This window comes from Narcine bancroftii, chromosome 5, assembly GCF_036971445.1.
Source record: "Narcine bancroftii isolate sNarBan1 chromosome 5, sNarBan1.hap1, whole genome shotgun sequence".
Classification (NCBI taxonomy): domain Eukaryota; kingdom Metazoa; phylum Chordata; class Chondrichthyes; order Torpediniformes; family Narcinidae; genus Narcine; species Narcine bancroftii.
This window is the reverse complement of record NC_091473.1, coordinates 8,265,439-8,755,031: the sequence shown is the minus strand read 5'-3', so window position 1 is coordinate 8,755,031 and position 489,593 is coordinate 8,265,439. Positions and strand designations below refer to the sequence as shown.

The following is a 489,593-nucleotide window of genomic DNA, read 5'->3' as shown; positions in this document are numbered from 1 at the left end:
GGATTCCCCTCCAGCGCTCGCTCAGCCTCTGCAGCCACACAGATTCTTGTTTGATCCATCGGCAACTTGACCTCTGGATCCAAATCTCTGGCATGATCAGGAAGCCTTCAGTGCCCGAGACCATTCAGGAGCTCTTCTTGCCCTCGAATCCCTGGTTCCCAAGAGCCGGTCTCCAGCAACCCACAGCCCATGTGGGTCCCCCGACCACAGGTTGCCTGCAGCCTGTGCGGGTCTCTCAGCCAATGAGCCCCTCGCTGGTTCACTGTCGGGTTGACTCCTCTGCTTCTCCTTCTCAACGGGGGGTGTTCTCCCAGTTTCTGGTGCCCTGCATCGGCCCCCTGGAGTCTGCAAACCCTTGTGACTGTTGTTGAGCACAGGCAGCATCATCTTGAGTACAGAAGCCTGGTGGCAGGATTTTAGTTTAAATCGCTGTCATCTCCTCGAATAGGACATCAAGCACCTGTACTGAGCCGCCAGCTTTGTGACTGTATGGTTGAACCCTTTGGAGCAGCACAATTCAGTGCATGCAGCGACAGCAGCTCCGGCAACACCACCATTTATTTCTCTGTTAAAGTTTCACGTTGATGATTTTCCATCAAACATCCCGGTGTCGACGTTTTTCATCACATCCCAGAGACGTACCAAAGGACTTCACAGCCAAAGCATTAAATCTGAAGTATGGACATCCTTGTACTACAGGGAAATTAACTAACCAATATGCACACAGCAAACATCCACAAACAACAGTCTGTCCTGACGAAGGGCCGTGCCTCGAACCGCCAATCATTCTTTCTTTTCCCCCAGTGTTGTTTGACTCATTGAGAGAGCCTGCAAGGATAAGTCTGATGTATTATAATTGAGTGTGAATTTGCCTTTTCATTTTGTGCCTGAGGTTGGTAATGAAACAAGAATTAAGGCTCAAGTTCAAAATAAGGCACTGGTATCCCACTCTTATGCTCAACACTCGGTAATTAATTTAGACACAGCATGGTAAGAAGCCCTTTCGGCCGATAAGCCCATGCTGCCAAATTCACACCCGATTGACCTACAACTGCTGGTACGTTTGGAACGGTGGGAGCCCCCCGGGAGAAAACCCATGCGGATACGGGAAGAACGTGCAAACTCCTTATAGACAGCATGGGATTCGAACCCAAGCCCTGCAACAGCTTTGCGCTAAACATGCTGCCCAATATTGCCTTATGCCATCTCTTGCTACAGGAATGGTCCAATGGAACTAGAGAAACAATGAATCCCTATCTAGTTACTACAGCCTGCACCTTTAATATAGGCCTTAACATTTGGTACTTTGAGCTATTTTTGTTGAGCTAATTTTCTGGTAATATTTTAGGTCATTTTATAATTGTTCAGGTTTTTGATTGCTTAATAATGTCATGTCCATGTGCTATTATAATGAGGTCCTGCCATCTCCTATTTTGTCGATATGTACTGTCAAATTATCTCTAATCCTCACTACAGGTCAGAAATATTTTAAAGTTACAGTTTCCCGAATTGAAGAGGCTTCTTTACTGTGCCTCAGTGTCTCATTACCCTTCCTCCGTGCTATATTGACCTATGGTATTACAGTTGTATGTGTACAAGAATGGTCATCTGAGAGAAGGAAAGGCGAGAGGGGTAGTGGGGGTAATGCAATATTATCCGACACCAGCACTCATGTTTATGCAATTAGCTATTTTTTAAAAGTTTAAATTTAAATTTAGACACAGCACAGTAGCAGGTCATTTCAGCCCACGAGCCTGTGCCACCTAATTTACACCCCATTGACCTACACCCCTCTGATCTAAACCACCCCGGTACATTTTGAATGGTGGGAGGAAACTGGAGTTCCCTGGGGAAAACCCATGCAGACACAGGGAGAAGGTACAAACTCCTTGCAGAGAGCGCAGGTTTCGAACCCTGGTCCTGATTGCTGCCGCGGTAAAGGCGTTGCACTAGCTGCCACGCCAAACCGTGCTGCCCCGTACACCCATATATAACTCTGTTACTTATAGTGGCTGCAAACTCCAAGCTAACTGTCAGGCCTGTTGATTCTTCAGTGAGAGATCATTTAGACTTACTGATGTCCCTTTTCCACCAAAATAACAACACACAGGAAAATCCCTCTTCAACTTAATCCTTAATGTTGCACTTTAAATCTGCCTGCCTTTGCTTTCCCTTTCTCTGCCCCCACTCACGCCAGTTGTCACGTATAACATCTCTATCTATTGGTGCTATAACTGTTGCCATACTGAGGTAATGACAAACTCCTCCCCCTTCTTTAGGCTATTTATCCTGTCCCACGGCTTTTCACGAGTACCAGGCAGCTGTCTCCACGAGTGAGCAATATCAGCAACTTAAAACATACAATGTATACCCAATGTAAACTGAGGTTCCTTGCTGTGGGTTTGTTTTCTTAGCGGATGTAGTCTATAAAACTAGAATAGGGGGTTGTAAAGAGATACCCCTATAAATTGATCACACTGGGATTTGAATTTTTGTGGATGTGGCACTGGAACCCTTTGTCTCTGAGAAATAATTTGGAATAGTCACACCAATGACAGCACTTTCTCCAGAATGGAAGTTGCTCGTTGGAGATGATGTGGGAATCTGCACACTTGAAAAAACTGTGAGTATAACAGGGTCAGGATGTGTTTAAAAAGTCTCATGCAACTGGTTGGTTGTCTCTGTGGTGGCCTTTTTTATTCCTGTCAGACAAGCTTCTGACTTTCAACAGGTAAGACTTAGAGTGCATTGCTTTGCACTCACATCAACCCCGCTTTTCTCTTGTCAGTCACCATCGACAGCTGAGAGGTGAAGCAAGCGACCTTGTCTTCACTCTGTGACTGACTGCGCAAGGTTAAGGTGAACTCTGGGTGACTCCCAGTCCAGATGCCAATCTATATGTGCTTGTTCCAAACCTTGCTAACATAGTTCTACCTTTAATAAAGAGTACTAAACCTTTCTTACCCTGTTACCCTCTATTTTTCTTTCATCCATGTGTCTGTCTAAGAGACTCTTAAATGCCCCCAATGTTTCAGCCTCCACCACCATTCCCAGCAGGGCATTCCAGGCACCCACAACTCTCTGTATAAAAAAAAACACCCCTGATGTCTCCCTTTTACTTTGTATGCATGTCCTCTGGTGTTTGCTGATCCTGCCCTGGGAAACAGGTGCTGGCTGTCCAACCTATCTATGCCTCTCATAATCTTGTAGACCTCTATCAAGTCTCCTCTCATTCTTTTCTGCTCCAAAGAGGAAAGTCCCAGCTCTGCAAACCTTGCCTCTTAAGACTTGTTTCCCAATCCAGGCAAAATCCTGGTAAATCTCCTCTAAACCCTCTCCACAGCTTCCACATCCTATAATGAGGTGACCAGAACTGAACACAATAAGTGTGGTCTCACCAGAGATTTGTAGAGTTGTAACATGACCTCTCCATTCCTGAACTCAATCCCCTATTAATGAATTCCACCATCCCATAGGCCTTCTTAATTATCTTATCAACCTGTGTGGCGACCTTGAGGAATGTATGGATTTGAATCCCCACGGTCCCTCTGTTCATCCACACTCTTAAAGTAACCAACCATTAACCCTGAACTCAGCCTTCTGGTTTGTCCTTCCAAAATACATCACCTCACATTTATCCAGATTGAAGTCCATCTACTACTTTTCTGCCCAACTCTACATCCTGTCTGTATCCTCTTGAAACCTTTGACAACCTTCAGCTTCATCCACAACTCCCCCAACCTTTGTGTCATCTGCAAACTTACAGACCCATCCTTCCACCTCTTCATCCAGGTCATTCATAAACATCACAAAGAGCAGGGGTCCCAGAGCAGGGGTCCCAGAACAGATCCCTGTGGCACTCTACTGTCCTTCCACTACTACTCTCTGCTCTCTTTCTACAAGCCAATATTTTATCCACACAGTCAAGGTCCAACTGATCCTAAAACTCATGACTTTCTTGATGAGTCTCTTGTGGGGGACCTTGTCAAATGCCTTACTAAATTCCATGCTGACCACATCTACTGCAGTCGTTATATGTTATCAGTAGTTCTACTGATTACTTTCAGGAGACGCATGAGAGACTGGAATCTGGAGCAAAAATAAAGAATCTATTGAGTAACTCAGGGAGTTGAGCAGTATCTGTGGGAGACAAAAGCCAGTCAAGATTTTGGGTCAGAAGACTGAGTGTGCAGATGAAAGATGGCCAGTAAATCAGGATGGGAGGGACACAACAGGGGAAGTAAGAGTTTATGAGGGGTGAAGGATGATCGAGTGTCTAAAATTAATTTGCACAAGCTCAAGAGAGAGGTAGAAATCTCTTATTTTTCACTTCTCTTCCTCTCCCTCAAACCATCTCATTCCTACCTTCATTCCAATGTTAAGAAATTGCACTACTTCCCACATCCTGATGAACTCCACCCAATGACTCTACACGATGGCTGGGTAGAGGTGGTTGAAGCCATCATTATGGAGGGATATCTCCAGCACACTCCAAACATGGTAGATGCCTCTTCTATATTGGCCAAAATTGAGATATTCAAAACCCACCCTGAGGAAATGGGACACATCAATGACATGTTTAATTGACACTTTCTTATATGATGAAGTGGCCAATTTAAAATTGATTGTGTGTGTGTGTGTGTGTGTGTGTGTGTGTGTGTGTGTGTGTGTGTGTGTGTGTGTGTGTGTGTGTGTGTGTGTGTGTGTGTGTGTGTGTGTGTGTGTGTGTGTGTGTTTACAGGGGGCTGCGAAATAAGCTCCTAGCTCCACAACTTAAAATAGATGTCCTTTTCCAGCACACCTTGACCAGGTGGAACTCCAGTGCTCCCCATTGGGCTCTTCAACAACCCTGTTGCTCTGAGACTCTCTCTTTCCCCTACTGCCTTCCCCCAGTCCCAAAAGGTTGTTTTCCTCCATCACAACAGCTAACACACACACACATCTCAGTGGCACTGGACTTAGTGTCACCCATGCTGTACTTCCCAAACTATACGCTCCCACCCACCCCCACCCACCCCCACCCACAGAGCACATTGGAGCCTACTCCATCATTCTGCTGATTGGAGTTCTCTTCCAGCTTCAGCTCAAGGTGAATTTGGGCAGAAAATAGGATAAACACCGAAGATGAAGACCTGCTGTATGAGCATGACCTCGCCGGTCCAGCCTTGCTGGGGTCTTTGGCTACGTACTCCCTGGACCCTCCCTCTAAATATACAAATTTTTTTCAAAAGGTTTTCTTGTTAAAAAATCAGGATTATGATAGACAACTTCAAGCTGAACACAAAGCTCATTTCAGATTTGCTGTATCACGTAGGAAGTTGGAGAAACATTAAATTAACTTTTATTGAATTTAGCATGTTTAATAATGCTGGCACATTGCATTCGTTCAACTGACCTGAAAATGTTTTCCCGCTAGTTTTAGTTTGTACTCAGCATCTGATGCCTCTTGTGTGTCAGTGTTTAACAATAGTTGGCCGGCTCTGATGGATTTCAGTTGGTGTGATACCACTTTTCCATGGTCACAATGCGCTGGTGAAACCTTTCACCATGGTCGACACTGATTGCACCAGGATCAGCAGGGAAGAAGTCCGAGTGAGAATGCAGACCATGAATTTTCGATGACGTGCTGCATGTCATGATTGAAGGAAATCACGAATAAGACAGGAGATAACAAAATTAGGTTATATCTAAAAAGCGGTACATGATAGGAAAAATTTAAGATGGTTTTCATGATCAGCCGCCCACATTCCATGAAATGCACCCAAAAGTGTTCCGGAAGCTAAATCTTTGCTGTCCAGTGATATTAAGATTTAAGACATACAACTCATCACTTCCATGTCTTTTCCTTATGGTTGCAGTTCAGAAATAAGTTGAATATTGGGCATTCTCAGCAGCTTAAAGTGCTTGTTAAAAGTTAATACAGGGCTTGGAGATATTCAGAATGATAGCATGGTGCAATCAAGCATTATTAATTCTCTGACCATGGATTATCATGACTTGAAACCTGTGTTACTGTCCAGCTGATGCCCTCTCTGGATGCTCAGTACGTGAGAGGACAGCTTGCTGCCTTCTTTCTGTGAAGCCTCCATCCACATATAATGGTGAAGCCATTAAAAGGAAAGAAGAGTGGCAGTGCGAGCTGTGTCCTTATCGCTCGTTGATCTGAAAATATTCAGGCAGAGCATAACACCAGGAAAGTGGATACCTTGTGAATCCATCTCTGGCCTCCATTCTGTTTCTATCTTTGTCATGGAGCTAACTGGTGCAGACTGAAGAATCAATCACTTGATACCAGATCTAACACATCTTCTCTGAGGGATCTGATTGAGCAACACAATTGGTGCAGTGACCTGGAGCTCGGCAGGAGTGTCCATTCAGAGTGAACAAAGAGGACCCTGATACGTGGTGAAGGTGTATCACTGTGTTCCATCCTTCTAAACAGTGCCGTTTCAGTTTCCCTCAACTGTGATAGGGCCGTCTGCAGCTCAGCTCAGACCATCCAAATCATACAAATCAAGGGACAACAACTCCTGCAGTTACATCAGCAACTCATGCAGGTGGACTGGAGTTTTCAAGAACTCATCCATAGACAGTGCAAAGGGTCTCAGCGACCTGCGTCGATGAGTGTATGCAAATACCAGGTGTTCCCCAAGAAGCCCTGGATGAATCAGAGAATCCACAGCCTGCTGAAAGCGAGGACAAGGGTGTTTAAGGCCAGGGATTGGGATCTTTATAAAGTCCAGGTACAATCTGCGGGAGGCCATCTCCAAAGAAAAGTGACAATTCCGGAGGAAGCTAGAGACAGAGACAGATACATGACAGCTATGGCAGGGAGTGCAGGGCATTACAGGCTAACAAAGCGAAGGTGAACACAATAGATGGCTGCAATGCTTCACTACCGGATGAACTGAACACCTTCTTTGAGAAGAACCAAACAGTGCCTACTAGAATCCCTGTGATATCTGTCTCTGAGGGTGACGTCAGTGCATCATTCAAGAGGGTGAATCCTCGCAAGGTGTCAAGCCCTGACCATGTAACTGGCAGAATACTGAAAATCTGAGCCAACCGACTAACTGGAGTATTCATGGACATCTTCAACTTCTCATTGTGGTGTTACGAGCCCAGAGGACCACAAAATCCAGCAGCAATAGAAATTCATCAAGTCAATGGTTATTTAAACAAAAGTTGCTTTTAATTTTCTTTTAACGTAAAAAAACAGGATCAAACTTTAACTTATTACTATTAACTTAACAACAGACATTACAGACTTCACTCCATCAAGGACAGTTACATAAGGCAGTGTCTTAAAAAAGCAGCCTCTATCCTCAAATACCCCCACCACCCAGGTCACTCTGCTACAATCAGGGAAAAGGTACAGGAGCCTGAAGCCGAGCACTCAGCAGCACAAGGATAGGTTCTTCCCCACTGCTATCAGATTCCTGAATGATCAATGAACCAAAGACACTGCCTTACTTTTCATGCACTGTTATTTTTATTATTTATAGTAAGATGGTTATAATATGAATGCTTGCACTGTAATAATGCCACAAAACATCAAATTTCCATTCTGGCATTGTTCATGATATAAATCCTGATTCTGATTCTGATACATAAAAAAAGCTGTCTTTGTATTCTCCTTGTTTAATGTCTCTTGAAATGTTTTCAAAATAAAGAGGGATTCCAACTTTGCTGGAGGCAAGCCACAAGTAGAAGGGAAGTTAAAAGATCTCTCCAAAGATGAAAGAGAGGCAAAGGTAAGAGAGAGGTGGGCGGAGGGAGGGAGGCAGGGAAGAGAGAGAGGCGGAGGTGAGGGAAAGAGGTGGGGGAGGCAGAGAGGGAGGAGAGAGAGGCATGGGAGGGAAAGAGAGACGGAGAGGGAGGGGAAGGAGGGAGGCGGGGAGGTAGGCAGGGGAAGGGAGAGAGGTGGGGGAGAGAGAGAGAGGCAGGGAGGGAGAGAGGTAGGGAGGGAGAGTGGTAGGGAGGGAGGTATGTGGGGAGAGAGAGGGGGAAGGGAGGGAGGTGGGGAGGAGAGAGAGGTGGGAGAGTGTGAGAGAGGCAGGAGGAGGGAGAGAGATAGGCATGGAGCAAGGTGGAGGGAGGCAGGGGGCAGAGGGAGAGAGAGGGAGGAGAGGCAGGGGAGAGAGGAAGAGAGGTTGGGAGAGAGGAAGAGGCAGGGAGAGAGGGAGAGAGGCAGGGGAGAGAGGTGGGGAGAGAGGCAGGAATTTTAATAATTAAGAAACATTTGGACAGGTACATGGATGGGAGGGATATAGAGAGCTATGGATTGGGTGCAGGTCAATGGGACGAAAATGGCACGGACTAGAAGGGCCTGTTTCTGCGCTGTTATTTTCTCTGATAAAATTGCTCTATTTACCTACTTCTTCCAATCTCTGAAGATCTTTAAAATATTCCTCCCTCCTCGTTGTGATCATCAACCCTTAAGCCTTTTCCTGTGCCTCGCTGTTAATTTTTTTGACAACACCCCGCTACCTGCCTGAAGGTGATTCGCTATGTTTATGGTGCTATAGTAAGGTAAATTATGCTTATTGTTTCTGCTTTGTTGGTGTTTAGTTTGCCCTGTTTCTGTTTTGTGTTGCTGGTTGATTCTCCCACCATTTCTACTGATAATATTTCCATCTAAAAAATACGACACTATTTTATCTTTTCCCTTCTACTGCAATGAAAAGGTTCATTGGAATGCAGGGAGATCGCTGAGGACTTGCTACTTGGCACACTGACTTTTAATAGCCCAGCAAACCTCCCAGTTCAGGAGTAATGAAGAAGGGTATTAAATACCCTTGAGATCCACATCCTTTACCACTAGACTGACCCATTCAAGGCATTGTGCTATCATTGGTGATGAAACTCAATATGGCACTGTGCTCTGATTGCTCTCATATTAGCCAATAGCCGTGCACCCTTGCCATGAGGCAAGCCTCTTTGAAGTGCCCAGCAATAATCTTCCACTTGAGACGTGGAAGAGTAATGCCATAGAATTAATTCTGCTGCAACACTTCGACCCATTGGAACGGAATCCCAGAGATAAAAAGGGTAAATATTAGAATAACTTGGACCCAAATTAAAATGGTGTTTGTCTCTTTCTGTGAAATTAACCCAATGTTAAATTGAAACCTTATTTCTGGGCTTCTTTCTTTCCCAGAATCAAATAGCCAGTAATTTCCACCAGATGGCAATCTCTGCTGCAGGCCATCAGAATGTTTTTTGAGATTTCAATAGAAAATTGAACCAGAGCGCATTCCCCTAATCGAAGGGCTTGAGGTCGTTTTAATGTTTTCAGCTATTTACATTCAAGTGACAACGCAAAAAGATTAAGAGCTGAAATACCAAAACATATCCGCGGTTTGGCTAAAATCCTTGTTGAGCAATGGACTCAGAACTCGCTCATGATTATCTTTTTATATTTTGTGTGATATTCATTGAGATTGTACTTCAAAGAGCCCGGCTTAATTCATTTGCAAGAATTGAGGCTGCGCTTTCAAAGATTCCTTTAAAAGCTCTGCCATCACTTGAGAAAGGAAGGTTGCCATGGAGACTGGGGCTGATTTCTTTTCCAGTCGCCAAGATAAAAAATTGTTTCTGTAGCAACAAATTGCTCATGGGAAAGAATACTAATGGCACACTGATGAATGATAAAACGCTCGGCTGTGACAGCAGAGGGATGTTACAAAATTCAATATATGTTAAGTGTTTTTTAACTTTATTTTGATTTTGTTTCCCAACTTTCTCAATTTTCTCTTGTGCGTTCTGTTGCTGTTCCTGGAAAATAATTCCCTCAGCCCCAGCCACTGGAAGAAGAGGCGGCCAGGCATCATCTCTATTCACACAGCATCCGGGGGACTTTGTGCCTTGCATCATCCTTCAGGAAGGACAAGGGTTGGCATCACGAGAACACCCTGCCTTCTGCAGGGCAAATAAATTCCGTTCCAAGTTACCTGCTAGAAAAAGTGGGAGAGGGGGTGGGGAAGCAGACATGACAAAGCACAGCTTATCTTTAGAAAGGGGAAAGGTGAACTACGTTCAGTCAATTCCCATAATCCAACAGGATTGGGATCTGCAGGCGCAGGTTTTCCAGACTATTGGATAATATTTTCCTTATTACCTAACACTTGTAATTCACTTTTTCTTTTCAGTGGTGACACAGACTTATAAGAAATTTTCCAGTGAATAGTTAGGTTCACAAGAATGGGACAAGATGAACTGGGGTCACAGTGAGTCTGAGGGGGAGTTCAGCGAGTGGGAAGGGAGCCCAGGACTGAGGCAGAAGTGAGCATGGGCACTGGGAACACAGCAAATGAATCTCTGGACTGAGTCAGTAGAGAGCACAGGAACTGTGACCTCTGAATCAGACGTACACCCCCCACAAGGAATGGAAAAGGAGCTCCAGAACAATTAAACAATGGGACAAGGTGGTCAGATTCAATTTGGTTAAATCCAATAGGGAAGAATTTGTTTACATGTTTACAAAATGAGTTACTTTGAGGAACTGTTTGATAAAGTGATTCTGGGTGGGGGAGGGACTGGTGCAAGCTTAGTGCAGGAGCTGAGGCCGGTGAACTGGAAATGATGTCCTCCAGACAGGGGAATTAAATGACTGAGGATATTTTATTATCTGGTGGCTAATCATCTCAAATGCTTTACCCTGATGGGGTGGGTGTAATGTTCCAGCTCACAACCAGCTTCCTGTGCTTTAGGAGCATGGATGATAGGCATTCATCTCTTTCAGCGGCCCACAAATTGCATAGAAGGCCCCCCAGACTGGAGAGTAGAATGCTCTCCTGATCATAATTAACCTTTCACAGACAGTACAAAGAAAGGAAAAATCACACACACACAAATGAGTGATTTTCAGTGTACTTTCTATGAACTATCATTATTGTTTGGCAGTTTGGTGAATTAAGCATCCATGTTAAAAATGTTAAATTGTAGCCAATCCTGTGGACTACACACAATACAAGACTTTACTCTCACAAATATGGTATTACATAGAAATGGCCCATCATCCCAAAATGACTGTGCTGAGTATGGGGCCAAATAAACAAAATCTCTTCTGCCTACACATGTTATGTGTTCCCTCCATCCCCTACACGTGATGCATGTCCCTCCATCCCCTACACATGTTACATGTCCCTCCATCCCCTACACGTAATGCATGTCCCTCCATCCCCTGCACATTCTGAAGCCTGTGAAACGCTGCCATCATATCTCCTTCCATCACTACCCCGGATGCCTGTTCCCAGCCAATCTATGTTTTAAAAACTTGCACTACACATCGCCCTTAAACTTTCCTGCTCACATTCTGACACAATTTTAATATATTCTGGTTTATATATTAGTTTATATATTCTGGTTATTTACCTACCACTATGTTTAAATTCAGAGACAAAGGACTATGGTTTTTGTCTTGCAGCATCCCATTGTCTGGAATTCTGCATATTCTGCACTGACCACATCCGCTGAATCCTGAACGAATCACCGTGCAGGCTGCATTTCCCCTCGTGTGATCGTTGAAGCGTGGTCCTGCGTGATCCCATCACAACAGAACAAGGGAGCCCTGACAAAGTACGCATCAGTACAACCCTCAGCATGTTGAGGCAGCTTGCTGAAGAGGGGGAGGACCCAACGGAATATTGCAGTGGTGAGTCTCTCTCACACCTCATCGATTTCCAGGTTTCACACTGAGGTAATGACCACTCCCCCCACCCCCAACAAAACACCCCACTTCGTGGGAGGGTTTCACTTTGGAATCAATGGTCTGTTGACTGTGAACCTAACAGGGTTGACAATTGGCATCACATGATATTTCTCTTTCCCAAGGAAGGGGGAAAACTGCTTCCCATTCTGGCATTTGAACGTCATAAACTGGGAACAGGAGACATTAAATGGAAGATGGTGGAAATCTGAAATAAAAGCATGACATGCTGAAAAGACTCACAGCTAACACATGGTCTTGGACCTAAAATGTTCATCGTTCTTCTCTTTCCATGGAGACTGCCTTCTCTGCCGAGCATTTCCAATATTTACCTTTTTTTTATTTCGGACAACTTAATATCCTTATGAACTTTGTAAAAATATAAGCAATAAAGCAAGTATAGGTCATGTGACCTCCCCCCCCACCCCCCAACCTTGCAATAATATTCAATGCCTCAGCTGGTCATGAACCTCAAGACCATTCTCTTTCCTGATTGCTGACTCTCTACTTTCTTTGCCATCCAAAAAGCTACTCATCTCTGCACCCACAGACCTCTGATGTAGAGTTCCAGTGGTGTACAGATTTCCAATGTGTGGTCAGAGAACATGCATGACATCACATACAACCTTGAGATTCCTTTTTTGGGTGGGCGGTGCAAAATTACCACCAATTGCTAATCCATAAAATAAACTGTACACAGCGTAAACATGTTAACAGATAATGAATGTAAACAAACTTACTGTGCAATACTGGGAGAGCAAAGAAAATCAATAACGTGCACAAGTAAGAGTCCTTCAATGAGTGTGTTGTTGAGGAATCTGATGGTGGAGGGGTAGCAGCTGTTACTGAACCTGGTGGGGTGAGTCTTGTGGCACCCAGACGTCTTTCCTGATGGCCGCAGTGAAAACAGAGTGCGTGCTGGGTGGTTATGGATCTTTGATGATTGTTGCTGCCTTCCGACGCCAGCGTTCCCTGTAGATGTTCTCAATAGTGGGGAGGGTTTTGCCTGTAATATCCTGGGCTATGTCCACTACCTTTTGGAGGGCTTTATGCTCAGGGGTATTGGTGTCCCCATACCAGGCCATGATGCAACCGGTCAGCACACTTTCCTCCACACCTCTGTAGAAATTTGCCAGGGTTTCTGTCATACCAAACCTCCGCAAACTCCTGAGGAACTAAAGGCGCTGATGTGCTTTCTTCACAATTCACGATGCTATTGATGTGTTGGGTCCAGATCCTCCAAGATAGTGACTCCCAAGAACCTAAATGTCCTCACCCTCTCCACCTCTGATCCCCCAATGATCACTGGATTGTAAACCTCTTGCTTTCCTTTCCTGAAGTCAACAATCAGCTCCTTAGTTTTGGTGACATTGACTGCAAGGTTGTTGTTGGTGCACCATTCAGCCAGATTTTCAATCTCCATCCTATTTGCTAACTCATCCCCTTCCTTTATACAACCCACTATTGTGGTATCGTCGGCAAATTTGTAGATGGTGATATTGTCGTACCAAGCCACACAGTCATTGGTGTAAAGTAAATAGAGCACGTTCAATTTCTGTGGAAAGAAATGACTCCTCACCCAGTTTGAAATGGCCTGCCCATTGTCCTCATTTTCCAGCTCTCCCCGTTCTCCAGCTAGTGCAAACAACCCCTTGACAATGGCTCTGTCAACCTTTTTCAGAATTCTGTACATCTCAGTGGTATTATCTCTCATTCTTCCAATCTCCAGATCTTACTTTTTCAAGGAGAACCCCCTCACCCCAAGGGTTACTCTAGTGAATGTATGCTGAACCATCTTCAAGGCAAGAAGAAACTTTCTTCAGTATAAAGACCAAGAATGCACCGTCTACAAATGAGGGTTCACCAGAACCCTGCACAAAATCAACAACCCATCCATACTTCTGTACTCCAATCCCCCTGCAATGGAAGCCCACTACCATTTGCCTTCATAATCACTAGTTGCTTCTGCATGTAAATTTTCTCTAGCTCATGAATCAGCACACAAATGTCACTACATGTATTGGGAAAGGTCATGGCTGTCACATGACGGCACTTCTCTCTACCTAGTCGGAGGAGACACCAGCTGCCAATCAAGCTCCTGTTCCACCCCCAACTATCACCACACACCTTCCTGTTGGCCCTTGTTAATTACCTGCCCTACACCCTCCAGCCTGCCTGTACTTGACCTCAATAGGGGTTGGGAGCACTGATCAGACTAGCACAGAACCGTGTTTGCCCAGAGCCAAGGGATAGCAGGACACGAATTTACTTTTCCCTTGATTGTATGCATGTGTGTATCTTTTTCCCCATGCCTGTTTATTAGCTGTGTGCGTGTGTTTCATGGCCACTATTATTTATTCCCATGCTATCAAATTCTTATTGCCAACCAAGTGCAGCTCCCACACTAAATAATAAACTGTACACATTTGTTCACTGTTTTTCCGCTATTCCCACAGTTGTTGTATATACTCTGTGTGTGTGTGTGTGTGTGTGTGTGTGTGTGCTGTGTATAGCCTCATTTTCCAATGGCTTTGCCACTAGCAAATAAAACTTTTTGCTATCAAAACGTGTCCAGATCCTTGCCTTTGAGACCTACCAAACCTGTTTCCTCACTCACAATGCTACATTAATGCTGATTTACATTCATGCTTAATTTCCATGGGAGTCTTGCCTGTTAGGTGCCAACTACTAATTCATTTAGCACTTTCAACTGCTTAGCCTTTTAGTTGTGCTTTATTATATGGGACTTAGTGAAATGAAATGGATGGTCTTATCTCCATCTGAAGCTTCTAAAGGATCATCAAGTCTGTCTCTCCCTTTCCCCACTCAGAAGAACAGGTCTCCTGCATGGCCTTGGTGCACAATCAATTGCACGAAGTCTGTAGTAATCAGAACTGGAGGCTTTTATGATGGACAACATCCCTTGTGTTGCTGGCTCACACTGACCCGGACCTGGAAGGCTTGTGTCATGACAACCTTTATGAGGTAGAAAGAGGAGGGGTCATGAGCCAGCCAGCGACAGCAAGGTCAGCCAGGAAAGGTTACATATAACAAATATGTACAATAGTGGTTTCACCACAAGCCTCAGCTGAGGTGAGGAGAATTCTATCCAGGGTGAACCCACACAAGGCGGTGGGACCAGACAACGTAACTGGTCGAGTACTGAATGACTGTGCAGACCAAATGATAGTGGTCCTTACGGAGATCTTCAACACTACATTGCAGCAGTCCATCATCACATGGGATTCAAGACAGCCACCATCATCCCGGTTCCCAAGAGGCAACAATAACAGGCCTCAGTGACTTTCCCCCCTGTGGCACTGACCTCCTCCATCATGAAATGCTTCGAGTGTCTAATGATGGAATACATCAAAACACACCTGCTGGAGATGCTGGATCCATTTCAATTCACCTATAGAAGAAACTATTCCACAGACGATGCTATACTCCGTCCTGGCCCACATGGAGGACAACACCTTATAAGCCAGCCTGCTGTCCATTGACTTCAGCTCGGTGTTTAATACAGTCATTTTCCAGAGGCTGGTGGAGAATCTATCCTCGCTGGGACTCAACACCCCTCTCTGTAACTGGATTCTGGACTTCCTAATGGAGAGATCGCAGTCCCAAACATTGAGCACCATCACGCTGAGCACTGGCACGCCTCAGAGCTGTGTGTTCAGACCCACGACTGCATCGCCGGATCCAGGAGGCTCATCAAGTTTGCAGATACATGACAGTCATTGGCCTCATCGGCTAACAATGATGAGTCGCAATGAACTGGCACGAAATAACATCCTGGGTCTCTACGTGGATGATTGTGAACTTCAGGAGGGCCAGGGATGACCATCCTCCACTAAATAGCTCGGTAGAGGAGAGAACCAAGTTCTTTGAGTTCACTTAAGAAGTGACCTCTCGTGGACACACAACATTTCCTCACTTGTCAGGAAGGCACAACAACAACTGCACTTCCTTAGAAGGCTGAGGCGGGCAAGGCAACTGACCACCATTCTGTCAACTTTCGACAGGAGAGAGCGTCATGGCCAGCTGCATCACTGTGCAGTACAGTTGCTGTGGAGCATTGGTTCGGAGGTCAATACACAGGACCATAGTGGCAGCAGAGAGGATCACCGGATTACTTAAGGTGGGATGAGGGTGGAAAGAAAAAGTTTGAAAAACACTGTTTTAATCATCCCTCATTGCTATGTGCATGGTTTCATAACTCCAAAGGAAATGGGCCAACGACAATTTTTCTCGAGCAAAATATTTCCGTCACAATTGGGTCTAGAGCAGTGGTTCTCAACTTTCCTGTTCCACTCACATCCCACCTTAAGCAATCCCTTACTAATCACAGAGCACCGATGGCATAGGGATTACTTAAAGTGGAAAGAAAAAGGTTGAGAACCACTGCAGAGGTACAAATAAATACACATCATGCATTCAAACCTGCAATGCATTTCCAGCATTTTCTGTTTTATTCATTCCATTATCTACTGTATGCAAGTTCAATTATTATCTTTTAACCTAGTCGATATTTTTATAGTTTTATGTTCCAAGTCTAATGCCCAGCAACAAATTCAGTCTCATTGCAGATGCAAAATATCATCTGGCAAGATTTGTTCAGAAGCATGCAGAGTGACGACACCATTCAATTCAGCCTCTTATTATATTAATTTGTTGAATGTTGATATTTGATTGAAGGTTCATTGCTACAGGATTCCTACAGGATACATGGAGAACATTCACTTAGTGACAGCTTAATATCTCAAATCAGTGAATAATGAGTTTGCCACAGACCCCTGTGCTGATGTGCATATCCCATCATGGACACAACATTAAATAGAGAAAGCATTTGTTTAGAAAGTGTTGTTGGTGTTTGGGCACTTGCATCCCACACTTGTATTCATTGTAGGGATTTTTTTTTTGCTATAGTTCTACTTTGAATATGAATAAGATAAAACTATTCTGAAGCACGAGTCCATGGATTTATGTTCGTCCATTTGAGGGAAGAGACTGTTTTAATGTTGTTCCTTGATAAAAGCTGATTTAAATCTGAAGAATGGCAAATTTGTCTTTGCAGGAGGTTACCATCCAGTGAAATTGGGGGACATTTTTAATGGAAGATACCAAGTATTGAGAAAGTTGGGGTGGGGCTTTTACGCAACAGTGTGGCTTTGTTGGGATCTGCTGTAAGTAACTGATCTTGTTATCGTGTATCACTGCACTTCAGATTCTTTACCCAAATTAGAAAACTAAAGCCCCTTTTACACTTGTATCCCACTACATTGGCTGTTCAGTGTCCCAGGATAGGTATGGGGGTTTGGCTTTTCACACTTGACCACTCATAACTGGGACACTGAACGCTTTCACACTTGCAAGGAGTTAGGACTGTCTTACCTTCTACTGGTGATGTCATGACGCATCAAGTGATGGTGACCTGCCCTAAATCCTGATCAATGTATTATGATCTTATATTTGAAGAAAATGAATCATGCCTAATTATAACATAATTAAGCTTTATTACAGCCCAGTATGAGCCCTTCAGCCCCTGTTGTTGTTGTGCCGACCTATATAAACCTTTATAAGGGACAATGGGAAAGCAGACAATTTTTAAACAGGGTGGGAAAATTGGTAGTGCTATAGCACTCAATTTATACAGAATGGGAAAGTTGGTAGCTTTTTCCCCATGGTCTTTATAAATAAGATGACGCTGGCGTTGAGCTGATTTTGCTTTCACACTTGACCCTTTAAAGGCCAATTGACTGTTAATTCCTGGGATCACTTGCAAGTGTGAAAGGGGCTGCAGATAAAGGCCCATGGTTAAGGCCCATGGTACAAGACACCATAAAGTTAAAAATAATTGAAAGTAGTAATAAAATAATAATCTTAAAATGGGTGATGCAGATTTGGGCTTCGACTGAGGGGTAGATCTTGGCAATGTGTAATTATGTGGCTGGTTCACATGGGCATGACAAACTACTGTGGATTCCTTGAGTAATGAACTGATGTTCCAACAGATTTGTTTGAGCTGGATAGTTTCAATATCTTGAGTGTTGATGCAGAATCACTCAGAGGTGCACCACCCACCCCAGATAACCCAGCCTCTGGCTAGCTCTGGCATTTCATTACTTCATCCTATTGATTTCTTGATCATTGGGAACAGAAAGAAAGAGAGAGGGAGAGAGAGAGAGAGAGAGAGAGAGAGAGAGAGAGAGAGAGAGAGAGAGAGAGAGAGCTGCTAAAATACTCTGGCTCCACAAACAGGTGAAAATCTGGAGATCCCACAGGGAATCACGACTCACAGCAACACAGCCAAACCTTCCCACGCAGCACAAGTCAGGAGTGTGATGGAATACTCTCCACCAGCCCAAATGAATACGCAGTCCTAACAATCTTCATAAATCTTAACACTATTCAGATTAAAGAAGCCCTCTGGATTGGCATTCCGTCCACCACCGTGCGCACCACGAGTTCACAATGGCTCCAATGTGTATTATCGGCTGCAGTTACTTGTTTGTGCTACTCTGACAAAACTCATAACCTTTACTTCGGAAAAGGGCAAAGGCCAGCAGGTGCAAGGGAACATGGACGCCCTGAGACTCTCTGCCAAGTCACACACTGAACTGATAATCTATTCCATGCCTTTTTTTCCTTGCCGTATTTAAATCCCAGAATTCTCCACAGAACAGCACCATGAGAGAACCTTCATTGAAAGGTGGCCATCATCTCAGTTAGATAAGGCCAAGAATTGATGGAGGGTACCTGCCTCCTGTTAATAAATACATTGCAAGGTTTGGTTTTCTCTTGTGGGAACCTGACATTAATGCAGCATGAATGCTGTTTATCAGCCCAAGCCCAGATATTGTTCAGGTTTAGCTGCCTACAGAGAGGTCTTTGTCATTGCCTAAACTTTTAACAAATACTTTTGGGCATTTTGCACTTGCATTAAAAATGCATGATGAACGTAAATTGTTGTATGTTTGCCTTAAACAGAAAGAATAAATCTGTGGCAGTGAAGGTGGTGAAGAGTGGAAGGGGGTTTACAGAGGCTGCCCAGGATGAGATCAGGCTTCTCAGATGTGTGAGTAACCTCCTACAGATGGGCTAAAACACACACACACACACACACACACACACACACACACACACACACACACACACACACACACACAAACAAACTCAAATCCAGCTTCAAAGGCTTAAGCAACAAGTCGGTTGCTATGCTACTGGAGTGGTATCTTTCAGAGTTGGCATTAAACAGAAGCACTGACTTCTATTTGAAGAAATGCAGGGAAATCCCATCTGGTACCCTGCAGTCTAACAGATTGTCTCTTTGCAACGTGTAGGATATTACAATGGAGATATTATCCCCCTATTTCTTACATTAATTGGAATATATTTAATTGAGTGCACATGATTTTAAGATGTATTGAAAGATGCTATATAAAGACAATGCCTACCACTTTTTAATTCTATGCCTGATAAACAAATGTCGCTTGCTGAATATCCCAAACAAATCGGTGTGCTCTAAGCTCGTGTAGTGGAGAGGGTGCCAATGGAGAACACAGTCTAACCAATAGGGAATTGGAGTTTGCTTGGAAGCCCAGGAGGAATTTTGGTTTCAAAAAATAAACTGTATTCATAATAAATTATTTACAAAAGAGAAAACCATCTAAATTCTTAGTGTCCTATCTATGCATTTCCATCAATGTACATTGGAGAAATGCTCCAGCTCTTCCCAATCCCACATCAATAACTACTAACACTTCTCTGGCCCATGGTTCTCGGCATCTTTGAACTGTTGGTTAGACCACTCAATATTTGGTAACGTGGATAGAAAGTCCACACAACACCTCGATTTGTACCCTGATGCTGAATCTGGGGTCTGACTGTCCCCATGGTGCCTTTCATATTTAATCATCCTATTACTGGATGCTCCTGGCCCAGGCTTTAGTACCATTTGAAAATAGCATCTAGTAGGCTCTGGGACACCAGCTTTCTACTTCCCAATTTTCTGTCAAGAAGTAGGCAGATGGTGGGTGAAAGTCACATCTTTACTGCTGAGGTCCATGCTTGGCAAAATGCTGGAGAACCAATCGCTCCTCACCCATCCACCAACTTCACCAAAAAGAAGCCAGAGAGAAGAGATTGATTTGAAAGTTCCCGTAAACATGGTAACATCTTGCTAAATAGGAATGGGAGCTTTTTTTTGTTGTCTGAGGAAGACAAATCCCAACTACCTGCTCTGTTGTTCACAGGGCATTGCTGCAGCTAAAATAATCAACCCAGCAAAGCTGTCAAAACGTTTCAGGCAGCCTGGACGACCTGTAAACCCATTCCTTTTCCTGTTGCAATTCCAGAAACAAATACCTTGTGCAACACTTCACCAAAGTCCACTCCTTGTTTCAGTGCGCAAATCCTTCGAACTGCACGTGTGAAAAGCCTTCTCCGAAGCTAACAAGAGATCCTTTCCCAGGAAATTGTGACCCAGCAGTGTCTCTGCATGACTTGAGGGACTTTTCAGTCTTTTGGAGAGTTTTGGTTCTGCACTGGAGTAGACACTCACTTCACAAGAGAAACAACAGAAATGGACACACTTCCATTTGTGGGCTCACCCTCCTGTAGATTACATTATTTTTATTCTGCATTTCATACAGGGACTGCCGGAACTCTCTGAAAATGTGTCAGAAAATGCGTTACCTGTTAACCCTTAGAATTTTGAGGAGCCAAGAGACTCCCTGAAATCAAATCCACTTCTTCCCCTCAACAAGCTCCTCTCCAGCTGTCTTGATATTTGAGCTAGCAAGGATTAAAATACTAAGAGCATAAGCATCCCAATCAGCTCAACTATTTGTTGCTGTGCTCTGCACTTCATTCAGCTCTTCCCATTCCATCGGCTGGGTTCAAATGCATCAATTGCATTGGGATGTCCAGCTAATAACTGAAGGCCATTTCATGTCAGGCCTCTGCCTGGAGGCTGGCTACAAGCACGGAGTGAAAACTTAAGACTTACCTTTCAGACAGCAGCCCTAAAAGGCTGTTCCAGTGTCCCATTCATATATAGCGGAGCCTCGTAGAGCCCTCCGGATCCAATGGAGGCGAGGTGACTGGTGTCGTAGCGATACCCGTCATATATATGTGTAAGAGTAATGGCCGTCTTCCCTACCCATAATCCCCCATGCAGCTGGAACCGCTCTGTGTTTCCCAGAACAGTTCTAGCTGCATGGGGGATTATGGGTAGGGAAGATGGCCATTGCTCTGCTGTGTTTTGAGCTGCAGAGAGTGGCCCTGAAGGCCGAAGTGGCCCGGTGAGGCTGTCACAGCCTGTACCAGATTCCCCCTGATGGCTCCCACTGCCCCAATAGCTCCTGCTGCCCCAACAGCTCCTGCTGGCCCACCACTGCCCCGACGGCACCTGCTGACCCCCCCCCCCCCCCCACTGCTCCAGCCAGCCCCTGCTACCCTGACAGCTCCCGCCAGCTCCCACTGCCTTGAGGGGGTCACAGAGGGAGAGGGGTGAGTAGGGTGATGGGTCGCAAGCTGACGGCATCATCAGCCCACCCCTAAACAGATGCTTGCAGCAGCTATACATTCTGGTCAGGTGGCGGAGCACAGCACTCGCCAGTTATCCTTCCCCGAGAAGGGTTGGAATTGGTGCCTCGGAGCCGGCCAAGAAGCATTCAGAAAGGTGCATCTCAAGACGCAAGGGTGAAGAACGTCCGCCTTTACAGACAGATGTTTTCCCTGCTTGAAAGTGCCCTGTAACACTCCTGCATAAACACGTATCAATCTCAGTCAACCAGGAACGGAAGATCCTCACTGGTCAGTCTGGGGGTGTATCAATTTTGTGGATGCAAATTTATTTTTTTAGCTCAATCAGACAAGAAGGTGGTTCCAAATAGCAAGTTGGTTTCTAATTATGTCCCGTTTTATGATACTAGACCGTCCCTACGGTACCTTTCATCAGCCAAAATGATGTAAAACGAAGAAGCGATTGCCATTGATTGCTATGGAATTTTTTTTTGAACATTCCCGGACCCAACCAATTCTTCAGAATCATACCAAATAACACATAAAGCCTAAAATCACACTAACATTTATTAAAAGCAAGAATGATCTGATAAATATACAGCCTAGAAAGTAGAAATGAGGTAGGTATGGTATAGTTTGGCCGAGTCTTCGGAGGTTGGGGAGGTGTGAGGTACAGGAGACTGGGATGTCAGAGAGAGAGGAAGAGCTGTTCAGTTATGTGTGGACCCTCTATAATGGGCTCACTGTTTTCATCAAAGCCAATACAGGTATCTTGGTAAAAGTGAATTTGCGTAAAGCAAGTATTCGCAAAGTGGGGTATACCCATGTGAGAAATGTGGGGAGAGACAATGGTTTGGGGAAGATGCTGGAACAAGGGGAAATTACCATGGGTTTTGGAAATTGACAGTACAAGTAGATAACACTGGAAGATGGGATGGAAGGAGAGGATTTAACAAAGAAGGTCGGGGGTAAAACACAGGATCATATTGACACTGTGGTTGTGAAAAAACACACACAAATGCTGGGGAAACTCAGCAGGTCAAACAGTGCCTTTATGTAGCAAAGGTGAAGATACATCACCAACATCTCGGGCTTGAGCCCTTCATCAAGATGTTTTTCACTTAACCAGTGTCAACAGAATCCTGTGTTTTACCTCTGATTACAACAGAACTCTGTGAAAGTTCTCCAAGGGATGCCCATCCTGAAGAAGTTTGCCTTTGCTCTCCTCAGGGAGTTCTGTGGGATTCTGTCTCACTGCTCCCCACCTGTCACCCCTGCTGCTCTCAAGCTCTACAACCATGTGCTCACCCAGACTCGATTCCACAGCCACGTTGCCTTACTCTCTACTTGTTCCCCCTCAACTTGATGAAGGGCTCAAGCCCGAAACGTTGGTGATGCATCTTCACCTTTGCTACATAAAGGCACAGTTTGATCTGTTGAGTTTCTCCAGCATTTAACAAAGAAGGTCTGTGATCTGGCAGCCGACAGGAGAGGTTGCAGGACACAAAGCAAGATTGGACCATATTCGGAGAGCGGCATGAAGTTCTGGTTGCCTGGCTATAGAGTGACTGAGCAGAAAAGACTCACAAGGATGTAACTGGGTCTGGAGGGCTTCAGCTAAAAGGAGAGGCTGGACAGACTTGGATTTTTCCCCCCTGTAGCATAGGATTCAAAGGGGGCACCTTGAAAAAGTTTACAGAATTATGAATTATGAATTAAGATGAATGGGCACAATTTGTTTCCCCCCAAGGTAGGGAAGTCTAAGACTCGAGGGCATTGGAAGGGAATGTTTTAAAGGGAACCAGAGATTGTGTGGAAATGGAGCGGGTTTCCAGTGGAAGTGCTGGAGGCCCGTGACTGGGTGGGTCCCCTCCAGGTGCTCCAGTTTCCTCCAACATCCCATGGACATGTGGGATTGGGTCTTTAATTGGTGACTATAATTCCCCTGGAATAAAATGGAGTTCGTTTGGGGTTGGTGCAGAGGGGCGGTTGATGTCCACAGACTCTGGGGGCTGAAAGGCTTGCCTCCATGCCATAAAATTCCATGAGTTGCTTTTTCTTTTTTAAAAAAATACTTATTTTCTCAGGTGAGATGGAAAAGCTCAAAGGATCCAGCTAAGGAGCGGATTGTCCAACTACTGGATGATTTTATATTAGTCGGTCTGAATGGTGTTCGTATCCTTTGATTCTATATTGATAGATTATAGCTGAGCCTGCTTGAATTTGCTTTATTTGTTTATTTCCTTTTGATGCACAATCAATTGCACAAAGGCTGAGGTTATGGGAACTGAAGGCTTTTATTACCAAGAGATGGACAGCATCCCTTGTGTGGCTTGCTCACGCTGACCTTTGCTTGAACTGGGGGCAGGGTTGTGGCATGAGAGCCTTTATGGGGGAGAAAGGGGAGGAGTCACGAGCTGGCCAGAGAGAGCAGGGTCAACCAGGAAGAGTCATGTCATTTACATACAATAGTGTTTCACCAGACCTTTCTATAAACTTGCGCAGAAAGAAAAGGCTAAATAAGAATATTTTTATGGGAAAAGTATTAAAGAAATTGTTTTCTTTTAGTTGTGCTGTTCTTGAAACTTGTGCTAGCCCAGTGGTTCCCAACCTTTTTCTTTCCACTCACATCCCACTTTAAGAAATCCCTAAGCCATCAGTGCTCTGTGATTAGTAAGGGATTGCTTAAGGTGGGATGTGAGTGGAAAGGGAAGGTTGAGAATCACAGCTCTAGACCTAACTATTAGTGAAATATTTTGCTTGAGAACAATGGTCATTGGCCCATTTCCTTTGGAGTTCTGAAACCATGCACATAACGAGTCAATGAGGGACGATTAAAACAGTGTTTTTCAAACTCTTTCTTTCCACCCACATCCCACCTTAAGCAATCCCTTACTAATCACAGAGCACCGATGGCATAGGGATTACTTAAAGTGGTATCTGAATGGAAAGAAAATGGTTGAGAACCACCGTATCTAGATGTTTTGCTGAAGTCTGCAGGTTGCAGGTCATGTAAACAGTGATGAAGAGGCTGTAGAATGGGAACCAAAGCCATATAAAGAGGCTTGTGCCCATCTGCATAGGGACTTTCTTGTAGAAAGACTCTGTTGTAGGATACAACAGGTCTTCCTGTGAAACATGGCACCCGCTTTGCCAAGCCTGTAAAACACTGTTGTACTCACACTACTTGTCATACACATCTTTACATTTGATTTAAGTTAACGCAGGGGTGCACCACTCTAGCACCTTAGGGGGCAGCTCCAGCATCTCCTTTTCGCTGTCGAGGCTAGGACCCCAGAGACTCCATACTCCTCACTTGAATGGCCCTCACCGTCCTGGGTTACTCTGCATGGGTAAGATGGCATCGATCTCATGGTGTGGCAAGATGGCCACCCTCCTTCCTCCTCTGATGATAATGGTGCTGAGTTTGAATTTGGGTCATGGCAAGATGGCTGCCAAGCCTTTTTGCGTCATTTCCTCACAGCCACCCTCCATTGGCGTGTAGCGCAGCAAGTGTGTTCAGATGAATTCGGGGCAGATGGCTTGGGGCTGGAATCTGATCCAGTGCCCCTCTACACTAACTGTGGCTCCCTCTACACAAATTGTGGCCCCCTCTGCACTAACCACTTGCCACGCGCAGCAAACCCTTGCCCATTGCCTTTCTTTCCACAGCTGAAACACACTGAATCTTCAGCCAGGCAATGACATTGGGGACGTTGGCTCTTGCTGCACAAAAAGCACAGGAGTGCTCCCTTGCATGGGAAGTGACAGTGGTTAGGGATGGGGTAGTGGGAGCTGCCGGTCCTTGGAAAGGGTCACCTGGGTGAGTGAGCTCACTGGCTTTGAGGTTGTCATTCTATAGCTTGGTTTGTTCCAATAATTTGGCCTGTTCAATGTGGCTAGCCAAGTTCTTCTTACCTGACTCGAGCAGTCGCTGCCTCGTGTACCTTGAGCAGACCCCCGCAACTAGAGTGTCCCGGATCTGTTCTTCCTCACTAACGTGGCCCGTAGCTGCTTCATACCTGCACTTCTTGGCAAGCGTCCACAGATCCATCAGGTCATCATCGATGGTCTCTCCTGGTCATTGGCGATGTAGAGCAAGTTGGTGCCTTGCTAGAACCTTGTTTTTCGACTTCAGGTCTCTAACCTGCCTCGATGGCAGCATCATATGTAGTGCAGTCCCTGATGATTGCATACCTTTTCGTTCCTACCCTCGAAATGAGAGTGGACCTCCTGACTTCATCGGCGGGGAAGACATCCCTGGTCACGTTCAGGTAGGCCTGGAAGCAGTCTAGCCAGTACATGAACTCCTCAGCCACATCGGGGACAGAGGGTCTACCAGCAGCATATCAGGCTTGAGTAGCACTTCCATCATTTAGGGAATAAGCTAATAAAGCTGTAGTGTGAATAAAAGCTCTCACAACTGGAGGGAGAACAAACGCTTTTATTAGCTTATAACTGAGGGTTGGGTCTTACAGTAGTCTTCAGAAGGGTTCTGAGTTTAGGCGGGAAACCAGGGTTATATGTGAGAAGATGAGGCGGAGCCAGCCATCAGTACCACACCCGACCAGTGAATCCCAGTTCACTTCACTCTGGCACCCAAAAGATTAACACCACACCCCTGAGTTAACATATCAACACTGACTAGTTTGCAAAAAATGCTAGACTGCAAGATGACTTTAATTTGGATATTTGATGGTGACAGCAAAATATTTTCAACCTGGTTAAGGAGGAAACAATTTGTCCATGCAGGGACTTCTTGGCCTCTGTTATGACACAGTCCAGATTTGTTTCTACAGAGAGAGAAATATAAAATAATCCAGGCAACCCTGATGACCTTCTCTGCAAACCCTCATTAAATGGCAGAATCTGGAAACAGGCACCTGCTTATCTCTGGTTGTACTGGATACACGGTTAGTGTAGGGGGGGTCACGGTTAGTGTAGGGGTGGCATGGTTGGTGTAGAGGGGGTCACGGTTATTGTAGAGGGGGCGCAATTAGTGTAGAGGGGGTCACGGTTTGTGTAGAGGGGCACGGTTAGCATAGCGTTTGGCACAACACTGTTACAGCACCAGTGACCCAGGTTCGAATCCCGTGCTATCTGTGCAAAGTTTGTACGTTATCCCTTTGTCTGCATGGATTTTTCCCAGAGGCTCTGGTTTCCTTCCACCATTTGAAATGTATTGGGGATTGTAGGTTCATTGGGAGTATTCAGAAGGCGTGTGCTCGTGGACCGGAAGGGCCTGTTACCATGCTGTATATCCAATTTTTAAAAAAAATCTTATGATTCTACAGTTCTCGTGAAGGCTTGATGGAGTGTTGATAATGCTCTGTTCTGTAATGTCCTATGGAAGATTGGTGAAACTGTCTATTCTGACAATGGTGAATGTAATTCAAAGAGGAGTATCAATCTGTGTGTATCTCAAAATTGCTAGCAAACTTTGATTAATTTATTCTTCACCTCATTGGGGTTTATAGAATTTCACAAAAGATCTACTGTGTGTGACATAGTGGTTATCCCTGCAATTCACATTGCATCCAAAGAAATCTGGGATGTTTCAGAAAGATGTGTTAAAACTCAGTAAGAATGGAAGCATTTTAAATGTTCATAACCACTCATAATTGATCAGACCTTGACTCTTTGTAATAACCCTTAACTCCCTTGCCAGATGTGTGCTTGGTTATTGAACTGCTTGGTAACCATCTTCAGCACTGGATTATGAAATCCAATTGGCAGGGTCTACCAATGCCTTGCGTCAAAAAGATAATTCAACAGGTGAGACTAAAGACTGGTCCACAGGAACAACAATACACTTTGAGCCTGTTCTCAGGCTCCACTTATTGTTCACTGGTCCAAAAGATTGAACTATGCTTGAAAATTTTGTCCTAATCCCTGATCATTTGAGCGGTCCCTCAGCAAGTGGCATTCAGAGTTCTGTGTCGGGGGAGGTGGTGAAATTCAATGTAATCGAGGCATTTGGACAGGAATAGGTAAGGGGTAAAGAGATACAGACCTAAAGTATGTGATGGGCCAAAGGGCCTGTTCCTGTGCTTGACAACACTCTGACTCAATGACTCTAAATACTGGATGAGCTTCAAAGCAACTGATACCTCAGGGCTTTTGAGGCCCTTAGGATATGAATAATGACATGTTTATTGCTCCTCCCCAGCTGCCTTTGATTGCCCTGAGAGGGGCAGTCGCTTACAACAACATCATTACCTTGTGTAACAAGTGGTCATCATTGGACAGACTTTGCAGTCAGCAATGAACATGATTTTTTTTTTATATTTTATTTTTGATTTTTTTCAAAAAAATATACATAGCAACATTTTAAATATACAATACATTAAACTTTTTCTCACAAACACAACAAATAAAAACAAAACAGGCCCTGCCTCCCTCCTTGTAAAGGTTAAAACCTTGTGTTTTTGATTCGTAGTTAATTTTGTGTCTATCCCTTTGAGAAAAAGTATTGTTTGTAGTGTTACCATAATGACTATGACATCATATGTCATAATATCCAAGCAGACCAAGAGTTTGTATCTCATTCTTTGAAGAATTAAGCTCAAGATACTTTTCTTTGAATTCATCTTAATTTGTCTTATTCTGTCTATTTCTTCTTATATCAGTTTAAAAATTTCAATGCAAAGTTATGCAAAATGTTTAGCTGTTTTATCAGCCAATTAAAGCTACTTAAAGCTGCATCTACAAAGTTTGGTTTATTGGATTAATAAGATAGTAATTCTGAATATTGTCACCACATTTCCTCGAAGATGACATGTTTTGAAATTGGGAAATACTAGAACTCCTCCCCCTCCTCCCCCCCCCCCTTCCATACATACAGATCCATTCACCGTCAGAGCATACGTATATTTTAAGTGTATACAGTTGGGGAAACTACATTTTTGTATATATAATAGTTACTTTTGTATCCTTTTTTGTTCCTTTTTATGACTGTATCTGGGCCCCTATGTGGAGCAATGAGCACTTTTGATCTTGCTGGTGACGTGTCCAATGTCCTCACACCCCTTAGTGGCACGTGGCCCACACGGGGAGATAGATTCAAAGTAAGTATCCTGTGGTTCTGCTTGTTGAGAGGTACTCGCATGTCAGAATCAGAATCAGGATTTATTGTCACGAACAAGTCATGAAATTCGGTGCTTTGCGACAGCGTCACAGGGCAGACATTCATATTATGACCATCTTATGACAAAACTATCAATAAAAAGGTAAAAACAATAGTGCACAAAAAGTAAGTCGACCTTTATTCCAGGGTCGCAAGGGGAGGAGTTATCAGGGAGCGAGTCACCAGAGGGGGGATGGGCCGGGTATCCATTGGCAGCCGCATCTACACACATTTGTATCACCACAATATCACAAAGGTTGCCTGCCATTTCAAGTCAAGGAGCAATATATCCTCTGCACCTCGTCAGACCTGGGGTTGAGCTCTCTGATAGCTTAAGGGTCAGCTATTAAGCCCGTTTCTGCACCCATTCTGAATTCACTGTGGCTCGAGGTTGGAGCACAGTCTTTGCATCAGCCTGGCCAACAAGTCAGTCTATTTCCAAAGCAGCAGGACGGGAAGTGCTGACAACTTCCCAAGCATCATGATGCAAAATCCAGAGTGATCTTCCATTTGTTCTGCCACATTATTAGATTTATTGAATTCAATTTAATTTATCATGGTTTATCCCCTAAACTGATGTCTGATGGTAATGCTTTACATCCATTTGAAGCAAGCCATTGGATTTTCCCAGTATTTATGACAACTTTTCTCCCCATAGGCAAATACAGCTTGTGGCATCCTGCAGTGTCCATGTTATTCTGCTGCATTTCCCATTAAAATAACAGCGTTAACACTTCAAAGCTTGTTCCTTGATGGTTGGGAGCTTTCGGGGACAGTGAGTCTTTGCCAGACAGGAACTTCCTTTTTACTTAACAGAGTTCTGATTGTCTGCCCCCTTCTCTTGGCAAGAATATATAGAAACAGGAGTAGGCCCCTTGGCACTCAAAATTCCTCCACCATTCCAAAAGATGATGGCCAACTCAATATCTCAAGTCCTGTCTGATTTCCGTATCTCTTGAATTCTTTCATGGCCAAAATCTGTGGATGACCAAGCACTAGCAGTCCTAAATTCTAAAGGTGCACAAATCTCGATAAAAAATATTTTCCTGAAATGGGTTCAGAACACACTGGGGGTTTGTAGGTTAATTGGGTGGTACGGGCTCATTGGCCGAAATGGCCTGTTACTGTGCTGCATGTCTACATTTAAAATGGTTCAAAATGTCTGATCCTTTATTCCAACGCCATTGCCGCTCATGGTCTCGATGTGACCAAATCCCTTTCAGAAAACTGTACTCTGATTCAGTGAATCACATCTGATGTTTCCTAAACTTCAAAGAATCCAGTCCAACCTCACTCCAGAGTCTAAGGGAATTGAATATCAGCAGAAAGGTGTAAATCAGTGTTGTTGAATTTTTTGACTCTGCTCCTTGGAAAGAGTGCCTCACATCTGATAATGGTTTGTCTGATCCTTAAGTTTTAACTTATGAAGCTGTTTAAATACTCTGACTGCTTTCTCTCCTCAAATGGTAGGTTCTTCAAGGGCTGAACTATCTGCATACCAAGTGCAAGATTCTGCACACAGATATCAAACCAGATAATATTCTTCTATGTGTCAACCAGCAGTATCTCAACCGATTAGCTACTTGTATGCAGCATGCAGTGGGAGAAGGAGCACCAGGTCGAGCAGGTAGTGAAACACGTGGAAGTTTACAATAGTCTGAGATTCCAAATATACTCCTAAGCCATAGATCCCAAAAGTACTGTGGTGGTACAGCCACTACACTGGCCGTACTCCTACTGGCCTACTTCAGGGGGCAGCCACTGTACCTGCAGATAGGCAACCTGGGAGGTTGACCCCACCTGCCCACTGCAATCACCACCCCCACCACCCCCCCACCCCCGCCATTGGGAGTCATTTGGGCATGTAGAGCCAGCAAGGTACAGAGAACGTGTGTGTGTGTGTGTGTGTGTGTGTGTGTGTGTGTGTGTGTGTGTGTGTGTGTGTGTGTGTGTGTGTGTGTGTGTGTGGAGGTTTAAGCTGTACAGTCTACGAACTTTGTGTCTGAATTCTTCGCACAGCAGTGCTCACAAGTACAAAGTGCTTCCTCCTCATTACTTATGCAGGAACATCATCCCTCCCTTGACTAAGATGACCTAAAGATTGGTCACTATCACATTGTTGTTGCAGGAACTTGCAGCCTACAATTCCCTGCTTCACTTCCTGCATGACAATAAGTACACCAGTGTATTTCAGTTGTGGTAAAATGTTTTGGGATATCCTGGGATCATCCGAGAGGTTGCAAAATACAGGTCAGTCTGTCTTCACCCCTCCTCCTCCCCCACACTCTTTTCCGTCCTTCCTTCCATTGACAGCACAGATTCAGGCATTCCACAAATCAGGCATTTCTCGCTTTCTTCCTGCAATTGTTTATTTAATACCAGTGCCATGGTCAAAATTAAATCATTCAAACACCACTGTTGTTGAAACTCTTATTCCGACTTCCTTCCCGGAGCTCAGAGACATCATTCCACTGGTAATAACTCTGCCTAATATGAAGAGTTATTTTTTTGTTGTTGTTTATCTCTTCTGTTATTTGCAGAGGAAACCAACACAGAACAATCACTCCCAAATCCTTTGGATCCGACACATGCTGAAGACATGAGCATAAAAATTGTAGACCTTGGAAGCGGCTGCTGGACAGTAAGTTCTACTCGGTCATGGAAGGAAGGGATGTATCGTTGCTGAGATGGTTTTCAGATGAAATTGGGTTTTACTGCCAAGGTGAAAATCTCAGCAAACTCCTTTCTGGGTCTACACCAGTGGCTCTCAACCTTTTTCTTTCCACTCACATTCTACCTTAAGTCATCCCTATGCCATCGGTGCTCTGTGATTAGTAAGGGATTGCTTAAGGTGGGAATGAAAAAAATTTGAAAACCACTGTTTTAATTGTCCCTAATTGACTCATTATGTGCACGGTTTCATAACTCCAAAGGAAATGGGCCAATGACAATTTTTTTCTCAAGCAAAATATTTCAGTAACATTTGGGTCTGGAGCAGTGATTCTCAACCTTCCCTTCCCACTCACATCCCATCTTAAGCAATCCCTTACTGACCACAGAGCACCGATGGCATAGGGATTACTTAAAGTGGGATGTGAGTAAAAAGAAAAAGGTTGAGAACCACTGGATTTGAGTCTAAAATCTCCCCTATACCCCTAACATCCCCGCACCCTGAGGCCAACCCTCATTTGTCCAGTAACTCATCCCTGGTTGGTGGAGTGAAGTTGTGCACTTTTTCCATGTGGTTGAAAATCACTCAGTGATTTGGAGCCTCTCATTTGCCATCATTGGGCATCAATGTGAAACTATTTTGGAGCCATTTCCTTTCCTTGTGGCTTCATATCAAATATCCATGCAATGTCTTTCAATTTGACTAACCTAGATGTGATAATAAAGTATTTTTTTTTAATGATACATGGTACAAAGCTCTTCTGGCCCATGAAACCTGAGCCCCCTAATTACACCCAATTAATCTACCAACCTGTACATTTTAGAGGGAGAATTAGATTATCTGTTATATTGTACCTACTGTGAACTATTTACATGATGGTAGAATCGTGGCACTTAACATTTTGCAATGAATATCAGCAATCATTTAGATCTTTATAGAAAACCTCATTTAAATCTGGTCAAATCTTCTATGAATGAACACTTAGAGTATTGCATTCAATTCTGGTCACCTCATTACAGGAAGGATGTGGAAGCTATGGAGAGGGTGCAGAGGAGATTTACCAGGGTGTTGCCTCATTTGGAACACAAATCTGATGAGGCAAGATTAACAGGGCGTAGAAGGATGAGAGGAGACTTGATAGAGCCCTACTAGATTATGAGAGGCATCGATAGGGTGGACAGCCAGCACGTGTTTCCCAGGGCAGGATCTGCAAACACCAGAGGACATCTGTACAAAGTGAAGGGAGGGAAGTTTAGGGGAGACATCAGGAGTAAGTTTTTTTATACAGAGAGTTGTGAGTGCCTGGAATGCCTTGCAGGGGATGGTGGTGGAGGCTGAAACATTGGGGGCTTTTAAGAGACTCTTAGACAGGCACATGGTTGCAAGAAAAATAAAGGATTATGTGTATGAAGTAGGGAAGATTTAGATTGTTGAATAAGGTTATGTAGGTGGGCACAACATTGTGGGCCAAAGGGCCTGTACTGTTCTAACATCTTTCCTTTCTTACTCTGGTTCCAGTTCAAACACGTAACAGAAAAGATCCAGACAAGACCATACCGTGCACTGGAGATCATCCTCGGAGCTGACTATGGGCCTCCTGCTGATATTTGGAGCACAGCCTGTTTGGTAACAGAGACTAGAATGCTTCCATTTTTACATTGCTCTGCCATTACTCTGCTGCTCCCCACCGCTTCACAATATAAGTGAGGTTATTGCGTATAAATCATATCAGATTGGTAATCAAGTGGCCATGCATGTGTTCAGTGAGCAGAAAGCAGCGGACAGTAGAGTAATAATGTGCACAATGTTCATTAAAGCCTCATCATTTATTTAAGTCATGATCTTCCCCACAGCCACTGTTCTACCAAATGCAATAGCCCATTTGGAATGTGTACAGCATGTTTTCACACCAATCTAAATATGAAATGTTTGTGGATTCAGATGTGGTCTGAAAGGTCACAAGATAAAGGAACAGAAGCAGGCCATTCGGCCCATCGAGTCTACTCCGCAAAGACTAATTAGATAGCTATCAATCTCCTCCTTAAAATTCACCAATGATCCTGCCTGCACAGCTGGATGTGGCAATTAATTCTACAAATCCATGACCCTCTGTCTAAAGAAATTTCTCCTCATCTCTGTTTTAAATGAGTATCTTCTATTTCTAAGTCTGTGCCCACTTGTCCTGGATTCACCCACCAAGGAACACATCTTATTTGCATCTACTCTGTCCCACCCTTTCAGCATTGGGAAATGTTTCTATGTGATCTCCTCTCATTCTTCTATACTCCAATGAATACAATCCAAGAGCCATTAAACGTTCCTCATATGTTAGCCTCTGCATTCCATCCTGGTAAATCTTCTCTGTGCTCTCTCATCTATTGGATCACATAAGCAGCAGACATATTAGGAAGCATCTTTATCTCCGTTTGTAGTTCAATAGATAATCAATAACCAACAAGTCATTCTTTCCATCCACATGGAATAGATCAGTCCCAGCTTTCTGCCATGGTTCTGCCTGCTTTGTGTAATGTTTCAAATAGGTCTCACAGCTGGAAACCATCCTGTCAAAATGTTAGCATTTATCCCTGGTCAATAAACAGCAATTCTGGTCATCCTCTTGCATTTTTCCATTCCAAGGTGCCCCTCATGCACCCTTTCAGCCCTCTTTGCACCCATCTTAGAACCAATCCTACCCTGACCCACCCTATTATCCCTGTTCCCATCAGCTCCTCCAGATTCAACCATATCTAGAGGGAATTTTCAGTGGCCAATTAACCTAGCAACCTGCAGACCATCACAAGGAAAATGTGCTGACTCCACATCGACAGCTCTAGATTGTGCAGATGTGAGGCCACATCTCCACTAGCTGCGCCTTTATACTGCCAACTTTTGATCTTTATGTGATTACATTAATTTCTGTGAATGAAGAATGTCGATACAGCACCACCAACCCAGGTTCATATCTGGCGCTGTGTGAAAGGAGTTTGTACATTCTCCATGTGTCTGTATGGTTTTCCACCAGGTGCTCTGGTTTCCTCCCAACCTTCAAAACATACGGGGGTTGAGAATGAAATGGTGTAGTTGCGTGTCAAGAGCTTGTGGGTTGGAAAGACTCGTGACCGTACTCTAAGCCCAAATTTAAATTTTAAATTAAATGCTGTGCTTTTGTGATAAATGGAACCCTGTCAAGTGAGCTCAGTTCCAGCACTTTGCAAAGTGCTGTTACATTCACTGGGATTACCTGAGGTGAGGAAGAGGCAACTGCAAGGGACACGCATAGCTTTCCACATCTGGCCCCCCTCTTTGAAATCTCTTTGACAAGTCCAGTTTGAGTAAAGAAACATGAAGCAACAAACATGGAATGGATTTCTGAAGCACAATCTTCTGAAATTTGGGAACAAATGGAGAATTCACTCGCTTTGATCTTGAGAGCCCTTCTGACAATATTTGTATTCAGAATTTTGTTACCCTCAGTGTTTTACTGAATGTAAATACTTTATGTTTTTCACGATCGATACGTCAAAAAGGAAATATGTCTGCCTCTTGTTATATCCACAGGCATTCGAGCTGGCAACAGGCGAATATCTGTTTGACCCTCGACCTGGAAAGACCTTTTCCGAAGATGAGGGTAAGGAAGCATCTTTAATCAAGAGTCTTTTTCAAACTGCCGTGTAAAATCAGGTTAACTGAGCAGATTGCCCAGTCAGTGCCCCAGTTACGCGGAAGTTAGAAAATGTCTAACCCGGTCAACCCCATTGGAATCCAATTGGGTCCCTGGCCTACCTCAGAGGTAGTCAGGGAACCCAGTTAAACTTACCTAGGTCATGTCCATGGATGATTTGAAAACTAAAATGGCCAACCGGCTTATTCCAGTGACATCAGCGCTTGCGTGCATGCATCACCGGGCAGCTAGCATCCAAACATCCGGCGGTATTTCCGGTGAGTACATGGCATGTCATTGCGGGGACAGGATCCCCCTTAATTCAACAAGTTGGCAATTTAATGGGTTGATCCCCCTGCAATTTAAAAGGTGCTTCCAGCCCCTTTGCCCCAGTAATCGCACCCGGGTGCCAGGGGGGCTACCCAGGTGCTGCAATTTGAAAGGAGCTAAGATTAGATGGGAACATTGACTCAGTTAAGTATACTCTTCAATATACTCCCATCTCTAGTCCAGTCAGTCTACCTAATCTAAGAACCACAAAGTCAAAAGACCATGCGTAGAACCAAGAGCTATAAGGAACAACATTGGACCCTGTCCACCCTGGTTTGTCATTCCTTGTCCAAATCTCACATCATTCTTTGGTGTTTCAATTAAGGTCTTGAACATGTTCTGTTTTTAAGTAACTATGTTCCACTGAGGTCAAGAATTCAAAACATTTGCAATTGTCCAAGTAAGGAATGTTGCTTTAATTTTGGTTCAAAAGGCTGACTCCTTTTCCCCAGATGAACTGAATTGTTTATTTTTATGTTTGCTAAGATACAGTGAAAAAAATTTTCAGGTCTAATATCCTTTGCCAGAGGCAGGTAGGAGCAGCGTCAGTGGGCATTCGCAGCCATCGCCCCCCCCCCCCCCATCAAGGTCTTGTGCCCCAACCTTGCATGGTGATGCCCCCACCCACAGGCCAAGCCTTTAGTACAAAGCACACAAAACTTATTTCATTAAAATATATTTTTAATATTAAAACTTAACTGTTCTCTAAATGAATTTAAATGCAATACAAACAGAAGTAGGGAGGGAAAAATACTTACACTATTGTGACGTCAGAAAGGAAGTTGCGTTGAAATGCAAGCAATGTGCATGGGCACATGACGTCATACCTGTGGTGTTACCACTATGTGTATAGATGTATGTACTGTGTGGGCTGGCCCTCCCCCTGAACATGAGTCTCCTTCCTCCCAGATATCCCTATAAAGGCTGTTATGCCCAAACCCCTCCCTCAGTACCTGCCTTGGAACTGGGCTAGCAACATGCCAGCTGTGCTGACATTTTAAGGTGATTAAAGCCTCTCTGCCTGACTGTGGTTGATTGGTAGTACAATACCATGATGCCACATTTAACAGGGGGCAGAGGGACTGTGACCCCGGCAGCACATGGAGGCAGGCAGGCACCTCCAACACCACCCCCCCCCCCCCCCACACTGCAGAGCATGCTTTAGAGCAGAAGTGTGTGCCTCCACATGGTTACCCAATGCCCACATGCTAATACTCACTCTGGCACAGAGCATGGGTAGGAGAGAAGATTGCAGGGAGAGTGAGGAGGGGTGTAACAGTATTGCCTGCTACAGTATTTAAGCAAGTGAACCTTCACAACAGGTAATGCACAAATAAAAGCAAAAGTGCAGGGCATAGAGTTTCAACAGAACCAACCTGCAGGAAATGGTATCGTGCAGATCAAAGGTGTAGGGTACTGTGTTTAAAATACAGATAAACATTGCAAGGTATCATCGTTTACCAATGAGAGATTCATGCTAAGACAGTGTGTGAGCGCTGCTGCATGAATAATTCTGATGCAATGTACAACAGGCTTTAATTAGCTTTAACTTGTAGACACCAGTCTCAATATACTGCTGGCTCCATGTGTCTGACTGTCCCCAAAGGGGCCGGCTTGAGTCCTTATACGGGTTGGTGATTGACAGCAGGCAGGTGGGGCCAGACTCCCAGGTTGCCTACCTGCAGGTACGGTGCTTGCCCCCAGCAGTCGGCCGGTAGGAGTGCGGCCAGTGAAGTGGCTGGAGAGGCAGTGTGATTATGCCTCACTCCCTACTTCTGAGTTTCTCCAGCGGAAGGAATCAGGCTCCCTGCATCTATCAGATCTAGTCTCTCTCACAATCTTCACTTGGGCAATCCATTCAGAACTGACAGTCTTTCCTGAGGATTCTGTGTGGAGCCACGGCACAGGTTAGCGGTTAGTACCACACTATTACATCGCCAGCGACTCTGGCTCATATCCAGCGCTGTCTGTTTGTACGTTCTCCCTATGTCTGAATGGGTTTCCTCCAGGTGCTCCAGTCTCCTCTCTCCATTATAGGTGCAGCACGAATAACAGCTCTCATGACTGGAGGGAGAACAAACACTTTTATTAGCTTTTAACTAAGTGTAGAGTTCAAACAATATTTTTCGGAAGGGTTCTGGGTTTAGGTGGGAAACCAGGGTTATATGTGGGCAGATGGGGGTGGAGCCAGCCATCAGCATCACACACTACCAGTGAATCCCTGTTCACTGCAATAGGTTAATTAATTGGCACGGGCTCATGGGCCGGAAGGGCCTGTTAACGTACGGTGTGTCTAAAAATAAAAGTTAAACTATATTGGAGCTGATTGATCCTGATGACAAGTGTATTCTGCCATTGGATTTCCAGGGGAAGGGGAGGGGTGGGAGGGGGGTGCTGTGTAATTCACAAATGTCCACAGATTTCCCATTTTAGTAGTATCCTTATGAAGCCTGCACCAGATTAACCAGTCAACTGACAGAAGAAAACAATAGGTTGTAGTGCAGAGTGAAGTGTAAGCTCGAGCTGATTTTTAGTTCATTGGATTGATTTTAATTGCTTTATGTGGTTTTAGATTTTTATTGAATGTTTCACAAATTTTGAAGCCTTTTAATATTTTTACAGACCACATTGCACATATTATTGAGCTGCTTGGGAGAATCCCATTGAAGTGTGCACTCTCTGGAAAGTATTCCAAAGATTTGTTCAACCAGAAAGGTAAAGTAACAATTCATGTGAATCCTAGACTCTATCAGTTCTATATTTGCAAAGCCTGCATTGCAAGCCAGCAAAAATATCATTTAAAGCTTGATTGATCCCATGCACTGTTTGATTGAACTATACCTTCCATTTAATTTATTTTCCAGGGTCTGAGCATTGCTGACAAACCCAGCAGCTATTGTCTGTCCACGAATGCTCTGGAGCAGCTGTTGGTGAGCTGCCTTCTTGACCTGCTGCAGTCCTCAGCCATATACTTTCTTGACCCAGATCATTCTCACACACACACACACTTTTAGCAAATGCTATTTCAACTTAATAGCTGAAATCCTGGCGGTTTCCCCCATGCCCCCACCCCCCCCCAACATTGGAATGTCAGTGAATTGATTCTAAACACTTCAATGCCTCATCAAGAATGACGGGGCTACTCACCACAGACCCCTTCCGATTAAGGGTTAAATAAGAAGTTTGCAGATGCTGGACTCCAGGGACAATAAACCAAAAAAAAAACTGTTGGAATTAAAACAAGAAAATCTGTAGATACTGTGGTTGAAGTAAAAACACAAAGCTGGAGAAACTCAGCAAATCAAACAAAGGTAAAAATACAGAACCGACATTTCGGGCTTGAGCCCTTTAACAAGGTATGGAAAAATGTCGGCATAAAGTGGGGGGGGGGTGGTGGTCCCAAAGGCAGAAAGTGATAGGTGGAGAAGGGAGGGAATGGACAGCAGTGATCAAGAGGAGGAAGGATGTCTGGGTGAAGGGAGAGGGGGCAGGAGAACTGGAGAGGGGAGAGGAAGGGGAGAGGGAGAAATGCCATCTGGCTGGAGAGTGCCCAGGATGTTAATGCTATCAGGTCGGAGAGTGCTGGATTTACTGAGGGAGGGCTCAGGCCTGAAACACCTGCTACTTTCCATAGATGCTGAATGATCTGCTGAGTTCCTCTGCAACATATCGAAGGAGGCCATTTGGTTCATCAAGTCCAGGCTAGCCAAAGTAGGATTATGTTGACTCATCCTACTTCCTACCCTGTGGTATCTTTCCACTTGTCACTTGCAATTGCAGGTATATTTACCCTTATTTTCATGGTTAATAACTTTTTTTCTCCAGTCCTTGGCCTGGGACACAAGATGCTGAGATTCATGAAACACATTGAGATTAATGAAAGTTACCACCTGATTTTGTGTGACAATATTTTGAGCAGTCATTTTAGTTTTGTGCAGGCTCCCAGAACTATCTGCCTCATGAAAGGATTCCATTCTGCCCTCTCCAGTTCCTCCTTCTCTCTCTTATTGTTCCACATAAATGCCCTCTGAAATGGCTTCCTCTCCACCATATTCGAAGGAATCCTTGACCATAGCTTACCTATTCCCCAGAACTCCGCTCTCATCTGCATCTGGGCAGAGCAAGGAGAGAGTTCCATCACACCTCCCCTTCCACCCCACCAGCTTCCATGGGTATCTGATCATCTTTTGCAATTCCCATCAACTTCAACAATGTTTACATTTATTTGTCACAAAAAATAACTTGTACAGTGAGAGGGTTCCTCTGCGAACAGGCCCACAGGTTATCCCTAACTCTACAGTGGTGTCAAGAACCCATGTACTGAATATGGGATCACACTGAAAAGAAAGATCAGTTTAGCATCAAGCACTGTTACAGGGTCCATTCAGGAGCCTGACAGCTGCGGGGTCCATTCAGGAGCCTGACAGTTGCAGGGTCCTGCTCCATGCACATCTTTCCCTCCCATTTCCTTTCAGTTTTTGAAGGGGCCGTTTCTTTGTGACTCCATCACTACCAATCACTCTCCAATTTATGGTCCTTTTGCATTCCCACCATCCAGGGACCCAAATAGTCCTTCCACATGAATCATCGATTCAATTCACTTTTGCACATGTACTGGACTGAATTTGGTGTTTATGATGTGGTCTAGTCAAGCCAAGGCACCTTTATTTATCGTTCATGCCATGCTCGCATGGTAAAGACCAGATAGCATTTCTTCAGGACCACAGAGCGTATTTACATTTACATTCAGTTAGAATAGAAGTTAAACACATTAAAATATTAAGACATTTACAGAAACAGTCCACAAATGTTCTAGGAAGTCAGGAGTCTGATGGCTTGGGGGGAAAAAGCTGTTGCTCAATCTGGATGTAAGGGCTATGGTACCTCCTACCCGATGGCAGAAGGGAGAACAGTTTACGTGAGGGGTGCGTGGAGTCCTTCACAATGTTTATTGCCTTTCGTCTGCATCGAGTGTTGTAGATGTCCATGATGGTAGGAAGAGGACCTCCCCACCACAATGATCTTTTTCGCTGACTTCAGTATCCTCTGCAGGATCTTGTGGTCCAAGGTGGTACAGTTTCCAAACCAGGCGGTGATGCAGTTGTACAGGATGATCTCGATGCATCCTCTGTAGAATGTAGAGAGGATGGAGGGTGGGAGATGGACTTTCCTCAGCCTTCGCAGGAAGTAGAGGTGCTGCTGGGCTTTCTTGGCTATGGAGCTGGTGTTAAGGGACCAGGTGAGATTCTCCACCAAATTCACTCCAAGGAACTTGATACTCTTGATAACCTCAATGATGGAGCTGTCAATGGAATGGTCAGTGGAACATGGATTCCACCCACCCCCCAGGCCCTCAACTCTATATGAGAGAAGACAAATAGAGATCAGGTCACCCTGCGTTCAGTTCAGAGGAATGCCCAAGAGCATCCTTTCCCTCCTACTTTAATTCTCCTATTCTGATTATCTGCTACTTGTCTCCCTCATTGTTATAAGAAGACAATCAGCTTAAGAATCTGCAACACATCTTCCATGTGGGAGCTTTCGAACTCAACACTGAATTCTTCAATATTGAGTAACTTGCTTTTTTTGTCTAAATTAGAACTGGCAATGTCAATCATCTATGATGGAGGCCATTTCTCTCTCTCTCTCTCTCTCTCTCTCTCTCTCTCTCTCTCTCTCTCTCTCTCAGCACACTGACCTGCTAGCCATTTCCCTGCAAACCTGCATTTTGCAGCATTTAAATTCCTGCATCTATGTTCTTACTCTAATTTACCTCATTTCAAAATCTTAATGAACAATGGACTATGATCTCCATTCCAAATACAGTAAAATGTCTAGTATCTGGAATTCAAGCAACCGGCAGCCTCAAGCAACTTGCCTGCAAAGAAACATCTGATGAGCAGAAATCAGTGGATAAGTTTTAGTTTTGGCATTGTGAGAGGCTCAAGCAACTGAAAAATATGCTTATCCGGAATCTATCAATCCCTAGAGGTGCTGGATACCAGGATTTTTGCTGTATTTCCCATTATCCCATTTACGGGTTCTGCTCAGGGCAACTTTAGTCTTACCCTATCAGAGATATTCTGTTTGTCCTATCCACCCCTCCCCACTCTCCCTGCAACTTATCTTCTCTCCTACCTGCTTTGGCAAAGGGTATTTGACCTGAAACATTATCTCTGTCTCTCTTTCCACAGGCCCTGCACTTTGGGAAGAAAATAAAGCAGTGAATCTTCATTCTGTACAAAATTTATTGAGCTTCTTTCCCTTTTTTATCTTCAGGTGAGCTACGTCATATCAAGACACTAAGACCCTGGGGACTGTATGACGTTCTCATTGAGAAATATGACTTCCCATTGGATGAAGCAGCCATGTTTTCAGACTTCATTCAGCAAATGCTGAACTTTATACCAGAGAAACGAGCAACTGCAGGACACTGCCTCCAACACCCTTGGTTGAACAATGAGGTCTCAAACATCCATTTCAGTTAGGGTTCTGATATCCGTTACAATGGGGATATAGCATCCAAGTGGATGACGGTGATAGCTAGATAATCAGGAGCCCCTTGGCTTGATATGTCCTATACAGATGTATTTATGGTAATGAAATATAGTCAAATACTGGAAATGCAACTTCAAAATCAAACATAAGTGAGAATGTTCAGCATGTCTCATTCAAGGTATAGAACTGTGAACAATCTGCAAAATGATTACATTGTAGCTAACTGCTTGCTGTTCCGCTAAGCAGCAATACGGGTTCGCCCTTTAATAAGATCTTTGAATACAATAGCACTTTCCTGCCCTCACCTTCCCTTAAAATCCGCAAGTCCAACTCAATCATTGAGCCTTCTTGGCCTGGGAATTGTTAACATTTATGATAATATTGAATGAATTTCTTTTCCACTTGGTCTTGAATACATGGCAGTTGGGGAATCTAAGGTATGGCACAGGCCTTGGGCGCCACTTGAAGGGGGAAACCACTGAGCTGTTTCTCTTAAAATCACCAAGCCATCCTCTGAGGAGCAGAATTTTTGGGCATTTGCACCTGTGCATCTACGTCGCTGCTGCTAACGGTTCAAACTCTGGAGCAGTGGCACATTGGTTCCCATGGGAATGGGAGTGAATGCCACGATCGCCATGGAGATGGTCCTCTGGGCACGCGCGCAGGGCTGAGACTGTGAGCTCAGCCTGTTAGAGTGGCGGTGAGGCCCAGCCAATTCGGCCATATCGATCAATGGATCACAGGGGCAAGGCCAACTCTCTGATCTTGCTCAGATGAGTGTAGAAAAAGAAACTGAAGAAAATGAACTTTGATCACATCATAGACCAATTTGCATCAGTGAAAGCATGGAGGGTGCAGTTATAATTTTCACGAGGTGCCATCATTTGCTAATTAAAAGATTAACAAGCTTGAATTGTATTTTTGGGTTGATATTATGGTAAAGTTGTCTAAAAGATGGGTGTCAGATGTTTGGACAGGGGCGCAATTTCAGTGCTTGCCATTGGCGCTATGTTCCGTAGATAAGCCCAAGCTTTGCTTGGTCCCTTCTTTTGAGACTTCGACCCCTGGCTTTCGATGGCTGAGTCATCATTGCTGTGTCTGCAGTATTAAGCCCTTAAGAAGTTCTGCTAAGCGTTAAGTCTTTAAATCTGCTTTATCTCTCATCACAGAACCTTGTCGCAAGCCAGTAATTAGTGCAGTGGGGGATTATAGAAATGCTTTGATTTCTCTCATATTCTGAGGGATCGACGATAGAGGGCAGGAAAAATGCGTTAAGGAAGAAGTTCGACGGAATAGTGGGACATGGTCAAAGAGCTAAGTGGCCAACTTCTAATTCTACTTCTTACTTTCTTTAACTATGACATTTTTCCTGTATTTTCTTAAAACACAGGAGGCCATGTCCCCCTTTGATATTTTGCTGGCACTCAGAGCATTCCCATCAAGCAATTCCGCCACCGCCCCCCCCCCCCCCACCTTTACCTGTAATCTATTCTCTCACATGCCCATTAACACATGTCAGTTCTCCTTTCCACCCCCTATTATAGACAGCTTAGAGTGGCCAATTAACCTTTCCATGATCAAAACATGGAGATGTGGGAGGATTTCAGGGCATTTCTGTTCATTTCATGGCTTCTCACATGAAGATAATGCCCAGGGCTGTACAAGTAGAAAACAACTTGGGACATCCAGTTGCCACTAAATGAACACATTAGCAATCTGTTTGCAAGGTCATGAAGTCTCTGTTGGATACTGTGTTGACAAGTTGACCAGGAAGAATAATTTCTATAATATTTATTTTAACTGCATATGAGTCTTGGCAACACTTCAGATTACCCATGATGCCCATTATCAATCAACATTAATCAGCATAGAGGAAGCCAATGCTACGTGCAGCATAGTTGGCGTAGCGGTTAGCGCAACACTATTACAGCAGCAGCGATTGGGACCAGGGTTCGAACCCCGCGCTGTCTGTAAGGAGTTTGTACGATCTCCCCGTGCCTGCATAGGTTTTCCCAGGGGTTCCGGTTTCTTCCCACCCCGTTCGAAATGTACCAAGGGTGTAAGTTAATGGGGTGTAAATTGGGTGGCACGGACACATGGACATACAGCACAGTAACAGGCTATTTCGGCCCAAGTTTAAGTTTAAATGTGAATAATTTATGTAACACCAAATATAACGCATTTGGGGGAAAAGAAGAGATAGAGAAGACTCTGCTGAGAGAAAGTGGCTGATGGTGTTATATGTGATGCAGGGTTACACTTTGAAGAATAGGGTATGAAAAGCATCTTCCCCTGTACTTCCAAGACAAGGAATGTATACAGAAATTTCCTGCTGAACATTGTCCTTGTGAGTTTTTAACTTGGAATTACCAGCTAAGTGTGAGAATTGTGCAGGATGAGATAACATAGAAATCTCGTCCAAATGGTTGGGAGTTTCAAAAACATGCTATCAGAGAAAATGCTTGGGATACAAGTACTTCCCTTTCCCCTTTTGGTGTGGGCTATGAAAGGCAGCTCTATGTATTTCTATGCAATCGTAACCCTTAGTCCAATAAACACAGCTCCAATCAACTCACCAGGATTGTACTCTTTCACTTAAACACAGGTTTATTCTTTTCGGTAGAATTTCGAATACAGCTTCATTCATGCCGATTTGTTTTCATTCCCTTTTAGACAATACTCTATTCACTCCATTGGATTTGTCCATCTGCCTGATTAATCTGTGCATAAAATAATCACCATTGGTCTGATCTTGGTTTGATCGACCTCTTGGCATGTTCTCAGCTCCACAGTGTTGGTCCATTCAAAGATCTTCGACAATGGATTGCAGCTGAGTAAATGAACAATCAGAGAAGAACGAAGCTCCGTCTACTTCAGAGAAAGGAATGACCACAGGAAAAAAAGCAAATTAGGCTGTGCAGAATGGAAAAAGGTGAATGTTTTGTGTGAGGTGCCCCTTTGTAAGTTATTGTGAGGGTCGGAAAGCAACAACTTTTTCTTAAAATTCATTCCCAGATTGCAGGCATCGTTGCCAAGGGAAACTTTTATTGCCCATCTTTGATTGCCTTTGAATTGAGTGATCATTTCAGAGTCAATGATATTTCCACGGGTCTGTACTCGTCTATTGGCCAGAGTGAATAAGGATGTCAGGCTTCCTTCTCGAGCTGCTAGTCTCATACCTGTAGTTCGAGGTTATTTCAATGATGCAAGAGGCTTGGGCAGATTCGTGACTTTAACCTCCACCTGGGCAGCTGAGATTTAAATGTTTGGTTAATTAAATAAAAAAGCATCTGGAATGAAAGTATCAGGCTGTAGGGCAGACATGTAGCAAGTAGTCAAAGGTTTTATTAATCAGAAGACCCAGACATACCTCTACATGCTGTTGGCTCACGTCCAAGGCATGTATGAGGGAGGAGTTTTTATTAGGGGATCTTGTGGGGAGGGGCTACAGGTACAGGTTACAGCCTGCTCAGCCTAGCGAGGACATGGCCGCAGTACCATGTCCTACCACATAGGCCATGGTAAAAAAAACTTCCCCGTTCACTCAAGGCCTTTGATGAAGGAAACCTGCGAACTTTACCCGTTTTGCCATACTTATGATTCCAGACCTTGCAGTGGATTCTTCACATCCTCCATTCAATGTATATTGGCATTGTCCATGGTGTCATATCCTGTGAATACAGAAATAAAAGGCTTTTCATATGATTTAACCTGGCAGGAATGTGATTTACGTTGACGAACTTCACCCCCGACTGTAAATCCATTGCCACCAAAAGTAGGCGGTACAGTGCCGGGGACAGGGCCTTTATCAGATCAGAGGTGCGGCAGCTTCTGAATGAGGGGATCATTGAAGCCAGCACCAGCCCCTAAAGAGCCCAAGTAGCAGTAGTAAAGAATGGGGATAAACACCGAATGGTAATTGACTACAGCCAGACCATTAACAGATACACACAGCAGGATGCGTACCCTCTCCCCGCAGATCCAACATGGTAACAAATCACTCAATATCAGGTATTCTCCTCCATTAGCATATCACCAGCTCCCTACCTGCCCGGAGGACTGCCAATACACTGCCTTTGAGGCAGATGACTGCCTCTACTATTTCCTCAGGGTCCCCTTTGGAGTCACCAGCAGGAGATGGACCCCATGGTAAACCAGTACGAGCTGAAAGCCACATACCCATATCTGGACATCATCACCATTTGTGGCCATGACATACAGGATCATGAAACCAACCTCCAAAAATTCCTCCAGGCTGCCAAACTTCTTAACCTTATATACAATAAGGATAAGTGTGTGTTTCACACAACTCACCTTGCCTTCCTTGGCTGTGTCGTAGAGAACGAAGTCATTGGCCCCGATCCTGACCGCATGTGTCCACTGTTGGAACTCCCCATTCCCCACATCATCAAGGCTCTGAAAAGGTGCCTGTGTTTTTTGTCTTTCGATGCTCAGTGGGCCCCCAATTATGCAGACAAGGCCCACCCCCTCATCAAATCCACCTCTTTCCCCCTGACATCAGAGGCCTGTGCAGCCTTCAGCCTTATCAAGGCAAACATTGCCAGGGCCGCAATGCATGCAGTGGACAAATCCACCCGGTTCCAGTTGGAAAGCAATACTTCTGACTCCGCCCTGGCCACTACCCTTAACCAGGTGGTCAGACCTGTAACCTTTTCCTCCCGCACCCTCCAGGGCCCCGCAATCTGATACTCCTCTGTCAAGAAGATGGACCCAGACATTGTCAAGGCGATATGGCACTGGAGACACTATTTTGCCAGCAAATGATTTACCTTGCTGATTGACCAACGTACAATTGCTTTCATGTTCATCAACCAGCAGTGAGGTAAAATCAAAAATAACAAGATATTGAGGGGAGAATCGAACTTTCCACTGACAATTATGATACCTTGGACTGACCCGGGAAACTCAATGAAGCTCCAGATGCCCTATTCCACAGAATATGTGCCAGTGCACAAATAGATCAGCTAAGGCCTTCCACAATGACCTCTCCCACCCCAGGGTCACCAGGTTCTTCTACTTTGTCAAAGCTCACAATCTGCCTTACTCCATGGAGGAGATCAGGACCATGACCAAAAATTGCCAGGTCTGTGTGGACCACAATCTGCACTTCTATCAACCAGACGGAGCACACCTGAAAAAGGCCACACACCCCTTTGAATGTCTGATCATCAATCTCAAGGGGCCCCTCCCCTCCTCCGACTGCAATGTGTACCTCCTTAACATCATTGACGAGTATTCACGTTTCCTATTTGCCATCCCCTGCCTGGACATGACCACTGCCGCAATTATCAAGGCCCTGTGCAATCTCTTCACCATGTTCGGGTACCCTTGTTATATTTATAGCGACCAGGGAACCTCTTTTATGAGTGAAGAGCTATGTCAGTACCTGCTGGCCAGAGGCATCACCACGAGTAGGACCACCAGTTAAAACCTCTGAGGGAAAGCGAAAATGCTACGGCCTGAAAGGCCATCCTCCTTGCCCTGAGGTTGAGAGGCCTTCCAGTCTCCCTTTGGCAAGATGTCCTCCCCGAGGCGCTCCACTCAATCAGATCGCTCCTATGCACTGCCACTAATGCCACTCCACATGAAAGAATGTTTTCCTTGCCCAGGAAGTCAAGGACCACACTGATGGCTGATGTCCCCAGGGCCAGTCCTACTCTGGAAGCACACGAGGAGCCACAAGTCTGACCCACTGGTCGAAAGGGTCCATCTCCTCCATGACAATGCCAAATATGCCTATATAGCATATCCTGATGGGTATGTGGACACGGTCTCTGTTTGGGATCTGACACCCTCAGTAGTCCCCGAGGCCATTACTGACCATCCTGGACCCCCTTCATCTCCCACTATCCACGATGCACCAATGTCATGGCATGTTACCCCTGCCTCAGCAGAGGACGTGTCAGATCCGGCGCCATGCATACCCCAAGTCAATGTCAACGGCAACATACAGGTCAATACCTCCACCACAGCTTGCACCATGATGGTTACAACGGCAGACCAGACCACCCAAAAGACTTAACCTGGAAGAACTTTTAAATCACTTTACCCCACCAGACTCTTTCTAAAAGGGATGAACTGGTAAACCACTGGATATATGTTTGGATTTACTAAGACACGCCCCTTGCTGAGTGTGCCTGAGGCCTGACCCTGAAATAAAGGTGACTGTGGCACAGGCCCCTCCTCAGTCCAGGTCAGTTGACCAGCATGGAAGGACATCCAATCTGTAGTGAATAAAAGCCTGTCCGTTTCTCTACAACTTTGTCTTTGAAGTCACTGATGGAGCCTCAAGGATTTCGATTGTCTCTGCTTGAAGTATCTAAGATATAAACATAACTGATCATAATTTATCCAGAAACAATCTACAGAAAAAGTTCAACCAATGAGATCAACCATATTCCTTCCAAAAAAAAATGATGATGAGGCATTTCAGGTCAGGGAAGACAACTTCAAATCTGGAAATTCCCCAAAAATTACAAGTTACTCATTAAAATGACACAATTTAAAAAAAAACATAAAAGTCAAAAAGTAGAAAAAAATGAGTCACAATGAAAACAAAATAACAAACCCCAAAACAGTCAGTGGGAAACTTGATTTTGTTTGTGGTTTGAAAGCATTTCGATATGGGGTGACATAGTTGTTGATGCCCATAGCAAGACCTCATCTCAAGGAGTTGTGCAATCAATCTGGCCACCAGTAGAATGAACTACTTAGCAGGAGTGATAAAATCATCCCTTGCTGGATGATTTGTGTTTGGAGGCTGCAAACTGTCATTTAAACTTGATTGCTTTTAAATAATTCTTCAAATAGTTCAGGAGTTTTAAAAATAACCAGTAACAATTATTTTTGTTGCAAAACTGCAGACATACTGTAAATAAATTTGTCCAATATAGAATCTTGAATCTTTCTCAGCAGAAGCTATTGTGTATTCCTCTCAACTTCAGTGTTTGATCCAGATCTCCCTCTTTTACTTCATTTCTCTGCACCCTGAGGTGTGTTTTGAACTAGGAGTCTATGAGAGAAATGCCATTTCCGAAATTTGCTTTGTTCCAAATTTCTGGCAACCAGAGTCGGATGAAGGAACATCACAGCGTCCCATGCATGGACATCTGGCTATGCGCCTTTTTGAGCGGCTCAGGGGAGTAGGAAGAGGGGGGAGCAGGGCGCTCAGAGCGAGAGAGAAAGAGAGATAGAGAGCAGCTCAGGGGAGCAGGGAGACGAGAGTGGGTGGTGGCGGCGACTCAGGGGAGGGGAGGTGGCGGCGACTCAGGGGAGGGGAGGTGGCGCTTCAGGGTCACTGAAAATTTCGCCCCTGTTGATCACCCAGCTCCACATTCACAGGTGGGTGAGTGGCCTGGGACCCAGCACGGGGCAGCTAGACACTGATTCACAGTTTGTCACAGGACAATCTCGAGGCTGAAAGATATTCCCGGGAGCGCCAGGGCCAGTTATTTTTTTCCAGTGGCAGAAAGCGATGCGGTTGATGATTGCAGATGTGGAGAGACTTCATTGAGCATTCCGTGTGAACGCAGTCATTTCACTGCCCATTTCATGTCCCCAAAGGGAATGGGCATCATTTATATAGACACAAAGTATTTCCTTTGCTGAAGGATTTTTAATCCATGTGCACAGTACCCGGGGCCACCGAGGACAAAGGCTGGCCATTTAGTGCGGTGAACTGTGTCTGTTGGAGAGGGTGAACACATTGGGTTGCGGGACAGATACATTTGGATAGCAGGCCACAGGTTGCCCATGCCTGGTTTATACTTTCGATTTTTTTTCTCTTCCACCACTCTGTTTTAAGCATTCATCCATTATTTGTAATGTACCGGTTCTTGTTCTCATGCTACCATCACCTGCTCGTGTTCCGAACTAGCGCAGCATCAGAATCATCCGTTCAACCCACAGTGTCTGCACAGAACATGGTGCCTGATTGAACAAAATCTCCTCTGCCTGCACATGCACCATATCCTTCTGTTCCCCCCTGATGTGTCTATCTGGGAACCTCTTACATTCTACTGCCATGTCTGATTCCACAACTAGCCTGAGCAGCCGAGTAAAAAAGTGCAATTGACTTTTAAAAAATTGAAATATAATACAATACAAACTTATAGATTTGAACATTTATTACAAAGACCTAGGCAGAAATATTATGAATTAAGAGAAAGGACACATAAAGTCTTAGTCTGAACAAACATCTAGACTATAAATGCTATTAGAAAAAAATTTGAAAAATTCATATAAACCTCAAGACATTAATGAGGAGTTTACAGAATTTTATAAGAAATTGTAGACTTCAGGAGTTGAGCAGGGCCAAGATAAAATTGATAGATTTTTAGGTAAACTGTGGCTACCCATTTTAAATTATTTTTTTGAGAGAGGAATTGGAAAAACCAATAGATATTAAGGAAGAGGATGGGTTTTCTATTGAATTTTATAAAAAGTTTCAGAAGTTATTATTGCCATTGTTTAGTGAAGTTTTAGAACAAGCTAGAGAGACACAATCTTTACCAGATTCTTTCTCACAAGCTATTATTACAGTTATACTTAACAAACACAGAGACCCTTTGAATACAGGGTCCTATAGACCAATTTCATTGTTGAATGTTGATTATAAACTTGTGACTAAGGTTCTAGCCAATAGATTAGCTCAATTTTTACCAATGCTGATTCATATTGACCAACCAGGATTTATTAAAATTCGTTACTCTGTGGACAATATGATTAAGTTAATTAGTTTAATTAATGTTTCATAGGAGAAATCCAACTTGCTAATGTCTTATCATTAGATACTGAAAAAGCATTTGATAGAGATGAATGGTGTTTTTTAATTTAAGGTATTGGAAAAGTTTCGATTTGGACCAATATTTATAAATTGGATTAAGCCAATATATAAACAGCGTTGTGACAAATGGACTTTTATCTGAATCTTTTAGGTTAGAGAGGTTGTCCTTTGTCATCTGCATTATTTGCATTGGTGATAGAACCTTTAGCACAGTTAATAAGGCAAAATAGTGAGATAAAAGGTATTACAACGGGTCTGGATGAATTTAAGTTAATTTATTTACTGACGATGTGTTGATTTATTTAACATAACCAAGAAAGTCATTGAAGGTTTTATAGGATAGAGCAAGGAAATGTGGGGAATTATCTAGATACAAAATTAGTTGGGAGAAAAGTGAAGTTATTCCATTGTCTGATGCAGATTTTTCTTCTTGTAAAGATGTTGCACAATTTAAATGGACTGATCAAATTGAAAAATTAGAGATCAAAATAGATATGCATTAAATTATTTACTGTTATTTTCTAAAATTAAAAATGATTTACTTAGATGGAAAGATTTACTGATAACCTTAACAGAAAGAGTGAATTGTATTAAAATGAATATATTCTCAAGACTTCAATATATTTTTCAATCTATCCCATGTAAAGAATCTAAGAATTTTTTTAAAGATTTGAACATAATAGTGATAACATTTTTATGGAAAGATAAAATGGTAAGAGTAGCTACTCAGAAACTAATGTGGAAATATGAATTAGGAGGTTTACAACTTCCAAATTTTCAAAATTATTATAAGGCTGCTCAATTAAAATTTATTAATGGAATATTTGACTGATAATTTGTTGACATGGGCAGATATAGAGTTAAAATGAATTAATGAAAATAGAAAGGATCAATTTTGACAATAAATGGAATGAAAAGTTGTTATATTCATATGTCACAAATATTGTTTCATTTGACAAGAATATGGGAGAAAATAAATAAGGAAATTGGTACTCAAGGTAAAATATTCAGATATACTCTTGTATCAGAATAAGCTTGTTCGCTTTACAATTAATAATCAACTTCTTAAGATTTGGGATCAGAAAGGTATTAAGACAGTGAATAATTGTTACGAATTAAGTTGATATCTTTTGTTTGAGAGAAAGATATCAAATACCAACTCATACACTTTTTTGTTATTATCAAATTAAATCATTGCTACATGATTTTTATGGGAGAAATTTGGAGCTTGAAATCAAAATTAGAAATGATAATTTGGGAAGGTGGAAAGAAAGGATTTATATCTGAAACCTATAAATTACTGCAACAAAAAATGTTTAAGATAGATTTACATAAGTCAAGATTAAAATAGGAAAAGGATTTAGGGGTGGAATTTAGTGTAGATCAATGGCAAACTATTTATCAAATTTGTATGATAAAAAGATGATTGATATTAGATATAGACTTGTTCATTATAATTTTGTACATAAATTATATTTAACTCTGGAACGATTAAAAAGATATAATCCTATCTTCTGATTTATGTTTTCGATGTCAGAAAGAGAAGGGGACTTTTTTGCATTTGTCAAGTGAAAAAGTTAAACTTTTTTGGTCTATGGATAGAAATTTTCTACAAAATGATTTTAAAACAAAATTTTCTTTGGACCCATTAATTTTTTAAATTAGTGATATAAGTACAGTTTGTTTGAAATTAGGTTTGGATAAATTTCAAGTGGCTTTTTTTAGATTAGCGTTAGCAGTAGTGAGGAAGTGTATTGCAATTACGTGGAAAGGTCAAATAGAACTTAAATTACAAAGATGGCATTCAGAATTGAAATCTTGTATTCCTTTGGAGAAAATAACATACAATTTGAGAGATAAATATTTTGTTTTTAGGAAGGTTTGGAGCCCTTATTTGGATTATATGGATTTTAAAACTTTGACCTGGATGTGGAAGGATATCCCCAACAGATAATGATTAGTTATTGTGTTATTTCTGGTTCCTTCTCCTCAACTTTTTTTCTTATTTTTATTTTAGAGGTTAGTAGGGTTATTAGAGGTTTAAAGGTTGAGATGTTGAAAGAGGGGGAATGATTAGTATAAGGGGTTACGGAGGTGTAGAGGGGAGATTTTTTTGTTTTTATATATAAACCATGTTTGTTTTAATGATATATTTTGTCTTAATTACTCTGTATGATCATGGTTGTTAAATTTTAAATAAAATATTCAAAAAAAACCTGAGCAGCCTACCCTTCTCACTGTAAATCTCCCCCTCACCTTAAGAGCATGTCCACATTGTTGATTTTTTAAATTTGATTTTTCCTTACCTCAATTCCCCTTATCCCATTAACCTTGAAAGGATATGCATCTGTAATGCAGCAATGTTTTTACACAGAGGACGCCATTCAGCCCATCAAATTCCTGCTAGTGTTCAGTGCTGTACCCCAATCAGCCTTGGCCTACTGCCACTTACCTGGAGCCCTGCCAATTATTTTCCTTTTTTTTGTAATTCTTTATTTATCGCACTGTGAACCATATCAACCAATATATTTACAGATGCATCTCTTAAAATATTCACAGTGATATTTTCTCTTTTTTCTCTATCCCTCCCTTCCCCCTTCCCACCCCCTCCAAAACAGTAAATATTGAACATATAAAATACAATAAACAATATCTTTATACAAAAGGAATACAAACAAAAAAGATTTATCATTTTCTTATACACATTAAATCTGTTCGTGTTTATCTTCTTATCATTTTAGGTGGTGGTGGTCCAAGGCCTGCTCTTTCTATTATGTTCTATATATGGTTCCCATGTTTTTTCAAACATTGGAACTTTGTCTTTTAAATTATATGTGATTTATTTTTCCAATGGGATACACTTAAACTTGTTAATATATTCCATTAATGTTTATAGTCATATAGTCCAAAGTGGCCATCTTATATCTTTATTTTCACTTCTTTTCCACCTCTTGACCACCTCCATCCCCTTTTTTTCCATTACTGTTTTTTAAGTTTTCCTTTTTAATTTCAATACATGACAACACACTTAAGACATGAAATACCCCAACAATCCCCTCAAGCAATAACCCTTTAACCCCAAATGAACCTCCCCTCCTTGGATTGCCCCTTGTCCCTTGACGGCAACCACAACTCCCCTTTCCATTCGGTTTGCGAACTTACTCACAAGTGTCAACCGATTTCGCAGTGACCATTATTCTCCCACCCCCAGCCCCCCCAGAGAACACTATTTTCCTAGACATATAACAAAGCTCTCTTTCTTTTTCCCCCCCTTCTTCCCCTTCTCTTATCCATCTTTAAATCCTTATATATACATTATCTTTACTTTATATTTTTACATATTTTTGTATATTTTCTTGCCGGTCTTTCTTCTTGTCACTCCTCCTCCTCTCTTCTCCTGTCCTGCAAATGTTCAGCAAATTCTTGGGCTTTCTTTGGGTCCGAAAACAGTCTATTCCATTCCCCAGGAATAAATACTTTGAGTACTGTTGGATGTCTTAATATAAAGTTATAACCTTTCCATAAGATTGTTTTTGCCGTGTTGGATTCCTTCCTCTTATTTAAAAGTTTGAAGCTTATGTCCGGGTAAAAAAATATTTTTTGTCCCTTATATTCCAATGGCTTATTGTCTTCTCTAACCTTCTTTCTTGCCTGCTCCAGTATGTTCTCTATCTTAGAATTTTTACCAATATGGATCTCTGTTCTTGATGTGGTGGCGGTTTCGGTACTAGTGCTCTATGTGCCCTTTCAATTTCTATTTCTTCATGTGAATCTGTCATTCCCAACACCTTCGGGATCCATCCTTTTATAAATTGCTTCATATCTGACCCTTCTTTGTCTTCTTTCAGGCCCACTATTTTTATGTTGTTTCGCCTACTGTAGTTTTCCAATACGTCAATTTTTTTTGTGACAATAAATCTTGTGTCTCTTTAATTTTTTTTCAATCTCTTCCAACTTCCATCTTAAATTATTTATCTCCATTTCCACAGCAGCTTCTCATTCCTCCAAATTTTCTACTCTTTTCCCTATTTTAGTCATAACTCTAAGCTTTGCATTCTGTCTTCAGCTCTTTTCATTTTTCTCTTGATTGAACTAAATTCTAATGATAGCCATTCTTTTAATGACCTTATATGTTCTTCAAAAAAGTCTTTATCTAAACTTTGTCCTTCTATTTTACCTTCTTCATACCTTTGAAATTCTTGGTCTTCTTCCTCCTCTTCTTCTGTGTCTGTATCTATGTCTGTGTCATCTTCTTCTCTTCTCTGTATCTGTGTATCTTCATCCTTCTCTGGTGAGCTGCTTCTGTATCCTTGCTGGGCCTTCAGCTGCTGTGTCTCCTGCTGTTGGGGCTCCTACTGCAGGTTGACCTGTTGTTGGGTCACCCACTGAAGGTCGACCCGCTGTTGGGCCCCCTGCTGCAGGCCAACCCACTGCTGGGCCTCCTACAGCAGGTCGTCCCCCTGCCAGTCGCCCCATTGCCGCTCATCCTCTTCCCGCCGTTCATTCTCTTTCTCACCACTCTTCTTTTTTTCTTTCTTGTTTGCTTCCCCCAGCCGAACCCACCGATACTGGGCGTCTCTCAGCTGGCCGCTCCTCAGATGAGTTCCCCTCCCGCCAGCATTAACCTTTTCTTTTACTTGCGCACCTCTTCTTGAATCTGAGAGCCATTTTTGAAGTCCGCTGGTTGGGAGGACACGGTTCCTCTGGGGACTCACCAACATCGGAGATCGGCCGCTCCTCTCCATGGTGGCTCCCTGCTCCGACGTGCAGGTAAGGCCTTATGTATCTGTATTCCCAGATCCCACTTTCTACCGCACTCTTCATTGCCCTACCATTTACTGTGTATGTTCTTTCTTGCTTTGTCCTTCCTAATGCAACACCTCACACTTGACTGCATTAAATTCCATCTGCCATTTTCTAGCTCATTTTTCTAGTTGGTCCAGATTTCTCTGAAAGCTTTGAAAACCTTCTTCGCTGTCCACAACACCTCCAATCTTAGTGTCATCTGCAAACTTGCTAATCCAATTGACCACATTATCATCTAGATAATTGATATAGATGACAAATATCAATGGCCCCACCACCGATCCCTGAGGAACACCACTAGTCACAGGCCTCCAGTCTGAGCAGCAATCGTCCACCACTACTTTCTAGCTTCTCCTGTCTAGCCATTGTTGAATCAAGTTCACTACTTCACCATGAATACCTAACGTCTGAACCTTCCTGACTTACCTCCCATGTGGCACCTTGACCATATAGACAACATCCACAGCCTTCCTTTCATCCCCTTTCCTGGTAACCTCCTCGAAAAACTCTATAAGATTAGTTAAACATGACCTACCATGCACATAGCCATTTTGACTATCCTTAATCAGTCACTGTCTATACAAATGATTGTATATCCGATCTCTCACTAAACCTTCCAATAATTCCCCTACTAATGACATCAGGCTCACTGGCCTATAATTTCCAGGGTTACCTTTGGAGCCTTTTTTAAACAACAGAACAACGTGAGCTAACCTCCAATCTTCCAGTACCACACCCATGGCTAAGGACATTTCTGCCAGAGCCCCTACAATTTCTACACTAGCCTCCCACAAGGTTTGAGGGAATATCTTGTCAGGCTCTGGGATTTATCCACCCTTATTTGATTTAAGACAGCAAGCACTTCTTCCTCTATAATATGTACAGGTTCCATGACCTCACTGTTTGTTTTCCTTACTTCCCACAACTCTGTGCTTCTTTCCTGAGTTAATACTGATGGAAAAAAAAAACCCTTTAAGATCTCCCCCATCTCTTTTGGCTCAATACAAAGCCAACCACTCTGATCTTCAAGGGGACAAATTTTATCCCAAACTATCCTTTTGCTCTTAATATACCTGTAGAAACTTTTGGACTTTCTTTCATATTGTCTGCCAAAGCAACCTTTTGCCTTGTGGATTTCTTTCTTGAGGTTTTTCTTACTTTTTTAATACTCCCCAAGTACCTCATTTGCTCCATATTGCCTTATACCTACTATATACCTCTCTCTTCTTCCAAACTAGATCCCCAATATCCCTCAAAAACCAGGGTTCCCTGTGTCTGCTAACCTTGCCTTTAATCCTGATAGGAACACACAAACTCTGTCCTCTCAAAATTTCACCTTTGAAGGTCCTCAACTTACCTCACACATCCTTGCATTAAAACAACTTATCCCCATCCACACATTCTAGATCCTTTCTCATTTCCTCAATTTGGCCTTTTTCCAATTTTGAATCTTAACCCAAGTCCCAGACCTCTCCTTCTCCATAATTAACTTGAAACTAATGGCATTATGAACATTGGACCCAAAATATTCTGCACATACTTCTGTCTTTCTGTCCTGACTCGTTCCCTAAAAAGAGATCCAGTTGGTACCGCTATATATTGATTTAGAAAACTTCCCCTTAACTCATTTGAGAAACTCCAAGCATTTACCCCCCCCACCACTACTTTTACAGTATGGGAGTCCCAGTCAACAACATCTCCTACCATCACAACCTTATGTTTCCCGCAGCTGGCTGCTATCTCCTTATGATTTGCTCCTTCACTTCTCGTTGACTATTGGGTAGTCTATAATACAACCCCATGAGGGAAGTCATACCTTTCGGTTCCTCAGCTCCACCCATATAGCCTCAGTAGACGAGCCCTCTGGTCCATCCTGCCTGAGGAGAGCTATGATATTTTCCCTGATGAGAATTGGCACTCCTCCTTCTCCACTCCCCCCCCCCTTCATTCTATCACATCTGAAGCCACAGAAGCCCGGAACATTGAGCTCCCAGTCCTGCCCTCCTGCAACCAATGGCCACAAAATCATAATTCCACGTGGCAATCCACGATCTAAGTTCATATGTCTTTTCTGCAATACTCCTTCCATTGAAATAGATGCACCTGAGAATATCTGCACTACGTACAACCCTCTGACTTCTAACGGTGCATGCAATTTTCACATAATCTTTTTCCCACCTCTGCTCCACTATCTGCTTTAGCACTCTGGTTCCCATCCCCCTGCAAATCTAGTTTAAATCCACCAGAGCAGCACTAACAAACCTTCCTGCAAGGATATTACACCCCCTCCAGTTCAGATGTAACACTACCCTTTGGAACAGGTCCCAACTTCCCTGGAGGGGAAACCAGAAACCTGAAGCCCTCCCTCCTGCACCATGTCTTTAGCCACATGTTCAACTGCATGATCTTCCTATTTCTAACCTCACTAGCACATGGGATGGGTAGCAATCCTGAGATCACAACCCTGCAGGTCCTGTCCTTGAACCTAGCACCTAACTCCATGAACTCTCCTTGCAGGACCTCCTCACCCTTCCTCCCCATGTCATTGGTCCTTACATGGATCACGACATCTGGCTGCTCACCCTCCCTCCCGAAAATGCCGTGACCTCGATCTGAGATAACTCAGACCCTGGCATCAAGGAGGCAACATACCATGTGGGATACTTGATCTCTTCTACAGAACCTCTTATCTGTCCCCCTAACTATGGAATCACTTATCACTCAGGTCACCTCTTCTCCTCCCTTAGCCACAGGACCAGAGACCTGACCATGTGGCTTGTCCCTGGTAGGTCATGCCTCTAACAGTATCCAAAGTGGTATGCTTGTTATTGAGGGGAACAGCCACAGGAGTGCCTTTCACTGCCTGCCTGTTCCCTTTTGCTATCCTGACTGTCACTCTTCTACTCTCCTCCTGACCCTTATGTGTGATAGAGTCCCTGTAATTCCTGTCTCTCACCCCCTTTGCCTCCCGAATAATCCTGAGTTGATCCAACTCCAGCTCCAATTCCTTAACTTGCTTGACAGGAGCTGAAGCTAGATGCACGTCTCACAGATGAAGTCGTCAGGGATCCTGCTGGCTTCCCTGATGATCCACATTCTGCAAGAGGAGCCTTCCCCTACTTCGGCTGCCTTTCCTATTGTTTCTGACTAGAGGAAGAAAATAACTGATATCTAAAACCTGCCCTTACCTGTGGCTACCTGCTGAATCCTTTTTGTTCCTTGAATTGGGTGGCCCTTTCTTACTTCAACTCCTGTTATCCCTCGCCTCTTAATGTTCCTGCTGAAGCCTGTTGAGCCAAAGCCTTACCGCTCTGACCCAGCCCACTCCGACGATGACCGCTCCTTTGAGTTTTGCTGTACGAAACTGATCAGCGACCTCTATTTTAACCTTGAAGAAGGGCTCAGGCCCGTAATGTCGGTAATATTATCTTTACTTCCTACAGACGCTGCGAGACCGGCTGAGTTCCTCTGGCTTTTCTGTGTTTTGACTACAACTACAGTGTCTGTAGACTTCCGTGTTTGACTATATTTTAACTGCTACAGATCTGCACTTAATTACCAAGGATCTAGCAACTCTCATTATAATGGAACCAAACAATATTTAAAAAATAAAACACCACTTTGACTCTTTAGCACTTCTGCAATAGGGCACTAATTTGATGGTATACATTTTTTTTTGGTGAGACCATATATGTTGATCATACAGATTTCTTTCCCACTCTGGTCCCTCTTCCAACCCCCCCCACGCATCCCCTACTTTGATATAAAGGCAGTCCCTAGGTTACGAACGAGATCCGTTCCTAAGTTGAATTTGTATTTAAGTACATAGGTACATATGGTTCTTATTTAGTTGCAATTAGTCAAATTTCTTGAAGTAGACATCAAGGGAGGTTTGTTCAGAGCTTTTCTTGCATTGGATTTATGCTTTGGATGCATGGTTGCAAGGGTAAATAAAATGGCAGGTGCGTTCTCCTTCCTTGAGCTGACAAACCCGCGCATAGTCCGTTCATAAGTACAAGTTGTCCGTAAGTCGGAAGTTCATAACCTGGGGCTGCCAACCCTCTCGTTAACTCTGATTTCCTCTCCCAACTCTGATATGCCTGCTCCCAAGCTGCAGGGAAGGAAGAAATTCTGCTTCATGCTGCAGGTTGCTCATTTGAGCTGCATCTTTGAGTGCACATGTGGGACTCGAGTGGAGGCGGATGGATCAGCAAGTTCCTTAACTACATGTCATGCACTGAAGAGTTTATACTTTAACACTCTCAGCTCACCAGCTGGTCAGCTCAACCAGGGATATTTCATGAATTGGACTGTTTCCCAGGGACATTGTTTACCCTGGGACTGTGTCCAGAATATGTAGGGGCATACTGTAAGGTAAAACATCATGAGATGGGAATGTGTAGGGAGTTACCCTGTACAGGGCAGTAACAAGAAGGGGAGGTGTCCTTGTACTCCTGTTAGGTAAAACATCATGAGATGGGAATGTACAGGGCTGTAACAAGATGTAAATGCATCCTTGTACTTACAAGATAAGAGAGACATTGATGGATTGAGAGGCAGGAAGCTAGCAGGGAAAGGATAGCAACAGTTTTAGTCATTGGACAAGTAATGATATGATGATGTTCTAAGCATGTATCCAAGGGTATAAAAAATCACCATTTTGCTGATAACGGCAGAATGCATTCTCCGACTAACATGTTTAGTCGCAAGTGTTACAATCCGGTAATAAAGAACAAAGAACCCTGATTTCGACTCAGCCTGGTGTTTGTCTCACTCATTCATGAACAAAGCAGACCTAACAATACTCTTTGCCTTCCTTTGGTTAACCAATCCTCAATCCATGCCTATTTATTGATCTCAACTTTTTGCATCCTTATCATTTGCAAAAATCTTTTAGACATCATCATCACAGTGAACATCTTTTGGAAATTAAGCTGCAAAACATCTGCCTGCCTCCCTCTATCCACTCAGGTCATTATGCTATTATGGGTTATATTATATTTTATATATATATATGTTTTTAAAAGAGATAGATGGTGGGGGGGTTAGTGTGTAGGTCACCACAAACAGAGTAACACCACATCTCATTTAAAATGCAAGAGCTTTACTGAAGCCAGACATGCAGGAACGCTGTGGTGACCTGCAGAAGAAGAGATTATCATTTGGAAAACCCATGATGGGGCAAGTTTCTTCAGCAAGACACTGAAGTGACTAATTGGAGAAAATCAATTTGTGTGTCCACAGGCAACAAATCTCTCTCTGAAACCAACAAGAGCCTTCCTGAGCGGTAACCATTTACCTTTAAGCCCAGAGCTTGGTGAAAATACATAATGTTAAATTCTGTGCACAGTATGAGAATTGCCTGATTCCGGATAACTTGGAGGAGTGAAAAAGTAAATGATTGAACTGTGAAACAAAGAACTTTCCTGAACATATACACATTACATACACGTGTGCTTCGCATTAGAAGGGGGTTAAGTTAATAGTAATATCAAAGTTTGATCTTGTTTTTATGTTTAAAGAAAATTAAAAATTACTTTTGTTTAAGTAACCATTGTCTTGGTGAATTTCTATTGCTGCTGGGTTTTGGGGTCCTCTGGGCTGGTAACAGTACCCTCAAACGAACTGCAGTAAGTTTGTTAAACATGAGCCTCCCTTCCCGAATCCACGCTGTGTCTGTCTGATGGAATAATTTCTATCCAGATGTCTCACTGTTTCTTCCTTACGATAGCTTCAAGCATGGAAACTGGGTCCTGAGAGGAAACAGTACTAACTGCTGCTTTATCTGGAGAAACACAAGAACTACACATGCTGGGATCTTGAACAAACAAAGGAAAGCTGGAAGGGATCAGCTAGCCAGGCAGCATTCACGGAGCGAAATGGACAGTCAATGTTTCGGGATGGGATTCTTTTTTATCCGTCACTTCACAAATTATAACTAAGCTTTCCCCAGGCCAAAACATTGAAATATTTCAAATTAATATTGACTGATACTTAATTAATTATCTTGAAAATTTAACATTCAATTTATTTTCTTGGATAGATTTTCCCAATATTTTACGCTTCCAAGGTATTCTATTTGATGTAACAGCTTTCATTTCTGACCTAGGTGGATAAAATTTGGCTCTGTTCTTTCAAAATAGATTATGATATCAACTTATTAATTGTTTTAAATGTTAAAATTAAATTAGAAAATAATATTCTTGACAATTTCAGTTTTCATTTTAGTCAAAATTATCATTAAATATTTTTTATTCCATTTTCACAAAATAATTAAAAGTCAAAACATTTATTAATGAGAATTTGTACCAAGAACTACAGAACATTACAGCACAGAAACAGGTCCTTTGGCCCTTCCAGTCTGTGCAAACTATTATCCTGCCTAGTCCCCCTGACCTGCACTCAGTCCATATCCCTCCATATCTGTCCTTGTACCTGCTTAAATTTTGTCTTAAATGTTAAAATTGAGCTCACATTCACCATTTCAGCTGGCAGCTCAATTTATACTCCCACCCCTCTCTGTGTGAAGAAGTTCCCCCTAAACTTTTCCCCTTTCATTCGTAACCCATGTCCTCTGGTTTGTATCACACCTACCCTCAGTGGAAAAAATGCCTATCTACATTTACTCTGTCTATCCCCTCATAATTTTAAATATCAAATCTCCCCTCATTCTTCTATGCTCCAGAGAGTAAAATCCTAACCTGTTTAACCTTTTCCTGAAACTCAGTTCCTCAAATCCTGGCAACCTCCTAGTAAATCTTATCTGCACTCCTTCTATCCTATTCAGCCATTTTAAACCTTTTTCTTTCATCTATGAGACCTTTAGGTCTCTGCTCAACATTCATGGGCTCCCTTCCCTATGAAGCTGTCAAGTTCAGTTGGTTTCTTCCATACTTCTCTCCTACGAACTACATAAAAATATTTTAAAAAATTTGTGATGTGAAGTGATATGAAAACAAGGCTTTTACTCTGAGAGTAAACAACTGTCACTATGTGATTTCAGAGCAGACAAATCATACTTAGTGAATATGTAGGAAAGAAGAAAACATGAATAAACATATTACAAAATGTTTCATAAAGTTTCTTAGAGTGTGAAGGTTTGTATATAATGAGACATTAAGGAACCTTTATGCGAAAACATAAAGAGAGGAACTTTAAAAAATAATTCTTATTAAATGAAACATTTTACTGAGATCCTTGAGCTTGATCTTCCTGTGCAAGTTCTTTGATGTCTGGGTCATGATTGTGGTAATCCACTGTTCTGTATAATTGTCTGGTTGGGCACACCCATTGGCTGGTTGTACCTGTGGCCCCTCCCCACAGACTCCTGTATAAAGATGACTGTTCCACAGCCCCCTGCTGAGCAGTCTGGATGTGCCTTGGTTCTTAAGTGAACAAAAGCCTCCTGATTTCTCTACAAAAGTCTTTTGAGTAATTGATGGTGCATCAATTTTATTCACAAGATTTTTATGATGGACAGATCCTGAGGCAGGAAAAGCTGGAGATCAATCGCCTGAGGCATCTACCAACTTTGAGCTCTGGCTGTGTTGTTTTGAAGCTTTTCTGCAGGCCTACTCTACTATTGTGCGATCAGAGACCAACAAACTGCAAGTGCCACTCCCTGGTCGGAACCCTAGTCTACTTCATGATTAGGGATGCTATAATGTACCATGAAGCCATAGACGTACTCAAAGGACAGTATTTGCATAAGATCAATGTTGTCTATGCCAGGCATCTCCTAATTGAATCCAGTGAATCTAACGCCGAATATCTTCGGGCCCTGTGAGCACTTGGCAGGGCCTGTGAATACAAAGCCGTATTCGCCGCAGAGTACAGAGAGGACCTAATCCAGGATGCCTACATCGCAGGGATCAGGTTGAACTTGATCCGACAGAGACTCTTGGAGCAAGGGCAGCTCAGTCTGCGGAGAGCAGATGAACTGGCAGGTACGCTGGAGGTGGGTCTCCAGAACATGGAGGCCTACTCATCTGACAATGCCTCTTGGTTACCCCAGCAGCACTACCTTGGGACATGCTGCCACCCCCTCACTCCAGTAGCAACAACCATAGCAGCAGTGCCCCACATCAACTTCCTGCTGCATTCGTCCAGCTCCGGTGAGGATCTGACCATAGCTGCGGTGCTATAGGAGCACCTGAAGTCTGGGAAAGAATCAGAGAAAACGCTGCCTAGTGAAAGATTCAACTTGCTCCAGCTGCGGGAAGAAGGGCCATTACGCCAAAGTGTGTAAGACAAAACCTCTTCCTAGCAATGCTGTGTGTGGATTATGGGGACTACCATCCCAGACACTCAGATCTAGCAGCGCCATGTGCGATTCGTGAGGGCCACCATCTTCAGGACCCAGCCACGCTGCATGCGGACCATGGAGGCTGCCATCTTATGCGCTAACTTCGGGACCCAGCAGTGCAATGTGCGGGCCCCTGGGCTGCCATTTTAGACACCACCACCGCCCACAACAGCGATGAGCAGGACAACCAAACAGTATGAATCTGCTTGTGTTCGTAAGTGAATAAAAGCCTATTGATTTCTCTACGATAGTCTTTCAAGTAATTGATGGTGCATCAGGGATAGTTGAAGGACACCCCTTGTTGTGATTACGAGTCCATTTGGATTTTGTCAAGGAAACTACTTTGCTGAATCCACATTTATCTGAATATTCTGAGGGAAAGGCAACAAATAAATACTTTGGCCTTTTACCATAGTTTTGGACCAAAAATCTTTTAAAAAATTGATTGAACATATGATGTGCAATTGTACCTTTCGGAAGATCAATCATCCTTTCGCGATTTTCTGCGTCAACATCGGTGAGTTGTTCCTCAAGGATCTCATATCCAATGTGGGATACCGAGATTTAACAAGTCATTAAATCTTTCCTGCAGATCTGTGGGTATTTGCTTTTGGTGTTTCACGTAAGCAATAATGTCATCGTCCTTCAGTGCCTCTGTGTTCGTGTTCAGATTTTGAAATTGTAAAAAAAGCTCAGATGAATGGCGCAATGAGTGGTAAAGACTGAAGGTAGAACATTTTTCAGGCATGTGATGAACCCTCTGCATCGTCCATTCATTGAGACGGCACCATCGGTTGCACAGGTTTGTCCTTGAATGGAGCACGATCATGTACTTCTTAAGTCTTTTGAAAATGGTGAGTACCTCAGCATCGGTTTGACTCCTTATGGCAAACAACATCTCTTCCATCAGCTCATTTCCATTCCAGAGTATGGCATAAGTCATTAGAAGAGTGGTGGTTTCCAGTCGATCAATGGGATTATATTTTTTGACTAGTAAATACTTCTTCAATTTGTGCCTGTCATTACTTGATTCAGTTCAGGGTGATACATCAGGGACATATGTCTAAACCAGTGGTTCTCAACCTTTATCTTTCCACTCACAGCCCACCTTAAGTAATCCCTATGCCATCGGTGCTCTGTGATTAGTAAGGGATTGCTTAAGGTGGGCGTGAGTGGGAAGGGAAGGTTGAGAATCACTGCTCTAGACCCAATTGTTACTGAAATATTTGGCTTGAGAAAAATTGTCATTGGTCCATTTCCTTTGGAGTTATGAAGCTGTGCACTTAACGAGTCAACGAGGGACGATTAAAACAGTGGTTTTCAACCTTTATCTTCCAACTCACATCCCTTACTAATCGCAGAGCACTGATGGCATGGGGATTACTTAAAGTGGTATGTGAGTGGGAAGAAAAAGGTTGAGAACCACTGGTCTGAAGATGAGTTGGCCTGTATTTTTCCCCAATGTAAACCCTACAAGCGATGGGTGCAAAATTGAAGTAGCCAATTTAACTCGTAAGTTCTGGTCATGTTTGAAGCTGGATAATTTCTGGAAAGGTGTATTTGAAACCCTCACAAAAATTCTAGGATTAGAATGATAACCAAATCTATTAACAGCTATTTTTGGAATCATACCAGCGGAGACTGGGCCTGTCTCCACACGGACAGTAATTGCCTTTTCAACATTATTAGCCAGAAAAGTCACATTACTTAAGTGGAAGGATCTGATCCCACCAACTCAACTTCAATGGCTCTCTGGTCATGTCATGTTCACGTTTGGAGAAAATTAGGAGTCGGACATTTGATCCATCTTTTAAATTCAATATTTCCATCTAGTTTAAGATTATAATTTCATACTGAGTTCTCTCCCAGTTCCTTATGGTAAATTTTGTTTTAGGAAACCCTTTGTTTTCCTACTTTACTCCCAGAATGGACGGCCCAGTCCCTCTATCTTTTAGATTAGTTAGAGGGGATCTTGCAAAAAAAATACATTTTTCTCTGTCTCTTTTCTTTTGGTTTTACAAGTGGAGAAGAAATTTATGGTGAATATATATTTGTTAAATACTAATATGTTCTTTATCTTACACACTTGTAAATGTACGAATGTAATGTAACTCTCTTCTTGTAGATATGTCCTATATAACTCAATACACAGATTGGAAAAGAAAGAAAGGTGTTGGCCTCTTGAAGAGTAGATTCATTTAATTATAGAGAATTGTAATTAAATGACTCATTGCTTTTCGATGATCCGTGCCATCTCATCAATTCTTCTGGAAACAGGAGAAAGGGCAGCACGGTTAGCGTAGTGGTATAACAGTGCCAGTGACCCGAGATTGAATCCTATGCTGTCTGTATTGAGTTTGTACGTTCTCCCTGTGAACTTGTGTGGGTTTCCACCCACCCTTCCAAAATGTGCGGTGGGGTGGGGGGTGGTGTCGCAGGTTACTTGAGATATTTTGGTGGCACGGACTTGTGGGCTGGAAGGGCCTGTTACCATGCTGTATGTCTAATTTTGTCATTTTTGTTCATAATTTTTGGCATTTAAGTTCATAATGTCAGATATTATTATTACTCAACTTATGAAGGCCAATGTGCCAAGAGTTCTTTCTGATGCCACTTTCAGAAAATTAGGTATCTGTATTCTTAAATCCCTCTCTTCTACCTTTCCCATGAGTCACCACATCCAACATATCATTGTCCACCATTTCTGCCACCTACTACATGATCCAAACACAACACATCTTTCCCTCTTCTCGTCCCGCTCCCTCCATGACCACCTTGACCACTCCTCCCTTCCCACCAGTCAGCCACTTCGCACCTATCCCTGTGGCCACAGAAGGTGTTCCACTTTCAACCACACCTCCTCCCTCACCATTATTTGGGGCCTCAAACAGTCTTTTGAAGTGAAGAAACTGCATCCGGTGCTCCTGTTGTGGTTTCCTCTACATCGAAGAAACTGGACGCAGACTGAGAGGTCGCTTTGTTGAGCACCTCAGCTCTAGCCTCCGCAATACTGTTGATCTTCCAGTGGCTACTCATTTCAATTCCCTTGCTGACACGTGTGTCCGTGGTCGCATGCACTGCCAGACTGAGACCACCTGCAAATTAGAGGAACAACACCTCATCTTCCATCTGGGCACCCTCCAACCAGATGGCAAAAACACCGACCTCCCCCACCCCCATCTTTCCTTATGTCTCCTTTCCCCAGCTTGCTCTCCTTTTCCCTTTATCTCATTTCAGAGCAAAAAAAATCACTCCTCCAATCAATTCTCACCCTTCCTTTCTCCTGTTCTCTTATTATAGTCAGTGAATACCTTTTGTCTGTTGGTCTGTCTTCCTCTCTCTGCCCCTCCTTTTAATTCAGACACCTGCCTGCCTTTTAAACATACTTTGAGGAAGGGCTCAGGTCCGAAACATCAATAATGTAGGTTTACCTCGTATGGACGCTGCGAGAACTTCTGAGCTCCCCCAGCTTTTCTGTGTGTTCTTACTACAATCACACCGTCTGGTGACCTTTGTGTTTCGCTCCCCTCTCTTCTACTGCCCTACCATTTACTGTACATGTCCTACTTGGGGTTGTCTTTCCAAAATGCAACACTTCACACCCGTTCAATAATTACTTTGCAAAGCCTCAATATTTGACACTTGTTTGAGACATGGCAACCAGTAAATGCATTTGTGAGAGGACTGTGGGGAACGAGCCAGCGCCGGAACCAAGAGACAGGGTGGAGCTGTCCCCGCCGGAACCAAGAGACAGGGTGGAGCTGTCCCCGCCGGAACCAAGAGACAGGGTGGAGCTGTCCCCGCCGGAACCAAGAGACAGGGTGGAGCTGTCCCCGCCGGAAGATTGAAGGGTCGGACAGGAAGTGCACGCTTTCGTGGCTGGGTGGTGAGCTATGGCCAACGCGTGTCAACACTGGCTGTGGTGAGGGTGGGGTGGGGTGGGGGAAACACAGAGCTGGCCCAGGGTGGGTGGGGGAATGGAGCGGCCATCAGAAGAGACATGATGGCAGGTGGGAAAAATGGGTGGGGGGGGGGGGGAGGGGGTTCTGCCCGACCTTACGTACGGCCTGTGGAACCACAACTAATGGAATCCGGCGGCTCGACCCTCGCCTGTAGTTGGGGTGGGGTTCCAGACGCTTCACCAAGGCTGGCAGCCTGGCTGTCTCCCCTCTACACTGGCAGTCTTTCTTGATGAAGGGGCTCGATCCCATGTCAACAGTACCCCCCCCCCACCCCCCCACCCCGCTCTCCAAATGCTGTTTTGGATTTTCAATGTCTTCAATCTGTCTTGTCATAGCCTGCTGTGAGGGGAGTTTTTGAGTAGAAGGTTGTAATTCTTGATATTTCTAAAAGTGTAATAACTTAAATCTGTTACCTGTGTATCACAACAGGACTGCCCAATGTTCTACATCTCTCTCTACTTTCACACCATTTTAGAGGTTACTTTTGAATCATTTTAACTTGGGTTACCTGTTATACACCACCATTTACACTGTCACGAAGAGTGAGTCTAAGGCTAAGGAAGTCCTAAATAGACAGAGAACTTTGTGGGACAATAAACTCATCATCATTACTTCTGGTCAAAGCATAAGCATGTACACAAAATGATGGCTATGTCACACACAGCTTGAACCTCCACAGACACAGCATTGTTACAATACAAAGCGAAGCCTTCGACATCACCCTTTGTTGTTTGATATCCAATGAAGTATTGTTTATGCTGTCACATGGAAAATACAATGGCCAATCTGCACACATCTACATCTCAACAACAGCAGCATGACAAGTAGATAAAGCTATTCTGTTGCTGATTATGGAAAAGGACCAGCCAGATGCTGGATGTAACTACCCTATTGTTGAGTGCAATGGGATCTTTTGTTTCCACCTAAACATTAATACAGCTCCCCAGTATCAGAATCTAAAAATTGCAACATTGTTAGATTTCCTGACACTTCCTACTCTTCTACTCCTACTTGGTCTGTGATTGAACATTGCCAGAATATTGCTGATTTTAATGATCAAATACATTCACTTTGAAACCATACACAAAGGAGGCAGGAAGCAGAGTAGCAACTTGTAATCAGAACAGGGCTTACAGTTTATTTTATGTGGTCTCTTCTTCTTCTTCTGAAGTTTCATGATTGGAGATGGCAGAGACAGAAGTCAATTCAGTGTTTCTGCAGCAATTGATGGAGTTGGGTATCTCTGAAGAAAAAGCCAAGGAGGTTGGTGAAATATTCATTGATTTTGCAGGAGAGGAAATGATCCTTTACCAATTTTTGTCTATGTGGTTGCAACCTCAGATTTGGCTGCTCTAATTCTCTGAAAATTCTTTTAATGTCTTCCTTTTCCACCGCTGTAGTCTCCTGCCCTGTAAGATATTCTCCCAAGCTTTTCCTCCTTGGCAGGGTGGTGTTCTCCTGCTCTGGTGCCCTGCACACCCAGAGTCCGCAACATTTATGGTCTGGGCTTCCAGCATGGGTGCGACCATCTTGGGCGCTCACTCACCTCTGTGCGTTCTTCAATTTTTTTTAAAAAAACATTGCTGACTCTTTAACTCCATTCTAATGACATCCCTTTCATTCTGGTGAACCTTGTTTCTTTTTCTACTCTAAAGTTCTAATGGCCGAGAATTCACATGATATTCTCGTGATCATGACCAATGTTTAGTATGGATTCATTATTACTTGTCCATTGATTTTCAAATCATCAATTTTTTTTATGTGTTCCTTTTGGGGTGATCTTATTTTCATTTGGCACTTATAACAATAGAGGTATTATTCCCTAAACATGGCTCTTTACTAATTATCCATTCCTATATAATATTTAATATCGTATTTTGAAATTTGTCTTTGGTGTTCTACGTATGAGCATTTCCACTTATTCTTGCCTAACTTTTAATTTAAATGAAGGAAATGTTATACTCTTGGATGAGTATAATTGCTCAGACAGTATTTATCTTTTGTTATAGCCAGCTAGTCAGATTATTTCTGACAAATTGTCTGAATACTTTTCATTCGGAAAGTAGTAGCTATTTGTAGTAAAGAAGTAGGCCATACCTGCCAAAAATGAATTAAGCCCCGTTTCCAATTCTTAGTCTTCAGCTTGAAAGTTTTAGCTATTCCAATGCTTATTCTTTCATTATTTTAATGTTTTGTTGGCAAAGTTAGAGCATGAAAATTTTTCCTGATCATTTCAACATTTCTTTCTGATGTCCTTCCTGACTGAAGCATTATCTGGATTAATGTTCTTGTGAAGGACTATGGAAAATTTTCCACTTTGGAAGTGTTATTTTACACAAGAAAGCATTAAATTGAGGCACATGGTATTTGAAAAGGTGGGTATAAAATATCGAATGACCTCCACCAGGATCTGCGCCATAGGGTTCACCAGTTAATAGTTTGAACAACATTTGCTTTTTGTGAAATGTATAGTACAATTAGGTTATCGTTGATGTAGTTTAAAGAAATTCCTTGGTTGTGAAGTACCTTGATTTGCTTTGAGGATGTAATGTGCTACACAATTAATGGTTTCTTTCAATAAATTGATCTCCCTCCTGCCCTGCCTTCCTGGTCAGGGGCCTTGTTCCTTTGTTTGGTCCCTCATCAGATTGTCAAATGAATGCATGTTTTTTTAAAATGAGAACTTCCTGAAAAAGAGTCTTTTGCATTTCATCATTGTTTTAGTTTGTGTTAATGATAAAAGTGATTTTGATCTTATTCTACTGACTATCAATTTGGGTATTTGCTGAATCTGTGGTGCTGAGTCGTCAATGAACTAATCAACATCTTCTATCTGGTCACAGGCCTTGATTAAAACAGGAAATCAATCCAGCGATTCTGCAGCTCTGTTTTACTTCAGTGAACTTGAAGTAAGTGTTTTATCTATGGTTTGTCACAAAAAGTAGTAAAGATGTGGCTGACTTTTAATAACATATTCCCATATGTTTAACATTTTTCTGATCTAACTGAGGCACTGCTTGATATTTTTTAGCTTAATTTATTAACTGAAGTCATTTTTAACTTTGGCCATTTTTAGCAAGAGAGGGTTAATATTGCAGTTAGCTTTTTTTTAACCTTGTTAAATTTAAGAATGGAATTTCAGAGTAGCATTAACTTAGAAATAATATAATAAAAGGGCCTTTTTTGTAAATTGCACACTTCTGTTTCAATAAATTACACTGGGCACTTTCAGCTATGATTTCCATGAGTAATGACATCATCAATATTTCAGATTTGCAAGCAGAAACTGCATCAAAAGGTTGCGACCTATGTCCGCTGTTGGCCACTTGTTAATTAAACATGGAGCAAATTGTACAGCATAAGAAAGTAAAGAAAAAACGAATTGAGCCCCGTTTCCAATTCTTAGTCTTCAGCCTTGAAGGTTATAGCTGTTCAAGTGCTTATTCTTTCATTATTTTAATGTTTTGTTGGCAAAGTTAAGGCATGAACATTTTTCCTGATTATTTCAAAGTTTCTTCCTGTCTCTACACGAGAATATCAGGTTTTTATTAAAATCTTCAGAGTCTCCCGTTTTGATTTTTATATTCTGCCCTTTTGTACACAGCCAGTATTGAGAAACTGCTGTTAAAAATGCAGTTCCTGTTCTGGTACTTATCAAAATGGGGGGGACTGATTTCTTCGAGCAAAATAGTGCCATTTAGACTTTTTAAAGATTATTTTGATGACTTACAATTTGGGCTTTGCACAAAACATAGCCTGCATTTATTGCATCAGAAATCAGTAAAGCTAATTGCAGTGTTCTGCTGTTTCAACTTTGAGAATTGTTTGTGGAAATGAAGCAAAGAAGAAGCTATTGCATGGGATTTCAGGCTGTGGGAAATACTGCAGCAATGAGGAAACAGAAACAGACAAGTATGTGCAATATATAACACTCCCGAAAGTGAGGTTTAAATTAGAGACCCAATCTGGACAGGACAGAAAACTATGGGGACAATGACCCCAATTAAAAGCTCTGTATGTAATAGTTATATTTAAACAAGAATATGGTATTGAAAATCCAAGAAGCCTTTTGCTCTTTAGCCAGGGCTTCATTAGATATGATTCTACTTGGTACTATCATACTGTTGCATAATGTACATAATTTTTGTGCTATTTTGAATTGTTAATGTCATCATGCCATAGCAAAATATTAACTTGTGGTTTTTCCGTTGGCATAAGTATTCTTAACAGTGGAGGATGTACGGCAATTGCTTTCACAAAGAGACATTTTGATTTTTACAGCAATTTGGATTTTGTTTCCTTGGTGTCATAGCTTACGAGCAAACAGTATGATTTTTTTTCCCCCAGCACTTAATCTCAAAATTCGTCAAGGTATTTTCTTTTTAAGTGTAGAACCTGTCTTTTTATTTGGTCTTTTATTTTTGACTCAATTTCATTCTTGCTTCCCATCCAACAATTGCAAAAAGCAATGCAGGGTATTCTAAAGCAGGGATGTCTTTTGACAATGTTTGAAATCTGTGTCTAAGCTTTAGATATTCCAAAAGATTCAGCAGCTTTGGTCTCAGCCTTAAGTAAATTCCAACTTTTGAAACCCTCACACAGGATCATTATTATTCAGGGTTTGCTAAAAAGAGTACCTTCCTAGTCTTAATCTTTCACTTAAGTAAGATGAGACCAAGTGTGAATCATTTATTTGGTTTGCCTTGCAAGTGAATGCTCTTGCCTTTCTTTACTAGCGTAAATTGCTCCCAACATTTAGTAAGTCGCACAACATTTATAGAGAGAAAACAGTTAATGTTTCAAGACAGCAATCTTTCTGCTTTTCGTAAATTTGTCTTTCCTGATTTAATTTAAAAAAAGACATAGTCATTAATGGGAAGTGGTTCCTCGCCTATTGATCACTTTGACCAGTTTGCTGTTGGCTCTTATACGTGCTTGACTTTCTCTATAATCTTAAGAGGTAAGTCATGGAAATTTGTAGACACTGTGGTTGAAGTTAAAGCAGAAAATGCTGGAGAAGCTCAGCAGGTCCAACAGTGTTCTTTATAGAGCAAAGGTAAAAATACAGAACTGACAATTCAGGCATGAAAGAATGCCGGCAGGCATCCAAACAAAAAGGTGGGGAGGGAACAGCAGCAATGAGGGGGAGGAGGGATGACTGGATGAGGGGAAGGGAGGGGAGAACTTGAAAGTCGGAGGGGAAAGAAAAGATGAGCAAGTTTAGCAGAAAGCAGAGAAGTCAAGGCCATCTGGCTAGAGCGTGCCCAGGTGGAAAATAAGCTGGTGATCCTCCAATTTGCGGTTGGTCAGGGTGGGGTAGTACATAAGGCCATAACAGACGTGAGCTTGGGAGTGTGACTCGGAATTGAAATGGTTGGCTACTGGGAAATCGCTGTTGTGGTTGGAGAGGAGGTGCTCAGCAAAGCAATCTCCCAATCCGCGACCAGTCTCTCCATTGCAGAGAAGGCCACAAAGGGAGCACTGGATGCAGTAAATAAGTCCTGTGGATGTACAAATTGCTTCACTTAAAAGTCCAGTTTGGGGCCCCAGACTGTGGTCAGGGAGGAGGTATGGGTGCAAGTGTTGCACCTCCTGCGGCCACGGGAAGATGCTGGGGGAGGGGGTGATAAATTTTATGAGTTCATTGGAACATGTTTTTCTTTTGCTTCCTGGATAAATATTCAGGGCCGGATTAACGTAGCAACAGAAGTAGCATATGCTACAGGCCCTGGATTTTGAAGGGCCCCAGTTTATGTACTATGAATTATGAAAAACATTTTTGTTTTCATCTTTGAACAGTGGCTGTGAGATACCACAATGATAGTCTGTGTTAATAACCCCGATTAAAGGTGATAATTGGCTAAAATCACTAACCTTAAAGGAGGGCGCCACTGTCCTCACCTCGCCCAACTACTTCGCTCATAGCCCCACCTGGTTTCCCCCCTCCCCCCACATCGACTACTGTCCACCTCCCCATCTAACGCCCGACGTAGCTGCAGGGGTACAGTGCTGCTCAGACATCTGATTGGGCTGCTTCGGGCCACCCTGGCAGCTCGCAGCAACGGCTCAATGTGGGATCAATGGCCATCTTCATTACCCATGTAGCCAGAACCGCTCTGCCAGCACTAGGGAACCTTGGAGCGGTTCCAGCTGCATGGGGGATTATGGGTAAAGAAGATGGCTATTGATCCCACATTGAGCCAGCTGCCATAAGCAACCTTTGTTTTAACAAAATGTGTAAGTAAGTTTCAACAGGTGGGGGGGGTGGGGCGTGCAATTTCAGAGCTTTCCACAGGCACTGTGTTCCCTGGATACACCACTGGTAATCACTGAATATATAGTGATCTGAGAAAACTAGCATAATTTTATTAAGAATAATTAAGACTATTTCAAATTTACCAAAAGGGATATGCAGGGTCAGCTCAGAAACTGTCAGAGGGGGTCACCGAAGTCACACTTACCCCTCATTGTGCACTCACCAGCCGGCACTTTGTGCACTACTGTCAAACTTCACCCTCACCGCGCATGTGGTGCTATTTTGGACCATGCATGCACCAGCCAGCATAATTTAGGGCCCCTTAAAATAAATGCTGTAGGCCCCCCGCTCTGTCTTAATCCAGCACAAATCTCTTGAGGTCAGGATTGGATGACCAGCTGTGAGTCATCTGTCTGCTGGGTTCCTGGTTAATCTTGCTAGACCACCATGCTGTGAATCCTTTTCAACATCTGATGTGCAAATACCTACCAGAAATGTGATAATGATACAACATTTGTATTTCAGCACTAAGGGTAATAGCCTCAATAACTACTTCATTTTATTTGTGACAGCTGATCCCCTGCTCAAATAGATCCAGTCTCTTGCTGTACCTTTCCTGGTTTGTTGCTAAAACCCTACATTTTGTTTGTTTATACAGAAATTGAAAACAAATATTCTTTTAAATTCATTGTCAAAATCTTTGATTGTAATCATATTTACTTGTGAAAAATTAATTGCCAGAGCTACCAAATGGTATTCATCCATTGTTTATACACGTTTTTTTAGATGCTTCCTGGGTTTGAAGTTAATGAGACGTTCAACAATGAATACAAGATGGTGCTTGTTGTGAACATGGAATTGACCATGGGAATTGGAAAGGTATTGTGTCACAAAGGAAAGACTTAACTAAAATAAACTCACAATTAACTACATTTATAATTGAAATTCTTAATGTTGTATGGAGCAAACAATTCTTTTAGTGTATCTTTAAATTGTCACTGTACTGAGAAAAGAGTTTGGGGAATCAATAGTGGATTTGTCTACTAAAAGTCGGTGAAATACAAATGATGACGTGCCTTTCACATGTTGCCTTGAGAACAGGTGTCTCAGTGCAGAAGGAATGGAACTCTGTATTCATCTCCTGCAGCTGCAGACAAAATAGCAGGTATTGTTCTTGGGGAGAATTATATTCTGGTTGAAAAAAAACAAACCATTTTACTGTGTTGTAGCAACTGTGAATCAGAATTTCTGAACCTGAATATGAATGTAGTTTTTCCCATTAAATATAAAATTTTTAGTAGAAAGAAGATTGCTAATTTTTCTTTTAATTTATTGTATCTCTTCACCGCCATAGTTTACCAAAAAATAAGGAAACATGCAAAGACAGATGATATGTAAATGGCTGTGAAATGTTTAATTTTAACTTCTCAGCAAAAGAATAGCCCATGCCTGTTTGTTGCGAGATCTGGATGAGACTTGGGAATGGGTTGCTAAGTGATGGGCAATATTTGTGCCAATACAGTCCGAGGCTGTAAAGTCCAATAATATAAAGTCTAACTCCATAGGATTCAATGGCGTCACTATTAGCGAGTCCTTTCCAACAATATTCAAGGGTGTCACACTGAAGAGTAACTCATTGTGACCAGTCACTCTGATAGTATGGCTATATCAGCAGGTCAGAGGCTAGGTCTGTTGTGATAATTGCCTACCTTCTGATACCCAAACCATTTCCACTATCAACAAGGCAAAAGTCCAGTATAATGCAAAATGTTCCACTTGCTGGATGAATGCAGCCCCGGTAATACAAGAAACTTAACACCATTAAGGACAAAGTCGCTTGCTTAATTGTCAACCCAACCACATCAGAGAGATTCATTCTCTCCTTTAGCTGGTGTCCCCAGCCTCAATGTATAGCATTTACAAAATATGCTGCAAGCTTGGTGTGAGGAGGAAGAAGAAGTGCACCAGGCATGTGAAAACACCATCTGACGTTTCCCCTTTCAGTAGTGTACAGTCCTGATTTGTAAATATATTGAACAATACATATATGGAAACTGGAATTGAAATGACATGAAACATGAGCTGAAAATTCCCTTGTAGGATCTAAGCTTACTTCCTTTGCATCTCAAAGAAAATGTATGGGAAGTACTGTACAGTATTGTGGCAATTTCCACTGCTCTTATCCTACCCCATACATAACAACACCCATTGGAAGATGGCTGAATTTCTACAGATGGAGTGATGCTGCTGGGCTGGTTGATTGGAATTTATAGAAATACATCAACCGAACTGCCTCTTGCTGCTACCGTGCTGAAATTAAGAAGTTAACTTTTTAAGAAACACTGCTCAACGTGCTCTGTACTGCTGGTCATTCTGTGATCATTTAAACTTTCATTCTGTTATGGATGAACAGAGGTCAAGTAATTTCCATTCTGGGTTTAGCTTGCATTTTGGATTTATTTATTGTAGTGTTACAGTGGGATAGGTGGTGATCTCTTTCAATATATTGACACTGAATTGCAAAATCCTTAAGGTAAAAGTATTCCCACAATTAGCACGGCAGCCTTAAAAAGAAGAAATGCTATCTAAGAACAGTGCCTTCGTTGTGACCAGACTAATATTCAGGAACTCCTTAATTAACACAGTCATTGGAATGCTCATAGGAATTGTGGTGCCAAACAAATTACCACCACTCTAGAGCTAGGCAGTAATCTTGGGACTTGTGCAATGCACATATCCTCCAGAATAAGTTGAAGAGGTAACTACTGAAGGACAGGAGGACTCTGAAATGATTGCCCATTAAAAGTCAGGATTCTGAGGAAATTGAGAAGGGGCGAGTTTGAAGCTCAACCTTTCTTGGGTGATTTATGTGGAACAATACTTACCCTGTGGCCTTTTTAAAAAAAATGTTTTATTGTAGTGTTGGATGTTTAAAGATTAGCTGCTCTTTAAAGCTGTTTACAATTTTTCAGATTGCAGCCCAGGTGGCTCATGCTGCTTTGGGCTTGTACCAGATGATGACAGAGGAGTCTGACAACTGGCAGCAGATATTGAGAGTGTGGGATGATAATGGGTGAGCATTGCTTGTAGCTTCTGTATCACAGGAGTATTTTATCAATAGGTGCTCCCCTACTTAACGATGGTTCGACTTTTGAAGTGACGATGGTTTGAGTCAGTACTTTCAATTTTGAATTCCGATCTATTCCCATGCTTGTGATATGTGGTATGCAACTCTCTTGTGATGCTGGGCGAAGGCAGTATCGCATGTGAGTATCGTATGGTACACATTCTCGTGATACTGACTCAACCATGCTCCCAGTCTCAATCCTTCAAAAATTCTTCATTCCCAGTGTGCTTTCACCTATGTAAGTTGATGGTTTTTGGATTGTGGAATAAAGGTTTTCAAAATTTAATTATAAAAAATGGTAGGTGTGGTATTTTTCTTCAACTCGATTTTTGTTTTTTACTTACGATGGGTTTGCCAGAACGTAACCACGTCGTAGGTTGAGGAGCACCTGTACATTTGTGGAGAAATTATTCTGCATTTATACTGGGGCGGGACGAATTGCAACATATAAATATTCAATTAGAAAGGTACTATCAAGATTTGAATTATAATGCAACATTCTGTCTGTAAATATATGCTGAGAGTTTGGGATGCACAAAATATTATTTAAATTCTATTGCCCTGTTCACAATAGATCCAAACTGAGCACTATCCCATTAATAATGCAGACTTCTCGGACTGTCACGAGAGGGTTCTTTGAAATAATTGAAACCGATAAAAGGCAAAGCAAATGGCAGGCATTAGTCTCATGTTGATGGGAACCTGACTAAACTTGTCGGATTACACACAAATTAGATTTGGTACCATAATTCTGTTTTAGGTGGTGTTGCAGGTTATTGACTGAACACTGCACTTTTTAAATAATTGATTCCATAACACCACACCTACTCTGTTGTATGCAAGTCTGGACAGAGTTGTAATTTTGCCCTTCCCGATGTTCATTTGGTATGATGTCATTTTTATTTTAGTGCAATTAATAATGCATACCATTTTCTATAGTTAATGATTATCATAAAATTCCATTCCTTGAAATTGTATACACATCTTCATATTCCGCAAATTTTGTTTGAAATGGCCATTTATGAAAATTGACAGATAAAACTTCTTTAAGTTCAGGAGGAATTTTATCCCTACTGTTATTCTTGGATCATTCGGGTAGTGAAGTAAATGGTGCTTATTTGTTGACAAATAAGACTCCCATTTTAAGAAATATCCTGGACCAAATAAAGTAAGAACAAGGTTCTATATACCTGCCGTTCATATCCTAATTGCTCAATATGAGGTTAATATTACACAAAGCACATTATGGAATTTTGTGGTTTTAAATAAAATAGAACTTGTGTCATGCTCATAAATGTCATTTAGTCATTCTACATTTATTTTGTGGCAGTAAATTAATTCATAAAGTGAACAAAGTAGTGGGAGATGAGAAGAAGCAACACGCTTTCCCTCATTGTAAAGCCAAAGGTGCATCCAAATAATATATTTGTCTTCTCCTACAGACTTCCCATTTGGCTCCTAAATAAGTTTGCTGAATATCTTTTTTAGAGGCAAGAAGATTGTATTGAAAGGAATGAGCACTGGGCACCTCCTGGAGTTACAAGAACAGGCTTGTCAACAAAAGCTGCCAAATTATTTAGTGCAGGATGCAGGAAGGACCCAGGTAATTGTTAGCTCCCTTTTGAGTATGAAATTAACTGTTTTAGCTACAAATATTAAAATTGGGTTTGAACATGAGCTATTTATGGTTTATATCTACATGCTAATTTAAGTTGTGGAATAGTTCTGTGAGTGCTCCTCTAGATGTTTGAGTTTCAACGGTGAATAATGTTTTAAGTGTTATGGGGAAAAGGCAAGTAGGTGGAGCTGAGTCCAGGGCAAGATCAGCCAGAATCTTGTTAAATGACAGAGCAGGGTGCTCCTATTTCTTGTGTTCATAACTAAAGGATCCCTCACAAATCAGCCTCTGCCTACATGGGGATATCCACCAGATATCACTGACAATTGCTGAGGTGCGACTGGCTCTTTATATCCTTTTTTTTAAAAAAAAAGCCCTGGAAGAGAAGTAGGGTGCAGTCTCAGATGAAGACAACTACTTCATTATAAAGCAGGGATTGAAATGTTATACTTGTTTTGAAGCAAAATGGGCCTCCTTTTCTCTGCTAGACAGAAATGACTACCAATTTTGACTACCTAAACTTACTTTCCCAATGATGGTCATTCCAGTGAGATTAGAAGGACTTAGATCACACATGTCAAACTCTGGCCCGCGGGACAAATTTGGCCCGCGATATAATTATATTTGGCCCGCAAGATCATATCAAAAATGTATTAGAGGTGGCCTGCTGGCCGCCGCGCCAGTATAGCGCATGCACAGTAACCGCTGTGTCCCAGGGTGAGAGAGAGAGAGAAAAATCCTGGTCCTTGAAAAGTAGTGGTGGGTGGTTTTATAAACACGCTGTCGTGTCCCCCCGCCCACCCCCCCACCGCAGCGCGGCCTGCCCGGTGTCAGGGGAAGCCAAGGCCGCTTCCCAGCGCCCGGAGCCCCAGTGGCACAGCGTTTCTTGGAGCTGCAGATGGAGTTGGGACGCCGGAGGGAAGATTGGGGCTCCCCGCCGGGCGTTGGGTGCGCCGGCCGCCGGCCGCCCTGCGCCTTCCCACCGGACCAGCGGCAGGTGCCCGGAGTACACGTGGAGAGCGAGGCTGGTCGGGCAGGTAGGGTGGAATCCCCCAGCCAATCTCGGGAGTGGCGTGGGCTGGATCGGGATTAGCCGTTCTCACCTGCCTCTCCACCGCTGACCGGGATCCCAGCGCAGTCCTGAGCGCGGAGACTGCCCTGGAAAGGTCCTGGGACACCGGCACGGAAAGAAAAGGGGGTCTGGGAGAAACTCAGCAGGTCAAGGGGGGTCCGGGAGAAACTCAGCAGGTCAAAGGAGGTCCGGGAGAAACTCAGCAGGTCAAGGGGGAGGGGTCCGGGAGAAACTCAGAAGGTCAAGGGAAGGGGGTCCGGGAGAAACTCAGCAGGTCATGGGGGGTCTGGGAGAAATTCATCAGGTCAAGGGAGGTCTGGGAGAAACTCAGCAAGTCAAGGGGGGTCCGGGAGAAACTCAGCAGGTCAAAGGGGGATCCGGGAGAAACTCAGCAGGCCAAGGGAGGTCCAGGAGAAACTCAGCAGGTCAAGGGGGGTCCGGCAGAAACTCAGGGGGGCCTCACCTCGCCAGGACCGTTGCCCACTCCCCCTCCCTGCCGCAGGCCAACCCGTGACTCACGGTGACGGGGCCGCTGATCCGCCGAGATGCCGCCCTGCAGCGAGAGCCGATGTCCCCGCACTGTCGTCCAACCTGATCACCCGCAAACCCCGCCCTCCTGCACACAGGCCTGAGTAAGTATTATGAACTTTAATCTCAGGATAAAACGATCTTCCAATAGTTTCATGTCAGTGATAAATATATTCCTGGTTAAAAATGGTCCTGCACCTGGATACAAGCTCATTAGGCATAAAACTTGAAAAGTGTGTAAATCAAAGGATATCTGTACCAATGGAAAAAGGGCATGGCAAATAACCCTGCTAGAGTTCATGCCCACAATCAGTCACCCATTTGATTGTTTCAGGAATCATGTTATTCTCCCACATTCTCAATAGCCCTCAGATTTTACTATTTGACAGCACACTAGCAACATTTGACAAATCCTCTATAGAGAAATATTATTTATTGAATATTTTATTTCTCATTTGTTAATGCTTCTGGAAAGAGTTTATCCAAAACTATTATTAAACATTTATTTTAATAAGAAAAAGTTGAACATTACATATGTTGAAAGAAGAGAAAACATGCAGATGTTGTTGAAAATTTTCAATAAATATTTAGTTCGGCCCTCGACTTAGTCCAAGTTTTTAATTTTGGCCCTCCGTGAATTTGAGTTTGACACCCCTGACTTAGACCATTAATGTGGATGGAAAGGTAGTGGAGATATCAAATATAATTTCCTCTTTATGATCCAGGTAAGGAATTCAAGATCCAATAAGTCATACCAATGCACAAATATGAGTTAGGCCCCAGCAAGGTAGTGCATGCAGTTCTGTTCCCTGACAGGAAGAATGTAACAGCAGCACCAGGAAAGTTTTAGAGAAATGATATGATAATGTTTGCAGGGATTTAGAAATTTAGTCATGTGTCATGTGTGGTAGGGGTTGTTCTCTAGACAATGGAGGGAGTTTTTATTTGGGTATATAAAGTTATAAGCGCAAGATCGAATGAATGACCTGACTAGCAATTATAAAACATTTACTTAAGTTAAAAGAAGAAACTGGTGGAAATTTCCTTCACCCGTGGATTTGTGGGAATGTGAAATACACGTGCTAAGGTGTAGAAATCTTCATCGTATTTAAAATGTGCCATGAAGCACTTGAATTGCTCTATATGAAAATAGAAAGCTGTAAAGTAGGACTATTTTACTGAATAGCATAGATTTGACAAGCCAGTGAACTTTTGTGATGAAGATAATGATGAAGAAATGAAATTTTAGTCCTAATATTGCAATTGAGAAAGAAAAAAGATCGTTAAAAGGAAAATTATTTTAATTCCAAATGGGTATGTCCATTTTCATAATGAATAATCTTTTATTTTACCCAAGATTGCAGCTGGATCCCACACAGTCCTGGCAATCATGGGGGAGGAGACGTTGGTTGATCGGGTCACAGGGAGTCTTCCACTATTGTGACATTAACAACTAATATGGTCTTCTGCAGAGGTGGAGTGGAGGATTAATGGAAAAAGACCATGATTATGCATAATTTCTTGCTGCTGTAAAATTTGGATTTTGATTTTATTAAGTATTCTTATTGCTGTTGTGCTTTGCTTGTAAGTATGAAAGATTTATCTTTCCAACAAAATGCCAACTTTTGGTACAATGTTAATTTCTTACTGTTTGGGTATACTGTAAATGTTCAAAGCCATTTAAACTTAATGCTAGATGAGACAAAGAACATTTGCGAAAGAAAATATACTGACATTTGGCAAGCAGCTGGAGTAGTCTTTCATTGATGCAGTCAAGAATAGCAGATAAATGGATAGGTTTCTGGATAGATGGTCCTGATCTTTTCATGCTGAGTCAGGATGTTTAAAGCTAATGGTCAAAGATGTGTGAAATTAAGTGTGGTAAACCACTATTATACTGTGAATAGCCACTGCCGGCTCTACACACCTCCTGAGACTGATCCTACCCATGATCCCTTTGAATGCTCCCCATTCACCCTGACGTGATCAGTCGATGAGGTTGGTCAACGCTACAGTCAATAAGAGCCTAGCAGTTTCACAACCTCAGTCTTCTGTGGTAATTGATGGTGTGTCATTAAGAATAGCATAAAACAACTCGAGTGGATGTGAGAATGAACCTTAATGTCCCCTGCAAAATATGGGCCCTGAACAAGGTTTATTGAATGGCTCTGCTCTCTGATCTAGTACTTGTGCCATTTTGATCAAGTGCATTTTACAGATTGCTCTCATACTGCTATGAGGTCTCTAGATTTCTAGCTGCAAATAACACTGGTCAATCTCAATGGTTCAGGAACTGATTTGTAAAAAGAAAATGTAAACATACAGCACAGTAACAGACCATGAGTTTATGCCCCCTCCCCCAAACCTTGACCTGCAACCTCCATGTTTTTGAAGGGTGGGAGGAAACTGGAGTACCTGGGGAAAACTCATGCAGTCATAGGGAGAACTTATAAACTCCTTACAGACATTACAACATTTGAATATGTGTCGATGGTATGTACAACGAAACCCCAATCTGGGATTCAAACAACCAGCAAAAATAAAAAGGAAAATAAATAGATGGATAAGAATAATAGGTGAAAATACGCAAGTTTAAAATTGTAAATGTTCTCTGATATAATCGATAAACCTTTGGTGAAGATGGCAGCTGTTTGAATAAGTTGTGTGAAACAGCAATGGTGTTCCCCAGGATAAAGAACTGGTTGATGCCACTCACCATTGGGGTGACACTTGAAGTATCTCCTTTTCCCTGCTTAGTAAGAGTCACCAAGGTCAGAAGCTTTATCTGTAAACTTGGGGTGGGGGGGGCGTGTTAATTACCTACAATGTTATTGTCTGCCTTTTGGGCAGCTCCGTAGAGAGGAAGGAACCTGCGGATGCAGCGATGGTGAAATATTTTCAAAGAATGTGACTGAAAATAAAATAAAATGATTTAATGTTTATACATTCATGCAAGTGAAGTATAGTATAATATTTTTGTCTTTTAAATAGTTTATTCTTAATGCAGGTTCATTAGGCATTGTAAGAAAAAAATGTGAAGCGTCCGAAAAATACACTTGTCCGGCATTTACCAATCCCCATAGATGCTGGTACCAGGGGTATTCTGTAATACAAAAAGTATAATTAATTCTGAGAATACAGTATTCAGAATTTCAACAACCAGTCATTTTGAACCATTGATCAAATCACCTTGTGTGGTCAAGTAGAGGCCAGTGCATTTAAAAATGACTGAATTAAAAATCTGTCGTGTAAGTGCATTCCTGTATGGTTTCCTGTATGATCCTTCTTGAAACATTTTCCAGAGGCCTACTTTGTTTTTACACAGTGTATTTTTTTGATGTGAAAATGAATTAAACCTCCACTTGTGCTTTTTACCACCTCCAAATCATAATGTAACAATGAATTTGAAAGTTCTCGAAGGTTGATAATTTTTTTTTTGAAATTTAATAGATTGTGAGCTATGCAAAGGCTTATGCCAATCAAGAAGGGACAAATATCCTTATAAACTCCTTTAAGTACTCTACTGACCAGTTCATCCTGACAAAGTAGTGTCTAAGAGGCTTGAGCAAACAACCTTCTGATGCAGGTGAGAGTCTGATGCAGTGAACCATTAATTCCAGTTAGAACAATTTTTGCCATTTCCTGTCCATTATTGGTGAAATTAATTGTCTTGGTTAACATACTCCACATAATTACCAGTACTCGCTTTAAAGTAGTATACATTGCTTAATTAAGAATAAACAGAACACAGTATCATAGTGAGCCTTCTGCACTTTGCTGCAGAATACTACCTCATAGTCATGTAGCGGCCAGATAAAGACTACATATGCACCAGAAGCTCCTAACCCCATTCTGATTGAGTGACTCTTTGTGCTGGCCCACTCTTCCACTTTCCATTTACATCCCCTGGGATATAAAAAAAACCCTGCCACATTCTCAGCAAAGAATTGGCAATATTATCACAATAGTATTTCAAATCACACCAGGCTTTCTGGGTGGGGTGGGGAGAGAGGAGCCATCATCTATGCTGTGGACATTAATCCATTATCTAATTGGAAGAACTGGGGTGCTTATCACTGACTATGTCTGTAACTTACCTCAGTGACAATGGACACATCTCTACAGATCGAGGACCTTGACTGTTTTAATCTGCTCACGAATGGAAAATGTCAGGTAATCCTCCTGCCGCCGAAGATAATGAGTCTTCTGGCTTCCTTTCCCACTTGGCATTTCAAGATTTATTGACACTGAACAACCAAGTGTGAGGTTTCTGATGTCATATGAAAAATCGAAAACTTAAAGTTGGTATTTTAGAGTTAGTTGTACTGCACGGAAACATGCCCTTCAGGCCAACTCTGTGGCAACCAAAATGACTATTGAGCTAGTCCCATTTGTCTATGTTTGGCCCATATCCCACTAAATATTTCCTATCCATGTACCTATCTAAATATTTTTTCAACATTGCCTCTACCACTTCCTCTGCAGCTTGTTCCACATACCCATCACTCTTAGTGAAAAAGCTGCCCCTAAGTTCCCTTTAAATCATTCACCTCATCTTAAATCTAGGCCTTTTAGTTTTTAATCTTCCTCACCCTGAGAAAAAGCCTGTGACTATTCACCTTATTGATTATATACCTGCAATAAGATCCTTCAGTCTCTAACACAAGGGGGAAAAGGACCAGCCAATCTAGTCTCAACTCAAGTTCTCCATTCCTTCCAATGTACTTGTGATTCCTTTCTGCACTGTTTCCAGTCTAATGATGCCCTTCCTATAGGTAGGCAACCACAACTGCACACAATATTCCAAGTATGGTCTCATCAACATCTTGCAGTGCAGTGGTAACATAACATCCTCTTGTACACCTGACCGATAAGACAAGTGTGTCAAAAGCCTTCATCAACCTATCTTCCAATGTCACCTTCAGGCAACAATGTACTTGTCCCCAATAATACAATTCTCTCTGGCATTCACTGTTTAAGTCCTGCATTGGTTAAACTTCCTAAAATGCATCACCTTGTGTGTCCAATTTAAATTTCATCAGTCACTTTCCATATTGATCTTGGATTAGTTTCTTTAGCATGTCACCAGTTTTGGTGTTGTCCCCAAATTTACAATGGCCAGATAACATTCTTGTGAGCTGAGGATCCATTGCATGAATTCTCAGTCAGTTTTACTATGCAAATTGCCAAACATGTCTCTGCCAAAGATAGTTAAGCCTACTTAAAGTGATAAATTGTTTTATCTCTGGGAAATTAATCAATCCACATAATAATGCTGGTACTGCGATAGGGGCAGTAACATTGGCAAATGTCACAATCAGAATCAGAATTTACTGCATGAACGAGTCATGAAATTCAGTGTTTTGTGGCAGTATCGTAGTGCAAACATTCATATTGTAACCATTTTACTATAAATAATAAAAATAATAGTGCACGAAATGTAAGGCCGTGTCTTTGGTTCATTCAGGAATCTGATGGCAGCGGGGAAGAAGCTGTCCTTGTGCCACTGAGTGCTCGTCTTTAGGCTCCTGTACCTTTTCCCCCGATGGTGGCAGAGTGAAGAGGGCGTGGCCTGGGTGGTGTTGGGGGTTCTTTGAAGATAGAGCCTGCTTTTTTTAAGACACTGTCTCATGTAGATGTCCTTGATGGAGTGAAGTCTGGTACCTATGATGCTGCAGGCCATTAACAGCCCTCTGGAGTTTATTCTTGTCCTGAGAGTTGGCACCTCCATACCAGGCAGTGATGCAACCAGCCAGAATGCTCTCCACATTATACCTGTAGAAGTTTACAAGTCTTCGGTGACATACTGAAGCTACTCAGACACCTCGCAAAGTATAGCTGCTGGTGATCTGCCTTTGCGATTGCCTCAGTGTGGAGGCCGATTGTCAGAGATGTCGACACCCATGAATTTGAAGTTCTTGTCCCTCTCCACTACTGGACCCTCAAATAAGGACTTGGTAGTGTTCCCCTGACTTCCTCCTGAAGTCTACAATCATCTTGGGCTTACTGATGTTGAGCACAAGGTTGTTACACATTCAACAATCTGATTATCCATATTATTAGAAGAATGTATGCAGCATTATATTGTATAGTTAGGGGAGACCATTAACAAAATGGGACAAATTAAAGTATGTGGTAAAACATATCTATTATGTTTGCAAGTAAGTTGTTGATCAGAAAAGTACATCACAAAGCAATGAAAGGAATTCTCCATTTACACAATGGCTTATGGAGTCAAACAGGATAGGATGCTACGATTGTAGTGCTTGAAAAAAAATGTTTGAGAAAGTCAGCAGGTCATGGAGCATCTTTAGGAAACCAAGGATACACTTCAATGAAGGATTCAAGCCTGAAACACTGGTTACCCTTTCCTTCCTACAGTTGCTATGTGATCTGCTGAGTTTCTCCAGCACCTTTGTGTTTTGCACACCTGTTTATGATTTTGTTTTAAATTCTTGCCAGTGCTGTCCCTGAACAAGGACAGGCTGGTGTAAACTGGTATGAATCTAGAAGTCCCAATGTTTACGTCAATGAGCGTAGTGGTTAGCGCAATGCTGTGACAGTGCCGGTGACTGGGAAATAAAATCGGTGCTGTAAGGAGTTTGTAGGTCCTCTCCTGTCTGTGTGGGTTTCCTCCTGCCATTCAAAACGTACCTGGGGTGTAGGTCAATGGGGCGTGGACTTGTGGGCTGAAAGGGTGTGTCATTGTGCTCTATTTCTAAATTAAAAATTCAATAGCTGAACACAGTATATTTCACTTCTCCTGATGTTGTTATAAACTGAAATCATTTTACAAGTAACATTTATGGAAAGAACATTACTGGAAGGATCTGCTTGCAATATCTGTTCTTGTTCAGGTGGCCCTTTGTGACTTGCCATCAATAGAGAAGCCTTGTTGCCAAGATAATATTGTGTTCAATTGATCAGCTATGCAAGGTAAAGCTAGTAGAACTTGTTTGGATACATCTGCAGTTGTCATAAAATGCACCGCTGTATCTTTTGAATTGCAATCAAACATGAAGAGGCTGAACAGGAAACCATTTTGTGTTCCATAGATGAGACTAGTGGTGAAGTGAAATGCAAGCAACTATGTGCATTTCCAGAATCCTGAGAGTAGATTATCAAAGTATTTATAAGGGAAACAGCATTTACATCAAGTTATTCATTTTAGAAACTGTAATTTACTATAGTTTCCCAAATGGAAAACAATTGTATTCCAATTGTACCTTCCAGCTTTTAATGATCAAAAACAATTTCAAGAAGAAAAGTGATGCCTGGCAAATAGTATTTCCAAAAACTATACCCATCCTCAAAAATAAGAGTAAAATTACTTCTATATTCAGCTTTTCATCCTTTGATTTATATCCAAAACAGTAAAATTACTTAACAGTTCCATTAAAAAATTGCCCAGTAAATTGCAAAATACATTGCATCATCAGGGAGTGCCAAATTTTCCATTCTTTATCTTACAAAGGAAGTCAGTAAGCAACCAAGATTTGAACCTTCCAAAAAGCAAACCATTTGAGTTTCAAAGGGCCTTATCAGATAGCTATGGTACTAAATAGGTGCACACAAAATGGATTGCTATAATAACTAATGGATTGGGTGGATAATCCCATCATTTAATATAATTGACATTTTAAAAGGTCTCAATGTACCAAAAAAATTGACCTCGTGTTTGATTTGATCTGCTCATATTCATGTTCATCTGTGACTACCATAAGACCAACTCCTTTGTTGTAGCTAAGTTATATTTTGACAAGAAAGTTAAAATGTCTGTGGTTTTAGGTATAAATTTGCTGAGACACAAAAACTTAACTCCGTGAGACTATTGTACAGTGCATTTCTCCTGCACCCTCTGATTTTAATTATTGGAAATTTAACTAACCACTGATCAGTTTGCAGGGGACAGCAGTTATTTTCCATCTCTTGTTTCAAAAATACAAGTGGAGATACTATGCCATTCTGATGATGGGCAAATAACTTTTTTAAACAGTTCTTGTAAACATGATATAGTTTGGCACTGCATTTTCAGGTGGAGTTGAGGAAACTAGTTCACAGGCCTGCAGTTTTGTTGGTTTAAATGTTATCGTATACTGCAGGCCTGTTTGAGCACATTCAGAATAGAGGGAGGGGGGGGGGGGGAATATGGGGAAAATACACAGTCATTTGCAAAACATAGATTAAAGATAAAGGTTTGATTATTGTCACATTCTACATTTAGAATGTTTAACTTTCTCTATCATAAGGCAGAGTGTTACCACTTTGTCCAGTACCACTTTGTCCAGCACCCCTTGCAGAAACCTACAGCACCTGGTGTTCCTCAGCAGTCTACCCTCCAATTAACTGACCAGACCTGAGCCTGAGTCTTATCTCAGAAGCTAATCTCAGGTGTATTCAGGCTATTAGGTATGGTAGGGTTAGTGACCTCAATCCTTTTGTTCACAGTGAAGTCAGCCTAAAATTGGTTATTGACGGCCTGGTAATCATCATTGATCCAGGCCAGGGGTATCCAAAGTGGACCATATAGATGCTTGAGGGTTGTTTGAACTTTCTGGATCGAAAGCAGGGGTGTATCTGGAAAATCGTGCCGATGGTAGCAGGGATGGCCAACCCCTCACAGGAGCTGGCCACCATATTGTAATCAGCTTCGGCCATCTAATAAGTTGAGAGTGAAGGGTAGGACAAGGAATGGCGATCAGCACTGTCAAACCCCTCCCCCAACAAAGAACACTTAGATGCCTGAGGAGGTCAATGAGGGATCGAGGACTCCACCAAGTGGTCTAAAAGGTTTGGGGGCTCCTAATCTAGGCCATGACAAAGATGCACCAAAAAGAAGCAGTCAAAACTAATCATTACAAAGTCAATATCTCAAGATAGTCGGAGACCAGTGATGTTCCAATTGTATAGTTGACATGCCTACTTTATGCAATCACTGCATCACGGGCATGGGGTGGGGGGGGGGGGAAGGAAAGAAAGAGGGGTGGGGGAAGGAAAGAAAGGGGGGGGAAGGAAAGAAAGGGGGGGGAAGGAAAGAAAGGGGGGGGGAAGAGGGACAAAAATATCTCAAGTTAGTCGGAAACCAGTGATGTTCCAATGTTCACATGCCTACTATGCAATCAGTGCGTCACGGGCATGGGGGGGGGGTGGATGGGTGGGGGGTGGGGGTGGATGGGTGAGGGGGGGGTGGATGGGTGAGGGGGGGGTGGATGGGTGAGGGGGGGGTGGATGGGTGAGGGGGGGGTGGATGGGTGAGGGGGGGGTGGATGGGTGAGGGGGGGGTGGATGGGTGAGGGGGGGGTGGATGGGTGAGGGGGGGTGGATGGGTGAGGGGGGGTGGATGGGTGAGGGGGGTGGATGGGTGAGGGGGGGTGGATGGGTGAGGGGGGGTGGATGGGTGAGGGGGGGTGGATGGGTGAGGGGGGGTGGATGGGTGAGGGGGGGTGGATGGGTGAGGGGGGGTGGATGGGTGAGGGGGGGTGGATGGGTGAGGGGGGGTGGATGGGTGAGGGGGGGTGGATGGGTGAGGGGGGGTGGATGGGTGAGGGGGGGTGGATGGGTGAGGGGGGGTGGATGGGTGAGGGGGGGTGGATGGGTGAGGGGGGGTGGATGGGTGAGGGGGGGTGGATGGGTGAGGGGGGGTGGATGGGTGAGGGGGGGAAAGAAAGAAGGGTGGGGGAAGAGGGACAGGAAGGAGAGAAAGGAGGGGTGGGAAAGAGAAAGGGGAGAGGAAAGAAGGGAGAAGAGAAAGGGGGGGGCGGGAAAGGGGTGAGGAGAAAGGGAGGGAGAGAAAGGAGGGTCGGGAAGGGGGATGGGAGGGAGAAAGGGGGGACGGGAAGGGAGAATGGTGGTGGGGGGGGATAGGAGGCCGTGCCTGTGGGCGTTGGTCGCCCGGTCACGGCGCTCGCCTGCAATGAAGGGCGGACACGGCGACTCCCAACAACCAAAAAAAACCCTGTTGTCCTCCGAAGCAAAAAAAAGTCGGGTGTTCGACCAAGAGAGCGAAAAGAGAACGTACATACCGGATAAAAGCGGGCCGGGTCGGGCCTCCACCCAAGGTGGGGCGGGCTCCCGCCGGCGCCATCTTGTCCCCACAAGATCGCTCGGCCAACTTTTAACTTTTTATTTATCGACGCCAATCCGACATTTTTTTTATCTAAGTACACATCAACCCTACATTTTCTCCTAAGAGTATGTGCACATCAATCCAACCAGCGCCTCGCTATCTGCGCTCCGTGCTACCAAACCGTTTCAGGCTTTTATTTTATTTTTCATGGATTAATGTTTTGATTTTATAATCCACACGTAAAAATACGGACGGTAAGCAACAAGAGCTGAGGAGATTTTGATCTCGGTGTGATTTTGGGTAGTGACCATCCACTGGACGTGTCTTTAACCATGTCCTTCCCGCGCACCGCCTTTCTGCCGTCTCCCTCCCGCTCGCTCGGCCGCCGCACCGTCCCCCAAATCCCGCCCCCCAACTTGATGGACAGGCCACCGGCCTTGATTGGCGTCGCCCTTCGGCCAATGGAAACCAGCATCGGCGACCGGGTGCCTCCTTTCGGATCATCCCATTGGCGGGCGGGGGTTGTACCTCGGTTGACCTGCAGGGGCCGGGAGGCGACGCAATCCCAGTCGGCCCCTGCTCGTCGGCCGGTGGAACCCCGTGTCACCTTTTTTTTGGGGCGGCCCGCCATTTCCGAGCGAGGAGGAGGGGAAGATGGAGGGAGGAGGGGCTGCGGAGGTAGCCGCGGCCGCAGCTGCAAAGCCTCTCAGACTGAGGCCGGTTTTGGCGAGTGGGGGTTGGATTCAGCTGCAAACAGAGTGATAACGAATGGTTACCTGAGGGAGGCGGGGGGGTGGGGGTGGGAGGGAGATAGGCCCAAACATAACAACAAGCCTGGCTTCCCTTGTTTTTTTTTCTCGCGTTTAAAAATCCTCTTTGGTCAATCAACAGCAAAAAAATTCCGCCCCCGCCTCTCTCAGCAAACCTCCACCCCCCGGACACGTCAGAGTGAAGTGCTAACGGCTCGGTCGGCGTCCCCAGGAAAGGCCGAGGCTCCGCATGAGGCCTAGTTGGATGAGCCTTTCACAGTAGCACACACACAAAAAAAAACTATACACACAAGGGAAGAGAGAGTGAGAGTGGAGAAAAAAAGAGAACGTTATAAGAGGGGAGAAGGCAGTCCCATTCAGAAACGATTATTGAGAGAAATCGGTGAGTTTTCCTGTTTATAATTAGGTTGCCAAGGAATTTGATGGTTTTTATTGGTGTGGGTGTTGGTGTTTGCATAATGAACACTACGCACTTTTAAAAATGAATTCTTAAACAGATGATCATTCATCCTTTTTCATTGCAGTCTTCAAAACTTTAATGTGGAAGGTCTAAGTTGGGGAATATGTATTTTGGTGGTAGATTTATTCCATCTCTTGCAACTTCATCTCTGGCATTTTCTTCATGAGTAATGCAACTTAAAAGAGAGAGGAAGGGCCCCAGGGAAACATTCAGACAGGAGCCATTAACCGATCCTGGGGTCTGCTCAGGTATTTCTTTCAAACGTCATCTCCATTCAGGCAGCTCAGCTCTCATAATGCTTAATTATCATCACTCTTAATTCCGTGTTATCTAAATTATGCAGACATTAGTGGAATTGGCGTTTTGAAACATTTTGTTTAACTCACGAAACGTATTTTCAAGTTGCATTGATCAGAAAATCTTAGATTTTGGTTTATTTTTGTGTGAAATTCGATTCTGGCATTGTTTTCCGTCACAGTAAGATAAAATTAGAATGGCAGATAGGATTTCTGTTGCTATTTTTAGTTGGACAATTATGAATAAATAGTTGGATTATTATTTGCAGTGAAGGACCTTTATTTTGTATTCTTGTAATGGAGCATGGCCTCTTCGAACCACATGGTCTAGAAAGGTGTTCGAGATTATGATGACACATGTTTGTTTTAGTTGTGCCTGCCTTAGATGGATTTTGATTGCAGTATTTCCAATAAATTACCAAGTTAGTTTTCACCAGTTACGTTGGAATGAAATGCGAAATTCAAGTTAGAAGCTTTTTAGCCATCTGGGTGAAAAAATGGTAGTTGTTTCATAAATCAACTCCTAATGAAAGGTGTTAATACTCGCCGTCAGTACATTTTATCTTTGTCAGTACTGTTTCTGAGACGCTTGATGTTAATTTCTCATTTGAACCCTGTACATATTTTATGTGGATCATTTAAAACTAGGTGGAGGAGGGAAAGAGGGAACTTCTGTTGGAAGTCGAACTCTGCAGTTTATTACAAAGCGGAGTAGGGTGGTGGTGTTTCTTTCGATGTTCCTCTGAGGCCTTGCAATAAATTGCAGTAAATTTAACATCTGCGTCACTAGGAAGCCAAATCTTGTCTTATAAAACATCTTCAGCCTAAGAATGCTAATTACTAATATTGTGTTTAACGTTGATCCTGTTTTCGATAGTAAGAAACATACCAGGTTAATTTTCTTGGTCTGTAAAGGAATCGTGGTTATCCATAACCTAAACTCTGACCTAGTTATTTATCCTTAAATCTTCAGAGGTAACTTGTGCCGTGTGTGAGTGAGAGAGAGAGAGAGAGCGAGAGGGAGCGAGAGAGAGAGAGCGAGGGAGGGAGAAGGGGGGGGGGGGGGGTGGTTGAATGGTGTTGGGGGAAGGGTTGGTAGTCTGCTCTTACTGTGTGTTGGTTTTGTCTGAAGGTTTTTTTAAGGTTGGTCTTCGAGTGGTTATTTTAAAGTTATTTGGTTTTCATATCGAATTTCTTGGAAATTGCTTTAGTGATAAAAGGTAAGACTAAACATTAAACGAAGAGGTTAAACGTAGAAGAACCCAGCTTCTTATTTTACTGAAATTATATAGATCTGCAAAATATTGATTAATTGCATATGATTTTTTTTCTGTGTTAACTTCGAAAGCTAGATCTGATTTGCTGCTTTATTTAAAGTAATTTAATCCATATTAGTGGCTGAGAAAGCATAAAATCGATTATTAGGACCCCGCGTTGTAATTGCAGAATTCAAAAAGAGAGAAAACAGGTTGGCATTGTGTTCGTTTTAGTAGAACGGTTTATTGTGTGGACAGAAAATTGTACTTTATGCTGGATGATGCTTGGTGTATTCGGTGTAAGCGGAAATTGAGTCTGAGGCTTTGAAGTTAGGGTAAGGCCCGATCTGTCTGGGAAGCTGGTTTGCTCTTCAGTGGCCTGACACAAATGTTTAGCGCTAAACAGTCGATACAACACCTGTACAGGTCTTCTACTTCCTTGGATACGGATGGCGAAAGTGGATGTGTTACGTTTATTTTGTTGTAAGAGGTCAGTGATGAATTCTCCCATATTGTATTTTTAATAAAAATGGGGGAGGGGTAGAGCAACCACGTACTGGATACTGAACTAGAAATATATATATTAAAATCAAATACTGCCTGTACTTCAGTTTTAACTATCTTGTGAATAAGTTTTGAGATTGTTAATTTAAAAACAATGATTGATTTTCTTATGGACGTTTGGGAAAATTCCTGTACAAGAACCATAGTGGGGGGAGGGGACTGATTTTAAATCTAGCTCCATCAGTCCTAAGCACTTCGACAGATGAAAGGCTCAAAAAATTATATTATTTAAAAAAACCCATTAAATTTGCTGGTGAGAGTTTGTGTGAGGGGAAAGTTAAAGCACATTATTCATATTTTGGGGCGTTAAAGAATCTGTAGTTTGCATACTTGCAGGTTTTCAAATCTGTAAAGAAGCCTGATATCAAGAAGACTCCTGTTTGATACTACCAAAAGTACAATATTGTTCGGGAGTCCATGTTTTTGTTACGTTCGACACTAGTTTTTGATCCCGGCATTCGTTTTGTTTTTTTAGCGAATACTATCTTACTAGCATGTTTTGCGTAGCTGGAGGATTTTGGGGTGTTATGACTCTGTCCCAAGAAGGAAAAATTAAGTTCGAAATCAAAATGGTCTGAATGATTCGTACATTCCATAGTGTACGTGTTCCAAGCAATCGATTACGAACAAATGCGCGTTCGTTTATTATCTAATACTTTTATAGGTGATCAGTCAATACAAGAGGGACTAAAGTTGGTGCCATTTGTAGCTACGGGGCAATCCTAACAGTTACTTTAAAGATTCTGTTGCAGTTGAGGTTATGGGGGAGGGGCGGGGGCTTTATGCAGAATGCCGCTTCATTGATGCACTGTAGTGAACGTTGTAATGCATTCTTCAAGTCACGAACTCAAATTGCTCCCGAAACTAACCTATATTTGTGTTATTTGCTGAGTTTGTGCATTATTTTATGTTAGAAATTCAATTTTAATATGCATTTTAAAATTCTCACTGCTTCTGTTGACGTTTCTTTTGTGATTTAACGGTTATCTCAAACGCGTGCCCTATAAATAAAAGTACACCAAATATTTTTTATTGAAAAGTTGCAAAAATATATGGCATTGTGAAATTCGATCTTGCGTGAAGTTCCATCGTGCATTAATGATGATTGAGGCGCGTTGTCCGAGTGAAGACTGAATTTTGGTCACGCTAATAAATAAATAGTCCATCTCTCTAACATTAAACTTTCAAAGATAAAACCGTTCTTCAGATTTTGTTTTATCCCCGTATCAGTATGGCACGACAAAATATTTAAAGCAACTTAGCCTTTTTTGCTTTGGCAAGGAAACTGATGAGTTGGATGTTAGGATATGGTTTCATCCATTGCAGAGGATGTGAGGGCAAATCATGTTATTCAGATTGCAACGAATATAGAATTTCATCACAAAGAACGTGGAAGATTATAATCGATTATCTTTTTTTAAAAAGAATATAGCATTTGTTAGATAATAAGTACTCATTGCTGTCGGCCCACATCAAGCCTGGAGCTGGAGTGATTACTCCGTTTAGAGTACGCCGATCTAGGCTTTCGGGCTTTCTACAATTTACGCGAATGTTTATATTATACTTACTTTATGTAACTCTAATTAGCCTGAGAGTATTGTCATGAAAAATCCGTGAAAGGCGATGGTTTTAGTTGAGTAGGCCTTTTATGGAAATAGCTGCATTTGGCTGCGATCAGGCTGCTTCGGTGGTTTTACTGCGTTGTAGCCTTCATTTGCATGCGTGGATTCCTGCGAAAAATCTTTTGAGTGTTCTAAATAAAATTATATTGACCTATTTTTGAAAGCAATAGGTAGCCAGCTCCGAAAACTCGAGATTACAAAATTTCTTTTATATTACTCCAGTATCCTTGCTCCATTCCATAATAATATTTGAATTGAAATTGATTTGGAGTTAAGTTGCAGCTGCAAATTCTTTAATGTAAGTGAGTGGGATAATTATGTGCAAATCTAAATTGTAGTTGCTTAGCGATTGCCATTGATAAACCTTTTGCATCTACAGCTTGCATTCGCTGTGTCTGTGGAAAAAAAAGTAGGAAAATGGTGACGTTAAATCGTATTGCATTGTCCTCATTAACCATCTCCTAATTACTGTTACATAAAATGGTCATTGGAATTACAGCCATAGGATCATCACCACTGTGGACTTTTTCCTGTGTGTAGTAGTTCCGATTGAGTGCTAATTTGATATATAACGTCTGGGAAAAGAGACATGGCCGCAGTTCCAAAGCACTTGTTTTCAAAGAGGCATGACCCGCGGCTCCACTAAAGGAAGCTAAATTTAAGTCGCAATTTTCCTAATTTCGATTCCCCCAAATCTGATTTGTTTGCCAAATTCTATGCATAAAGTTATAATTCAAATTATAAAGTTAAATTTAAATGCAAGTAAAATAACTCCATCCTGTCCGATGATATCATAGCCATGGTGATTGATCAAGGAAACTAATGAGAAAATATTTGTCGCTCTATGCGCAACACCTTTAGAAATTAGTTGGCTATGGTTTGTTTGCTATGAGTTTTGGATCTTGGCGTGTTGACAGACCACATTTGATCTAACGTTAGGCAATTGGTTCAAGTTACGTTTCCCTTATCCTGTATAAGGATTTAGGATGAGATATGCAAATTAGCTACTTTGGTCACATTTTCTTCAGGCGTTTGGAATGATTCCAAGACGAATTTCCACCTCATCTTGTGATTGGTTATTTGGTTTTTGATTGGCTGATTATAGTTATAAGAATTGTAGAAAAGAAAAAAAAGCTTTGCTTGTTTGTGACTAAGAAATTCTTCGGATTAATATTCAAAGATCGCGTTTATTAAACATGGTTTGGACTTCTCCTCAACCGGAAATTATTGTCGAAATACTGCGAGACTTACTCCACGTATTCAAATAAGATCAGCAAACTTTTCCTTTTTTGGAGAACGCTACAGCCTAACGTCCGTTGGTGTTTGTTTAATGCCTTAAGACGAGGATTTTAAAAATCACTGCCAGGGTTACATTCTAACATTTCTGGTCAGTCAGAGATGTTTCCAGTGGCGAACTGCCCACCTCCCATCTCTGACCATTGATTGGTACGTGTGGCTCTTTGGTTTTCTAGTGGTTGAAAAAATGTCCTTACCTGAGACATTTAGATATTAAGTCTATTGACGGGGAGAGGAGGGGCGAAACACCGGCACCATTTTAAGGACAATTAATTAGTGGCGATTTCTTGAAAATCAAATGCACCGGTAACACTCTACCATCTTAACGGGACTGTGGGAAAAAAAAAACGAAGGCTATCTGGGCAGCCATGAATTAGGACCGCCATTTTTAACAGGGCAATGAGCACGTACACAATCTTTAAACTTTTTGTCGAGATTGATTTGCGTTTTTCATTAGACGAGACACTGCTCTCTCTCTCACTTTGGATTTTCCGGTGTAATGTCACAATGTAACAGGAATGCAGAACGTGCGATTGCAGAAACAGCCGGTGCCTGGAGGTGTATTAATATTCTCAGGGATTGCATCATCTTCGCTCCCACTGGGCCCCTACAAACCTTTCCAGCTGTAAAGTAGCCAAAAATAAACCAATTATGAAAGAGCACAAACATAGGCGGCGGTTTTTTTCCAGCATATGTAAAAATAAGATGAACTGTAATGCCATTGTACCTCAATTTAAAGCCTATGACAGCAAACAGATTAATTTTATACAATTTAAAATTCTAAAATGTTACTATTCTTCACATGTAAGTAATCTACGAAAGCACCCTAGCATTTGTATTCCGCCACCCCCCTCCCCATTGTGCAATTAGACTGGCGATAGATTCATATGCTTTCCTTCGAAGATGAAGGGTATCGTTCCAGTTTGCTTTGGACATATTGCGCTTACATTTCCTAAATAAGGTCGGTTGGTAGGAAGAAAACGATTTGTTAATTTTGTGCCAGAGAAGCATGACGTAGTGACGTTTTTGGCGCCTGCGCACGAATCGAATATTGCAGCCATTCTTGAGTCCTTCCTGTGAGGGGCCATCCCAGACGTATAAATCATTTGTTATCTACGTTTCCCGTCGGAAACCACCAAATTCCATCGTCAATTGTGGAAATTCAGTCAACCACGAATCCTGTTTACGATTCTCTTTAGCACAATAAAATCGAATGCAAGACGTGCAACAAGCCACCCATCAAATGTAGGAAAAATAGAAAAGCGGTTTTAAAAAAGCGGGTGTAATGGGAATTGGCAGAGGTCGAGTATGAAAGTGCAAGAAATCCACAACAGTATCATAGAAAGTGACGTTCTAAAAAAGTTTCATCTCCAGTCTCTGCTGTTGGAGCAGACTTAAAGGATATAAAAAGGAATAAGCCATTAAGCCAATTCTTGAGATCATAGCAGACCCGACCATTTTCCTTCTCTCAACTTCCAGTCCAGACATAACAGGTGATCTTTGACCAAACATATTCATGTTTGTGCAAGAGTAGTCAACGTTAACTCATACTGTACTTAAAAACGCTCTCATCGAAAGGTTTTCTCTTTTGATAAATTGAAATTTCAGTAATTACTGTACTTCTAGATTGAAACAAGATGCATAATTTTTACAATGGGGGGGGGGGGGAAAGCACCAAGTTGGGAGAGGAAAAAGCAAAAAAAAAAGTTTTGCAGCATTCAACTTGGGTTTTAAGTGCCTGCAGGACAATTGAGGCAAGGCAAAAGGCTTTGGATTATTTTAAGAAAGAAATTTAATTCTAATATGTTGGTATGGATCTTGGTTGTAATGTTTGATGCAGGGAAAATAAAGGAGCATAAAAGTATATTTGAAACTGATCCTTGAAAGGTCAAAACATCAAAGGAGATTTTTAAAAATGGGTTTTCACAGGAGAAAGAACTTGGTGGCTGAAAGTGCAGAACTGTTTCTGCTGGTCGTCTTTTTTCTTAATTTCCTTTTTATACATATACTAAGTGGATGTTGACACAGCTTATCCCAGAATTGGGTGCACACATTTTCTTCAGTCCCAGGTTAATCTGATTAATTTATTAAAGGTGGATATTCGGAAAAGATTAAATCGTATTCTTAAGGACTTGCTTTATAAAAGTCCACATATTACAACTGGCTGTAGAAGACAAATTTTTCAACAGTAGTGATTGTCTCACTACATTCAAAGCAAATTCAAATTTTAAGCTGTAGTATTAATGAAAATATTTGTCCTTTATAAGAATATTTCCTTCTTGCAAAATTTTAATGAATCAGTGGTTGTTGCAGTATGTTTGAGGTCAGCTCATCAGGTACAAGTTGTACAAATTCCTTTTGATAGATGGAGTAAAGTGATTGCAGATTTTGCTGACTATTATCACTAGACTTCACTCATCGCTAATATCACTAGAGGTCGATTTTAAGTTTAGTTGGGACCACTCAGCTCCAGATGTGATCACAACCTTGGCCCAAATATAGCTGATTTTGAGAGGTGAGATGAGTGGTAAAGTTGAAGTCAATAACTCCATTGATTGGTGCCATATCTGTCAGAATGGTTGATCTTTATGGTTGTTGAAGGTCAGCTATCCCTGCTGCAGGAGTTACCATTGAGAGTTCCTTGCAGCACAGTTGGTATAGCGGTTAACACAATGCCAGCAATTGTGACCAGGGTTTGAATCCCATGCTGTCTGTAAGGAGTTTGTACGCTCTCCGTGTCTGCGTGGGTTTTCCCCAGGGACTTCGGTTTTCTCCCGCCATTCAAAATGTACAGGGGGGGAGGGGTGTAGGATAATTAAGTGTAAATTGGGCATCATGGAACTGTGGGCTGAAATGCCCTGTTACCATGCTGTATTCTAAAAATAAAATTTTGAAAAATTAAAAATAATTGATGTAATTTAATTGTTTTTCTGGTTGATCTTCCTTCAAATGCTGCTTCAAATACTTTATTTTCACCAGATGAGAAGTTCATTTTGTTATCAGTGCAAAATTGCTTTCTTTTCTGCTTCCATCAAAACCTAGACAACATTCCTGGATGGGCTAAAAAATGACAAGTAATATTCACAGCTCAGAAGTGCCAGACAATATCTCCACCAAGCGAGAACCTATTCACTTGTGGTATTGAATGGCAGTATTGTCATTGAATGTGCCACCATTAACACCATGACATGAAGCTCAACTAGAAGAGCCGTATACATACTCTGGCAATGAGTAATGGTTCCCATGCCCTGTATCCAATGAATGAGTCATCTGACAGCCAAAACATTTCCACCATCGACAAAGCACAATTCAGGAATGTGATGGAATATTTTTTGCTTGCCTCGACAAGTGCATCTCCAACAAATACATAAACATGAAAGCAACTTGATTGCCACCTTCTCAATACCAGTAATGTGTGGCTGCAGCATCTGACATGCTGAAAATGCATTGCAGTTACTTACCTGACCTACTGTAACAGTCGCACCTAAAACTTATCTCTACCATCATAAATAACCAGACACCTGGAAACATTATCATCTAAAGGATCCTCTTCTGTCCATCCCCATACTGGCTAGGAAATACATTTCCACTCCTTTGTTGCTGATGGAGTCAAATTCTAGAATTCCATACTTATCAACACTAGTGTACTAATACCAGTCAGAAGGTACCACGTAGTTTATCACTGCTTTTCAGTAACAATAAATATTGGGCTTGCCTGTTTTCTCCAGTTCCTATTAATGAATTAACAAAATATTATGGCAGATTTTGTATCATAGGTCTAGTTCTTAGAGCTAGAGATGACTGTGGTTCTGTGAATTTGATTGTACTGTAATAATTTTTCACAACAGGAAAACTGGAGAAATTGTAAAGTGTTGTAAATTGAGTCTAAACTACAGTTTGCCTTCATGACATTCATATCTGCTAATACCCTACCTGCTTCTAGATCTGTAAAATGGTTCTTGAGGGCTGCTCTCATTTATGCTGGTACTATCTTTCTTGGCCGTTATTGTATATGCTTCTTCCACCTTCTCTGGCACCATGTTCCATGCACCTACTACCTGTGTGTGTATATATATAAAAAAAAATTAGCTTCATAAATCTCCTTTAAACTTTTCTCCACTCACCTTAAACATTGATCTTTTAGAATTTGACATTTCCATCCTTGGCAAAAAAACCTCTGACCAGCTATCCTATCAGTGCCCCTCATAAATTTTATATAATTCTCCTACACTCCAGAAAAACAAATCTAACCAATGCAGTCTCTCTTTATAGCCTTAATGTAACATCCTGTTGAATCTCATCTACATGCTTTCCGGCGCAATCGCATCCTTCCTATACTGTGGCAATTAACTGCATACAGTACTCCACATGTGCCTATCCAATGTTTTGTGAAGTTGTAACATTCCAGATCTTTTTGATTACAGGATATTCAATTTGCTGACAGGTAATATTGTATTTGGTTTGAATTGTCTGCCATTATTTGTCTATTGTTAACCAAGCCAAAGAGTTGCAGTTACCAGATGTAACTTGGTGCTGATTGCAAAATTCAAGAAGTAAATAATTGAAAACTGGTAAAGCAAACTGAAGGTTGACAGTAATATGAATATTCTAATTTAAGCACTTTAAAACTTTTTCAACACATAATTTTTGCTGTCAGGTCCAGTTCAGTAGTTCTTGACTTCGGTCCATGGGGTTCTTATAGATGGTTTATGGTAAAGGCAAATACATGTATACTGACAATTGTAAATCGAGGCTGGAAATATAACAAGAAGAAAAATTAAAACATTTTTCCCACCAAAAAAAAACATAGCTTATCAAGGAAGGGGCTCGAGCTCACTAGCCCACCTCTTCCACTACCTCCCCACCCCAAGGATGGTTTGTGTTAAGTAAATTAATACTTGTAGTGTTCTCTTTGTAAACTACACATGTAGTTAATTTAAAATAAAATTGATCTTGTTAATATTGATTTAGTTTTATTCAAAGGTAACAATTTGTTAAGAATACAGGAAAAAAAATGAGTACAATATAAATTTTACTTAGAGTTTGGATTAGAATTGTGTTGATGATGGGTAATGGACAGCTCAATCTTGCCGAGTTGATAACTTTTTGAAATGAGAAAAATTTATGGTCTTTGGGTCAGTGAAGTGTCTTCCTTGTCTCAGAAAATGTCAAACTTTCGATGAATGGTAAATGTGAAAGGGCTTATGCCCAAATCAAAATATTAGATAAAGCATCTGGTAACACATCAAGTTAATTGGTTGAATGTTTAATTCTTTCATGTGTCCCATTTTCTTGAATAATACATTACAGTGTACACATAAAAAATCACAGGAAACTATCTGGTGGACCTATAAAGCTTGTCAGTGTTTCAAATGTTAGTATCAATTTTGGAGACCTATCTCAGCAGTATATATGCTACTCCCTTGTAAGGAATTTGAGCATTTACCAGAGCACTTATTTAAATATCACCAGGATTTATTTTGCCAATCTCGTCAGCTGTTGAATTGCTAGTGCAATCATAAATTCTTTTTTTTAAAAAAAAAGTGTGTAAGCAATTGAGCATTTTTGGATTTCATTTTTATTTTGTTGTTAAATAGAAGCATTATTTGTGGAACTAAACTCCCCAGAGTAAGATATGAACAGATTGTGCACTATATGTGTACATAGCGCACACAGAATGAAGTAGAGTCTTATACTTCTATAAATTGTTAAATCATTTCATACTCTTTGTCTTAAAATAATCAAGTAGAAGGTCTATAGGGGATTAAGATTGAAAAGATGGCAAATGCTACTACTTGATTATCAGGCTTAAATGTTCTTCAAGGTGTAAATTGGGGAAAAAAATACCTTTTCTTTCTTTCTATCCTCTCTCAGTATGATATTCTTCAGAACCAGTCCTGTCTGCAACTAAACTTTTGGTCTTGGAAGATGTACATTCTTTGGTTCTTGCTTTACCAAATGTGATTTTGCATTTTGTCACTCGACACTGCTCCACCTTCTCACATAAATAATCTCATGCACTATTTTAATGATCAGTATATAATCATTAAGCATAATGTGTGACAAGATGCCCTGTTGTTGAGTATACAAAACATCAAGCAGAAATGTCTGATTTTTATAATAGAGTCCATGCTGTTCTGGTAGGATCCACACCATAGGTTTTATCTGCAATACTGCTGGCCTTATATTCTTAGTTTAGTGGAATGTTTGCCTCCAAATAAAATGTATTATTCTAATTACACTACAAGGAATGTGTAGCAAGCACGATGAAGTGTGCTTTCTGCCAAGAAACTATTAAAAACAGGAGTGTTTTTGGTTTTAAATGGCGAATAGGTTTAAGCATTGGCCTGGCATTTTGTTTTGTGGAACGTTAATTAATCTCCATTTAATCTTGGAATTGGAATTTACCAAGCAACAATATTAACTATAATCATTAATTTCCAATACTTAATGTTGCTTTAAACATGAAATACATTCCTAGTGATCTCTTGTTACCAGGGGCTTGGGTGGAATCTGCAATTGATATCAATGAGCTTCTTGTCATCGAGCATCTCACACTTCCAGTTCGATTTGAATATTGAAATAAAATAATGTACAATATAAATAAAATAATGTTGTCTATGAGTTGTACTTTATTCAATAAACAAAGTTTCCAAATTGCACACAGAATTTTGTGAAACTTGCACTTGGTCATAATTGAAACTATTTCTGTATTAACACAGATTTTTATTTGTCTTGTTATAAAGCCTATAATTTGGTTTCCTCTTAAATGTACACCAAACTGAGCATTTTCAGCAATTTTACATTGAAGAAGATATGATGTAGTAGTAGAGCAATATTTAACTGGTTTGAAAATGATGTTCAAAATAACAACTATAGTAGAAAGGTGATTTATCAAAGCAAAGGAGTTCTAGTTCCAAATGGTCACCTTCAGATGCTTATATTTCATAAACATTGGACGTACCACATTTAATGTCAAGCTGAAAATCCTAAATGTCTGCTTAAGAATGTTGTTGAAGGTAGAGAAATTGAATTTCAATGCTGTCGGTAATGATTGAAAACAAATAGAAATAGTTTACAGATGGTACATATCTTGAGGTGGGGAGAGAAGAGTTTTTAGCTGACCATGATTCTCACACACTGAGAAGGCTTTGTTTTACAATGCATTTAAAAAAAAGTTCATTCAAGATGGAAGAACCTCCTCTACCCTAGCCATAACTACTCCAGGATCACTAAAAAATCTGTCTGCATTACTTAAACATCACCTTTTCTTGTACTAATTGCAACTGTGAATACTTATTTCTCTATCCTTTGATATTTATTATTTTTTTAATCTTGTATAACTGTGGCTACAGCAAGTAAGAATTTGGAGCATCTGTACATTGAACTTGTGTACAATGATTTCACTAGAGAGAATATAGAGGAAAATCATTAGGCTATTGCTTGAGATAGAATATTTCAGTTATGAGGAAATACTAGATAGGGTGAAGCAGAGGATGGGCCTGATTAATGAATAAAAAAATGGTGAGAGGCATGGATACGATGGGTAGTAAGAATTTTTTTTCCCCCATGGCAGAAGTGTCTAAAACCAAAGGATATTGGTTTAAGGAGAGAAATAAGATTTAGAGGGAATCTGAAGAAGAATTTCTTGAACCATAGCACCTGAGAATGTACTGAAGGAAGGTACAGCCTTTAAAACGAATCAGGACAACTCTTGAATTGCCTCAACATAATCGACCATGGACTAGCAACAGAATTAGTACGGATAGGCACTCGATGGTCAGTGTCGATGAGGTGGGCCAAATGTCCTGTTTCCAGAGCCTCTGACTAATTTCACCAAATGCACCTGGGGAATACTGCATGCTATCTCAGATTTGCTCATGGCACACTAATTAGTTGAATGGCATTGCACTCTGCTGTACATCTTGTATTAAAAATGCCACTTATTTCTCCATTCCCATGGTTACCAACTCACCACAATACAATGTTGTTAAATGCAGTGCAACATTTCAGTGGCAGAACAGACATAGTGATTGAAATCACATCCTCAATAACAATAAACTTGTATTGAAGATGAACAACAGTGATCTTTGAAGTTATTATTATTATTACATAATGTTACGGGCTCAACAAGGAATTGCAATCATGCTGGGGTATAGGAATCAGTAGGACGCAAAGCACCAATACCATTGGATGGTTTAGTTTGTGAGAATGATTCAGATTTGTCCTTCAGACCATTTTCACAAAAGGAGAAGATTTGAGATAACTTACTCAGTTTAAAATGCTCAACTACAATGTGACCCACTGAATCTTGACGCAGACATGACATATCCCTCAGATTCCATACACCAACGGATCTGCTGCCATTTCTCACTCCAGTAAGTTTGTAAGTAAAATATTGAAGGAGATAGGACAAGATGACAGACTGGATGTCTCAGACAAAATGACCTACCATTACTAAATGGATCATATCAGTTTTAACTGAGGATGTGATTTCAATCACTATGTCTGTTCTGCCACTGAAATGTTGCACTGCATTTAACAACATTGTATTGTGGTGAGTTGGTAACCATGGGAATGGAGAAATAAGTGGCATTTTTAATACAAGATGTACAGCAGAGTGCAATGCCATTCAACTAATTAGTGTGCCATGAGCAAATCTGAGATAGCATGCAGTATTCCCCAGGTGCATTTGGTGAAATTAGTCAGAGGCTCTGGAAACAGGACATTTGGCCCACCTCATCGACACTGACCATCGAGTGCCTATCCGTACTAATTCTGTTGCTAGTCCATGGTCTATTATGTTGAGGCAATTCAAGAGTTGTCCAGATTCGTTTTAAAGGCTGTACCTTCCTTCAGAACATTCTTAGGTACTATGGTTCAAGAAATTCTTCTTCAGATTCCCTCTAAATTTTATTTCTCTCCTTAAACCAATATCCTTTGGTTTTAGACACTTCTGCCATGGGGGAAAAAAATTCTTACTACCCATCGTATCCATGCCTCTCACCATTTTTTTATTCATTAATCAAGCCCATCCTCTGCTTCACCCAATCTAGTATTTCCTCATAACTGAAATATTCTATCTCAAGCAATAGCCTAATGATTTTCCTCTATATTCTCTCCAGTGAAATCATCCCCTTTCAATGATATGGCAACTTAATGATTTATACAGTTTACTGAGACCTCCCTATGCTTATTTTTTATGCCCAGGTAATGAAGGTTAGATAGACATACATGACTTCGCCACCTGCTTCCATCTTGAGAGATCTTTGGACTTGTACAAAGAGAGCTTGGTGTATCTTAATAGCCATTCATGACATATTTTCTGCCATTATTTGATGAAGCAGTCCAGAATCCATCATCTCACACTTAAAGGTTTAAATTCCATCAGCCAGCATGCTGCACAATTCACCGTCTGATCAGTATCTGCTGCCTAAGACCGCCGTTCTCACTATCAACAGTACCCCAACTTTCATATCATCTATTGATCATATCGATTACTTTCTCATTTAAGACATGGATCGGTTCCAATTGGCCAACTGCAGCAACAGGTCTAAGATCCAGTGATCATTGAGTGGGTGGGGGCGGTCAGATGGAGAGGTTGAGCAACTTTAAATTCTTGGGAGTCACTATTTCGGAGTCTTTCCTGGACCCAACACACTAATGTGAAGGAAGTATGTCAGTGTCTCTACATCCTCAGGAATTTGGGAAGGTTTCGTTTGACATTGCACAAACTTGTATAGATGTGTAGTGGAAGTTGTGCTGACTTCATCACGGCCAAGTATGGGGCGCCATACCTCTGAATGGAAAGCCCTGCAAAAGGTAATTGACACATACATTACAAGCAAAACTCTCCCCACCATAAAGAAAATGTACATCGAATACTGCTCTCAGAGAGCAGCAGAAATCATCAAGGATCCACACCACCCAGAACATGTTCTGTTCTTGCTGCTGCCATCAGGAAAGAGGTAGAAGTGCCACAAGACTTGTACTGGGTCCAGGAGCTACCGCTCCACCATCAGACTCCTAAATAACAAATTCAATAAGAGATTTAAACATTTAAGGTCACTTACTTTGCACAATATATAGTACAAATTTTTTTTTTCTCTGTTTTGCAGTCAGTTTGTTTGCAATGCCCATTTTTGTATATGTCATGTTTTGCGATCTTGCTTGGATCCCATGGATCAAACCTTTTAGACAATCTTGCACGGTGGCACATCAAAAGCCTTACTAAACTCCATGTAAACCGCACCATTCGTACTGTTTGGCTGTGATGATCTTCAGAGACTGGCTTCAGAGAGGCTCTACCCACTAGGAAACTGTCCATATTGTTCATACTGTTCATTGCAGGTGGCGCTTGTGACAGCCTCCATAAATGATGTGGTTATTGGAAGCTGTCGACTCACTCAAGTTGTGCTTCAGCCAGGCCTGCATCAATCTTGGCTTAATAGCTTCTCAAAGGTCTTAGTTGAATTAGTCTGATAGGATCTCCCACCAACAAGTTAATGCAGACTATCCTTGATTAATCCTCGCCTTTCCAAGTGTAGATTCATCCTGTCTCTCAAGTTTCCACCCTCCCCCCCCCCCCCCCCCCGCCCCCAAATTCTTAACTCCTTACCTGAAACTAACTACCTTATGTTGAAGTTATGCAATACAATTGCTGCCATCCAGTCATTTGGCACCTCACCTGTGTCAATGAAGAATAATCTCCATCAAGACCTAAGCATTTGTCTCGCTTGACAGCTTGGGATACATTTTGTAGTGCACAATGTTGGCTTTCATTTTGTAAATGAATTGATTCATGAAAATATTGAATAAATTCCAGGATACGGGAAACTTGTTTATCAGTTGAGAATTTTGGAATGTTAAATTCTGAAAGTGATTTTAGCTCTGAGAGATTGCCTGGATATCAAATTAACAGAAATCTTTTTCGGATGTATGGGGAAAAAAAAGGAAAAAATGTTGTTTCCTTGGACTGTATAGAAATGGGAGACGCATTCTGTGAAATTATGTGAAGAGGCTGCCCTATTTTAAATTCATCCTTTGCATTGTTTATAGTTAATGAACTGTTGGTTAACTCTGTGCATACTTCTGTATTTGAGCTATCCATCTCCCTGGGAAGCAGTTGAACTGGCCTTTCTGTCAATTCTGAGGTGGTTCACTGAGGGTTTGTGCTGTGATGCCTCACAAGTTACCTAGGTAGATCTAGTTAAATATTTCTGAAATCGGTACCAAAGCTTAGTACATGCTGCTCCTAAAATAATAGATTTTATAATCCAAGTTAATATTGGTTACATTTTACTTACGATTGAAGTGAAGGTAATGGGCTATTCATCGTTGATATGACTGGAGATACCAGACATAAGATTTTCTGTACACTGGTAGCTCGCTTGGTGGAGAAGTACTTCAAGGAATGAGTGCTAATGGATACACCATTAAAAGGTGTCATTGTAGGTACATGCATGGAGAAAGCCACAATAGACAGTGCTGCTGTGGTTGGTGGCTTTTGAACTTGTTCCATGAAAGAATCTTGGCTGAGAGAGTAATGCAGCAAGCATAGAAAAGACAGACAGCAGCTTCCATATTTAACAGGAGGTAAGAAAAGAGATTTTAAGATCCAGACAAGCACTACACAGGGCTGCCGCTGCCTGCCCCCTTATAACAGCAGAACTCTGTGCCTGGTGATTATTTAGTTGATCAATTTTGCGTTGTTAATTGAGGAAAGAATATCAGCCATTAAAGGGAAACTTCACATTTGAGCAATTTCAGTTAAACTTTAATATCCACCCAGGCTGTCACATGGTCCCTCTTGTACCTGGAAGCTGAGGCCCCAAAATCATGATTCGGTATATAAAAAAAATATTTAATAATAGGCTTGAATTCAGCGAGGGAGAGGAAGAATACAGCACCCAAGCTGGTAGCTGTGAGGTAAGCAAACCAACCACAATGTAACCACAGGAACTTGAAGAAAGTGACACAGATTAAAAATGAACTATGATCTTACTGAACAGCAGAAGAGCCATGATAACGTTTCCTTTTTTTTGTTTAGATGATCAAATGTGCAATCTCTTTTGTATGTTTCATGGAGTTGTATTTTTTTGAACTAGTAAATTAATGGTCAGCCATTGTTGAATTTAATATTTGTTAAAATTGTTGAAGATTGAAGCAAGCTGGCAGGGAGATGAATGAAGAAATATACTGGAAAATTCCACCCTTGGAAGTTTGATTTTCTGGGAACTATTGGGTATTTCTTCTGTTACACTTTTAATTTACCTTTGTAAGATGTTACGCAGTTGTATTAATCATATACCAGTGAACTGATGATTTTAAAGGGGGCAAAGGAGAAGAGGGCCCCAGTGAATTTAAAAGGGCCATGGGAATGGGCCTCTGAGTTTAGGAGTGTGGGGACAGGGCTCCAGTGAGTTTAAAGGAGCTGTGAGAATCAGAACACTTCAGGATATTTAAAGGGATCTCAGATGAACCAATTGCTAAATCATTGATATTTATCCACAAAGGATAGTGGAACAATATATGCAATTATGGAATAATTCAGAATGATTTGACATTAGCAGTGAATGTCTGAAATAATCTAATGGGTATGTTTGGTCTGAAGTATTGTCGCATTATAACATTTTAGGAATTTTTCACTTTCGAAATATACTTAATCACATTTAACATTTTCAATTGTTGAAAGGCTTGGTCAGAGTAGATGATGGCAATATTGATTCCCATAGTAGGAGAGTCAAGGACGAGAGGGCACAACTTCAGGATTGAATTTAAAATACTTTAAATTTCTTTAGCCAGAGAGTGGTGAACCTCTGGAATTTCCTAACATGGGTGGCTATGAAGGCCAAGTCATTGGGTTTGATTAAGGCAGAGATTGATAGGTATCTGAATAGTCAGGGTATCAAAGGTTAAGGAAAGAAGTCAGGAGAGTGGGGCTGAGTGGGAGAATGGATCAGCTCATGTTAGAATGGGAGAGCAGGCTTGACAGACCAAACGTCCTACTTCTGCCCCTATAACCTTATTTATGGTCTTTAAATTGCAGCCACATAATTTCAATATTCAGCAGATGATGTCAGACATAATTTGTGGCAAAATAAATGGAGTTAACAGAAAATTTTGGGAACTTTCTCAGAACCTATCTATCAGACTTTTAAAATATAAAAAAAAATTCTCTGTTTCAAGATAATTTTTATCTTTGTTGCTTGTTGACGTTAGCTTTATCCTGGTTCCTTGATGATGTGTGCTCAAATGATACATTGATGTCAAGAGCAGTCATTTTAATCTTTTTGGAATTCAGTTATTTGCTCCATGTTTAAATCAAGGCAGTGTGGGGTCTGGAGCTAAGTAATCCTGGCAAATCCTAAACTGGATAATGGTGAACCTTCCATCATTTTGCTGATAATAGTAGACTAATTGAGTGATAAATTGGTGGATTGGATTTGTCCTGCATTTTACAAAACACGTTATTTCTATCATTTGTCAACATTGCTGGATAAATGATCAGTAATGTATCTTCACTGAACTAGCTTGGTTAGAGGAACAGCTAGCTTGCCTTCAATTGTTCAATCATATTGCATTTCTTGTATCCCATACTTTCAACATTTTCTTAATATCTTGTAGAGTAAATCACGTTTAAAACAGAAAATGTTGGAAAATCTCACCTGGTTGGGCAGCACCTATGGAAAGAGAAATGGAGTTTACATTTCAGTCAAAGACCCATTGTTAGAACTGGTAAGAAAGAGAAATGTTCATTTTATGTGGTAAAAGAAATGGCTAGGACAAATGGAATATCCATGATAGGATGAGGCCAAAGGTGCCATAAGAATAGTTTGTAGAGGTAAAGGTTCCATTATTGTCTCAGAACACTACATTTAGAATGTAACATACATTAAAGTTTTGACTTTTGTCTACTGTAAGGCAGACAGAGTGGCCAGTTTGTATAGCGCCCATTACAGAAACCTACAGCACCTGGGGCTTCTAGGCTGTCTCCCCTCCAGGTCTGAGGCTGCTTAGCTTCCGTGATCAGGCAATCTTGGACATATTCAGGATATCTACTTGATGATGTGCCTTTGGAAAGAAACTGAGAAAAAACTGTTGAATGAGTAGCTTAGAGATCGAGAATACTCTTCTATTTTTATTTCAGATTTTCAGTATGTTTGATTATTTTTTCATTTTTATTCAAAAATGAATTGAGTTGACTGAAGATTAATTTCTGAAGCTATGAAGAAGGGTCCTCTGTACATAGGAAAATTAGCCAGTCAGTGCAGAATAAGAGCTCAAGTAGTGCTGAGTGTGAAATTCATTATAATTTGATGGCTTTGGTGACAACACTGTTTGAGAGTAAGAGAATAATAGATAGGGGCTTGTAGTGAAACCACGGTGGAAGATGAAGAGAGTAAGGTTTATAAAGTGAAAGGTGCACGTATCAGTAGGATAAAGCAGACAATAAATTGTTTAGCAGGTCAGACAGGATCCATGGGCAGAAATAGCCAATGTTCTGTGTTGGAATTATTTGTCTGCTGAAGATTGCAGATCTGCAGCTTTTGTGTTTCAGTATCAGGATTGGTATTCAAGTTATCAAAGCATTAATTTCCTAGCTGAAAACAGAAAATGTTGGGGAAAAACTCGACAGATCAGGCAACATTTGCAGAAAGAGATTCTGATTATTTTTAATACCTGAACATGTTTTGACCATCTGACACTACAACAAAGGATGATGTAGAATGGAACATCAGGATAGCCTCGAGATTGTGAATGGAAAAACAAGTAATGTGGTTCAAGTAATATCATAGAAGGGTTTTAAAAATGATATCATTTAACTTCATTTTGCATTTGCTAATAGATTGCAAATATAGCACCTTTCCATGACTGATTCATTAGCTCAGGTTACAAAACTTCAAGATAATTGTGCCTCTGTTTCTGGACACTGCTGTAGAACATACGAGTAGAATATATGCAATCAATTGAGGGATACTAATTAATATGACTAGGTATTAAAAGTCCACGGTAGAAAGTTGAATACTAAAAGTCTAGGCTGATGCTGTCTGTAATGCATTATTGAGGAAGTTAACCTCCTTGCTGAACTGGTTTAAAAAAATATCCTGTAAAGTTTGTCATCACATTGCTGTTTGTGGGTGCTTGTGTGGATATCAAGTTGGTTATTTTCTGTTATAATGTTGGGACTAAGAATCTGTAATGTGTGGAACAAGCACTTGCAAATCCAAGTCATCAGCAAGGCATTGTACTTGGTTCTGGTACTGGGTTCCATGGTACCCAGGGGTTCTGCAGAGAAATGGGTAATAATAAGTCAAACTTGTAATAACTGTTTTTATTTATGTAATTTAAGTTTAAACTTAAATTACTTTTCACCTGTGTTTCTAAACAGTTGCCTCAACGCAAACAAATCAAAATGGTGACTTGAGGCCTGAAGTTAGTAGTGCAGATGCCATTTTCAACCAATGAGACTCTGATTTCTTTTGGCGTGAGGCCAGCCACATTAAAAAAAATTAAACTGCCTCCCTCCCCCACTCTCGCTCATTTGCTTCCCTCCCCCTTCCTCTTGCTGAGGTTGGTGTGGGAACTAGTGATGGAGTTGGCATGGGGGCCTGAATGGTGTTGGTCGGGACTGTGACCTACCTGTATGTTTGCAGTCTGCTTCACCAGCAGAAGTGATGGTGGCTCCAGCACCTGGTCGGCAGGGACGGGGGTTAGTGATGGAGGTTTTGGACACTTGGGCCTGTTGGCAGCAGTGGTTGGGATGCAAACCCACATTGGAGGCATCAGGAGTTCCACTTGCTGGCAGCCGGGCCTGAAGTGGATACCCGCATCAGAGGCATCGGGAGCTCCGTCCTGTGGGCGGCTGGGGATGGGTTGGAAACCTGCTTCCGGCAGGTCAGTGATGGTGGGCATTTGGGAGGTCGTTGATATTTTGTTAATATTCAGATGAAGCAAAATAATTCAATTCTGAAGAAATGGGGTTTTGCAAGCACAGTCTCAGATTGATAACTGTTTAAGAAAAATAATGTAAATTAGACTCAACCACACTTGAACTGGAAGTTGACGGCATTCTACTTCTGGTTGACTTCCGGTTCGTAACTACAGGGTTAAGTGATTTCCAAGAACTTCCCAAAAGGGTTCTGTGAGCTAAAAAGTTTGGGAAGCCCTGTCTTGGTGTATAGTGAAAAATATGGAAGAGTGGTGGTTGACAGAAAATTTTTAGTTTCTACTGCTGAAGATTGCTGAAGAATATTATTGCATAGATAAGCCCCCACATTCAGATGAACTCAAGAGCATTCCAAAGAAATGAACATCTTTATAATTCGACTTGGATGAACAGATGCTGCACAAATCTGCTTCCTTTCTCCAGTGCTTTTGTGTATTGCATCTTAGCATTGGGATTGTTTTATGACTGATTTAGGTTTTTGTCTCTTTTTCTGAAAGGACAGGTAAATCAAGCTTTTATCCTTCAGGAGTAGAAACACTGACATTTAGTAAAGGATTTAACAATTTGACCTCTTCATTTTAGCTCTGCAGAAATTATTTCCTTAAATTGCAAATTTTCATTATTCTTTAAGTAGAATCTGTAATTAAAAATAGTCAATTTTTTTTGTAGAGTTTGGTAAACATTTCAGCTTTTTCAGTGGAAATTGCTGGACTGTACCCTACTGTATTTTGTGGATAATTTATCAATAAATTCCATTCTCGGATTTGAACTTTGTTCTGATCGAGCTAATGTTTAAATGATTTGACCATGTATTTTCTTACACTTAAACAATTACTCTGTTAACACTCATTTGCACAAATAAAATTAGTGAACTCTATGGCTACCTTATTTATTAGGCTAGTCTGTTGGAAACATAGAACACCACAGCACGGTACAGGCCCTTCAACCACTGATGTTGTGCCAACCAATATATTCCTTTAAAAAAAGAACTAAACCCACCCTATCCTGTAACCGTCTGTTTTTCTTTCTTCCATGTGCCTGTCTAAGAGTCTCTTAAATGCCCCTAATGTTTCAGCCTTCACCACCATCTATGGCAAGGCATTCCAGGCACTCACAACTCCTCATTTTCAAAAAAAAACTTACCCCTGATGACTTCCCTCCCTTCACTTTGTACAGATGCCCTCTGTTTGCTATTCCTGCCCTGGGAAACAGGTGCTGGCTCTTCACCCTATCTATGCCTCTCATAGTCTAGTAGACCTCTATCAAGTTTCTTCTCATCCTTCTATGCTCCAAAGAGAAATGTCCCAGTTTTACTAACCTTGCCTCATAAGATTTGTTTTCTAATCCAGGCAACATCCTGGTAAGTCTTCTCTCCATAGCTTCCACATGCTTCCTGTAATGAGGTGACCAGAAATGAACAAAAGTGTGATCTTTCAAGAGATTTGTAGAGTTGCAACATGACCTCTCTACTGAACTCATTCCTCTTATTAATGAAGCCCAGCATCCCATTGGTCTTCTTAACTATCCTATCAATCTGTGTGTCAACCTTGAGGGATGTATGGATTTGAACCCCAAGATCCCTCTGTTCATCCACTCTCTTAACTAACTGACCATTAGCCCTGTACTCAGCCTTCTGGTTTGTCCTTCCAAAATGCATCACCTCACACTTATCTGGATTGAACTCTATCTGCCATTTTTCTGCCCAACTCTGCAACCTGTCTAAATCTTTTTGTAACCTTTGACAACCTTCAGCTCCATCCAAAATTCCATCATCCACCTCTTCATTCCAAGTCATTTATAAAGATCACAAAGAGCAGGGGTCCCAGAACAGATCCTTGCAGCACTCCACTAGTTACCAACCTCCAGGCTGTTTTGGAAATAGTCAGGATTAATTTATCCCAATAATTTGTGATAGTTTGTTCATGAGAAATCATGTTTCACAAATTTTCAGATATGATCCCTCATGTTTTGTGAGGAGGAAACCAAGAAGATCAATGAGACAGAATTGTGAATATTCTCTTTGTGAACTTTAGCAAGGCCTTTGACTAGGCCCCACGTGGTTTGTTAGTTAGAAGGTTAGAATACCTGGGATCCATGATGAATTAGCAATTTGGATACAAAATTAGCTTGGTGATGGGATGCAGAGTGAGGTAACAGGGTTGTTTTTAAGTTGGAGATCTGTATCCAGTCATACACAGCATAGATTGGATCTGGGTCCTTGATTGTCATTCATATATAATGTTTTGGAAGAGAAGGCAAGTGGCTTGATTAATAAGTTTATAGATAACACTAAAACTAGTGGTAAATTGGACAGTGAAGAAGGTTATTTAAGGTTCTAATGGAATCTGGATCAACTCAGACAAGTGTGAATGATAGTAAAGTGACTGGTATTATAGAGAGTGAGTATGACTGCCAGAAATTGCAGCAGAATCTGATTGGTTGGTGGAATTTAATACAGAGAAATGAGAAGTGTTGCATTTTGCGAAGACTAACATGAGAAGGGCTTATACAATAAATGGTAGGGATCTGGGGTGTGGTGTAGAGCAGAAAGATCTAGTACCGGTTCCATAGTACTTCAAAGTGGAGCACAGGTAGATGGCATGGTCAATGAAGCTTTCTGTGCATTGGTTTTCATCATTCAGAGTACTGAGTATGGAAGTTGGGAGGTCATGTTGTAGTTGTATAAACCATCGGTGAGCCCAATTTGTGTTCGGCTTGGTCAAGCGGGAGTATGTACAGAGAAGATTTATGAGGATGTTGCCGGGATTAGGAGCTTGATCTGTAGGGAGAAGTTGAGCAGGCCAATGCTTTATTCCTTGGAGCGCAGGAGAATGAGGGGTGATCTCATTGAGGTATACAAAATCAGAAGAGGAAGAGAGTCAGGGAATCTAACCAGAGGACAGGGGTTGAAGGTGAGGGGGAGAGATTTGATAGGAATCTGAGGGAAAACTTTTTTACAATGGACAGTGGGTGTTTGGAATGGACTGCTGGAGGAGTTGGTTGAGGAAGGCACTATTGCAGCGTGGATAGGAACATTTCGGTGATACAGGGCAAATGCAGTCAAATAGTTTAGCAGAGATCTACATCTTGGTTATTATGGACTCATTAGACTGAAGGGCCTATTTATATTCAGTATAACTATGAATAAGTGACATTAATACATTTTAAGACAATACATGTTTACTAGTCTAGAGTTGCAAGTAGAGATTTAGCTTTATTCTCAGTATAAGTTAAGTGATGGTGTGTAGCGGCAGCTACACTGCTACTGAAAGAACACACAACAAGACGGGTTGAGCTCAGTGAGCAGAAAACTGGTTTATTGCTGGCTGCCAGGCTGGACTTGTACTCCCAGCCCTGGCTGAGAACCATGCTGGGGGGTGCTGACGTCATTCGGGCGTCATGTGGTCCCCCAGCGCAGCTTCTGAGCCCGGTGCTGAGAAGAAGGGGGAAACCAACCCCCCCCGATGGTGCCATTTTGGCCAGCTGCCCCGCCGCGTGGATTACAAGCGGGGCCGGTTCGCCTGCCTCGTGGCGTGCCGCCACAAGTGTTTAATATATTCAAACATGAACCAGAGTACTTTCCTGTACCAGGTAGTTTTGTTTGGTTCACTACTGAGATTTTGACCAGGCAGTTCAAATGAGCTGCATTGTGATGGAAGAAAGACCCGGTAAATGTGAGAACTATGTTGCCTTGTTACTGAGGACACTTCACAGTGAGCATGTACCTTTGCCACAGCATCAACCAATTGGTGAGGAATAAATTTGTCATGTACCACTGACGTGTCATATACATTATGTTGGTTGGGATATCAAAAACTGATTTCTGCAAATCCTGGCATGCTGGGGATAGATGCCTGTCTTAAAATTTGATTATGAAACTCTTGAATCATCAGACTGCTAGAAACCATGTTAAGGACAAGACCACAAAACCTATACAATCTGACATGCTTTGGTTAAAGAGATATTTGATATTGTAATTCATTGACTATTGCAGTAATACCTTAAATTATAGTTAACATGCTGCTTACAAGGTGAATCTGGTATTGGTGCTATGCCATACAAGGACTTGAATGCTCACATTTGTCTAATGTCTGATTCGTAAACATTAGCAAATTTTGAGTGACCCACAGTCTGAAAGTAAAATCCTCTTCCTTGATAATCTTCCCATTGACATTCAGCAAGTTCTGGCACCTTGTTAGCTTGATATAGATCAGGACTGAAGTACAACTTCAGGGAAACCCCAGGCCCACCTGTTCTAAAATGGGATCATTTCAGAATAGGTGGGTCGGGGTTTTTGTCAGACTAGCATGAGTTAATTTCTAAGCATCTTTTTCCACAGGAGAATATTAATACAGCTAATCCTGAGCAAGACTAGCACCTCTAGGTTCTAGAACAGTTTCTTTCCAATAGCTTTCCCTGAATAGTGTCTTGTTACACTAATAGACTACTCCAATGCCACAAAAGATATGTTTGCACTTTTGCAAAGTCACCTTTTGCACTAGGATAATGTTTGCATTTATTGTCTTTTTTTGATTCAATTAAGTATGCTTTCGTAGTTTTTTTTTTAAAAAAAAGTACCTGTGCGGCAAATGTATATAGCAATGCGCATTATTCATGCTCTTTCCTGTTGATTATGAAGTGATCTAATCTGATATTATTGGGACTTATTGTAGAAAGTGGAGATTGTTTCCAACTGCTTAACCAATAGGTTTGATAAACCTGCTTTAGATAAGAAAAGGGAGATTACTTTTGCATGTGTAAGATCAATAGCTATTTTTGACAGAGCATATCTACAAATCTCTTGGACAGGGATGTTGCCAGCCTGTGAATTTTGGTGCACTAGGTGCCCAATGATAAAGAATATGCCAGAACTCTGTGTCAGGTAAACAGAAATTGTACTTGTGGAGATTTTTATTTAACTGGTTTGAAAATTAAAGATGATATCTGACTATCTGTTGATACAGATCTAATACAGAAGATACTAGAACTGCATGCAGCAAATCCATTTTAGTTGCTTCCTTGTCGAAGCAAGCGAATTGATGTTATGTCATAATTTAGTTGATTTAGTCAACTGTAAAGATTATGTACACAGCGCTGTTTCCATAAGTTTCTGTTAAAACATGAATTTTATTGCAGCATTATTGTTGCGTTGCATAGCTGGGTGCACAGAGGCGATCTTTAACTGCTGTTCCTCGTGTAAGAACTTTTATCTGGCAGTGTCTATTAATTATCTATTGAATTTAACTCTAATTTGCTGTGTAGAGACTACTGAGTAATAATAAAGAATTTACCATTCTGTCTGACATAACTTTATTCAAGCTAAGTTCATTTATCATCCAGTCCAACCCAGTGAAATAGCATTCTTCTGTCCTCAATGCAAAATTATGCAAACACGCATACAGATGTGGCTCACATAGTGTTGCATTTGTCTGTGCATCTGCACACCTTGGAGGGAATGAATACTGTTGCTTTAGGTGGATGCAAATTTAGATGAATCAAGAGTACAAATGAATCTGAAGATTAGTATTTTGAATTTACTATGCTCAAGGATGAGGAAGCATGCACGATGAGTACTTATTTGGATTGCAGTCGATCAAGGCTCAAAAAATTGAATAGGTAGTAGGGAAAACAATTTGCATTGTCTTGGGGAAAATGTGGAAGACTATGGATTCCTCCAGGAAAGTGGACAGAAATTTGATAGGCTGAGTGGTGTCTTACTATACTGCAAAGATTCTGTTTTCATTGAGTTAAATGTAAATTTCACATAATTCCAGTTATTAGAATAAATGCAACAGTCTACGCTGTTGTCATATTCAAATAGTATCAAATGTATGTGACTTTTTCCTGTAGGTCAGGGAAGATTATTAATGTTAAAGTCAGATTTGGTTATCTGCTATGTCCCCAGTTCTTTTCTGTGCTGCAGTGAAGAAATTGGGAACCAAATAGGGAAAATAAGGAGCATTGCCACAAGTTGGTGTTTGTATACAGCTCTTGGTTTTGAAAATGTATTTATTATTTTGAAGATGTTCCTTCATCAATTCTACTTCATTTTGTGGACAGAGTACTGCTTATTCTTTGGTCAAACCTTTGATTCATCATTTAATATTTTACTCCAACCACTTTATTTCCTTCAGGGAAGAAATCGTACAAACAGCTATTTTTGTAGTGCTAGAGTAGCCTATGATTAGGGTAGTAAGGGAATGTTGAAGGATGTGATAGCTGTTGGATAAAGCCTGTTCTTGAACCTAAAGGTGCTGGAGGTAGCAGCAAGAAGAGGTTGTGACCAGGGTGTTAGGTGTCCTCTCTGCCTTTTACAGGCATGGGAGGTAAGAACTTGTAATGGACTTGGTGGCGTTTCCTACTTTTTCTTTCTTGCCACCTGTGATCCTGGGCACTTGGATGACACAATCAGTCGGTATGCTTTCCACAGTACCCTTGTAGAAGTTCGATAGAGTCCAGTATTTGACGACATGCCAAATCACCTCGGATTTCTTAAGAAAATAGAGGTGTTGCCTCAATGTGCTGGCTCCACTAGAGGTCCTCTGACATATGGACTCTGAGGAACTTGAAGGTACATTCAATTCTGTCTCCACAAAAAGGTCTATCTTTTACTATGGTAATTGATTTATTATCTCTTTTAATGTATTTTTTTGTGAAGTATCTGCAAAAAGTAAGAATTTCTATGTATATGTACATTGTAAATTTATATGACAATAAACTTATCATATTTTATCCTGTACTATATCTGTCAGACAGAGGATCAAGAGTAGACAATGCAGTCCTCAAGTCTAGGCAGAGAATGAACAGGATAATGGTTAATCTAAACTTCTCCTCAGATCCTGCCTGTTTACTTAACCTCATATTCTCTTATAATCCACGAGTCTCCTCACTTTAGCATTGAATATATTCAATTACTTAATTTCCATAGCTTGCAAAGACTCAATATTCTCAGTTTTCAATGCTGACCCTTTTTTCAAATTCTAGTTCTATTTTCTAGTTTTGAAACAGCTTCTCAGTATTCACCTTGTCAAATCACTTTTTACCTCTTCTAAATTCAAATTTGTATAGACAATATACTTGATTTTTTTTTGGTAAAATAATGTTATGGGCCCAAAGGACCCCAAAGTTCTTTAATTCACAGTCCAATCTCACCTCACTTCTTCAGACAATTCTTATACTGTGAAAGGTAAATGGTTACCACTCAGGAAGGTTCCTGTCGGTTTTCAGAGAGAGATTTATTGCTCATCGGACACCCACAACTGATTCATTCTGATCAGCCACTTCAATGTCTTGCCGAAAAAACTTGCCCCATCAGGGTTTTCCAGATGATAATCTCTTTCTTTCAGGTCACCACAGAGTTCCTTTTTGTTTCCCTTATTTCAAGTGAAACATTATACAGCCAGCCATCTCTTCTTGCATGGAACACAAGGGCTTTGAACAGGTTGAACTAAAACTGACAACCCAGCTTCAAAATGGGGGTTTTCCACAAGTTTGCCAGCTTGTCATGTTCCAGTCCCAGTTGCTTCTGCTGAACTGTAGAACTGAATTCTCCCTGTCCCTCTCCCCCTCTCTCAGAAAACCACATGACCCTCTTAGAACAGCAAACTACATTCAGACTGCGGCACTGGACCTAATCATCTGAGTTCGTTCATCTGTTGCTTTCCAAAATAATAATCCATTACTCCACAGCATGTCCATTTAACACCTAATTGTGAAGTCATAGGCATTCTTCAAAGTTTTTGCAAAGTCGCTCGGAGCCTGGATTTTCTGGCTTGAGCCAAGCTCTTGCATTTTAAAAGAGATCTGTTTTGAAGTGTTTGTATGTGACCTACACTAAAAAAAACCCCACAATTTATCTCCTTTAAAACATTCTATATATAAATATAAAATATAACATAATCATCACAAAAAGAAATCCCAGGAATCATGTTTCTTCCCTTGTGTTGCACCAACAATCTGCACAGTTGTAGCAAGACTTCTCTACTTTTATATTTCATCCTTTGAACAAGTCAAAGATTTAATTTGTCCCTTTAGTCAATTGAATCATGTTGCACATTTAAGTCATGTTCGCTCATGGATGTCTGATTTCAAAATAATTAAATTCAAATTTCTCATAATGTTTAGATTTATTTATGGTTATTTCCAATCCATTCTTCTATCCTACTACAGCAACAACATTCTTGCCATTCAGCACTCTTCTGACTTTTGAGCATTTAAACATCCAATCTTCATTTCTTTACATATCAAATTAAAGCTCTGGCCTTGACTCTGGGGAAACCTACTTTATAGATCTCTCTGCCATATCACTGCACTTCCCATTCCAAACCCATTTCATAAGGACTTGACATCCACAGCTCAATGTACCCTGCCTTAATTTCATAACATGCTTAGAATGTTGTTTGTGGTAATTTGCATATGTTAGTGAACCTTATACATTCCCAAATATTACAAAATCATGAAATTGTACAAGTAGATATTTAAAAAAAAAATACTAGAATATCTGCAGTTGATACATTCTTAAGTTTGAACTTGGAATTAAAACCTTTTTCCTTTTCGAATTTTCTTTCCTGTTCTAAACCTGAGCATTTCTGAGCGATCCTTTTTCTAATAGGATGCATGGTGATCTTTGTAACCTCATTTGATTAAAAAAATTGCATTAATAGCTTCTATTAGTATTGTCCAATTAAATATGTTTAAATGTTTGGCCGTGAACAGATGTGTATACATTATGGTACTGTTTTCCGCAAATTAATTACCGAGGCTCTCCAGGTTATAAAAAAACTGACTTTAAGCTAACTCTCCCATACATTTTTGAAACATTTTTAAAACTAGTATTAACAATAAAATATTTTATGATATTATACTGGCCTATATGACGGCACTACCTTACGCAAGTGACAATAAGTGACACTGGAGACAGTATAGTCAGGAATCAGTGCCTTTATTGTGCTTAACCACAGCTTTTATAGTTCCCTCTGTGCGTTTCACGCTGAGCCTTCTGGGATGCGGTAGTGACGCCACTTTCCAGCCTCAGGTGCCATAAAAAACACGGGCTCTTATTCGCGCGCTTTTCCTAATTGCTGGTGCCTGGCATCGTTGGAGGCTATGCGCTCTGGCAATGTGCTTGCTAAACTGCTATGGCTGTGCACGATTCTATTGTTCGCGTGGGGCTCCCGCTACACCACCATCCCAGAATCGTGGCAGCCAGATGCAGGTTCCTGTTGGTAGTTCAGCCTGGGGCGTCCTCTGGGATGTTTCAGTGGTGATGAGATCGGTCTTGAAAGGTCAGTGTGTGCTGGTTTCAGTCGTTCAATTGTGAAAATACACTCTTGGCCCCCTACATCCAATGTAAATTCTACACCTTCTTGCTTGATTACCCTAAAGGGCCCCTCATATGGGCATTGAAATGCTGAGCCTTTCTGACCTTTCCTAACCATCACAAATTCCGCAGTCAGTAGGTCATGTGGCACCTGATGTTTGAAGCTCCCCTGAAAAATCGTGGGATAGGGTTGTTTTGCCCTATTGATTATCTCTCACAAGGCGTAAAATATTCAAGTCAGCTGTCTGATTTATGTCACTGCTGAATTGTATGTCCATGGAATGGATAGTGGAGTTCTATAGATCATCTCAGCAGTCGAAACTTGCAATCCTTCCTTGTGGTGCTGTACGTATTCCCAATAGCACCCACGGTAATTCGTCCATCCAGTTCGGCCCCTGCAGTCTTGCCTTAAGTGCCGACTTTAAATGCCTATGGAACCGTTCCACAAGTCCATTTGACGGAGGATGATAGCCGGTTGTGTGGTGTAATTTACTTCCACAGAAGTTTGAAATCTGTGTCCACAGGTGGGAAGTAAAGTGTGTACCTCTATTTGAAGTCATGTGACTAGGTACACCATATTGTGCAACCCAATTTAAAAATAAAGGTCCACGCACACATTTCCCTATCTGCTGCCTGCATAGGGATTGCTTCTAGCCAACGACTAAAACTGTCAACAACAGTAAATAAATATCTTATCCCCTGACAGACCAGCAAAGGTCTGAAATTTGGCATCCACCCGAGGAGAATCTTTCAGGTGGTACACGCATGTGTCTGTGAATTTTAGCCTTTTGGCACTGAAGGCAAGTGACATCTCTCTTTAGACCGTGCCACACATAACGATTTGACACTAGTTTAATGGAAGATCTAATGGAAGGATGCAAAAGATTATGTATCTCATCGAAGATCTTCCTGCGCCAGCTAACCGGTAGAATGGGTCTAGGGTGTTCTGTGGAAATGTCACAAAGGAGCGTGGGACCACTTGCCTCAGTAGTGATTTCCTCAACCTGGAGACTTGTATTGGCGGTTTTGTAGGCTTGTACCTCCTTATCCCGCTGCTGGTCTTCCGCCAACTGTGCCGTGTCGATTCCACCTTGGACTGCAGTGACAGTTGGTCTCGATAGGGCATCTGCCACCGGATTGGAAAAACCGGCAACATACCAAATGTTGGTAGTGAACTCAGAGATGAATGACAATTGGTGTTGCTACCTCGCAGACCACAGGTCATATTCATGGTCTGCATGAGAGGTTTATGATTAGTAAAGGCTGTAAACATTCGACCCTCCAGCATGTATCTGAAATGGCACACCGCCAAATACAACGACAGTAATTCTCGGTCGAATGTGCTATATCTCATCTCTGTAGGTCGAAGATGTCTGCTATAAAATGCAAATGGCACATTGTCCTTTTGCGTGTTGTTGCAACGCTGCACCAATTTCATGGTCGGATGGAATCTGCTCGTATCCATTTACTAAATCTACTTTGGAAAATATAGTAGCGTTAGCCAACTGTGCTGAGAACTCCTGAATATGAGCGATTGGATAGCAGTCGGGGATGGCTATATCGTTCAACCGCCTGTAGTCCCCACATGGCTGCCAACCACTGCGGCTTTTAGGCACCATGTGAAGAGGTGAAGCCCATGGACCTTTGGACCTGCATACCACCACTAATTCCTCCATTACTGCTAATTCTGCTCTTTCAATTGTAAGCTTGTCTTTTGGAAGCCTATGAGCTCTAGTATAAGCAGGTGGACCAGTTATATCAATATAATGATATACACCACGCCGCGGCTTATTATCCTGAAAATTAGTCGTCAACAGTCCTGGGAACTCTAAGTATCGAGACGTATGAACTGTTACCAGTTGGAAAGAATTATGCATTCTTTTAAGGGGCAAACTTTGGAAGTTAGCCGTGTTTATCAGATGGCATTTATGTATATCAACCAGGAGACCATGCTCTCTCAAAAAATCTGCGCCTAACAGGGGAAAACCTACTGAGGTCACCATGCATTTCCAGCGGAATACCGCTGAACTCAATGTATCGTGACCTTACTCTTTCCAAAAGTAGGAATCGTGGTACCATTAACTGCTGAAAGCGGTGGAGTACATGCTCCTTGTGCCAACTCAAACTGTGTCGTGGGAACAATACTGAACTCAGCCCTGGTGCCTATCAAGTGATCCACCCCCGAAATCACGTCATGTAAATAAAGTAGACCTTGTTCTGTGCCAACCGTCGAGGCCACTAACAGCGGTTGGCAGGTCCGTTTCCCTGATGTGATGGTGGACCTGGGTAAGTGCAAGGACTCTTACATCTATAGGCAGAGTCACCCCATCGGCGATGATAAAAACAGTATCCGGAACTTTTGTTTCCTTGATCAGGACGTGGTCGCTGTAATGTCGCACATGCCGGTGGTCTTGGCATTTCGGGGGGCTCGGACAACTCAGCCGCACAGATGGGCTGCATCTGCATTCTGTTAGCCTATGGAAGGCCTTAAAGTCGGTCGGCCTCTCTTGCTACCAAATGCGGCTCTGCAAAACTCATGTGCACCATTCCTGCTGCCACATGCACTGGTAATTTTGATAAAACAGTGCCTCAAAAAGAAAGCAATCCATATGGCCTGTGGCTAATAATACCAGCTTTTGCATTAACTTGGATGGACTACGGTCCCCCAGTTCTTGCTAATTCAAAATCCTTAAAGCCTGTTCATGACGAGAAAGCTCAAATGTCTCTAGCAAAGAATTCCGGAATTTGCTCTTCTTCTGGTCCACCAGAATTGCACTCTGCCCAACTGCAGCCAGCTACGAGGCTGATCCAACTAGAATGGAGGCAGGCAAACAGCTACAGCATTAATCACCACTGGTGCCGCAGCAAGCGAGGCCGTGTTGACCTCTACCTTCGAAGACGTCGGTTGCTCGTCCATGTCAGACATGTGGGACTGAGGTCCGTAGCTGAGTGTAGTTGAGGCCCTTCGGGGTCACCAAATTATGTAGTGGCCTATCTGACGGCACTACCTTACGCAAGTGACAATAAATGACACTGGAGACAGATTAGTCAGGAATCAGTGCCTTTATTGTGTTCAACCACAGCTTTTATAGTTCCCTCTACGATTTTCACACTGAGCCTTCTGGGATGCGACAGTGACGTCACTTTCCAGCCTCGGGCGTCGGGTGCCATAAAAAGCATCGGCTCTTATTCGCGTGCTTTTCCTAATTGCTTGTGCCTGGCGCATGTAGCTGGAGGACAGGGACATTGTTGGAGGCTTTGCACTCTGGTAATGTGCTTGCTAAACTGCTGTGGCTACGTATGATTCTGTTGTTCACATGGGGCTCCCGCTACAATATTTATTAATTATATGGTTAATTATAGGTCGTGTCAGGGTGATTATACAATGAAATAAAAAAAAATTATAACAAGTGTATGTAGTGATATGATATGGGTAGCAAGAGCAACAGACTTTTCTATCACACAAAAATGGGCTTATGGACAGTTCGTAGGAACGGAACTCTTGTATAACCCAAGGAATGCATGCACTTCAATTTATTATTATCCTGCATCAGACTATTTACATCTTGGCATCCTTTATAATTCTGAGCTGAATTCTGTATTCATAGCAAAACGATCTTCCTTGGAACTCCTGGATCAACTCATCTGCTGTTGATTTGTATCCATTCCTTTGTTGCATGCAGATTCAAATGATCCACCCTTGCACACTTTACAAATTTGAGTTGATCTCTAACTATTGTTTCTAGCCTACCATCCTTGATACCTGTGTTAATTGGCCAAATTGCATCTTGGCATTGTAATGCCTTGATTTTAAAAGTCAAATTTTCAAATAGTTCATAATCTCAGTCTCTAAATTTCTGCAATCTCCTTCAATCTTGCGATCAACTGTGCTCTGAAGTCAATCATACCCTTAATTTCTGGAATTTCCTCCCAAAACGTCTTCCTTTTTCATCTCTTTGTCTCAAGACACACGTGTATGTTTTCAGTGTTTTGAAATTATTTGAAAATGAAACAGGGTCTTTGACCTAAAATGTTCACTGTTTCTCTACAAAGGTGCTGCCTGGGCTACTGCATGTATCCAGCATTTCCTGTTTTTCAGATTTCCAGTATCCGCAGCTTTTTGAGTGTCAATTATGGATGATTCAACATTCATGTTTATTGACTATATTTCAGATTTTTAATGAGGTGTAACAATGCCTCCAATTCATCTTTCTTTTACTGTTGAGGAAAACCTGCATGGATTCCTTTATTTGCACATACCTCTTTAGGTTAATCACCACCATACTTGAAGTCATGGTAGCTTGAACTTGAAATCTGCTCCTTTTGTGAAATTTCTGACAGTTTGTTGATAATGCTCCACCTGGCAATATTTCCTGTAATGACAATCTTCCTGTCTCATATTTTGTCATTTGATTCTCAATATTTTACTTTTAAAGTCAGACTTCTTTTATATTGGTTCCTTTTTTTGTTTTGTGTACTTTAATTCACTGATTAAATAAAATGTAGACATTTTTAGGAATTAAACAAAAGGAAAAACCTAATAATTAAAATTGATGCATATAAAATATTTTGTACATGTTCTTCGGCAAAAGAAGTTCAGACTCCCTTAGATTCTTTATCATTTCCCTTCTATGAGAATGCACTTTGACGACTGTGTTTCCCCTTGAAGGAAATTCTTTCCAATGGTTATTGAAGGATTTTCCCCCCATAAATTCATGTCTATCCTAAGCAGCTCATTCTGGAAATTATTGAGCAACTTTTGAACGACTTTTTTTTCCCATTATAGTATTCTCAGGAGAAAGTTTTTCCCCCCCCCACCCCATTTGGTTATCTGCTCTATAACTGAAAGCTGTGGATAAAAAGAAAGCATTTAGGACATGTTAAACATTGTGTTATAGAAGATGAGTTGCCATTTTTTTTCCACAGTAAATTCTCACAAATAAGATGGGATATTTTAGTAAATGCTGATTGAAAGATAATTGACAACACTGAGGTTAACTCCTTAATCAAAGAGGATGTGGGATCTTGAACTAAGACAGCATCTGTGCCAGTGCACCACTTCTTCACCACTCCAGTGAAGTGTTGGTATATACTAGGGAAGGCCAAACCGTGGCTTGCGAGCCACATGCAGCTCTTTGATATATGTGCGTTCATGGAAATATGTTGGCTGAGACAGGAATTGTCTCACAATGTTAGTATTAGGGACATGCTGTTCAATTGAAAATATTTGTCCTGTATATACATGTGTAATAGTTGATACTGTGTAAAAGTTGACTCCCCCACCCCCCGCCAACCTTTTTTTGGCCCCGACCATTGTCTCTCACCCAGGCCATGGCCACTTGCCATCTGGAGCTCCCAAAGCCTTAACTGTGGGATCTCACCCAGGCCAGCTGCCCAGCTGAGCACCCAATGCCTTCACTGCAGATTCTCACCCAGGCCCAGACCAACTGCCTACTGGAGCACCCGATGCCCTGACTGCAGACTCTTGCCTCGACCTAGGCCAACTGCCTACCAGAGCACCTAATGCCCCAACTGTGGACTCTCATCCAGGTCCTGGCTACCTGCTCTCCAGAGCTCCTTGTGGCCTGACCACGGACTCTTGCCTTGGCCCCAGCTGACTGCCCATCCATGTGCCCAACACCCCAAATGCAATGCAGTATGTGTACTTTTTAATAATTGAAACTAATACAAATTAACAGTTTTTAAAACTACATGCATGTAAAATATTATTACGAATGCTACGAGCCCAAAGGACCCTAAAACCCGGCAGCAATAGATATTCACCAAGGCAAATGGTTACTTAAACAAAAGTTACTTTTAATTATCTTTAAGCATGAAAACTTATTACTATTAACTTAACTAACCAAACTTAACCCCCTTCTATTTCTAAGCGCACGTGTATGTAATGTGTATGCAAGTTTAGAAAAGTTCTTTGATTCACAGTCCAATCTCACTTCTCATTCCTCTAGGTTCACTGGTTGCAGGCAATTCTTAGACTGTGCACAGAATTTAACATTTATGAAGTTCACCAGGCTTTGGTGCTAGAAAGGTAAATGGTTACTGCTCAGGAAGGTTCTTGTCGGTTTTCAGAGGGAGATTTGTTGTTCGCTTGACACCCACAACTGATTCCTTGTAACCAGCCACTTCGGTGTCTTGCTGAAGAAACTTGCCCCATCAGAGTTTTCCAGATGATAACCTCTTTCTTTCCGGTCACCACAGAGTTCCTTTTTGTTTTCCTTATTTCAGGTGAAACATTAGGCAGCCAGTCCTCTCCTCTTGACCAGGCTGAACTAAGCGCTCACAACCCATCTTCCAAATGGGGTTTTTCCACAAGCTTTCCAGATTGTCCTTTTCTAGTCCCAGCTGCTGCTGCTGACTGTAGCACTACAGAACTGAATTCATTCTCTCTCCCTCTGTGAGAAAAAAAGCCTGTTTTTCTCTCTTTGCTTGCAGAACTACATGACCCTCTTAGAACAGCAAGTTCCATTCCAGACAGCCTGCGGCTCTGACGAGTTCTTTGATCTGTTGCCTTTTTGTAAACCGCAATCCATTAGTGAAGTCTCTCGAAAGCTTTTGCAATTGCCCTTTGAGCTGGACTGTCTAGCATGAGCAGAGCTCCAGTATTTTAAATAAGATCTGTTTTAAAGTGTTTGTATGTGACCTGCACTAAAAAATCTGCCTAAATTTATCTCCCAAAAGCATATCTATAATCTGACACATGTACATGTATTTCTTAATATTTATATAAAATTTTTGTAACAAGATATACATATAATATTTTTCCTTGTCTTGTGGCTCTCAAATATCTGAAGTTTATTGTATGTGACTTACGTTAAGCAAGTTTGGCCACCCTGGTCTAAATTTTTGAAAGGGGGATTGACCTCACAATCAAGAATCGACTGATGTATTTCATACTCAGGTGCAAACTCTCTGGGAGGAGAAAGGTAGCACATCAAAGCTGGGAAAGTAAGAAGTTAGTTTAATTTGCAGGAAAGGTGGGAGAAGGCTGGAATTAGAGGGCAGAGGGGACGTGTTTAATCAGATGTGGACAGGGAATCCTGATATCTGGTTAAAAGATTTAAGAGCACAGTTAGAATGGAAAAGAGCCAAAGGGATATATATAAAGGGATATATAACTACTGTTAAAGGTGGGTCAGAGCTGTTTGAAATGTGAAACCCCAAAGGAAAACACTGGAAATGCTCATCTGCTTCGGCAGTGTTTTTGGAGCAAGAAATTAGTCATTATTTCAGATGGCTAACCTTACAGCAGAATTATCCAGTTCTTAAACGGAAAAAGTATATTACTCAAAATTATTCAATTTAGTATAGATGATACAATGCAATGTGCTCAGATGGAAAATGGCTGTTTATTCCTTGAACTAGGTCTCACTGGATCAGGGCAGAACATCACAGACACATAAGGCAACGTGGAGGTGGAATGGGAAATTAAGGTGAATGGAACTGGATGATTAGGGTCATCCCCAGAGACTTAATCCATTCACCTAATCTCCATTTGTTTCTTCAATGTAAAGTAGTTCTATAAAGCACTGTAGGTATTACACTAGAATGGAAGATATACAAGCAAACCACTGCTTCACTTATGATTGCAGTGAGAAGGGGAGTGGCTGGTGTTGATGGAAGAGGATCCAGAGAATTGAGGAGGTTATGGTCCTTTTGAATAGCTAAAAGAGAAGAGGAGTGGGCAATGTGCCTGGGGTGGTGCAATCTCATTGAATGTGGCTGAACTTCTGATGGATGATTGGTTGACTGTGAAGGATGGTGGAGTGAATGGACATGCTCATTCCTGATCTGGCAGTGATGGAGTGAGTGAGTGCAGATCTGCAGCAATTAAAATAAGATCAAGGGCGTGGCAAGATGGCGTAGAGTCGAGACGTGCAATCTCGACCTCTCTGGCCAGACTTTTAAATACCCGTTTTTTAACCCTTTGTTTTCAAGTTTAAACTTTTAAAATTTTAAAGTATTAAGGGATTATTATGGCCACTCATGGTAAAAAGACTAAACCTCAAGTTCAAAAGAAGATACATTTTCGAAGTGCTGAAGATCTGGGGCCTAGACGACTTGAAACAGCCCCAGGCTCAATTTCTTCATTGCCTAAATCCCAAAGATCGCCTGTGGGGGCTGAAAAAAAAACCTATTACTCACCAAATGAAGGATGGTGCTGGAATTACCCGTACTCCGGAAGAAAGTGCATGTTGCCAAGAAATGGACCCTGATTTGGAAAGCCTTTCGATTTCAATGGAGGGAGCACGCAGGAAGATGACTCCATTGTTGGAAATGCATCAGGTAGCATTTCAATCTGAAGAAATCGTTTTTCTTCGCGAATTGATGAGAAAACAACAAGATGCGGGGCGAGATCAGCGGCGACCCCTGAGGAAGTTGGGGTGCCGTCGCTGGGAGTCCAGACCTGCAGTAAAACTTTTAAAATGACTTCTGTTGAACTGCAGCAGGAGCTGCAGTTACCTTGTTCTGCCACCATGTCAGAGAGAGCAGAGCTGAGATTTACTGATTCACAGTGTATGCAATTGAATGCAGTTATTCAAGCTGTTATAAAACCTGGAATGGATTTGATGACATCTCAAATGAATGAAATGGTTCAAATGAATGCTGGTATAAGTTCAGAATTAATATGGTTAAGACACGTGTGGATGCATCTTATGAAGAATTTTTAAAAATTCAGACTGCTTTTTTGGACTGTAAATAACAAGTGGCTTCTAACACAGAAAAAGTGTTGGAGGTGGAAAAATCAGTCACAGAATTAGGAGAACGTGAGAAGGAGCTGGAAAGAAAAATAGATTATTTGGAAAATCAAAGCAGAAGGAATAATGTGAAAATTGTTGGTATGCCAGAAGGAATAGAAGGACAAGATCCTCTTTGTTTTTTTAAAGACTGGATTCCGCAAATATTAGGGCAAGAATTTTTCTCTGGGGGATTGGCATTGGAAAGAGCCCATAGAGCTTTAAGAAGAATACCCTCAGCTGGTGTAATAATTCGATGTCTGAGTTATTTGGATAGAGAAGCAATACTTGCAGTACAAAATGCAAGACAACAACAAACCCCATTATTGATTCAGAATAGCAGAGTCTTTTTTTAATCCTGATCTGAGTCAAGATGTCATTCAACGTCGACGTCGATTCAATCCAGTTAAAGAAGTTTTGTGGCATAAAGGTTATAAGTCTACTTTTCGTTACCCTGCAGTGTTGAAGGTGTTTTACGGAGACTATCAATTTCAGTTTTTTGAAACTGATTGTGAAGCAATGATTTTTGCTGATTCATTGCCAGATATAAGAGGACAAAGACGTAGTCCACCATTATCTCCTAAAGAAAAATTTGGTAGCTCTGGAAACAGAAGAAATGGCAGAAATGGGAAAAACGGGAATGGAAAGAGTCTACCTCCTTCTGAAATGGGATCTTCGAGATTGGAGTCTTTTGGATGAAAAGAAGAATTTTCTTATTATTTTTTCTTTTGTTATTATGAGATTTTGATGTTACTGACTGTTTGGCTGGGGAGGAAGAGATCTGCACTGTTCTTTACTAGTCATCAGCCACTGGTGGGTGATCCACACCCAATTTTTGTTTAGGGGATTACTACGTTTTGGTAGTTTTTTTGGGGGGGGGGGGATTTTTTCCTTTTTTTTAAACTTTTTTCTTAGTTTTTAATTTGTGATTCTTTTTATTGGAGGGCCGATATATGTTGATTTGAGTTTTTATATAAAGATATTATTGGTATTTAGTAATAATAGTAGATATTGAGGTTTGCTACTTTTAATGTTCGAGGATTAAATAGTCTGATTAAACATAAGCGAGTCTTGGCGTATATTAAGAAAATGAAAATTGATATTGCCTTTTTACAAGAAAAACATTTGAATGTGAAGGAAAGCGTGAAATTAAAAAGGGATTGAGTTGGGCATGTATATTCCTCTTCATTTAATTCTAGAGCTGAAGGTGTAGCAATTTTGATACATAAAAATTTATCTTTTGAATTTAAATCAATGGAGGAAAAGGCAGGATGTATTCTTAAATTGAATTGTAAGATTTTTAGTGAATTTTGAACAATATTTATGCTCCAAATGCAGATGATGAAGTATTTATTTCAGATGCATTCTTATGTTTGGGTCAAGCTAATGATAATATTTTGGTTGGTGGTGATTTTAATTGTGTTTTGGAACCTTTATTAGATAAATCTCCGAAGAAAGTTAAAAAATCCAAGATGGCAATCCAGGTCCAAGCGTTGATGAAAGATCTTAATTTAGTAGATATTTGGAGACGTCTTAATTTGACAGAGAAAGAGTTTTCCTTTTATTCATCTCGACATAAATCGTTTTCAAGGATTGACTTCTTTTTAGTATCAGCACATTTACAAGGGAAAATACAACGTGGAATATAAAAGTAGGGTGATTTCAGATCATTCTCTGTTATATTTTACATATGAAACTTCTGAAAGAATTCAAATAGCTTATCATTGGAGATTTAATACAATGTTAAAAAATATAGAATTTATTGATTTTTTGAAAAAACATTTTTTTGAAAGAAAATTCTGATTCTGTTCAAAGTAAGTTTGTATTATGGGATGCTATGAAAGCCTATTTGAGAGGACAAATAATTAGTTATACTAAAACAAAAAAAAATCGATTAAATCAGAGTCTTGAATTAGAGAAACAGATTGATGAATTTGAAAAGGAATTTCAGAAAGACGCTACAGAAGATCAGAAAATAAAATTATCTAGGCTGAAATTGAAATATAATACTTTGCAATCTTATCAATTTGAATATGTGATTAATAGGACTAAACAACGGTATTACAAATGGGGAGAGAAAGCACATAAGGTATTGGTGTGGCAATTAAAGAAAGAACAGATATCGAGGACTATTAATGCTGTTAGACGGAATTCTCTTATTACTTATAAATCTCGTGAGATTAATGATGAATTTTATTCATTTTATAAAAAGTTATATACATCTGAAGGAAAACAGGAAACTGGATCGATTGATTTTTTTCAAATGATTTTTTTTACAACAATATAATGTGCCTATACTAAAACATTTAATAAATCACAGTTGAATTTACCGATATTGGAGGATGGAGATATATAGGAGTTAGAAGAACCATTTACTGATTCGGAAATTAAAATGGCTATGCTGGAAATGCTGAATGGTAAATCGCCTGGTGATGATGGATTTTTTGGTTGAATTTTATAAAATTTTTTATGATGATTTCTCTACAGTGTTTGGGGATGTATTAGTTCAAGTTGGAGAACATTATGATTTACCTGAGTCTTGTTCTAGTGCTTTAATTACAGTAATTCCTAAAAAAGATAGAGATCCTTTGAAGATATCTTCATATAGACCAATTTCGTTGTTAAATGTAGATTATAAAATAATAGCTAAAATATTAGCAAATAATACCAAAGTTGATTCATATTGATCAAACAGGTTTTATAAAGAATAGATATGCTTCAGATAATATTTTGCGAGTGATTAGTTTGATTAATAGATTTCGACAATTTTTAGATCATCCAATGGTGATATCCTTAGATGCAGAAAAAGCATTTGATAGAGTTGAATGGAATTTTTTGTTTAAAGTTTTGGAGAAATTTAAGTTTGGTCCTTTTATTGGTTGGATTAGGGCTCTATATAGTAAACCGGTAGCTAGAGTATTGATGAATGGTTTGATTTTGGAATCTTTTAAGTTAACTCGATCAACTCGTCAAGGTTGTCCTTTATCACCAGCTTTGTTTGCGTTAGTGATTGAACCTTTAGCACAGTTGATAAGACAAAATACACAGATACAAGGTATGAAAGTTTTAGATGAGGAGTATAAAATTAATTTATTTGCTGATGATGTATTTAATAAACCCAGCTCAGTCACTTTTGCATTTGAAGGAATATTTAATACAATATGGATGTCTTTCTGGATATAAAGTTAATTGGGGAAAAAAGTGAAATATTACTGGTAAGTGAAGGAGATTATTCAGTTTATAAGAATATTATTAATTTGAAGTGGACTGATCGAATTAAATATCTGGGTATAATTTTGAATGTTAATTATCAATCTTTATATAAATTAAATTATGCTCTGTTAATGAAAAAAATTAAAACTGATTTGATCAAATGGAAAGATTTACCTATTAATTTAATGGGAAGGATAAATACAATTAAGATTAATATCGTTCCGCTTATACAATATTTGTTTCAATCTATTCCATATTTACGTGATAAAATTTTTTTTTGAGATTTAAATAGAATGGTTAGGGAGTTTTTATGGAGGGGTAAATTTTCGAGATTAGCTTTGAATAAATTAACTTGGAAATATGAGTTAGGGGAATTATGTTTACCACATTTTCAAAATTATTATGAGGCAGCCCAACTTGAATTTATTAGTTCATTGATGGATTTGGTACGGCCTCCTAGTTGGGCTAAAATTGAGGTGGCAAGTATTTCTGAATTTGAAATACATCAATTTTTGTTTAGGTGGAATATGAATTTGTTACAACAATATAATGTGCCTATACTAAAATATTTAATGAAGTTACGGATAAAGAAAAATAAAATGATAGGTTCTAGGGGTAAATTATTGGCTTTGACTCCGTTGTGTAATAATCAACTTATTTCTTTTTCAACACATAATCAAAGTTTATTGCATTGGAGATTTAAAGGAGTGAAAAATTTGTGAGATTGTTTTAAAGAGGGTAAGTTTTTATCTTTTAATCAGATGAGGGAAGATTTTGGTATTGATAAGAATTCTTTATTTCTTTATTATCAAATTCGATCTTTGGTAAAATGTATGTTTGGTAGAGAGATGATTTTACCTAAAATGACTAAATTTGAGACTTTTCTTATGAAGGTACCAAAGAAGGGTTATATTTCATTTATGTATCAAATATTACAGGATGGTATGGATAAAAAAGGTTGGGATAGATCTAAAATTAAATGGGAAGCGGATATTGGTTTTATTTTTTCTGAAGAGGTTTGGTTAGATATCTGTTATGATAGTGTAACTAGCTCAGAATATTTCTATTTCAATTTATATTGACTAGATTTTAATATGTATATTTAACTTTTTCTTTAATATTCTTTCTTTTTTTAATGGCTGAAGGGGGGTTCTTTTTTTCATGTTTTTTTTCTATATATAAAAAATGTTCATGTTTAATTGCTGCATATGTCATTATTTGTTTTTTCAACGAATAAATAAAGTTAAAAAAAGATAGTGTAACTAGATTGATAAATGCACGTTATGTAATGATTAATTACAATTTTTTACATTAATTATATTTGACACCTGAAAAATTTAAAAAAATATGGTTTTAATGAATCAGATTTGTGTTTTAGATGTGGTGATATGGTTGGAAGTTTTTTTTCATGCTGTTTGGTCATGTATACATATACAATCTTTTTGGAAGAAAATTCAACCGTTTTTAGAATATCTGTATAAGATTAAAATAGTTTTCGATCCAACAGTATTTTTGTTGGGTAGTTTGCAACCTCTGAAAGGCTTGGGATTAAATAAGTTTCAACTTGCTTTTGTATATTTAGCTTTATCTATAGCGAAATAATATATTGCTAGTATGTGGAAAGATACAAATATGATTGATATTAATAGATGGCATGATGAGATCAAATATTGTTTAATAATTGAAAAAATTATGTATGTTTCTCATAATTATAATTTTTTTATTAATAAGTAGCTGTTATATTCGGAATATTTACATTTCAATTTATATTGATTAGATTTTAATATGTATATTTAACTTTTTTAAAAATATCCTTTTTTTCTTATGGCTCTCCTTAGGAGAGTTGGCTGAAGGTGGGGGGGGTTCTTTTTTTTATATATAAAAAAATGTTCATGTTTAATTGCTGTCTATGTCATATTATTTGTTTTTTGAACGAATAAATAAAGTTTAAATAAAAGCAATTAAAATAAGATTCAGTCAAAGACTCAGTCAAGGAGGGTAGACAGATAGCCACAGTTAATGATAAAGGAAGACATATCAGATCGATCTTTGTGGAAATTCACATAAATCAGAGTAGATGTGGTGGACGTGAAGGAACTAGAAGGAATGGAATCTTCTTAATATTTTTAAGTTTTAGCAATCAATGATACATAACTATTAATAATAGTAAATATCCAACAAAGTAACTATATTGGTACATATAACTATGAATACCCTATGATACATAACCAAAAGGCAGAAAAAAAATTATACTAATAATCTCTCCCCACCCATATGACGTTGTTGGTTGAAAATACATATTCCACAACTGTTTTAAAAAAAAAAGGAAACCTCCAAATCACTGAACAGGGTCTAAGTAGCCTTATAAATTATAAAAAAAATACTTTATTTTAGCTTGTGAAAAGGACCCCATAAACTTACAAAGTGAAAATTCATTTCAGAAGTAGAACATTTTTTTTCCCAAAGTCAGCCATACCATCACATCAGACAGCCTCTGGGTATGCCTTGGAGGGACAGCATCTTTCCATATATATATATATATTAATGATCTGGGTGATAAATTAATAAGTATGCAGATAATACTAAGATTGGTGGTGTTGTGGACCACGAGGAAAGTTTTAAAAGCTTGCAGTGGGATATAGGCCATTTAGAAGAGTGGGCTGAAAGATGGCAGATGGAGTTTAATACTGAGAACTATGAGGTGCTACATTTTGGTGGGAATAATCAGCAAAGGTCACACATGTTAAAGGTCACACACGTTAAATGGTGGACAATTGAGGAGTGCAGTAGAACCAAGGGATTTAGGAATTCTGGTACATAATTCCCTGAAAGTGGAGTCACATGTAGATAGGGTGGTGAAGAAAGCTTTTGGTAAATCAGAGTATTGAGTACAGGAGTTGAAATGTCATATTGAAATTGTATAAGGCATTGGTAAGTCCAAATTTGGAATATTGTATGGCATTTTGGTCGCCGAATTATAGGAAGGACATCAACAAAATAGAGAGAGTGCAGATAAGATTTACAAGAATGTTGCCTGGGTTTCAGGGGAAGGTTAAACAGGCTAGGACTTTATTCCCTGGAGCATAGAAGATTGAGGGGTGATTTGGTAGAGGTACTTAAAATTATGAGGGGGACAGAGAGAGCTAATGTGGATAGGCTTTTTCCATTGAGAGTAGGGGAGATTCAAACAAAAGGACATGGATTGAGATTGAGGGGGGGAAGTATAGGGGAAACATGAGGGGGAATTTCTTCACTCAAGGGTGGTGGGAATGTGAAATGAGCTCTGGCCAAAGTGGTAGATGTGGGCTCGAATTTAATATTTAAGGAAAAGTTGGATAGGTATTTGGACGAGAGAGGTAATGGAAGGTTATGGGCTACATGTGGGTCAATGAGACTAGGTGGAAGGGTGTTCAGCATGGACAAGAAGGGCCAAACTGGCCTGTTTCTGTGCTGTAATTGTTATATGGTTTTAGCTCATTAATATAGCTTTTCTAGCAATAAGAGAAACAAAAACAACTACATGGGATTGTGACCCAGACAACTTCAAGTCAGTCATCTTACTTTTTCCAAAGAGGGGAAAAAAAGGATTAGGAGTCAAATTAATATTAAAAACTAAAGAGATATGAAAAATACTTTCCCAATAATTGGATAAAGAAGGTCCTGACCAAAACGTATGAAACAATGTACCTTCTTCACTCTTGTATCTATTATTTTGCACCGTGCATCTTGGCGCCTCACAGTTTGGCGGGCAGCAACCTCCTTTGAAGAAGACCGCAGAGCCCACCTCACTGACAAAAGGCAAAGGAGGAAAAACCCAACACCCAACCCCAACCAACCAATTTTCCCTTGCAACCGCTGCAATTGTGTCTGCCTGTCCCGCATCGGACTTGTCAGCCACAAACGAGCCTGCAGCTGACGTGGACTTTTTACCCCCTCCATAAATCTTCGTCCGCGAAGCCAAGCCAAAGAATCTATTATTTTAAAGAAACATTAGAATAGAATTTAGCCAATTGAACTTTGGAGAAGTAAGCTCAATGTACTACTTTAAATTGTAATAATGAGTGTCGGGCACATAGAGAAGATGAAGTTACCAATTTCAAAATAGAGTCCTATGTAGCATCTGAAAATAATTGTTGAAAATCTTGGTCCCATAATTTATTAGTCTTTTCCAAGAAATTACCTCTAGACAACAATAATAAATTGTAAAGAACTAATTATTTATCTTTCCTATCATATTTGATTTTAAATCTTGAGGGAGTTTCAGAAATGGAATCTTTCGCAGGGCAAGGTGGGAGGAAGTATTATCAAGATAGCTGTCAGAGTCTGAGGGCTTGTAACTGATAATTGACATTAACATCCCTGAGATGGAAGTTGAGAAATCCAGAGGGAGAATGAAAGAGTCACATAGACTAAAAGTTGTTGCAGGATGTAGCAAATGCTCAAATTCCCTATGAGTGTGGTAGCAACATCGATAGATATTTGTTAATGTGCCAGAAAAAAAGTAAAGTAGACCTCAGAGGGACACAAGAACCAGTCCACATATCCCATGAAGAGTTAGTCTATGTGGTATGTAAGTGGAAATAAAAAGTTTGAAAACCTCTGTTTTAATCGTACCTAATTGACTCATTGTATGCACGGTTTCATAACTCCAAAGGAAATGGGCCAATGACAAATTTTCTCAAGCAAAATATTTCAGTAATAATTGGGTCTAGAGCAGTGATTCTCAACCTTCCCTTCCCATTCTCATCCCACCTTAAACAATCCCTTACTAATCACAGAGCACCTATGGCATAGGGATTACTTAACGAGGAATGTGGGTGGAAATAAAAAGTTTGAAAACCACTGGTCTAATACCTGTTGGAATTATACATAGATTTTGTAGAAATTGTTCAATATGAGATTGAGTTTAGTCAAACGACGAACTGTTGGACCTCTATTCAAGCAAGAAGTGAAAGGGCATCAGAGCATTCTCGTGTGTGTGATAGATGGATGTTGAACAGTGTAGCACAGGAGTAGGCCCTCAGTGTCTACACCAATAAACAGTCCAAATTAAACTAAATCTCTTCTGCCTTATGTGATCCATATTGCTTCATTCCTTTCATACTCACGTGTGTGTATCTACAGAAGCCTTTTAAACTACCGTTGTGCATGCATTCACCATGACCCCTGGCTGCTCATTCTAGGCATCTGCTATTCACTTTGTGAGGGGGGGTGGAGGGAAAAAGCTTGGCCCACACATCTCCTTTAAACTTGCCCCAACTCACCTTAATGTTTGATATTTTTAACTCAGTAAAAAATACTATCAACAGTATTTCTATTTCTGCCTTTCATAATTTTATAATATTTGGCCAGATCTCCCCTCAGCTTCTGACACTCCAGAGAAAACAAGCCAAACTCCTTTTTGATCATATCCTCTAATCCAGGCAGCGATTCTGGTAAATATTTTCTGTACCCTTGCCAAAGTCTCCACATCCATTCTGTAGTGAGATGGCCAGAATTTCAGGCAGAATTCAAGAGTGACCTAATTATATATAGCTGCAACATGACTTCCTTGTTCTTGTATTCATTCCCTTGCACAAGACAATAGCTTAAGATTTTTCAGAAATTTCTGTTGCCGTTAATAAGAATGCCTAATGCCACCATGACAATAATTGTTTCACTGAGGTGAGATTGTAAATTATATGTATATGATTCTGCATCTTCTGGATCTATATGTTTGAATGTTTTGATGTGCTTTTTTTTGTTTTTGACTGAAATGCCATTGTACGTCTCTTATAAGATACCCTGCAGCATGCAGGAATAAATTCACTTTGAATCATTTGGATAATTTTCCTGACATCAAGAAATCAGTACAAATCATTTGATTTCACTGTTGGTATATTCCAGGATGAGGCCGAATAGTCAAAATTGAGCAAAATAAGAGAATAATTGATATAATTTCATTTTTTGAAATCTGTGTATATCTGATAACTAGGTACATAAAATATGGGCAAGATAATATGAGGAATTAAGTTCCAGACAACCATATTCTTAGCGGCTTGCAGAGTTAAATGGAGGATTCATTTTCCAACATTCTTGACTGATGCGGAAAACTCTTAGATAAGATGAAAATGTTTGCAAGGCAATGCTTTTCTCTATTTCCTTGGGATTTGGTGCATATTGTGGCTCCCCTCATCCCTTCTTTCTGCTGGTTGTCTTTGATTATAGATTGATGATATATCCAGCAAGTTGTTTTAATCCCAATAGCAACACAGACTAATTTTTCTTCAATTATTTGAAGAAGAAAAATTGTGAATAATTAAATTTTCTGGGTAATTGAACCCAAGTTGCAGAATGAATGTATCTGTGCATCCACATGGGTGGGAACCTGATCAGTCTGTCCTAATTGAGAGCAAGAAGAGAAATAAAAGCTCCTCCAGATTTGATGGGAATGATGGCTAGTTTTGTGAAATAAATTAAGCAGCTGCTGCTTTAGTTTTTCTGCTAGTAGCAGTCTATTGATTTATAAACTGCCTTTATTTATGAAACACAGACTTTTCATGTGAAATGTTTTTGATTAAATTTTTTCATTAATTAAATAAAACTGTTTATAAAAGCATACGATTCAGGTGCATTGCCATTTTGCATTACAGAAATTGAGGAAAAAAACTATTATTTTGATTGAATTGTTCCCAAATCCTTCTGAAGAGGATAAACTTGTTTATTTTGCTGTTTATAAGTGATTAGGCTCATGTCCTTTTTCAATTAGGCTGGTTTCGCTGGTCTCCATCTTCCCCCAGGACAGATACAGTGACAGATGAGCTGGTGAGTTGATTGTGTTGGTTCCTAACTGTGTCACTAAAGAGATGAGATACATGAGCAGAGTCTGTAGACTTGTTACTGCATTAAACTAAGGCAAAATGGTGAATTTGGATAAGATCCAGAATTAACACCAACAATTAGTTGTAAACATTTTGCAAATCTATTCCTTGCATTTTGTCTCCATGTATGTTCTAAAAAATAATTTCATAGCCTGCAGATGTAATGTTTAACAGAATTTTTAAACATGGTAATGTTTTGATTAGACTAAATAAATGCTTTAAGTACTTGGTTTATTTGTGAACTAAACTTTGCTGCTGGGATATTGGATGGACTTATTTTCATCTTATTTAAACCATGATGCTCCAACTATACCTACCCACTATCTCACCCACCCAACACAAACATATTCTGCCACATTTGCAGGGACTTCCAATCTATTTCTTCATTCCCCACCTGAGAGGATTTACTGGAAACTATCTGTACAACATTATAAGATGATTTTATCAGATATTTTAATGTAGGTTTCTTTCTCTATCTGATCATACTCTGTACTTTTTCGATTCTTATTTTCTGACTCCAAGATTGGAGATGTGGGATACCCAAGGTCATAACGGCAAATCAAAATTTTTGGTGCAAATAGGCCCAGGATTTATTTCACCATAAAGCATTTCATAAATTGGTATTCAAGACATTTTTAGCTGTCAATATTTAATACTATAGCCTCCTCTTGTGGCAAAAATATGTAAAATCTTTTACTTCAATTTACTGTTTCCATTGTTACTTGTGTTGTTTAAGAACCTTGTCTTATGAATCTGGGATGATGACATTTCAAAATAAAATTTTCACAGGTCTGTATTAATGTGCTTAATAAACTTTGCTTCACTTTTGCGTAGTCTTTCTCTACATAAAATAAATGGCTGATTGTAAAGTTCTTTGGAATGTGGAAGGACGTGAGGGGCATTATGTAAATACAAACTCTTTGCGTAGGTATTAAGAGTGCAACACCTTTCATTCCCAATACTTGGGCTGAAACTATTCATAGAATCATCCTCAGTCCTCTCCTGCATTTCAGTAACCTCAAGGCAAACTTTATCAGATACAGTGTATCCAAATATGCATTGATTGCCAACCTCATTACCATCTATTTTGATCCCAGCGGTGCCACTGCTCTTTATTTGAACCTTATACTGGAAGAGAAAAAAATTCTTCCAGTTAAATTTTAGCACAGTTCTCCCACTTCCATTCTTTCCTTGCCCACTTTCTGAAGGGTTGTCTATTATTCTCATAGTCCTATTTGTCACAGAGCCAAGCTTCTTGAGTCATTTTAATTACTGAGACTACTTCATCCTCCTGTCTCAACCTATATGCATTTTGAAACTTGCAGCGATGCATTTGCCAGTTGACCATTCCAATGTTCTGGGAGGCCCACCTTCTTCCCTTCTTCCATCCACCATACGTGATTAAAGCCTCTGCTGTCTTTAGCATAATTTGAATCAAATCATATTCATTTATCTCCCATTCCCCCCCCCCCCCCCCCCACTGGTTCCATGTTTATCAAGATCTAGTTGAAATCTCTTAAGTCAGTAATCTGTCCATGTTCATTTCTTTGCTATCTCGAAACTGTTCCATCCGTAGAGCTTTGTAAGTGCTTCACTCACTGCTCCTCCACTTCCGGCCCATTGCTTTTGGTCCTCAGGTCTTCATCTGACTGAGGCATAATTATGCTTATAATTTTGATCCAACTTGTGTGACGAAATCCTAATATCTTTGTCCTTTCTACGCCTTTGGTGGTTACAGTTTTAAAGGTTTTGTGTTGTTGATTTGGTCTGCCTTGTGATGTGAATAAAGTCATCTGATCTGCCCTGGTTGATTTTTCTAATATACATTAGTAACTGATTTTGGAACTATGCAAGTCATTTGGAAAGAGATGTATAATCCATGAAGATTGTCAAAATACTCTTTGATAATGATTTTTTTGACAAGGAATCCTAACTCCCCTACCAATGATCCTTCCACCCATCTCCATCACTCCTCCTTCTCTTGAACATCACCCCTCCAGCAAGTTTCCTGCCCTGTAGGGCATTAACCATTTGGACTTCTCGATCCCACTTTTACCTTGTTTTACACCACAATGTTTATTCTAACCTCAACCTGCTAATGACGCAATTCTCATCAATCTTTGACCAAAGAAACCAGATAGGTAGATTTAAGATGTTTTACAATAATATTCCGTGAAGATTTTTTATCCATTCTTGCATTAGATTCTCCTTTGTTGAAAGGAGGAATGCATATCTGAATTATGAATTTCATACTTGTGTGTGAGATTGTATTATCAACTTTTGAATTAAAAACATAATTTCTGGTCTCGCAGTGTGCATAAGGGAGGCAAAGGTACATTACTGTGTACCTTGAAAAAGGGCTCATGCCCAAAACATAAGTAATATATCTATACTGGCCTACTGAGTTCCACCAGCATTTCTGTGTTTTCAATGCAATTACAGTGACTGTAGACTTTTCGTGCTTCTCTCTAAACTTTTGAATTGCCTCTTGCATCCTTTACAGTATTACTTATTGCTCGGGATCTCCTAACCATATTTACGGCACGGAAACAGGCTATGTCGGCCTTTCGAGAAATGTGAAAAGAAAATGTGTAAAACACATCATAACCTACTCTACAGGATGCAATAGTTAGATATGTGCTGTTACGGATTCACCTTTTTGAATGGACAAGCTATAATTTATTGTTACTCCCTTCGTTTCTCGTGCTTTGACTGTGTGAGTTAGAGTAGAACGTGCGTTTTCTATGTTATCGACCTGTTTATGATTCCTTATCAGGAGTGATGATTTTCAAGACGGACTTCTATTATTTGGTTTCAAGATTCGCAGTAGCATCTTAAAAAAATCAATTTTTAAAATTACATTAACTTTTAGAGAACATAAGAAACAAATTGCATGTGGAGCAGGAGGCAAAGGAAGGGTTAAGGTTTTGCTTCTGAACCCTGCAACTGGGTCATCCATAGATGCTGCTTGACCAACCGAGTTCCTCTAACAGTTTATTTTTTGCTTCAGATTCCAGTATCTGAAGTCTCTCACATCTGTTAGTTATGACATTAAAGTATATGGTGCTAAAATGTCAGTAATTTTATCTTGTTTTGCACCACATTACTTATTCTAACCTCACTGTACAATGCCAGAATAAGAGGAATGCAAATTTGATCTGTAAAATACTCAATGAATTGATCTTTATTTTTCTTTTTTTTATCTTTTGCAGTTTCCCTCATGTCCATGATCTGCACACGACACTGCGGCTGTTCGGCCTCGGTGTGGTCAGGCATTTTGCTTCGGACCCCGTGATAAACACAACTTGGTGTTGGACGTCATGAGCATAGTAATTCCACTTGGAGTTACTACACCAGATACTTCATACTCTGATATGGCTGCTGGATCAGAGTGAGTACAGTGTAGAAATTAGAAGAAGTGGATGGGTAGCAGGCAGGGAAAAATAATGTTTATTGAGGGTCTGAGGTTTTGGCTGAATATTTTATTTTTGTGATTACTGATGCTGTTTGAAGTAATGATTTGTAATAACCTATGTTGTGAATATTTAAAAAGATGCTTGTTGTGGGGACCAAAGACGTACTTGCTTGCTCCTCATCGATAATGCTGCTGTTACAAATGATAAATTATTTGTTCATTTATTATCAAACATCCTTCACTTCCCCAAATCAACTATTTAATTTCTTTGTCCCAGTACCAAGTTTTTTTTTCTCTGATGCTAAAGTGTTAGTTTAAATTTATCTGAATACATTTTTATGTACCTTGGGGCAGCAAGGTTAACATCGCAGTTACAGCACCAGCTATCGGGACCGGGATTCGAATCCTGTGCTGTCTGTAAGGAGTTCTCCCCTTGTCTATGTGAGTTTCCTCTGTGTTCTTCAGGTTCCACCTACCCTTCAAAATGTACGGGACTGATGGTCAATTGGGTGGCATGGGCTTGTGGGCTAAAATGACCTGTTCTTGCGCTGAAATCATCGGATTATCTAGTTGCAAAACATACTTCTTGGGCCAAATTTCTTGTTAACCAATACAGCTGATGAGCTGGTAATAGTGCAAACCTGCAAGTGTTGTTCTGCGTTTTGCTCATTGTCGCACACCCAGGAGTTATTCAGCCTGATTCAGAAGCTGGACTGCTCCCCAGTAACGGTAGGCTGAACTGTTTCACTCTTGGCCGTTTAATCTCCCATGTCATCCAAGTAATTCCTTGACTATATTCCCTCCTCAATTCCTCACTCAAGAAATTTGTGTATCTTTGACATCTCTTGATTATCAACAGCTAAGATCTATTAATATATACAGTACAATTCCGATTATCCAAAATGGAATTCTCCAAATTTCTCAGTTATTAGAAAGTTTTTAAAAATTTCGTATAAATGAGGATATCCGAAACAAATCAGATATCCTCATATATCTGAAATTTTTTTTGGAGCTGAACTGACCGGGGACGCCAGGCTCCTGGCAGCGGCGGCAGTGGACCTCAGGCTCTTGGCATGAACAGTGTCTCGCTGGGGAAGTGTTAGTGATCGGGGGCGACCAGCATTTATTTTGGTGAGAATGAAACATTTTAATGCTTAAAAATCTTTACCTTGTTTGTTGTTGTTTAAACACTGTTACAAATGCAGCTTTTTTAAAAAAGAAAAACGACCGGTTCTCCAAAAAAATGGTCCCAACCATTTCGGATAATCAAAGTTGTACTGTATTTCTTCAAAGCCAAATTAAGAGTTGCTCTCTACTTACTTTGTGATATTTTCCCCCAGAGCTTGTAGGATGCATAGAGAATCAGCATGCTACCCTCTTACAAATGCAGCTTTGTTCCAAACAGCAGAAATTAAATGAATGGTCATTTCCTTATCTTAAGAGAGCTGAAATCAAATTTATAATTCCTCATTAGACAATCATTATCAACCTTTTCTAGGTAAAAAGATTCATCACACCCTGTATTTAAACAATTCATTCTGCTGCTTGAGATGGAAGAAGCCACATTTGTAACATAGGTGAAGTCTGAATTTCTTCTTGAAGTTTAATATGATTAAATAATATAAAAGGTTTATCTGTGTAAAGTGATCTCCATAACGTTTGCGATAAAGATACTTCTGCAGCGGCAGCCGAGGGGCAGGACTTCATCCTCGAATCGCCCCCGTGATTGTGGCCGACCACGTGTTCCAAGTGTCCGTGTTAAGATGGCACTGGACCCCCTTCGTCTTGGGGATGGAGTCAGCAGACTGGGGAATGCGTCGGGAGCTTCGTGATATTGCTTCCAGTTTCGGGATGGATGAACCAGAAGTGACATAAAAGTTGCCTGTAAAACTGATAAATGCAGTTTTTTTGTTGACCACAACTTGAGTCAGATGTTTTGGTTGTAGCTCTGCCCTTAAGGCGCCACATTGGAGACCCTACACAATGACATTTCTGAACCCTATACAATGGCAGATGAACTAGCTGAGTGCCGTTGCCGTCAAGCTGCCACCATTCTGGCCACATAGACCACGTGTTTGGTTTATCCAGGTGGGGACACAATTCCACCTCCGGAATGTTACCAGCAAAGCTACAAGTTTTTGGTACGTCGTCGCAACGCGAGACGAGGAGTTGGCCACTAAAGTTGAACTGTTCCTGAGCGACCCTCCAGCTGAAGGTCAGTACGAGGCATTCAAGACCCATTTCCTATGAACTTTCTCCATGACCAAACTGGAAAGAGGGATGTGCCTTCTCAACCTAGTTGAACTTGGGGACAGGTCTCCTTCCAAGCTAATGATTGAAATGCTAGTGCTAGCTGACGGACACTCCAAGTGCCTGATGTTCAAAGCCCCCTTTTTTAGCGCCTCCTCGCAATATCGCCATGTTCGGATTTTCCTGACCCTCAAACAGTAGCAGCTGAGGCAGACAGACCTCGGGTTCCCAAGACCTCTGTCCTGACAGTCCAACAGGAAGCCACAACCAACAGAGCGACTACCTCGTCCACTTTGGAAACCACCCACAACCCAGACAGGTGGGGGACGCATAGGCCTGCAATGAGACGGGTGGTGTTTCTATCACAGAAGGTGGGGCTGGAACGCCTGCCATTGCATCCTACCACGTACCTACTCGGCTGACAACCAGTAACGGCTGCAGTGGTTGGCGAACCCACAGGCCTCTTCTGTGCTGTCGACCGGATCTCTGAATGAAGATTTTTGGTCGACATGGGAGCCAAAGGTAGCATCTTACCACTGAACGCCTTTGAACTGGAAACATGGGCCACAACAACCTACGCACAGCAAATGGAATGTCTATACCCAACTATGGCATCAGGTCAGTCCATTTGTTACCGGGAGACTCAGCTTATTGGTGGGATTTAACTATCACATCTGTACACCAACTGATCCTAGGGCCAGATTTCCTGAGGGCCAATTACCTACTGGTTGATGTGCGTGGCCGCCAGTTAGTCCATGCCCCCATTTTTCAGACTTGCCCACTCTCGCCTAGTACGCGGCCATCCCTGCACCTACAAACCTTAGCTACAGACAAATTTTCTAAAGCCCTAACTGAATTTCCAGAAATCCTCACACCGGATTTTCATTTGAATACCCCGCCACAGAACGTCCAACATTATGTGACGACTGAGGGACCGCCCATCCACACCAAGGCGAGGAGATTTCCCCCCCTACCGTCTACATCAGGCTAAAGACGAATTTAAAACCATGGAGGAACTGAGCATTGTCAGACATGGTCGTCTCCCCTACATATGGTCCCTAAAGCAAGCAGGCGTCGGCGTTCATGTGGCAACTACCAGAAGTTGAACAGTGCGACGGTACCAGATAACTACCTGATACCGCACTTTCAGGATTTCGCCGCAAACCTGCACAGGAAACTGCTCTTTTCCAAAGTAGACCTCATGAAAGGCTACCACCAAATCCTCATTCACCCAGATGATGTGCCAAAAATGGCCATTGTAACCCCATTCGGACTTTTTGAATTCCTGAGGATACCATTTGGTTTGAAAAACGCGGCACAAACTTTCCAACGCCTAATGGACGCAGTAGATAGCCTAGTTGCCAGCACTACGGAGGAAGTGCACAGCCAGACCTCAGACTCTTATTCAGGAAGCTCTGGAATTTCGGTCTTACTGTTAACTCGCCTTTTTCAGCTGCCATCTACAGCCCCAGAAAATACAGTGCCTTCGATTAGGAACTGTTGGCACTTTTTGGCTGTGAAACACTTCTGCCATTTCCTAGAGAGACAGCAGTTCATTGCATTTACTAAGTACAAAACCCTCACTTTTGCCCCATCAAAAATCTCGGACCCATGGACAGCGAGACAACAGCGACATCTGTCTTACCTTTTAGAATTCACCTCCGACATTCGACATGTGTCGGTGAAAGTTAATGTCGTTGCAGACACCCTCTCCAGACCTGAGATCAGATCCATCACTGGGAGCCTGGGCTCTAAAGCATTGGCCATGGCCCAGCAGGAGGATGTGGAAGTGCAAGCTTCCGGACCACAATAACAGGACTCCAACTGCAAGAAATCGAAATGGGCCCAGAGAGAACCACGCTGCTCTGCTATGTTTCCACAGGTCATGCCTGGCCCGTAGTACCAACAGTGTGGTGCAAAAGACTTTTTGACCAGGCACACGGGCTGTTGCACCCGTCAATATGGATGACAGGTAAACCCTGGCCTGTAGTACCAACAGCGTGGCAAAAGACCTTTTGACCAGGTACATGGGGTGTCGCTCCCCCCCATTGATAAGGATGACAATCAAACTTATGGAATCAAAGTTTGTCTGGTATTGATTAAAAAACACAAGTCTCCCAGAGGGCAAAGACCTCCCGGTCTTGTCAAATGGCCAAGGTCCACAAACACACCAAGAGCCCGGTGCAGGACTTTCCCCTGACCACCCAGAGGTTCCAACACATATACCTTGATATCGTTGGACCTCTGCCCATATCACACGGTCACAGATATATTCTCACCATGGTCGATCGATTCACCTGCTGGCTGGAAGCTACACCCATGGTTGATAATAACAACTGAAACTTGCACCAGTACTTTCCTATCTACCTGAATGGCACGTTTTGGGGTATCAGTGCATATTTACCTCCGACAGGGGTGCACATTTACTTTGGCACTGTGGGCCGCCTCTGTAGCACCCAACTCCATTTCACCATAGCCTACCACCCGCACACCAGCGGACTAATGGAGTGTTTTCACAGACACCTGAAACAGTCCCTGTGTGCACGACTCATTAGACCACAGTGGCTGGACGCGCTACCCTGGGTGATGCTGAGGTTACAGACTGCTCCAAAAGAGGACTTGCAAGCTTTGCCAGCTGAGCTGGTTTACGGCATGCCCCTATTGGTACCAGCCGACATTTTCACCATCGCCTGCCATGGCATTGGACGAGCTTCAGTGCTTGCGCCAATGACTAGAGGTGTTAGCCCCAATTCCAGCCACAAGACACAGCTCAGCACCACATATGTACCGGTGGACCTCGATTCAGTGGACTTTGTGTTTGTCTGCTGCCCGACACAGGGAACACAGCTGCAGCATCCCTGTATCGGTCTGTACAAAGTACTGAAAAATAACGGATCCACCTGTTCTGGAACATTGGGGGAAAACATGAACTTTATACCAGGGACTGACTCAAAACTGCCCATGTGGACACAGCTGAGCCAGTGCCATTTCCACCTCCACATCACCGTGGTCACCCTCTCCAAACAACCCAAGACTCAGACTATTGTACTGGATGACGATTCTGTAGCGGCAGCCGAGGGGCAGGACTTCATGCTCGAATCGCCCCTGTGATTCTGGCCAACCTTGGGTTCAGGGGGTCCATGCTAAGATGGCGCTGGACCCCCTTCGTTTTGGGGATGAAATCAGCAGACTGTGGAATGCATCAGGAGCGTCGTGATGTCACGTCCGGTTTCGGGACGGCCAGACCAGAAGTGACATAAAAGTTGTCTGTAAAACTGATGAAAGCAGTTCTTTTTGCTGACCACATCTTGAATCAAATGTTTTGCTTGTAGCTCTGCCCTTAAGGCACTATACTTTTTTCTTTATTTACCATTGTGCTCCACAGTTTTAAATTTGTACTCAAACAATTCGCATGTAACTAAAGTGCATAATCCAGATTTTATTCAGGGTTATTTGTATACATTTTGATTTGACTATATAGAAATTATAGCAGTCTTTATACATAGTTCCCCCACTTAAGGGCACCATAATATTTGGGACATTTATAGAGAGAAGCAGACAGCTACAGGAAACAAAAGGTTGTGATAGTAGGGGATTATAAGTTTCAACATATTGACTGGGACTCCCAAACTGTAAAAGGGCTGGATGTCTTGGAATTTGTCAAATGTGTTCAGCAAAGTTTTCTAAAGTCAATACATAGAGGTACCAACAAGAGAGAGAAGTACTGAATCTCCCTTTTAGGGAACAAGACAGGACAGGTGACAAAAGTATGTGGAGAGGGACATTTTGGGTCCAGTGATTATAAAGCCATTAGTTTCAAGTTAATGATGGAGAAGGATCGGTCTGGGCCTCAGGTTGAGATTCTAAGTTGGAGAAAGGCCAATTTTTGAGGAAATGAGAAAGGATCTAGAATGCATGGGATTGGGAGTTCTTTTCAAGCAAGGTAAGTGGAGGGCCATCAAAGCTGAGATTTTGTGAGTACAGAGATTGTATGTTCCTGTCAGGATTAAAGGCAAGGTTAGCAGGCATTGGGAACCTTGGCTTTTGAGGGATATTGGGGATGTGGTTTAGAAGAGAGAGAGAGAGTGGTGTTATAGATGGTATAGGCAACATGGAGCACATGAGGTACCTGAGGAGTATTTAAAAAAAATACAAGAAAAACTTCAAGAAAGAAATCAGGAAGGCAAAAAAAGACACGAGGTTGCTTTGGCAGACAAGTGAAAGAAAAGGCAAGTTTCTACAAATGCGTGGTGGAAAGTGTGCTGGATGAGTTGCATCACGGTCTGGTATGGGGACACCAATACTCCTGAGCATAAATCCCTCTAAAAGGTAGTGGACACAGCCCAGGACATCACAGACAAAACCCTTCCCACCATCAAGAATATCTACAGGGAACGCTGCTGTTGGAGAGCAGCAATCTTCAAGGATCCACACTACCTAGCACATGCTCCGTTCTCACTGTTGCCATCAGGAAAGGTGTACAGGTGCCACAAGACTCACACCACCAGGTTCAGGAACAGCTGCTACCCCTCCACCATCAGACTCCTCAATATGAAACTCAATCAGGGATTCATTTAAGGGCTCATGCATTTCATTGATTTAAAAAAAAATTCTCTCTGTATTACAGTTTGTTTACATTCATTGTCTGTTTACAATTTTTTATTTGTTTTCATGTTTATGCTGTGTACAGATTTTTTGCACTACCAGTTAGTGTAATTCTGCTGCGCTTGCAGGATAAAGAATCTAGGATGGTATGTGAAGTCATGTATGTACTGACAATAAATCTGAAAGTCATGTTTTTTGAAGGAGGAGGACATCTTGGATGATTTCACATGGAATACCTTGTCCTGAGAGTTTATTACTTTATCACCATTCAAAATATACTGTTTTTCTATTCTTGTCAGCAAAGTGAATAATGTTTTACCCATGCAGTATCATTCATTCACCCATTCTTCAATTTTGGATTCCTGGCTATGGTGGAAAACATTGATCATGCATACTTGGGCAAAGACTGGGGAATTACTTGTGGACTCTTTAATGCAATTAGGCAATTCTGAGATATATTGGTGATCCGTGTTTTCTGATAATTCTGGCATTGAACATGTGCTCTATATTCTGTTAGTCAGATTACAGTGATTACAGAACAGAAGTTTAGCTTTGTATTTATACATCATATAAGTCGCCTTCCATTTGATTTCTTAACTTTTTATTCCTTTCTCTTATGCATTTTGTTGGCATACTTTAAATGCATCCTGGCTTTTAATGTTTATAAGTTTCCCATTCTGATCAATCTTTGGATCGTGAGATTGTCCTGGGTTTCTTGAATGTATTATTGACCATCCTAGATATGTAAGACCTAGTTTTGTTTCTCTTATCAAGTAAAAATACATCAGTACAGTACTATAAAATTCCATCTGCATTTTAAAGGAGAATTCAAATGTTTGGATTGGGTTTTAAAAAAAGAAACATTTATCAGAAACTAAGAAATTACCCCAAGATTGTGGTCCTCCACATTTGCAGTGTCTGACAGCGCAGCAGTATTTACCTGAAATATTATCTGTATCACCTTCTGACTCCACGGTAACTGAAGTGAAACATGAAAGTCTGCAGACGCTGTAATTGTAGTAAAAACGTATGAAAATGCTAGAGGAACTCAGCCAGTCTTTTCAGAGTATTGGTTTTCTCCCTTTTTTCTTGTGGAGCCCGTATAGGAAATATATGGTTTTAATTTGTAGTTTTTTTCTCTCTTGCTGTTGGGGTTTCACCAATCGTGGTGAGATTGGATGATTGTTATGTGAGTTGATCTCTTTTTTTCACTTTGGGATAGTTTAGTGGGAGGTGGGGGGGGTTCATAGGGGAGAAAATATTATGTATATTTGTACTTTGCTTTTCATTGTATGCTCTATTTGAGAAATAAAATACACAAAAAAAAGATATTGCTTTTCTGCTTCTTCCTTGGAGAAGGACTCAGGCCCAAAACGTGAGCAATATATCCTATGAACGGTGAAAAGACCAGCTGAGTTTCTCCAGCATTTCGGTGTGTTTTATCCCAGAGAGAAACTTAGAATTATTTTAATGGAACATAGTTTGGAATAAATTCATTTCACTATGTCTCTCATTCCTGATTTATTAACTATTTTTCACCCTTCAAGCTCTCCTGCCTTGATATGGTGTACCAGCTGCCATCTACTGGTGGTTTATAAAGAATCATGCATTTACATGATCTATACTATTCTTGTTAACTAATCATTTTTATCTGGTGTTTCTGCCCAGTATTCCTTGACATAAATGAACTGGTTTGTAGTAGTCATCTTGATTGGAAACTGCACTATATGTGACCTACATCTGACCAGACATCATGAACAGGCAAAAAAAAATAACTGTCTGGTAGAAGTTTCAAATGGCATCACTCAGAAAGTGTAATTCCTAAATGATCTTAATTTATATGTGCGTATTGTTAAATATGTTATATTATAATCTATATATATATATATATATTGTTTTATATATATATATCTATATTGTTTTATATATATATATATAGTTATTGTTTTATATATATATATAGTTATTTTTATTTATAAAAAAAAATATATATATATATATATATCTATCTATCTATCTATCTATGTCATCGTGTAATATGGCGAGTTCTCCACTGGCCACCGAGACAGTATATATATATATTGTTATATAACAATATATATATTGTCATTTAACAATATATATTGTTTTATATATATATGTCATCGTGTTATATGGCGAGCTCTCCACTGGCCACCGAGACAAAGGTGCACCAAAGAAGAGGTACAAGGACTGCCTAAAGAAAGCTCTTGGTGCCTGCCACATTGACCATCGCCAGTGGGCTGATATCGCCTCAAACCGTGCATCTTGGCGTTGGCGGGCAGCAACCTCCTTTGAAGAAGACCACAGAGCCACCTCACTGTCAAAAGACAAAGGAGGAAAAACAAACACCCAACCCCAACCAACCAATTTTCCCTTGCAACCACTGCAACCGTGTCTCCCTGTCCCGCATCGGACTTGTCAGCCACAAACGAGCCTGCAGCTGACGTGGACGTTACCCCTCCATAAATCTTCGCCCGCGAAAGCCAAGCCAAAGAAGAAGATTGTTAAATAGATATTCCTGATAGTGTTTTGCTAGCTTTGAATTTTTTATATAACTACTGCATCCATTTTATTTGCTTTTCCTAAATTGCTGATCCTACATGGAAATGGAGAAAATGAAAGAAGGAGCAGGTCATTGGGCCCTTCGTGCAATTAAGGCGAATCATATTTCAATATTGTTCTCCCACTACCTCGCTCTATTCCACTTGATCAATTTCATCGAAAAAATTCTCTGTCATTAAAAATATTGCTTGAAATGCATGCCCATTGTTCGAGAAAATTCTACAGGTGCACCCGCCTTCTGGCTGATGAAGAAAGTTGTAAATCTTTTTCCATGACACTTTGACCCCTCATTCTGATTACCCGTGCCAGGGGAAGCATTCAGAGTGTACAGCTCTGCAGAAATTGTCATTCTATATTTCAGTGAATGCACACTCAATCAACTTCATTTGTCTTCATATGTCAGTCCTGCTAACCCAGGAATTAGTCTAGTGATCTTTCCGTTTTTGGGAATTATATCTAGCATAAAGAGATCAAAATGCCATACAATACTACTAATAAACACACGACAGCCATTACACAGGAATTTAATGTTGAATAACTATTTTGTGTCACTAGTAAAAGGTTTGGAATTGGTAGTTAGCACTTGTGTTTGTAGTGCAAATTGGCTAAATCACCTCTCCGATTCAATGACTATCAACACTGGGGAACCTCAAGGTGTGCTGCTCTATTTGCTCAACATTCGCAATTGTGTTGCCAGGTTCCGCTCCAATGCTACCTATAACTTTGCGATCACCACTGTTGTTAACTGTATATGTGTTAAAGATGGCGAACAACAATTTTCCTCTCAACATCCGCAAGATCAAAGAGCTCATTGTGGACTTTGGTTAGGGGAGGCCAAGGTACCAAGCACCTGTCTTCATTGTTGGATGGCCATGGAGAAGATTAGTACCTTCAAGTTCATAGAAGTTCACATATCGGAAGACCTTTCCTGGAGTCAGTACATCGAGACGACCACAAAGAAGGTGCAGAAGTGGATTTACTTTCTAAAAAACTGAGTGGATTTGGCATGTCGTTGAATACGCTATCGAAATTTTATAAGTGATTTGTTGAAAGGACACTGGTTCTATCACGGCCTGATTTTGAAACTTGAGTGCCCAGGAATGGAGAAGGCTATTGAAAGTGCCAAACTTAGCCAAGCCCACCATGAGAATCAACCTCTCACCCACTGAAGACATCCATGTGAGACATTGCCTCAAGAAGGCAGCTAACATCATAAATAAACGCCATTACTCAAGTTACAATCTCTTTTCACTGCTCCTTGCGGGGGGGGGGGGGGGAAATGGTACAAAAATCTTGTCCAGCCCCTCTAGGTTCAAAAACAGTTTATTTTCAACAGCCATGACTCTTAAACCTCACTGTACTACTCTAACCTTAGCCATAAACTACTCAAAGACCATCAGAGGAACTTGCTGCACTATTGAAACATCACTTTTTTCTTGCACTAACTGCTGTTGTGGATATTTGTTTATCTATTCTTTGATATCTATTTTTCTATCTTGCAGTTGTGGTAATGTATACTATTGTACCTTGTGTGTGGCTGCAGGAAATAAGAATTTTGGTGAATCTGTACATTATACTTATGTACATGACTAAACACATCTCAGTAATGCATCTTTACATTTTACTTGTTAATATGACATTAAACTCATCTTATTTTAATTGGAAATTTCTTGCTATTCCAAAGCAAATATTGGGTATAGATGTGATTTTAAATGTAGGCTTCATTGAAGATCTAGTCTCCAAATGGTGTTTCACAATTTTCGACAAAGACCAATGAGCTAAGATGCCAGATTTTTTTAAAATGCTGATGCTTGAGTGATAAATATTGGCCTGAACGGAGGAAAACCAATTTTCATTAGTTTGAGTGGTTCCAAGGCCCTTTCTCACCTTGCTGAAACTGACTAACTCTTTGTGTTTTAGTTCAACGATAACAGTTCTTACTGCATAGTGTTCACTCAGCACTGCTTGATGCTACGCTCTAATACAATTTGATGTGATGCTAGAGTGCATATTTGTCCGATATTTTAACTTGAAAGCAAGGGTACTATTCTGGAGCCAAGACTTTTTTTAAAAAGTTGTATATTTTACAGGTATTAAGTGAAACTAAGTGAAGAGCAGAACATTTTATTTGATTTGTAAAATACCCGCTAATTAGAAAACAAATGAAACTTAAAAACTGCTTCAATAAAAGAGAGAACTAATTATTTTTAATTTTATTTTTGGCTTCATTGTTTTAGCCCAGAGTCAGTGGAAGCTAGCCCTGCAATTGCTGAGAAGAGCAGCTACACAAATCACAACTATGGAAGTGCACAACATCATGGCTACAGAGGTCTGCCGTATGCAGTAAGTATACAAGCTCCTTTCACCAGGAACTATTGCTACGTGCATATTCTTCTGGTTGATTTAAAACAAAATGTACATGGAATAATATCTTCCGCCAAACATCCAAATTGTGCTCCTGAAATACAACTGTTACGTAGTTACTTATGAACTTTTATTGAAAAGATTTAGGGGTATGAATTGGCATTGTTGTAAATGAGATTTAAAATTGCAAAATGAGGAGGAATTAAGGACAGCATTTTAATGAATGCTCATGGGTAAAAACATTTGTTATGGTTCTGTTTTAGTTTGGGATTAGATTTGTTTGCTATGTAATTAATGATTGGGTAGAAAATGGTGCTTAACTTTGCAGACTTAGCTAAAATAGGAAATAGAAAAAAATTCATTATGCCATCAAATGTATGAAAATATGGCAAAAGCAGTGTGATGTCAGTTAATACTAGGAGGAATAAAGCTAGCTAAATTATGTGGGAATGTATAAGATTGTGGGAATACACAAGCATTATACAATTTCTGATAAAAGTAATACTGTAAAAGGCTGAAGGAGTACTTTGATTCATGGTAAAAGAATATAAAAGCTGTAATTAACTCTGAGTTTTGCACTACAAGAATGATGGAGTGGCTCAAAACAGATGGATCTTGTCTGTGAAAGTGTGAAGACAGTGTAATTAACAGGTATTAAAACATAAAATGCTGAGATATTCAGCAGGTCAGGTCGTATCTGTGGAAGGCCAAAGAGAGTAAACAGTTCAAGTTGAAGACACTTTGGCGTCGGGGATGAAAAAATACTCATTTGTTAGGTTTTCAATCTTAAAACATTAACTTTCTCTTTCCACAGATGTCACCCAATATGCAGTTTTCTGAATTAATTTCATATTCCCAGCATTTTCAGTCTTTCAATTTTCATTTATTGATAAACCATTAATATAATAGAAATTGAGGTGATTTGAAAGAAATGTTTAAAACAAAGGAACATGAGAATTGGTGGTTCCAACATTTGAGAAATTTAGAATGAAGAGATGGATATTAAATGTGAACAGGGAACTGGGAAACAAAAAAAAATTGTTAAACACAAGGTTTGTAGCACAGAAATTAAAACTACTGACCATGTGAAAGATAGCACCAAGACAGATTGGATGGGTAGATGTTACAAGTTCTTTTGTGTTCAGTGTGATTTGCTACATACTTTCTAATCAAAAAATTCAAAAGCTCAACAAATTCTGTCATATAGGTTCATCCGTATTCTGCAAAATTTTGAGCTGTATCTAATTAGAACTTTTCAATGTTATTAAAACTATATTGAGGAATTGCATTTACATTTCTCATTACTAGATATGCAAATCTTTTAGAATTAAAATGAAAAAAATGTTCTATTTATACTGTAAATATATTGTAATTATTGACTTTCTATTTATCCTTGAAGAGACTTGAGATAATCAATGAAAGCCTCTCTGTTGCTTGAGCGAGTAGTTGAATCATTTATATGTCTAGATTGAGGTTAGGCCAGTAACATGTTGGTAATGTTGCCCATCCACACAGTATAATGTGAGTTTGCAATTTGAAAGCTGAATTCAAATGTTAAATAAATCTATAACTCAAAAGCAGAGTTTCTGCTTCTGCTTGTTATTTGTGGTTATTGTTTCCTAATAGAATTTAGGACAAATTAGACTCTTAAATTTCACAATTCATACTCCTTAATAAATGCAATTTAGTTGTTATAAAACCACTTCAGCAGCAGAAGGCAGTTTGCCATAAGCAAATTTTTGAAGTAAAGCATCCATTCACCTTGGCAATTCAAAGAATTGTGAGCTAAAATATTGAATCTTAAATTAGACCCATTTCATTTTCAAACTGCTGTTTTTTTAAAAAAAATAATGCAGATGCTGAAATCCTGAAATAAAACATGATATACTGGAAATACCAAGCAAGTGGACAACATCTGTGGAAAGAAGGCAGCAGTTAACATTTTAGGTCAATGACTATAATTCTCTCCCTTGGTTTTGTTTGATCAGCTGAATATTTCTAGCACTTTCTACTACGTTACTATTTTGAGGTCAGAAAACTTGAACAAACATTAAAAGAGGTGCTGAGAAATGTACAAGCTGCAGCTGCTGGAATCTTGAGCAAACAAAGAATTGCTGGAGGAACCCAGCAAATCGAGCAGCATCTATTGGTAGAAATGTAAATCGATTGGCCAGCATGGATATAATGGGCCTAGTGGCTTCCTTCCTGTGCAGCAATTGTGTGTTTTTTCTACAGTATGTTGTCTCTTGCATAGACAGTCTACTGTCTATTTAGGAAAAGCCACTATTGTAATACCAGAATCACTTATGACAACATTTTATATCTGTACCCTGTACTGATTTTTAAAAATTCTTTATAGTGGAGTGAAATCCTCAACCTGACATGCTTACAAGTTTTATTCCAAGGTTTTAATATAACGTAATACAGCATGGAGGGAAGTTATTCAGCCGTTTGTGTTGATGCCAGCTCTTAGGAAGAACTAAACAAATAATCCTACACCCTACACTTTAGCATTATTCAGCAAAGTGAGCAATTTACTTTGATTGAAACTGAAAACTACTTACTGAGTCGGGCTGACAGTTACTGAAGAATGATCACATTGTTCTTTTTGTCATTAATTTAGATTTAATGAGTAGTTTCAAGAATCTATGATAGCTAAGGTGGTTAGAAATAGAAACAGAAGGCAATTGACCTTTGAGACTATCCTACCATTCAGTAAAATCATGGTATCATAGACTTATGGGTCAATAAAGAGCTGTATCTTGTCCATTTTCTCACCATCTAATTCTGGCAGAGGTCGACAGCATCGAGTCCACGCTGCTGAAGATTCAGCTGCGCTGGATGGGTCACGTCTCCAGAATGGAGGACCATCGCCTTCCCAAGATCGTATTATATGGCGAGCTCTCCACTGGCCACCGTGACAGAGGTGCACCAAAGAAAAGGTACAAGGACTGCCTAAAGAAATCTCTTGGTGCCTGCCACATTGACCACCGCCAGTGGGCTGATAACGCCTCAAACCGTGCATCTTGGCGCCTCACAGTTTGGCGGGCAGCAGCCTCCTTTGAAGAAGACCGCAGAGCCCACCTCACTGACAAAAGGCAAAGGAGGAAAAACCCAACACCCAACCCCAACCAACCAATTTTCCCTTGCAACCGCTGCAATCGTGTCTGCCTGTCCCGCATCGGACTGGTCAGCCACAAACGAGCCTGCAGCTGACGTGGACTTTTTACCCCCTCCATAAATCTTCGTCCGCGAAGCCAAGCCAAAGAGAATTCTGTGAGAATAACCGTGAATATATTTAGCATGTTTGCACCTTTCAGTTTAGCCCTCTGATGAAATTGTATCATGCTGAAGTATGTAAAGTTATAGTGAATAAGATTTTTGGATATATAAACTACACTTCTCCCTGCCTTTTTTCTAGCATTACAGCTGATAATAAAAATATTGAAAAACGACATTGTGTAGCGATGTATTCTATACTGAGCTACTATAGATGTCGGTGGATATGCTGTGGAATCGCTGTATATGTTGATGCATACGCTGGGAAGTCGATGTACATGCCTCGACCTTTGCCGATAGCAGCTTTGCTCTGTGTTTGTTGATTCTATGGCCCAGAAAAAGTTGATGTTCGCAAACCTGAATTGACACTTGGCCAGGTTGATGGTCAGTCAAAATTAATTCAAACTAGTGAAAAGCTTACACAGGTGGGACAGATGTTCCTGACGGCTTCAGCTAGCGATAAGTATGTTGCCTAGGTATATGAAGGTAAAGTTGAGATTGTGTCTCACTCTTAAATTTTGAAAATTCTGCGTAGTGTTCTTAAGCCCAAAAGGCATCCTTCTGATTTCAAAAAGGCCAAAGGTTGTAATATTAGCTGTTTTTGGAATGTTATCCGGGTGGTCCAAAATCTGATGATACCCCTGGACCAGGTCCACCTTGAAAAAGATGTGGGCTCCCTGCAGGTTAGACACAAGACCCTGTAGGTGTGGTATTGGGTAGCGATCTGGTGTGGTGACCTCGTTCAACCTGCTGTAATCATCTGCCTGCAGCTTTGGGTACCACGTGGAGTGGGGAGGCCCAGGAGCTATTGAACTGTTGTATAATACCAATGTCCTCCATCCTTTCAAACTCCTCTTTGGCCAGATAAGGTTCATCTGGAGGGAGACTGCGAGCTCGGGCATGCAGTGGTGGCCCTTCGGTTGGTAGGTGGTGCTGCATCCCATGTTTTGGTATCGCTGAGGTGATTTGCAGCGTAATTATTACAGGGACTTCCACCAACAACGAATTCATTCTCTGAAAGAGTAGCTGGAGTCTAAATGCGGGGCTGGAAGCTCGGCCTCACTTAGAGCATGCTTTCATCCCTTTAGATCAATCAACAGGCTGTGTGCTCTGAGAAAATCAGCTCCCAGTAGCGGTTGTGTGACCATGGCCAATATGAACATCCGTGTGAACTTGGTATCACTGAACTGAAGCGGGATCCTACACGTGCCAAATGTCTGGGTAGTACTGCAGTTTGCAGCTTTCAATGATGACCCAGGTTTTCTGTTACATGTCTCATGCCCTGAAGGGTGAAGGACGCTGATCTCAACCCCTTTCTCTATCAAAAAAACGACAGGTGGAATGTCATCCAGACATGTAAAAGGCTGTCTTGATGACCAGCCTCCATAGCCATTAATGACGGCTGGCCCCGGTGTTTCCCTGAAATGAACAGGGAGGTCAGCAGCAGCGATCTTCTGCACCCCATCGTTGATGGTAGAAACAACAATGGGTGCTATCTTTGTCCCATTTGTCTCCTGGCTGACTGGCAGTCTGACAACTGATTTGATCGACCCGCTGCCAGTCTAATGTTGGAGTTGCATGGTCCTGCTGCTGTTCTACGGTTGTCACGCTTTCTTGCTTAGCCCGCCATAGAATGTCAGCTTGGACTGCTACTTTCCGTGGGTCATTGAAATCCTCATTGGCCAGCAGCGTGTGGATATCTTCTGGCAACTGCTCTGAGAAAGCCTGCTTGAACATGAGGCAGAGCCTATACCCTTCCGCTAATGCCAACATTTCATTCATGATCGCTGAAGGGGTCCTCTCTCCCAAGCCACCTAAGTGAAGTAAACGGGCCGTTTGCTCACATTGTGAGAGGCCAAAGGTATGGATGAGCAGACCCTTGAGCGCCATATCCTTGCCCTCCTCTGGAGGCTGCTCCAGAAATTCGGAAACTCGGCATGGTGTCTCTTGATCCAGGGCCCTTACTATATAGTAATACCATGTGGAATCAGATGTTATCTGTCTCAGCTGGAATTTGGCTTCTGCTTGATCAAACCATACATGTGGTTGTGAAGTCCAAAACATTGGTAGTTTCAGAGCCATGGCATGCATTGAAGAAAAAATGTCCTCGTTGGGGTCCAAATATCGTTTAGACGTCGGGATCACCAATGTAGCAAAATATTCTATACTGAGATACTATAGATAGACATGTTGGTATACACGTTGTGGAATCACTGTACACGTTGTCGAATTGATGTATATGCTGGGAAGTCAGTGTGTGGAGTCTATTGCAAGACTGATACCTCCAGGCTAGCATGCTGGGCAGAAAGTGATGTCATCAGCCCAGATAAAAATCTGTGGATGCAGGTTAATTTCCCGTGATTCCCACAGCACGTCCGCCATTTTGGGAGCTGGTTCACTGGCTGCTAAGTGGGTTTCCACAATTGTTTAAAATCAGCAAACGAAATAATCAGCTGTGTGAATCTACCCAAGACATGCTGAATTGTTATGGTAAATACAACCATGATCTTTAAATTATGGTAGACATAAGCTACCTCTACTACAAGGGAAAATGTTCTTTTTCAAAATGTTGTCCCTGCTTTTGATCACTTGGAATAAAATTCTTTGTTTTGAGTTCGTTTTTTATTCCATACTTCAATCATCAAGTGTTGCTGCTGAGCAATGTAGCTTTATTTAAACTTTTCTCTGTTTAAGTTTGCATTCTGGTTTATTTTGTATATGGGATGATGGAATTTAAAATACAGAAAGTTTGTCATGCTTTCTGTGATGCTGGGATTTTACCTGAAATTACTTGTCTGAGCAACACATCTGCTTTTCTTTTATTTTATAATTAAGAGTGTTTCCTTTCTCCTCTGTTTCTATTTGTTTGGCTTTTTCAGGTCTTCATGGCAAAGTATAAAATTAAGAGAATTCTTCATTGGTGAAAAGGTGGCAATTTAAATAGTTGATTTTCTCAAAAATATTTGTCTTGTTTGCAATTTAAAATTGCAGTCAGGTCTCAAGATTCCAAATTTGTTCTCTCACTGCGCTTGAAGTGTGGGCGATATTAGCGGTCCTCAATTCTCATCAATATGAAGAAATAACTTGGTCGAAATGATATTGTATCTTTCTGAGAGAAAAATATCTTCTTGGTGTATCATTTTAATGCTGTTTCCCAGGCACTTTTATAAGAAAAATAACCCATTATTTGTCAGCTTTTGTAAGCAGTGAGCTTTAATTTTAGTTTACAAGTAGATTTAAAACTATTTCACACGTATTTGTGCTTCAAATAAGGAAGTGAGTTTATATCCTGGTTCCAATTTCCTCATGTTTCTTAGTGACCTTTTACAAACAGTCTATGCCCTTGTAATACCCATGTACTTTAAGGAAATTACAAACGGTTATGGACAGTAACTAACAAAACCCTTTCAAATTTGGGGGAAGCAGAACTTCTGAAGAAATTGTATCAAACAAGTTTGCTGTTTTAAAATGAGATCTGAAGAAAGATCTTGATAATGAAGAATATTTAAATCTTCCAAGTCTTTTGAGACCTTAATTTGCCATAACTTAGAGCATGCTCCAGAAAGTATAGATATTAAACCCAAGCCAAAATTGTATTTTACATGTCTCCCCCGTGAACTATTAACAGCAAGAGAGCCATGTATTTTGGAAATCTTAATTCAGTTGATTGAATGGAGGGGAGGTGTTGAAGTAGGTTTTTTTTAAGATTCTACTCCTTTGGATGGAATTGCCTTTGTGGACCTCACTATATGGTTTATTATTGTACTCTTAATGAGATGACTGACTTTAGGAATTATTCAGATGGGGACATCATGCATGATGTTTAATTCTGAAATGAGGAAATGCCAACCCTTTTTCCAGTCATAATAAATGTTCATTACCTTTTGAAAAGAAATGTATTGACTGTTATCTGAGTACAGGGAGTTGGTTGATATTATTGGAATTGGAATGTTTGATCACTGAATTGAAAAACTAACCATATGTAATGGGTTAGTTCATTGGTTCTTTTCCTTCTGTATCACTTATTTCACATTGTTTTGTTTAAAGGACCATAACTATGGTGCCCCACCACCTCCAACACCCCCAGCTTCACCACCTGCACAGACTATAATTGCCCGAGTAGAATTGAATAGATTACGTTGCCAACGATATGATGATAATTCTGAGGATAGCGACAGTTCATCTGAGGACGAGAACATTCCATGGTGTCATTGTAGCTTAACTCAAGATGGTTTTATTATCACATGTGAGAACTGCAGGTATGAAGAAAATTAAAATGAATTTTGCTTTTGCTTGATTGTTGCTTTGACATGAAGAGCATCATGTTTGGTCAGAGAACTCTGCTCACAGCCTAATTTAGAACACTCAATTCAGCCACTATTCCTCATTTGAAATGATTGCAATTTAGCATCTTGTGTTTGGAAATTATATGCAGCGTGATCCATGCTAGTTGTTCAACTTTATTTGGATTAAAAACTGCTTTGAAATAATTCCTTTAATTAGATTTCTCACAGCATAAAGCAATACCATTTGGCCCAGAGAATCTTTGCTAACTCACATGGAACAATAATCTTAGCTCACTGATTTTCCCTGTAACTTTGCCCCATATTCCCATGAACTCGTGTCTCCCACCCTCCCCTTCAATGCCATCTACAGTGGCCAATTAATCTTCCAGCCCACATGAATCCAGGAGGTGGAAGGAAACTGAGGCACCAAGTGGAAATTCGCATGCAATTCAGAAGAGAATCCAGTCACTGAAGCTGTGAGGCAGCAAGTCTTCTACCAGCAACACTGTGACACCCTAAGTTCCTCAGTGAAAACCAAAGCAAACATTTAGCAATTCCATTTTATGTTTTTTAACTTATATTTTTAGGATAATGTAGTCATAGAAATATTCACATTGTTTTCTTGATCTTTTAGAAAACACTATATTAAAATACTTGGTCACAATTTTGGTCCTCAGTTACTCATTGTGTTGCTGTCTGCATTGACACTCATAGGGGCCTAGACCGACGGAAGGTCATCAGACTCCAGCGCAGGAAGCAGGAGAATGTGTCTGGTAAGAAGAAAATAAGTTGATTTAGAAATTTCCTATGGTGTAGGTGTTTTGTTATTTTGATACTAGCATAAAGACAATTATTATTTGAAATAATTGGTTTTTCTGCTTCATTTGAATGTTGAATTTTAAATAACTATTAGTGATTTCACTGACTTATTTGGAGCTGTCCCTGTGTATCATTGTGAAAGTTGTGAGTTACAGCTAAAGAAAATTTAAAATGGTTTAAACTTTGTTTACATTATAATATGTGAATTCCTTATAATTTAAAAAAAAAAGAAATTTTACCTAATTTTGTTTCATTGACGTAATGCTGAATTCTATAAATCATTTAAAAGTTTGCTAAGCTGTCAAGGTCATTGTGATTGTTTGAATGTTCCCAAATATGAGCTATTAAAAATATTGCACCTTCCCACCAAAAAATCCATTGCTTTATTCACAGGTCAGAAATCTTGGCAAGCCTAGTGATTAAAGATTTGCTTACTTTTGTGTCATGCGTGTCACCTGGTTATCCTGAGTTTTAAAGAGCTAAGCACATTAGTCAGTGATGTAATGAAGTACAAGATGGATATTTTAAGATGGAAGGTGGCACAGTTAGCTCAACACTGTTACAGCGCTAGCAACTGGAGTTTGAATCTATTGCTGTCTGTAAGGAGTTTGTTCTCCCAGTGTCTGCGAGGATCTCCTCCGGGTTCTTTGGTTTCCTCCCACCATTCTAGGTCACTTGGGTGTAATTGAGCACCTCAGGCTCCTGGGCCGAAAGAGCCAGTTACAATGCTGTATGTTGAAAAAGTACAGAACTTAAGGAAATATTAAAATGAAGAGCATCTCACTTGCCCGGTGAACTTTCATATTGAGAACACTCTGTACATACAGCACCAAAATATTAAACTCTTGTAATTTTTTTAAATTTAGAGATTCAGTCCAGTAACAGGCCCTCCCGGCCCATGAGCCCACAACTGCCAAATACACCCATGTGACCTATTAACTTTCTAGCCCCGTAAGTCTTTGGAATGTGGGAGGAAGTTAGAACATCTAGAGAAAAGCCACGCAGAAATGGAGAGAACATACAAACCCCTTTATAGACAGTGCTGGATTAGAACGTGGGTTGCTGGCACTTTAATGGTGTTGCACTAACTCTGCTGCCTTCCACTTGTACATTTTTGAACCTTTAAATAGATTCCAAAGAATCTAAGTTAAAATGAATATAATTTTATTGTAAAACATTCAACATAGAATAAAAAGCAGTCTTGATGTATTTGTTGGTTCATTTAAAAAATGGTGATTAAAATCGTGCTGGGAGAAAACTTGCTTTAGTCCTTGTTCACGAGGGAATGGAAACTTGGAAAAAGGAAAATGTTCACTTAAATAGGAACAGTGAAGAAATATAATTAGTTATTAACTTGAGTCAGATGGTGTAATTTGGTTTGTCTGATGTCTTGGACATGCGAGCAATTTATTTCCTTGCCTTCAGTTATTTTAGATTATATAACCATAAACTACATTGCATGTCCTATTTTGGGAAAAAGTAATCTCCATTAGTACAAATGGTGTTAAAATCTGAATGGTAGGAACTTTTGCAATTAGATGATGCCACTTAATGGATGTAACTATGGCTCTATTGAATTAGTGAGTAGGTAAATTTTCTTGACCTTCCCTCTCTGGCACAGTAATAAACCAAAATTAAGATAATTCTGCAGGTCAATCTAAGGAAATTAACTACATTTTTGATCACATGATTACCTTTTCATCATAGTTGGCGATAGCAGTGCAACTGAGAGTGGGGATGAGGAAGTTTCACCATCAACTGTATCATACACTGCAACACAACACACACCGACTAGCATCACACTTACAGTCAACCGTGTGAAGAGAACCAAGGCAAAGAAGAGAAAGAGAAGTACAGAAAAAGCAAAAAATGCCCCCAAAGCCAAAAAGATAAAGGTGGGTGTTGCAAAAGGAACTTCTCCATTTCAAGTCCAAATGTAAAATTTTAGCTGATTTTTCTTAAAATTGCGAAATGTTTTAGGTTCCACCTGACAACTTGATGTAGAAATTAAACCAAGATATAATTTTAGTCCTTATTTACACTTTGTTTTCACGTGGAGGCAGTGGTCCCCAGAGGGTTTGCAAGCAATTTATGGGGTGGGGAGATCTGCGAAGTAATCAGAGGATAGGTCTGTAGATTACATCTTAAAAAATTTATTGTTATTTTAGTGTTACATAGCTAGCAGTGTTTTTTTTTGAGAGTGGAAATAAGATTCAAGGGTGTATGTGAACCTTTGCAGAGATTGTCCCAGAACATGTAAAAAGAAAATTTCATAGGTCATGGAAACGAACAGTACAGTACAGGCTTTTTGGCCCATGATGTTGTATCGACCTACTCTTAACAAACTGCCTGAAATTTCCCTACTGCATAACCCTTTTTCTGTTCCATGTACCTGTCTAATGGTATTTTAAAAGATCCTGTTGGACCTATCTCCATCGCCATGCATCCATCACTCTGTGGCGAAAAAAAAGTACCTCTGCATGCCCCCTGTACTTACTCCAAAGCACCTTAAAACAATACCGCTAGGTGTTAACCATTTCAGCCCTGGGTAAAAGCCTCTGGTCATCTACACACCCCTCATCCTCTGTTGCTCCAAGAGGAAAAGATCACTCAACTTATCCTCATAAGGCATGCTATTCCAGTCCAGGTAGCATCCTTGTGTGCACCCTCTATAATCAACCACATCCTGTCTGTAGTGAGATGACCAGAAGGGAACACAATATTCCAAGTGGGGTCTAATTAAGGTCTTATATAGTTGCAACATTATCTCTCGGCTCTTGAACTCAATCCCATGGTCAATTAAGGCCATCTGCTTTTTTATCAAGAATGTTAGCCTTTGCAACAGCTAACTTTAATGGACTGGGACTCCAAGATCTTTCTGTTCATCAATACTGCTGAGTCCTCCCATTAGCATCGTAAGTCCTCCCATTACAATGAACAATATTACCTCACCAATTCCTGTGGCTCCAGTCACAAATTCTTTCCTTTGTCCATACCCTCTTATCTTTAATGTACAGTAAAATCCCTGATATATGGCACTTACAGGAACTGCGGATGATGGATATGCAAATTTTTTGGTTGCCTGAGACTCAGTGCTTAACTAATACATCTGCATTAAGAATAAACAGTTTAAAAGACAAATGACAGTGAAAAATGTAAAGTAATTTGAAAAAAAAATTCTGTATGTAGTCCTTAATTATGTAAAGTTCAGTTTAATCAGGTAATTCCCGTAACTTACAAAATTTAAATTTGAACCCTGGTCACAGGCGCTGTTACATTATTGTGCTAACCGTGACGCCGTCATAATGAACCCCCTCCCCAAGTTTACAGATAAAGCCTTACTAATATACTTAATAATAAACTAATAGAGATAAAGACTTACTTGGCAGGGATAGGGAGACACTTTGGGAAAGTTGCCCCAGCTGTATCGGCTGGCTCTTAATCCCGGGTGATAACATTTTATTTGAATGTAACTTTATTGAAACTTTATTCAAACAGCTGCTGTAGGCAGTACATGACCAGGGCACTCTGGCTGAATGTTTGCTCCCATCTTCAACAAGGGATTGTGTGTTGCTTTGGAGAACCTTTACTTTTACAATTTTAAACTTTAAAAAAAAAATTTTAATTTTAAAAAATTATTTTGTTTTGCTGGTTGCTTGAATTCCAGGTAACGGGGATTTTACTATATGTAGAAAATGAATTAGGATTCGCTTTAATTCTTCTCAAGAGGAAATTGATTATCCCCTTTTAACTCCTGCTTTTTTTAAAGTCCTTGTCTGATTTAAGCTTTTCTGATTGTCCAACATTCACAAACCTTGCCATCCATTTTTTCTTCTTCACTGTAGCATGTTGGCCTTGAGTTCTGACCAGCTAGCCTTTAAATTACTTTCACAATACAGATGTGGGTTTCCACAATAATATCTACTACCAATTTACTATCCTTGGCACCTGCATAATGTTATTGTAATTAACCTTCACTCATTTTAGCACTCCTCTACCCCACAATCTATCCAAGGTCCATTCTGCCCCATAATGCTTTGCAAACTTAAGGTTATGATCATTGTTCCCAAAGCATTCCCAAGATCAGATTAGCTAGCCAGACTCAAATTCCTAATACATCTAGCATTGATCTCTTTACATATTGTGTCGAGTAACCGTCCTGTATAAATTCTGCTCCATATTAGCCTCTGGTGCTCTTTAATATTAGAGAAACTAAAATCACCCACAATAGCCCTGTTCGATTAATTTCCATAATCTGCCAACATGTATGTTCCTCTGTTGCCTATTGGGAATGTACATTTTAACAGTAATCTCAATCCACTGTATGAACCTCATGCCTTTGCAGTTTGCAAGTCTAAGATTTAAGACCCCAGATTAGGATTGAGCAAAACCTATTTCAACTATTAAATAGGATGTGTACTGCCTATTTATTATTAGCATGCAGTCAGGAGAAATACCAATGCAGCTCTTGTCATTATGAGTTCATTTACATATACATTTACTAAAAAAAAATACATTTACTAGAGAGCAGATAGTGTTTAGAGCAGATTTGCTCTGCAGCATACAGTTATTGAAGTAACTATTGGCTGATTGAGGAATTTAGACATATGTACTACAGTACAGTAGCAGGCCATTTTGACCCATGAGTCCGTGCTGCCCAATTTACACCCTATTAACCTATACCCCCACCCCCTCAGTACATTTTCAACAGTGGGAGGAAACCGGAGCCCCTGGGGAAAACCCATGCAGAAGCAGGAAGAATTGAAGTGGATAAAATTTACAAATTGCTTAAGCACACCAGATATATAATTATGGCATATATTTAATTAAATTCCTCCAGGAGGGTTTGATCAGTGCTATCTATGGCTGCCAACATATAATGGTTTGGTGAAAATTATTTAAAACTTTTCCAGCTCTGATGAAGAATCCTTGACCTGAGGCATTACTCTGTTTCTGTTTCCACAGATACTGCCTGATCTGCATGATGTTTTTTCAGATTTAATTTAATTTTGTGTTTTTATTTTAAAGGAAAGTGATTGGAAATTCATTCTGAACAATCGTACTGTACATGAGAAACATATTTAGTTGAGACAGGAATTGAGGCCTATTGTGGAAAGGTTCATTTAAGCTATGTTCTTGGGTGGATGCCCTCGTTTTATAGTGTTAAATGTTTGCAAGCAATTTATAAAAATTTCTTTGTGTGAGGGATAATTAATGGATGTGGTGAAGGATGATTAATTCATTTTGTAATTCCATGATGTTCTTCTTCATAGGCCTTTCGAGAAGGGTCCAGAAGATCTATGAGGATGAAGGTATGGATTAAGAGAGATGGACAGTAAAACCCCTGGTTTCCAGCACGTATGGGAATTGTTAGATGCTGGATAACTGAATCTGCCAATTGCTTGGGATTCTGTGTTGAGTGGATTGGTGAACTGACCACTGGGTGGGGGTGTCAATTTTAAACTTTTGTATATTTTTACCTATTTATTTTTTGCAATTTTTTTGCCAGTTGCTTGGATCCGAATAATAAATATTTTTACTGTTTAATGTTATAAATTGCTGTTGGTTCATCTTTAAAATTACAGATTTTTACAGAGTGATTACCAGATTTAATTCTCATTTCAACAGTAGTGCTGGTCTACTTCCCGTTCATACATGTAACGTGCCTTGTACGTTTCCTGCTTAATTTTTTCTGTTTTGGAGGGCTTTTTGTTCACATGTTTAGAATATAAAGTTATTTAACTACTAATAACTGCCACATCCATTTCTCAGTGGCAATCCTTTCAACAAAATTTATCCTATTATCTTGGATGCAATGGGAATTTATGCACTTCATCACAGCATTGTTAATGAGAAGAAAGTCTCAGAAAAATCATATGAACTTTTGAAGAATAGAAAGTATAATCGAAGAGAATAATTGAAGCCCAGAATTTTACATTTTATTTTAATGAATAAATATTTCAAACAGAAAGATGTAGGTCTATGGAGAGGGATTAAGTTAGTTAATTTAGTTAAGGATTATCTGGCAAAGACAGAACAGCCAAATGGTCTTTCCAATGCTTTAAACTTTAGTATTATCCTACTCCTTCAACGAACAGATTGAAGCTGTAAAGTATGGCAATAATGGACTAGTCTTTCTGCAAGAAATGTTTTGTGTTGCGCGATATAGTGAGGTGACTTTAGGAGAGAGAAATTTAAAGTATAACCTCAGTCAGAAATTCGCACTTCTGCTTGCGTTTTAAAAAGAGATTATTCCAAAAACAAATGTTTTTAAAAAAATTATTAGAGTTCTAATAGGTTATTTTTCAGTTGAAGCTTGAGTTTAATTTGATAATTTTTCTGAATCTTTTTAAATTAGAATTCATTGTCAGAAGCTCATGCATTGGATGAAAATACTGCAGAAGGTTGGGAGAATCGGATTCGACTCTGGACAGATCAATATGAGGAATCTTTTGCAAATCAGTACAGTGCAGATGTACAAAACCTTCTGGAACTACATCGGTTAACAATGAAAGATTCTGTGGGTAAAAATGTTGTGTTGGACACCATTAATAAAACTGAATTAGCCTGTAACAACACAGTACTCGGCTCTCAGATGCAGGTAAGAAGAGACATCTGACAAAGTACTAGAATTGTTAGTCAAGGGTATAAGTAGCTGTAATTGTGATGTACATTCCATTCAAATACAGGTATGCGCCGCTTAACATCCACAATACATTTTGTGAAATTGGGCATTATGTGATATAGATGTTGTACGACATCATATTATATACTTAGCAAAGCTATATGGGATACTGTAGCATGCCTGTAAACTTTTTATTTATAAGTCGGGATGTGGGGACTGACATGGGGATATGAGGAGAGAGCGGGGCAATGGGATCAATTTGGGGACTGATACAGGCCTGTGGGCAGAGAGCGGGGCAGTGGGATCAGTGTGGGGACCAACATGGCTGTGTGGAGAGAGTTGGGCAGTGGGATTAGTTGGGACTGACAATGGGCTGTGGGGAGAGAGCGGGGCAGTGGGATCAGTGTGGGGACTGACACATGGCTGTGGGGAAAGAGCAGGGCAGTGGGATCAGTGTGGGGACTGACACATGGCTGTGGGGAGAGAGCGGGGCAGTAGGATCAGTTGGGACTGACACATGGCTGTGGGGAGAGAGCGGGGCAGTGGGATCAGTGTGAGGACCAACACGGCTGTGTGGAGAGAGTTGGGCAGTCGGATTAGTTGGGACCGATGTAGGGCTGTGGGAAGAGAATGGTGCAGTCAGATTGGTGTGGGTATACAGTGTACAATTACCTATAGCTAGTGATCACTTTTACTAAATTGCTGCAGACTTACTTGCGGTAACTGAATAATTATTCAGTAATAGGACCATAGGTGTATTTGGGTTTGGGCATTGCCTGAATGAACGTTAAACGCTGCATACCTAGAGTTGTATTGCATTTGTGTACTTTTTCTGCTTAATTTGAGTTTCTCCATCAGACCTCTCAATGTTAACACAAAAATAGTAATCTTGTTGATTGAATGCTATTTTCCATCTGTTGACAGTTGCAGCTTGGTAAAGTCACAAGAGTTCAGCGGCACCGCAAAATTTTGAGAGCAGCCCGAGACCTAACACCAGATATACTTATTATTGAATACCGTGGGAAGGTGATGTTGCGGCAGCAGTTTGAAGTTAATGGCCACTTCTTTAAAAGGTAGATAATATCAGGTTTGAATAACATGCTGCAAACTGTTGTTTTGACCTTTCTGACTTCATTGGTTTGGAGGAAGGCTAAATATGAAATTCATTTCAAAGATCTAGTTAAAAATGTCTCCTCGATTCACTAATTTCCCTTATTGCAATATGTTGATTTGACGGATTGATGATAAAGTTTATGTTAAGCTAGTTTTTCAGTTTGAAATTTCAATACAGGTGCACAATCCTTTATCTGGAACAGTGTGTTCCGAATTTTGGATTTTTCCGGATTTTGGAAAGCCCACCTGAATTGTGCTGCTGTATCCACCCCCACCCCCTTCCAGTTGCCCGGCCGCCTCCCCCAACTGCCGGTCCCTCAGCCAACCGTCAGTCTCCCCCAACCGCGGTCCCTCGGCCGCCCGGCAGTCTCCCCAAGCAGCCAATCCCTCGGCTGCCTCCCCCAACAGCTGGTCCCCACTTGCCAGATTTTGGAGCTTTCCGGATTTTAGATCTCCAGATAAAGGATTGTGTAATGCAAAGAATAAAGTTGATTCTATACTTCCTGATGGATAGTTAGACCATGTATAATGGCACTGAATCAGATTTGGCTGCTTTTCTTTTCCTCCTCTTCCCCCCCCCCCCCCCACCCTCCTCCCCCACAGTTGAATATATTATCAGTATTCATTCTGTATTTTCACCTGTTGTCTCTTGGACAAATGGAGCTTCAATTCAAAGAATTAAGAAAATTTCATTTATCACCTTGGATTTCCAGACCCTATCCATTTGTGCTCTTCTACTCAAAATTCAATGAGGTGGAAATGTGTGTTGATGCCCGAACTTTTGGGAATGATGCTCGGTTCATCAGAAGGTCCTGTGCCCCCAATGCAGAGGTCAGTGTTTTTCTAATTATCAGTACATTCATTTAATTTTATACTTGTAGGATGATCATTGTTTAAAGTTATTAGGGAGAAATAATTAAAATCTACAGATCGTGGTTAAAGCCATTTCATTTCGCATTTTGTGGAATTTGTCCCCAACTAGGTTTATATACTTCTGTTGGTCTAGTCCAGAATGGTTGTTGGAAAAAACAAGTTTCTCAGTAACTGATGATTAAATGTTGCATTTTATAGTGCTTGTATGTTTATAACATAAATTATAGAATGTAATACTATGAACAGACAATTCAGAAATTTACGTAAAATTGATGAACTTAAATATAATATTTTTCTGTCCCTTGGAATGGATTTCCAGAGGACCAGTTGAGTTAAGTACAATAAAATCCCCATTATCCAGCACCTACGAGGATCGTAACTGCCGGAGATGTGAATTTTCCAGTTGAGTGAGATACACAACTCTTACAATGCCTAAAAGACCTACGTTAAGAATACACCATTTAAAAGGCAAAAGAGTGCAAAATGTAAAATAATTTGAAAAAAAAAACCCAAAATTGTCTTTAATTATGTAAAGTTTACTGTAATGTAGAATGTTTAAATTTGAACCACAGCTGCTGGCTCTGTAATATCGTTGTGCTAGCTATTATACTAAAAGTGCCACTGTCATAATTAACCCCTTCCCCCAAGTTTACAGATAAAGCGTTACTAACATTGTATACCTAATACTAATAAAGATGAGGCATGGATAGGGAGACACTTTGGGAGTGTCGCCCCAGCAGTGAGCGGCATCATCTGGGTCTTCAACCTGGTGTCCTGGTCAGAAACTTGGCGCAACCCGACTCACCTCCACACAAGTGTCCCGATCAGGCCCTCGACACTCCTTCCTTTCAATTTGAACCTCGGTCGTGGCGCTGTAACAGTTTGCGCTAACTGCTACACTAACCGTGCTGCCTTCATAATTAAACCCATCCCCCAAGTTTCCAGATAAAGCTTTAATAATACACCAATAAAGATAAAGACTTACTAGACAGAGATAGGGAGACACTTTGGGAGAGTCACCCTAGCGGCAAGTGGCATCAGCCATCTCTTCATCCTGGATGCCGTCATTTTATTCAAACACAACTTTATTAAAAATGCATTCAAACAAGTGCTGTGGGCAGGGCACGAATGTTTGCTTCAGGGGTTTTATGTTGCTTCACACAACGTTACTTTTACAATTTAGTTTTTATTTCTTTTATTTAAAACTTTATTTTTATTTTTAAAAATATCTATTTCCTTGATTTTTTTTGCCGGTTGTTTGAGTTTCCAAACTTTACTATCAGGAGAGGTATAAAGATGTGAATACATTTTCTCTTGATTTAACTTTTCCTGAATGCTATTTTGGCAGCACAGCAAGTTCTGCTTTCCAACTATGGTCTCAGAAAAGAATTTCTCTGATGGGCTGGCTCGGCAGTTGACTGACTGAATGCTGCTCCTTTCTTATAGTGTTCAAAGGAAGTGAAATAGCAGTAGCAGTGATTGTTTCTCATCATGAGGGAGGTCAATTACCCAAGTGCTGATGTTTTCTGGAGCCCCTCTACAAACGATCATATGTGAAACATTCTCATTTAATTTCCTCATTTAGAGACCTGGATGTATATAGGTATATGGGTAAGAAGATGGCACATCGAATATAATGGAAGAAAATGTGAAGTTTTTCAGTTTACATGGGCAAATAGGAAAGGAATATATATTTTAGCCAGTGGGTAACAAATTGCATGAGTAGAATAAATTTGCTCTGCTGATTCATGAAATACAAGCAAACATGCAGTTAAACCAAGAAATTAGGAAGTTAGCAGTCAAAAACCAACTGCTGGAGGAACTCAGCAGGTAAAGCATTGGTGCTGCTTCCTGCACCTGTGAGGAACTCATCAATTTTATCCTTCATTACTAACTTCCACCCTGCTTTCAAATTCCCTTGGACCATCTCTGACACTTCTCTCCCTTGGATCACTCCATCTCAGGAATAGGCTAATCACTGATGCAAGCAACAAAAACTGGTGTCCCTGGTTTTATTGTTTTGCAACATGTTAAACAAAATGGAGTGGATAAACTGAATGGAAGTGTGAAGGCAGCAAGAGAATTAAAATGGGCCAAATCTGTTTAAGAATCTGAAAATTGTAAAAAAAAAGTTACAACTTGCATTCTATGACCACCCCCCCCCCCACACCCCGTCTTCCCCAGGTGCGGCACATGATTGCTGATGGAATGATCCACCTCTGTATATATGCCATCACAAACATCCCAAAGGACAATGAGGTGACAATTGGCTTTGACTATGAATACAGCAGCTGGTAAGTGTGATCAGGAATATAGATTTATCAAAATATGTTTATCCTGCTAGAAGAACTATTGTGGAAAAAAATTTCTACCCATTGGACTAGGCGCTTCAGTGAAACAACTTAATTCTGTTATCACCTCTCACTCATGAGAGGTGCACAGATGGAGTTAACTGCATCATTCAAATCAAATGGGGTTTGTGTACTGAAGAGATACTGAGTGGGTGTAGGATTGAATTACATGGTAAGAGGCATAAAGGAAAGGAGCATGTCTTCATGTGCCAGGATGAGTTAGTGAAGAATGAAGGTTATAAGAAGTACTTGCATGCAGGTTATCTCACAAGAGATCAAGTTTGCAAAATGGGTATTGGAAGAGTTGCTTTTGCATGCTTTGAAGCTGTAAGTCTAATAATCTGGTATCCACTTGTATGGAATCCCGATGTTTCAGGATCAGGCTCATTTATTGATCCAGAACGAGTCAGAAGTTCACGGAGCAAGATGTATATGCAGCTAGGTCTGATGTCCACATTGTGGGCCAGGTGTGTGGCTGAGATATGTGTCCAGAACAGTTTGGAGCGCTCCAAGCCTTTCTGTGGCTGTGAATTCTTTATCTGTTTTTGTGCGCCTTTGCTTAATATCTCTGATTAATGGAGGGTAACCTGTGCATATTCGTGGAAGGAAAGTTGGTAGAATGTATTTGATAGTCAGTGATTTGAAGCTAAAGATATTTATTTAATAACTTATTTATTGTTCACTTCACAATAGTAAATATAAGGTTGACTGTGCCTGCCACAAAGGGAACCAAAATTGTCCTGTACAGAAACATAACCAGGGATCGATGGAGCCCCCAGTAGGTGCAGAGACACGGCGGAGAAAATCCAGGCGGAAAGAATGGGAGATGGAGTCGGAGCTCAATCAGGCGTCTGATGAAAATAGCAATCAGCAGCAGGAAGAAGCAGCTGAATCGAAAGACCAACAAGAGTTACCTGCACAAAACCCAGCAAGTGACAGTGAGGTATAGATGCTCACATGCCATGGATTGTAATTGATACAGTGCAGTTTGTTGAAATTATGTGAAGTACATTTGAAAATTTATATCCATCTGTATCTAAAATGGTGATAGACTGCTTTTCTTTGCTTTTTATTGAAATAATTGAAAATACACCAACAAAATCTTCGAGTAAAAGAGGGGATGTTTGTATTAAAGCAAAACATTTTAAAATATATTAGTGCAAAAATAATCTATGTTTTTTAAAAAAAAGCATACGCCCATTACTTGAATTGCTGAACATAAAGTTTGGCTGAGTTAATTTTTGCAACATAGTTTGATTGTTGAGCCATTTTTATTTCTGTTTACTCAGTGCAAGGACATAGCAAGGCCAGCATTTATTGTTCTTCCTTAATTGCCCCTTAACTGAGGAAACAGTCAAGAGAGAGCCAGAATGAAACAAACTATTTCTCTCCTTTTTATATGATCATGCAGACGTACAGATTTTGTCAGTATGATTTACTTAAGTTATGAGTTCAGAGTTCATGAACATAATTGAGCTATTACATGGTTACCAGTCACTGAATACTCGTGTGTATTGTTGTTATAGTGTTAAACAGGTAGTAGCCAATTTGCTCAGTGTGAACTCCCTCGTGACCAAATAATCAGTATTAGCGGTGTTTATTGAGGGATACAGATACTGCCATCCTCTCTCTGCACTGGGCTGTGGAATTGTTTTAGAATAGCAATACCAGAGACATGTAGTCAGACGATTTCTCCTTATTTTGGTGTTGAGCTTTGGTTCGTTGCATATTGAGTCAGAAGTTTCCAGAGACTTGAGCACAAAAATCTAGACAGGCACTCAGGAAGTATTGCATTGTCAGTAGTTCTATCTTTCAGTTGATGTTATTCCAAGTCCCTTTTTGTGTGTTCAGAGTAAAATGACCCGTGAAAGAGTATAGAGGAGTAAAACTATTGGACTTGACCAAATGTCTGGGTCAATATCTATTTCTCCGTAAGTTTTGAAATAAATTCTTTGTTAGTAGCTTGATCTATTAAGCAGAGATGATAAGAAAACAACCATTCTTTATCCCTCATTTCTCTTTTATTAAGGTTAGCGAGTAGGTTATATTTTTCCAATTGCTCTGATTTTTTTTATTTAAACCTATTTGCAATTGTCTGATTACATTTACAGAAGAATTATTGATTGCACTGCTATGATAATGACTTTTTTTTGGAATTGTATTCAAAACCCTTACTAATTAACTTTTTGAGTACGTTTATAATAACAGTGGATGCAATTATACTACTTGTTAACAGTATTATGGATTCATGAGTTCAATATCTACACATTGAGTATAATAAAATCATTGTGATCTCATTTATTATATCAATGTCATCAATAACGAATAATTTCAGATTCCACATGTATACTGTGAGGGGTGGGGGGGAACAGCAATAGTTTGGTTCTAGTGACATACAACTGTGCAAAAATTCACACCACCAAGCTATTTGAACCAATTTTGTTCTGGACATTGTGAAAGATGATCTTGTCAGGTAACAGTGAATAAATTTCTGCTTACTTGTCGAAAAATGTAAGAATGCTAGGAATATTAGATATGGTAGGAACATGTAAAAAATGCAAGTAAAAGTGAACAACCTGGTGGATAATTTCTTTTATGATGTCACAAGGAAGGGCTGTGACATAAGTAATACAGTATCTTTATGGGTAGTAAAATTAATTTTTCGAGATGCTTTTGAGAAACATCACATTAATGTTGCAACAGTGCAGTTTTTATGTTTTTATTTCAGCATAACTCATTTTGTACTTAAATCTATAAACAGGAAGGGCCTGGAGAAGGAGATCGAATAAAAGTTGAAGAAGAAAACGAAGAGTCAGAAATGGATGAACAACTCCGTGCCTTAGCGCAAAATAAACTGGTAAGGGGCATTCAGTAAAAAAAAAAGAGAATTTCTCAGCAACAGGAAAACATGCAAACTTCGCATGCAGCATAATAGTCCATGATGCGGTCTCAAAAAATGGGTGCAAGGAAAGTAATTTCTTTATTTTCAATATGTTTGTGACTAAAGGTTGGAAGGAATCATTTTCTTTTTAAACTCCATTTCCATTTGTTACGAAGAAAGAAAGATAACTTGTGAAGGTAACTGTATTTGGGAAAGACAGAAGTGTAAAGATGAAAAGCTTTTGCATCGGAGAGAACTATATATGAAAATAACAGTTTGTAGAATCATATGTAATGATTCCTAACATTACTGAAAGACTGAAGGATTGCACAAGAATAGAATCACTGGTAGGAGTGTTTTCTGTGACAAAGTGTACTTGAATAATTTTCCACAAATGGAGTGCTTGTGCATTTGAACTACCAAATGCTGACTAACTTGGCAATTTTTTCCTGTTTATTTGCTAACCTAACATAACCAATCTGTCTTGTGTAAATTAAGTTTCTATGACAGAAAGGGGCAGTACAGTCCTTGTTATCCCCTGATTTGCTGTTCAGAGATCTCTCTGCACACTTACCAATTTGGCTGCAAACCTTGACTCAAATTCTTTTGATTGAGAATATCTTTATATAAGTACAATTTGGAGAACCTATTATTGTGTGTGTTTAAAAAAAATATGATGGTTAGTTTCTAGACCTTTTTTATCACCCAGCTGCTGTGTGTAGCTTTTGGAGAGAGCAGATTCAGATCTCTTTGCTGGTTATAAATTTAAGTGGAAGTGGTTTGAGATAATATTTTCCTTGAGATAGTTAAATCTTTTAATGTTTATGTGTGCAGTTGTTTTCTAGATCTATTTGTTTCTTTTTGGGGTTGAAGAGAGGGTCATCTCTGCCTTGATTGCAATCCACAGGGAAGCCTGTGCCCTGTCTTTTGTGAATAATAAGGATTTGCTGTATACAGTTTATAATTTCTCAAATTAATGCTGATAATGTAATAATGGTTCTCAATCTTTTTTGGTCTAAGGCCCACCTAGCTTCCGGCCTAACATGCCCACTGGTGGCAATGACTGAAGAATATTTTCAAGTCAAAGCTCTGAAAGAAAAAGATCTTTATCTAATTTAAAGTATTTTATTTAACATTTTTAAAGATCCACAAGGAAACATGCTGTGACCCACTAATGATTAGCTAGATTGTTTATCATTAAGAATGATATAGCTTCAGAATAGATTTTGCGGTTGGTTACTTATTGATCTCAGATGAACAAACAGTGAGAAGCTGGAGGGACTCAGCAGGTTGGACCACATCCATGGAGAGAAATGGCCAGTGAAAGTTCCAGGTGTTATCCTCAATACCACTACTCAGTCAATAGTGCCATATCTTTTCTTGTTTGTTGACTTCATTTGAAAACAATAGTGTGTTTATGATACAGATTGGGCACCCCAAAATTCATCTTTTATTTTTTTCTCGGTATGTGGACCACAGCACAAAGCCTGCAGTAAGTTGCCATATCTGAAAAGATGGTAGATGTTTAACAGCCAATTTTTTAGGATGTCATCAATCAATCATGTTGAAATTAGCTTTCTGTTCTTGAAGGATTATGTTAAGGATGTTAGGAACAATTTATGAGCTTTTGTTTCCTTCTGGTGTTATTTAATTTATTTTCACAATTTACCACAGTGGGATGTGAAAGGGCTGGATAGAATGGATATGGAGATGCTTCCTCTGGTTGAGTCGAGGACCAGAGGGCAGAGCCTCTGAATAAATAATTGTTTCTTTGGAACAGAAATGAGGAGAAATTCCTTCAGCTGCAGGGTGGTGAATCTGGATTTTATTGCCACAACTGGTTGTGGAGCCCAAGTAATTGGCTATATTCTTGATTAGTAAGCGTGTTAAAGATTTCAAATGAAGGTAGGAGAATGGGGTTGAGAGGAGAAATATGTCAGCAACGATTCAAATGGTGGAGCAGACTGAATGGAATAATTCTGCTCCTTCGTTGAGCTCTCAAACTCTAGTCTGCCAGTTGAGGACCTGACAGTGTTTAGCATGCTGTGTCTCCTTTAGGCCTGCATTTTACTTTTTGCTGAATAAAAGCAGCTTCTGATATGGTCACAATCCATCAGTTGTATGTGATGTTATCAAGCCATTTATGTTGGGGTCACTCTGTCTCAAATAATAATTGTCCATCCAGACCTTGCCAGCAGAACCTCACATATGTTTGTCTTCATGCAATGGTATTTCTTTCTGCTGATTAATAATTAATAAAAAAATCCTGCTGAAGAAGTTTCAGATTTAAGTAAATCCTCACCTTGTTTGGCATACTATTTTATTGCATTGTTCCGGGTTGTTATTAAAGTTCTAAAGAATTCATTCCAAATTAGATATAGCTGAATTAAACTGCTTTGTTGAAAGATATTAAAAAAAATCATTGTAGACCGTGATGATACTTTTTTGAGCGGAACAGGTATTAAAGATAATTGTCTACTTTTTGAGGTGTAAGATTCCAAAATTATTTTCCATTCGTTGTGCATTTACTTATCCCAAGAAAGAAGAGGTGGCTAAGTTGGCTCGTCTAAATTCTCAACTGATTAGATGTTCTACAGATGCTCTGGGGAAAAACAATTCTTTTGATAGTCTGGATAAGATGTCCTGACCCATGGAGAATTACTTTCTATGACTGATATGCTGAAAGGCTCAGAGACCACTGGCGGGTGAGGTGCAGATCATTAAATAATAATTCTTTCTTTGGCTTGGCTTCGCGGACGAAGATTTATGGAGGGGGTAAAAAGTCCACGTCAGCTGCAGGCTCGTTTGTGGCTGACAAGTCCGATGCGGGACAGGCAGACACGGTTGCAGCGGAAAATTGGTTGGTTGGGGTTGGGTGTTGGGTTTTTCCTCCTTTGCCTTTTGTCAGTGAGGTGGGCTCTGCGGTCTTCTTCAAAGGAGGTTGCTGCCCGCCAAACTGTGAGGCGCCAAGATGCACGGTTTGAGGCGTTATCAGCCCACTGGCGGTCTTTGGAAATACACGGACTACATTTGAAACTGAAGCTGAGAAAACCTTTTCTCTTTTAGTGGGCCCACGGGTGATTTCTTCCAACAAGATGCATTTGATGTCGTGAATATTTAGTTGTTTTACATCCTCACAGGACTGTTTTTGAATAAATTGTGTTGGACAACATATTACTAAGATTAAATATTACCTAGTACAGGTACAGAATCTTTTATCCAAACTCCTTGGGACCAGATATTTTTTCGATAATAGAATAATAGTAAAGATGGTACGTTAAGTAATTACGCACAAGACCAAGACACTCCAACTAGAAGGATCTCTCGAGGGAGTGGGGGGGTGGTGTTTGCAGCAGCGCTGGATGGGGGTGTTGTGGCAGCACTGGATGGGGAACTGAGGTGGTAAATGAAGAGAGACAAAGATAGTCCATAAAACTACTAGCGTACTTTTTATTTTAAGTGAAACTTCAAACATAAACTGGCTCAATCTAAGCTAAACACCTGAAAATATTCTATACATGCATTAAAAGCACATTACAACAATGTTGTCATAGTTGTTCGGGTTACCCTCGTCTTAAAGTTGGAGTCTTTTTAAAGATTTCTTCCAGTGTCATCTGTCCAGGCGTCAGGCCGTCTACGACGAATCAAGTGTCTGTATATGGTGAATTGGAGGTACTAGACTCTGCTTTTTCCACTGGAATGTATAAAATTAGGGTTCCACTAATTAATGATGTGGACTGACATGGGATATTCAAGCATGGATCACATTTGGGGCCAAACGCAAGCTTTGGTGTGCAGACTACATCCAAGGAAAAAAAATGTTCAGTTTTTAGAATTTCGGATAAAAGAATACGTACTTGTAGTATGGTAAATGTTTAAAATAAACAATAGTTCTGTGAAGCTCTAATCATTTTCTCATAGAATATTGTGATTTTTTTTTAGGCCATGAAAGCTCAGATGTAAAATCCTCCTTCAGTAAAATCTGTGGTGTTTATAATGTGTCATGTAATACTCCCTGTAGAATAAACTCCAATTTAAATGTAACTTGGAAGTGTGCTGAAGAATAAGTTCCAGTTTATGGTTTATTTGAAACCTATGTGCATTGCTGTGATGTAATGTTGTCCCAGGAATTACTTTTATAAATGCAGGTCTTTAGGTCTTCCTCAACCTACTGCCACCCCCTCCATTTTCATTAAAATGGATAGACTATTAGTATATCTTATTTCACTTATCGAATGGGATTTTTTTAATGCCAATATAGAACATGAGAATTCATCAAGATCTCAAAAGATTGCCAGATTGAAAAATCCAAGGGAGAGCCCTTGAGTGTCTAAAAGCCAGTCTCCAGTACATTCTTGAGGGATCTAATGTCTCTTAAATCTCAAGCTGTTAATGTTTGGTCTAAATGGATCAACTTGTCAACTGCAAACACCAATGTGGATGAACACAGCATCCTTTCAGCCAGAAAGCGCTGGAGTAGAAAGACCACAGTGTGCTTGGCTCTTGGGACAACCAGCATGAGCAGATGTTGCCTGCGTGGACGGAAGCTGGAATTTTCACTCTTTAAAGAGCTTGTGCATCAACATTAGCACAACTCTAATTGTTAAGCTCTGAAGTATAGTTAAAGTAAGTCAGAATGACTATTGGATGGGCATGTTGTTTCAGGTTGTATCAAGGAATGCAATGATTTTATCAGTCATTTTGGTTTTGGTCACAGCCATGATAAGATGGTATTGATTTTGTGATCTGTAGAGGCATAGTGATGGAGATTAATGACAAAATGGAAATAGAAAGAGCACAAAGAATTATAGCATTAATCCAATGTGCTCACAATAGTTCTATCTCGTGATCCAGAAAAGCCACTTGGCCTTTAGGAAGTGAGCAGAATAGTTTCACATGACCAATCATGAAAGAAAGTCAGTTGTTGGTGCTAAGATTTTGATACTGTAAGTGGTTTGTTTATGTTTTTGTTTTCTTTGACGCTCATTGTTCACAGTCACGGGAGCAGCGGAAGATGGAAGCCATCATGCAGGTTTTTGAAAACTTAGAGAAGAGAAAGAAAAGGCGTGAACAGGTTGAGCGCAGTACTAGTCACCCTAGCATCGATGCCAATCTGGAGCCTCCAACCACAGATGTGGAGGAGGTGAAACTGGAACCTGCAGCAGAAGAACCACTGCCCAGTGAGGCGAGAACACCACAGCCTGTGCTTGCAGGGGTAAGCACACGGCGAACTTCACAGCTAGGGGTAAGCAGAGCATTTAATTGGCAAATGGGCCAATGCAGCATGAGAAAAAGATTGGTGTCGGTGGTGTAATTTCAGCAAAGAAGGTTTAGATGTTCTTGGTGCTAATTGTCTCATAGGCTTCTGTGCTTCATTGGGCTTGGTTTTCTTGGATACTTGCAATTATAGAGGTGAGCAATTTTGTTCCACATTGTGTTGTTTTGGATGTCGTTGGTTAAAAATGATGGTATGTGATATGCTGAGAGCCCCTTGACTTTCATTTCTTGAGTAAATTGACAGTAGTTCCATCAATTTCCCAACACTGAGAGGGAATGAAACTCACTGACAAGCTCTTGCAATTTGACACATTTCTGGCTACACTGATTCTTCGACAACCATAAAGCTTGTAATATTTTTAGAAAAAGATTAAACCTGTGATGTTATTAAGCCCCAGTGTCTTATAAATGTATGTATTGAGTAGTTGAGAAGTATATTCCCAAAGGAGAAATATATTTTATCTCATAGACTGGATTGAATAAATTGTTGGTTAAAAGGTTACCCAGTTTCAATTCATTACACCCTGTGATGAATGGATGTTTGAAGGATGATGGTGAATATAGAAGGCTTGGTTATCTTTAAAAAAGATGCACAAAATTAGTGTAGAAGGACAATACAAAAACAGGCAATTTATTTTGCTTCATATAGTGCCCTCCATAATGTTTGGCAACAAAAACTGTCTTTCCTTTATTTGCCCCTGTGATCCAGTTTTAAATTTGTAATCAAACAATGTAACTGAACATTTAGATTTTATTCTAGGGTATTAGTATACATTTTGGTTTGACCATGTAGAAATTACAGCACTTTTTGTATATAGTCCTCTCAATTAAGGGGAACCATAATACTTGGGGCATTTGACTTCACAGGTGTTTGTGAGTACTCGGGGATGTTTAATTGCTTCATTGGTGCAGGTGTAAGAGAGCTAGGTTTGCTCCTAAGCGTTTGATCACCTTTGGAGTCTGTCGTTGCCATTTTTCAACATGAGGACCAGAGTTGTGCCAATGTAAGTCAAAGAAGCCATTACGAGGCTAAAAAACAAGAATAAAACCGTAAGAGGCATTGGCCAGACCTTAGGATGACCAAAATCAACAGTTTGGAACATCTTTAAGAAGAAAGAGCATGCTGGTGAGCTCAATAATCAGAAAGTTCTAAGGAAGACATCCTTAGAATGCTCATCATAATGATGAAAAATTCTCAAACTTGTCATAACAGATCAGAAACATTCTTCGGGAGATGGGTGAGGATATGTCAGTGATTATTGTCTGAAGAAGATTTTATGAAAATAAAGCAAGAAATGAAGGCTACACTGCATGATGCAGACCATGCAAAGGTGGTATGGTTTGGATCTTGGGCAGTTCCTCTATGCCTTCACACTTTGCATCACTCTAATACAGGTTAATCTTGGTCGCAGCCATACACAAGACTTTTTTTCAGAATTCTCCAGGCTCTTTCAAATACTCCTTGGCAAACTGAAATCTGGCCATCCTTTCTGTGGCTAACTAGTGGTTTGCATCTTGCAGCATAGCCTCTGTATTTCTTTTCATGAAGTCTTCTGTGGACAGTAGTCATTGACACATCCATACCTGTGTCCTGAAAAGTGTTTCTGATCTATTGGACAAACGTTTGAGGATTTTTCTTCATTGTGATGAGAATTCTGCCATTGGAATACTAGTTCCTTTGCAATTACTGAGCTCACCAGTATATTCTTTCTTCTTAATGATATTCCAACTTTGGGCAATGACTATTACTGTTTTATTCTTTTTTTCCCAGCCTTGTTTAAAAAAGGTAATAGGGAATGATAGACCAGTGATTCTAACGTCAGCGGTGTGCAAACTGATGGAGAGGATTCTTAAGGACAGGATCTTTGAGTATTTGGAGAAGTCCAGTCTACTCAAGAATAGTCAGCATAGCTTTGTGAAGGGAAGGCCATGTCTCATGAGTCTAATTGAGTTTTTTGAAGAGGTAACAAAAGGAATTGATGAGGGTAGGGCAGTCGATGTGGTCTCCATGGATTTTAGAAAGGCATTTGGCAAGGACCCCACGAGAAACTCATCCAGAAAGTCACAGGATCAGTGGATCCTTGGTTGTGTGGATAAAAAAAAATTGGCTTTTAGGAAGAGAGCAGAGAGTAGTCGTGGACAGAAATTATTCTTCCTGGAGGTTTGTTGCTAGTGAAGTGCCTCAGGGATCTGTTCTGGGATCCCTGCTCTTTGTGATTTTTATAAATGATTTGGAAAAAGGGACAGAAGGATGGGTCAGTAAGTTTGCAGATGATATGAAGGTTGGAGGAGTTGTAGATGGAGTGAAGGTTGTTGAAGGCTACAAGAGGATAGAGACAGGATGTAGAGTTGGGCAGAAAAGTGGCAGATGGAGTTCAATCCGGGTAAGTGTGAGGTGTTTCATTTTAGAAGGACAAACCAGAAGGCTGAATACAGGGTTAATGGTTGGTTACTTAAGAGTGTGGATGAACAGAGGGACCTTGGGTGCAAACCCATACATCCCTCAAGGTTGTCGCATAGGTTCATAGGATAGTTAAGAAGGCCTATGGGATGCTGGGATTCATTAATAGGAGGATTGAGTTCAAGAGTCGAGAGGTCATGTTGCAACTCTCCAAATCTCTGGTGAGACCACACAGAGTATTGTGTTCAGTTCTGGTCACCTCATTATAGGAAGGATGTGGAAGCTATGGAGAGGGTGCATAAGAGATTTATCAGGATGTTGCCTGGATTGGGAAACAAGTTTTATGAGACAAGGTTAGCAGAGCTGGGACTTTTCTATCAGGAGCATAGAAGGATGAGATTATGAGAGGCATAGATGTGGTGGACAGCCAGCACCTGTTTCCCAGGGCAGGAATAGCAAACTCCAGAGTACATATGTACAAAGTTAAGAGAGGGAATGCCTCATTTTGAACAGTGGTGAAGCATTGGGAGCATTTAAGAGACTAAGACAGATGAAAGAAAAATAGATGATTATGAGGTAGGGAGGGTTTTGTACTTTTTTTTAAAGGAAGGAATATATGGGTTGGCACAACACTGAAGGCCCACGGTACTGTACTGTGCTTTATTGTTCTATGTTCTTTAATTGCTTCTTTGACTTTAATTGGCCCAACTCTTGTTGAAAAGTCGCAACTACAGACTCAGCTGGCAGCTCATTCCACACTTCCACCACTCTCTCTGTGAAGAAGTTCCACCTTACGTTCCCCAAAACCTTTCTCCTTTCACTCTTAACCCACGTCCTCTAGTTTGTATCTCACCTACCCGCAATGGGAAAAGCCTATCTACATTTACTCTTTCTATTCCCCTCACAATTTTAAATACCTCTATCAAATCACCCTCATTCTTTACAGCTTTACCATAATATCCCAGCTTCTATACTCTGATTTATGAAGGGGAGTATGCCAAAAACTGTATGTCATCTGTGCCGTCGAGTTACAAATGAAGTGTATCTATCGAATATGTCACTTTTTTCTAAATTGTATTAAATGTGTATACTACAAATACTGGTAATTTTCAAATTATTAAAAACCTAGTGCACTGCCTAAACCAGTGTCACAGGTTGTACCTCTCTTTTCTGGCACTCTGTGGTCCGGTAGCTCCCATGTCCGGCAGTTTTGAATCTGTTGCCATTAGTACAAACTCCTTACATTCAGCGTGAGACTTGAACCCTGTCCTGATCGTTGGCGATTAAAAGCATTGTGCTAACTGCCCCACAGCATTATGTCTAAGCAGTGATGTGTTTACGTAGGCAGTTCCCTTAGGGGTCAATTTCTGTTTTCCAGCATTTTTGAGGTCCAGCAATGGCCAGGTCCCATCATTGCTGGATTAAAGAGGTACAACCTGTATTTTTTGTTGATCATATTTGAGATGATCTACTTCAAGTTTGGCATCACTCAATTTTCCACCAGTTTCAAGTTTTGTAAACTACCATACAGTGTCTAATTGTATAACAGGTGCCATTTCAAAATTCTATCAAACAAAAAGTCTTGTAGAAACTGACTGTTGAATCATTTACAAAAAATAAATGTTGACTTTTGACAATCATTACATCACTATTAGAGGTTAATCTAGTACTGTGATAATATGATATTTGAATGGTAATTCATTTCATACAAGACACAGCAAATCCTGGAATATGGAGCAAAAAACAAACTGCTGGAGGAACTGAGCAGGTTGAGCATCATCTGTGAGGTGGGAAAAAAATGATCCTGGTCTGAAATATTGACAATTCCTTTCTCTCCCAGATGTTGCTTGATCCATTGAGTTCTCCTCATTGTTTTTAATTATTTTTGAATTTATCTCACCCACTCATTTCCTGTCAAATTCCTTAATTCATGCATAATTCTTTGTAGAATTACTGTGATTTTTTAAATTAAATATCAGCAAGCCAAACGAGTCAGGAAGCAGTTATCATTTGATGGACATAAGATTTGAGAATTGCAGTAAGATGAAAGCAATTAGGAATTCACCACCAAAATTCCAAGGAGAAATTACTTTTGTACAAAGGAATCATCCAGGCCTTGAAAGAGACATAAATTTGAAGTGAATGCAGCTTAAACTTGGATGTGTTAAACCGTATCTTGCCGCCTTGCAACATGTGGAAAATAATTATTTATAGTGAACATCAGAAGCATACTTCATGTTTTTTCTGTGGAAAGAAGGTAAATATGCTGAATGCTGCCAAAGAATAGTGCCATTTATCTCTTTATAGATGGTTGCAGAGTTGTATGCCTGAATATGCTTGTACTTGTGTGAGAAGAGGGTGGACTGGAAGAGGCAGAAAGCTGAGCTAAATATGCCTAAAATTCTCCATAAGGACTTTCTGGAACATCGACAATAAATTTTGAATTTGGTGGCTCGATATTGTATGAGGAGAAAAAATAATGCAAAATGACTTTCTTAATGAAGCAGTTCCTTTGAAGTTGAATCAAGCATTAGGAGTCATCTGAATTTGATTTTTTTCCTTGCTTCACTCTGTAAAAACGGGTCTCCATTGGACTGTTGTTGGTAACAATTTTGACAAATTATTTCTCAGAACTTAATCTTTCCTCATGAATTATATATAGATCTTTAAAGAGAAAAGAATCAGTATAAAAGAAAGGCTTGTGTAGTATTGATTAACAAGCATTGGGTGTTTCTGCTTCATGTTCCTTAAGGTATTAGAACTCTAGTAGTCGAAATGGACCCCATAACTTCAATGAAATAGTCTTTAATTTCCAACACTGGCATGACTAGCAAGAGTGTGGGGCATGGATCATCTCAATTGTACCATATGAAAATAAACTACAATGAGATTTCCCTGAGGATGTTCTGATCTAAATTTTATATACATGTATATAATGCCAACTGGTGCAGTATAACATTTTGAGATTATGGAGCCACAAGAGTTATAGGAATTGACTGTTCTTAAACTACCTGTGCAACTACCAGTGAATTTTAGGAAGGTTATATGTTTGGCATTTTCTGTTTCCAGTTCATTCTAAATGAGTTGGGGAAAAAATATGTGTACTTTGAGAATCACAAAGTAAGTATAAATGGGCGGAGTGACAAAATTTCTGTGTAACTTTTGTTTTTATCTAAAACACGTGTCAGGATTTTTTTTTTTGGCTAACCGGTGAATTGAGCCTTTGTCATAATCGTTCCACAGCAGAATCAATATCACTGGCTCTCCACTCAGCTCCAGAACACCTCAAAAACAGCAACTCATACATATGGCTGCTCTTCATTGACTACAGCTCAGCTTTCAATACCATAATTCCCTTAGTGCTGGTTAAGAAGCTACAAACTCTTGGCCTCTGAACCCCATCTGCAACTGATCCTTGACTTTCTCATCGGTAGACCACAGTCAGTACAAATTGGAAACAACGTCTCTTCATCAATGATTATCAGCACAGGCGCACCCCAAGGGTGCGTGCTCAGCCCACTGCTCTACTTATACATCCATGACTATGGCCAGCCACAATTCCAATGCTATCTACAAGTTTGCCAATGGCACCATATCGACAGAATCACAAACTGCAATGAAGGTACAGGAGCGAGATAGAGCAGCTCTTTGAGTGGTCTCACAACAACAACTTGCGTTCAACGTTAGCAAAATCAAAGAGTTCATTATGGACTTTAGGGGGACACGGCCCAGTCCTTATCAATGGCTCAGTAGTGGGGGCGAGGGGGGAGGTCGAGGACTTCAAATTTCTGGGTGTCAACATTTCTAGGGATCTGTCCTGGAGCCTCCGTGTCAATAGCCGCCAGCGAATATACTTTGTGAGGTGCTTGAGGAGATTTGGTAGGTCACCAAAGACTTGAAAACTTCTACAGGTGCACTGTGGAGAGCATATAGTCTGGTTGCATCTCTGTCTGGTATGGAGATGCCAAATCTCAGGACAAGAATAAACTCCAGAGGGTTGTTAACTTGGCCTGCGACATCATAGGCACCAGACCTCACTCCATCGAGGACATCCACATTAGGTGGTGACTTAAAAAAAAAAGCAGCCTCTATCCTCAAAGACCCCCACCACCAAGCCATGCCATCTTCACTCGCTACCATGAGGAAAAAGGTACAGGAGCCTAAAGACAAGCACTCAACGGCACAAGGACAGCTTCTTCCCCGCTGCCATCAGATTCCTGAATAATCAATGAACCAAATACACTCCACTATGATGTTGCCACAAAATACCAAATTTTGTGACTGGTTCATGTCGATAAATTCTGATTTAAGTCTCTTTTAGATTTGAAGGCGTTATCTTTACTCACTGCTACAGTAATAGTCACTGCAAGGGATCTCAACATTCACCTTATCAAGAGAAAACAAACTTTAGCAGCTTGCGGTTATGAGAAAAGAAAATTTGTATAGAAAATACAAGGGGTGGGGGTGGCGTGGCAAGATGGCGTAGAGTCTAGATGTGCTATTTCGACCTCTCTGGCCAGACTTTTAAATACCTATTTTTTAATCCTTCGTTTCCAAGTTTAAATTTTTTTAATTTTAGTTTAAAGTATTAAGGAATTATTATGGCCACTAATGGTAAAAAGACTAAATCTCAAGTTCAAAAGAAAATACATTTTTGAAGTGTTGAAGACTTGAAGCAGCCCCAGGCTCAACTTCTTCATTGCCTAAATCCCAAGGATCGCCTGTGGAGGCTGGAAAGGAAATGCATCAGGCAGCATTACAATCTGAAGAAGTTGTTTTTCTTCGCGAATGGATGAGAAGACAACAAGATGCGGGGGGGAGGGGGGGAGACCAGGGCGACTCCCTGAAGAAGTCGGGATGCCGTCGCTGGGAGTCCAGACCTGCAGTAAATTTTTTTAAATGCCTTTTGTTGAATTGCAGCAGGAGCTGCAGTTACCTTGTTCTGCCACCATGTCAGAGAGAGCAGAGCTGAGCTTTATGGAATCACAATTGAAAGCAGCTATTCAAGCTGTTATAAAACCTGAAATGGATTTGTTGACATCTCAAATGAATGAAATGGTTCAAATGAATGCTGGTATGAAGGCACATGTGTGGATGCATCTTATGAAGAATTTTAAAAAATTCAGACTACTTTTTTGGACTGTAAACAACAAGTGACTTCTAACACAGAAAAAGTATTGAAGGTGGAAAAATCAGTCATAGAATTAGGAGAACGTGAGAAGGAGCTAGAAAGAAAAATAGATTATTTGGAAAATCAAAGCAGAAGGAATAATGTGAAAATTGTTGGTTTGCCAGAAGGTATAGAAGGACAAGATCCTCTTTGTTTTTTTAAAGACTGGATTCCGCAAATATTAGGGCAAGAATTTTTCTCTGGGGGATTGGCACTGGAAAGAGCCCGTAGAGCTTTAAGAAGAACACCCTCAGCTGGTCAACCCCCGAGACTGGTAAAAATTCGATGTTTGAGTTATTTGAATAGAGATGCAATACTTCAACGCAGTACAAAATGTGAGATAAAGACAAACCCCATTATTGATTCAGAATAGCAAGAGTCTTTTTTTTATCCTGATCTGAGTCAAGAGGTCATTCAATGTCGACGTCGATTCAATCCAGTTAAAGAAGTTTTGTGGCGTAAAGGTTATAAGTCTACTTTTCGTTAGCCTTCAGTGTTGAAGGTGTTTTGTGGAGACTAAAATTTTGGTTTTTTGAAATTGATCGTGAAGCAATGATTTTTGCTGATTAATTGCCAGATATAAGAGGACAAAGACGTAGTCCACCATTATCTCCTAAAGAAAAATCTGGTTGCTCTGGAAACGGAAGAAATGGGAAAAACGGGAATGGAAAGATTCTACCTCCTTCTGAAATGGGATCTTCGAGATTGGAATCTTCTGGATGAAAAGAATTTTTTTAATTCCATTTTTTCTTGTGTTATGAGATTTTGATGTTACTGACTGTTTGGCTGGGGAGGGAGAGATGTGCACTAAGTTCTTTACTAGTCATCAGCCACTGGTGGGTGATCCACACCCAATTTTTGTTTAGGGGATTACAACCTTTTGGTAGTTATTTGGGGGGGGGGGGGGGGGTTTTCTTTTTTATCTTTATTATTTATATATATATATATATTTAAAAAAATGTTCATGTTTAATTACTGTATATGTCATATATTTGTTTTTTGAACGAATAAATAAAGTTTAAAAAAAATACAAGAAGCAAATGAAATTTTTTTTTTAAAAGCATTCATATTTTCTGTACAGATGCTTTGTATTTTGAACTGTCACCAGATCAGCATTGATCTGGAACATCTAGAGTCCCAATCCTACTGATTTAGCATTGAAAGAGGTTCAGAAGAAATCATCATTGAAGATTGTAGTTAAGCAAGAAAGTGCAAATGCTGGGGTCGAGTGCAATACACAAATATGTATACACCTGATAAGCCCAGGGCTGAAATATTGGATTTGTAGTGGCCCACACTTCGGGCCGTCACAGGAAATGGCCATCAAACGTGGCAACCATCAAAACATCATGCGGCCTGAAACACTCGTTTCCATAGGCCGCCAGCAGAGTCGTGAAACTGGCCAATCACTGCCGATAACCAATCAGCAGCCGGCCCACTCAAGCCACGCCCCGGTGGCAGTGTGGTTGAGCTGACTATAAAAGGCAGAGCTGCCACTGAATAAACTCGGTGTTGAATGCACTTGACTGGTGTGTGTGTCTTTCTCTTCCTGTGGATTTGAGCTACAGCCTTAGAGCTATAACCTCACTGTAGCCGTAGCAACCTTGTTATAGTGGTGACGCTGACTGGTCCAAATGGCATTTTGGACACAAAGATGGAAGAGCAACCTGCGATCAATGCCGTAGTGTTGAAGCTGCCCAACTTCTGGATGTCACAACCATGGGTGTGGTTCCAGCAAGCCAAGGCGCAGTTCACTATTTGATGGATCTCTGCTACTACCACATGGTCAGTGCCCTTGATCAGGACACTGCATCATCAACTTCCTACAGCAGCCCCCGGAACAAGGAAAGTATGTGGCCATCAAAGAGCTGTAAACCTGCACTTTCGGGCTCTCAAAGTGCGAGTGCGCTGTCTGACTGTTGCATTTCTACATTTTGGGGGACGAGGCCCCTTCTGTCCTCATGAGCGACATGCTGGCTCTTAATGATGGCCACACCTCCTGCCTGCTGTTCCAGCAGATCTTCCTGGAGAGGCTGCCTGAGGACATCCAGCTGCTCATCATGGAGGAAGACGGATGACTCCAGGAAGGTGGCTGTCTGAGCAGATCTGCTATGGGCGGCAGAGGGGGAGTCCTGCGCTTCACTCAAGCAGGTGACAGCGCCGCATCAACAGCGCCCGGCCAAGAAGACTGACCACCCGGACGCCACGCCCCACCGGTGAGCAGTACTGTTTCTATTACCAACGGAGGGGTCCTGAGGCCCGTCAATGCCGCTCTCCCTGCGCATTCCAGCAAAACAGCCAGGCCGGCTGTCATTAATGGCTGCGACAATCAGTCAACTGCATAGCCTGCAACACATTCAAGAGTCCCTGTCGGGCCGACATTTCTTGGTAGACACTGGGGCACAATACAGCGTCATTCCCCCGACCAGCCTGGAAGCCTGCTACGGAAAAGTGGGCCAGAAGCTCAGAGCAACAAACGGCTCCAAGATCCAAACATTCGGCACCTGCACCATTCCCCTATGCTTCAGGGACAGACAATTCACTTGGAAGTTTATGGTGGCAGCCGTGCAACAGCTATTACTGGCTGGAGATTTTCAACAGGCTAACTCACTCCTGGTGGAAATCCAGGGTCGCCAGCTGGTGCATGCTCAGTCATTTCAGTCACTCTCTCAGGGGAACTGAACTCACCAGCTCCCATCTGCACTCAGTGAGTACTGCTGACAACTAATTCATTTGGGTCCTAGCAGAATTCCCCTTCATCACCACACCTCTCTTCCATTCAGCAGACCCCAATAATGGCGTGAAGCACCAAATCGATACAGAAGGCCCTCTCCACTACGCCAGGGTGTGGCAACTCCCCCTCCTACCCTGTGCACCCCCCCCCCACCCGAGAAACTCAATCGAGCTCAGGACATTCAAAAAGATGGAAGAACTCAGCATTGAGCAGCGCTCTGATAGTCCTTGGGCCTCCCCTCTCCACATGGTCTCCAAGGCAGCGCGTGGTTGGAAGCTGTGTGGAGACCACTGCCGCCTCAACGAGGCCACCATTACCTGACAGATATCCCATGCCCCATATTCAAGACTTCACCACTAACCTGCAAGGGGCCTGGATATTCTCAAAGGTGGTCCTCATCAGGGGCTATCACCAGATCCAGATACACCCCAAAGGCATCCTTAAAACCTACATCATAACTCCCTTTGGATTGTTTGACATTTCTCCGCATGTTCTACGGGTTAAAAAAAAATACGGCTCAGACTTTCCAGAGGCTGATGGATGCAGTGGGCCAGGTTCTACATTTTGCCTTTGTCTACCTCAACAATATTTTAATCGGCAGCCACACCCACACCAAGCACACTGCCAACTTGAAACAATTTTTCTCCAGGCCTAACGATCAACCCAGTTTGGCTGAGAGACAATTGACTTCCTGGGCCATCATGTCGACCCACATGGAGCCAGACTGTTACCCACTAAGGTGGATGCTATTCGCTCTTTCCCAATGCCAAGGGTTTGCAGGTTTGGTCAACTTTTATCACCACTTCATACCTGGAGCAGCCCACATCATGAGCCCACTCTTTCCCCTCATGGCAGGACCCAGTAAAAATATACAATGGACCCAGTAGGCGACTGAGGCCTTCCAGGCCACCAAAAATGCCCTAGCCAGTGCCACCCTTTTTGTGCACCCGCAGACAGATGCTCCGACCACCCTCAAAACAGCAGTCGGGGGTGTACTTGAGCAACTGGTGAATGGACAATTGCAGCCACTGGCCTTTTTCAGTAAACACCTCAGGCCACCAGAGCTCAAGAACAGGACCTTTGATAGAGAACTGTTAGCTTTGTACCTTGCAATTTGGCATTTCATTACTTTCTGAAGGGCAGGAAGTTCAAAATTTACACGGACCACAAACCCCTTACCTTTGCCTTCAGTAAGGTGTCAGTTCTGTGGTCAGCCAGGCAACAGCGGCATTTGTCCTACATTTCTGAATTTACAACAGATATTGAACACATAGCTGGCAAATCTATCGTGGGGCTGACGCCCTATCCCGTCCAGCTGTCTTGGAAGTGCATGACCCTACCCCTGCCATTGACTACACGGCCCTGGCTGATATGCAAGCAGACCCTGGTATTCCAGCGGTCCAGACAGCACTCATCAGCTTACAACTGGAGGACATCAGATCACCCTCTGCTCTGCCACACCTCGACAGGTAAACCTCGGCATCTCATTCCAGCTGCATGGAAGAGGTGGGTTTTTGACAGTCCACAACTTGGCTCACCCCGCCATTAGGACTTCAGTCAAAATAGTGACGAATAGCTATGTCTGGCATGCCTCTGCAAAGAGGTCGCCCTGTGGGCCAAGACTTGTACTCAGTGCCAGTCATCCAAAATCCAGACTTGTATCTAAGCTCCACCACAGGCTTCAGCCACATGCACATTGACATTGTGGGGCCCCTACCCTTATCCAGAAGCCATGTTACCTTCTCACGATGATTGACCAGATAGCCAGAGGCGGTGCCATTATCAGAGGTTTACACAGAAGCATGCACTTTACTCAGCACTTTGGTACGCAATTTGGGCTCCCTGAACATCTTACATCGGACAGGGGAGCCCAATTCACTTCCAGTCTGTGGACCGCCTTAGCCCACACCCTGGGAACCCAACTTCACCACACCACGGCGTATCACCCACAAGCCAATGAGTTGGTGGAGAGGTTCCACAGACATCTTAAAGTAGACTTAATGGCACAGCTTACCAGACTTAACTGGGCCGACGAACTCCCTTGGGTCCTGTTAGGCATCTGAACCGCACCCAAGGAAGACCTCGAGGCATCCTCTGCTGAGTTAGTCTAAGGCGCACCCCTAGTTATGCCGGTCAAATTCTTGATGACCCCTAAGGACTTAGGGGAGTCCCCGCGACCACATTGTTCTGACTATGCAAGCGCCTAGGCATGCTGGCCCCTGCTAAACCTAGACCCCACGGCCAACCCTGCACTTGCGTCCCAAAGTACATTACTGACTGTAAATATGTGTTCGGCGCGGGGCTCACAGCCACCTCTACAGCGGCCTTACGAGGCACCATACTGTGTCCTCAGACATAACTGCTCCACCTCTGTTTTGGACATTGACAGCAGGGAAGAGACCTAAGCTCTCGACTGGTTGAAACCAGCCTAATTGAAATTTGACTAGCCCATCATTCACCCGACTCTACGGTGCTGGTTCTGGGTTGGGGGGGGGGGGGGGGGGGAGGTGTCATGTAGTGGCTACGCCTCAGGCTGACATAGGAAATGGCTGTCGAATGCGGCGACTGGCAAAACATCGTGCGGGCTGAAACACCCATTTTCATAGGCTGCCGGCAGAGCGGTGAAACTGGCCAATCACCACCAGTGGATGCCCAGCCATCCGAGGTAACCAATTGGTAGCCGGCCCGTTCAAGCCACGCCCCGGTGGTGGTGCGGCCAAGCTGGCTATAAGAGCTGCCGCTGAAAAAACTCAGTGTTGAATACACTCTACTGGTGTGTGTGTCTTTCTTCTGCACATTCGAGCTACAGCCTTAGAGCTACAACTGAGAGCTATAACCTCACTGTGGAGACCTCGCTACATTTTACTGTTTACTTCATATGGATGTTGCATGACCTGCTGAGTTTCTCCAGCACATTTGTGTATTGCAGTGAAGGTTGTGTCATTGAGGGATATATGTTTAGAAGAAGTAACCAATGTGCCCATCTTTATTTCCTAATCAGATACAATTCTCTTTCTGTTATGCATCTTTGTTGTTTGAACAGGATTGTACAATAAAATAATGGGATTGGTGCTCAGCAGATGATCTTAATATGTGCATATATTTCTAATCAAATTACTCTACTGTGTGGAAATGTGGATTCCAGATGTTTCTATTTTTTAGTGGTTACACATGACCCTGCTTGGTCAACACGTGAACTTCAACAAGATAGCTGAAGCATTTAAAAATTCTGGGACAAAAGGTTAATTTCTCCAATTTTTTTTGTGCTTCTTGATTTATTGCTATGCTAAAGAAAGAAATCAAATAATTTGACATTAAAGAAGATGTGCAACATAAGGAGAAACTATTAAAGGGAATAAAAGTCCTTTGAAGTATTAGTGGCCAACTGTGATTTCTTGGCTTAATTTTGGTTTGATTATATCTGGCTACATTTTCCTGTTTTTTTCCAAAATGTCTGTCTATTACTGGTATAGATTTGAACTTTTGTATGTCATTTATTTGAAGATTAGTTTTTATTTCAATTAATTATCCTGCATTTTTAAAATAGGAGCAAGTTCCAGATAAGCCTGCTAAGCCTCCTGTATCAAAACCAACCAAGCCCCGACCCAAAAATCGTTTCTCACGTTATCGCTCTAGTTCAGCACAACGGCTTCGAAGGCAGCGACAAGCCAGCAGTCAGTCAGAACCAGTACCAGTGATAACAGTTGAAGAGGGAGCAACGGGTGCCATAGTGACAGAGTCCACTTCTACGGAAGGTGTTCCAAGTTTGGCAGCCCCAGTGGAGGCCCCATCAGGAAGTACAGTCGTCTCCCAACCAAACCGAACCAATGTCAAGTATCCTAAAACCAAAAGAGTAAGTGTATGTGCAAATGTTCTCTGGCTCAAAATGTATAAATGTTCATTCATTTAAGGCGAAAAGAAGAATTTTTTTTCTCTCACTGGGTTGTAGATGTTTGGGATTCTCTATCCCAGAGTGCCATGGAGGCAAAGTCACTGCAAGTTTTCAGTCGAAAAAACTACAAGGCTCAAAGGGTAGGGGGAGAGAAGATGAAATTGGGGTTGAGGCCAAGATTTGATCATCCACAATCTTAATGAATGGTGGAGCAGGCACAGGAGCTGATTTGCATTGTTTATTTTGAGGAACTTCTCGATCATCATGTCATGAGTTTTGCAACTCTTGGAAAGCTTCTTAGCTGATGAATTGAGCAATTTGGACAAATATTAAATACATTTATTAAAGGTCATGAAATTAACCTACATAAATAATATTATGGTTGATTAGGCTGGCATCAAATCCTCCTCTGTGCCATAGCTCTGTACCCCTCTATTCGTCTTTTTTCAAATATTCACCTCAATTTTAAATCGAGTGATCCAGCCTCCATCACCTACTAAGGCGGAGAAGTTCAGAGAGTCACCACCCTCTATGAGAAGAGATTTCATTGTACATATAAATTGAGATTTATTGTCAGAGTACATACATGACATCACATACAACCATTAGATTTTTTTTCTGCATGCCGGGCAGAATTTCTACTTATCAGGTGGAAAAAAACTGTACTGGAGAAAAAATGTGTATACAAATGAGAGAAATGTAAACAGTACAGAAAAAAAGTTAAATATTCACTAATAAATAATGTATGATGTAAGAGTCATTAAATGAATGTGATTGAGTTTAATACTTCAGTGTTAAATAACTCGTCCCTTATCTTGAAGTTATGTCTCCTTGTTCAAGACTCTTCTATGTGTGAAAACATCTCAACTTGTATGCTGTCGAGCACCCTTAGAATGTTTTATGTTTGAGTAAGGTTATGCCTCATTATTCTAAACTTAAAATATAAACAAAGCCAAATTTGCTGCCAATACAAAATGTATAAATGTTCATTCATTTAAGGCGAAAAGAAGAATTTTTTTTTCTCAGATGTTTGGGATTCTCTATCCCAGAGTGCCATGGAGGCAAAGTCACTGCAAGTTTTCAGTCGAGAAAACTACAAGGCTCAAAGGGTAGGGGGAGAGAATATGAAATTGGGGTTGAGGCCAAGATTTGATCATCCACAATCTTAATGAATGGTGGAGCAGGCACAGGAGCTGATTTGCATTGTTTATTTTGAAAGTCTTTTAGTTAATTATTTTGTCACAATTCAGTGCATGTGATTTAATGAACCAACATAAATATATTTGGAACAGGGCTTTTTGATTTGCATTGAATCACTCATCTTTTCTTTCAGTATTTGGTTACAGAATGGTTGAATGACAAAGTAGAGCGACCGGAATGTCCATATGACCGCCCATTACGCATCACAACAGATCCTACTGTATTGGCAACAACACTGAACATGCTACCAGGTCTGAGCCATAGCCCTCATATTTGCACAACCCCAAAACACTACATTCGCTTTGGCTCTCCCTTCACTCCTGAAAGAAGGAGACAGAGAATTGTGTGTGATGGCAGTTATGGATCTTGCAAAAAGGTAAGCATCTCTCCAGCAATTTGTTGGTGCCTCATGTAGCTTTGTTGATTTCAAATTACAGGAATAGATCATAGATTGTTTAATGAGATTATTTACAATGAGCATTTCCAACATTATTCACTCAATTCAATTATCCTAATGGAAATCCTTGGCTAGAGAATGCTGGATATAATTATGATATCAAATTTGTGTTTGAATCACTTCTCCAATATTCAAGTTTCCTTTTTGCTTTGTCTGGTTAATTTGCCATATTATATAGAAGTCACTATAATCACAGCCCCCATTCTCATAATTTTGTCCTGAATTTTTCGGTATACCTGGAAAGGATTGGGGGTGGGTAGGTGGGGTGGGTGGTTGAAAATAAACAATCACCAAATCCAATAATCAAATTAGACAAAACATTTCATTCTTTGTTATATATTTGAATCTAGTTTAGGATTTAAATGAGAAAATGTCCAATTTGAGTAGTACAAATTAGATCCAAATTTATGACCTAAGGCTCAAAAAGGCTGTGGAGTTCATGCACTTCTGATTCATAGTTGACTCATTGCTGGTACATCTTTAGCCTAAAATTGTCTCTTTAATGAGACCATAAAGAGTTGCCTTCACTGAATTCTACAAAGTGATTTGGGTACATTAGATTTTTGACAGTCATTGCCATGTTCTTTTAAGTTCTGTGCACTGCATATTCCTCAATGATGCCACTTTCACACAGATGGTAGACTGGTAGAAGTCTGCAGAATTGTGCTTAAACCATTTTGGATAATTAACCTGGTACTTTTCAGCGATGGATGAAGCAGGCAATGGATGAGGCCATGGTACAGCTTCCCCTAGCACCAGATATTGGACAAGAAACTCCACCTATATCTCACAACAATGACTGCAGCAATATGCCTGATGTACTGAATGAAACAAATACCTCAATAGGTAGGTTGAAAAAGTATCTTTCTCCTTATTATACACAGCAAAGCAAGTTAGCTGAAAATCATCTACTATTTTCTCTGAAGGCTTAGCTGCTTGGAGCTGTGAGGCAATATAAAAACCTAAGGAAGATTATTGGGGTGTTCCCTCAGGAAATAGTTGAGATTAAGAACTGAATAGAGGAGGAAAGTGGAATTGTATAACCTCTCCACACCAGTGCAAGGAATCATTTTTTCATAAATGAGCTGAACAATTAATATTTCCAATGCTAACTAACAATAGTTTGCAATAAAGCAAAGGTCTTATTTTACATGACTTGCAATAATACGACAATTGTATGTAATAGGAATGAGAAGGAATAGATTAGGATAGGAGCAGCTGTTTTTGGGTAATTCCACATTTGATCTGGGGGTTGTTTGAAGGCTGGCTGGTCAGCATTCAAGACCAGCATGTTCCTTTGAAGAAGAACAGCAAAGATGCCAAGGTGGATGATGAGCAAACTTAGTCAAAAAGATAAGGGAATCATAAGATTTAAGAAGGTGAACAAGGCCTGTGGAAAAGGCCTTTGAGGAATATAGAAGAAGGAAGAAAGAATTAAATAAGGGAATCAGGACGACATGATGCTGTGAAATATCCTTGGTTAGGATTGAGGAAAATCCCAAGGCACGTTGTACTTTAAAAACAAGAAGAGCTAGTAAAAGAGTAAGACAACTCAGGGACCAAGGAGATGCTTGGAACCAGAGAAAGTAGGTGCAGAACTCAATTAATTCTTTGCATTGGTGTTCACCAGGCATGTGAAGTTTCTGCAGATTTCCCCATTTTTAAAAACCCATTTTCCACATCTTTAAAATGATTTCTGCTTTTTTCACTCCTTCACTCGCCAGTACTGTTGCCTCTACAGCTGTGACTGGTCGTCTAATTGCACATTTGCTCGCTGCTTCCTTCCTCATTATTATTTAGATCGATGTCACATGAATGGCCTGCTGCAAGAGAGTTGGGCTGTGCATGTGCAGGTGTGCCTACAGGGCCGGGGCATGTGAGTGCAGTGAGTCAACACATGGCGGTCGCCCAGTATTGGCCTCCAAGGCAGCAGGAGTAGCATCTCCGTTCAGGTAATTGCAGCATTTCGAGGCCGCCTTAACTAAAATTCAAGCTGCAATGGTTTGTGAGGAGCAAATTCTGAGCCTGCTTTATGACACTGTGAACGGATGGTTCATTGAGGACCCATGGGCAAGGGACCCATGATACAAGGCTGTCCTGTGGAAGGAGCCTCTGGCCTTCCAGAGGGTTGGGGAAAGGAGAGAAGGCAAGGGTGCTGGGTGCAGAACAAGATGGCACTATTTAGAGATCCGACGGAGGGGTGGGTGGTAGTTACTGCCTGGGAATTGGGTGTAGATTGGGCAGGGGTGCTGCCTGGAGATTGGGTTCAGGTTGAACATAGGCTCAGTTTAGGAATAGGGTGAAGGTTGGGCAGGGGTTTTGCCTGGCAATTAGGTGCAGGTTGGACAAGGCTCTGCCTGGGGATTGGCTGGAGCTTGGGCAGGGGCTCTGCCTGGGAATTGGCTGGAGCTTGGGCAGGGGCTCTGCCTGGGGATTGGCTTGAGCTTGGGCAGGGGCTCTGCCTGGGGATTGGGTACAGATTTGGCAGAGGTGCTGCCTGGTGATTGAGGACAGGTTGGGCAGGAGCTCTGCCTAGAGATTGGGTACAGGGTAGATTGGATGCAAGTTGGGCAAAGGCACTGCTTGGCATGCTGAGAGCTAGTTATGGACAAGTACTGCTTGGGGTTAGGAAAACCAGACACTGGTTTGAGCATAGATCAAGCAGATACTGCCTGGTGATCTGGAAGAGGTTTGGAGTCTGGGTACAGATGGTAGTGTCTCTCATACATTGTGCTCTCTGTAAAAAGAAAAAATTGATTTTGTTTCAGATAGCCATTTTTAAAAATGGCTTTAAACTGGTAATCTTGCGTGTTCATTTTCAAAAATATTCCAAATGGGATGCGCTGCGCCCCCTTTGACCCCTGCTGTACACCTCGCTTGGCTCTTTTACTCTTTTTTTTTTGACCTCACATGCCTGGGTCACCAAGGAGAAGAACATGGAGGAAGGTAAGATAAAGGTAATATTCTAGGGCACCTTAATATCAAGAATGAAGGTGGTGTTGGGTCTCGAAGAGTTTGAAGGTGGATTAATCTCCAGGCTTGATGGGATCTTTCTCAGGTTATTGAAGGAGTCAACAAGTTAGATTTCTGGAGATAGACAGAGATCTTTGTTCCATATTTAGCTACATGCAAGATCCTGTAGGACAGGATGTCATGTTGGGATGAGAATCAGGTTTGATGGGTTAATAGAGAGATGAGTCTAGATGCAGTGTTACAATCACACATAACTTTAATTAACACACAGGGGACAAATGGGAGAACATCAAATGGGACTTGATTTTTACTTAAACAATGATATAGACATTCACATTGGACCAAGGTTGGACTCCAATACCAGTGGCTGCCTACACTCTCCGCACTTGCACACTTGAATGCACACTCTACAGACAGGGATTTCCATACACACAAACACACACAGTTCCCTATACCAATAGGGGTGCGGGTCTCTGCAAGTACTGACCTATCGCAGTACTACAGCTCAGCTTCAGTATAATGCACAGCTTACCCATGTCACTTCCCGCCATGTCCACAGTAGCGACCTGGCATGGAGCCATGTTCAGGGCTTGGACCATGTGGCAGAGAGAAGGAATGTGCTATGCATCAATGTTTTACACAGTTCTGATCTGGGCATCTAGCCAATAATGACCTTCAGTGATTTAAACAAGCCAACACCAAGGTGTGCACTAATGGCTGACCGGAGTTCAGCCTTGATTGACAGGTGATGTGACTTGCGAATAAGTTTCAGACAGGGAGGACATGTGACCATTCCCAATCTACAATACAGGTATGCGCTGCTTAACACGCTTAACATACGTTCGGGCAAACTCTGTGGTATCATAAGGTTATAATAAAGTTCAGAAATCCTGATCAGAGAACAGGATGTAGCAGATGTAACTGGACGCACGCAACACGTGTACCTCATGTCTTTTGTATAGAAAGGATTATGTATGTAGGTACTGTACTTTCTCTCAAGCAAAATCTATAAATATTCACCCCAGCAGCTCCTGTACAATCAGCTCCAGGAGGTCTATTCATCACAGAACACCTGCAAAGCAGTACTACTGATCTCCAAATCTCCAGGGAGGCAGCAGCTGCAGGAAGAGGCCAGCTGCAAGGCAGAGACCTTAAAGGGCCAGGCCATCACTGACGTCGGAAGTGTGGAGTGAAGGCCGGGATTCAAACAAAGCTGAGACCTCTCCTACTGCCCATATTATTGACAAATGTCCAGTCACTGGAAAATAAAATTGACGATCTAAGGGCAAGGCTACTCAACCAGAGACAAGTAAGACAAATCTCAGTTGTTTGCTGCCCCGACCTCCTGCTCTACTGCCTTAGAGCAAATCTCAATTAAATGCAGACCCTTATATCTATCCCAAGAGTTCGATGATTCTCACCAGAGTTTACATCCCTCCCAATGCTGATTACAAGCAGGCACTCGAGGAGCTACATGATGTGGTCAGTAAACAAGAAAACCAAGCTCATCACACTACAAATTTTAGTTGGCAACTTTAACTAGGCTTGTGTCAAGAAAACCCTGCTTAACTACCACCAGCATGTAACCTGCTGTACTAAAGGACCCAGCACACTTGATCACTGTTACACCAAGGTAAGGAAGGCCTACCATTCTTTCCCGAGACCACACCTTGGCAAGTCTGATCACCTGGCTGTGCTCCTTCTGCCTTCATACAGAGTCCAAAAAGATAGGCTCCAGAGATCAGAACAGTGGGAAAGTGGTCACAGGAGGCTGAAGAATGGTTACAGGACTTCCTTGAGTCAGCAGATTGGGTGGTGTTCAAGATCTCTGCTGAGAACCTGAATGAGTACACCGAGACTGTTCGCACCAAATCATTCAGGTTTTCCCCCAACCAGATACACAATGAAATCCAGAACTGCTGAGAGCCAGATTGCAGGCATTTAAGTCTGGAGATCCAGATCAGTACATCAGGAGCAGATATGACCTGTGAAAAGCCATCTCCCTGGCAAAGTGGAGATTCCAGATGAAAATGAAAATAAAGGACACCTGACAACTGTGGCGGGGCCTGAATGCCACAACCTGCTACAAAACTAAATCCAGTAAAGTAGCTGATGGCAAAGCTTCTCTCCCAGAGGAACTCAATGCCTTCTACATCCAATTTGATGACAGTAACAGTGAAGAACCACCCTTCCACACCCACATATCCCCTGACTATCCCTCGCTCTCCATATCTGAGGATGACCTGCGTGCTGCCTTCAGGAGAGTGAATCTGAGGAAAACATCCAGCCCAGATGGAGTTCCTGGCCAAGTACTAAAGCTTTGTGCTGATCAACTTGGAGGTATTCATGGATATCTTCAGTATCTCACTCCAGCAGCATGTGGTACCTACCTGTTTCAAATAGACATCAATCATACTGGTGCTCAAGAAGAGTGCATTAACCTGCCTTAATGACTATTGACCAGTAAGACTTACATCAACAGCGATGAATTGTTTTGAAAGGCTGGTGGTGAAGCAGATCAGCTCCTGTCGGAGCAGTGACATGGATCCATTCCAGTTCACCTATCACGGCAACAGGTCTATGACAGATGCCATCTCAGTGACCCTACACAAAGCCCTGGAAAACTAGACCCCAAAGATGTGTGCATCAGGATGCTCTTTATTGTTTATAGGTTGACATTTAACACCATCATCCCCTCAAAACTGATCAGCAAACTCCAAGATCTGGGAGTTAACACCCCACTACGTAATTTGATCATGGATTTCCTCAACTCCAGACCACAGTAGTGAAGATTGGTAAGAACTTCTCCTCCACAATCTCCATCAGTACCAAAGCACTACAGGGCTGAGTTCTTAGCTCCCTGCTCTACTCACTTTACATCTACGACTGTGTAGCTTGGTGCGACAATAACACCATCTATAAATTTGCTGACAACATGGCGGTAGTGGGTTGTATAAAGGAAGGGGATGAGTCAGCATGTAGGAGGGAGATTGAAATCCTGGCTGAATGGTGCACCAACAACAAACCTGCACTCAATGTCACCAAAACTAAGGAGCTGATTGTTGATTTCAGGAAAGGAAAGCCAGAGGTATATAATCTAGTGATCATTGGGGAATCGGAGGTGGAGAGAGTGAACACATTTAGGTTCTTGGGAGTCACCATCTCGGAGGATCTTTCCTGGACCGAACACGCCATTGGCATCTTGAAGAAAGCACGACAGAGCCTCTACTGCCTCAGGGGTTTGCGGAGGTTTGGCATGACATCAGAAACTCTGGCAAATTTTTATAGATGTGTGGTGAAAAGTGCTCACCAGCTGCATCGTGGTCTGGTATTATAACATCAATATCCCTGAGCATAAAGCTTTCCAAAAGGTTGTGGACACAGTCCAGGATGTTCCAGGCATTCCCTCTGCACAGTTGAGTACTCTTACAGGGAACACTGCCTGCAGAGGGCAGCAGCAATCACCAAAGACCCACAACCACCCAGTTCTCACTGCTGCCATCATGAAAGAAGTATAGGAGTCACAAGATTCACACCACCAGGTTCAGGAACAGCTGCTACCCCTCAGCTCTTACTTGTGCACTTTGATTTCCCTGTATTGCACACTTAGTTTGTTTGCATTCGTTATCTGTTTATAGTTCTTTTGTTCACATGTTGATCCTGTGTGCAGTTAATTTTTGCACTTCCAATTAGTGGTAATTCGGTCGCACCCACAGGAAAAAGGAATCAGAGTTGTAGGTGATGTTGTCTATGTACTCTGACAATAAATCTGAAACCACCTTATTCTGGAAGTGAATGCCTGAAAGGAGCTTCATCTATCAGGAGGCCAAGTTGATACCAGGCTTTAAGAATTGTAAAGACAAAGTGACAGTGTTGTTTGGAGGCAATGTTGCTGGCTACAAGTTAAACCCATTTCTTATTTGACATAGTGAAAATCTTAGGGCTTTCATAATGTTAACAAACACACCTTAATGGTTTATTACGGGAGGAATAAAGAGTCCTGGATGACACAGATGCTGTTTCAGGATGCTCTTCTCAATTGCTATGCCAGTGAAAGGGAGAAGTATTGCTTGGAAGAAAGCATAACTTATTCAAGATTTTGCTAATTGTGTTCAATGATCGAGGACGTCTCCTTTCATTGGTGACCTCCACCCCAACACCATAGTGATGTTCCTCCCACCAAACACCACCTCTTTAATCGACCAAGAGGTTATTGTAGCATTCAAGGCCTACTACCTGAGGAGGACCTTTGTTAAGGTTGTTCCTGCCACTGATGACACTGGCACGACACTGATGCAGTTCTGGAAGTAGTACAACATTTTCCACTGCATAAAGAACCTTGCTTGGAACTGGGATGATGTGGCCAAAGAGTACATGAATGGCATATGGGGAAAAAAGTCCTGAAGTGGTATGTGCTTGACTTTAAGGAATTTTAAAAAGATGATGAGATTGCAAGGATTAATAAAGCTGTTGTCAACATGGTAAACAACAACCTGAACCTAGACATAGATGATTAGGACATTGACGAACTAACAAATGAAGAGTTGCTGGAGCTAGAGTAAGACCGAATAGCTGAAGAAGAGAAAAGGAAAAAGGAAACCCCAGAAGAAGAACAGGTACAGAAGAGGTCCACTGTCAAGGGGTTAATCAAATTCTTTACAGACCTTAACAGCTTACTGAAGAGTGCCGAAGGGATGGACCCAAACTCTGAACGCTTTTCACTGACAGAGAGGAATGCTCCTGCGGTGTTTGCTGCATATATAAAAAAAAATGAAGAAAAAGCAAACCAGGCAAACAGCACTGGCCACATTCCTGAAGAAGCCAACACCTCCCCAAGAAGAGCCTCAGCCAGGTCCTTCAAGCATCACAGTAACAGTAACAGATGTGCGCCAATGTCTCGTTGGACGTCCGACACCTTCTGCAGGTCTTGATTGCAGAAGGTCTGCCGTGGCTCCTTGTGCACCTCGTTGGGTACAGCCCACATTTCAGTAGAAGGGCATTGATGACTTGATGTTATTCGACCTGAAACTCTTATAGTGGAACACTTTGAGGGAGTTGAGAACAGTGATGTGGATGATCCAGATCCTCTGTTAAATTGTTTATGATATAGGCTAAGAAAATGTTTGCATAAAAAGTTTTAAAAAAAGAAAAAAATATTAAACAGTTTAATTTATTGTAAGTTCAGTATCCCATATAGTTTTGCACAACGTCCACATTGCATAACACTCAGTTTCACAGAACGTATCGTGGACATTAAGCGGCAGATACCTGTATTCCAGACAAGCAGGGACACTATGTTTTCCTCCACAATCCACATATAACATGGGAAGATAGCTTGTGTTGTTTCTTTGTTCAAGGGCAATAAGGATAATCCAGCAAATTATCAGACAGGAACCTATAATTAGTGGCTTTTTATACACATTATATATATATATATATGTTTATAAAAGATTTTTAGGGATAGGATTTATTCAGATTATGAAATCCTGGATTTATTAGATAGAGATAATCAGTGTGGCTTTGAGTAGGGAAGTCATGCCCTTTAAGCCTGACTGAGATTTTGAGGAGGGGACAAAAATGATTGAGGAGGATAGCAAAGTTGATGTTATCTACATGGACTTTCTTCTTACTAATTTCTGTTTCAACTTTTTCTTAAAATCTTTTATCAATGTTTGTACAATTTACAATTATTGATGCCATTCCTTCAACTTCCAAGCCCATTCTGCTCCTGGTCCCTGTCACCATGTAGCTTTGTTATTGTGGGGTGTTAATCATAACCTTTATTCCATCAAATAAATTGTTCTCATCAAAGTACCTAAATAAATACTGTATATGTAGATATAATTCACTACAGTGTAAGGTCTCTCATCCTTTCTATCTTACCCATTGACTTTTGTAGTGATGGTCTTTCCTCATTGGCTTTCTATTTCCCAGTCAGAATGGAGGCATGGTATCCCTGACATGTTAGTTTTATTGCTTCTAAATTTGTTTTGTACAACCTTTAGGAATCCTCTTATAATCTACATTTTTCTTTTTACTGGTACATGAAATATTTTTTTAAGATTTACATTTTTCAAATTCCTCTGCTTTTCTTTCATACCTCTTTCTCATTTCATGTTCCCCTTGGTCGCCTCTCCTGTTTTGAATATGCTTTTGACTTTACTTCAATTTGATCTCATCCTTTTTTTCTATGGCATCTCATTCTTACTTTTAATAAAATGTATATCTTCAGCGCTCTACAGGTCTCATCCATAAATTTTGCCCAATTTTATCAAACTTTGTTTCTCCATTTTCCTTTCCCTATTTCCACATTCATTTCCTTTGTGTCTCATTTCGTCCACTCTTTATGAATTGATGTTTTCTTCAATTTTGTTTTTATTCTTCTGCTTTTTTTAGATATTCGTCATGCCCAACTTGTCTTATTAGTTTTATTTCATGCCCTGGAGCAAGATTTATGATTCTTTTAAATGGGTTCACAAAAGATCTTGGAGACGTTATAACTCCTCCTTTGCCACTTTTTTCTCATTCTCTGTCTTTGTTTGATGCTGTTAATTATCTAACCTATTATGATGTAGAAGACCATGCAGATTCTATCATTTTCCTGATGATTCTATGCTACTTACCAACACTAGAGATAATTTACCACAGCCAGTTGTCTACTGGCATATCTTTGGGATGTGGGCAGAAACTAGAGAACTCAGGAAAAACCTTCACTTCTATAATGACAACATAGATAGTTTCTGAGTTCAAGAATAAACTCTCAGATATATACACAGGCATACCTTGGTTAATATGTTCCAGAAAAGTTCAGTGTTAGGGAAAACCACACTGTAAAGAGCATTATTAGAATGCATTTTAATGTTGTATGTTCCAATCCTATAATTATTTATTATTTTACCTAGAACTCTAATGCAAATATATGCATAATATAGTTAAAAGTATATATAAAACTGAAAAATAGTGGCAATAGGTGAACATTGTCTATTTAAGAAAATATTTGTCTCATGTAGATTTGCCTCAAATCGCCTACATAAGACTTTCACCAAAGTTAGATTGGAACCACTGCCAACCATTTTTACTGCCCACTATTTCCTAACTGACTGCGCGAGCAAATTCTTGGAACTCCCCTCCATACAAACTGGCGCTTTTCTGTCACATTAGATAAACCAGATTCCAATCAGTGTAAGGCAGCTTGCTGCAGGATATTTCAGGGATCCCGATCACAGCAGGGACAGCAATAACTTTCAACTCAGCCACTGAACTCTCTCTTTTCCACAGCTCAGCGCATAGATTTCAAATATTTTAAACTGGAGTCTTGCAAAGTATTATGAGGTGGTTTAAATAGCAACAATAAAACTTTAATGTAAATTAAAACTGCCGGTCAGAAATTTCAAACCGCATTATATCAAAACTTGCACTGTTTGAAACAATGATATACAGGTTGTGCGTGTGTGTAATATGTATACATATATTTTTGTTCTTGTTTTGTATATTTTATCTACATATTTCTTCCCCATTTCCTTTTCATATTTGTTGCTATGTACTGCAGACAATTGCTTCCAGTGGATTTATGACACACAGTCACCCAACACCCTTCTTCCTTATTGAACTGTTATAAATGCAGTTTTGCTTTCATTGTAATCAATATAGAACCAATCTGATTTGAGCCAAATGGGCACTGCTGCCTATCCTAAATACATCTGCTGAAGTTAGAATCAGAGCACATTACTTCCTAAAATAAACAGTTCTGAAACTCATTAAGTTCAGGCTTGCAGTTCCCAATCCAGGTCAAATTTTAACTTGTTTCCTTGTTCAGTTCTATGGCTGATGAGCATTATAATCAGCATTTGTGATATTTTTACAAGGGCATATGAATATCTGTGAAAATAATTCAATCTAATGACATACAAAACTGAGGGGAAAGGCAGCCATGTGTTGAAGCATTCATATGCTTATTATGCTCGATAGCCTGACTTCAACTCTTCAGCTCACTGAAAATAAACCACTGTGTATTCTGTAATACCTCTTTGATAATTTCTCTGTATTGTAGAGTTGATTACACCTCTGAAGAAACGAAAGGCACGGTATCTGTCAGATGCGAGTTTGACCGATTTGCCAGGACCTTGTAGTCCACTGTCAGCGCCAGCATCTGTCACGGATACAGTCATGTCCAGCCCGACAATAATGACGCCTTGCACCTTGTTTCCAGGAGAAGAGGACAAGAAAAATGGATATAACACGGTTTACTCTCCCCTTCATTCCCTTGCTGCTAGCCGTTGTAATACTCCACTACAGTTTGAGGTAAATATATCTCCAGCAAAGGGAGTACCATTTTCACGAATTATTCATGTCGATCTCTTGGTTTTGTCTCAGTAAGAAAAAACTGTTCCAATAGTGTTCTTTGTTAGGCAAAAAAATTTCTTTTGAATGTAAATGTAACTGAATGGAATAAATTTTTATGCCAGCTGAAAAAAATGGTTTATTTTGTTACCAGTGGTATTTGTCTCGACTTTCTAAATGCATGTGCTCTTTAGATTTTATTTATGCTGATTGTGGTGGTCAGTAGGTTTTATGCTTGCTTGTTGGTTTCCTGATATTCAAAATATCAAGTATGTTTACTTATATGTTTCCATAAGTTGTTTGGTCTTTAAAACTTTTTTTTCTTTAAATATATGTGCTGCATTTTTAAAATCATTTTGTAAACCCTTCTGATTCATTTTGAAAGATACAACTTCTGGAATGTGGGTGCCCCAAAACCTATTTTTGACAGGAAATACTTAACAGAAGTCATAATACTGTAGATTAAAAAAAAGTAGAAGTTTAAAATTGACACACCTCGCCAATAGTTTGCAAATCATGTAATGCACAACCTCAAGCAACCTGAAAACTCAGTTATTCAGCATCTACCAATCCCCATCGGCACTGGATACCAGGGGTTTTGCTGTATCAATATACACAAATCAATAAAATTTAACATGCAGATAACATTCTTGGCAATTAGAATGGAAGTGGGACATTGCCCTGTACTTCAAAACAATTTGAATAGTTGAAGTTAATGCTCCAAATGTGTTCAGCTTTCATAAGTTAACATATGTAAATATTGAGTACTGGTCTCCCTACTGAAGGATATACTTGAAAATTAACAAATCCAGTGAAGGCTCACCGGCTTCATCCTTTGTTTTGTCACATATCGGAAGATTAAACAGATGGACCTATGGACTTGAGAATGAGGGAATGAATGAATGAAGTGTTTGCTGTCACACAAGTACAGATGCAATGAAAATCTTACTTGCTGCGCAGCCTCCCATTACGGAAAACACCAATACAGATCTACTTAAGACCCCACATAGATAGCAAGTGGAATGGAGATTAAATTAAATAAATAAATAGATTGGACGGGAGAAAATATATATATATATATATTTGGCCAATTATGCAAAAAAAAAAGGTCTTCCGTCAGTAGTAGAGGCTAATTTTTTTGTGATCTTGTTGTACAGTTGCGATTCAGGTAATCCTATGAAATATGCAAAATTCTTACAGGGTTTGACTTGGTAGATATGGTGTTATTGCTTCAGCCAACTCTAGAACCAGATGTCAGTTACAGATACAGGGTAAACTAATCAGGTAGAGTGTAACAGATTTATGTCATCTTTAATTTAATGTTAAACTATTTCTCATATATAAATGTCTTAGTAGATGTATTCTTATTCGTTAGTTTGGGTGGTTACGGGCATAAAGCCAGTTTGAGACAAAAATGGATGCTGATTGAAGTTAAGAAGATGAAAAGGAATTATGATGGTTCTTGAGATATTGGAAACAATAGGTGTTATTTCAGAAGCACCTGTATAAATGCACAGCCATTTTAGTTCTGAGGAAAGAAGACCTAAGTGGACTTAAATGCTTTTAGCACTTTCATGTCAAAAGACCCTATGAGCTTCAAGGATAGAAAGATGTCACATACGATGCGACATGAGAAATGGGAGAAATATATTCTTGAATTGAGAGACAAAGCGTTTAGTTTGGAGAGTAGAAAAGTCAAAACCCTGTGACACAGGGGTTGAAATCTTGTGAAAGACGGGGTTGAGCTACTGTAACCAGAATTGGTGTTGTTGCGTGTGTTACTCCTGGAAAAGGGGAATGCAGAATCAGTGGCTTTTGAAATAAGGAAGATCACATTTGCTGTCTGGGGGGGAAAAAAGGACAGATTTCTACTGGGTCTATTTTTGTATGGCCACTTCATTTAACCCTTGTCTGGTTTGTATCTTCATCATCGTGGAAGAAAATGGCCACATAGTGAGTAAAAAGCCCTGAAGATAGGATATTTAAAAGTGCTTCATAATTATTTCTGAACTGAGAATTTAAGACCTTCAAGAAAAACTAAAATGATGGTGAACTTTTAAAGATTTCCTTTTCATTATTACACACACACACACACACACACACACACACACACACACTTTTATATTTGCGCATAGTGGGGTTAAATTTACTGTTAAGAAAGTTTAGCGATAAGTAAGAAATGTAATGTTAATAATTTTATTAAAAAACTATTATTTTGAATTTATCATTTTCCATTCCTGTTCCCTTTACACCCAAACAAAATTTAAAAGGGTTGTTAGTTCGAAGCAAGAGTCAAAAACAAATTTCTTCACGTGGGTAGGGAGTCTTCAGAATTCAGTAGAAGATCAACTGCTGGAGATTTTTCTTTAAAAATATCACGAAAACCCAGGTATTCAGCACTTATGGGGATTTGTAGATGCCAGATAATTGTATTATCTGGTTGTTTGAGATTTAGTTTTACAATGCATAACTAATATACTTGCATTAAGAATAAACTGTCTAAAAGACAAAAATACTATACTGTACTTACACGGAACAAACTTCACTTGCATGAATATATAAACCTTAAAGTATTTCAGGCTATTTTCAGTCATGTTCTTTGAAAACATATAACCGTCGCTACATCTACAGGTTCCTCCCCCTCCACGGAGCCATCCAAAAGACAAACAATAACATTTTAGATAATTACACTTCCTCCCCCAAGTTTACAGATAAAGCCTCTGACTGGGATGACTCTTACCAAGCAGGGATAAGGAGACACTTTAAGAGAGTCACCCCAACGACAAGTGGCATCAACCAGCTCTTCATCCTGGGTGACATCATTGCTGTTTCTCACACAACTTTATTCAAATAGTTGCTACCAGCAAAGCATGACTGTGGTGAATCTCTGCTAAGCTGTCTGTCTTCCCTTCGGCTAGCCTTGCTGTACTAACACAAGCTGAATATTTGCTCACATCTTCACCAAATGTTTGTGTTACTTCACAAGAACATTTACTTTTAATATTTTAAACTTGCGTAATTTTTACCTGTTATTTTATTCTTATCTATTTTATTTTTAAATTTATTAAAGCAAACAAGTGTGAATAAATTCCCAGGGCCTGACAAGGTATCCCCTCTGACCTTGAGAGAGGCTAGTGTAGAAATATTTAAAATGTCCTTAGCCATGGGTGTAGTGCCCGAGGATTGAACGGTAATCTTGTTTTAATAAAGGCTCCAAAAGTAGCCCTGGAAATTATAGGCTGGTGAGCCTGACATCAGTGGTAAGAAAATTATTGGAAGAAGTTCTAAGTGAGCAGACATACAGTTATTTGGATAGCCAGGGACTGAATTGGGATAGTCAGTATGGCTTTGTGCATGGTAGGTTGTATTTAACCAATCTTGTAGAGTTTTTTGAGGAGGTTACCAGGAAAATTAACAAAGGAAAGGCTGTGGATGTTGTCGACATGAACTTTAGTAAGGTCTTTGACAAGGTCTCACATGAGAGGCTAGTCAGGAAGTAGTGAACTGGATTTGACAATGGCTGGATAGGAGAAACAAGAGAGTAGTGGTGGATGATTGCTTCTCAGACCGGAGGCCTGTAACTAGAGGTGTGCCTCAGGAATTAGTGCTGGGACCATTGTTGTTCGTCATCTTTATCAATGCTCTGGATGATAATGTGGTAAATTGGATCAGCAGGTTTGCAGATGACACTAAGATTGGAGGTATTGTGGACAGTGAATAGGTTTTCAAAGTTTACAGAGAGATCGAGACCAGCTGAAAAATGGCAGATGGAATTTACTGCAGACAAGTGAAGTAATACAAACATTTGGTGAAGATGTGAGCAAATATTCAGCCAGTGTTAGTACAGCAAGGCTGGCCGAAGGGAAGATAGACAGCTTAGCAGAGGTGTTGCATTTTGGAAGGACAAACCAGAGAAGGATGTACATGGCAGTGAGGAGTGCGGTAGAACAGAGGGATCTGGGAATACAGAAAGTGGTGTCACAGGTGGATAGGGTTGAAAGAGAGCTTTTGGCATATTGGCCTTCATAAATCAAATTATTGAGCATTGGAGTTGGGATGTTATGGTAAAGTTGTCTTGGACTACAAAGTTACCCAGGCTTCAGGAACTGAGTTACGTGGAAAGGTTAAACAGGTTAGGTCTTTTCCCTGAAGTGTAGAAGAATGAGGGGAGATTTGATAAGACGTATTTAAAATTATGAGGGGGGTCGACAGATTTTAGATAGGTTTTTTCTGCTGAGATCAGGTGAGATACAAACCAAAGGATGTGGGTTAAGGGTGAAAGGGGAAAAGTTTTCGGGGAACATGAGGAGGAATTTCATTATTATTTTATTAGATTTGTTCTTCCCAGTGCCTTTTCTGTAATGATGGAAAACAGATTTATTCCACTAACAATGATCTACATTCTCACTCTTAAATAAACAATAATAGCTATCAATGCGGTTGTTGCTACTGAAGAGAATGTTCCAAAGAAAATTGAATGAATCTGATCAGAGACACGTTTATTGCACATTTGTTTAAAATCCGTACTTACACAAAACAGTTTATTCATGAGTCAACTAATGTGTAGCTGAATTACTGTGCTTTAGAGGCTTAAGCAGAGAAGGATGGAAATTGGTGATTGCAGTGTGCTCTGTTGTCATGGAAACAAATTTGCCAACAGCATGCAGACATTCATTAAAATAAAGGGGGTTAAAATCAATAATACTTTGCTGCATTGTCTGTTCATTGTCTTATAATGTAGCTATGCCTAAAAAAATCCACCTATTGGAACAGTTTTATGACACTAATGTGAACAAATCTCTGAGAAATGTATAAAGTGGAAGGTGGCATAAAGTGTTCTTATCAAAGCTTCTCTTAAATTACACTTGGGAAAGATTTTAATAATTTTCTTATTGTAAAGAAGTTTGCATTTTATAATAAAGATATGAAATCTTTTACCTGTTCGCTTGATGAATGGTTAGCTCAGACCAACCCAACCCTGAACTCAATTTGTCTGAAAATGTTTTGGACTTTGAAAAGACAATGTCTAGAGCCTTCAGATTTTTTTTTTCTGCAGAGTGTTTCAAAGTTGAAACAAATGATCGCTGCTGATTGAATAAAATCACCTTTCCTCTCCAATAAAAAGTAATAATTTGTTGCCCAGCCAAGTATGAGTCTTTTTAAATCATTTTTTAAACATTTGTGGTTTGAATTCTAAATGGGACACATTTTAAACCTCCTTTCACTATATGCTGTGAGCATCTCTCACATTAGGATATTGATGATTGTGGTATTTTATTCCTTTTCATGTGATTATTATATCTTTCCCTCACGCATCCTGATTTTTTGCAGACAGACAAGAAACGGTGATGAAGATACTCAGATGTCATTTGGCAAAACCATCTTTATTGACCTGCAATACTAGATTTAAATTTAACTATTTTTTCAAGATTTTCCTCTCTCCCTAGTCTGAACCTTGATCTAACAGTTTTTAACATTGTTTTCTTCCTCCCATCTGCCTATTGGTTCTCATTTTAGGAGGTGCACAAAGGTATCTGGCTGCCTTGTTTGTTTAATTTACTTCAATATTTCCAAGTGAGATGAAACAAAGGACTTCATTCGATGTTTTCCTGATTGATTGGTGAAGATCTGGGAAGTATGTGCAGCTTTAGAGGTGTGAGTCCATGTTACCATCATAGTTGCTTCAGATCTCATGATAACATGAAATACTGGAGATCTTACAGTCTGCCATACTATTTGATTCCAGAAGTGTTTGACCATAGAACATTACAGCACAGAAGCAGGTCTTTCAGCCCTTCTAGTCTGTGTCAAACTATTATCCTGCCCAGTACCACTGACCTGGACCCAATCCATAGCCGTATCCATGTACCTGTCCAAATTATTAAATGTTAAAATTGAGCCCACATTTACCAGTTTAGCTGGCAGCTCGTTCCACACTCCCACCATGCTCTGTGTGAAGAAATTTCCCCTAAACTTTTTTCCTTTCACCCTTTGCATATGTTCTCTGGTTTGTATCTCACCTATCCTCAGTGGGAAAAAGCCTACCTACATTTACTGTTTATCCCCCTCATAATTTTAAATACCTCTATCAAATTTCCCCTCAACCTTCTACACTCCAGGAATAAAGTCCTAACGAAAGTCCACGTAGACAACATCCAGAGCCTTCATCAACTTTTCGGCAACCTCCTTGAAAAACTCAAAAAGATTGGTTAAACACAACCAACCATGCACAAAGCTACGTTGACTATCCCTAGGGTGGCATGGTTGGTGTAGTGGAGCCTTTTTAAACAAGGGAACAACATGAGTTCCCCTCCAATCCTCCAGCTCCTCACCTGTGGCTCAGAATATTTTAAATATCTCTCCCAGAGCCCATGCAATATCTCCACTAGCCTCCCTTAAGGTCGGAGGGAATGTTTTGTCAAGCCTGCGGATTTATCCACCCTGATTTGCTTTAAGTCAGCAGTGACCTCCTCTTTAATCTGTATAGGGTCCGTGACCTCACTGCTTGTTTTCCTTACTTCCCACGGCTCTGTGCCCATTTCCTGAGGGAATACTGTTTGGGGGATAAAAAGCATTTAGATCTCCCACATTTTTCTGGCTCCATACAAAGCTGACCACTCTGATTTTCAAGGGGACCAATTTTGTCTATACCTGTAGAAACCCTTAGGATTTTCCTTCATATTGACTTCCAAAGCAATCTTGTATCTTCTTTTAGCCTTCCTGATTTTTTTGAGTTTTTTTTACATTTATTATACTCCTCAAGTACTTCATTTGCTGTATTGCCTATACCTGCTATACACTTCTCTCTTCTTTTGAACCAGACGCCCAAAATCCATCAAACCTAGGTTCCTCATTACTTTTAACTTTGCCTTTAATCCTGACAGGAACATGCAGAGTCTGTGCTATCAAAATTTCAACTTTGAAGATCTTCCACTTACCTATCACATCTTTCCAGAAACCAACTTCCCAAACCACTATTTCTAGATCCTTTCTCATTTCCTCAAAATTGGCCATTCTCCAATTTAGAATCTCAACCTGATGCCCAAACTTCTCCAAAATTAACTTAATTAACTAAATTAACATAATTACTGGACCCAAAATGTTCCCCTGCACATACCTCTGTACCCTGTCCTAATAAGCGATTCAGTATTGTACACTCACTAGCTGGTACCTCTATATATTGACTTAGAAACCTTTCCTGAACATATTTGACAAACTCCAAGCCATCCAGCCTTTTTACAGTATGGGAGTCCCAGTCAATATGTGAAAAGTTAAAATGTCCTACTATTACAACCTTGTGTGTCTTGCAGCAGTCTGCTATCTCTCTGACTGACTTTTGGGAGATCAATAATAGAACTCCATGAGTGAGGACATTCCTTTCCCATTCCACTGCTCCATCCATATAGCTTCAGTAGACGAGCCCTCTGGTCTGTTCTGCCTGAACACAGCTGTGATATTTTCCCTGACATGCAATGTCAGCCTTCCCCCTTTCATCTCCCCGCCCCCACAAGCTGTATCGCGTCTGAAATACAGCGATATTTCAGAACATTGAACTGCCTGTCCTGCCCCTCCTGCAGCCAAGTTTCACTAATGGCCACAATGTCATAATTCCATGTGCCAATTCCATCTCTAAGCTCATCTGCCTTTCCTTCAATACTTCTTACATTGAAATAGAAGCATCTGAGAACATTTCCACCACATAGACCCCTTTGACTTCTGCAATCTTTCCATAATCTTCTACCTTTTCCACTTCCCTATCTGCTCTGGCACTCTGGTTCCCATTCCCCTACATATCTAGTTTAAACACTCCCCCCCCCCCCCCCGAGCAGTGCTAGCAAATTTCCCCTCCCTCATGGATATTAGTCCACCTTCAATTCAGATGCAAGGTGTCCCATCGGAACAGGAAGAACCCCTTCCTCCTGGCACCATCTCTTTAGCCACATGTTAAGCTGCATTACCCTCCTATTTCTAGCCTTAATAGAAAATGGCATGGGTAGCAATCCTTAGATCGCAACCCTGGAGGTTCTGTCCTTCAACTTAACACCCTGAACTCTCCTTGAAGGACCTCATCACTCTTTCTACCCACATCATTGGCTCTATGTGGACCATGACATCTAGCTGCTCACCCTTCCTCCTGAAAATGCCGTGAACTTGATCTGAGATTTCTTGGACCCTGGCACCAGGGAGGCAACATACCATCTGGGATTCTCTATCCCTTCCACTGAAGCTCTTATCTGTCCCCCTATCATTGCAGCTGGCCTCTTTTCCTCCCTTCCCTACTTCGGCACCAGACCAGACTCCGTGGCTGAGACCTGATCGCCTGGTAGGTTGTCACCCCCATCCCCACCTCTTCAACTGTATCCAAAATGACGATGGAAAAATTGCTGCTGTTGAATTCTTCATTTCATCTTAAGTAACTCATGGCATACTATGAAAGACTTGCTTTGCACTAAATTCTCTTGATAGTGTTGGCACTGTCTGCAAAATTACTCAAAAAATTTAATCTATATGACTGGAAATTTGATGAACAATATACTTCTAACTTGCCTTTTGCCTTAGGCAAACTATAGCAAATAGTTTGTAAAATGTACAGAAAATTGGCATCAAATGTTATTTCCAGATCTCAAAAGGCTGGGAATAGTGAGCAAATAAGTTCCACTGTCTCCTCAAACTTGGCTTCTGTTAATTAATATCACTGACAGAAGCTTAAAAACTGATCCTAACCTGTTCTCTCAGCTAGAAGTAAACAGAGAATCAATTTGCTCCCTTTCATCTCTTGAAGTTGTAGATCATTTAGTGGAATACTTACTCTGCCAGGAGCCCAGTATTCATGTCTGTATTTTGATTACAATCTAACATTAGGCATAGCAATAAAGCCTAACCTTTTTCTATTACGCCAACTAAATGTTGCACATCTCTGCTCACTTGATACCAATACCATATGGCTATTCTAGCTGATTATCCCATCAAATTATGCTCAGTTGTGACTAAGCTGGGAACTTTATTACAGGAAGACACCAGGTTTTGACAGGATTTCATTCCTAAGGTACATTTGTAATTGAAATTGTTTGTGTTGAAAATAAACAAAGACATTATAGGTATACCCTGCTTTATGAATACTCGCTTTATGCAAATTTGCTTTTTATGAAGAAACCTGTGTTTGCTTTCCGAAAGAAATTTGAATAGATCTTCGCTTTATGAAATTTTGGCGTTTGAAAGGTTTCATGGGAACATTTTACTTTCATAAAACGGGATATACCTGTATGTTGCAGGGAATCACAGAAATAGTGGTAATTGGAGAGTGAGCAGGAGCGAGATGAGCAGCCTGCTGATTTAGTGAGAGGGTTGCTCAGCTTTCCCAGCTCTGCGGGACTCGACCCAGCCCCTGACATAGCTCGGGGGTAGTGGGGAAAGAAGACACCTGGAAATATCCCTTTCCTACCCAGTAGAAGGTTCCTGCAACCCTGTAGCAGCTGCCAAATACAGCCCGTTTAACTCCCAAACATTCATTTGCATCTAGGGAGTGTTCTAAAGCTGGCTGTTTAGAATGATTTCACAACAATTTAGGGACCTGCGCAGAAGGGAAGAAAGGTAATAGAATTCCCCATTTGTCATAACTATACAATGAGCTCAGAAACTGTCTATTGCCATGGTTTCATAAGATTAACATTCACTGGACTGAGGTAAAAATTGAAATGTAGTACAGAACTCGTGGTATTGATAACCTTTGAAATTATTTTTTAAATTTAAAGTACAGTACTGAAGATGTTGGAAATTTGAGGCAAAACAGAAAATTCTCAACAGGTCCAAAAAAGATTAATCTTTGGAATTATTGAAATATTAATTCTGTATCTCTCTCCATAGATGCTTGCCAACATACTGAGTATTTTATTCATTATAGAATTACTGTGGTGAAAGTCATTTTTAAATAATGTAGTACAGTAGCTATATCCAATTATTGGATGCTAATGAGCATGTGATCTCTGACCAACGTGGTTAGGTGAGAAAAGACTTCCCCAGATACGATCCCAGTTGATACTTGAGAAATGTGGGCAGTTATTTTCGAAAGTTAATTTATAATTTTTGGTATTTTAAAATTGCAGTCTTTGCTGACACTAATCTGAAAGATCTACTGTCTTCATTACCTAATGTTAAAGTTCTTTTTTAAATAGTTTAGAATGAGGAAAGGCAGAACTGCAAGTGGGTGTACTCCCTTCTTTTAGGACATTCACAACTTTAATTTCCAGCCATGCAAATTTTCCCATTTGTCTGAAGTGGTTTCTGGCAAAAGACACCTGCAATGATTTTCCTTCAGTTTTTTACTAAAGTTTATGCAGGATAACTCCATCTTTGAATTAACTTGTATAATTTTAATGATCATATGACATGTTATGCACACATACACACCGCTGTGAATATCTTTTTGATACTATGCAGAGTAAGGTCTTGTTTTGCAATTTCTACCTTGCCCAAAAAAGTCAAAATATCTAGGTCGCTTCAGGCACCTGCAGTTTATGCTTCACACCCTGGTGCATAATGAATGTCCATATCAAAGGCATTTATTTTGATCTGGTGTTGACAAATGAACAAGCGTTCATGAGGTAAATTCTTAATCCTTGCCTGTTTTTAGGTTTCAAAAATTTTCCCTCGATTTATGTGTTCTTAGTTTTTTTTATTGAGTACAGTAAAAGGTATTTAGATTACTCAATATTCTTACAACATATGGTGTATATGGCCCAATTGAATTTATTCTGACAGAAATAATTATTAATATCAAGCATGAATATTTTCTTAAAAATATTCTTTTATGATAAAAGAACCTTAATAAGATGTTGAACTATGTTATTGTTGATTTATAAGTATACAGATCGAACCTCTTAAATCTGGCACTCTGTGGTTCGGCAACTCCCGTGGTCCGGCACCTGCCATTGGTACAAACTCCTTACCGCGCAGAATTCAAACCACGGTCCCGATCACTGGTGTTGTTAATGTGATGTGCTAACTGCAATTTGATTTGTGATATATTTGATCCTTTTAGTTCAAAGAAAGGGTCAGAATGAGGCACATAATGCACCTTTAACAGCTATTTTCTATTTTCCGGCATTTTCCATGTTCTGGCAATGGCCGGGTACCAACGTCGCTGGATTAAAGAAGTTCGACCTGTATGTTGGTGTTCATCTTGAATTGTGACATCACCACCTTTGTTCTCCAGGTTACATATGTGAAAGCTGAAGCAAAATATTTTGTTCTGAGATATTGTGGCAGGGTAGAGTTCAATTTCTGCCATAAAAATATACATGTGTGTGTGTATGTGGAAAAATATTTTAGTAAACTGATGAAGTTAATTGAGAAAAATATAATCTTTCCCTTCTTCAAAAATTATTCCAAGTTTGCCAAAGGAAAGATTGTTTCTCTGAGTTGCGTGCCCTCAATTGTATGCAATCTTTGTCTTTACAGTATTGCTCTTTCAAATTTGTTTTATTATGATTTATTGCCTCTACTAATATTATGAATATTAATTTAAACATAGTGGTTGGATAAAGAATATGTTACCAAGGCTAGAGAATATTTTAACATCTTATTTTGTAAATGCATCCACAGTGATCCAACCTGCCATATTGCTGGTTACTATAAAGACAGTATCATTCTTAATCTAACAGATCATATTTCGCAGAACCACTTTTAATTGCCTCAACCAGCTCTAAGTCCAAGGGGCGTTCTGAAACCTTTCTCCTGAGAGAAGTTCTTGATACCATAGCTTTACCAATATTACTGAGCCTAAGCACATACATGGCTTTAATCTGGCAATTGTGCTCATCCAGCTTCTGACATGCTTACCCACGGCAAATTCTATGGAGTCTGACAATTGACACATTGCCTTTTTTAATCTTCTAATGCTTCTTTATAGATCAAGAAACATTTAAGATTAGTTTTGCATTGTCATTTTAATTTAATAAAGCCTAACATTAAGCCACAGGTTATTGTTTTATTCTCATGCTTTGGTTTACAAACAAACAGTGATGAATGGTTATAAAGGGATAAAAATGAATTGGCACCTTCCTTTTGTAACCCAATGAACTTAACAGATGTGGCAAAGTTTGAACTTGATTGCTGATGGCAGTTTAGTTTTCCATTTTGTCATTTGACTAACTGCCCATATTTTATTGGTAATTATTTTTCTTTTAGCATCAAATTCTATTTTTAAACTCCATTGATTTTGTTTGTACTCTGTTAGCTGTCTCTCACCATCTTTTCAACCGCTCTATTGTAGTCGGTCACTTTTTTCAAATCTCATCTAACGGCCCTGATCTGTCAGCAGTTGTGAGATATAACAGAGGATGCAGAGTAAAGCCCCTCAGTTTTTAACACGTTAAACCTTTTGTAATTTTGTTTTAATTTATGTAACTTTTAGTGAATGTTTATTTCAAGTCTTGTGCTTCAACTAGAACCTGTAAAGCTAATTTGATTTCTCTTTGAAAGCAAAGATTGAGGAATTTTGTAATACATTTATACGAGCATTGTAACAAAAGGCACATAATTGAAATAACATATTAATCATCAAATGGAAATGGATTCATTCCTGTAAACAAAATCCTTTTTAAAACATTATCATGTTGCACATTGACAAGTTGTGTAATTATAGCCATTCTTATTTATGCATGCAAGTTCCCAGTCAATTGTCCCTTGAGTTTGTTTGTAACTAAATCAGTTTTATAATAAAAGACTGTGGCTCTCTCTTGCTTTTGCTTACTCAACTTGTGAGTAGAATTCTAATAACATGCTTTTCCCTTCTCTTAGAACATTTCCTCTCCTGAGAGTTCCCCTGTGCATAGGCCAGAGCCGTTTTCACCAGAGGTAGTTATCCCAGTATCTCACTTAGATTTGCAAGGCTGAAATGAGCACTTCCAGCATCTCTCCCTCCCTCTCTCTCCCTCTCTCTCTCCCTCTCCCTCTCTCTCTCTCTCCCTCTCTCTCTCCCTCTCTCTCTCTCTCCCTCTCCCTCTCCCTCTCTCTCTCTCTCTCTCTCTCTCTCTTTCTCTCTCTCTCTCTCTCTCTGTGATTCCAACACAATCTCTTTACAGCATGATTCTCATATTTGTACATCTGGTTAAATTTGCACATGCCTGACTTAGGTCACTAATTTTGCCAAAGCATGATTAAGGCTTGGAGAGAAAATTCTAATAATACCCTGGAGGAAAGAAGGGAAGAGAGAGAGAGAGAGAGAGAAAGGCAGGGAACGGTGCCTGGGATCTGTCTGTGTATCTGATAAGACAATAAAGCAATAATTAGCACACAATTCTAGTGGAATTTAAATTATAACTCTAGAGCATTTAATGATATCTAGCAAAGTTACTCTATATATATATATATATATATGTATAAAGCTGATTATCAATTTTGTTATGGGTTAACTGTTAGATCAATTCACTAAATTGGCTGATCCTGTGTTTAATCTGGAGTACACTAACTCCATCCAATTCATTGGGAGTTGCTAATAAAGAAATACCAATTGATGCTGTAGTTCAGGTTCACTTTTTTTTATTCACGGATTGTGAACACTTCTAGCAAGGCCCAGCATTCATTGCCCATCCCTTTTGCCATTGAACTCAATTTGCAGACTAGATGATTTCAGAGCGCATTTCTGTTGGGCTACAGACCAATAGATCAGTACAATTGGCAAATTTACTTGCCTAAAATGTATTTGTGAAAATCCAATTGTTCTATCATCATACCAGCTGTTTTACTATTCTAGATTTATTTATTGATAAATTAAATTTCCAAGCTGCCTCGGCAAGATTTAAATTTATGAATCTTTTTTTTTGTCTCGCCTTTGATATTCATTAATATTTCAGCTGTCATCACACCCCAGTATTATTTCACTTTGAAGGTAAATTTCAAAATGGAATTTGTGAAGGCGTAATCATTAATTTCAATCAGAAAAACTTACTTGAATTGTTTTCCTTGAATTATTACATGTAAAATTATGTGTAGCTACTGAAGATTTCACAGTAATCAGTAATTTCCATAAATAAATTTGAGGAGAATGAAGTTATTCATCATATAGTCATAAAATATATCAAAATATGACCAAACTGGAGCATCTTTTGATTAGTAGTTTGATTCATAATTTTTATTTACATTTTAGATGATGACTAAAATACTTCTCAGGCTTTTATTTTGCTGTATTATTACATTTATAGTGATTTTCAATGGCATATTCTGTTGAATTATTGAAATGCCAAAATATTATTATTGTAAATTTCGGCGTATAAGTCGTGAAACCCAAAAAATTCTCTTTTTTAAAAAAAAAGGGGTCAACATACGTCGGCTATACATTTGAGACCTTAAAATCCAATCCGCGCCAATCCGGCGGAGAAATCGACCCTTGAAAAACTGATTTGGCATATAAATTGACCCTTTAAAAATCAGACAAAGCCTAGAATGCGACTGATTTTCATTGAAATTTTTATTGAAAACAACAGCACAATTAGAACCCTTCAAAACCACTTTCACTTTCATCGTCTGAGGCAAAGATGGCAATAAGCACATCCATACTCTCACTGTTTAAACAGTTATCATATGGGTCACAGAGGAGGCGGTTTCAGCTTCGTCGTCAGTGTCCTACAATAAATCCTCTTGTGTATCATCAATTACACAAGGGACACCTTACATTTTAAACTATTTTATCACAGTCTCTAACTTTGTCCCATCCCTTGAGCACAAAGTTACACAGCACATCAAGTGATGCAGCATGCATTGCCCGCCTTTTATAAACGACTTTTCTGCACTCGACATCCATGTATTCCATTCCTCACACACATGGTCTTTGAATGGCTTGTTCAAGCAGACATGGAAAGGTTGCAAATATAGATTTCAAACCACCCAGGATAACTGCCATGTAAGTATTGTGTGTTCTCAGTTAAGTGGCTACGAAACATATCCCAGACCAGCAAACTCCGTTCTTTGCATAACTGCCTGGCCGTCGGTTCCACACATTGTTTATCCATAGTTTTACACCATTTTCATCCGTCCTGCAGGGAATTTCAATTTCGGTTTAATTTTGTGTTTGAAGATTACCATAGGTCTGAACTTTGCCCCGTTGGCCATGCACCATGGTAAACCTGGTCCTTTTGGGCCTGTACTTCTGGTTTGCATAGTTTTAACACCTTTCCATTCACTGTTCCATTGTCTATCATGTCAAAATTCATGGGGGTTTTCTCCATGTTTCCAATTCTTGCCAAGGCAAACTGATGTTTCTGCCGGTTCTGTACAATTAGTTAAAACTTACAACTTGGTGATCAAGAACTTTTGGTAGTTGCTGTGCTATTTTTGTTTTTTGGCGTAATACCTGAATTTTCCTGTACATGAAATGATTGTGCCAGCCTACTGTATCCTCAAAATCATCACTGAGGTCTGGGTGACACTTGGCCCACTGCAGTGCAAATGTTCTTATTTGATTTCGGGTGACTAGAGTAATCTTGCCTCTGTTCACATACTCATTCTGCAACTCTGGCCAACAAATGATTTCTTTTCTCAAACAACAACTGCCTTTTTGGTATTTTTCTTAAAGGCTCTTCTTTCTTCCTCCAATCTCTTACCAACTTCTCATGTACATCAGTGCAGTTGTTGGTTTTCTTTGCCATTTCTATTACTTACAACTTAAAGCTCGCTTCATATTTTCATTGCATACTGCGTTGTCGATGGACCCTCCATGATAGCAATCACCTCCAGCCAATCCGTGCAGTCTATGGGGGTTGACATATATGCTACTCAAAGGGGCATCTCAGGCAGCCAGAAAATGGAGGTCTACGTATATGTTGGATATACCATAAAACCCTTAAAAAAGATACTGAAAAAGGAGGGTCGACTTGTACGCCAAAATATACGGTATTTACCACAATACATAAGCAATACAAGAATGAGCTTTTTTTAAAGTATTCAAGCCTGAAATGACCGTATATACTCGTGTAAAAGACAATACCATATAAAAATCTCAAATTTTATAAACTAACAAAGCAAATTTGGTTGCAAATCAAGTCTGCTAAATCAATAATCTATATTTCAGGTTGGTCGCAACTAACTCCAATCATGCAGAGTTAGCACACTACATTACCCCAGCTGGTTTTGGTTCACATTACATTTCCGAATGGAAATTGCTTTGGTCCAGCTTTCCCATTTTTTTTAAAAAACCAATTTGGCAGCACAGACCGCATAGCTCTTGTGATTTATGTTTGCTGCGGATATCCTGACTGAAAGCAGCTGTATGTGCTGTAGAGTACTCCAAGTCAGCTCACGCGTGTATAGAAGGAGGTGTCATTGAAACCCAGCAGAACAATCCTGTCAGCCCCATGCCTCAGGAGCAGGAAATATGAAATAAAAAGCAAAAAGTTCTGAAAGCACTCAGCAAGACTTAGTATTTCACATGAGGGACTCTTCATCAGCAATTATGCTTTAAGCTGAAACGTTAACTTTCCACAGATGCTGCCTAACCTGCTGAGTGTCTCCTGTATTTTGAGTTTTTTTTCTCATTCTTCCTCCTCTTCAGTGGCTCCACAATTATATCCTCCCACATGTACCAACTTTCATTTTTGAATCTTTCACCACATCTACGCCAAGGGCTAATTTACTAAGCAATTAATCCATCAGCTCATCTTTGACACAAGGGAGGAAATTGGAGAATTCAGAGGAAAGCTATACATCAACTGAGGTCAGGACTGAACTTAACTCAGAGCTGTTGTCCTTGTTGTTTGTAGAGAAAGTTTCATATATTAATTCACAGTGGTGACAATATCAGGTTGAAAGCAGTAATTTTTCTCATGGTTAACCTATGTTGTAAAACATCTATCTTAAACAGAATAAGCATATAGAAGCACTGTGACATTTTCAGGATTAAGCAACAGACTTATTAAATGTAGAATTAAGTTTACTAAATATCACCTCACCAAAATTTTTGATGATTTCATAAAAATGTACCACTCAGAGTTTTAATGAAGGTTTTCAGTCTGATCAGACTTTTAAAAACCTGCTGCTCTTGTGTGTGATAAATCTGTTAGTTATTCTTTGTTGATGCACAGACAGATCCTCTGTTGTTGAGATGGGTGTTAGTTAATTAACGTGGTGCTTTGAAGAAGAATTGGACTCCAATTCTCAGCTGTCACCTACATGAACTGATATTTTTATAACTTTTGATTATGCAGCCAATCCAACTGCCTGTCTAACATTAAAATTGTTAACCTTCACCTTGGGGATGTGATGCATACTGTAGACCATTCATCTTCACAGATGAGGCACAAGGAGTCAGTTGGAGAGACAGCATTGCGGAGATAAAATAGTTTATACATTTCCGCAAGTTGATCAGTTTAAGCTGGAGTTAAAGTTTCAGTAATTCTGAAAATCATAAGGAAAATATTTTGCATTTTGCCTACGGGTTTAAGATTGGCAGCTACTTTCAGAACTTGCAATTGCCTTCTGTATTATAATTTCCTCATCAAGTTGATGTGTTTTGATTTTGGTCACCTTCACATTTATAATGATACAATTTTACCTTTTTTGGCTGGCTATACGCAGATAAAAATACAAATTCTGGTTATAAAGATGATTAACCAAATGAAGTTGTTTATGACTAGTTTCAATCTTTGGATGATTAAAACATCTTGAATAAGTTTATATCCAACCATGCAATATTCCCATGGTATTACAACAGTATAGCATGGATATTCTTAATCCTTCAACTCCTTCATAAAATTTTGTTGCTAAATTATTTTGATGTCTCAACTTCACATTTATCTGTCCCTTCAATAGCACAGCCTAATAGGGCCCAAATTTCTCATTAATGACAGATTTATAGTTTGGTTTGTCTGTTAGAAATATACTTAATTATGTAATTCTGCTTTTGACTTGAAAATAAGTTGTAGGTGTACTTTTAGCTGGTGTTTGTTGGTTTATGATTATAAGTATGGGAAGCAGTAAACTTTAAATGCTAATAATTCAACTTGAGACCAAAAGACCAAATAAAATCCCGTAGAACAAGCAAATATAAATCCTGCACCCTGGTTGGGAGAGTGTCAACTGCCAAAACCTCACATTACCAATGTATACTCTGGAGTTAGTTTTGGCAACTGAGGGGAACTGATAGATGAAGACTAAGATCTTTAGCAGTTGTTTTTATATGTCTGAATTTGGCTCGACTTTGTTTGAATGGAAAGATATTTATGTTAATGTATAAAAATGGAGTCTGCAGAGGATATGGTAAAGAATATTTTGTTCTTTTGAATCCAAATGTTTTAGCACAAATTAAATTCAGGTATTTGTAGTTTTAATTTCCAATGTACTGAGATAACTAATTAAATGAAAACGAATTCCGTTTATGATAAAAATGAACTTTCACCAACTTTGACTATTCAGGCTAGTAGCTTAACAGCCCTGTTTTGCAGAAATAATGGTATTAAAATTATGTCTTCTACCTTCAAATTCTGATGGAAAGGCACAGTTGCTCTAAAAGAAAAGAAAAATACATTTCTCCTATTTCAATAATCCATTGCTTTAAACAATTATTTAAAATAACCATGTATATTAATAGCAAGTCAGCAAGCTTAAAAGATCCATTGCAGTAGATGTACAATGTTCATTTGAAAGATTACTTGTTAGTAAAATGTAGAAACTCCTTGTGCCTGAATCTGTGAATGGAAATGCATTAAAACTGCCATTACACTAACTGAATGGAGGTGACTAGCAAACTGTTGAATTATTTATTATCTGAATAAGGAATGTACTGAAGAATTTGTTTAATTGCAGTGTGATGCTCTTTATCAGTAAAGCACTGACACCAGCAAGATGTATTGTACACCCAGTTTGTTTGACTATTCCAGACTTTGGGAAGATCAGAAACATCTGAGCCTGACAACAGGAGGAGTTGACTGATTTGTTTATAATCTTGCTTCTGTTAGACTCCATACATCTCCATATAAAGTTTCTAGATTTATTTTCTGTGTAGAACCAGCAGCAGGTGCCAAGCTACCAAAAGTGTTTCATAAGAAAAATAAATAGGAAGAGTAGGCACCTAATGTGTCTACTCCTTCATTCAATGAGATCAGATCTAATCTGATCTTGGCCTCATCTCCACCTTCTCCATCTTTCTCCTGTTCCCAGAACCCTAGGCTTCTGTATTCCAAAATGTGTCAGTCTCAGTATGATACATTCAATAACAGGTTTTGCAATTCAGAATTCCAGAGATTCATGAACCTCTGTGAAGAAGACATTTCTCTTCTACCTGGCGATCCCTTATTCTAAAACTAAGTGACCTAATTCCAGATTCGCACAAGAGCAAACATTCAGTATCTCCCTTTAAAATTCCTCAGACTATTTATTTATGTATTATTGGGTTTTTCAGTCTGATTTGGTCTTAACATTGAAGATGTGGAATTCTTATAACTCTACTTAGTGTAGGGAATTGTTGAAGTACATTTTCTTTTTCTTAGCTTTTACATTAATTAAAAAATAACTAAATCTTCATATAATTTTTATTTATTTTCCATATAGTGATAGCTTGTTCTTGTACAGATTTGTAACACAATTCAGTGAAAATATATTGCACATGTTAGAAAAGTTGTTTTTTGTCAAAACAAAAATGAAACTACATTCCCTGTCAGGGGCTCCACTCGTTTAACAGTTATATAACAAGGAAAAAAATCTTCATAAAGATAATTACAGATATGAGATATCCAAAGGCACCATCAGGTTATCATTTCTGAGCTGCAAAATGGAGGCTTTGAAGCAATTTGTAAGCAAGTGGGTGTAACTAGCTGGGATAGAATTGTATATTCCCAATTGCTCGGGCTATTTCATAAGCAGGTAAGAGTTAGCTACTTCCTTCATGGCCAGAATGGCATATGAAGGCTGATCTCTGGTTAATGATGACGTTTTACAAAAATCTGGTAGTTTTAAGACCATCAATGGTGGTTTCAATTTTAAATATTAATGAATTTCTGTGGTGACTTTTGAAGTTATGCCTCTGGATAGTTCATTCAAGCCTCTGGATAAGTAGCCTGGTAACTTAACCACTGTGTCATCTCTCTACTGATCTGTGTCAATTCTTTGTTTAAAAAGTCCATATATGGATAGATTATAATTTTGCTGAAAGGCACAGCCAGCAGTTTTGATTAGTCTATCTTTGATCCAGAGGAACAAGTTGACATAGTGAAAGATTTCACACGAATGTTTTCGGCAACGGTTTTAGAAGCAAGTGTTGCCTTTTTTATATTTCTTCAATGTGTATTGAGGGTCTGACTCAACAGTAGTGATGGAAATTGATGCACTTGAGAGATCTTGCAATTTTTTTCTAAGTTTAGGGAACATTAAAGAACAACGTTCTTTAGCTCTAAGCATCCAACACCAACCCTGGAGATCTAAGAAGTATCATCCTAATATGTAGCACCCAGGGCCCTGCTTGCTGCTATTTGTTACGTCAACTGAAAGCTAAATTTCACTCTCCATGGAGAACTTTTCATTCATCTTGTATGTCTGGATATTAAACAAAATGAATGAACATTTAATAAGCCAATACTTTTTTTATATAGTTTGCACATGGAGAATGGGTTAGCAGGAAAGCTCAGATTCTTGAGGAACCTGATTCCTTGAGCTAAAATTAACAGAATATAAGGGCTTTTTGTGGAGTGCATCTTAAAATTATTCAACTGCCTGCATTTGTTTGTGTCTAAAATACCAGTGCTGGTGGTGGCAATCATCATAAATGCACCATAAATTTATCAGAAATTTTCTTTGGGAAGTGTATTCAAGATTGATGGCTTAATATATGGTAAAGATTGGAAATGCATCTAAGGTGTTTATAATTTAATGATGCTGGTGTTCAAACAGAAGCAGAGTTCAGTCAACTGCCTCACTTAAAATAGTCAGGCTCATTCATTTTAATTGTCACTAACAAATAGTTCCTCTTCTATTTCAGCCGCCCCTGAGAGCGGATAATGACCAGTCCAGGACTGGCTTCTCAGACCTTTCCCTTCAAGCTGACCCAGATGCCACACCTCTTCAGGTCACAGCAGTTACTGAGGGGCCACTGTTAGACTGTGCTGCTCAACTCCCAGGTTCTACATTAGCATTCCCCAGTGAATCTGATACTGGGTTTGCAGGAAAGAACAGTGATGGTTCCTCGTCCCTGAAAAACACCGAACAAGCGTTCAGGACAGAGTTTAACTTGATATATGCCTGTTCGCCTTTGAACTCCAATCTCCGAGACCTCACTCCAACACACAGGCTGGAGGGCCCATACAGAGGGCTCGAGAATAGAACTAATTACATCAGTGACAGGAAATCTTCACAATCGGAGCGGGGGTTTGGTGATGCTGTGTACATGAGCCCATCTGGTGACTCCTGCTTTAATAGACAAGGCCAAGGATTCTTATCTGACTCTCTGCAAGGATCTATGTCTCCTCAAGCAGACCGGCAGCCTTTGTATTCTGAAGGAAATACAACAGCTCAACAAAATCCTCCACAGAAGAAGAAGGCAAGTAACCAAATTTATGATAACCAATGGTTATTAAAATTGTGGCTTTAATTCATCTTTTTTGAGGAATATTTAAAATATTAATCACGCAACTTGAGCAAGTTTAAAATGCTGTACTTAATTTTTCCAAAGGTTAAATGAGGATTCTACCATCTAATTGCATGATGAAACTCAATGTTTTCTCTTTGTGATCCTGACTGTTATAGGGCTGATTGTTAATAATTATCACCATGTTATATGTTTTTCATTTTCTTACTGTGGGCAAGCTATAATAAACCTATGAGTTGGGGTGGGGGCAGGAGAAGATACCAATGCGCTGGAGCCTCATCAAACCACCAACGTGATTTTTGGTTTGCTTTGGTGAGAGTGTAATTTGAGATTTTTTTCCATCAAATTTATGCCCTTGTTTTACACACTATATTATATCAGTAAAATATGTTGTTTTGATCATGGACCACCTATAACAAACCCCAGAAGCCACTGTGGACCACAGGTTGAGGAGTACTGTAATAGGCAAGGAGTAGCCAACTCTTGACCAGTAGCTTATAAATTAAAGTTAAATTTAATTTTAAAAAAATTTTATATTATTTAAATTTTAAAGTTTACAGCATGGTAACAGGCCATTTTGACCAAGGAGTCCATGCCGCCCTATTTATACCCTATTAACCTACACTCTTGTACGTTGTGAACAATAGGAAGAAACCAGAGCCCCCAAGGCAAATTCGTGCAGACTCGGGGAGAAAGTACAAACTCCTGACAGACACGCAAGATTCAAATCCCAGTTTTGATCACTGGCGTTGTACTCACCGCTACGCCAACTGTGCTGCCCTAAAGTTGGAAAGAATGGACACTGGTACATCACCATGCAGCACTGTACACCAGGATATTCATTTTTTTAAAACTCAAAGTTGGAGATTATAAGTTGATGAGCACTGAATAAAATGTAGTACTCTTAATTTTTTGAAAAATCATTTGCAATTCTAAAACACAAAGGTAAAGTTCAAAACTGCATATTAACACAAGTTGTACAGATGTTTAATTTGTTTTTTAAAATTCCTAATTTAAATCTGAAATGCCTATACTTAGTCAATTTCAGTGAAAAATTTACAAATCTTGCAGGGGGATTATTATTGAATACAGTATTATAACCTTAAGCATTTTAATTGCTCAAGCATTAGTGACTATGTCTACAGTGCATAGGCCCTAATCTGCTTCTCCAACTTTAAGACTCTCCTGAGAATCTAACCTCCAAACAAGCTTGGATGCTAGAAAATCAGAGCAGATGTAGGCCTTTCAGTTTTTTTTTTAGCTTACTTGTGCATTCAGTATGATCATGGCTGATCCTTGATCTCCATTCCCTTTTCCTGGTCTCCCCCATACAACTTAATGCCTTTCGTGCCTGGAAATCTTATCTCCTTCACAAATATGCTCAGTGACTTGATCTCTACAGCCTTCTGTTGTGAATTAGAATGTGATTAAACTGGAGAGGGTGTGGAAAAAATTCAAAACCTTGTGCCTGGGACTCAGGCTTGAGAGTTAGAAGAGGAGGCTGGGCCAGTTTGGGCTTTTTCTGGAGTGCAGAAGGCTAAGGGGTGATTTTGAAAATCACAAAAGGCACAGTCCTCCTGGGGTAGGGGAAATTAAAACTAGAGAAGATAGATTTGAGGAGAGATTTACAATCTCTTTAAGGGGCACCTATTTTACATGGGTGGAAAATATGTGGAACAAGTTGCCAGAGAAAGTGGTAGAGCAGGTACAATTACAAAGTTTAAGACATGTAGACAGGTACACGGAGAGGAAAGATTGAGGAAAATGGGCCAAACATAAGTAAATGAGACTTTTTCAGGTAGGGAACTTGGTAGGCATTGACAAATTAGGCTGAAAAGCCTGCCTCTTTGTGTTTGACTCATCACCCTCTGAGTGGGAATTTCTCATCTCATTTCTGCATGTTTTATCTGTTCTGGTGAAACTATCTGTCTTACTATTTGCTCTTTATATGATTTGGTGCAAAATTTTGTTTAATTATGCTTCTATGAAGCACCTTGAGATCTTTGCCCTATTAAGGATAGAATGTAAACATAAATTATTGGTATGTGAATGAAGGTGTCCTGTTACAGCCAGATGAACCCCAATATTTGTCCTTTCAACGTTGTGAGCCATGATTTTCTACCCTTTCTATTCTTAATTCATCTCAGACTCATCATTATACAGGCAAGTTGTAAAAAGTAGTAATGATTTGGTATCAGTGAGGTGCACTTTCCCAGAAAGGAGGAATGCACTTGGTATTTTTATGGCATTTAGCACTGGTGTATGTTGTGTCTCCAAAAACATGAAGTTGTTCATTACCCATTTATCTATCAGGAACTGCTCGCCATTCCAGTGGCTGAGATACTGTTCAAATGTACCATTAAGGTGGTTCAAAAGAATGCGGAATGCCTCTGGAACTGAAGCCTTCCCATCTGAGATGAATATGTTGTTTATTCTGGTTTTGGCTCTCTCGAGGAGAGGAAATTGTAAGGCTGCATGATGTATGAAATGTCTTCCTATCCACACAGCCCAAACAGTAATGTGTATTCCCAGTGGAAACAGCTAAAATTCTACTTTCATTTTTTTTTAAATGTCTAGCTATGCTTGTATATGCTGGACCTCTTTACACATACCTTCTCAAGCTAAAGTTGGCATGAACAGGAAAAAATGCAGACATTTTGGAAAAGGCATGGAGAAAACCAACAAAGAGTATGCCAACGAAAAAGGGATTTGCTAAGTCGAAATATTGAAGCTGTTTGAGCTTGGCAGGAAGGTCTGGGAGTGGCAGTTGTGGAAGAGATGGAGGAGAGGTGGTGCTGGGTGGAGGGGGCATTGCAATTGCCAAATCCCATGGCCTGAATTAGCCTCCACCCATTCCTTCATTGAAGCACGCTGAGGTTCTTTCTTTTCCACTGCCTTCACAGCTTCCCTCTTACCCTTTAAGATCCCCACCCAAGCTGCTGGTTTCCTGATGATTTTACACCCCCTTTCCTGTCCAAATGTAAATATAATAAAAAGCCAATTGCATTGTAACTGATGGTGTGGCTTAAGGTTGATGATAGGAGCTACTTAGACATACAATTGAAGAACCACCAAGAAGAGTAGAGACTATAATTTACTCACCCTTCCTTCCTCCAGCACCCCACCCCCTTTCCTTCCTTCTTCCTGTGAAAGTGCATCTTCCTCAGCCTTTTACCTCTACCTGGCTTCATACTTTTATTCCATTGTTCCTATTCCCTCCCTCCACTTGTATTCACCTGCATCACCTGCCAGTCTTTGATCTCCTCCTTTTATTTGGGCGTCTGCCCATTTCTTGCTATTTCTGGTGAAGGATTTTGGGCTGAAATTAGACCTATCTTTTGTCTTTCATGCTTCCTCCAGCAGTTTGAATAACAGCATCAGCAGTTTTTCTTGTTTACCACCATTATTTAGAATCTCAGCTGTGGATGGCCTCTCTTTCAATACAGAACCAAACTGTGCTAAATTGTTAACTTTTACTCCAGGCTCAGTTCCTGAGGATAATCCTGCACTTGAGGCATTATTATTCTGGTGTTTGAAAATATCTGCTTAGTTGACCAAATCAGTCATCTGTACTTCCTCTTAAGTATTTACACTGCTCATTAAAATTTCATGAAAGTGAAAATGAAGATTCTTAGGATTCATGTTGTGTTTGCTTTCAAGGTATCTTTGCTGGAATATAGAAAACGTCAGCAAGAAGCAAGAGAAAGTAGCTCCAAATCAGACAGCCTCAGCTCAGATCCTTCCAAAACACCCAGCCACATGGGGACTCCAACCAGACGAGGTAGTGACGGCACTTGTGCACAATCGGCAACGAATGGTGATTCCACCACCACCACATCTAGGACATCCCATGTACCATCATCACCTCCAAGTGGTTTTTCATCACCAGGGCATCCTTCAGTGCCTCAAATTGAGGAAGTCAGTCCAACAGATCCTGGTAGCAGCAAGAATGCGAATCTCTCTGCAGCAGTCAACAATAAAAGTCGGAATAGTATGAGCACGAGATGGTAAGTGACCTAATTGATGGAAGCCAATCTCAAGGCGAAGAATTGTGGTTGCATTTTAACTTGCTGAATTGAAGTCCATGCATTCTAGTTTATAGCTTGAGTGGCAGTAGTTACTTATCATTCTCTCCCATGGTTCAAGGTTCCTTTTATTGTCACGTAATAATACATCAAATGTAATATACATGATGTGCTTTGACTTTTGTCTGCCATAAGGCAAACAACGAGTCACCATGAGCATTGCCCAGCACCCCTAACAATAAGAGAAAGAGAAGCAAAATGAGAGTCCCTTCAGAGATCCTTAGTGTCCTTGGATTTGCCTCCAGTGCTTCTGCAGGCCCACAGCTGGTTCAAACCATTGGCACCCGAGCTCTAGATCCAAACTTTTGATTCCCTTGGGAAGACTTCAGCACCTCTTGAATCCCGGTTCTGAAATCTTGTTCCCATGAGCCAATCTCCATCAATTTGCAGCCTGTGTGGGTCCTTCAACCATAGTCACAGCAGCTCACAGCTGCTGTGGTCATCTCCCTGTAGGATCATCTCCCAGGCTGCTGCTTCTCAGCGGTAGAGGAGGTGGGAAAGGGGTGTTCTCCCCTTTCTGGTGCCCTACGCCTGTCCGCTGCTGCCCCTGAGTCTTCAGTCCTTAGTGGCACATTGCCCAGTGCAGGCACCAGCATCGTGGGTGCTGAACAAGGTTGCAATATCTTTAAAAATAACTCCATTGACTCCTTTAACAGGCTGTAGGACCCTGAGGAGCGGCGCTGTGTCTCCACTCACTGCTCTCCCAAGTCTATGCCAACAGTAGCACTGCCATTTCACGGCTATTTCATGATTGAAATAATGATTGAAACTTATTTTAATCTTTTTTAAATTCACTAAATTGCTATTCTGAGTTCATTGTTCTCCCATTCTTTCCTGAAGGCATTGAGCTAGCATAGGTCTGTTTTCCCCTCCTTAGCCAAAGACCATAAGGCTACTTAATGATTTTCCTAAAATTTAAGACAGCCCTATGTGGCTAAAAAAACATGTTGTATAATGTCTGGGTGCTGTTCTAATGGTTGTTGCTTATCCAGAATGCATGAGATACAGATGAATCATAGATTGAAGTGAAGTTGCCACCTAAACTTGTTAGCTGAGTGTTTCTTGGGGCAATGAACTACCACCCTCTGAAGTTGACATAAGTACCAGCAGCGGAATTAAAATAATCCTGATCAAAAATGGCATTGTTATTTTGTACAGCAACACCAACCACTGTACAAAGCCATTGCTATAGAGGCAAGTGCAAATCTTACCCAATAAACAGCTAGAGAAACATTGGCAGCTGGTGAAACAGATATCGTCTTTGCCAGAAAATCAAGCTTTACAATTGTACATCAATTTTACAAATAGTTTTTTTTTTAAATGTTCAGATTCAGCATCCCACTTCATTAATGTAACTACAAGCAATTGCAACCAATTTCTGTTCTGACTTTAGATTCTGTGAGGAATCCAACATTAGATCATCCCAAAAAATCAGCAATGAATTTGGGACATGCACATGCAAGTCCTGAATTTCTTGACATTTACAGTGCAATGATAAATACTGGCTGTTTGCTTAAAGACGTTTTCAATAAAATTTGTTATTTTATAACTTTAATGTATTTTTACACTGATTTCACATGTCTCTAAACATCAGTGACATTACAACGCGGTGTTTTTTGACAACAGGGAGCTGTCTAAAGACCACCAGGGCTGTCTTTGAGTCAAGCTTCAGCATCTGTCCTCTGAGGCCCAATTGGCAATCACATTTGAATAGCTGTGGCATTAAAGCCTTATGTTCTGTATCCAACAGGGCAAACAGACAGGCAGCAAGTGCAAGTAATGCATTGCTTTTTTGGGTCGTTTGAATTGGGTCGTTTTGTCTTCTTGTATCAACCCTGTAAAAGTCAGCTTCACAATATCCAGCAAAACAGTTGGCAAAAGTTGAGAAAGAACCACATTTATATAATAATGAAGAGAGAGATAAGGAGGGGAAAAAAGTTAACTAGGAAAGAAGCATTTCTTTGTTGCATGTTTATTTCAGGATGGTTCCTACATCAGTAGAACGATTGCGAGAAGATCGGGGAATGTTGGAACGTGTTCTCAGGAGGGTGGAAATTGGAAGTATGAAGAGAACAGGAGATGAGCGAAGCACGTTGGACCGAGTTCTGAGGAGAATTGAAACCAGCGCAGTGGACTCTCTTAGGGAGAAGGATACAGGTCTGAAATTAAGTGGTTGGAGTTGGTTCAGAAATTTGAAAACTTACAACATGGTCTAACTCTTTTGTGTTTTTTGGAGTATTTTTCCACTGCTAAGTTATGGTTGTTCATTTTTTAAAAATAAAGTACTTGGTGCATCTTCAATAGAACACGCTCCTTTTACAGTTTTGAATGCATCACAGGTATTTTCACAGCTCCAAGGGAAAAAAGGTAAATGTTTGATTCACTTATGTTAAGATATCCATTGACAGCTGTGTGGTATCAAGGTTGTATTGAGTGTGATATTTTTGGCACCTTATCACTGTCACAGTTTGCTGTTGTTCGTTGGATGCTGAGTACACTTGTCCCTGACATTGCACCAATCCACAGAATGCTGATTTATTAGAGAATGATCCGTCCTCCAGCCCATTCACTCACCATTATGTACCCCTACATAATTTTCTCCCACCCACCCAGTATATTTCAGAAAATATATCCCCTTGCGTGACACATTTCTGTGTCAGAAACCTAACATTTGCCCAGCAATGAATCACCCACGACTTAGAGTGAAGAGGTTACCTGGGAAGTCAGGAGTTGGGCAGTTTAAAACAAGTGGTGCAACCACTCAATGATGAGATAAGGGGCTCGGGGTTGCCCTGGCCAGCATGGTAGATGCCACAGAAAAGCAAAGTTGGAAAGTGAGGATACGCTTGGTTGAAGTCAGTTGTAGAGGATTTGTTGCCAAATCCATGATCAAACTTCTGAGGGAAGTAAGAATCACAGGGCAGGCCCTCAGAAAGCCAATTAAATCCCTGACCAACTCAGCTGAAACAAGCAGTCGCTGGCTCTGGCTGAAAAGGAGGGATTCTACGAGAGAGGTTCCATCTAACCAATACTGAAATGTCTGGGATTGTGACACCTAGTCCTATAAATTAACCTGGGTACACATCCTGAATACTAAGGGAGGTCACAGCTATTACTATCCTGCATTGTCATTTACCCTTAATATCAGGCAATCAATCCTGTCTTGCTTATTTTATATTTCAGCATCCTTGCATGTAAAATTCATGTGAAATTAACATAATGCTAATTTATTCTCTAGAGCTTGTATTTTTTTTTAAATGCTGTAGTTCAGGATAAGTGAAACCATTATTAAATGGAATGCAACGTTTTTTACTCCATTTTTAGGATTTCACTGAGGAGCAGAATATACGATACTAAGCACAGTCTTGATCTGATCACTTTCCTGTGCAAGATGGGGAACGGCTGTAGGGAAAGATTAACATTAAAAGCAGCTTCAATGAGGACAGAGTCAGAATTTGCAGGGGTGTCTGCCAGCTGGCATCACATCACATTCAGACAATGACTGCGCATTATAATCTGAAAATGATCATCACCACCATCTCACCAACCCACTATCACTTCACTGAGATCACTATTATCGTAGCATCCAAAGAGCTGGAAAAGTAAACAGTTGTTTGCAGTTTATTCTGAATCTGTATTGGGACAGATGGTCTACATCTCTGTTAATCCTGGGTTTTCAGATTCCACCGATGAAGGATCAGAGGCACCTGGACTTGCACGCATCAGGAGCTCCCCAATTCACAGTCCGCAGAGATATAGCCACAGTCCTTCCAGATATAATCATCAGGTAAAGAAACCTTTTTATACTAAAACAATTCTTCCTGGTTGTTGTTGAACAAAATAAAATATAAAACGTTAGAGATTCTGTCTTTGCTGGGTCATTGTTAATCTCATTCCACTTCTTTCCCATATTCCTTTTCATTTACCTCAGACACTTGGATATTAGATTGGTAAAATATACCAATAAACCATTTGATGATCTTATTGAAATTTCCATCATTCCTATCTCAGCATGAAGTCCTCCTTTCTCTTGAGCCCTGGCTATAAATACCTTGCTTCATTGTGCCTCAAGATCTCTTTCCATTGACTCCAGTTTGCAGTTGTCCAATGCATATGGGTACAAGGAAGCCCTTGATACTGTGAAATTCCAGTATTTTAGTGTTTGCTACACTTACAACTTTCAATTTCTGTGACTTACAGTTACCTGCCTTGCTCAGCAGAATTTTAGGGCGATCAAATTGACAGGAACTGCTTTGTTATAGACTATGCCAGAATGCCCTTAGGTACATCCAATGATTAACCACATAATGCATTTGAGCACAGCACAGCAATCTCATTTGTACCTAACTAAGTAGGATCGTGGATGATCTTTCATTTCCTTTGGAACATGGTATTTGCGAATGCTCGAGCTTGCTGAGTATTTCCAGAGTTTTCTGTTTTACGGTAGTGTTGAATAAAGGACATGGGTATAGAATTTGGATTTCAAATTAGCCTATTTTCTCTTAAAAGCTTTTTGAATTATGCATGACATGGAGTATTTCATTTAAATATATTTATCATAGATAAAATGTGTTTTTTGTTATATTAATTAACTTTAATCAGCTTCTACAGGCACAATCCGATGGAGTCGTCCCTGAATCTCATGTACTTCCCCAACAAAGCATGTCTCCCTACAGAACACACTGCTCCTCGAGTGTTCCGTCAGCTCACACACAAGGACATATCTACAGATCTTCATCCCACGCAATGGGGCAGAGTGGATCCCAACAACAGATAGATTCCAGCCAAACGACAGCTCCTCTCTCCACTATCTACTCAAGCCCAGTTCATTCATCGTCTGTTGATACCTCTGTGGTCCAGTACATTGGAAATTCTGGATACTACAGTGGTCAGCAGCATTCTGGGAGTGTCTTACATACACTGAGTAGTACTCAACAAAAGACTAATTCTGGATGTACTCCTTCTATTGCTGCTAGCCCACTACAAAACGCCACAAAAAACATTACTGACTCTACATTTACCCCAACTCCAAGTACCATAAACTCGACTGTTTCACAGACTACAAGGCCATCACAGTCAGGCTCATGGACCTTAAGCCCAGCAGGTTCAGGGCAACATTCTGGAGCAAGGATGGTCACAGCATCAAGTTCTCAGCACTACCGAAATACTGGTATAACCCAGTACCAACCTCCACAGGTCCAAGGTGCAAACGTAAGAACACAATCAAGCACATATTAAACAATGGACACGGCTATGACCACGATGGAGATACTTGCCTGGGTGTATAACTCTTGTGTGTTAGTATATGCCACCAGCATACGGATCTAGTGTGGCGTAAACAACTATAAAGTATGGACTTGGAGTTCTGGAGATTGTTAGGCATGTGCCAGCATTTACTAGAACTTCCTTCATACTGTACAAAATCTTGTACAAAAACAAGTAAGAGTTAAGAATTGTGTACCTATTGGTGAGGTACATTTTAAGCATAATTCAGATAAATATTGTTTAGGCTTTTTTCCTCCAGTTTATTTTAAATAAACTAGTCATGTGCAGTAAGACTTTTTTTTAAAAACCAAAATGAAAGCGTTTGTAGCGTCAAAAGTAAAGGCGCGGAGGAAAGGATGTTGATAGGGTGGGAAGAGTTTGTATAGGCACACATTCCTCGTGCCAGCTTCTCACATGTATACTATAATATCCTGGAGTAGAAAATTTTATTTATCTAATTTTATATATAACCATTCTAGGCTAGCTATTATCTTACCCACACAGCGGAGTTTAATCCACGGTGCTGCAGGAGTTTTTATTTTACACCTGATGCTGTGAGTTCCCTGTCGTTGAGGCACAAGAGTGGAAAAAGTGTATTTCGGTGACTGTTACAATCTCAAGTTTTTTTTTAATTTGAAATCTTAAATTCAGGTCTACATTCAACTAAAGGGAGAAAATGATCTCCATTTTGAAAGATGTAACATGTGACAAATACAAGTTTGAAAGAAAGTGATGCAGTTTTGCTGCATATTGTATAATGGGAGTTTAATACTGTTCTTTTATTCAGAACACTCTGTATATACCACAGCTACTTGTTATCCTCAGAGGATTTAGTTGCCTGACTGCATTATGTACATTGGTAATTTTTTTGTGTATAATTTCTCTTGTGCACCTTTTTTCCCTCTATTTTCTTTTTGACAACAGCTTTCAATCTCCCATTGGGCATCTCCATGTGCAGTCTTTTTTTTTTTTTCGATGTGCGATGTGCATGAGGCGAGTTTGTTCCTGAATGTAGCTGTTGACTGAGTTGCACATCATTTACAATCAAGGAGAATTTTAAAAAATAAAAAATGAAACGGTAGCCTTGCTTTCTAAACATGTACAGTCAACCCCTCCTGTGGAGTGTACAAAAATAAAACAGTTCATTTCTGCACAGTTCTCTTTCCATATGTTCATTTTTACATGTTAACAATATATTTAAAATGTTAATATTGAAATTAAGTCAGCTAACCCAATCATTTTTATCTTGTGTTGCAAGCTGTATCCAACTTTGTCTTGTGCAATCTTCATTTTTGTTCCCTGGGTTAGATATACTGGCTCAAGGTACAGTGAAATAACCTCATACCTGTACACTCTAAACCATTTGGACTTCGGGTTTCCATGTCTGATTTTATAACCAACCACATACTGCACTTCAATACTGTGAAGGTTCACCCTTAGATCCAGTCTGGAATATATATGATGAAAGGTTAAAAATGGCCAGAGTCCATGCCTCTCATTGTTTTTCTCTGAAATAATCACTATGCAACTATCTTCCAGAAGGGCACAGTTGAGAAGAGAATCTTAACACACAGAATATTATTGATATAAACACTGTTCCTCATGTTTCATTGTGCGTGCCATTGTGACAACTTTCTCCCGTGACTTCTTACTAAGAAATCTTTGGCCTTCTCTACACTTGTATCACTGCAATACATTTGTGCACAGCAACTTCTAGAAGTGGAATATTTTAGTTTTCCGTTCCTTTTATTTTAAGAAGGCTGTGAGCTCTTGGTATAATAAACAGAAATATTTATTCGTAGATCAGCTAATTGCATAATTTTAGGACTAATATTTTCAGAGCTACTCTAATTGTGGCTCTTCAGTTGGATAAAAACAAGGTTCTTTGTCTGGACCTCAGATTTCCCACTCTCTTCCAATCGCAAGTTTCCGTACAGATGGCACACCATTTTGATTTATTGCCATTCCAATATAAAAATCCTGGACATTTCAATCAAAATACTGTGAAAGTACCCTAAGCCCTAGTACTGCAGTGACTTTTGGCTACCTAATCTGGAATAAATAGGAATGAACATCGCCAACAAAGTCTACATCCTAATAACATTTTTTTTAAAAAATCTCGAGTGCAAGCATTTTTCAGTCGTAGTACTTAAGTTGCTTTTTATATTGTAAGCTCCTTTGTGGGTTTTACTGTTAACACAACGTTTGTTGCCTTTGTCACACCTGGGTATTACACTAATTAATGTTTTATGATCAACTCTGTTATCATTGGAGCGTCACGGTTGGCGTAGTGGTTAGCCTTTACAGCGCCAGCGTTCGGGACCGGGGATCGAATCCCGCACTGTCCATAAAGAGTCTGTATGTTCTCCCAGTGCCTGCGTGGGTTTTCTCCGGGGGCTCCAGTTTCCTCCCACCATTTGAAATGTACTAGGTTGGGGAGGGTGGGGGGGCGGTGTAGGTTAATTGGGTGATATGACGTGAGCTGAAATGCCCTGTTACCATACTGTATGTGTACATTTTTAAAAATCTCTCTGGTTTGCCCATTCATCATAAGGTCATCACTATTGAGGCAAAGCTTGTACTTTGAAATTTTATGGATAAGCAATTAATGGGAAATGAGAGGTTTTCCTTGTATCTAAGAGTGACATTCCTTAAACAAACTACAAGTAATGGCATATTTTGCAAATGTAAAATGATCACGATAAAATTACACATAAATTTGTTGATTATATCAGAAGGTGAAAATTTGTCTTCATTGGCATTTGCTTCAAGAAGTAGAATTTTGCTGTCATTCTGTGCTTTGGATATAGAATGTCTTGAGTATTTGTGAATAAATGCACGCCTGTCATAGTTGCTGTTGAAATACTTCTCTTAACTGGTAATTTTTCTGAATCTCAGCATTGCCTTATTGCAGTATATGTTGGAAGATTCAGTTGCATTGGAAAACTTTTCAATCCAATTAATTGCAACTTTCAAGTGTTAAATTTGTGGAAAACTACCACAGGCTGTTTCCAGTGACCAATATCCATGACAAATGTCATAAACTGATTTCTAACTTTAAAGAAGTGTGCAGGATCTCAATGCATAGGATGTGTGGCTTTTTGTAATCCAGTCTCTATTGCATTCATTAATATGCCTTTCAGAGGAAAGCATCAGCTGAGAAATATCTCTTCCAAGAGAGAGAGCACACACAACGTAATTGAAAAAGGCTTTGAGGCATGAAGGACTAAAAATTTGTTAACCTATTGCAGACACCTCTCGAATTAATATTATTTCAGTGCCAACAAAATGTGGTTTTCAATAAAAAAGATAGATCACCTAGTCTCTTCAATAATTTTCCAAGAGTTGCCTGTGTAACTTGAAGGTGCATTTCCAAATATAGGAAATTGAGGTTTTTTTTTTGGTTATTAGGCTAAATTTAGAATGAGGAAATGGTAGTTTTAAAGTGTGATTGTTTACCTCCATGAAGATCCAACAAATCAGTGCATCTATTAAGATTTTTTGGTGATTCCACAATTGAGAAGGCATCCTATTGAACTTATTTATTGGTTTTTGTTACCATATATTTCAGTGTATAAGTCGACCTTCAGATAAGTTGGGTTCCCATTTTCTGTCTCATTTTCATGGTTTTATCATATATCGGATGTATAAGTTGACCTCCTGGCCCCCCCCCCCCCACCTCCCAAATCGTGTTGACTGAGCTGCAGGGCTTTGCCAGAAGGTGGTTGTTTGATCATGGAGTCTCCAGCAAAACGGCAAAAGTATGAAGTGAGTTTTAAGTTAAAAGTAATAGAAGTGACCAAGAAATCCAGCAACTGTGCTGTTGTAAGAAGTTTCATGGACATCTTATTCGCCAAATCTACATTGAGGGATTTTTTGAGTTGAATTTCTTAACTTTTTAAAATATTTTTATTGAGTTTAACATACAAATCCTGCAAACAAAGTCATCTAATATAACAAACAACAGGCCTTATCATATACATAATCACAGATTAAACATATAATGTAAATCAAAAGCCTATCCATCATGGTTTATTTCTTTAAGACATCAAATTTTATCAATGTGGTAATTAACAGTTTATCCCTTTAATATATCCCAATATAGTTCTGGTTAAAAAGTAGATAGGACAAAATTGAACAACCCCTTTCTATAAATAAGGAGTAAATTCTATCTTTATTAATGATATGAACCATGAGAACCATATTTAAGATTCAAGATCTTCAAGATTCAATTTATTATCATAGTAATAAAACAAGAGTCATATTACATGAAATTCCTTTTTTGCCTGCTGCAAGGCAGACAGATTTGCCTCTGGCAGGAATTGCCTAAACACCTCTTACAGTCAGACTTGCAGTCAGAGAAAGAGAAGCAAAAGAGAGACGCCCCCCCCTTAGAGTCACTGAGAGTCCGTAGATTTTCCTCCACGGCCCCATGTTTATCTAATTGATCTTTTTAAATAAATAAATAAATAGAAATTTCTCTGACTAATCTAACCTCTCCCTCGAGGCAAGGTTAACTTGTAAAATTGTAAAGATATAGATCAAATGGTGACCATCAGACTCCAGAGAATCTCGAGCATCCAGACTTCTAATCGTGATAGTAAATCTGAAAAAGTTTGGAAAAATATTTTTCAGACTTGATCAAAGATTCTAAAGATCAAATTAAAAACATGCCATCTCATTGCTTTGTTTGATTTTTCTAGAGAGAGAGGATATCTCTTGACTTCAACCCAAGAGAACATTGTAGCTTTTACATTATTGATAGCTAGACTAGCAATTTCAATGAAATGGAAGGATGAATCTTCACCCACTCATACCCAGTGGTCACATAATGTTATGTCCTGTTTAACTTTGGAGAAAATTAGATACAGCATTAAAGATACAAAGTTCCGATTTTTTTTTTTTACAAGATGTGGGCCGCATTCATAGATTACTATCATAATTGAGTTGAATTTAAGGTCTCATTTTTTGTATCTGGCGTATGTCGACCCCATATTTTTGAGGGTTTCAAGGCTCAACTTGTATGGTGAAATATACAATATATTTGTTTGTGGGAACTGGTTATTGGCTAGATCAGTACGTTGCTCATCCAATATTGCTCATAAATAAATAGCTTACTTGGCCTTTGGAGGCAGATAAAAGACAACTATGTCACTGTAGGTGTTGAGTTATGTAAAGGGAAAACAGGAGAAAATGGCAGATTTCCTTTTGCTTTGTGAATTAATTAGTCAGATGTGTCTTTAGAGTATTCCAATAGTTTCATGGTCATGAATATTGTTGGTACATTTTTAATCAAACTTATTCTATTAACCAATTTTAAATTCTTACTGATCATTGAACTCAGACTCATGGTGATAGATCATATGTCCAGATCTTTGGAATACTGATTTTGCAATTTAATCAGGCAAGTCAAAATGTTGGGTCAAGAACCATTTGCATGTGGAAATCCACATTTAAACTTGGCAGCTTCTGCACCCAGTTGTGTTCTGTTTACATGAAGTTGGCAGTTCAGGGACACAGTGTTCTACATCATAAGAGAAGGAAACATTTTTTTTAAATTTACACATACTACACGGTGTCAGACCAATTGGAGCCCACAAGTCCATGACTCCTAATTTACACCAATTAACCTACACCCTGGTACTTTTGGAATGGTGGGAGGAAACCAGAGCCACCGGGGGAAACCCACACAGACACGGGGAGAATGTACAAACTCCTTACAGCGCGGGATTTGAACCCTGGTCCTGATCGCTGGCACCGAAAAGGTGTTGCGTTAACCACTACACCAACCGTACCGCGCCATTCTTGGTAATATGTTATAAAAATAGTATGTGGTATAGGAGGCCTTTGGGTGCAAATACTTCTTTACAGTTCTACATGAGACTATGTTACAAAGGAAATTCGAGCCAGAATTGGTTAAACTCTGTTGACTAATGCAATAGAATAACAATGTCTAACATTGATTGCTTTCAACTATCAAAAAGAACCTTCCTGAAGTCCACTGCTTTCTTTGTTTCAGCTGGAAATGAATTTTTTTAAATCAATTGCTATGTATAATAAATGCTATTTTCACAATGTTCACCTATTTTTAAGTTGGAAGACCAGAAAATAGTCTGCTAAGTTCCATGTGTCAATAAACTTCTTGCAGAGTGCTGCATTAATAAACTTAATGCAACTGTGCTGGGTCAGAGATCATTCACTTTGTGTGGCCTGTGGCATCTCCCTGATTTTAGAGAAACATAATGCATATTTGTCAAATTGTATTCCAGGACCTACCTTTTTAAAACTTATCATTTTTCTCATTGTTTAAAGTGCTACGTTATCCAAATGCATGTTGTTTAATAGATCTTTAGGTAGGATCAAAAATGAACTGATTATTATCTGTTTAATTATAATTTAGTTTCTGCAGTTATTTATCCATTTGAATTGAAATTAATTTCAAAAATATCTTTAAGAATCATAAATCTCTTTCCAGAAGTTAAATCAGTTTTCCATGGTCAATAATCACTGAGGTGTTAGAAGCCTGGAGCTGCATTGACAAGTGCAAGACTTCAGTGGATCAAGTTATGGAAAAAGTTTACAAAAATATGCTTTTCAACCTTGAATAGAGGTGATATATTAGAAATAAATTAATTTAAAAAAATGAGATTATTATATTCAAAATAATCAGTGTGTAATTGTTTTCCTGTAGGGAAAAATAATGGTGGAGGTATTTTGATCTAAAGTGAATATTCTTAATTCTGAAACACTGCTTTTCATTTGCTGACCCATGGCATTTGAATGATCTTGAATTACGTCCATGAACTTTCCATATTGCAATCTAAAATTGTGGCTTTGCCTTATAAAACCCCAAATGACGAGCTATTTCAAGTTTAATAGCTGGTTATCACTGCTTCAAGAAATGCAGTGTGGTGACTAACATCATACAAAGAATTGAATTATTTATTGTCATGTGTACAGAGGTGGAATGAACAACTTTTGTATGCTACCCAGGCAATTCAATTTATCCATCTTTGAGTATAACAGACTGTGCAAAGATCAAAACAAAAGTGCAGAGTGTAGTGTTTCAGAGAAAAGGTTGAGTTTAAACATTCCAATAGGAGCATAATTTTACGAACGAGAGGCCCATTCAGAAATCTGATAAGAGCAGGGAAAGGGGGCTTGGGCCCAAAACATCAATTCCCTTTTGCATTCCCATTGATGCTGCATGACCTGCTGAGTTTCTCCAGCACTTTTATGTATTTCAGCAAGCAGGGAATAATCTGATGGTGCATATTTTCAAGCTTTGGCATCTTCTGCTTGATTTTGAGGGTGGGTTGGGGGGGAGGGGGGGGAGATGTCATTTCCTGAGTCAGCACCTAGTGTCGGCTGAGTTGAGTGAAGAGAGTTTGGCATGCGTTTTGTCTTGAGTGGCGTTCACAACTCTGCACCTTCTTGCAATCTTGTTAGAGGAGCAACTGCGCCGAGCTGTGATGCATTTGGGGCAGGATCCTTTCTATGGTGCATTTATATTAAAAAAAAATTGGAAGAGACATTGGGGACCTACCAAATTTCTTTGCCTTCTTATGTGCACCTTTTCAAAATGCTCACAGCGATGACGTGGCTTGACCAGGATAGATTGTTGGTGTTTCCACCTGTGTTCGTTCTTCAGGTTGTGGAATTGTTACAACACATTGTGCTGGTTCCAGATAGTTCTTCAGATGGGGTGAAGGAATAGAGAGACCAGGGAGTATATCTTACAAGATTGAGAAAGCAGCCAAAAGAGTATACCAGTCCTCCCCTGATTGACCCATGTTACATGTCCACTTTTGGAGTCTTGCTTTTTATTTTAAGCTGCCTCACACATTCCCTTTGATTAATTCTCGTGCCTCTTCACTGATTCCAGTCTTCTCTCTTTATCTGCAGCTATTATCTCCAACAACATTTATTTATATGGTATGTCAGAATAACCATACAATTGGTGTGATGCTAGAGGAACTCAGCAGGTCATGCAGCATCAGTGATGAAGGGCTCAGGGCTGAAATGGCTGCTCCATATCGCTTTCCAAGGATGCAGCAGGACCTGATGAGACCCTCCAGTACTTCTGTGTATTGTTCCTGGTCGTCAGCATCTGCAGACTTTTTGTTTAATGACTGGTATGAATTAAAATCCCAATATTCAAGTTGTGATTTTTATTTCTGTATTCTTAGACTGCAATGGAAAAATTGATCATGAAGCTAGCAGTGGAGGAATGCCCTTCAGGATAGAAATCTATATATAATTCCAGTATGTATCCACAAAGCTATATAAAAAAAACTGTCTCAACACCACTTCAGTGCAATGCTGTGACCTTGCATTGTTTTCATAAGAACAAATTATCCGAAACAAGCAGCATCTCAATATTTTTTTTTAAAAATGCTTGGTGAATTACCAATTTACTCAGATTAATGGTTTCATAAAATTTCTGTTGTACCTGAATGCATTTTAATTTTTCAAGGGTCTTTCTCTAATCCGTTGCAAGTTTTTTTATGTTTAATTTTACATTTTTCTAATCATCAACAAAAATAATCAGGTGTAGCAATGGGATTATCTTGTGCATTTGTGTGCATGTCCGTTTGCATCCTTTAGAGTTACGTTTTTAAACCTCAGGTTTGAGATAAGTTGTTGTTAAAGAGCCATGACAATTGATGCTCCATGCAAGACCTGAGATGAGGTAGGATCGAGTGATGGTCAAGTAAATATGAAAAGGTTATTTGAAAAGAAAACCTGTATTGAAAATCAGTAGTCAGTTAATAAATTGCGATATGTAAATGAGGGGAACTGATTCAAATGTGATCAATTAACCTAACCCCTTACATCTTTGGAATGAGAGGAAACCCACACTGACACGGGGAGAACCAACAAACTCCTTACAGAGCTGGATTTGCTGGTGTTGTAATAGTATTATGCTAGCCACTAACCATGCCATCAATAATAAAACACTATAGAGCTGTAATGGAAAAGGTTCCAGCTGTAGCAGTTTTTGGAGGGAATCACAATTCTGAAACAACTTGAGAAATAATGACAGTTTTCACAAATTTAGGACAACCTAAACACTTCTTAACTATTGAAAATTTTTCCAGTGTTGACAAATCTGTTGATGCATGGATATGTGGAAAAGCAAATTGTGATGAGGTCCAATGATTAGTCAAAGAAATATAGATATATCAAGCAGGCAAGCATAAAGTTGTCAGATGGAGTATAATGTGAGGAAGTGTGAGGTTATCCCCTTTGGAAATGCAATATATCACTTGAGAGAAACTACTAAATGCTTTGAGCCAGAAGGATTGGAGAGTCCACATACGTGAAACATCAATTTACCATGCAGAGAGAACAAGTAATTTGGAAAGCCAAGTGCAATGTTGGCCTCTATTTTTATGCTATATAAAAGTGGAAAAATCTTGCAATAACTAGAGAATGTGGTGAAATGAGAACTGAAGTACTTATACAGTTTTGGTCTCCTTACTTGAGAACTATACTGGTATTGGAGGCAATGCAAGGAAGGTCCACTAGATTGATTCTAGGGATGAAGAGATCATCCAACAAGAAAACATTGGGGTGTAGCTCATCAGAGTTTAAAGAAATAGGCAGTGAACTTATTGAATCATACGAAGTGATTAAGTAGATTTTAATGAGGTAAATGGTGAGAATGTTTTCCACTGTGAATTTAAATGCAGTAGGATTCAATTCAGAATAAGGGCAGGAGAAGGTATTACTTAAAGGATTGAGAATCAATGGGATTCTCTATCTTAGAGCACTGCAGGTTGCATCATTCAATGTATTTAAGATGGAGATAGATGAAATTTGAACCAAAGAGAATTTAAGGGATTAAGTGTAGTTGAGCTCAAAATCGGATCAGCTATAATCTTACTGAATGGTATAATTTGTTCAATGGGCTATTCAGCCAACTTATGTACTTTCTGATATTATACACAACACTATCTGACATGACAATGATAAAAATTAGTAGATCATTTTGGTGTGGGCAAGAGATAAATGTTGGATAAAAATCCAATACATTTCAAGCAGTAGTAGTACAATGTTTTTGATGTTAGATTTACTGAAAAAGCTTTTTTTCATACAAAATATTTTGGTAAATACATTTCACTCCTCATTCAGTGAGGAGTTTGTCACAGTACTTAAACAATACAAAAGGATAAAATAAATTGCATAAATATAGGAATATATCATAATATATAACCAGATTAATTACAGTATAAAAGTAAACTTGTGCTTAAACTGCAACTTGAATAATTAAGTAGTTTAATGCTTGATACCTTTATCAGATTCAATTAAAAAGACTCACCAAGGCACCAAATCGCTGATTATTCTGGTACTGGTTGAGCACAACTCAAAACGGGCATTGCATGTGCTTCTTCAGTGTAAATGATTGCAGTTTTAGGAAATTTTTATTTTAAAAAAAAATTTGCTCCAAATCAGTTAAAACATTACAGTATGCAGCAAATTCCATTGTATGTGGACCAGCACACAAGCTTTTAACCTGTCTCAGGATGATACCTAATCACTGCATTGTTACCAGATAAATAGTTCATGAATTTTCTTTGTGCCTGTCCCTGGGATAGTGGGCTTAATCATTCTCAAAACTAATAGTTTGTCTTATTCAAAATTATCAGTTTTCTGTAAATGATCTGAGAACTCTAAATTGGGTCTGCAAATATTACAATTTGAAAAAAGCCATGGAAAATTACTTTTTAAAAACTCAAACTGTACATGTACTTAAGGGAAATCTGAATTTGTAGGTGATCTTTCACATAATCATTTAAGATCTGCTTATTGATCTGTTTGCTTTTTAATTTACTCCATTATTCTGGAATATTATATAAAATAGTGGAACCCCTCTCCCCAGAACTCTCCAGTAGTATCAAAAACTTAATGGAACTAAAGAAAATTATTGAGACCTTATCTAAACATTTTCCCAAGTTTGGCTGAAGCACCGTCAGTGCAATGAACTAACTATGTTCTATCCACTTGGTTCAGATGGAGTTTGAAAATTCATTTAAAAATCACCAGTATAATGCATGCAGTTATTGTCCTTGTCAATTCTATGTTTTACCCTTTTACTCTGAATTCTAAGAAAGAATCTTGTCATTTCTCTAATAGTGCACAATGAAGGATGAGAACAGGGGAAGAAATGTTTCAAGAAATCCGATTCAGCCAACCCAGCTATAGGCATAACATTCTTTCTCTGGGTGAGAACGATACACGAGACGATAGCCACAGTCCATGTAGATGGGCTTGCATTTTTTAGGCCACGAGGTTGGTCTCATTGGTCTGCATATAGAGGAAAAAATAATGCAGGATTAAGACATACGATTTTAAACTAAAAGTAGGTTGATAAAATAAAACAAACAATTCACATGTAATTAAAGTGCAAATCCCAGAGTTTATCCAAGGATCTTTATCACCTTGGTCATGATCTCTTTTCGTGAAGTCTTCTGCAGACAGTAAGTCATTGACATATCCATACCTGCCTCCTGAAGAGGGTTTCTGATCTGTCAGACATACATTTAGGGATTTTTCTTTGTTATGATGTGAATTCAGTCATCAAAATGGACAATTGCTGGCCACATCAAGTTTCCTGCCTGATTCCCCTATCTTTCAACTCCAGATTCATAATTCACTTGAGTGAAAATTTCCAAAGATTTAAAGATTGCTGAAATGTTCCTCGTCACCCACATTAAAAAGGCTTGAAGAGGGATCTCTTACAGGAGATCCTAGTTACAGGACTTTCAAATGAGACAGAAGGAATAAAAAAGGACAATAGGGTGGCAATATTGGTTAAAGATGAAATTACTGCCACAAGAAAGAATGATATTTTGGAAGGACATCACGTGAGTTTACAAAAGTGTTAGAGAAATGCAGCCAATCACTTATCCATAGGAAGTAAAAGGTGACCCAATATCTCAGGCCTGATGAACCCTTTGTCACAATCAGGACAACAGGGAGACTGGAATAAAAAGGTGGGGTGGGAAGGAGCTCGGGGTAAGAGGTAATGGGTGGATAGAAGTGGGAGTGTAGAAAAGAAAAGCTGAGAAATGATGGGGTAGAGGGCTAAGAAGGGTGGGTGATAGAAGATGGAAAGGGATAAGAGAAACCCCTCCGCCAGACTTTCTCTACCCCTCTACCTCCTTTCCTCCAGTTTTCCACCCTCTTCCCTTTTCTCTGAGTGTTTTGAATCAGTTTGAATGGTTGGTGAATAGGATATTAGTAAGAAATCTCTGAAATAGGAAATTTTTAAAAATTGTAAATTGAATTTTGACATAAAGCACTGGCCAATTCGACAGTCTGTGGCGCCCAATTTACACCCCATTAGCCTACACTCCGGTATGTTTTTTTTTCCAAGGGTGCGAGGAAACCGGAGCCACACAGACACGGGGTGAACATACGAATTCATTACAGACAGCCCTTAAAGGCGTTTTACTAAACACTGCCAACAGTGCCACTGTGGAGTTAAATTGTTTATAATATACCACTTTTATATAAACCTGCTTGGATTCTTCTATGGGAATTAAAATCCTCAAACACCCATTCTCTCAACTCTGGACTTCTGATTTGAAAAAGTTGATGTGAATCTGTGCTCTCTTGACATTGAACACATTTAAGTGTGTTGCTCTTACTGTGGACAACATTGTATTAGGGGTTTTCAGGTAAAGAACCAATTATAAAGTTCAAATTTATTGTCTGAGTACATACTTGACATCACATAAACAGATATTCTTTTTCTATGGGCCAGGCAGAATTTCTAATTCAGTAGTTCTCAACCTTTTTCTTTCCACTCACTTCCCACTGTAAGTATTCCCTATGCCATCGGTGCTCTGCGATTATTAAGGGATTGCTTAAGGTGGGATGTGAGTGGAAAGAAAAAGGTTGAAAACCACTGTTTTAATTGTCCCGCAATGACTATTTTTCTCAAACAAAATATTTCAATAACAATTGGGACTAGAGAGGTGATTCTCAACCTTCCCTTCCCACTCACATCCCATCTGAAGCAATCCCTTACTAATCACAGAACATATCCCGTTAACATAGGGATTGTTTCAAGTAGTATGTGAGTGGAAAGAAAAAAGGTTGAGAACCACTGTCCTAATTACTGGCAACTATAAACTAGGCTCAACAAAAGAACTGCAAATTTCAAAGCTTCTAGACAATTTGGAGGGATAAATCGGTTTTTAAAAACAAGTTATTTTTAACCACTGGTCATAAGTTCTAGGCAGCTAAAGATGGAAATTAAGAATTATTTGTCACTGGTTAATGAAATTACTCACGTGATACACAAGAATCCTTCCTCTTCACAGTAACACTTATCACAGCCTCTTTGAAATTTCTGGCCCGGTTTGTAAATCTTGTTGTTATGCTTGCATTTTCCTGAAAATTGGAAGTAACAATTTTAAAATTTCAGAAGTTAATCAATCCAGTTGCCTTGATCAGGATTTATAAATTACATGACAATTCCCTTGTTGAGAATAGGATTATTTGGTCCCAGAAGCTCAGCCATTTTGACTCAATTAATTTACCATTGCTCTGCAGGGGTAAAATAAAGAACCAGCAAGGAATCCTTTTAAATAAAGAGATTTAGAGAAGTATTGCCCATTGCCATTGCTTTGTTCTTGATTGTCCCTAAGTAAGTGAGGCTAGAAATTGGATAGTTGTACTTTTTGAAAAGCGCATAGAGTGGAGACGTTGATACGTTCCTCACTCGTTTACATGGAGTTTTAAAGAACCTCATCTGAGATGCACTGTAGAAGTTTTCCTTTATACTGATGATCTGATTAAACTTTATTACCTTTTAGAAAAGGTGATTAATGTTTTCTGAAATGCAACTCACAGCAATTCCTTCAGTCTGGATCCAACATGCATTGAATTCCTTAGTCTTCACACTGAAGCTTCATGGCATCTAGCCTCGTGTTTATGCTAACCCTCTAATAAACCTACATTTATTATATTGCCTTGTCCACCAGATAGGGCCATGTTGACTAAGAATGTATGGAAAATCAGATGGATTAGTCAAATAAAGGGGTTAAATCGTGACATTCTCAACGTTGTCGTTGAGGTTAGCGCAACACCTTTACAGCGCCAGTGATTGGGACCGGGGTTCGAATCCCACCCTGTCTGTAAGGAGTTTGTACATCCTCCCCTTGTCTGCGTGGGTTTTCCCCGGGGGCTCCGGTTTCCTCCCACAGGTCAAAACGTACCAGTGTGTAGGTTAATGGGGTTTAATTTTGGCAGCATGGAGTCATAGGGCAAAATTGGCCTGCTAGAGTGCTGTATGTCTAAAAATTTAAAGAAATTTTGTTCAGCTGCTGGAATATGGACCAAAGGTAGAACTGCTGAAGGAACTCAGCAGGTCATGCCACATCTGTGGAGGCAAATGCCCTGGGTGGAGGGCAGGTTCAGGCCTTATGCAAGGGTCTTAACCCAAAATGTCAACTATCTGTATCTCAACAGAGTTAAGCATGAAAATCTGCAGATGCTGTGATTGTTTCTCCAGCATTTATGTGTAAATAACAAACGTGTCATGCAGCATTCTTTAAGCAGCAAACATAAAGAAACAACATTTGGGCCCGAGTCCTTCAAGGTACGAGCAAAAAGCAGGCAGGCACCTGAATAAAATGGTGGAGGGGAGGAGCGCAGGCCCACAGGTGGTCATGGGGAGATACAAGTGAGAAGGCACAGGAAAGGAAACCAGAGCCGCCCAAGATAATGCCATCCAGTTGAGTGCCCAAATGGAATATTAGGTGTTGCTACTCCAATTTGTGAGTGGCCTCAGTTTGGCAGTGGACAAGACCCTGGTGTGAGAGTGAGGCACAAAAATGAAATGGTTGGCCACTGGGAGATCCCTGCCGTGGCTGCAAACAATGAAAGTGCTCAACGAAATGATCTTCCAGTCGGTGTCCAGGCTCTGGTGCAGGGAAAGCACAGTAGATTGACCTCCATTTCTTGCACATCTGCCCTGGCCCCCTTTGCCCCAAGACGCAACAAGGAGAAGGTTATCCTCGTCCTTACCTACCACCCCACCAGCCTCTGCAACCAACATTTTATCATCCACCATTTACATCACCTGGAACTTGATTCCACCGCCAGACGCATCTTCCCCTCTGCTTTGCGTGGGGATCATTCCCTCTGTGACTCTCTCATGCACTCATCCCTTCCTACTAATTGCCCTCTTGGTATCTACCCCTGTCCATTACCTCATGCACTGCTCAACCATGATCACCCGTAAATTGAAGGAGCAATGCCCAGTATTGTGCAATCTCCAACTGGATGGCATTAATGTAGAGTTCTCTGGTTTCTGTTAGGCCACTCTGCTGTCTCCCATCCCTCTGTTTTCTGCAGCTCCCCACCCCCTACCCTCTATCCCCTTTCCTAGCTTTCCTGCTCCTGTCATTTCTTAGCTTTTGTCTCTTGGCCCACCCATCCATATCCACCTTGTGGGCCTGTGCCGCCGCCACCACCCCCACCCCAGTTGATTCAGACACCTGCCTGTTTTTTGGTCATACCTTGGTGAAAGCTCAGGCCCAGAACATTGGTTATGTATTTTTATCTGTGCTACATAAAGAGCGCTGTTACTTGCTGAGCTTCTCCAGCATTTTTGTTTAAACTCTTCCTTTGCTTAATGTGCAGAGTCATTAATTTACAGTCAGAACTCTCCCCTTTCCTAGCTTATTCCAAATCCCTTTACTCCACCAAACATGTCCCTGCTGTATCCAACTGGTCCCTAGTCATCTATACTTCAATTTTAAATTTCTCATCCTCATATTCAAACCCACCACTGTACCTTCCTATCTTAACATCTGTCCTCAGAACACAGCATCTCTGGTGTTAGCTGGGAAGATGCTAAAATGTGGAATTTGAGATGGCTCATAAAACCTTTCCAAATGCCATCTCCTGTGGCTAGATAGCAAATCTTGTCTGATATTGCTCTTTTGGACGATGCTTACATGTGCAACATAGGCTGATGTCATACCATGCTGGGCAGTAGGTCAACCAGATGGACATGTGAAATTTAAGTTGTCTTTAGTAAGCAATGAGCGCAAAATTTTTCTGCAGCTGCTGTTGCGCCAAGACTTGGAGATTGGCCACTAACTGTCTGTCTGTCATCTGCCTTAAACACAGATTAAGTACTTGGATGAAACTCAGTTGGCCAATTCTGATTTCCATGCTGCATGCAAGGTTTACCGAACTGGATAATGGTGGTGCTACCTTGCCTCTCAAAGGTAAAATGTTAATTGAAAAATTAACAATGGCTGTACCTCCAGCTCTTCTTTGCAAATTATTTTCCATAGTACTTTGACTGGGCAGTTTTTGTTGTAATCCCAGAATATACAGAATAGGGAAGAATACTTTGTTCAAAATTTCATCAGACCATTTGGCATTGTCGGAGACAAAATACCTTTATTGGTTGCCTACACCTGGCTAACAGACCCAAATTTCCCAGTTTTCAAATTATAATTTGACAAAAAGATGTATCTTTAAAGAGTTCAGACCTGAAACGTTAACCAACCTTCACCCTATGGACATAGCTCGTTGAGTGGTGTCATGCCAACAACCTTATGATCAATGTTAGCAAAATCAAGAGATGATTGTGGACTTAAAGAAGAAGTCAGGAGAACACGATCCAGTCCTCATCGAGGTTTCCGTAGTGGAGAGGGTCAAGAACTTCGAATTCCTGAGTCTCAACATCTTCGAGGATCTTTCCTGGAGCTTCCATGTCGATGTAATCATGAAGAAGGCTCTCCAACAGCTATACTTTGTGAAGTGTTTTGAGAAGATTCTCAAAAACCTCTACAGGTTTACTGTGGAGAGCATTCTGGTTGATTGCATCACTGGTATGGAGGTGCCAACATACAGGACAATGAAAAAAAAACTGCAGAAGGTTGTTAACTAGGCCTGCGACATCACAGGCACCAGACTTCACTCCATCGAGGACATCTTCAAGAGATGGTGTCTTAAGAAAGGATCCCACCATGTCCTCTTCACTCTGCTACCATCAGGAAAAGGTAGGGAAGCCCAAAGATGAGCACTCAGTGGCACAGGGACAGCATCTTGCCCGCTGCCATCAAATTCCTGAATAACCAATGAACCAAAGACCTGCCATACTTTAGCTCCTTTTCCACAGGCACCCTGTCTCAGAAATTTACTGGGACAGGGTCTAGTGGAAAAGGAACACTGTCTAAACACCAGTGTCAAATGATGTCATTTCACATCAAGGATTAACCACCTCGACCCCTACTTATACCCCTGGAATTTGCTGACACCAGAGTGCTGATAAAATGAGTGGAAAAGGGACAGCAGAAAGTTACACGTTTCCACTTGAAGGTGGAACACTTTGATCCCCCAGGGATCAGAGTTCAGTGGAAAAGCAATGAGTACCCCAATTAAAGGTGGCCCAGTGGAAATGGAATACTGGGATACCGGGATACTGCGTGGCCAATTAACTGGGGTGCCAGTGGAAAAGGGCCTTTTGACTTTTTGTGCATTCATTTTATTTATTCAGCCCAATGGTTGAATACGCCTGGGATTGTTTGATCTCGGAAGCTAAGCAGGCTCAGGCCTGGTCAGTACTTGGAGGGGAGACCACCTAGGAACACCAGGAGCTGGTGAGGGACTCCGGACAAAGTGGTGACTCTCTGCCTTACAGTAGACAGAAGGTAAAGAATTTCATGTATGTTACATTCTAAATGTAGTATTCCCTGACAATAACGGGACCTTTATTGTTGTGAGGTGGTGTATATGAATATTTGCAAAACAACGAATTTCGTGACTTGTGGCATGACCTGCTTAGTTACACCAGCAATGCTTTGCTAATCTGGCTACATTACTGTGAGAAACAGAAGTACCTTCACAGAATTTGCTCGAGACAAAAATTGAGAACAAAGAACTTTTATTATACAACAATGCAAAGTTGGGTGCTTCCCCTTACCCTGGGAATACACACAGATACTGAGGCTGACCCAACTTTTATACATTTCATTTCAGTACAGAGATACCTTCCCCCTAACATTCTTCTGCCTCCTGGATTGGTTTAGCATTAGGTAATTCTGCCCACGTGGATTCTAACTTCTTATCAGTTTATGTGCCTTCCTGCAAACTTGTTAGCCGGGAAATATCATGTCTTTGTTCTTTACTCATTAATCAATCCCCAAGACTTGCTAAAGCTATCTACTTGCTATCCTGTTTTGAAGATCCTTATTTTATTATACTTTTATAACCTTCTTCCCATTCCAGCATCCCTTCACCCTGATTTAACCCATAATTTCTCATGAGCACTTGCTTGACTCCTCCCATTCCAGTATCCCTTACATTACTAATTTGCAATAACATGGTGCCTCACTTCATATTCCTTTTCAGTTCGCTGTGTCCTTTTCCCGCACTCCGACAGAAGCACACAGGGGTTCTCAACGTTTCTCTTTCCACTCCCACCCCACTTTAAGTCATCCCTAGGCCATCGGCGATCAGTGGGAAGAAAAAGGTTGAAAACCACTGTACCTCATTGACTCGTTAGTTTTTCTCGCGCCAAATCTTTCAGTAACAATTGGGTTGAAAACCACTGCATCTCTCACTACTGTTTACTACATTAATGTTGGATCCTTCCCAACCTCCATCAAACATGAATTTGGTCACCTTGAGTTAGCACCGGGACGGAGGGAGAAGGATCTCAGCGTCCCGTAAGAGACCCGACTGCGGCCGTGGGGGGGGGTGGGGAGGGGAGGGAGGGGAGAGGGGAGGGGGGAGGAGGGGAGGGGGGAGGAGGGGAGGGAGGGGAGGAGGGGAGGGGGGAGGAGGGGAGGGGGGGAGGGGGGGAGGGGGGGGGGAGGGGGGGAGGGGGGGGGAAGGGGGGAGGGGGGGGGAAGGGGGGAGGGGGGGGGAAGGGGGGAGGGGGGGGGAAGGGGGGAGGGGGGGGGAAGGGGGGGGGGGGAGGGGGGGGGGAAGGGGGGGGCGGGGGAAGGGGGGGGCGGGGGAAGGGGGGGGCGGGGGAAGGGGGGGGCGGGGGAAGGGGGGGGCGGGGGAAGGGGGGGGCGGGGGAAGGGGGGGGCGGGGGAAGGGGGGGGCGGGGGAAGGGGGGGGCGGGGGAAGGGGGGGCGGGGGAAGGGGGGGCGGGGGGAGGGGGGGGCGGGGGGAGGGGGGGGCGGGGGGAGGGGGGGGCGGGGGGAGGGGGGGGCGGGGGGAGGGGGGGGCGGGGGGAGGGGGGGGCGGGGGGAGGGGGGGGCGGGGGGAGGGGGGGGCGGGGGGAGGGGGGGGCGGGGGGAGGGGGGGGCGGGGGAAGGGGGGGGCGGGGGAAGGGGGGGGCGGGGGAAGGGGGGGGCGGGGGAAGGGGGGGGCGGGGGAAGGGGGGGGCGGGGGAAGGGGGGGGCGGGGGAAGGGGGGGGCGGGGGAAGGGGGGGGCGGGGGAAGGGGGGGGCGGGGGAAGGGGGGGGCGGGGGAAGGGGGGGGCGGGGGAAGGGGGGGGCGGGGGAAGGGGGGGGGCGGGGGAAGGGGGGGGGCGGGGGAAGGGGGGGGGCGGGGGAAGGGGGGGGGCGGGGGAAGGGGGGGGGCGGGGGAAGGGGGGGGGCGGGGGAAGGGGGGGGGCGGGGGAAGGGGGGGGGCGGGGGAAGGGGGGGGGCGGGGGAAGGGGGGGGGCGGGGGAAGGGGGGGGGCGGGGGAAGGGGGGGGGCGGGGGAAGGGGGGGGGCGGGGGAAGGGGGGGGGCGGGGGAAGGGGGGGCGGGGGAAGGGGGGGGGCGGGGGAAGGGGGGGGGCGGGGGAAGGGGGGGGGCGGGGGAAGGGGGGGGGCGGGGGAAGGGGGGGGGCGGGGGAAGGGGGGGGCGGGGGAAGGGGGGGCGGGGGAAGGGGGGGCGGGGGAAGGGGGGGCGGGGAAGGGGGGGCGGGGAAGGGGGGGGCGGGGAAGGGGGGGGCGGGGAAGGGGGGGGCGGGGAAGGGGGGGGCGGGGAAGGGGGGGGCGGGGAAGGGGGGGGCGGGGAAGGGGGGGGCGGGGAAGGGGGGGGCGGGGAAGGGGGGGCGGGGAAGGGGGGGCGGGGAAGGGGGGGGGGCGGGGAAGGGGGGGGGGCGGGGAAGGGGGGGGGGCGGGGAAGGGGGGGGGCGGGGAAGGGGGGGGCGGGGAAGGGGGGGGGCGGGGAAGGGGGGGGGCGGGGAAGGGGGGGGCGGGGAAGGGGGGGGGCGGGGAAGGGGGGGGGCGGGGAAGGGGGGGGCGGGGAAGGGGGGGGCGGGGAAGGGGGGGGCGGGGAAGGGGGGGGGCGGGGAAGGGGGGGGGCGGGGAAGGGGGGGGGCGGGGAAGGGGGGGGGCGGGGGAAGGGGGGGGGCGGGGGAAGGGGGGGGGCGGGGGAAGGGGGGGGGCGGGGGAAGGGGGGGGGCGGGGGAAGGGGGGGGGCGGGGGAAGGGGGGGGGCGGGGGAAGGGGGGGGGCGGGGGAAGGGGGGGGGCGGGGGAAGGGGGGGGGCGGGGGAAGGGGGGGGGCGGGGGAAGGGGGGGGGCGGGGGAAGGGGGAGGTGGGGAGGAGGGGGGTGGGACATCGGCAGCCTCATCTTTGTTTTCTCCCAAAGTTTGCAGGGTTCGGCGCTGGAGTTGCTCCCCGGACGTTTCGACCTCGAAACCCAAAGGGGTTCGGCTGGAAACGCCGACCTTTTTTCTCCCGCTGTTGACGGGCCGAGGGGCTGCTCCGCGTTTAACACAGGGAGACACAAACCTATCAGCTAATCCGCGTGAGAGAGAGGGAGGGAGAACCTTCGCTGACCCAATAATACTTGGGTATTTTAAAAAAATCCACCTGGAATAGAGAGAGAGAGAGGGGAGAGAGGGGGAGGGGGGAGGGGGGGGAGAGGGGGGAGGGGGGGGAGGGAGGGGGGGAGGGGGGGGGAGGGGGGGGAGGGGGGGGAGGGGGGGGAGGGGGGGGAAAGGGGGGGAGGGGGGAAAGGGGGGGAGGGGGGGAGAGGGGGAGAGGGGGGAAAGGGGGGGAGGGGGGGAGAGGGGGGAGGGGGGGAGAGGGGGGAGGGGGGGAGAGGGGGGAGGGGGGGAGGGGGGGGGGTGGCAGCCTCAGAACCAAGGCGCTTCAACCCATCTCCCCCCGTCACGGGGGGGGGGGATCCAGCTCGGCGCGGCTCAAGTCGTTCTTACCTCGGCCGTAATACAGCGCTCCTTCGGAGGGACTCGAGGCCCAGAGCAGGATCGCAGCGAGGCAGAGCAGGGCGCCAACAGACCGGGGAGCCCAGGACCTGCCAGAGAACATGGTGATACAGCTTCAAACCGGACCACAAGAGGAGGGAGGGCGACCAGCGTTTGTGAGCGCGACCAGGCGCTCCCAGCTTTATATAGACCAGCACCTGGAGCCCGCAGGTACTTGCAATGGTCTCTTTGGCTGTAATTCGGAGACTCACTGCCAGGAAAGTCATTTCCTCCCTGGCGTGTTTTGCAGGAGTTCTCACTGACTGGCACGTCCAGCCCGCGGCTCTCTCTCTCTCTCTCTCTCTCTCCCCCCTGAATAAAAACATCGCCGCAAATATTGACTCACTTGGCGCGCTGGCGCTCCGGGAATCTCGGACATTTCCTCCCCGCAGCAGCGTCGACCCCTCCATGGCACCTGGCGCTGGCTCTGTGTCCCATGTCAACGCTGCAAGCCCAGCCTCTCAAACGACATTTGGAGACCTTGAATTCGGAGCCACTGCTGAGTGAACCTGTCCAATAACTTCGTGGCGACTCGTCCAATACACTTTACCAATCAAGTCAACACGCGCACCCCTCTGGGTTAGAGTTGCCCAATGGAGCAGCTGATCGTCCCGATGCATCACAGCTCCAGGTTCAATCCAAACCTTGGGAGCTGGTCTGCACGTTCTCCCCGAGTTCCTCCAGCCCACATGCAACAGGCAGATGGGATCATTAACCTGGGTCCATTAATTGGCCCCGCGTGAATGTTAGAATCTGGTGGAGGGAATAAAATGAGATCAAGGGTCTGTTTCCATTTCTGCACTCGTGTGAAGCTTTCAGTGTGGGAAGTCTGCTGTTCTTTCCTGCTCTGGCCTGAGTGTGACTTCAGATCCAAAGAAGGCTGGCGAGATCCTATTGTGATATAGAGAATTTAGGTTAAAAAGACTTAAGTTAAAATGTGATGATTAATCATAAACAGGGAAGCCAGAACGGACAGAGAGTTTACTAGCAGTCAAGGACAGAAGGAGCTGCTGAATATGTTTTTTTAAACCTATCTTTTCATGGTCATAGTGAGAGACATGCAGGAGACAAAGGATTGATAAGAAGGGTGAGAAACAGAATTCAGTGAATGTAGAGTTCACAGCGTACGTAACGAACGTGATCATTAATAATGCAGTTATACTTCGAATGTTTTTGTAATACTAACCAATTAAAACAGTATTAATAAGAAGGGGAAGGGCAAATAATAAAGGTATAAAAATCAATGCACTGTATGTATCGGGGCTTAACTGGTGAGAAACCAGTTGAGTCCAACTCTGCAGACTTGTAAATAAAGCTTGTCGTGTCATCAGTTTTAAAGAGACTCATGTGTGCGAAGTTTTATTTCTGACACTATCAAGCCTCTGACATGGTCGATCCAACCTTACAGTTCCAGGGTAGTTGCACATGACCAGAACGGCCTGTTTTGTCGATGTCAAACGCAGCTTCGCCCATTTGGACAGTCATTTGCCTCATCCTTGCACTCAGCTCCCTCAGCAATCTCATGCTATTGCTTTCCTTGAAGCTTTTATATAATCTTATTTTTTCCAATGCATATCCAATTTGCTTTCAAATAACAGGGCCTCCTCTTCTTCAATCGAATTGAAAGATTTATTATCATTTGTCCAAAGATACAGTGAAAAGCTTTGTGTGGCCTGGTATCCAGGCAAGTGAACTTGTACTGAAGTACAGCAGGTAGCACAATAATAAAACACAGTCCCTTGAGGTACAATGTTACACGATCTAATGAAGATAAAACAATCTTTACATATCGTAGGGCTCGTCGAAAGAATCAAAGACTTGTTTATTAGCAAAAGACAGGAGCTCTTCACCTGGCTAGGGACACCACCCTTTAAGGCCCAGACAGTAGGTGTGGCTTAGCTCTCAGCCAATCGCTGTAAGCACAGTCTAGATACAGTAACTCTATACACTATGTACATTGGTGATAGATCTGTACTATCACACATATATTCTAAAAATGTCTTCTAATTTTCCCAAACCTTTCCAGCAATAATGTCCCCAGTCACTCAATTGCTACTAAACATCTGACAAGGCAAAAGATGTTGATAATAAACATTTCTGGGAATCTGAATTAAAAGTAAAAAAATACTCAGCAGGTAAGGGTTCCGGTGGAAAGAGAAAGAGAGTTAATGCTTTGGGTCAAAGAGTTCGTCAGAACTAAGAAGAACAAGTTTGCTTTAATTTGTGGAGAATGTGGGAGATGCGATGGATGGGAGAAAGGGAATAACTATCCATAGGGTGAGGCCAAGGTCAAATGGGCCATGAGGAATAGATGGGGAGGGTGATTATATTGCTTTTGCCTATGATATGTGTTGCTCATTGCAGGGATATGCCCAACAGGCCAGCCTGCCCATGGGGAAAGAGGAAAAACAGCTCATCTCACAGATGGATGACTTAGTTCAGAAATGACCACTTCTAAATCAGACAGAAAGAGTGGGTTGGAGAATTTGATATTGAGCATGGGAAGTCACAACTCACCCAGACAGGAGACATGTTACTGTTGCTTAAGCTTGTTTTGCATTTCATACCTATTGAGGACACTTTCCAGGTTCTAGTATTTCATAATTTCAAAACATGCCATCTTCAAGGAAATGTGGGGACAATATTCTGAATGACTCTCATATTAATCCAATAAACCAAACTTTGTAGATGCAGCTTTATGTAGCTTTAATTCATTGATAAAACAGATAAACATTTCACATAACTTGGCATTAAAATTTTCATAACTATAAATAAACAAAGCATATACTATATCTAAAAATATAATGATTTTCAACTTTAAAGAGATATACAAGAAGAAATAAGAAGAATTCAAAGACAATGATCTCGTGCTCACTTCTCCTTCATGGTTCGTCGAAGAATGAGATGCAAGATAGTCTGCACGGATATTACGATATAAGACTACATACAACAGTCCTTCTTAAAGAGATAGGCACAAAATTAACTAAGAAGCTAAAACACAAGGTTTTAACCTTTACAATGCCCACAATACAGAAGCCACAAACAGATAGGTCAGGCAACAAGAAGCTCATGGTCATCTGCAGTGATTGAATTAAGTGCTTCACAAAGCAACCAATGTGCTTGGTTTCTCGAAGTTAGAGGTGATGATTTTTGAGTAATGAATACAATACACTAGATGGGAAGAAGTGCATTTAAACATGAAAGACATAAATGGTGGGGCAGACTCGATGGGCTGAATAGCCTATTTCTGCTCCTTTGTCTTATGGGCTCTTAGAATCCCTGAACGTGGGAAGGGAAGAGTTGAATTGGAAGTGATCCATAGAAAAACGCCTTCAGAAGGGCAATGGACTAAGGAGCCACAAAGTTCCCTTTAAATTGCTGAAAGGGGATGGGAGAGGGAAATGTGTCTCGTGGTGGGATGTCATTAGAGCTGGTGGAAATCTGTTGAATGCAGAGACTGATATTGTGCAGCTTATAGAATATTGCTGTTAATTGCTGGTGGAATTGAATTGAAAAGTAACTCATCAACAGTATTAGTATTGGTCTGCTCAGTCTTCTCTGCATTAAATAATATTAAGCTTGATCTGATCTTTGCTTTGGTAACTTTTTTCTACCTTTTGCCATAAACCTTAACTCCTTTACTGTCCAAAATCAATATCTTATCTTCAGTAATTCATTTTTTCCACCTCCTTTCACATTTTTATTCTAAGCTATTGAGAAATTCACAATAGTCAAGATTAAGGAATCGTGAAATGACAGAGGGAGGGAGAACATCTTGTGATTAATCAGGTGAATATCAACATTCACCCGCAAAAGACCTCTTGCAGCATCTTCGATGACAGTCTCCTGTCTGTTCCACAGAGGTTCTCCTGGACATGATTTTGTCAAGTGCTCAATATAACTCCTTTCTTTACCCAGAAATCTCAGGAACTGGTTAGTTTAAGCGAGCTATCATCCTTGTTTCCATGTTCTTTCCAAATTATCTCCAGACTGATCCCAATCAGTTTCAACTCATGATAATTCAGAGCAGGTATTGAAATGATCTTGTAAAGAGCAACGACTGTTTAGGGACGAGTATACAAACAGTATTTGTGCTGACCTTGAATGTTTCTCAGAAGCTCAGTGGCAGACGGCAGTTGTGGGTTCTTTCAGGAATGTGAAGAAATGCAGAGCTGAAAATAAAACATTGAAGAAAGATAAATGCATTTTCAAACAATGTCGAATTTGTTCAAGCTATTAGTTGTCACAGCTGGATTACTGCAGCCAAAAACTCTTCATTTCCTTCAGGCAGGATAACAATTCTAAGCAAAAAGATATCAAAAGCAGAGAATGGGGGTTTGCAATCGTGAAAAATCCATTGGTGTTCGACTGGAATCTCACTGTTTAAGGGATGATGTAAGTAAAGTTTTCCGAATGACATGTGGATCAGCAACAGAACCTGGTCCTGCCTGGTCTGAGTGTGATCTCAGTCCTGGATTCCCGTCAGCCCGTATCCTTCGCTTATCAAAATTACCACTCTATGTATTTATCGGCTTAAAAATATTCAAAGACCCTGCTTCCGCTACCCTTACGTTCCAAAGACACGATTCCCTCCAGAATAAGCAAATCACTGCATCCCTGCCTTAGGTGGAGAATATCTTGTTTTCAAACTGTGGTGCCCAAGTTCTGGGTTTGCCCACAAGAGGAACATCCTCCCTGCATCCCTCTGGACCTTGTATGCTTGAGTTAACCGTAACCATATAACAATTATAGTATGGAAACAGGCCATCTCAGCCTCTTTAATCCATACCGATCTAAGTGATCTCCTCTAGTCCCACCTACCTGCACTTTGCCCATATCCCTCCCATCCCCTCCCATCCAAATACCTATCCAACTTTTCTTTAAATGACAAAATTGACTTTGCTGTAACCACCTCTTCCAGAAGGTCATTCCACTCAGCCACGACTCTCTGAGTGAAGAAGTTCCCTCTCATATTACTTCTGAACTTTTGCCCCCTAACTCTTAATGGGTGACCTCTTGTTTGAATCTCACCTACCCTCAAGGGAAAGAGCCTATTCACATCAACTCTATCTATCCCCCTCATAATTTTAAATATCTCCATCAAATCCACCCCCCCCCCCCAACCTTCTACCCTCCAAGGAATAAAGACCTAATTTGCTCAATCTTTCTTTGTAATCTAGATTTGTAAATCTTCTCTGTACCCTCTCTACCTTATTGATATCCTTCCTATAATTTGGTCACCAGAACTGCACAAAGTATTCCAAATTTGGCCTCACGAATGCCTTGAATAGACTCAACATCACTTCCCAACTCCTATATTCTATGCCATCCTTTCCACATGAGATTCCCAGATCTTTCTGTTCTTCTGCATTCTTTAATGCCGCTCTCGTTCCTCTAAACTCCAGCAGATACAAGCATCGGCTCCTAAGACTAACCTGCTCACTAGTGTTACAAGTTCCTGGGTTTTCATTGCTCCTCCAATTTACTACTAGGATTGGGATATTTTTAAAGTCATCGTCGATGAAGACAGATGGAAAATATTTGTACAAAGTCTTTGCCATTTCCCTATTCCCCAAGCTCATCCTCCAAGTGACTAATGTTTAACTTGGCTATTCTCTTCCTATGAGCATACTTATAGAAACATTTCCTGTGTGTTTTTAAAAAAAATTCTTACCAGTTTCCTCATGTATTTTATTTTTTGCCTTTTTTTTATGGTCCTAAAATTGTAACCATCTTCCAGCCTACCACTAACTGTGATTTTTCTTCCGATTTGGCAGCGCCCTGAACTTTGTTCACCACAGAAAGACCACCATGCTTATCTTATTTCCTGGTAGCATTTCTGTATCTGAAATAATGAACTAGCTCCATCACTGCTCATCAGCCGTCATACCTTGGCAACCGGTATTCTCTGTCTTTTCAGCTCCGGTAGTTTTTGCTTGTTAATGAAAATCTATCATGATGTGATCACTCTTCCACAGATGACCCTCTAATGTGTGATCATTTAATTAATCCTATCTCATTACGTATGACCACCTCTAAGTAAACTCTTCCCTATTCTAAAAATAGGTCCTAAATACATAATACATTGTCAGCGAGGCAATATTTACCAATTTGATTTGTCCATTTTACATGAAGCTTAAATTTGTTCACAATTATTGCAGTGTCTTCCTCATGGAACCCTACCATTTTTTTTTGAAGTATTGGTCCTATTGAGAGCCTACAAACTACTCAGGCAAGTGACTTCCTCTCACTTACCTTTCTGCCTATACTTATGAAGTAATTAACACTGTGCAAAATTCAGTTCCCAGCCTGCTTCACCTTGTAATTATATCTTTGCAAATGTAATGAGACCATGCACATTTATTTTAGATTGTGCATTGTTACAGTTTATATTATATTTTATATTATGTATAAATATGTTTTTAAAAGAGATCGATTTCGGGGGTTTGTGTCGGTCACTTCATAAAGAGATACTTATACTTCACATCTCATTTAAAATGCAAGAGCTTTGCTGAAGCCAGACATTCAGACACCAGTGGCTTTGCAAAAGATAATGGAACTGCTTTGGAAGGAACTTCAGAAGTAGGTGCAAATGGAACAAAGTCCAGGCTGAAGTGCTGTTAAAGATCTTTCAAGGATTAGATTTGGAGCCTTGGGAGGGGTTCTGATTTTTACAAGCAGAGAGAGAGAGGAAAGAAAATAGGATTCTTCTCAGAGAGAGAGAAGTCAGTTCTACAGCAGCAGCTGAGGCTGCCACATGGCAGCTTGTTGAAAGACCCCATTCTGAGTTCAGCCTATTGACATCCCTTGTAGTCCTTACAAGAGGAAATGGCTGGCAAGAGTGTTTCTCCTGAAATAAGGGAAACAAGAGGAACTCTGTGGTGACCTGGAAGAAGAAAGAGGTTATCATTTGGAAAACCCACGATGGGGCAAGTTTCTTTGGCAAGACACTGAAGTGGCTGATCGGAGGAAATCAGTTTGTGTGTGTCCAACGAGCAACAAATCTCTCTCTGAAACCCACAAGAACCAGAGCCTGGTGAAAATTCATAAATGTTAAATTCTGTGCACAGTACAAGAATTGCCTGATACCGGTGAACTTGGAGGAATGAGACACAGATTGGACTCTGAATCAAAGAACATTACATATGCATGCGCTTAGAATTAGAAGCAAATTAAGTTAAGCTAATAGTAATAAGTTAAAGTTTGATCCTGATTTTATGTTTAAAGTAAATTAAAAGTAACTTTTGTTTAAGTAACCATTTCTCTTGGTGAAGTTCTATTACTGCTGGGTTTTGGAGTCCCCTGGGCTCATAACAATGTCCAAAATAAAGAACCATCCATTTTGGTTTTGTCTTCACCAAAATTGTCCCAGAATTGTTCATTTCGAATGTAGTCAGTGCTGTTGTATGGCAGACATTGATCAGGAACATAAACAGGTAAGCGTTAAAAGCAGCCCAGATTCCTACACCGTGGAAAGTACGTCTTAATCCTTGGTGGAAACACTCAGGCATCCTCCTACCGGCCACAGGATGAGAGAACAGGAACAGTCTGTGCTGTTTCACGCACAGACAAAATAAACAGAAGTAGAGAAAACGAGATGCCACAAAAATTCCAATTATTTCTGCTTGCAGAGGTCACCTCACTTTCCAAGAAGTTGTTTTCCAAAATTATAAAATTAGAAGCCTTTCCAGTGGCTTCATTCAGCTGACAACATAAGGCAGTCTTTCTCTAATAAGTGATGATTTGTCACAAGCTATGATCCAATCTCAGTTACGGCAGTGCAATTTGACAGGATCCCTTGTGAGCCTTTTACCCAGGTTGAAAACACCGTGTGTCAGAAAGGGGACATCAAGGGAGATTGCGGGATGTGGTGAATCATTCTCATGAGCAAGATTTCCGAAACTCCTTTGTCATTTCGGCCTGTGGCTTGTGAGCTACTGGTGAAATGTACCTTCCCTCAGTGTAATGAAGCTTCCATTGAAGATGTTCTCAAAGCTGATTTGACAGACAAATGAAGTGAGAGGCTTTACCCATTTCCATCACCAGCAGAACATTGGAGATCCATTTCATTGCTAAATGTAGGCTACAAAATCCTGTCTAAGGCCTTCGCAATAGAGTTAAGTCTGCCCTAGACCAGGTGATCTACCCAGACCAGATCTGCACGGTTCCGGGCAGGAAGATCTCTGACAGCCTCATGCTGCTCATCTTCTTCGTGCAGGACTGGAGGGTGGGGGGGAGGGGTGGACACCTGTCAGGTCAGCTTAGATCAGGAGAAGGCCTTCAACCAGATATCGCACACTTACATGATGAGTGTACTCTTCAAAATGGGCTTTGGGAAGGGAATTCAGAATTCAAATCAATGGGTGGAAACAGGTAGCTTCCCCATTCGGCACAGGGTAAACAAGAAGAAGAGCGAGGCAATACTCTTTGTGGTGCGCTGTTAGCCAGAATCAGACACACACAAAGTAAAGACTGTACAACAGGCTTTAATCCACAAAGACTTCCACAGAGCCAGGCTGGCTGTAAGTGCAGTAACTCTGAATGAGCTTCGGGAGGCCGGCACAGGCTTATATCCCGGAGGGTGATTGACACCCGACCGGGTGGGGCTTGATCCCTTCAGGCCGACTGATTGACAGCTGGCCAGGTGTTGTCCTGTCCCCTTACACTCCTGTAGGTACAGATGTCCCCTGCAGTAGGTTGGTGGTGTACCACCACATTCACCCCCTTCTTTAAAATTGTCCCGGGGAGGGCAATAACAAGGAATCATACCCGCTATGCAACATACAATATTTACAGTTTGAGATGATCCGGCAGCCGCCGGGGTCTCTGTGGCCGTCGTAGGATTGACTCCTGGTCACTGGTCAGAGGGGAAGTGGGGGGGCGGGGCTGGCGGCAGGGGTCTGTGTGCGGAGGGGTGGCCGAGGGGGCCAGGTTTGACGCATGAAGGTGGGGGGGATCAGGTTCGTCTTCCAGGGATGAAGCGGGCCCCTGGTGGTCAAGGAGGTCCTGCGCGCCCCATAGCTGCCTGGGGATGGGGATGTATGCCCAGTTGGCGTCGTCCTGGGCTGAAGGATGGCTTGGTGTGGTGGGTGCTCCTGCTGGTGCCAGGTCCCTGGTTGAGACTGTGTCCTCCCTGCCATTGCCAAATCTAACGTAGGCATAGTTGTGGTTCGCATGTAGGAGGAAGACCTGTTTGACCAGGGGCTTCGGCCTTCTGTGTCCGTACATGCTTACGCAGGAGCACTGGTCCTGGGGATGTGAGCCATGGTGGGAGGGACATTCCAGTCGCTGACTTCCTGGGGAATGAGAACAGATGTTCGTGAGGGGTCTTGTTGGTAGCCGTGCACAACAGTGACCGAATGGCATGGAGCACCTTGGGCAGGGTGTCCTGCCAGTACTCAACAGCCCACCCTTTCGACTTGAGAGCCAGGAGGACTGCCTTCCAGACCATCCCATTTTTGCGTTTCACTTGCCCATTGCCTCTCGGGTTATAGCTTGTCGTGCGACTGGTCATGATGCCCCTCGCCGTCAGGTACTGGCGCAGCTCATCACTCATGAAACTGGACTCCCAGTCACTGTGGATGAAAGCGGGGTAGCCAAACATGGTGAAGATCTGCCCCAGGGCCCTGATGACAGTGGCAGTGGAGGTGTCCGAGCAAGGGATAGTGAAAGGGAAGCGTGAGTACTCGTCCACGACTGTGAGAAAGTAGACATTTCGGTTCGTGGAAGGCAGGGGCCCTCCTTGCTGAGAAGTCCATGCTGAGATGCTCAAAGGGCCGAGTAGCCTTTACAACTTGGGCCTGGGGTGAGCGGAAGAAAACAGGGTTTACACTCCGTGCAGACCCGGCAGGCCTCAGTCATGTCCCTGACATCCCTGATGATATACGTCAGGTTCCGTGACTTAATGAAGTGGTACAACTTGGTGACACCCAGATAGCAGAGGGTCACCTGGCCAGCTATACACTCCTGCAGGTACAGATGTTGCCCCCTGCAGTAGGCTGGTGGTGTAGCACCAGACTCTTCGGTAACGGTCCCAACTAGTCCACATCCCCTTCACAGTCAGATCTGACTACCTGAAGGTGCTGGGGATCTGGCTTGGAGGGGCCAAGGCATGCAACAAGAATTGGGTCTGTGGGTGCAGCACTCCTTCTCAGAAGAGCCGGGTCATCAAGTATGAGGTGGTTTTTGTACTGCTGTACGTGGCACAGGTGTGGCCCATTCCCTGCACTTCATCCCTTGCAGTACCAGAGGAGTTTTCCGATTCATACGGGGCTCGAAAGTGCATAGGGTCCGAAGGAGCGCTATGTACTGTTACGGACCCAGAAGACTCCAAAACCCGGCAGCAACAGACATTCACCAGGGCAATGGTTAGGTAAACAAAAATGTTTTTAAATTTCTTCAAAGATAATAATAATCTTGTGGTGTGTTGTGAGCGAGCACAGTGAAGAGACTGAGACAACAGGCTGTGAGCTCCAGTATCACAACTGCTTTATTTTGAATCTCGCGCTGCAGCCATTAAGCCCGATCTACGTCCCACCACTAACGTCCCAGCACTTGCGTCCTGATGACACAAGTGCATACGCAACCTTCCAGTCTGGGCCGGAAGAGATGGTCCCACGATGCCATCCTTGCCTTGGCTGCCCCGCTGACCGCGCATCACAAGCAGGCCTGGTTCACCACTACAAGCATGTGCGTCACCACAATATCGACATTTAACTTATTACTACGAACTTAACCCCTTCTAATTCTGAGTGCACGTGTATGTAATGTGCATGTGTTCAGGAAAGTCCTTTTCTTCACTATCCAATCATTTACTTTTCACTTCTCCACATTCACTGGTATCAAGAAATTTCCACACTGTGCACAGAATTTAACACTGATAATCTTCACCAGGCTCTGGTGCTTTAAGTTAAATGTTTACCCCTCAGGAAGGTCTTTGTTGGTTTTGGAGAGGGATGTTTGTTGTTCATTGGACACATACACACAGGCTGATCTCCTTCAATCAGGCACTTCAGGTTTGCCGAATAAACTTGCCCCCTTGTGGGTTTTTCCAAAAGATAACTGTGATGAATCTGTGTCGTGCTGTCAGTCTTTCGCTGTGCTTAGTTTGCTCTACTGACATTGGATGTGTTTTATCTCTACCACTAAAGAAACTCCTCTTCGCTATAACTGTGTATGCACCCATTATCATTCATTATTGTATTACTGAGTTTCAACTAATAAAAGCCATGATCCCTGGTTAACTACACAGCCTTCGATTTCTTCATTAACTGGCACTTCAATTTTATTAGTCGAAGCTCAGTAATACAATAATGAATGATAATGGCTATGTACACAGTTATAGCCAAGGGGAGTGTCTTTAGTGATAGAGATATTACATGTCCAACGTCAGTAGAGCAAACTAAGCACAGCGAAAGACTGACAGCATGACACAGATTCATCACAGTCTCCTCCCGGCAGAAGTTGGGTTAATATTAAAAGAACAACTTCTAGGGTAACAATGAAGTGAGCAAGCAATTTTACTGTAAGCATAACATAAAACAGTCAAATAAATGGCATTGAGAATTTACTGACATAGCCAAAACAAGGCTAACAGCTATCAGTGCAATCAGAATATAATGAGATGTTTACGAATAGTGGGGCCTCTCAGGTTGTTTTCGAACATGAGAAGTCCTCCTTGTCGAAGCAGTTGGAGGTTTTGTAGGAGTGACAACCTTGGGAACTGGCGGTGTTGATACAATTCCCTGGTCTGTAGTGTGAGATGGCAGGACTTCTGGACCCGCTCCAGAATCACCTGTGTGAGGGTGTGGGGCCTCCACATGGCCATTTGAATGCACAGGCTGGGGTGGTGCATCCAACCTCTCAGGATCACTCTGAGTGGGGGCATGCAGAGGGGGTGAACCAGGCGGGGCTAGGTCTCTTAGGGGCACAGTGTCAGTGCTCCCGTCTGGAAATTTAACGTGGGCATAATTGGGATTAATGTGCAGTAGTTGAACTGGCTGGACTAGGGGGTACGTTTTGCGTGTCTGAGTGTGTCTTTTCAGCAGTACGGTCCCAGGCTCAGATAGACAGTCTTGTCAGTCCATCAGAGTCCCTGATTTCCTAGGAAAAGTAAACATTCGTCCATGAGGTGTTTGATTTGTTGCTCTACATAATAGGGACCGAATAGAATGTAGAGCCTCAGGCAGCACCTCCTGCCACCGAGTAACAGGGTAACCATGTGTCTTTAGTGCTTGGTTGACAGTCTTCCAGACTGTGGGGTTAGCCCTTTCGACCTGCCCATTGCCCTGGGGGTTGTAGCTCATGGTGCGGTTGGTGGCAATCCCCTTGCGTAACAGAGCTTGGCATAGCTCTGCGCTCATGAATGCTGAGCCTCTGTCTGTATGAATGTAGCTGTGAAAACCAAAAATACTGAAGATTCGGTAAGTGCCTTAATGATAGATGTCATTGAGATGTCAGGGCAGGGTATCGCGAAGGGAAACCTTGAATATTCATCGATTACAGTAAGGAAAAACACATTTTTTTTGTTAGAAGGTAACGGCCCTTTAAAATCTAAACTGATCCTTTCAAAAGGTCGGGTCGCTTTAATGAGAGTGGCCCCTGGAGCTTTAAAATACTACGGTTTGCATTCTGCGCAAACAGGGCAGTTTCTAGTCAGTTTTCTGGCTTCTTCGAGGGAGTAAGGAAGGTTGTTAGCCCTTATATAGTGGAAGAATCTTGTGACCCCTGGGTGGCACAGTCTGCTATGGATCTCCTTTAGTCCTTCAAGCTGAGCACCGGCAGCAGCTCGTGACAATGTGTCGGAGGGATCATTTAACTTGCCAGGTCTGTAGAGGATGTCATAATTGTGCCATCTTGTCATTTTTAATTTTACTTTTGTGTTTAGTACTAAACATGTAAACTACAGATTTCTGATCTGTGACCAGGGTGAATTTTCTACCAGCTAGAAAGTGTCTCCAGTAGTGAACAGCTTCAATGATAGCCTGGGCTTCTTTTTCAATGGCCAGATGTTTAAGTTCAGATCCGTGTAGTGTGCAGGAGAAAAATGGCCACTGGTCTGCCCTTTTGATTAAGGGTTCCTGCTAAAGCACAATCCAAGGCATCAGTTTCCACTTGGAACGGGACATCCTCATCGATGGACGAGAGTGCAGCTTTGGCAGTATCAGTTTTAATTCTCTCGAAAGCTTTCAGGGCTGCTGGAGAGAGAGGGAAAGATTTTGTGTCATACAGGAGGCGTGCTTTCGTAGTGTAGTCACGTACCCATTTGCAGTAGTAGGAAAAGAATCCCATGCACCTCTTAAGGGCTTTTGCAGAGTCTGGAGGTAGCAACTTCTTAAGGGGTGCCACTCTTTCAGGATCGGGGTTGATTTCACCCTCGCGAACAATGTAGCCTAGAATGGGTAGTTCTGTTGAATTGAAAACATATTACCCTCGTTAAATGCAAGGTTGAGTTCTTTGGCCGTTGCTAGGAATTTCTTTTAGGTTGTCATCATGTTTGGTCTGGGTCTTACCACAGATAGTGACATTATCCAGATAGGGGAATGTACCCTGTAACTCATATGGGCTAATGATTTTATTCATCTCCCTCTGAAACACTGACACACCATTAGTGACTCCAAAAAGTACCTTCCTAAACTGGTATAGTCCCCCATCAGCCTCGAACGCCGTATAGGGTCGTTCACATTTTTTAATGGGAATTTGGTGGTAGGCTGCTTTAAGGTCGATAGTCGAGTACACTCTATATTGTGCTATCTGATTAACCATTTCATTAATGCGAGGTAGTGGGTAGGTGTCCAAATTAGTATAATGGTTAATTGTTTGGCTGTAGTCAATAGCCAGTCATTTCTTCGTGTGATTTTTCACCACTACCACCTGGGCTCACCATGGACTCCTGCTAGGTTCAATCATCCCCTCTTTAAGTAGTCTCTGAGTCTCAGCCTTAATAAATTCACGGTCCTCTTTGCTGTAAGAACGGTTCTTAGAGGCAATCGGTCGACACTCGGGAGATAGATTGCTGAACAGGGAGGGAGCTTTGATCTTTAGTGTGGACAGACCGCATTAACCAGTGCGGGGGATGGTAAGTGTGGGTAGAGGCCCATTGAAATTTAACACTATACTTTTTATCTGAGATTAAATATCCAACCCCAGTAACACGGGAGTGCAGAGATCAGGTATTACAAAAAGCCAAACATCAGCAAGACAATGTCCCTGCAAGTTCAGAGTTACCTTACACTTGTCCCGTATAGTCTTTTTAAGTTCGCCACAAGCCATCGATATCCGTCGGTTCGCTGGATATCTCTGCAAATTTAAGGCTTTAGCAACCTTTTCATGAATGTAGCTGTCAGTGCTGGCAGAGTCTATTAAGTAATCGACAGTCTCACCATTCACCTCCCCCCCCTTCATAGTCGACCGTTCCAGTCCGTAATAACCCCCAAGCTTTACAGTCAATTGAGCTATCACAGGGGAATTTTGTGTTGATCTCACCTCGCTGTCACTTGAAGTCGATTCAGCGGGCTTGTCTGAAGATCCCCCCCCCCCCCCCTTTGCTGTTGTCTTCCATTCCAGTGGCTCTAGGATGAATTTTCTTGGCGCTTGGGGCAGACTGGTCGATCATCAGCTGCTCTAGCTTGAGTGCTGCATCCATTTCTACTAATAACTCGTTATATTCTGATTGCGCTGATAGTTGCTAGCCTTGTTTTGGCTATGTCAGTAAATTCTCAATGCCATTTATTTGACCGTTGTATGTTATGCTTACAGTAGAATTGCTTGCTCACTTCATTGTTACCCTAGAAGTTGTTCTTTTAATATTAACCCAACTTCTGCCAAAATGTATCATGTACCACAAGGGGAAATAAAACTTAAGATCAGGTTTATACAAATGTGGCTGATGCTTACAACACCGCTACCCTCCGTCACCTGGGACAGTCTGACCATCTTTCACTGTTTCTGCTTCCCAAGTATAGCCCAGTCATTAAATGTGTAAAACCCACAATGAAGACTATGAAGATCTGGCTTGAGGGAGGTGACTCTGTTCATCAGCAACATTTTCAACATACAGATTGGAGCGTATTTGCTGCCCATGCTACCACGGTCTCTCAGATTGATATTGATTTATATTCTGGGACAGATTATGTTATATTTTATATTGTATATAGATATGTTTAAAGGAGATAAATTGTGGAGGTTTTTTAGTGTAGGTCACGAAAAGATGCAAACACTTCACAACACAGATCTCATTTAAAATGCTAGAAGCTCTGCTTGAGACAGACAGTCCAGGCTCCCAGTGCCTTTGTAAAGACAATGGAAGCTGCTTTGATGAAGGACTTCACAGGTGAGTGTTAATTGGACATGCTGTGGAGTAATGGATCATTTTTTTGGAAAGCAACAGATGAACGGACTCAGAAGTTTGGGTCCGGTGCCACAGTCTGTCTGATTGCAGTTTGTTCTAAGAATGTCATGAGGTTTTGCAAGCAGAGAGAATCAAACAGGTTTTTTTTCTCTAGGTGTGACAGAGGGGGGGGGGGGAGAGAGAGAGAGAGAGAGAGAGAGAGAGAGAGAGAGAGAGAGAGAAAGAGAGAGACTGCTGGTTTTCTGTAGTGGCTTTTGGAAGTTTGTTTGAAACACCATTTTGAAGATGGGTTTTGCGTTCTTAGTTCAGCCTGTTCAAAGCCCTTGTGGTCCATACAAGAGGAGATGGCTGGCTGTATAATATTTTGCCTGAGATCAGTGAAACAGAAAAGGAACTCTGTGGTGACCTGAAAGAAAGAAGCTATCATCTGGAAAATCCTGATGGGGCAAGTTTCTTCGGCAAGACACTGGATTGGAAGGAATCAGTTTGTGTCCAACGAGCAACTCTCTCTGAAAACCAACAAGAACCTTCCTGAGTGGTAACCATTTACCTTTCAAGCACTAAAGCCTGGTGAAGATTTATAAGTGTTAAATTCTGTGCACAGTATAAGATTTGCCTGATACTGGTGAACTTGGAGGAGTGAGAAGTGAGATTGGACTGTGAATCAAAGAACTCTTCTGAATACACACATTACATACACGTGTGCTTGGAATTAGAAGAATGTTAAGTTAAGTTAATAGTAATAAGTTAAAGTTTGTTCCTGTTTTTATGTTTAAAGAAAATTAAAAGTAACTTTAGTTTAAGTAACCCTTTGTCTTGGTGAATTTCTATTACCACTGGATTTTGGGGTCCTCTGGGTCGTAACAGTACATGCTCTGTCCTCAAGTACAACAACATATGTGTGCATGGAGTGACATCATAGAAACAAATAAAGATTTTCTCTAATCAAAAACCATGGTTGAACAGCGAGGTTCACCATCTGCTCAAAGACAGAGATTTAGCCTTCAGATCTAGAGACTGGATTGAGGTTTGAATGTGGCAACAACCACCTTTACTTCCTTCACTTGGGAATTTTCACAGTGACCTACTGGTCACCACATGAGGTTCTCTCCTCCAAAGCCCTTTTTAGCGTAAACAAGTGACCTTCTGTCATATGGCTTTGTAAAATGCTCTTTAGGGTTAACAAGTGACCTTCTGTTACACAAGTCCTCTCCTTTGGACACCCTGGCTTGAGTGGTCCCATGACTCCTGTCACACGATGTCCTCCTCTTGAAAGGGGACAAGAGAGGACCTGGTCAGTCCCGCACACGCTCTGGGTATCTGAGTTTCCCAAATTGCTGTCAGGACAACAGTGCTGACACCCGTGGGCAAAGTAGCTCAGTCTTCCTTTTCCCACTGAAACTATTGGGTGAGCACACATAGTCAGACTGACTGTTTGACTGCCTGTAGTCCAATCCACCTGACTAACCTCTTCAAAACCAGTGCACTGGGCTTTTTAAACTGCTCAATGCATGCCTCCAGCTCTTTCCTATTGGTGGAGAAGTTAACAGCTGCAGGCTCAATTTTTGTGTGAGCCCACAGACTTCCAGTGTGTGGTTCCCATGCTTTGACAGCGGTAGCCCAGCCCTACCACAGCACCTAGCAGCTGTCAAATCCTCTCCATTAGTTTACACATCACTGATGTAAGACAATAGGTTCAGTCCTGTCCTCAGTCAAAAATAAAATTGTCCAAGGTCCACAACATATCTCAAAAGAAGGGTGATTCAGCAGTCATGGTAACTTTAGATGCTGAGAAGGCCTTTGAAAAAAAAAATGAAGTAGGTGGGAGAGACCAGAGTGATAAACTGTTTATTAACTCACAAAATCCTTGTCTAGATGCTTCCAGAAAATGTCCTTTTCTTTCAGCCAGGTTAGCATTCAACAATTCCTTTGCTACAATGGGATTTAACAAGTCCCCATATTTTTTTTTGTAACGCAAACCGAAATAGGATTTATTTTATGCAGCTATTCTCTATTTCACACACAAACTCAAATTTTGAAAGGGCCCTGACAGTTTCAGCTTTCACACTCTACACATTCTTTTATTTTGATACTTGGTGCTCCATTACCTTTTTCTGCTTCCAAATTATCCAATCATTTTGTTGTTAAGCATACTTTGAGAATCTGGTTTCAATTTAGAACATTTTTGGATTTCATAGATTTTTATTTGCGAGCCCTATATTGCATAATTCTTTTTTCCCACCTTCTGTGCAAGATTCTATTTTTCGTGAATGGCTTGGGTATCCATTCTTTTCAAGATCTATTTATTGATGATGCTTTATTTATTGATAATAATTTAGCTTCATTTGAAAAATTATCTCTTAAATTTAAACTTGCCAAACATCATTTCTTTAGATACCTACAAATTAGGAATTTTTTGAACTCAGTAGTGTTGAGACTTCCTCAAGACATTGTAATAAATACAATAGGGGTAATGTATAATTTTAAACTGAAACAAAAAAAAGCTGATAACAGCTTTTTATGATTTATTCCCCAGATGAGATTAAAAAAATTATGGGAGAAAGATTTTCAACTTTCATTTTTGGATACTACATGGGATTCTATCTTAAAACTGGTAAATTCATCTTCTTTGTGGGCTCAACATTAGCTTTTACAGTTTAATGTAGTACATCGAGCTTACTTTTCTAAAGTTCAATTGGCATGTAGTATTAAGGAGAACCCCAAGACGTTCTATGCGTATGAGAAGAGCAGAAGGATGATGAGAATGAAAGTGAGGCCTCTAAAGGTTAAAGGAGGCAACATGTGCCTGGAGGCAGAGGAGGTTGGGCGGTTCTAAATGAATACCTTGCTTCAGTACTCACAAGAGAAAAGGGCCTGGATCCAGGTGAGGTTAGAATAGAACAGGCTTGTGCACTGGACAATGATGAGAAGGGGAAGTGTTGGATCTTCTTAAAAACATTAAGATTGATAAGTTCCTGGGGTCAGATGCAATATACCCCAGGTTGCTTTGGAAATGAGGGAAGAGATAGCTGGGGAAGTGCCAATCCTCTTTGGCTCTAGGGAAGGTGCTGGAGGATTGGAGAATGGCAAATGTAGTCCCCTAGTTTAAAAAAGGTAATAGGGAGAATCCTGGGAATTATAGACCAGTGAGTCTTACATCAGTGGTGTGTAAACTAATGGAGAGGATTCTTAAGGATAGGATCTATGAGCATTTGAAAAAGTACAGTCTTCTCAAGGATAGTCAGCATGACTTTGTGAAGGGAAGGTTGTGCCTCACGTCTCGTTGAGTTTTTTGAGGAGTTAACAAAGGAAATTGAAGAGGGTAGGACAGTAGATGTGTTCTACATGGATTTTAGCAAGGCATTTGACAAGATCCCCCATAACAGACTTGCTCAAATCGACATGAGGCATGGGATCAGTGGAACCTTGTCTGTGTGGATAAAAAAATAGCTTTTAGGAAGAAAGCAGAGAGTAGTAGTGGAAGGAAAGTATTCAGCCTGGAGGTCAGTGACTAGTGGAGTGCCGCAGGGATCTGTTCTGGGACCCCTGCTCAGTGATTTTTATGTGACCTGGATGGGTCAGTAACTTTGCAGATGACACGAAGGTTGGAGGAGTTATGGATGAAGCTGAAGGTTGTCGAAGGTTACAAAAGGATATAGACAGGTTGCAGAGTTGGGCAGAGAAGTTGCATATGGATTTCAATCCGGATAAGTGTGAGGTGATGCATTTTGGAAAGACAAACCAGAACCCTGAGTACAGGGTTAATGGTCGGTTACTTCAGAGTGTGGATGAACAGAGACACTTTTGGTTCCAAATGCATATAATCCCTCAAGGGTGATAGGATAGTTAAGAGGACCTATGGGATGCTGGGCTTCATTAATAGGGGTATCAACTCAAGAGTTAAGAGGTCATGTTGCAATCCTACAAATCTCTGGTGAGACCACACTTAGGGTATTGTGTTCAGTTCTGGTCACCTCATTTTAGGAAGGATGTGGAAAACATGGAGAGGGTGCAGAGGAGATTTGCCAGGATATTGCCTGGATTGGAAAATAAGTCTCATGAGGCAAGGTTAACATAGCTGGGACTTTTCTCTTTGGAGCATAGAAGGATGAGAGGAGACTTAATAGAGGTCTACAAGATTATAAGAGGCACAGATAGGGTGACAGCCAGTGGCTTTTCCCCAGGGCAGGAATAGCAAACACCAGAGGACATGTGCACAAAGTGAAGGGAGGTAAGTTTAAGGGAGACATCAGGGATATTTTTACACAGAGAGTTGTGGATGCCTGGAATGCCTTGCCAGGGATGGTGGTGGAGGCGCTGAAACATTGGGGGCATGTGAGAAACTCTTAGACAGGCTCATGGATGGAAGAAAAATAGAGGGTAATGAGGTAGGGAGTATTTAGTATTTTTGTAAGGAATATTTGTAAGGAATATATTTTCTGTGGAATAGCAGCAATCATCAAGGAGCCACACCACCTAGCACACGCTCTGTTCTCACTGCTGCCATCAGGAAAGAGGTACCACAAGACTCACACTCCCAGGTTCAGGAACAGCTGCTACCCCTCCACCATCAGACTCCTCAACGATAAACTCAATCAGGGACTCGTTTAAGGACCATTACTTTGGTGCTTTATTGTTTTTTTTCTCTCTCTGTGGTTTACATTTCTTTATTTGTTTACATGTGTACGTTGAGTACAGTTTTCTCACGACCAATTAGTGGTGATTCTGCCTGACGTGCAGGAAAAAGAAACTTTGGGTTGTATGTGATGTCATGTACTGACAGTAAATCTGAAATCTAATCTTGTGGAAACAATTAATCAGGGTTTTTCAAAGGAAATTGGTTAGGTTCCTGGGGGGTGATAATATGAATGGCTGTTGAAAACAAAAGGAGATAAAGACAGATGAAGCCTCTTTATTATGAGCAGCATAGACTCAACAGGACCAATGGCCTCCATCCAGCCACAATAATTCTGATATTGTCATTCTAAATGTTTAAATGAATTGTGCTAGGTGGAAGTAAAATGTTTCTAGCTGTGAAAGAAGTCAAAACAAGGGTCCATAAATATATTAACGTGCCAGGAAGGTCACTGCTGGCCTTTGGCGAGGTCCCTTTGATATGCCACTGTCACAGACTCCCGCAATGAACATGACTCTGCTGCGGCCGGCTTTGGTGGGAAAGCAGCTGGAGCTTCAGGACAACATATGGAGGAGGCCATTCATCCCATCTGAATGACTTGCATATGGAGCTGCGAAGAAGCTCAGCAGGTCCCGCAGAATCCAGAAGGAACAACCACCCAGGACACGCATTTGGGGCCTGAGGCCTTGATCAGGGTGGCAATAAAAGGCAGGCAGTGGCTGACGAAAATGGTGGTGGGGGGGGACGACGGAGTTGTGGTGGGGGGGATAGGGAGGGAGGGGAAGAGGAGGAGAGGAGGAAGGAGCAGGGAGAGGTGAGGAGCAAGGGAGGAAGGGGGAAGAGAGGAGGGAGGGAAGTTCAAAATGTAGATTATTTGGCGGCACCAGTTTGTGGGCCAAAATGGACTGTTACCATGTAGTAATACCAATGCAGCACAGAGAAAGTCTCTTCAGTCCACCAAGTACTTGTGGAACAGCATGTGCCCATCTCCTCCAGCTATGTATGATTCTCTCCACTTTCTCACCAACTCTCCCTCGTCCTACCAACAACCTGCACACTGGGGCCAATTTGCAACAGACAATTCACCTTGGACATGGGAAGAAACCAGAGCTTTTGTAGGAAATTCACACAATCCCGGGGATGATTGCAAACTCCACCAGGATCTAACCCGGCTGAGTCAGGGGCCTCTGTGAGTTGTGATGCTAGGAAGAATGGGAATAGTTCCCTTCTTGTAAAGACAGGTGTGGATAGCTGGCGTTACCCTTAAAGCTGGTTCTTCAGGTCATGAAACCCATTGGCTGATCTCTGGCATAACGCATTATCGTTTGATCTGCACATTCCTAGTGCCCTGAGCCTTATTGCTGTCATTAGATCTGTCCCATTGGAATCAATGCTGTCTCTAGCTGCAGAGCAACCATTGGACCACTAGGGGTCAGGCAGGGATCATATGTGAATGGATTCGGTGGCACTGAAGTTTGAGCAAAGAATTGCTGGAGGTACTCAGCGAGCTAGTCAGCATCCACGGGTCTGGACTCTTTACTAGATTAAGATGAAAAAGGGGTGATAGTGGCCAAAGTAGCAGATCCGGGCTGCTCCAGTGCGCAGTACTGATCACAGGCCTCTGATAATCCAGCATTTCGGTGCTGTTTTAGTACTGGTCACCAAGCAAGAGGAAAAATTTACATTTTTTAAAACATTTTAAATTTTAGACATACAGCACGGTAACAGGCCATTTCGGCCCATGAGCCCATGCCACCCAATTACAACCCATTAACCTATAACCCGGTACATTTTGAAGGGTGGGAGGAAACCAGAGCCCTGCTGGGGGAAAACCCACGTAGACTCCTTACAGTCAGCGTGGGATTCGAACCTTGGTCCCGATCGTTGGTGCTGTAAAGGCATTCCACTGACCACTACACCACCATATTGTGGTAATTTATATCGTAAATCTTCCGTGACATTACTGATTTTTGCTGAATTAGATGTGAAAGATGTAAAGAGTGACAAATGTAATGTGAAAATATTGTGACTAGCTGAGAAGGCTTTGATGGAACTGTAGGATGGTGCACAATGACAGACCCCTTCACAATTCCTGGCGAGAACAGACAGGGCCTGAAGCTGAAGGAAACATGAACATTCTTAGCTGCAGGTTGGAAGAAGAGACACAATCAGTTTTGTGGTTAAAGTGGGAACTATGGCAGATGCAAACATTTTTAATAAATAAGAATACAGAGAGAAAGATGCACAGACAGATGATTGAGCAAAGCCTGTAGAAGATTTCTCTTTCGTCATATTTATATATTCCCAATTTTCAGAAGCAGAGTTGAAGTGCAGGGGAATGATCATTTCCTACTTTGTCATTGTTCTGAAACACTATCTTAGCAAAGGAAGAATTTTTGGGCAACTTTGCATTTTTCTTTCCAAGGCATTGTTTTTCCCAGCAGATATGAACAGATACCTAATAGCCTGAATACGCCTGAGATCGTCTGATCTCGGAAGCTAAACAGGCTCAGGCCTGGTTGGTACTTGGAGGGGAGACCGCCTAGGAACACCACGGGCGTGGGTTTCTGTGAGGGGGTGCTAGACAAAGTGGCGACTCTTTGCCTGCCTTACGGTAGAAAAAGTTAGAGGAATTTATGTATGTTGCATTCTAAATGTAGTATTATGTGACAATAATGGAGCCTTTACCTTTGCAAGCCGTTACTTATCACTTATCTGATTGATTCACAAGGTAACACAGTGAATGCAGTTGCATTGATGGGACATTGGAGAAGACTGACCTCCAGTGGGCCAGCTCAAGGGCATGCTCTGTTTCAGGGCAGTCCTTCACAAAATTTCTGCAGCGATACTTCATCGAGTAGAATGGAACAGTGGTCTGTGCTTGTCTATTCCTCCACATCATGAGTTCTTCATCTTGGCTTTAAGAGACTTCACTCTCGCCCAACCCCTCCCCCCCACCATCGACGTGATTTACCAGGATCATTGTCTGAGAGGATACACAAAATCATTGAGAACCCCTTCTACCCCACACACAACATTTTTCAGTTGCTCCCATCGGGGAAGAGATACAGGAATATCAGAGCCAAAACCACCAGGCTGGGGAACAGCTTCTTCCCATGGGCAGTGAGATGCTGAACGACCAAAGGAACAGCTCACACTAACCATCCGAGACTCTCATTTGTACAGAACAAAACCTGTTTATTGTGTGTGTGTGTGTGTGTGTGTGTACCATATCTTTTGGCATATAAGTTGACAGGTATACAAGTTGACCCCATTTTTGAGCCTAATTTTAAGGGTTTTATGGTATATCCGGTGTAAAAGGCAACCCCAATTTTCGGAACAACCCAAAAAAAAATTTAAAACACCCCAATTGCAAGTAACAAAGCTGTAAATTAAGTAATTTAAAAAATATTCAGCCTACCGGGCAGAAGCAGCCACGTCCCATGAATCTGGAGCAGCGACATTGTGCCTCCGGCGGGAGCAGGAACCTCAGCCTTCCAGGCAGGAAAGGTGATGGTGACCTCAGGATCCCAGGTAGCAGCGGTTATGGCAGCGCTCAGCAGTGGGGAGGCGACGGGGAGCAGCAGCGCCAGTGGTGGGGAAATGCTTCCAGCATCGACTTATACACCAAATTGAATTCAGTCTGTTTTATCGGTGAATTTAAGGTCTCAAAAGTATATTTGGCGTATAAGTGGGACCCCCCCCCCCCCCCCCCCACTTTTGGAGAAATCTTTTTTAGGGTTTCACGACTCGACTTATACACCAAAATATGCACTATGTAGTTGTATAGATAGAATACTTGTCCTTTGTGTGCGTTATGTCTGGTTGTTTCTGTAGTTACCGGAGAACGGTGTTTCGTCGTATTGTACTTGTACAATTGGATGACAATAAAATTTGACTTTTTTTACAGGTACTTTTGTACATTGGAAAGCCCATTAAAATGGTTTTCCTTTAATTTATTTATAATTTTTCAATGGCCTTAACAGGGTTCCAAAATAGTTGTTTGTCAAATTGCATGGGATTCTGCAGAGGGCGGAAGCTGATATTTTTTATCTTTGATCTATGGCCTTGTTTGAATTGGACCAAGGGCTCATGGTATCAGTTAGGGTCAGAAATGTAGCATTCAGTGACTTTTTTTGTCAGTAAAAGTAGCAGTCCCATAAAATTCAACCATAAAAGGATTGGCCTCTATAGGAAAGTTCCTCAGAGCATATTACCATGTGACTGGAAGTAGCTGTTATCTTAATGCTCCGTGATGAACACCCTACAATTCACCACACTCCCAGTACATTTGAATGTAAAGTTGAACAAGGAAATGGTGAAGTCAATTTTGGAATATTATGTGTAGTTTTGGTCACCTAACAGGAAAGATATCAATAAGATAGAAAGAGTGCAGAGACGGATGTTCAGGAACTGAGTTACAGGGAAAGGTTAAACCGGTTAGGACTTTATTCCCTGGACTGTAGAAAAATAAGGGGAGATTTGATAGAGGTATTTAAATTATGAGGGGGATAGACAGAATAAATGTAGGTAGGCTTTTTCAACTGTGGGTAGGTGAGATACAAACCAGACGATGTGGGTTTAGAGTGAAAGGAAAACACTTTGGGAGGAACATGAGGGGAAACCTCTTCACATAGAGAGAGTGGTGGGAGTGTCGGATGAGCTGCCAGCTGAGGTAGTGAATGCAGGCTCAATTTTAACATTTGAACAAGTACATGGATGGGAGAGGTATGAAGGGCAGATCAGTGGGATAAGGCAGCAAATTGGTTTGGCATGCACTAGAAGTGCCAAAGGGGCCTGTTTCTGTGCTGTAATATCCTATGGATCTGAGGTCCACGATCATTTCCTTTGACTTGACCACGCTGAGACTCAGGCTGTCACTCTTGCACCTTACCATGAGATTTTTCACCTCTTCTCCATAATGTGACTCTTCATTGTTGCCGATGAGGCTAACAAATGGGTTGTCTGGGGGTCGGGTGGAGAGCAGGGAGAGGAACAGTTACAGGTCAGGAAATTATAGTTACGTCAATTGAACGCCCACAGATATACCATAAACAGCAAGGACTTCTTAAGTTCCTGCTGTAGAAATTCAATCTCCGTTGTGTCAAGTGTTGAAACGCATGCATGCAACACTTTGGGCAAGAACTGTTAGTGATTTACATGGAATTACAGATTCAATGTGTAAACCATCTGGTGAATGACGTAAAATCCTCATGCAGATTTGAAAACCTGAGAGAAAGAGCCAGTGAGAAATTGGCCAGCTTGTTTCGTGCTTAAATCTGATTTTAAAAAAAAACCCCATCCTATTTTCTGAATTCACCTGGGATTGTCTGATCTCGGAAGCTAAGTCGGCTCAAGACGGGTCAATTCTTGGAGGGGAGATGCCGAAGAACATCAGGTGCTGTAGGTTTCTGTGAGGGGTGCTGGACAGGTGTCTTAGAGTCGACAAAAGTCAAAGAATTTCATGTATGTTACATTCTAAGTGTAGTATTATATGACAATAATGGACCCTTACCTTACCTTACTGATATGCTATCAGTAACTTCAAAAGGCTAGAAGTTGCCAGAAAACAGGCTTTTATTCCCATAAGACTGAACATGCACTTGTGTTGCTGACCCGATTCCAGAGTTCGTACTGGAGGAAGGACTTGGGCGTAACCAAGTCACAGCATTGGTCAACAGGGAAGCGGGCCAAACATACACACAGAGACAGTACAAAAGGAACAAATAGTATTTCCAAGGTATCACCACACTTACATTATTGGCATTTATTGTGAATTAAACACCTTCATTTAGTCCTTTGTTCATTCATTTTATTTAACAATTTGTGAAGCCTGATAAATCTCTATTAAGACCATCAAATGATTAAGGAAGTAAGCATGATTAATCTCTTGATCAAAATATTTGCTTTCAGCTAAATTTTGCATATTATTGTTTGCATTTGCTGCAGATTTTGCATTCGAGTTTATTAATAATGATATTATTGTTTACAGTAAAGTACATAGGAAATCTGATAAAATAACCAGAACTCAAATGTTGCAGTGTGCTGTAAAGTCCCCATCATCTGGAATTCAAGCAACCAGCAGTCTCAAGTAACCGGCAAAAAAAAATAGCAGAAAATAAATAGGTAAAAAAGACAAAAGTTTAAAATTGGTGCCCCCTAGTGGTTAGTTTGCCCATCCATGTTACACACAATCTCAAGCCACCGGCAAATTCACTTATCTGGCATCAACCAACCCCCATTGGTGTTGGATACTGGGGGTTTTACTGTATTTATTTTACAGCACCTGTCTTTAGTTGAGGGTTTAAAGTGTTAAAGTGTTTTTTTTTGTGCATGAAATACTGTAGGTGGAGTTGGGAGCCCTGAAGCGAAGAGAAGAGGGAAAGCCATTGTTAGTCTGAAGGATTGTGAAATAAATGGTGCAAGGTGTGAGAGCAAAGTGTAAATTAGTGTGGGTGAATTTAGTGCTATAACACTATAAGATATTTGAGCATAAGTAGGTCACTCGGCCCATTGAGTCCACTGGAACTTTCCATCGTGAGCAAATCCATTCTCCCACTCAGACCCACTTCCCTGCCTTTTCCATAACTGATACACTGATTATTCAGATAACTATCAATCTCTGTCTTAAATACACCCCATGACGGCCTCCACAGCCATTCACAGATGTTCACCTCTCTCGGGCTAAAGAAATTCTTCCATATTGCTATTTTAAATGGTACCCTTCAATTCTGAAGTTCTGCCCTCTTGTCCTCATCTCCCCTACCATGGAAAACAACGTTGCCACATCTACTCTGTCTTTCTTTTTAAAATATTTTTATTTGAGTTTAACAAAAACCCTTTACAGAAGGTTTACTAATGATAACGTAAATCATATATATGTCACATATCAATTGTAAATTAGAAGCATAATTATTCCATCACTTATTTCATTCAGGACATGGAATTCCATAATTATAATAATTAAACAATTAAATATTATGTCCAAAAATAATATTCAATACAGAAAATATACAGATAATACAGGTAAAATTCCCTGACATGAGATATTTTGTACTTTTCTGAGGTGATCATGTTGTTCTGTGACATGATCCATCATCTGTCATTAAACCCCCTTTATTTATTTGTCTTCATCATAAAAAGTAAAAAGTTCTCTCTCCCTGTGTGAAGAACATATCCACAGTCATTGAGTGAAGAACATACCCGCTGCCCCTGTGTGAAGAATATACCCACTCCCCTGTGTGAAGAACATACCCACTCCCCTGTGTGAAGAACATACCCACTGCCCCGTGTGAAGAACATACCCACTGTTCCCGTGAAGAATATACCCACAGTCCCTATGTGAAGAACATACCCACCGCCCCTGTGTGAAGAACATATCCACACTCCCTGTGCGAAGAACATATCCACAGTCCCTGTGTGAAGAACATATCCACTGCCACAGTGTGAAGAACATACCCACTGCCCTTGTGTGAAGAATATACCCACTGCTCCCATGTGAAGAACATACTTACTGCCTTTGTGTGAAGAACATACCCTCTGTCCCTGTGCGAAGAACATATCCACAGTCCCTGTGCGAAGAACATATCCACAGTTCCTGTGTGAAGAACATACCCACTGCTCCAGTGTGAAGAACATATCCACTGCCCTTGCGTGAAGAATATACCCACTGCCCCCATGTGAAGAACATACCCACTGTCCCCGTGTGAAGAATATAGCCACAGTCCTTGTGTGAAGAACATACCCACCACCCCTGTGTGAAGAACATACCCACTGCCCTGTGTGAAGAATATACCCACTCCCCTGTGTGAAGAAAATACCCACTGCCCCTGTGCAAAGAACAAATCCACGGTCTCTGTGTGAAGAACATACCCACTGTCCGTATGTGAAGAATTCGAGATCACATGGGAAAAGTTATGGATTGGTGAAGACAAGGTAAGTTGACATTTATCCACCAATGTGTGTTTACCCGATTTAGTGCTGATGTGCTTCCAACCAAAAACCATGCTGCAACATTAATTTTGTTTTGTGAAATAAGTTTATATCTCACAATTAATGAATAAGTCTTACCGTGTCTGCATGCATCAAAGTCAAGTGATAAACAAGGTGGAGTTACTGTTGTAATACTGTGGCGTGGATTGAGGAGATTCGAGGCAGTAGGGAGTTGAGGGTTCAGGGCGAGCTGACTACCTGCTCCTCTTTCAGGTCCAAGCTCTGTGCGGTGTTGGAGTGGGAGCATGTGGTATGGGTTTTGGGGGGGGGGGGGTGGTGGGAAAGATGAGTGAGTTTTAGGAATGGCGGGCATCCAGGGGCTGAGTTATCCAGGGATAACTGGATTTTCATCAGAACCTGTAAAGCAGTGGTTTTCAACCTTTTTCTTTCCACTCACATACCACTTTAAGTCATCCTTCTGCCGTAAGTGCTTTGTGATTAGTAAGGGATTGCTTAAGATGGGATGTGGGTGGAAAGAAAAAGGTTGAAAACCACTGTTTTAATCGTCCCTCATTGACCCGCGCACGGTTTCAGAACTCCAAAGGAAACGGGCCAATGACATTTTTTCTCAAGCAAAATATTTCAGTTACAATTGAGTCCAGAGTCATGATTCTCAACCTTCCCTTCCCACCCACATTCTACCTTAAGCAATCCCTTACTAATCACAGAGCACCGATGGCATAGGGATGACTTAAGGTGGGATGCGAGTGGAAAGAAAAAGTTTGAGAACCATTGCTGTAAAGTATATGTAACAGAGGGACAGTATTGATTTTCCACTTCTCACGAATGTTCCACAATGTAAATAGTATGTTTAGATGTAGTTCTGTGTATAGTTTGTGTAGTTTTGTCAAGTTGTTGTTAAAATAAACTTTTGTATTAAGAAAATAGATTGAGGAGGAAGACTCTTTGGAAATAATTGAATTTTGCCTTGTATACCAATTCTAAATTTATGTTCTAACTGAACTTTTCCCTAATTTTCATTTCAAAGCAAACGGTAGGGAGGAGGAAACTGGAGTAAGTGACAGAGGAAGGCTGAATTCTGCAGATGTTATGGATGCCCGCATCATGTTCTGAGATGAACAGAGATGTCACCAACCCATCTAGAGCAACCAGTAAAGTGAGCCAACATTCTGACTTTAAAATGAGATCAAACAAAACTTAGCAGGTCAGGCAGCATCAAGTTAATATTTGATGTTGAATTTTTTTTTAAAAAAAAGTTCAGTTCCGCCGAATACTTTCACCATCTCCTGTCTAATGAAAGAAACTTGCTGGTGGCTGTGATGAGATGTGAGGTAAAGATCACATTCTGACCGTAAAGTCTGCATCGTTGCTTCAGGGTGAGCTGTTGCTCAGCAAGTGTTCTCCGGATGGAGTCTGCAATCATCCCAGGGGTTTTTCATCCAGCATTTAAAAACATCTTGATGATCTGGTGCATCTTAAATTGATTCATCTGTGTGAACCATGCGAGAAAAATGCAGCCAAAAGTAGGCAGAGAATTGACCAATGAATATTTCTTTTTAAAATCTTTTTATTGAGTTGTACAGTACAATTATGGAATCTGCTACAGAAAAGAAGATAAAGAGAAGCACGGTGAGAATAATCATACATACGAATTCCAAAGAACAGCCGTAATAATAAAGAATGGACATAATAAATTTAAAAGTTTCAAAGCTCCAGGCCCTAAACAAGGTGGTAGGTTAATATTGATGAAACAAAGTAGATCACTGTGAAGTGGGACAACACAGTATTAACACTGAACATAGAGATTATAGTAATAGTCCATGAACAGGCCCCATAACATTTGGAATCTGATGTTTGAATTGTTAATTACATATCTAATTTTTTCCAAATTTAAACAGGACATCAGCCATTGCGGGGTATTATCTTTTCACTTAATCAAAATAGCGTGTCTGGCCAGTAATGAAGTGAAGGATAAAATGCGATATTTAATGGGAGTTGATAAAACATCGTCTTCTCCAAAAATTCCAAACAAAGCAACTAAGAGATTTGGTTCTAATTTTAAATTGAGAATCACTGATAATGTTTGAAAAATTTCTCTTCAATATTTTTTCCAAACTGGGGCATTTCCAGAACATATGAGCGAAAGAGGCATCGCCTGTTTTGCATTTATCACAACGAGGGTTTATAACTGAGTAAAAAGGAGACAATTTGAGTTTAGACATGTGGGTTCTATGTCCCATTTAGAATATACAACAGAACACACAGATGTATCGTTAATCAGTTTGAAAATAGAGACCCAAACCTCATTGGACAGCGAAAGTTTCAAACCCTGCTCCCAGGCATTCTCAATTTGGACTGAAAGGGCATGTCTTAGACCAGTCAACGTCATAAATAACAGATATTAAACCTTTACCAAAAGGCAGTCATCTGAAAAATGTATCAAGAATATTCACTCCAGGGGCTCCAGGAAAATCAGGGATCTGAGATTAAATAAAATGTCTGATTTGTAAATATCTGGAAAAAATGAGCATTTGGTAAATTGGATTTTCCAACCAATTGTTCAAAAGATGTAAAACTGATATCAATAAAAGATCTTTAAAACATTTAATACAGTACCCAATCTATACCAGTTATTAAAAGCAGAATCCTGCAAGGAAGGCTGAAAAAGGTGATCGGACAAAATGGGGTTTGCAAGAGAAAAACCCTGAAATCCAACATATTTTCTGAATGGCACCCAGACTCTCAAACTGTATTTCACAATCGGATTGGCAGTTTGTTTATACAAAACAAAAGAGCGAGAGGATCCAAGAAGTGCCGAGATAGAAACATTTTTTGGTGGAATTTAATTCCATTTCTATTCAAGTGGGGCGGTCAACCCGATTATAAAATTGTAACAAGAACATAAGGTTACGTATATTGACCACCCAATAAATAAAATCTGAAAGTAGGAAGTACCAAATCATTATTCCTTTTAGACTTTTGAAGATGAGTTTTTGTTAAATGGGGACGCTTTCCTTGCCAGATGTAAGGCAATATAAGCAAATCGAGTGAGTCAAAGAACGACTTTGGAATAAAAAACTTGGTGTAGAGATACATAAGTTTAGGTAGAATGTTAATTTTTAAAAGAATCAATACAACCAATCAAAGAGATGGATAAAGGAGACCATTTTATTAAAGACAGTTTCATGTGTTTCAGTGAAGTAGACGAATTTTCCCCCAAAAGATGCTTATATGATTTTTCGTAATTGTAACACCAAGATCAGTAAATTGATCTTTCACAATCTTACAAGTAAAATTAGAATACATTAGTACAGGAGAATTTAAATGGAAGAGTTCACTCTGATGCAGATTTAACTTATACCTTCAAAACTGACTAAATTGAGAAAGTAAGGATAATATGGAAGTTAAAGAAGTAAAAGGCCATCTGCCTAAAGGGAAACTTTGTGTTCATATTGATCCCAGAAATACCTCTGTACTTGTAAAATGCAATTGCTGGAGGCTCTAGGGCCAAATCAAAAAGTAATTGACTTAAAGGTCGGCCTTGACAAGTACCCCATCGGAGAATAAAAGGTTTTGATTGTTGTAAGTTAATAAGAATTGAAGCAGTAGGACATGAATTTAATCCATGTAATAAAACACGGTCCAAAATTAAAATTTTCCAAGATTGTGAAAAGATATTCCCACTCCACCCGGTCGAATGCTTTTTCTGCATCTAACAAGAGAACACATTCCGGGACTGTAATGGGAGGTAACTACAACACATCCAATAAACTACCTATATTAAAATAAGAATAACAACTTATAATAAAACCAGTATGATATTCAGAAATAATTAATGGTAAAATGTTCTCCAGCCTATGAGTCAAAACTTTACTAAGATGTAATATCAGCATTCAATAAAGAAATTGGCCTGTAAGGGGCGCACTCATCTGGATCTTTTCCCTTTTTCACTATGAGCAATACATAAGCTTCATTAAAAGATCATGGAAGGTTGCCCTGTTTAAATGAATCAATTAACACAGAACTTAATTGGGCTATAAGCAATTTAGAATAGGATTTGAAAAACACTACAGGACCCATCAGGTCCTGGAGTTTTACCTGACTGTGGTGAAGAAATAGCAAAAATTATTTAATCTTGTGAGATAGACTTTTCCAAACTCAAATGATTATTCAGAGAAAGTGTGGGAATATTTATGTGGTCCAAAAAACCTGTCATTAAACTGTTATCATTAGTAGATTCAAAGGTATAAAGCCTAGAATAGAATTCCTTGAGTGCATTTTACGTGCTCCCAGTCCATTTTCATTTGAGTGGGACTGCCACTTTAAGAGAACAAATCAGGCTGCATGCTTTGGAGATTGACTGTTGGCTGACAGTCTGCACACAGCATGTACTCAAATTCACTACTTCTGAAGAGAAAGGTAGTGGCCCTGGAAAACACAGGTGCAGAGACCATGTGACCAGCATGTCAAAGAAACAGTACTCGTTTTGATCTGGGGCCATTTTCAGGAAGCAGCACTTGGAGAATCATCTCTCTGAAGGGAAAGTGGTGAGTGACCTCTGTGGGAAATAGACAATTTGCCTGATTTTTCTCTTTGAGTATGAGTATACCCCACCGTGGCCAAAGGAATGGTCACTTTTGAGGGGGATTAGTGTGCCATATCGTGACCTAAAGGGAAGGTCACTTTGAATGTCTGACCCACAAAGGGGTTCTGGAAGCTTTGTGAAAATCACTTGCTTCATGCCCCCTAGGCAAAGAAAAGGGGAGTTTTGACTACCAGTCATCTGAAAAGCATTCACTCTGAAAATACCTCGACAAGGATTTTGTGAGCTTACAACAGTCTATCACCCAGTCTCTCCCACCTCATTCGTAAACACTGCTTTGCATTAGTTCAAGAGTCTTCGTGTCAACATTGGATTTCGAATGGATGTTGCATAATCAGGCCTGAACTGTAATGGTTTGGGATTTTTTTTTACACACACACACACACACACACACACACACACACACACACACACACACACATGTATAGCTGCACATAGTTTAGGGTTAAGTTTAGATTAAGTTAGATAAGGTGTTATATTTGGTGATTAATAAATTAAAATATTATTTTAAATATACCACTTCTTGGCTAATTTCTATTGCTGCTCTCTGAGTACATAACAGTATCATTTATTTTAGAATGGTCTGCAGTGTTTTTACCGTCATTCATCCAGATCTTAGTAATTTGTCTCTTAGCAGTAATTCCCTTCAATTGATTGGCCAAGAACTTGCCAGATTTTTCATCATGAATATACAATTAATTTTTGGTCTTCAAAAGTTAATGACCAATGGGGCAGGTTGAAAGAAGGTCAAATTTAGCTTTAAGTTCAACTCTCCTTTTATATAACTCAAGCTGTTTAACTTGTGCATATTGTTGATTTAATTGTTTAATCTGATGAACTAAATCTAATCTTTCTTTATTAGTCTTCCTTATATAAGCAGTATAAGAAATAATTTGCCCTCTAAGATAAGCTTTCAGTGTCCCGAACAATCAAGCTAGAAATTGTTAAAGGGGAATTTGTGTGAAAGAAAAGTTATCTGCTCCTCCATAAATTCATTGTCTGAAAGTTAAGTGGAGTTAAAATGCCAGTGTCTCTTTGTCGGAGGGAGATCTGGAAAACTCATAGACATGGTCAGTTATCTCTATACTCTGATATCCACATGATTGGGTCAATGAAATCAATTGACGATCTATTAAAAAATAATCAATCCACGAGAAAGTATAATGAACAGGAGAAGAAAAATACTCTCTCCTATCAGGGTTTTAAAAAAAGCCATACATCTGAGATAACAAAGTCTGATAAAAAATGAATTACAGAAGCAGATTTATTTCAAGTAGCAGATTTAGAGGATGTACGATCCAACGATTAAAGTCTCCGCCCAATATCAACGAGTAAAGACTCAAATCTGGTAAAACTGTCAAAAAACCCTGCATCACCAACATCAGGTGAAAACTATCGGTTTATTATATAATTTGCCTAGAACGATAATGTATCAACCATTTTTGTCTGATATGACATTATGAAAGGAGTGTTTTGGTTAATTAAAATAGAGACTTCCCTAGCTTTAGCATTAAAGGAGGAATGAAAGAGTTGCCCTCTCCATTTTGTCATAGAACATAGAACAATACAGCACAGTACAGGCCCTTTGGCCCTCGATGTTGTGCTGACCCATATATCACTTCCTTTAAAAAAGTAAACCCTCCCTACCCCGTAACCCTCTATTTTTCTTTCATCCACATGTCTAAGAGTCCCTTAAATGCCCAGCTTCCACCACCATCCCCAGCAAAGCATTCCAGTCACCCACAACTCTCTGTTTAAAAAAATTACTTCTGATGTCTCCCCTAAACTTCCTTCCCTTCATTTTGTACATATGTCCTCTGGCGTTTGCCTATCCTGCCCTCAGAAACGGGTGCTGGCTGTCCACTGCATCTATGCCTCTCATAATCTTGAAGACCTCTATCAAGTCTCCTCTCATCCTTCTACGCTCCAAAGTGAAAAATCCCAGTTCTGCTAATCTTGCCTCATAAGACTTGTTTCCCAATCCAGGCAACATCCTGGTAAATCTCCTCTACACCCTCTCCGTAGCTTCCACATCCTTCCTATAATGAGGTAACTAGAACTGAACACAATATTCCAAGTGTGGTCTCACCAGAAATTTGTAGAGTTGGAACATGACCTCTCTACTCCTGAACTTAATCAGCCTATTAATGAAGCTCAAAATCCCATTGGCCTTCTTAACTATCCCATCAACCTGTGCGGCAACCTTGAGGAATGTATGGATTTGGATTCCAAGGCCCCTCTGTTACACTCTTAAATAACCGACCATTAGCCCTCTACTCAGCCTTCTGGTTTGTCCTTCCAAAATGCATTACCTCACACTTATCTGGATTGATCTCCATCTGCCACTTTTCTGTCCAATCTGCGTCCTGCCTATAGGACTCTTGGAACCGTCGACAACCTTCAGCTCCATCCACAACTCCTCCAATCTTTGTGTCATCCACAAACTTACTGACCCATCCTTCCACCTCTTCATCCAGGTCATTTATAAAAATCACAAAGAGCAGGAGTCCCAGAACAGATAGATCCCTGCTGCTCTCTACTCGTCACTGACCTCCAGGCAGAATACTGTCCTTCCACTACTTTCCTTCCTTCCTACAAATCAATTTTTATCCATATAGCTAATTTTTCACAGTTCCCGTGACTCATGATTTTCTGGGTGAGTCTCTCATGGGGGACCTTGTCAAAAGCCTTGCTAAAATCCACGTAAGCCACATCTACTACCTACCCTCATCAATTTCCTTTGTTACCTCCTCAAACAACTCAATTGGACTCATTAGAAACGACCTTCCCTTCACAAAGCCATGCCAACTATCCTTGAGTAGATTGGACTTTTCCAAATGCTCATAGATCCTTAAGAATCATCTCCATTAGTTTACATAAGATGAGAATTTTCATAGCTTTGAATATGCATTTGTTGTAAAAAAAAATCTCTGACCTCATTTGTTTAACATGTGCAAAGACTTTGCTTAATCGGATTGTTTAAATCTTTTACATTCCAACTAAGAACTTTGAAAAGATTATTCATGGTTTTTAACTAATGTTATGAAGAAAACCAGGCATGAGTTATCATCACACTCCAAGCGGCCACCTTGAAGCCACGCAATAACACAGTTTACACAGAAATAAAGCCACAACAACCTTAAACCAAAATACCAAAGCCGAAATCAGAAGGTTGCTGAATGAAACATCAACGAGACCCCCAAAAAAGACATGATAACCTCAAAAGTCTTCTGCTGTAAATTCTAATTATTATTAATTATCATTGATGTTTCCAAACAATATAATATTGCATTTAAAGCTGCATCCAAAATGAAAGACAAAGATTTGACATTGAAGATTCACACTCATTTACCTAATGCATGCTCATGAACGTTATATTCTCTCCACCCTTTATCATGGTCCGCTATAAAATAAAATGCCCGCTTTACACATTGATGTTGCAAGTGTTTTTAAGCAATAAGTATCCAAAATAACAAAAAAGTGTGCCAATAACACTAAAAGGGCAATGACTGTATAAATCTCCGCCCTACTCCCTGTTCAGATTTGCAGGCTCAGTAGAACAAATACATCACTAACTTTAAAGTTTCCCACACATAACTCGGACTATATGCATACCTATTATTATAACCATTGGCGTTATTTTCCACGATCATCTAAGAACCTGAGCACATAAGCGCGTACAACATTTCATGCACTATTAATAAGTGACTGACCAAAATAGTGAATAGAAATCATTATTATTAAGATAAAATTAATGTATTCAACTGAGTACTCTCATCCAAGAAAAAGTGTAGTGAGATTAATAGAAAGAAAAACAAATTTACAAACTATAAACCAAACAAGTACATAACCCCTTTCAATAACAAAAGGGAGAGAACAGCCAGACTTCACCAAACCAAGGAGGAAAAACTCCAAAAGCTTCAGACACCAAATAACAATTCACACAAGACTTGATGTAGAAGGCGAATCTTCCAAGAATCTCCGTGCCTCTTCTACCGAATTCAGAAACTTTTGGGTGACCATTGAAGAGTGTAATTCGGAGTCATTGCCGGGTATTACAAAGCAGGCTTGAAACCTTTCTTGTACTTTTTGGTCTCTATATTCTGCATGCAGCTTCATCAATTCAGGACAAAGATCGTCGACAAATCTGATCGGTTGTTCATGATATTGAAAAGTTCCTTTCCGATGGGCTTCACGAATTGCGAGATCTTTTATTTGCTAGCAATGAAACCAAATAATAACCAAATGTGGGTGGCATTCCCAAATCTGGCTTGGGAATCAAAGAGTGGTGTGCTCTGTTGAGCTCAGGCTTAGAAGGAAAGAACTCCTTTCCTAAAAGCATCTCTGAAAAGAAATTGGCCAGATTAAGTATTTTGTTAAGCCTAAAATTCAAATATTCTGCCTTCTGCTCTCCAAGTCAATAACTTTTGAAGTTAATGTCAAGTTGTTAGCATAGTATCAAGCAAAGATCCTCTAAGTCTGTGGTTTTCAACCTTTTCCTTTCCACTCACATCCCACTTTAAGTAATCCCAATGACATCGGTGCTCTGTGATTAGTAAGGGATTGCTTAAGGTGGGATGTGAGTGGGAAGGGAAGGTTGAGGATCACTCCTCTAGACCCAATTGTCACTGAATTACTTTGGTTAAGAAAAATTGTCGTTGGCCCATTTCCTTTGGAGTTCTGAAGCCGTGCACATAACGAGTCAATGAGGTACGATGAAAACAGTGGTTTTCAAACTTTTTCTTTCCACCCCCATCCCACCTTAAGCAATCCCTTACTAATCACAGAGCTCCAATGGCACAGGGATTACTTAAAAGTGGGATGGGAGTGGAAAGAAAAAGGTTGAGAACCACTGCTCTAAGTTATCCACGTGATTGTTGACTGTTTCACAATTCCAAACTTATCTTCAAGTCTAGATTTGACTTTCCATTGACTTTCTTTCATGGTTTCAGTTATCTCCCATGTATGCTGGTTTAAAAGATCAGAAATGGAGTCCATCGTCAGAACACCTCTCTCTTCCTCCTTTTTGCCATTTCTTTTTCCAGCTTTATCACTCCTCATAATCATTTTAAAATAATTAGCAATGATAAGTAACAAGGGGAAAAAGCTTGGTTGGAACATCAGAAATGGAAGAAGTATTTAAACAACACAGGAGCACCTCACTACTGCTGCTCACCCCTGCAGTGTCCAGACAGAAATTGTTCAATAGAATATTGATGGAACCAGAGGACTAGGAAGACAAAATGTGAAATAAAACAGCAAGATTGTTAAGAAAGGTAAAGAACGGATTGATTTTTAACCAGCTGAAATACATTTTCACCCCACAGAAAGAATTTATTATTTACACTGCATTCCGATGCTGTTCTGAAAGGAAATCACCTTAGGCTTAATTGTTGTTGCCTGAGGCACTCCCACCATCATCTGTGAACTTCTTCGCGCAATACCTTGATCTTGGATCACAGAAAGGAAGGATATCATTTTGCAGCAGTTTCAAACTGGGCGAATGATCCTACTACAGTGAATTATGAACCTGAATTCCACAAACTCATAATTGATGAGACGCAGACGACACTGCACATGCTGATCTCTGAAGCTGGACTTGATCTGCTGGAGGAATTCAACTGACCGAGCGGCATCAGTGCGAGTTACAGAATGATCGGCGCTTTAGGCTGGAGCACTAGGAAAGTGCAGAAGAGCGCTGATAGGCTCTATCAATGACTCCAAAGCCGTAGAGTGAGGAACGATAGCCTTTGTTACACTTTAAATGTAGCTGGCCTGATTCCAAATGCTTGACTGAGGACAGGGAGAAGGATCTCGACCTTTATTCCAGGGTCACGGGGGAGGAGTTACCAGGGAGCGAATCACCAGTGGGGGACGGGCCAGCCACCCATCGGCAGTCATACATGCACATGCCCGCATCACCAATAGTGGCCAGAGTAAAGAGGACGTTGTGTGGATGGGGGGAAGGAATGGGGCTACTCCTCCCACCCTCTCTTTACGCCAGCCATTCTTTTTCTTCCACTGTTTGACTTGATGAATTTCTCCAGCAGATGGTGTTTGATGAGTTAGTCCCAGGCAGAAACAATTGACATTCAGAGAATAAAACCTACCATTCTATGTAGTGTACTCGGTACCTGCTATACACCTTAATATAGTTGAATTGTTTTGCCTCGAGGAGAAGAGAGGGCAGGAAATAGCCAGCACACATGTTACACATCTGTTACATGCCAGGTAATGTTTAAAAGTGGAAGCAGTTCTGTCAATATTAAAACACAGTCAATTTACCATTTTTTTTTAACCCAGACTGGAGAAGTATGTAAATTTATTATCAGAAATAGGGACTGAGGCCTTCATTTAATCATAATTTTTTTTTCCTGTTGAAGAAGTCATGATTTCATCTTTGAGAAGAATAAATATCAAGGTTATTTGTAAATATTAATATGGGTTCCTTGAGAGATACAGCATAGAAAAGGCTCTTTGGCTCATCTAGTCCATGCTGACGAATTTGGCATTCTGGACATCCCATTTGGCCCCTCTCCCTCTGAGCCCTTCCTCTCCAGAAATCTGTCCAAATGCCTGGAACACTGTTATTGTGCTTCCTTGTGCAGACCCCTCTGTTAGCTCTGCCCCTCAGGTCCCTCCAAAGTCTTTCCCCTTTTAAAAAATCTTATAACCTATGCCCTCTGGTGTTAGAATCGACTACCCTGGGAAAATGACAGCAAGTATTCAATTTATGCAGACCCCTGATGATTTTGTAAGATCACCTCTCAGCCTACTTCACTGTAGGGAATAAAGACCCTGCCTATCCAACCTCTCCCTATAACTCAATCACTCCAGCCCCAACAACTTTATGCACCCTCTCCGGTTATGGATGTACTTCTGAGATCAGGGCAACCAGAAGTGCGCACAATATTCCAAGTACTGCTGAACTGTGAGGTCCAAATTCTGTACTCTACACCCCACCCAATGAAAGCCAACATGCCAAATGCCTTCTACACCAGCTCATTCACCTGAGTTGCCACTTTCAAGAAATTAAGTCTTTCTATTGTACAACCCTCTTTAGGGCCCTGCCATTCACTATGTAAGGCCTGCCCTGTTTTGTCTTACCAAGGTTTTACACCTCAGATTTAACTACTTGCCACTCTTTTGCCCACCTACCCAACTTATCAAGATCCTGCTATAAACTTGGACGCCCTTCTTCACTGTCCACTACACCAGCGATGCTGGTGTCACCTGCAAATTTACCAATCAAGTTACAGTAAAACTCCTAAAATCCAAACTGCTCAGGGATTGGGTCAGTCCGGATTTTCAGATCTTACGGATTCTCAGGAAGTACTTTTAAAATTCAAATTTAAGGAGGAATGAAGAGATGAACAGGTACATTCCGATCATTTATTTATTAGCAAATACAGCATGCTTCATTCATCACAATGAGCAGTTTTAAAGAAAAATAAAGTCAATACTTGACAAAAATATTTAAAAAAATTTCACTACTAAAAAGATAATGTAATGCTTGAAATTATGATTAAGAATGAACATTGTAGAAGAAAAATAGTGTACAAATGTGATAAGATTTCAGATTTGTTGTCAGTGTTCATACACAACATCAAGTACGACCCTGGGATTCCTTTTTCCTGCGGGCGTGGCAGAATTACCACTAATTGGTAGCGCAAAAATAATCTGTACACAGCGTAAACATGTAAACAAATAAAGAATGTAAACAGATAACGAATAATAAACTGACTGTGCAATACAGGAAGAATTTTTAAAAAATCATTAAAGTGCACAAGAAAGACTCGTTAATGAGTCCCTGATGGAGTTTGTCATTGAGGAGTCTGATGGCGGAGGAGTAGCAGCTGTTCCTAAACCTGCTGGTGCCAGTCTTGTGGCACCGACACCTCTTTCCTGATGGCAGCAGTGAGAACAGAGCGTGTGCTGAGTGGTGTGGATCCCTGATAATTGGTGCTGCTCTCTGATGGCTGTGTTTCCTGTAGATAGTGGGGAGGGTTTTGCCTGGGGCTGTGCCCACTTCATTTTAGAGGACTTTACACTCAGGTGTATTGGTGTTCCCACACCAGACCATGATGCAAACAATCAGCATGCTTTCCACCACACATCTGTAGAGATTTGCCAGGTTTCTGGTATCATACCAAACCTTCGCAAACTCCTGATGAAGTAGAGGCGCTGATGTGCTTTCTTCATGATGCCATTGGTGTGTTAGGTCCAGGAAAGATCCTCTGTGATAATGACTCCCAAGATCTTAAAGTGCTCACTCTCTCCACCTCTGATCCCCCAATGATCAATGGATTGTACACTCTGGTTTTCCCTTCCTGAAGTCAACAGTCAGATCCTTATTTTTGGTGACATTGAGTGTAACATTGTTACTAATGCACCATTGAGCCAGGTTTTCAATCTCCATCCTGTATACTTACTTATCCCTATCCTTTATATAACCCACTACCGTGGTATTGTCGGCAAATTTGTAGATGGTGTCATTGTCGTAGGTGTAAAGGGAGTAGGGTAGGGGGCTAAGTACACAGCACTGTGGTGCTCCAGTACTGATGGAGATTGTGGAGGAGAAGTTCTTACCGATCTTCACTGATTGTGGTCTGGAGGTGAGGAAATCCATGATCCAATTAGACAGTGTGGTGTTAACTCCCAGGTCTTGAAGTTTGCTGATCAGTTCTGAGGGTTGATCGTGTTAAATGCTGAACTGTAGTCGACAAAGAGCATCCTGATGTATGCATATTTGCTGTCCAGGTGTTCCAGAGGCTTTGTGTAGAGTCAGTGAGATGGCATCTGCCGTAGACCTGTTCCTATCATAGGCGAATGGGAATGGATCCATGTCACCTCTCAGATAGAACTGATGTCCTTCAAAACCAGCCTTTCAAAACACTTCATCACTGTTGATGCAAATGCTACTGGTCGATAGTCATTAAGGTAGGTTACTACACTCTTCTTGGGCACCAATATAATTGATGCGAATGGAGTGAGATAGTGAAGATACCTGTGAATACATTGGTAAGTTGGTCAGCAGAGATCTTTACTACTTGGCCAGGTACCTGTATTAAGCATGGTCGCTTTTTGGCCGCTGTGCATCTGTGGTACTTACTCACACACAAAAGCCCTCTAAATTTAAATAGTTTGAGAATCTGGATTCACAGGCGGTCTGGATTTATGGCATCCAGATTCTTGGACTGTTACTGTAAATACATTGCCATCCAAATCATTAATATAGATGACAAACAGGAGTGGACCCAATACTGACTCCTGTGGCCCACCACTGGTCGCAGGCCTCGCATCAGAAAAGCATCCTACCACTGCTTCCCTCTGCCTCCTTCCACTGTGCCAGTTTTGAACCCAAAGGATCAGCTGACCATGTGGTTTAATCTTCCAAACTGCCTTGAGCAACCTTGTCAAGGGTCTTGCTGAAGTCCATGCATTGCCCTGTCCTCATTAATCCTCCTTATGGCCTCTTCAAAAAAACCCATCAGATTCGTTACACATGATCCCAGGAACCCTTGCTGACTCCCTCCAATCTGTCCCTGCCTATCCAAATGCCAATAGACCCCATCCCCCAGATTCCCAACCAGCAGTTTTCCATCTGGACAAGCTCACTGGCCTTTAATCCCCTAGCTTGTCCTTGCTTCCCTTTCTAAATAACATAGAACATTCCAGCACAGTACAGGCCTTTTGGCCTACGATGTTGTGCTGACCTATATAAACCCTCTCAACAAACTCACACCCATAACCCTCTATTTTTCTTGCATCCACGTGGCTGTCTGAGATCCTTTTAAATGTCCCTATGGTTCCAACCTTCAACACCATCCCTGGTAATGCATTCCAGGCACCCACTGCACTCTGTGTGAAAAACTGACCCTTTACATCTCCCCTAAACTTTCCTCCCCTCACCTTATACAGATGTTCTCTAGTGTTCGCTACTCTTGCCCTGGGGAAATGATGATGGCTGTGCACTCTATCTATGCCTCTCATAATCTTGTATTCTCTATTGTCACCTCTCATCCTTCCAAAGAGAAAAAAAACCTGTTAAGCTTGCCTCATAAGATATGTTCTCCAAACCAGGCAGTATCCTGGTAAATCTCCTTTATACCCTGTCCATAGCATCAACAGCCCTCCTGTAATGAGGTGAGCAGAACTGAACACAATATTCCAAGTGTTGTCCAACCAGAGTGTAACATCACCTCACGACTCTTGAGCTGAACCACCTGACTAATGAACACCAGCACATCACAAGCCTTCTTAACCAGCCCATCGAGCTGAGTGCTATCCTTAAGAAATCGATGGATTTGGACCTCAAGGTCCCTCTGTTCTTCCACAATGCTAAGAATCCTACACTGCATTAGTCACCCTCCAGTCTTCTGGCACTTCACCTAAGGCCAAAAAAATGATGTAAATGTTTCTACAGGAGTCTGAGCAGCTTCTTCCTCAACTTCCCACAAGTTGTGAGAATGCATTTTTATCGGATTGGTAAAACCTCTATTGTATATTTTTGCCATATGTAAATGCCATGACCTTTCCTGGTTGACCCTGCTCTCACTGGCCGGCTCGTGACTCCTCCCCCCTTTCTTCCCCATAAAGGCTGTCATGCCACAAGCCGGCCCCCAGTTCGAGTCTGGGTCAGTGTGAACGACCAACACAGGGATGCTGTCCATCTCTTGCAAATAAAAACTTCAGTTTTGGCAACTTCAGTCTTTGATCGTGCATCACAGATCTTGGGGAGTTTCTTGACTAAATGAAGCTCTGTTCCCAATTCTCTGACATGGGGAAATAGGTAAGTCAGAGAGGCAGAAATGAGAGGGGTGGTGGTGATTGAAATTATAAAAATAGTCATGCACTCTTGATTTTCTCTTGTTATGAAATGGTATCTTTATTTTAACATCATTCCAATTACACAGAAGCTAAAAATTGTATCGCTTATATTTAACATTATTTAGTTTAACTAATATACCTAAAAGATGAAAATTTGCTTGATTTAATGACATTTCTCCTGAAATGATCAAAAACTGTTCTACATTTAGATTTGTTTTTCTTTTAAACTACAGACTTATTTCCAGATATAGCACAGTAACTGTGGTTAAAAAAAACCCCGAGATTTACAGCTTTACCCAATATCAGAGTAAATTGTATTAAACATTTAGTCAAATGACCATTCCCCAATGGTTCCTGATGCCAGAGTCCGAGATTCCTTGATATGAAAATCTGTGAATGATTCACATTAAGAGCATTGATTGGTTCCAATCCATTATTGGTCTGAAAATTTACATCAAATTTCTGCTACATAAAGGGTTCCAAATGAATGGAAAAATATGCATGGGCCACTCTTACAATGTACAGACCCATTGAGATAACCTGGCTCTGCCTTGTTCCAGGGAATCTGAATAGGAAGGTGTTTGGAGAACCCCCCTGTTACTTGTAAAAAAAAGAGCTTGTGGATCAGTTGCTACCACTCCCTATCACTTGGGAAAAAAATGTTTCACTCAAACAGAATTGAGTTTACCTCGCTTTTGAACCTTATACCTTGCCACAAGCGCGAAAGCCCATATTGCTCTTTATGCCAAGGTGACCAAGATGGGTTCAGACATTTTGATTGAGACTCAAAGATCGTTACCAAAGATCGTTTAGCCAAGGTAATTGGACTCTTACCTGCCTATTTGCTTGTTAAGTTTTGAGATCCAAAAAGATGACAAAAAAATATTTTTTTCTATTTCTCCTTTTGGTGGAAAGATGGAGGAATTCAGCCTTCCTGTCACCTCTCGTTTGAATGCATGCAGACACCCTGAACAGAAAAATGCTGTGTATGAGGGAAGATGAAGCAGATGACAAGAAAATCATTGCCATGTCAACCTTTAGCCCAGAGAAGTTGAAATGCAGATCAGATTCTTATTGACAGCTTAAGTGGGTCAGTAGTAATGTTGGCAGTTGTCCTGATCGCTCCATCTGGGCCATACAGTAGGTCAACTCAGCTCAGTGAGAGAAACAATTAAAGTCGATAATCTGTAAATTTACCAATGGGTGTTGAACACCACAAAGGCATCGCTGATACTGGGGTGGCAAGGTTGGCTTAGTGGTTAGCGCAACACCATTACAGCACCCGTGATCGGGACTGGGATTTGAATCCTGCGCTGCCTGTTGTATGTTCTCCCCATGTCTGTGTGCCCCCATGGGCTCCAGTTTTGTCCCTCCATTTGAAGTGGACTGGCGGGGGGGGAGGATGTTGGTTAATGGGGTGTATATTTTGGGCCGAAATGGCCTGTTACAGTGCTGTATGTCTAAAATTTAAAAACATTTCAATTTAAATTCAAAAATTTGAATTTAAATATAAAAACTTTATATTCTGGGACCTATGGAGACTAAAAGTTGGAATATACATGTTACTCAAAATTTGAAACTCTGCTTGCTCTGCTATTGTTAGGAGTTACTTGCACCATTTTCTAAACATGTCAATAAATGCTATTATTATGCCCAAAGACTATATACCATATAGCCCACAAGCGATTTTCGTCTGTGAGGAAAATGGCCCTTGAATCTTAATTCACTAGTATTGTTCTCAGATTGAATATGGTACTCACCAAGATTATGATCATTACTGCAGTGGATGATGGTTCTTACATGAGACAGTCCGTTTAAAAGAATAGTTTAATCGTTTTGTGTTCTCGGATGACAACCTTGCCTTCTTGATGTTGCCTCTTCTCTGCGTGCGCACCATTACAGATTAGTGCACTGATGTACAATTGATAGGATTCTTTAGCATGTTTTGAATGTGAATATTCAGCTCTGAACTAAGAAGATGATCGTTTTGAGGTCAGTAATTAAACCACAAGAAAGATTGAAAAGTTGATAGGCAGCTTGATAATAATTTTACGCATTTTTTTTGCTTCGTTTAAACAGTGCTTTTCAAATGCCCTCTAAACTCACATTCCATCTTAAGCAATCCCTATACCATAAGTGGTCTGTGATTAGTAACGGATTACTTAAGGTGGTATTTGGATGGTATTTGGTTGAGAACCACTGCTCTAGACCCAATTGTTACTGAAATACTTTGCTTGAGAAACATTGTCATTGGGCCATTTCCTTTGGAGATATGAAACCATGCACATAACGAGTCAATGAGGGATGATTAAAACAGTGGCTCTCAACCTTTTTCTTCCCACTCACACCCCACCTTAAGTAATCCCTTTCTGATCGCAGAGCACTGAGAGCAAAGGGATTGCTCAAGGTGAAATGTAAGTTTGGGGGGGGGGTAGTTTGAAAACTACTGATTTAAAACAAGTCAAAACTGTCAGGCACATCCTCCGATGACGAAGGAGAATAATTGGCATTGGCAAAATAACTCTCAATCCAGATTCCAGATTCCAGATTCACAACAGTAAAACTGTTGCAATATCATAGCAATATTGAAATTGCTAAATGTCAAAAATTTCAGTTAATTTTGTACAATGGATTTATATTAAGCATTTTAATGAACAAGTTCAGTTTCTTAAATTTGCAAAATGAAGCAAAATAGACCATGATTGAATAATTAGTTTCTTTTTCATGGTATCATAGATGATACACATGAATCTTCTATAGCTGTTTATGAAGGGGCGCATTAAACACTTAGGACGGCACGGTGGTTAGCGCTGCTGCTTCATAGCTCCAGGTCCTGGGGTTGACCCTGAGTTTGGGGAGTTTACACATTCTCCCTGTGATGGTGCGTGTTTCCCCCAGATGCTCCAGTAACCTCCCACATCCCAATGATGCAGCAGGCATCACGTTACGTGGCTGCCGTAAGTTGCCCAGTGTAACAGGAGAACTGGAGATGCAAGAGAATAAAGTGGACTTGATGTAGGATTGGTATGGATAAGTGCTTGATGATCAGTGCAGCTAGAATGGGCCCAAAAGCCTATTTCGACTTGGATGATTCCATAACTCTATAGATCTTTGCATCCTCAACAGAGGCATTTATGTGTGCACCTGTCCTGGCCTTACTCTCTCTCTCTGTGCTCAAACCTTGTGAACATAACTGAGACACAACACTTCCATCGTTGAGAAAGGGTCTTAAATTTGAAAAGTGCTGAACGACAAACACAATGAGAAACAAAATGCTGCTTGTCTTCACATTTTCTGCAGACTGTTCAGCCCAATGCACACATTGCCCTGCCGAAACTGACATTAGATATGCCAGGACACAAGACCACCAGAAAATAGGAGCAGCAGAGAACTACACGGCCTCTTGAGCTTGACCATCATTTGACAGGGTCAGAGCTGATCTGCTTTAGCCTCTCTACAGGAACGTACCCCTTCCATTCCCTGACCAGTCAAAAATGTGTCTGCTTCCTGCTTAAATATCTCCAGGTCACTTTTATCTGTGGACTTTACAGAATCCGAGTGGCAGCGGCGATGGGAAATTGAGCTGGAAGGAGGTGAACTTGATGGGTATGAGAGAGCCATCATCTCTCCTGAGTAAAATAGGGGCCTTATCCCACCTCAGCCAATGACCTAGGATTCACACAAGTGCTGTTTTCTTTCATAGGTCAGACTTCCACTGAACTGAGTACTGCATCAGAAGGACCTTATAACTATAAAACCAACATGGGTTGCTGGCAACTGCGGTGAAAGGACTCGCACCAGGCTCCAGACTGCTGGAGACTGGCTAAAGGGGTACCAGGTTTCCAAACCAGGGTGCAAAAGGGCGCTGAAGCTTTCCTGATTGTGTGAGAGTTTTGGATCTGGAGCTCGGGTTGCTGATGGTTTGGACTGAAGACTGTGCGGCTGCCGGAGTGCTGGAGGAGAATCCACGGACACTCGGTGACCCTGTGGGGACTCTCTTTTGCTTCTCTTTCCCTGACTGTAAGAGGCGCTTCAGGCAGTACCTGCTGATGGTGAATCTGCCTGCCTTAGAGCAGGCCAAAGCAAATTTCATGTAATATTACACTTGTTTTATTACATGACGATAAAGGAATGTTGAATGTTGAATCTCCTGAGTGATTGTATTTAAAGTTATGTGCATACCAAGTGCAACTAATCCACTGTAATTTTTTGACCATAATTCTAATTAAGAGAACTCCACAGTCACTGCTTTAAGTACCACTTTGTTTGGGTAAATGTAGATAAATGTTTGTGTCTAGTCTTCTTCTCACCATTAGATGTTTGTAATGTGCGTTGATCTATTTTACAGGGCAATGTTAACTTCTTTTGGCTACCAGTAACAGAAACACGGAGCTACATATACTTGTTTGACATTTCAATGGCTTTAGATAGACACATGAATGTGCAGGGAATGGAGCGATATGGATCTTGTGCAGGTTTAACAGAATTATTTCTATTCTCAATTCTATTTATCTCAATGAGTTACTTGTATTTACTGTCATTTTAATAATGTTTTCAGTGGGAATGAGTCCGGCAGTGCACATCTCTTGTGCACCTCCTAAACCCTCCCTTCCTGTCTCTCACACTGCTGTTACCTCAGTATGGGAGCAAAGGGATAAAAAAGGAGGAAAATCCAGAAGACAATGACGGTTGTATTACTTTGTCTTCTATAGGGAGAGTATAAACACTGGAAACAGTTCCATGAGTCATCTTTCCTTCAACACCCTATGCAAACCTGTTACACTGGTGCTGTGACTCAAGATCAGTGGCGAGTCATGGAACTGTTTCCAGCATTTATTCGCTCAGTTTAGAAGACAAAATAATAGAACCGTCATTGTCTTCTGGAGTTTCTTCTTTGTTTACCCCTTTGTTCCCTTATTGAGCTAACAGCAGTGTGAGAGACAGGAAGGGAGGGTTTAGGAGGTGCACAAGAGATGTGCACTGCTGGACTCATTCCCACCAGAAACATTATTAAAATGATAGTAAATACAAGTAACTCATTGAGATAAAATTCAGAAATATGGAATTGAGAATAGAAATTATTAAAAGCCCATTTTTACTCTGTAACACAGGCAGAAGAGATTTTGTTTCATCTGGCATCATGGTCGGTTCATATATCATGAGCCAAAGGGTCTGTTCCTGATCTATGTTCTACGCCCATGTTTATCTTTCACAGGAATGTTATCAAGATAAAAATCAACTTAAGATCAGGTCTGAAATTTCAGATTAACCAAGTTATGAGGTTTTCATTATACCAAGATATTGTTCTCATTAATGGGTTTGTACTCTAATGTCACTACAAGTCTCATTTAAATGATAAATGCATGCCATCTGATGGATTTAGCTTCTATTTTCAAGTTAAAAGTGATTTCTGCCTGATCTTGTACTGCAGTATTTTCAACCCTATTGGCCCCTTTGAAGTTGGTTGATAATATTCAATGGAAGAAACCTGTACAGCCATGTGGTCCGAGCGGTTCAAAAGTGTTCAGAGGCTGAAAAATGCTGGAGGGCAGTCTGCAGGCCGAACAGCATCAGCAGGAGGAAAAGAACAACTGAGCATCGCAATGAAGAACTTCACCTCGAAGTGCCGACTATTCCTTTCCTCCCACCAATGCTGCTTGACCTGCTGAGTTCAGCCAGTAGAGGGCCTGCGGCTCCAGAGCTACTCAGTTGCGGCCCGTGTCACTCTGCACCAGAGAGTAAATAAACTTGCACGGATGTTTTTTGCCTACCAAGTTTCACTGGGTCGATAAAATATCTGTTTCAGTGGGCTGAGTTATACTGTGCAGGTCTACTTACGTTGCTAGTTACTGGGGAAAAGGACCACCTTAAAAGCCCACCTTATATTTTAAAAAAAGTACATTTTTTTAAACAAGGGTAACAATAATTTAAAAAAAAAGGCCTTCACACGTGTGAAGAGATTGCTCATCTCTAAGTTTGTTTGGTGGGTCTATTTAGAAAGATGAACTGAAGCATTTGAATCATTGTATTTAACCTCTCTCATTACAGTGGTCAGAGCTCCCCACCTGCAGCCATCATTCTGGTGCCCAAGAAAAGTCTGGTGATGTACCTTACTGTCTATTGGCCAGTGGTACACGATGATGTGCTTTGAGGGTAAGGTTATGATGTGAATTATCTGTCTCAGGAAGGACTTCGACCCACTTCAGCTTTTTATGCATCTTCAGCTCCATTTTAAGCAGCGGCTAGCAACTTGAAAGGAAAATGTATGCCGATGAAAATATAATTTGTTTCCACTGGTATTTTCCTGTACAAAATTTGTTTGCTTGCTGATTTTTGATATTAAATGCACGAATGTTATTCAGAGGACCTATTGATGACCAGGGCAGAGATGCTTGAGTAGAGGCTGAGGCCTTTAGTTACTTAGTTGCTGTATGGGTTTATGATTGTGTGTGTATTCACCAGAGCATTGAACACCCTTTCCAAAATGTGGCGGTCGCACAGTGTTAAAACCTTAGAGCTGGCACCCCTCTCAGCTGTAAACAGCATTGTGTGAAAAGATACCAAGTCTCATACCCAGATCGGTTCAACATAGGCTATTTCACTTCATACAACACTCTTCCAGGATCAATATAAGAACATTTTGGGGAAAAAAAATACCAGGTGCCACTTTGACAAAACCCACTCCAGGGTACTCCAGGGTACGAATACAATGATCAGCATAGACCCGGTTGAAGCCATTTACCATTTCTGGGACAGTTCAGAGGAATTTGTTGAAAGTAGGACATGGATTCATTTAACTCTGTTTTACCACTGACCCCTCTTTCATGATTTATAGCGAGCCAAACACTATTTTCTGCCAAATTCCTTTCTCACTACGAATGTGACTTCTGGTGGAAATTTAACCAGAATGGGGCTGAGATTCTTGCTGAAGTGGAGAAATATGTCTTCCTAATTTGTGGTCCAAACGGTTGAAAAGAAATATTACAAGCTCAGCTTCAGGGTTTACAGGACATGATAAAGTGGTTTGGCTGCCTAGCCAACCTCTGTCTACCTTGCATAACAAGTTACTTATAGTAGAAGGAAGATCTATTTTGAAGTCAAAAAGATCTTGCTGGGTAGCTCGTAAAATAATAATCTCGACATATTCAATATTTTGACTGTATACCCAAACTCTGGGGCTGGAGAGAGAATTTCCTCTTGAATTGTGACCGTGGGAGAATCTGTGCTCAACATCCATGCCTTTACTCCATTGATTTCAAATGACTGAGTGCGACCCTTGGCAGATACCCTCAGTGTGAGCGACAATGCAAATTTCCCTCCGCTCACACTTGTACACCCTGAACATTAAAAAAAAACATGATCTCTATGAGAAGGCTCAGATTCTTAAAGCTTTCAAAATACATTACGCATGCCTGTTCATTTTTATCTAATCCATTAACTGTGTTTACTATTTATATCAGAGCTGGGACTCAGTCAGTTTCCATCATCATTCTGGCCAGTTCTGTTTGTTCTGGTTTTTCGAAGAAGTTCTCGACCTTAGCTGGATGACCAAGAGCACTTGAATGCTGTCCACAACAGACTGTCCATATCTGCCACTGGGGTGAATAAGCCATCTGCACCAACGAAAGGAATTGAAGTAGAAGCTACCAAACATGACGTTATTGTTAATTGCCTTCTTGTTTTAGCAGTAGCCAAAGTATTATTTCATGCTCATTACTGGAGCCTCAACCGTCTGCTGCAAGGCAAGGTGTTTGGAAATGTGGCCATCCACAAGCTCTGACTGAGCCCATCTATCTTCCCTGCTCAAGCGGATCCCTGCAAAGGCATCTCTAGCCATCCCCAACTTGTGCCTCCTCCCCGTTCTCTTGGCTTTGGAGTCTGCGGAGGCCACGGGACTCTTGCGGCCCACCGTTCAGGTCCACCGTGGATTGAAGCCAGCTGCGGCAATGAATTCAGTTTCTCAGGATCCAGTATGGCATTCAATGCGTGAAGAATGAAGGCGGACCATAGTCCAAGTCAATGTCAGGAAAGTTGAGTGAAGGTACCGGAACTTGGCATCCAACTGTGCAGAATGGAATCCTTTGCCTCAATAAACTTTACTTTTTAAAAAATAAAGAAAGCAATTACAAACACATTTTAAATCAACGAACAGTAACTGTTCCCACCACTCTCACGTGGCCCGGTCTGTGGACGTATTTGTTCTTTGGTATCCCCACCATCTTTTGTAGCACCAAACACTAAGACCCAAGTGTGTGCCAATCACCTCTCCTCTACCCCAGCAAGCGAGCTGACCCACAGCTCCAGGGGACCACACCTCTTCAATATCAGTGTAGGGCTGCTGTCAGCCCCAGCGAGTTGGCCTCGCAGTCCGTGGCTATGAATTAAATTCTTTCAGTGCCTCAGTAAGCCAATTACATTTCAATCTCAGTAAAATTAGTTGCTGGAGAGGTTGAAATGTTTGAATCAGATTCGAAATAGGTGAATGCATCATGAGGAAATAGATTCCAATGATGGAAGGGGGCCAGTGAAAGAAATGAGGATAGAAAGCTATTTCTCCTGTTATTCATGTATTACACGATCATTCCTTCCCCTAGTTGGCGACTGAAGTAAACTAACTGGAGCACAGGCAGGTAGGAAGTCCAACCCAGACCAAATCAGTTCTTTTGAGGGACAGGGGTGAACAATATAATCTTGCTTTCAACAGCAATTTAGACCAGGAGCAGAGGGAGTTTGTAAGGCAGCGTTTTTAAAAAAAAACTGAAATGTTTGCACAATATACCCTCTGTCAATCCCAATATATAACACAGGTGATCGATGAGGAAGCCTTCTGCATTGTAGCATCTTCTTGTGAAAATGTTTTTTTTTATATACATGAGCCACTATATCCTATCTTACCCTGTATTTAGTAGAATTTACATTATATATTTCATCATTTTTAAACTTTGTACAGAAAAATATCAAATCAAGTTTACAGTCTTGTAGTGAAAGTACGGAACAAAGCACAGAATCAAACACCAACACTGTGCTGTACACAAAGGTTGTATGCACCTGATATCTGCCAAGTCAATCCTGATGGTGAATACGTACTGTTTGATCCAAGCTCCTTGCAGTGAAGTATGTCACTTGTGGCTGTGCAGAGAACACCAGTGGAAGTAATTCTCTCTAGAGCAGCTATATTTTATATCCTGTGGAGCGGGGGACATGGTCGTCTTTGAAGACTCTTCTTGTTGCTGTTGACTTTCCCTTGTGGTATTTCCCCCCCTCCCACCCTCCCCCCACCCTCCCCCCATCCCCATTATTTTCTTCAGTAAAAAGATCACTTTGCTGTGTCGGTGTGGTGGTTAAAAGGCGTTTTTTAAATCTCAGTGATGTTGGCAAGTTATGAGGCGACTGCAGCACTGGCCTTCAGTCTGGGGATGGGAGAGGAAAAGATTTGTTAAGAGATTCCATAAACCTCCCCACCAACCGCTCCACCTCCTCTCCGATCTCAATCATCTAATTGCAAGCTTGGCTGAATTGCTGATAATACATGAACATCAAGCAAGAGTAGCCCTGTCCATCTAGACCATCTACCTGTGGTACATCATTATTATTCCAGGTACTTACTTGCTATCTAGTTTCTTCTTGAAACCCATTAGGAATTTTGTTCTCCCACTTGTACCGGTATCCTGTTTCTAAGCACCAACCTAACTTTGAATAGGTTTCTCCTGCATCTTTTATTTTAATTTGCTATTGCCGCATCTTGTTTTCTTGCACTATCCAGCATTACAGTTCATTGACCGTCCTCCTCTTCCCCACCCCCTTGCAAAGCCTCACAGACACTCAGTTATGTTGAAGTTAATGGAACCAATGTTGGAAACTAGTTAAACAAATATTTATTCAGTCAAACTCGGCAATGATTTACATCTAACCCAATTGTGGTTAAATCCTGGGCATGGCAGAGAAGCTGGAATTCAGTATCTCCAAAATCATCTCTGTCTTAAACAAATGACATCTCTGGGTTTTTTTCTGAATGTCATTTTCAGATTTATTGTCAGAGTACATAATTGCACATAACCCTGAGATTCTTCTTCCTGCAGGCGAGGCAGAATTGGTAGTGCAAAATATCTGAACACAGCATACACATGCAAACAAATAAAGAAATGCAAACAAACTGCAATACAGAGATTTTAAAAATCAATAAAGTGCAAAAGTAAGAATCCTTAAATGAATCAAGTTTGTTGTCGAGGAGTCTGATGGTGGAGGGGTAGCAGCTGTTCCTGAACCTAGGGGTGCGAGTCTTGTGGCACCGGTACCTCTTTCCTGATGGCAGCAATGAGAGAACAGAGCATGAGCTGGGCGGGGTGGATCCTTGCTGTTCTCGACAGCAGCGTTCCCTATGGATGTTCTCGATACTAGGGAAGGTTTTGCCTGTGATGTCCTGGCCTGTGTCCACTACCTTTTTCAGGGCTTTACGCTCAGGCGTATTGGTGTCCCCATACCAGACCATGATGTAACTGGTCAGCACACATTCCACCACACCCCTGTAGAAATTTGCCAGGATTTCTGGTGTCGTACCAAACCTCCACAAACTCCTGAGGAAGTAGAGGTGCTGACGTACTTTCTTCACAATGCCATTGGTGTCCAGGAAGGATTAAACCTTGTTACTATTCATATGCTTTTCAACTATTGAGTATCTTTTCTGAAATGTCTTTACAATAATTTTCCTTTACTCCTGCAGGAAAGTTAACCCCAACCAGTTTATCTCACAAACTAAGAGCAAAACTAAGAGCAATTTATGTTTAGTTAGGACCTTCAATGTGGGTGTTTCTTGGCACTTCGTTAAGGGAGATCATATAAAATATGAGGATGAACTTGATTTAAAAAAAGATTTTCAGAAGGTACTTAAACACAAAGAGGTTGAGAAATACTGAATACTACACCACCTAAATCATGGCTTTCTTTCCCCTTAACACCAGCTCCAGGGCCAAGGAAGCCCAGCAGCCCCTCTACTTCCTGCGAAGGCTGAGGGAAATCTATCTCCCACCCTCCATCTTCACTACATTGTACAGAGGATGTATTGAGATCATCCTGTGAAACTGCATCTCCGCCTGGTTTGGAAGCTGTACCACCTTGGACTGCAAGACCCTGCAGAGGAGAGTGAAGTCAGTGGAAAAGATCATTGGGGGCTCTCCTCCTACCATGACGGGCATCTTCTACACTCGATACAGGCGAAAGGCAATAAACATTGTGAAGGACTCCACACACCCCTCACGTAAACTGTTCTCCCTTCTGCCATCGGGTAGGAGGCACCATAGCACTTGGGCCCTCATGTCCAGATTGGGCAACAGTTTTTTTCCCCCAAGCCATCAGACTCCTGAATTCCCAGAATGTTTGTGAATAGCGAACCATGGACTTTTACTGTATATGTCTTAATATTTTAATGTGTTTAACTTCTATTCTAACTAATATTTATGTAAATATGCTCCGTGGTCCTGGAGAAATGCTATCTTGACTCGACCATGTGAGCGTGGTATGAACAATAAATAACAGTGACTTGACCACATTGTTGCTGTTTTGTAGTTTTTAATCACCCTCAGCAATGGAATAACTCGTACAGAAGGTAAAAGATAATTAATTTGTAATATATTCAGCCTTACCTCACTTCAGATCCTCTGAACAGCAGGAAAGAAAGTGGAAAAAAGATTTACTCAGGAAACAGAAATACACGATGCATTGCAGCATTCACATTAATAAATCAATTACTTTTAAAGATTACAGAGGTCATCTCTAATTTGGCAATTAAATGTGGAGGGTTGTGTATAGTATCATGCTTGCAGAGGTTCTGTTTAAGTATATTTTTATGAATGCTTGGTCTAGCAAAGATACTTCCACTCAAATTTTCCGCCAGGGAAATCACTGGGCATTTGTATCCTTTCCGTCAGTTACTGGTTATTTTCTGCCCCTCACTAAGTATTTTCCTGACATCAATTAAACGGGGTCCCTTGCCTCTGCCAAAGTTGTTCTGCATGGACTTGCAGAAGAGTGAAACATATTCCTTTCAACTGCAATGCTTGTCTCCCAGTACCTAACACCCTTTTCCTTTCAAACTTTGGTTAAAATGTCAAAGATTTGTCGAGGCACAGGGATTTACAATGTTTTATCATCAAGGCACGTGAAGCACATTAGACGTCCCCACTATTTGCTTCTGACTCATGTTCTCCAGGAAATTGCTTTGTCTTTCATCCATTTGAGCACATCACTATTTCCTGCCAAAGCCTGGTGCAAAAAGCCTGCTTCGCCAATCTCAACTCACGAAAGAACAAGATGCAAAATCCATGAATCTAATTCACACGAATTTTGTTCTTGGCTGAGCCCAATCTACTTTGCACAGTAGACTGAGAGTGAAATAAACAGGCTCTGAACATGAACAGTGTTTCATGTAATCACATAAAATTTTGATTTGAAGTTTCTAATTGTGGTGATATGTAATTACACCACTAGGTCACCAGGGGTCAGCCCAGTGACCTTATGTATAAAGCAGTCCTGAGCTACAGTCTAACCTTCCAGGTTCATCTTGCAGAGAGACAAGACCTCTTAGTTTACATATTAGTTTATTAAAGCTGTCTTATACTCACACTGCTGGTGTGGTTATTGTCAGTACAATTTAATAAACTAATACGATAGCTACTAGGATGGAAGCTGCCTCTGCTCCGATGCGCATTCCAAACCATCTGGAGTGCCCAGGTGGTTGTAGTAAAGTCAGGAGAAAAACTGCACATGGTAGTGGATTACAGGCAGACAATCAACAAATTTACACAAATAGATGCCTACCCCCTATCACACATAGCAGACATGGTCAACAACATTGCACAGTATAAGGTGTTCTCCACCATAGACCTGAAGGCAGCATACCATCAACTGCCCATTAGAAATAGCGATCGCATTTACACGGCATTTGAGGCAGACGGCAGGCTGTATCAATTTCTGCGACTCCCCTTCAGGGGAGTGTCCCTGTTTCAGAGAGAAAATGGACCAAATAGTAGATGAGTTCCAACTGAAAGCGGTGTTCCCCTACTTAGACAACGTGACAATCTGTGGCCACACTCAGGAGGATCATGACACGAATTTAAAACGCTTCTTCCAGGCAGCTGAGGAAAGGAACCTAACATACAACAGGGACAAATGCATCTTTAGCACCAGGAAGTTGCCAATCCTGGACTACATAGTGCAGAACAGGGAAATCAGCCCAGACCCAGCCTGTATGTGCCCTCTCCTAGACCTCCCAGTGCCACACACGCTGAAAGCACTAAAAAGGAGTTTGGGACTATTCTCTTTTTACGCCCAATGAGTCCCCAACTACGCCGACAGGGCCCGCCCATTTATAAAAGCCTCAGTTTTCCCACTGTGCCCAGCAGCCACCAGAGCATTCAGGGACACTAGGGACCATATCGCTAAAGCTACCATGCGGTCCATAGATGAGTCAATCCCATTTCAAGTAGAAACAGATGCATCCGATGTGGCTCTGGCAGCCACCCTAAACCAAGACGGACGACTGGTGGCCTTTTTCCCGTGAACCTTACAGGGGTCAGAGGTAAGACACTCAGCAGTAGAGAAGGAAGCCTTAGCCATTGTGGAAGCAGTAAGGCAATGGTGACATTATCTGGTGTGCAAACACTTCACCCTCGTCACGGACCAACGGTCTGTGGCTTTTATGTTCGATAATCAGAACAGGGGGAGAATTAAGAATGACAAAATCCTGCGCTGGTGGATAGAATTGTCTACATTTAACTATGTCATTTTATACCGCCCTGGGAGACTCAACGAGTCCCCGGACGCGCTATACAGAGGCACTTGTGCCATCCTTAACCACACATCCCAGTTGCAGAGCTTGTACAATGAGCTGGGCCACCCGGGGGTCGCTAGACTGTTTCACTTCATTAAAACCCAAAACCTCCCATTTTCGGTAGAGGAAGTGAGGTCAGTGACAAGAGCTGCCCCATCTGTGCAGAATGCAAAGTGCAATTTTACCGGCCAGACAAAGCCACCCTGATAAAAGCTACCAAACCTTTTGAGCACCTCAGCTTCAATTTTAAAGGCCCACTCCTGTCCACTAATAGAAATGTCTATTTCCTAAACATAATAGATGAATATTCCCGTTTCCCCTTCGCAATCCCGTGTTCTGATGGATCAGCAGCCACTGTTATAAAATGCCTCCAACACATCTTCACATATTTAGGTACCCGAACTACATACACACAGACAGGGGAGCTGGATTCATGAGCGCAGAAGTACAGTAGTACCTGCACGAGAGAGGGATTGCTACCAGCCGCACTACAAGTTACAATCCCAGGGGGAATGGACAAGTCGAAAGGGAAAATGCCACTATCTGGAAAATGGTCCTCTTGACCTTAAAAGCAAAAGACCTGCCTGTTACTAGATGGCAAGAAGTGTTGCCAGAAGCCCTACACTCTATACGTTCTTTGTTGTGTACTGCCATTAACATGACCCCACATGACCGTATCTTTTCTTTCACAAGGAAAGCCATGATGGGCACAGTGCTGTCTAAATGGATGATGACACTGGGACCTGTTCTCCTCCGGAAGCACTGCAGACCCCACAAAGCGGACCCGCTGGTGGATCAAGTGGAGTTGAGGCACGCGAACCCTCAGTACGCCTTTGTCACATTCCCAGATGGAAGAGAAGACTCGGTGGCCACCAGGGATCTCGCGCCGGCCGGATGTGCGAACAACGTGGAGGACACACAGATGTCTACGGATCAACAAGGAGTGCAGCAGCAATCACTAGAACAGTCGTCCATCGAGTCACCCCAGAGGACTATACCACCCACCCCGGAAATCAGGACCCTGGATACACCCGCCCCACAAAATATCACCACCCTAGACTTGATGGCAGGACCTAATCCCATACAAGAGGATCCCCAGCCCACACGGCCACATGGTCATCTAGTACTTCCCACTCCCACACCCCCACAAAGAAAGGCCGAAAGGTAGACTGCACTCCCCACCCCTATACCACTACAGAGGAGGTCCAGAAAGTAATAGAAGCGATGAAAAATTTTGGACTTATGAACTTACAAACAAGGGAAGGAGGACGGTGGGGGGGGGGGTGGGTGGGTGGTGGGGGGAAATAATTTTTTTTAAGGGGGGGGTGAATGTGGTGATATGTAATTACACCACTAGGTCACCAGGGGTCATCCTGGTGACTTTGTATATAAAGCAGTCCAGAGCTAGAGTCTAGCCTTCCAGATTCGTCTTGCAGAGAGACAAGACCTCTTAGTGTACATATTAGTTTATTAAAGCTGCCTTATACTTGCACTGCTGGTGTGATTATTGTCAGTACACTAATAACAGTGTACAGTAATCAATGGTGAAACTAAAATCTCCGCACACTATATTGATTCTTTCTTTTTAAATCAACTAGATTTAATAACTAAACAACCAGCACTAAAAACAGAACACGCACATGCAGACCTCATGGGAAGGCATCCATCTTGAATCTACTAAAGAATCAATGACATTCGCAAGATGCAACATTATCCAGATGCTACACACTCCGTCTCTGACTCCACCTTGTAGTAGCACTCTATCACCACCACTATCTCCCTTGCTATTCCACTTGGTACATAAGCTTCATTATTTCATGCAAACATCAGAATTTATGATCCAGAAGCAGATTATTCAGCCAAAATGTAGCAGGTTTCCACTGTAGCCGGGCACCAATCATTTCTTTTGAACCCAACTAAATCTTTTTGCCTAAATACCTTTTCAACCCCCGAATAAGATAAAACAGTTAAAGCAGGAAGAACAAAATAGTAGGGAAAAAATGATGCAAATGTTATTAAATGGGACAAAAAAACCTACAAGAAATCATCTCAACTTGCACTTCACAAAGTCAGTGAACACAAGAAAGAGAAGCAAGTTGCAATGTTACTGCATAACAATCCAGAGGCTTCGATTAATGATCCAGAAAGTCCTATCATGGCAACTAGAAAATGAGTTCAATTATGGAACAAAACTCGGAATATAGAAATCTACAGGTCCTTCGGCCCACAGTGCTGTGCCGACCTAATAACCTACTCTAACAACTGCCTCGAATCTCCCTGCTTAACCCTCCATTTTTATTGTTCCATTTACCTATCTAATAATCTCTTAAAATATCTTATTGTACCACCCCCTCCACCACCATGACCAGCAGTGCATTTCATGCAGCCACCACACTGTGTGAAGACTTTACCTCTTACATTCGCCCTGAGCACCTCAGAGCAATGCCCCCTAGGGCTAGCCATTTCAGTCCTGGGAAGAAACCTCTGTCCAACCACACGATCAATGCCTCTCATCATCTTGTACACCTCTATCAGGTCACCCTTCATCCTCTGTCGCTCCAAGGGGAAAAGACCAAGTTCACTCAAAAGGCATGCTCTCCAATCCAGGAAGCTTCCTTGTAAATCTCCTCTGCACTCTCTCTAGAGCCTCCACATCCTTCCAGTAGTCAGGTGACCAGAACTGAACACAATATTCCAAGTTGGGTCTAATTAAGTTACAACATTACTTCATGACTCTTGAACTTGATTCCATGGTTAATGAAGATCAACACATCATATTTCTTCTTTACCACAATATCAACTGGTGCAGCAGCTTTGAGTGTCCTGTGAGCAGAGACCCCAAGATCTCTCGTTAATTAACACTACTCATTAACATTGTATTCTGTCTGCAAATTTGACCCAGTGGAAATGAACCACCTCACACTTTTCTGGGTTAAACTGCATCTACCACTTCTCAGCCCAGCTCTGCATCCTATCAATGTCCCTTTCTAACCCCTGGCAAGCCTCCAGACGATCAACAATGCCGCTAACTTTTGTATCATCCACAAGCTTATGAACCCACCCTTCCACTTCCTCATCCAGGTCATTTATAAAAACTGCAAAGCGGAAGGGTCCCGGAACAGATCCTTGCAGAACACCACTTGCCACAGGCCTCTTTGCACCACTGACAAGCTCAGTGGGTGACAAGTTATGTTCAAGTGGCGAAGCTCTGTAACCCAATAGAGCTAGATATGGATCTGAGCCGGCTTCTGACTTCTCTGGCCATGTCGATTTTGTATCTACAAAGCAAGATTGGCTTGGGTTCCAAGCCTAATTATTTTTTGAGTTAGCTTTACATGGGGAAACTTATCAAATGTAAATATATTTTGATTTTAATCGCAACTCAAAGGATTTTTGAACCAATATGGAAGGTTACTTGTAAATATTAGCATTTATTAAAAATGAAAGATGAATAAATTTTAACTTTTAAATTTCAATTTAGACATACAGGCCATTTTGGCCCACTAGTCCCTGCTGCCAAATTGCACTCAATTGACCAACATCCCCAGGTACATTTTAAACAGTGGTAGGAAACCGGAGCACACGGAAAAAAACCACCAAAACACAGGGAGAATGTACAAACAGTGCAGGATTCAAACTCCGGTCCTGATTGCTGGCTCTGTGAAGGCATTGCGCTAACCATTACGCCAACTGTGCTGCCCGTTCCTCCAAGCATGGTCTATGATAAAGATGGTGGCACCTGTGCTGGGCAGTCTACCAGGAGGAGATTACAGAATCTAGGGGAGCAGTGGATGGGCGCAGGAGCCCAGAAACTAGAGAGATCAACCCCCAGTCAGAGGAGAACCCTAGGAGGTGACCCCACAGAGAAGATGACCATGGCAGTGGACCATCAAGGGACTCAGTGGCTGAAGAACTCACACAGGTGGCAGGCTGCAGGCTCATGGGAACCAGGTTCCAGAATCGGGATTTGAGAGGGTGCTGAGGGCAAGAAGAGCCTCGGGTGCTGATTGTATCGGAGGCTTAGACCTGGAGCTCAGGTTGTGGAGGTTGCAGGAGCAGTGGAGGAGAATCGACGGATACTCAGGGTCTCTGAAGGGACTCCTCTCCTCTTCTTTCTCTTATTGTTGGTGATGGGGGCACCAGGCAATGCTCATGGTGATTATTTGCCTTACAGCAGACAGAAGCTGAACTACTTGGATCATCTAGACCACAGCAACATGTACATCACGTTGCTTTCCATCGATTACAACTCAGTTTTCAGCAACATCATGTACTCAGTGCTGGTCAGCAAGCAACAAAACTTGGGCATCTGAACCCTCCCCCGCCCCTCCCCCCACCAACCGCCCCGCAACTGGATCCTTGACTTCCTCATTAGAAGAACATAGTCAGTGGGGATTGGTAACAATGTCCCCTCATCACTAACAATCAACACAGGCACAACTCAAGGATGTGTGCCTAGATGATGGCTCTACTCTCTCTGCACCCACGACTCTGGGGCCAGGCACAATTCAAGGCCATCTACCAATGTGCCAATGACACCACTGTTGACAGCTGAAACACAAATGGCAATGAGGAAGGGTACAGGAGGGAGATGGATCAACTGGTTATGTGACATCACAACAACAACCTTGCACTCAGCATTAGCAAAACGAAGGAATTGATTGTGGACTTCAGGAGGGGGAAATCAGGAGAACACGAACCAGTCCTCATCGAGGGGGTCAGCAGTGGAAAGGGTTAAGAACTTCAAATTCCTGGATGTCAACGTCTCTGAAAGTCCGTCCTGGGGCCTCCATGTTGATGCAATCACGAAGAAGGCTTACCAGGGGCTCTACTTTCTGAGGAGGTTCGGTAGGTCACCAAAGATTCTTGCAAATGTCTACAGGAGAGCATTCTGACTGGTTGCATCTGGTACGGAGGTGCAGGACAGGAAAAGGTGACAGAGAGTTGTCTTCTCGGCCAGCGGCATCACGGGCACCAGTCTTCACTCCATCGAGGACATCTACAAGAGGTGGTGCCTTAAGGAAGCAGCATCTATCCTCAAGGATCCCCCACTGCCCAGGCCATGGCCTCTTGACTCTGATACCATCGGGAAAGAGGTTCAGGAGCCTGAAGATGAGCACCCAGCGGCACAAGAGCAGCCTCTTCCCATCAACCATCAGATTTCTGAACGGACAAAGAACTATAGACATGACCTCACTTTCTTCTCCCCCTTTGCATTAATTTATTTATTTTTTAAAAACAATGTATTTATGGAAATATCATTCGTAGCAACTTTTGCACCTGTAATGCACTATGATCCTGCCGCAAAACAATGAATTTCATGACACATTCATGACAATAAATTCTGATTCTGAAGCATATCATGTACAGTGTGCTACATTTTCACATATTGTTATGCGACAATGGAAGAAACCTTGAACCTTGAAGTGAGTTGCCTTGGATGTACCAGGCCTGTGTGTTCTTTCCCAAGTGTTAAGAAATATAAGAGATGCAACGATGGGTCCATAATCCTCTGCCTGTTCATTGGAATCTCATTTGTGCCGCTTGCCCAAGTAAATTTCCAACCATTACCTTTATTTGGGCTCAGGTTATTTATTCTGCTTTTTCATCCAGAGATTGCTGCTGTGTAGGTTTGTACCAAGGCAACTTTACAGGTGGAAATGATGCACAGACATTTTGGTTGAGTTTCGCAAGTGTTTTCTTGTCCATTAGTTATAACTTTGGTGGAAGAGCTACGACGACACTGGAAAAAACACCACGAATTGTTATGTTTGGAGCTGCAAGTTCATCTATGAGCTAGCATGAATGAATCTGTAGGCTGTGCTGTTCACGTCTTTGAGAATCGTCATCATCCCAACAGTCTTCCTAACTCATTCTCCCTTCCATTCTTCATCCTTTAATTAAGGTGCCTGCCTACCTTTGGCTTTTACCATGAGGAAGGGCTTAGGCCCGATGGATACTGCGAGACCGGCTGAGTTCCTCCAGCATTTCCGCCTGTTTTCACTACTATTACATCACCTGCAGACTTTGATGTTTCACTTCCCAAACTGCTTAGTTCCAGCGTACAGAAACAGAAGAAAGAGTGGAGGGAGGTGGGGGAGCCCTTGTGGTTGAATGCGTGAAGGGGCTCATTGCAATGTTGGTAGGTCATGGGGGGGTGGGGGGGGAGTGGATGCCCACAACTAGAATCAGAATCAGGATTTATTGTCGTGAGCAAGTCATGAAATTCAGTGTTTTGCAGCAGGATCATAGTTGTACATTCATTTTATACCATTACATCACTGTCAAGAAAAAAAAATAATAACAATAAAAGTGCATGAAAAGTCAGGCCGTGTCTTTGGTTCATTGATCATTCAGGAATCTGATGGCAGTGGGGAAAGAAGCTGTCCTTGTGCCACTGAGTGCTTGTCTTTAGGCTCCTGTACCTTTTCCCTGATGGTAGCAGAGTGAAGAGGGCATGGCCTGGGTTATAGGGGGTCTTTGAGGATAGAGGTTGCTTTTTTTAGACACCGCCTCATGTAGATGCCCTCGATAGAGTGAAGTCTAGTGCCTGCGATGTCGCAGTCTGAGTTGACAACCCTCTGGAGTTTATTCTTGTCCTGAGAGTTGGCACCAGGCAGTGATGCAACCAGGCAGAATGCTCTCCACGACACACCTGTAGAAGTTTAAAAGAGTCTCCAGTGACATACCGAACCTCCTCAGACACCTCACAAAGTATCGCTGCTGATGAGCCTTTTTTGTGATTGCATCAACATGGAGGCTCCAGGACAGATCCTCGGAGATGTTGACACCCAGGAATTTGAAGTTCTTCACCCTCTCCACTACTGAGCTCTCAATGACGACTGGGCCATGTTCCCCTGACTGCCTCCTGAAGTCCACAATCATCTTCTTGGTTTTGCTGACGTTGAGCTCAAGGTTCTTGTTGATACACCACTCAATGAGCTGATCTATCTCCCTCCCTCATTGTTCTTTGTGATTCTGCCGACAATGGAGGTGTCATCGGCAAAATTGTAGATGGTATTTGAAATGTGCCTGGGCACACAGTCATGGTGTACAATGAGTAGAGCAGTGGTCTAAACACACATCCTTGCTGTGCGCCTGTGTTGATGATCAGTGAGGAGGAGATGTTGTACTGACTGTGGTCTTCCAATGAGAGAGTCAAGGATCCAATTGCAGAGGGGGGTACAGAAGCCTAGAATTTGTAGCTTCTGGACCAACACATAATGGTATTGAAGGCTGAGCTGTTGTTGATGAAGAGCAGCTGTATGTATGAGTTGCTGTATGTATGAGATGATCCAGAGCTGAGTGGAGACAGCGATATTGCATCTGCTGTGGAGCAATAGTAATGATGGGTGAACTGCAATGGGTCGAATCTGTGCTTAGATACATGTTAATTCTGTCCATGATCAGCTTCTCAAAGCATTTCATCACCGTAGTCATAGAGGCAGCTCATACTACTCTTCTTGGGTACTGGGATTATAGATGTCCTTTTGAAGCTGGTTGGACCTCCGACTATTGTAATGAGAAGTTGAAAATATCTGTGAACATTCCAGCTCGTTGGTTGGCGCAGATTTTCAGTACCCTCTCAGAGATGGATATCACAGGGTCCTCAGCCTTCTCAGGGATTCTAGTAGGCACTGTTTGGTTCTTTTCAAAGTGGGCATAGACGATGTCCAGTTCATCGGGCAGTGAACCATTGCTACTATCAATAGCATTCACCTTTGCTTTGTAAGCTGTAATGGCCTGCACTCCCTGCCATAGGTGGCGTGTATCTGTTTCTGTCTTTAGCTTCCTTCGGAATTGCCACTTTGCTTCAGAGATGGCCATCTGCAGGTCATACCTGGAGCTTGTAAAGATCTCGATACCTGGCCGCAAACCCCCTTGTTCTCACCATCAGCAGGCTGCAGATTCTCTGATTCATCCAGGGCTTCTGGTTGGGAAACACCTGGTATGGACACATGGGCACACACTCATCCACACAGGTCTTGATGAAGTCGATGACACCTGTTACATATTCATGCAAGTCTATGGATGAGTTCTTGAATATGTTCCAGTCCACCGATTTGAAGCAGTCCTGTCGACTTCTCCACTGGTCCTCAGTCTCTGCTTGTATGTTGGGAGTAGAAGTACAGCCAGGTGATCAGACATCCTGAAGTATGGTTGTGGTATGGCTGGGTATGTATTCTTCATGATGGTCCAGCTGTGGTCAAGTGTGTTGCTTCCCCTGGTCTTGTATGTAGTGTGCTGGTGGTAATTTGTCAGAGATTTCTTCAGATTGGCCTGATTGAGGTTTTCTGCAATGATCGGGAAGGCATCAGGATGTGCTGTCTCAGGTATGAGCATCACATTATTATCCATGAGCAGCAGTTGCTCTTCACTGGTTTCCAAAGGATGGAATATTGGCCTGCTTCCACTCAGAGACAGGTAGGCCCTGTCAATGGTTGGGAGGATAAATTTCCCAGGAAACTAGCAAAAATGAATCAATTTTTGAGAGCCCTGCAAAAACCTTTGAAAAATTCAAGAGCTTTTCAGAATTTTTAATTTAAATTTAGACATAAAAGTAAAACCAATGGTTCTCATTCTTTTTCTTTCCACTCACATCCCACTTTAAGTAATCCCTTTTCCATGGATGCTCTGTGATCAGTAAGGGATTGCTTAAGGTGGGATGTGAGTGGGAAGGGCAGGTTGAGAATCATTGCTCTAGACCCAATTGTTACTGAGATATTTTGCTTGAGAAAAATTGTCATTCGCCCATTTCCTTTGGAGTTATGAAACTGTGCACAAGTCAATGAGGGATGATTAAAACAGTGGTTTTCAAACTTTTTCTTCCCACCCGCATCCCATCTTAAGCAATCCCTTACAGAGCACTGATAGCACAGGGAATACTTAAAGTGGTATAGGAATGGAAACAAGAATGTTGAAAACCACTGAATAAAGGGTCCATTATTGTTACATAATACTATATTAAGAATGTAACATGCATGAAATACTTTAACTTTTGTCTACTGTAAGGAAGACAGAGAGTCTCAATTACACCCAATTGATCTACAGCCCCCGGTACATTTTGGAGGTTGGGAGGAAACTGCAACCCCTGGGGAAAACCCATGCAGGCACGGGGAGAACATACAAACTCCTTATAGGCAGTGCTGGAGTCGAACCCAGGTCCCAATCCCTGGCGCTGTTAACAGCGCTGCGCTAACCGCTACACCCACTGTGCCGTCCCAAAAGAATGATTTCTTTTGAATGGTTCACCTTGAAAAATGAACTATTGCACATGCCATATGGTCTACTACATTTTACATGAGGCTGGGATAGAAAATTCCTTCCCACCTGGTTTAGAAGTACATTTGGAATTTAGAAGAACGAGGGGCAATCTTATCAAAACATACGAGATCCTAAAGGGTGTATAGCAAAATAGATATCAAGATACTTCCACTCACAGGATACTCTCAGTTACAAGGCATAAACAGTTGCTTTTGGAATTTCTTCTCAATGTCGAATTTCTGATATTTTCTACCCCAGAGGGTTAAGAAGGCCGGATCATTAGAGCTATCTAAAGAGGAGATAAGGACATGTTTGGTCGATCAGGAAATGAAGGGTCAACTGGCACAGAGGAGGGGCTGAGATAACAATGAGTGGGATGGTGCCTTACTTCTCCTCCTTTTCTCGAGTGTTTTCCATTCATTGTTTTATGACCATCAAAAGAGTAAATTATTTGGACAAATTGTGACTTATATTCCAAATTTCTTTGCAAGAAAAAGGCAGTCGTAATTTCATTCTGGAATGGATTTTCAGACTCACCCTAATAATCTTTTAAAATTTAATTTAATTTTAATTTGGACCAAAAGCATGGTAACAAGCCCTTCCGGCCCATGAGTCTTTACTGTTCAATACCCCAATTAACCTACAACCCCGGGTGGGAGGAAACCAGGGCACTCAGTGGTTCTCTTTCCACTCACATACTGTGGCGGCCTGCCGTGGCGGTGTGCACAACCAAAGGCCAGCAGGCTGCACAATGGCACTGGTTCTAACAAGTGAAAAGGTGGGTGAACGACAAGGGCAGCTTAAAGGCCAGCGACCCCAAAATGGTGCTGGCCGTGCTGCGCAGCCAACAGACAGGGACAGGGCACAGGGAAGAAGGGCGTTGTTATGCAGGAAAGTACCCATGCGGGGGAAACCAACTTTTGTTATGCATGTTGTGAATCAGCCAAGAGGGACCACGGTGGGCACATTGCAAGTATAAAAGTTGGGCCTGAGTCCTAGTAAAACTCAGAGCTTAACCTGACTACACTACGTGTGTGTGTCTTCTTTCAAGTAGCACGAGGCTACAATACCACTTTAAGTAATATCTATGCCATCAGTGCTCCGTGATTAGTAAGGGATTGCTTAAGGTGGGATGTGGGTGGAAAGGGAATGTTGAAAACCACTGTTTTAATCATCCCTCATTGACTCATTATGTGCACGGTTTCATAACTCCAAAGGAAATGGGCGAATGACAATTTTTCTCAAGCAAAATATTTCAGTAACAATTGGGTCTAGAGCAGTGATTCTCAATCTTCCCTTCCCACTCACATTCCACCTTACTGATCACAGAGCACTGATGGCATAGGGATTACTTAAAGTGGGATGTGAGTGGAAAGAGAAAAGGTTGAGAACCACTGACTCAGAGGAAATCCAATGCAGACATGGGGAGAATGTGCAAACTCCTCACAGACAGCACTGGATTCAAACCAGTTAGCTTTGTGCTAATCATTAAGCTACTCGCGCCACCCTAATTCTAATTAATGAACTTTCTTGCCCTTTGATATCCATGATTATCAAAACTAAATTACATACAGGTAGGCAGGGTGATCTGAGCAAGTGATATCCCACAATTTTGACAAACAATATGGATCTAGCAAAGAAATGATGATAACAGTTTTGTAAGATCCTATAACCTTAATGATCTGGTGTTCATTGTGTTGAAATCAGCTGCAAATTAAATTGTTTTCTCTATTACTGTTAATAATTGTATGGAAGATATCACCTGATTAGTTGATGCTGAGATCTTAATCTATTAATTTTAAGCAATTTACAAGGCAAAGGCTTGATGCAATTGTCTCAACTTACTCTACAGAAGCCGTGGGCTGCTGGAGACTGCTGACGGGAGACTCACACCGACCGGGCTGCGGATTGCTGGAGACTGGCTCAAACTGGCTGGAGGAGTACCGGGTATCAGAACCTGGATGCGAGGGGCTGCCGAGATTGCTGGAGGGTTCCTGACCATGTCAGAGGCTCGGATTGCCAATTGTTTGGACTGGACTTGGCTGCGGAGGCTGCAGAAGCGCTGGTGGCGAATCTATGGACACTTGGTGGGGGGGCAGGGGGGTGATCACTCTTTTGCTTCTCTTTCTCTGACTGTAAGTGCTTCAGGCAATTTCTGCCAATGGCAAATCTGTCTGCCTTGCAGCAGGCAAAAGCAATTTCATGTAGGATGACACTGTTTTATTACAATGACAGTAAATTGAATCTTGATATATTTAAAAGAGACAAAGCCTTCAAGATTAATGAATCATGACATCTCATCATCTCCCATCAACGTTTGCACCTTTTGCCACTGTTGCAGTGTACCATCTACAATTTTCCAAAGCATTGTCAAATGTACCTCTACCACTTATAAATGGAATCTTAAATTATTGTCTGGAAAGACAGATAACCCCATTCTAAAACACATAATTTGGATATAGCAACAAACTAATAAATGTCTAGGTCTAGAAGCAGGGTTATCTTCAAAAACATCCTTCCATCAAAATGAGTTAATGGCAATAACATTGGGAAATAAAATCCTGGACACTTGAGGCTGTAAGGGGATCAAATGTATCCAGGATAGTTATGAATAATGCCAATTTATGACATTTGAACAGCTAAAAATTAGATAAGATTTGTCAAATAGAACTTTCTTCTGCTTTTTTTTAAGAGAGAGTTTAGGACCAGCCACGACCCTGCCAATATGCAGTGACATGGAGGTTCTGCTTTCAAAGGGGATCACAAGTAAATTTATATCGAAGATATATTTCCTATTGCAGAGCAATAGCGTAAAAGCAGTCAAGTCAGGGGAAAAGGGGAGACGGACTTGGGGAAAAGGATTCAAGATCAATATTGGCTAAAACTGTGCTCTGATAATATGAAATCATTTATTAATGTCAGATATAGATTGGTACAATACAATTTTATGCACCAATTAAACTTTACACTGCAAAAATTACATGGGGTTTAAAATCTGAAATTCCGGACTCGTGTGGTATGGAGGTTGGAACATTTATACATTCAACCTGGCTCTGTGTGAAAATAAGATCCTTAATTGGTATAAATTGGCAGAAATTTTGACAAAAATTATACAAGTGGATTTTCCATTGGAACCAGAACAGTAATTATGGAACAATCTTATGGTTATTGGCACAAAACGATCAAAATATCAAATCCAGTTGGTGAGGATTACACGAGAGGCAGCCAGGAAGAATACAGCTGTTACATGGAAGTCCGACTCTGCCCTACTTATTACTTGCTGGAATATGGAAATGAAAAGTTGTGCCCCCTGGAAAAGATCCTTATGATCTTAGAAAAAAAATGACATTTGTTAAAATATGGCAACCTTATTTGAATCATGCCAGCTTAAGGATATAATTAACTTCCCTTAAAAGGTTTAAATAATATTGTTAATTTAATAGCATTAAATTTCTGAAGGTCAAGATATGGACTCATTAATGAAGGCAGCTCAAATACCCCTTCATTTTAGAACATTTTATTTTATATGTTGGGAGGGAGGAGATGAGATTTGGGCAATCATAGGAGACTCTGTAATTTTAAAATACGATTTATATGTATTTAAATACATATAATAATGTTCTATAGGAGGCTTGGAAAAATTAAAATAAAATATAAAAGGAGCTGCCCCTCTGCCTCCTAGAAGAACAAGGGTTTTAACCATGGGAACATGAGAATATCCCTACACACACATTTGTCCCACAGAGTCAGACAGAACAGGCCCTTGGCACAACTCATCCGTGCCATTCAGGATGGCATTCTGACTCAGGCCCATTTGCCTGCACTTGATTTCAGATTTCTGATTTAGTGTCAGAGTACATACATACAACCCTGAGGTTCTTTCTCCTGCGGCCGAGGCAGAGTTACCACTAATTGGCAGCAGGCCTGGATTAACCATTAAGCAAAACGAGCACGTGCTTAGGCCATTGAGGGAAGTGGGAAACCACAGAGTTTTTTTCCAGTGCCGGATTTACCATGGTGCAACTGAACGAGGGTCCCACAAAAAGGGGCCCCCACAATAAATGAAAAAAAAGACATATCTATACAGATTATATTTAATATTGGTGTGGGGTCTGGCCTGGAAGGAAATTGAATTTTTAATCTATTATTTCCCATTCAGCACTTATTGAGTCCTAATGTCTTGTCAGTTAGACAATGGAAGAGTTGAGAGGGAACCGTTGGGTTGGGCTGTGCTTAGGGCATCAGTTGGCCTTAATCAGGTCCTGATTGGCAGGGCAAAAAAAAAGTACTCAACGTACACATGTAAACAAATAAAATGTAAACAAATTGATCTTGCAATACAGAGAGAGAGAAAAAAAATCAATAAAGTTCACAAGTAAGTCCCAGATGGAGTTTGTTATTGAGGAGTCTGATGGTGGAGGGGTAGCAGCTGCTCCTGTACCTGGTGGTACGAGTCTTGTGGTGTCTAGACCTCTTTCCTGATGGCAGCAGAGAGAACAGAACATGTGCTGGCTGGTGTGAACCCTTGATGATTGCTGATGCTCTCTGATGGCAGCGTTCCCTGTAAATGTTCTAAATAGTGGGGAAGGTTTTGCCTGTGATGCCATGGGCTTTGTCCATTACCTTTTGCAAGGCTTTACGCTCAAGGCTATTGTTCACCCTATACCAGACCACGATGCAGCCGGTCAGCACACTTTCCACCACGTATCTGTAGAAATTTGCCAGGGTTTCTGATGTCATACCAAACCTCCGCAAACTCCTAAGGAAGTTGAGGCGTTTTCTTCACAATGCCTTTAGCATGTTGGGCCCAGGAAAGATCCTCCGAGATAGTGACTCCCAGGAATTTAAATATGGTCCACATCCTTCCAAGCCCATCCTACCCAAGTATACTTTCCACCCATCTGCCTTGGAAATGCATCACCGATCCTTCTTTGAACTTCCTACCTAAATGGGCTGTGAAAGACCCTGAACCCAGGAACTACAGAGACTGAACAAGATGAATCACCACTGCTTTCTCAAAATCAATTAGATTGGATACTAAATGCCAAACTTGTGCCCACATCTCACTTGTTTTTTTTTTGCACAGTATCAACTTAATTTTCTAATATGCCCTGAAACTCTGGCAATTAAAAACAAATTCTAAATGCACCTCATGAATTCTGAAAACAAGATGAACTTGTTCACCAGAGAAAGGACTTGTTGAAAGGTGGTAACTTCACACAAATTGATTTTTGCGAAAGCACACACAATTTCTACTCGGCAGAGCTGAATTCTTGTGTCTCAGAACCTTCCCAGAGGAAACCATTTTTTAAAAAAAAGAATTGAACATACATTTCACAATGCCCCCTCCATATATCGCACAGGGCTTGAGTATTAGCTCAGCCACATTTTCGGGGATGGAGACCCATTGTAGGCTGTGGGCTTGACAAAATGGACTCCTACCGATAAATGCTCAAAATCTATTCTTTTCATGTAAATTGCAACATCAAACTAAATCCAGTAATACTACTGTTAGCTGCATTAGATATAGCTGTGTACAAATATGAATAAAAAGACCTTAGTTTTCATCTGTGTGCCTTGGGCTAGTAATCACATTTGTTCATCTATAAGTAAATATCATGGGCATTGATACAAGTGATATTTCCTTCCAACTTGATCAAAGATTAAGAAAATAGAATCAAGTTAAGCCATCTGCAGCCCCGTGCAACTCCCTGATGGGGTTCAGCACATTGCTCGGATATAATAGATACAAATATTCCTATTTGTAATATTATGAACCGGATGGTCCTGAAATGAGTCTGAGACACAGTGCCTTGGAACATGTATTCTTTAAATCAGACTCACCTTCTAGTGAGTGAATCACTTTTATTTAGCTTCCAATAGCTTCCAATAAAGAAGTGGTTTCATCTAAAAATAAAAAAAATAAAAAAAGAATGTTGTGTGCATTTGTAAAGTGTATTCGTGAAATCCAGTGGTTCTCAACCTTTTTATTTCCATTTACATCCCACTTTAAGTAATCCCTTTGCCATCGGCGCTCTGTGATTAGTAAGGGATTGCTTAAGCTGGGTGGAAAGGAAAAGTATGAAAACCACTGTTTTAATCGTCCCTCATCGACTCATTATGTGCATGGTTTCATAACTCCAAAGGAAATGGGCTAATGACAATTTTTTCAAGCAAAATAGTTCAGTAACAATTGAGTCCCTTACAGAGCACCGATAGAATAGGGATTACTTAAAGTGGGATGTGAGTGGGAAGGAGAAGGTTGAGAACCACTGGTGTAATGTGTCTCTCCAAATGATGTCAAATATAGGTTCTTTCAAAAGCTGCTGTTCTCCCGACACAAATTCTGTGAGACATTTTAACACCTCTGCATCTTGTGACACATCTGAGACCCAGACTGTGAGCTGCCTCCAAATTGGTGAATGCTGGCCTATTCTCATGATCCTTGTTAAGGCGAACCTTTCACAATATCAGAGCCATCAGAGAACCCAAGCCCAAATCTCAACATCACAATCGTGCCTGAAGCAGAATGATTTCTGTTTTCCTGCCAAGAAGTTAATCTTGGAGGAAAACAGAAATCATTCTGCTTTTGTCAACCTGTACAATGATGTACAATGATCTGCTGAGCATCTAATGGCTGATGCGATGTAATGTTGAGAAATGTACGGTTGTGCATTTTGGTCGAGGAAATAAACGGTTGGATTATTATTTGGATGGGGAGAAAATTCAAACCTCAGAAGTACCAAGGGCCTTGGGGGTCCTCATGCAGGATAACCTGAAAGTTGACTGCCAGGTTGGATCGGCAGTAAAGAAGGCAGATGCTATGTTGGTATTCGTTTCAAAGGGGATTGTGCATAGGAGTAAAGAGGTGTTGAGGAGACTCTGTGGGGCACAGGTGAGACCTCATTTGGAGAAATGTGTGGAGTTTTGGGCCCCATATCTTAGAAAGGACATAGCAAGGTTGGAGAGCGGACAGAGCAGGTTTACCAGAATGATTCCAGGAATAAGAAGGGCAACATATGAGGAATGCCTAGTGGCTCTTGGATTCTATTCATTAGAATATAGAAGAATGAGAGGGGATCTCATAGAAACATATTGAATAATGAATGGACTGGACAGAGTGGATGCAAATAAGATGTTTCCCCTGTTGGGTGATTCTGGGTTGAGAGGGCACAGACTTAGAATTAAAAAATACCAATTTACAACAGAGATGAAGAGAAATTCTTTTAGCCAGAGGGTCGTGGATTTGTGGAATTCGTTGCCACATTCAGCTGTGGAGGCAGGATCATTGGGGGAGTTTAAAGGGGAAATTCACAGGTATTTAATTAGTCAGGGTATCTTGGGATATGAGGACAAGGCCGGAACTTGGAACTAGACGTGAGAACATTTTAGCCCAGGGAGGTTTCACGGAGCAGACTCGATAGACCAAAGGGCCTGCTTCTGTTCCTTTTTCTTGTAATCTTGTGATCTATTCTCTTAAGGTCAGCAGTGAACCTAATGGTTGGTGGAAATCAAGGAGAAATGCTGCTCAAGTTTTCAGGCTCAAACGGTTGAACAGCCAACTCCTGGACCTATTTTCCATGAATTATCTATTCTTTTATGAATGGTTTTAGGAACTGTTTTATTGAATAAAACACACTTGTGTAACCTAGTTGTTGACAGACAACTGTATTTTCCAGTTATATTTCATACAGCTTCAAATCTAAACTATAGGATGTACAAACAGATCTTTCAGATTATATTGAACACTTAAATTCATCTCCTAAAACTCTCCCATTTTATTTTAGTTAATCTTTGAAAAAAAAGCCAAGTGTAGCAGCTGCTCACAGCAGCGCTACTGAAATGAAGTACGTTCACACAGCGCGAGGGAGGAACAGTAACTGAACTTTATTTGAATCTCTTGTGCTGCTTTTAGGGGGCGCCCTGGTCAAAGGGAGCGACATCAGCGCATTGCAAAGTCACTGCCTGCCCAGCAACACACAACCAGGAAGTGGCGACATCTCCCGGTCAATGCACGCCGCCAAACACAGGCTTCTCCTGAGAAGGGAAGCGGGGCCCCGCGCCATCTTATACCAAGCGACTGGGGTGGGCAATTCAGCCCATCTAACCAGGCGGTTGCACGGTCCGCTGCACGTGTTTCCCGGGTTTCTTCTGCCTGAATTACAGTGCGGCGGGTGGGAGGAAGAGGGTAGGTTTGATGGGATTTATGCAGTTTGCTCCTGCCCTTTTTTTCCAATCAGAGACTTGTGTGAATGTGTGGGATCATGCCACCAGCAGAAATAGTGGCCTTGATCAGTGAATCCAGCTCCTCATCACCTCGAAGGAACAATTGCAAGTGATGCAGCATGCTACGCTTTACTTTCAGATCCTTGGATGCATTTCCTGCCAACTCCAACACCTGTGCAGTGATTTGCTCAAGGATGGCTGCACTGTACACTGCACCTGTAGTGCCCACTCGGCCATGGATTGTGCTACAAGTCTTCCAATGCCTAGGAATACGATCTGCATGAAACTGTAACCTTCTCTCCGAGGGTGGGCCACTGCTTTAGCTTTAGCCTTTCCTGGATCCTTCCCAGCTTTTCCTGCCAGCCACTCTCGCTCCTGTCAGCATTTCTTCACCGCCTTGCACCCGCTCTCCACTCAACATAGAACGATCTATTTATTTGAGGGTTAATCGAGTTGAATTTGGCTGGCCACCTGAAATCATAGGTCCGGACACTGACCTGGCACACACCTAGGCTGGAGGCAGAGGGGCCAAGAAACTTTCAGATTATTGCCTGCCCCTGGGAGTCGTCCAGAGGGGTGTGGCATGGGAGAGCAGAGCTCAGGTGGCACCATGCAGTGGTTTGGATCCTGAAATACTTTTATAATCTTCGTGAGAGGCAAGCTCCCTTATGAAAAGTAGATCTGTTTTCTTTTCAGAGGTGTCTCAATATTTTTAAAATTATTAAAAAAGTAACAGAAATTAAAACTACCGACTTAAACATAAATAAAATATTATGGTAATAAAAGTAAGTAGGAAACAGATACGTGAACTTACCCATTAAATCTAAAGAGCTGGGAATCTCCATTATTGCTCTTGCACCGGGTCTGAACGGGCCTGAGCAGGGAAGGGGAGATTGCCCAACCTTATGCTGTGTAATCTCTGGGTTCTGCCTCTCCAATAAGGAGGGGAGGTGCCTATCACTCAGCACCTCAAGGTTTTGTAGGGTTTGTACCATCTGGAAATTGCTGTTCCACTCATCCAGCACAGATGCCCAACGTCCCACGAAGGCTGTGGAACAAAAGTGATTCCGAGATCAATTGGTGGACAGAATACAGGTGCAGTGCACCTTGTTCAAGAAGAGGAGGCAAATAGTCCCTTTCATTTCCTGCTCTGTCTATAACGCGAACACATCAGAACAGGGAACAGTGTGGCCTGTACAGGCCCTTCAGCCCACGATGAGACAAAGGAGCAGAATTAGGCCATTTGGCCCAACGAGCATGCCCCACCATTCCATCATGGCTGATATACTATCCTTACCAACCCTGTTCTCCTCCCTGTAATCCTTGATTCTCTATTTAACAGCCTCCATGGCCGTCCAGAGCAATGATTTCCCCACGAACCTACTCCACAGTAATCTAATCCTTCCCTCCCTCACACCCTATTGTTCTTATATCCATGTACCTGAATCTTTTAAATGTAACAGCCACCCCCTGGCAATGCATTCCAGGCACCCGCAACTCTCTGTTAAATTAAAAAAAAACTTGCTTCTGACATCTCCTCCAAATTTTCCTCCACTTCTTTACACATGTACATCTGATGGTGGAAGGTGGTTAAACCTGTTCCTCAGTAGAACTTGCCTTTCAAAATGAGTCAATGAAAAGAGAATGTTCTGCCTTTCCCACCTGCCGCTTGGCAGACCTGTGAAACGTTTCCGAGCCAAACCATTAACTCACATGCTCAGGAAGTGATTCCCTGTAACTGAGGAGAAGGAAGCAAGAGAAGTGAGCAAAACCTGGAAATCCCATTTACAACGTGGTAGGTGATATTGGTGACGTGAAAAATAAGAAGATCAAGCATGAATTTAAGCTTAAACTGTATCCCAATTTTACCATACACAGCCAGCTGAGACTGCCTATGCTCTTCGAAATCGACACCCGATACAGCAGCACGCAGCTGCAGCGCCCCCCCTCCGATGGGCTGGCCAGTGGCAGCCCATTGGGTGGAGCTAGGGAAGCAGCCACACCCGGGGATGAGAGGGGCTTGCTGATTCGCTGCACCCCGGATAGCACTAAACGACCAATCCCAGGAAGCGGGTCGCAATGCCACCAGTCGGGGGGCCTGATGACATCAGAGATGGGCTTCCGAGCCCTTTATAAGCAGGTCAATAAACCAGTGGTGAATTCACTTCCATCGTATGTGTCTCTTCTTTGAGCGTAACCTCTCCAGCAGTAGCAGCCACTGCAATCTTGTAATTTGACCATATTCAGATGAATGCACAGAATATTCTTCCAGGACCGTTATTAGTGAGGGAATAAATTAACTATTATTTTGTTGTGAGAAGAACCAGTTAGCTCATAACCAAATCGTGATTCATTTTAAACAAACCATAAAAAAAATTGGAATTCCAGTGTTGCCAATATTATTTTCATGAATTATTTAATATTTGGCACTTGTGAATTAATAGTTCATTCTTTTGGTAATTATAACCTCTTGAGCTTTGTGAATGATAAAGAAATACTTAAAATCTAGTTGATTTATGTAACTGGAGAGAGATCAAACGAAGGATTATCCCTCAGAAATGTATTAGTAAATTTTGTTCTACTAAACCTCTACATTCTCTTTAGTTCTAATACTGAAGATTTATGTTTACAATCGTAAGATATTTTGATTTTTTTTTAAAAAGGCCTCCAAGTACTCCAAGTGAATGGGAGTCTGAAATAAACATGGAAATCAACAAACAATGGTCTGGAAAAAATTAATCTGACCCACTGAACATTACATTCTTTTCGCAGTTGTATTGACCATATACAGGTCTGCAGGACTGATCAAGCTGAAGGACCAGGCGCTATTGACAATGTGCTGAACAGTGGTGAGGTCTCAAGGGGCGGATCCTCAGGTCTCATCCTGATGGCTGTCATAGAGACATCACGTCTGAGAGCCTTAAATCATTGATCAGGCCCTTCAGCAACTTAGGTGGCTTTCTGGGCTAGTCTCATTTGCCTGCATTCAGTAGATGTCACCCTCAACTGTTTAAGTGGGTCCAAATGGACATCCTGCTGCTTTAATTGCCTCTTGCAGCTTATTCCAGATATGGACTACCCTTTGAGTCAAGTCAAGTTTATTGTCATCTGATTGCACAAAGATGGCGGTGCTGTGAGAGCTGCTGTTACTGGTGCGGCCCCCGTGGGGAGCAAGGGAGCGGAGATGCATCGCTCCTGTGGGGACCATCTGCCCAGTCGACTTTTAACTACCATCAGCTTTGAACGGCCCGTTGAGGGAGGCGAAGGTGGTTCTAGTTGAGATCCTGTGACCGCGGGTCTGCACACAGGATGGCGGAGCCTATTAATCGGCAGCAGCCACGAGGGGTTGCAGACTCTGGGGAAGCGGAGGACTGGAGCAGGGAACCAGGGGACGGAAAGATCACACCCCATCTGAGAATGAGAGGCAGAGGAGATGACCTGTGGGGACAGTGACCACAGTGGAGGACGAGTGAGGGGGCTCTGCAGTCGAGGGACCAGTGCTTGCGGCGGGCTGCTGAAGACTCGAGGCGAGGAACCCGCAGAAGCTGTGGGCTACTGGAGACTGGCTCAAACTAGCTGGAGGCGGTACCAGGTATCAGAACCGTGTCAGAGTTTCGGATTTGGAGCTTGGGTCGCCAATGGTTTGGTCTGGACTCTGTGTGGCTGTGGGGGCAGCGGAAGTGCTAGGGGGGGTCTACAGAGACTAGGTGACTGTGTGGGGGATGACTATCTTTTGCTTCTCTCTCTCTGACTGTAAGAGGCGTTTAGATAATTCCTGCTGGTGGCGAATCTGTCTGCCTCGCAGCAGAGAAAAAAGAATTTCATGTAATACAACACTATTTTATTACTATGATAAAAAAATGAATCTTGAATCTTGAAGTACCACCCGACGAAACAGTGTTTTCTGGTCCTCGGTGCAAAACACACAGACACACAACCAATCATAACACGCATACAGACAAACAATACATACGTGGGACAAGTATTCGTATATACAAATAAATAAATGATATTGTTTCATGAATATGAGATTCTTGGATGGCTTAGAGTGTGCAGTTCCTTTGGTCATTCAGCATTCTCACTGTCCGTGGGAAGAAGCTGTTCCTCAGCCTGGTGGCGCTGGCTCTAATCCTCCTTCATCTCTTCCCTGACGGGAGCAGCTGAAAGATGCCGTGTGCAGGGTGGAAGGGGTCCTCACATGATTTTGCGCACCCTCTTTAGATAATGATCCCAGTAGATCATGCCAATGGGCAGGAGGGAGACTCTGCGAATCTTATGGTCCCATGGATTGACCTCAGATCCATTTCTCGGGCGTGGCAAGATGGCGGGGGGGGCGTGGCAAGATGGCGTAGGGAACAGACGTGCCTTCCAGACCTCTCCTGACTCTGATTTATTGTTTTGTCTTTAAGTGCCCGTTAGTTCTTTTAAAAGTTTATAAATAATAAGAGGTGTTGGATTAGTGCCTAATGGTTTATATGCAAAAAAAAAGTAAAAGAAAACATCAACAGACTGTTGAAAAACTACATTTTCCGAAATTGTCTGAGCCTACTTGTTTACAAGAAGCCAGGACTCAACGTAGAATGGATCTAGAGGAGGACGTGCAGAGTTCGGCATTGAAGCTTCGTTTTAAGCCGGTGAGGCTCTTTGAAGGTCGCATTCAACAGCTTTCAGACCAAAGAGCTGGACGGGTGCCAGTATTTCACACAACGGCCACTGTGAGTGCTGTTACTCAGACTTTGACAGTTGAATCAGCTGGGGCGCCACCAGCTGGAGAGTTAAAGAGTTGTCATTCGACTGCTACAGTGGTGGCGCTGCAAAATGCATCTTCAATTACAACGGTTTTTCCAGACATCGATTCAGTGAAGATGATTAAAGAGATTTGGCTTAAAGATAACTCTGATCTTCAGTCTCCTGGCATTGCTGGGGGGACTTTGAGAGGGATCTTTATACGAAGTCAAACTGCTAGAAAAGATACTAAATTAAGGGAAGGGACAGAAGATCCCGTGGTCTCTAAGGAACAGCAAGACCCCATTATGCCTGAATCTACTTCTGTTGAAATGTCTGTTAAGGATCTTGAAGATAAGATATATTCTGTATCGAGTCATTTAGCTAATTTTGTGAACCTGTTTATTTCCAAGATTAATGCGATGGCGGAAGTCATTAATGGAGCTTTTAAGCTCGAAACCATTGAAAGATTTGAAATGTGTGATCAAGGTTTAGTCGATGCACAGGATCAACTGCAAGATGAAAATAGATTAATTGAAACATTGCAGATCCAAAATAAAAATTTAGCAAAAAAGGTTGATTATTTGGAGAATCAATCTAGACGGAACAATGTGAAAATTGTTGGTTTGCCAGAAGGCATAGAAGGACCAGATCCAAGAAAATTTTTTACTGAATGGATTCCACGAGTGTTAGGACAGGGTAAATTCCCTGAAGGTTTAATACTGGAACGTGCTTATAGAGTTTTAAGAAGAAAATCTTTTTCAGGACACAATCTAAGATCTGCTTTGATCCGTTGTTTAAACTATTGTGACAGAGAGACAATTTTATGTACAGCTATTTGAAATGCCCAGCAAAATAGATCTCCTTTGATGGTTCAGAATAATCCTGCTTTCTTCTATCAAGATTTGAGTCAAGAAATTATGTTTCAACGACGCGAATTTAATTCTGTGAAAGAACGGTTGTGGGAAAAAAAGACATAAGGCAACATTCAGGTATTCTGCAGTACTGAAGATTTTTTAGGATGGAAATTAGCCAAAGTTCTTTGACAATCCTAAAGAGGTTATGGACTTTGCTCAGTCTCTACCAATCATGCAGTTTCAGGAATGATGTAGTCCTTCAAGGTCTCCAAAGAGAGTAGAGATGTAAGGTGGGATCCAGATTTTTAAAAGAAATGGAAGCAATGGTGACCGAAGTGGTAATGTTGATTTAAAAAAATAAATCTTTTATCTTTTTTTTTTGAGAAGAGTTTAAACAGTTTAAATAATGATGATAGTTTAATGAAATGGGAGTTGGGAGAGGGAACTGGGTGGGCACTAGTTTCCAGAAGTCATCAGCTACCTGTGAGTTATCTCACACCCAATATTTTGGGGGAGTTACCGCTTTGGGCAGTTTAAACAGGAGGAGGTAGTTGTGACCTCCTACCTGTTTTTTTTTCTTTTTAATTTTTGGGTTAAGAAGTGAAGGTTTTTTTTAATTATTTTTTTTAAAATAAATAATTTTCTTTTTAACTCTTTTTGTTTTCTGATTGTAATTGAGAGGGAATTATGAGGTTTTTTTTCTCTCTTTTTTCTTTTTTTTGGGGTTTTTTTTTCTCTTTTTTTCTTTCTTTTTTAAGAGGATGATGTCACGGAAGATAATAAGTCAAAAATTGAGGATGTTGAATTAGATGAAGAGGAAGATGAGGGGAAAGGTGATAAGAAGAAGAAGAAGAAAATTAAGTACAAATACATTGAGGGAGAAGAGTTTAATAAAATTAAGTTAATTTCGATAGAGAATTTTGAAGATGTTATAAATGAAGAATATGGAGAATTTTATAAGAGTTTGAACTTTTTTCTTTTTTTTTTCTTTTTTTTTCTTTTTTTTATATAAGGGGAGGGGAAGGGAATAAAAAGTTTATCTGATTGTTTTTCTAAGGGATGTTTTTGTTCTCTCGATTAATTATAAAGGAAACTTGGTATTAATGGAAATTCTGTATTTATGTATTATTAATTATCATTTTTTGTATAACAGATATGTGGTTGATATATGATTTTAATATTTGAACTTAGTTTTAAAGTGGATTTCATTTGTTAAATACATGTATTATGTTTGATTTAAATATATGTTTAAGGGTATTATATTAGTATTGATTTTTTTTGTTGTTAGTAATTTTTTTTGTTGTTAAGTTTTATCCTTTTTTTTGTAAGTGGGGTTTTTTCTATTTTATTTACAACATTGTTAATTAATTCTTCACTTTTTATTGGGGGGGAGGGTTGGACTAATTTTAAATTAGATGATTAATGTTGTGTTATAATTATTGGGGGGGGGGGGTTCATTTGTGTAGTTTAATGATGTAGTATTCTAATTTTTATTATCTTATTTTTTATTATTTCTTTAAATGTAATTTTTATTTTATTCATCATAAAATTTTAAATAAAGTTTAAAAAAAAAGATCCATTTCTCTGCAGCAATCATACCACACTGTGATGCAGCTGGCCAGGATGCTCTCAACAGAGCTCCTGCAGAAGGTTGACATAATGGTGGCTGGTAGCCTTGGTCGCTTCAGTCTTCTCAGGAAGAGCAGTGACTGCTGTGCCTTCCTGACAAGTGAGGAGATGTTGTGTGAAACATTGCCCCTGAGGTCCCTCTTAAATCTCACCCCGGCCACCTTAAACCCATGCTCTCTGGTTCTAGACCAGTGGTTTTCAAACTTTTTCTTTCCACTCACATCCCACCTTAAGTAATCCCTATGCCATCGGTGCTCTGTGATCAGTAAGGGATTGCTAAAGGTGGGAGGGAAGGTTGAGAATCACTGCTCTCGACCCAATTGTGACTGAAGTATTTTGCTTGAGAAAAATTGTCATTGGCCCATTTCCTTTGGAGTTCTGAAACCGTGCACATAATTAGTCAATGAGGTACAATTAAAACAGTGGTTTTCAAACTTTATCTTTCCACCCATGTACCACGTTAAGCAATCCCTTACTCAACACAGAGCACTTATGGCAAAGGGATTACTTAAGGTGGTATGTGTTTAAAGAGGCAGTTTGAAAACTACTGAAATAGATTTATTGAAACAGACTTTTAAGTGCTACAAATCAACTATAAAATAGAGACCGAGAAGAACACCAGACCAGCTCCATGCACTGAACCTGTTCAGTCTGGGTTAATGGCCTGATGGTCATACTGTACACACTGTAGCATGGCAGGAGGTCAGGTCTGCAGGCATTTGATGCCCAGCTCACTCCACCTTTTTGCCACAGTGAGTCAGTGCGTAGATCAGTGGTTCTCAACCTTTGTCTTTCCACTTCAAGTCATCGCTGTGCCATCAGTGCTCTGTGGTTAGTAAGGGATTACTTAAGGTGGGTGGAAAGAAGAAGTTTGAAAAGCACTGTTTTAATCATCCCTCATTGACTTGTTATGTGCACAGTTTCATAACTCCAAAGGAAATGGGCCAATGACAATTTTTCTCAAGCAAAATATTTCAGTAACAATTGGGTCTAGAGCAATGATTCTCAACCTTCCCTTCCCACTCACATCCCACCTTAAACAATCCCTTACTAATCACAGAGCACCGATGGCATAGGGATTACTTAAAGTGGGATGTGAGTGGAAAGACAAAGGTAGAGAACCATTGGTATAGAGCCACAAGGATGACTTGCCAGCATTCCTCTGCAGAACCGTCAGCATGAGGGAACGATACAGGAAACGGAATGCTCTCTCACTTTTGGGAATGGACACTCATAATTGTGGGTAAGGCAGACAGATATGGACTAAAATCAGTAGCACCATTATATGCCATGAACTCCCTCCAAAGTGGTTCTGAAGTCTTTCAGTGAGCCCCACATTGTGGTCAGGGTGTTAGTGCGTATGCAGTGAAGACATTTTAAGTATGAAGAGCAAGTGGTTACAACATAAGCGGTGAGCAACATTGATCATTTACAGTTTGGAGTTCAACGCCCTGGCTAACACCCTCTCCAACATTTGCACAGCTGAAAAGACACTCAGCGGTAGCAATAACAGCCTCCACACTCCCCACCAATGTTACTCAATGGGATCATTAATTTGGTCCAAGTTCACTGCTGATGGCTTACTGCCCTCTGTCACCATGATTCCACAAGTGATTGATGCTTTCATTAGTTTCATTGATACAGAAGATGTTGCAGGAACCCAGCAGAAACCAATTGCTCCCAGACATTGATGCATGAGCTTTGAAATGCAGCTTGACAGATGGAATATGCACATCATAATAGCATCATTACATAGTGAATAGCTGGGCCTTGGAGAATGCTGCAGAGCGGAGTATCTCGGGGTACATGTACAGGGAGTCCCAGCCTTGTGACTTATGCTAATTACGTCCATCTGTACATAGGACAGAAAACTTGTCAAATAATATAAAGACATAAAATTTACACGGTTTATGTTGTATTTGACAAACTATAATAGGGATATGTAAGAGGCAAAATGTGCGTGCTTACCTTGCTAATTGGTATCCTGGGGTCCATAGGCTGGGCGCAGCCACCTTGATTCCTGTGTGCATGCGCCAGTCTTCAGTGGGTGCACGCGTGGTTCACATACTGGAGTTTGGTTGGTGCAGGTGGGAGAGTTAAGGGAGTGAATTCAAGATCGCTAGGGCGCTTAACTATTCTGCCTGTGCCAACTCCAATACGCGAACCCTCCCCGTATGTGCCAACTGACGACTCAAGCATGCACACAGGAATCAAGATGGCTTCACCCAGTCTAAGGACCCCAGGGTGCCAACTAACAAGTTAAATGATGAAAACTTTGATTAAATTTCAGACGATCAAAAGTTTGATTTAAAAGTTTGCTTTAAGATTTATTTACTCTATGCGCATGGACAAAATTCTGACTTGTGTCCATTTCGAGATATGACCAGTCTTTCAGTCTCAATTACAGTCGTAAGTCGGGGAGTATCTGTACATAGTTTCCTGAAAGTGGTGCCGCAGGTACACAGGGGCTGGGGAAGAAGGCATATGGCATAATTGGCTTCATCAGTCAGGGCATTAGACACAAAGATTAGGACATCATTTTACAACTGTGTAAGATGTTGGTGAAGCCCTCTTGAAGTATTGTGGTAATTCTGGTCACTTACTGTAGAAGGATGTGATAGCAATAAGAAAAGTAGAGAAGTGATCATTAATCTGTTAGTAAGTGTGAGGTTATCCACTTTGGCAAGAAAAATAAAAGAGCTGAATATTATTTAAAGGGTGAAAAACTACAGCATGCTGTAGTGCAGAGGGACTTGGGAGTGCTTGTGCATGAATCGCAAAAAGTTAGGTTGCAGGTGCAGCAGGTTATTAAGAAGGCAAATGGAATGTTGGCCTTCATTGCTAGAGGAAATGAATTCAGGAGTAGGGAGGTAATGTTGCAACTGTATAAGGTACTGGTGAGACCGCACCTGGAGTACTGTGTCCAGTTCTGGTCTCCATATTTGAGGAAGGATATACTGGCTTTGGAGACGGTCCAGAGGAGGTTTATTAGGTTGATCCCTGGGATGAAGGGGTTGACTTATGATGAAAGATTAAATTGTTCAGGATTGTATTCGCTTGAGTTCAGAAGAATGAGAGGAGATCTTATAGAAACATATAGGATTATGAAGGGTATGGATAGGATAGATGCAGGAAGGTTTTTTGAGCTGGCCGGGGAAACTAAAACGAGAGGACACAGTCTCAAGATTCGGGGGAGTAGATTTAGGACAGAGATGAGGAAAAATAGTTTTTCCCAGAGAGTAGTGAATGTTTGGAATTCTCTAACCAGGGAAGTGGTTGAGGCTGCTTCATTAAACATATTTAAAATTCGGTTAGATAAATTTTTACATGATAGAGGAATTAGGGGATATGGGGAGAAGGCAGGTAGGTGGAGTTAGGTCATAAATTAGATCAGCCATGATCGTATTGAATGGCGGAGCAGGCTCGATGGGCCATTTTTGGCCTACTCCTGTTCCTACTTCCTATGTTCCTGTATGATTCACCAGGATGCTGTCTGGATGGAGGGCTATAGTTATAATGAGTGGATAGATAGGCTGTGTTTATTCTCACTGAAACACAGGAGGCTGAGAGATGACATTATGGAGGTTCATAAAATGAATGGGGCAACTCATTGGCATGCTGGGGAAATTTGCAATGGCCACTTAATTCACCTACCAACCAGTGTAGTCACAGAGAGAACGTGTTTTCTCTTCCTAGCCAGTGATGGGAATCGAGAATCACTGGAGCAAAGAGGCAGCAACGTGCTGCTGGAGATGTCTAAACTGGGAGAGCTGGCATCGTGTTCACAAATTAACACTTAATGCGTTAGATTTCACGTCACAATCCCTGGGTACATCACCTCCAACAATGCCAGCAAAGGGGGCTCTATGGTAGTGTACAGGGGGATTGGATTGCCTTGAAAGTGCTCAATGTTGCTTCCAGAGCTCAGAAAGACTTGTCACATCCAGTCAGACATGGGCAAGGACATCTCCGACCAACTACCACCTGCCACCCTCCCTCAGTTGATGAATCAGTGCTCCTCCATGGTCAGCAATGCCTGGGAAGAAAGACGGTGAATGCATCCCGGCATCACCATGACCAGCTGAGTTGCACTGAGGACATACAGGATTTGCAGCATTGCATGAATGAACAGACACATAGAATAACCTTGATCTCAGTCTCATTGCATCTGTCCTTGGCAGCTCTGGTGGGGATGTTCACACTGAGGATAATCTCCACCTTCCACGAAGGGAAGGATGGGCTTCAAGGATTTGTACAAAACCCTGCACCTTATTCATGCCGGCTTTCGATCATCCTTCCCAATATTGGTCATGTACGCCAATCTTCTGTCGCCTGGCTTGTCTGATTCCTCTACAGAAATAATTTTAATATGGTAACAGTGCTCTTCCTTCATCCTGGTGGGAGAACAAGGAGTGTGAACTTGTACCTTCCTACACTTGTATATCTACAGAGATTGCACCCAAGAGAATGTAGCATACAAGGAGGAAGAATGGTATGAGGTTGTTTGCACCTTCAGTAGCTTCAAGCCTGCCTCACCAACCACAGCCTCACCAACAGGCATGCCAGGGATGTTCACCATCGCCTCTTCCATGATGATCCGGACTTGCCAGCCTCAATTTTGTGTCAAGAAGGTTGGAAATGTACCAGCGCAGGACAATGTGTTCTCAGTCATGGTCAAGCAGCTGATAAGGTGCACACTCTGTGAGGTTTAGGTGCTGGGTGAATCGTTTCTGTGAGGAGCACTGGAAAGTCAGGCATGATGTAAAGTCCTGGCAGTTGATGGACCAAGGTGCAAGTGAATTTGAGGCTAGAGGTGCAAGTGATAGCACACAGCACTTCAAGACACATGTGCTGACCTTGACCATCCAAGTAAGGCAAACCTCCTGTTGCATTGATCCAGAATCATGATTTATTTTCATGAACAAGTCATGTAATTTGATGTCTTACTGCAGCATCATATTGCAAACATTCATATAAACCACTTTACAGCAATTAAAAAAAACCTAATAATGCACAAAAAGTAAGGCAGTGTCTTTGGTTCACTGATCATTCAGGAATCTGATGGCAGCGGGGAAGAAGCTGTCCTTGTGGCGCTGTGTGCTCGTCTTTAGGCTTCTATACTTTTTTCCTGATGGTAGCAGAGTGAAGAGGGCATGGCCTGGGTGGTGGGGGTCTGCTTTATTAAGACACTGCCTCTTGTAGATGTCCTCGATGGAGTGAAGTCTGGTGCCTGTGATGTTGCAGGCTGAGTTAACAGCCCTCTGGAGTTTATTCTTGTCCTGAGAGTTCGTGCCTCCATTACCAGGCAGTGATGCCACCAACCACGTTACACCTGTAGAAGTTTACGAGTGTCTTCAGTGACAAACCAAATCTCAAACACCTCACAAAATATAGCTACTGGCGAGTCTTTTTCATGATTGCATCAACGTAGAGGCTCCTGGACAGATCCTCGGAGATGTTGACACCCAGGAATTTGAAGTTCTTGAACCTTTCCACTACTGACCTCTCAATGAGGACTGGGTCATGGTCCCCTGACTTCCTCCTGAAGTCCACAATCATCTCCTTGGTTTTGCTGACGTAGTTGTTGTCGTGACACCATTCAACGAGCTGATCTATCTCCCTCCTGGACGCTTCCTCATTGCTGTTTGTGATTCTGCCGACAACTGTGATGTCATCGCCAAACTTGTAGATAGCATTGGAATTTTGGCTGGCCACACAGTCACGGGTGTATAACAAGTAGAGCAGTGGGCTAGCACACATCAATGAGGAGGAGATGTTGTTTCCAATTCATACCAACTGTGGTCTTACAATGAGAAAGTCAAGGATCCAGTTGCAGAGGTGGGTACTGAGGCCCAGAGTTTGTAGCTCCAAGTCATTGCATTTGCCTCTGCATGTCTGCATTGCTTTCTGGGCCTCATTGGATCCAGGGACACTTCCCTGTTCCATCTCCTCCAACACAACCTCTAGTGCAGCAGCTAAATTATCTTGAAGCCCCCTCTGTCTAATTTGATGCCTTTTTATTTTAATGTTTCTCAGAATGACTGCCAGCATGTGCTCCAGTCACTGTGGACCTTTGCTTCAAGGCAGACAGCCTTACACTGGACAGGGGCCAACCTACCGTGATAATGGATCAGCCGATGCATGCAGCTAATTATCGACATGCTTGGTGCCTTCTGGATGGTGTAACCACAGAAATGGAGAGACCATACAGTTAATTTGTTGACTGTGTTCTGCCCAATGGGCACAGGTTGAAGGTGTTTTTGCCTTCTCTGCGAAATGATTGAAATTCACTCCATGCTTCCGAACTCGGTACCCTGACTTAAGATAGCCGATCTGTCACTTCAGAGTCTAACCCGTCCTAAGCCGGTTTCTTTACCAGCCATCCTTCTGCTCTCCACAAATTAAAAGCCAGAAGCAATGTTACACAAGTAATTTCACTGAGACCCATTTCAGCTGGACAAATAAGGGTGATTTCAATCTGAATGATTTGGATCCCAGATTGAAACAATATAGCAGTGAACCAGACCATTCAGCAACTTCAGCCACTTTTGTGGAATCTTTGCACCAAAGAGAACATGATATTTCAAAGTATCCTCAAATCTTCATTTTCAAAATCTGGAAATAAAACAATTTAATTGGAAGATATGATCTAATAAAGTTAAAAAATAGTTGAATCTAATTGGTGCAAGGGTTTAGAGGTGTCCCAAGATTTTCTTTTTACACATTTCTCTGCTTTCTCACTTTAATGAAGATTTCTTGACACACATTTCCCCAAATGTATTTATTGGATCAAATTCCTTCTCTTTCACAAGGAAGAGCATTTGTCATCTCGGAAGAAAGCATGAGATGACAGCAATCCCATGACAGTGCAAAGTGTTTTATCAGAAAGCTGAATTAGAAATGTATGCATTTAGGTCAATGGTTCTCAAACTTTCTCTTTCCATTTACATCCCACTTTAAGTAATCCCTGTGCCATCGGTGCTCTGTGATCAGTAAGAAATTGCTTAAGGTGGGATGTGAGTGGAAAGAAAAAGGTTGAGAACCACTGTTCTAATTGTCCCTCATTGGCTCGTTATGTGCACGGTTTCATAACTCCAAAGGAAATGGGCCAATGACAATTTTTCTCAAGCAAAATATTTCAGTAACAATTGGGTCTAGAGCAGTGATTCTCAACCTTTTCTTCCCACTCACATCCCACCTTAAGCAATCCCTTACTAATCACAGAGCACCGATGGCAGAGGGATTACTTAAAGTGGGATGTGAATGGAAAGAAAAAGGTTGAGAACCACTGGTTTAGATTGACAGCTTGACTGAGCAAAGCCGTCCTGAGCTTCACAGGAATTGAAGAGCAACATTAGGTTGTGAGATTTAATTCCTTGACATTGGAAAACTATCTCATTACACTGCATGTGGTTTTCACAGTCACACCTACCTTAATTTTCTCTTGTCATAAAGTGCTACCGAACCTCTGGTAGAATGGCTTCATGGGGCAAAGTGCACGTTGCTTGAGGCATTCAAGGTACATTCTTCTTTCATTTCTCCACAAGAGAATAATTCCAAAGGCAGAGAAAATATTGTACTCTTTTACGTTCTCTTTAAGTTCCAATTTGTGCAATTTGAACATTGCTGAAGATCATCTTGTCTGCCTCGGCTGAGAGGAATTCAGCTCCCTAAGTATGAAGACGCTCTGCAGTGCACAGCATTTCCCTGTCGAGATTACTGTGAAGGCCCCTGATTCAGTACACGATTCATATGCTTTGAGTGAAACTCACAGAATTAAGCAGACTGAAGCTTCAGCATGGCAGAGGGAAGTGCTTGACCGAAGTCTGGGTGGACGTATCTCATTTTGCCAGCCAGGGAGGTGAGTCTTTGCTGTGTTAGATCTAAAGAAGGCATTCAACTTGATGAGGAATGGATAAGTGGAGTGCAAGCAGAGGTCAAGAGTCGTTTGGGGTTCTGCACCATTGGCTGATTGTCTTGGCACTGGGCTGGAGTATAACTTCATCTGAACAAGTGACAAACTGCCTTTTTCTTGTGCTGTTTACAGAAATATTGTGGATCCTTATAAAAGACTGGTCTGTATTTTTCTTGAATTATGTGGAATAAGGTGATCATAAAACTGTGAACTCAGAACAAATGACCACCATGAAAGAGAAATGCTTTCATATAATTCATTGACGATACACGTGGAATAAGTCAAATTTTAGAGACGTTACAAATAACAGAAGCAAATACAAGAATGAAATGGCATTTTTTTTATTTACATATGGATGAAATATGCGTGCCTAATGCTTATATTGTGGTAGTTTCTCCAGAGTAACCTTACAGCATCTTTTCAATGAGTGCCCACTGGTCGCAGACTGCGACCTTGTCATTGTAATATCAGTCGATGAAAGAGACATGTCAATCTGTGGAGTGTGGATGACGGACAGCGCAGCAGCACTAGCTGATGTATGTGCATCGTGACAAGAGATCTGCTGACACATCTGTAGGGATGGCCCAATGTCTACCTGATATGTTTCTGTGGTTATTGTACTTGAGCTGGTCACCAGCAAAGACAAATTACTGGCGTGGGTACCATCCTCGAGCCTTTGGTGTCCCAAGGTTTCTTCCAGCGTGTTTTCCATATGCTCAAGGCGGTCATCCAGTTGATTGAAGCCAGCTTTCATGGATTCCCTGAGCTCTGAGAAACCTTCCCTGATAACTGTCTGCAATCCTTCTTTGAGATCGATCAGTCCTTCCTTCAGAACTGACACCAAGTCACTGACTCCATGGGCCACCATACAGGTCTGCACAGCACCCATTCTGGTGTCCAGTACCTCATTCAAATCAAAGAGAGATACTTGAATTTCTTCTAATCTTCGATCCATGGATTTGTGGAAGTGCTTCACTGCCCGGTGAATATCCTGTTGATGCACCAATACTTTCGACTTGAAGTCCTGCCCATCAATATATGTGCCCATGCTGTCATGCTCAGGTGACTCATCTTTACGACCGCTGCTGTCTGCCACAGGTCTGTCCAGTTCGCCATCCTCCACGGGCACTGCTAGTTCCTCGATTCCATTCTCCTGTGCAGGAGATCTGACCAACGTCTGTAAAGAAGGTGAAACAGGAGCTGTGCCGGTGAGCACAATTTGGGTGGTGGGTGAAATGGATGCCGTGGTCGAGTCGGATGTTGTTGGATGGGCAGTCGGTTCTGAAACTGGTGGGGAGTTCTGACTTGTAGCTGAAGCAGAGAGTCCTGATAGATCTGTGAAGAGAACAGGAATAAATCAGGATCACTTCGCCTTTGGAACCTTGTCCTCGTGAATGAACATCTTTGTAAATCTCTCAAAAATATCTGAACTATTTATGTAAATTATTTGTTTATCTCTAGTACTGGATTCATTGAGCTTGTTAATTGAACGTTTATCATTAAATGTACAGAACACAACGACAATTACTTACCAGAATGTGTGTAGACAATTCCTGGATCAGGGTTCCCATATCATGTAGGGTTCAGGAGGCAAGAATTGGAGGGGTTTCTCCTTTCACATTGTTAATGCTAATAATTTATGGCTGTGGTCCTCCATCTCAAATTAGTCTGCTGAAGATCAGACTTTGCCCTCTGCTCTATTTTAGGTCATGGTGAAAATTTTCAGCTAACCTGATTGGATGTTCTTAATAACACATTGACGTGTAACTGCATTCCTTCTGATCTTATGGATTATACTGCCCTTTTTTGGTGATACGTATTGCCGAACTTCCACCTGTCAACTCCTGTGCCATGACATAACATCTTACTTTGATTCACTTGATGCATGTTCTTTGTTGACTCAGTCATGAGGTATTTGAATTGGCTGCAGGAATGGGCCACTATGCCCTCCAGCTTGCACTTAACATTTCATAAAACCGTGGCTCATCTCAACCCTGCCTTCCTGTCTATCGATAGCAACTCTTTATGTCTTTGCTTAAGCAGTATTTGTCTATCCTTGCCTTGAAAATCTTCAAAGACAGCTTCCACTACCCTTTGAAGAGGAACGTTGCAAAGACATAATCTTCTGCGAGAGAAAATTTGATGGGCGACTCATTTTTTTTTTAGATTCGGCCACTCGAGGAGAATTCTTTCCAACCACTCAAAATCTTATAGGTAGCAGTTAAGTCACCTCTCAAAACTTTATCAGATATAAGCCTTGCCTGCCTGATTTTTCCCTCATAACACAACTCTCCATTTCAGACTTGGTCTAATAAATGTTGTCTGAATTGCTTCCAAACATTTGCCTCCTTCTTTAAGTAAGGGTATCAATCTTGTATTGAGTCCTTCAGAGGTAATCACATCAATGTTCAAACTAATTGAAGTGTAACATCTATACTCTTAAGTTCAATTCTCCAAACAATAAACAACTGACATTCTGGTGGCTTTTCTAATTGTTTACAGAACTTGCATCGTGGCGTTTTGTGACTCATACCAGAACCAATCTGCATTGTCTCAGCCAGTCAGATGACGTGCTGCATTCTTTTCCAATTTTTCATGCCATACCACAGTTACACATTTCCCCTCTGTCGCCAGTTTTTGCCCATTTACTCAGGTCCTTTTCTAGCTTTTTTATGTCCTTTTCGCAGCTTATTCTCCTCCCGAGCTTTGGCTCATCAGCAGATTTAGCATCCATGTGCTTGCTGCTTCGATCCAAGACCCCTATATAAATTGTGGAAAGATGAGGCCTCAGCACTGATCCCTGTGGTAGCTTGTAACCTCATAAAGATCTATTTCTGTCTATGTTTCCTGTGGGCTAGCCATTCTTTCATTGATGCCAAAATATTACCTACTACACTATGGGATTCCGCTACTTGCAGCAAACTTTGACGCGCCACCTCATCAAAGACTTCTAGAAATTGATCTATTGTACACCTTTAATAGTGGATTCTAGCATTTTCCCTACAACAGGCATTGAGGTAACAGGCCTGAAGTTTCCTGTTTCCTGTCTCCCTCCTGCTTTACTTTTTTTTCAGGCTCATGGAACCTTCCCCAAATATAGGGAACTTAGAAAATTTAAAGCTAATGTTTTATATTTCACTAGCTCCTTCTTTTTCCGATCTGAGATGAAACCCGTCTGGAACTGAAAGATTGTCGCTCCTCGTCTTCAACGTGCTCACTGCAGCTGACGTGACGATTATAATTTTCCTGAGTTCTTCCTTCCCTTCCAGTTCCCAATTTACGATCATTTCGAGAACGTTACTTGTATTTATTTACAAATCAAAGGTTTCATATTCTGCCATTGTCATTGAATCATGGGGTTGGAGAGCTGCACAGCACAGATTTGAGCCCATTCAGCCCACTGTCCATGCCAGCCAAATTGCCCATCTGAGCTTTCCCCTTTTTTGTGTGCTTGGCCCATATCCTTCTAACCCTTTCCTGTTGATGTACCTAGTCCTGGTTTGCAAACACTGCAATGTAAATTACTATATTCATTTTCTGCTGACAGTGAACTTTAGTGTTGGGCAATTGTTCATGGGTGGTTTGGTGGGGGTAACAGATAGTGTATTTTCCTCAATATTTATCAAAATTTCCATAGTGTCCATGCTCTGGAAAAATTTGATGCCCTAGTGCAGGATTCCCTGAAGATTAACTTGCAGGCTGAGTTAGTAGCAAGGAAGGTGAAAGCTAGCATTTACTTTAAGAAGACTTGAATATAAAAGCAAGGATGTAATGCTGAAGCTTTATAAGGTGTTGGTGAGACCACATTTGGACTATTAAAAGCAGTTTTGGACCCCATATCTAACGAAGGACATGCTGGTGTTGGAGAGGGCCCAGAGATTTACAATGAATGATTCCAGGGTTCAGAGGATTAACATATGAGGAACATTTAATGGCTCTGTAAATCGCGCTGGAGTTTAGATGGGTGAGGGGGGGATCTCATTGAAACGTACGGAATATTGAAAGTGTGGGATGGAGTGGACGTGGAGAAGCTGTTTGTAGAAGCAGGGAGAGTCCAGGACCAGAGGAAGCCTCAAAATAAAAGGATGTCCCTTTAGAAGAGAGATGAGGAGAATTTTCTTCAGACACAGACTGTGGAGGTCAAGTCATTGGGTATTTTTAAAGCTGAGTTTGATGGGTTCTTGATTAGTAAGGGTGTCAAAAATTACAGGGAGAAACTAGGAGAATGGGGTTGGGAGAAAAGCTACATCAGCCATGATTGGAATGGCAGAATGTCTCGATGGTTTGAATGGCCTAATTCTGCTCCTACGTCTTATGGTCTTTAATTCTTGCCTTTTGGGGAAAACCACTGAGCTGTCTTGGTTTATTTGATGAATATATTTGGGGAGGTTCACACAATTATTGACATGTAATTGAATTTTCAGCAGTATGTTCTGAATGGGAAACTCCTGGTTCCTTGACTGATATTTTCCATATGACACCAGAGGAGTTCCATTTTCATGGTCATCATGGAACTCCACTTTATTGAGTAGACTCCTGTCTGCTGTTCAGGGTGGAAGCACTGCTCTTCTATTTCAGGTTCAAAATTCAATCAGCTGGAAAGGAGGGCAGGATTGTTGCTGGGAAAGGTCATTCCTTTACAACAGTCGTTTTCTAATTTCTTCTTTCCACTCACAGACCACTTTAAGTAATCCCTATGCCATAGGTGCTCTGTGATCAGTATGGGATTGCTTAAGGTGGGATGTGAGTGGGAAGGGAAAGTTGAAAACCTCTGTTTTATTCGTACCTCATTGACTCATTATGTTCACGGTTTCAGAACTCCAAGGGCCAATGACAATTTTTCTCAAGCAAAATATTTCAGTAACTCGAGCAGTGATTCTCAACCTTCCCTTCCCACCCACTCATATCCCACCTTAAGCAATCCCTTACTGATCACAGAGCACCGATGGCACAGGGATTACTTAAAGTGGGATGTGAGTGGAAAGAAAAAGGTTGAGAACCACTGGTTTACAACAAACGAGTCTCTTTAGCCTGTTGCAGGAAAGAAGCATATCTCCTTCACCTTGGGAGAGATTAGTTTGAATGTAATTGTGACTGATAAGAAGGATATCTTGGTCTTTACAGTATAAAGTAAGGTCCAAATGCCTCAAAGAAGTTTCAAAGTAACAAGGTCAACTGATAAAACTGCAAATTATGCAAATATGCACTACGTTAATAAAGTTTTGAGCTATGTTGTACAGTATCATATGTTTCTATGCAAATGAATATTATACATGGATCTAGGTGCTTGAGCAGTCACACACTACAGAGGCATTGATCAAGAGCTGAAGAGTATTGCTAATGTAAAGTCCTTTTTTTGGCTAACATAGACACCATGTACTGAATGTCATTAATGGCTATGATTCTCTAAGTGCCTTTCTGAAACTGAGTGAAGGTGATTACCCCAAGGTTGGTGCTCGCTATCACCGCTGGCAGTTCACCTGCCCCCCCACCAACCCCAGGTAGATGCATGCAACCAAATCGCAGCATGTTTCTCAGGGAAGATTGGCAAAGCATTTGTGTTGGAACCACTTGGCAATATTCTCACCACAAACTATTTGTCACGCTGAGGCAGAGAGCAGGGATTGATGATTTCTCTGCCTGTTATTGGCTGTGGATGAGGAGTGCATAAAAAGTGTTTATTTTCTTCAACGGAGGAGAGAGGAAAGGGGCACAAGGCATGAATGTGATCAGTTGGTGAAAATTCCCAACTGGCTTTATGGCTCCATTTGTGAAATTAGCGATCGAATCACAATTGTTCGGCAGTAGAGATGGATTTAAGCCTTTCTTAACTCAACTCAAGTAAAACAAATAAATATTAAATCATAATCTTTCAAAATTAACTATCTCAATGAACTTCCACTGATGGCATCACAGGATATTAAATCTGCATGCGAATATCTTCAGCCATCACCTAATGGGAGCATAGAAACAGTTAACTTTGGCATTTGGAACTGTTTTTAATATCATATGCTTAGAATTCCTAGAGAAAACAATACAATTGACAGCAGCATAATATAGCCAACTGAATTGTACGTCTGACTTGGTAGAATGTTGTTGTGACCTTAGCCAAATGTTGTCATGGGAGTGCACAAAACAGACCTGTCTCTACAGGGATGAAGGAAGAACTACAATAAGAATCACTCTGGGTGGGGTGGGGGTGGGGGGTTAATTCTTGTATTTATTCATTGGAACATTAAGCTTATCTACCCAGCTCTCAAGTGGCACAAGCCATTGTGAGGCCAAAATGCAACACAAGTATAAAAGTATCAACAAATTTTCAAATTAAAATTAATCAGTCTGTAAATATAAATGTTTAAAAAAATGCTAAAGTGCATGTTTACACTCACAAACTAATCTTTGTGTGGGTTAGAAAATGCAAAGGCCTCACTCCTGTGGTCTGCGATATAATTAGTTTCTTTTTTTTCTTTGGCTTGGCTTCGCGGACGAAGATTTATGGAGGGGGTAAAAAGTCCACGTCAGCTGCAGGCTCGTTTGTGGCTGACAAGTCCGATGCGGGACAGGCAGACACGATTGCAGCGGTTGCAGGGGAAAATTGGTTGGTTGGGGTTGGGTGTTGGGTTTTTCCTCCTTTGCCTTTTGTCAGTGAGGTCTGCGATATAATTAGTTTAGACAACTGACAATTAGGCACTCCCAGTTATCCATTATTCTTGACACATTGTGTTATCATTGAACTTCAGTACAGTGTTCCCTCATATGCTGATTGCACCCCCCACCCCCTCCCTTCAGATATAGCCCTATTCTCAACATCACACCGAGAGCTAGAAGGCCAGACTATTAAGTATCCCATGAATAGAGTCAGGATCTGCTCTAATCATGAAACTCGTTCACCTCACTAATTTACCCGCAAAGATGCTCAGCTACATCATTTAGTACAAAGAGTTTTAAAAATAAGGATGATAAAAAAAGTTACTTGTTGCATTAACCTGAGGAAGTTATATCTTTGAAACATGCTTCAGTATTTGTCAGACAATTATGGCGCTATTAAAAAAATGTGAATGTGTGGGGTTACACTTCAACTGATGTAGACTCCGGCACACAAATTCCATCCCTCAGGAGAAATGTTTAGCCAATGTATTAACTATAATCACATTGTAATTTTAAAGTAATTACATTAAATGCACCTTCTGAAAGAGCTTAATAAACAATTGGGTTATGTACGATCTGCATTTTCATAATTAGTACTAGTTGCTCACCGTATCTCTACACGAAGTATTAAAGCTAGGTAAATGTAATAAATGCAAGTCACTGGGGTTGCTTCTATGTACATACAAGCAATGTATAAGGTACAATCTATCTCTATTCATAATATGTAGACCAGACTTTGCTACAACCTTTTAGAAGCATGCCATTAATCCCTTGCATTTAAACAATATGCAAAAGGTCTTTTGAATTTAGAATATACAAAATGGTGTGTTTCATTATTTTTCCAGTTCCTGAATCATATCTAATTAGATATTAACTATTTTCTTTAGTTTGCAACACACCCGTTGTAATAGGGGCTTTTATTGCTACTGGACAGTGAACAAAATGCTCGCTGTGATTCACACAGCGAGTTCTTGATCTTTTCTGTGCCATGAAATGGGAGATGCCCAATGAAAGCCAGGAAAAGGGGAAGAGCCTTCAGTAAGAAGCATGTCGTTCACCCAGATTATCTGTCAGGCAGGGAGGTGCTTGGCATTGCTTGGGGAAGGTATTCACCTGTCTACTGATTCATTGAGCAACAGCGCATTATATGGATAGACAAAAATCATTAAAAAGACATGCGATGAATCTTGACCCTCGACTTGCTCCAACAACGATAGCTTTGTAGCAGTCTACTATCATCATTCTGCAAAAGGGTCTTTTCAAAAGTTACTGATTATTTTTTAGTTTAGCAACAGTTGTTTCCATTTGCCTTCAACACATAAGTCATCTTTTTCTTAACACAGACATTTGGTAGCCTGTATCTCACTGCGCTGTTCGCCAGACGACATTACATGAAATAACATGGTATCCACTTACCGCGGCACCGGTGAAATCTGAAAAACAACAGAAATTAAAAAAAGCAATAAATGTAATGAATAGTTTGTCCTCATAGAAATACAAATAGATCATCCCGACTTAAAGCAACTCCCCTCTGCCCATCTCATTCTTTCAGTTTGTTGCTGAAGTTGTCATCCTCCAGGTTCAGTTCCGTCACTGAAATTGTATGAGAGCATGGGCCCAAAGGTAAGTGGGACTAATGAGTGCAGAGTTCATTGCAGGCACTGGACTATCCAACGTGACTGGGCAATGCCTCTTCAGCGGATCATTTCACTGGAATCCGTGGACGTGACCAAGGTAGTATTTTGGCCAGTTCCTTCAGGGGGTGGGGGTCAAGCGAGGTGGGGGGGTGGTCAAGGGTTGTTGTTGACTCCTCAAAGAATGGGGATTACCTTCCCACAAGAGGACAGGCAGGCAACTCTATTACTACCAAACTCTTCTACTGGGAAGAAGGATCATGGACAAATAATTAAAAGTTTAGATTATTAAAGAATCAAGACTATAAAAATGAAAACTGGATTTGAAAAGACGTTCATTGAATAAAAGATGAAAATTCAAAATATACAGCAAATTCTTTTCACTCCTAGAAATGGACACATTTGAGTTGTAAAGCCTTGTCTAGTGAAAAGTTTTGCTCTCTTTGATACGGTTGAGACCATTTACTATTTACAGTTACCTTCAGTACTATATACCATCCCTTTGCACTGACTGCAAAGTTCCATTCAGTGGAGAAACTCAGGAAGGTGTCTGCCACACCTCACTTTTGTTTCCTTTCAACAAAACACCTGATGGGTTCTCCATCTCCCCTCTGTCCCTTGGAAAAATCTTTATAGATCAATTGTACAAGGAAGTGAGATCACTGTTGGAAAGTTGGAGAGAAATTGGGGAGAAGCGTTAGTTTTGACAAATAATGTTCATTCATTTTACTGCCTTCAAAAGGTTGTCGTCTTTTTGATAACACACGCATTCCCAGCATTTTCTGTTTTCACTTCTTGCTGTCCAAAGCCAGCAAAGAAAAAGAACCCCATCATTTGCTTGAAGTCGAGCAATAGAAAATTATGTTAGAAATCCTGGATGTGTGATAATTTGTGACAAAACAATTTTCACAGGGAGAAGTTGCTGGGAGAAGATTAAAACAAGAAGATTTGGCAGAATGATTTCCCCTCGAGTTGTTTAGTAATAAGTGGACTACTCATACTTAATTTATTAGCTTTATTGACATCATGGTGAATCAATATCCCTGAAGAGTAAGAGTCTGGTGTTGCAATTTCGTGGAAATTGTGATTACTCACTTGAAGTGCCTGTATTTGACAGGAGCAATAGAGATTGGATATAATGTGCATGTGTGTCTATGAGAGTAGAATCAGGGAATAAGTGGGACATTCTACAGATAGGAGGCAACTGTAAGTGAGTATAAAGGACAATTTTTTGAGATAGTTCTGCTGTGGATGTGGCTGTGTTCGAGTAGGATCTTAAATCCCACGATAGTGCTTGGGTCTGGCACTGCTCACTCAAACGAATACAAATTGAATTGAGAAGAGATGAGAAAGTTTCCTAAATTAAATTGGCAGCCCTTTGTTGTGAGTGACCATGTGATACAACTTATTGAAAATTCACGGCTTAACCGTCGATCAGCTGCGAAACATTAATGCTCCCAAGTGCACGGTTGGCTTAGCTGTTAGTGCAACGCCTTTACAGCGCCAGCCATCGGGATCGGGCTGTCCGTAAGGAGTTTGTACATTCTCCCTGTGTCTGTATGGGCTTTCTGGTTTCTTCCCACCATTCAAAATGTACTGAGGGGGTAGGTTATTTGGGTGACACGGACTTGTGGGCCAAAATGGCCTGTTACCGCACTCCATGTCTAAATTTAAAACTTATATTTATGAAGTTGATTATTTATTTTATATTGCACATTTAAAGTCTGGTTTGTGAAAGAACATATTCAGAGAAAAAAAAAGAGCAGAGAGAATTCACTGATGGACTATGCATTCTCTGTACCAAGATGGATAGGCAATCAGGGGTAAAACCTACAAAAGTTTCTTTAAGAAAGCTAGCAGTTTTATTGAAGATATCAGTAAGATTATCAGCATTTTGTCTCTTGTAACATTTATTATTTTGTGGCTTTCCAATTTATGTGATGGATTTACGTTGAGGAGATGCGAAAGAGAACTATCTCCAACATTCTAATGCATCAATTCCTGTTGATTTACCTCTGGCTTTATTCAGACTTCTGGCTGGGTAGGGAAGAACCTGGAATAAATAGCCCAGCAGGATAGGCAGGGACACATCTGGAAGAAGATATGCATATGCCATAAGGATAGTCACCGAACACACAAAGTCACCAGTAGAGATGGATGAGGAAGTCTCTTCATATTCTCCAAGGGCGTGTCTTTGTATCGGATCCAAGGACTGGATTCCCCCAGCATCCCTCAGCGTTCATCCCATACTTGACCTAATATCTCGTACGTGACTTTGCTGGTTTAACTGGCACTCTTGCGTCGTTATGCCCACATTTTAGTCTGGATTTACATTTTGGTAGACTGGATTTAGAAGGATGTGAGCCAAAGGCAGGCAGGTGGGATTAGTGTGGGTGTGACATTTTGGGCAAGTTGCACCAAAGGACCTGTTTCCACGCTGTATGACTCACTACGACTCTACCTAGGCCCCTCATAATTCAGTCCCCCATCCCACCTCTTCCAGCCTGCTCTTCCAGAGCAAATACCCCAGCCTATCCAATCTGTCCTGATGCTAACATTTTCCAGTTTTAGCAACAAGGAGCCCAAGTATCTCCATACTTTGTTCATGCTTCATTTTTCTGGTCACTGCACAGCAGCCTCACTCATCTCATACACTACATCTTTGCAACATAAGGCCACTCTGTGCACTGCACTTGATATGGGAGTGCGCAAGGAAATGAAAGCCTGGGTTCCCCAGGAGAAAATTACCTACAGCTTCAGGGGAAGGAATGGTACTTTCCAAAAGGTTTGGCAACCACATCTAAACTCCATAGGAGCATCGTTGTAAAGAGGACAATTGTGCCTCATTGTCCTACCTACCCTGCTTCCTCCTCAGCTTTGGGGGGCGGGGGTGGAAAGAAGGGGTGAGGGTCCATCTCATTCCAACCAGGGAAAGTCAGGAAAAAGAAATCTGCCTGAGAAAAGCTGACAAGTCATGCCAGACCTAGAACTCCCCGATATGATTTTTTCCTTTGTTGTAAATGTTTTTAATGTCCTATATGTTTTCTTTGATTGGTTGAGCGGTAAGTGTTAGGTGTTAATGGAATGGGGGAGGGGGGAGGGAGAGGATATAGGCTTGGACTTGGCAGAGGAACCTGTATAGAATGGGGATGGATAAGTTGTAATCGGTGCAGATTTGTAATCACCAACAAATGACAATGTTGAAAAATGTTTGAGTTCAAATCTGGAAAATTATAAATAAAATATTCAAAAATAAAATAAAATACTTTCATGACGGTGCTTTTTTGTTTTGGGCCAAAGAGTCTAGCCTTCTGACCAGGTTTCCTGCAGTTCTTTCCCTCTCCCACAAATCCAAGTTGGTCAGATGGACTTCCTGGGCCAATTTTCGGCATGGCCCCATTCCCTGACATTGTGCAGCCGTGTGGTTGAGTTCAGAAATAATTTGCATATCTTGAACTAATATTTACTACCCAACCCCTTTGTTTTAGCTTGCTCTGAGGAGGCTGACTGATGAAGACTTGTACATTTGAATTGGGGCCTGGTGATGTCAGTGCAAGATCTAAAAACATACAAAACTGCTGGAGGAACTCAGCTGGTCTCTCAGCGTCCCTAGGAGGTAAAGATATAGTACTGATGTTCCTCGAAGAATGACTCGGGCCCGAAATGTCTTTTTCTATGGACACTGCGAGACCGGCTGAGCTCCTCCAGCATTTCTGCACATTTTTACTGCAGTGCAGACTTTCATGTTTCACCCCATGTCAGTGAGCAGGTTTATGTTAAAAAGTACGCATTGGCTTGGGAAGGTGAGCTGGGCATCTGTTGGTGTGCTAGCGAAGAATTGGTCCCAGCTGCTCCAACGGACAACTTATTTGCATTTTCGAGTGTCCAAGTTAAAGTGACCCCACACGTAATGCCAAGTTGGTGTATTGTATAATGGAGTTGATGGATAGAACTGCCTGATCTCTTTTTCTCTTATTTAAATTGAACAGAAAGCAAATGTCGTGTGTGATTGAGCTAAAGATTTTAAATTGACACTGACTTTGAGCTGTTCATTGCACTTGAACAGATCGTTAATATATCAGCAGGTTTGTGGTATTGGTGCTGCAGCGATTTGTATAATCTGACTGCATCGATGTTGCTGTTTTTCATACAGATATGGGAGTAAAAGTGGAATAATTCTGGTGAGGTCATTCCTCTTGATTTCCCCATTTGATTTGTGAAGGTTGATTTTAGATGATGTCCTCAGGTCAGGGATAATTGGAAATGCTTCTACATTTAATCCATCACACCTTTGATTGGTTTTCCTTTCTCCAACCAATGCTTGCAGCCTTTAATCTGGTTGAGACTAATTTAGCACAGACTAAACAGGAGATCTTCACTGGCCTGTATGACTTGCTTTCTTACCGAATGAAACAGACCCAGCTTTTGAGAGAGCCTTGTGGAACATCTCTATGGCAACATTCACACCTTCCTTGCACCTTTTAAACAAAACGTGTAACACATAACAATGAATTGCATTCACTCGGATACCCAGATTAAGGATGGGTATAATTTTGTAACTATTAATGCATCCATACCCACTTTACCAGTCAGTTTAAAATTAACCAGAGAAGGAAAAATTGCAAGCAGGCAGTCAAGTGATGGGACTATTATCTCGAGTGGACATAGAATTTCAGTTTTGGTGATTGTTGGGGAAAAAAACCTTTGTCCACTGGCATCCCAGTTAATTGGACACGCAGTGCCCCGGTTAAAGACACTGTTTTTGCTATTCCCACTGGGCCACTTTTAACCGGGACGCAACCTGCTTTCCCACTGACCATGCCATCCCTGGGGATAGGAGAGTCTGCCTTCAACCGGAAATGTACCGTGTGACTTTTAGGGTTAGAATAAGGTGCCGAATGATTCGCTTTCCCACTGGACCTTTGACCAGTAAGAGGAACGTCAATTCCTGGGACAAAGTGCCAGTGAAAAATGGGCTAGGGTTGACCATTAAGAAAGGAAATCTGCCATCTTTGGCCAAATTCCAATCTACTTTGGCTAAGGCAGTTAACCAGTGTTTGAACTGATCCAACAGTGATTCAGTTCTTGGGAAACAGACCTTGTCAGTCCTGGATTCTTTAGCATCTGATTTGTACTTTATATGGTTGGGTCAGGATTTCTCTCTTTCACCAGTCTTTCTGAGAAGGAGGTTTAACAGATTGTTTTGCCCTTTTATGATTTACTTTCCCTCATTTATGTTCACTCTGATCTTTATTGGCGAGTAGTCTACATTTCTTGTGGATTACTTTCTTGGTGCAGTTCTTCAGGTTCTGACAGCATAAATGGGTTGGGAGCTCTAGGATCTAGATCCAGCTATTTGATCATGGGTAGAGTTTCAAGTCATGAGAGAAACCCATTGGTGGTGGTGTTCCCACCATCTTTGTCTTTCTTGGCATCGTGGAGAAAGCACATCAGCCCCTCTTCTTCCTCAGGAGTTTGCAGAGGTTTGATGTGACACCAGAAACCCTGGCAAATTTCTACAGAGGTGGGGTGGAAAGTGTGCTGACCAGCTACATCACAGTCTGGTATAGGGACACCAATGCTCCTGAGTGGAAAGCCCCCCCAAAAGGTACTGAACACAGCCTAAGGCAAAACCCTCCCCACTATTGAGAACATCTACAGGCATTGCTGCTGTCGCAGAGCAGCAGTAATCATCGAGGATCCACACCGCCCAGCACACACTCTGTTCTCACTGCTGCCATCAGAAAAGAGGTGTAGGTGCCACAAGGCTCGCACCAGGTTCAGGACCAGCTGCTACCACTCCACCATCAGGTTCCTCAATGACAAACTCAATCAGGGACTCATTTAAGGACTCTTACTTGTGCACTTTATTGATTTTTAAAAATTCTCTCTGTATCGCATAGTCAGTTTGTTCACATTCATTATCTGTTTACAGTTCTTTATTTGTTTACAAGTAGACGCTGTGTACAGTTTTTGTTGCACTAATAATAAGTGGCAATTTTGCTGTGCCTGCAGGAAAAGGAATCTCAGGGTTGCATGTATGTACTTTGGTAATAAGTCTGAAATCTAAAATCTGTAGATTTTACAGTTTATGATATTGTGTATCCTCAGTGGGTAGCAGCAGTACAATTTATATGTAACCAATGTGCACTGGGGGTGAAGGGGATCAATAGCCAGGACAATCAGGCAAGCTGCCATGTCCTGGATGGTATTAATTTCTTGAGAGTTGTTGGCACCGCGCCCATCCAGGCAATTGGAGAATTCTCCAGCGGTCTTTTGACTTGTAACTCAGGTGCCAGGAGTTGAGGAGAACAATGCAGGATTCTCAGCCTCTGCTCTTGTTGCCAAGGTATTTATGTGGTTGGATAAATCCAGTTTCTGGTCAAAGGTGAGCCCAGGGAATGTTGAGAGACTTTGGTGATAGCCTCCCTCTCTCTCCATTGATGGAAGTAGGCAGTAAATGGCACTGTCGTGGCAAGAATGTTACTTACCGACGATCAGCTTCTGCCTGAATTTTGCTGCCAGCAGGCATGATTTTTTTTTTCTTTTGCAGACAAACTGCGAATGAAATTGAACACTGCGTATTCATCAGTGAACATCCCCACTTCTGAGTTTGTGATGGAAGAAAAGTCATCAATGAACGACGAAGGAAGCAGCTGAAGATGGTTAGGCTTAGGACATTACCCTGAGGAACTCCCACAATAATGCCCTGAGGCTGAGACGCTCGACAACCACAATGGTCATCCTTGGTGCGAGTTCTGAGCCCAACCACTGGAGGGTTTATCCTTTGATGCCCATCAAGGTCGGTTCTACCCAGGAGCCTTGATGTCCAGGGCAGTGGCGCTCAACTTGGTCTGGAAGTCAGCTCTTTGATTCACATTTGGACCAAAACTGCGACGAGATCTGAAGCCAAATCCACATTTGGCATTGCTGAGTAGATCATTTCATTTGTCCTAATGAAAACCCCTAACCAGACGTAAAAAACTTTGATTCCCAAATGCTACCCAATCTAGAGGGAAGTTCTAATATGAACATTTCTATTTCCATCATCAAATTTACCCCAGTGTGTGCGCTGAGGCAGAGACAGCTGTAGCTCAGTGGTTCTCAGCCTTTTTCTTTCCACTCACATCCCACTTTAAGTAATCCCTATGCTATAGGTGCTCTGCGATTGTTTTAATCATCCCTCATTGACCCGTTATGTGCACGGATTTATAACTCCAAAGGAAATGGGCCAATGACAATTTTTCTCAAGCAAAATATTTCAGTCACAATTGGGTCTAGAGCAGTGATTCTCAACCTTCCCTCCCACTCACATCCCACCTTAAACAATCCCTTACTCATCACAGAGCACCGATGGCATAGGGATTACTGAAAGTGGGATGTGAGTGGAAAGACAAAGGATGAGAGCCACTTCTTTAGCTAATCCAGATTGTTCATCGTAAGAGAAAACAAAACCCCTTACTATTATTGCTCCCCATTGAGAATGGTAATTACAGAAGGGGTAAAATAGCATGTGGATTAAGTTTGAGAAGTATTATGAAGACACCTGGGTTATTGCTCTGGGGTCATGTGTTCAAAGTTTACTGTACCAGGTGGAGAATTTTATTCCATCTGAATAAAAGCTTGTATCACCACTGGTTGATTGTTATAAAGACCCCATTCTGCTGGGTAAGCTCCCTCATGGAAGGAAATTTTCTGCATTTGTGCCACCTGGATGACACTTGACTCCAGGCCCACCAATGTCATCGACTCTTGCTCTTAAATGCCCTCTGAAAAGGGCAACTTGGGACAAATAAAAATCCTGAACGTGGCACTCACATTCCATGAATGAATATGAAAAAAATCCAGTTATTCATCAATGTGTAATTGATGCTACTGTTTTATCCCGAATTTCCTATTGTGACTAATTGAATATTCTTTTTGGTTTCCTATTCTCAGACTTTTCCCTGTGGGATCCTTAGTGAAGGTGTTGTCATTCAGCACTGATGAAGGTACAGGAGAGAACAGAGAGCCAAGTGTTGTGAACTTTCAACTGTCTAATTACACAATACTGTAATGGGGACAGTAAGCAGTGGCATCATTTTCTAGCTGCAAATGAGGGGCAGCACGGCAAGCGCAAGCTGATGGCAGCCCCGGTGACCTGGGTTCAATTCCAGCACTGACTGTAAGGAGATTGTACGTTATTCCCATGTCTGTGTGGATTTCCTCCCACCCTTCAAAATGTAGGGGGGTTATGGGTTAATTTGGGTATTCAGCCAGTTCATGGGCCAGGAACGCCTGATAACATGCTGTGTGTCTAAATACATAAAATAGAGCATTGTCTGCTGGGACTGCAGATCAAATATTTGGCCATATGTTGTCCATCATGAATCTTGTAGAGTTTTTTGAGGAGGTTATCAAGAAGATAGAGGCTATGGATGTTGTGTACATGGACTTTAGAAAAGCCTTTGACAAAGTCCTACATGCGAGGTTAGCTCAGAAGGTTAGGACACTAGGAATCGATGGAGAGATTGCAAACTGGATAAAAAAATTGGCCGTGTGGGAGAAAATGGAGAGTGGTAGCAGATGTTTGCTTCTCAGACTGGAGGCTTGCGATTAGTGGTGAGCCTCAGGGATCTGTGTTGGGACCATTGTTGTTTGTTGTCTATATCAATGATCTGGAATGATAACGTGGTAAATTAGATCAGCCAGTTCGCTGATGACACTAAGATAGGTGGCATTCTGGACAGTGAGGAAGATTTTCAAAGCTTGCAGAGAGATCTGGATCAGCTGGGAGAATGGGCCAAAAAATGGCAAATGGAGTTTAATACAGACAAGTGTGAGGTGATGCACTTTGGAAGAGCTAGCCAAGGTAGGACATTCACATTAAATGGTAGGGCATTGAGGAGTGTGGAGGAGCAAAAGGATCTGGGAATACAGATATATTTTTCCCTACATTGGCATTATAGGTGAACAGGATTATAAAGAGAGATTTTTGCATCTTAGCTTTTATCATTCAAAGTATTGAGTACAGGAGTTGGGATGTTATGGTAAAGTTGCATAAGACATTGGTGAGGCTAAATTTGGAATATTGTGTACAGCTCTGGTCACCTAACTACTGAAAGGATATCAATAAAATTGAGAGAGTGCAGAGAAGATTTACTAGGATGTTGCCGGGTCTTCAGGAGTTGAGTTACTGGGAAAGATTAAACAGGTTAGGACTTTATTCCTTGGAGTGAAAAAGAATGAGGGGAGATTTGATTAGGGTTTTACAAGATTATGAGAGGTATAGACAGAGTGGTTGTGAGTAGGCTATTTACACAGATTGGGGGAGATAAATACGAGGGGTCATAGTTTTAAGCTGAAAGGGGAAAGGTTTGGGGGAACATTAGGGGGAAGTTCTTCACTCAGAAAGTGGTGGGAGTGTGGAAAAGGCTGCCATCTGATCTGGTGAAAGTGGGCTCGATCTTGAGTTTTAAGAATAAATTGGATTGATACATGGATGGGAGAGGCCTGGAGGTTTATGAAGTGGGAACAGGTCAGTGGCACTAGTGAAATTGTGGTCAGCACAGACTAGAAGGGCCTGTTGTCTGTGCTGTTGCATTTTATGATTCTATGGTACCATCCAAGCACACTCCAGAGAGAGAGGCATTGCAGAACAATTACTCCCCAACAGGTATTTACTCTTTGCATTTCTTAATGCATTTAAATATGTAAAATGAACTGAAGGTAATTCTGACTCTTGGTTGGATTCTGATGGTGTAATATGCAATAGCAAATTGACAATCCAGTTTATACCAATTCCAAGGGAGTCAATGGAAATAAAATCCATCAATTCATCATTAAGATTTTAAAGATTTTTACCCTCTATATAAGAACCACCCGCAAGAATAGCATATTTTGGGGTTCAATTACTGTGTGGGGGTGGGGGGGGGGTCCTCTGACTAACATAGTAACTTCAAGGAAAGGTCCACAAAAGATCTTCTCTGGAGAACCAAGTAAATAGATATAAATTAGCAGAATCTCTGGAAATTCTACTTAAGTTCACTGCAAGTTCACGTCAGAGGATGGCATCTGCATGTACGAAATGATGCAGTAGTTAGTTTACCAGGCTTGTAATCTAGGGACCTAGACAAACAATGCAGAGACCCAAGTTCAAATCCCACGGGGAGTTAATCGTCTGGAATTTGGGAAAACAATTTGTCTTAACAATGATTCTTTGAAAAGCCCACCTGTTTCACTGATGCCCTTTATGGGAAGTAATCTGCTACCTGACTTGGTCTGGCCCCAGGGTGACTCTCAACTAACCACCCAATGCCCTCCGGAATGGCCTAGCAGTAATGGATGACACACCTTCCCAAGAGCAAATATGGAGAAACGATAAATACTGGCCTTGACTAGATGCTCAAATTAAAGTTTCCAATGGACTGCATATTTAATATCTCATTCAAAAAGAGTCCGCACAAGTACATTAAAAGAAACGTAACATTGCTTTCGAAACATTGGACATTTCGAGGTACTTTACGCCCAATTAAGTACATTTGAAACATTGTTACTGTTGAAGTACACCTGACAACTTCAGCACAGCGGTGTCCAACACAGGACAATGATTTGTCCATTGAATATTGCACTTAACTAGTTCCATGTTTATGAAAATCCATTATTTGTGGATGCATTATGAATCACTCTGGACGTTGATTGGCTCTGGTCCCGAATCACACCTGTGGAATGGAACAACTTCTACCAGGCTTGATGGAATAATGTAAATCCCTAAGGAATGCTCCTCAGGTGCATTGCCCAGGAAATTAGGTCCCCTTCTCAGAACAGCTGTGATTTAACTGTGGGACTTCCCGAGCAAGCCCTAGCATAGGGCTGGTGACACCATTCAGAGGGCTTCCTTAATTTACCTCCTTTGCTTAAGGTCTTTCTTGACCACTGTTTCTCTCTGCTCACTCCAATTCTCTGATCTCTGCCACAATTTCTTAAGTTCCCTCCTGACTCCGTTTCCCCGGCACCTTAACTGACTCTGAGCTTGGTCACACCCCCTGACCAATTCCCCCGAAGCAAACCCTCTGACCCCAGACTGCGGCACCCATCTGACTCGCAGTGAAATATGGGATCCCTGTTTGCATCATAATACTGAGCATCACCATTTTTAGCCATGAGGATTATTTAAATTGCCATCTCCCAAAATTCCTGGGCTTTTTCCTTTCCTTGAACACAGAAAATAGAACGAAGTGGCTGGAAGCTTCACAAGTGGTCAGAACGGACAAAATATAATTCTGTTCTTAAAAGACTGGTTTGATATTTCTTCAGAGCTAGTTCTGAAGTGGAGCCTGCCGTGTTTTCAAACAGATTGAAATGCACAATGGCCTTGATATTACAGTATTTGAATGCAGGAAAGGAGCACTTAATATATTCAAAACTCTTTTCTCCACTATTTTCGTGCAGTCTTTACTTATTTTAAAGGGGCCAATCCCCCATTGAAATAGCAGAAGGAAGATTCTTAGATCAATGTCAATTATTCAAATCCAAGCATCCATTGGTGTTCTATCAGGCCAGTGCACTTTTATCATGAAGCAATTATTATCCATCAATTGTAATTACAGGCATCATAGGTGCTCACTATGCCCCCATCTCATTACCACTCCCTACTCCCACGTCTAGCACATCCGCAAAACGATTTGTTCTGTGGGAGTGAAGGATCATTTCACTCTCCGCCAGAGCAATGAAAAGTGCCAGGGAAAACAATCAGTTAATGGAGTTAATACAAATTTGTGGATTCGTTAAAAAAAGAAATAAATAAACACCAGATAAATGCCAAGTCTATTCTTTCACCGTGGATTCGGGTCGTTTATACAAATGAATAATGGATACCTGGAAGTCACATACATGTCCGTGATCTAAAGCAGGGAATCCCAGTGATATATGTACAAATTAAATAGATAGCTGGATTGGCTCAACTTTATTTGGGACCTTGCATACCTTTGAGTATTTTATGGCGCATTTACTTGGCCATCTAGTTCATGGCATCAGATTGTCTCACAGATCACAGGAGTGATTTGAACTGCTGAAATCGTTAGTGGAGTTGAGGTTGCTCCCTGTCACGTTTAATTGTATGATACACAGCGTCACCCTTACATTAGCGGAAGGAATGAGTATTTTGTAGCTGGGGATGCAGTGTGAATGGATGACATAACCAGTCGTTCAGCTCAGCCCCACTTCAAAGTGAACATGGTACAAATAATCGCAATTTCATTTTCAGAATAATTCATACACTTCCGCCATTGCTTAGTGTGAGATCATTTGCATCTGACTACCACCCATGACAAGGCGATGGATCTGGCAGCTTCCTCAGTATGTTTTCACCCTCTTGACGGGTCTCGCAGGTTGGAAGGCTGGTTGGTGTTGATGCGCGTGGCATGGAATGACATTCACTCTAGATAAATGACATCTATGACGCTGTCTGTCAGTGCAAATGTGGCAGGATAAGAACTCAGTGGTGGGTTCCGGATGATTCTATAGCATTACACTACATTCTGAATAGTTGGGGTGGGTTGCTGTGTCAGAAAGATGCCACTTGATTTAGGCTTCATTTGCACATTTTCAACTTCTAGCCTGTCTGTTTTATGTAGCCCTATTCTGATTTTGAAAGCAGATATTTTTACCCACCTTTGTTCTCAACCTTTAGGTCTTCCTGAAGGAGTTCATTCTGCCGGTTCCCAAGCACAAATGCCAGGAAGGAGAGGATTAACGCATCCAGGATTCCAATAATAGCCAGGATATAGGCCCAGCGGACGGAACAGTTCCCCAGCGTGTATTTTCCCGTTTTATCTCCACACATGTGCCTCACAGCTTCTGAGTCCCATCCGTCAGGGAATATCATACATCCCAACACAAGACAAACAGCTGGGGAAAGGATGGAGGGAGATGGAATTAAAGAGAAAACAAAATAAATCAGAAAACTATGTAAGAGCTCTTTTATAATTGCATGCTTTTATATCAAAATATATTCTTATAACAGAAGATGTACTTTGCATTATTAATAAAAACAATTTTATCAAAGAATCTCTGGCATTTTGAACATAAAACAGAATATTGCTCTGACATCTAAATCAATGATCTGGATGATAATGTGGGAAATTGGATTAGCAAGTTTGCAGATGACACTAAGATTGGAGGTGCATGGACAGCGAAGAAGGTTTTCAAAGCTTGCAGAGGGATCTGGACCAGCTTGAAAAATGGGCTAAAAATGGCCGATATAATTTAATGCAGACAAGTGTGAGGTGTTGCATTTTGGAAGGACAAGCCAAGAAAGGACGTACACAGTAAATGGTAGGGCACTGAGGAGTGTGGTAAAACAGATACATAATTCCCTGAAAGTGGTGTCACAGGTGGATAGGTTTATAAAGAGAGCTTTTGGCATATTGGCCTTCATAAATCAAAGTATTGAGTATAGGAGTTGGGATGTTTATGGTAAAGTTGTTTAAGATGTTTGGTGAGGCCAAATTTGGAATATTGTCTGCAGTTTCAGTCACCTAAGTACAGGAAAGATATCAATAAGATTGATATCTTATTATAGAGTGCAGGGTTTCTGGTGATATATCAAACCTCCGCATTTATGGTAAAGAGTGAAAGACTGCACTATGAAAGAGTGCAGATAAGATTTCCTAGGATGTTGCCCGGACTTCACAAACTGAGTCACAGGGAAAGGTAAAACAGGTTAGGACTTTATTCCCTGGTGTGTAGAAGAATGAAGGGAGATTTTAATAGAAGGATTTAAAATTATGAGGAGGTAGACAGAGTAAATGCAGGTAGGCTTTTTCCACTGATGGTAGGTGAGATACAAACCAGAGGACATAGGTTAAGGGTAAAAGGGGAAATGTTTAGAGTGAACATGAAGGGGAATTTCTTCACACAGAGAGTGGTGGGAGTGTGGAATGAGCTTCCAGCTGAAGTGGTGAATGCAGGCTCAATTTTGAAATTTAAGAAGAATTTGGACAAGTACATGGATGGGAGAATGTGGAGGGCTATGGTCTGGGTGATGGTCAATGGGACTAGGCAAATAAAAAAGGTTTTACACAGACTAGAAGAGCCAAAGTGGCCTGTTTCTGTGCTGTAATGTTCTATGGTTCATTCTCTAAGGTAGTACATTCCAAGTGCTTTCCACTCTCTGGGTGAAAAAGGCCCCTTTTACATGTACTTTTGTTGCTGTGGAAGCAAGGATGTTGGGTGTATTTAAGGCAGAGATCGACAGGTATTTGATTAATTAGGGCATCAAGGGTTATGGGGAGAAGGTCTGGGAACGGGTCTGAGTGGCAGGGTATATCAGCTCATGGTAGACTGGCAGAGTAGACTCGATGGGCCAATTGGCCTACTTCTACTCCTATATTTTGTGATCTTGTGAATATTTGTCTTTTCCACAGACCACCAGTAAATAACTCACAGACCATTAATGGTCCACACTCCACAGATTGAGAAATCCTGCTCAGCTTCCCTTATAAGACATATCCTCCTTCTTTTGAACCAGAACTGTATCTTATGCAAGGACCAACTCTTCCTTAAATAAGGAGACCAAAATTAAACACTGTGGGGGGAGCCTTGAATTTATCAACAGGCAATTTATTTTGTGGTACGAATCTTTGAAATTGGTTGGAGTCCAGAGAAAAAATTGCGAGCATGAGTTTGTGGGAGTCTGTTATTTGAAAGGCGATCGGTCTCACACTGATTAATATTTCCAGTATCTCTATCTGAGAATTTATTAGAAATGTTATTCAATGCAAGTGAATTCCATGAGGTCCTTTCAGATAAAATGAACTAATGTTCACCTGCAAATATGCAGAACTTATAACTCAGCAACTTGCCCCATGGCGGGGAACACCAGCGAATGGTGTTTGCTGTGATTGTGTTGCACCTTATCATCTTCTGGGATTAAACAAAAACTCCTTGTCTATTTTGAAAATCTTTATTTATCATGAGTGTCGTGCTTTGGTTTTCTTTTGAGTGGTTTTGCAATGACATATTGTTACACATCCTGGTTGTGTGATTTGACTTTACAGTCGTGAGCTTTCCTTTTAACACCCATCTTTTACTGGTCACACAGACCCATTAGTGTATACACACATGAACATTGAACACACACACAGATAGCACATACACACAGAAACGCACACACACACACACACAAACATTGAACACTCAGACACGGACAGCACAGACAGCACACACACACGGACGTTCAAACACACACACTCACACACACATGGACATTCAAACACACACACACACCCATAGCAGGGAATATTAACATCAAATGTTTGCTGTGATTGAAAGAAAACCTCCTTTTCTGCCAGATTATAAACTTGCAGACTGTGAATAATCTTCTCACTCTCATTGGGCACTTTAATAAAATGAAAGATAGTTTACACAAATGTGTAGTAGGTAGGATGGGTCACACATTACTCCCTTGAATCAACTTGCAGGCAGACCTTTATCTCTTCCCCACTACATTCCTGACTACATCAGTGCTACCTCATTGACCCATGATGAGCTCGTTGACTTTATCCAGTTTGCTGATAACTTTCACCCTGATCACAGATTCACTTGGTCATCTCCAGCAACACTCTCCCCTTTCTCGATCTCCCTATCTCCATCTTAGAAGACAAACTTTCTACAGAAATTTTCTACAAACCCACCATAAGATTGAGAGAGTGCAAAGAAGATTTACTAGGATGTTGCCGGGTCTTCAGGAACTGAGTTACAGGGAAAGATTAAACAGGTTAGGGCTTTATTCCTTCGAGTGAAGAAGAATGAGGGGAGATTTGATAGAGATTTACAAGATTATGAGAGGTGTAGACAGAGTGGATGTGAGTAGGCTCTTTCCACTTAGATTGGGGGAGATAAATACGAGAGGTCATAGTTTTAAGCTGACAGGGGAAAGGTTTGGGGGAACATTAGGGGAAAGTTCTTCACTCGGAGAGTGGTGGGAATGTGGAATGAGCTACCATCTGATGTGGTGAATGCAGGTTCCATCTTGAGTTTTAAGAATAAATTGGATAGATACATGGATGAGAGGGATCTGGAGGGTTATGGACTGGGAGCAGGTCAGTGGGACTAGTGAAATAGTGGTCAGCACAGACTAGAAGAGCCAAATGGCCTGTTTCTGTGCTGTAGCATTCTATGATCCTATGCAATTTCTTACCTTCAAATACTTTTCTGATTTCCATTGACAATGCAGATGACGGATGAGAGAACTGAGAAAAGGATTTGAAACAACCGAAAGAGAGTCCTGGTCAGCATGAAGTTGAAGAGACAGTGTGAAACCAGGACATCATGGATCAATGCTTAGTGTCATTGTGGGAAAGTAGCTGTGGTAATTAGCAGCTTGAGATAGAGAGGTATTTTTGAGATACGGTGAATCAGTGACATTCTAGTGCATTGGATAATTGTGGTCCAGATGACTAAAACAAATATGAGATCCCGTAAGAATTTTCAAAAAGAGAAACTAGCACATAAAAGGGGAAGGAGTTGAGTGCCTTTAAAAATACTGGACAACAAATATTCCAATGTCACTAATGGATATACTATTGCTTTTCTATCTGTTAACCTGGGTGTTCTGGTATTCATATCCCACGTGAAATAACACTGGACCACAATATTTTTTCAAAAGGTTTGTTTCCTGATAAAAAAAAAATGGGGATTATGATAGACAACTTCTTCTTCTTTCTTTGGCTTGGCTTCGCGGAGGAAGATTTATGGAGGGGTAAAGTCCACGTCAGCTGCAAGCTCGTTTGTGGCTGACCAGTCCGATGCGGGACAGCCAGACACGGTTGCAGCGGTTTAAGCTGAACACAAAGATCATTTCAGATTTGCTGTATCACATAGGAAGTTGAAGAAACATTAAATTCACTTTTATTGAATTTAGCGTGTTTAATCGCATAATGACACTGACACATTGCATTAGTTCAATTGAATAAAAATGTTTTACTGTTGATTTTCCTTTGTACTCATCACCTGATGACTCACTTGCCCTGATACCGCTTTTCCATGGTCGTAATGACCCAGTGAAACCTTTCACCATGTTCGTCACTGCAACAAGATCAGCAGGGAAGAAGTCCAAGTGCAAAATTAATTTTCAATGACATGTTGCACTCCATGGATTTGTGTGCTTGAAGCATGTGGTCAATCAGTTGGATGTCGTTTGGTGCGCTGTAGTTGCCAAGGAAATTCTCAACAACATCTTTAAATGTGGAGGTTTGATATATTACCAGAAACCCTGGCAAATTTCTACCGAGGTATGGTGGAAAGTGTGTTGACTGATTGCATCATGGTCTGGTATGGGGACACCAATACCCTTGAGCGTAAAGTCCTCCTAAAGGTAGTGGACACAGCCTGGGACATCACAAGCATAACTCTCCCACTATAGAGTATATTTACAGTGAATGCTGCTGAGAGAGAGCAGCTGCAATCATCAAGGACCCACAGCCACCCAGCACACGCTCTGTTCTCGTTGATGCCATCAGGAAAGAGGCCTAGGTGTCGCAAGACTCACACCCTCAGGTTCAGAAACAGCTGCTACCCCTCCACCATCAGACTTCTCAGCAACACACTCAATCAGGGACTCATTTAAGAACTTTTACTTGTGCACTTTATTGATTTTCTTTTTTTATTCTCTCTGTATTGCACAGTTTGTTTATATTCATTATCTGTTTACATTTCTGTATTTGTTTACATGTTCAGGCTGCGTAGTTTGTTTTTTGCACTACCAATTATTGGTAATTCTGCCTTGCCCGCAGAGAAAAGAATCTCAGGGTTGTATGTGATGTGGTGTATGTACGTTTTTTTTAGACGTACAGCACAGTAACAGGCCCTTTCGACCCATGAGTCTATGCCACCCAATTTACACCCTATTAACCTACACCATAGAAAACTACAGCACAGAACAACAGGCAATTTGTCCCTTCTAGTCTGTGCAAAAGTATCATTCCTCTAGTCCCACTAATCTGCACCCATCCCATAACCCTCCAGTCCTCTCCCATCCATGTATCTATCCAATTTATTCTTAAAACTTAAGAGGGAGCCCGCATTTACCATGTCAGATGGCAGCTTATTCCAAACTCCCAGCACTCTCTGAGTGAAGAAGTTCCCCTAATGTTTCCCCTAAAGCCATGTCCTCTCGTATTTATCTTTCCTCATCAAAGCCTACTCACATTTACTCTGATCATATCCCTCATAATTTTTTAAACCTCTATCAAATCTCCCCTCATCCTTCTACACTCCAAGTTATAAAGTCCTAACCTGTTTAATCTTTCTCAGTAACTCAACTCCTGAAGACCCATCAACATGCTAGTAAATCTTCTCTGCACTCTTTCGATCTTTCTGATATCCATCCTGTAGTAGTTTGGTGACCAGAACTGCACACAATACTTCAGATTTTTCCTCACTAATGTCTTATACACCCCCACCATAACATCCCAACTCCTGTACTTAATACTTAGATTAATGAAGGCCAAGATGCCAAAAGGGAAAACCCATTCAGGCACAGAGAGAACGTACAAACTCCTTACAGCGCGGGATTCGAACCCTGATCCTAATCGCTGGGGCTGTAAAGGTGTTGCGCTAACTGCTACAATAAATCTGAAATCTGAATGCCTTCCAAGCATGCCCAGTACATTTGGACCTGCAGCGCCTTGTGTTCCTGGGCTGTACTTGGAGGGGAGACTGCTTGGGAGCATCAGGTGCTGGTCGGTTTCTGCGAGGGGCACTGGACAAAGTGGCGATTCTCTGTCTGCCTTGTGGTAGATAAAATTCAAAGAATTTCATGTATGTTACATTACATGACAATAATGGAACTTTTACCTCTTACTGACCAAAAAGCTTGTTTTGTAGGCAATATACCAGTAGACTTAAAATGTGACAGGAAATTACAAAAATAGGAGATATCTAAAAAAAAATACGTGCAAAGTGATTTTCATGACCATCAGCCCAAAATTCATAAAATGCATCCAAAAATGTTAAGAAAGCAAAACTTTCATCATCCTGTGAGATGAAAGCAATATCTAGAAAATGTAAAGAAACTAATAAAAGGTGCCTGATGTGATTTGACAGAAGAACAATTACAGAAGACCACAAGTCTCTATGGGCGCTTTCAAATTGCAGCACCTGGGTAGCCCTCCTGGGACCTGGGTGAGATTACCGGATCATGTGTGCCTCCTGCACCTTTCAAATAGCAGCCTAGCCAACCTGTTAAATCACCAAACTGGCAATTTAAGGGGGATCGCGTCCCCTGCGATAACGTGGTGAGTGATGCATCATGCAGCCATGGGGAATCCCCTATTCTCTGTGTTCTTTCTGTTTAGCGTTCCAGAGTATTCAGGTGAGCCATTTCCCCTTTCAAATTGGTGGAGGAGGACGCCTGGGTAAGTTTTACTGGGTTCCCTGACCACATCCGAGGTAGGTCTGGGACCTGGGGGGGGGGGGGGGGATTTGACTGGGCTTGACCAGTTCGGCCCTTTCAAATAGCCCCGTACCTGGTTCTTCAACCTAGTAAATTGCCCAGTTAACTCCGTTTTACAAGGCAAGACCCAGACATTCACTACATCAGATACTGGCCAGGTTCTTCAGGATGATCTGATTAGAATGATAATAATGAAAGAATTAAGCAAGTATAAAGTTTCAGAGTTAATGAGATTGAACTATGTTGGATACTATTAAAGAAATAGTTAAAAGATAAAGTCATTGTGTCATGTGGCTTATAGTGTGCTACATTCAATTGGCAACAACAGCCAGGGCCTTGCAGGAGAGGCAAAAATTTACACACAACTCCCCCAACATGGTCAACTGTACTCTTGATGTGGCCTCCTCTGCATCAGCAAGACCCCAGGTATGGACCAGCTGGCTGCACTGCGGGACACCTGCGCTCTGTCAACAATGTCCCTCATGAGGATGACGTTTCAACTCCCCCTTTGCATTCCTAACCTGGCAGTCCCAGGCCTCCTCCACCACCAGGGTAATCCCATCACAAGGCAATACCTCACAGCACATCTGGGTAGTCCACACAACCCAATGGTATGACACTCGATTTTCCATTTTCTGGTCACATGCCCCTCCTGTGTTTCTTTCTTTCCAATTCACCCACTCCACAGACTCTTGTGTCTGTGTTTGTGTCTTCCCTCTTCTAGCTAAAGGCAGAGCTGAGGTTGGTATATCACATTATGTAGCTGTTAATCCTTTCCTTTAGGAAGACAGAGCACAGACACCAGATGATGACAATTCTCATGAATCATGAAGGGCATTTCTATTTCATTGGGACTTAATGCCGCAGATAAAGCAACTCGATTGAGACACTGTGCAGAATACAAATACATTTCAGGCTGGGATGGCGATGAGAGGCTAATCAAAATATCCTACCACCAGGGTTCTACAAAACAACTTTCACCTGGAGTGGCCTACTTTAGCTGCCAGTTCCCAAGCAACAGAAATTACACAGAGAGGAGCAACCAGCAGACAGCACCGATTATGTTGGGGAAACTCCTACCAGCTCAATAGGGAGCTGGATTGCAATAGGATTGCAATTAGCACAATACCTCCAATCTGTTCTCACTAAAGCATGGAAATCCTCCGCACTCTCATTTTCTCATGTGTTGATTCACACATTCTCCAAGGCGCATGCTGGCTGCCACAACTTTCCTTGGCACAGTATGGAGATGAAAGCATACTGTCAGTCTCAATCCTGGTTTCTCCCTGCTGTGCGCCAGCTTTCAACTCCTGCCAAAAACAATTCTTTCCCTTGGCTGGTGCCACTCTTGTGTCTGAGTCAGAAGGTGGAGGGACCACATCCCACTTGCAGAGACTCTCCTATGTAGTGTAGAGGTCAAACTATGCCCACTTTTGGATGAAGGTTTAATGATCTGCTAATTCTCTCAAATGAATATTAAAGATCCCTTTGCCATATTAAGAGTTGCACAGTGGGTGTAGTGGTTAGCACAGTAGTTCTCAACCTTTTTCTTTCCACTCACATACCACTTGAAGTAATCCTTATGCCTTAGGTCACACATGTCAAACTCTGGCCCGCGGGCCAAATTTGGCCTGCGATATAATTATATTTGGCCCGCAAGATCATTTCAAAAATGTATTAGAGGTGGCCCGCCCTGCAGTGAGAGCCGATGCTGTTTTTTGGTAATGTCACCCCCACCATCCTCCCCCTTCATTGCACATCCTTCCCCATTGTAACACGAGAAATTGTAACACGAGAAGTCTGTCGATGTCATCAGCCGACAAGCCGGTTGGAAGGGTCCCCGCACAACCAGTCACTTCTCCCACCTGTCGAACGGTGTGGCGGATTGGCGAGCGCCTGTGATTTCCTGTCGGCGCGACGGGCATGGCAGGCTGCGCACGGCCCCCGGGCAGCGCGAGCCCCGCGTGACTGGCACCGGACGGCCCTTCCACAGCGCGAGCGCACTTCTCCCGGTCGCCACGGCCTTCAGCGCTTGCACCCGCGCGGACCCCAGGGACGGCTGGTTCGGCCCTGCATGTGAAGAGAGAGATGGTGGCTGTCCGCAAAGGCTGATCGGCAGCGCGCTGGGCCTGAGTGGGTTGGTAAGCAGTGGTGGGCAGAGGGTGTAGGTGAAGAGTAATGGGCAGGGGAAGTTATGGTGGTGCGAGGGGCAGTTAGAGGGAGGGATGAGTAGAAGGAGGGGTGGATAGGGAAGAGGTAAAAGGGGAGGGGCAGGGCGAATAGGGGAGGGGATTAGAGGGTGAGAGACGGGTAGAGGGAGGAACAGGTTGAGGGGAGAGGCAGTAGAGGGGCGTGTATAGGATGGGGTGGGTAGAGGCAGAGCGAGTGGAGTGAGGAGTGAGTAGAGGTTGGGTAAAGGACTGGTCAGGTAGAGGGATGGTGGGTCGAGGGTGAATAGAGGCCTAGAGCCTGAGGAGTGAGCAGGAAATGCTGAGTCCTGATGCAGGCCAAAATGGACACAGCCTGTGAATGCTGACTACATCTCCACAGGGACCAAATAGGTTTCCCTCAGGTCAAGCAAAGGGTGAACTTGAGCTACCTACTCCTGACCTGTAACATTATCCTCCTAAAGTTATATCCTAAAGTTTAACATTACATATGTTGAAAGAAGAGAAAACATGCAGATGTTGAAAATTTTCAATAAATATTTAGTTCGGCCATCGACTTAGTCCAAGTTTTTAATTTTGGCCCTCCGTGAATTTGAGTTTGACACCCCTGTCTTAGGTGTTCTAAGGGATTGCTTAACCTGGTTTGTGGGTGGAAAGAAAAAGTTTGAGAAGTTTTAATCGTCCCTAATTGACTCGTTATGTGCATGGTTTCATAACTCCAAAAGAAATGGGCCAATGACAATTTTTCTCAAGCAAAATATTTCAGTAGCATTTGGGTCTAGAGCAGTGGTTCTCAACCTTCCCTTCCAACTCATCCCACCTTAAGCAATCCCTTACTAAGCTCAGCGCACTGATGGCATAGGGATTACTTAAAGTGGTGTAGCTACGCGCTACTTGAAATAAAACACACACACACACACGTGTAGTGTAGTCAGGTTAAGCTCTGAGTTTTATTAGGGCTCAGGCCTGACTTTTATACTTGCACTGTTCCTGCCGTGGCCCCCCCCTTGGCTGATGTCACAACATGCATAACAAAAGAGGGTTTCCCCACGCATAGGTACTTTCCTGCATAACAATGCCCTTCTTTTCTGTGCCCTGTCCCAGTCTGTTGACTGTGTAGCAAGGCCAGTGCCATTTTGGCATCACCGGCCTTTAAGCTGCCCTTGCTGTTCACCCGCCGGTTTGCTTGTTAGGGCCAGTGCCGCTGCGTGGGCTGCTGGCCTTTAGTTGTGCTTGCCGCTCAGAGCACAGGCTTGATTGCCATGGCAGCAGGCTGCTGCAGTGGAAAGAAGAAGGTTGAGAACCATTGGGTTAGCACGATACCTTTACAACAATTGGGACCAGGATTAGAATCCCTGTAAGGAGTTTGTACGTTTTCCCTGTGTCTGCGTGGGTTTTCCCCGGGGGCTCCAGTTTCCTCCCACTGTTCAAAACGTACTGGAGTTGCAGGCTAATGGGGTGTAAATTGGCAGCACGGACTCATGGGCCGAAATGGCCTGTTACTGTGCTGTATGTTTAAATATAAAATTTATATTTAAATTCTAAAGGAGAGGGGGAGAGTTTGATTTATTGGTGAGTAGACACTCTTCAACCATTTTAATTAAAAATTGGTTATCTGGTCATCGATTTGCTTGGGAATTTGCTATGCAATTATTATTGGAGTAATGATTACCCTGAGGCTGTGGGACATTTAAGGGCACACTGAGAAGCATTATGTGAGTATTAATTACTTGTCCCCACTTGTCCATTAATTACTTGTCCATTCTGATCTCAGGGATTAAATGGAACCAGCTCCAAATGGAGACTATTCATGACAGTGATCTGTGCCAGTTCATTTGTACTGAATACACAGTTAGGCATTTCCTTTTTCAGAAACTATAGACCTGTCAGCTTAGCCCACTGCTCTACTCACTCTACACCCATGACTGTGTGACCAGGCACAATTCCAATGCCATCTACAAGTTTGCCGATGACACCACAGTTGTCAACAGAATCACAAACAGCAATGAGGAAGCGTCCAGGAGGGAGATAGATCAGCTCGTTGAGTGCTGTTACAACAACAACCTTGTGCTCAACATTAGCAAAACCAAGGAGATGATTGTGGACTCCAGGAGGAAGTCGGGGAACTCGACCCAGTTCTCAGTGAGGACTCAGTAGTGGAGAGGGTCAAGAACTTCAAATTCCGGGATGCCAACATCTCCGAGGATCTGTCCTGGAGCCTCCACATTGATGCAATCACAAAGAAGGCTGGCCTGTGGCTATACTTTGTTGTTTGTCTGAGGAGATTCAGTATGTCACCAAAAACTCTCATAAACTTCTATAGGTGTACCGTGGAGAGCATTCTGGCTGTTTGGACTACTGCCTGGTATGGAGGCGCCAACTCTCAGGACAAGAATAAACTCCAGAGGGTTGTTAAATCGGCCTGTGACATCACAGGCACCCGACTTCACTCCATGGAGGACATCGACATGAGGCGGCGTCTTAAAAAAGCAGCCTCTATCCTCAAAGACCCCCACCACCCAGGCCACGCCCTCTTCACTCTGCTACCATTAGGAAAAAGGTACAGGAGCCTAAAGACGAGCACCCAGCGGCACAAGGACAGCTTCTTCCCCGCTGCCATCAGATCCCTGAATAATCAATGAACCAAAGACACTGCCTGACTTTTTCTGCATTATTATTTTTATTTTTTTATGGTAATGCTGTATGATGGCTATAATAAGAATGTTGCTGGCAAACATTGGATTTCATGACTTGTTCATGACAATAAATTTTGATTCAGGGTTCTGACTCTGTTTCTGTGTTTATCAATAATCATCAGACCTCATTTTAAATATTGGGCCGGGACGTAATATATGAACTTCATAATGTATCAGCATCTCACCATGAAATATCACAGGAGTGTGTCACGGGAATGATGGTCAAACATAATGTAAAGCAGAGCTGCTGAGGATGTCCATGTTAATGAATGACTTAAGGGAGGCTTGAGAGGTGGAGAAGATCTCGTTGCAGTTCCATCAACCCACCTTTCCCACTTACTTGACGGTAACCTATTTTGTTTCGCATGGACCACCCTGATTTGTCCTGTCATCCATTCACGGCAGCCAACCAGTGGGCACACCTTGGGATATGGGTGGAATCGGGAGCATGCAGGGGTAACCCTGTTGGACCCAGGAAGAAAAGGCCAACACCGCACACGTGGCACTGGAGGGACGGATCGGACACAGATCTCCAGAGCTGTAAAGCTGCCGCACCAACTGCATGCGCACCCTGTCACCTTTTGTCCTCTTTCTGTGAGCAGTTGCCCTCATATTACAACCTTCACTGACTAATCCTCACTGACCCAAACCTGACTACTTCTACTCTCCATCAAACATCTAATTGTTGATTCACATACATTGGCCACCAGAGAGAAAGAACATCAGTAGCCATCATCAACTAAATCCATGAAAGGGGTGAACACAGAATAATTTTTAAATTAAGTGTCTGTTAGAACCATAGAACACGGCAGCACAGAAAACAGGCCCTAGGGCCCCTTTAGTCTGTGCTGACCACTATTTTGCAAGACCCACTGACCAGCTCCCACTCCATAACCCTCCAGACCTCTCCCATTAATGTATCTATCCAATGTATTCTTAAAATTCAAGATTGAGCTTGCATTCACCACATCAGATGGTAGCTCATTCCACAATCCCACCACTCTCTGAGTGAAAAACTTTCCCATAAAGTTCGCCCTAAACCTTTCCCCTTTCATCTTAAGGTTATGACCTCCCATATTTATCTCTCCCAATCTAAGTGGGAAAAGCCTACTTGCATCTACTCTGTCTATCCCTTTCATAATCTTGTAAATCTCTATCAAATCTCCCCTCATTCTTCTTCGCTCCAAGGAATAAAGTCCCAACCTGTTTAATCTTTCCCTGTAACTCAGCTCCTGAAGACCCGGCAACATCCTAGTAAATCTTCTCTGTACTCTCTCATTCTTTTTGATAGCCTTCTTGTAGTTAGGTGATCAGAACTGTACACAATACTCTGAATTTGGCCTCACCAGTGTCTTAGACGACTTCCACATAACATCCCAACTCCTGTACTCAATACCTTGATTTATAAAGGCAAAGATGCCAAAAGGTTTCTTTACAACCCTGTCCACCTGCTTCACCACTTTCAGGGAACAGTGTATCTATATTCCCAGATCTCTCTGCTCTTCTGCACTCCTCAGTGCCCTACCATTTAATCTTCTCAATTACTCGCTCAAAGGGGCAATTTTGGTGCAGCAAAAAAAAATGTTAGCATTTCTTATATTTCCTCAAAACAATGAAGTGGCCTCTTTGCCCATTGAGTCCATGCCAGCTCTCAGAACAAACCCATCAATCACCTTCCCCACTTGCTTTCTCAATGCAGGGTTTAGAGTGCACTTTATACCGACGAACTGGAGTACCTCTGGGGAGATGGGGGGTGGGGGAATGGGGGTAGGGGAAAACTAGAACTCCCAGAGAAAGCCTCTGCAGTCACAGGGAAAAATGGATAAACCTGACTGCATGCTGTAAGGAAAGAGAAGATATCCCAGTATTTATTGCTCAATAATAGCAGGTAATTAGAATGAACCCCATTGTTTTGTCCAGTCATATATAGGTCACACTATTAGATTCCTTCCCTTAACAATATGTGAGTTAGAAGGATTTTGAACAACAATCGGGCAGATTTATGGCTGCCGACACCGGCTTACATTTTTTTAATTGCAGAATTATTCAATGACTTGAATGTATAATTTATGAATTCAATTGAAGGATATGACTTCATTTCTCTTGGTTAATTATTCAAAACCGTGATGACTGTACGGTTGGTGTAGCGGTTAGTGTAATGCCTTTATATTGCCAGCGATCAGGACCCCGTGTTGTCTGTGAGGAGTTTGTATGTCTTCCCTGTGTCTGCGTGGGTTTTCCGCAGGGACTCCTGTTTCCACCTACCCTTTGAAACGTACCAGGGGGTGTAGGTTAATTGCATGTAAATTGGACAGTACGGACTCGTGGGCCAAAATGGCCTGTTACCGTACTGTATGTGCAAATTTAAAAAATTTAATTTAATAAGCTGCTACCTCACAGCCATACCATTTTGTCACCCACTGATGTCCAAATTCCCTGACTAAAAATATAAATGCTACAGTGCATCACTCTCCTCTACAGTGCATCATTCACCCTACAGTGAATCACTACCCTACTGTGCATCACTCCCCTACAGTGCATCACCTCCTCATACAGTGCATCACTCTTCCCTACAGTGCGTCCCTCCCCACAGTGCATCACTCCGCCTACAGAGCATCACTGTCCCCATACAGTGCATCACTCTCCCTTACAGAGTATCACTCTCTCCCTACAGAGCATCATTCTTTTACTTCATTACATCACTCTCTCCCTACGATATTCCTCTCTCTGACCATCACTTATGGCCAAGATTGTACTGCAAGGATTTGCCACAGATGTTTTCATGTATCTCGGCCTAGCAGGCTGTCCTTGCAATGTTGACTGTTAATGCAATGAATACAGTAACACTGAACAATAATGAGTCTGCTCCTCCTGATCTTTCGATTAACAATCTGTCACATTTGCTTCTGTTTAAATGTGCACGGGAGCAGCAAACTGATGATCTTTGGCATTCACATGCTGTTCAACTTGAAGGCTCACCAGATGAGGCAGTGGCCCCAAGTTACATGGCAGAATGCAAACAAACACAAACATATGGGTTTCTTGAGCAGTGATCACAGACACCTGCCAGACCTCATCTGCAAACCGCATTCCGGCAGATTACCGACATCCATCACGGATTTAAATAGCCATCAGAACAGATTGGCCTTCAAAATCTTTGACTGACTTGATGCGCTCTGCTTTTACAGAGAGAAACACGATCGGCTGCAGACCCTGCTATTGTAGTAAACACTCCGAAATGCTGGAGGGACTCAGCCGGTCTTCACAGCTTCTAGAGGGAGGCAAAGATATGTTGCCGACGTTTTGGGCCCGAGCCCTTCTTCAAGGCAAAATCAGAAGCAGGATGTATCAGAAAGTCTCCGAATTCAAACAATGGGGGAGGAATCCGGACCAACAAAAGATGTTAATTGGTTGTGATAAGGTTGTATTTATCATGTCTGTGAGAGAGGAGACAGCGAATGGAGAGAGGACAGGAGAAGCAAGGGGTGGGGGTGGGGGTGGGATGACAGAACAGAAATAACCCTACTTCAAATAAAACTATAAATGAAAACCTGCTAATTATTTTCTGCCCTTCGCATGAATGGTCCTGTGATAGACTTAAGTTTTCTATTAGCTTGTTCCCTTCACTGGAACTGGAATGTAGCAAATAGAATGTGCAATGGACCATGTATTTTATTTAAATGTTTTCAACTGATACCATGCTGACAGCTCTAGCAGAGAAGAATTGCTCTGGTTCCAGCTTATAGAAATAGAGTAAACACTTTTTAATGCAGTTATAATGTTTGCACAACAAAGATCAGGGCAACAATCTCTCCCCCCTCCCTCCCCCACCCACCTCCCCTGGCTTCATACGAATCAACATCTGTATTAAAAAAAGTGACTGAATCATTTTGTGATCAGCAAATCATTGATTCCTTTCCAAATCGTGGGGACTTTCTCCTTGGAATAAATAAAACACACAAGCTATGAATCTGCTGGTCTTATTGCAGACCTGTCATTGCCCCCAGACAGCATTGAAAGGTGATGAAGTTAGTCAGGTAAGCCGATTTTTTTTTGTCAGATTTCAGATTTATTGCCAGAGTACGTATATGGCATCACATACAACCCTGAGATTCCTTTTCCTGCGGGCGCGGCAGAATTACCATTAATTGGTAGTGCAAAAAATAAACTGTACACAGCATAAACATGAAAACAAATAAAGAACAAGTGCAAAAAATAAACTGTACACAGCATAAACATGAAAACAAATAAAGAACTGTAAACAGATAACGAATGTAAACAAACTGACTGTGCAATGCAGAGAGAATTTTTAAAACATCAATAAAGTCCACAAGAGTCCTTAAATGAGTCCCTGATTGAGTTTGTCATTGGGGAGTCTGGTGGTGGAGGGGTGGCAGCTGTTCCTGAACCAGGAGGTGCGAGTCTTACACCTCTTTCCCGATGGCAGCAGCGAGAAAAGAGCGTGTGCTGGGTGGTGTGAATCCTTGATGATTGCTGCTGTGTTCCCTGTAGATGTTCTCAGCAGCCACAGACATTCACAATAGATCTCACCATTCCCTTGTTTATGAGCTTTCTAAATATGTGTAATAGAAATAAAGGACTGAAGGCAGTAACCCTCAGATGAAAGACAGATATGTGGTAAAAGACAAAGATAGAAATGGGAAAGCAAGGTTGCTCACAAAGTAATGCTTGCAGAAAAGTGCCTGACCTGTGTTAAGCTGCGTGCATTTTCTGGTCCTGGGTATGACACCCAGTACATATGGACACTGGGGTTTTCCAACCCTAAGCAAGGATCATAGAACATTACAGCACAGTACAGGGCCTTCAACCCTCAATGTTGTACCACAAACAAATACCTGCATACTTTACCTCATAACCCTCTATTTTTATTCCATCCATGTGCCTGTCCAAGAGTCTCTTAAATCCCCCTAATGTTTCAGCCTCCACCACCATCCCTGGCAAAGCATTCCATACTCCCACAACCCTCTGTGTAAAAAACTTACCCTTGATGTCTCCTCTAAACTTCCCTCCCTTCACCTTATACATAAATCCTCTGGCGTTCGCTGATCCTGCCCTGAGAAACAGGTGCTGACTGCCCATCCTATCTATGCCTCTCATGTAGACCTCTATTAAGTCTCCTCTCATCCTTCTATGCTCTAAAGAACAAAGTCCCAGCTCCGCTAACCTTGCCTCATAAGACATTTTCCGATCCAGGCAACATCCTGGTAAATCTCCTCTGCACCCTCTCCATAGTTTCCACGTCCTTCCTATAATGAGGTGACCAAAACTGAACACAGATTTGTAGATTTGCGACATGACCTCTTGACTCTTGAACTCAATCCCCCTATTAATGAAGCCCAGCATCCCATAGGCCTTCGAGACTCTCATATTCCTAAACTATTGTGAATCTAGTCGAACAGAATTCTGCCTGCTAACCAATTTATCGCTTTGCTCTAAGTAGAAAGATGCACTCATTCAAGCTTCCTTTAAACAAGGTGCCACACTTGAGGCTGCTACACAAGGTGAGAGCCCGGGAAATTACAGTAAGGATATTAGCAAGATCAGTGGAAAACTGAGAGTGGGAATAAAGGGATCCTATTCTGGTTGGCTACCGGTGACCAGTAGTGTTTCACAGGGTTGGTGTGGGGGCCTGCTTCTTTTAACATTGCATAAAAATGATTCAGATTATGGAATAGATGCCTTATGATACCAAAATGATATCAAAATAGGTTGCTGAGGATACCGAAAGGCTGCAGAGAGATGTGAACAGATTAGGGGAATGGATAAAAAGGTGACAGATGAAATTCAACGCCGGAAAGTGCATGGTCATGCACTTTTAGTAGAAGAAATAGACGGGCAGAATATTATTTAGATGGGGAGAAAATTCAAAAATTCGGAAGAGCAAAGGGACTTGAGTGGTACATGAGGCCATGGATAAATATCTCAGTGTGGGAGTGGGGTGTGGAATTGAAATGGTTGACCACTAGGAGATCCCTGTCACTGAAGAGAACCAGAGCGAAGGTGCTCAGCAAAGTGATCTCCCAGTCTGCGTCCAGTCTTTGTTTGACCTGCTGACTTTCTCTAGCTTTGTGTTTTCACTTAAGCTACAGATAGAGATCAGTTGTTTTGGAGAAAAGGTAACTTTAAATTTTAAAAAAATTACATTAAATTTAGACAATACAGCACAGTAACAGGCCATTTCAGCCCACGAGTCCCTGCCGAGCCATTTACACCCAATTAATCTATTCCTCCGGTACGTTTCGAATGGTGGGAAGAAACTGGAGTCCCCGGGGAAAACCCACACAGACACGGGGAGAACGTACAAACTCCTCACAGACAGCACGGGATTTGAACCCAGGTCCTGATCGCTGGTGATGTAAGGGCACTGCTCTAACCGCTACGCCAACCATGCCGTCCAACTTAATTTTACTATTATGAGGCTCATTCAGGAGTTCAATAAGGGCAGGAAAGAAACTGCCCTTGAATTTGGTGGTACATGATCTCATATGTTTGAATCTTCCTGCTGATGGGCATGGAGTGAAGAGAATGGGCTGGGGTGGGATGAATCCTGTAATAAGTTTAGTTTAGTTTATTTATACAGCACATTTAAAACAACTCATGTTGACCAGAGTGCTGTAGAGATAAAAACTTACATCTTAACTTAAACAGCTATTTCAAGTGCAGTATAAAACAGGTCCCTGAGGTTTAGAATTGGACATGCAACATGGTAACCATCAACAATCACCTCAAAACGCTTGCGAGTACAAATATGACTTCAGCCTGGATTTAAAAGAGTTAAAGGAAGGGGTTGATTTGGTGGAAGGAGGAATCTGGTTCCACAGTTTGGGGGCTGCTATCGCGAAGGCGTGACCACCCCCAAGCTTGTGGTCTGAGCGCGGAACAACCAAGCCCCTAAATTGGCCAATCTGAGGGGTCTTGAGATTATGAGATCGGTGATGTAGGAGGGAGCTGGTCCATTAAGGGCTTTGTAAACAAACTGGAGACCTTGAAAATCTGTCCTGAGCTGTACTGGCAGCCAGTGGAGAGAGATCAGGACAGGGGTGACAGGGTCCCTCCTCTTGGCTCCTGTCAGGAGACTCGCTGCTGCATTTGGAACCAGTTGCAGCTGGGATAATGATGACTGACAAATTCCCGTCTATAGGGAGTTAGAGTAGTCTAAATGGGAGAAAATGAGGACGTGGATAAATTCCTCAGGGTCTTTCAGTGACAGGAATGATTTGATTTTGGCAATAGTGTGGAGCTGGAAAAGGCTCAATTTACTACCGCATTGACTTGTTTGTCAAACTTGAAGGTGGAATTGAACATCACACCGAGGGATTAAACGTGTGGTTTAATAAGGGTGGATAAGTTGCCAAGGGTATTGGTGATAATTTTGGTGGAGTTGGCGGGGGGGGGGGGGGGGGGGTGGGAGGAAATGAGATGATCTCAGATTTGTCTTTGTTTAGCTGCAAGAAGTTTTGAGCCATCCAGCATTTTATGTCCTCCAGATAGTCATTGAGGCTGGTTATCTTTGCTTGGTCATTGGGCTTCGGGGGAGATAGAGCTGGGTGCCACCAGTGCAGCAGTGGAAGGAGATGTCATGTTTTTAGATAATATGGCCAAGGGGGAAGCATGTTTAAGAGAATGGGGCCCAGAATAGACCCTTGTTGGACCCTGCAGGAATGGGGCCCAGAATAGGAAAGGGTAGCAGAGGAGAAAGAAAATTTGCCCATGTTGACTGAGAAAGTCCTGTCACTGAGCTAAGATTTAAACCAGTTCAGGCCGTTGACTCTGACCCTCTGCTGAAGGCATGATCCACCGTATAGAACACTGCACTATAGTTGAGGAGAATTAGAATGGTGGAGCTCCCTGAGTCAGTGGCGAGGAGCAGGTCATTGCATACTCTTAGTAAGGTCGACTCTGTGCTGTGGTGGGCCTTATAACCTGACTGGAATTTTTTGGATATGCCGCTTTGATGTAGGTAGGGCAGCAATTGGCTAAGAACGACTTTTTTGAGGTCCTTTGACAGGAATGGCAGTTTTAGAAACAGGCCTATAAGGTGGGGCTGCTTTTTCAAGGCAGGGGAGTTGTAGATGGAGTTGATGGAGGGTTGGGGGGGTGTGAGATGTGATGGCCTAAGCTCTGTGTTCACAGCCCCCTGCAGCTTCCAGTGATCTTGAGTGGAGCAGTTCCCGACCCACGCAGTGGCGCACCCTGATAGGACGTTTTGAATGGTGCCACTGTGGAAGGTGTAGAAGGGTGTACAAGACATACCAAATTTTCTCAGGCTTCTGAGGAAGTGGAGGTGGCTGGATGCAGGTGGTCAAGGACTTGTTTATTTACCACCTCTCCACACCTGCTTTTCTCTCTGCAATTTAAAACCTTTGTTCTAACCAGTTTTTAGTTCTGTTGAAGGGTCACCAATCTCTTTTCTCTCTTTGCAAGTCTTCTGCGTGTCCCCACTTTGCCCCACTTACACTCAATATCTTTTGTCTTTTGATCTAGGTCTTGAATGCACTAAATTACTAAAGATCAATCTGCCCCAGGAGTACTGTGAAAAGTATGGTAACTGATTGCATCATGGCTCGCTTTGTTCATTCAAGTGCCCAGGAAAATAGGAGGCCGTAGAAAGTAGCAAACGTAGCCAGGTCTATCACATATGTCGACCTTCCATCCACTGCTGGGTAGGAGTAGGGCACATGGGACCAGAAGGAAGGTAATTAAATTGTAATAGACTTCAGTGTGAACGAACAAGCCTTAACTATGAAGGCTGTATTACAGGCTTTAATTAGCTTAAAACCTGGACACAAGGTCAGTATCCCTTCTGGCTCCATGTGTTCTACACCTGCCAAAGGACTGGCATGAGCCTTTATACGGAGACAGTGATTGGCAGTGAGTCGGTGGAGCCAGCCTCCTGGGTTACCATTCTGAAGGTACAGTGGGTTGCCCCCTAGAATGCAGATAGGTGCAGGCAGTCACAGACAGTCCAAGTGGTTATATCACCATAGGCGCTGCCTCAAGAAGGCACCATCATCTAATTTATTTATTTTATTTATTTTTGTGATTTTTTAAAATAAAATCACAAAAAGCAACATACCAAAAAATCCAGAGCTCTTTCTTCTAAGTAATATAAGAAGTAAAGAACTTGGACTCAATTTGGATGGAGCACAAAAAAGATTTATTATGATAGCCTTAGCTGCAGCAAAAAAATGTATTATGTCAACGTGGAAATCAGAAGATAGCCTGAGAATACAACAATGGTACATAGAAATGAATAAATGTATTCCATTGGAAAAAATAACATAAAATTTAAGAAATAACATCACAGTATTCGAACAAATTTGGGAACTGTACATGGAACACAACAGAGAAGTCCTACCGTGGACCTCCACCACCTAAAATGACAGAATGAAAAGAAGACGAAATGAACTGACTCAGTATGTAAAAGTAGATGACACAAATTTCTTGTTTATTTTCATTGTGTGATGACATTGTTCAATGGGTTTAACGTATCGTATATGTTGAACGTTTAGTGGATGGGAAGGAGGGAGGGAAGGGAGGGGGGAAAGGGGAGAAAATAACACTGTGTATATTCAAGAGTGAAATGTTTGTGTGTATTTTGGTCAATATGGTTCATAATGTGAAAAATAAAAAAAATTTTAAAAAAAGAAGGCACCATCATCAAAAAGGTCCCCCATCACCCTGGCCACAACCTCTTCTCATTGCTTCCTACGGGCAGAAGGTACAGAAGCCTGAAGTCTTGCACCCTCTTTGTTCAAGAACAGTTTTTTTGCCAAATTCTTGAACCGTCTCTTGAACCATAAACTACTCCGGGACCACATACATTGTTGAAATGCCATTTTCTTTATTTGCACTAACTGTAACTATCACTATTTGTTAACTACATTCCTTTTTTTGATTTATTACCTCTTTCTACACAGTGTTTGGCTGCAGCAAGTTGAATTTCAGTACTGTACATGTGTAGTTAGTGCTTCTGGACAACATTTCCATAATTATCATTGTTTGTGGTGAACTATTCCGCAGTTGCAATCTCTTGTACCTCTGTCTTTCTTCCGTGACAATCACATTAAGCTTTTTATTCCCACCTGGTTTCATAGCTTGAGAACACTTGAATTCTTTGCAGTCGGACTGCCGCGGTCTCCTTCGTAGGGAGGTGGACTGTCAGGATCACCCACGTGGCACTGAGAGGGTCAGAGGACCAGTCGCACCCTCGCCAGTCAGTCCGTGCATCGCCTGTCTTGGACTATCATACAAGGTCGGGCTGAACTGTCCGCCCTCGGGACCATTACGGGGCGGGTCAGTTCCAATCAGTCACCTCCTTGCGTGACTCGGAGGCTGGGTGGGGGGGAGGGTTATCGCAGTCACGTACTTACCTTCATTGGGAGGAGGAGAGTGAGAGTGTCGGGGTCACCCGTGTGGGTGTGAGCCAATGAGAAGGTCAGAGCAGTTTAGCTGGGTGGTGTTTGGGGAGTTGAAGAATGCAATGTGGTGTCTAGTGAATAATACAAAGAAAGTCGACTTCATGCTGTGCTGAAAGAAACCAGTGAGTGTATTCTTAATTTCTTTGTAAGCTGTGGTAAATCAGTGCTGTTACAGGTCTTAACTGTCCTTGTGGAGCAATGGTACAGGTTCTTCAGCCCACGGATGGTCATCGAACACCATGCCAAGTTAAATAAATTCCCCTCGACCTGTACCTGATCCATATCCCTCATTCCATGCACATCCATATGTCTACCGGGAAACCTCTGAAATCCTACTATTGTATCTGCTTCATCACTACCCCTAGGCAACCCATTCCAGCTCCCCCCACTCTCTGGACACAGTACTGGCCCTGCATATATGGCTTGAACCTGCCCCCTCTCCTCACCTGAAATACTTTACTTTATTTTACCTTGGAGAAAGATTCGTGCTGATTCCTCGATCTACATCTCTCACAATATTATAGACTGATATCAGGTTATCTCTTGCCTCCGACGCTCCAGAGAAAACCGCCCAAGTTTGTCCAGTGTTGCTATAAGCATGGTTAGGGTAGCAGTTTGCATAACGCTATCACAGTGCCAGCCACCTGGGTTCAAGTCATTGCTTTCGATAAGGAGTTGGTACGTTCTCCCTGCGACCTGCACAGGTTTTCCCCGAGTGCTCCCGTTTCCTCCCAGCCTCCAAAATGTATGGGGTTGGTAGGTTAATTGGATGTAATTGGGCGTCATGGGTTTCAAGGGCCCGAATCGGCATCTAATGTGTGGTAAATAAGTCAATAAATAATCTGCGCAGTGTTCTTTTAAAACTCTTCTGCACCCTCCACATTCTTCCTGTAGTGGGGTGTCCAGAATTGAAAATTTGCTTCGAGATTTTGTTCCACATGTTAATTGCATATTAAAAGTAGTCCCCAGTATAAAGTCTTAGCATCCCAATTAGTCACTATCTCCCTTTCTGTCATAGTTCCTGTAATGAGATATTGGTTTATCAGTGAACGTGCTAGTCTAGATGCTAGGGACCTCACGAGGTGATGGGAGAATATTTAAAATCAGAATTGTCAGCATGATAACAGGGCATTCTGGTCCACGAGTCCGTGCTGCCCAACTTACACCCTATTAACCTACAACCCTAGTACGTTTTGAATGGTGGGAGGAAACTGGAGCCCCCGGAGGAAACACACGCAGACACGGGGAGAATGTACAAACTCCTTGTGATGTTTCTTTTATTATAATAAAGAAACTTGGGTTCTTTTAAAATCCGCATGGAACCGAGTTGTTCATAAAATATCAATTGTTACAGAAAGCCTCTTGTAACTTGGGCTGATTTAGCTGTCAGACCCAGCTGAAACTGTAATCCCAAGAGGGCCTTTTAAAAAATTGTTCTTACCCAAATAAACATGACATGCCTTCTCTGAGAGAGAATGCCTGGCACTAATCCATGATAAATTACCTTCTGGCAGTCTGCAGCAATACTTCCAAAGATTACTGTTTTTAGTCTCAGTGGATTAATTATTAAGTAAACTCCCCCTCTCTTTGTTCTACCTTGAGTCTGTTCAGAGTCAAGGGGTTCACTGAACATTTTGCCCTAGTTTAATTGATTTTATTCATTGTTTAGGGGCGGCACGGTTGGCGTAGCGGTTAGCGCAATGCCTTTACAGCACCAGCAATGAGGTCTGTGGGTTTGAATCCCCACGCGGTCTGTAACGAGTTTGTACATTCTCCCCGTGTCTACAGGGTTTTCCCCAGGGACTCCAGTTTCCTCCCACCGTTTGAAACGTACCGGAGGGGTGTAGGTTAATGGGGTGTAAATTGGGCGGCGCGGGCTTGTGGGCCAAAACGGCCTGTATAGAGCTCGTCGAAAGAATCAAAGACTTGTTGATCCAAACCAAGGCTTTTATTAGCAAAAGACAGGAGCTCTTCACAGGCGGCCGACCAGTCCGGAATGATCCGACCTGGCTAGGGACACAACCCTTTAAGGCCCAAACAGTAGGCGTGGCTTAGCTCTCAGCCAATCGCTGTAAGCACAGTCGAGATACTGTAACTATATACACTATATACATTGGTGATAGATCTGTACTATCACAGCCTGTTACCATGCTGTGTGTCTAATTCTAAAAAAAATTAATAAATCTTCTGCAGCATTTTCTTTCTGTTACACTGCTCATCCAGGCAACAAAGTCATAAATTTTTATTAGCTGGATGCAGAATTGCACGTGGAAAGGGTGCTGTGTTTCACTGCTTTTATTCTGCTCAAGCCTTAAAAGTAAAATGCACTTTTTCATGGGAAGTCATGCCCCCTTTTGTCAAGTGTACGGTGGCCATGCATGCTGGTATGTGAGAGGGAAAGATAACATGTCCCACAAGGAGAAGATAAAACATTTTCAATGTTTTTTTGACCAGTGAGTAATTTCAGTCTCATTAAATGTTTCCATGGTGGTCATTGATAAAATCTCAGGTCCTCTGGCAAATAGAAATGGTATTGCAATAGTTATCATATCCGGACTCCTTTACAGTGCAGTAATAGCCCTACAGTACATGCTGAGAATGAGCCCTGTCCAAGCAGTGAGTGAGCGACCAGTCGTCCGCACCACCCTGCACAATCTCAGGCTGCCTTTGTTGGGATACATTTCGTTAGAGACTGGTCTCTTGAATAATTTATTAAAACAAACCAAGATACTACAACAACATGGCTATCAGGACTAATCCACTTCCCGTGGTGTAACAACAGAAACATTTTACAATGGGCAGACTGCCCATGCTCCACCAAAAAAATGCGGAGAACTTGTTAACGTTCCACTGAGCAAAACGGCGATGTATTTTGTTCCAAATTTCAGTCAGGAGCATCATTGTTGGTCCCTCCTTCTTCCCATGTTAATTTTGCCTTCTGGAGTTATACAAGAAACTCTGTAGATGCCAGGGTCGAGTGCAATGCACAAAATGGCTGGAGAAACTCAGCAGGACACGCAGCACCCACAGAAAGTAAGAGACAACCAATGCTTCGGGCCTGAGCCCTTTGCCAGGTATTAGGAAAAACAGGTAGACCATCTGCAGGGAAAGGTGGGGGCAGAGGGACGAGAAGTGGAGGAAGGGGAAGGTGGATTGGCACAGGCTAACGGGAGGGTGGAAGAGAAAGGAGCTGAGAAGTGATAGTAGGAGAAGGTGGGGAGGGTAGTGCTCAGATCAGACAAGGAAGGGAAGGGATGGGGAGCTGGGGTGAAAGGAGTCAGAGGGGAAGGGAAAGAGAGAGACCAGAGGAGGGGGGAGGTTAACGGAAAATGCCGTCTGGTTGGAGAATGCCAAGACAGAATACAAGAATTTGTTCCTCTAACTTGCGGGTGGCCTCAATTTGGTAGCGCATGAGGCCATGGACAAACATGTCACTGTGGCAACAGTGGGTGGAATAAAAATGGTTGGTCACTGGGAGGTCCCTGTTACTCCAGAAGTCAGAGCAAAGGTGTTCAATGAAACAATTGCCCATGCTGCCTCCCAGAGGAGACTTAAACCAAACCTCAGCTGTTAAAAAAATCTTCAGACCTTCTATTTTATCTATCAGTCTCTTTAAGGTCATCTTTAAAACACCTATATTCTCATGAGAATAAATCTAGTCGATCCAATTGCTCTTTATAACTACAGCCTTGCATTCTGGGATCATTTGGTGAGTATCTCCTGTCCTATCTCTGTTGCTACCCACATCTTTCCTGAAATATGGCAACAATACTTACAATACTTCAAAAACAGCCAAACCAATGGGTTATACAGATGCACTGTTACAAAGACAATTCCACCAAATGTCTACTTTGCTACTGTTGCACTCTATCAATGACTCCAAAGTGAAGAACAATAGGCATTATTACTCTTTAGACTTGCAGCTGGCCCGATTCCAAGTGCTCAACTGAGGACAGGGAGAGGGAGGTCGACCTCTATTCCAGGCTCGCAAGGGGAGGAGTTACCAGGGAGCAAGTCACCAGTGGGAGAAGGGCCGGCCACCCATCGACAGTCACCACAGCTACCCTATCCATTGGTGTTGCCATGTTCAGCAAGCCCTGACTTACACCCCAAGATCACCCTGTACATGACTGAGGTCACTGCCATTTACTCTATATAATCGAGGACATCTACATGAAAAAGCAGCCTCTATCCTTAAAGACCCCCACCATTCAGGCCACGCACTCTTCACTCTGCCACAATCAGAGAAAAGGTACAGGAGCCTAAAGACGAGCACTCAGCGGCACAAGGACAGCTTCTTCCCCGCTGCCATCAGATTCTTGAATGATCAATGAACCACAGACACGGCCTGACTTTATATGCACTATTTGGTTTTAATTTAATGTTGAAATGTACTTTATATGAATGTTTGCAAAATGATGTTGCTGCAAAACACTTGTTCCCGATAATAAATTCAGATTCTGATGTAACTTCCCAAGTGCACAGCCTCACATTTTAAATTCCATTGGCCATCAGTCTGCCCTACTTTCCAGCTGATCTGTCCAACTGTATCTTTAGACAACCTTCACCACTATCAGAGGCCCCTTCAAACTCCCATGTAAAATGGGGTTAACCGGGCAACTTGTTCAGTTAACGACCCAGGTACATGGCGATTTGAAAGGGCCCAACCGGGTCAACTCAGTCAAAACCCAACCGGGTCCCTGATCCACCCAGAGGTGGTCAGGGAACCCAGTAAAACTTATCCGGGCCTCCTCCTCCTCCTCTGCCACATTGTAAGGGGAAATGGCTGTCCCGGTTACTCTGGTAAAGCCAGCGCTTGTGTGCGTGCATCACCGCGGCAGCACATTGGCGCAAAGTTCGAATGCAGAGGGGAAGCACCTGACAGCGGTGCTCAACATACTAGCCTGCGGTGTTAATCAGCACTGCACCCCATGCAGATCCCTCAAGTGTGAGTTGCCTGCAGCTTGTGCGAGCCCTTCAGCAGCTGAGCCCCTCGCTGCTGTGGTCACCGTCCTGTCGGGTCATCCCCCATACTTCTCCTTCTCATCGGTCATCTGCAACACCTCATTGATGCTGCTATCTTGGGTGCAGTCCCTGTGGTTGCAGGATTTTACTTACAAATACCATCGGCTCCTTTAACAGTCCGTTTAATGCCTGTTCGGAATTGCCAGCATTAAGGCTGAGTGGTTGAGCCCTGCGGAGCAGCGCTGTGTCTCTGCTCTCCACTCTCCCAGGTCCACACTATTGGCAGCACTGCTATTACTACAGCTCCGGCAGTGCCACCATTTTTTTTCCTTGCACTCAAAGTCACCAAAACCAAGGAGTTGATTGTGGACTTTAGGAAACCGAGGGGAAAACCAGAGTATATGATCCAGTGAACACTGGGGGATCAGAGGTGGAGAAGATGAGAAAATTTAAATTCCTGGGAGCCACTCTCTCAGAAGAGCTTTCCTGGACCCAACACACTAGTGTCGATGCAAAGAAACCACGGCAGCCCCTTTACCTCCTCAGGAGTTAGCAGAAGTTTGGCGTGACAGTGGAAACCTTGGCAAATCTCTACAGATCTGTAGTGGAAGATATGCTAACCGGTTGCCTCATGCCCTAGTATGGGGACACCTAATACCTCTGAGCAGAAAGCCCTGCAAAAGGTAGTGGACACAGCCCAGGACATCACAGGCAAAACTCTCCCCATGCTTGAGAACATCTACAGTGAACGCTGCCATTGGAGGGCAGCAGGAATCTTCAAGGATCCACACCACCCAGCAGACGTTCTGTTCTCACTGCAGCCATCAGGTAAGTCTAGGTGCCACAAGACTCGCACCACCAGGTTCAGGAAAAGCCACTACCCCTCCACCATCAAACTTCTCAACGACAAACTCAATCAGGGACTCATTTAAGGACTCTTGTGCACTTCATTGATTTAAAAAAAATTCTCTTTGCATTGCACAGTCAGTTTGTTTATATTTGTTATCATTTTACAGTTCTTTATTTCTGTGCTTACATTTATCTCTTTTGTATCCATATCTTTCCTTGAGTACAGTTTACAGTTACCGATAAGTGGTAATTCTGCCTGGCCCACAGGAAGAAGAATCTCAGGATTGTATGGAATGTCATGTATGTACTCTGACAATACTTTGAACAATGTTAAAAAAAAACCTCTGAAGTCTCCCCTAAACGATCCGCCACTTTTACCAGATGTCCTTTCGTACTTGCTCTGGTTGCCCTGGGAAAAAAGATTACTTGTACTTAACCTTCAGGACCAGCCTACCATACAGGATGAAGCCTGAAGATGAACACCCAGTGGCACAAGGACAGCTTCTTCCCTTCTTCCATTAGATTTCGGAATGGACAATGAACCACAGGCACTACCTCACCTTCCCTTAGTTTTTGCACTAATTTATTTATTTTTAAAGGTAAAATTTCAGCAATATTTGCACTGTTATATGTCGCAAACGAACGAATTTTGTGATATCTTCCTGAGAGTAAATTCTGATTCTGGATTCAAGGCAAACCCCGTCTGCTGTGTAGCATCCATCAATGTGCAGTAAGAAGTGAATCATGGAAATCTGTAAACATCGTGGTTGAAGTAAAAACACAAAATGCTGGAGAAACTCAGCAGGTCAGTGTCCTTTAGGTAGCAAAGATAAAGATACATAACTGATGTTTCGGGCTTGACTCCTTCATCAAGGTATGGAAGAATGTCGGTGGGTGCCGGAAAAAATGCGATCGGTCTTCAACAGAAGCTTCACCTTCATTCTCCTCTATCCACACCTAAACGAGTTCCACACACGCCACAATGCGAATTCTTCTTCTGTTGCCTCCATGTCTGGGCTTACCCACACGTGTGTGTGTGCATAAGTGTTGGGGACGATTTTTTTCAATTTCATTTTCGAAGGCATGGTAAATTTTTCTAACCTGGTGAATACTCAGATCTCATATGGAAGATAGAATATTACAACATAATACAGACCTTTTAGCCCACCATGTTGTGCTGACCTATATTTACCTACCAAATAAAACTAAACCCTACCTATCTCACATTCATTTTCCTGTATGAGTCTCTTAAATACTCCTATTGTTTCAGCCTCCAACATCACACCTGGCAAAGCATTCCAGGCACACACAGCTCACACTGCGTAAAAAAAAACTGTCCCCTCAACTTCCCTCTCTTCATTTTGTACCAATGTCCTCTGGTGTTAGCAATGCCTCTCATATTCTGGAAGACCTCTATTGTCTCCTCTCAACCTTCTTCAATCCAAAGAGAAAATCCCAGCTCTGCTAATCTTACCTCATAAGACTTATTTTCCATTCCAGGCAACATCCCGGTAAATCTCTTCTGCACCCTCTCCATAGCTTCCACATCCTTCCTACCAGATTAGAACACAATTTTCTAAGCGTGGTCTCACCAGAGATTTGTAGAGATGTAACATTACCTCATGACTCCTGCACTCAGTCCCCTGATTAATGAAGGCCAGGATACTAAAGGTCTTCTTAACTATCCTTTCAGCCTGTGTGGCATCCTTGAGAGATCTATGGATTTGGACCCCAAGTCCCTTGTTCTTCCACACTGTTAAGGATCCTACCAGTAACCCAGTTTGTCCTTCCAAAATGCATCACCTCACACTTCTCTGGATTGATCTCCATCTGCCACCTTTCCGCCCAACTCAGGATCCTGCCCATATCCTGTTGTGACCTATGACACCATTGAACACTATCCACAACTCCTCCAAACTTGGTATCATACTTAATTACCCATCCCTCCACTTCTTTGTCCAGAACAGATCCCTACGCAACTCCATTAGTCATCGACCTCCAGGCAGAATATCTTCTGTCCACTACCACTCTCTGCTTTCTATATGCAAGCCAATTCAGTGTGTGTTCATCCATTGTGAGCTCCCCAGTATATTAAAATTAACAAGATGTAGAGCTCGTCGAAAGAACCAAAGACTTGTTGATCCAAACCAAGGCTTTTATTAGCAAAAGATCTGAGCTCTTCACAGGTGGCCGACCAGTCCGGAATGATCTGACCTGGCTAGGGACACAACCCTTTAAGGCCCAGACAGTAGGCGTGGCTAAGCTCTCAGCCAATCGCTGTAAGCACAGTCTAGATACTGTAACTATATACACTATATACATTGGTGATAGATCTGTACTATCACACAAGAACAGCCTTGTGTTTTCATATTATAATACTTCCTACTCTAGTCAAATATCCAAGAACAACTCTGCACAACATAAAGAACTGAACAGCTGCCTGTTGCCTACATTGCAAAAAAGCACACCATAACATTGCCCAAGGCAGCACAATAAATCGCTGGAGCCCAGAACTGCGTCAGTCTCCCACTTTAATATTAGCCACACGGGATTAGATCACAAAACATTTGGTTGAATGCTGCAATTATGCTTCTTGAGTCTAGCATGACCTGCTACAATGAGCTTAGGTAAAATGCATAGATCTGAGATTGCTGTAAATCTAATCGTGTACATGAATGTTCAGCATCTTCCACACAAGGGGTTCTGCTTTCAGTCAGAAATTCCAAGATCAGTACATATTTCTCTGAAGGTAACTAGTTTGCTCTAAGTTCAAATCCACGAGAAACTCTCAATAAAAATTCATTCATTATTTAGAGTAAATGGGATCTGGTGCCTATTTGTCCATAGATGGAGTATGAGACATCCCTGTGCATCAGCTCGCTGGACAATCTACTTGAGACTTTGTTTTCAATTTTACTTTCTCTGGAGTACCCTAAAAACCTGTCTTGATCCCTCCAATTTCTCATTACAACCGACAACATCACCTAAAAAATGCAACAAATGAAATCATAAAAATGCAGACATAGGAATATTCCCTATTACAGGAAGGATATTGAGGCTTTGGAAAAGGTACAGCAGAGATTTGCTAGAACGTTGCCTGGTCTAGAGGGTATGTTATGTAGAGAGGTTGGATCTTTAGTGTGTCATCAGGCAGTGTGAATGATCCCAACTGGGCAGGTAGAAATTAACCGGGCTCTGATGTTTGACAAGGGGTTGGATCAGAGCCCAGCTGTGTGTGTGTGTGTGTGTGTGTGTGTGTGTGTGTGTGTGTGTGTGTGTGTGTGTGTGTGTGTGTGTGTGTGTGTGTGTGTGTGTGTGTGTGTGTGTGTGTGTTATCAGTGCAGTTATATTTCACAGGGTGACTGGCAAGGCTGTCAGTACATGGCTGGTGGAACTGTTACAGGGCGGCCGGTGGAGATGTCAGCACCTACTTGTGCTTAAAATCATCTCAAGATTACATATAATACCTAATACAATGTAAATGCTATGTAAATAGTTGTTATACTCTATTGTTTAGGGAAATAATGACAAGCTGCTCTGTGGGTTTGTCCTAAGCTTGAACAGTCCGAACTCCATTGCGGTAGATTTTCCCCATGGTCTTTTATACATTGTGCACGTATGTACTTTATTCCCGCTACGATTTCACTGCCCTGCAAGTGCATAATACATCACTCGGGATGTCACCACTGGAGACTGGGTTCCCCTTAGATCCACGAGATCCACGTGAAGTAGGGAATTCATGGTCCAGTGCGAACGGCTCACCTGGTACTGCAACATGAGTCTTTTACTCGCCTATTTAGTGGATTGCCAATGTGAAAGGGGCTAATATTGATAGAGTGAGCAGTCAGAATCTTTACCCCAGTGTAAAAGGATCAGACACTAGAAGACACATGTTTAAAGTGAAGATGTATGGGGCAAATTCTTCTGCACAGAAGAATGACGGGCTGCCAAGAGTAGCACTGGAAGCAGATACAACAGTAGCAGTTATGAAGCTTCTATATAGACACATGAATATTAATGGGGATGGAGAGATATCTATAAGGTGCAAGCAGCAAAGTTTCAATTTAATTTAGGCATCATGTTCAATATAGTCATGGGCTGAAGGGGCTGTTTCTTCGCTGTGCTGTAATTTTGAACAATGTGAGGAGATCTCATCAAAACTTACAAAATTCTTCAAGGGTTTTGTAGCTGTAGGGAGAATGTTTCCCTGACTGGGGTGGGGGGGCTGGGACAAATAGGCACAGTTTGAGATTTTCATTTTTGGATTTTCATTTCACCAATTTACCAATAGTGGATCAATCTTCTTCTGCCAAAGCCCTGGACTCTGCAATTCCCCTCCAACTTTACCCTTTCCCTTCACCCATAAAAGTTAACCAGTGGTTCTCAACCTTTTTCTTTCCTCTCCCATCCCACTTTAAGTAATCCCTATGCCATCGGTGCTCTGTGATTAGTAAGAGATTGCTTAAGGTGGGATGGGAGTGGGAAGGGAAGGTTGAGAATCACTGCTCAAGGCCCAATTGTTACTGAGATATTTTGCTTGAGGAAAGTTGTCATTGGCCCATTTCCTTTGAAGTTATGAAACCATGCACATAACGAGTCAATTAGGAATGATTAAAACAGTGGTTTTCAAACTTTTTCTTTCCACCCACATCCCACCTTAAGCAATCCCTTATTAAACACAGAGCACCGACACTGGGAGCCCATGGCCTAAACAACTGGCTGTGCTCTTCGAAGTCGGCACCCAACTCAGCAGCACCTGGCTGCAGCATCCCATGCTGATGGGCAGGCCAGCAGCAGTGCATCGGATGGAGCTAGAGAAGCAGCCACACTTGAAGATGAGAGGAGCTCACTGATTGCCCGCTCCCCGGATAGCACTAAACAAGCAATCCCAGGAAGTGGATCGTAATGCCACCAGTCGGGGAGCTTGATGACGTCAGAGATGGGCTTCCGAGCCCTTTATAAGCAGAGCTGCCAACACAATAAACCAGTGGCGAATTCACTCCTGCAGTGTGTATCTCTTCTTTGAGCGTAACCTCTCCAGCAGTAGCAGCTGCTACAGGCATTAAATTTGGCAATGGTCCTGTAAGGTATTTTGGCAATATCAATAAAATTTGACATTACTCAATTGGTTTCCAGCCACTTCTCAAAGATGTGCAGGTTGGTAGATTACCTTGCCTTTGTAAATTGCCTCTTGAGTGTAGGTGAGTGATAGAATCTGGGATGAGTGGGTGGATATAAGAGGGAAAAAATGAGGTTAGTGCAAATGGGTGCTTCATAGTTGGCCTGAACCTATTGGGCCAAGGTGCCTGCTTCCATTTTGAATCATCTTGATATGAGAAGTAGGAAAGAAGAAACGGGTTACTGAAAATCCCACCTTTCCATCAATGTTGTGTAAGTTAGCTAGAGGACATGGTTCTTCCACTTTTGAAAGTCCACTATTAGCATGGTGCTTAGGAACTGACTACTGAGAAAGTTGGATAACTGCAGAGGGAAAAGCCTGTTCTATCATTTCTGATTCCTCCAATCAATGCTTTGCTCTTTACTTCCACTTGTTGCCAAGCATTCTCTGCTCTTTTTGAGTTAGCCATGTATTCTATCACATCCAGGAAACTCCTAAAATATGGAGCCCATATTTACAAACTATTAGTATTAAAATTTAGATGAATCTCGAACATTCCCTTTCTCTTATAGGTCTCTATATATTTATATGTTTAAAGGTATTGGGAAATGAAGGGCTCCTACTGTAGTTTTCTTGCCCCTCTTCTTTTTCTATTTTTTTTAGTTTGTAGGGGGTTGGGGAGATTTCTAGGAGATATCTCTTTCTTTTGTTTTTTTTTAACTTTTTTCTTCTTTTATAAAACACCACATGTATTTGCATTAAGTTTGAAGTATTGTAATATGTTTTCTAGTGGTTTTACATTAAATAAAATATTTATAAAAGAGAGGAAAAAGAGTATTATTATTGGGATGGTCACCACTAATACTATTACAATGGTTTGATGCATCAATTCGATTAAAATGAAAATTTTACCAAGATTTCTGTACTTCTTTGAAGCCTTACCAAAGTTCATTCCTAAATCTTTCTTTATTTCATTAGATTTGGTTATTTCTTCATACATATGGCAGGGAAAACAACCACGTATAAATAAAGCCCCTCTTCAAAAGGCTAAAAGGAATGGAGATTATCACTTCCAAGTTTTTGATTTTATTATTGGGCAATTCATATATGCAATTTACTTTTATTATTACATTTCGATAAATTAATGATCTGCCTTTCTTGGGTAGAAATGGAACTGAAGTTTTCTAAAAAAATCACCTATGTTGGCAATTTTAGGTTCCGTTTTCCCCTTTTCCTTTTCTAAATTGACAAATAATCAGATAATGAGAAATAGGATGAGAATATGGGCTCAGTTTAGAAAATGTTTTGGTTATAACAGATTTTCTTTTGCTATACCATTTCGGCCATGTGTATTGGATGCAGACTTAAAGGAATGGTACAGATTAGGTATTGAAAGTTATAAGGATTTTTTTGTTGGAGATAACTTTGCCTCTTTTGAACAATTATCAGGTAAATTTAATCTTCCTAATAGTCATTTTTTAGATATTTACAAGTTAGACATTTTGTTCAGACAATCGTAAATTCAAATATTCTTGATGAATATTTTGAGTTACAGTTTGTTCACAGTGAATTAATATTATGTATTTATAGATGATTTTTTGGATTAAGAATGATTGGGAATGAGATTTGAGTATAACATTCTCAAATGAAGATTGGTCTCTACTCTCATCTTGATTAATGATTCCTCATTCTGTGTAAGGCATTGTTTATTACAATTTAAGGTGATGCACAGAACTCATATGTCCAAACACAAAGTAATTTATTTTTATTTAGATGTTGATCCATTACATGAGAAGTACAACATTTTTGAAACTTATCTGATCCATATGTTTTCAGAGTGTCCCAATTTAGGAAAATTCTGGGAAAACATTTTCCAAACTTTATCAATGATTTTTAAGATTAAAATAGAACCCTGCCCTTTAATTGCCCTGTTTGGTTTCTCTCATGAACCAGATGGACCTCTGTCTGCAGCTCAAGTGAAAGTTTTAGCTTTTAGGATGTTGATAGCCAGATGAACAATTTTAATGAAATGGAAAGATGACTCTTCACCTACTCATACACAGTGGTTACATGATGAAATGTCCTGTTTATGTTTGGAGAAAATTTAAATACAACATTATATATAGAAAGTTTCAATTTGCAAAGATGTGGGGCCCATTCATAGAATATTATCACGAATGGAGGATTTAAGTAATTTGCATGCTCTGGCAATTCTCTGCCTGGTTTCTGATATTTGATCCATGTTTTTACATCCTTTTCTACAAGGCAACCTCGATTAGAGGGAGGGGTCGAATAGATTGAGTTTTCTTTGTTTCCTTTTTTTTGTTTTATTCCTTTTTTTAGATAACTGGTTATACACGGGTTTAATTATGGTTGTCTTAGATCACTTCATCAAGTTAGACAGAAATTACTCTGGGTCTTGACCAAAAATGATTGTAGAATGCAACTGACTTGGTCTCTATCCAGAATTATTTTTAAGAAATAATGTTAAATAAACAAATATAGATTTGTTTTTTGAATTACATTTATATTAATTTGTGATATGTATGTTATGACCTGCTATTTATTATATTAGTTGACTTTGTATGTAGGATTAACATGTTAAACTCAATAAAAATATTTTAAAAAGAAAAGAAAGAAAAATGTTCAAGATAATCAGGCAAAGTCAATGTAATTTTGTGATGGGCAATTCATGCTGACCAATTTTTCAGAGTTATTTGAAGAAGATGGATAATATTTTGGGGTGGTACCTTCAGGAAATCTATGGTTATTGTGACAAATAACATGCCACTAATCTATGGTTATTGTGACAAATAAAAGCTTTTGGTGCAGCTAATGAATTGACACGAATAAAGATTGTTTGGCCACCAGAAACAAGAGAGCGGGGATAAATGTGTAATTTTCTAGTTGGCAGTGTAGAGGTCTGAGCTAGGTACGGATCTTGGTGTCTTGAGGCATGATTCGCAGACAGCCGTATAGCAAGTGGTTAGGAAAGCAAACAAGGATGATCATTTATTGAGAGGGGAATTGAATTCAAAAGTAGGGAGCTTCAGTTATACAGGGCACTGGTGAGACCTTATCTGGAGTATGTGTAGATCATCAGTTTCTTAATTAAATGAACAATGCAATTGTGTTGGAAGCTGTTCAGAGAAGATTTACAAGACTGCTACGTGGAATAGACAGATTGTCTTGCAAGGGAAGGTTAAATAGTGCAAAGCTTGTATTAACAAAAGTTTAGAAGAGTGAGAGGTAATTTGTTTGAAATATTTAAATATTAAGAAGTTATTACAGACCAATTTTGGAGAGGAAGTTTCATCTTGTGGGAGAATCTGGAAGCTCCACTTAAAAATTATATGCCTTTTAAGAGAGAGATGACATGATTATTTGTTCCCTCACAGAATACATGCAAGAGCAATGAAACAAGAGACTCTGAATATTTTTTAAGAAAGATTCTTAATGAGCAAGACCTTGAAAGGTGACTTGGATGAGCTGGGAATGTGGAGTTGAGGACACCATCTGATTAGCTGGACAAGATCAAAAAAGGTAAGGAGGACTGGGAGATGGGGAGAAGGGAAAAGATAAGGGAAGGCAAGTTGTGGAAGGAAGGCAAACTTTAGTGGGATGGAATAGGGAGGCAAATGGCACCAGATACAGATGTATCATTGTCATTACAAGGCGAGGAGGTAAAACATGGTGGTGGTAGATCAGAGACAAGATAGCCCAGGCCATAGTAACAATGTGGTTAATTTACTGGATACAAATGGCAGCACTGCCTAAGTTGATGTAACAATGATTGTGTTGCTGGTGTGAACCCAGGAAAGAAGGAAGTGGTCACATGACAGTCTACCGTGGGGTCCGACTGTATGGTTGTGATGCCAATGGTCTCATTCAATGTTTAAATAGCCTGTTAAACATTGAACGTAGAACATAACAGAGCATTATGGGCCCTTCAGTTCCATGATTTTTTTGAAATTTAAAGTTTTAAATTAAAATTTAGACATATAGCACAGTAATAGGCCATTTCAGCCCATGAGTCCATGCCGCCCAATTTACAGCCAATTAACCTACACCCCCCCCCCCCACTCCACCGGCGCATTTGAAATGGTGGGAGGAAACTGGATCCGCCCAGGGAAAACCCATGCAGACATGGGGATAATGTACAAACTCCTTACACACAGTGCGGGATTCGAACCCTGGTCCCGATTGTTGGCGCTGTAAAAGTTGTTACGCTAACTGCTACGCCAACTGTGCCGCCCTATAATGCATTGACCGCCCACAACCGTGTCCATTTTGTGCCAACCTACATGTTCTTACAAAGAAAAGAAACCTGTAACCCTCTATTTACTTCCATCCATGTGCCTGTCTAAGAGTCTCATAAATCCTCCTAATGTTTCAGCCTCCACCACCGTTCCCGGCAAGGCATCCCACAACTCACTGTGTAAAAAAACTTACCCTGATGTCTTCCCTAAACTTCCCTCCATTCACTTTGTTCATGTCTTCTGGTGTTTGCTATTCCTGCCCTGGGAAACAGGTGCTGGCTGTCCACCTTATCTCTGCCTCTCAGAATCTTGCAGACATCTATTAAGTTTCCTCTCATCCTATGCTCCAAAAAAAAAGCCCCAGCTCTGCTAATCTTGCCTCATAAGACTGGTTTCCCAATCCAGACAACATCCAGGTAAATATCCTTTGCATCCTCTCCACTGTTTCCACGTTCTTCCTATAATGAGGTGACCAGAACTGAACACAAAACTCTGTGTGGTCTCACCAGAGATTTGTAGAGTTGCAACATGACTTTTCGACTCCTGAACTCAATCCCCCTATAAGGCTTCCCATAGGCCTTTTAAACTATCATATCAACCTTTGTGGAAACCTTGAGAGATGTATTGATTTGGATCCCTATGTTCCTCTGTTACTCTACTCTGACCATTAAAGGGGCCAATAGAGGTTTTTCAAAACATCTGAGAAACCACAGACATCTGTGTTTAAGGTGGCACATTGGGTTGCAGTCTCTGGGGGCATCACCAGACTGACGCAGGGTACAAGATGTGGGAAAACATCCTCCTGCTGAGAAGGAGAAGCCTGGGCGATGACCCTGTAGGGAAGGGGATCACGGCAACGGACCAATCAGGGTCTCAGTGGCTGAAGGACCCAGACAGGCTGCAGAAGATTGGCTTGTGGGATTCGAGAGGGCGCTGAGGGCAGGAAGGGCTCCCGAAGGGGCCATGGGTGCTAAAAACCTCCAGATTGTATTTGAGATTTGGATCTGGTAGCTTGGATTTTGATCTATTGGCAACTGTGCAGCTGCAGGGGCACTGGAGGCCAATCCACGGACACGCGGTGTCCTTAAATGGACTCTCCTTTGCTTCCCTCTCTCCAGCAGGAAAGCTAGTGGCTCCTTTTTGTGTGCCTTTATGACAATTGTTGATAAATTTTGTGTATTGCATTTTGTGCTTTATAACATGACAATAAAGGAGCCTTGGACTTTGATTAGTATCCAGAGTCATTCCACCTCTGTGTCTATCAGATGACTCTTGATCGTAAAGTGTACTATACCTTTAAATGTCTCTCTCTCTCACCTGTCCCTGGATAAAGCAGCAAATCTTCTCTCTCTCTTCCTCCGAGATACTTTGGGCACAGTCTGCACCTGATTGTTGCCACTCATCTCTCCACCATTGTGAATAGTCGCAGTCAGTTCTAACTCTTAAAGTGACAGTCATGAAATGAAACGGGAGCACGTATTTTCTGAGTTAACCCCTTCCACTATCCCACTCCGCTTCTCATTCACTCTCTCCTTCATTGACACTCTGCTCCTTTGGATATTTTTCATGGTACTTTTCCAAGTTGACAAAATATATACGCTGCACAGTTGGAGAACCAAATTGTCATTTGTAAACCAGCAGGTTACCAATCTTCATTCTGTAGTCATCAGTGTGTAATTACAGTTTCAATCTCTCTACCGTATGTAATTGCACAGAATAATGTTACTCAGAAAACTTCTGTTTTTATCCTTTCACTTCTAGTTTCCTGTCCTATTCCATCTTTAAACGCAATTGAAGCATCTACTTCCAGAATCCTTTATCTCAACTCATTGAGTACATTGTGTCCAGGAGACTCGCTTCCACCTTGTAGATGCCACAAAAATGCTGACCAACAATTATTTATTTCAAGCCTAAGTTAACTAATATCGTTAATTATTTCCCCTTTTTGGATACCGCCACTCTGATCTTTGCAAACCACTAATTGATACTGCAAAAAAATCTGTAAAGTGTATACATGTAAGCAAATAAAGAAATGTCAACAGATAACAAATATAAACAAACTGACTATGCAATACAGAGACAATAAAAAAGAAAATCAATAAAGTGTTCAATTAAGAGTCCTTAAATGAGTCCCTGAATGAGTTTGTGGTTGAGGAGTCTGATGGTGGAGGGGTAGCAGCTGTTCCTGAACCTGGTGGTGTGAGTCTTGTGGCACCTACACCTCTTTCCTGATGGCAACAGCCAGAACAGAGCGTGTGCTGGATAGTGTGGATCCTCGATGATTGCTGCTGCTCTTCAACATCTACAGCGTTCCCTGTAGATGTTCTCGATAGCAGGGAGGGTTTTGCCTTCCATTCCATCTGTCATTGTCTCATCCATTCAGTTAGCTTGTCCGTGTTCACCTGATGTTCCTCCCTCCCACTCATAATTGTGGCCGTCTCGAAATCTGGCTCCCTCAGCCACATTGTTGAGATCAGCTGCGATTAGTTGAGGCCTATGCCTGTGATTTCTATGGTACCCTTGTTAGTCTCTAATTGCCACCCTAAGAAAGAAAATATTCAATCCTACTCTTTGCTTTCTGTCGCATCCAATTTTCAAGCAATGCCAGTAATGTTCCCTCTAATTTTATCTGTTTAAAGCACATAGATTAATTTGTTAAATAAAGCCTGTAGAAAAAAAAGTATGTGCACTCACTGGTTTCCTCTAACCTAATCTACTAGTCACATGCTCAAAGAACTCAACGAGGTATCTCAAACATGATTTTCCTTTCATGACTTCATGTAGACCCTGCTCAATCTCAGTGTAACATGGAGATCACCTCACTGATTAGAGCAGTGCTTCTCAATGTTTTTCTTTCCACTCACCACCCACTTTAAGTAATCTCTGTGCCGTCGGTGCTCTGTGATTAGTAAGGGATTGCTTAAGGTGGGATGGGAGTGGGAAGGGAAGGTTGAGAATCGCTGCTCTAGACCCAATTGTGACTGAAATATTTTGTTTGAGATTAATTGTCTGGCCCATTTCCTTTGGAGTTCTGAAACCGTGCACATAATGAGTCAGTGAGGGACGATTAAAACAGTGGTTTTCAAACTTTTTCTGGCTTTGTTCCTGTTTGTAAGTGAGACCTGTGTGTTGCTACTAATGTGTCTGTGCCTTTAACGCCTTGAACCCTTCCCACCGTGCTATTATCCCCTTTGCAGTGGATTATGATACTTGGCTAACAGATCAGTAGTTCTTGGCGTTCCATCCCTCACCTTTCTTACAAAGTGGGAGCGCACTTAGATGTCTATTTAGCTACAGAGATATTCCAAAATCTATAAAAGTTTAAAGATCGTGGATTCTATATCTTGGGTGGTGAATCACTGGCTTTCAGTATCACAAACCGCTCTAATGCTGTTGCTATTAATTCCCTTTGATTCTTTCATCTCACCAGACCTTTGGTTCTCCAATAGTTCCAGAAAGGATGTTGTCTCTTCTTCTACAAGGCAGAACCCCCCCTCCCCCGGGTATGTTTCGAATGGTGGGAGGAAACTGGAGCCCCCTGGGGATAACGCACGCAGCCGCGGGGAGACCATACAAACTCCTTACAGCCAGCGTGGGATTCGAACTCAGGTCCCGATTGCTGGCGCTGCAAAGGCATTACACTAACCCCTATGCCAACCATGTATGTCCTTTAAGCCCCTTTAAATGAATGCCATCTTTAACTTGCACTATCGGTCTTTCTAAACTATTTATGCTTATTTTCATCTAGTGTACAGAGGGGATGAGGCCTCTGTTGTTTATTCTTGCTGTGATGCTCATAGCACTGGGAGCTCCCTGCCAATAGATATTTATTGCTGTAGAGGCATGCAGTGGAACTGAGACACCTGTGTTGGATGTTGTTTATCCCTGTGCTGTTGAGTTGAACCATGATTAGCAGTGTGCACCTAGTTGTTGTTTGTTGAGAGTAAATCTTAAGTGAGGGGGTTAAATCCAGTGCTGGGAATTTGGTGCCATGATTTGGAGAGGTAAAATAGGTCTTTAGGCTGTTTCTTAGTTGGGGAGGTTGGATGCCAGTTCACAATCTGATTGGAGAAGGTCTCCATGTTGGAACTGATGAAGAACAGCATTGATCCTGAATTCTGAAATAATATATTTAGAAGGTGTTGAGATCAAGAAAATCCCAAATAGCTGGACACCATAAAACTAATTTGCACTTTTGATTTGAGTGGCCTGTTGCCTCCCTGTTGAATGGACAATAGTCAATCTCTCAGATGCTTTGAAAGAAAAAAGAGGGTTATGGGGTTATGAAGGTTTAGTACTTTTTTAGAAAAGGATATATGGGTTGGTACAGCATCAAGGGCTGAAGGGCCTGTAAGGTGCTGTAGTGTCCTGCGTTCTATGTTCTATTCCTCGATAACTGAACAAGAGCCCATGGTATAACATGAAGCATACTAGCACAGATAGAGCAGTGGCTGATTGGCAGGAAGCAGAGAGTTGGAATAGAGGGATCTTATTCTGGTTGGCTGGAAGTTGCTAGTGGCGTTCCACAGGGATCAGGGTTGGAACCAACCGCAGAGGAATTTCTTTCACTGGAGGGTGGCAAATCTGTGGAATTGTTGCCACAGGCAGTTGTGGAGGCCAGGTCACTGGGCAGAGATCGATTAGTTCTTGATTAGCCAGGGCATCAAAGGTTATGGGGAGAAGGCCGGGCAGTGCGGCTGAGTGGGAAAATGATTCAATGGTGGGACCGACTCAGAGGGCTGAATAGCCTACTTCTGCTCCAATGTTTTATGGTCTTGTAATCCCACCTGAGCCCTGCTATAGGTTTGTTGGGTATTGCAATCTTTTCATGGTATCTCAAGAATAACATTTTCCTCTTCTCTTTACTGAAGTGCCCTGCGTTCTCAGAACAGTGAAACCACAAATTAGGGACTTCAGTCTTCAGTAGTACATGTTGACTGATGGTTCGCTGATTTTAGTTGAGTGCCACATAACATTACTCTGCCATCATCATCTCCTCCATTAGTAATGTGGATTTTAATATATAAATAATAGATGCTATTAAATCAGCACATTGAAATTAATGAGTGATCAGAGCTGTGGAGCCCGAGGTCAATTTGAATGTCAAATTCATCCTGTTGCCAAGGCTTTTTATTCAAAGTTTACATTTCAACCCTTGACATTGCAGTTTTATTTATTCAATTTTTTTTCCCCAATCTGGGCATTGTTGGGAAGGCCAACATTTAATGGCTGTCTTGAAATGCCTTTGGAAAGGTAGTGGTGAGCCACGGTCCTTCTGGTGAAGGACTTCCCACAGTGGTGTCAGAGCAGAGGTTTCTGGATTTTGACCCAGCAGGAAAAAACGCAAAATGCTGGAGAGACTCAGCAGGTCAAACAGTGTCCTTTAGGTAGCGAAGGTAAACATACAGGACTGATGTTTCGGGCTTAAGGTGTGGGAGAATGCTGGCAGGTGTCTGAACAAGAATGTAGATGGGAGAGGGGGTGGCAGAAGCAGGAGATGATAGGTGGAGAAAGGAAGGAGGGGAAACTAGCAGTTAGGGGGAGGAGGATGGCTGGGTGGGAAGGGAGGGGAAAACTGGAAAGACAGGAAAGTGGGAAGGGAAAGAAAAGACAAGCATGTTTAGCAGAAAAGACAGCGTTAATGCCATCTGGCTGGAGGGTTCCCAGACAAAAAACAAGGTGCTGCTCCTCCAATCTGTGGGACATCAGGGTGGGATAGTACATAAGGCTGCGGACAGACACACGAGTCTGGGATTGTGATTCAGAATTGAATTGGTTGGCTACTGGGAGGTCGCTTTTGTAGTGGACTGAGTGGAAGTGCTCAGCGAAGCGATCTCCCAATCTGCAACCGGTCTCTCCGATGTAGAGAGCACCACAAAGGGGGCACCAGAGGCAGTAAATAAGTGTGGGTGGAGAGGAGGTGCTCAGCAGCGAAGGACTTGAGATAGTTGCCAACTGGGAGGTGCTCCTACAGTCGGTGGTGTTCCTAAAGCCTTGTACCCTGTGGTAGCAGAGACCATAGGCTAAGATGGTGTGGTTTCATCAGCCCAGGCAGGTTGCTGCAGTAAACTTTGTGGAGAGGGCATATGATGCAGTCATTTTGAAACATTGTCTAACAGTACCTTGTTTTGTACATGACAAAGGTTGTTCTATAATATGAACCCCAACAGACTGATTCAACTGTAAAATTGCACGGCTGTGTAAAAATTAGCCAACTTACTACCTTCTACAAGGGCTCAGGCCCGAAACGTCAGTTAGATATCTTTACCTCCTATGGATGTTTTAAGACTGGATGAGTGTGTTTATCACTTGTGGTTTGCACCTGATAGAAAAAATGGTGGCAAGTAAGTCATCCCTTGCCCTCCTCAGTGGGTGGAGTATGAGCGGGATGGGTAGATGGAACCTGATGGGAAGGCAGAAAACAGGGTAGACAAGGGCTTGGAAAGAAGAGGTTGTGTGAAAGGGTGAAAAGGAGAGAGAAAGGGGTTTGGTGGTTGATGCACGATCAATTGCACAAAAGGGGTGGTGGTTGCAGGTTACCTGAAATTGGAGAATTCAGTATTCATGCTATTAGGTGAAATATGCAGTGTCATTCCTCTTGTTTGCTTGACCTCACCCTGGGAGTGCAGGAGGCCAAGGTCAAAATGGGAATGGGGAGGGCGGTAAAAAAATGGCTGGCAACTGGGAGCTCAAAATTCATAAATTCAGTTCAGAGTACATAATTGCGCTGGTTCCTGGTATGAGGAGTTCTCCTGTGAGGAGAGAGAGTACAATTGACCTGTGCTCACTGGAGTTCAAAACTGAAAGATAATACAGGTAGTCCTCTTGCAACTTGCAACCGTAATTGGGACCAAAGGATTGGTCATAACTTGGATTGGTCTTAAGTCAGATTCACATGTCTTAACGAGGTGTTAAAGTGATTCTGGAGGTGCGATCATTTCTGGCAAGGCATTCACTGATTTCCCATTGCAGCCTCCACATAAACAAGGATGCTTGCAAGCTTTGTGAACAACCAACCCGGGGCAAAAATTGCCTTTAGTCTCTTTTATTTACAAAGATTTTCTTTCAAAAGCCTACTCTGCGAGAATTACAAAGTGTGAACCTAATTTGGTTTGCTGATCTCAAACAACTGTGCTGAAATCAGTCTCGGGACTCTTTCATCAAAGGGCAAAAGAATTGGGCAATGTTTCCAAGCCCAAATCAAGAGCAGTTTATTTTAAATAGCAGAGACTTCTCAGTGGCCAACAATTTTAATTCTACTACCAGTCTGATACCAATGTGTCTATTGACCTCACCCACTGCCAAACAGAGGCTACTGCAAATTGGAGGAACAACTCCTAGTAAGACGTCTGGGCATTCTCCAACCAAACAGCGATAACATCAACTTGTCCAGTTTCCATAAACCCCTCCCCTGTCTATTTCCCTATCCCCGTCTCCTTTCCTCCAGCTCCTCATCCCCTTGAGAGGGCCGCTCCCTCCCCGACCCTTCTTTTTCTCTCTGCTCTCTCACCCATGCCTAATTATGACCTCTGACCTGTTAGTCTAGACTCCTATCCCTTCCTCTCTCTCATCTTCTCTCCCATTTCACTCCCACCCCCCCCAAGTTTTAGTTCTGGCACCTGCCTGATTTTTGCTCATACTTTGACAAAGGGTTCAGGTTTAAGATGTTAGATACCATGTGACCTGCTGAATTTCTCCAGCATTCTTGTGTGTTCCACTATAATCAGAATTCATTGTCATGAACAAGTCATGAAATTCAGTGTTTTGTGGCAGCATCACAGTGGAAACATTCACATTATAACCATCTTACAATATTACCAAAAAAAAAAATTGCACAAAAAGTAAGGCCGTGTCTTTGGTTCATTGATCATTCAGGGATCTGATGGCAGTGGGGAAGAAGCTGTCCTTGTGCCGCTGAGTGCTTGTCTTTAGGCTCCTGCACCTTTTCCCCGATGGTAGCAGAGTGAAGAGGGCATGGCCTGTGTAGTGAGGATCTTTGAGAATAGAGGCTGCTTTTTTGAGATACTGTCTCATGTCGATGTCCTCGATGGAGTGAAGTCTGGTGCCTGTGATGTCACAGGCCAAGTTAAAAACCCTCTGGAGTTTATTCTTGTCCTGAGAGTTGGCGCCTCCATACCAGGCAGTGATGCAACCGCCCAGAATCCTCTCCAAGGTACACCTGCAGAAGTTTATGAGAGTTTTCGGTAACGTTCTGAAACTTCTCAGACACCTCACAAAGTATAACGACTGGCAAGCCTTCTTTGTGATTGCATCAACATGGAGGCTCCAGGAGAGATCCTCAAAGATGTTGACACCCAGGAATATGAAGTTCTTGACCCTCTCCACTACAGAACCCTTCATGAGGACTGGGTCATGTTCCCTGACTTCCTCCTGAAATCCACAATCATCTCCTTGGATTTGCTGGCGTTGAGCCTGAGGTTGTTGTCGTGACACCATTCAATGAGCTGATGCCAGCATCTGCAGAATTTCCTGTTCAAACCCATTGGGCTTGAGTCTCCCCTTGTTACACTAATGATGGGATTGCTCCGACTCCACAACAGGATGATCTGCATTACTGCAGTTATTTTTTGCAAAAGGATAAGTGAATATTCATCTATTTTTTTTGTAATTATTGTCTCAAGTCAATGGAGTGTATTTTTGTGTTTGTTTTTAAACAAAGTACCTCTCCAGCTGCAGCACACAAGAAAGTTGGTGCTTATGTGACTACATTGATCATAATATGTCCACGTTCATTCTTTTCCCCACTTCCAGCCTCGATGGCTCTGTCCTCTGCCACTTTGACGGTTCTCTTATCCCAACTGGTTTATCTTTACTTAGAAAATACTATACTCACACACCCCCATCCCACAACAATATGATCTGAGGATCCTTTGCTTCTTCGCTAGGCAAAAGTTTCACCCCCTTTCCCGACAGTGAAGTCAACGGTTTGTACAATGCTTGAGAAAAGTAGTCATTGGCCGATTTCCTTTGGAGTTATGAAACCATGCACATATCGAGTCAATGAGGGACGATTAAAACAGTGGCTTTCAAACTTTTCCTTCCATGCACATACCACCTTAAATATTCCCTATGCCATCGATGCTCTGTGATTAGTAAGGGATTGCTTAAGGTGGTACATGGGTGGAAAGAAAAAGGTTGAAAACCACTGTATTAATCGTACCTCATTGACGGTTTCATAGCTCCAAAGGAAATGGGCCAATGACAATTTATCTCGAGTAAAATATTTCTTTAACAATTGGGTCGAGGGCAATGATTCTCAACCTTCCCTTCCCACTCACATCCCACCTTAAGTAATCCCTTACTAATCACAGAGCACTGATGGCATTGGGATTATTTAAAGTGGGATGTGAGTGGAAAGGAAAAGGTTGGAAACCACTGCACTAGACCCACTCTATCAGAGATGGTTCATTTGACCCTGTTCGTAACTAGTGCATCCACTCCATGACTAACTTATTTTCTTAAACTAATTAAAAACACAGAAATGCTGGAAGAGGAACTTAGCAGGTCTCCATAGGGACGTAAAGTTATATAAACCAACATTTCAGGTCTGAGATACTTTGAAGGGCTCAGGCCTGAAATGTCGGTGATACATCTTTTTAACCTCGGGATGCTGAGTCCTTCCGGCAATTTGGGTTTTGACGACAATCAGTCCACAGATTTTCATGTTTCCCTCTCTTTTCTTAAACTGTTCTGATGAAGGGACTTCAAACTGAAACTGTAACAGCTTCCCTTTCCTCAGATGCTCCTTGACCTGCTGAGTGTTTCCAGCTTTTTCTGCTTTGATTTGCACCATCACCAGTCGGTCATTCTTGTGCTCTCCTTGGCTATGTGGAGGAGGAGAGCAAATGGAATCCTTGCAATCTCAGCGAGGAGATAATGCAAACAATGTTGGACGTATTCCAGATAAACTCTTCCACCCAGCTAAAAGGCAAGAATTCTCAGAGGACATTAGCCCAAGAGAGATTGGAGCATAGAAGTGTCAATTATGAGTATTTTAATCATAAACCGCTTTCTGCCAAAACTTCTGCTGACTTCTGCTAAAATAGCCTTGCTATTTTACTGCATGTACACGGAGACAATCGCTGTGATAGTTGCAATTTATTTATATTTGCCCGCATGATGGATCTGAAAGTTCCTTCTAATGCAACAGGTTAACCGCAAGAAGCATTTTTTAAAGTGAAACACCAGGTGTGGATGTTGGCAGGCCAATCACCTACAACAGAAATGCTAAAGCAAAGTTTACATGTATGTATTCACTTCCATAAATGAATCCCAGGATAATGTTTTATCTCTAGGAAGTGAAAACTGGAGTTGGCTAAAACAGCAAAGACCAGGGGGGTTATATCCATTGGCGAGCTTCGGAATTGACTCAATCTCATCAATCCAATTTTGCACCGATTAGGTGGACTTAGCAATGCAAACTAAATTCTGGCTCGACCATCATACTGAATCTAATCAAATCCAACTTGACAGTTATTGTTGCAATGGACCAAATCCTGCTGATTCAACATGTGGGTATCATGAAGAGCTGTCATGTGCTTCATCCACAACCAAGCAATATTTATTTTTCTTGTTTTGCCTGCTAGGTCCTCTCTTTGCTTTCATGCTTAAGATATCCTACCACAGTTAGCCGATCACTATTTAGTTCGTGCATCAGTTCAGTTTAGAACATAGAACACTTCAGCACAGTACAGGCCTTTTGGCCCTTGATGTTGTGCCAACCCATATATTCCTTTAAAAGTACTAAACCCTCTGGAGCCTGTAATCCTCTATTTTCCTTCCATCCACGTGCCTATCTAATAGACTCTTACATGTTCCTAATGTTTTAGCCTCCACCACCATCCTTGTCAATTCATTCCAGGCACCTACAACTCTGTGTGTTTTATATATATATAAATTTACCCATGATGTCTCCCCTAAACTCCCCTCCCTTCACTTTGTGCATATGTCCTCTGCTATTTGCTTTTCCTCCCTGGGAAACAGGTGTTGACTGTCCACCCTATCTATGCCTCTCATAATCTTGTAGACCTCTATCAAGTCTCCTCTCACCCTTCTATGTTCCAAACAGGAAAGTCCCAGCTCTGCTAACCTTGCCTCATAAGGCTTATTACCCAATCCAGATAACATCTGGGTAAATCTCCTCTGTACCGTCTCTACAGCTTCCACATCCTTCCTATAATGAGGTGACCAGAACTGAACACAATACTCTGTGTGGTCTCACCAGAGATTTGTAGAGTTGCAACATGACCTCTCGGCTCTTGAGCTCAATCCCTCTATTAATGAAGCCCAGCATCCAGATAGTTCTTAACTATCCTATCAACCTGTGCGGCAACCTTGAGAGATGCATGGACTTGGACACCAAGGTTCCTCTGTTCATCCACACTCTTAAGTAACCTACCATTAACTCTGTACTCAGCCTTCTGGTTTATCCTTAAAAAATACATCCCCTCACACTTATCTGGATTGAACTCCACCTGCCACCTCTGCATCCTGTCTATATCATCTTGTAATCTTCAACAACCTACATCTCCATCCACAACTCCTCCAACCTTCATGTCATCTGCAAATTTACTGACCCATCCATCCACCTCTTCATCCAGGTCATTTATTAAAAAAATCACAAGGAGCAGGGATCCCAGAACAGATCTTTGCAGAACTCAACTAGTCACCATCCTCCAGGCAGAATACTTTCCTTCCACTACTACTTCCATAAGACTTTTTTTTTCCAATCCAGATAACATCTGGGTAAATCTCCTCTACACCATCTCCACAGCTTCCACATCCTTCCTATAATGAGGTGACCAGAACTGAACACAATAAATGTGGTCTCACCAGAGATTTGTCGAGTTGTAACATGACCTCTCGACTCATGAATTCAATCCCTCTATTAATGAAGCCCAGCATCCCATGGGCCTTTGTAACCATCCTATCAACCTGTGCATCAGTCTTAAGGGATGTATGGATTTGGACCCCAACGTCCCTCTGTTCATCCACACTCCTAAGTAACTGTCCACAGCCAAGGTTCCATGGATCCCATGCCTCATGACGTTCTGAACAAGTCTCTCATCAGGGACTCATGGGTTTGATCAGGAAATGAACAGAATTGGTTTAAGGTGAAATTGCCTGATTCATTGGCTTAAATAATAATGGAAAGTCAGTTTTGATTTTTCAATGTGTAAGGTACTGACACAAGGATTATGAAGTAGCAGAAGGTTGAAATTCAGAAGTGATATGTTTTATTTTTGGCCATGGAGGTGAAATAGAATCAATGGCTGATATTCTTGCAATGTGCTTTGGGACAAGTGACCAGAAACAAATTTGAATCCAAAGATATTTTAACATGAACCAATCGTAGACTGGGAGAAAGGCCAGAATGGGTAATACAATGTGTTGAAATAAGATTCTTGTATCTCTGTAAATGGAATTTTCTGAAGGAGAAAACTGGATTGTTTTGAAACTCCTGAGTTTGTCAAGCATTGTTCAATACCAGCTTCGGTATTTAAATACGAGGCTCAGAGTGTTAAGCTCTTGGATGCTGCTTGCAGTTGAAGAGTTTCTCAAGAAAACCTATGTCTTCAGCATTATGCTCTTGAAATCGAAACTTCTGTGTACGTGATGTAAGAGCTGTCTTTAGGGATGAGATTGCATTTTCAATTTCCTCCTTCCTCAGCACTTTACAGGTCAGCCTGGAGACAATTTCCATCTGCTGACCACTGCCTCATCTTAAATCTTGGAAAGTTTAAATTTGTAGTTCTTTCTTTGGCGAGTGAGGGAGAACATGACGGGGATCATCCCGATGGGAGAGGCTTTCAATCGCTGGCAGTAGGTTTGACCCAATAATATTACGATGGCAGCAGCAGCGATTTATTGGAACAACTCGAACTCGTCATAATGGGCAGACATGAGCAGAGTGTGTAATTTGAACATGCATCAATTCTGCCATTTTAAGTGCAAATCATAAGTGAATGGAAGCATAAATCAATGCAGGTCAGAGATGTGGTTGGAACTTTTCTGACTTCCACAGATTTTGCTAATACAGGTACTGTAATTAGGCTTTAATCACATTTGTGCCTTTGGGGCAAAAATGTATGTGGATTTTTAATTGGACCAGTCCACATCAACAAATTAAAAAAAATATTGGGCTACCCTAGCATTTCAACATTGTCAGTTAGCATAGCAGTTAGACCAACACTATTATAACACCACCCATCCAAGATCGAATCCAGTGTTGTCAGTAAGGAGTTTGTACATTCTCCTATTGTCTCCCCTGGCTTTCTCTAATGTTCCAGTTACCTCCCACCCTCTAAAAACGTACACGATTTGTAGGTTAATTGGTGTTTTTGAGCAGCATGGTCCAGAAGGGTCGATTACTGTGCTGTATGTCTAAATTCTCATGTTTAAAAAATTTAAAACAACACATATAATGCTGGAAATAGAATTTCTGTTTTATTTTCAGATTTTCAGAATCTGCCATTTCATTGGTTTCCATTTGCAATACTGAAACTGGTATTAGTTTGCCAAAAATGAGTTCAATGGAATGATGAAACTAATTTAGGAATCTATCCTTTTTGCTGTGGCTGTTTCGTATGTTATAACCACCTTTAAATTTTGTTTGGGACTAAAGAGACTTTGTCAGCACTAACACGGGAACAGCAATAGAAAATTCAATAGACAATGGTAAATTCAAAATAATATTTTTTAAATTAAACTATTAACAACATTGCAAATCTTACTTATCTTACTTATCTCAAAACTTACTTAACACTAAATTTAACCCCACATGTGTATGTGTGTATAATTAAAGTCTCATTCTGAAAGGTTAATCTTTAAAAGTTCAGCATCATTTAATTCTCAGTTCAGAAATAATTATAAAGTGCTTTTAAACATTATGTTTCAGGTCTTTTACTCACAATGTGGATATTTTCTTCCATGATGAATTCAAAAACCAAGACAAGGGTTAAACAAAGTGGCCAAACACAAAAATAGACCCAGTACAATTCTGTCCTCTTTTCCAAAGAGACAGCAAAGAGGTCTTCATTAATTCAAAAGCCACTGATTCTGTGTTCTTTTCCCAGGAGTAACACACAACAAACAGCACCAATTCTGGTTACCATAACTCAATGCTATCTTTCCCAAGATTTCAATGCCTGTTTATCACAGGGTTTTGACTTCTGTAAACTCCAAACTGAACTATTTCAAAACTCAACTCTAAATGTCTGATTTCGGTAATATATTTCTCCAAACCATCTGACCATTACATCATCACTGACGTGAGTCCAAATTCTTGGAAGCCATGTGACCATCAGTTTTATTTCTACCAAAATTCTGTTCCTTTCTCAAAACCATCATATCAATAACAAGCTCTGACCTCATCTCTGTTCAAGAGGCTTAAGTGGCTTTGATTAAAAGCAGATGGCTTACTTCAGCAGTTCTTAAACAATCCATTAGCTCTGTCTGCCCAAGATATGTTGACTCCGAGAATGAAGTCTCTTCTCAGCAAAGAATGGATCTCTATAAATGTGCTGTGACTTGTGAGTGACCCTATATCAACCCACAGCTAAGTTACTTAGAATACAGAATCCATATTTTAACTCTATAATTTACTTTACTATGACATTTTTATAAAACAAATATAATTTAACATTAAATTAAAGGTAAACACAAATCTGTTACACATGCATATTTCAGGAATGCTTCTCTGAATCAATCACACTCAGGGAAAACATGGCTACTTGTTATTAAACTATGAATCAAGGATCATTTATATCCTGTCCAGTTGCTGGATGACCAGTGCCAGCAAATAGTCATCTGCTGTCTGACTTTAGCCCAGATTTTTTCAATAAGCTTCCAAAATGAAAGAGGAACTCAGCAGGTCAAACAGTGTACTTTATCTAGCAAAGATAAAGATTTGTAACCAATGTTTTGGGCTTGAGCCCTTCATCAAGATATGGAAAAATGTCGGCAGGTGTCTGAACAAAATGGTAAGGCGGGGGTGGGGGGAGGATCATGGTCCCAAAGGCAGGTGGAGAAAGGAGGGAGGGCACAGCAGCAAGCAGGAGGAGGAAGGATGGCTGGGTGAATAGAGATGGAATGGGGTGGAGAGCTGACAGGGGGAAGGGAAGGGAGGGGGAATAGAGATTAGGTTAGTAGAAACCAGAGAAGTTGATGCTAATGCCATCCAGCTGGAGAGTGCCTGGATGGAAAATCAAGTATTATTCCTCCAATTTAGGTGGTCTAAATCTGAAGAACATGGTGGTCTTGGTTGGATAGTAAATGAGGCCATGGACAGACATGTGAGTGTGGGAGTGGACGCAGAACTGGAATTGTTGGCCATTGGAAAGTCCTGTCACTGATGTGAACAGAGCGAAGGTGCTCAGTGAAGTGATCTCCCTGTCTGCGCTCAATCTCTCCAAGGCAGAGAAAGCCACAAAGGGAGCACCAGATGCAGTTAATCAGTCCTACAGATACTCAAGTGTTTCTTCACTTGAAAGGCCTGTTCAGGGCCCTGGACTGAGGTGAGGGTGGAGGTTTGGGTGTGTGTGGCACTTCCTGAGGCCACAGGGAAAGTTACTGGGGAGGATAATTTGTAGGGAGGGATGAGTTGGACAAGGGAATCATGGAGGGAGTGGTCCCTAAGGAAGGCAGAGGGGGGAAGATGTGTCTGGTGGTGGGATCATGTTGTAAGTGCTGGAAATTCTGGAGGATAATATGTTGGATGTGGAGGATGGTGGGAGTTTATATGTGAGGACAAGGGGAATCCCCTGGGGCAGAGGGAGCAAGGGCAAATGAACAGGAAATGCAGGAGATGTGGGTGAGGACTCAATTGATGGTGGTAAAAGGGAATGCATATTTGTGGAAGAAGGACATTTCAGATGATTTGAATTGGAAGTCCTCATATTGGGAACAAATGTGACAGAGATGGATAAATTGAGAGAAGGGGATAGAATCCTTGCAGAGGACAGGGTGTGAGGAACTATAGTCCAGGTAGTTGTGGGAGTTGGGTTTGTAAAAAAACTGTTGATGGAAAGCTTGTCTCCCGAGATGGAGACAGAGAGATCCAGGAAGGGGAGAGTCTTATCGAAGATGGACCAGTTGAGTTTGAGATCAGGGTGGAAGTTGGCAGTGAAGTTGTCAAACTCATTGCAGTTACATGAGGCAGCCCTGATGTAGTCGTCGATATACTTAGGAAGAGTTGAGGGGTCTTGCCTGTGAAGGTTTGTAGCATGAATTGCTCCACAAAGCTAACAAACAGGCAGGCATAGCTGGGACCCATGCAGGTACCCATGGCTACTCCTTTGATTTGAAGGAAGTGAGATGAGTTAAAAGAGAAGCTGTTTAGAATGAGGACAAGTTCTGCCATGAGGAGGAGGGTAATGGTAGAAGGTGACTGGTTGGGTCTCTTGTCTAGAAAGAAGCAAAGTGCTTTGAGACCTTCTTGTGGAGATGTAAAGAGATTGGATATCCATAGTAAAAATTAGGTGGTCCATTTCAGGGAATTTGAAGGCATTGAAGAGATGGCCGGCATGTGAGGTTCGCAAATATAGGTGTCCTACAGTGAAGCAACACTTCACTTGTGTGTCTGGTGTAGTTATCTATTGCATCCGGTGCTCCCTTTGTGGCCCTTCCTACATAGGAAAGATTGGGTGCAGAATGGGAGATTGCTTCACTGAGCACCTTTCAGTGGCCAACTACTTCAAATCCGCACCCCATTCCCCATCTCGCATCTGTCCATGGTCTCAAGCACTATCCCACCAAGACTACCTGTAAATTGGAGGAACAACACCTGATTTTCCATCTGGGCTCCCTCCAGCCAGTTGGCATTAACATCGACTTGTCCGGGTTTTCTGCTAACCTGTTCTCTTTTCCCCCTCCCTCCCCTTCCCCCGTCAGTTCTCCACCCCCTTCCCTCTCTATTCACCCAGCCATCTCGTCTCCCCCTGTTGGCTGCTGTGCCCTCCCTCCCTTATCCACCTATTACCTCCTGCCTTTGGGTCCTGTAAGGTAAAAACATCATGAGTTGGGACCGGAGAAGGAGTCACCCAGTACTAAGGAGTAACAGGATGCAGGTGTGACCTTGTATGCTCAAGATAAGTGTGGCAATAACAAGAATGATGTGCAGCAGACTAACAGAGAAGGGTAGCAACAGCTTATTCATTGGACAATGTAATGGTATGATAATTTACTAAGTGCGTGTCCTGGGGTATAAAAAAAACACCACTTGCTGATATCGGGAGAATGCGCCTTCTCCAACTAACACTGTTAGTTGCAAGTGTTACAATCCGGTAATAAAGAGCCTTGATTTCGACTCAGTCTGGTGGCTGACTCACTCATTCTCGAACAAAGCAGACCTAACAGTCCGTGCTCCTCCCCTCCCCCCAACTCTTTAGCTCGGATGCCTGCCGACATTTTTCCATACCTTGATGAAGGGCTCAAGTCCGAAACGTTGGATATGTATCTTTATTATGAACATGTCACAAAATGTGTTGTTTTGTGACATCACAGTGCAAACATTTCTATAAACCATATTTCAAAATAAATAAAAATAGTGCAAGAAAAAGACAAAGGGAGGTAGTGTCTGTGTCAGCCTCTTGTGTGATGAAACAAGAGGCTGAACTCAATTAACATTCATCCTTCAGACATGTGCAAAGGAATCGGGGGATATGGGGAAGGGTAGGAGAGGGAGACTGAGGTAATAGGTCAGCATGATCTCCCTGAATAGAGGAGCAGCCAAAAGGAACCAGAGACCTCCTTTCATTCCTCAAGTTCCTTGCTGCTTCATGGATGCTGACAATTCATTCAAAGATCATTTCAGGGAAGTACTTGAGTATTTTTTTAAATGTTTTTAATTAGGCTAATATTTAATGGATTTTAATTAAATGTCAGGATCAAAATCAGAATTTATTGTCATGAACAAGTCATGAAATTCTTGCAGCAGGATTTAGTGCACGAGAAGTAAGGCAGTGTCTTTGGTTCATTGATTATTCAGGAATCTGATGGCAGCGGAGAAGAGGCTGTCCTTGTGCCACTGAGTGCTCGTTTTTAGGCTCCTGTACCTTTCCCCTCAATGATAGAAGATTGAAGAGGGCATGGCCTGGGTGGTGGTGGTGGTGGGGGGGGGGGGGGGGGGGGCGGTCAATTGTGGATAGAGCCTGCTTTATTATGTGGTTTAAATACTGTTTTTGATGATTAATGTAGTTCTATTTGAGCACATTTTAAATGTCTGTTCAACGTTTCAGGAGTGTGGCCTCAGTGGAAAGTTGTTGAAGGCCCAGTTACCATGGGGGCCTCCCTGTGGGATACCTCTCGGTTGCAGACAGAACGTCTTCTGTATTCGGGGTGTCCAGGGAGCAGGGCATGTTTCTAATAATTTGGTCTAATATCTAATTGATTCATTCTTGTATTTTATTTTATAACACCTGTAAGGATATTTTGAATCTCTGTAAAAATCTGTTATTATTATTGGAGTTGGTCCTCATTAGAAGCACATGGTGGTTTCCTAAACTCTGTTGCCTCCATTCCAATGGAAGTTAGTTAAACCCTTTGACAGGTTCATGTGATCAGCATAGACTAAACCCAAACAATATTGGTTGATATTCAGTATATTTATTTTTCCACCCAAAATTTATTTTAATGGACATTTATTAACTTTTTAAAAATAAGTTATTGATTTAAAACATTTAATTTAATTTTAAAAATTTAATTTAGTCATACAGCACGGTAACGAGCCATTTCGGCCCATGAGTCCGTGCTGCCCAATTTACACTGTAATGGATTATAAATATTTGGGGAATTTGGTGAGATTTAGAGTAGGTTACATACATACACACATTTTAAAACAGATCTTATTTGAAAGACTGAAGAAATACTGAAGATCTCTGGAGAATGTAAACACATTTCACAAGTAAGTGCTAATTGAACTGACGTCATAAAATGAATGACCATTGTTTTGAATTGGAGCCAGGATAGCTACAAGTACCTTTCTGCGTGGTGCTTACAGGAAAGTCACTCCTGGGTTTTGTTTATCTAACAACAGCTTGAGCAGAAGAAAGAACTCCTGTTGTTTGCTGAGGAAAGTGGGGGCTTTGCAAGTGAGTGAGTTACATGGGTTTGCTGGAAGTTTCATTTGGAGAGAGAGGGAGAGAAAAGAGATGCTCTCCCAGCTAATGTGTGTGACACTAAAGCAGCTAAACAGTGTAAGCCAGGAAGAGCTGGTTGGAAACAAAATTCCAGAGCAGTGGATGGCTGGAAGTGTTATCTGTCTGATATTTCTCTTGGAATAAGAGGAACGGAACTCTGTGGTAGCTTGAAGAAAGAAGTTACCATCTGGAAAACCCTGATGGGGCAAGTTTCATCAGTGAGCCATTGAGGTGACTAATGGTGGTACCTCAGTTGTGGAAATCCTGGAACAACAAATCTCTCTGCAAACCCTACAAGAATCTTCCTGAGTGGTAAACATTTACCTTTCAAGCACCAAAGCCTGGTGAACTTTATACATGTTGAATTCTGTGCACAGTATAAGAATTGCCTGCATCCAGAGAACTCGGAAGAAGGAGAAGTGAGATTGAACTGTGAATCAAAAAACTTTTCTTAAATTTACACACACACATTACATACACGTGCGCTTAGAATTAGAAGGGGGTTAATTTGGGTTATTTAAGTCAATAGGGAAAAGTTAAAGTTTGATTCTGTTTTCATGTTTAAAGATAATTAAAAGCAACTTGTTTTAAAAACCACTTGTCTTGGTGAATATCTATTGTTGCTGGGTTTTGGGGTCCTTTGGGCTCGTAACAACACCCCAATAACCTACTCCCCCCGGTATGTTTTGAACGGTGGGAAGAAACCGGAGCCCCCTGGGGAAAACCCACACAGACATAAAGAGAATGTACAGACAGCACAGATTCAAACTCGGACCTGATCGCTGGTGCTGTAAAGGCATTGCGCTAACCGCTACGCCAACCATGCTGCCCTTGAAGTTCAAGTTGCCTAAATAACTTTTATTTCTATATGAAGTATCTCCAGCCATTCCAAGTGATTACAGTCTGTGAATGTGTCCAAAATACTAGTAGGTGGTTAAAGTTAAATATTCAACTCAAATTCCATCGAGCCACCAATTCTTATACTATTCTATCACTGAGATGAAGGATTGCACTCATTTCTCTTTCTACAAATGTTTCCTGACCCAATTTTTTTTCAGCATTTTCTACTTGGGTTTTGGATTTCCAGCATTATTTTTTTCATACTGTAGTAAAATCAACAAACTGCAGAATTGACTATGGTTTTTATTGAATGGTAGAGCAGATATGTGTCTGTTTTTGTCCTTGTCTCCAATCATGATCATTTCTGCAAACTGTGTTTGACTATATACTACATAATTTTTTTTACTTATGGGCAAGCTAGCTCTGAATTTGAATATGAGTGCCTTTGAAAAGCAAACCATTTTTGCATCAGTTTTTGTTGCAATAATCTGACTAGGGATGCCTGGGAAAGGAAGGTTAATGCTCTGCAAGGATTGGGGTATTTCAAGAAGATGGCTCGCCATCACCCTCTCAACTGCAATTAAGGATGGACATTATTAAATATGCCCCCCCCACCACACCAGCACTGCCCACATTTTGTAAGAAAAAGTCACAAATTTCTGATTTCACCCAACTGAAAAAATGAACAATTTAATTGTGGCAGACTGAGTAATGGAATTAATCAAGACTTCACTTGGCGATGGGAATTTTCTGTAAATTATTCAAGATGTGCACTTACCGTAATGGTGAATAATAACTGAAGTTATTGTGTTCTTCAAGGAGCTATTAGAGTTCTGTTCATAGCTTTTTGTCTACTTCAGAAAATAAAGTAATGGAAAATTGCATTGAAAGATGCCACTTGTACACATGACATGAAGTAATTTTCCAAGTTTTGTGTTTATATAATTATTTTATGATATTGGATGTTGTCCTTTGACTTGAATGGAATCTGGAAGTAAGTCACTCACTTCTGACTTGCTTGGATAACCATTGCATTTGTATGCCTGGAACAGCTAAGTTACTGGTCAGTGGTGACTCCTGGAGGTTAATGGTCAGGGCTCAGCCATTGAATACCATGGATAGGTTACCATTGGCCTTGTAGGAGTGGTCATTCCCTGGAACTTGCTGGCATGAATGTTATTTGCCGATTATCAGCCCAGGATCTAATGGTCACATTTCGTTAGATAGGGAGATAAGGATGGAATTGAATGTTGGGTGTTCATTGGAAAACATTCACACTTCTGACCTTAAAGCATTTCATTATGTTTTCAGTCACATTCTTTGAAAACATTTAACTGTCACTGCATCTGCAGGTTCCTCCCCCTCCACGGAACCACCCGAAAGACCAACGATGACATTATAGTTAATTAATGCCCCTCTCCATTCTGATAGGATGAAGGTCATTGTAGCAGCAGAAGATCATAACATGGTCGTTATCGCGGTTAACCATTGAGGTCAAGGATGTTGGGCTTCCTTCTATTGATCTATTTATGGGCTCTCAAGTAGCTTATGAGTCCAATCTTTGCTTTGAAAGATCTTATGTGTTCAGGACTGGTTGTTGCAGACGGCAGATCAGGCTTTGGTTGGTGCTACCTCTCTTTCTATTTACTTCTCTTTTCTTCTAGTTCTGCACATCTTCTCCATATATTGTCACTTTGTTGTGGTGGAGAAGCTTGTGTGGTCCATAATATGGTTGTCAGTCAGTGGAATTGTCTTTGTTATTAAGTGCTGGAACTGGGTGACCAGTAAAATGTCTCCAAAAGGGAACACTTTTTCTTAAGGGCAATTAATGAATTTCCTAGTTATCAATCCTGGATATAGAAAACAATATTTAGAAAGATTTCTTTTGTTATCTGTGTGGCCATCAATTTTTGACTTGCCATAACCTTGAGCATACTGGACATGATAGAAGCTCCAGAAGAAATTATCCAATATATTTACTACCAAAGAATGCATGGCTGATTCAATAGGCCCTTTCATGCCAGGCCTCCTCCTGGAGGCCGGCTACAAGTGCGGAGGGAAAACATAAAACTGATCTTTCTTGAGGCAGTCCTAAAATGCTGCTCCAGTGCTGCATTCATGTCGAGCGGCACCTCATTGAGCCTTCTGGAACCAAAGGAGGCAGGATGACTGGTGTTGTAGCGACACCTGTCATAAATACACGTCAGAGCAATGGCTGACTTCCCTACCCATAATCCTCCATGAAGCTGGATTTGCTCTGTGTTTCCCAGAACAGTTTCAGCTGCATGGGGGATTATGGGTAGGGAAGGCAGCCATTGCTCTGCTGCACTTTGAGCCATAGAGAAGTGGCCTGGTGAGGCTGTCACAACCCTCGCCAGCCACCCCCTGATAGCTCCTGCCAGCCCCCGCTGTCCTGACAGCTCCTTCTGGCCCCTGCTGCCCTTATGGCTCCCGCTGGCCCCTGCTGCTCTGAAGGCTCCTGCCAATCGGCTTTTGACGACCACCCCCGCCTTGAGGGGGTTGTGAAGGGAGAGGGGCGAGTGGGAAGATGTGATGCCAGCTGTCGGCGTCATCAGCCCACCCCTAACCAGCCGCTTGCAGCAGCTGTACATTCATGTGGGTGGCAGAACACAGTGCTCCGCCGATGATCCTCCCCCGAGAGGGACTGCAGTTGATGCCTTGGAACCTGCTACGGTGTATTCGGAAAGGTAAGTCTCTAGATGTAGGATGAAGAACCTTTGCCTTTACAATCGGGCATTTTCCTTGCTGAATTAGGATTCTGCTTCAAGTCAGAAGGATAATTGGTGCACGTACTATGTGGATTTAGTTGGTTGACATGACAATGAGAAAATTTTATAAAATACAGCAATGTTGACCAGAGATTTGTCCAGAGATGGGTGGAGCTCACAATTTATAACGATCTATACCTTAAATAAAATGGGCTACCTTTTTGTCTAAGCCAGGCCATCATAGATGTGGACATTTTCCACAAAATAAAAACACGTTATATTTTTAAATGAGACGTACAGCAGGCTCTTCCAACCTACAAGCCTGTACCAATCATAAATTTCTTTGCACAAGAAATTTCAAGGCTGTTAATTTATCATTTGCCAAATTCCACTATGATCAATCTTGGCTAGATTTCTGAACAACAACATTCATTGTGCGACATTCAAAACACTGTTTGATTCCAATTCCAATACCAATGAAAATGCAGCATTGAAACAGGCTCGTATCAATTTCAGAGACTGGTGAATATGGTTAGTTTTGCCATTATTACCCTGTATTACAGTGTATGGTATAATTCTGGAAAGTGGGGAGAATATACTTATGTAAATTAAAAAAATGATTGTAATGATTTCCTTGAAATAAAACTTCATTTAGGAAGTTATTTATATAAAGAAAATTCAAACAAGCCCTTGCATTTAATATGTAAGTCAATCATTTGTACTCTCAGAAATGCAAATGTATAATCTATGTACAGATCCCATCTGAAACTGGCATAGTAGGATTAGATTTGATGGGATAGATTCCCAAAGGTCAACAGGAAGAAGTAATTCATCTTGATTGACATTATCATAAATCTCTCATGTAAACTGTAGCCTTTCATTTTGTCTGCACAACATTTTTCTAAGTGAGGTACAGTAAAACCCCTGTTATCCAGAATTCAAGCAACTGGCAAAACATTGAGGAAAATAAATAAAAATTGAAATAAAAGTTTAAAATTGTGAAAGTAATTGTTCTCTGAAGTAACACATAAATCTTTGGTGAAGCTGGGAGCAAATATTCAGCCAGCGGAGGGCCTTGGTCAGGCTTTGCTCATAGCAGCTGTTTAAATAAAGTTGTGTTTGAATAAAATGGCATCGCCCAAGATGAAGAGCTGGTTGATGCTGCTTGCTGTTGGGGTGACTCTCTTAAAGTGTCTCCTTATCCCTGCTTAATAAGAGTCACCTTGGTCAGGGGCTTTATCTGTAAACTTGGCAAGGGTGGGGGGGGGGGTTACTTAATCTATAATTTTATTGTTTGTCTTTCTGGTAGCTCTGTGGAGGGGGAGGAACCTGCAGATGCAGCGACGGTTAAATGTTTTGAAAGAATGTGACCGAAAATAAAGTAAAATGCTTTAAGGTTTATATATTCATGCAAGTGAAGTTTGTCCAGTGTAAGTATAGTATTTTTGTTTATTCTTAATGCACGTGTGTTAGATAGGCATTGTAAAAGTGTCTCAAGCAACCAGAAAACTCACTTATCTGGCATCCACTGATACCAGGGGTTTTAATGTTTTTATCTTTGAGCAAGAAGGTGCTGTGGATTTGGATGCTATTCAATGATTCATTAAACAGTGCATTTGCACAATTGACAATGTGTTTATGACTTTGATACAGTAGTGGAGAGCTCTTTCTCTTTTGAGTATCCATGTGAACCAACACCATGGAATCTCTCTGCAACCACTTTACACTTTTTAAGACTCACACGGTAAACAACTGGTGTCCCTTATGTTATAACATGCATTAAATATCCTGCTGTGCATGGATGAATGTCGAACACAAACACAGGACATAGTCTCAAAATTTATTTCCTGACCTGTTGGCACTAGGTAATCAACACTTTGCTGATAGAGCTTCAACAAACAATGACACAGCTTACATACTGATTTTTTGTGTGTGTGTTAGTTACTATGGCAATAACCGAATGGAGGAGCTGCAATTCATTCTGTTCTCGCTTGTCTCAGGAGGCTGCTTTCCTTCAGCTGTGCAACTTCCATCTGGGAGCTGCTTTGTGTGTGTTTACTGTGACTGTGATAATTGTGCAGGAGCTGAACCTTGGAGTGTATGTGCGTCACAATGCCTGTGCAGAATTAGACTCAGCTACTCCTTGCCCACCTCATCAATAAAACATAGTCTGCCATCCGGGCAAAGTAACAGCTGCAGCCCGTGGCAGAAGATCACGCTGCTTAGTGAAAATGACAGAAAATCCTGCCTGCTCTTTGCTCATACCTTGACGAAGGGCTCAGGCCCAAAATCTTGGTGGCCCTTTACTTCTTGCAGATGCTGCGTGACCTGCGGAGTTTCTCCAGCACTTGTGTGTTGCACTACAATCCCAGCATCTGCAGACATTCCTATTTTCATACATTCACAAACCTGTCATTTTTCATGCAAACGTAATGGTAAAATCTTGAGAACACTTTGTAAAATCAGATTGAGCTCCAAATTTATAGTAACTTCTGTCCACCACGATGCGTTTGCTATTATGGCAATACCATACACTTTTATCTTGTTGGTAAGAGAATTGTTATGGGATATGTTAGAATAGTTATAGTTAAATATGTCTTTAAAAGAGATAGATTGTACAGTGAACTGGGATTCACTGGTAGGGTATTGTGCTGATGGGTGGTCCCGCCCCCATCTGCTTACTTATAACCCAAGTTTCCCGCCTAAACCCAGGACCCTTCTGAAGACTACTGTGAGACCCTACCTTCATTTAAAAGAAAGTAAAAGCATTTGCTCTCCCTCCAGTCGTGAGAGCTTTTATTCATGCAACAATTTTATTAGCTTATTCCCTGAACAATGGAAGCGCTACTCAAGCCTAGTATGCTCTGATAGACCCTCTGACCCCTGACCCTGCTGAGGAGTTCATATACTGGCTAGACTGCTTCCAGGCCTACCTAAACGCGACCAGAGACATCTTCCACACCGATGAACTCAGGAGGTCCGCACTCGTTTTGAGGGTAGGAACGAAAGGGCATGCAGTCATCAGGGACTGCACTACCTATGACGCTGCCATCGAGGGGTTGAAGGTTAGCTCTCCACCTACAATTATGGCATTGCCTATCGGCCGGGAGCCCTTAATGACCCTCCAGATGCCTTATCCAGAGGAAGCTGTGCCTCTGCACACACACCGGCCAACTGCAGTCTCTGCATAATGAACTCTGCCATCCAGGGGTTACTCGCATATCTCATTTTGTCAAGGCACGCAATCTGCCCGACTCCATGGAAGACATCAGGGAAATTTCCAGGTCTTGACAGGTCTGCATGGAGTGCAAGCCACACTTCTATCACCCCATAAAAGCACACCTTATTAAGTCCAGGTCATTCGAATGGCTCAGTGTCGATTTTAAGGGTCCTCTCCCCTCCACGAACGGGAACACTTTCTTCTTCTCGATCATTGACGAGCACTCCCACTTCCCATTCACCAGTCCATGTCCAGACACATCCACCTCATCAGTCATAAAGGCCCTAGACTCCATTTTCGCCCTGTTCGGGTATCCCACCTATATTCATGGCGACCAGGGCTCATCCTTTATGAGTGACAAGCTACGTCAGTACCTGCTGGAGAGGGGCATCGCGTCTAGCAAGACTACGAGCTGCAACCCCTGGGGGACGGGCAGGTTGAAAAGAAGAATGCCACGGTCTGGAAGGCTGTCAAACTGGGTCTAAAGTCAAAGGGCCTTCCAGACTCATGCTGGCAGGAAGTCCTCCCTATGGAGCTCCACTCCATTCGGTTGCTACTATGTATCGTGACCAATGCTACTCCTCACGAGCTCCTATTCACTTTTGAAAGGAGGTTGGCATTAGGATCTACACTCCTAACCTGGCTTAACAATCCTGGTCCAGTCCTTCTCAGGAAGCACGTGAGGAGAAGCAAGACCGACCCCCTGGTGGAAAGGGTGAAACTGCTCCATGCCAATCCCACGTATGCCTATGTGGAGTACTCAGATGGCAGGGAGGACACCATCTCCATCAGGGACCTGGCACCTGCCAGAACAGAGAGTCCATTGCCTCAAGTGCTCTGCAAGCCACAGAGCTCATTCTTGCCACCACCAGTCAGGGTCTCAGGGGATCCGATTGAAGAGGAAAGTGCGTCCCCCCTCCACCTTTGAGCCGGAGACCCAGCCTGCCTCTCCTCCCTCACAAGGGGACCAGGAGACCCAAGGAGTCCAAGGCCCCCCGGTGCTAAGGTGCTCCACCAGAATCTCCAGACCTCTGGACCACTTAAATCTGTCAATTTGTAAATAATTGTATATTTTCCAACCATATTTTTCTGAACCCTTGTTCTCTGTCTTCATTCACAGACCCTAAATTCTGCAGGAAGGGGTTAGTGCAGTGAACTGGGATTCACTGGTTGTGTGTGGTGCTGATGGCTGGCTCCATTCCGATCTGCCCACATACAACCCTAGTTTCCCGCCTAAACCCAGAACCCTTCTGAAGACAACTGTGAGACCCTACCCTTAGTTATAAGCTAATAAAAGTATTTGTTCTCCCACCAGTCGTGAGAGCTTTTATTCACGCTACAGATTGTGGGGTTTTAGTGTACACTACACTTCACAAACAGAGTAACACTTCACTGTTTTTACAAGCAGAGAGAGAATAAACAAAAAACTGATTTCTCTTTTGAGGAGATAGAGAGAAGTCAGTTCTACAGTTGAGGCTGTAACATGACAAGCTGGCAGGCTTGTTGAAAACCCCATTTTGAAGACAGGTTATGAGTTCTGAGTTCAGCCTGTTCAAAACCCTTGTAGTCCTTACAAGAGGAAATGGCTTGCTAGAGTGCTTCTCCTGATGTGGGTGGAAAGGAAAAGTTTGAAAACCACTTTTATTTGTCACTCATTGACTCATTAATCGTACGGTTTCATAACTCCAAAGGAAATCGGCCAATGACAATTTTCCTCAAGCAAAATATTTCAGTAACAATTGGGTCTAGAGCAGTGATTCTCAACCTTCCCTTCCCACTCCCATCCCACCTTAAGCAATCCCTTACTAATCACAGAGCACTGATGGCATAGGGATTACTTAAAGTGGGATGGGAGTGGAAAGAAAAGGGTCGAGAACCATTGATATAAATAACACCTCTCAATGTCAAGTGAACAAAAAAACATACTTCTCAGAGAATTGTTCCTTTTGTGTGACTATCTAACCAATTCAGTTCTAGGGTTTTTTCATTTATCAAGTCAAAAGCATTTATTCCCTTCATAGGTTTTGAGAAGACTAATGATGACCTGCCTTCTTAAACTGCTGGGATCCAAGAGTGTTATGCCGCAAGTTCCAGGACTTTGACTCAGCAACTTCCAAGGAGTATGTGCCGTTGTATAGGGCAACTCCAAAATTTCCACCTGAAATGTTGGTTTTGAGCAATACCCTTTATATAAGACAACCCAAAATCAGGCCCTCACGGCTGGCCAGTTAAAAGGAATAGTTTAATAACAAATGTAAAGGTTTCAATTTAATATGGGTATTTTAAAGTAAACCATTGGCAGCTCCTGTAACAGTCGGTTAAAATTCTGTACAGAGCCGGCCAGCAGTCAGACCGGACAGATGGACTCCGCAGAGGAGCACTGAGACTTCGCAAATATCTAATGGGGCATGAGCGAGATTGGGTCGGAGCTGGTGGGAAGATGGCGGAGGTGTTGAGACTTCGCCATCAACGTATGGATTTTAGACCCAGTGTATAGGATGAGTCGATTTCAAGGTGAATATTTTTTAAGATTGGGTCATCCTACACGAAGGCATATATGGTAATAATTACCAAGTCAGAACAATAAGAGGCTTGGAGGACAATTGGAGGTGATGGTATTCCCAATTTACTCCACAGAGTTCATCTCCTCCCTTTGTATGTTGTATTAGAGAGGATACAGTTGACCTCCTGCAACCTACAAGAGATTCTCAGTTACAAACAATACTTCAGATTCAGAGATGGGGCTTCTGCTTCCAATTTAAATGGCAAAACGTGTTGACTAAACACCAGTGATATTTCATTTACCCTTTCTCTACCTAGAAAGCATTTCACAGCGATAAAATCAAAATGTTAACATTTTGACAGTGAGAATAATTTGTTTGCGAAACGGCTAACTGCATGATATTGGAGATGATGGTATGGTTCATCTTTTAATTCAAATTATTTGTATATCTTCACTGAAATCTTGCCTTTGCCAATAGCTCCAGATGGCAGGTGATGGGAATGTCACAAACAAATTAGCTCTCAAGTTCAGATCCCCACAGTGATCCTCTGCAGAATCTTGAAGTCAGCCAGAGCATTAGATTGACAATAATGCTACAGAACCCTATGTATTAATTGAGTCACATATTTGCATTATGGGAAATGAATGGCTTTGTTACAAATTGCAAAAGGTATTAGATATTTATAAGAATAAATATCACTGGCTACTTGAGATTCTTTGCTTCGTGCTAAGACCATAGTTACTGCAATGAGGAAGTACTAAGCTTACCATGTTTACAAGATCACAAAATAAAGGAACAGAAGTAGGCCATTCGGCTCATTGAGTCTGCTCTGCAACTTCACCCTGAGCTAAACCATTCTCACATCTAGTTCCAAGTTCCGTTTTCTCCCCCGTATCCCTTGATTCCCCGACTGATTAGGTAACTATCAATCTCCTCCTTAAACTTCCCCAATGATCCAGCCTCCACAGCTGTATGTGGTAATGAGTTCCACAAATCCACGAGCCTCTTGCTAAAGAAATTTCTCCTCATCTCTGTTTCAAATGGGTACCTTCTAATTCTAAGGCTGTGCCCTCTTGTCCTCGATTCACCCACCAAGGGAAACATCTACTCTGTCTAACCCTTTCAGCATGGGATATGTTTCTATGAGATCCCCTCTCGGCCTTCTAGACTTCAATGAGTACAGTCTAAGAGCTGCTAAATGTTCCTCATTCCTGGAATCATCCTGGTAAATCCTTTCTGTATTCTCTTCAACATCCCTTCTAAGATAAGGGGCCTCAAAACTGCACATAGTTCCCCAAATGAAGTCTCACTAGTGCCCCCCCCCCCCCACCACCCCCAGAGCCTCAACAACACCTCTTTATTTCCCTTGAAATAAATGCTAACATAGCATTCTTTTGGCTACTTGGCATTAAGGGTGTTATGACAAAGGAGAAAGGAAAAGTCGTATTCACTCTGCCTAGACTGAGTAGGTATTGGTTTGTCTGTGCATGATGTTAGAGATTAGCTCCCAACCTTGTTATTGATGCAAAATTCATTAAATCGTCCTGACTACATTCTTTATTATGTATTTTGACATGGAACTTCTTGGCCACCTTCTATCCATCTCTAGTTCTCATGGGGCATTCATCACATCCTCCAAATATAATGCAGGCCCTCAGTTGACCCTGCCATCCATAATGATTTCCTCACAGCTCTGTATTGGTATTCTGTAACTTCACCCAGATTTGCCCGGTGGAATGCAGATCAGCTGTAAGCGCAGAAGCCTGAAGGTGCAGAAAGCTGGCATGTGGTCTTCCAATATCAGTGCAAAATAAATCCATTATTCTAAAATTATCCTTGGGGTTAAAAAATGAGGAGGTGCACAGAAAGAGCAGATAATGGGAAATGTGACCCCAAAGCAGAAGAGTCTAAAATGGAAGGTTTAGAGCAAGGGGTTTAGAAGGGATCTAAGGAAGGACACTTTAGCCTGGAGAGTGGTTAGAGTTTGAATGGAGGAAGCTACTCTTACAACGTTGAGAAAAGTGTAGAATGGAATGGAGCAGCGCTGGTAAATGAGATGGGTATCGATAGAAACTTGATGGTCAGTGTGGATGTGTTACGCCAAAGGACCTAATTCAAAATTTTATGACTCTGCAAATAAATGCCACAATTAAATAAATAAAGCTGGTTAATAAATAAATTGTCCACTGTAAATTACCCTATGTAGGTGGGTGGCAGGAGATTCAGGGAGATGGGGGAGGGAGTAGGAGTCAACAAGGACAAGGAAAATAGAACTGGTGTAGATGGGGCTTTATATATGGTGCAGATGTGATGGGGAAAAAGCTCTCCTCCTGCACTGAAAGCTCTATGACACTATATTAAGTGATATGTTGAAAGTTATGGCTGTACAAAAGCTTTAATAATTGGTTATGCCCTTAAATTATACTACTGTTGTGGCCTATGAACTGAGTCGTAGCCATATAGAGTTGTCAGGCATAACAGGGTCGACGTGTGCATTGGACATTGCCGGCAAAGAGGAAACCTTCACCCTCGACTGCCTGAAACTGGCCCACATAGACATTAACCAGCCAGTAGAGGCTCAGCCCCCGCAACGCAGAGGTAGGCTGCCAAAAGCTGGGGGTTCGTGTAGAGGCTTGCAAACCAAGTTATGACCCAACTCACAAAAAGGCCGGTGAACATGCCGATTGCATGGGCCCTGCAGGGACCAATGGCCATCATCCCACGTGATCTCCCACATGGCGGGAAACAGCGGGCAATGGCGGCCAGTTGTGTGTGTGTGTGTGTGTGTGTGTGTGTGTGTGTGTGTGTGTGTGTGTTGTTCTTACTCCACACTTAACATAGCACACATGCTTCAGTTCTGTATATTTCACAAAAGTGTATATAGCCAGGGTATTACAGCAACAGTCATTGCTACTGCCCCATAGCCTCTGGCTCCTGGTTTTGATTCTGACCTCAGGGTGTCTTTCTGTGTGGAGTTTGTTTGTTCTCCTCGTGACCATATGGGTTTCTCCCTGACTTCCTCACACGGGCCAAAGAGGCGCTGGTAGGATTTTGCAAAGCACTCCTGAAATGCTTACCAAAATCAATGGGAATTTATATAAAATTTCAAACAATCCTTGTGATAAGAATTATCATAGATAGCTGGAGGCATAACCCAGAGGGTTAAGCAAGCACGAGTCAATGTAGAAAAATAATGCAGGTAACACATTCTCAAAATGAAAGCTAAATATGATCTCGTATCTTAACTACACCTCAGATCAGAAATCTACCCTTGGGGGGGGGAGTGCTACTCCTGCGTAGAAGCCTGCACTGTTGCCAAACACAAAGCTAAGAAGCTGGAATTGTTGAATGAAGTCTTTTTGTGCTCTCCCGGTGACTGCAGCTGGGATGTAGCCAAGACCCATCAGTTGGCCATTGCTTTTCCTTGCCCCCAGGTCCACGGCTATACTGAGGCAGCAGCCAACACATGAAAGGATTGCGATGGCTATTTCTGTCTATCAAGAGATCAGAGCACTTGCCCTCTCGACAACCTCATGGCTGTACGTTATTGTAGAAAGGAGGAAGAGTCAGTTACTCCATGGAGTGACAAAACATGAACTACCTCCTTGTCATCACTTAGATGCTGTGAAACCAGAACTAAGAGACCAGATTCCCCCACTGTATCTTATGCACTCAAAACCTGAAGCTTTAGATAACAAAGTGCACATGCCAACATTAGGCAGCAAAGTCACAGAAAGAAACATGAAGCAAGGAGATGTAAACTGTGGTATAGAATACAAGAGCAGGGAGGTTCAACACGACTTAACAAAACATTGTTTAGGTCAGGGGCCCCCAAACTTTTGAGACCTTCATGGAATCCTTGATCCCTCATTGACCCCCAGGCGTGGAATTCCCCCTCCCCTCCCCCACCTGGTGACATTGTATATCCGGGGGAGGGGGGAGGGGTGGTACTACCACCCGACATACAAAGAAGACACATTTTTTCTTCTACGCTCCGTCCACCCTCCCTCATCCTCCCGCTCACTCTCAACTTATTAAAAGGCTAAAGCCAAACACAACATGGCAGCCACCAAGGACCGTTCTTGCAAGAAGTTGGCACCCCCCCCCCCCCCCCATCAATGCTATTTTCTGCAAAAGTTCAATCGACTCCTTCCCCCTGGCATTTATCAACACCTCCCCCCATTTTCGACCCCTTGGATAGTCCCATCAACCCCCAGGGGTCGACATCGACCACTTTGAGGACCCCTGGTTTAGGTCATAGACAGAGCACTGGGCAGTACTAGAATTATTCATTCATCAGTTCCCACAGGGCTACGGTATAGAAACAGGCCCTTTGACTCAACAAGTCTGTGACCACCTAATTACACTAATCCCACATTAATCCCTTTTTATTCTCCCTGCATTCCACAGACCCATAAATCAGCCTTCTAAACCACTATATTTTTCCTCCAGTAAGGAGACCAGAACTGCATGCAGTGCTCCAGGTGCAGTCTCCCCACCAACTTGTACAGTTGCAGCAGAACCTCCCTGCTCTTTGATTCCAGTCCTCCAGCAGTGAAGACCAACATTCCATTTGCCTTCTTGTTAGCCTGCAAACTAACCTTTTGCGATTCAGACACAAGCGCTCCCAAGCCCCTCTGCAAGACAGCATGCTGCAATCTTTCACGGTTTAATAAATAATATGATCTATTTTTCCTTCCAAAATAGATGACCTCACATTCACCAATATGACACTCCATCTGCCAGACCCTCGCCCACTCACCTGACCTATCTATATCTCTCTGCAGACTCTCCGTATCCTCTGAGGAATTTGTTTTATTAATGTTATCAGCAAACTTAGATGCACGACACTCTGTCCCCTCTTACAATCGCCAGTGTTTCATTATAACTGAAGCTCTCCAGTCCCATTCTTGTGAATGTTATCTGCACCCTCTCAAGCTTAATCACATCTTTCTGATAGATTGAGTCTCACCAGTGACTTAGACAGCTATTCCCAACCACTCTTCCCAGTTACCTGCACACCAGGGACAATTTACAACAACTGAACACCCTTCCAATTAGCATGTCTTTGGAGTGAGAGAGAAAACTGGACCAGGGAGAAAATATAAACTCCACACAAGCAGCCCCTGAGGGAGATAGAGCCAGGATTTATAGACGCTACACTACAGCATGGCACAATTCCACTGGAGAGGGGGCAGGGAAGATCCACCAGGATGTTGCCTGGGATAGATGATGAGAGAAGAATGGCTGGTTTTTTTCCTTAGAGTGAATGACGCTGAGGAGGCTTGATAGAGGTGTACAGCATTATGAGAGACACAAATGGAGGAAACTTCAGCCCAGTGCAGAGTCATTGAAACTAAAGGATATAGGTGTGGCGGCTTGCCACCATGGCGATCAAGCCGTGGCTCTGGGCAGTGAGCACAACTAAAGGCCAGCAGCCCGCAGAGCCCCGACAGGCGAACCGGCGGACGGATGGCAAGGGCAGCTTAAAGGCCAGCGACTCCAAAATTGGCACTGGCCCAGCCAACAGACAGGGACAACATTCAGGGAAGAAGGGCATTGTTATGCAGGAAAGTACCTGCATGCTTTTGTTATGCAGATCACGTCAGTAAAAGGGGAAACGGCAGGAAGGCAGTGAGTATAAACATCGGGTCTGAGCCCCTAATAAAACACAGTGCTTTCGTGTAGCATGTGGCTACATAGGTTCAGATTAAGAGGGATCTGAGTAAAAACATTTTTACCTGGAGAGAGGTTGGAAGCTGGAGCTTGCTATTAGAGTTGGTGGTGAAGTATATGTGGTGAAACCACAATTGTACATATTTGTCATATGCAAATTACATGACCTTTCCTGGTTGACCCTGCTCTCACTGGCCAGCTCGAGACTCCTCCCCTTTCTCTCCCATAAAGGCTGTCATGCTAGAAGCCGGTCCCCAGTTCGAGTTCGGGTCAGTGTGAGCGAACAACACAGGGATGCCGTCCATCTCTTGCAAATAAAAGCCTCCAGTTTCGGCAGCATCAGAATTTGTGTAAATGATCGTGCATCAGTGTACTCACAATATTTAAGAATCTAACGATGATCACATAAACCACTATTGCACAGAAAGCTGTGGGCCAAGTAAATGGGAATAGTCAGGGTCGGTGCCAGAATGAATGATAAAGGGGGGCATTAGCATGTTGGCGGGGTGTGTAGAGGAATGGTCATAAGCCAATGTAACCCAACTCTTTAAGAAGGGAGGGAGAGAGAAATCGGGAAACTACAGACCAGTTTGTCTGACATCGGTAATAGGGAAGGTGCTAGAATCGGTTATTAAAGATGTAATTGCAGTACATTTGGAAAGTAGTGGTATCATCGCACAGAGTTAGCATGGTTTTGTGAAGGGGAAATCATGTCTGATTAATCTAATAGAGTTTTTTGAGGATGTAACCACTAGAGTGGATAGGGGAGAACCAGTGGATGTGGTATATCTGGACTTTAGTAAGGTGTTTGATAAGGTTCCGTACAGAAGACTAGCATATAAACTTAAAGAGCACAGTATAGGAGGTATGGTATTAAGGTGGATAGAGAATTGGTTGAGGGACAGGAAGCAAAGAGTAGGAATAAATGGGCTCTTTTCAGAATGGCAGCCAGTGACTAGTGGGGTACCACAGGGCTCAGTGTGGGCCCCAGTTGTTTACGATATATATCAATGACTTAGATGTGGGGATAGCAGTATCTCAAAATTTGCAGACGATACGAAGTTGAGTGACAGGGTTAGCTGTGTGGAGGATGCTAAGAGAGTTCAGGGTGATTTGGACAAGTTAGGCGAGTGGGCCAGGACAAGGCAGATGCAGTATAATGTGGATAAATGCGAGGTTATCCACTTTGGAGGTAAGAACAGGAAAGAGGATTATTCTTTAAATGGCATCTGTTTAGGAAAAGGGGAGATGCAGTGAGACTTGGGTGTTGCTGTGCATCAGTCATTGAAAATGGGCATGCAGGTGCAGCAGGCGGTGAGGAGGGTGAATGGTATGTTGGCGTTCATAGCGAGAGGATTTGAGTACAGGTATAGGGAGATCCTGCTGCAGCTGTATAGGGCTTTGGTGAGACCACACCTGGAGCACTGCGTTCAGTTGTTTTGGTTGCCTTATCTGAGGAAGGACATCCTTGCCTTGGAGGGGGTGCAGAGAAGGTTCACTAGGCTGATACCGGGGATGGAGGGGCTCACATATGAAGAAAGGTTGGATAGAGTAGGCTTGTATTCTCTGGAATTTAGAAGATTGAGGGTGGATCTTATAGAAACTTATAATATTCTTAAGAGTTTAGACAGACTAGACACAGGAAGGCTGTTTCCAATGCTGGGAAAAACCAGAACCAGGGACCATAGTTTAAGGATAAGGGGGAAGTTTTTTAGGACTGAGATGAGGAAAAATTTCTTCTCTCAGAGAGTGGTAAATGTGTGGAATTCTTTGCCACAGGAAGTAGTTGAAGCCGGTTCCCTGTCAATATTTAAATGTAGGTTAGATTTGGCCCTTGTGGCCAAGGGGATTAGAGGGTATGGCGAGAAAGCAAGAACCAGGTACTGATCAGCCATGATTATAATGAATGACGGTGTAGGCTTGAAGGGCCAAATGGCCTACTCCTACAGCTATTTTCTATGTTTCACTCACCTGGAGGGGGGGGGATGCTATTGGATGCTGAGACCTACCTGTCATTAACGCCATCCACCCCTCCGATGTGGGAGACAAGGGTGCTGCTTTTATTGTGTGAGCTGTCACTAGACGCTATTGATGCTTGGTGCAAGCTAGTGATGCAGCTGGGGGGCGAGTGGAGAGTCGCTAGCAAGTGTCAAGCTAGACGCTAGTGATGCGGGAGGGGGTGGGGGGTGGGTCTGACAGCCAGCAATGGCCGCGACCATATGGGGGAACAGCACCTCGTTTTGGAGGGCAAAGCCCACTGATGTTCCCCCTTGGCACCAACCCTGGGAATAGTATGGATTGGCAGAGCATATTAAAGGTCCTGTTTCTGGGCTGTGTGATTCTAACACTGTATATTTTGCAATCTGTTTCAAATTATAGCTATACAAAATCTGCGCAGTCAATTTTTGGAATTGGTTTTGATGCTCTTATTCTTTTCCAGAAATGTTAGTATGTAAGGCGCGGCACAATGAAAAAACAAATGATTACTTAGAACGAGAGTGCAAAATGTTGCCATTTTCTCTACAGTGACTGGGAATTAGTTTAAACAAGGGTAACTGGGGGTTTGTTCATGAGACGAAAGGTTAGCGTGTAGGTTTAGCATGTAATCAATGAAAGTTGTAGTGACTGCCAGATAGATGTTATGTAAACCATTTAACGAACACACTCGCTTGTTCTTTGGTACAAAAAAGTTTTGAGATTTTATTATTCCCTTCCCTAGACCCTGTGCATTCATGTAAACCCTATGCTGTTCAGAACTCCCCATTCTGGTCCACGCATGCACGTTACATTTCTCATGCTTCACTCCAGATGCGTCATCAGCGGCAACCGGCACGCATATGACATCACCAGCAGTGACCGGCTCTACTCTCGGCCCGTGTATGCACGTGACTGCAACAAGGAACATATATAAATAGGAAATATTGAATGCAGTTTGGTCACCATAAATAAGGGTGGATATACTTGCAATGGTGTCAGCACAGATGATACACAAGGATGATTCCGACTATTCCTGCTTTGAAGTAGAAAGAGAGGTTCAGAAGTTTGGGCTTATACTTTCGAAGAGCAGAAGAATTGTGGATGATCTTCCTGAAACATGGAAGATTCTGACAGGGAATGTTGGGAGGAGGTTTCCCATCATGGAGGTATAGTTAAAACCTTTTTCTTTCCACTCACATCCCACTTTAAGCAACCCCTATGCCATCGGTGCTCTGTGATTAGTCAGAGATTGCTTAAGGTGGGATGTGAGTGGGAAGGGAAAATTGAAAATCACTGCTCTAGACCCATTTGTGACTGAAATATGTTGCTTGAGAAAAATTGTCATTGGCCCCTTTCCTTTGGAGTTATGAAACCGTGCACATAATGAGTCAATTAAGTCCGATTAAAACAGTGGTTTTTAAACTTTTTTTCCCACCCATATCCTACCTTAAGCAATCCCTGACTAATCACAGAGCACCTGTGGCCTAGGGAATGCTTAAAGTGGTCTTTGAGTGGGAAGAGTAAGGTTGAGAATCACTGGGTTAAATATAAGGGTTGGCCCGTTTAAGAGAGAGACAAGGAGAGGATTCTTCTCTGATTCTTAAGAATATCTACCCTCGAGATCTGTGGAAATGGAGTACTTGAAATGTTCAACTTAATGATTGATAAATACTTGAAGGACAAGGGAGTTGAGAGAAGTTGTGAGGAATGCAAGGCTTCTGGGAAATGGTTTGGGAGGGGTATTGGATGTGGGAGGAGGGCAGAGTGAAGGAACAAGGGGGTTACAAACTTTAATGTTTTTATTAGACACACAGCTGCCTTTCAGTAACAACCCTTTGTTGATTAAAACCTGACCTGTAGAGTGGAAACACAACATGTGCTCCTTATGCAATGGAGGCTTCCCCAGCTTGGTACTGGAAATCCCTTTTTGGGATTACTCTTCTATGGTTAGGAGATTTCAAAACAAACTTTTTTTCTTTTTCAGCAGTGACTGGGAATTATTTCTAACTAAATTTTAGATTTAATTTTAGATTTAATTTTAGACCTACAGCACAGTAACAGGCCATTTCAGACCACGAATCCATGCTGCCCAATTTACACCCATTAACCTACCCCCCCGCCCCAGTACATTTCAAATGGTGGGAGGAAACCAGAGCCCCCAGGGAAAACCCATGCAGACATGGGGAGAATGTACAGACTCCTTACAGACAGTGCAGGATACGAACCCCGGCCCTGAGTACTGGCCCTGTAAAGGTGTTGCACTAACCACTCTGCCAACCATGCTGCCATGATTAAACATGTTAGGAATAACCTCCTGTCCTTTCTTCCAACTCCTCTCATTTCCTTCAAGAATTCCTCTTCATATTTTGGCGTAAACGTTGGAAGGTTTATTGAAATGTAAGACGCAATAATGATAACTCTGATCTGGCCCTAAAGGAAACAACCACATTCACTTGTTTTCCAGTCAGATGTGTCAGAGAGACTGTGGTTATTTCATAAGATTGTGGCCTTCTTGATTGTAATCTCTATTCTGCTTTCCTGTCCATCCATGGTAGCTTTTCTCTCCCTTGTAGATTAAAAATCTCTTTCTCTTCCTCCTTAAAATATTCAGACTCTGCCCTTTGAGGAAGGGAGTTCGAAAGACTGATTACCTGATATAAAATTCCATCTCTTCTTAAAAGCATGACCCCTCAGGAGAGGTCAACCAAGTCAGCATAGCTGGGAATAAAATGTGTAGACCTCCAGCTGTGCTTTGATTAGTTCTGACCAAGAACGCAGCATTCATATGGACAATCGAGTGAATCCTGTTCACAATGCAGGGTGGAGAAGCTTCATCAAGACTGGCTTTAAGCAGCGCACCAGTAGAGGGCCCAGGCTAAGTCTCACTGAGCAACATTAGGTGAGTGGAATAGTTTGACGGTTTGTGCATCAGGCTTTTATTCGCACATCACAGCTAGGCCCCAGAATTAATTACTTTCTGATGCCACCTTTCAAAATAACCCTGGCAAATTTCTACAAATATCAGCTGGAAAGTGTGCTGACCGGCTACATCACGGTCTAGTTTGGGAACACCAATGCCCCTGAGCGTAAAATCCTGCAAAAGGTAATGGACATGGCCCAGGACATCACAGGCAAAACCCTTCCTACCATCAAGAATATCTACAGGGAACGCTGCCATTGGAGGGCAGCAACAATCATCAAAGACTCACACCACATGGCACATGCTCTGTTCTCGCTGCTGCCATCAGGAAAGAGGTATAGGTGTCACAAGACTCACACCACCAGGTTCAGGAACAGTTGCTACCCCTCCACCAACAGACTCCTCAATGACAAACTCAATCAGGGTCTCATTTAAGGTATGATGGTTATATTGTATTTTATATTACATATAAATATGTTTTTAAAAGAGATAGATTGTGGGGATGGGGGGTTTAGTGCGTACTTATGAAGTGTTTACTTCATAAACAGAGAAACACTTCACAAAAGAAATCTCATTTAAAATGCAAGAGCTTTGCTGAAAGTGAGATTCTGAGGCACCGAGGGCCTTTGCAAAGACAATAAAACTGTTTTGGAATGAATTTTTAAAAATCAGGTGCAAGTGAACAGCCCAGGTTCAAAATGCTGAACAGATCTTTCAAGGATTGGGTTAGCCCTGCAAGAGGTTCGGGTTTTTACAAGCAGAAAGAGAGGAAAAAAGCAAACAGAATTCTTCCCTTATAGAGAGAAAGAGAGAATTCAGAATCACAGTTCAGCATCTGGGACTGGAACATGGAACATGGCAAGCTGACAGGCTTGTTGAAACCCCATTTTGAAGACAGGTTGTGAGTTCAGCCTGTTGAAACCCCTTGTGGTCCATACAAGAGGAAATGGCTGGCTAGAGTGTTTCTCCAGAAAAAAGGGAAACAAGGAACTCTGTGGTGACCTGGAAGAAGAGGTTATCATTTGGAAAACCTATGATGGGGCACATTTCTTTGGCAAGACACTGATGTGGCTGATCAGAGGGAATCAATTTGTGTCCAACAAGCCACAAATCTCTTTCTAAAACCAACGAGAACTTCCTGAGTGGTATCCAATTACCTGTAAACACCAGAGCCCAGTGAAGATTCATAAATGTTAAATTATGTGCACAGTATAAGAATTGCCTGATACCGGTGAACTTGGAGCAGTGAGAAGTGAATGATTGGACTATCAATCAAAGAACTTTTCTGAATATATACACATTACATACACGTGCGCTTAGTATTATGTTAGGCTAAGTTAAGTTAATAATGATAAGTTAAAGTTTGATCCTGTTTTTAATGTTTAAAGAAAATTAAAAGCAACTTTTATTTAAGTAACCATCGTCTTGGTGAATTTCTATTGCTGCTGGGTTTTGGGGTCCTCTGGGTCCGTAACAAAGGACCCTTACTTGAGCACTTTATTGATATTTTTTTATTTTCTCTGTATTGCACAGTTAATTTATGTTCTTTATCTGTTTACAGTTCTATGGTGGGACCACTGTTAATACTGTGTATGTCTGTCCTGCCCCTTGCTGATTGTACCCAGGGCTCCTCCCCCTGGATTCCCCTAATAAAGGCAGCAATGCCATATAACCCCTCCTCTAGAACAAGCTTGGGTCTTGGGTCAACAACGTGAGATGTGCCTTCTGTCCATGGTAATAAAAGCCTACCAGTTAGGTCACTTCTAGCTTTGGAGTTATTGATAGCACATCAAGTTCTTTATTTGTGTATATGTATACGCAGTGTACAGGCTTTATTTTTTGCACTACCAATTAGTGGTGATTCTGCCTAGCCCACAGGATAAAGGAATCTCAGGGTTGTATGTGATGTCATGTATATACTCAAACAATAAATGTGAATCTGTAGCATCTGTGGATTCATTGGGTTAATGGATCACAGAATTATATAAATTTATAGCACAGAAGTTTACTGTTCAGCTCCTCATATGCAACTCAGTTTTAAAAAAATAACCACAAAGAATAATCCCCGCTTCCCGTACTTTGGCTGTAGTCTTCCAGCTGCGGCATATCTAGTGCTCACCCAGATAAACACTGCACTGAGGGGAGTCAGAACAGTATTCTGTTTAACTATTGTCTTTTACTGTTCAGCAAGCACTGCCCATAAGTTATCTCTGTCATCTTCCAAGCAAAGCTTGAAAGGTCAAAAGATGCTCTATATTTCATGTATCCGAATGATACCTCGTTAGAAAAGGAGAGCTAACATGTTGATCCTGCACTGTGCATCAAAGGTGTAATCAATCACGGCCACCACAGCATTCAATAGCTCAACTCTAGCTTGCTGGAGGCCAGTGAAGAAATTTAGTCTGATTGACTGACATGGGTCTACTATTCTGCTGGTGGCTGCAGTGGTAGGTGACAAAGGTTATCAGCTACATCGGGATGTACCATGAGCAGCACGGTTAGTGGAGTGGTTACCGCAATGCCAGCAGCAAACCCAGGTTTGAATCCCACGCTGTCTGTAAGGAGCTTGTACGGTCTCCTGTGTCTGCGTGGGTTTCCTCCTGGGGCTCTAATTTCCTCCCACCGCTCGAAACGTACTAGTTTTTTAGGTCAATAGGGGGTAATTGGGTGGCACAGACTCATGGGCCAAAATGGTCTGTTACCCTGCTGTATATCTAAATAAAAAATTTTTGGTGGATGTGCCTGCTAAGAGTTCAGCTGCTTCACTATGCTGTACTGGTTTAATCCGAATTTATTCCCATTATCCTGAAATATCTTTGCATCCTCCTTCACATAAAGCTATTAGTTGTTAGACTTGTTTTGCAGTATTCTCTGTCTTCATCATCCAAAAAGAAATATAACACAAGGTCATGTCTTTCTTGACATGCCTATGAACATGAGCATGGATTTCTGTGACATTATCATTGGACACATAGAGATGAATGGTTGTGGTGATACAATCACTGGACTATCTGTGCCTGTCTGCATTCCTGCCTGTAGGGGGCAACCCACTGTACCTGCAGGGAGGTAACCTACTCCCTGCCAATCACAGGCCCACATAAAGGCTCACGCTGGCCATTGGAGTAGAGCACATGGAGCCAGAAGGGATACAGAACCTTGTGTGCAAGTTTTAAGCTATTTAAAGCCTGAAGTACAGCCTTCATAGTTCGAGCTTGTTTGTTCGCACTGCAGTGCATTACACTGGTATAGAATATAACAGTTTAAACTGTTCTACCCTGTTCAGTCAGCAACATGTCCACAATTACCAGAGCAAAGCTCGAGAATCCACAAGGAATGAACAATAATGAAGCCCTCTCCACTCTTCCCATGTGCAACCTTAAATTAATTCAGATAAACTTTATCAAGCCAATGGTCTCAAAAGTGAAGCTCTTCTGTGAAATAATGACGAGACATTGTTTTACCGCAGGAATCTAAGTTGTTGGAGCTGAATTCTCGGTCAACATTACTCTTTGAAAGCTGCTGAGTGCCTCATATCAATAGATGGATTACAACATTGTCTCCATTAGATGAGAAGATTGCTGAATAATGCATGAAACTAGTAGTTCTGGGCAACACTTCCTCTTTGGTGCCACTGCGAGATGTGGTTCAAGAACAGGAATGCTGACACAAGTCTCAATATATGCTCAGTGCCCTATCCTGTTGCCAGCTCTGCATAAATGAATCTCTCCAGGAACTCAGTCTGGCTTTGACAGACTGCGTTATCCTTAATTGTCTTGTGGAACAAACGTGACAGATACAGGAAAGCAGACAGATTATGGGGAGAATAACATTATTTGGGGCAAAATAAATATCCTGTAATGGTAATCGGTGTTAGAGTGGTGTCATGAATGGATTTTGACCGGTGGGGGGGTGGGGTCAGTGAATAAATTTCCAAAATTAATTTCCTCACCAGAACCTGCGTATTTCATCTTTAATTGTTACGGGAAACCCCGATTATAGGAGGGCTTCATCAGGGAATTGCAGCCCTTGGGATCCAATTTACCCATGCTAACGAAGCTGCGTAGTTTTACTTCCTTGCGTTTGGCCCAAATCTCATCTCCATATCTTATCCATGAGCCTGTCCAATTATTCTCACCTCCACCACTTCTGGCAGGTTGTCCCTTGTACCCTCTGGCTCTGTGTGAAAAATTAGCCCCTCAGGTCCTCCTTAAATCTTTTCCCTTTCATCCTTTGCCCTCAAGTTTTAGACTCCCCCTTGCAACTATTCACATTTTCTCTATCCCTTGCGATTTTATAAATCTCCGCAAAGTCACCCCTCAACCTTCACTCCATGGAAGATAATCCCTTGTGGTGACACACATAGTTATAGCTGCGAACTGGCCCCGCTTGTCAAGCACAGTTAGCGGGGCAGCCTCAGCAAAAATGGCATTGCGGGACCTTCTCTTCCGGCGCGTGCGCACTTACTTCAGCATGACGTCAGTTCTGGAACGCGAGGGGCAGGCTGAGGAGAGACTTAAAGGCTCCAGCGTGAACTTAAAGTAAATCAGTTGTGCTAAACGAGCTCACATACTGTTGTCTCAGTCTTTTCGCTGCGCTCATGCACACCCCATTACATCCTCGTCCAGTAGTTCTCCATCTTTTTCTTTCCACTCACATCCCACTTTAAGTATTCCCTATGCCATTGGTGCTCTGTGATTAGTAAGGGATTGCTTAAGGTGGGATGTGGGTGGAAAAAAAAAGTTTGAAAAACACTGTTTTAATCATCCCTAATTGATTGGTTATGTGCACAGCTTCAGAACTCCAAAGGAAATGGGTCAATGACAATTTTTAATCAAGCAAAATATTTCAGTAACAATTGGGTCTAGAGCAGTGGTTCTCAACCTTCCCTTCCCACTCACATCCCACCTTAAGCAATCCCTTACTAATCACAGAGCATATCCCGATAGCATAGGGATTGCTTCAAGTAGTATGTGAGTGGAAAGAAAAAAGGTTGAGAACCACTGCCCTAGTCTATCCACTCTCTCCTTAAAACTCAAGACCTTCTGACCCAGCAGCATCCCTGTCTGGTGGAGAGATGCATGCAACATTTCATTCTGATTTTCTTGTACATTATGCTGTAAATTATACTCCGGCTCTCTCAACCTTGCGTTTCTCAAACGTATTCCTTTATTTCTTGCCTTTTCTAAGTTCTAAATGTTCTGTGATGATCATGTAAGGGATTATTTCTGAATGGAAATATGGACAGTAACACAAATAAAATCATTCTCTGACCTATGTTTGAATGTATTGTCCCAATCATTGGACAAGAGTCATTTGACTCCACTCAACAAAGTCAATAGCAAAATTAGCATATATTATGTCACTGACCATTTCTTCTGGCTATCCATCCCATAGGATGATAATGGTTTCTTTCAGTCAGTTTGTGGGGTTTTGATATGAGGATACCCCACTCCTCAGAAAGGAGCAGCATGTGCGTGAATGGATTTAGATGAGTAGGGGGTTGCACAGGTCCAGACCCACCCTCTCGACATCCTTCCAGATCCAGCGGCATGTGAGGTCCAAGTTGGCTAGGGGAGATTCTGTTGCAGTGAATGGCCAGATCAAGCTTCGATGCAAGGGATGCCCTTTCTGCGCTTCACGGCACATGTTTGTTAGATGGCCGTTGACCCTACAAGAGGGGTCATCCACCCTTTGACAGGTTTTGTTTTTCATCCTGCAGGGTGTCTAGCTTCTCTCCGCACCAAGCAGACCTGGTGGGGAAGCCAATTTAGTCGCCACCACCCAACCGTGCAACAGGGTACCAGTAGAACTCAGATGAGCAATCTGACCATTATCCTAAAGGCAAATTGTTCACAGTATTAGTGCGTGGTCTATAATGCTGTCACCCCTTAAGATTGTGCAATGCATGTTGAAAGCTCCAGAGATAGCTGGTCTGACAGAACCAGAGCGGTTCCTGATATTGTGTCTCTATCTCTGCAATATTATGCCGTGAGAATGCTTTATCTGTGATTATCTTACTGAAGCATATCAGATCCTCTTGGGATATGAAAGGATAGATGTTGAGATATTTCCATTAGTGGGAGAATCTGAAATGAAGAAACATATGGTCAGGGGGTGCTCAAACCAGCAGGATAGACCCAGCAGAGATGGTGGCACAGTGGTATAGAGTCAGGAAGGAACAATTAACCACCACCAAGACATCAACTATCTAGACTTCACCATCCCCCTCACTCATTCCAAACACACCCCCTCTGAACCCTTGGCCCTCCACTCTCTCCACACCAATCTGAACCTCACCATCAAACCCAAACCTCCAGACAAGGGTGGCGCTATTGTGGTCTGGTGCACTGACCTCTATCTGGTCAAAGGCAGATGACAACTCTCAGACATCTCTTATTTATTGCCATCCCCCATCCCCCAACCAAAACTCATCAAACTGTATCAAGCTCCATCTCTGAACTCATCACTTCCAGACACCTCCATGGCCACGGCCTCCAACCTTATTGTTTCCCAACCCAGCACTGCCTGTTTCTACCTCCTACCCAAGATCCACAAGCCCAATTGTCCCAGTAGACCCATCGTGTCTGCGTGGTCCTGCTGCACCAAATTGGTCTCTGCTTACCTTGACTCTGTTTTGTCCCCCCAATCCAATCCTTTCCCACCTTCATCTGGGCCACTTCACATGTCCTCCAACATTTCAACAACTTTAAGTTCCCTGAACTTGATCACCTTATATTAACCATGGACATATAATCATTATACACCTCCATCCCCCATACTGAAGGCCTCAAAGCCCTTCGTTTCTTCCTGGACAATATACCCAACCAGTCTCCCTCCACCACCACCCTCCTCCAGTCTGCAGAACTTGTCCTCACTCTCAATAATTTCTCCTTTGACTCATCCCACTTTCTCCACATGGGCCCCACCTATGCCTACCTTTCTGTTGGCTACATGGAGCAATCCATGCTAAAAGTTACACAGGCAAGGCCCCTCAACTCTTCCTCCACTACATCGATGACTGCTTTGATGCTGCCTCATGTACACATGATCAGCTCATTGACTTCATCCACTTTGCTGCCAACTTCATCCCTGACCTCACATTCACTTGGGCCATCTCTAGCAACACTCTCCCTTTTCTCAATCTCTCTGTCTCTATCTCAGGAGACAAACTCTCGACAGACATCTTCCACAATCCTACCAGCTCCCACAGCTACCTTGACTACACCTCTTCCCACCCTGTAAGGATTCCATGGTCTTCTCTCAATTCCTCCGTCTCCATCACATCTGCACCCAGGACAAGGACTTCCATACCGTATCATCAGAGATGTCCTCCTTCTTCATACAACGTGACTTTCCCTCTACCACCATTAACTCGATGCTCACCTGCATATTCTCCATTACCCGCACATTTGCTCTGGCCTTCTCCATCCCCATGTGCACTCAACAAAGACAGGATTAGTCCTCATCTACCATCCCATCAGCCTCCACATCTAACACATCCTCCTCCACCATTTCCGCCACCTACTACCTGATCCCACCACTAGACACATATTCCCCTCTCCTCTCCTTGCCACCTTCTGCAGAGACTACTCCCTCCATGACTTCCTCGTATGCTCCTCCTTCCCCACCAATCGCCCCTTTTGCACCTACCCCTTGTGGGCACAGGAGATGCTGCACCATTCGGGGCCCCAAACAGTTCTTCCAAGTGAAGCCACATTTCACTTGTGCATCTGCAGGGATCATCTACCGCATCCGGTGCTCCAACGGAGATTGGGACATCGCTCCGTTGAGCACCCCGGGTATGTATGTCTCAGTGGCCACCTATTGAAATTCCTTGACCCATTCACTTGCCGACATGCACGGCCAGACAGAAACCACACACTAAATGGAGAAAAAAACACTTCAATATTCCATCTGGCGCCCTCCAAATGGATGGCATTTCATCGAGTTATCTGGTTTCTGTAGGCCTCCTCATCACTTCATCTTCATCTATCCTCATGTCCCATTTCCTCTTGCTCTCTCGCCCCTCATTTCCTCAGTCTCCTTTCCCCCAGCTCTGCACTCATAGAGCCAAACCCCCCTCTCCCCTCCTCCCATTCAATAATCCATATCCAATTAACACCTTTTTCCTGTTGGTCTGCACTCCTCCCCTGGCCCTTTCTTTCAATTCAGACACCTGCCTGCTTTTTTTTTATTATTCGCATCTTGAAGAAGGTCTCAGGCCCAAGACGTTGGCTGTATGTCTTTCCCTTCGATCAGCGCTCTGAGATCAGCCGAATTCTTCCAACACTTCTCTGCTTTTACTCTGATCACAGCATCTGCAGGCCTTCATGTTTCACTTCAATCAGTGATCCCTCAGCCAGCAGATCTGAACTAAACTCTGCAGCCCTGCCACATCTAGTTGAGACGGAATACTCCCCATTTGTCTGGATAAGTGCAGCTTCAACAACCCTCAAGACGGTGCAGCAGCCTGCTTAGTAGGTCACCCTTCAGCAACCTTGGGCACCACTTTCCAGCCCCATGACTTCTGCCAGCTGGAAAGACAAGGCTAGCAAAAAGACATGGAATCCACCATCTGGGAGTTTCCATCCAAGCCAACACCATCCTGACCTGAAAACATATCACCGGTCCTTCATCGACGCTGGGTCAAAAATCCTGGAACTCCCTGCCAAGCTTCATTGCGGGTTAAGAAATGTTGGTGGATCTCAGCAGGTCTCGCGTCGTCCATAAACAGTAAGGATAATATACCCCACGTATCAGGCTCAAGCATTTCTGTGTTTTATTTACAATCACAGCAGATTTAAACTACAAAAAAACCCCCTCCTAACAAAAAAAGAATTTGTGACATTGATCAGGGTGATTGGGAGACTACGTGTCATGATGGAGTGACTAAATTGCTTAATGTAAGATATAGTATGGTTAATTATAATTTTTTTTACATCAGTTGTATCTGACCCCTGAGAAATTGAAGAAATATTGATTTAGTAATTCGGAGTTGTGCTTTAGATGTGGACATTGTATAGGAACATTTTTACATTCGGTTTGGTTTTGTGATAAGGTTCAACCATTTAGGAAAAAAATTAGAGAATTCCTTCAAAAACTGTTTAAGACTAAATTTTTATTAGATCCAAAAAAAATTTTTGTTGGGTTATATTGTTCCATTTAATGATCTGGTGTTGGATAAGTTTCAGAGCTTTTCTTTGCTTAGCATTGGCTGTAGCGCGTAAATGTGTGGCGATTTCTTAGAAGGATTATGTAGAAGTGAATATAGCTCATTGGCATAACGAGTGGAGATCTTGTACTTATATGGAAAAAATAACATATAATTTACATGATCATTATTTTTCAGATGTGGTTGCCTTATTTGAAATGTATGGGCTTAGTAAAATCTTAAATCATTGTATGTTTTTTTTTAAACTGTGTTTTTCTTAATGCTCCCCTTGCAGGGCTTGCTGAAGGTGGGGGGGTGGGTGAGTTGGGGGTTATTTGTTGTTCTTTTTTGATTTTTATTCTATGTATTCTTTGATAAGTATTTTGAAAAATCTTAAATAAAGTTTGAAAAAAATCACAGCAGATTTTTGTGTGGATCTGCCCACTCTTCAGGACTACAGCAGTACAAGATGGCCGCTCACCACCATCTCCTCAAGGAGGCCAATTTAATGCTGGCTCAGCCTGCGAAGCCCACACCTTTCATTTTAACTTGGAAAATGGCAAGATTTGGAAAAATTTGGTTAATATGTTACCCTACGCCTTGGCACACATGTCCCGCAATGTCTAAGGAGATTGTATGTTCGCCCAGTGTCTGCGTGGGTTTTCCCCGGGGACTCGGTTTTCCTCCCACCCTTCAAAACGTACCAGGGGTGGTAGGTTAATGGGGTGCAAATTGGGCAGCATGGGCTCGTGGGCCGAAATGGCCTGTTACTGTGGTGCATGCCTAAATTAAAAGCCAATTCACAGCACATCATCAGAAGGTAGAATTATCAGGGCCGTAGGAAAATTAAAGCATAGTTCCTCTGTTCTGTGCCAGCCAGCTGGAGAAACTAATACCGATAGAAACGCTGTAGAATAATTTCAACAATATTGATATTCCTTAATTAGATATTCAATACACAGGGTCTGAAATGTGTGATCCTCTTGGTATGGAAAAGCTGGACAGAATATCAAATTGAACAATGAGGTGTGACTGCATTGAATAATCAGTAATTAAGGGTATTAGGGTTTAATGACAAAATGTTTGGAGTATTATTGCAGCTTTATTAGCCAAAGCTCCCATCAAATGCTGCTACTTTAAAACATGGATGATGGGAGGGATAGTATTTGTCTGACAGTAGGCCCTTTCAGGTGGACCCTCCGCAGATCTTAAGGTGGCAGCCCTAAAAGGATGCTGCAGATTTACCTGGTCCACCTGAAAGGGCCTATGAACCAGAAACACCTCGGAGCACCCTCCGGAGCCCATGGAGGATGGCCAACTGGAGCTCTAGCTCCATCCACCAACGTGACACCAATTGAAGCGTGATGAAGCAGAAGAGTATTGGATTATGGTGGACCCGGAGCAGACAAGGTAAATGCATATCACGTTATCAAACTGCCTCAGTCATCAGTCTGAGATGCGCCAAATCTTTGGTAAGCCCATTAATGCTATTTAAGCTCTGATCTCCCATGTGCACACTGTCGGTGTTTTAAAATTCGCACCAACAACATCACCGCAACGTCTTCAGCCCGCCACTAAGCAGCCACTTACAGTGGCAGCACATTCAGGTGCATCAGTGGAGCCCAGTGCTCAGCCAATCATCCCTCTAGGAGGAGGGTTGGCGTGGCGCCTCAGAGGCGCTCTGGGCACATTCAGGTGAGTAAGTCTTTAGCCACAAGGTGGGGGGGGGGGAGATTCTGTGGCTCTACAAGGGAGTGTTCAGGCCACCTGAAAGGGCCTTTTGTGCATGCATGCATGCATCTTTATGTGCATGTCACCATGTACGTGCGTCCATGTTTGTTCTGGGATCTGCATGGAACTCCACTAATGCCAGGCACGGTACTTTGAAGGCAGTCTTGATAAAGGAACCCTGCATCATGACCTTCATAAACTGCTTATGAAGCATTGCTGGCAGTGTCAGAATTGGCAGGCTTTTGGAGGAGCCCATGTGCACATTAGAATTGCGGGGAAATATGCACTGGTATCCATGAAATTATTCTATATTCTGGTATGTTTGGATAATTACTTGGAGGAGACTGTTTTCATCATTTAAAACAATGGTTCTCAACCTTTGCCTTTTCACTCACAACCCCTATGCCATCGGTGCTCCGTGATTAGTAAGGGATTAGGTGGGATGTGGGTGGGAAGGGAAGGTTGAGAATCACTGCTCTAGACCCAATTATTAGTGAAATATTTTGCTTGAGGAAAAATTGTCAATGGCCCAGTTCCTTTGGAGTTATGAAACCGAGCACCTAACAAATCAATTAGGGACGATTAAAACAGTGGTTTTTAAACATTTTCTTCCCACCCACATCCCACCTTAAGCAATCCCTTACTAATCACAGAGCACCGATGGCACAGGGAATACTTAAAGTGGGATGTGAGGAGAAAGAATAAGGTTGAGAACCACTGCTTTAAAAGGACAAAGCTAATAAAGAAAATATAAAGGGTGTGTGACCCGCTTTCTAATCCAAAACAGTAATCCACTGGGAGCATGAAACAACTCCGTCCTTGGTCTTGAGTGTTAAAACATATTAGTTGATATTGGAGCTATGGCTGTGCATCTACGGCAGCCAGAATTCTGCAATGCCACAATCATTATGGATAAACACAATCCAGATTTTATAGCAGAGCTCTCAAAAAGAGATTGACATACTGACAGAACATAAATTCATGCAGGAAATTAGGAAGGACTGTAGAAAAAGAGTGTGCAAGGGCCAAACATTCATAGTTACTAAAAAGTACAGTGAGTACGTGTTAAGCAAAATGAAGGGGTTTCAGAGAGATGGATTCCAACCTGCTGAGCACATTCTGTTTTTAATATTTGATCGAACCTTAGAACACTCCAGCACAGTAAACAGGCCATTCAGCCCTTCTAATCTGTGCTGAAACATCATTCCACTAGTGCCACTGACCTGCACTCATTCCATAACCCTCTAGATGTCTCCTATCCATGTATCTATCCAATTTATTCTTAAAACTTAAGCGTGAGCCCGCATTTACCATGTCAATTGGCAGCTTGTTCCACATGCCCACCACTCTCTGAGTGAAGAAATTCCCCTAAACCTTTCCCCTTTCACCCTAAAGTCATGTATTTATCTCTCCCAATCTAAGTGGAAAGAGCCTACTTGTATTTACTCCGTCTATATCCCTCAATTTTGTAAACTTCTTTAAATATCCCCTCATTCTTCTTCACTTCAAGGAATAAAGTCCTAACCTGTTTAATCTTTCCCTGTAACTCAACTTTTGAAGACCTGGTAAATTTTCTCTGCATTCTTTCAATCTTACTGATATCCTTCCTGTAGTTCAGTGACCAGAACTGCACACAATACTTCCAAATTTGGCCTCACCAATGTCTTATACAACCTCATACAACATGCAAACTCCTGTACTCAATACTTTGATTTATGAAGGCCAAAATGCCAAAAGCTTTCTTTACAAACCTGCCTACTTGTGACACCACTTTCAAGGAATTATGTATCTGAATTCCCAGATCTCTTTGTTCCTCTGCACTCCTCAGTGCCCTACCATTTACCATGTATGTCCTTTCTTGGTTTCCTTCCAAAATGTAACACCTCACACTTGTCTGCATTAAATTCCACCTACCATTTTTCAGCCCATTTTTCCAGTTGGTCCAGATCCCTCTGCAAGCTTTGAAATCCTTTCTCGCTATCTTAGTGTCATCAGCAAATTTACTGATCCAATTTACCACATTATCATCCTAACCATCGATATAGATGACAAACAACAATGGTCCCAGCACTGATCCCCGAGGCTCACCATTAGTCACAGGCCTTCAATCTGAGAAGAAATATTCCACTACCACTCTCTGTCTTCTCTCATTCAGCCAATTTTATATCCAGTTTACAAACTCTCCATGGATACCTCGTGTCTGAACCTTCTAAATTAACCTCCCACATGGGACCTTGTCAAAGACCTTACTAAAGTCCATATAGACAACATTCACAGCCTTTCCTTCATCTACTTTCTTGGTAACCTCCGCAAAAATCTCTATAAGATTCGTTAAACACGATCTACCATGCACAAAGCCATTCTGATTAATGTCAGGCTCACCAGCCTGTAATTTCCTGGTTTACTTCTGAAGCCTTTTCTAAACAACAGAACAACATGAGCTACCCTCCAATCCTCCAGCACCTCACCCGTGGCTAAGGACATTTTAAATATTTCTGCCAGGGTCCCTGCAATTTTTACACAAGCCTCTCTCAAGGTTCGAGGGAATATCATGTCAGCCCTGGGACATTTATTCACTGTAGGGGAGTAAGCACCTCCTCCTCTGATCTCTACATGTTCCATGCCATGACTGCTTGTTTCCCTTCCTTCCTTATCCACTATGCCAATTTCCTGAGTAAATACTGGTGCAATAAAACTGTTTAAAATCTTCTCATGAGACTCCACTTTAATCATCTAGGGGATGAATTTTGTCCCTTACTATCCTTTTTCTCTTAATATTCTTGTAGAAACCCTTCGGGTTTACCTTTACATTATCTGCCAAAGCAACCTTGTGTCTTCTTTTTGCCTTCCTGAGTTCCTTCTTAAGTGTTTTCTTACATTTTCTATCCTCTTCCTGTACTTCATTTGCTCCTTTTACCCTATACCTGCTGTACACCTCTCTCTCCTTAACCAGATTGGCAAAATCCCTTGAAAACAGAGGTTTCCTATTCCTGTTAACTTTGCCTTTAATCGTGACATGAAAACTCTGCACTCTCAAAATGTTGCCTTGGAAGCAAAGCTTTTTAAGGAATTTGGCTTTGTCATACCTTTGCTTCTCAGTTTAATGCATAGAAGCATTATGCAAGATAAAACTCATCTTAAGTTCGTACTTGGGATTTCACCATTTACAAGTCTCTTTTGAAATCTAACAAACTCCTGAAGCATATTGTCATTCGGTTTTTGGAAACTGTGGGAATTCCAATTTACTATATTTTAGAAGCAGCTTAATCTGATGACCACAGTGCATCACAGAAGCTCACTGCAGTTTCTTGAAGGGGATGGGGGAAATGGGTGATTAATGCTGGCCTGATCAGCGATGACCACATCTCATGCATGCATGCAAGAATTGATTGCCTGTAGAAACATAAAGGTGAGCTGCTCTCTTGGGGCATTGCAGCATAGGTGCTCTTACAGTGCTGTTGGGTAGAGTTCCAGCCTCTGTTCTGAAAATAGTGTGTGACTTGGAATGGAAGTTGCAGATGGTGGCATTCCTGATCTGAGACCATTTGAGAACTACAACTGTTCAAGACTCAAGATTCAATTTATTATCATATAATAAAACAGTGTTGTATTATATGAATTTCCTTTTGCCTGCTACAAGGCAGACAGATTTACCACTGGAAGGAATTGCTTAAGCCCCTCTTATGGTCAGACTTACAGTCAGAGAGAGAAGCAAAAGAGAGTCCCCCAGAATCACTGAGTGTCCATAGATTCGCCTCCAGCTTTCCTGCAGCCACACAGAGTCCAGTCCAAACCATTGGCGACCCAAGCTCCAGATCAGAACTTCTGACCCCAGAACTCTTCAGCACCTCCTCGCATCCCGGTTCCTATACCGGGTGCCCCTCCAGTCATTTCGAGCCAGTCTCCAGCAGTCCCCAGCCTGGTGTGAGTTTCCCAACAGTAATCTCCAGAAGCCCACGGGTTCCATGGTTTCCTCGCCTTGAGTCACCAGCAGCCCGCCGCGTGCACTGGTCCCTCAGCTGCAGAGCCCCCCCTCACCGATCCACTGCCATGGTTACCATCCCCATGGGTCATGTCCTCCATTTCTCCTTCTCAAATGGTGCGTGATCTTCCCATCCTCTGGTGCCCTGGTTCAATCCTCCACTTCCCCAGAGTCTGCAGCCCCTCACGGCTGTTGCCGATTAATAGGTGTTGCCATCTTGGTGCAGACCCGCAGTCACGGGATTTCAATTAAAAGCACCTTCAGCTCCCTTCAAAACCTGTTCCGAGCTGACAGCAGTCAACTGGGTGGATGAACCCCACAGGTCCACTACATCTCCGCTCGCATGGGTCCACACCAGCGGCAACCTGCCGCTACAGTGGCTCCATCAGCTCCACCATCAGCGGGTGGGACTCTCTGATTAGTACTTCCTGATATTACAAAGCAATTTAGTGGGACTGTCGCTTTAAGCTACAACTATTCACAACTGTGGAGAGAACCGAGGTGGCAACAACTCCTACAGCATGTATCAACTTCACTACTTTTGAAAAGAGGAGAGGAATTGTGTTACCTTTCTAGGGGATACGGGTGGGAAGAGTCATGTGAGAAACACACTTAAAGGAACAGGCCCGGCGTGATCGGCAGCCATTTCAAGGAACACTGTGATGTAATGGCCAAGTTTGTTTGTTTCTACCAGTCAGGGGAATTTTTGATTCCCTCCGTGACCGAAGGAAAGGTCACTTTAACTGACCCGTGTTTGGGAATGGGTAACAGAAGAATTACTGCATTTGGATGTTGACTATTGTGATGGTCATTTTGGACCGACTCACATCTGGGTTCTGAAAGTGCCGTGAAAGTCACTCATTTTGTCTCCCCTACGAAAAGAAGAGGGGAGTTGTGACCATCACTCATCTGAAAGGACATTTTCTCCGTAAGTAACTCAACAAGGTTTGATGAGTTTCAGCAGTCTGTGTCAATACTGAATGTCTCAGATCTACTTTGGAATGACTTTCCAGAATTGTGCCCAAGCTGCAATAGTTTTGGATAACATACACACATACAGGTCTATCCCCGCTTAGTTGGGGGTTAAGTTTAGATAAGTTATTTAAAGGGTAATATCCTGCTTTGCGGAAACTGCCAAAATGTTTGGCCTGGAAGTCAGCCTGAAGAAAACTGAGGTCCTCCATCAGCCAGCTCCCCACCATGACCACCAGCCCCCCCACATCTCCATCGGGCACACAAAACTCAAAACGGTCAACCAGTTTACCTATCTCGGCTGCACCATTTCATCAGATGCAAGGATCGACAACGAGATAGACAACAGACTCGCCAAGGCAAATAGCGCCTTTGGAAGACTACACAAAAGAGTCTGGAAAAACAACCAACTGAAAAACCTCACAAAGATCAGCGTATACAGAGCCGTTGTCATACCCACACTCCTGTTCGGCTCCGAATCATGGGTCCTCTACCGGCACCACCTACGGCTCCTAGAACGCTTCCACCAGCGTTGTCTCCGCTCCATCCTCAACATCCATTGGAGCGCTCACACCCCTAACGTCGAGGTACTCGAGATGGCAGAGGTCGACAGCATCGAGTCCACGCTGCTGAAGATCCAGCTGCGCTGGATGGGTCACGTCTCCAGAATGGAGGACCATCGCCTTCCCAAGATCGTATTATATGGCGAGCTCTCCACTGGCCACCGTGACAGAGGTGCACCAAAGAAAAGGTACAAGGACTGCCTAAAGAAATCTCTTGGTGCCTGCCACATTGACCACCGCCAGTGGGCTGATAACGCCTCAAACCGTGCATCTTGGCGCCTCACAGTTTGGCGGGCAGCAGCCTCCTTTGAAGAAGACCGCAGAGCCCACCTCACTGACAAAAGGCAAAGGAGGAAAAACCCAACACCCAACCCCAACCAACCAATTTTCCCTTGCAACCGCTGCAATCGTGTCTGCCTGTCCCGCATCGGACTGGTCAGCCACAAACGAGCCTGCAGCTGACGTGGACTTTTTTACCCCCTCCATAAATCTTCGTCCGCGAAGCCAAGCCAAAGAATATAATGTAATTAATAATAAAATTATTATTTTAAAAAGAACACTTTCTTGGCAAATGTCTATTGCTGCTGGTCTGTGATGTAAAATTGACTTTTTGTGACATCATCTGTGACAATATAACCTTAGTGGGGGGGCAACTGCTCTCTCAAAGTCGGACAAAACAGTGGGGAAAATTTGGGCAAAGCAAGAAGAAGATGAAAAAAAATCAGACAGAGAAAGCAAAAAGATAAGCAAATTTAATAATAATGGCAGCCCCCCTCCACCACATCCTGGCCCTCAGCACCTTCACAGTCAGGGAGTCGTGCATGCCATCTCCAACCCGGGGTCTGGACATGGGCTGCGGCCACCTCCGAGAACAGGCTCATTGCTGGGGCAACAGCACCCAGCATCAGTGTTCAGGCCTTGTGATGTCAGCGCGCACGCACCAGGGCTGGCCATCACATAACAGGGCGGTCACAGCCCGGGCGCAGGACTGCTGCTGATGGATGGAATGACTTGCTGTGAACTTCCCTTGTCTCTGTGTAATGGTGTCAGAGGGTCTGTGTAGCATCATCCAGCATCACCCCCACAGCAATGGGCCTTCCCCCAGATGCTGAAGCGGCCCAGGCCAGGTGATGGATGGGAGTCTCGGCCTCAGATGGAACAGGGTCAGAATGATCAGGTGCAGCCCTCCTGCACCAGCAACTGATTTGCAGAGGAGGCAGTTGCCTGTGTCTGGGCCCAGAGGTGAGATGCGAGGGAGCCCAGGCGCAGTTTGGGCCCCGTGTAAAAATTTGGGCAAATCAACCCCTCTGCCCTCACCCCCCCACCCCCCAACTAAGGAGTCCCCACACACCCATGCTTTTAATAAATAAAAAAATGGGGGATTTGCCAGAAATACCCAGATTTCAAAGACTTGGGCCAATGCAGTGCCACAGCTAGCAGACCCATTGCTTCACAATGCAGCCACATGGGTTCAGTCCTTTCCTGCAGTACTGCTTGGGTGAAGTTTGCATGATCTCCATGATCACATGGGGTTGAAGTATAGTGGTATCCACTTCCCATCCACCTACCCTGAACTCTTCCCCCACCACCCAGCAAAAAAAAAGGAACCTATGCTTGCTCAAAATGAGCTGAGCAAATCCAAGCCTGGCCCACTAACCAGCTTATTACTAAATAATTAATGGTAGGTGTCTCCAACTAATGAGCTGTTTGAGGAGATTCTACCTGCGTTGACAGGCCATTCATAACTCCACACACTAATTATCTAGCCCTGTAATTAAGAGCTGCTTTCTGACTGTATTGGGACAACAATTTCAAAAGGAACAGCGGATACAACATAATGCAATCTACCCCTCCCTCTGTATCATAGTTATTCACTCTGGCAGCTTTGGAATCCTACAAAAAGCCACCAGTGCATATACATTTCTGCTTTATTGATTTTCCATCATGTATAATACTGTTCAGTGCGTGCACAAACAAGCACAGCTGCAGAACCATTAGTTTCAAGACAGAAAAAAATGTAAAATCCTGTCACTCCACAAAGACAATGAGGATGACCAAATACTCTTAGCTTTTAAATAGCTGCATTTTTCTCAAAATTGTATCAGTGCCCAGAAGATCATTGGGTACTCTTTGTCCCTTTTGGAGGATTTATTTAGATCTTGCTGTATCAGGAAGGCAGCTATTATCCTTCAGGATTCTACTCACCCAGGCCATTATTTGCTTGTCCTATTACCCTCGGGTAGAGCCTATCATCATTAGATCACGGACAAGCAGAGTCCAGAACAGTTTCAATCCCAGAGCTTTTTGAGAATTAAACTGCACCAATTTAGTGTATTTTTGTATTGTTTTAATGCTGCGTATTCCCCCTTGTTTTATATGTTCTCATATGTTGTATTTGTGAGTACCGCCATTGTATTTTTAAAATGCAGTTGCGTTTTCTTATGCAACGACAATAAAGTACTTACTTACTTCAGCCAGCTGAAGTTATTTCGATTATATTTCATTCCAGTCAAATCAATAGTTCTTTCCACTCACATCCCACTTTAAGTATCCCTGTGCCATCAGTGCTCTGTGATTAGTAAGGAATCGCTTAAGGTGGGATGTGAGTGGGAAGGGAAGGTTGAGAATCATGGCTCTAGACCCAATTGTGACTGAAATATTTTGCTTGAGAAAAATTGTCATTGGCCCATTTCCTTTGGAGTTATGAAACCATGCACATAACGAGTCAATGAGGGACGATTAAAACAGTGCTTTTCATCCTTTCTCTTTCAACTCACATCCCACCTTAAGCAATCCCTTACAAATCACAGCACCTATGGCGTATGGATTATTTAAAGTGGGATGTGAGTGGAATGAAAAAGGTTGAGAACCACGGTGCCAAATGCTTCCTCGAGGTGGACTTTGCACCTTCCGTATCAATGTTGGCCTTCTCTATTACTTACAATTTAAGAGACAAATATATATTTTGGAAGAAATGGAGCAACTGGTGGCAGAGGAAATACATGTCAATAATTTTCCACCTCACCATATTTCCCGACCAGGCAAGTGTACTTATTGGCACCCACAGGAGCCTGTGTCCCGATGCACATTTCCTTTGTCACCAAATGCTTGACTAGACAAGAGCACAGAGCAGGAGAAGGAGTGGAGTGGTCCCTGAGAAGGGAAGATATGGAGAGGAAGAGAACAGATTATTGTTTGGGGGGAGGGGTGTTAGAGATTTGGAATATATCGATAGAAGAGAGGAGGAGTTCAGTGAACAGAACAGCTGTTCTGACCAGCTGGAGTCCTCAATGTGCAGCCAGAACACACAGCCACCTCACACCACTTATCATTTTGCAAGGCCCCATGATGGTGCTATGAATAGGTCTGAACAGCATTATTTATATCCAGTGCTGAAGTGGTTTCAATAGTTGGATCACATCAGTGCTGATTATATTTGTTTTGCATGTTATTACATGCTGAAACAATTCATCCCACTTAGATCAACAGCTTACATTTTTGCTCTTGGCTGTGTTTCTACCAAATATGTCACAAGAAATAGGAGCAGGAGTCGGCCATCCGGCCTGTTGAGCCTGTTCTGCCATGACTAATCTGATGATAGGCTCATCTCCACATCCCTTAATTCCCTTACTATTCAAATATCTATCTAATCTGGTCTTTATGTTTACTGAGGTAGCCTTCCATGAGCATAAAATTTCATAAATTCACCATTCTCTGAGAAAAGCAGTTCCTCCTCATCTCAGACCTAAATCTACTACCCTGAATCTTGAAGCTATGCCCCCTGGTTCTCATCTCACCTACCAGTGGTAAAAATGTACCTACCTCTGTCTTATCTATTCCTTTCATAATTTTATACATTTCTATAAGATCTAATTCTTCTGACTTACAGCGAGTACAGTCCCAGACACCAGTACAACACCAGAAACCCTGGCAAATTTCTACAGAGGTGTTGTGGAAAGTGTGCTGACCAGCTGCATAACAGTTTGGGATGGGGACACCAATACCCTTGGGCATAAAGCCCTCCAAAAGGTAGTGGACAAGCCCAGGACATCACAGGCAAAACCCTTCCCACTATTGAGGAGATCTACAGGAAATGCTGCCGTCGGAGAGCAGCGGCAATCATCAAGGATCCACACCACCCAACACACGCTCTGTTCTCGCAGCTGCCATCAGGAAAGAGGTATCGGTGCCACAAGACATGCACCACCAGGTACAGGAACAGCTACTACCCCTCCACCATCAGACTCCTCAACAACAAACTCAATCAGGGACTTGTTTAAGGACTCTTGTGCACTTTATTGATTTTTTAAAATTCTCTGCATTGCAATTTGTTTACTTCCATTATCTGTTCACATTTCTTTATTTACATGTTTATGCTGTGTACTGTGTTTTTGTACACTAGCAATAAGTGGTAATTCTGCCTGGCCCACATGAAAAAGAACCTCAGGGTTGCATGTGATGTCGTGTTTGTTCTCTGACAATAAATCTGAAATCTATATCAAACAATTTAAATTTTCTTCATAGGCTAACCCTCTCATAGAACATAACAGCACATACAGGCCCTTCAGCCCTTGATGTTGTGCTGATCTATATATTCTTACCAAAAAAAAAACTAAACCCCCTCAACCCTGTAACCCTCAATTTTTAATTTGTCCACTTGCCTGTCTAAGAGTCTTTTAAATTCCCATGACATTTCAGTCTTCACCACCACTCCTGAAAAAGCATTCCAGGCACCCACAATTCTGTAAAACAAAAACTTGATGTCTGCCCTAAACTTCCCTCCCTTCACTTTGTACACACATCCTCTGAGGTATGCTGATCCTGCCCTGGGAAACAGGTGCTGGCTTTCCACCTTATCTATGTCTCTCAGAATCTTGTAGACCTTTATTAAGTTATCCCTCATCTTCACTCCAAAGAGAAAAGTCGCAGCTCCACTAACCTTGCCTCATAAGACTTATTTTCCAATCCAGGCAACATCCTGGTAAATCTCTTCTGCACCTTCTCCATAGCTTCTACATCCTTCCTATAATAAGGTGGCCAGACTGAACATTATACTCACCAGATATTTGTAGAGTTGCAGCATGACCTCGCGACTCTTGAACTCAATCCCCTGACTAATGAGGACCAGCATCCCATAGGCCTTCTTAGCTATTCTATTAACCTGTGTGGTCACCTTGAGGGATGTATGGATTTGTACCCCATCTGTTCCTCCACACTGTTAAGTATCCAACCATTAACCCTTCTGGCTTGAACTTCTAAAATGCATCACCTCACACTTATCTAGATTGAACTCCATCTGCCACTTTTCTACCCAACTCTACATCCTGTCCATATCCTTTTGTAACCCATGACAACCTTCAGCACCACCCACAATTCTTCCAACCTTCGTATTATCTGCAAACTTACTGACCCGTCCTTCCACCTCTTCATCTGGTCATTCATAAAAATCACAGAGAGCAGGGGTCCCGGAACAGATCCACTAGTCATCTCTGGAATCAATCTAGTGAACCTCCTCTGCATGGCCTCTAAGGCCAGTTTATCCTTCCTCAATAAAGGAGACCAGAGCTGTGCACAGTTCTCACCGTTGTACAGTTGCAGCATAACCTCCTGGCTTCTAAATATCACACCCTCTAGCAATGAAGACCATCATCCCATTTGCCTTCCTGAGGGGCCTGCTGCACTTGCAAACCAACCTTTTGATATTCATATAGCAGCACTCCCAACACCTTCTGCCCAGCAGCAAGCTGCTTTTTAAGTTATTTAAGTTATAACTTGATCTTCCATGTTTCCTTCCAAAGTGAATAATTTACCATCATTGTTCCATGACTAACTTTAGAACATATGGATACCCTCTCTTCTAGTGACTTCTTACTTTGGGACAGACTGCTGGCAAGTCATTACAACCTGGAGGATGTTCGATCTGCTGGTGATGATAAAATATCCTTGAGCACTAAGAAATAAATTGACACTCTACTTGCAAGGCCCTTTCATGCCGGCTACAAGCGCAGAGGGAAAATTTAAATTTACCTTTCACAGAGCAGCCCTAAAAGGCTGCTCCAGTGTCGCATTCATGTCAAGCGGCACTTCATAGTGCCCTCCATATCCGATGGAGGTGGGGCGACAGGTGTGGCAGAGCAATGGCCGTCTTCTCTACCCATAATCCCCCACGCCGCTGGAACTGCTTTGTGTTTCCCAGAACAGTTCCAAATGCGTAGGGGATTATGGGTAGGGAAGATGGCCATTGCTCAGCCGTGCTTTGAGCCACAGAGAGCAGCTAGTGATGCCGTCACATCCTGCACCGACTGCCCCCTGGCGGCTCCCGCCAGGCCCCACTGCTACCGCCCGCTGCCCCCACTGCCTGACGGCTCCCGCCCACCACCCCTGCCTTGAGAGGATCATGCAGGGAGAGGGGTGAGTGGGGAGATGGGTCGCAGACTGATAGTGAGTTGGAGGTTATCCCAGCACCCTGGGCAATGTTTATCATCCTACTAACATCACTATAACATTCCATCTGGTCGTTATTTCATTGTTCTTTGTGGGAGATGGTTGTTGGGAAATTATGTTTCATGCATCTCAATAACAACTAATTTTCAAAAGTAGTTAATTAGCTGTGAAGTATTTTGTCCAAGCATCTTCTTGAAAAAAGATATTGTGCAAGATTTTTATGGTTTACAATTACTTATTTCTGTACCAATCTAAATCTCCCAAACTATGAATGGGCCAAAATGGAGTGAGATTCTGCCCCTGCTCTCCCATCCACATCTAACTTGTTGGATACAAAGGGTCAAGGGTGTTGACCCTTGCTGGAGACATCCATGGTGTCCAGGCCTCAGGAAGTATAACACTGACATCTCACCCTGACTATCTTGTAGCGATGTAAGGACGGAGAATCTCCATCTTTACATCACAGCTGCACTTGCCTCCATAAAAGGTACAAAGGCAGATGACTGCTGGAATACGCTCCAGCTTCCTTCCGCCTGGGGGTGGGGGTTGGGGTAACACTTAAAGGTGGAGTGAAATCGCTCCACTTCCTCCATAAAATGAATGCTGCTGTAAGCAGCTACTAAGGGGAGGGCTGATGACGCTGTCAGCCCGCGAACCAAGCACAATTTATTTATTTTAAATGCTGGATTCATCCGCAAACTCGGTGCTTTCCCTTCCCGGCATGCACGTTCGACGTCACGATGACAGACGGCGCTACTGCACCCCTCACCCTGTCTCACTCATCTCCCGACTCTGGTCTCCATAAAAAGGCCGCGGGATCCGCCTTAAAAGCCAGCTTTTAATGTGGGGTTTCGGCATAAAAAGGAAGGCTGACTAAAACCTTGTCAGGTTTTGGAATAGTTTTTAAAATGTCACGTTTAAGATAATTTACTGCGTTGTGAGAGAACGGTTGTACAGACTGAAGATGCAGGCTGTTACCTTGAGTGTCACAACAGAATGTTTACTCAAACTTCGCGCACTCACTTATTAGGCCAGCACTCGGACCGCACGTACGTCCCGCCGCTTGCTTCGCAATGATGCAAGTGCACACGCCAACATTATTTCTAGAGCAGAAGAAATGGATTTGCATCACCATCTTTGTCACAATTTAAATCTTTAGTAAAGTGGTAATTAATCAAGTAATGCAGGAATGTAGAAAGTTGTGTTTTTAAGATAGCTACAAAAATAATTTATAAGAAAACCAGCACAAGTTTTACCCAGTCAAGAAGCTTCCAGACAACAGGGTACAAGTCTGAAGCTAACAAACCTTCCAGATGGGAATCAATTCTCACCTCTTCTACAGAACCCCCCCCCCCCCCCCCCCCCGCCCACCGCCCCGGGATCCAGATATTCTGATGCCTGCCTGATCTCTTTAACACAATAGTGCTAACTGACTCCCAATAGAGTCAACCAGCTGTCAAAAGGCAGCCCATTCATCAATCGGTTTCCCGCCCAAAAGCCGCTGATTGAGTTATTACAACTGGTCAGACACAATGTAAATTGTCAAAAGTTGCAGTAAACGTTCAGCAATGCTGATGGTGCCACTCAGTCCCTGGTGGCCATTGTTTCTGCTCAGAAGTTTTGGCAACCATTGTTAACTTCAATAATTTAAGATTAGAGTGACACTACCCATTTGCATATGTAAATTGTAAACCAGAAATCAGGCACGCAGAACACAGATACTGAGAGCAACCCTTCCAGACTTCTTCTGATTTTCGTATACAAGAAGGATGTCTCTTATTTAAAACTTGTCAGTCATTTATTCTGACATACAACAAATTATTTCCCTGTCTTTAGGAAGAGGATATGCAGAATGTAAAGCACGTCACAACAATACATTCAAAGAAATTATATCCAATTTGTATGCAGGAAAATGCCTTAAATATTGTACTCCCCTTTTTGAATGAGACCAAACAGTCTTAGTGAGGTGACTTTGTCTACCCAACACTAATGACTGCTCGTTCTTGCTAGCGTTATTCGAATAAAGTCTGTTTGAACTGTACTGTGTGGCTTGGCTGTACATTTTGTTCCTTGACAGGAGTGTGTCTATCAGAGTAACACAAATTATGTGAAAAATAGAAATACCTTAAAATTACCGATGAAACCGGTCTTATTCTTTCGGTCAGCTAGTCAACAGGGGCAGGATCTCCAGGGCAAGAGATCTGAATGCGTGTTATATTTGCAAAGGAATCCTAACATGATCAGGTTCCCTCACTGGAGTCTGTGGCGTCAATCAAACAGCTTGCCCAGTCTTTGCAGCAGACGCAAGGGCTCAAGACATGTGAGGGAATGGCTGAACACTGGCCGTTTCACTCAGAACTGCCAGCCACAGCCAACTCCACTCCGCTGAATGTTTGGCGTATGCCGCAAACCCTGGACTCAATGCACGTGACTTCAGAAGTTCAGGGAGGCAATAAAATTTCACTCACAAGAACTAGGGGGCAGGAGTATCTATAAAGAAAACAGAAAAGAACAGGATATCGATTGTTGTTGGAAGAGAGCAAGTACTGTATCTATGGTGTTAAAGGGGAATCAATACTCTGCAATTATTTAGAAGCTTCCTGAAAGCCACGCATGCGTCTGAACATAACCAGTTACAATGGTTGGTGGCGATCTCTTGGCGATCACTATTGGCACAGTGCTTTACATCAAAATTTCAACAAGGAGTTCATTGTTGTTCACCATCACAGGACTGGAGAACAATATGCATTATTGGTTCCATTTTGGGGAAAAAAAATAAGAATGTGAAGCGGCGGCTACACTGCTCCTGCAATAACGCACACAACCAGACGGGTTGACCTCAGAGAGCAGACTAGTTTATTGCACTTATACCTGGCTGAGAACTGTGCTGGAGGGCGCTGACGTCACCCAGGTGTCACATGATCCCCAAGCGCGGGTTTCTGAGCCCCGAGCTGGAAGGAAGGGAAACCTCCGACAGCACCATTTTGGCCGGCTGCCCCGCCGCGTGGCTTACAAGCGGGGCCGGTTCGCCGACCTTGTGGCGAGCCGCCACAAATGCATATATTTTGAAGCTTACATGGTTCAAAAGCTCTCCTGAGACAATGCATCTTTTTTTTCCAGAATTTTACGTATTGTTACAATTGATTCTAATACCCAATGAAGCATTATTGCTGTTTGAATCGATGTTAAGATTTCAGATGATTGAAAGAGAAAGGTTCTCTTTCATACACATTACACTCGAGTCATAGGGCCAGATCCTTCTGGGTTTTTTTTTGACTGCTAAAATGTAAGCATCTTGCCATTCACACAGCTTGCATGAAGAACTAAAGGAAAATGGAATTATTGTGAGCAGAAGTATTCCAGGAAGAACATTAGTGAGGGGCAAACCTGAATGTGCAAGAAGTCCTGCGAGCAAAAATACACCGGGGAGTCTCCTAGACTAGCATTAAATCTTCAGGTTCTGAAGGAGGATTTGGTTCAGAGCCAAGGTAAAACTGCAGGAAAATTGGCAAGACTGATACCCAGCCACTTTGTACATCTGCTTCTTGGGCACAGGACTAACACTCAGCAACCAGGCAGAAGGGCGCTTGTTAATCGGGCTTTGGAATCTTCTATGTAGCTCATTAACTCTCCATGTGGAACTTAATGGACTTAGTGACTTCTCCATTAATAAGTGGAATTAAAATCTGTTTGTGTTATGAAGGAAACCATGATGCATAATGTTAACAGGGAATCTCTGTTTTGATACATTTTCAAACTCCAAGGCTCTGGACCCAAGGAAGATATGAGAGGCCATTGAGTTAACCAAGTTTTGGCTCACTTTATCTGATTTCTTTCTGTGTCGATGACTTAGGAACTCAAGAAAAGAAGTAGGCCATAGAGCCCCCTTAAGACAGCTTCATTATTTATATGGTCATGACTTATTTATGACTTAACATCTAAAGACCTGAATCTTCTACAACTACCCATGGCATTTCATTTACCGTTGTCTCTCTACTTTTAGGAAACAGCCTATCTTTTTTGACTCAAAAAAACAGTCCACACATTTGCTGATATTGAAGACTATTATCCACACTAAATCTATTGATGGAGTATCTCCCTGTAATTTTGTTTCTATGCATGCTATTTGTGATCCGGCCTATTTTACAGATAGCAAGAAGAGCCGACTTTCTTGTTCATCAGTGGTCATTGGGGACTCCATTGTGTTAGGTCTGCTTTGTTCAAGAATGAGTGAGTCAAACACCAGACTGAGTCGAAATCAAGGTTCATTGTTCTTTATTGCCGGATTGTAACACTTGCAACTAACAGTGTTAGTTGGAGAAGGCGCATTCTGCCGTTATCAGCAAGTGGTGTTTTTTATACCTCAGGATACGTACTTAGTAAATTATCATACCATTACATTGTCCAATGAATAAACTGTTGCTATCCTTCTCTGTTAGTCTGCTGTACATCATTCTTGTTAGTGCAAAGCTTATCTTTAGTGTACAAGGTCACATCTGCATTCTGTTACTCCTTAGTACTGGGTGACTCCTTCTCCAGTCCCATCTCATGATGTTTTTACCTTACAATTGTCAGAAATACAGACAGGAGATTCTGTGAGCCAGATAGGGATGCCCGCATGGTGTGCTGCCTCCCTGGTGCAAGGGTGCGGGATATCGCAAATCGGGTCCAGGGTATTCTAAAAGGGGAAGGCAAACAGCCTGATGTCTTGGTACATGTGGGTACCAATGAGATAGATAAAAAGAAGGAGGAAGTACTGAAAAAGGATTACAGAGAGCTAGGACAGAAACTGAGAAATAGGACAGCCAGGGTGGTGATCTCTGGTTTGCTACCTGTGCCAAGTGCAACTGAGGACAAAAATGGAAGGTTAAGAAAAATGAATGTGTGGCTGAGGGGCTGGTGTAAAGGACAGGGTTTTGGCTTCTTGGATCATTGGGATCTCTTTTGGGGAAGGCATGACCTCTACAAGAAGGATGGGTTACACCTAAACCCAAAAGGGGTCAATATATTGCCAGCTAGGTTTGGTACAGCCGTCGGGTGCGGTTTAAACTAATTTGGCAGCGGGGTGGGAACCTGTATGATAGGGAAAAGGACAGAAAAGATAAAACAGGAAAAGTTAAGTAGGGCAGCGAAAGTAAAAAATCAGAAAGAGCAAGGAGGGTGAAAAAAGCAAATCTGAAGGCTTTATATCTTTATGCAAGAAGCATTCGGAACAAGGTAGATGAATTAGCTGTGGAAATTGAGATAAACAAATATGATTTGATTGGGATTACAGAAACATGGCTGCAGATTGGGCAAGCCTGGGAACTTAACATCCCGGGGTATACGATATTTAGGAGGGATCGGCAAGAAAGAAAAGGGGGTGGGGTCGTGTTGATGGTTAGAGAAGGGACCGACACGATTGACAGAAAGGATATCAACTCAGAAAATGCGGAATCTATATGGGTAGAACTGAGGAATAGCAAGGGGCAGAAAACGTTAGTGGGGGTGGTATATAGGCCTCCAAATAGTAGTGTAGAGGTGAGGGAAGGCATTAAAAGAGAAATTAGAAAAGCGTGCAATAAGGGAACAGCTGTCATCATGGGAGACTTTAATTTGCATATAGATTGGACTAGCCAAATTAGTAAAAACACTGAAGAGGAGGAATTCCTTGAATGTTTACGGGACGGTTATCTAGACCAATATGTCGAGGAACCAACTCGGGAGCAGGCCATTTAAGATTGGGTATTATGCAATGATAAGGGGCTAATCAACAATCTTGTTGTACGAGGCCCTTTGGGTAGGAGCGATCACAACATGATCGAATTCTCACTCGACATGGAGAGTGATGAATTATGATGGTATGAGACGGGAGTTGAGTAAGATTGATTGGGTGGTGTTTATGGGGGAGTTGACTGTGGATAGACAATGGAAAGCATTCACAGATCTAATGGAGAAATTGCAAAAATCGTTTATACCGGTTTGGCATAATAATAAACCAAAAAAGATGACTCAACCATGGATAACAAGGGAAATTAGAGACGGCATTAGGTCCAAAGAGAGAGCATATCAATTGGCCAAAAAAAGTACCACAACCGAAGACTGGGAGCAGTTCAAGATGCACCAAAGGAGGACGAAGGGATTAATCAAGAGAGCAAAAATAAATTACGAAAGTAAGCTTGCGGCAAATATAAAAACCGACTGCAAAAGCTTTTATAAATATGTCAAGAGGAAAAGATTGGTGAAACCCAGAGTAGGTCCCTTGCAGTCGGAATCAGGGGAATATATAATGGGGAATAAGGAAATGGCAGACCAATTAAATTCTTACTTTAGTTCTGTTTTTACAAGAGAGGATACAAATAACCTCCCAAGGATGTTGGGAAACATAGAGACTAATGCAAGGGAGGAACTGAAAGAAATCAGTATCTCTAAGGACATGGTCTTGGGGAAATTGATGGGATTGAAGGCAGATAAATCCCAAGGGCTTGATAATCTACATCCTAGGGTACTTAAGGAAGTGGCCATTCAGATAGCAGATGCTTTAAGAATTATTTTCCAGAACTCGATAGACTCAGGATCAGTACCCATGGATTGGAGGGTAGCTAATGCTACCCCACTATTTAAAAAGGGGGGTAGAGAAAAAGCGGGGAATTATAGGCTGGTGAGCCTTACATCAGTAGTGGGCAAAATGATGGAATCCATTATTAAGGATGTAATAGCGGAGCATATGACTGGCAGAGAAGGGATCGGACGGAGTCAACATGGATTTACAAAAGGTAAAACGTGCTTGACAAATCTATTGGAATTCTTTGAGATGGTGACAGGTAAAATAGATGGGGGAGAGCCAGTGGATGTGGTGTACCTGGACTTCCAAAAGGCCTTCAATAAGGTCCCGCATAAACGACTGGCTTCCAAAATCAAGGCTCATGGGATTGGGTGCAAGGTATTGATGTGGATTGAGAACTGGCTGGCAGGTAGAAGACAGAGAGTTGGGATAAATGGCTCATTTTCTGAGTGGCAGGCGGTGACCAGTGGGGTGCCACAGGGATTTGTACTGGGACCCCAGCTGTTCACAATTTACATTAATGATCTGGATGAGGGGATTGGATGTAATATCTCCAAATTTGCAGATGACACTAAGCTAGGAGGGGTTGTGTGCACGGAAGAGGGAGTCAGGAAGCTCCAGTGTGATTTGGATAAATTGAGGGACTAGGCAGATACATGGCAAATGCACTACAATGTGGATAAATGTGAGGTTATCCACTTTGGTAATACAAACCGGAGGGCAGATTACTATTTGAATGGCAATAGATTAAGAGATGGGGAAGTGCAGAGAGACCTAGGGGTACTTGTACACCAGTCTCTGAAGGCGAGCATGCAGGTTCAGCAGGCGGTTAAAAAGGCAAATGGTATTTGGCCTTCATATCAAGAGGGTTTGAGTATAGGAACAAGGATACCTTACTGCAGTTGTACAGGGCCTTGGTGAGACCACACCTGGAGTATTGTGAGCAGTTTTGGTCACCTTATCTAAGGAAGGATGTTCTTGCAATGGAGGGAGTGCAGAGGCGATTCACCAGGCTGATACCTGGAATGGCAGGAATGACTTATGAGGAAAGATTGTGCAAATTGGGATTGTACTCGCTGGAGTTTAGAAGATTGAGAGGGGATCTCATAGAGACATATAAAATTCTGGCAGGACTGGACAGAATGGATGCAGATGGGATCTTTCCAATGATGGGAAAATCCAGAACCCGGGGCCATGGTTTGAGGATAATAGGCAAACCATTTAGGACCGAGAGGAGGAGGAATTTCTTTACCCAGAGGGTGGTGAATCTGTGGAATTCATTGCCACAGAGGTCAGTAGAGGCAGGTTCTTTAAATATATTTAAGAGGGAGTTAGATCTATTTCTTCAGTATAAGGGTATTAAAGGTTACGGAGTGAAGGCGGGGACGGGTACTGAACTTTAAGATCAGCCATGATCTCGTTGAATGGCGGAGCAGGCTCGAAGGGTCGAATGACCTACTCCTTCTCCTATCTTCTATGTTTCTATGTTTCTATCATCCAAGTCATGAATAGATACAGTGAATAGGAAAGGCTCCATATTTCCTTTTAGACAAATCTAGTCACATTCCTTCAATTAAAGAACCTGTGTGATATCTCTATTCTGCCTCCCAAGGTTTGCCTAATGACCTAACCAGGCTGATAATTTTACATAGGTATCTAGCACCTATGGGGATTAGTGGATGCCGGTTGAGTGTATTTTTCAGTTGCTTGAGATTGTGCATTGCACAATAAGCAAACTAATGACGAGGCATGCCAATTTTAAACTTCAGATTTTTTGACCAAGTTATTTTCCCCTCGATATTTTTGCCTGTTACATGAGGCCGCCGGTTGCTTGAAACATGGATTACAGGGGTTTTACTGTAAATTTAAACATACAGCACGGTAACAGGCCATTTTGGCCCACGAGCCTGTGGTGCCCAATTTACACCCAATTAACCTGCACCCTACATTTCGAACGGTGGGAGGAAACCAGAGCTCCTGGGAAAAACCCACAGAGACACGCAGATAATGTACAAACTCCTTACAGATAGCATGGGATTGGAACCCCGGAGCCAATCGCTGATGCTGTAAAGGCATTGCACTAACCACTACGCCAACTGCACCACCTTCACTCTGGGAGAAGCAGTTCCTCCTCATCTCAATCTTAAATGAACTTTGCTGAATCTTGAGGCAGTCCCCTAGTTATTACCTCACCTATGGGTGAAAATATCATCCCTGCTTCTATCTTATCTATTCCTTTCATATTTTTATATGATCATCCTCATCTTTAGATTCCAATGAGAAGAGTCCTAGGCCCACTCAATCTTTTCTCAAAAGATTACCCTTCCGTGTCCAGAATCAACTTGGTGAACCTCCTCTACTCCACTTTCAAAGCCATTAGATCCTTTCTTGGGTAAGGGGGCCTGACCTACACCAGTACTCCAGGTGTGGCCTCTTCTGCAGAACACAGAACAGTACAGCCATCAATGTTGTGCCGACTCCTCCAAGTCCAGAATTGTTTCTTTTAGGAAATATTATGGATGAGACTGTCTAAATATCAATTAGAGTTTCTTAAAATTGCATTGGCAGTGGCCAGGAAATGTACTGCAGTTACCTGGAAATCTGATTCTCTCTTAGAAATAGCCCATTGCAATACTGAAATGCACAGTTGTATTCCCCTGGAGAAAATTACTTACAACTTGAGGAATAAATACAACATGTATGAGAACCTTACTTACAAAATGTAGGGTTGAATACTTAATTAATAAGATACTTATTCTATTTATTTTTCTTCTTTTTATTGAAATTTAGATAAAAGTAATTGGTCCTCTTCTTTGTTGAATTGGATTTCAGATCTAGAGAGCTCCTTCTCTTTTTTTCTTCTCCCCTTTTTTTCCTCTTTGTTTTTTCTTTTACTTTTCCCCCCTTTTCACCTTCTTCATTAGGGGTTTTGTTTGGGGAGGGGGAAATGGGGGTCATAGTTGGAACATATTAATGATTCACATTTAGTTACTTGTCAGTGACGATAATTTGGTGTTGTTTGTTGATAAAAAAAATCAACGATAAAATATTCAAAAGAAAAAACGTTGTGCTGACTCGGTACAGTTCCAGCAGAATCTCCTTGCCCTCAAGTTCACTCCCTCCAGCAAATGAAATTACCTGCTGCATCTGCAAACCAACTTTCTTTTTTGCCATTTATGCACAGGCACTCCCAAGTCTATCTGCGCAAGAGCAGGGTCCTCGTTTTCACTGGTTGAATAATAATCTGATCTACTATTTTACTTTCTGTGCATGAAGACTCCTAGATTCCTCTGTCTGGAAACATTTTATGGACTCCCTTCATTTTAAAAGTCATTTGTGTTTGATCATTCTTTCTTTTAAAGTAGATAACACCACATTTTAAAATTTTAATTTCTGATACGGATGTGCATTTCCTTATTTTCATTCATGATATTACTATTGCTAAAATCCAGTGAACCCATAATTTGTTTAGCTGTAAAAATGTTGATTTTCCTCATGGTTTTTTTAAAAAAAAAATTCCCTACCTTGATCACCTTTCATTGCAATTTTTTGTCTGATCGTCAGGATATGTGCCTGTTTTTCATTTTGTTAAAATTCTGTATCCTAGTATCCAGCAATAGCAAAACCCAAGGAGATGATGGAGGGAGGCAGGGAGACATGACCCAGGGCTCAGTAGAGGAGAGGGTTAAGAACTTCAAATTCCTGGGTGCCAACATCTCCGACAATCTGTCCTGGATCCTCCATGATCCTTTTTAATTTTTTTTTCCATAAATATACACATCAATTCTCTCCCTTCCCAATTTAAATCAGTATTCTGTCAGGCTTACAGTTGGGTTTTAAAAAAATATATAATCTTCATTGGGGAGGTCACATTTTTATAATAGTAGCACCTTTTTATATTTGGGCCTCTGTAGTCAGGATATGGTTGCCATATTTTTATAAATACGTCATTCTTATTTTTTATTATATGAGGTTTTTTTCCCCCCATATGTATACAACTGTTCTTCCCTGTCTTCCATCATTCTCTCTGTAGAGGGGAGTCGGATTTCCAAGTAATCACAGCACATTTCTTAGTCACAGCTAAAGCTATTTTAACAAATAAAATTTGGAATTTAGTCAGTTTATTACTTATTTCAATAAAGTTGCCCAAAAGACAAAGCTCCGGGTCATCCACGAAGGCCACCCCTGTTGGAGCCTCCATGTTGAGGCAATCACAAAGGCAGCTCGCCAGCGGCTATACTTTGTGAGGTGTCTGAGGGGATTTGTTACGTCAATGAAGACTCTTAAGCTTCTACAGGTGTACGGTGGAGAGCATTCTGGCTGGTTGCATCACTGCCTGGTATGGAGGGGCCAATTCTCAGGGCAAGAATAAACTCCAGAGAGTTGTTAACTTGGCCTGCAAAATCACAGGCACCAGACTTCATTCCCTTGAGGACGTCGACATGAGGCGGTGTCTTAAGAAAGAAGCCTCTATCCTCAAAGACCCCCACCACCCAGGCCATGCCCTCTTCACTCTGCTACCATTGGAAAGGAGGTACAGGAGCCTGAAGACAAGCACTCAGCAGCACAAGGACAGCTTCTTCCCCGCTGCCATCAGATTCCTGAAAGATCAATGAACCACAGACACGGCCTCATTTTTTGTGCACTATTATTTTTATTGTTGCAAGATGGTTACAATATGAATGTTTGCACAATGACGCTGCCACAAAACACCAAATTTCATGACTTGTTCATGACCATAAATCCTGATTCTGATTCTGGACATGATTAGACTTCCACAGCTGTCAGCTTTTTGCAAATCCAGTGATTGCCTCTCAAGGTTAAAAAGCGGTTCTCTATTATGATAAATAATGATTTTCACAGTCTAACCAGGATACTGTGGTCAGGAGTCAGGAGGAGTTTTTAATGGCTCATAATTTAGAGAGAGGTCTGCAAATATCGATTTTTCCAAAAATGTTGACATCCTCCTGACTCTCACGCTAATTCTGTTGAATCCACTCATTAGGGAAAGTTTATTTGAGAAGAAGATAGAGAATGGCGCTGGGCCAGAATCCTCATTTTCTCCAGCCTATAATTTATACATTATCAGGAACTGCATTAGGTTTAAAATTCCCTTAAGTTTATTTTCTGATTAGATCTATTTGGAAATGCTCCAGAATTGTTTTTCCCTTAGATCCAAACATCTTGCAATTGTTTGTCCTCCATTTTATTTTCTTGGATCTTCCCATGAACACGCCATCACGAGGCCCAAGTCACTGTATGCACAAAGTTATCACGGTCTTTTAAGATTCAGAGTCCAGATAGCAGATCGAAATAAAATTAAATTAAAATCACCACTTCCATCTCTTGCCTTAACAAGATTAAGCCTGGGATGACTGAGCATGACAGTAGATTACACAAAAATACAGCGGCACCTGTGAGATACCAGCAGGACAAGCAGTTAAATTGGATGCAGTAAATGTTCACCTTCAATAGTGCTGTCTTACCATAAGCCGCTGTATTAAAATCAAGAAAGACGGGGGGACCTGTCGGAAGAATGGGTGCCGAATACAATCTTAAACAGGGTTTCTGGGGAAAATACAACTGTTCCCTTAGGCTGGCCTTCCTGTCAGCAGCAGGCTCTAGGGGGTTGGATGGGCCAAGAGATACATGGAGTCTTTTCTAGTCACACACAGAAATTGGTTCAATATCCCCTACTCTCGGTGTGACTCCCTCGAACATAAGGTAATCCCACTGTCCCTCTTTGATGGGGTCGTAGGAACCAGCCTCCTGTATTGCTGCTCAGCACTTCAAGATGCGCATTGATCAAGCAGTCCCGAGTGATTAAAAAGCCACCAAATCTCACACGCCAGGGATCTGGATAGAGGGCCATCCAGCTCCACCATGCCCATGACTAGTCAGAAAATTCAGATCATGCATTAATTTCCAGAGATCACAGTCTATGTTGTCAACTTGTTCAAAGGCTGAGCAGCTTTTGATGCCAGAGAAAATGGCAATTTATATATAAAATTGCATGTAAATACATAGATCCCACAGCACAGAATCAGAGCCCAACCCGTCCAAATCGTCTCTGGGGCTCATCTGAGTTCCATTACTCTGACCCTTCTCTCCCCTGTTTATTCAGTTCCCCCTTAAATTCAATTGTGAATTCTTTTCATTGTTAGGATAGCAACATTTCTTCAAAGTCGCTGCGTAATTTCTTGTGACTGCATGGTGTTTGTGACCCAACTTGTGCTGTGGTAATGATCCCATTTGTTTTGGCCCAATCTTCCTCTGATCCAATATTCCTCTGACCCTGGCTCTACCACTTCTTGTAGCAGCTTGTTCCACTCTCCATGTTGAAAAAGGTATCCTTCAGGTCCCCGCTAAATCTTTCTCCCCTTATCTTAAATCTAGGCCCTCTAGTTTCCGACTTCCCCACCCTGGAGAAAAGACTGTCACAATTCACCTCATCTAGTCCCCTTACAATTGGGCATACAATTGAAAGGCCACCCCTCAGCTTCGACACCCCGGGGGAAAAAAAGTCAGTCTCTCATTATGACTTAAGATCTTCAATCCTTATGACATCGTGACTTTTCTTCTGCACACTTTCCTGCTTCATGCTATCCTTCCGATTGCAAGGCAACCAAAACTGCCCACACTATTCCAAATGCAGCCTTACCAACGTCTTGCACAGCTGTCTCATGGCATCCCCACTCCTGCACTCAGAGCCCTGACCAATGAGGACAAACACCTTTTCCACCACCCTGTTGGTGTCATCACTTTTTAAGAAACCGTGTACCCAAGCCTCTGGCTAAATACCATCTGCTGGACCAACGGAAAGTGTCTCGCCTCATCAGCAGGAGTAAAAGAATGGCCACTGTGCTTCATCAAGATCCACAACAATGGCCATTCTTTTCTCCCATGGATGTGGCTCGACCCACCAAGTTCCTCCAGCTGATTGGGTTTACCTTCAGATTCCAGCATCTGCAGTCTCCAGTATACTTGAAACTCCGGGGCTCTGTTCTACAACACCCTCCAGGGCCCTGTGTGCATCATGGCTTATCAAAATGCAATACATCGCACTTACACAAATTAAACTCCATCTGCCATTCCTTAACTCCCTAACTCAGTTGATCAAGATCCAGTTGTAGTCTTAGATAACTTTCCTCGAAGTCAATATTTTTCTCTAAGTCTTCATCAATATTTGTGTCATCTGCAAATTGGCTAACCAAGCCTCCTGCAGTATGTTCTCACCAGATTGTTAATGCTGCCTGACTCAAAATCTATAAGCACCAAAGTTAATTCAGAATCGCACAATGAACAAATAAGATCAAGTTAGTTTAAAATATTTTTGAGCTATTCCCCAGTAATTCTTTGTTGCGTTGTAAATTTAGCTGCAGTTTCAAAGTCACCACATTTAAAATCAGACTAACATTATTCGTCACTCTGTTGTGTAATGCACACCTGCAGACTTTCCTGTTTAATTCTCTCTCTGTTGGATGTTTTCCTATTTTTTTTGGTGTGTGGATAGACATCTGAGCCATGGTCAGTATCTATTTAACTTGCAATGGACTGCCAGCTTAGAGTTTCATCTCAGCCAACGGAAGAAGCCCACTGATGTAGTTGCTCACCAACCCTCTGCCTGTGACATCACCCTGTCAGAACTGATGAATCTCTGAGATGAATATATAGTAAACAAATTTTCAGTGGCTCACTGTCAAATAACTGCAATCTGGCATTACTTCAAAGTTTCTTTCCCCACATACACACACACTACACCCCCCCCTCCACCCAACATTTTCTTTGACGGTCTTGCCCAGCATTACTGCTGAGGAAGTGCATTGATTCTTCAGCATGAATGATGGCCATCTTTTACACTCTGCTGGTCTCCATCAACCTTGTCTGCCCATTCAGCAATGCAGAAGCAGGTCAGCAATGAGAACCGGAGACGGTTTGCCATGTCTGAAGTGAATTTAATACAGCACAACAAAGTTCATTCATCACGTATCCTCAGGACATGTGCAATCAAGAAGGTGAAGGAAATTCTACATCCCCCCCCCCCAGCTCAGACGAGTCTCCGGTAGCTCAGCAGTTAGAGCACCGGCCTTGTAAACCAGGGGCCAGGAGTTCATTCCTCACTGGGGCCTCATTTCTCTGAGGGGCCACTGGACAAAGTGGTGACTCTGTCTTCCTTCAGGTAGACAAAATGTAAAGAATTTCATGAAAAAAATGGAACCTTTACCAAGATGTAGTTCTCTGTACACCCACTTGTTCATCACTTCTAAGCAGTCTCTGATTAAAGTTTCTTTTTATCTCTTTTTTTAATATTTTTGCATTTCCTGGCATGAAAGTTTCCCTGGGAATTTCACATGCAGGTGCTTGGAAGGCCGCTGTGCTCGAGGCTGATAGATCCACGAAGCTGAGGATTTTTGATAGAGGATGAAGTCAAACACTCAGAAGTTTAAAGCCCCACTTTCTCAGCCGTATGTGATAGGATCATTGTGTGACACGTATGGACTTGATAATAGTGGAAATCTACATTAACACAGAAAAATCTGGGAATACTGAGTCAGCCAGGGAGCTGTTAAGGGTGGAGAATCCGTGTTTAAAGTTTGGTTTGAAGATCCTTTGTCAGTATGGGTATGTTAACGTGTAGGTAATAGTTAAAAATGCTTTGAAACTTTGTACTTATTTTTTTTATATCTGGGGATTTATTTTTTAAATTCAAATTTATACCTACAGCACGGTAACAGGCCATTTCAGCCCATGAGTATATGCCGCCCAATTTACACCCCATCAACCTACATACCCCCTCAACAGTACATTTCGAATGGTGGGAGGAAACCACAGCCCCCGGGGAAAACCCACATAGACATGGGCAGAACGTACAATCCCCTTACAGACAGCGTGGGATTCGAACCCCAGTCTCCATTGCTGGCATTTTAAAGACGTTGCACTAACCGCTATACCAACTGGGCCATCCCCCATGTTTTTGTTGTCCTATTCAAGTAAACACCTAGATTCCTATGGTTAGGATTAGATACTTGGCTCAGATCAGATCAGACACTATTTATTGTTACTCAATAAAACAGAAATATATTACATAAAATTGCCTTTTGTCACCAAGTCAATGAGTGTCTAACGCTCCAGCAGCCGGGTGCGGGTCCTGCGACCGCGTCCCCAGCAGCTCGAAGCAGGGTGCAGGTCCTGCGACCGTGTCCCCAGCAGCCCGCAGCCGGGTGCGGGTCCTGCGACTGCGTCCCTAGCAGTCCGCAGCCGGGTGCGGGTCCTGCGACCGCGTCCCCAGCAGCCCGCAGCCGGGTGCGGCTCCTGCGACCGCGTCCCCAGCAGCCGCAGCCGGGTGCGGGTCCTGCGACCGTGTCCCCAGCAGCCCGCAGCCGGGTGCGGGTCCTGCGACCGCGTCCCCAGCAGCCCGCAGCCGGGTGCGGCTCCTGCGACTGCGTCCCCAGCAGCCGCAGCCGGGTGCGGGTCCTGCGACCGCGTCCCCAGCGGCCGCAGCCGGGTGCGGGTCCTGCGACCGTGTCTCCAGCAGCACGCAGCCGGGTGCGGGTCCTGCGACTGCGTCCCCAGCAGTCCGCAGCCGGGTGCGGGTCCTGCGACCGCGTCCCGAGCAGCCCGCAGCCGGGTGCGGGTCCTGCGACTGCGTCCCCAGCAGCCCGCAGCCGGGTGCGGGTCCTGCGACTGCGTCCCCAGCAGTCCGCAGCCGGGTGCGGGTCCTGTGACCGCGTCCCCAGCAGCCCGCAGCCGGGTGCGGGTCCTGCGACCGCGTCCCCAGCAGTCCGCAGCCGGGTGCGGGTCCTGCGACCGTGTCTCCAGCAGCTCGCAGCCGGGTGCGGGTCCTGCGACTGTGTCTCCAGCAGCTCGCAGCCGGGTGCGGGTCCTGCGACCGTGTCCCCAGCAGCTCGCAGCAGGGTGCGGGTCCTGCGACCGCGTCCCCAGCAGCCCGCAGCCGGGTTCGGATCCTGCGACTGTGTCCCCAGGAGTCCGCAGCCGGGTGCGGGTCCTGCGACCATGTCTCCAGCAGCTCGCAGCTGGGTGCGGGTCCTGCAACCGCATCCCCAGCAGCCCGCAGCCAGGTGCAGGTCCTGTGACCGCGTCCCCAGCAGCCCGCAGCCTAGTCATTTATTCATGTAGCATGAAAGCAGGCCCTTCAGCCCACTGTCTATGCTGATCATCAATTTACACTAAGTGAAACACGAAAGTCTGCAGACACCACCTACGGGTTTTAGACTGCAGATATGTAACAGCACAACCAAGGAATTTTGCCACTACACGGGCAGTCTAAAAAGGAATGGGCAGGCATTTTGAGTCTATTCCTGCCCTGCAATTTATCCTGCAGGACCCCAACAACCTTTTGGAGGCAGCTTGCTGTGCAAATCACACCAGAAAAATTGATTGACGGTCAACCATTTTACTGCACATCCAACCCCTGGGACTTTTTTTAGACTGCAAGTCCCTGAAGGCAACAACCTCACAGTGTGAACGACCTCAGTCTGTCATTACGCCAATTTCTTTCCACAATTTTCAATCTAAAAACCATAAATGTGATTATAGTAAAAATCAGAAATGCTGGAGGAACTCAGCAGGTCTCGCAGCATCCAGAGAAAGCAAAGATATATAACCAAGGATTCGGGCCTCAAAGTATGAGTTAGAAGCAGGCAGGTGCCTGAATTAAATGGATGGAGAGACTACATGAATTCTACATTAATTCCATTACTTACACG

At 41.9% G+C, this 489,593-nt stretch overlaps 4 protein-coding genes, 2 long non-coding RNA genes and 1 pseudogene across 25 annotated transcripts in view; 3 read left to right on the top strand and 4 right to left on the bottom strand.

Annotated features, from left to right (window-relative positions):
• Positions 1 to 2,325: 2,325 nt before the first annotated feature.
• On the top strand, positions 2,326 to 44,095 carry LOC138763085 (SRSF protein kinase 3). 2 transcript variants are annotated; one of them, XM_069936686.1, is made up of 13 exons: positions 2,326 to 2,623; positions 9,798 to 9,894; positions 11,429 to 11,656; positions 16,788 to 16,896; positions 18,701 to 18,788; positions 23,326 to 23,413; positions 26,907 to 27,013; positions 29,835 to 29,991; positions 30,905 to 31,005; positions 32,554 to 32,661; positions 34,594 to 34,663; positions 37,649 to 37,741; positions 41,306 to 44,095. In XM_069936686.1, the coding sequence occupies exons 3-13, from the start codon at positions 11,605 to 11,607 to the stop codon at positions 41,512 to 41,514; spliced, it is 1,182 nt and encodes a 393-aa protein (XP_069792787.1). In that variant the 5' UTR covers positions 2,326 to 2,623; positions 9,798 to 9,894; positions 11,429 to 11,604; the 3' UTR covers positions 41,515 to 44,095. The 2 variants fall into 2 exon arrangements, with proteins under 2 accessions (XP_069792787.1, XP_069792786.1); XM_069936685.1 differs by lacking the exon at positions 9,798 to 9,894.
• On the bottom strand, positions 36,542 to 68,036 carry LOC138763088 (uncharacterized). Of its 2 annotated transcripts, XR_011357315.1 has the most exons (4): positions 67,912 to 68,036; positions 66,311 to 66,536; positions 44,101 to 45,195; positions 36,542 to 37,090 (listed from the first exon to the last, which is right to left on the bottom strand). It is a non-coding gene; the product is annotated as an uncharacterized lncRNA (long non-coding RNA). The 2 variants fall into 2 exon arrangements; XR_011357313.1 differs by lacking the exon at positions 66,311 to 66,536.
• LOC138763086 (probable peptidyl-tRNA hydrolase 2) lies at positions 67,239 to 85,443 on the top strand. 4 transcript variants are annotated; one of them, XR_011357311.1, is made up of 8 exons: positions 67,287 to 67,363; positions 68,575 to 68,666; positions 70,247 to 70,312; positions 74,446 to 74,538; positions 76,632 to 76,732; positions 78,275 to 78,389; positions 79,979 to 80,108; positions 81,362 to 81,452. XR_011357311.1 is itself a non-coding variant. In XM_069936688.1 (7 exons), exons 2-7 carry the CDS (start codon positions 68,589 to 68,591, stop codon positions 81,446 to 81,448), a joined length of 540 nt encoding a protein of 179 aa, XP_069792789.1. In that variant the 5' UTR covers positions 67,239 to 67,327; positions 68,575 to 68,588; the 3' UTR covers positions 81,449 to 85,443. The 4 variants fall into 4 exon arrangements, 3 of the variants coding, with proteins under 3 accessions (XP_069792789.1, XP_069792788.1, XP_069792790.1); XM_069936688.1 differs by lacking the exon at positions 79,979 to 80,108 and having other exon boundaries at positions 67,239 to 67,327; positions 81,362 to 85,443; XM_069936687.1 differs by lacking the exon at positions 79,979 to 80,108 and having other exon boundaries at positions 81,362 to 85,443.
• On the bottom strand, positions 82,978 to 90,483 carry LOC138763087 (uncharacterized). Its single transcript, XR_011357312.1, has 2 exons — positions 90,027 to 90,483; positions 82,978 to 83,107 (listed from the first exon to the last, which is right to left on the bottom strand). It is a non-coding gene; the product is annotated as an uncharacterized lncRNA (long non-coding RNA).
• A 201-nt stretch (positions 90,484 to 90,684) lies between these two features.
• On the top strand, positions 90,685 to 249,520 carry setd5 (SET domain containing 5). 15 transcript variants are annotated; one of them, XM_069936669.1, is made up of 26 exons: positions 90,685 to 90,748; positions 90,962 to 91,222; positions 140,320 to 140,375; positions 143,644 to 143,822; positions 155,522 to 155,627; positions 162,975 to 163,186; positions 163,928 to 163,986; positions 165,740 to 165,927; positions 169,306 to 169,344; positions 170,391 to 170,633; positions 171,582 to 171,730; positions 172,484 to 172,601; positions 174,828 to 174,937; positions 175,688 to 175,937; positions 177,756 to 177,851; positions 182,872 to 183,120; positions 197,005 to 197,310; positions 198,683 to 198,925; positions 199,711 to 199,852; positions 210,030 to 210,280; positions 223,118 to 223,174; positions 231,282 to 231,839; positions 235,548 to 235,894; positions 237,954 to 238,129; positions 239,653 to 239,759; positions 240,575 to 242,392. In XM_069936669.1, exons 4-26 carry the CDS (start codon positions 143,752 to 143,754, stop codon positions 241,208 to 241,210), a joined length of 4,713 nt encoding a protein of 1,570 aa, XP_069792770.1. In that variant the 5' UTR covers positions 90,685 to 90,748; positions 90,962 to 91,222; positions 140,320 to 140,375; positions 143,644 to 143,751; the 3' UTR covers positions 241,211 to 242,392. The 15 variants fall into 15 exon arrangements, 14 of the variants coding, with proteins under 14 accessions (XP_069792770.1, XP_069792782.1, XP_069792783.1 ...); XR_011357310.1 differs by lacking the exons at positions 90,685 to 90,748; positions 240,575 to 242,392 and adding exons at positions 247,713 to 247,847; positions 249,427 to 249,485 and having other exon boundaries at positions 90,845 to 91,222; XM_069936672.1 differs by lacking the exon at positions 90,685 to 90,748 and adding an exon at positions 127,572 to 127,651 and having other exon boundaries at positions 90,848 to 91,222.
• An 87,573-nt stretch (positions 249,521 to 337,093) lies between these two features.
• On the bottom strand, positions 337,094 to 350,272 carry LOC138765273 (histone H2A.V-like; annotated as a pseudogene).
• A 3,100-nt stretch (positions 350,273 to 353,372) lies between these two features.
• lhfpl4a (LHFPL tetraspan subfamily member 4a) overlaps positions 353,373 to 489,593 on the bottom strand; it is a 166,356-nt gene continuing 30,135 nt past the window's right edge. Inside the window, exons 2-4 of the mRNA XM_069936684.1 lie at positions 373,175 to 373,411; positions 360,306 to 360,322; positions 353,373 to 353,576 (exon numbers count right to left, since the gene is read on the bottom strand). Coding sequence (XP_069792785.1) covers positions 353,373 to 353,576; positions 360,306 to 360,322; positions 373,175 to 373,411 — 458 coding nt within the window. The remainder of the gene's footprint in view (positions 353,577 to 360,305; positions 360,323 to 373,174; positions 373,412 to 489,593) is intronic.

Coding starts and splice junctions, on each gene's coding strand:
- LOC138763085 (XM_069936685.1), top strand. CDS start 11,605: ATGTTGAGGCAGCTTGCTGAAGAGGGGGAGGACCCAACGGAATATTGC. Junction 18,789..23,325: donor AGATCAGGCTTCTCAGATGT/GTGAGTAACCTC, acceptor TTATTTTCTCAG/GTGAGATGGAAAAGCTCAAA. Junction 32,662..34,593: donor TTTGGAGCACAGCCTGTTTG/GTAACAGAGACT, acceptor TTATATCCACAG/GCATTCGAGCTGGCAACAGG.
- LOC138763086 (XM_069936688.1), top strand. CDS start 68,589: ATGGCAGAGACAGAAGTCAATTCAGTGTTTCTGCAGCAATTGATGGAG. Junction 70,313..74,445: donor TTTACTTCAGTGAACTTGAA/GTAAGTGTTTTA, acceptor ACGTTTTTTTAG/ATGCTTCCTGGGTTTGAAGT. Junction 76,733..78,274: donor AGAGTGTGGGATGATAATGG/GTGAGCATTGCT, acceptor TATCTTTTTTAG/AGGCAAGAAGATTGTATTGA.
- setd5 (XM_069936669.1), top strand. CDS start 143,752: ATGAGCATAGTAATTCCACTTGGAGTTACTACACCAGATACTTCATAC. Junction 175,938..177,755: donor ACCCAGCAAGTGACAGTGAG/GTATAGATGCTC, acceptor ATCTATAAACAG/GAAGGGCCTGGAGAAGGAGA. Junction 238,130..239,652: donor TCTTAGGGAGAAGGATACAG/GTCTGAAATTAA, acceptor CTGGGTTTTCAG/ATTCCACCGATGAAGGATCA.